General features: G+C 35.7%; 1 long non-coding RNA gene and 1 pseudogene across 7 annotated transcripts; one reads left to right on the forward strand and one right to left on the reverse strand.

The window, feature by feature from the left end:
• Window positions 1–17,785: 17,785 nt before the first annotated feature.
• On the forward strand, window positions 17,786–455,797 carry LOC125281477 (uncharacterized). Of its 7 annotated transcripts, XR_008957338.1 has the most exons (6): window positions 204,329–210,331; window positions 262,418–262,463; window positions 320,514–320,574; window positions 367,255–372,346; window positions 446,038–446,128; window positions 451,971–455,797. It is a non-coding gene; the product is annotated as an uncharacterized LOC125281477 (long non-coding RNA). The 7 variants fall into 7 exon arrangements; XR_008957336.1 differs by lacking the exons at window positions 204,329–210,331; window positions 367,255–372,346; window positions 446,038–446,128; window positions 451,971–455,797 and adding exons at window positions 17,786–18,510; window positions 125,268–125,316; window positions 190,366–190,445 and having other exon boundaries at window positions 320,514–350,928; XR_008957339.1 differs by lacking the exons at window positions 446,038–446,128; window positions 451,971–455,797 and adding an exon at window positions 287,963–288,088 and having other exon boundaries at window positions 204,327–210,331; window positions 367,255–376,318.
• Window positions 455,798–570,892: 115,095 nt separating this feature from the next.
• On the reverse strand, window positions 570,893–571,614 carry LOC113256115 (nuclear ubiquitous casein and cyclin-dependent kinase substrate 1-like; annotated as a pseudogene).
• Window positions 571,615–576,716: the final 5,102 nt, after the last annotated feature.

Raw genomic sequence — 576,716 nt, forward strand, 5'->3', positions numbered from 1 at the left:
TTGAGAGGGGTTTCCTTGCCTTGTTGGCCATTTCTTAAAAGCACAGTATAATTTATTTGAGTAAAATAGAGTGATGCTCTTTAAAAAGTATAAGCTCAATTTAAACTTGAATGAAGGTTAAGTTTTTATTTGTAATAATTGAAAGAAACTTACATTTCCAATAGGAAGGGCTTTATAGGTATAATATTAATAATCGAGTTTGATAAGAGTATCACCATTTACCTCCAGAGAAGTGGTTTCTTTTGTACTTTTCATTGACTTCCCATGATGGCCCCACCCTCTCACTTGGAATTCACAGACCAGGCCTCAACTTACATTTTTACTTATTTTTTGTGTATTGTCACCTTCTCACATAAGACCTTCCTTTCACCCAGACTCATCTTTCCAATTATGTGAATTTCATGACATATTTTTTTTCACTTTTCCTTTGACTTGTACTTTCATGTAAACCTTTTACTTCTCCAAACACCTTTTCTAACTGCTTCATTTTTTTTACTTTCTCCAAATACCTTTACTATGTTCCCATTTTTTTCCTGTCCTAGAGTTCCATTAAAATCCTCCTTTTTCTATAAAACCTTTTCTGCAGGTGGAAATTGTTTTCTTTCCAATAAGATTATACATTAGCTGTCTTGAACTGATTACATCCATGGTAGGACAGAAAGGGACTATACACCTGTTGAATGACCCTCATTTTCCGTGAATTCTGCTAGGTGTTCTACAGTATATGTCTCATTTAATTCACATCACAACCAACAAATGGGGAGATATCTATCATGCTTGTTATACAGCTGAAGAAACCAGGGTCTGGTGAATTTCAGTTACTTTCACAAAATCTTTCTGGTAGAAAGGAAACAGAGAGCATAGATTCAAATCTCTCTCTCTTTTGCACCAAAACCTGTGTTTTTTGCATTCAGGTGTGTTTCCCTATATGGGGGTCTATTTCATTTTCTCATCTCACTGACAGCAAGAATTCTATCATGAGAATTTTTGTTCTTTTAGGGAGCTCTCACAGTTGACCTCATAATGGGCCTCGTTTCTACATTTAGGAGTCCCCGTGGAACTCAGATGCAGTGCTGTCCTTTATACTGTTTCCACTTTTACTCATTTAAAATAATGTGTATATTAATCATTGGAAATCTTACGTGTTTCCCTGTCAGGAAAAAAGAAAAGAAAACATGCGGACAATGAAGGCACTATCAGAAAATCTTGCTATGTTTTCAAATTGGTCATGAACATAAAAGAGTTTCTTATGTTTTCCAAATTGAACTTTTATTTTTTGTATTTTATTCTGTGCGTGGTTGATAATATGTCTTAGTTTATACAGCTTTCTGTTCTGTATAAGGCTGAGACCCATTTTTCTCATCTGAAACTTCACTGGGGAAAAAAAATTCTTCAAAAAGGTACATGGACTTTGAACTAAACTTAGTCATGCTAAGAAGGTCAGTGTTTAATACATTACCTTGAGTTTGGTATCATTTAAAAAGCAATAGAATTTTTTAAAAAAATTAAATGAAATAACATGTTTGAGTACAATTTCCAGACCTACCTTACTTCTGTGTAGAGGGAGCAAATTACAAAGGAAGTCTTTACTGAGCCCGTAAGTATCGAAGGAACTTGTAGAACTACTGACAAGCAACTCAGAAGCTGCTCTGTAATGTTGTCCATCTATTGTTTATCATTTTATTCTAAGCCAAACTGCTAAATAACTTGAAAAAAAAAAAGCTTTAGGTGATTAGATAATATTTCTGTATAAGGTCAACATAAATCTCTCTTGAAAATGTGTTATGAGTCAAGTGGGACCTGTCCAATATTATTTATGCTAAAGGAAAATTTATGTTAAATCTTCTGTCACCTACTGCATATTAATTGTGTAAGACAAAGGCGAGAGCTAAGGAAATTAAAACAGAAAATAGAAGGCCCTGTTCTTGGTCTCATGGGATTTACTCTGTAACAAAGAACGCAGGGTATTGGCTTAAATATAGATACACATGCACACATCACAACTCGAGATAGCATAACTGCTGGGGTCCCTTGGTGGCTCAGTTAGTTAAGCATCTGCCTTCGGCTCAGGTCGTGATCTCAGGGTCCTGGGATCGAGCCCCGAGTCGGGCTCCCTCTCCCTCTGCAGCTCCCCCTCTTGTGCTTTCTCTGTCAAATAAATAAGTAAAATATTAAAAAAAAAAAAAAAGATAGCATAACTGCCAAGAGAGGAACAGATGAGTTCAGTAGACACTGCCATGGCCCCATGACCTCTAGCATGGTTGCAGAAATTGTCACGAAGGAGGTGCAATTTGAGAGGAGGCTTCAAGGAGGGGCCGAGTTTTGTTAGGTAGAAAGCAGGTGGCACAACAATTTGGATAGGAAGAAAAATGGAAATCAATTTGCAGAAATGGCTTAGTCAAGATATGTTTGCAAGAAACATCAGATTGGCTAAAATGGAAGCTTTGTTCCAATAAACATAATCTTGACTTCTTTCTCTTTATTTTTCTTAATTTGCATCTCAGTTGACCACCTTTTTTGACTAGTACTACCATGTTTTAATATCTCTGCACTTTTATCAGGTGTAAGATGTAAGCTTTGAATTCTTGGACACAAGTGACCCGTTCCTTTGAGGGTCTGACCACTCGAGACGATCCACTGATCTCGGCTGCTAGATGGTTGATCACTTTGTTTACCAGGAGACATCATCCCATGAAGCTATGTCCTAATAGCACCCAAATCATCAGCTTCTTGAGAAGCTAAACCAGGAGTGTTATGGCTCACTTCTACACATTCTCCAGCTGTGCCCAAACAGCTTGATTTCTCATCTCTTTCATGGTGAACAGAAATATTCTCCGAAATTCTTTTTTTCTTTTGAGCTACCAAGATTTGGCCTGCTTTTTTGTTGGTCATTTCCTGAAGGGGATTGGTGTATTTGACCATTTTAAACCACTTTTCTGAGAACCAGTACATCCTAAAAATGGTCTGAGGCTTGTCCTTTGATTATCTACAGGGATCACCTTTAGAAGAGTTGCAGAAGAGACCAGATTGAAACAGGAATCTGTCAGGTTCCCTGTTGTATGTTTTTAATTCACACCCCCCCATGGCTACATCCAACAGAGGTGACCTGAATTTTCTCTTTGATGTTGCATACCATGAATTCCCATAGCAGGTCGTGGACAAAGGGAGCATTTTAAAGCTTTTTTTCTAACCTTGCCTTAGCAGATACTGACTAATTGTATCCCAGGAACATACTCCTGATTTTAGAATCATAAACATCAGTAGGACTGAGAGGCTTGCAGAGTGATACAGTGACTTTGATTCCTCTTGGGTGGTCAAAACACAGCATGTGTGATATTTTTACAAACTATGGTTCACAGAGCACATAGTTCTAGAGCATTTTGTTTTCATTATGTTCGTGTCAATGGAAACAGTTGTGCTTCCTGATGTCTTACTGAGATGGCCTTTTTGGTAATTTTAGGCTACTTTCCCAAGGATACTGCATGTTGCCTGACCCTTATTCCTGAGGAAATAAGTAGGACTTGGACTGACTTGTGGATAATGGACTTTCTTTAAGAATGGCAGAAGGAAAAACATCAGATTAGGATGCGCTCCAGAAATAATAATGGAGAATCTCATCCTGTTTTGTAAACTCTTTGTACTTTGCTCTTTGTGTGATTTGTGGGAATATTATTTTTTAAAGGGCCATTATACTTTGAAAGATATCATGTTGCATTAAATTTGTTTTAGAGTTAAGGAAGAAAAATAAGATGTTATTAATGAGTTCATAAAATTTTTTAAATAATATTTTTTATTATATTATGTTAGTCACCATACAGTACATCCCTAGTTTTTGATGTAAAGTTCCATGATTCATTACTTGAGTATAACACCTAGTGCACCCTGCAATACGTGCCCTCCTTAATAAGAGTTCATAAAATTTGGCTTTAGTATACCTAGAGGAAGTTTTGTGTGTGTGCTAATTCTGAATTTACAAATCAACATTTTTTTCTCTCTAGCAGTTCTATTTGGAGTATCCATGGTGGTATAAAGATGAGAATGAACAATATCCAGCCAGTGCTTTACTTGAAGAAATTTCAGTATTCTGGAAATCAGGTAAAAATAAAATACAGATACATTTAGGTATGCACATTTCCTTTGTAAAAGAAACTTTTTAAAAAAAAATCAAGTTTGCTCTACAGTTTCCTTCAAGAAGATATTTACCATCAAATTTAATATATAACTTGTTTACAAATACTGCATCTAACACTTCATTTTTTATGGAGAGCATTATGTTTTCTAAAGCATACATTCATTCATTTACTTAGTAAAGTCATATTGGTAATATTATCTACTTTTGTGGAAATATTTTGAAGAAAAAGAGGATATATACCTATTTGATTTGACTTGTATAGTTCTAAACAAATGAAAGAGGATTAGGTTAGGTAAGTACAGTGTTTCTTTAAAAAGTTACTTTTATTTTCACCGCATAAAAATATGCCCACATACTTAGAATGCAAATTAGCTTAAAGGTTAGGTATCTAGAAAAATAAACCCTTTGGCACATATGCAGGGGGGCAGCCACTTTCAAATACTTTAATTTGTATTTTTCTTTTGCATTTTTAAATAATATTCATATTCTGGGTCATAACTCGTCAACTTAGATCTCATTGATTGATTCCTATTGCTACAGATGAAGTTTTAAACTTTCTTAAAACCCCCACTTTCTTTACTTTATTCTTCCATGATAGCTATGTCACATTTTAGTTTAAATCTATATTGGGGTTTTTAACTGTTATGACTATACAAATAGTGTTTGCTGCAGAGCCTGGTGATAGGACATGATACAAAACTTTATTGTAGAACCTTTCTTTTTCTTGAATTAACACATGCTTCATTTATTTTTCTTTTTTGTCCTGTTTTTTGTCTCACTTCCTTATTCCCTTTCTTCTTTCCTTCCTTTCTTGTTTTGCAAAGTCTTCCCTGAAAGCTCCAAAATTTTTATAAAATGCTTCTCTTCAATTTTTTGCACAGGCGAGTTGTTCACATAATAACAGCTTTCTCCCTCCCTCTCTCTCTCTCTCTCTCTCTCTCTCTCTCTCACGCTCCCTCTTTTTTCTCTAGAAGACTACTTCCTGGGACCCTCTCTTCTCCCACTTTTATCTTGTCTGGTTGCTCTCTAAAGCAGCCTATAAAAAGATGTCATTCAGAGGTATTTTTGGATGTCATCCTAAAAATGTATATTTCCATTTCATGATGTTATAACCTCTTCTTTCTAGAAATTATGTCCTCATTTTACTTAGTTACCTCTCCCCCTGCCCCTCTTTTGGCTGGAACTCATGTTCTAGTAATGTTTTGAGAAGGGTTCTACAGATGATAAATATTTTATAAACTTGCATGTTGAGAAATGTTTTATTCTACTGATTGAATCTTTGCGAAGAGAATTAGAGATTTAAAATATTTTTCATTCAGAAATAAAAGCATTTTCCCATCACCTTCCAGCTTCCAGTGCTGTTGTTGAGAAGACCACTGTCAGTTTCATCCTGACTTTTTGCATGGATCTACTTTCCTCAAATAAGCTTTTGAGATCTTCTCTGTATTGCTGGTGTTACAGTTTTATAAGAATATGTCTTCCAGTGGGTTTTTCTTCATCCCTTGTGTCAGGACACTTGATAGATCCTTTCAATCTGGAGACTCATGCTATCAATTATGAGAAATTTCCTTGTGTTATGTCCTTAATAATTTCTTTGCTAGCAATTTCTCTAATCTCCATTTCTTGACTTGCCAGTTGTGGAGTGCTTGATTATCTCTATTGATGATCTACTTGAACAAAATCTTCTCTCTCCTCTATTTGTCTTTTTGAATTTACTACTCATCTTCTAATACTTTTACTAAAATCTGACTTTTGGTGCTCATATGTGTAATTTATCCTTTTTATTCTCTGCTTGTTTCTCTTATGTTTTATTGTATCCTTTCGTGTTTCCTCAAGGCAATATCTTTTCTCATATTTGGGGACATTATTATTATTTCTTTGTATTTTTCTCACTGCCTATTCTCTATTTCCCTAGGTTCCTTCTTTTCTTTCACTTATTTTGTTTCTGTTCTTTCCTTGATGGATCCTCAGTGATGATCTTTTACTTTCCAATCATATTCTTGAAGGAGACATTAAAAACCTAAATGGAGTTTTGTGCACAGGAGTGATGCTTGTCAGCAGGTAGGATGTACTTGTGTTCCCCTGGGCTGGCAGTTGCTTTTTTGGTAGACGGGACACCTTAACATCTGTATCTGAGGTTTCTTCCTCTGTGGCAGTTATTTACTCAAGAGAAAAATTCTTAATCTTCTATTGGAGGATATGAACACCCTGGGGCTTAGCTAGGGAAAGTAGAGGTATCACGGTTCTCAATGTACATAGACTTTCATGTAACCTTTCAGCTTTTGGCACCACATCTCTTTGCTGCCTTTTGTATTATAGATTGGGGTCATTCTAGTTCAATTTCTCCAGGTACCATTTCTTTCCTTTAGAAGTGAGAAGGGTTAGTCCCCTGACCCCTTTTTAGTGGATGTGTAATCATAAGTAGGTGTCTGTTTCTTTTAAAGTCTTTCAGTCTCTCTCTCTTTTCAACTCCTGGCCTCAACCCCACAATACCTGAATATTCCAATGTCTGAGCTTTTCTTGTGGGTATGCTTGTTATTTTTAATTATTATCTCCTACTTACACAGTTTATCTTTCTTCTATTCCAATAAATTCAATGCTGCTATTCCACATACTTTCTGTCTTTAAATGGGTTTAAAGATATAAAAGTCTCTAGTTTAAGAAAATATTTGAATTTGTGTAGTACGCTGATAATGGCTCTCAAAAATATGTCGATGTCCTCATTCCCAGAGTGTGTGAATATTACCTTGTTTGGAAAAATGGTCTTTACAGATATAATTATTTTGAGATAAGGAGATTGTCCTGGGTTATCCAGGTAGGTCCTAAGTGCCATCGCAACCATTCTTATAAAGAGAGGCAAAGGGAGGAGATTTGACACACACAGAGGAGAAGGTGATATAAAGATGGAAGCAGAGATTGAAGTGATGTGGCCAGGGAATGCCAGAAAATACTGGAGCCACCAGAAACTAGAAGAAGCAAGGAACAGATTCTTCTGCAGAACCTCCAGAGAAAGCCTGGCCCTGCCAAAAGGCTTTGTTTCAGCGCAGTGAAACTGATGTGGAAATTCTGGTCCCCAGAACTGTAAATAAATGAATTTCTGTTGTTTTAAGACACCAAGTTTGTAGGAATTTGTTACAACAGTCACAAGACACATGTTGTTTGTATTAGAGTTTCTTTTTCTCCTTATACTTTGTGATAATTTTTAAAAGGAGGAAGAGGGGGCGCCTGCGTAGTGCAGTCCTTAAGCGTCTGCCTTCAGCTCAGGGAGTGATCCCGGCGTTCCGGGATCGAGTCCCACATCGGGCTCCTCCGCTATGAGCCTGCTTCTTCCTCTCCCACTCCCCTGCTGTGTTCCCTCTCTGGCTGGCTGTCTCTCTGTCACATAAATAAATAAAATCTTTAAAAAATAAATAAATAAAATAAAAGGAGGAAGAGAGAGAAAGATATTTATTTTACCTTCTCGAAACTGGAATCATTTAAATCTTTGATTTAGGATAGTTTTATTTCTCATAATTTTATATCCCATAATTAGGATGCTCACTTTCAGAAGCATTGGAGCTTTCCCAGATATGGAATTTTAACAATGTCTTCGTTTATTTTTCTCCCCTTCTTATTATATAGTATCTCCTGTCAAACAGATCTTGACTTACTTCCCTCCCTTTTCTTTCCATTTTCTTTTTTCCTTTCCTTTTCCAATAATCTATTGATTATTTACTTAGTGTTAGGCATTGTGGTAAGCTTTGAGAATATAGAAATGATAAAGCTGTTTTACTGCCCTCCATGAATGCACTATTTATAAAGAAAAGAAACAAAAGTAACATTTGTTTAGTGTAAAACATTAACCCAAAAACAGAAATAAAAATCAACAACTAAAATACAAAACTGTAAGTGCTAAATTAAATGTATGAGCAAAATGTTGTCTCCCAGACATATAGTGCATAGTTCTTGACAGAGACTGAGAGGATTTATGAAGTAGTACCTGAGAAGGGTCTTAGGGGAGGGATTAGACTTTTATGAATAATTAAATAGGAAAAAATCATTTTATGGAAAGAAACTGCCTCTACGGAGGGCATACATGCGTTAAAGAACATGAATTGTTTTGGCACGGAAAGATATTCAGTAGGCTTGGGATGTAGATTAAAAGTGCGGGAGTGTAAGGTCATGAAACCGAAGGTTGGAGTCAAATTATGATGAACAATTTTTTTGCTTGTGTTAAGGAATTTATATATTTTTAATTGAAATATTCATATAATTTCACTCATCTGTAGAATTTAAGAAATGAAACAAATGAACAAAGAAAAAAGAGACAAAAAACAGATTCTTAAACTGATGGTTGCGGGAAGGGTAGAGGCTGGGGCGTTGGGAGAATAGATAAAGAGGACTAAGAGATACAAACCTCCAGTTGCAAAATAAATAAGTCATGAAGGTGAAAAGTACAACATAGGGTATGTAGTCAATAAGATTGTAATAACATTATTTTGTGGCAGATGGGAACTAAATTCATCATGGTGAGCACTGAGTAATGTATAGAATCGTTCAATTATTACACTGTACACTTGAAACTAATACAACACTGTATTTTAAAAGAAGATGTAAGATACACATACACACAATGAAATATTATTCAGCTATAAAAAAGAGTGAGACCTTGACATTTGCAACAACATGGATGGACCTAGAAGGTATAATGCTAAATGAAATAAGAAGTTCAGATTTTTATTATTTTGGAAATGGGGGGAAATGGGCTTTAAGCAGGAAATGGGCATGGTCCATTAGGAATAAAACTGGCAGCATTTGATTACCACACTGATGAGGGAAAGCTGGGAGATCAGCTACAAGTCTAGGTGAGTAGTAGATGACAACGACCTGAGTCAAAGCAGAGGTAATGGGACAAAGATAAGAGAATCGAATGAGGAGATAATTATGAAAAAAATTGGCAGAGTGATGGAATTTCTACTATTAAGTAGAAATGGTAAGTACAAAGATGTCAGTCACAGAGTGCAATTGGATGCTGGGGGAGAGAAATCAAATTGGGTCTGGGGTGGGTCGAGGACATGACACCATAGCTGATTATTCAAAGAGAGAAGGAACAAGTTATGTGAAAAAGAGGGTCAGAGAAGCAGATTGTGGCAGCAAGCTCTCCAAATACCAGAGACAATCTGAAAAAAATGGCATGGATGTGAGAAACAGATTGGCTGTTGGGTCAGCTCTAAGTAGCATGCAAGTGTTGGTGTAGAAATTCTAGTGGGATGTGACATATGAGGAAATCAGTGAGTGGAAACCTCTGGTGAATTTTCCTCATTCTTTCTTTCCCTAAGTGTTTTTTTGTTGTTGTTGTTGTTTTGTTTTGTTTTTTACATTTTTACCAACCTTTATGCCTGGGACAGTTTTTGTCCAGTGCCTATACTTTCTTCCTTCTAGAATACACTCAGAGCTTCTATCTGTCAGGACAACCATCCCAATTTCACATTCTTAGGAGAAATTTGTATAGATTTGTACTTACTAAAAAATTCTATCCAATTGCTTTATCCATTTGTGTAGTCCATCATTTATTAGTTCAGCACACATGTAGCCACTAAAAAGAAACAGCCAAGACAGTATGGCTTCTATTGGAATTCAAGTTCACCCATATATTCTCTTATTTGACAAGTGTTAAGAAAAAAACAACACCTCATAGCAGATCCCCCTAGTTCTCTGCACAAGTATCTTGCAACATTTGACTATTTCTTCTTGAGCTTTGTTCCAGGGAACAAAAAAAGAATAAACTTTGTAATGTGTAATCTGTATAATATCCCGAAGTGCTTTAGCTCAGATATTTACATAACTTTTTGAGCACATGCCATAGTTAGAATCAATTTCCTTTCCTTAAAAGCTTCAGAGTTAATTAATTTAGCCCAGAATTGGGGGACAAAAATGACAAACATGGTAACAATTCCCCAATCTAATTAAACAGCAGTTAGGATCTGAAAAACAAGTCTTTATTGAAAATTTTTGAACTGAAATCACAGAAGTTTTTCTGTCTTTGTGTTAAATAACCCACCATATGCTCTTCTAATTGGAAGTTTAGTTTTGATCATTGGGAGCAGGCTTAAAGAGCTCAGGAAAGTAGTATGTTGCCTATGGTTAACTCTTTCAGATTATCTAATTTGATAGTCTAAATTTTAATATCAGCATGAGCAATCAGAATTTTGCAGTTTAGCATGGGTTTTAGAGCCAGCAGTATAGAGTATTCACTTGAATTTGAGGCCCTTGACCCTGGTAGGCTTGCCTTTCTTAGCAATATCCTCTGACCCAGAATTCCCCCTGGATAGTCCCAAATATCCTAATCTAAACCCTGGCAATCATTATAAAATGGTCAATATAATTTTCACGTGTTCTATATTTCATTTTTGTAAGAGTTTCCAGACAGAGTATTTCACCCATATTAGAATTAGCATCTTGATACTGCATGGATTTGGCGCACCAAAATCTCCAAGGAGAAGAAGGAGAACACAAGGTGGGCTACAGGGAAAGATAACTTTGGCTGGAGGCCTTTCCATACTCTTCAAGCTGTAGCATACAGCACATTCTCCACTACCTGCTTGTGAGAGCCCGGTTTATCTCAGAGACATTCCTCTGAGTTCCTGCCTGAACTCTGCCGCCATATGTGAGCCTTAATGTACTAACACACATGTGCCTAATGCTTCTAATCTCTTTTCCTTGATTGAACTCGTTACCACTCTCTCTTCCTAGGGTGCTTCTGGGGCCCAGGCAGATTTAGCTACCAACAGCTAGAACGGTGACTCAACTAGATGGAAACTATTGACAGTGAGGGCACATGGGGACTTCTCAGTATCCCGTGTGTGATCAAAGACATCAGATAAAAGGACTCCAGTTCAGCTTTGACCTCACAGAAGATCCTCCACCGAGGAGCTCAACACTTGCCCCTTCTGTAAATTTCCATGGAATCAGGCCCCAGTTGTTACCTCTCACTATGCAGGACACACAACCCATCCCAATTTGTCCCAATTTGTGACTTTGTTGTGTGTGTAATTTGTAAAGTTCTTTATTTCCTTCAGTCTGATCCAAACTCATACTTCCCAACCACTCTAGTGCTCTCAACCACATCTACCATCATCTCCAGTCCAGTTAGACTATTTTCTACATTCTCTTCTAAAGCCTCTGCTTATATGGATGTAGAAACATATGTCAGAGCTGGTTACACACATGCATGTCCTATCACCTCTTCAGGAGCAGTGTTCTTAGTTTCCTTCCGAGCTCCCATTCTATTCATTTATTTATTTTTTTCAGATTGTGCCGGTTCATCTCTATGTCTGTCTGTTTGGCTGGCTGGCTGTCTCTTTCTGGATTTCTCTGTCTCTGTCTCTGTTCTCTCTCGCTCTCTTTCTCTCCCGTTTTTTTCTTTTTTTCCCATTTCCGATCTCCATATTTTACTCTTGCTTTGTTGGATTTTGTTTTAATAATATCTTTAAGTGACAGCACCCAGACTGCCTTTCTATATTTTTTGAAACAACAAAAGTTGTTGAACTAGGTGTTTTGGAACAACCTGGACTCTTCTTCCTCAGGAGGAGATTGCTTTTATATTCCATTACTTTGTTCAGCTTTCACTTTTCATTAATGACCCATGTAGGGTTCTGGCATTTTCTTTTCCTTTCTTCCTCTTCCCTCCCTCCCCCCTCCCTTCCTTCCTCTTTTCTTTTCTTTTTAAACAACCACACTCAACTCCCTACTGGCTTACTCATTTTGCTTCACATATCCTAAACCACAATAACTTTTTTTCTTGCTTTCCTGCTGCTGCCCCAGTCCACTGGGAACCACACAGACTGGGAGGGTCTCGGACATGAGTTATTTTAGATTGTCGGGGAAGATCTAATTAAGGGTCAAAGTAGTAGATGCTAGGGCAGGGCGATTGTCATTGAGTGAAAGACATGACTGTTGCCATATGCTCTCAAAGGAGGAAACAAAGGCTTTGTGCATACATGAACATGATTTCACATGTACTTTTAAATTTTTCCTATAGATCTAAGGACTAAGTTAGAAGCAGTGAAATGGGAGGGAATGGGAAATTTTTCAATTAATTCCAACTGCTAACTGACTAGATTTGAGAGAGTAAATAATCCAAAATAAATTTAAAGTTTCCAGATTTATGATCAAGAGAATGCTGGAATTAAGAATATAGTAATTCCTGCCTCTGCTTTTGTTGTATAAATACTTCTCTTTTATAAAAGAAACATAGTTAAATTATAAATAACTTAGAAAGAAAATAAAGAAGTAAAATAATCCAGGATCCTGCCCAATATGACAGTTGCTATCAACATTTGAATTCCTGATCCTTTTACTATATTCAGAAATTTTACAAAATTTGAATTATGTATTATCTGGAGTTTGTTTTATTCTTCCTTTGTTTACCTGAAGTTCACATCTCACAAATGTTTAAAATAATTATTTTATTTTATATTTTTTTAGTTTTTTTATTTCAGCATAGTTGACAAACAATGTTACATTAGTTTCAAGTCTATCCATTACGCTATGTTCACCACAGTATAATTTACATTTGTCCCATTACATCACTATTACAATATCGTTGATTGTATTCCTTATGTTGTGCCTTTTATTACAGTGACTTATTCATTCCATAACTGCATCTCCCTCTCCCCTTCACCTATTGGGCCCACCCTCCCACCACCCCTCCCCTCTAGCAACTATCAGTTTGTTCTCTGTTTATTGGTATGATTCTGCTTTTTGTTTAAATGACTACAGAAAGTACCATATCATATAAATAGATACACTCTTATTTTCAATTTTGTAAGCAATTATAAACAGCTCTGTACAAAAATGTTGCTCTGTCTCAGTGAAGACTTTCTTACTAAAGAGTCTTGACTTTTCTATGAAAGAATCTTTGAGGCAGTATATCCTTGATATAATATTATTGGGAATCATTCCCCACTTCCGAGCCTTTTCATGGGTAGGTGCCTCTCTGGAAGTGTTTTCTCTCATATCTTATCATGTTGGACCCTTACACTGTGTTTAGATTATTGCTCAAATATTACACCAGAGAGACATTTCCCTGAGCACCTATGTAAAATAATGCCATATCCACCACCTCCATAATCATTGATTATTTCCTTATCCTGCGTGATTTTTCATCTTAATATTCAATTGTACCTAATATGTTATGTTTATTTTACTGTCTCTTCCCACATCCTAGAATCTAAGTTAAATGAGACCAGAAATCCAGTGTATTTTGTTAAACACAACAATGCCTCAAATAGTTCTTGGCACATAGTAAGTGATTAATAAATATTTGTTCAGTAAATAGATAAATAAAAAGGAAAAAAATGTAAGAATTTTGGTACCCATAAACTAGTTCCTTTCCAGAAAGCTTGTTCCAAGTTAAACATTCATAAGCATAGAATAACCACTTTGAATATTAATTTTAACATTGTCAAATAATAGGAAAAACTTATACCAAATCTTAGGGTTGGTTTAGTTTTCATTTTTTATTTCTTTGAATTATCTGTGTCTCTTCTTTATATTTTTCATTAAAGTATTTCTTTAAAATCATGTGTAAGAGTTTACATGCATTGTGTGATTTTCGCATTTTTATAGACATTTTCTCTTTTTCATAGTATTCTTTCAGATTTTCCTTATGTTTTATGACATTTTAGACAAAGTATGTGTGGAGTAGAATATTCCAAGATTTCTTCCCCCAAGTTCCCCTACACTGTTGCTATAGACTTCCAACTGTCTCCCTATTTTTTTAAGTTTGTCATCCATATCTCTCATGACTTTTCAGTGTCATTTCTTATCCTTGCTTCAATTTTTTTTATTTATCCACATGATTCTCTTTTTTTAAAAAAAAGTATGTATTTCCACTTTCTTTTAGGCCATTTCTTCCTTCTTATCTTGTAATACAGGGATCATGTCTTCATGGATTCTATTTAAAATGCCTGTTCTTGGGGCACCTGGGTAGCTCAGTCAGTTGAGCATCTGACTCTTGGTCTCAGCTCAGGTCTTGATCTCAGGGTTGTGAGTTCAAGCCCTATCTTGGGCTCCAAACTTGGTGTGGAGCCTACTTCAAAAATAAAATAGAATATAAAATAAAATAATAAAATAAAATAAAAAGTATCTCTTCTCACTTATTTTAGTAGGTGATACATTCAGTTACTGCTCTCCTTTTGATAATCTTCTTTTCCCATTTTCTGTGTTGTATTTTATATATGCCCTCACTTTAGATTGTTTTGTATTTGCTCAACAATAAATCAGCCTAGATCTAGATCCAATGTCATGGTTACAGCCAGATGACACCTGTTGTTTTCTTATCATCCACTTCTTTCTGGTTAAAACATATTTATGCTGGTTAAATACCCTTCCTGTCACCCCAGCTGGGTGACAGGTTGGTGTGTAGACCTCCCAGTTAGAGACTAGGAAGCAGATGTGAAGTCTAACTTTGCTCTCCAAAGTGAAGTGGTCTCCTATGTCCCCAAACTTGCTGTTTTACAAGGAGGAAAAGCTATACTTTCTAATACATGTTTCTTCCTACCATCTTCCTACCCCAGCTCCCACCTATCTGGGGAGATGTAATGTGTCACATGCCAGTCCTCTCTCTTCCTTCCTGTTTTCAGACACTAATGACAGAATAGGAAGAGATGGCACTATGAGGATACTACTTCATGTATCTCAACAAGCAGCACCTTCTACTGACACCCAGTGATAACATGGCAATCCAAGGTTTTAGTGGAATGGGTCCATTGAATCTGTATTAGTTAATCAAGAAATGTTGAAATACTTTCTTGACTTTCAAATGAATAGGATTAGTCAGTCTATGGACATAGACCACCTGTTGTTTCTTCTTAGTCCAATAACATTAACTGTAGAGGGATGGTAAAGAAATTGCCTTGGTTAATCTTAGTTTTTAGAATTATTGTAAAATGTGTTTTTCTCTGTAGGTATTTTTACAGAAAGTGTGCTAATAACAATATATGATGGCAGACTGCTAATCAGCTGTCTTGAAAACTAGAAGTTTGATAGCAGTGTTTTTCAAGACTCATTTTGCTTTGTCTATTCTTCCATCCCAAGTGACTATCTTCCAAAGCGTTGCAGATGATTAGGGAAAAATACATAGATGCGGAGTAAAATTACTGTGAGAAATGTCAGCACCACATAATAAGTGGCTCTTTGTTGTTATTATGTAATCTGTAGAAATTATGTCTTTATAACTTAATATAGAAATATTATAGCCTATCACTTTGAATGGCTTTTTAATTAATTGACACATGACAGGGTTTTGGTGGTAAAGTTACCTGAGCTATTGAAATACTCTTATTTTTTTAATTGTTCTTGGTCATATTCTTTTTTTTTTTATTTTTAAAGATTTTATTTATTTATTTGCCAGAGAAAGAGCGCGAGTGAACACACAAGTAGGGGAAGCAGCAGGCAGAGGGAGAAGCAGGCTCCCTGCTGAGCAAGGAGCCTGATGCGGGACTCGATCCCAGGTCCCTGGGATCATGACCTGAACTGAAAGCAGACCCTTAACCAACTGAGCCACCGAGGCGCCTTACTATTGAAATACTTTAGATGAATTTAGCAAAAGCTATCTGCTACATTTGATTAAATCGCCACGACCTCTAGAGTAACAGACTTCTTCCACTAAAATGAAGATGGAAAGTGAGTCAGGTCAAGTTGACAAACTTATTTTCAATAGCATACTGGTAGTGATCTTTTCAATGTAAGATACTACACTTTGACAAAGAGGATTATTATCTTAAGGTGTGTGTAATTCAGAAATGTCTCTGGTTGTTTTACACAACTGACCATTAAAAAAAATATGCTATCTACTGTGACATCAGCAAAGTTCTCTCAAATGCTGGTGTATATTTTGTGTTTTAAGTAGGTTATTGGTGACCTTTCTGCACTTATCTGCAAGTCCTCTGTTTTGTGCATGTAGAAACTCTGTCTCAAGAGGCCAGATCCTTGAAGTGTATGATTGTTGACTTCTGATGCATAAGGCTGGTGTTTTTGTTGACTGACTCTTAGGAGTTAGTTATTAGTCTTGAATCAAGGCAGCAAAAAGCCAAAGCTTGTTCTGTATAACAAATGAAAATGGAATATAGAATTACAGGATGAAAAAAAAAAAAAAAAGAATTACAGGATGGCATTGAGTCAAAGAAATTTCTAAAGATGAGGTATCTTTCAAGCAGTAATTAGAATTCTTTATATTCTATATATTTGTTGGCTATGGAGCCCCAAATACTTTTGAATAATGCTTGTTTTCAAAATATAAAACAGTCACCACCAAATCACTGAAAGCTGTCAAGTCATTACTATAATTATTATTAAACATTTTTTTTTAAGTTGTTACTACATGGGAAGAATTTGTGGGGGAGATTCGATTTTCTTTATAGAGGTACAATTTCCATATAACATACTAGTTTCTGCCGTATAACACATTGATTCAATCTTTGCATTAGCTTATTTTATTTTTTATCCTTACTTAGAGGCAATCAGTCTCTGTTTCCAAATCTGTCATTGACTCCTATTGTACATAGGAGAAAGTGGAAACCCCTAATTTCCTCACTAGCCGCCCGCCATAACTGATTTTAACACTCTAATTACTACATTCTCTGTTATTACCGTTTTCTAAAATGATCCTATCCCCCATATAGCGTTCTCTGATCCTGTTTCTTTCACCTGCCTTATTCATTCTTGGATTTTTTGGTTTGTTTATTAAAGTCAAACAATGTCCAGTCTGAAGACAATTCAGTTGACCAAGTATAAAGTTTAATGAGCTGGAGATACTGTTTCTCATCCATTTGGAATTTTGTGATTCCTGTATAGTGCAACACCAGATGAGGGTTTGTGGCATCACCAAGTAAACAGGGTGAGAAGATGCGGGTGTGCCAAATCCATCTTCGAGTGATGGCTGTTTTGTGCGTGGGGGGCAGTTGTCTAATATAATCACTATAAAGCATGTGCTCCTTAATTGAATTGTGGTATTCAATAGGATGAATTTGATTTGAGATAAAATTCCCTGATATTTCTGTGTCATTAACTTATTGATAATGATGGTGGCTATTATTTTTTAAGGGTTTTGAGAAATATGCAAACTTAACGTATGAAGTTTAAACAAACCTGTAGTTGTAAAAGATTGCTCCTTTCCAGTGTTTGCTTTATTTTCTGTTGTTTTGAGCTCTCGTTTATTGATATTTATTAAAGAGTGGAAGCATTTGTCTTAACTAGAGAACAAATGAAATTCTAATTAAGGTAGTTATAAGAAGAGAGAAATCATGACGTTAAAATAATATGTAACCTTGGAAGAGTTTAAAATAGCTATTCCTGTCTCCCAAAGTGGTATAATTTTGATTTCCTTGTGCAGAGAGAACTTACTATATAGTAGTTTAACTCTGAAGTTTGGTATAAGTCAGTATTTTTTTAAAAAAAAAGCTAAAACAAAACCTAGGAACTCAGCGAATAAGTGATGCCCGTAACTGTATGATAGCTTGGCTGTTTTGTCATTTCTATATTCCCAGCTTGGAATTTAATATAAAAGAAATACTTTACTACTTTGTTCTAAATCCCATCTGATCCAGCCTGGACTAAACATATTATTTTGGGTTTCTTAATAGAAAAAATAATATCTTTGACGGAATTAAATTGTCCTTTCTGCAAAAAGACACTTGGAATTCACCTTTGGTCTCCTTCCTATCTTTGGCATATTTTCTATTAAAAAGATTTCTAGATTTTAGCGTCTGCTTAGTTTTGGTTATCTAAGCTGTAATAAGTAGCCTTGGGACCCCCGAAGGCACACCCCACACACTTATGCTGTGTGACCTAAGGTCACAAGTAATGGCTGCAAGCTAATTGATTGAGAAAGGCTTGTCTGGCAGGGCCTCTTTGCGTCCTCCCCTTACATTCCTTAGTTCTGGGAGAGAGGCACTCGCAGCTCAGCTAGCAAGGAAGGAAAAAAGAGAGGAAGTTTCTCTGCGTTCCGATTCCTCTCTGAATTCCCTTGTAGTGAGCTTGCTTCTCTCCACCCACTTCTTCCCAAGAACTCCTTAATTTGAAGGTGAACAACTTAAAGCCTGATCCCAGAGAGTTACCCGAAAGGTGATTTGAGTATTTATTGAACTGAAAGAACAAATTACCTCCTTGAGGCGGTGGGCAGCGTATGGAGATGATATTAGGACTTCAGCAAAGTGCACAGCTGCATAATACAGAAGCTGGGACTCACATTGACAGGCAAATAAGCCGGCTCGTGGAAGGGGCCTCTGGGTGGCAGCTCTGGGCTGTTGGGTGTTGGACAACTATAGGCAAAACAGAAATGGAACAGGGGCAGAAAATAGCACACTTTTACGCTACGCAACTGTTGCTTTCGCATGGTGAGTGCAGATTTAAGATATTATTTAAAATATACTTTCTGTGTTGTGAGACAAGTAAAGAGATCTATTGTGCTTTGAGGGAAATTATAGCAGGATCCTTTCTTTTAAGCGCTGAGGTGATGTGGTTTTGTTTCTGCTTGATTTCACATTAAACTTGGCAGTACTAACCGAGAAATACAATATTTGTATTGTCTCGCGTGTCCTTTCTCTTAAAACTGTCCTTTTGTTTCAATCATGCTTCTCTTCAACCTGAATAAATATTGTTTTAGGCAAATCATCTGTGGAATAGGTAATGAGGGAACAACGGTGTGACAGAATATATGTAAACATTTCATTTAGTCCAACTTTATGTCCCTTTTCCACGGCTTCACGTTCTGCCGCCTTATCTCAGGAATATATAACACAGACTGTATGAAAAGAGCTTTGTGTGAGAATTCCTCCCAGTTAAAGGGTCAGGGCCTGGGCGTTATCTGACTGCCAGCAAGACTCACTGGGGTGTCCTCTCATTTTTAACCAAAAATAGGAAAAAAAGGGCATCTTTACATATTAAAAAGTAAGTGTTTTGACTCCAGCAGTTGTCTTCTTATGGTTTATGTGTGTTATTCCCGGCCAAGGACTGTTTAAACTTCTTTTGAGAAGCAGCATGCAAACTTCTTTTGTTTCTTTTTGTCTTGTTTGCTCACATTTCACTGTAGAAACTTTGGACACAGTTGTTTTGTTTTGTTTTGTTTTGTTTTTTGAATTTTAATTATCTTGAAACAATACTGAGTCGTTCTTATTTCAGTGCAAATATGTTGGAAGTGAGTTGGCTTGCTTTTCCTGGAAAAAAATACCTCAGAAGTAAATGGTGCTTAATTTCTAGTTTAGCCATACTTATAATCCTATTTGAAATGTGCTTCTTGTTCTTTTTTTTTTTTTTTTTTTTTTAATCAAAGCCTTTAGAAAGTATTCCTAGAAATGTTATGGAAGAGATTCTTCTGCAAAAACTGCAAATTCAGTATTACAACTTTAATAAGTGCCAGAATCTCATTGCTGTTGTTGACTTTGTTTAAAAAGCAGCTTTATTAACAAGGTGACCGCAGTAGATATTACCAAATGAATGAAGTGAAAAATGTGTCTTCCACACTCCTGATCTGATAAAATACAGAGGTCTGTGTTGTTATCGTGTTTCACATTCATTTAAACTTTTTAAAGAACAGCTCTATGATACAAACTTTGAATAATCATTTTAAAAATAAAATAAACTTTATATTTTGAGATTTATAGCTTGTTTGCTAAGGTAAATTAATAAATGGAAGAAATATATTAGAGTAATTGTGGGGCTATAAAACTTTACAATAAAGGAAGGAAAGCTTTTAAAGAAGAATGAATGTGTTTTCGCTTATAGGGCAATTTTGAAGCATTACTTAGCCCTTCTTTTCCAAAGATTTATGGAAAACTATCAACTGTGGCAAAACCAAGTCATAGTCTTGACTTGAATACAAAAACTACATATAAAGGGTACGTAGTTTATGTATAAAAGGATAATTGTGTTTTTACCTGTTCCTATGATTTGATATAAGCTTCTTTCAACAATTGCAAAATGTGACTGACACATCCTTTTCTAAGAGAACAAGTTCATTATGTTTGTCACCTGTTACATCCATTCTTTTGCTCATGTACACCGTTCCTAGATGTTCATTAGTGGCTGCAAAAAAGTAAAGACCGTTTTTGAGAGAAAATGTTGAAGTTTTTGTTGGCATGAATATTTTGAGGTTTAAAAATTATGTTCTCGTCAAAACCAAAGTGTTTTTAATAAGGTCTTTTGTTATGATCTTGATATAAATAGTCAAGAAAGGAGATGTAAATTGTTTGGGTTTTTCCTTTAATATGTCTCAGTTAGTAAAATTAAATATAGCTAAGGATTTCTGGAAGGCTTTGCAAAGAGATTAACCTTTTGAAAATTTCTCCTTTTGGTATCAATTTTTGTAAAAAAAAAAAGAAAAAAGAAATTAAAAAAAAATACAAAAAGTGTTTATCTCCTTACCTATTTCCTCCAAACCAATCCAGAGACCAAGAATTAAAGGGAACTTCATTATTTTCCTCAGTTATAAAGTCTAACCACAACTCAGGAAGTCACTATGTGTTGGGTAGGGGCTGCAAAAGAATGGGGATCCTTTTAATGGACGTACACAATCGTGATAAAAACAAGTTCGAAATATCTGTGTAGTTTTCCTAACATTTTTAATCTTAAACTACTATCTTCCATCTTTTCTGTTCACATTTGCTTAGTGATTGGTTACTGAAGTGAAGGAATCTTTTAAAAACTGAAATCAACCTTAGCATTATTTTTAGACCATGATTTTAAGAAGGTCTATGTTTTCTTATATAAAGCTAACTTTCCACAAAAGTTCGAATTATGATTAGATTAATAGAAAATAATGCAAATATGTTCACAAATTAATATATGGTTCTCTCTCTTATTTATATATAAAACATATTGGCAGTTCACTGTGTTTCCCCCTGTACTGCTATATTACACCAGATTGGAGTGTGTGTGTGTGTGTGTGTGTGTGTGTGTGTGTGTGTTTGCCTTTGCACTGACGAGTGCACAGAGAGGGGATTGAGTGGCCTGGACATATGTTATGGTTATGACACTTTTGGACTTAGTTCCTTAATTCTCAGAGTCACTACATTTCAGGGGTTTTCTGCACCCTTAAAGCAGCAGACATCTATTTCAGTGAGGATGAATATAAACTTGCTCTGTTCTCATTTCAATTACATTCATCAGTTTGTTTTGAAAGATGATTTATTCTATCAAAATACACAGCAGAATCTATAGGATTGGATTCGACCATCTCTGACAAATGATGAGTCCTCCAAAGACTTTCCTAGGGAGTGGCAGTATGGCTTTTATTACTCTTCTTACAGGGAAGAGAGCATAGTGGTTGTTCATCTTTCTGGACACTTTGATCTTAGGACTCACATCTTTCTTAATTGTGGAATCTCCAGAATGCTCTTTTCAAGTGTTGCTTCTTGTACCATTTGTTCTAATCTCTCTTTCTGGAATGTCCTGGTAGATATATGTAGAAGCTTCACAATATGTCATGCATATTCTTAAATTCTCTTTCACATTATTTTATATACCTTTCTCTGTTGCATTTTTGGTGAATTACCCAGAGGTATCTTCCAACTTACTAATTTTTGTTTTGACTATGTCCATTAGAATATTTTTGACTATATAGTTTTTTCCTGGAAATTTTAATGGGTTCTTTGCTCATAGGCACTTTTATTATTCCATCTCTACTTATTTTCTTGTAAATTATATTGATGCTGTTTCTCACTTTGTCCCTTCAGGGATACTAACATGCTTATTTTTAAATTCTGAAATTGATCTTTTATTTTTGTGTCTTCTGGAATTACTTTATTGTCTGCTTTTTCCCCCTGATGTGTGTGTGTGTGTGTGTGTGTGTGTGTGTGTGTGTGTGTGTGTGTGATTTCATTTGTCTTGGAATTTTGGTTTTCAGGCTCAACTTGAGTGAAAGGATTTTTAATAATTCTCTCTCTCTCTCTTTGCTAGCCCCACCCAGTCTTATGATCATAGAGCTGGCCCTACACCCTCCTCACCCCCAACTCAGAATCTCTGATAATGGGAATACTATAGTCCTAAATCACGGAGTCAAACAGCACTTTGTCCCAGGTGCTGATTGCCAGATTATGGCTGCTGCCTCTGGCCTCCCTACATAAGCAGCCGTGTGTCAACTATGGCTCCAGGGGTGTAACCCATTTTTCAGCTCCCTGTTACCTTCTACTCAGGTTTCAATCAGTAAACCTGGCGCTGATTCACTCCCTGTGGGGTAAGCGCAGCATCCCAGTACCTCAGAGGTATAGGGAAATGTTTGCCTTTCGTTCGCCAAACCAGCTGGTACACTGCAGCTTTCTGTTTCTGTTTCCATTCTATCTCTCATATTACCTTGTTTTTAATATATTTGGTATAACTTTTGCATGATCTCAGTTAATATTTTATCTATTCTTGTTATATGTTGGAAGCCAAGGCAGGGAACTCAAACCATATTCTTGCAATGCCACCTTCACAGGTTTCCCAAGTCAGGGGCTTTGGAACCAGAAAATGTGGGTTCAAATTCTAACTCACTTATTAACTCCGTTCCCCTAGGCCAAGTCTTTAATGCCTTAAAAGTCTCCATCTTTTTTCCATCAAAAATATTGATAGCAATGCTTATCCCATAGGGCTGTCCTAAGCATTGAATTAGCTAATGTATGGACAGCAGTTAGTTCTGTGCTTAACCAGATCAAACGTGCAAATTGTAGCGGCGGGAGAAAAGTAACCAAAACCCAAACAAAACCAGATGCTACCAATTACATAGTGGCTAAGTGGCAGTAGAAGTGTAAAATAGACTTTGACAGACCAGCGTTTTGAGAGACCAGGATTCAAATCTCTAGTATCAGCAGAGCGTATATTTGGCTGGGTAGGAAATGAGTTTCTGAAAACCAAAAGGTTTTAAAAGATGAAGAGTGATGAGGCTGGAGATGAAGCAGCAGCAGCTTGGAATTAGTCTTTGAGTTTGAAAACAGAGGAAGAGACGTGTTTCTAAGAAGCTATTGCCAGTATGTCCTTGAGTAGAACATTTACGAAATAAGCGTTTCATTTTCCTTTCTTACCACTGGCTTCCCTCCACCATGTTAGCTTCCCTTTCATTTCTATTTGTAGAAACATCTTCTGCACATTCCTTAAATATTCATGAGTTTCAGTGCTCCTTCCTGGACTGCCTTTTTCTTCTCTCACTGTCCTCTCTCCTTTGTTCATCTCATTCATCACCATGACTTCACATACCATTATTAACTAACCCCTAGCCTGTTTCTCTCTCCCAAACTTTAAACCAGTAGATCCAGTTAGCCACAGGAGCTTCATATGCAACATGTCCAAATGCAAACCATCATCTGCCTGCCAGAAACCTTTTTGATCTCAGTCTGCCATCTACCTGATTGACCAAAACAGAATCAGGACATGAAACTTCACCTTTCTTATACTTCTCTCTCCCCACACATTTAAGCTTTATGAAATACTGATTTGATTTCTAGGTATTTCTATTTTTAACCATTTCTCCAATTTCATCTACACATTTCTTACCATATGACTCACACTGAAAGCCGCTCTGGAGTTTATCCATCAAGGACAAGGAAGTTGGGGTATGTATGCATACAAAACTCTTGTCTGGCACCGGTTGAGGTTTACTCCCACAGCCATCAGCTCTAGAATTCCAGCTTACCTAGCAACCCAATCATATTCTTGGCTCAAGAACACCTTCAGGCATGGAATGGCAGGTGCTTGCAGTGAAACACCCTCTGTGTGTAAGGACAACGTGAGAGCCAAGTGTATATGAATAGAACACTAAGATCATGCTCACTGTACATTTAAGAGGCATTTAAGTTCTTCCCAAGTGTTTGCTATTTCAAACAATGTTGCACAGAACATTGTGGTATATATCCACTTGTGAATATATGTTGAATATTTCTTAGGGATATATCCAAAAGTGGAATTGCTGTGTTATGAGATATGTGTGGTCTCAATTTTACCACCAAAAATAGGTTTCAGGTCGTCTACAAACGGCCAATGTTTATATCCAATATGTATGTATGAGTGTATGTGTGTGTGTGTGTTTGTGTGTATTCCCCAATTTGTCATTGATGAAAAAAATTCAAGAATCAGTAGATTAAATTAATACAGTAGTTGATTATTCAGTCATAAAAAAAGAAGGGAATCCTGACATTTACAACAATGGATGAAACTTGAGGACATTATTCTAAGTGAAATAAGACAGAGAAAGACAAATACTATATAATCTCACTTGTATGGAATCTAAAACAATTGAACTTGTAGAAATACAGAACAGATTGGTGGTTGCCAGAGGGGCGGGATGGAAAGAGGAAATGGATGAAGGTGGTCAGAAGGTATAAAATTCCAGCTAGAGATAAGTAAGTTCTGGGGATGTAGTATACAGCATGTTGCCTATAGTTAATTATGCTCTATTTTTTATTCGAAAGTTGCTAAGAAAGTAAATCTTCAAAGTTTTGATTATAAGAAAAAAATAGTGTGTGAGGTAATGGATGTTAACTAAGTTTATTGTGGTAATCATTTCACAACATATACATATATCAAATTATTATGTTGTACACCTTAAACTTATACAATGTTATATGTCAATTACAGCTCAATAAAACTCGGAAAAAAGAAGAGTAGTTGGCTAGAAAAGAACACTTGATAAAATCAATATTTAAAGAGTGGATGAAGGAAGAGAGGAGTTCAAAAGATACAGAAAGAATGCTCAGAGCAATGGCAGAGAGAATTATGGAAGCCAAGAGTGTTAAAGGCTTAGTAGTTATAAGAAAAATAATTTCAAACTAAAGTCCCTTGAATAAAACAGAAATTTATCTCTCTCATATTAGATGCTAGTTTATGCTAGTGGAATCATTCTGTTCTTCAAGATCGTTGAAGATCCAAGGTTTCTTCTGCCTTGTTACTATGGTTGGTTTGCGGACATAGATGAGCTCACAACAGGGAGAAGAAAAGAGCCACAATTCAGGAATAACAGTCTGTCTTTAAGTTGAAGATGGCCTAGAAATTATGTATGATATTTCTGCTCTATTCTACTCATTTAAATTAGTCATACGGCTACCAGGGGATATGAGAAAAGCTAGAAAATGTATTTTCTTCTTGGGAGAAGATTAGGAAGAGGGGAGAGTGAATTTTGGGAGAGCCCCCAGCAGTTGCCCCACCAATTTTCTAAGTTAAGGAAAAGTAATGATTATATAGGTTTAGATATTCATTTAATATTTAATGAGATTGCTGTATTTGGTCATTATTCTATGGGATAAGGATAGAGATATTTTAAAAAATGATACCAAGTGGCTTATTAGAAAGGAGAGATAGATGTTAACAAATTAACAAATAAATATATGATATAATATGAAGAAGTAATAAGAACTAAAGAAAAATAAAAGGATAGAGCACTATTTTTAGATATACTAGTTAAGAAAGATCTATTATGTTAAAAACTGAAAAGGGTCCTATGAAAGACAAAATACTGGGATCTCCCTCTTTGGAGGAGAACTTGCATTTGAGTTGCAAGCCTAGAATCTTAGTCGAATAGGAAAAAGAGAGCTGCAATTGGAAAGAGATTCAGAACTAAAGGAGAGTTGTCCTTTTAATGAGTTTGGGGAGAAAATTGACCATGGTGATTATATCCGAAAGAGAGGATCTTATAGAGATGAGGTTGTTGCAGGTCCTAGTGCTGCAAGGAAAGGAATGATAGTCACAGGTGTGGACAGTTCATATGTGATGACCTCATTTTTCTAACCCTAACCCTAACCCTAACCCTAACCCTAACCCTAACCCTAACCCTAACCCTAACCTAAGTAAGAAGTCAGAAAAACTACTGAGAGTGCAGGCTGTGTGGGTTACATCAGGTTCTTGATGAGAATTATGAAGGTATGGAGTAGTTATGAAAATTTCCAGCAAATATGAGGAGCCCAAGTCTAGGAGAGAAGTTTGTCATGGAATTTTATCTGAGCTAGAGTTTTTCTGGGTAGTGGAATAGTCCACCTGTGCTAGGTAAGAGATGATGGTAATGAGAGCAGTTTAGGTAATAAAACATAATGTTTATTCCACAAAGCAAAAGATAGAGCCCTTCAGAAGAGAACTGACTAGAGAACCACATGCCCAGTTTTAGATTATGCCTGAGTTTGTAAAGTGACTAAGAAAGGTGTTTCAGATTATATTTTTAAAAACAAGTATTTTCTTTTACAATTTAACAGTCGAAAATTCCAAATTCCTAATTTAGTTGACTTTCTTGTTTTTGTTGTGAAGATTGTTGTGTAGGGATATAAATTCACTGTTACAATTATGAGACAAGTCAGGGGCGCCTGGGTAGCACAGTCGTTAAAGCGTCTGCCTTCGGCTCAGGGCGTGATCCCGGCGTTCCGGGATCGAGTCCCACATCGGGCTCCTCTGCTATGAGCCTGCTTCTTCCTCTCCCACTCCCCCTGCTGTGTTCCCTCTCTCGCTGGCTGTCTCTCTGTCACATAAATAAATAAAATCTTTAAAAAAAAAAAAATTATGAGACAAGTCATAAAAATATTAAGAAATTAAGATCGTAAGTGAATCCCTGTTGCATTGTCATTTGACTTTTCTTTAACATCTGCCAGTCCCTAGTGGAATTATTATTTTACTTCATGTAATGATGAGGGAAACGGAAACCGCTGGGGGAAAAGCATATGGCTTATAAACTACTTATTGATTGATTTACTGAATGCTTAGCATCCCGTACATCGTTCTCCCATAGATGCTACCTCGTAGAGCAGTTAGCCCTTCTTGGCATAGCATATATTTCTTGATTACCGGATTCTGGGTTTTTTCCCCCTTTATTGTCCTTTGTATCTGGATATTTGCATATTCCCATCTCTACCCCCACCTTTTATCAAGAATGACTTCAGATATAGAGAAGCCATTGCCAGAGCTCTTGGGATTTTTTTTTTTTTTTGCCTTTTGAAAGTAACGTCTTGACATCGATGAAACTTTTAGTTTTTATCTTTTGATGAAACTATTTATCATTTCTATTAATTTTCTTCTTCTGAGATTACTCCAAGATAGATCTAATTTAGACCTTTTGAGGTTTTGTTGCTGTTGTTTACTTGTTTCCAAGCAAGTCCATTCTTTCTAGTATTTATTTTTCTATGGAATATTTTTTATTTACTCGTTTGTCTTTTCTCTAAAGGCACTTAAGTGTCTTTATGATTTTCTTCTGGCCTATTGGTTGCACTAACTTCTTTTGTCTGGTTTCTCTGACCAAGATATAGTTAATTGCTGCATTCACATTTCACTAAAGTGAAATTCCCATTTGTCTTCAGGTCTCTATACAGTCTTGCCTTCATCACTCTGCTTGTATTACCATTTCTTTTTGCTTTAAGTTTTCTCCTACGCTATGCTCAATTGCTGACATGGTCCTTCCCTCAGCTGAAATTTTACCTCTGTTTCTGTAAAATATATCCCTCAACAAAGAAGTGGTAAACATTTAAATCTTGAAACTAAATATGATATTCTTTGACAGCAATATCTTCTATGTAAAATTTTGATATGTTATATCCACTTAGAATTGGCTTTCTTATTGTTCTCATCTTCTCAATCAATATTTTCATGTCAGTTAGATGTAAATTAGTAAGATTAGATTTCATATGTTCCTGATGGGAGGCTATCACAACACAATGTAGCAAGATTTTTGCAATCAATGTGCATTTGTACTATTTAAGCACTAGAAACTATGTTGGGGAAAATATCACAAGATCAGGGCCCAAATCATCTAGGTTTAGAACACTTTAATCAACATTTAGAATTCTTTTCTCCTGTGGGTAAAAAATGATTAATACTTACTGTTATTAACCCTATAATCACCATTATGCATTTAGCAAATCAATTTAATTATTCATTGGGTGATTAGAAATGGCTAGTAATAAACAGAAATTTAGGAAGGGAACATTGATACTTGATACACATATACACACATGGAGTGATAGATATAAGACATACAGATACATACACATACTATGAAATGTTATATTTCATATTTTATCTGTATAAGTTTCTGAAATACTTTGAATTAAATCAAGATAAAATGAGTTCTGTGTTTGAAAATCCCATAACACAGCATTAAGAAAGAGGAACCAGAATGTGTCCTCCTTGAAATTCTTATTTTAAAGATCATTAATGAATCATGTAACCTCAAAATAATATTAATCTCTTAGGAAAACTTTGGGGATTGACTTTCTTTAATACTTTTAAAGCCAAAGGATTCAATTTTTTTAAACAGGGAAAATTTTGCATTCACCATGAATTTGGAGTATCTAATCTTTTCCTTACTTGCTAGACACAGGATTGCAATGATAACTAAGACATGGTTGCCTCTCTTGAGCTCTTTGATCATTTCAGTTCATTTTGTAGAGAGTGCGACTACTGCTTATAATCATACTGTCTTCCATTAAAAAAAAATTTTTTTTTAAATGACTGCAATCCAGATTAACTTCTTTGGGATTAGCCAAAGTGTTTTAACTTGTTTTAGGAGAGGAATGCTACATGTTGCCTATCAGCAACCCAGGAACAGAGTCATTACATCCTCAATCTCTTTCCAGCCACGCTGGCAGATGCTTTGAGGTCTACAGAGAAATATCTGTCATAATTCCTGCTCACCAGTAGCCGAGTGGTATTAGAGAGAATTAATGGGGGCGCCTGGGTGGCTCAGTCATTAAGTGTCTACCTTCGGCTCAGGGCGTGATCCCAGTGTTCTGGGATCGAGCCCCACATCAGGCTCCTCTGCTGGGAGCCTGCTTCTTCCTCTCCCACTCCCCCTGCTTGTCTCTCTCTCTCACTGGCTGTCTCTCTCACTGGCTGTCTCTGTGTCAAATAAATAAATAAAATCTTAAAAAAAAGAGAGAGAAAGAATTAACAGAGTTTCTTTAACTCTTTTTAGGAAAAGGAAGAATATAAATATTCAGAGTATAAAGTGTTATCAGGTGAAATACAAAGCCAGATGAAAACATTCTGAATGGATTGATAGTAAACTTTGTGTAACACCAAGACATCTGCTTGGCCTTGAGTGATGGGAAGGATTGGGGCATATGGTTAAAGACTTAGAAGTCTAGCCAAATGGGTTCAATGCTAGCCAGAAGGTCTAGAGACCAATCCCATACAGATGTAGCAAATACTTGGAGAGTAATAGTGTCCAAATGGAGAAATTGTTACTTAGATCCAAATAGGACATGAGGATGAGTTAAGTACTGGAGAAAAGATGAGATGGCCATTCTAGTCAAGGTAGGGTCATTTCAACAAATCCATCTGAAATAAGAACGCTATGCATTATTTATTATTCTCCATTGCAATAATTGGCTTACCAGTCAGCAGACCTGTGCTAGTAAGGCTACATTTACTGATGTAATAGATAAAACCCCAGAATCTTAGAAGTTTAGAATTCACTCAGAACACAGTCCATTGCAGTGAGCCTTGAGTAGCTTTCTGTTCATTGATTCAAGGATTCAGGTTCTTTCCATCTTGCAACTCCACCAACAACTCTCAGAGACATTATAAATTCACACATGGAAGGACTTTATCATCCTGACCTGGAATTGGCATACATTTTTTCCACCCACATTCTGTTCATTGCCATACCTTGCTCAAGTGAATCTGGGAAATAACGCATCTGTGTGTCCCCAAGAAAAGTACTGACCCCTTACTTAGTTAACACACTTCTGTTGTATGTGCAAAGCTTTGAGCCACGTGTCGTGGAGGGTATATCTATAACCAAGACACAGTTTCTGCCTTCAAAATTCTTAGATAAAACTATGTATAACTGTTAATGCAAGACTAGATGTAATTGGTTATATAATAGAGGGATAAAGACTCTCTTACAAAGGAAGGACTTCCTGGAAGAGGCAAGATATGAGCAGAGCTTGATGCATAGGTAGGGGCTCACCTCACCACTGGGCAGAGATGGTAGGCGCTGCATGAAAAGTGACATGACAACAAGTAGTTTTCAATGGCAAGAGATGAGAGTCTGCAATAGGAATAGAAATAAAGATGTCTGAGAGGTATTTTGGGACCACTACATTGCAGACCTTAAATACCTTGCTTATAGTTCAGGAGCCATTTTAAAATTTGTGGCATATGCTTGAGAAAGAGAGCAGTGTTCAGAACACAGCAGAGTGGAAAGAAATTAAGGATGAGAGTAGCAGGGAGCTTGTTGAACTAAGGCAGTGAGAATAGAAATGAAAGAACAGTTAGGCAAAACATTTTATAAAGTAGATTTGAAAAGACATTGAGATAGTTTCGTGAGTAATCAAGACATTTTGTATTTCGCTTCCTGAGTATTGTTGATTGTTAATCCGTGGGAATTATTTGATGAGTTCCAAAGAGCACTTACAGGTGATCTCCTTAGCTAAGGGACTCAAAATCTACCAAGGCAAGAACTTTGTCAGGGTTTGAGCAATGATGTCTCTGAAAGACTTGAAGTTGAGAGAAGCACAACAGAGATCTTTTCTATGGTAGCCACAAATGACCATATTTTGAAAAACAACTTCTGAATAAGAGACAGCACAAGATAGATCATCATCGCCTCCTCTCCTTAAAGCTCTAACTAGACAAATTTTTATTTTTTTTATATTTAAGTGCCTTTCCTTGACCAAAATCCTTACTTGACATACTCTTCTAGAATTACTGTCAGGATATAGGTTATTTTTGAAATTATGCAGAAAGGTAAATACATTTTAGAGAGTGTAAGCCTCCATGAGTCCTTTTAATACCGTGAGACACGAGTGAGGGAAAGGGTGATATTGGAGTGCTTCTCAAGTGGCACGTGCAAGTCTCCTCTGTATTTCAAGAATATTCATTACTTAAAATGCTCTCTGGGAATGAGCGTTTTGAGGGCCACTTTTCCCCATTTTTATGGTGCAGAGGAAGTATTTAAATGTTTAAGGAGTAAAATAGCCTCTTGAACTCCCATTAGACCTGCTAGCAACAATCTACCAGATGTAAAACATCAATAGTGTTGATGTGGAATATTTGTAGGCTGGTTTCCAGGTGTTCGGCCCTCAGAATATTTTTTTAATTGGCTTCTGAAAATGTTACTCCGCCAAGAAGATAACCTAACCCTTATCAAGCTCAAAACAAAAGATCCTCATCAATTCCCGCAGAGGAGGTGACAATGTTTAAATGACAACCATAGTGTTATAATTATGGAACTTATGAATCGATAACTTACTTAAAATTATATCAACATTTGGAGAAATCATCTTACTTCCATTTAGCATACTGTATGATATGTTTAATTAAGTTGAAAGTGCCAGTTAGAAATATAGTGCAGTAGCATAATTGAAATGGAGTGCATAATAATAATAATAATAATTCCATCTAATAATATGATTTTCAAATGGATTTCAGTTACAATGGGTAGAATTTATGTCCTCTTGCAATGTTTTGATATAAGGTGTAGCTTTCTTTTTAATAATAGATAAATTTCCAAATATTAAAAAGAGAAGGACAGGACATCATAAAGTATCTGGCATTACATCTATTAGTTCTTGTTCATTAATGGTATTTGGAGAATGGGGAGAGTTTTGATTAAAGTAAGCAGGGAAAAGACTAACAGAAGATATGGGTTTGGCTTAGGGTATTCTGTTATTGACCACAAAACGTGTCTGAATTCTCAGGTTTTATCTGTGATAACTACTCTTTCCATCACACAGAGTTATTCTGAGGACCAATTATTACATGGTTCAGCATCCAGAGGGAGAAGTATAAATGCTCCTGAGGTCTCTCTAGTATTTTCATACTACAGTGGCCTAACTCTACTGACTTCATCCCCATGACCTATGTTATGCCTTTCTGATCATTCATAGCTCTGTAAAGGAGTCTTGGTACCAAGTCTACTAGTCTCTGCTTTCACCAATGAAAGAATGATACAGTTCCCCCATTTCAGAAAAGTAAAATATTGGAACAGTGATAACAATAAAGGAAGAACGAAAGAAAGAAAGAGAAAGAAAGAAAGAAAGAAAGAAAGAAAGAAAGAAAGAAAGAAAGAGAAAGAAAGAAAAAGAAACAAAGAAAGAAAGAGAAAGAAAGAAAGATTGATTTTATAATTGATTGCTAGCACAGGATTTTTTTTCCACATTGCAATTCTTATTGCACCATACCACTCTGAATAAAATCAATTATTACTATTTTTCAAATCTCTTGGTCTTTGATTTTGGTATTTTTTTCAAATATATCTCATGTACTAGAATCTGTGATTTGCTGAAATGTGTAATTTCAGATTATGTTGAAATTTTGCAGTTTCAGATTATGCTGAAAATGTGTAATAATCAGGTGTTCCTGAAGTTTATTTGCTGAGTTCAAGAAAAACTACAACTAAGAATATTTTTTTAAAAAAGATTTATTTATTTGAGAGAGGGAGAGAGAGAGAACATGAGCAGGGGGAAGGAGCAGACTCCCCAATGAGCAGGGAGTCTGACGTGGGGCTAGATCCCAGGATCCTGAGATCATGACCTGAGCTGAAGGCAGATGCTTAACTGACTGAGCCACCCAGGTGTCCCACAACTAAGAATACTTTTGATTTTTTTTAATACAGATTAACTCCTACTGACTTTTAAATAGTATGCATTGGAAGGAAAATATTACATATTTATAATTTGACATATGTTGATTTTTTCTTTTTTTGCTTCCCTCCTACTCTGTAAGAGTGTACTATAGAAGGACTAAGTATCTAGAATACATAGCTTATTTAAGTAAAGCAGAAAAATTTTTAAAGAGTAGAAAAAGAGGAATAAAAACAACTTTTGAAGCTAACTTCATGTGTATAATAACTGGGAAAATCTTTTGGTGAAAAACATTGTGTAGTACAGGAATTTTATATGTAAAATAGAGTGAATTTCATACAGGCATGATTTGAATCAGCAAAAATACTTATGATTGATATACCATTTTCCAATTAAGAATTCTAGGCCTACATTAAAGCAAGAATAATAAACATTTGTTAAATGTCTTGAAAATCCTGAAGGACTTGGTGGGTCATCAGGTAAAATATTAATTAGGATGAATGAGTGTGTGTGTGAGTATGTGTTTGGTTTGTTTTCCTATCTTCTACGACACCTTTAAGTGGTAGGATGTATCTTCTGGTTCTTTAATGAGAGTAGGATTTTCATTCACCTGCAATTTTTTTTCTTCCCAAAGAGGCAAACCTGAAGTTTCCTGAAGCATATAAAAAAGATTAAACATTTTAGCTACTCTTTTATAATTTTCCCTTGCTTGACAAAAGCTATAATATTGCCATTATTCCGAAATGGTTACAATAATGTTGACACCTCACAGATAAGAACAGCTTATTATTCACGGGAAATTTACAAATGACTATTGACGTTCCCAGATAGTTAAAACAAAGCAAAATTAATTTTTGGTCCTACAGATCTAAGGTAACTGTCTCCAGTATAATAAGCATCAGGAAGAAGATGAACTGAATGGCAGGAAATACAATCTAGCAGCGAAATTTGTTCAGTTATGAAGGAAAGTTCCAGCGGAAATGGTGGAAATACAGGCACTTTGGATAAGTGAAATCCAGCTGGACAAAGTGCTAGATTACATTCGTAAGGATTTAATATTGCTGTAAAATGGAATGCTTCCCATATCGCTCATAATTACGTAATGAGCTGAAACTTTAACATTTTATTGCTGCTTTTAAGTAAGTTTGGCAAATCAAGAGGTAATGGGAATCAGACATATACAGTAAATTAATTATTTTCTTGCTGGAGGGATTTGGTTGCTTTCGAACATATAGCAGGTTCTGTAACACCCAGATGCTCCCTAGTTCTATTAACACTGACGGTACAGTGGATCTTCAGCAAATACATGTTAGTGAAATTGAATTATAAATATGTATATAAGGCAATCTTAAATTATGTTAAGAAAAGGACATGTTAGGTTTAAGTGAAACACATTTAGTCGTAGTGCAAAGGCTTAAATAGATCTGGTGACTTAAAACGTATCTTTAAATCAGTAGAAATGCAGAACATGGCAGGTTAGAAATGATGGGATGATAACTTAGATTTGATTATAGTAAGATTGAGCTAAGCAGCTGTTGAGATTGGATAATGATATGTGAGCTTCTCATCAGGCCTGTAACATGTTTCCACTAATACAGATTAAGAATGTCTGGATGAACTATAATTATCCCTGTAGCTTTTGCATAACATAATTAGGTCTTGCTAAAGCAAAGTACTTTTATTAAGTGAAAAATGATGTCTAAAAAGTTATGGAAATGGCCACAAGAACAACTTACCTAAGGATAGAAGCATTAGCACTCATAATAGTAGTATGAAAAAAAAGTGTTTCTCTCTTTTTGTTATACAGAATTTTCAAAACTCAAGAGTCTAAACAAGACAGGCACATGAAGGATGGTTTCAATTATGCTGACCCTCTTGCTGGAGCTTGTGCACCAGGTGTCCAGACCACAAAATGGAAAATGTAATCTTTGGCTGCTTTACGTAAATACAGTACTGGGATCAGCTTGTCTTTTAAGTGCCTGATTGCTATTTAATTACAGAGAATTTCCCTTTAAACAGAGAAACCCAACAACAAGAACAACAGAACAATAAGGAACTCATTTCAGAGCTTCCTTATCCTTCCTATCACATGGGAAGAATATGATGTATCTGATAACTTTATATAACTAGGTTTATTAAACGGTTCTCAGTGTATGTTTTATAAATACTACTTTAAAATACCTAATGAGAATGTTTCTGTTGATCAGTAAAAACCAACTAAAACCATAAATGCAAAGTATTCGTGTCCTTTCTCGTGGCATTTTGATATAAGGATTTAAAGCAACTGTGATGTGGCAAAAAAAAAAAAAAAAAGTATTGAATATAGAGTGAACAAAGGGGATTCAGATCCCTGCTCTGAAGTGTTGTGGCAGCCTATGTCTAGGCCAGTTTCCTAACCAATCCGAGCTCTGATCATCAGTAAAATGGAGGTTAACAATTTCTACCCTGGTGGGCTGTCGAGAAAATTAAATGAGATAATTTATGTGAGCTGTCATTTTTTAAGGATGTGTTAATTGAATCTGATTTTGAAAAATAATTCGCAAGAAATGGAAAGACAAGCTTTTCTTTCTTTCATCTCAATGGAGATGATATAAGGTAGATTAAACGATATTTTTGAGGCAAGTACCACATTTGAAATTATCTTTTTAAATAAAGATTGTGAATTTATCTTTAATTACAGAATAATTATTCTTTTTATCTCCAAGTAAATTATTTAACCATCTCTTCTGTAATACTCTGGGAGGAGGTGAATATTTTTTAATATTTATGTCATACTTCTAAAAGCATTTCTCAGTTACTTTCTTTTCTTAAGTCCTCTTTTTAATATTCAGAAGCCTAGTATTTTTGCCTTCACTTCATTAATTACATTTAAATAACCTGGCGTGTGGCCCTGTTTTGCTGATACATGTATATGTGATCTATACATCCCAGGTGCTGTAGAGTTCAGTTTTCAATCAGTTCCTTTTCCTTATTTTCTGTAAATAAGGACTGGCTTATGTGTGTAGGTGATTAACAAGGACCAAATATTTATGTCACTAGCTCTTTCTTTTCCTGTGTACTATTTAATACAAGGCAAAATATGAGCCCGCCTATTAGCAGTCAGGACCCTCATTCACTATATCACCATGCTGGCACCCCCATGCAAAATATCTTTCTGCTGCAGATGAAAAAGGTGTGAGAACCAAATGGTAGCATAAATTTGGTCATTGAAACTTCCCTAACCATAATCATCTTCACCATTTTATGTCCCATCAGAGGTTACGGTAACATAGACATAATAGCAATATTTGTTTTCTGTCATTACATGTATTTGGTACAATTCGTGGATAAAATAAGTAGGATATGTCATTAATATAGAAGTACAAAGTAAACAGTGAAAGCTGTAACGTTGATGGCATTCTGATTCAAGTTGCCTGGGTGTATTTTATGGTTTTGATACTCTTCATATGCACTAGTGTGTGAACTTATTTTTGTAGGTAAAAATAGTAGAACAATAAAACTATCTCAGTCTCCAGAACAAATAACTTCCATCCTTACCACTGGATAAGTGTAGCTCTGACTCAACCACATGAATAACATCACATATGATTTTTAAAATCAGTATATGCTGAAGACCTTGAGCAATTTCCATGTTTTACCTGTATTTAGTTTTGGCAATAAGAAATAAGACAGCCAACAGAACTTTAAGCTGTATCCAGAAATAGTGATGATTGAATTTTAGCTGAGTACTCAGTTTATTTCAGTGTATTTCCTTTTCCCTAAATTTTGAAGTTCAAAGTTTAACTTAGAATTGTTTTCTCAAGTTTAGCTGTAGCCAAAGTCCATGAAATGGCTTATGTCTGTCAATAGTTGACCCAATAGATTTGCCCTGTGTTGACACTTTGTTGTCAGGCCGTTTATAGGTATATTATAGGTATAGATGTATTTTAAAAGAGGATAAGAAAATCATGTAGAATTTTGACAATGATTTAGAAGTGTTAGGATTTTTTACAGTAGGGTTTTGGGACAAATCATTTATTCAATAATTAATTCATTATTCTTTCTTCATTCTTGAATAGCGTCTATCACTTATTGGACACCAACCATGACAGTACAGTTGTTAAGATAAGACCAGTTTAGTGAGGTTAGAGGTTTGAAATCAATGAATTCCATAAAGTACTAGAGTTGCTATTTGAGAACTTTGTATAAACAGAATTAAAATAATCAAGAAGAACCTTCTACCAAGACCATCAAGAAGCTTTCATCTGAGTGGGGAAGTTCTAGCAGAATCTGGATGGACAGACACAGTATTATTCACAGGAAGAGACAGAGACATATTTCTGATATGAAGCAGTTAGAGGGGGAAAAAAAAGCGTGAGACAACATGCCTGGTACATGGGTGCATATAGACAGGGCTTGGTGAGAGAGAACAATGAAGATGAGAAAAAGAAGGGGTCATTTCTTGGAAACCACATACAGAAGTCCATGGCCATTTTCTTTTAGGCAGTGAAGATCTTTTAAAGGGTTTTCAGCAGGAGAGCAACTGAGCTGTACAAAGATGATGGGGATTAAGGAGGGCACTTGTGATGAGCACCAGGTATTGTATGGAAGTGTTGAATCACTATATCATACATCTGAAACTAATATTACACTGTATGTTAACTAACTGGAATTTAGATAAAAACTTAAAAAAATTAAAAAGTACATTTTAGAAAGAAACCTTTGACAGCAATGCAAAAGATGAACAGGGAAAGCACAATGAAAGGAATTAAAATGATTTGTTCAAGTACTATTGGGGCATGAGATATAGCCTGAGTGGTGGAGATGGGGAGGAATTGATGCAGGGTACATTAAGGAAGTAGTATTGACAAGATTGGATCGGGATGTGAAAATACAGCAGAAAGGGTGGATTCCCAGGCATCTGTTTTGAGTTAAAGGGTGGATGGTAATGCTGTCCCCCTAAAAGAATAAGAGGAAAGGTTTGAAAGTGCAGGTAAGGAGCTTGGTGTTTAACCATGCTTTGTTTGAAGTGTAGATGGAGCTGCCAGGTAGAGATGCCAAGTACCCAGTTGAATATGTGGGCCTACAGGTCAGAATACAGGAGTGGATTAAAGATAGAGATTTGTAGGTCATCAGCAGTAATAAACAGAGTGTTAATATTACTCAAGGCTAAATGTTGAAAGAAGAAAGAATAAAATTAGGATTAGCAATATGAAGAAAAGTAACATTGAAGAGGAGGAGCCTGTGAAAGGGCTTCCAAAATACACCATTAGGTGTCACAATCAGGACTTTACCGGGGACCCTCATGAGGTCAGTTTCAGTCATGTCATGGAAGTGGGAGCACCCACTCAGTAGCAAAGGAGAATTAAAAACACATGGAAAAGTTCAAATGAACACATTTATGTTCTTTTTTGAGGAGCTTGGCTATGAAAGGGAGAGGAATGCTTTAACTAGCAGTTCTCATAGGACAGAGAGATGTATTAATTGTCATGATAAGAGACACACAAACATTATTAATGATTTGTGTGAAAGGATTTAGTAGAGCGAGAAGTTGAAAATATAGGAGATAAAAGAAATACTCATGAAGCATCTCAACAAGGTGTAACAGAAATGGAGAGCTGGCTGTTGTCCTTTTTATCAAGGAAATTGTGATTGATAAAGTAGAAACTATGGTATTTGTCAGGACATCTTGTTTACTGTGACTTATAGAAAGAGTATTTTTATTTTTTATTTTTTTAAAGATTTTATTTATTTGACAGAGAGAGAGCGAGCACAAGCAAGGGGAGCAGGCAGAGGGAGAGGGAGAAGTAGGCTCCTAGTTGAGCAGAGAGCCTCACATGGGGCTCCATCACTCTGTGATCATGACCTGAGCCAAAGGCAGACACTTAACCGACTGAGCCACACAGGCGCCTGCCCCTAGAAAGAGTATTTTTAAACCCAAATAGTCAAAATGGCCAAAATAGTGGTCTTCCCTCTCATTCTTTTTCTGCTCCACCATTTGCAAATGTGTTTCTTCCTAGACCCATTTAATAAAGGGTACCACGGTCTACTTTGTTGCTCAAGCCAAACACTCAAGTCATCCTCCATTCTCTTCATGGTTCATTCTCCAGACATCTCCACTGCATCTGCTTCTGTCCATTTCCAGGACTGCATTCTAGTTGAAAGTATCACTATATCATTCCTGTGTTGAAAGAGCAGCCTTCTAACTTCTCTCTCTGCTTATGTAGGGCCACCCCCCCAACACCTCCCCATCTATTTTCCACTTAGCAACCAGAATAATGTCATAAAAAGCTTAATCAAGTCATTTCATCCTCCAGCCTAAACTCAAAATAGCTCCTAGTGGATGTGTGGCAAGGATGACTTCTGTCACCATTCTTAGGATTTTCCTTACCCTTTCTCTTTTAATTGTCCTTCTTCCTTTCTTTATAATAGCAAAGACATAATTATTAAAAGAAATCGATTGTCTAATTTTACACATATTGTAACTCTTAGCTTGGGGGCAAATATAGTCAGTATTAATGTGGCATGTTATAGGAACACACGGCCTCCTGTAGGAATTCAAAACATGAGGGTGATGATGACATAAAATTGAGGTTCATTCCATCTACCCCCAAATGACTCTGCAGCCTGGATCTGAATCCCTGCTCCAGCATTTCTTCTCTGTGACATTAGGCCTTTTCTTCCTCTTCTGCAAAATGGAGCCTATAATCCATACCCGGCTAATAAGTTTGTCTTGTGGAGTAAGTTAATATAGGTGAAGTGGCTAGAATAGTGCCTTGCTTGTAAATGTTAGATATTATAAAATTAACCATGATGTCTACTCATTTTTTTCGAAGTCAGAAATATAATATTAATTTGTGCATTTTTTTATATCCTGACACCTCACTTAGCTCTGTATTACTTCTAATTATCTTTCAGTCTGTTCTTTTGAAGGCTGGATGCAAAATCACATTATTGTCATATCGCTATACTTTTTGACAATTTTATCTTTTCCTTTATAGTGTCCCACACACTTTTAAATTTTGAATTCACTACTTACTGTTCGCACTATAGCTTTCAGTTCAGTATTAAATAACAGTGAATAGCTCCCTGTATTTTATTAAGGATGATTCTCATAACTGTCATTTAAGTATAACATTGACTGTGTAAGTTTTATTATTTTTCATGTTATGAAGTTTTCCTATTCTTAGTAAACTAAATTAGATTATCAGGAATTTCAGTTGATGTTCTATAAATCTTGAAATTACATGTGTATTTTCTGAATTTCTTGGAGGGATGATGTAGTTTTCCTCTCTTGACCAGTTGACTTGCTAATGCTATGTTATCTTTGCATAGCTGGAAGCTTATTGTTTTATCACATACCTTAATTCTTTTTCATTTACTTGTGAATTTGGGAGAATATTCCAAAATAAAGATGGTCCATAGTATTTTTTAATTGCTTGCCATCTTTTTGATATTGTTAAGGAGGTTATATTCACATCAAAATCTTTACAGTGTTCTCTGTGAAGTATTATATATATAATTATATATATATGAAATTTTATATAATTATATATATTTCTATTTGTAATTTTGAAAAAACTCTAGTAAAATAATAAATCCACAGAATCTATTTTTGAAGTGGTATTTGCAATTTTCAATAAGTGTCTTATTAATTTTCTTTAAATTTTGCTGGAATTCTACTTACTAAGTTAATTTTCAGCCTGACATTTTAAAAAGTATTGCCTATTTTATTAAGCACTTCATTTTATTAGCACATATTCATATATTATATGCTTGTGGTTTGCAAAATCATTGCTCAATTAGTTTGAGAGATTCTATCTCTCCTAATTTTTGTGCTTTTCTCTGATTTTCTTGATTACATATGTCAAGTTTACAAATTTTATTAGCCCTTTCAAAATCTAAAACTGACATTATTTGCTCTTGCTATTTTTTTTTCAAGTTTATTAATTCTGCTGACTACTTAGTCTATTTCTTATTCCATTTTTTAAAAATTCTGAAATGTATTACTATCAAATATCTCTAGGTGTATCTCGGGTTGTTTATAATAAGGTCTGACTATGATTAACTTTTTTAATGTTTTGGGAATGTTTGAAAACAATATGTAATTCATGTGATAGACAAAGTTGGATATGGTTTTATCAATTTCGAATAAGAAATCATATTGTAAAAGTTTTGTGTTTTTATATTCTGTCTACTGGACAGATGTGGGGCTAATTTGTGCAAATTCTTACAAAGCTCAAGTGACCCATTTGGATTTATTCTCTAGAGGTAAAACTATCAATTGTAAGCTGGTGAGTTATATGAGTAGAACTTATTTAGGAAGATAAGTCTTTTTGGGAATGTGGGGAAGACCAACTACTTTAGGGGTATCACGAGGGCCAGAGATCAGAATTAAGAATCCATTTAGATCCAACATTCCCACTTTTAGGAATCTGACCTTTAGAAATACCCTCCTGTGTTACAGGAAGTACTCAGTGTTCTTGCTCTTTTCCTAGGATATTCCTACCATCTTCCACTTCTCCTTTATCCAGGTCATGCACTCCATCAGGTTTCCTTTCAATACTTTTGTGACCCTCTTTGACACTGAACTCTTAAATGGAAAATATAATGACGTTTTTGTGTCTTGAGTTATTGTTGCTGCCCCTCTCTTTTCTTTTTAACAACTTCACCATAGCTTTTAAAAGTCAGGTTACATTTCTGCCAGAATTTGATATTCAGTGTTGATCTAGCCATCTGACATACATTTATTGAAAATCAACTATGCTCTAGGCACTATGCTAAAAAGTAGAAAAGCTGTCTCCCTACTACAGCTAGAGCCTTTCGCCTCCATGCTAAAGAGATTTTAATCTTCTACATGAACTCTCCAAGGTTCAATATCTCCAATTGGCCTGAGTGTATCTTTGATTTGATAGCCTGAAGGCACCCAAAATTTTAATGAGCTGTCTGTATCTCTGACCTGATCCTCCTGCCATTCCCTGTCCTGGTTGATGGTTGATAGTAATGTGTGCTAGAAGCCCAATAGGCTCTCAATATGTAATCTTTATTGAATTAATATTTTAGCTATACTCTTTACTCTGTTCTATTCTTAACCAATGTTCGTCAAAATCCTATTGATCACATCTTTACACTGAATCCCAAACTTCTTCCCTTTACCTCTGTATTCATCACCTTAGTTTTAGAACTACAAAATTTGCTCCTTGATTTTTTTTATAAGCTCCTAATTATTTCTATATTCCTCCCTCTTTTGTCCATCAACCATACTACCATGAGCATACTTACTAAAATTTCTATGTGATCGTGATAATTGCCCACCAGAATTTTTGATTATTTGCTTAGAGGAGAAAGTCCAATCTTGGGCATGCCATTTAATTTTCTTCACAACCTGGTACCAAGTTTATCTCTTCTTTTATTTGCTATTACCTGTCCCACACCCCTGAATCTAATCACATTTGATTACTGGCTTTCTTCGTATTTAGACCATTTCCTGACACACGGTGGGTATTCTATCAATGTTTGCTGATGATTATTTTGAGAGGATTCAGGCTTATAATAAAGCTTTTAACTTCCTGGGTGGGTCAGACTGAGGAGATATTGTTTAGTTTGGTAATTTGTAGAGCACTTTGTGGTTTTGTATTAGGGGAATACTATATAACTGGGATTTATTTAGAAATTATCTAATCTATGTTTTCTGAATGTTAAGTTGAGGCTTAAAGTATCAGGGACTTATTCAGAATAATGCTTATAGCTGTTTGATACTCTGAGATTGCTTCCAAATTTGTGGAGGCTAATAATAGTTTGAGTCTTGAGCAGGAGTTAAAGAGTCAGATGAACTGTAACTATTATATGACCAATAGATTTTTCTGATTTGATTCAAATGGTTGCATACCTATACCACCAAATAATTCACCTCCAAGGCTATATTATTATGACTTTTTTCCTGATGTTCATCTTGAAGTATTTATAATTATGTAATTTTCATTTTTATGCATATAATTGCATATTTGATTCTTAAACTCAAAAGGTAGGTCTATGCTGGTTAGAAATAAAAGAGTCATGAGGATGTCATGGAGGATTTGAGATGGAGAGGTTGATATTAGGTTGAATGAATCTAGCAGCTATTTTATTAGAAATGAAGTTTCTCTTTGTCTTCATCATATAAAAGCATTCAAGCTAGATTTTCCCATTGTATTTTTGTTTAGTTAAAGCTCTTAAACCAAATGTTAAGTCTTTGTAATTATCTTTAATTAGTCTTTATAATTATCCTTTTACATTTTAACTGCTTGGTCTTAGTTACTTCTTTCCAAGCATCAAGGTATATTAGTTCTTAATAGTGTGATATGTAGTACTCCACACACATTGTCATTGACAGCCTTTGAACAGTTGATAGATTGTTTTGGTCATTTCAGTAATTAAGGAAACTAGATTGAATGTACTATGGTTACACTGATTTATCAACCATTGATGAAGAAAACATTTATTCTCAACTGACTTAGTTACTACCAAGATATATTTTTTTTCTATATCTTGGGAAATAAAGAAAATCTTCAATTTTCTAGTTCTGTTGGAGGGAAGATGTTTTGCTTTGTGGTTTTGTTTCTATGTTATGCATTTTTCTTGACTTTAAAGTTTTATTGGAGTTATAAGCCCTAGATAATTCTATTTATTTTTATATTTAAATGTAGAAAAAATAATTTAGTTTCACACTGAATAGGTCTGCAAACATTTTTTTTCTTCTAAAGAGGGACTCTACTGTTCAAGGTTGGGAAACACAACATGAGAGCTAATAGCTTAAAAATGGCTTCATTCTCCAAATATTGAGACGGTTTCTACCTCTAAAAGGGTGGGTTTTGTATTCAGAACCACAGACATCATAGTTTTATGTATCTGGTAGTTTTTGTTTTTGTTTTTGAGAGCTTCTAGCCTAATTTCCATATTATATGAATGCCAGAAAGGTTAAGTGAATTATCAAGTTCATGGAGTTAGTCAGTGATAGATGGACTATAGCTATAGTGATAAATACATACAGATAAGCATGAAAAAGTCTTTCATGATAACTACAAATTAATTATAACCGATGAATTAGGTCAAATCAGACTATATGCAAGAATAGTTCAAATAAGTGTCTCAATGTTAAAAGGAAAATGAAATTTTGCTCAATGTAGGCTTTCTTAAATTTCTGAATAAATACAATTCTGAAGTACCCTCTAATAAGTTCTTTTTTATAGATAGATAATTATGATTAATAGCAAAAATTAACATTGATTTTTTTCACTGTAATATATCTTGAATATTAAATACTATTTTGAAATAGTGTTATCTTTATGTGATTCAAAGGCGAGTAATCTATATGAAGAGTTTTTTGAAAGCAATACAGTTTTATTTCAGATGTTGAATGATATGTTTGTCAGCAATGGTGTCGTAAAATATAAATGATTTTAAGTATAAATAGAAATGTATCTTTCATCAGATTATACTCCTTTTATAAAATGCCTGTTTCTGCGTTTAGACTTACTTTAGTCTTCTTTATATTTAGATAGGATTATCTAATTCCTAGTCTCCCAGGAATGATGTTATGCTACTAGAGAGGAATCATCCTCATTGATCTCTTTCTTCCCCTCCAACACAATGTTTCTCAACTTTGGCTGCACATTTGAAACACCTGAGAAGATTTTTAAAATACTCAGGAATAGATGAAGAAATTTGATTGTGTTGACATTGTATGTCTGCCCATGTCGACACTGATCAAATTGTATACCTTAACCTGTGTAGGTTTTTTTGTTTTGTTTTTTAAGTAACACATATACTTATCCTTTGACTCACTAATCCACCTATTTGGTGGGGGAGGGGAATGCTCAGGTCCCGCTTGCAGAGATTCTAGCTTGATTGGTTTTAGGGGAGGCTCAAGCACTCTTATTTATTAAATCCCCGCTGGTGAAGGTGAATCCAGCGTTGAGGAGCCTTGCTCTAGCACACATTCAAGTACTTTGGATATGGTAAATTCTTAAAAATAGCTGCTCTCAGTGTTTAATTGAACACATTTCTTCTTTGTATTCATTTGTATTCATTCATTCACAAGTGATGAAGCTTGCACACACTGAAAAGCCTAGAACTGCATCAATTATGTCAGAGGCTTTCTAAAAAAGGAAGTATTCTCCAAATAATTTTATGCAAAATGTAGATATGCCATAGTCCTTTAGGCAAGCATCTTGACTAAGACAGTATCTACGTGGAAAGTTATAGTCCACTCTGAACAAAGACTGACAAAAATTGACAAAGACTGATCAATTTTAAGTATGATAAGGCAAAGTTTTCATTTTATTAAAGGTTAAAGGACCTAGTTTTCTGGAAAGCTCACTTTTATATGATATGTCACAGTTTACAAAACGTTTTCATAAGAATGGTTTATGGTTATTGACTAACATCTCGCTTTGTCTTTTGAACATGGACTTTGATGTTCACATCCTCAGATTTTCCTTTTTGTGTCAAATTTACTCCCTTAAACATCTGTTTATGAATGAAAATTTTATACAGCTTTATTGTAGTTTTGCTTTGAGACAACAGTTAAGTTTCAGTAGTGTCACCTTTTTAGTTTTGTAACAATATTTGTGCAATTAATTTACCATTTAATTCCATTTTCCTGTTGTGAAAATGAGAAAAAAAAATAGAGTGCTGACATTGGTGGTTAGAATTGTAGGTCTCAAAAATGAAGCATAATTGAGAGGATATTGTCAATTTGTGTCTAAAAGGCAAAGTATAAGCAAGAGGGATTTTATATTTATTTTTAGTCCTTTGGGCATAACCATTATAAATTGGAATTTACATATTGTGTGAGTGAGAATCCTCTAGGTTATGCTGCAGTAATAAGCCATCCCACATTTTATTGGTTTATCTCAATGATGTTTTACTTTTCACTCGTGCTATAGAACAGTGGGGCCAGTGCATGATAGTTTTTAGGAGCCCAGTCTGATAGAGGGTTATCTTAACTGATCTAGTAGGGAAAGGAACACTAGTGAATGGCTCACTAACTCTGTGATGTCGGCTCACATTTCATTGGTCAACACAAGTCATATGGGCATATCTAATTCAAAAGGAGTAAGAAGGTACATCCCTACTATGTGTCTGGAAGGGAGGAGAATTAGAATATTGCTAAATGAGTCCTAGTGAGTCCCACAATCATTTTCTGCTGGATAAGATATTTTTAGGAATGACTTATTGATGATCTGGGCTGAGAGTCTATCTTTTCCTTCTCAGCATAAGCCTGTATCGTAAGGAAAGTAGAATATTATTACTGCTCCTTTCAGACAGAGAAACCAGGAATCTGAATGCCTGCATAGCATCACAAAACACCCACAGGGGATTAGGTTTATTATACCTTTATAGCATAATTGTTTTTATATGTTTTTCATTGATATGAAAGCTGTACTGTGTTCTGCTACTCTATACTCTGTGCTCCTTTTGCATAACTGCAACCTTATTTTATAGTTAAATAAAGAGCCGATTTATAGTAAATGTGGATTCTTAGGTTTAAAAGTGTAAATTTGTAACCATTACTATCCATTTGTCTCCTATATTTTCCTTTGGACAATATTTTAGCATCAAAAATTATTCCAGGCTTTTGGCCCACCTTTAGATTTTCACTAACAAATTATATTCTTTTAAGTAGAAAAACAAAGCAAACCATTGCCACCAGGGTGTCACTGTTATATCACTGGGAATAATGTGATTGTCTCTTAGGAGATTTCGTTTTGGTTCAAATCCCAAAGTTTCAACCAACAGTACAAAGAAACAGAACAATCTGCTAATGGAGTTTCTGAAAGGATAGGAGGACAGTATTTTCAATATGCATAGCTCAGCTGCTGGGGAGAGTTGTTTTAATGTAAATATACTACACTGGAATATTGGTATTTATTTTATTTTAATAGGAATAAATTAGAAGACCTAATGAATCAAATATGATATATAATTTTTTGGTGCAAGGCTTTGAGATGGACTTTTAAAATTCAGAGATTATATGTAAAAGCCTTATGGAAGGAGATATTGTTAGATTGATGATGTATCAGGTTTTTCAAGTTCATTTTCTGTAATTTAGCAAAGGAACTGTCAAATGAGAGAGGGGTCAGGTTTTCCCTTAAGAACACCACTCGAATTTCCATGAAGACAGTGTGGTTCAAAACTACAAACTGGGCTGCCAAACTTTTTCTTTCAAGTGTTTGACATTTTGGAACATGTGGATTCCATTCTATTTTCTTCATTAAGAACTCCATTTAATAAAGCGTTTTTATTATGATAATTTAGTGCTTGAAATTTAGTGGAAAAAAAAAGTTTTTCATCAGTGTGAGGTAGTAACCAGACAGAAGCTTCATCATGGGATGCATAAACACAGTTTATTGATACATGCTTCTGCTGCTAGGTTTGAAGTCTTAGAGGGCCCCACACCCCCTCCCCTTTGGAAATGTAACAGCCAGGATTTCTAAGACAAAGTCCCAGCCATTTTGTGCTCAGGAATCTGCGTCCCGAGACAATGGTGGAACTAAATCATGATGAATGTTTTAGCGGCGCTTCCTCTTCCTTCTCCCTGTGCCTGTGATTCTCACACCTATATCCCTTTCTTGGACTTATCTCTGAAGTCTGTGGGAGATAACTTCCTCCCATTGCTAGCCCGCAGGGGGGCCCATGTTTCCTTGTTTTGGAGCTGCGGGGTATTTGTTCTACCCTGTTTACAGCCGGTGGGGGGGCCCTTTTTCTTCCTCACCGCTCGCCTTTTCATCAGCGCAGAGGGAGATTCAAAATCAGAAATGATCTTAATTAAACGTTTTCTGTACAGAAACACCCATTCCACAACCTTGGTCTTTTGAACTCTCTTGGAGGTGTCCCTCCCCACCTTCTGCCTTGGTGAGACTGCAGACAATAGACCTTATCACAAAAGACAAGGATAAATATTTATCAGAGCGCAAAAGATGTTTAGAGGGCCTAAATTTATTTGCGTTCATTATTGCTAAACATGTTTAATCATGAGAGGTACTATCAAAATTCCTGGCTGAAACATTTTCCTCTATAGTATTTTAAATAAGATTGTATCCCCCCTCAAAATATAAAAGTGCATTTAAATATCCAGAAAAATATTTAGAGAATTTCCGAGATTACCTTATGCTATAGTAGGTTATTACAATATCCATCTTTTAGAGGAACTTGTAGGTTTATTAGCTTTATAATGTAAACATTTACAATTATTATCGTAATCGTAATTATAAGTATAATTATAATTTTCATATGTTCACTTCCATGGATTATTATTGATTGATTTAAAAGTCACAATTAAGAAGTAACACACTATTTTGAAGTAGAATTTTACAACAAATATGTTGTGTTTAACAATAAAGTCATTTGTTGAAGAATTATGAGTATATTTGCACGATTTTTCTTACAGGCGTTGAACTTTTCTTAAGGTTAAGTACTTTTTTGTTCTTATAAGATAAAAATTAATATAATAATAATTTGCTAAATCATGAACTTTTACGCTTGGATAGAACAACTTTGTAAAATTCATATTCTCTTAGTGATGATCTATTCTTTTCAATACTGATTTGGTATTTACACAACGACTCTGATGAAAACTTCATGTACAGATATATGGGCCTGTGGTTTGGGGTTTATTTTTTGTTCAAAAGGCATTGTTCTATGTGAATTAGACATGCTTATTATATATTCTAACTCAATGTCTATAAAACCTACCTTTGTTTAAGGCTCTGCCCTATGAGCTTTTCTCAGGGGGCAAAGAAATAGAAAGTCACTCCTGGAAAAGAGACATTTTCTTAAAAGAATAAAACACCTTTTGAACTGTTAGTGAAGTACTGGTATTTTAATGCCCTTTATGTTTTTTTTAATCAAAAGAATTTTAAATTAAAGAACACCATGAGCTTTTTCCCCCTATCTTAAAAGCAGTTGCTATCAAATTAAATATATTTGAATCTACACTTTGTACTATTCCAGAAGGAAAGAACTAGTTGTCATTGCATCTGGAGGTTTTTTTTTTTTTTTCAATGTAGCTTCTCATTTAAAAGAACTTATTTGCAGTCATAAGAAGTTGGTTATTCTATGTGCACTGATCAGACAGTCCTCGTATAATTTCTCGTATCTCTTAAGGAAGTCCATACGTAATAGATAAAACATCCAAGTACACAAACCTAATGAAAAACATGCTTTTGTTGAGATGGTTACACTTCAGTAACCTCGGAAATGTTGGCAAGTAATTTGAGCTTCTGTGATAAGATTCCGCTGCCTCCGGTGATGGTTCTGGCCATTTGATAGGCTGAGGGTTTTACAAGAACAACTTACTGTTTATAGATAGCTTAGGTCTTAGGGGATGTTACCCCCTCCCCCAAGTTTAGGTTCTATGTGCTCATTAATAAAAAAGACTTGTTTTTGTTTTAAAAGGCAAACAATATATTTTTAAAATAACTTTTAAATTGCAATTCTTTGAAAAAAAGTAAGACTCTATGTTAGCCTTGTAAGTTGTGTCTTCTATATCCATTTGGTATTGCTGATTAACTAAAATTTGCTTTTTCTCTTCCTGCTAGAAATTTGTGATTTTCTTAACTCTACTGCTCTGAGTAAAACTAAGTAAAGATCATTAAGATATGGTGTTTCAAAAATAAAACTTTGGAAAAGGTTTAACTTTTAAGCTCTTCAGGTACTTGTAAAAATTTCTATCTCTAAACTTATTTTTTGTTACTGGTAATTTTGTAGAGCTAATTGACAACTAAAATATATATTTAGTCAAATAAAGAAATGAGGTAAGAAAAAAATGAAAACAGTCGCAAATTAAACACTGGTTTAGCTGGGTTGCACTGCCCAGGAAAGAATGTGAGCGGCCACTAATCAGATACATAAACTGTAGCCATGTTGTTTAACCCTTTGGGAGTCTCAGATTTAGCATCTGAAAGGAAGAGGATTGGATAAAGAAAGTCACCATATCACTTTATAATTCCAAATGACAAGCAAGCTGCAACATCAAGTCTTTGACTTTTAGTGTTATTATAGAGAACTTCAAAATGTTTTTACTAACTAGATTGGCATGGGAATATATACTAAACATTGATTCTTTTGTTTTCTTTTTTTAAAGATTATTTATTTATTTATTTATTTATTTATTTATTTAAGGGAGGGTGGGGGAGAGAGAGCGTGAACAGGGAGGAGGGGGAGAGGGAGAGAGAGAAGCGGGCTCTCTGCTGAGCAGGGAACTTGATGTGGGACTGGATGTGGGATCATGACTGAGTCCAAGGCAGACGCTTAACCCAGATGCCCTTGTTTTCTTTTTTAAAACTTTTAATTCCAGTATTCTTAATATACAGTGTTTTATTAGTTTCAGGTGTACAATATAGTGATTCAGTAACTCTGTACATTACTTAGTGCTCATTACCATAAATGTGCTCTTAAATCCCTTTACATATTTTACCCATCCTCCTCCCACCTCCCTTTTGGTAACCATCAGTTTGTTTTCAATATTTTGTTTGTTTCTTTTTTCCTTTGTTCATTTATTTTGTTTCTTAAATAACGAGTGAGATCATATAGTATTTGTCTTTCTCTGATTAACTTATTTCACTTAGCATTGTACTCTCCAGATCCATCCATGTTGTTGCAAATGGCAAGATACCATTCTTTTTTTTTTTTTTTTAAAGATTTTATTTATTTATTTGACAGAGATAGAGACAGCCAGCGAGAGAGGGAACACAAGCAGGGGGAGTGGGAGAGGAAGAAGCAGGCTTATAGCGGAGGAGCCTGATGTGGGGCTCGATCCCATAACGCCGGGATCACTCCCTGAGCCGAAGGCAGACGCTTAACTGCTGTGCCACCCAGGCGCCCCAAGATACCATTCTTTTTATGGCTGAGTAATATTCCATTGCACATATATACTACATCTTCTTTATCCATTCATCTATTGATAGGCACTTAGGTTCCTTCCATAATTTGTCTATTGTAAATAATGGTGTAATAAACATAGGGGTGCATTTATCTTTTTGAATTACTGTTTTTGTATTCTTTGGGTAAATACCTGCTAGTAGAATTACTGGATCATATGATAATTCTATTTTAAATTTTTTGAGGAACCTCCATACTATTTTCCAGAGTGGCTGCACTAGTTTGTATTCCCACTGATAGTGCACAAGAGTTCCTTTTTCTCCACATCCTCGCTAACACTTGCTGTTTCTTGTGTTTTTGATTTTACAAAACCTAAGACAGGTGTGAGATGATATCTCATTGTGGTTTGATTTGCATTTCCATGATGATTAGTAATGTTGAGAATTTTTTCTTGTGTCTGTTGGCCATCTGTATGTTTTCTTTGGAGAAATGTCTGTTCATGTCTTCTGCCCATTTTTTAATTGGATTACTCAGGGTTCTTTTGGTGTTGCACTGGATAAGTTCTTTGTATGTTTTGGATACTAACCCTTTATTGGACATGTCATTTGCAAATATCTTCTCCTGTTCAGTAGCTTGTCTTTTAGCTTTGTTGATCGTTTCCTTAACTGTGAAGACATTTTTTATTTTGATGTCGTCCCAATAGTTTACTTTTGCTTTTGTTTCCCTTGCCTCAAGAGATATATCTAGAAAAATGTTGCTATGACAGATGTCGGAGAAATTACTGCCTGTGTTATCTTTTAGGATTTTTATGGTTTCAGGTCTCACATTTAGGTCTTTATTTTGAGTTTATTAGGTATATGGTGTAAGAAAGTAGTCCAGTTTCATTCTTTTGCATGTACCTGTCCAGTTTTCCCAAAACCATTTGCTGATGAAACTGTCTTTTTTCCATTACATATTCTTGCCTCCTTTGTTGATGATTGACTAAATATAAATATTGATTCTTTTTATCTTTATTTTGAAAATAATTAAAAGTAAACCCTGAAAGGTAATTCATATGTTAATCTTACAATTTATGAAGCTTGATATTTTGAGTTTTAAGTAAATGAAATGTAGAAATCCCCCATCTTATTAATTCTGTCATGTTAGGATAGCTTTAAATGCTGTGACAATCCATGTCCAGATTAGGACAAAGTTATTTTCAACCATATTCTGAGTGTTTTCTTTAAAAAAAAAAAAAAAAAGCAAAATTCATCTTATAGCAATCTTAAAAGGTTAAGTTCTCAAGGATAAAATAATTTTACTATCACTTAAAAACAATTAATGCTTTTACCTGGAAAGATGAATATTAATTTGAATTATTAATAAAGATATATATTTATGTCAGTTTTTTCTATATTGCCATTCTTTTCCTTAAGATGTACCATTTTGTGCTAACTCTCAGAACAAGGACATGATTAATGCTGTATGTAATGTATTAAGACACTGTTTCAAGGCTGATTCAAGAACAATTGAATACACAGCAGGAAACTTCTTATATCCTATTATTGTGCAAGCTAGTTAATGATGACTTGAGGTATAATTTAGTTAACACCATTAGGTATTTAGATATATATTGTCAAATTTGTTTTGTGGCAATATAACGTATCTTATCTGATATGATTTTTGGGGGGGATTTGTCCTAATATTGGGCTCTATGGAAAGAGCGCAAGAAAATACTGCTTTTTACCACAAGATAAGGTTTTTACATCTCTACCGTGGGAACTTGAAAGTGGGACATAAATATATGACAAAATATTTGTGATGGGATGACTTTTTAAAGGTTTTCTAATTTGCACCAGAAGTTCTATATCTAATATTATTTTTTGTCACTTGTGAACACCTATGTTTGTTTTCTTATTGGCACTTTTAAATATTATTCATCATTAATTTCCTACAATGAAATTTAATGTACTTAATCTACCCTTATAGTTCCATTCTGTGATGTTTTTAAGACAAACAGTCCTTCCAGTCACATTTAGAGTTTGTCTCTCTTTCAATTTCCTTTTGTATTATTTTTTAGTATAAAAGTTTAGTATGAATATTAATATCAAGTCAACATTCAGAATATGTGTTCATCTTTGTTTTTTCTATCACTTTCTCTATTTAGATGAAAATCATATAATCAAAAATATCAATATATTGTCTGTATAAAGCCATGCTGTACAAATCCAAAAGTAGAATAGATCTATATCTCATCTTAATGGTAATTCTCAATGAATAATGTATGACTATTTGAACTGATGCATTGAATAGATAAAGATATTTCCTGGAGAGTTCAGCCAGTTGGCTGGGAATTAATTCTAATTCCATGATTTCTTGTTAAAAACAAAAACAAACAAACAAACAAAAACAAGAAACAAACACAAAACTGTTCTGGTAGTCTGGTAATTAAAAACAATGTTATCACTTTTGATACAACTATCATTAATCACTTTTTTCCATGATTTCCAAATGGCTTGCCATTTTTTTGTTTGCCAATATCTATTTTGTATGCTTTATACATAATTGTTACAGACTTTATTTTTTCTTTATCAATCTTAGAGTGTTTTCAATGTTTGTGTACACAATTTGCAGCAACACTCGAAATGAAACTCTTTTGCTTTGCTCTATTTAAGATACTTTATTCCAAGCAAGCTCTACATTATTAGTGATATTAAACTTCATTAAATGGAAAATTTATTTTCTATTTTACAGTTATCTCACTTTACAACATCACTATTGTTTCTGCCCTCATGCAAACCAATTAAATTATACTGGGTATAATTGTCTGTTGAAAAAAAGCTATGGATTTAAGGAGAAATATCACAAAAGACCTTGTCTCATTATATCTCACATATGATAATGCAGTAGGCCCCTACTTCCTAGGGACATTAGTTTTAAAATTAAATATGGAAGAAGTTGACTTTGAGTGTTTGATGTGAGTTCCAACGTTTACACTGAACATTTTAAGCTATTGCTAGTAGTCACCTCTAAACTATAAATCAAGATATTTATGATTCTATTGAGTCCACTAAGGTAGAGGTTCTTGAATGAAAGTAAGTACAAGAATCACTAGAACAGATTTTTAAAAAACAGAACCCTGTGTCTGACTCCCAGAAATTGAGATTTCTACATGTTTTTTTTTTTTAAATATTTTATTTTATTAAGAGTCTCCACACCCAACATGGGGCTTGAACTTATAACCCCAAGATCAAGAGTCACATGCTGTACTGACTGAACCAACAAGGTGCCCCAAGATTTCTAAGTTTTTAAGTGTATCTTTTGAATTTACATTTCTTAGCAACAACACCAAGTGATTCTGATATAGATAATCCACAGACCATATATTTCAAGTTGTTTTTAAAATATTGCTTAGAGCATACATTGGTTAGAGCATACACTTTTACGCATGTATTTTTTTATTCCTACAAATTTGGATCTTTTAATTTTAAAAATCATGTAAAGGAACTCTAAACTCTCATAAGATCACATATTAACTCCTAAGGAATAGCATCTTCAAAAACAGATTTAATGGCTGCTATGTTCTTGAACTTGAGCACCTGTATTTCTGTCAGCAATTTCTATGACTCTCTGTTATTGTTTTAGGATGCGCTTCTGTAGGTTTTCTGAGGTGATTCAGATTTTAATCATGCTTTCCTTCTAATACCGTAAATAATAGAAGTGTCACAGGAGTTTTAGCTACTTCTCGAATCTAGGCTATCTGTCCGTGACTCCCACGCATAAAAATTTTTTTCAGGAAAATTGTACCTCTTTGTGGGTCATAAATTATAGTTGTAATAACTAGAAATAATCCACCATAGAAGCATAATATTTTAGAGCTTAAAGATCCTAAGTGGCAACCAGAACCTTATGACAAGGATTCAGGATCTCACAGCTGGACAAAATAGCAATGAAAAACAATGATAAAAATTTCCATCCCTTGATAATAAAAGTTTTCCAATAGTTAACTTTAAAAAGAAAGCCTTATGTTTTATTAATTTTTTATTTTTATTTTTTTAAGATTTTATTTATTCATGAGAGAGAGAGAGGCAGAGGGAGAAGCAGGCTCCCACGGAGCAGGGAGCCCAATGCAGGACTTGATCCCAAGATCCTGGGATCACGATCCAAGCGGAAGGCAGATGCTTAACCAACTGAGCCACCCAGATGCCCCAAAAGCCTTGTTTTAGAAAAGCATATTGAAATGCTTATGGATAAAATAATACGATATATGGAGCTGCTTTAAAATGACCTGAGGTGGTGAGGGAAGGGCATTGTATATGGTATAAATCAAACAAAACTCGTCATGAACTAATTATTGCTGAAAATGAGAGATGTGTACATGGGAACTCTTTTCATTCTGCTATTTATTTCTGTGTATGTTTGAAATCTTTCATAATAAAACTTTTTATATTAAAAAGTATGCTTCAGAAAGCATTGGTCAAAATGGCCTGAATATGGGATGTACAATGTTGTCAATCCTGGAAAACAGTTTTGTTTTTTTAGTTTTTTTTAGTAAGATACATGAGTGAGGTGTTGGTGTCTTCACCAAGAGGTAGCGCGTAATGGTTCTGTGGAAATAAATATATAGACCCTTATTTACAGACGTGTATAAATAACTCAGGTGTATATTTATAGGATAGCCTTTTTGAACTTAACAACTGTGTATAGAAGTAGTCGATAGTAGTTAAGCCTGTGTCAACAGTTTTAATTTTTTCAAGTGCATATTTGGGAATTTTTCTTTCAGTTGGTTTAAGTTGTAGATACTAAGTGTGCGAATGAAAAATATGAATATATGAATTCTCTCTTTAGGAAAGTTGAGCACATATAACTTTTTAAAATATCACAGAGTGACACTCAGTCATGTTTAAAAACAATCAATGTGTTAGCCAACAATTCCTGTGCAAGTGATGAAGATCCTACTACAGTGGCTTGAACAGAAGCATATTTACTTGTCTCCCATGACAAGAAGCCTGGGATTAGACCAAAGGTCTAGAAAGGCGCTCTGGGATGCCCTTTAGATTCCACGCTCTTTCCTTCTTTCTTAGCACATTGATGTCCCAAACTAGTCAAGGTTCTGGAAGGAAAAAAGTAGGAATTTATATTATATAGGCAAGCAGAACTGTCTGCTACAACTGGTATATGTATAAAGAAAAAATGTATCCCAAAGTCTCAGAACAATTGATAAAGACATAAAGATATCATTCATTGGTTTTTGGTTGTGTGCAGCTTACTGTTTGGTATACCGTATTACTTAGAAAACAGTCATGAGTATTCATGATGGCCCTCTCACCCACATATCACAACAAAATGGGTTCTAGAAGTTGTTGTCGGATAAAATAGTCCAAACCAATGGGAAAAGTGAAAACATTGAGTTAGATCGTGAGAGTATAGTGGTGAAGGTGAAAGATGGTGACAAACCCACACCAATGGCCAAAATTTTCCATTTTTGGCCTTCAGTGTGGTAGCAGTTGGCAGGAAGATCATTGCTGTGTAACTGACCTCTGTACCACTTTTCATCAATTTAAATATATGACTAATTTTGAGAAAGTCCTGAAGTTGCAACTGTTCCACATCTGAGTGGCTCTGATACTTCATCCTGTCCAACAGCAGACGGGTGTTAAAATGCTGAATTATGGAACCCTCAACTGCCTTTTCTCCTCATGACTGTTGACCTCCAAAATTGAAGTGTTTGTATAGTGGTCTGTATAGTGGTCTGGGGTAAGGGAGGTAGAATGGAAAGGAGCTTCAGTGCTCACTGACAGAGCTGCCTCTGGCTAGCCTGGTGGAACCCCTTCCTGGCAGCCTGTTGGAATTCAGAATAGTTTTGGAATTCATCAATTCAGAATTAATATTGGTTACTACTTTTATACCATAATTTAGCTACTTGATAGGTTGAGGTGTTTTTGTGCCTAATCCTAGAAAGATACCCACCCTGTATTATGTTGAGAGCATACACTTATTCTGAGGAGAGAATTAGCAACTCTCTTAAAAGAGATTTTCCACTATAAAATGTAAAAGTAATTTTGCAAGATGCATAAATCAACATTACTAGATAAAGGTATTACACAACAATCCTAAATATTTCAATAAATGTTAGTAATACTTTAGCATATATAACATCTGTGTTTCTTATATATCCTACCATTATTCTTCAGGAAAGATGAAGATTTTAAAAAAGAGCTCAAAGGAACATACAATTGGGATATATAGAAGGGTCTTAATGGAAAATGAGCACAGCAACTGTGGAAAATACAACAGACCATTAAGAACATTTAAAGAGACCTCTTGTCTATGTTAAACATAGAAGCAATTTCCTAGTTACATATTTACATTATAAAATGGGACAAATGATAATACTTTTCCATTGTTTGAGTAGTTTCTTTTTATTTAATTGATTTTTCTTTTTTTTGCTATCAGTTTGTCTAAACCATAGAGTGTCATTTATTACTTTAATGGAGCTCAGATTTTTCAACATAAGATTTGAACTTCTTTGCCATAATTTTATATTATCTTATTTTAAACATATATATTTGTATAGATAGATGGATAGATAATGTGTATGTATATTTACATCATGCTATTTCCTATGAAATGAAATAATATTTTATATAACAGCTTTAGGTATTCTATAATTCTTATTTGGACAAGAAATGCCAAGCATTTTCATTTGAACACATTTTTAAAATCATTTTTCAAATACATATATTTGTGCTGGTCCCAGAGTGCACGGATTTTCTCCAATGGAGCTTATATAATAATATAACTAGGCTAGACGAGCCATTTCATGGCACAACTGGGTAGCTTCTATTATGTATTTCGATCAAGGATTTGAAAAAATCTTTTAGGGTTTCATTTTAAAACTCTCTTACCATTGTAGTAGGACAGTTCTAGCTATTTTTCTTCATCTGTTTGTCACTAACTAATACTAAGCTATTCCCTAGAATAATAAGGGACCACTGGGAGTTACATTAACTCTCAAGGCTCTATGCAATATCAGTAGTAGCAGCCTGATGAATTAAGAGCAACCACTAAGGATACTGGGGACCAAGTAAGGAATAGCAGTTTTGTCGAACTCCTGTCAACCCTACCATTTATGAAGAATACTGAAGATCTCGTTCTTTGTCATGGTGTATGTTGTGGAAATGTATTATCTCTGGGCCTTTTCAGTGAGTATAGAAAAATTTGGAATCTGTATTTCTCCCAGGAGGAATCTTACTAATTCCTTAAGGAATGGGCCGTGGGGTGAGGCAAAGATGCCCTCATTAGCTCTCTGATATACAACAGAAGTTCTAATGTTGGGGTGATCATACATGCACAAGCTTATACAAGTCTGCCAATCTCCCACACATTCAGGAGCACTAGAATAGTTTCAAGCAAATATGACTTATTTATCTAATTCCTTGTGTACCATAAAAAGAAAAATTACCCCAGGTCTTTACCCTGAAGAGTTTTTCAATCCAAAATATATGGTTTTGATAGCTATGAAATATGTACAGTTACCACTACTGTTGCTTTGATATTTCTTTCCATTTTTTCCTATGTCCTGATTTTATGATTGGAATCATAGTGTACAAATAACATTATACATTTTTCATATAAGGGGGCTGTAAGTCTTTAAAAATTTCACTCCAATTTGGTCATTGGCTTCTGTCTTTTGACTACTCTTTGGGTAGTGTTTACATGACTCTGATAATTACTTAGGCACAGGATGGAAGAAAGAAATGTACTTTTCTGTAAACTGTGTCAGTGATTGAGCCTAAAATGAAATCTTTACTTCAAAACATTCAACCCTTAGATTTTTTCATTTTAATAAAAATAATTGTTAGAAGGATCCAAAATAGTCTACTTGATCCAGTGTACCTCATTGCAAGTTTAATGTATTTTAAATACACTGAAAGCTTTGGTATGATAAATGCTATTACATGTGACATTCAATAACACGTTCTCATATTTTATCATATATATTACATACACATATATCATATATATAGGATATCTATTTTCATATATAATATATATGCATATATGTACATATGTGTATATCGTGTGGTGTGCTATGGGAGATTATAGATGTATGTATATACAAAGAGAGAAAAACAGTTCATAATAAATACTGAAATCCACTAAGTAAAATAATACAATACCATAATGCAATGATATAAAAGTAACAGGGAAAGGAAATTTTAAAAAACAAAACAAAATTAAATTAAAAACCAGAAATAAAACCCATTACATGCTTCTGCATATTTGTGAATAACAAATACTCTCATTATATGCCAATTAAAAATAGTAAGATATTTTATAAACATCATAAATATTTACTTTAACTTTTTAGAATAGTTTCAACAGATAATAGATTGTATAAATGACCTTTTATAGAAGTTTAGTTATTAATGATCATTTTTAGAGTACCATCCAGAGAGATTCAACACTTTGCCAAAGTTGATTTAAATTATGATTAAAATTGTGAAATATTATCTCTATGAAATCTGAAAGCCTTGTACATACTAGATTCGTCATTGAAATCTATTAGAAGCTCTGGTGCATTTGTAGGTCTAATGTGAATTGATATACTGGTTCAATTAAAAACATGCTAATTTAGTTCCTGTTCCAAGCCACTGGGATTCATATTATTATAATATGTCAGAATCTTTACAATTAAATTACAGTATACTCTTTTGTGATAAAAATTAACTAAAGTGCCTTAGACTATTTCTGAGTCTCCAAAAAACTGCACATTTCTTCATTGTACATAATTTAAAATAATATTGACAATATTAATATTTATAGCTAAATTCAAATCCTTCCAATTGTACCTAAAACATAGAATTTCTGCATTATTTCTTAGCTTAAACACACTTTTTAAAATGTGACATTAGTATTAAAATATAATCTAGACAATGCTTCAGGAGATCTGCTGCTTCTGAATTTGTTTCCTTTCTAGATCATTTGAAATTGATAATTATCAGCTTCCTTGAGACAGGAGCTGCAATCACAAACTTCACAGACGCTTAGTGATTTCCAAGGGTAAACTAATAAAAATAATTTGAATTACATCACTCCTTGAGAAGCACAGTATATCAGGTAACTTTGCAGCATAACTTTCTTTTGAGTAGTATTTTGTCATTGTGTTTGTAAAACATTTTAATCGCATAAGCCAAACATAAGATGTTAGGTACCAATTTTTAAATCATATTGGGGACTATGTATTTTCAAGGGTAAATAAAGCAAAAAAAAAACCTTTTCCTTTCCAATTCTCCTAAATCTAATTAGAGAGGAATAGACTCTCTGGCAGTCATTCCTTAGCTCTCATCTCTGTTTTCTGGGAAACACAGTTGCCCAGACTTTAGCCTTGCTTTGGGTAAGCATTCCACTAATGTCCTGATTCACTGTCAGATTGAGAGATCTGATGAATATACCTGACACCTTTGCAGGATTTTAGTATTTATCACAGGCTTTCCTACTGCCACTGAAACACCTAAGTGTACTTCAGTTTACATCTGTCTAGAATGTTCTGAATGGCAATTAATGGCTTAAAAATGGAAAGTGTTGTGATCCAAACAGGTTTTCACAGACATGGTTTGCATCAACATAGCTATTAACACAGTAGTTATGTTGTCCTATATTGCTCTTAAGATGTTAGATTTATTAATTTCATTGAAAGAAATGTTTTAGAAATAGTTCCAGAAAAGAAATTTAGCCAGTTACCTTTCACTGCCAATGTAATACTTTATCCATAGAATAAATAGAATTTAGAGTTTATTTCACTTTTTTTTTTTTTTTTTTTTGAAGATTTGGTAAGGCATGGAATTCATTCATTATGTCCTATCCCGGTCTTGGGCTCACTTGGATTTCCTTAAAGGCAGAAGGCTTCTAGAAACAAACTGGCTCCAACATTTGATGTTTTGATTCCTTAAAAATGGTTCCATATGAATGATTATGTGATCCTATCCTCTTAAATATTGAAATTCTCCTAAGACACACTTTTTAAAAGAAATGAAACTCTTTAACAAAATCTAGTTAGAATTTTAAACATGTTGACCTTAGTAGCAAACATTTACTAAAAATATTCTGCCACTTTCTTCTTCCATAATTCACTTTAAGCATTGCCAAATACAACTTAGGGAAAATCGTCAGGAAAGATATTAAATTTTCCAAATATTATTTGTTATGATGATTTGTGCTTGCATTCTGCAGTTATTTCAGGAGAATATGCAGGCTAAAACACAGGACAGTTAACCTTTGTTGCTGGATATTGCTTGGGAATTGCTACTTCTTTAAAACATCTTTGAGTTTCCCTGAAGTATCATACAGAAGTATGTTGGTAGATGATTTTTATTATGCCATCGTATAGAAATTGTAGAATACAAAACAGATATTGTCCCTTTTGTGTGTGTGTGGAGGGAATAGAGAAATAGAAATGCACATAGAAATATTGGGAATATAGGCATATTTAATAATTCAGAATTAAATGGAAAATAAGTCTAGTTCAAGCAATGCACCTATATTGTTCACTGATAATGCCCATGCATTGAACCACATCTCTCCAACTCACCTGTCTCATGCTGCACAGGAGCCTATTCTCAGCTAGTTTCCTTAGGGGAAAGAACCTCATCCATTCGTTTAAATGAAGGCAGTGATCCGCATCTAGAGAATGGGTTGTATGACTTATAGTAGTCATGGTATAGAGAATTTCTGCTATAGAGAACTATTACTGATGGAAGTACATCATGTCTCTCAAGATTGTGGGATGGAAAAAGATTGGGATTAGTCACTGGTATAGTTTAGAACATTATCTTCTAGGATTTTTATATTTAACAGAGAATTACTGAATAAAAATGCAAATCTCTAATTCTAAACTAATGGACTAAACTAATAATGGAATTGCAAGGCCCTATGGCTGCCCAAAGAAGGAAGTCATTTGGGAGCTGACTTTGCATTTGGTGCTTGCCACTGAGATCATGGCAGGTACATGCTTATTTGATTAAGTCATGAGACTTCTGGGCCAACCACTACTCTAACTTCTAGTTGGGTATATAGACAAGACATGCATATAGTAGGCTTAAGAACAACTCTTACCTTCACCTGCTTATATTTTCAATTCAAATGTTGGTTCTTGATAAACGCAGGTTTTGATCATTCATGTTCTATGATTAAATACCGAAATTCTTTCTTCTGTCTGTAACATGCATGGCCTACCAATAAACACAGATGATGATGCATGGTGGGCCTACCAATAAACACAGACTATCTCATGGTGGTAATTTTGATCTAATAATCTACCCTATTTTTGAACTGTTTAACTCTGTGTGTGTATGTGAGAGAGAGAGAATTCTACCATAATGCTTGCTATTTCTATATCACTTCCCAACATCACATATATTTATGTTTGTCTCCAGCAGTACATATTTAGAACATTCTTTTTAATACCTTCAGTACAAAGACATAAATACATCAGTTGCAAGAGCCTGGCTTATAGTAGAATTTGTAATAGCATTTTAAATCCCAGTTGATATTGATTTTTTTAAAAATACTTTTGCCTCAAAAACATTCTTTTTAGATCATTTGGCATTTTCTTTATATTGAAAGCTGAAGAAACTTGAAGTCATTAGAAAATCACTTCTCTTTCACTGGGTCTTCTTCAAACTGCAATCACTTTGCTTAAAAAACGTTAATAGTAGTTAACCAGATATTCTCACATTTCTAGTTTATGCAATAGGTGAGTTTTATAAAGAAAGGGAAGCCAAACTTTTCTCTCTATGATTTGGCTACATTTATTATAAAAGATTGCAAAGTAATTGAAGGAAAATGAAAACTAAATGAAATAATTAAATAAGCAATCTAATTTCTAGGTGTTAATTCAATTCTATGTCTAATCAATTTTCTGTATTTTAAAGTTCATTTGCTTTCTATCTACTTCTTGCCTGCAGGCTTAGATGTCTCAAATTATGGGATGGATACATCCCTGAGTACTTAGCATGATGACACAAGGGAAAATGCCACTCAGAGAGCTACACTAATACATTTAACAGTTGTTCTGTTATTTGGTGGTTTCAAACTCCAGATGGCCATGCCTAGTTGATTTGATTGTCTTTGTCTGTAAGTTAGAAATCAGTACTGTGAAATCGTATGACCAGAAAAGGATAAATCTTGATTTACTAAAGATGACCTTATTGCTTCTGAGATATTTCTAAGGGAAAGAGAGGGGTAGTATACCAAAATGGAAGCATTGAACAAGGTAAGTGAAAAAATCTTTTTAATGTATCTTGGTCAGTAAATTAAACCAAATTGACAGATATAGAATATATTGACATTTATATTGATGCAGTTACCAAGTTTCCATATCTTCTACCAACACATTTACAAGTCTTAAAAAAAAATAAAAAGATTGAACTGAAGAATTCATTGAATTGGCAAGTAAAAAAAGCCTTTGCTATAAACCATGGGGTCAATTGTCATTTCCTTCTTGAAAGATTACTTATCTCTAAAGCTAACAGAGCTTCTCTGGAAGCTGAATACATTTTTTAAAGGCAGAAAAGATAAGTAAAAGTACAAGGGTGGTTGACTGTGCTAGCATTATAATAAATATCCTTCTGCATAAGCGTTCAGGGTATTAAATTTATAGTAATTATTTTTAACAATTATTGTCAGAAAAGCATGTTCAAATATGAGTAAATATTTTATTAACCAACTATTCATTTCTAGCAAGTACTTATATTTGAACAAAAATAAAAGTTTTTTGTTTTTTTTTTTTTAATTTGCTTTTAGGATGCCATTTAAACCTCATAAGTCTTAATGGATTTTTTGCTAGGAAACAAACCCTCCATAAAATTCCACTATAGCTTTTTGTGTCCTTGAATTCACACGCAGTTAATATTTAAATTAATCTGGACTATCTTTTATTGTTCCTTTTTTTAAAAATTAGACATTTAGAATAATTTTGGAAAATTTCAGCTGCTCAATTCTAAATATTTCTGCTGACCAAGTCTATAGGGACTAGAGGACAAGCTAACATTCACAGTTGAGTAATATTAATGTGTGTACCTTTTTTTCTCTTAATCCAACTACACTAAAACGTATATGGAATGGCAGTTCTACCTGTCATTTGTAATATATCTAATAGGTTGGCCAATTTTTGAATAGTGGCCTGTTTACTGTAGTAAACATTGGACATTAAATCAAGCTTGTATGTGTGTGTGTGAGAACAATCACTGTATCAAGTTCTTTATAACACCATCCAATGACCTACTTCTTTATACCTCTCTTGCCATTAGAGATTTTGCATTGCTTCTCTGTGGCTAAGCACACCCCCCAAAATTATGTGATTGTACCTGGTAGCAGTTTCCCTTAATGATATCTTGAAGATGGATTAAGTGAGGCTGGATCTGTGGATTTTGCCTTTAGTCTTGTCAGAAACCGATGCCCTCTTTCCTTTGGGAACCTATGCCGTTCAATGAAGAGAAGCCACGAACAGTTATGCTTCCTCACCCCCTATGCTATTCCTGAGTGATCAGAATATGGGGTTTCAATTATTTATTGTCTTATCATTCCAGTGATAGGTAAAAATTTCTGTTTCTCAATTATCTTGAAAACTTACCCAACCCTTTCCTTCTGAATGATATTTACACAATTATTTACTCTGAAAGAGCCAATTTTGCAATACTTCCATATCTGATGCTAAGCTTTTGCTTTTAATTGTGACAGCCTGAAAGCTTATTCTGAAAGCTGCTTCCAGAGAAATCTAATTATTCTTGGTTGGGAATGTTCTTCTGGTGATACCACCGGCCTCCTGGGTACTAAGCATGTCTGATGATAGGTGATTCATAAGCACAATGTGACATTTCCCAATGAGCTGTTTTGTCACAGGTTATCCATTTTGTCAGACGTGTTATTTCATCCTGAGCTTTAATGTGACTATCTTGTTGCTGGGCAAGTAGCTGAGAGTGTCATATAGCTTGTCAAAACCATAACACCCTTTGAATCAGATTATTTAATTTTCAAATCAGTGCATGTGAAATTTAAATGAGGATCCCAACAAATTACAGCTAAGTCTTTCCTCTTATTTAATAACCTGGGGTCCAATGTATGAGCATTAGACTGCCATAATCAGCCCTTGCAAATAAGTTAAATCAACTGAGGGACTTAGGTTCCCACTGGGGCAGACTCTGCTACCTGTTCTTGTGTTTGGTTACTGTGGAACAAGTTTGAAGAAAGCAGTTTGTTCCGATGACAAACTGCTTGAATTGTGACAGATGCAGGAGATTCTTTTTTTTTTTTTTTTGCCTTTTCATACAATTTCACTAGTGTTCGTGCCTCTAGTTTTGCCTTTCTTGTCCTCCCGCCTTGTGCATTAGTACTTCTATCAAAGGACAAATCTGTAAGTCCAGTCTAATTCATTTTGATACAGTACCTTAATTGCATGTATCCTACAAATTCAGAAGAGTTGAAGATTAGAATCAAAGTTTCAGCACCAATACAGTGTAGACATCAAGGCCACTCTTAAAGATACTCACTTTCTTAAGTAATTTTTAAATAAACATTGGAAATAATAATTAGAAATATCATGAGGTGCCTGGGCAGCTCTGTCAGTTAAGCGTCTGCCTTGGGTCAGGTCATGATCCCAGGGTCCTGGGTTTGACCCCCTCCGGTCAGGCTCTCTGCTCAGTGGGGAGTCTGCTTCTCCCTCTGCCCCTCCCTGTGCTCATGCTCTCTCTGTCTCTCAAATAAATAAATAAAATCTTAAAAAAAAAAATCATGTCAACATAGAATTGCTTTTAATTAAATCATTTTCAAAGTAGCTAATTAAAGGGCATTTACAGAATTTGAATTAGTTGAGAGCACAATTTTAATAGAGTTTTCTTTTAAATTTGTTTTCTTTTTATTTGCCTTACTTGCTTGTTTTCTTTTAAAGTGATTATATATATTTATATAGATAGAGATGCGTGTATGTGCATCTAAAATCACCATAGCAATAAAATCAAGCCAATTAATGTTTGAATTAAAGAATGCAGAAAAGGAAAAACCACAGAAAAGAAAAACAATGGTAAGCTTTGCATTTATTTAAATATAAAACAAAAATTTATCAACTTAGGGAAGTATTTTAACAGGAACAACTAAATGTTAAAACCAAGAGAAGGTAAGTTTAAGCATATTCACATTTAAAAGTTAGAAAGTAAGAAGAGGCAAGATTAGTACATATGAAACTGCTAATATCTTCATATTTCGCAGTGAAGAATTATATGGAATCATACCCTTTCATGTAGTTTTTTTTAAATAATTATTTCACCTCAATATTTTTCATAATTTTATTTCTTAAATAGAAATTAAAAGAAATCATATCTTTTTTGATAAAGAAATAATAGAAATTATCAGTGTCCTCAGTTTCATTATTTTGTTGCACTCCATTGAAATTAAATTTAATACTTTGAAAAATAGCACTTGTTATGATTCACTATTTATAAAGGTATTCTGTACCATTCACCCATATATTTGCATAAAAAGATGTCTGAAATAGAGTTCCCTTAATATCGATTCTAGTTATTTGTACATGAGGATTCGGGGTATTTTAAAACATTCAGCTATACTTTTAATTTCTTGACAATTTTGGGGTTCTTTCCAGGGATCATGACTCCTAATAAAAACAAAAAACAATAAAATGATTTTTTCAGAAAATACTAATAATAAACATGCTAAGATATTACTAGTGGTTAATTTTGGGTAGTAGGAATATATATGATATGGATGGCTTGCTTACTACTTTCTACATTTTGGTATCTTTTTAATTTTAGAAAATAAAAACTTCCAAAAAATTAAGATACACAAGACATTGTAGAAACTACTATTGACAAGGAATGGTACTTTCAAGGGGGAAAAAAAAAAGAATTGAACAAATTGTTTTCATAATGTAGGGCTATGTCCTGCCTGTTAGTCAGCAACCCCAATAATATTTCCATTCCATTAGGGAACCAATTTTGAACCTTGTAAAATGAGGTGGAATTTTCCATGAAGATGGAATTCATTAGCGTGATCTCTGCATTCTATGAAAGCATCTGGTGATTTTAGTCATACTGTCATGTTCAGGCTTAATTTCCTGCCAAATAATGAGGCTGAGTTTTAAGAATAATTCATATATATTTTATTGCCCATAGATTTTCGACCAGTAAAAGTATATTTTCATTAAAGGACTAAACAGTCTTGTAATTGTGACAGTTTTCAACTTTTCTGAGAGGTTTAGTTTCTATTTTTTTACTTTGAAAAATGAATGTCACATGTTTCAGAATAAGTAAGTCCATTTAACTTTACAAAGTCTCCAAAAGGTCCCGTGTATATTGATGGTTGAGAAGGAAAGTAATTGTAGGTGTCATTTCCACCCCATTTTCCACATGATATGCTATCTGATCAACATGGTCTAACGTCAAAGAGGAGGAGAAGAGTTAGCACTCACAAATGAAAAATTAATCACCCTTATTGACTTTGAGGTAAATTCTGGGAAGAAAGAGAATAGAATGAGGTACGATTTAGGGATAGAAGTGCTGAAGTCATTTAAACCTATTTTTAGAAATAACCATCTTTAATGTTTGTATAGAATGCTCCTTTCTGCGGTTTGTTAACTTGTCATAAATATATTAATGAACTGGTATATAGCTTAGCTAATTTAGAATCAATAGACTGTTACTTAGTGGGAGTAGTAATTGTATTATATTTTTGTCCCAGTTCTTTGTAAAGTTCTTCATGGGGTGGGGTGTCACCACCTGTGAAATAAGTCGAAGTTGGCATTGACTTTGATGCAGGAAAATGATGAATTCCAATGCAGGATTGCCTATTATTTTCACATTGTAAGCACATCAGGAAGCTGGCCTGATCTTAATTCAATATAGCTTAAATGGATAACTGAAAGGTTGTTATGATAGTCTGTTGCAACATACCTCATCATTATACCCAATAGTAAACATTTTCTTTATTCCATTTGTAATAATAAGAGAGATGAGGGATATTTCTTTTTGGTCTCTCAGACTCACCATAGGTTACTTGAAACTAAGTTTTTATTATTGTAGGTCATAAAGTGGAAAAAGGTTGATTAATTTTTCATTTTTGTATATCCATTCTCCTCCTTTTCAACATTAGACTATGTTGACGACAGAGTTTTCTATTTAGAAAAGGTCCTTGACCCGAAGGTAGAGACTGTGGGTTTGAAGGTTTCCTCTGTCCATTTGTAACTTTGCATAAAGGTGAAGGGAGCCATCTGAGCTCCTGGGGTTTGTTTCCATTTTGTAAGAGGGGAAATGATATTGTCTGCCTTTTGCAATTCCTAGGGTTGTTATGATAACCAGAAGAATTAATGAATTGATTGTGAAAAATTACACCCCAATGTAAGATGTTTTGTCCAATCAGTGGATCTGGGTGAAAGCTAATTTTTCTAATTTCCATGGTTCTGTTTCACTAGTCAAATCTCCTTCCACTTTCCTTTCCCCCTCCATTTGGTCCGGTTCCCATTTTGGGGACTCCCACTCTGTTTATCTGCAGAGACGCTCCCAATGTAACTCTTCTGGGTAATATTCTCCTCACCCCACCCCCAGGAATATGCCTATGGTGTTTTCTGTAATAATTTTTTAAATACAGTTTTCACTGGGGTGCTCTTCCCATGTATTTTTAGGTAAAATAATTTTTGTTGCTGCATGCATTGATTACTTTTAGGTAACATTTTATAAGTTTGTGTAAGTGATTGTATAGGAACTAGTGAGTCAGCCGTGAAAGGAACTTTATGAATGGATAATGCAATTCCCTCCCTCAAATAAAAGCATGGTACATCTCACATTTAGTTTATATTGATTGCTTTCTGACACGGAAATAAACCAATCTTTATATTATGCAGGATTCCTGTTAGTGGAAATATCAAGAATATAAATCTTGTGACTTCTATTTCTATGCTTCTCTCCAACCTGAAGTAACCCTAAGCAGGTTTTTAATTAAAGTAATGTGAGCCACTAAGTGTATCACCCCTTTTATGCGTGATCAGGTTACCATGGCATATATTCCAGCTCTCTTGTAAACTTGAATTTTATGGATGGGTGATAAAATCCTTCTTTCCAAGGTTTGCAGTTTTATTTCCACCTTAAAAAAAGCGGTGTAGTCTTTGACAATGCTTATATAAAAATGTGTAAAGTGTCGGTAGTTCACATAAAGGTATTTCAGATTGGGTTTGCAAATGTGGACTTTTAAGCTCCTTTTAATTTTTAAGCCTGTTTAGAAAGTGCAGTGATACTATTTTTTTCTAGACAATTTATGTTTAATATAATTTTAATTTACTTAACTTGAAACTTAAGACTAAATTGTGGATTCCAATAGAAGTATTTTAGATTTTAATCAGTATTTCATTGTACATAGCATTAAAACTCTCAGTCTTTGGAAGGAAGCTTTAAGACTATCAGCTTACATTCATTATATCAAATGTTAGCCCCACATTGTGCATGTGACTCTGTGTACGCACAGGTGGTAAGATAAGGTAGGACATCTGAGTGTAGTGTTTGAAGGTAGACAAACCTCCAACATTTATTGGCATTATGACTTTGAAAAGGTAACTCATCTTTTTTAAAGACTCAGTTTACTCATCTGTAGAAGTGAGAATACTTATATTACTACTTTTCAGTTTTTAAAAATTAGAGACAATGCAATTAATGCAGTTGACACTAAGGAAGCATCTAAAATGTTAGCTGTTATTAATTATGTGTTCACTCAAGTTACTAAAAGCCTTTCCTTTTACTCAGTTTTAAATAGGAGGCTGAAATGTAGGAGAAGATGGTCTATGAACTTGAGATTTGTGTAGGGCGCTGTACGTTAACCAAAGTTTGTCAATGGTCTTACACTAATTAAGGATTTTTTAAATAATGCTTTGAACTAGGTAAGCCTCTATGCCAGGTCTGCCCATATCCCAAATTGGCTCGAGAAATTTCTTGCATTTTCTTTTTGTTCTGCCATAGGACATTGTTATTTTTTCTCTATAATGTTCTCTTTTCTGGTTGAGGGCTGGTATGTGGTATGCTAGACTTTTAGATGGCCAAAGGTTTGTCTTTGTTAAGGACTGGTTGAAATAACTTTCTTCTTCTTTTTATGATGTATCCTTGAAAAACTTTGTTGAGCGAAAAATAACAAAGTTTGAGATAACATTGATAACTTCAAATATTTTCTTCACGCTACTTTAAAATAACATATATATGTAATATATATATTTAAAATTAATAAGAGTCTATTATTGATAATAAAACATGCTATATACATGTAGTAGACACCTGCTGATTTTAAATAAGGAATTGCATTTTAAGAAGGAACTTTCTTAAGAACAGATTTTTTTTTTCGACAAAGTGAACGTCCTTCTTATAACTTTCAATGATATGGGTTAAATTTACCTATTTTTAGGTAGAGCTGCTGCGTGATAGAGAGGGAATATGAACTCTTGTCCTGAAGACAGAATATTTACACTGTAGGCATACGCGGTATTCCTTCTTACCTTAGAACTATGATTTAAGTCTTTTCATTGCAATTTTTCTTTAGGAGATAGCCTTATGAGCCTTAATACCTCAACACTGAGAGATTGGACAAAATATATGTTTTATTTTGTTTGGCCTTATTTTTCTTCAAGTAAGTTCAGTTTTTAATCTACACAGAATACTGCAATTTATGTGTCATAATAACAAAGTCATCAGCATATAAAGAGTTAAACAAAAGTCACTCTTCTCAAACTTTCTTAGACTATGTCTCTTAAGATTGTATTTTATCATAGGGCTCTTTATCGAATAAGTAGTTCTCGGGGAGGTGAGTGGATTGAGTGAAAAGCTGTCTGAATGAATTGGGGAAATTTTCTCACAGGATGTCATAATTGAGCTTGGAGAAGGAATTTTCCTGGTGAAGAAAGAGGAAATGACATTATGGCTACAAAGACTCTAATGCAATAGTTGGGATGTGGAACTGGAGGTGAAAATTCTAACAGCTGGAAAGTTTCCAGGTTTGGGTATTACAAAACACACTTCATGCTGCCTTAAGCAACAGTTATGAACCCATATATAGTGGATCAAACAAGGTAGAAATGTACTTGTGTTTCACATAAATGTCTTGAGGAAGGTAGATTGTCCAGAGCAGGTACTTACAGATGTAGCTCAAAATCATATAAAAAATCACTTTTCCAGTGAGAATATAATTTAGCTGGCAAAGAAATCATATATATAAAACGAACCAATGTATACATTTAAAAAGAGAAGAAAAACTGAATAACTGGCATTTCAAATGTGTAATTTCTCTACAAACAGAAAAATTCTGAAGAATGAAATAGAATTGAAAAAATGTTAGGAAAAAAATTGGACAACATATAAATATTAGTTTTTCAGCTCAGACCATAAGCACAGAAGGAAATAGCAAAATGGGATTTCTTTTCAGGATTAAAATTCCCTTTAAAAAGAGTTGGAAAAATGACAAATTAAATTTGGTCTCGGTTTCTCCAGAAAATATTACAATGTTTGGGATTTAAAATACTGCTGATGTGACTAGTTTTAATCTATTCATACATCTCACCTGAGGTAATAGCCCTCCTGGGAGACAGGAAGATCACAAATATTTTTTCTTCAGAAAATGTATTATCATTATTCTAAATAGAATTATGATTATTTGATGAAATTCAATTAGTGCTTATTAATAATGAGCACAACGTAGAATGCATTATGGCTGGGCACCTGATTGCCTAATCTTCTTATGCTCTATAATACATATGCTGGGAAATGAAGATAGGGAACATAAGATGATAGCAGAGCACAGTGTCACCACAAAAATACACTTTATTCTCGTTAGAGCTTATTGAATTTTGAAGCTCCAGGGAAAAGAATGTTTTATAATTTATTGCACATGGACGGTCATAGGGATCACCTCAGAAACCTCTTTACTTTTTTCCTTATGGTGATGCCTGTGTTCTAGATACAAAATTTTAAGAAAATTTCTCGTGAAAATATGCCACTCTTTAGAGAGGCTACTATCTAACAGTTGCCAAGTATGAGCTATGACCCGAGGGTAACAAGATTGCCTATGAGTCTTATGTGTTTTCCATTCAAACATGTTCTACAATTTTTAAGTTTTACAGAATAAATCATCTCTTCATGACGCAGAATCACCCAGATGACACATAGAACATTTAAGTTGTCATCAACATGGGATGATAATTTACTGGGCATAGCAACTCTGTCACTGGAGAATTATGTGCCTCCGAATGAATCCAGATCCCAAAAACCCATAAGAAGAGTCTAATAGGACATTAGTTATCAGGTAAAAAATATCTGAAAATTGAGTTTGTGCGTAGTTAGCCATTTCAATTTAGAATGAAGGTAGTCTACCAAGCACAGTGTAGTGTACATATGACAGATGAAGTGAACACATGCCACGTGTCAGGTATTGCTCTAAATGCCTTACATATGTTCTCATGTAACTTCACAACTTCCCTGTGGGCTGGGTATTATTTTCATTGTTATTTTACAGATTTGGAAATAGAGTCCAGAAGGCAGGATCTAAAGTCACATTGCTAGCTGTTGACTGAGTTGAAATATGAAGCCACACAAGCCTACTTCAGAGTCTATAGCCCTTAATATGTAGCCATACTACTAAATAAACTGTGATTATCATAGATTTTAATTGTATCCCAAATGTCTTAAGTAAGAGAAATGTGGAATTGGGATATCATCCGGATTCTGAGAAACACTACAATCACTATACTCAGCTATTTGGGATAATATGATAAGTTCTGAGCTCCATACATAACTGTTTTTCTGGGGGTACATTCTCAGCTACTTCTCCCCTTCTGCTCTGTCAATACAGTTATCCTGACCTTCCTCAGAGGTAGCTGTAGCCTAACCTGAGCACAGTCAGCTTAGCCAGGGCACTAGCTTTCTTGTTATGCTCTACGCAAGACAGTCCAGAACCAGTTTCTTTAACCTTTCATCCCTGAATAGAGGAATGTTATAAAAATCCTTATCACTTGCATCTCAGGGATTGGATTCTGGAATTTCATTGCTCCTTAAGTCCTCTACTGTCAATATCCAACACTTGTGCTAGGTCTTGGGCTCCAGTTAATGTTGCATTTAACCCAATCTCATGGCACCCCATTGGGACACACTGCACAAAACTATTTGTTACCTAGCTTCTACCTGAATTTCTACCTGAAGTCTGGTCACTATTCCTCTCTGTTGGATTTCTTTGTCCAGGCTCCTGCTGCCCATGCTGCTGCTGTGAAATAGATTTTCATACAGAGTGGTATGTTAACATGCTATCACATAGCAAAATAACTTTTATGATGTGAGTTCTTTACTTGGTTTACCATTTGGCTGAAGAAGGTCTCTGAAACCCAAATAATGTGTGCAATAGTCTATACATTTTCATAAACACTTTTTTTTTTTTTGCTGAAAGCATCTAGAGTTTTGATTTTTTTTTTTCAAAGGAGTCTATAATCTAAAAATATTTAGAACCATTGGTACTAAGAGATGCAAAGGAAAAGAGAACAGTGATTTATTTTTTAGACCCTTGAAATAATTTTTCCAAAGTCTAACATGATCTTAGAATTACTATTAGACATGTTCACTAACCATTCGTGGCCGATGGCTACTTTATTGGACAGCATAATTTTATAAAAATAAATGACCTTTTAACATACAAATTTAAAATATGGTGGCAGAGAAGAAGTATTCCAGTTAGCTTTTGAAGGTTCCTTAGAACCAAAGGCTAAGGATCAGACTAAGAGTAATGTCTACTGAGATGACATATTTAAAAATCATTTTAAATATCTGGGAATAGGAAATGCTGGTGCATTTGATTTATATCAAGATTAAATGGGATTTGTAGTTTTTTAAGATCAAGTATGTAGTGTGATTTTCAAGTGGTTTATTGGTAGTGGTGAAATGATATTTTGTAGAAATACAGTAAATTATATAATGGAATCCAATAGGAATTTATAAGTTCTGAAAATGTGGTAATATTCTACCTACCCTGAAATAAAGTATAACATAGCACAGCTTTTAAAAATGCTGGAATCAGAAAACTGCTATTATAAAACCAGTCACAAAGCATACTAAATAATTGGTGAAGATAGTTGTAAAGACAAATATCAATATTATGTGTCAAATTGGTGGTTATAACAAAGTAGGTACCTTTATTGAGTAAACAAGATAAAACAAATGTTTCAGTAAAAATTGTACAAGTAACAAAATAAATTAGTGTCTCTGACACAATGAATATAGCACAACAAATACTCTGCCAACAACTGTTAGGAAGCATAGGATAAAATAATAAATTTGAAGAAAAGGCAACATTTCCCGCATATTAGTATATAAGGAGCATCGGGAGAAAACAAAAGAGAGAGAAATGTGTGCTAATCAAACCGATAGATCACTAGATATCCCTGTGAAGATTGTGTTTGCTAAATCAGGTGGCTCTTGGCTCATCTTACGTGTGTAAATCTTTATCTTATTCTTTTAAGTGGTAACTTTCCAAGATACTGTTCTATAAACCTCTTAGAAGGGCATTTCTGACAGGTACAACATTGAGCTTAAATCTCACATTGGAGCAATATCTCAATTGTGTTTGATTCTGGTAGTAAAGTTTTTGTATTTAAAATTTTTAGGAAAAAACATCAGTTCTAACGCTAATGAACTGTATAGGCTATGGCTCTTCGTATTTGTAAGAAACCTAAAACCTCACTGAGATGTTTTCTCTATGTGCTTTACCACCAGGGGGTATCACCATTACTAGTGGCCCTACTACTGAGATCATTAAATGCTGGGTAATACTGTGGTGTGGTTTATAATGCCAATAGAAGGCATTTTAGAAAAAAGTTCTTGTCAAGATTGGTTGAAAGTATTATAATTAAAATTAAAGATTTCTTTTTTTTATCTTGTTCAGTTAGACAGCATATAGTACATCATTAGTTTTTGATGTAGTGTTCAACGATTCATTAGTTGTGCCTAACACCCAGTGCTCATCATAACACGTGCCCTCCTTAATACCCGTCACCTGGTTACCCCATCCCCCCATCGCCCCATCCCCCTCCTTTCTGTAACTCTCAGTTTGTTTCCCAGACACCTCTCCAAAGAGACATAAAATTAAAGATTTCTTTTTCTTTCTTTTTTATTTTTTTAAGATTTTTATTTATTTATTTGACAGAGAGACAGCCAGCGAGAGAGGGAACACAAGCAGGGGCAGTGGGAGAGGAAGAAGCAGAGCAAGGAGCCTAATGCAGGCTCGATCCCAGGACCCTGGGATCATGCCCTGAGCCGAAGGCAGACGCTTAATGACTGAGCCACACAGGCACCCCAAAATTAAAGATTTCTTAAACCGAAATATTCTATGCTGTGAGAGGAAAAGAAGATTTTAATAGTTTGCTGTTTCCTTTTTATTAAAAGGTTTTTGCCTTTCATATTATAAAAATCCCACTATTTCTCAAGACCCAGAAACCATGTAAAAGAAATCAAGAAATCTATAAAAGTAGGTATAGGAATCATTATTCTTTAAACAGAGTGCAAAGATTTTTTTTTCAAGTAATTTTCCATCTTTACCAAATTCTCAAATTTTTATGTTAAAGAAATACAGAGAAACTATCATCATTACCACCACCACACACATGCACATGCAGTGAACACACAGAGAAGAATAGAAGAACATGGGGGGAAAATGATTAAATGACCAGGATCTTGGTATAGGACACCAACGAAGTTTGAATCGATAATGTTCACCTCTTTGCTCCAACAGGTTTATGAAAAGGTGGGCTTTGGTGTCAGGCTTTGGTGTCAGATACGATGGATTCGTATCCCATCTCTACCTCTCACCTGATGTGTGACATTTGACAAATCACTCAACCATTACAGCCCCTACTTTGTACATCTTCTAAATATGGAGAAAATTATAGCTGCCTTGTAATCTTAGGCAAAGAGCTTATCCTGTCTTATTTCTCTTTTCCAAGAAGTAAATAATTTACCTAGGACACAATACATATGTAAGAAACAACAGTTTAAGGGGCGTCAGGTTGGCTCAGTCAGTTAAGCATCCAATTTTTGATATCACCTCAGATCTTGATCTCAGGGTCATGAGTTCAAGCCCCATGTTGGGCTCCATGCTGGGCATGGAGCCTACTTAAAAAAAAAAAATTAAAAATAATAAAAAAAGAAACAGCAGTTTAAAAATGGAATAAATATTATGTGTCATACAACCAACAGTTTCCAGAATAACATATGTGCTCAATGTTAGCTATGATTATTTTGGTAATGGTGATAGTTATGTTTCCATTTGCTAAATTATTCTTATTAAATTAGACATCATTTAAACTACTCTTGCTGTGAAATGGATGTATTCTTTTATTTCTTAAATTCTACTTCAACTGGTTTTCTTATATTTTCATTGTTATGTTTCACATGTGCTGTTCAGTTCACCATAAACGGTTATACACAATACATATGGTAATCCACATTTTAGTTAATTTCATATTTCAGAAAGATAATGAAACTTTGTCACTGTCACCTATAAACGATGCTTTTGTCCTCCCATAATCAGCTTACCTTTGACTAAAGAATTTTTTCCAGAACCCTCTATATTTAGAGCTTACTTTTGAATTATAGCTGTGAGAATTAAGTGTAGGAGAGAGTGTTTTGCCAAACATAGAATCGAATAGAGCTGTCTGGACTCTGCATTTGAACCTGTTGTGACCTGATTCTCATTTATTCTTGCCACAAAGCACGAGTCCAAAGACCTTGGGACTCCTTGGAGAGCAAACATCTCCAGAGTTAAATAGAGCTGAATAAGCAACATGTATGTAATTGAATTCCTCAACTGTCTGCATATTCAAAAATAAGAGTAGTATCCCTGGCATCTACATATTGAGAACTGTCACATTCAAAACATTTCTAAAATAATTTTTTTTTAAAGATTTTATTTATTTATTTGACAGAGATAGAGACAGCCAGCGAGAGAGGGAACACAAGCAGGGGGAGTGGGAGAGGAAGAAGCAGGCTCATAGCGGAGGAGCCTGATGTGGGGACTCCATCCCAGATCGCCGGGATCACGCCGTGAGCCGAAGGCAGACGCTTAACCGCTGTGCCACCCAGGCGCCCCTCTAAAATAATTTGAAAGGTTTTTTTTCAAACCAAGAAAAAGAATCTTGTGGAAAAAAAAGGTTTTGAAGGTGTAAGAAAATCTTTGTGTTTTAACTATTTCTCATTGCTTTTGGGTTTTCTCCAGCATGTAATTTTTGCTGTTACTTAGACCTAAGCCAATGTGTTGATTCTACTGGTAGTTGCACTTATTTCTGAAAAGTGATCAATTGTTGAATAAAATCACTGTAGCCACATCAATGTTACAATTTAGAGACAGTAATTTCTTGTCCAGCTGTGAAGAGATGTATGTTATGCTAAGCAATTTTGGAGGCATACTTATATTCAGTAGGTGCAGTTTTAATCATTTTGGTCCCTGTTTAGCAGCTTCATTTTGGAAGAATCATACTTCAAGTTTTCCTCATCATATTTGTGTCATCTTAGAATCAAATGAGCTCCTAGAGTTTCATTTGAAATTAATCACTTCAATGTTATCCACTGTGGAGGATGAATATAAAATAGAACAAGATTTTCTATGTTTTGGTTGACACTTTATATATTTCACATGTAACATATTATCTTTTTAAAATGAAAATATAGAGCTATATTTAAATTAATAGCAAGGATGGACCATACTTGTAAAATCTTCACTATGACCTTTAAAGCAATGTATAGTAATAGAAAAAAACAACAACACAGAAAAAGGGCTAGAAATAGAATATCTTCTATTATATGGCCCCATGAAGTGCCTAAATAGCTTCAAAATATCCCACACAGAGCCTGCAGATGTGGCATGTTTTTGACAAATATTACTTTGATAATCTCATAGTCTTCATGGCTCAAATAATAATTTTTCAAAAAACATCCTTAACCTTCCTTAAACTTCCATTTTTAAGCAAAAAGAAGCATACTGTTTCCTACTACCATGTTGATCCATCATCAGAGCATCAGAAATAACTCATTAGTACAGTCTCCTGTCTGAAGAGATCTCACTCTGGAAATCCTTAAGCATCACCCTATTGTGTGTGTATCTCGTTTATAAATTAATCACGTACCAAGCTGTCAAAGTCTTCTCTATTTTTCTTTTAAAAGTTCTTTAACAACTGAATTTATTTCACCAATTAAGTTTTAATGTATTTGAGGGCAAACCTCATATTCCTGTTTTGCTTTATATCTATTATGATCAAGATTTTCCTCTATTTGATGAAGCTAGGCTTTTTCATTTGCACGGTGCCTATTTTGACACCGTATTAATAGCTAACAAGTATTGAGTAACTAACATCCCCCAAATACTCTTCTGGCAAATGTGTAGTAACTCCTTGAATCCTTTGAGATTACACCTACTTTACAGATGAAGAAACCAAGAAGAGGATTAGCAATTTGCCCAAGGTCATGCAGCTCATAAGGAGCCATTCTCTCTGTGAACCCCACAGTCTGGTCCCATAACTTGAACTGCCTTTCACTTTCTAAATCCATCTTCCTGTATGTGTAAGTCTTTACCCAAATCTGAAACTTCCTGAAAGAGCATGACAGGGAGAAAGAAATGGAAAAGGAAGACTGAATCGAGGGAATAACGGGGCACATGCCCATAAAAGTCATATAGTCATTTAACATAAACTGCCTGGAACCAAGATGAAAACACACTATGGGAAGACTTACCTTTTGTGATGTGAATGGAGGACTCACACCGGTCACTCTTAAAAGATCATGTAAGAGACAGAGTCCTCAGAAACATCCTAGCATCAGGACAAGATGCCGTTCTTTCTCATACTGAACTTTTTTTTTTTTTTTTTGGTGATTTTTTTTTTTTTTTATTATGTTCAGTTAGCCAGCATGTAGTACATCTTAAGTTTTTGTTGTAGTGTTCAAGGATTCATGAGTTGCGTATAACACCCAGTGCTTATCACGTCATGTACCCTCCTTAATACCCATCACCTGGTTACCCCAACTCCCCCACCCCCTCCTTTCTGTAACCCTCAGTTTGTTTCCCAGAGTCCAGAGTCTCCTGGTTTGTCTCCCTCACTGATTTCTTCCCCTTCAGTTTTCCCTCCTTTCCCTTGTGGTCTTCCACTCTCTTCCTTATGTTCCATATATCTCATACTGAACTTTTAAGACATTTTCAGGCATTACATTAAAAAGTCACTCCATGAAGGTGAGTCTAGGAAGGCAGTAAGGTTATGTGAGTCCTTGAGAACATAAATTGGTGCAGCTACTATAGAAAACAATAGGGAAGTTCCTCAAAAAATTAAAAAAAAATAGAAATACCATATGATCCAGCAATCCTACTGCTGGGTATATATCCAAAGGAAGTGAAAACAGGATCTGAGTTATCTGCACACCCATGTTCATTGCAGCCTTATTCACAATAGCTAGAGTACAGATGCAACCTAAGTGTTCATCTATGCATGAATAGATAAAGAAGATGTGGTACATACAGACAATGGAATATTTTTTTTAAAGATTTTATTTATTTATTTGACAGAGATAGAGACAGCCAGCAAGAGAGGGAACACAAGCAGGGGGAGTGGGAGAGGAAGAAGCAGGCTCGTAGCGGAGGAGCCTGATATGGGGCTCGATCCCAGAATGCCGGGATCACGCCCTGAGCCGAAGGCAGACGCTTAACCGCTGTGCCACCCAGGCGCCCCGAGACAATGGAATATTACTCAGCCATGAAAAAAGGAAATCCTGCCATTTTTGACAACATGGATGAAACAGAAGAGGGCATTATGCAAAGTGAGAGAAGCCAGACAGAGAAAGACAAATACTGCACGGTATCATTTTTATGTGGAATCTAAAAAAAGCCCAAGTCAAACTCACACAAACAGAAGTAGAAAAGTGATTGCCAGGGGCAGCAGGGCAGGGGATATAAGAAGTTGATAAAAGGGTACGAACATTCAGCTGTAAGATGAATTAGGTCTGCGGATCTCAGGTAGAACCTAGAACCTGTAGTTGATTGCACTGTACTGTAGCACTGAAACTCGCTAACAGTAGAAGTTGGATGTGCTGCTTAACTAGATGCAGAGAAGCCTTGTACAATATATACGTGCATCGGATCACCATCATAGACACTTTAAATATCTTACTATTTTACGTACAATTATACCTCTATAAAGCTGAAATGTAAAAAAAAAAAAAAGAAAAGAAAAGAATATGCGAATCCAAATATAGACTTCTGAGAGTACCTTAGTGGAACTTCCATTCTGGCACCTTAGTTCTGGTACCTTAGAGGGAGATAATGATCATAGTCATAATGAAGATTCGCACTGGGTTACTAGCAGCACCTACGATTTACAATCTTTGGATGTGAGTGATGTTGCTCCCATTTTGCAGCTCAGGAAACCAGAGCTTGGACGGGCCAAGTGACATAAAAAGTCAGAGAACAAGTAGGAAGCTGAAGCTCATCTCTATCTAGACCTTTACTCTCAAACCCGTGCTCCTCCTCATTATGCTATAATGATTTTTTCTCACTTAGGAGTTTTGAAGGGAAATGACTCTATGAGAAATTAAACATTGCACTCTCTAGTTTAGGTAGATAATCTATAATGCTGGTTAAGGACACATTTGCCATCCAGCAGGTGGGTGGAAGGCTTAACACCTTACAACAGGAGCGGGGAAGCAGAGTCTTGTCCGCTTCACATAGCTTGACAAGAGAGGAGGTGATAATAGGTAAAGCAGAACTAGCCTTAGAATGTAGTTCATTATTTATTCCAATTTGCTATTGTTGTTGCTGGTTTTAATATGTATGCTAATCTGCTTAGGCTGCTATAACAAAATATCTCAGACTGGGTTGTCTAAGCAACATAAATTTATTTTCTCATAGTTCCAGAGGCTTTAAGTCCATGATCGAGGTGAGAATACATTCAGTTGCTAGTAAGGACTCTCTTTCTGGCTTGCAGAACTTCACTTTCCATGCCTTCACTTAGCCTTTCTTCCCTGCATGTGGGGAGAGAGAGGGAAGGAGAGGGGGAGGGAGAGGTGCTGAGCGTGAGTCAGTATGAGCGCTCTAGTGTCTCTTCTTATAGGGACACTAATTCTATCAGATGGGAGCCCCCTTATCGGACCTCATTTAACTTTAATTACTTCCTCAGAGACCCCATTTCTGATTACAGCCACACCGGGGGTTAGGGCTTCAGTATACGACTTTTGAAGGGGCACAGACATTCAGTCCATAACAAGATGGAAGCCTCCACTTGTCTCTAGGTTCATCTGGAGGCTCCCTAAAAGCCTTGATAAACCCCATCCTATGGCCACATTGAGATATATATATATATACATATACACATGTATATATATATATATATAGTCTGAATATAAATATACATGTCCAGACTAAGTTCTCAATCACTTCATCTTGTTGCTGTTCCTGAGAAACAGTTTTTATAGCAGCCCTGTCTCCATGGCTCAACAAGCTTCTAGTCAAAGACAAAAGCATGATCGGTTACCACCTTCCAAGCCTACCAGTAACTTGTGGGTTCAACGTGGCCTTTTCCTCCACCCTGTTATGAATTGCAGGGCTCCATGGAAATCTATGAGACACATGCCATAGAAAAAGAATGAGAAGCCCTACTCTAGGACTACACTAATATTTTGAACACAATATTTTGAAAAGCAAACTCTTCAAGGGGATTTACCAAACTATTAATTCCTGCTTCTCAGAAAGTAACCCTCACAATAGAAATTGAGGTTTGGTAATATAAATTCTGCACTAAAATATTGCTGTTCTTCTGCAAATTAATGGAAGCAAATCAACACGTTAAAATTTTGAGATGATACAATTCAGTAACACGGTCTTTTTTTTTAATTTGAGTATAGTTGATACAAAAACAGTCTATGAATAAAAATTATTCAGTTTCATGTAGCCCTACTTAAATATTAAACTCATGACTATAAAATTAGCTTATTGAGTAACTATTATGTAAAAGAACATTAAATGTTTCAGATCATTCTCCATTTTCTAAAAAAACACTTTTCACATATTCGTATAACTGTGCAAGTCTTTAACATTCATTGAATTACTGACTTTTATGTATTTAAAGACTAGTTTAGTTTAGGTATATTGTGAAGAACAGTTGGAATTTCGATGCTTCTAGAGACAGTTTAATATATATTAATTATAATTTATATCGGTGTTGAAGGATAATATTGAGCTTTATTTTGCATTTGTTGTTTAAGTTAGTACTTTAATGAGTTTCTCAGACATAATACTTAAACTGAATTCCATGAAGCATTGGGGTATTTATCAAATTTATCAAACTTCTGTGACTTAAATTTTATGTAAGTGAATTCTTTGAACCCTTGATTCCTATATTTCACATACTAAAGTGATAGTTATGGATATAGAGCAGAGGAATGTGCTATTTATAATACTGACTTTGTTTTAGATAAAGTGAGTCAGTCAATACATTTATATGACATTACTATATGAGTGGTTAAGGAGTCATTTTGTGTTTCTTTTACTTTGTTGTTTTTAAAAAACTTGATATTTGTGTGTGTGTGTGTGTGTATATGTGTGTGTGTGTGTATTTTTACCTTCTCAAATATGGCATTTCTAGATATATGGTAATAGAAATTTAGATTTATTTATGTATACTTAAGAAATATTTGTTTTTAAATGATATTCAACTTTTTTGATGTGCAGTTACAGGAAAGAAAAGTTTAATGAAAATACCTTGGATCAATTTATGTGCAAAGAGTTTAGGAGTTATGGTTGCTTTGTTGACCAAACTAAAATGAGGAAACAAAGATTTAAAAGGGCTAAAATGTCAATTAAAAGAGAAGATATCAGTTTTTATTCTGAAATGGCCCTGTGTTAAAGCAATTTGAAAATCTAAAGCACAAATTCAGATGAAATTTCAAACTTTTTATTCTTTGTAAAATCATTATCAAGTTGAAGCGGAAGTTGAAGCCTTTTTGAGGAGAAAACATTTTCTTCAGGAGGTACTGCTGGGTAAACTTGTTTCTTTTCTTTTTTTTTTTTTAATGAAATAGATATTGTTTACTCTTCATGATAAGGGTGAATAAAAATGAAACAGTTATAAAAAAAAAACAGACTGCAAAGAATGTAACACATTCACTCCTTAGGTTCATAAGTCATTTTTTTTTTTGTTCTTTTGTTCCGTAATTGATTGCTAGCACCCCCTTTAACCCACCTTAAAGGGCAAGCAGGAAATTCATGTTTTCGTTCATCAGCCCATCCCTCTGAAAAGCGTTCGATATTAAAACAGTTTGCAAGGAGCAAAAGCAGAGGAAACAAGAGGCCCAGCTAGCCTGTAGCAAGGTTAGAAGATGCACGCAAGATTGCCTGCAACATACATCGAGTATTGTTCCTGTCCAGTATTTGCATGGAGATATCCAGTTAATTAGGGTATGACTCTGTTCTTCACTTTATATGTGACCTTTTATTATATCTGTGGCTCTCTAGTTCATGTGGTGTCATTAAGCTATGGGAAAGTCTTTCCAGCTATTTGACACTAACTGGAAAAAATTAAGCATTGATATTTCCTTTTGCCTGAAGGTTTTTATAGCAGCAAATTACTGCAGAGGCAAAGTTGATGTTGTGGTAGCTTTGCTGTGTGTGTCAGAGTGTTTCTTTTGTCTTTTAGCTCCCCGCCTTCCCCGATGATCAGGTGCGACCAAGAGAGCAGTAGAGAGAGAGGTGGAGTGTGCGTGTTGGGGGGTGGTTGGTTCAGGAGGAGGTTACATGGCAGAATTCCCACGAATGTTGGCGAAGGATGAAAAAGATAAAGAAATCTTGTGTTTCTGAACTAGAGGATTCTCTGCATGACTTCCCCACTGTTGGGGTGATGAGCTTTCAGGCTGAGATTTTATTAACAATTCATATGGAGATTGAGGGCAGTGGAGGAGCACATTCTCACATAAACTTGATCTGTCCATGAATGCAGTTCTCTGTTTGCCCTGACCCTGCATGGCTTAAGACACTGCCTGTGAGGCCAGTGTGCCAGACACAAAGAAAGAAATGAAAAGCAAGCACATTCCAGGAGTCTGCACAAAAGACCAAGCAGTTTCTAGTGGTCTCCCCAGAGAGGATCTTATCTCTGCGTGGCCAAAAACCTCTACAATGTTTATTTGTATACCTAAAGTTATAAAATCTATGTGGCTATTTATTAAGCAATAGTTTATAGTGATGTTTTGTTAGGTTTTCAAGTTTTGTTTTTGGAACTTGTTGAAACTAGAAAAATATTCGCAAGGGTGCTTTTTTTTTTTTTTTTTTTTTTGAAGTTTAGCTCTAGATGTCACTGGGCTTGAATTGCTTTTACATTGTTGATTGGTGGGTACCTTGCAACATGAATCTTTTTTCAGCTTTAGGAGAAGCCAAAACAACATTTTCAAGCTTAATTTGACTGGGGGAAGCCTGATAGTACAGCTCAGAAACTTGTCCCAGAGTTAATGCAGAAGATGAAACTGACATGGGGGCACAAGCCCCGACATTCCCATGCTCAGGAGCACAAACAACAGCGCTTCCTTAAAAAAAGAAGCAAGTGGAGACAAAAGTTTGAGAGAGTCAAAAGTGCAAGGGAGAGGAAGAACTTTTAACATTGTAACATTTCGACAATTATTGGCAGTTCACTATATCTAGACACATTACAGCAGGATAATGGCAAGCTATCACAAGATATTTCTCTGCAACTTAATATACTAGATTTTATTGTTCAACAAATACACAGGCTGGAAGTATAATATATTTGGGTTTAGGGGATAAAAATTCGATATGCATAATTCTGTTGCTAAATTACATGTTTCCACAGATGCTTAAAAATCAGAAAATCCAGATACACAGACTTGATTTTTGCATACGTGTTTAGCTGTTCAAGTTGTTTCAAAACTTTTATGGCTTGTGAATTAAATAACCAGTAGAGTAATGCAGGCAAATGCCATTAATTATGATAGGTTTTGTTCCTTTCATTTTATAGTGGTTTTATTTCCATGAAATTAACATTGTACTTAGGCTAATTGTCAGTAATTGGTGACAAAATCACTTCATTGTTTTTCTATAGCATGATACTAATTAGGATCTTTGCAGTATTGGCTCAGCCACTTTCTGTATTTTACCTTCTATGTTGAATCAGTGGTAGATAACTATCAAGTGCAACTTTTAAAAAAATCTATGAGATAAAATGTTTCTATTAATAATTAAGCAAGTGTTTTAAACAGCCTGTCGTAAATTAATTTTAAAACATTGACGGAAGCTCTTATTATAGGTTTGTTCAGTTGGGTCATGAAACATTAACTGATTTTTCTGATTTGAATTGAACGCTGTTGGAATCATCTTTACAAATATCACCTTTACATATTTCAACTGCTTAGCCACATGAATTTTCATCATTCTGTTCGTGTTTGCAACATTGAAACCAGCATTGCTATAAGCGCTTTTGTAAGGTATCACAAGGCTGGATGGTATTGTCTTTTTTTCCATGCCTGATATTTAAATTGATTCTCATAAGATAGAGCATACTATTTATTCTCTAGTTTTTCTTCTGTTTTGTTTTGCCAGATGAGAATGTTTTCTGAGGCACTATCTTTCAAATGAAAGTATATACATGAACAGTCGAGATGATAAAAGCTTGGTTTTATGGGTTTTTTGTTTTTTGTTTTTTAGGTTTTTTGTTTTTGTTTTTGTTTTTTTGTTTTTTTGCAACACAGAAAAGTATGTGCCATGTAGGTAACAGGTTACAAAGTCAGAAAATGGGAGAGTGTTCTATTCTGTGAAGAGAGGTTTAATGGTGATGGGGGGAAAACAGTGTAAAGACTACATATCCCATTAATACAATCACAGCCAATACTACTTTGCTCATTTTTTTTCTGAAAAGAATTCTTCTCAACTGATTCCCCTGTGATTTTTATGAATTTGCAAGTTACAGAAGTTTTTCAATACTTTGAAGTATAGCCTCCTTGCTTCTTTTCCTTATTCTAAGATACTTTTACCAACCAAGTACATTTTACAGTTTACAACGCACTCAGTTTATTTTAAATGCATCCATAATGTGTAACTCAGAGTTCATGTCTCACAATCCCTAAGAAAGTTTTTAAGAAACGATTAGAAAAATAATTGCCTATTAAAAGGTGAAGATTGGTTTGAGCAGGGAGAGAAGAGACTGAATGTTGAAATTGAAAGCGTTCATTGTTAACACGACACATATGCACCAAATCTGAAATTAGAGAAAACGCATGAAATACGTATCTTGGCAAGGGGAATTGTTTAAATTTTCTAAAGCTGTCAGCCCATTTTCTCTATTTTTTTTTTCTGTTAAAGAAAAACTTCAAATGGAAAGCTTCACCTTTTGTACAAAGTTGAAATGTTTTATTATTGCAGGATTGTTCTGCACTGTACAAAACGAGGACAATTCAATAGCTTCCAGTGGGGGAAAACACAAATGAGAATCCTTCTATCATTTTAGGATGTCCATAGCTAAGTGCAAAAACTATAAAAATCTATGGTTGTTGCCTTGAAAAAAGAATCTTTTGATTACAGCAGCTATTTGAATACCCATTCAGGCTCTTTTGTAATGTGATGTAATCAATGCACACGTCCTAAAGGAAGAATACTCATGGTGGGGAGGGGAGCAAGCTCAAACATAAACTATGTTTAGATGCCGCATTTCAATAGGTTACACCACAGGATTAAACAAAGGTTCTCTTTCTTTTTCTTTTGTGTGTCCCCCAAAATAAATTCTCCAGAGTAAAAATCTGTTTGTTCCTTTCTCACTTTATTGGTGGAGATCTGATATATTCTCTTGTTCTTACCCGTTTCACATTTATAGAAGGTGAAAAATAAACACTTTTGAGACTGATTTAAAGTTTAAAGAACGATGAAGTATTCTAAAAATTACTTAGGGAAGATAATTTTTCTCTTTTATTCATCTTGCCTTATCACAGCCTCTGGAGAGTACAAGAGGATGGGGTTTTTCTTTCTTGAGTATTGTGACTGTTCAGGGAAAACACAAGAGAGGAACTAGGAGTGTGGTAAGACTATGAGCCATGTCCATGGGCATTTGAATCCTATAGAAAAAAAAAAAAAACTAATAAATCCAGGCTGCTTCTAGCATAATCATACTTGACAACCATACAGACACCGCTGGGGTTAGCACGGGTAGCAGTCGGCATCTTTGACTGCTCTGGCCCCAGAAGTCTTTTATAATTGTAATCGTTTTCTTCGTCAGTCCAAGCTGTGCCAATACCCCTAATTAGCCATAGCCTCGTTTTAAAAATTAAAAACAACACACATGCAATAACACCAACGACAAGAAACACCCCACAGCATTAACGATGTTCTTTGTGTGAACTCACACTACATACATTCAGCTCCTAGCCTCTGACCTATATGGCATATGTGGGGTTAGTCACTTCCCCATTGGGAAGTGCATACTTATCAGGATGACCAGCTCCCACTCAGGTGCTCCCAAACCCCCGTGTGTTTGTTATATTTTAGTGTTGGGTTTTTTTTTTTTTCCCTCCCCCCCCCCCCCCCAGTGATGGGCTTGCTCACAGCAAAAGTAGCCTCACTCTCTTATTGCCAAATGTACTGCCCACACACTAAAGCAAACAGCAATAAGTGAAATAAAAAATGATCAGGGGTAGAACATGTTTATTCCAACATAGTTTAAGTTGATGTTGTTCAAGTAAGTTCCACATTCCATGAAACTTGTCTCTTGCTACGGGTTAGGCTCCGGCAGCACTTGGGAAAATGGGCAGTGACTCCACTGAGAAGCTTGAGCCATAATGAAATGGTGTAACAAGCCTTGAGGTGCTTTAAGTTTTAATTGTTTTAGAATATACCAAGTAACATTTTTTTATTTTTCCCAATATATGCATACACATATATGCATATATATATATATATATATATATATATATATATATATATACATGTATATATATACATGTATAAAGACGTGTACTATTCTTCCTATTAGATCCACATTTTCTGGGGCCTGATTCTCTGTTGGGTACTATCGCAGTCTGTAAGTTGGGGGAATTTTACAGGACATCCAATACAAGCCTCAACAAGTACAAAGTGGGTGAAGAGATTCACTGCTGATGCCCTGTCTCTCACCTGGTCAGGCAGCCGTCCGCTCCTGCCTGAGGTGGCCTGCACCTGCAGGTGCAATGAAATTGTGTATGTTTTGCCCTTTGTTCCGTATGACCCATTGTTTTCATTTGCAAATAATGATTTCACTGCAAGCTCGTTTGCTCAGAATTCAGGAGTAACCTGCAACTAATGATTATTTTGAGGATTACTTAGCCATCTTCCAACTAAGAAATTGTGCTGATTTCTTTTTAACAACAAAGACCGGCTCCTTAAGGCTTTTATCTCCAAGTATGAATGTGGAATATATTCAAGCTCTAAATCATGCTTTGGATATACAGTATCATTCTCTCTTTAACCTACTTGGGATGAGATGGGACTTTGATATTTTGTCATACTATTCAAAGGATCATTTCTGAAAATAATTAAAACTTTAAGAATTACAAAGCAGTGAGGCCCTGATATTTGTTATAATCTTGCATTATAATTTAAATAATAAAAAAGTATAAGAAGATTTCTGGAGGCGCATCTTTCATTAGGCATCACATGCAATGAAAAAGAAGCTGCATGAAGACAGAGCATCACCTACATCTAATGAGCTTTCAAAATGTTATAAAGAAAATTTACTAGAATGAAGAAAACAAATCTGCCTTTTTGGAAACCACATTAGAGACATGTTTATCTTCAAATACAGACTTCTGTTCCTTCTAACAAGTTCAAGATGTGGAATATTATATGAAATGAATTATTACATCCTATAGCCTAGCATATGGCCATATCGTAACCTGTCCAAGGTCCCAAAACACCAAAGCCGGCCATGTGATTTTAGTTAACACACTCAGAGTGAAGTGAATGTAGCAGGCACTTCTTAACCTTCTTGATTTTTACATGTACAGTTTTGCTCTTTGGTTTACTTCTTCCTGTGATCGATTCCAAGGCAAAGCCAGAGCTCTTCAGGAGAAGGTTGAGATTATAACAATGTCAGCCTTTGCTTTTAGCGGAGTGATGAGGTTATCAATAATGCATTGGCGATCTCAGGAACCTTGTGCATTCGGACCTCACAGCTGCCTGGCATTTATTCTAGGACTTGGAGATTTGAGCTGCGATGTCACCACATCTGTTTTTGAGACACAGACATTCATGCGTTCTCAAGACATCTTGGGTACAGAGGGAGAGCTGTAGAGATTCTCTAACTGAAACATTGCATTGGAGGAGGTTATTTAAGGCTGAGAATGCATCTATGAAATTGCCTTTTTAAAGAACCCTATTCAGTACTCCTCTAATAACCTTTTGTCTCCCCAGCTCCCTTCTAACACTTATAAGTTTGGTTGTTTCTCTGACAAGTTTATTCATATCCTAACAGCTTGCCTGGCAGCAGGGTTCATGTTCTGTACTTGGGCTTTCTGGTCACGGTGGTGGCTGAGAGTAATAGAGAGGGGGAATAAGTGAGTGTGGAAATGCAAAGCTGTCTCTTGTTACATTTTATCGATCTCATTCTGGTGTCATTCAATTAAGACAGAAATGTGATGGATAGTCTCTGCACAGATTCCTGGGTTGCTCTCCATCCTTTGCAGATAAAGCTTTTGTGTTTTATTGGGGGGGGGCATGGGCAAGTGGAAGAAATCAAAGATGCTATGTGATCTGAATTACAAATCAATGTCTCTCCAAGGATGCTCCAAAATGTCAAACATACCGTGTTTATATTTTCACTTATTTTTTCATACACAGAGTACTTCTGTTGATGTATGGGATGGGTTCCTAGAATATAAGGGAGGGTTATTCTTATTTATTATTTTCAGAGACTTAGGAGCAATCATTCTATCAGCCTAAGATAATTAAAAATGAGCCACATGGAAAAAAACTTTTGTTAATTTGTGCCATGTTTGAAGTTTGAGAAAATGAAAATTTCTCTTCTCATTTTTTTGGGGGGGCTTGCAATTCTAGGTTGGCTTTTTTGCAAGTAGATTTTAAAGCTGGCAAGATGAAAATAGTATATAAGTTGGTTTTTTTAGTTGGTAAATAAATCATTCTCATTATTGTTTATGCTACAAAGAACTATGCCATCATGAGTAAAATATCACACTTTAGGACTGTATAAATTCTTATCTTACTCTTGGTGACATGCTTTCCCTTAACTACATCACTCCCTCTATATTTGTTGCTACTGTTATAATGACAGTGACAGTAATCCATGGATGTGAGAAGCTGGAAAACTAACAACTCATATAAGCAAAGTGTTCTATTTTTTTAAAGAAATGATTCGTGCAAACCGATATCATTAAAGCAGGTTATGCTAAGCAAACTCCCTTGGTTCCTCCCAAAGCAATACCAGATTCCAAATGAGCATTCAGGATTTTCTAATCAAGGTTATAGCTTCTGATAATTAATGCAAACTGAAAGACAGTGTGGAATAAAATATAAGCAGGAGTTTTAATATCAAACCAAGATGTTAATGTCTAGGGTCCCCCTGTGTACTTGGTATGTGACCTTGGATAAGATATATACATCTTCTAGCTTAAACCTTACTTTCTTTATCTGAAAAATAAAACAGAATTACAAGATTAAGTATAAAGAAATGGTCATGCTCTGCTTGTCCTATGTACTTGGCACACAGGAAGTACCAAACACATTTAGTTCCATTCTGAATATCTCTTTATGGTTTTGACATGAGTAATTTGTTGCTCTGATAAGCTTGCTCAGTCATTTAGGAAAGGGATGTAAGCAAAGAAAAATAATACATTTAGGCCCTACCCACTGTGAGTCAAAATTCTTCTAGGTTCTTAATTCACAGAAGTTAATTCATCAATCTGTGTCATATTTTCTTCCAATTGTTCACCAGAAGTTTGTTCAAAAATTTCATTTGTGGAAGGAACTCTGTGTATTAGGTCTTAATCCAAGTTGTACTTATCAAAGGTATTTTAACTATCATGCTTTAACCCTGAAGTTAAGGAGTAGCAGTAAAAGAAGCAGCCACCAGTCATTTGCTAATTTTACAAAGATTTAAGGCACCAGGAAATGATTTACTTGGGAACTGAACTGAAAGTTCACATTGTAACCCAGTCAGTAAGTTAAAAAGGCCCACAAAATCTTGTATTGCTAGTACATGCAAAGCCCTATGGACACTGTGGAAAGTTAAATGTACGCATGTGTGATAGGATTTGGCTATGTTTCCCCTTCTATGGTCATGCATTTTTAAATAGTGTTTAAAGAAAATCATCTTTGTGAATCAAAGCTTACCTCAAATATACATCAAGGTATAGTTGGCGTCTATTTAAGGGAACTATATCTATTAAGAATAGGTAGTAAGTAAAAGATTTTTTTCCCGTGATTAAAACATAATTAGGGGCGCCTGGGTGGCACAGCGGTTAGGCGTCTGCCTTCGGCTCAGGGCGTGATCCCGGCATTATGGGATCGAGCCCCACATCGGGCTCTTCCGCTATGAGCCTGCTTCTTCCTCTCCCACTCCCCCTGCTTGTGTTCCCTCTCTTGCTGGCTGTCTCTATCTGTCGAATAAATAAATTAAAAAAATCTTTAAAAAAAACAAAACAAAACAAAAAAAACCCCATAATTAATAATTAGGGTCTTTCTGGTGAAAGAGAAGTTTTGTCCTACATTTTGGACATGATGTTCTTTCCAATGACCTACTTAGCGTGTGCTAAGGCTGCTTAACACATCCTTCCTAAAAAACTACCAGCAACTTTGGTTGAAGATAAAATGAGATAGATTCGTCCAGCCTTATATAATCATTCGGCACCCAATCAGCATTGCAGGGGAATGTAAGTATTTCTGTATTTGTAGGGGGGATTAATACAAGTCATTCAACTCATTTCATAGAAGGTGTGGCCACTACTCCTTGATGTCCTAGGGTAATGTTCATTTTTTTTCTCCCAGAAAGGTAGAAATGGCCATGATGTATTTGGTCATTCTCAATTACCCTGGAAGCCACTTTGGGTCTAATCTGGGGGTGGAGCGCTTTTCCACTCTCTTAAGTCAAAGGAGGTACTATTGAAAAACAAGTTTCTAAGAGGCTCCATGTTCCATGACTGACTGATAGAATTTAAAATATTTCAGAAGGTAGACTTAAAAAAAATTACAAATAATTATAATCTACAGAAACCAAGACCCAAGACTGGGATCTTACCTTAAACATTATAACTTTCCATGCTCAATTCCAGGAGAACACATAACTTAATACTCGTGGAAATATTGCCTCCTCTTAAATTCTTAAAATAAAATGCTTTTGTTGCAACTTACAAGATAAAGTGCCAGTTGCCAATGACATTTTCTTCTGTTTAAAAATTTTTCACTGCCTTCAGCTACATTGAAGTCCTTAGTGTTGTTTGTCTTCTCTTTACAGGCTCTCTTTTCATTAGAATATAAGCATTGGGAAGTAAAAAACAATTGTAGATGATCAAAGTATGTTTGCTGACTCAGTACTAGGGGTGTCCTCAGGAAACAGAATGTGGCTGTATCCTCTCCATTCTTATTTTATGTTCACCGAAAGGATTTAAAGGATGAAGTCATCCCAAATCCCTCGTAGTTCCTTCTCTGTGACATTCACATTTAACATTACAGTTTATGGAATAGCAATTGTCTTTACAATCACAGTTTTAAATATCTGCTGTACATTTATCATTGAATTAGCCTCTAGGCATTTTGTTGAGTGCAGCATATGAACAACTTCAAATTTGGAAAACTATATACAAAGTTAATATTATTTTTTATAACCACTTCATGTCTCTCTTAGGTTTGCAGCATTCTGATTAGTATTTATCTCTCTTGGTCTCTCCATCTCTATCTTGTTCTTTGTGGTCCTAAAAGAAACAATATCCTTTCTGCATGGCTTTCTGACCTAAACATGGTTTTGAATGTTTCTTCAGCAGTCCATTACCATATAGCTCAAATAGATTGTTCTTTTCCAACTTAAAAGTCTTCATAGTATTTTTGTGAAGGATCAACCTAGGACAACTTCAAATTGATATTTGACAACTGAAACTCTGTTTCAGTTAAATCCGTTCTCTGTGTTGGCTCATTCTCTGTCTGTCTCTCCCACTCTTTTTTTATTTTTCATCCTTTACTCATCCCTTCTTCTCTAATTATGTTAGCAACTCTTTGGAATCATAAAGTTAGGTTTTAGACTTGGCATGAACCTGAGGTCCACAAAGGTTCTAATTGCTCAAATCAAAGAGAAAGTTTAGGAAGTATCTTCGTGTTATGGAAAAATCAAGATGCCTTATTAAAGGAGCAACTCTATCATCTTGTCTTGGAATTTGCAGTTTCTTGTCTTATTCATCATATTTCTGTCCCTGGTGCCTGGCACACAGGAGGAGGTGAATCAGTGTTGAAATTGCCATGAATTTGCATGTCATATTTGAAGATATTTCTAACACAAGATGAGTTAACCTTCATCTTCCCAAACACAGATGGGCTAATTACACATTCTTCTCATCATGAAGAGGAGTTTGAATGTTTTAGAACTACATCTTGATAATTCTCTCTTCATCAAGATTCTGTTGCTCTAGAGGAAAGAATCAGGACTCTATTTTTTGGTTTCTCCTTAGACCATTTCTAGGTGATTAGTATTAGCATTAATATTCTCATGACTTTTATATTAAAAGATGGAAGCTCATTTGCTAAGTAAGATTCTTTTGGAGATTCCTGATGGTCTGCTACACATGGGAATTTGACAAGCCATTGTGGTAGTAGAAGTTTAGGAGATACTATGCCAAAAGCATAAGATGTATCACAAAATCATACCTCTAAAAACATACTCAAGAAGGGAAATAGAAATTCTCCATGTTGACAAATCTGCTCACTATATTTTCACCAAGGTCTTTTATCATCTCTCTCACCAAATCCAATTTATCCCTGTGGGGGTTTTTTGTTTTGTTTTGTTTTCAGTCACTGATGAGTATAATATCAGCTATTTGGCTGTCCACTTGAATTACTCAGTTTAGTATTGAACCAAATTTGTTTCTGACCACTGGGCACAGCAAGCATTCTAAAAGATGGACTTACAACAGATTGAATCAAAACTGTGGGAAAGGGAGGTGGAATTATCTAGCCATGCTGATCAATGGGAATAGATGTAAAATAGAAATGGGGCTATTCTACTTTCAACTTGTGGCTTGAGAAAAATAATTCTGGTGTTTCTATGTGTAATTGGAAAAGTCTTAAGAATATAGACATACACTTCTTGCCTCATTTCCTTTCATGGTAAATCTTTCATGTTTTTTTCCAGTAAAACAGGTTCATAAAGACGAAAGCTCACTATTTTATATTGAATCTCAAAAAAGGATCTGTACCTCCGTTGAGTCTAAGTGTTCCAGGGCTCTGCTGTGTTTGGCCAGAAAACTTATTTAATCATTTTACTCAAAGGTGATAAAGTCCTTGAAACTTCATTGCCACAAATTCAAGTTTGTAAAAGACTAGCCAGTAGAAAAAAGCAACCTTACCAAGGATATATGGACATGTGTACTTGTTGGCTGGTCAAAAGATTTTTTTCTCAGTATGATAAACCATTTAGTAAATGCTGCTAGTGTTTGGATGTCCCTTACAGATTATAAAATCAAAATAGTGCACATGAATCCTAATGACTATCACCAGATAATTATCACTCGAAGTTCCAATCAAGTGGATAGGAGTCTTCAACTTGGTGAAAAGCTTCCTTCCCAGGTGATGTTATGGCCTCCCTTCTTACTACTCATGTTGATGATCACCATTGACAGGTAAAATAAATCATAGGAATGTTAATAAGTTCAAAATAAACAAACATAACTAAAAAATGTAAAACTCCAGAGAACAAACCAGTCATCAGCAAACCAAAGCATTTCACCAGCAGACACAGACGTACATTGTGGTCCTCTGATCGTCTGTTTGTCTGTTTTGATTTTAACAAGCAGCTGTTTACCTAGCAAAAATTCAAATGCAGTATAGAATTGGATATTACTTTCAGAGTTAGCAGTTTATGATTTCACAAATATATGATGAAAGTCACCAAATAACTTTGCTATATTGTATCCTTTCTGAATATTGGGAAAGGAGACTTTCTTTTTTTCTTTCTTTTTAAATCAGCAAAAACTAATCAGAGTCATCTTATAGTGAGCCCTGTACTCACCTGAGTGATACAGAGGACATAATTTCTTATCTTAAGTACCTTGCAATCCTACTAGGTAGAAAGCATCTAGAAATAAAAGGAAAGCTTAGAATTGTAAGTGAGTTCTAAGGACTCCAGAAGTGATACAAATGATACACTCTTCAGAACTTTAGGAGAGATTAAGGCTCTTTTCTTTGTGGCATGGAACAATCGCAGAAGGTTTTTGGAAGAAATGTGTTTTCAGAATGATTCTGAAAGAAAGCGAGAGACAGAAGAACCAAGAAAGGCAAAAAATCTCAACGAACTCTTTATCTTTGTTTCCAGTCTCAGGACCATTGGAAAACACACATTTTAGATAGAGAAAATAGATAGAGAAGATTGCCCCTGGATGTCATAGGAATGATCTATGCGCAAAAAGTAGATTGATATTCATTGCGTGTTTCTTCTCTGGTTCAACTTAATCACTGACTTGGTGATCCAAATCAAACTATGAGTCCCAATGAATAATTACGTAGGTATAATATAAAATAGTAGGGCACTTTTATATTTGTGGTTGAGTAGAGACATGTTTTCCCATCTTACATAAGTCTGTTGGAGGTATCTGCCAACACCTTTTAGATCTTTTCTGATGTACTTGTAATGTTATAGACCCCAAATGGGAGAGAAACATGTATAAAATGTCATAAGAAGTAATAACATGTATGAAACAAACTTCTTAATTTCCCACTTATCCAGTCCTAAAATCCTCCTCCTTTCCAATTTTCCCTGTCTCAGTAAATGGCACCAACATCCCCTGAGTGTCTCAAGTGTAAAATGTAGGTGTGATCTTGGATTTCTCTCTTTTTCTGACACCCACATCCTTTCCATCAGCAAGACCTGCCAACTCGATTTTCAACTCGGTTCCAATATAACCACTTCTCCCTACCTCTAGGGCTGCCTCTCTTCCATGAGCCACTGTCATCCCTTGTGAAGGCTGTTGCAATAGCTTCTAACTGATATTTCTGTTTCCATTCTTCTCTCCCTTGAGTTAATATTCTACACAACTGTCAAGGTGATTCTTCAAAAATGTAAATTTGATAGAGCTCTTCCGTGGTTTCTTATCAGGAAAAAAAAAAAAGCCCAACTCCTTACCCTTACCTACTTGAGCCTGCATTATAAGATCTACCTACATTCTAACTCGATCTCCTTCCACTCTTCCACTTATGCATCCTGTCCGAGTGATGATGGCCTTCAGGAAGTTTCTCTAAAATGCCATGATTCTTTTAGCTGGGACACTCTTCCACTCAACCTTCATGTGACTTTCTTCTTACTACATTCAGGCCATTACTAAAATATCACTTCCTCAGAAAGACTTCCTCTGACCTTCCAACCACTACTTCCAACTTATTTGTCTCTATTTCCTTACACTGATTTGTTTCATCATAGTACTTTCTGATACCTGATCTTATATATTTATCTGTTTATTATCTCTTTCCCCAATGTAAGTCCCTTGAGAGCAAATATTACCCCTCTTGCTCATCTCTAGCATCCAGGAAAATGCAGGGCACATAAGGAGTATTCTGTAGGATTCGTTGAATAAATTTATTAAAGAAAGTAGAACATAGTTTGCAAGATTTCATCTAAAGGAGTGAGAAGATCTTCTGTAGCCAGGAAGACTATATTTAAGTCTAAGTTTGAACACATGCTTACCATCTGGACTTGGGCAAATCACTAAACACATGAATCTTCTTTTGTGAAAAATGAGAATCATGCTACCCATTAGGCTACTTTGTAGAGAGGATTAGAGATAAAGAGCATGATGAGTATAAGAGTTGGCCAGTAGATAATTACTGATTAATAATAATAATAAACATAAGAGTAATAAAAAGTGCCCCAAATTCTAGGCCAGTTTACTTCACTGAAAAAGCATAAAGTGAAAATGCCCACCCTTCAATTTATTATCATGGACTTTTATTAGATTCTTGAATATACACTGTTGGGAAATAGAGTAAGAACCATAGTTTAAATAGTTTAAACTCATATGGGACAAAGCAATGAAAAATACACAAGAGAGAACAATCTTACATTGGAAAAGAAATCGATCCAATGACCTAATGTATCTTTTTATTATTTCTAGGTTGAGTGTGTATGTTTAATTCATAGAAGTCTTTACTGCTTCTATGTTGGAATACACTTAGATGAAAATTGTTCTCCTATCAACAAAATTGGATTTAAAAAAACACACCAAGGACTTCAGTATTGAAAAGTCCTCTATAATATATTAAAGTTTATTGACTAGATTAATTCCCCCCCTTGCACTTTCTGTGAATTATAAAAAGATGCTCTTTCCTCTGTGCAGATGACACATGCATACTTGCAAGTGTAATTGGAGTCATACTTATGGTTTGGTAAGCAGAGCATGGGCTAGATTTCAGCTTCACTCTTCTCCCTGTGTCCCTCTTACAGGGCACCACTCAAACAAACACATGCAGGGGTTCTGTAAATATTAGATAATAAATATGGTGAGAGAATAGAATTCTGAATAGAGTGAGCTGAATAGGTCATGGTTCCAGCTCAGTCATGCTTTCCTTCAGTTGGAAATTCGAACAGTATGCAGAATAAAGGAGACATATGGTTTCTACAACAATAATTGTGTCATATTTAATTGGGGATCACTGATTATTAATTCAAACTCTAAAAAGGCACTATGACCCAAGTAGCATGCTTGTCATGATTTTAAGGCTAAAAAGTATGTAGATGAGTTTGTTGCGGTGAGAAGGTTAGGGTAGGAAAGGGAGGAGTTGATCGGGACCTGAATTTGAGTAATCCTTGCTTCTTAGAGAATGCCTTCAGTGTTCTCTTTATTCTACTGTTCTTTTCTGGGCACCCACTTCTCTGGTGGCTGCATTAAGGCTGGTGGTTTAAATGACTGAGAGAACAAACATTTCAGCTGGAGGGAAACAACATAAACAAAGGCAGGGATGGAAAAGTGTGAGCCCCTTAAAGGAACAGCAAGCAATCCCCTTTGGCAGGAGGGCAGGGAACATACATGGAAAGAAGGGGGTGAGTTGACGTTTATAAGACTCAAAGGAGTCATGATGTATACACTAGATTTCAGAGTTTTCTGGTTCTGTTTTCCTTTCTTTTTTAAAGTAATGTATTTCCTTTGAAGGCTTTTGAACATGACCAGGTCTATAAATTATAGTGAATGATTTATCTTATATATATAGAATGGACCATCTGAGTCGGGGAAAATAAGGATGGTATTTAGGAGGGTATTTTAATGTAGTACCCCAGGGAAGCAATAAGGACTTAACGTAAGGTAAAAGTGAAGATAATGGGGGTGCCTGGGTGGCTCAGGAGGTTAAGCATCTTTCTCTTGATTTTGGCCCAGATCATGATCTCAGGGTCATGAGATAGAACCCCACATCTGGCTCTGTATTGGCCTTGGAGTCCACTTAAGATTCTCTCTCCATCGCCCTCTGCCCCTCCTCCCTCCCCACCCCGGCCCCAGCTTTCTCTCTCTCAAAAAAAAAAAAAAAAAAAAAAGAAGAAGAAGAAGATAATGAAGACAAAGATTTGGCATGACTTAGAAACTCAATGGAAGCCAAAATGAAGAAGGAAGAGTGAAAGAGGACTCTGACATTTTGCACCTGAGTAAATAAATAAATGGTGTGATGAATAGATTAGGTAAAGCTAAAAGACATGGCTTAGAAACAAGGGAATTTATAAAATATTTTTTTCTTAAGAACAAAGGCAAGCAGGTCTAGAATGTAAACAAGTGTGAATTTAGATTTATGGTGGATTCTTAACTCCTTTACAACTCTTTAAGATAATATTAATTCTTGTTTATTCATTAAGCTCCGAGGTATTTTATATAGTCATATATTTATTCATATATTCCTGTTTTATCTTATTTCATATAATTTAATCAGATTTGATTTGCAAATGTAAGTGAACTCATGCATTTAATCAAGAGTAAGTAAAAGCATAACCCTGAATTACATCACCTTAGTGCTGATATTTGAGTACCTGTCTCTTTCAGGTATCTTGGAGATGTGCTTCCCTTTTAACTCTGCCTTTGCAGAGGTGGTTTACTTTTTAACTTGGTATTTGGAGATAGTTTTGGACCCACAGAAATGTTACAAGATAGTACACAGAGTGTCCATACATCCTTGGCCCCAATTCCCCTAATGTTACTGTCTTATATAATTATAATACAATTATCAAAACTGAGAAATTAACATTGTTACTGCTCATTGATTTTAATGCTATTAGTCTCTCAATCATTTTTATCAAAAATATATAGAAAGAAAAATATTATAAACTATTATTTATATGCCGTGAGTGTTATTTTAATCTTTTAGCCAATGAGAGCTAATATGATGGACTGTCCTCTACACTGTTAGCCAGTGATTATGAAGACAACCTGCCAGAAATGACCTAGCACTCTTATCATGACTCCTTTTATGCTATTTATCTAGAGGTCCAGCAAATACTTTTGACATTTTGACTAATGTAAATGTTTGCAAATAATAGAAGTCTGACCAAAAAAAAAAAAAAAAAAAAGAAGTAAAAACAAAAAAAGAAAGAAAGCAAAAGAAAAATTCAACAAACGAATACACTGAGAAAGTATTGCCGGATGTAAAATGTCAAGTTTAGTCGTGGCTGGGAACACTATCAAGGAGATGGTTTGGACAGTGGAACAGATTAGTGGACAATTAAGGATTGATGGAAATTCTTTGACATTATTAAGGGCATTATTCATATCCCTGGAGCCTACGAGGAGTGGCCAACAATCTGCAAGGAAAAGGAAATGAGATTTATGTTTGGTGAGGACTTTTATAAACCTCTAATAGAGCATTTCTGAGGTGCTGAGTTTTTGGCCTGGCATCAATCCACTCCAGTAGGACTTCAGCCTTAGTTCACCACCCGCCCGTGTTAAATACCCTCATCCACCCAATTACTCAAGCCAAAAATCCACAATTCATACTTGACCTCTCTTTCTATAATCCTCAAAATCTGATTCATCAACAAGTGCTTTTACCTCATCCGTATATTTTTAAACCATCTCATTCTGTTCATCTCAACTGCTATCACCCCAGAGTATGGCTCTCTCCCCTCCCACAAGAACTATTGTAATAGCACCCCAACTGTTCTCTTGGACTTCATCCTTATCCTTCTCTAACCTCTTCCCCATAAAGAAGCCAGATTTGTATTTTTAAGTCACAAATCTCATCATCACTCCTCTTAAAACTTTACAAGATCTTTCCATTGCACACAGATCAAAAACTTTCTTTAAAAACAGCAAAGGCCCCCAATACACCCACACAATGGAAGATTATTCAATGCTGTAAAGAAATGAGCTATTGAGTCATGAAAAGACATGGAGGAAATATATATTACTAAGTGAAAGAAGCTAATCTGAAAAGGCTGCATACTGTATGATTCCAACCACTGTAGGACATTCTGGAGAAGATAGAACTATAGAGATAGTAAAAAGATCAATGGTTTCTGGGGATTAGGGAGGAGGGGGGATGAATAGGTGGAGCACAGAAGATTTTTAGGACAGTAAAACTATTCTGTATGGTACTATAATGGTGGGTATCTGTCATTATATATTTGTCCAAAGCCATAGAATGCTCAACAGGAACAGTAAACCCTAATGACTTTGGTTTATGTGTCAGGGTAGGTCCATCAGTTATAAGAAAAGTACCACTCTGATGAGTAATGTTGATAATGAGGGAAGTTATGCATGTGTGGGCACAGGGGTATATGGGAAATCTCTGTACCTTCCACTTAATTTTACCGTGAACTTAAAACTGCTCTAAAATATAGTCTAATTTTTAAAAATGGCCCAGCCTTACATTAACTGGCTACTGTTTATCCCTCTAAATTCATCTTCCCTTTTGCCCAGAGGGCATCTGCTGCAGATAGGGTATCCATGGCCCAGGAAACAGAAGGGAAAACTTTTACACCTTCCCACCTCAGGCTTGCATTCCTTCTCTAGCATCTTCTTAAGGGTAGTTTTCACTACATAGTATCAAAGCAATAGTAGAGATCAGCAAGGGTACCAAGAGATACTCATTTTACTGTTCTTGTCTTAAGTGGGCTTCCCATTGTCTAGGGTGGGTAGTTGTCTAAAGCTCTTAGGGCACTTTTGGATGCACATCAGAGATCCCTATTGGGAACTTTCTACTCTACTTCCTGTGCATTGGGTAATAGATTTTCCTCTCATAGCTGTGCAATCCTCAGTTCTCATTTTGAAGGATCTACTCCACTTGAACTCCCTCATGGAAGCCATCATCCTTCCAGGTTCTTCCTTGGGCAGTTTCTCTGCATGGATAGAACTGAACTGCATTGGTCCACAGGCATACTCATTCACACATTCTTTGCACCAACAAACTCTGGAAATTCAAGTAGATGTCAACATTGCAGGAAGTTCTCCTTTGATCTGATGTCAAAGCAGCTAGCTCAGCACTGTGTGTTACTTATGTTGTGCAGGCAGGAGTATTTCCATTCTGTCTCCCAACTTCACTCTCCAAGGGGTCTGAAACCCCATCACTAAAATTGATGGGGGGAGGCAGGTATAATGCTCCCCAAAGCAATCCTTGGCCTTATCTGAGCCTTTTATAGTTTCTGTGTGTCACCTACATTGAACTTGCTACAAGGAAGTCTGTCTTGAAACTCACTTTGTGATCTAATATCCCTTACATTCTGTTACCCCAGTAAAACCTTTAAATATAATGCATTGATAGGTACATAAAATAGATAAGATCTTATATAAAGTGACAATTATGACTATCTGGTTTTAAGTTAGTTTTACCAAACTGAACACTTAAAAGACATTTCAGTATATAAAGATTAGTATAGATGTCCCATATTGAAAGACTTTTTAAAGAAAACCGAAATATTGAATGCATTTATAAAAGCTCACTCTCAACGTTAAGTAAAAAATTCTACATGTAAGTGTATTAAGAATTCGTTGAAAGCCTAATTTCATCTTACACCTGGTTAAACATAAATCTCCAAGAAGGAATGATCTGTATATTATTCTTTTAAGACATGCAAGATATTTGTTTGGGGAAAACTTCACTAATGAGAAGCCCCAATTAAAAATGTCAACTACAGTACTTTTATGGTAAGTTTAAAGCATGTTGCTCTTAGTCATGAGTCTTAATACCTAGAATTTACGAATGTTACATGTATTTGTTTCCAGAATCATGTACCTTACCTGAGAACCAGAGTAACCCAAGTTAACATTGGCTTTTAGGAAGGTGCTTGTTTCATTAGCTTCTGGGAAAAGGGATTATCTTTTGACATTGTTAAGAACTACTGCTTGATACATTGGATTACAGTTGATAGTCTCCAAATCTAGGAAGGTTTTAAAAAAAAATTGTATCTCAATAACTCATTCCGGAGAGGCTCTGCCTCAGGAGGTATCCACTGCTTGGGGGATAAATTCAAGCTCTTCCCTGTGGCCTTGTAAGTCCGTGAGTGGTGAGTTTCTTGCTCTCCCAGCTAGCCTCAGGTCACTCCTCCCCTGCTCTCTGGTTACGCTCTAGAAGTGATGGTCTCCTTTACTGATTCTAATATACTGAGACTTTCTGCATTGGGTCCCTCATCCAAGCTATTCTTTCTAGTGGAGAATATATATTGTTCTTCCCATGTCTAGGTCATTCTCATTTTTCAAACTTCATTTCACATATTACCTCTGGAGACCTTTCCCCTTGACCTTTTCTGACTATCCTATCTGTGTAGGAACTGTTTCTTCTTCTAACTCTCAGTGTTTTCCGTCGTAACACATAATCCTCTAAAAAAGTCATTTAAAAAAGTGATTATTTTTTTAAAAAATTGTGATTACATACTTAGCACCTGAAATGGTGCTAAATAGATGTACAACAAATATTTGTTGAATGCATAAATGTCCTCAAAACCTGGGAAAGCACAGAGGCAGTAAAAAAATGTTAGTTGAATGAATGACTAGATTTAAGACCAAAGGACTACTTGACAGGAAATATTGTCAATAGCTATTTCACTTTATGAGTTATTTTAGATATGTCTTGAGAACAGGCCTCTATTAAATGATTCACATCCCCAAAGAACATTGCCAATTTATTACAGTTTATATTGTTTATCATATTAATCTTTCAAACTGTATATACCATTTTTTGTCTCAATCTATGGAAGAATTAATGATCTTAGAAATATATACTGAAGTATATTGGGTTTTGATAGAAAAGATTATAATACTATAAATATCTCAATTGTATTTTATTTATTTTATTTTTAATTTTTTTGGATTTATTTATTTATTGGAGAGAGAGTATATGTGAGTGGGGGGGGCAGAGGGAGAGGGAGAGAGAGAGAATCTCAAGCAAACTCCTCACTGAGCGCTGAGCCCAACTCAGGGCTCGATCTCACCACCTTGAGATCATGACCTGAGCCAAAATCAGGAGTCTGGCGCTTAACTGACTGAGCCACCCAGGTGCCCCATCAATTGTATTTTTTAAATTATTAGTAGAAATTGAGAAGTATGAGCCAGTATACTGGGCTCCTAGCAATAGATTTGAACTTGGGATTTTACTTTGAGAAATAATATTGACTAAGATATATTTTTCCCCAAAACCACAATGACACATATTTTCTTTTATTAGAGAACAGCATAGCTGATAGATGGGGTTTTACCTGCGGTCCAGATCAACAATGAAAGCATATAAAGTAAGCTAAGACATATAGCCAACTAAGACATATTAGAAGCATATTATAACCATATTTAGTATGGTTTTTGTGACATGTGAAATATTATATGTAAAATTTTAACATTTAAAAATATATAGTTTTATGATTTCTTTTTGAGGTTTAGTAATTTAAGCTCAATACTTTAACTAAAATGTAATGCATCCAATGGAAAACTGATGGTAAATCATATTGATTAGTTTTCTTCAAAATCCCTTCAATATAGAAAGTATTATGTATTGTATCATTTGATAAATGAAAACTGAACTTCCATGAACAAATTTAAATGTAAAAAGAAAAAAATTACATTTTAGCCCTATTTGTTTTTCAGATGTTAAATAAAAATAAAGAAAATAAGGAAATACAGTTAGTGATTCTGATCTTCCTTTAGGAAGTCCTGCATTCCAGGCAAACTTGGATAGAATATGAAGGATGAACCCATTGCTGAATTTTCAGGAAGTTTCTCTCTCATTTATAAGGACAAATGATGAAGTTGAATGCATAACTTAAAACAGGGGCCCCCGCGTGGCTCAGTTGGTTAGGCATCTGACTCTTGATTTAGGTTTATGTCATGATCTCAAGGTTGTGAGATGGAGCCCCGCGTCAGGCCCTGCACTGGGCTCGGAGCCTGCTGAAAATACAGTCTCTCTCTCTCTCTCTTTAAAAAAAAGAAAAAAAAAAAAAAACCTTTAAATACAGAAAATGTTATATACCATGATACCATGTCAGGAATGCAAGTTTAAGAGCTATCGCTTTTAGGAACTCCCTGTGTATCTTCAGAAACATTTAAAAACAACATGACAGTTAAAATAATAACTAATAAACATATAAAAGTCAGCACATAAGGTTTTTTTAGTTCACTTGCCTGTGCTTAAACTTTAAAGTGATATCCATCTTCCTTTCAAGTTTTGGCCTCCCTACTTGGAATGACTTCTCTGCTTTTTTAAGTGATTGTATTACGAATGGCCCAAGCTAATCTTTACTCTGAAATGACTCTGTTCTAGTCCATCCTGGTTTCTTCTGAGTTGCTGTCAGAAGCTTGGCCTGCCTGTCTTTGACCTCCGCATTCCAAATTTATTCTAAGTTCATGGGGGCCCAGAGCAGGATCTGTGAGTGTGGTGCTTGCTTGGTCTGAACAGGGTTGCCTGGCAGGTAGACCAGAGAGCAGGGAAATGGGGTTAGATGCTCTCAGTGGTGGAGGGCGTTGAAAACAAGACAAAAAAAAAAAAAAAAAGAAAAAAAACTGTACAGTAGTCTGTACAGTAGTCTGAAGGCCACTCAAAGTCATCAGAAACTGAGTCATGGAGGTAAAGAAGAATGTCTTCTAGGCAGTGACAGTCTGTCTGGAGACTTTGACGTTGGATTATTGGCTTGTGTTTATAATGCAGGGAATATAGCACTGAACACACCCTTTTCTGTTCAGAAACATTGAAGGCCCCTTGGAACATATGGGAGTACCCTCACATCTCAGAGCTTATTTATAGGCTGTGTTTGAGGAGAGCTCAGTCCTAGGAACTACTTCTTGTCACTAGAAAGGGAGTTCATTAACAACAGTTACAGTATTGAATGGTGACAGAGAAGCATGTCCTCCTCAGTTTTGCAGAAAGAATGAAATATTGACACTAAATTTGAAATACATTTTTCTAAGTGGAGAAAACTTTTCCAAACTCCAAAATTTCAAGATCATGCAATTTGCGTCAATGACATAGTCTTTTTAATGAAACAACCAAGAGTGATTTGATTTAAATTTGAATTAACCCTCTTATATGGAAGGGGCAGAATGCATTTTGAATAGCACATGTCTTGTAAAGATTACATCTGAGAGAATCGTAAATTGCGCTCTTCTTGAGGACATTGATTTGCTATATGTTTGAGGAAATCAGAAGACTATGTAAATTGAAATGCTTAAACCTGATGTGAAAAGAGAAAACATCCTCATTCATAAAATAAAGAGAAAATAATTCTTTCAGCTACCATTAGTGTTGGTATACAGTGGTTTAGCTTGTGCTTTCAAGTAATTTATAAACATGAAGATGATCTTAGTCTTGATATTTAAAAGTAATTGAAGTGATGATTCTATTATGTGTAAGTGGAGTACACAGTGGACATATTTCTTTTGTTTACTGAGCTGTGCTTTGTGCAAGAAAACTCCTAGAAGCAAAAATCTTGGTAATTTTGACGCCAGATAAGATTGATCAGAAAAAAAGGTCATTTATTGAGAGATGAGAGGAGGGTGACATTTGAAATAAGGATTTCATATGCTAATTTTGAGGCAGAATTTTTGGTCTGTGCAGTTTCTTCTTGAAATATCAAAATGGCCCTATAATAATGTTTTGTTCACATTAGAGACAATGTCGACAGAATCTTTCCTTCCAAGGTTTTTACTGTTTAAAAAGAATGATTTGTTTTAAATGCAACTTTGACAAAAACAGTACCCTTGTCTTTGGTTGAATTCTACACTGCAAAACCAGTTTCGGTATGTTTGCTTTAAATGACCATGTACACTATAATTAGAAAGAAAACAGTTCACCAGGAGCTATATCAAATACAGCCCTGCAAATGGTATGAGCTTTTTCCAAGGATCCATATTGTCCTTGGACTTGGCTGTTGTATTATACTTTAAATGGAATTGATTGTGTGGTTGTAATGAAAGTAACAGATTGATTTCTATCCAGTGTTACAAAGAGTAAATAGAAAAATGTTCCTGTCTTGACCTGCATTCATAACCAATGGGATTCGCTGGCTTTAGACCCAATCCTTAATAAGAGATAAGATGCAAATGTAATAAAACTGGGTTCTAAGTTTAAGGATCTTTTCAATGCTCATCAAAGATGTTTCTTGTTGCATTTAGATGTGTTTGTATTGATTAGATCACAATCACCTAGGAAATGGTACTTTCTTTAAATGCTATTCATAATTTATCATGTAATTAGCATTCATATGTGGCTTTATAAACGTATTAAGATTAGTGAAGTGGGGGTTATGACACAGTGGTATACATTTTAATTGTCCTTAAAATTGAATTGCTTTTTTTAGTTATTTAAGTAAATAATGATTGTTTAAGTTTGGATCTATTTCTTGGTTAACAAACAGTTTTGGCTGTGGAGTAAATTTTTGCATTGCAATATATTAGGAAAGCTGTAACATTAGTATAATGTAGTAGTATTTCTTCTGAAGGGCCATTTCTGCTACATATTCATTCAGAATTAGCCTTGTGTTATTTATTATGATATGAAATACTTGTTTTCAATAGTGAACTGTTAGCTTTTTTTCTCCATAGTGATAATTTAGAAGATGATCAAACATGACTACTATAATTAGATTTTTTTTTTTTTACTGTAGTATTAAGGATTTTATGAGTGTTTTCCCCTATTCACCCTTCTGTAAATAAAACTCAGGCCCACAAAACAAGGAATCTAAATATAAAGTACAGTTGGTAACTTACTTTGCTATAAATGAAGGAACGCAAAAAAAAAAAATCTAACAATTCATTTGTAAGCAACAGTTTCTTCACACATTATGTGACTTTTTTGGGATTTGTTTTATGTTTTGGGTAAAACAGTTTAGTATAATGATGCCTAGATGAGACAAAACAAAACATAACAAAATAAAAAAATAAAAAAAAAAACCTAACACATTTGACTGCCTATGTTTCTCAGTTGTAGCTCCCAAGAGCCCTCTATTCTTCCAGCCCACTTGATACCCTGCAGGTTGCGGCAGACAATTCACAGGAAAGGCTTAGACATCGAGCTTGCACGCTTCTTGACTCCATTTTAAACCTTTTGTTCACACCAGGGTGGCATTTTTTCACACCGCATGTGGCAGTTTTGACTCCTATCCAACTTGTCTTATAAAATCAAAGTCTGTGATTTTTTACATTCACAGGGCTGCCTCCCGAACTGCTACTGCTGTTTGTGTCTTTCCTAGTGATTGGTGCAGAAGTTTATAGCAAAATGTGTTTCAGGGAGGGGGAGGAAGAAGAAAGCCATATGAAAAATGTTCTGCCCTGAAACACAGGAAATAAATCTTAAATAAAACAGGTTGACTCTGCAAAGATCGTACATGAAAATCCAATATCCTTACCCCTATTTTTATAATTTTTTTGGTGACACAGTGCTGAATACATAGCTTAATTTAAGAAAATACATAACAATATCACTTTTAAGTTGCAGGATGTTATTTAAAAAAAAAAAAAAGAAACCTGTCATGTCATTGCAAAGGAAAATCTTGTCCTCAGACTAATATAATTATTTTCCTATAATATTTTATAATATTCAGTGGGTGCAGATGAATTTTGCTTTTAGATATGATTATTCAACATACCCCATTTGATTTTCAATTCAACCATGCACAAAATAAAACCTATTATCTAAAAAATTTATACTGTGAACATTTAAGTAATTTCTGTATCAAGTTCTTCATTCTTAAAGTTTTCTTCGTTCCCCTGTGTTTAATTAAAAATATCACTTTAGTCCTCATTAATTTCATTCAGATGTTGTAATAATAAATCACACAGGTTATTTCAAATAAATGATATAAAGCAATAATTCTGAAATAAGAGCAGAAGTGGAAAATTTTACCAAATGCAAAAGGTACATTGCATGTTTCTACAGAGTAAATATTAACAAGGATATAGAAACTACAAATGGAAAATCTCTGTAGATGATCTGGCAATAATAAATGTATACGTATTTTATACTTTCACTTTGAAATTCTTATACTGTTTAAAGATTATCTCTTATTTGTATTAATAAAAACATGTAAAAGAACATTCTAAAGTATTCCTTACAATGTGATTTATTTCAGCACTTTTTTTGTAGGGGGTATAGGGAAAGATTTCTATTTCAATCAATAGATAATAATTATATGATTTTTTAATATTTTCTGAAGTTGTAGAATATTTCATTTGTTATTTTTAGATTACTGTTTTATTTTGAACAGTAACAAATCAATCACGGCATTAACAGAAATGAAAAACCAGCTAATAGAAGCAAATGTTTAATGTAGTAATAAGTATTTGTTAACAGTGTTAACAAATTTAAGATGAAAGAGTCAGATTGCATACTTTATAAAATTTTTAGCTACAAAGCCAACTTAAATAAGCAAAATCATTTTAGTTAATATAAGTCATATATCCGATATATAGAAAAGAACCACATTATTGTGCTTTAAATATATATAAATATATATACATATATATATATACATATATGAAAGAAAAAGTATAGATTATGATTTTTTATGCCTTCTTCCAGGAAATACCTACATAAATTCATTGTATCTGAATTATTCATTATAATATTTGAAATATTAAATGTATCCATTATATTGAGAAAGACTTCAATTTAGAATTTGAATTTTTTTCACTTTCTGGAATAACAAACTATGATTGACAAGAACATAGCAGGAAAACAGCACTTTGTTTTAAGTTCTGTAACAGTAGATGTGCTGGCAGAGAGAACAACCACTTTTCCTTTTGCAGATAGAACGTTACTTCAACGACAACTCCTATGAAGTATTTGAAAATAAGCAAAGGCTTTTTTTTTTCCAGAAATAACAAAATCAAAATGGTTAATGTAAATAAAGCTCCATTTCAAACAAATGAAATGCAATGGATTTTACAGTCTAGAATTTTCTTATGATGTATAGATGTTTATCAAGTACAATTTTTTGCCCCTCTTTGAGTTAATCTAAAATCTGACCTCGTTAGAAAGAGAAAGAAAAAATTATTTATATGTGAATACAAAAATTCTATAAAGATCAAATAAAAGCCCTGTCATTTAAAACAAATCAAACAATTGAAAGCAAGTAAAATATCCAAATAAATTAACATACCTACTTAATTGAAGTTTAGTATTAAGCCCTCATATAAAACTAAACAGCATCTGGAAATCTAGCAAACCATTTGAGATTAAGAATATGAAAGACAAAAAAAAAATCATTATCTAAAGAAACGTAAGTCAAGTTTATGAAATAAAATTTACCTACTTTTGCAGCTCATATGTTTGTTGGAAAAAAAAATATGACTTTATATCATGTGCATGCCAAAGAATGTAGAAATATATTTAACCCATCATTTTTCATTATCTAGTATAGTAAACCCCAACGTTCATTGCTTTAAGTTTCTTATTTCCTACCCTCCCCACCTACTCCCTCCACTTCTTCAGACTGTCTTCTGTCCAGCATCTCTTCTATTTGAGGTGAACCAAATAAGACCCCCAAACAGACACACAAAATAACCACCACCCAGCTAAAGAGAAATAGATTTTCTGCCTTTGGCCTGTCCTTATACGTTAATAAAATCAGCTCCTACATTCTGCCACCAAATTCAGCTTGGAAGTAATCCTCTTCTACTTATGGCTGGATGAAAAGAGTACTCATTGTGAATTATGTTTCATCTGTCACAATAACCTTCTTTATTCTGTCATGGACCTCCCCTTTGCCTGTGGCAATTAGAGAAAATAGGTATGCCTTGAAGTATGAGATAGTGATTTTTTTAAAACAAAACAAAACAAAACAAAACTGATGACACACTGACAATGCTTGCTAAGCAGTATACTGAAGATCAGCTTAGGAGACATTTTGACGTAGCTCTGATTTTTTTAAGTAAAAGAATACATTTTAAGAATGAGCAGGTGGTATAGTTGCTATTGGTTATTATTAGCACCAGTTACTGAGGACAAGTAGTGAATTGTATTAAAAATGAAAAGTAAACAACATAAATTCATATTGCGTACTTTCTAATTCAATTATGCCATAAGATACATATTGTAAATATATGGTATTTATTTAACATACCAAATCACAGTTGTAAATTTATATGCCTTAAAGTATACTTCAATACACTAGACTAACATTTTTACAAATTTTTAAAAGGGGAAAAACAGAGAAAATTTTTCCCATTAACAGAGTTAATCAAACATTTTGTTTAACTTAAAATCAATGTGATTATTTGATTTACTTACTCTTACAAATCACTGAAATTACCTTGAGGCAGTTCAAGTTCACCTTTCTGGAATTAAATCTGTTAAATGATAGACATCATCTAATCATCTTCTTGAAAAGATAGCTCAACTTTTTGGCTTAACAGAGCAAACTGACACCACATGGAGTTACAAATAAGTTAAGCTAGAAGATCTTAAAAAGCTACAAAAGAAAAAGAAAAAAAAAAAAACCCATAGTTGACAGAAAAGGAAATACTCCTTCTAACAGCAAAAGAAAGTCACTGCTGATGAATTAACTCAAACAGTCATCATAACAGTTGGATAAAATAAAAGCATATAAATAATTTAAGCTCACAGGAAATTCATAAAGTCTGAAGAAAAAATTCTTGAGACTAAAGGAAAACCTTTTGGCCCACCGCACAGGTTGGGCACAAAAGTGCTTGCTAAGCTATCTATTTCACACATGCAACGACAGAAGGTTCGATATTCATTCGATCGATGAGTGAAAAGGCACAATGGCAAAATCAGACAGACTTCTTTTCAAATACAGATCTCCAATGTCCTGTACAGTCTACAGAGGCACGGCTGGTGGTGGGGCTCAGACGGAGCAAGGGTTACATCAAGGCTGTTCTCTGGACCGTGCAAACAGTCTAGACCAATGACCTGCAGCATCATGCCCTTTGAAGAAGAGGCAAGTTCGGTCACGATGAAGAAAAATCAAGGCGTACCCCTTTTAACAATAGGGAGCAGCTCGAGGCTGCAAAGAGGTAAGCAGGGGTAAGAAGAAACCGGCATCTGCTTCCATGGTTACAGGCCAACTATGAGAACCTTGCTTTTCAAGGGAGTCTGTTCTCAGGCTCCCTCACGGGGTATGCCATGCATTATAAGCAAAGGCAGGTTGAGCTGAAATCCACATAGTTATTTCAGAGTAAAATGATACGGAGCACATGGCTGGCAGAAAAAAAAGTCACATGACTGTTAAGAACCTGACTTGGGCTATTTCAGAATAGAATTTTTTCCCCCGTTATACCAGTTTAAAGAAAGATAGTAAATTTGTATAAAACGAACAGCGATGAGAAACATGATTTTCATTTCTCAGGCTCCTGTGTGAGAAGAGGTCAAGGGTCAAGATAATACACCCCCCCCCCATGGCAGGACCACGTACAGTCTTGTTACTATAGCTTTATTATGGATATCATTTAGAAATATTTCCCTTTCTTTTGCCGGACGATGACGTTGAATATATGTTCTTGTGAATCTCTCTCCCTGACCTGATTCTCTTTGATTTCCTGCCCTGGATTTTCCCATGTTTATGTTCATTTCTGTGGTTAGAGCTCATGAGGAGGGGTTGGAGATTTGGTGAGAAACTTCTTTGGTGTTGTGTTACTGTTCTAAGCAAGTGTGGGGTTTCCTCTGCCTTTTGTAATATTCAAAATTCAAATCGATGTTAAAACCACTGGCCTCCGACAATAGTTCTGTTTCTAATTCATGCATTTATATTTTAGTTGTTGCTTGCTACATTGATGAACCTGTAGATTCAAATAAAAAAGTTTTTTTTTTTTTTCCCTTTCTGGAGATATTTAGTTGTTAAGTTGGATCTTGTGATGTGACATACACATCACACTGATGCTACTTGATAAAAATTTGACAAATAAAAATGCAGCATATTCTGTATTTTTGAGGATACTTCTACTATAATAGCCACACAAAATGCAGATATGTGAATAATTAACATAGATAAGACATCCCTTTAACAATGTACATAACTAAATATTGGAAGAACTCACGTTTGTTGCCTTCCAATGACATACAGTTAACTATAGATCTTCCATTCAATCTATACTTTGAGCAATTTGTGTTTGTAAGTACATTGTTAAAATTAGAGGATGAAAAAGGAAGGAATGCTCCAAAGGGCAAGGCATAAAACAACTTTCATTAAATTTATTTTTCAGAAGCTTTGTATATTACTATAAATGAGCACTATATGGTCTGGTGGTATGGAGATATTCATTTTAAATACTTACCTTGAAGGAAAATTAGCTTTACAAAGGCAATTAAGTGTTGGTGACCATGATAGCCACAATTTAAACTCTCAATTGAGAAATCAGAAGATAATTTTCTGGCGTGTTCCTTCATACTGATGCCGTGTTTTGAGCTAGGTTCATGGCTAAACATATGCATGCGGTTTTATTTCTTTCGATGTGTTGAGATAACATTATTGATGTAATGTTGGTAAGAAAAGCATATGGGGTAAAAATATGAACTACTGTGATGTCACTATTTTACTATAGTAATTCATACACTGTTATAAGTAATGAACATATTATCTAAATGATGTTGTAGTTTTTTTTTAAAATAATTTGCTTACTGCTAAGATAATTCAACATCAGAGTTTCTTTGATATAACAACAGATCATACTTGCTGGCAAAGGTCAAGTGCCAGTTATTTCTTCCGTGGAAAAACCTACCTGTCAATTCTCCAAAAGAAAACGAAACAAAAGCAAATGCACTAAGGTTTACATATTGCATGACAACTCGTAAATTGTAGTTAAAAAAAATGAGACTTTGCATGAAATCTGTGGCAAAATAGATAGCTGGATTTTTTTCAGTTAACATTTAGCCATTAGTCTTGCTCTTTTGTTTTTCAAAACATACTCAGTTTTATGCATATTTATGTGTGAACATAAATTACTCTAACTTGCTAAATGTGGATATATGTAAACACTTGGCGACAATGTCATAGAATCAGATTGATAGTTATTAAAACGCTATTATTTTAACATGTTAATATGCGGATAGGACACTTCATACTGAGTGTTTAGGGGAGAAATGACAGCTTCTTTCCTTAAAAAAAGATTCTCTATATCTGAAGTACTCAATAGCTCAGTAATATGTCCATACTACATGTAGGTTGCAACAAAAACTCCGCTCATATAACAAGATATGTTGGATTTAAATATCCCTTAGAATTAAATTTTAGAGTAATTAATGTATTTTGCCTTCCTTACTACAAAATCAAAAAAAGAAAAACTAAATTTGCCTTATCTAATGGCGCATTTAAAATAAAAAGACTGAAATTTTCCAGTGCTTTAATGTCTAATAGTGCTTTGAATATAGTAGATGCTCAATAAAATATCTCCCTAACAAATGAATAACCCTGCAATTGCACTAATGGAACAATTATCCAACAATAATCCACTCTCATAAAAGTTCAGAATCTCCTCTACTTACTCATGTACCTTTTTTTTTTTTTACCTTTTTGTTATGATCTTTCTACACAAATGAGTACCTTTTGTCAGTAATCTGTGATTACTGAATGCCTGCTATGTGTCCAGTGAGACTAGAAGTGTATAACCAGAGCCACATTTCCCAAATGAGATTCTAAAAAACAGTATTATTCTAAAAGATGTTACTTAGGTGTTCTGGAACAAAAAAAAAAAAAAAAAAAAAAAAATCCTGGAGTCAAATACATATGAGAGAGATGCTATATTAAACAATGTTAAATGGATTGCTCATATGCAATAGCTTCTGGGACAATCAAAAAACTAATGTATATAGTGTATCCCTAAGAGGGGCATATTTTCCAAAGTTACTTAATTTTTTCATAAATACTTATTAACTTATATGTATGTATCTATTTTAATCAACTTCCCCATAAAATATTTATTAATTTAATATGACCTAATTTCAATGATATGCTGAAGCTAGCTTAGCTAAAACCATCTTGGATGAGCTCATTGTTAAGGATTCGTTTCTAAATTCCATCTTAAAGAGATACCTTTTTCTTAGCTTGAAATCAGATATAGCAGAAGTATTTGCACCATAGAAATTGGCCAATACTGCAAATCAGGGCCTTTTTTAAAATCTATTTTTAGAAGCTGTTGTTAAACATCCACCAGCACATTATTGCCTAATTTCCCCTCTGAATCCATCTTTGTAGGTAAATTATAACCACTAACAGGTCAATAAGTTTAGAAGTTTTCTATTCATCAACCTGTCTAAAATACAAAACTATTTAAATTAATTATGTAAATTAGACACAAAAGAGAGGGAGAGCTGTGGAAAATATTAGACACTGTCAATTTTCCTTAAATATTTAGCTTTTATATCAAGAATTCACATAACTTATCTTTCTGACTTTTCTAATTTACCTGAATAAACATCTCTGTTTATTCCTTTGTCCCTTTTCTAACAAAGTATAAACTCTGGTATATAATTGTCAGTTAATTTTTAAATAAGTGACAACAGGGTTCTGAAAATTTCCAGACATCTTTTAAATGGGTCTCTAACTTCAACTCACTTCATTATCAGTGAATTTTTATAAAACCAAGATGAGGTATTTTGAAGTTAATTTATCCTTTGTATTGCATATCATCTAATTTCAGGCATTTTATCAGAAGTGTTAACCCACTTGACCTCTTGGATGAGATTATTACGAGGAAAACAAAAATGGAAAATCTGAGTGGGAAAGTTGAAATATACATTTTTGACAGACAACTACTTAATTCCCATTTGATCTTTGGGTGGCTTATAGGTAAAATCTCTAAATATGGGTAGATTGTAAGTATAGATATTTGGTAAAATAATGAATTACCTATTTGTTTATTTTATAAATAAATTTCTTATTTATAAAATAAAGTGAGATATGCTGATAAAAATTATTTTATTTATAAAATTTATATATTTCATAAATGTACATTTATATATTAAAATATAAAATATATTTATATATAAATATATGTTCAAAATATCTAAAATATATTTATATTTATATTAATATGTAATAAATTTATATTAATATATTAATATAATATTTAATATATAGTAAATTTATATAAATATATTTTATATTAATAAATTATAGTAATCCACAAATGGATTAGTTTTTGGCCTTTTTGCTTGAAGAAATGAGTTCTATGGTGACATGTTTTCAAGTATCTCTGGGATCTATTTTGTGGAATAGATGGGATGACATATTATGGTTCTAATTATATTATGGTTCTAATTTACCTTCCCAATCACATGTACCCCAAACATTATGCACTTCAGCTTATATAGTCCTCAAATTAGTTCATTAATCTGAGTGTCTATTGTCCAAGTATTGTGTACAAAAATACTTTCGGGATACAGACATGATTAATGCACAATCTCTTTCTGGAGCCCCTAGTCAAGTGTGAGAAGAAAGCTTAAATGTGCTGCTATCGTGAGAGAAAACCATTTGAATATAACTTTATCTACTTTAAATCTAATGTACACCTATATTACAAATGTCAAGAATTCTTCAAGTTTAATCTCATATACTTTCTGTTTTCACCTCTCAACATGTAATAGGTGTTGGTGCAACACAGAGAGCTCTGTATCTACAAATACAATTATGAACAGTATAGTCAAGATGGTAAGGGCATGATTCTTAATATAGACCTAAGTAAATAGTGAGTGAAGACAGATAAAGTACAGAAACTAGCTGTACATCCTATTTATTAATGCAAGGAAGCAGTTCACATAAAATCAGGATTCTAAAAGGATACTTCACCATTATCATATGATAAATATAATCAGTTCTAAACCCAATGTAAATTGCCACAGGCATTCAATGTAGACAATACTATGTTGTGTATATGTATGACACATGTGTTTGAATACGCCTCGAATAAGATGTTTCTGATAGTTGGAAAAAATTATTTGAACATACTAATATTATGCTTCTGAGAACTCTAAAGCCAATCAAAAGTTGTTGAAGTTTTACTTTCTCATCATAACGACCATCTTGAACTTAATACACATATTTAGCACTAGAAAATTCTCTTCCCTATGCCACATAATTTGGAACTCTTCTTTCTTTCAAATAGTACTTCACAATTTGAAAATAACATTAATGCAAGATATTTGCCCGTGAAGGGTTTTTAAATGACTATTTGATGGAAGGTCTTTAATGAAAATACTTTTGATTTTTGATAGATAATTTATAAGTACTACTACATTTATGCATTTATAAGTACTATTGTTTTTTGGTTTTAGAAATGAAAATAATCCTTTTATATATTTTTTTAAGAAGCTATCTTGCCTTTTGATAACACAAAATTTCTTTTTTAATTTCTCTCTGGAAAAGTTAATTCACCTTTCTAGACCTAGCTCAACTATCCTCTTTTGTTAAGTATTTCCTTTCTCTCTGGAACAGCTTTGTTTCCTGCCTTTCTGTCCATCTTACCCACTCACTTTCTCTTCCCATCTGTTCTGTTTACATTTTTACCAAGGTAAAATAATAATAAAAATAGATAACAGTGGACAAATTGAAAAATATATGCAGAAATCTTCACATTGGAAAGCTCTAGTGACTGAATATGAAACCTAGCTCTGAACTTTCAACCACTTTTGAAGAAATGCTTTGTCTGAACCTTAAGAAAAATGCAAAGTAAAAACAATCTCTTACCCTTCTGAAAGGGGGAATGAACATCCTACTCCTGCTCATTCTATTATCTAAAGCATGAGGTGTACATGTGTTTATAACAAGTTGTATTTAGACTCCATTATCGCCTAGCTTTCCAAAAATTATTGTTTGTTATTACTAACAAAAGATCACCGAAAGCAATTTCCCTTAATTTGCATGTCACAAATCTTGCTATTTGGGTTGAACATCAAATCCATTCTACTTAGCTATTTTGTTTGTGTGTGTGTGTGTATGAGTGAGTGTGTGTGTGTGTGTGTGTGCGCACGCAAGAACCCTCTGATGTTAACGGCTCTCAGTATTTTGTTTTTATAGGTGGATGCCAACTATTGTGCTTGCTATATTGCAAATATATTGCTATATTTGTGTTCCCTTTTGCAGTCTTTTTTTTTCTCAGAGACATGATTGAATCCTTAATATGTCCAATGAACTGCTCAGTTTTGCTTTAATTAAAAACAGTCTCATTCCTTTAAATATTTTTTTCTTTTAGGGCTGTATCCATAGACCTAAACAATGTTCCTTTCTAATTTATATTTTTTACCATATATCTTACATAAATCATATTATCATTTAATAATATTGAGTATTTGTCATAATATACTTATAATAATATTCATTATTAAATAAATGTAAGTAATATATCTATACGATGTTTCTCCTATTGCTATATATATAGCAATATATGTGTGCATTTTTCATATATATCATTTCTATAGCATATATGTGATCTCATATATGGCATCATATCATCTACCATGCTCTATCTACCTTCTGTCTATGAAAGCAGACAGATTTATACCAGTTTTGTATCACATAAACAGTTAACTTTGATACTTAAGATCATCTAGAGATGTTAATATTCTGATTCAGGCATCTAGGGTGGAGTCTGAGATTTTGCATTTCCGATGAGACCTCAGAGGTGACAAATGCTGCTATTCTGTGGAGCACAGTTAGAATGCCAAAGAGTTAGAGAACTAAGGGGTTCAAGCTTTGACTTTGCCCCCGATTCTGATCTTGACCTAGAGACTTTTTCCTCTCAAACTTGTTCTTTATCTATAAAATGGGTGGAATCATGTTTCTCCTGCCTCTTCAGGGAATTTTTCTGTGGTTCAAATTGAATTAATTAGGAAAATGCTGTCTAACAAGAGAGCACGACAGGAGGTAATACAGATAGATATTTCCTTTTATCCATTGAATAGTATATTTGATGCCCTAATTTCTGGTGGTGTTTGCCCATTTACCTTGAAAGGATGGACCCAGTGTTAAGGTTATCTTTGAATAGTTCATTTACCCTCTTTTTGTTCAGCCGTTCATTTATCCATTCAACAGGCATTTACTGAGTAACTTCTGTGCCCCATGCATTGTGCCGGCTTCTGAATATATGACTGACTTCCTTTACTTCCTTCTACTTTTCTCCATTCTCTCAAATAACTTCTTCTATTGATCTCACTCTGTGTGCTGTACTTCTCATCTTTCCTTCTGCCTTCAGTTGAGTGTTGGAATCATTAATCTGAAGGCTACATTTTAAAAATTGGTTTTATCCAATTCTACAGATAGTCACTGGTTCCCCCACTATATGGTAGATTCTCTGCAAACACAATATAAAATTGAAGAAGTGGGAGAAAGGACAGTCCATTTTATCACCTCGGTTGTATTCTCTTTAAGGAGTGGGATGTTTCGCAATTTCTCCAGTAACTGTAGTAAAAGGCAGGATATGACTGGTGTCATCAGACTTTGAAGAATGCTTGAAAAGTGAAAAACACAGCTGATTTGAGGGCTTTGAAAAGACTTCTTAAAGATGGCTAAACCATGAGAGAAAGCAATGACAGGACAAAAAGCATGGATGTTGCAGATGGAACAAGTAATACCTTCGCCTCTCTTTGCTTTTGTTCATGGTGAGTGACTTGGGCAAGTGATCTGACGTGGACAAGGAGGTTTTAAATTTTTTCTTAAGGTATGTATGAGGAAAAGCTAGAAATTCCCATTGGAGTCACACTGTGATGGCCTTGGATGCCAGCCCCAGGAGTCTATACCCGGTAGAGGGGATGTGAAGGAATCTTCGAAGGTTAATGTTACTGTTGGTCTTTCTGCCATGCATTCAAAGTCAACCTTTAACCCAAGTCAATTGGAATTTAAACACAAATCCACTGTAAGAATTGAGTTCAGATAGTGCAGTTGGTGACCTCCAGGTAATCTTGTGCCAGTTTTTATCAAAGCTGCAGAGCATACTGGGCACAGTATAATGGACTGTGTGAGGACACCTGGCAACTAGGTAATCCTTGTTCAGTAACTTGCTAGTCTGTTGACCTTAGAAAAGGCATGCACCTCTGTGAGTCTTAGGCACTTTTTCTTAATGATGGGAATAGTAAACTCTGCCTACTACAAAGTCATTGTGAGAGATAAATATGGTAAATAAATCCAAAAATCATAAACCTTGAAGGTATAAAGATCTGTCCAACTATAAGAATTCCCTTTTGGGGCTCCTGGGTTGCCCAGTTGCTTAAGCATCCAACTTTTGTTTTCTGCTCAGGCTGTGATCTCAGGGTCATGAGATTGAGCCCAGTGTCAGGCTCCAGACTCAGCACGGAGTCTGCTTGAGATTCTCTATCCCTCTCCCTCTGCCTCTCCTGCTTATGCTTTCTCTCACTCTCTAAAATAAATAAATATATCTTTTAAAAAAAAAAGAATCCCTCCTTGACTTTTTCTGTTCCTCCCTGTCCCCCCTTCAGGGTGGGACACTAGAAGGGATTATCTTTTCTGCCTCCTTTCCCTTCTCCTTTAAATGAAATACTATCTTTTTACTCCATCATTTTACGGGTCAGTGTGCACTTTTTGAGAACACAGCCAACCACTGATTTCTTTTACCTGTTCTTTTTTAAAACCCTAAAATCATCCACAAAGCTGCTCCTACTCTTTAATGCTGTAATGAATTTTTATGTGCAGGCTGTACTAATTATACTATCACTCTAACTTTAGTTTAAATATCATCTCTTGAGATAGCCACCACCCACTGGCTACCGCACCCCTATGGGATCACTCGCCATCCTCCTTTATTTACTTTATGGCACTTTTGATGACTAAAATTACCTTCTTCATTTATTTGCTTGTATGTTGTATGTCTCTTTAGTCAATACAATTTTATTAGTTCATTATGTGACAGACAGTGTCATTGGAACTGGGGATAGAAAAATAGGAACTGAACTGATGTGTGTGCCCTTAAGGAAACAGACAGTAATAAATATTGATAATAATATCTATCTATATGTATAAACATCAGGTGGTTAAAGGTGTTATAAAGAATAAAGCAAGCTGAAAGATTAAAGAGGGAAGGTGGTTATGCCATTTTATGTCAGATGTTCAGGGCAGAGGCCCCTGATTAGGTGCTATTTGTTCAAAGACCAGAAGGAAAGTAAGGGAGGGACATAATCTAAGGAAAAAGTATTTCAAGCACAGAGAAGGCCCTACAAAGGCCCTGAAGTGGGGGCATGCTTGGTATTTTTAAGACAAACTGAGGGGGAGCCCCGGGTGCCTGGAAGGCAATGAGCCAGGCAAGAGTAGGAGGCTATGGGACCACAGAGCACAGGGTGGCCCTGGGCATATCAAGCGCAGGCTTCAGAGTCCATGTTAAGATATGAGATTTTACTCTGAATGAAATGGCAAGTCTGGAAGGCTTTGGGCTGAGGAGTGATGTCATCAGACTCAAGTCACTGTTGCTGCTTAATGGTGAAGAAGATCAACTGGGAAGAGAGAACCTGTGACATGCTAGAACTCACTCCCTCCGGCCCTCCAAAAGTCACTGTGCTCATCTCTTTGAGGACGCATAGTCATGTCACTCTTAATTAGTCCTGGTGGGAGTGTTTATACCATGCAAGTCTGCAAAAGCTGTCAATCAGGGATTTCTTCTCTCTCTCTCTCTCTCTCTGCCCCTTCTTCATTTTGTCCTTGCCTACTTTCCTTCTTTCCTTCCTTCCTTCATCCCTCCTCCTCCTCTTCTTCCTTCCTTTGTTTTCTTTCTCTCCTTCCTTTTCTTTTATAACATTATCAATATTTATTATTTATAAATAAAGTTATCAATAAACGTAGTACATCAGCACATCTTGGAGGAGAACACTAGGAGATTGTTACAACAGTTCAAGTGAGAGATGATGGTGGCTTAGATTAGACAAGGGTGGTAGTGAAGGAGATGATTAAGAAGTAGTCAGATTCTGGAAGGCATCTCCAAAGAAATCACTGAGGGGCTTTGCTGACTGATTGAGAAAATGGTTGAGAAAATGATACATTAACGATGGCTTCCTGGTTCTTGACCTGAGTAACTGAAAGAATAGTTGTCAGTGATTGAGATGGAAATGGCTTCAGAAGGAGCTGTTTAGGAGGCAAGTGTCAAGAATCTGGTTTTGGAGGTGTGAAGATTGAGATGTCTCTAAGGTCTGTCCAAATGGAGATTTCATGTACAAAGTTGGATATTTGAGTTTGGCACTCATGAGAGGAGTCTGGACTAGAGATACCACCTTGGGAATTGTCTGTAAAGTGAATGATATGCCTCTGTTCTTCATAATTTAAATGGAGATTAATCACATATCAGTTATTCAAAATTTTCATGCAAATCAGAGAAGCAATGTCAATGCCTGGCTATTTCATCTTGTTGAGACTGCTGAGTCAGATGTTCTCTTGTTACATTGTTTTATAATATAATTTAGATAACTAAGTAAATTCGTATGCCATGAATTGATTAAAGCCCTCCTTGCTCTTCCTCCAATTCAATTTCATGCTTATGCTTTCTGCTTCTTGGAACCTGTTAGCTCTAACCATCACTTCTCAAAATCTGGTTCCAGGACCCAGAACTGCCTGCATCAGAATTAATGGGTATATTTTAAAATGTAGAATCCTGCACTTAAATACTAGTCTTATTAAATAATAATATTAGCCCAAGGTCCAGGAATTTGCATTGGAACAAATACTCGTTACTAGTATGCAAATAAAGATTTGGCCATTCCTGCTATAGTGTGTAAACATAAAGTATGGTCTTTTTATCCTTTTTAAGAATCTCCCTTTGCAAAAAATTTTAATGACTATTTATATCATGTATATAGTTAAACCTGCCCACTCATATTCTAGATTGCTTACATTAGAACAGACTTTATTTCAGTCATAAAGAGTTTGGTCTCTAGTTAAGGAACTCAATAGCAAAGTCAAATTTAATCATCTTTTTTTTTCTTTCTGAAAAGTACCATTTTAGGATATACTGCAACTTTAGGATATATTCAAGCAGAAAAACTCCGTTTCAATTTTAGATACTGAATTGCTCTGATACTTTTAAAAGTTTGCTAAATATTTCTGATTCTCCCCTGTTCTGGGCACATTATAGAATTGTAATGCATTCCCTAGTCTTCTTGTGATTTAAGTGGGCCAGTAAAGGAGTTGAAGCCAATAAGTATTGTACTTGGGGCCAGAACATTTAATTGCCAGTGTTTCTTTACCTTTCCTGTATCTTTCTCCATAATTGAGATGAAGGCTACCCTCTTTTTCTATTTACATGAGTTACTATGATTAGCAGAGCTCCTATGCCAATCTGTAATAGACATTTAGCATGAGCGAGAAGTACACCTTTGTAATTTTTTGCCACTAGAATGGGGATTGGTTATTACGGTAGCATCACCTATTTTCTCTAGCAAAACTGGACCCGAGTTATCTTCCAGTCCATAGACTGATATTGTGATCTAACTGAAGATAATTTGTTTTTTTTAAAAGTTGTCAGGGATTTCTGTCAATATTTTCATCTTGACGATAAAAGATAAATAAGAACCATATGTCTCTTCTCTTACAACTTTGCTACCAGGTAGTTTGTTCAAAAAACAAACAAACAAAAAACCCAAATAAGTTACAGACCAATTTCTGCAAACACACAAACTTTTACTAACAATCAGTTATAAAATCCACCAAACAGCCCATTCCAATAATCCGGGGTAGTCTCTGTTCTCTGTCCTGTTCAGCATGTCATCCAGCACCTTGTAAGAAAGGCACACTGTTGAGCAAACACAACAGCACTCTGGTGGCAGGAGCCTTGAGCCTTCCAGTAGCACCAGGCAAAAGAGGCGCCTTCTTAATTGAGGAGTGGGTGACAAATTAAACAGAATTCCAAATCTAAGGTGTCAAAGATGTTAGCCTCTTGGCCTTTTACTAGGATTTGTATATGTTGCCCCCGAATGAGGAGATGATTGCCCAGTATTTCTAGCCAATCACACATCTTGGAGCCCACTTGCCTCACCAATGAAAACTGTCACATCCTTTGTAAATTATCAACCCCCCATCCCATGTATAATTTCACAGAGCAATATTTGCAAAGTCAAAGCATTCATCACAGTTGCCCCTGGATTTCGAACTATTGGTTAAGAAACCTGAAATCCTAACCAACCTAGAGAGAGAACTCTTGACTAGAATTTTTCAAATCTTAATTTTTTTTCTAGTTTGTAAATTAAAGGTAAACTAATATACTTCATACTGTACCTACTGGAGTGTTTTAAACTAAATTATAGGCACTAACAGAATTAATTATAGATCTTTGTTTATTTACCTTTATGTTCTATTAGAAGTGTAAAACCATAAAACTGACCATACATTATTTCACAAATACAAATGTAATAATACTTGATTTTTAATAGTTTACTTTAGACTTCATAAAGTTCTCCATATTTCTGTACTTCACTTCAGTACTAAATAGATCAATAACTAGCTGTACTTATTAAACAAAAATATATTATTGACTTGTTTATATATTGTGAGGGTTTTTTTTTTAAGCCAAAAAAAAGAGAGACTTTATCAGCTTAAAATGAAAATCTTGAAACTTTGGGTTAGAAGCTTAGAATCTGCTGTCCTTCTCTGCATTTTCATGGTCTGGAAAGGATACTAGCCTTCCTTAATGGTTTAGTTTCCAAATATTTTGCCAACTGTGAATGAACTAGGTCAATGAAGGAAAACATTCTTTCTACAGCCTACATGAATATTCTGCTGTTTGAAAAACTGGACCAGTCCATCAATCATTTTGTTAATATTTGTAGAGTCTCTCTCACAGAGTTGGAATATAATTTGTAAAACCTCATCAGTCAGTATATGTTTCCCCAAATCTTCACCTTATTTCAAATTCTTTTAGTTACTGTTATATATAAATTAATTTCTGAATGCCTTGGAGAGCAAATAATATTGGTAAGGAAATTAATCATATGTAAAGCACATAAAAAGACTGATTTAAAAATATTTCTTAAAAACCTGGAGTCATATCTTAAATATTAAAATTTGAGGCATTTGATGTAATGTATGATGATGTATTTTACTATTAACATTTTAAAATAAACTTATTTTAAAAATAGCATTCCACTAATAACCCTTATGATTAAAAAAATAATGTTTATAAACTTACAGATATTTGAAAAATTAATTGGTGGTATTTTGTGTGTTCACCCATATGACAACCTTTTGTCTCTAAAATTAATATATGATATTTTATAAATAATAACAACAATAACAATAATAAGAGCACAATTTGCCTTCGTAGTTAATTTATGTAAACTTAATTTTGGCTGGACCTGTTTTAATATTTTTATTAATTTTGACTCCTACAAATTTTGATTTTTGGAAGTCATATATTTCCAAACTTAGAAAGCACACATACAGCAAATTGGATTGATTATTCCTAGCAAAGTAATTTATTGATATCAGTGATCCTATTATTGTGCAATAGGCTTTAGGGAATCCAAGAGAATGACTATTTTTATTATGGGAAAAGTGGTTCCACCTGACAGAATTTATAGTGAAATATTTAAATTCTTTAGACATCTCATTTTATTTTTTATTTTTTTTTTAATATTTTATTTATTTATTTGATAGAGAGAGACACCCAGAGAGAGAGGGAACACAAGCAGGGGGAGTGGGAGAGGAAGAAGCAGGCTCCCAGCAGAGCAGGGAGCCCGATGCGGGGCTCGATCCCAGAACTCTGGGATCACGCCCTGAGCCAAAGGCAGACGCTTAAGGACTGAACCACCCAGGCGCCCCAAGACATCTCATTTTAATGAGGATGTTTTGTTTTAAGATTTCTTTTTGAGTAAATGTAAAATGAACATTTTGGATATGTGTTAGTTCAGAAATTTCTTTTTAATTTCAGCTTTATAGAGGTATAATTGATGTATGAAATTGTAGGAGATTTAAAGTGTACATTGTGGTGATTTGACATACGTATACAGTGTGAAAGGATTCTCCCCACAGAGTTAATTAATACGTCTATCACCTCACTATCTTTTTCTTTTTGTAAGAACATTCAAGTTCTACTCTCTTAGGAAGTTTATGGAATTTTTTTTTTTTTTTTTGGTTTATGGAAATTTTTAATGATGACCACATCTTGATTCATTTCTTTTCCTTTCAGGTTATCGATCATTACAATGGCACTGAAAAGAGATGACTCAGAAATAACAGTAAGTCTTAATCATTTGAAAGACTTATCATTTTAATGTTGTACTAAAACATGACAGCATATTTGGCAATTTTTTCCCTTCTAAATTTGTACACTAGTGTAGGGCATAGAATGTGAGCAAAAACCCCCTAGACCTCAAAGTATATTTTTATATGAAGCCAAAATATTTTTAACTAAACTCTGCTAGTCAATAATTTTTGGATTTGGCAAGCTGTAGTACAGTCCTATTTTTGAGAAAAGTCAACAAAGTATTTCCCTTCTAATTCAATATCCTTTTTTCCCCCCTGAAACAATCCTTCCTTTTGGAGCAAAGGCTTATGAACTTAGTGTTTTTATAGCAACAATAATGTATTGTTTCTTTTGCTGTGCTGAAAATAATTACTGTTTGTGTTGGATTTAAACTTTTGTCAGTCAGAAGATCTACTTATTACACCAAATGAGTTAGTATGATAAGAACCCTTCTTTCCTTACTAGAGTTAGATGGTCCCTGTTAGTAATACGCTTACATTTCATACTTATATGTTGCCATTGCTCTTTTAAACTATGAATCTGAATTATGTTTCATATTTATAATAAGCTATTTCAATCACCCGTATGTTTTCTTCTGAAATGGACATACATCCTACACAACAGACTGGAAGAATATTTTTACCTTTAGTCATTATTCATTATAATAATTTAAAATATCTGTTCTGGCTAAATTATTAGCCAACACTTTGATAAAGTATTGTTTTAACGCAACAGGTTTACTTTCTCTCCTGACATGAAAATATACTTCTCTGTTCGTAATATTTCTACCCAAAGACAGCTGATACAAAAATGCACTTAACAAAGCCTCAGTAATAAAACACAGAAAAACAATGTTAAATTCAAAACAACTGGTGAATTTAAATATACATATACGTGTGTGTGCAACCCACAAATACACACAAACACATAGAGATTAAGTGGCTAGATAGCAATATATCATTACACATTTTATAGGTATATAATTATATATCATGTAAGTGTATAATAATATATAATATATTTAAATAAATTATGTAAGTACATATAAGTAAATTATATAAGTATATATAAATATTTAAATTATGTAATTATATAGCTATCTCATTATAAAAGCAATATGTTGTAAAACTCAAAACAGACTCCTGTAAAGAGAAAGTTACTAACCTCCTTTTCCTCCTCTTGGTCTCCTCCCCCCGACCCTGAGGTCGGCAATGTATGCCATGTGCCCCTTTAGCTCACTCATGTGAGTTTCTCCAACATCAGAAAGCACAGATGCATATTTTTACATTTCTTTTGTCAGAAAGGCATATTTTTGATTTTGATGTTTGTCTTTGTAAACAAAATACCGAGAACATTACTCTTCAGCTTGTTTTTCATAGCTATCCCTTCAGGTTAATATGCACAATATTCCATTCTTTGCCACACTAACTTTTAATTAACGAAAATAAAAATCTGGATGTTCACTGTCCTTTTTCTATCACAGCCATAAATTAGAAAGTACCCATATTGCCATGAATGGCAAATCTCAGTGATATTTTCACTCCAGCTTTGATGGTCGTGAAAAGGACTCCACAGCCTGTGTTAGAACAGATATCAAGATTTATGAAGTGAATAGTATTTCAGTAAATATGAGTTCTTGTACCAATCTATCTGTGATGTGTTGTTACCATCTCCAACAAGATCTGATCCTTAGAGTAGAATACATGCTGCTTTGCGACAAGGTAATGGTTGCATTCTTCAGACATCACATTTGATGAAAAAAAAAGAATCACATTATAAAATTATGTGTTTCAGTAGAAAGGAACGAGTTAGAGGATGGATTTGCTATTTTACTACCTTCAGTGGTTTAAATATTCAGGACTCTCTTTTAAGATTAGGCAGCATGAAGAGAACAAAAATAAATTAAATCATAGACTTTTACAAATGCACCCAATTCACGGAAAATAAACCTAGTAAAATCATTTTTGAGGTTAAATAACATTAGTTAATGACAACATTAAGCAATTTTGTTTACAATGGCATTGGTCATCAGAAAGCTATATATATGTATTATATAAAGTATTATAATGTAACATATATTCATTATGTAAGTATATTACATATATATTGATTTTGTATCTATTTTATACTTATATATTCTATATATTATACTGATATATCTTCAATACCGATAGATGCATCTGACTTTTAACCATAGAATATTTTTATTTTACAAAATGTAAATCTTAATGCAACAGTATGACAAAGCCAGATCATGCTTTTAAAAAGGCTTTCAAATTAACAAGTTTTTAAGTCTCTGTGTGGGAGTATGGTGTGTGCATATGTATTCATAGCACTGAGCCTACATTGGGAGTTAACATTGTGGATCAAGCAGTGTTAGCCCAGCTGAAGTGTGAAGAGAAAATTGACAAGAATGACTCAATGCTTCAATTCCAAGAGTAATTCAATATCTACCACTGTTTATTGAACATTTGCTATGTGTTAGATAATCTTGTGAGTGGTAGGGTTACATAGCGAACACAAGTCCTGACAAGTGTGGCTCTTACATTCTTGTGGTAGTGATAGGGGCAGAGAAGGGGTAGACATTCACCAACAACCAAACAAAGAAAAAGTGTCATACTATTTTTGATAGTGATGAATAATGTGGAGAAAAATAAAGTTGAGTGGGAAATTAGGGGAAGGGTATCATCTATTTTAGGTTGGGGGAGGCTTTTCTGAGTTTGTTGCATCTGAGAAGAGACTCACTATGCACTAATACCCAGGAAAGCACATCCTGGCAGAGGGAAGAACTCGAGTTGAGTTTCCCAGGAGAGGGTACCCGGCGTATCTGAGCAATACTGAAGTGGCCAATAGTGTGGGGCCAGGCCATGTAAGCTCTTCTTGGCCATGTTCAGAATACTAGATTCTTTTTCTAAGGCAAATGGGAAGCCATCCATCAGAGCTATTGATCAGAGATACGAACTGATTTTGATTTTTAAGAGTTCGCTTGGCTGTGGAAAGAATAGCCTGAGAGAAAAGTGGAGGATCCGTTCAATACTTAGAATAGTACTTCAGAAGACTGGACTTGTATCCAATAGGGGCTTTGACTTATCTTTTTAAAGATCTTATTTATCTGAGAGAGACAGAGATAGTGATAGAGATAGGAAGAGAGAGCTCAAGCAGGGAGCAAAGGAAGAAGCAGACTTCCCCGCCATACAGGGAACCCAATGTGGGGCTCAATCCCAGGACTCTGGGATCATGATCTTGGGACCATGACCTGAACCAAAGACAGACACTTCGCAGATTGAGCCACCCAGGTGCCCCCTCCAGTAGGTGCTTTTAAATAGAGTTATTTGAATACCATGATATTTGATGTATAATTTATTGAATCCTCACAACAGAATAGACTGTGTAGAATCTTTCAAACAATACAGGCATATAGTGAGTTGCCTGGAAATACTATTATCTTCATCCTCTTTGTCATCATCATCATCATCATCATCATCATTAACGTTATCAAAAGGCATAAGGAAAAACAATGCCCTTAGGAAGAATGATGGTTCCTTCAAATATTTTTATAAATGTGACCCTGTTCCCTTGCTGAAGTCAAACATAGCATAGATTTTGGGGTATGCTATACTACATAGAATCATTTAAGAAAAATACGTATAACATCCACAGCTTTATTCATTCTCAAGTTGCAGCATAAGTTATAATTATAACCTAAGTTAAAGAAAAATAGCAGCTAAAATAAACCTATTTGTACAATTTCCATTTACATTTTAAAAATTGAGGTCTGATCAAGCTTCCCCACATTTCTATGAAAATTTGGTCCTCAAATATATATATATTCATTTTAGGTTGACTTTAAAGCACTAGTTAATCCATAGATCTGACTGTTTTCTGTATATTATTATTTTGTATAATTTTTTTTCAATGCTCAGCCTCAGTTGATAGGGATGGTACATATGTATACACAACCATGCAAAACAGTAACCACGCTCTTTGAAATCCATGGCTTGGTACACAGAGAGGAGTGTATTATTGAAAATCGTTCTTTTGTAAGCTGTTTTTCGACTTATTGCTTCTTTCGTTTCCTGAGGGCTGCTTTATAACAAAGGGCTTATTTGGTACACAAATCAGTTTTATGTGGGTTTTTTATTTTGTGAGTGTGTGTGTGTATTTTGTTTTGGGTGTTTTTGGGTGTTGTTTTCTTTGCAGCCTGACAGAATGACGAATAGTGCTAATTTTAACTTGAGTTTCAAATACTGATTGATATTTATAACATACACCTTTAATGTAGTAACAAAATAAACAAAAGCAGACCATTAAGCGAATGAAGAAATAGTATACATAAAATGTTCCAGTTTTCGAATCTAGGTCTGACAACCCAATTTATATACCTTAGAAATTTCACCTATCTTGTATGTAAATGAACTGGATAATTTCAACATATCCCATATTTTGTATATTAAAGTAGAAGAATAAAGTGTTTAAAAACTAGTAATACTTTGGAATACTCTGACCTCATGAATACTGGTCTCTTAGTAAACATTTCCAATTTAATGATAAATGAATTTGCATATCGAAGGCCAAATTTGAAATCTTCTAAAATTTGAAATTCAGTCTAGTCTCAGCTAAATTATATGTGATTCATAAAAGTTGACAGTGAATTCATAGTGGATTTTAAATGTAAAACCCATGTCGCAAAAGTTAGTTTCGCATACATCAACACCTCCAAGCTGTATGTATCAATATTGATACAGATATACTTTCATAAGTCTTTGTGGAATGATATTAAATTGCTGGTCTTTAGAAAGTTCATATGACAATGTCCGAACAGAATTGAGATCTCACAAATAAAAACATACACGTTCAGGCCTATTTGCCATCATCAGCCTAGCACTAAAGTGCCTTCTGAAAGATGTTACCGTAGAGAGCTGTTTGTTTGGCCTTTCATCCTGCTACCAAATGAGTGTACACAGTTCAGCTGATGTCTAGAAGCTGTTACATTGTGCAGCAGAGACAAGGGTTCTGCTTTTCTAGCTAATAGAATAACTTGCTGTGGTTTAATGTTGCGATCTGGCCCTGGAAGAGAATATGGTCATCGGTACTCATCTGGGAGGGAAAAAAGGACAGAGTGGGGGGTGGGAGGGGGTACAGAGAGAAGGAAGGCAAAGGCCCAAGTGAACCCCAGCTGGGAGGAAAGAATCCACCTCTGTGCCAGGGACTGTCATATTGTGAGCACCCATCTGGTGCTGCGTGTAAATCCAGTGGTGACATGCAAGTATTTTTCATACTCCATAGCACCTCAATGCAAAATATCTATAGTATTCCGGATAACCAAGGAACCAAATTTGAAAAGAAAAGTAAAATAGTCTACCTTTGTTAGACTAAACGAGATACCCAGGTTGGTCTCCACGTTGGCCCCTTCCCTAGAGATTGTCAATGGTAAACTCTAACTAGTCTTGGTTTTTACATTTGGTTCCTTAAAACCTTACTAAGCTCCCAGTAGGTGCAGCTTGGCTTGCTAGGAGGCAGTCTAGAGCAGTATTACATGAAGTGTGATCTGTTGGCCAGATCGTTGACAATGGTCGGATACCAACTAGAAAACAGAAGTATAAAAATTAACAGTAAGCATTTTAAAAATGTTATAAAACGTTGGCTGAGTTATTTTGTATCTGTTGACTCAATAAAATGTGGCTGTTAGTTTTTTAATCTAATTTTTCTAGTTATTTATTGTTATAGTGAACTTGAAAGTATCAGTTCATCACAATTTGGAAAAAAAATCATAGTCTGGCTCTTCACCATAGTTAGTTTGAGAAACACTGGGCTAAGACTTTTGCAGTTTTAACATAGATCATTACAAGACAAGTCTGATCAATAGTACAGTGTACTGTTTTTCTGCTCCCTGGAAGCATCAAGATTACGATGAAGTTGGTTAATTATATCCCCAAAGGAACTTATATTTGATTAATAATCTTCTTCTTTTCTTTAAGAAATATTTAAATATTTATGTGAAAACATTCTGCATGCAAGAAGTCATATTTAAACACTAAATAGAATGCCAATAGAACTGCATTTATAAAATCCTAATATTATTTTACTATATCCCAGTTTCTCCTTGCTGTTACTGCTTAACTTCTATAGTATATAATATATTTTTGTGGTGACCTCTAAAAAAATTATTGGAAAAAATTAAAAAAACATTAAGTTACCAATCCAAGATGTGATTTCTCATGAAAACCTTGAATTTCTGCCCTTAGAAATTATACATGTATGGTCTTTGATAGAGAAGAAATTGAAAAATCTCTTCACAAACTGGAATAATGAAATAATTTGACAGTTATGTTAACAAAGTATCTTATTTTAGCAACCACTTGTGTTTTTTCAAACTCTTACAAGTGAAAATTATTCTTAATAGCTGATTCTTGTAGCTAAGGGTAAGGGATAGGCAAACAAGACAGCTTTTAATTTTGGAAAGCAAGCAAAATGAAATTTAAACATAGACATCAATAGAGAAAAGTGTACTCTAATTTGTCACTAAGTCCTTGCTCCCTATATTAAAACCAGCAATTAACGAAACCCTCACAAAGAGTCATTGTTTGCTGTGCATGTGGCAGGCTGGCAATTGCTTTATAAAATGTACTATTAAATTGCTGTTACTGCCATCTAGTGGGAAAAAATATTCCAAGTCACCGTGTCAGGGATTCTATCCAAAGCCTTAATGCTCCAGGAGCAAAGGAAAGGCCAGCTTTTGTGTGTATGGCAGGAAGTAAAACAGCAAAGACACGCTGTCATGGATATTGGAATATAATAGATATCTAGTCTCTGAATAAATTAAAGAGATTTGTGGGGAGAAAAACGGGTGGGAGGGGAAGCATGCATGTGTATGATTCATTTTGTGTAGAACCAAATTACATATAAAATGCCATTCCCCCTGGACATAGTGAGGTTACAGGACATTCGTATCACTTGTATACTTATTTTTTTTAACCTATTGGAATGTAGATTAAGTGTTTTGCATCCGCTCATTGTCTTAAAAATTAAGATAGCTTCGGTCAGTTTTTCTCAAACTTCAAGGGACATAGGAATCACCTGGAAATCTCATTACGATGCAGAGTGAGACCCAGTATCGCGATGCCTGAGATTTGGCAGTTCGAACAGCTCGCCGGTGACGTTCATGTGGTTGTTTGTGATCAGACTCTACTTTGAGTAGTGATCTCTTTTGAGTAGGTAATCCTAGAGAAGGAGTCCAGAGACGAAGGAACCCCCCCACAAAGTATGCTTCACTGTATATTATCTTGCTATAAATGTCGGAGTTCTTTCAATGGCCTGTAGAGTCAAATTGCTAAACTCATGTCTTAGCTTTGTTGCTTACTATGTAAAGAACCTCGAGCAAGATACACAGCTAACATCTCGAAGCCTCAATTTCACAATCTGTAAAATAAAATAGCAGTCGTATCGGCATCCCATTGTTTTATGAGGAATAAATGAGCTAAAATGAAATCTCATAATGAGCCATAGGAAATTCCCTTTCTATAGACTAAAAACAAACATCCACAGTTTTATGTAGTTAAAACTAAATGTTTAAATTCTGTAGCATAATGTCTGGCACATAGTGGCCAAATACATGTTAGTATCACCAACCAGGGTCACAGAGTAAATTTACGGACATATGAATATACACACACCCTAGAAAGTTTTACTCAAAGAAGAGCGAATTTGGAAATTTCCGTAAGAAAAGCTTGATGTAAATCTGTGAAAGGTGTTACCTTGAGGTTTCACCAAGGGATAAAACAAATAAGAAATGTCTGAATTACTCTGTAAAGAAATCTAGTTCGGTGTGGGAAATAGAACCACACTCAATAAAGAAATGTTGGGGATTATTTACTTTCACCTTTTTCTATGATGTGGAACCGAGTCTGGAATGGCAGCAGAATGAACTTATATTCTAGTGCAGTTTCAGGTTCAGAGAAACACGGAAAGGAAGGTGTGGAGATTTCGGAGATATACCTCCTACCCCACACCTGCCTAGATTCCTCCATTTCAAAGTCCCACCTGAGTGGTACATTTGTTACAACTGATGCTCTTACACCGACACATCGCTTTAAACCAGAGTCCACAGTCGACAGTAGGGCTCACACTTGATTACGTTCTGTTTGTTTGGACAAATGTAAAATGACATGAATCCACCATTAGAGTCTCATACGGAGTAGTTTCACTGCCCTAAAAATCCTCTGTACTCTGCCTTTTCATCCCTCCCTCTCTGCTCACCCCTGGCAACACCCCCATCTTACTCCAGTTTCCACAGTTCAGCCTCTTCCCAAATGTCGTTCAGTAGGAGTCCACAGTAGCAGCCTTTTCAGATGGCTTCTTTCACACTGTAATATACGTTTAAGTTTCTTCCATGTCTTTCTATGGCTTGATAGCCATTTCTTTTCAGTGCTGAATAATACTCCAATGTCTGGGTGTGCCACAGTTTATTTATCTGGGAAATGTATTTTTATTCAACACCAAAGTCACATCACTCAGCAGCACATATGTGCGAGGACATAAAAAGGCATAGATTCTAGGTAAGTTAATATTGTTACAAGCCTGTGGTGGGGAAAATAGGCCATAAAAATATATATTATTGTCTAAGGTATTAGAGCAAATTGTATTTTCTGTATTTTACACTATATTTTTACATGATTTTATAAGCTATGTTACGTTCTTTAGTTGTATGGTGAATTATAAAAGTATGTGATAAATTATTCTTATTTTTATAGTTTTGCTTCAATAAATAAGATTTTAGCATTGTAATTGGATGAAAAGATGATAACTTTAACCCATTTGGATGAAATCATTTCTGGGTTGTTTTTTTTTTTTAGTAAAGTTAGTACATTTGCTTATATGAATAAGTATCTCCTAATTTTGACCCTAAGGCTTTAAGCTTTGCCTGAAGTGTACTTATTTTTGCTCTTTTAAGTATTGTTGGTGAACTGCAGAGAAGGATCTAAAGAATTACAAAAATTGATATTTTTAAATTATGGGTTAGAGTCAGGGTAAGATGTTATTAGGTTAAATTGATGTTAATGAGTATTTATACATGCTATCAAGTGAGAAATCACTTATTTTAACTCTCTGAAAATTCTTTCTCTAAAATTTGAGAATTTGACATTTTTCCCAACCATTTCATGTATATAAAAGATGAGTTATAAACTAGTTTTATAATAAAAATAATTTTTATTACCATGTAGTTTAAAGATTAATGTTCTAAGTTGCAAGGATAGTGGCAAGAAAAATGTAATCTATTCAGTATGGATAGCAGAATGCAGTTAAATTATTAAACCGTATTTATCGGCTGATGAAATTCAAGCTGATATTATATAAAGGGATCAAGGAATTACTGAATTCTATTCCCCAAAGATGCACTATATGTGATCTGTTGTATCAAAAGAAGGCTAACATTCTGGATGCATAAATAAGAATTGGAAACAGGAACTTGAGCAGACAGCTATTTCCCTAAATTTATTGCAGCATTATTTGCGAAAGCTGTCTTTGTGGCGAAAGCCACTCAGATGTTCAGTGATGAATCAATGGATGGAAAAACAAAATGTGGTATGTACAAAGGCTAGAATATTATTCAGCCTTAGACAGGAATGAAATTCTGTTGCATACTACAGCGTGGATGATCCTTGAAGACATTATGCTGAGTGAAATAAACCAGACATACAAGAATAGATATTGTATGATTCCAATTCTTTTTTAAAATTTTTAAATTTTATTTATTTTTATTTTTTTTATTATATTATTTTAGTCACCATACAGTACATCCCTAGTTTTTGATGTAAAGTTCGATGATTCATTAGTTGCGTATAACACCCAGTGCACCATGCAATACGTGCCCTCCTTAGTACCCATCACCAGCCTATCCCATTCCCCCACCCCCCTCCCCTCTGAAGCCCTCCGTTTGTTTCCCAGAGTCCATAGTCTCTCATGGTTCATTCCCGCTTCTGTTTACCTCCCCTTTCTTCTTCCCCTTCTTCTCCTACTGATCTTCTTACTTCTTATATTCAATGGAATATTACTCAGCCATTAAAAAGAACGATTTCTCAATATTTGCTGCAACATGGACGGGACTGGAGGAGATTATGCTAAGCGAAATAAGTCAAGCAGAGAAAGACAATTATCATATGGTTTCACTCATTTATGGAACATAAGATGTATGATTCCAATTCTATGAGGTAACTAGAATAGTCAAATACATAAAGACAGAAAGTAGATCAGTGGTTACCATGCGCCCAGGGAGGGGGGAAATGAGGAGCTATAATTTAATGGGTACAGAGTTTCAGTTTGGGATGATGAAAAAGTTCTGGAGATACATAACGGTGATGGTTGCATAACAGTGTAAATGTGCTTAATGCCACAAAACTGTACACTTAAATGGTTAAAGTGATAAATTCTATGATGTCATGTATATTTTAGCACATTAAAAAAATGCTAAAAAAAAACTAACAAACCCCCTGATGTAATACAACAAAAAGGCGTATTTTGGGAACCACGCAGTTCATCAGAAAACAAAAATAGTCTACTCTCATACCTGCACTTCTAAATTTGAGTTTGAATTTATGTTCATCACATGTTAAGATATATAAAGAAAAAAAAGAAAGCGATTTGGTGAAGGTAGTGTTAGCTTTATCCACAAAGGTCAACACCAGTCTGATATGATAAAGAGTAAGAGTGAAGATGACCACACCCAAAGAATGTAGAAAGCAAGGCAGGAAAGCACTTACCTGAATCCCCTTGGGCAACATTAATTAGCCCTCAGTATATCTCAGTTTCCTCTTTATAAATCTGGTCATTGTGGGGAATTACAGGAGAATTAAAGGCACCCATCATCATCTCAGACACATAGTAAGTTTTGAATGATAAGTGTTTATTGTTTTTTTTTTCCTGCTGTTGTAGTTGTTTCTGCTTGTGCTTTCAAGATACAGAGATATAAATTTGATATAAGTAACAAGAAGTTCAATTCAACCCTGTTCTGTAAATATATAGTATAGAATCATGAAAATGAGCTTCAGGACCAAGATGTTATAAGAGATTAAACACAAGTATAAAAGCCAGAGGGTCACTCCCACCCTTCACACTCCATACCTAGTATTGGAGAGATAGAATTAATACTAATATCACCAAATATTCCATTATGGCATTTTTAGCTTACTGCACAATTTTGTATGTAACTTCATTTCACCTTCATATCAACCCCTCCAAAGTTCCTATGACAAAATATTATTTTAAAAATTCCCAAATAGGAGCACCTGGGTGGTTCAGCTGGTTAAGGCTCCGGCTCTCAATTTCAGCTCAGGTCATTATCTCCGGGTCTGAGATCAAGCCCCGCGTCTGGGTCCACACTAGGTGTGGAGCCTGCTTAAGATTCTCTCTCTCCCTTTCCTGTGTCTCCTCCCCCCATGCTTGCTCACTCTCTCTCTCTCAAATAAAGAAATCTTTAAAAAACATTCAAATTCCCAAAATAAAGCAGAGATGTGACTGGCAAAGTCACAAGGTTAATAAGAAGACTGAACATCAGGACTTCCAATTCCAAGTCTAACTAACCTCTTCCTCATTCCCTGCTGTATATTGGACAGAAAGTATGGACCAACTATTGAAAATCTTGTGTTTCATCATACCAGAGTCTTAGTCCATGAGTTTATTCAAGAAAAAAAATGGGAACAAAGACTACATGAATTTACACTTGAAGTTTCTGTAGGTAGAACCTCTTGGACACAGGTGATCCAATCAATGGAAAGCCATGCTTTGGAAATCACAGGTGATCCAGTCAACGGAAAGCCATGAAGCTGTAGCAGCTTCAGTTTTGACAATCCTCAGGGGCTGAGATTTGAAATTTCTGCAGATACTTAGGTAGAGTAATTTTTAGTCCTATGTCTGAGTCAGTTTTGAAGCTGGTAGCAAGAGTTGAATTGCAAATCTCTTACAATGCCACCGCTGGAAGACATAACAGTATTTACACAATTTTGAATACCTCATTTAAAAAATTTTTTTGTATGCATATATGTTTTTCCTCATACAAATTTTTCTATGCAGTATACTCATTGCCTGCTTTCTTATTCTGGATTGCTTTTTTGGTTCTATTCACTCAGGTTTTGCTTTATAGAAGTGAAAGCAGATTTTTACTATCACAAGTGCATCTAGAATTATTCATGTATGATCAGTGCTCTGGGCTGAAACTCTGGTCATCAGCATTACTTCACTTTAGAGAACACACTGGTTTGGTTTTAGGTGGGAACATTGTATAAGTGGATTGCTGTGTTAATACAATATGCTGGTAAGCAATGGCTTAAAGACCACCCACATTTATTGTATAAAAATTGATATATTTAGTTTTCATGCTTCTCTGTAGGGTTAGAAATTTTTTCAGTATGGGTATATGGAAGGCATGTCATTTGATTTGTTAATTGCTACATGCCACCTTAAACTTTATTACTCTTCCAAAGGAAATGGCAAATTTGTTCTTTAAAAGGACCTATGTAAAATCCAGATGACTTACCCAGCTTTTAGAGTACTCTATTTTCTGGATAGATGGTATAAAAAACCTGCAGATTTGTTTCAGGCAACAACTCAAGGGACCAGCAAAATTGGCTGCCTAAGAAAGATGTATAGTTAAAGATTGAGCAAAAATATCCTTGAAATTTAGGATACATTTAAAGCAGCATATAAATCATCAGTGATCCATGTAGCTGATGCCAGGAAGGAAAAAAAAAAAAAACAATTAAAAATTGCCTGAGAAATGGATGTTAGGTAAGATCCTAAAGAAAAGAAAAAAAAGTATAAGCAAAATTTATTGCTTCGGATTACTGATGTAAAATACTGCTAGACAGTTTGCTAATTTTATGGCCCTGGAAACAATAGCAAGAGTTAATGAAAATGTTGTTGCTCGATAGATTGTTTAATGCTGTATTTGTTGCATGAATGGTAAATGTTTATGGTAAAAAATAGAAGGTGCTGCTGAACAAGAAATAGAGAAATTATTTACATTCTCTGTAAACCATGCTCATTTTGGTCTACAAACTTCCATACATTTTTCTCTGCATATACACATCTTTGGATCCATCAGTTGGCCCCTGTTGTATGCCTTCTTTTATGGTCAGCATTTTTAACCTATACCAGAGATAACTTTTTATGTCTATGGTTTTTGAGAATTTTGAGTATTATGTTTTAACAAGCCGCATAATTAACACTTAAGAATATAGCCCCTTCCTGTTGGTTTTTGCAGACTATTTGGAAATGATAGGAAAGTGCATTCCAAGTTAGTGTTTTCCCGGTAACTCCACACATGTTCTTTGTAGTCTAGGTGATTGTGGGTGTAACCTTTGAGCACGGCATCTGTGTTTAAGCTGTAGGTCCTTGAGCACATTCTGGAACCAGTGTGGACAGAGGAGATTGGGCATGCTGGGGAGCTGAGACCAAGCTGAGGTACATACAGCATGCAGCATACAGGAGTAAGCCTGCTTCAGAAGAAGTGAACAGGAACTGGGAAGTCCTTCGACGTAGGGAGGATGAGCTCAGGCAAAGGTCTCACAAATTGGAGAAGCGTGAATTGTCAGCGAGCAGTTCATCCATCCGTAAGCTGGAGGGTAACTACGGTCCAGGATCTAAGAGACTGTGAAATAGATATGGATCATAATAACAAATTTTAAAAGTCCTTCACATCCATTAATTCTATTGATAGTTATTGAACATGCAATAACTTTATACACTATCTCTAGCTTCCAGCAGTTTATAATCTATGTGGTGTAATAAGACATAATTGTCAATTGCCATGAGATCCAAGAGTAAGTGCTATAGGAATTCATAAAGTGGAAAGGTCACTTCTGACTTTGACGATCTAGAAATTTATGATGATAATAGCAACTGATATCGACAAGTATTTGATAGAGTTCATTGAATTTTATCCTCACAGCAACACTATGAGATAAGCTGTTATTATCAGGAAGACTGTGTATGGTGGTTACAGTCATGGAGCCGGAATGTCTGGGATTACATCCCAGCCTCTTACTATTGCGGCTTTTGGAAACACTTAACTCTCTGTGTTTCAGTTTTCTCATCTATAGGAAAGAAAGAATGACAGGATCTACCTCAAAAGTTGTAAAGACTAAATGTATTAATAAACATAAAGTACTTTGAACTAACTCTACAAATGTCAGTTATTCTTAGTTTCATTGTTTGTGGAAAGAAATAAGGTTTGGATAGTTGGGGCAATATACCCGAATTATGCAAGCCGTAAATGGTGGGACCAGGGGGTCAAGTCCAGCTTTGCTCTCTCCTGAATCTGAGGTCTGAATTTAACCATTTTGATGCTTCAAACTTTAAGCATGAAACAAATGAGTCAAATACAAGAATTTTGATCGTGGATAACTAGAATCATTAGCGAAACGAGGTAGAGACTGTGAAAGGGTTGTTTTTTGTTTGTTTTGTTTTTTGGTGAGGTTTTTTGTTTTTTGTTTTTGTTTTTGTTTTTTCGGTTTTTTTTTTTTTTTTTTTTTTTGGTTGCTATTATTGTTTTTGGAAGGAAGAAAGGTTCAATTTAAAATGTCTTGAATTGGAACTGGTGCCAAGGCATTCAGGGTGAAATATGTGATTGTTAGCTAGAAATCCTGGACTGGAACTTAGGAAAGAGTAGGAGTGGACATTAGGGAGATATACCTATGTAAACTAGCAATGAAGGCTGGGAGAGTAGATAAGATTGGCAGGCAGATAATATTTTAAAAGCAAAAAAATTAAAAAAAAAAAAAGGCCAAAGTCAGAAGTCATTCTCTTATTGAGCATGGGGAAGAGAAGTTATGAAGAGGATTCAGAGGTGAAGTTGAGAGTCCAACTAGAGACAGTGATAGCCAGTTAGCATGGAAGAGCAAGTCCAAGAATTTCAGTGAGGATAGAGTGGAACCTCCCAACCACGTGGGTAGAGAGGAAAGGCAGTTCTGGTGTATTGATCTTGAAATTGCTCCTGAGGTACAAGCCTCAGAGATTTTGATGAGTCTGGAAACATTTTGGTTTTTGGTTTTGTGGAGATATTTTTTTGGGGGGGGGGGGGAGTAGGGTTGGGAGAGTGCTATTTTTAGAGCTACTCAAACATACTAGGGTTCCCTTTATTTTGGTCCATCTCAGCCTGCAATGTATTTTTCTGTGAGGATCTTCAGCTATGTCAGGGTCATCTGGAATTGTGTTGTGAGGGTCAGTTTCATCAGGTTTTTTAGACGGAAAAGTGCTGTCCTCGAGCTACCAGATTTGCCCACTTTCTGACCACTCTTTCTTGGAAACACTAGGAATCTGAAACCAAAGGAACATGGACGAAAAGCTTTATAACCCACACTCTACAATACTAGGCTCCATGTGACTATTCACATTTAAATTGATTAAAATTAAAGAAAATGTAAAATTCAGTTTCTCAATTGGATTCTCCACATCTCAAGTGTTCAAAAGACACATGGGGATTTGACTTTCTTATTAGGTGTTAAAAAACTAGAATATTTCCATCATCCCAGAGAGTTCTGTTGGACAGTATCACCTTAGGTAGCATATGTCCTAAGATTTCACTGATTTTTTTCAGTCTGGCAGTCATAAGACTGGAGATTTTTGAGATTTTCAACCCAAATAAATAGTAATAATAAACAATAATCAGAAACAACACATTTTTTCTTCACATCCTGTTTTATTAATGAGTCTTGTCCTCTACGATGAAAAAATATCTTTATCTCTCTCAATCTCACTCATTTCATACATAAAATTTTAACTGTGAGAAAAGCCTTCCTGTTTTATTTCATAGCCACAAGATGATCACCTACCAATAACCTGATCAGTCTATCAGTATGATATAGAAATGATATTTAAAAGCTAATTAATATCTCAGCAATAAAATGACCAAGGGAACATAACAAAATTTTATTTATGAATTATTAAGTAAACAATTCCAAATTTGGATTATATATTTACTATTTTGACTCCATTTGAAAATGGAAGAAAAATGTTTCATGTAGATATTAACTGGAACTTCTATAAGATAAATATGCTTTGTTCCTATTTAATAAATATTGATGTGCATTGAGGAGGAATAAATTCAGCTTGTCAAAATGTCACTTTAAAAATTATTTTGATTAATACCATGAGAGGTTTTTCACTGTGACCAGGAGGATGTTTGCTGTTAGTGTTGCATCCAAGGCATGATACCTGCAGATAATTGGTGCTTAGTTTTACAAATCACAAAATAGTACCAAAATATTATTCCTTGACAAGTTACTTGATGGCCTCTGTAATTTTTCCTAGTATATTTTCTGTTTAATATGAAGGCCAAACAATGTTTTAGCATGCATTTTTAGGAATCTGAAAATACATAGTAGTAAGGCAGTTTTTACATAGACATGGACATCATTTTTAATTTGCTTCATTTCAGAGAAAAGAGAAGGGCTTCTTTGTGTGTACCCTATGGTTTTTTACTTTTCTTAGTCGAGTATTTCCAAATACGGTCCACCATAAATGCCTTATTATTTCCTGTTTCTGTTTAGCAAAGACACCAGGCCATTTATTTTCCCCAGAAATTTTGACTTTCAGTCTTGTGTGGAAAAAGCTGGGAAATTGAGTTTGCCTTTAATATTTATACTGACATTAAATATATGGTAAATTCTGCTTGGGGAGCAGTTTATAGTAAATGGAACTAAATTGTACCTTTTAGAAGTTAATGATGATGGTAAAATTGCTCTACTTGTAATTGGTCTTTCTTTAAAAAGTTACAGAAAATTATAACAAATATTTTAATCAAATTAATTGTATTTTCAACTAAAGTATAGGAATAAATTCACTAATGTTTATTTTATATGCCTTAACTAAGGAATGACAAGAAACAAATAAGATAATTTAATAGTAGCAGTATGGATTTTCTATAATTAAAAAAAAAAAAAGCAAGCTATAGTTCAGGAGGGAAACATCTAATTCTAGAGCCTAGAAGAAAGCTAGAAAGCTATTGAGGTTCCTTTTCTCTTAAGAAGTTATTAATTTTTATTATTTCATAAATGGTCTGCTAATTTTTCAGTTATTTATCTATAACTAATGCTGAGAAAGATGCTTCATTATTGACATGAATTTCTTGAAGGCATCACTGGAGGTCACTTCATACATGTCCAATGAGTTCAAGTTGGTATGCAGAGTCCAATGGTGGTTGGATTCAGGAGCCTGAAGCTCAAGATAGATTTTAGTTTTCCAAGATTAGAAATGGATGATCTCTTTGGGTAGTTTGAAATTTTATATTTTAAGTTGTATTTTAAAATGAATTCCTCTCTATATGATCTTGGGCTCTGGGTCATCCATGCTCTGTCACCATCTTGGTGCTTTGAGCCAAGTTGCTTAGTTATACATTTTCATAAGAACATGGAGTAGCTTCGCTGCACAGTTGAAATTTTTCTTCTCTCCCACATCTTCCCTTGGCTGTCACATGATTAATTCAACAATTCATCCAAACCAAGGCTTTCCATGCACTGTGTTGTCTCCACTTGTGTTCTATCTTCGTGGCTTCCATATTAGACAAATTCAGTTTCAGGTGTTTGATGTTGAAAACTTAATGTTTAATTTACAAACACAGGAGATATATGTAAAGGCATTATTAGATTTTCCTTATAAGACAAGTCACTTTGACAAATTTCAAACATTTTCCTGAATGTTGCTATAATAATCTGGTTTGGAATTTCTACAATGGCTACTAATATCATTAAATACTGGATGGTTATGGTCATAGTATTATTGTGACCTTCAGTTTTAGATCACTTGGGGGTAAAAATACAATTTTCATGTATCTGGAGAAGTCTTTAGTATGGGGACAGCTTGGTTTTGTGAAAAGAACTTCAATTTAGCAGTAAAATTGGCTGTGGATAGACAGATTCCGTTTTAGCCCTTCCATTTACCAGCTATAGACACCCAAGTAATTCAACTTCCCTGAGCCTTGGTTTCATCAAGTAGAAAATAGAAGTGCTACATTACTGTACTACTAAAAGTCTCATAGGACGAGATTCTAGAAAAGCTATCACAATATATGGTAGAGTAGAATCTTAATAAATGTCAGGTGCTTTTATCTCCACCTTATTTCAAATTGTAGCTGTCTTGTGGCACCCTTTTGATTTTTAATATAAACAGATACCAAATGTTAGCTATCATCTAACTCATCCGTGGTCATTCAGTTAGTTCCTGGATCGTTCATAGAATCCTAACAGCTTAGACTTGAAGGGCCTTAAATAACTTCTAGTCTAATCTTTTACCTAAAGGCAGATAGTCTTCCAGATTATGTTTGGATATTGCTAATACTGAGAACTCTCTAATTCACAAAGCAACCCTTATAATTTTTGAAATTTAACTTGTATGATGGCCTAAAATCAGTTCCTGTAGTTAAACAAAAACTTTTTCGCATCTAAAAACAGTTATGTTACTGTACCTTACATTTTCATGTGTGAAGATTCTAGTACTTACTTTAGTGATGCTTTATATGACAAATTTTCCAGATCCTTCACAACCCTCTCAATCTCCACTTTTAAAGTACTGTATTATTTCAATGAAATTATAAGATACATTAATCATATTTCCCTGTAAAATACTATTGCTCCTAATCCTAATAACGGCACCAGCCTCCTCCTGGTCATACAGTGAAGTGCAGTAGAATCCAACCATGCCAAAGTGTTTTACATCTGCATTTTTTAGATAAAAGTCCATGAGTTGGATATATTATACTTTATATTAGTAATGTAAAAATAAAAGAAGCTGGACATCAACCCCATTCATACTTTCACAAATATGTATTACATACTATGGAAAGCAAAAATAATACTTTCGCTAAAGAACTAGGAGTCTAGTTGGGAAGCCAAGAAAAGTAAGGCAATGTGATAAGTTCTCAACTGTAGTACTTCTTAAACTACCTGTGGTGAAGGAGACTTTTTTTTTTAATTTTTAATCTTTGCACACTAATATTTTTAGAAAACATAATAAAATTATATTGCTAGAAAACATAAAATAAGACATTTAAGATACAATCCTCCACTTACTGTTTTATTTCACAGGTTTAAAATTTACTTTGTTCTAAAATTTCTAAATTCTTATTTAATTTTTGTATCTTCACTTTGTCCCAGAAAGGTAACAAAAAAGACTGACAAGAGGCAGGGACCCTCAAATCACAGTTGGAATTTCACTGTCTTATTGAATGTAAATATGAGGCACAGCTGGATCAGGAAGAGAGAACTGGTAGATCCTAGAGAAACTTCTAGGTGCTAAATATACAACAATGAACAGACCAAAGTTTCTGCCACCCTGAGGTTTACATTGTACTAGAGAAAGGCAGATGTAAATGACGAAAAATATATAACACATTGTACGGTTATAAGTTCCACAGAGAAAAATTAATCTGACAAAAAGGATAAAGGAGAGCATATTGGGGGTGGGAGGGGTTATAAGAAAAGAAATTTAAGGACCTGTCTTTCAACTCCCAGTTTAACAGTTTTTTGTTTGTTTGTTTTTCGATAAATGAATGTCTGATCACCCTTCTCGCGTGGTGATTGTGTAAGTTTAACTCCTGCAATCTGCTAATTTGTAAATTACAAGATTGGACTATCTGATAGAGAAATAGTCTTTCATTTCTAGGGTAATTTTGCTTTTTAATACATTGATTTTTATATTTTAAAAACACATTCATGTATATTTTTATTTTGATTATTGGTATTTGTTTTAAGATGCTTCACCTATGCTTATAAATGAGACTAGGCTATGAATTTTTATTGTACTATTCTTATTAATCTTATTATCAAAATTGACTTTATAAAGAGATTGGATAGCTTTCTATTCTTTTTTAATCTTTGAAGCATTTCATGAACATTAGAGAATATGTGTTCTTTGAAGAGATAGTGAAATTTACCTGTAAAACTGGGTGATTTGCTGAGTATTGTCCAATTCACTATTTCTTTCTTTAACCAGTATCAAATCTAGAATATTTCCTCTGTATTGAGGTTTCCATTTTACTGATTATAGAATTTATTACTATGATTTTAATGATTTTTCGTGTCAATCTATTTTTGTATATATCAGCTATGATATGCTCTTTTTAAGTGGACATTATTACTAAAAAATGGGCATTATTACTAAGCATACTTATTGTTAGTCTTTGTTGGGTTGTTGTAGAAGATCAATTGAATCTCAAGTGAATTAAAATTCCAGTTTTGAGGTTGTTGTCTTTTCTATGACTTGTCTTTTCTATCTTTATACTTGTCCATCTGTTTAGGTATTTAGGTTTACAGACTCATTCTGAGTGAGAACAAAGTTATGAGATTTTCCTTCTCTTGTCTCCCGTTCTCTCGTTCTCTCTTTTTTGTTAACTTCCTGTCACCATGTTTGCATTTGCCTCCCCTATCACCTTCCCCCATTGAGGTTGGAAACCCGTTATCCTAGCCATACAACCATTTATAGCTTGGTTTAATTTCTGATTGAAAAACTCTTGTATTCCCTTTAACTTCAGCCCTGATCCTTCTGTAAAGCTAACTCCCTAGATGGCTTCAGCTGTGATTGTCTTGTTTTGTTGTTGTTATTTGTTCTTGTTCAACCTCTCATTCAATAAGAAACTTTATTTACCTTATTCCCTGGTTTCAAACAAAAGGGATGGCTTTCTTTGGTCCCCCAACTCATGTGGACAATTTTTTCTACCATCAGGGGCTAAATACAGGATCACTCTGTTCACTTTCAGACTGTGGACCCGACCCTTTAACCCCAACTTGCTGCTTTGCATTTCCCTTTTGGCTTTCATTCATTGAGATTTCATCCCATTTGAGGCTACCTTTGTCTTCTGGATTTTTTCTTCCTATACTTTCTTTACCTTGCTATGTATTTGAAGTGGTAGAAATATATCCAAGTATGAAAGCTGGGCCATCTGGACTCAAATTCTCTTTTTGCTAGAATTAAATCTCTAAATGTTTTCTTTAAAAGTGATGTTTTATTGGAGTATCCCCAAATATAACTTATTCAAATGAAAACATATATTAATATATATAACAGGATGTTAAGTGGGACTTTTCTTGGCGATCTAGAATTTTGAATGAGGTCTCATATCTGAAAACCCTGGTGTATGTGCACACATATTCTAAAGAAATATTCTGAACCCTTAGGTTGGACACTAGAGAAAGTAACCTGGCTGTTTGATTTTGAAAGGAATAGTCATTGACCGCAAGAACTCACAAAAGTATCCCATGAGAGATGTCACCAATGTAAGTTACAACTGACCTAATTAAGAAAGATCCCCTCTGCACCCTAAGCTCTCCGTTTCTGTTCTGTAATCATGAGCCAGGGTAGTAAGTGGGGAAAAGGAACTCAAGGTATGAATTGTGGGAAGAAGTGACTATCTACAACATTTCCTCTTTCTCTACCATTGCATATTCTGAGCCTGAGGCAAGCCCAGGAGAAGAGATGAAAGTATTAGACCCAACTGCAAATTTTAATGCAAATTACCCACAAAAGCTATGGATCTTCCCAAGATTTTTTTCCAGAAAGAATAGATGTAGATTCAGAGTAGCATGAATTGAAGACAGTAGTAAAAATAAGTAAAAAAAGTTGTTTTATTTTGGACTTTGGTTCCTACTAAGTCCAGATTATTCAATAAAACTGTTCACAAAATTTTATGTTAGACCCCATTGTATATTTTCCTTGTCATGATAGTTAATAATGCAACATTGAAGGTCTTAAAAGAAATGGATACCGGTTTTGAAATATTCATGTGTATACAGACTTTTTGATTGAGGCAAAAATGTTTAATGAAATCAAACCCTCCAGACTTTAAATTGCAATCCAATTCACATGAATACAAATGAGCTTAAAAATAATATTGCATATGTATAAAAAGTCAAATAAGGGAAATAAAAATCAGCAGCTATACTTGTATCTGTTTAATTTTAAGATATGATAAAAGAATTGCTCTGCTGTGGCTCATTAACACACTACTAAAAAACAAATTATATTTTTTTATATTTTATGTAACATTTTGTTTTACCTGATTATGTGTTCTCATAAAATAGACCTCTGTGACTTATATAAATGTGAAAAGAGGTTATTTCTGAGAAATATTATTGGCAATAAGAATTGGCTTAAGTAAACTACTTTAGAATTGCTAGGGGCTTATATGGAGATCAAATTTATCACCGTGCAAATTCAGAACATATACATTTAATTTCTAGCTTTGGTATTGTTGTTTCTTGTGTATATACATCCTAATACATTCTTTGCTCACATTCTCCAGTTTTCTGATTCCCTTCTCTTGATTTTCTCTAAGACTTAGATAAATTGAATGTTCTTCGTGGTAGTGACCTAATCAGAATGTTTTTACAAACTCCATAAAACATTACATTAGTAAATTATTCAGTATATGATGCAGGCCAAAAATTTTTTCTTCAGCCCCAAATCTTCTTTAAATTGTGTAGGGCTGTACAGAATTGTATGATATTTTGATATTTATAAATATGAATTATGGATATAAGGTTTAGAGTTGGCAACTAACTCATAACATTTAGCAATATTAAGGACCTACTTCCTTATTGTAAGATTAATTAGCTTAGCCCTGTTGTCAAGTATATGCCAACATAAATAAAAAGAAACTTGAATTAAAACATCTAAATACATAAAGATCACCTGAAAGTGCCAGACTTAGAAGAAATGATTAAATGCATGAATGAACATACTGTATATAACTTTTATTTTACATGAACAATAAGGAATTGGGGAACTTTTATTTCATATTAGCAATAAGGAATTGGATACAAAAGTGTAAGTTGGTCTTTGTAGTGAATATTTTGTTTTAATTTCATTTACACATAATATTATGGGGAAATTCTGAGATATTAATCAATTGTCAAAAGAAGTAAAAGAAAGGCATTCAAAAGCAGATCTGAATAAATATTCCATATTTCCCATTTTTGAGAACTCCATGGTGAACTACATAAAGCTTTGTCTTCCAGAGGACTTATTACTAAAACTTGCCCAATAGCAATGGATTGACATTAACAGGGAAAAGAATAAATGTAATCCATTTCCCAAGGCATTGAAATACACTAAACAAGGTAAAAAGTGTAAAATAATTTTGAAAGTTTAAAGTGATATTGAAATGTAAGTTAATTTTATCTTAGTCATCGTCATCATCATCGTTATTGAAGAAAGGCAGATTTTATACACCAGAATTATTTATTTTAGTTTAGATGAAAAGCTGCTTCCTGACGTGAATTGACTCTTGTATCTACTTTTTTGAGATATTATTGGCTGAAACATGTTGATTAAATTTTGTAGTAACTCAATTACAAGATTCATAGCTAATAAAACTTTAATGTGGTTTATAATTTTATAATATGAACTGACATTTCTCTAGTGCTAGGCAGTTTCCAAAATGCTTTTGTAAGCATTATCTCTTTTGATTCCTAGGAATCAATCTCTTTTGATTCTTCACATAGGAAATAGTAGCCTTCCTTTATAGATGAAAAAAAAAATAAGTTTTATAAAGATGAAGGCATTCAGCTATTAGATGACTGGATCAGAACTTAGCTCATGTCAAGAAAGGTAGTATACGGTCAAGGTGAAGAGTCTGGACACTGGAGACAGAAGGCCTGAGTTCAAATTCAGAATTTTCTTTTTACTAGTATGTGCTCTGGGCAATTAAAAAAAATCTGTGTCTCAATGTCCTTGATCAGTTAAATGAAAATAATAGAGATACTTCCTTATAGGGTTGTTGTGATGAGTAAATGAGTTGGCACCTGAAAAATGCTATGAACACACCTGATATATTTACATTGGATACCAGTAAATAGTTGTTGATTATTGTTGATTAATACCAATTCACCTTTAAATTCCAAATTACAGTTATTTAATGTACTGGACAGAACTCTTTCAGCTTTAGTGAGAGATGTCTAACTCAAAGTAGTTTAAGTAAAAACAAAAAGTGAATTATTGGAACATTGTGTTGGGAATGTTGCCATAGTAATTCACTGATTCAAAGGAAGACGTGAATCTCAGATGAAATGGAACTGGAGACTTAGTTCTTTACCAATCTATGCTTCTATCTGTTTCTCATTTCTGTTTCTCCTGAAGGGTGTGCCTTATTCCCTCCTGCAGTAGAAAGGCTTTTCCATGTCAATCACAGGGAAACGCTGCTTAACATTTGTGCTCCCCCCCCCCCGCCCCGCCCTTTGCTTTCTACCAGTATTGCTGGGAGAAACCTAGATGCCTGGGTCATACGTTCATCTCTGTGTCTAAGGGATTGGTTTGTTCAGAAGCCATTTAATGGAAAAACATGCTGGTCAGAAAAAGAAAACAAAAACAAAGATATGAAACAATGCACTGTATTTGATATTTTAAAAATCACAAAAATAAATAAATCAGAAAAAAATTCTTAAAACTTACATTAAACACTAAATCTGTTCTCTACGTTTTTATCAGGTCCCTTTTACTTTAGACGGTTATTATACCATCGCGCTGGCTAGCACCAGGCATAGGCCTCTTTTTTTTTTTTTTAAGATTTATTTATTTATTTATTTATTTATTTATTTATTTATTTCATTATCTATCTATTTATTTGAGAGAGGGCTAGGGAGAGGCAGAGGGAGAGAGAGAATCTCAAGCAGACTCCCTGCTCAGGATGGAGCTCCTTGTGGGGCTCGATCTCATGACCCCGAGATCATGACCTGAGCTGAAATCAAGAGCAGGACCCTTAACCGACTGTGCTTCCCAGGCACCATTGGGCAGAGCCCTCTTAGCCTTGCCTGGCATCTGATTACAGGGAAAGATATTTGCTTGCAGAATTCTCTATCAACAGACAAGCTGGTAATAGTCTAATTTCAAAAACAGATCAGAGCAGATATGCAGCCATCTAATTAATGACACATTTACCAGACATTCATGTGTTATATTAAGATGACAACAAAAGCTTCACTCTGATAATTGCACAAATAGGTTTATAAACCTAACTGTATTAGTGACTTTGTTGTTGATTTGTCATCAAGATAGCATCCCTGAATCACCTTTGAGTAAGCATTCATATTGTTAAAATATTTTAAAGTCATTCGAATGTATACTTTTCAAAGCATGAAATTTGAATAAAATATTTGCCCTCTAGCATCTCTGGTTTCTGGATGATACTTTGCAAACCACCTATCAGTAAAAATTTCTGGGGAGATTTAATTATAGAACTGTTGAATTAAAGAGTTGATTTGGGGAAATTAAAACTACACTTCAAAGAAAAAGAACTATATATTTAACAATGTAATTATCCTAAGATGACACCTACTTCAAGTTCTTGCTCACTATGCAGCTGGTTTCATGCTTAAGCAGTACTTCTGCTCTGTACTTGCTAAGAATGCCTCCTTTTCCTACATTATTTAAGTTCTGAAGTTATCCTTTATATTCAAACTTGAACCCCTCACCCATCCCCAAACTTGCTCTTCCTTCTATTATTTCTAATCCAGTAGTTGCCCAAGTTTGCAGCCTACATGCCACCCTTGACCTCTTGCTCAACTCTCTATTCCATACTTAATCAATTGAATCTAACTCATAAATAGCTCTTAATTCTATCTACTTATTTATATCATTACTTTCACTCTTCTAAATGAGGCTACCATCTCTTTACTGAATTACTGAAACATTTGTTAGTTTTCTTGTTTTGAGCCTTGCCTTCTCTGATCAACACAGTGATTTTTCTCAAATGGAATTGTCATCATGCTGAAAACTGTTCAGTGGCTCCACTGCACTTAGCATGAAGTGTCATTTCTTGACCTGGGCGTTTAAGCCCTCTGTTCTTGTTTATGTCTCCAAGTGTTATGTTCTGGATTTGAATTCTTTCAGATTATAATCCAAATAGTGCTAAATAATATTTCATTCGAGAGAGGGCTAGGGAGAGGCAGAGGGAGAGAGAGAATCAGAAGGTCTTCTGATCTTCATTCCGTTGGAGCTTCTGACTAAAAAAATCTCAATCTTATGCAAATAGTAGTATCTTAATAAACCAACATGTAATGAATACGTAAGGGTTAATAAGACTCTTACCTGTTTACTTTTATTGATATATAATTGACATATAACATTGTGCAATTTTGAGGTTTACAACATGTTAGTTTGATACATTTATATATTGCAATACAATTACTACGTGATAAAATGCTAATATAAAATACACCTTTCACATATTTCAATGCATTGATTAATTTCCATATCATTACGTTACGTGGTATAAAATAGAAACTTCATTTTCCCTCTGGAAGAATATATATGTTATATATAGCCATAAAATGAATATACAATTTGTGTTTGGTTAAAATTACTTTTTCTGGCCATCCCTTTTATTATAGCTGAGAAGTCCTGGCATTTGCTTGTATTTCTTTTCATTATTAATATTAACTACCACTTTGAGATATAAGGCTTTCAGGAATAATGTTTCCAAATAAGAAGTTATCCAAAAGTTCTCATGCTATTTTTTTTCTTGTCATATATACAGCAGCTATCAAGTGCAGTCTGTGGAGATACATGGCCAAAAAGAGGTTTCAATAATGTAGAACAGTCCATTCATTTCCTGAAGTAGGAACGTTAGTAGTATGACCTGTGTATATTGAACATAGGACTCAATTCTACTTTCTTGCAAAGTTTCAGCATAATGATCTTTCTCACTGATCATTAGTAATCCCTTGTGGTCTGCATTTCCTCTGGTCCTTATGTGGCTAAACACACTTTTAATGTAAATATAGAAAATATGCATCTCCTCTGAACTTTGTGGGTTTCCTTGGATAATAAAGGTCGATGACTAAATGCAGCTGCAAAATATATATATATATATAAAATACGCTTTGTGCTCACTTGGCTCCACTATTGTGTCCTGTATTTGGTGATGGTGTGTAGACACTTCACAGCGCAAGATTTTCCTAGCTCCATGTACAGATCACTCTTTACGCTTTCAGCTTTATTGCTTAGAAACATTGTAACACATCTCTGATGACACTTGTTTAGTATTTTAAAGCTTTCAATGACCACGAAATGAACTATTAACAATAACTAAAGTCAAATATAACAAAAGATATTGTATTGTTTCTGATGCAACCAGTTTTATTTGAGATAGAATAGTTTTTTGGTAACCAATTTCATGATATAAATTTCAAAATTTATATCATGAAATATTTGAAGAAAAAGAGAGGAAAACCAAAAAAGAAAATTAACAATGTCTTGGATGATGTTATTATGAAAGTTTCCTTTCTTCAGAATGTGTTGTAATAACCAACGATTTTTTTCCTATGTATCTGACAAAGATAACCCAAATGTAAGGTGTTGAATTATTATAGAATGAAATATAGTTATTGTAGAATTTAAAAGCATGGAAAATTGGAAGTACTCATTATTTCATCACCTAGTAAAAAAATTAATTAATTTTTTTTATTTCAATCATTCTAGTCCTTTTACAAGTAAATATTTATATACCTAATGGGAAAAAATGAGGCATATATTATCCTTTTGTACCTCACACATTTATATGAATATTGCTGAACATTGTTCAAAATTTTATTTTAATGGCTATATAATTGAATACTAAATGGTCTATCACCATTTATTTTATCATTCTTCAGTTGTTAAACATATTGTTTATTTCCAGTTTTCACTACTACAAATGGCACTTCAATAAACGCATACATATGATGTCTAAATTTCTATTTTAACACAGATAGTAATGGCTGGAAGGGAAAATACTGTTTTGTAGGAAAGTTATCTCTATCTTAGCTTCTGGAAATTACCAAGTATATGTACTGAGGAAGGCTTGAATTGCTACCCTAGTACAAGTAGTATGATATATTAACATTTTATTTTTCCATTTATATTTATTTCTTATATCACATAAACAGATCTTGGTTATTATGTAGGCACTATGCAAGTGCAAAGGTCTATTGTTGGTATAATGACATCCTAGAATTAAGATAACTGACTAGAGGTACTCTCTTCTTGATCAAAGCTTATATGACTCATATTCAGCTGAATTGTTAAAGTGCGCTTTCGAAGTCTACATAAAGGATTGGCTTCACTTAATTCATTTTAGAATTTTTCAGATTACATGTATTGCTTTTTAAAAATAAGATTCTATTGGGGCTCCTGGGTGGCTCAGTCATTAAGCATCTGCCTTTGGCTCAGGTTGTGATCCCGGAGTCCCGGGATCAAGCCCCACATCAGGTTCCTCTGCTGGGAGCCTGCTTCTTCCTCTCCCACTCCCCCTGCTTGTGTTCCCTCTCTCACTGGCTGTCTCTATCTCTGTCAAATGAATAAATAAAATCTTAAAAAAAAAAATAACTAAAAAATAAAAATAAGATTCTATTGTATTTCCACTAAGGAGAATACTTATTTAAATAAGTTTAAGTAAAAATAAATTAACAACATGACTAATATCACATTTGTTTTTAAGGATCTGATGAATTTTGATGAATCACTTAGTATAAGAGAATAAAATCTATTAGTTTAGCACATTACAAGTTCTATTATTGGCTGGTTGTATTTGGAAATAAGGCAAGGATCCAGAAATTTAGCTTCCAGAATTGGTATTAATTAGCATTTCCATTTAAGAGTTGATTTGACTACAGGCCAGAGATATCTAACTGTTGATCAAGCATAGTAGAACCCACCCATTTTTCTAGATGATAGCGATGCTTATTTTCAGAAGGAATTAGCTTGACAATGGTATACATTCTGTAATACCTGTGCCCTGTGATTGCGTGAGCGATCCTGGTAGGCATACAAATATAGCAGAAGGTAGTTATGGCTGAGAAGAGGAAGCAAAAGGAAGACAAACAGGTAAAATGATGGGACAGGTAAGAGGGTGATGTCTTTTAAGGTCTTGGCTATTTTAAGGATTTGGCTTTTACTCTGAATGAATTGCTCCAACATTGGAAGTTTTGAGCAGAGAATTAACATGATACATTTTACATTTTAATAGCACTACTTTAGCTGCTGAGTTGAGTTAAGAAGTATGGAAGGAAGCCAGGGTCGAAATGGGATGCCCTGTTGGAGAGCCACCTTAAGAAACATGTAAGATGATAGCACATTGGCCCAGGTCATTAGTAGTAGAGATGTTGAAAATGATAAGTAAATTTTGGAGACAGAGCCACCAATTTTATTAATGTATTGGATGGAGTTAAAGATGACTCCAAACCTTTTAGACTGAGCAACAGGCTGAACATTATATCAATATGAAATATCAATCATCTAAATTGAGAGTGGATACAGTGGAACAGGTCTTGGGGAGAAGTTCATAATTCAGATCTGAATGTGTTAGGATATGTGGCAATGTTTAGCTGGCATTGTATTTGGAGTTTGGGATTTAGGGGAAGGGTCCATGCTAGAGATATATATTTGGATTTTGTCAGCATGTAGAGAGAGAGAGTATTGGAAGCTACAGGCTGAATCTGACTATCATTATTAAGCTTAGGAAATAGTAAATAAGTAAATAAAGTAAAAAAACTTGTATATAATCATAGTTTATCAAATAAACAAGGAAGACAGGTTTTGAAAAAATACAGTATTCTAGATTTTGTGATATTATTTTGTAGTCCTATAATCTGACATAGATTTATAATAAATATTAACATGAAGAGCTACCAAAAACAATGTGTGTGTGGTGGATGAATACATATATGCCTATTTGTGAATGTGTATATGTTTCAATATATATCTATGTGAATGTATCATCTCATGACAAGACTTAGTGACATGGTAAATTGTGTTAGAGCAAAAAATTATATACAGTATCTGTTTATATAAGAACAAATAAAATTAGTATTAAAACAAAGGCAATTGTATATAAAGAAAGAAATTGCCAATGGCTATTAATTAGCCTTTAAACAACTTGAGATTGTTGGATGATGAATTCTGCTTACATTTTAAAAGTTCAGCTGTTACTTTATATTACACCGGAATCTTACATCAGTAAGCATACTTATTATGTCATTAAATTTAAAATTATTGAGAAGATACAGAATTCATAAAATAACCAATTATGGAAGGTTTTATTAAAGCGCTTACTTAAAGGTGAAGTTTACAGATGTGTGTTTAAAAGGGAATAGATGACATCAACTATAACTGTAAATAAACCCAGCCTTTCAAGTTACCTATGACATGTGGCCATTCACTTGAAGTTCCTGTCTGAGAATTCTAGAGTAAAGCTCAACCTAAATTTAAATTTCATTTAAGTTCATTAAAGTTCAAAATGTATGTTTTTATTAAACTATCTTTTTTGGAATCTCTTTTGTTGAAAACTGCCACTTGATTAAAGAGTTGATCATGTACATTCCACAATGACTTTTGAGATCATTTTTAGTTTTGAGATAGGCAGTAGTAGTATTTTCTTTTAAGGGTTCTTTTATCTTGTGAATGAATCTACTATCTTTGAAGAATGTCAGTGTCTTATATAGTTGAGAAAAGGAAAGACTAAGATTGGCTCCACAAATTTAATCTAATGCTAATGAGGCTTCTTATTTAGTTTTGTGTAAATATAACTACGTATGTAATTAGTGTCGAGCAGCATATGGAATCCATTGGGAATGTGTTTTTACATGTGCGTCTCAAGGACATCAGAGGAATTTTGCTTATAAATATATATTTTAATATAACTCACTGCTACAGACTGCAATGTCTTAAAATATTTCACAGATGTCTATTTCTTCATGTGTTTTAATAATATTTTCCCCAAAACATTGAGCTTGATGTTTTGAACTGTGCTTGGCTGTCACTTGGCCTATAGCCTTGTCAAGGAATTTTAAAATGCTTAGTACCATTTTATTTATTGTATCTATAAGTGAATTTATGCCAGCTTCGCGCCTGACACTCCGTATGCATTCAATAGAAGACTGCATATAGGAGGAGGGAAGGAATTCTTGTAATGCTTGAAAATTCTCCTGTAAAAACATCTTCCTCTTGTGTACTTTTATAACTCTATTATTTCAAAAACACATTGGTGTTAGTCAATTTCGAACATTAGGTTTTTAGCTTGGTCACCAGGTCCTTCCCACTCCCATTCATTTTATTGGGATTTTACTGTGTTTATTCATTTGTGAAACATGAATAAAACATTAAATCTTGAGACCATGTGATTAATGTTTATTCGTGTCATTTGGAGGAGAAGACCATACCCTTTTCCTTGCCAAGGCATGTGATAGAAATTGGTTGGTTTGGTGGAAGATTTGAGATATAATAATCAAATGAAAGACTACACTCCAATTAGTAATTTATAAATTTCATTTATAAATAAATAAAAGATTACCTTGACTTAGATAATAGATTCCAGATAAATCATGTATAGATCAGACCCTGACAATTTTGTAAAACAGAGTCATTGTCTACAATGAAATCAGTGCTCCCTCCCTTGTTACTTTCTCATGTAAAGGTCTTCCCCAGCAATGGAGTCATCTCCCAGGTATGTAAATGGCAAACTCACTAAGGTGTACACAATTTTTTGTAGGACCTTGTTTTAAGGAAGCAAGAAACTGTCCCTTGAGTTCCCAGTCTTGAGAATGTGCATAGGGGTATGTACCAATAGTGGATGAGTGTTAGAAAAGGGAAGGATGCAACGAATGTAAAGACACATTGCAATTAAGAGTGTGTGATTTTCCAACCGGTTGACACTAAATAATATTAGGCTGCGGATCTGAAGGAGTCTTAGAAGTACCTTTTGAAAATTTAAGGAAAATTTAAACAATCGGAGTTTTTCTTGAATAAAGAAAAGGCTCTGGATAATCCCTCTCTCCTCGTTTCCTATTAAGTTTGTTGAGGGAGTAGTTCTTTGTCCTTCTGTTACCTCAGGGAATATAAGCGGAGACTCAAACTCTGACAGAAAGATGAGAATTCATGATATCGTTATTTGTTTGAAGTTGTATTTGTAATGTTTGCATGAATGAGTAACCTTGAGGAAAATGGTGTTCCCCACCCCCCCACCCCCTCACCCTCTGGTGAGGGAGCTGGACATAAGCTTAAAACATGGTATTTTCTTTCAGATTTTCTTAAATCATTATATGTTAGCACATCTTTATGTAGAAAAGTAGAGTTTGGAAATTAATAACCCAATCGACATTATAAGTTAAAGGCAATAGTAAGAATGTTCATATCTAGATTGATTCTAAATCCCAGACATTTGAACTTAGGGATGTGGCTGAGAACTGTCAGGTGGCTGAAATAAATGAAGAAAACAGGAACAGTGCCAATTAGAACATTGGAAGGAACCCAGAATTCTATCCTTTAATGATGTGTTTAATATTGCAGGGCCTGTTATTGTGATATATTTTACATCAAAGTGCTAAATATATTTGATCATTTTCAATGATCTTCTCTGCTGTCATTTCATAAAATGTTCATGTTTGAAAGATTCATTTCAACACACATATTTGTATGTTCTGTAAAATCTGAATCTGTTAATTAGGATGGCTACTTTTGAGTAATTTTTTTTTCTAGTTAACTATACTTTCTAGTCTAAACCTAGTCTAAACTAAGAAAGAGACCCAAACTTTAAAATAATGTTATTTAGAAACACTATGTTTTTAGAATCCAAATGTATGTTTTGGGGATCAAATTTGGTGTTAATTTACAAGTGAAATTTTGAATATGTGAAATTTCCGGTTTAAAACGACATTCAATATTTTCTAGGTCTTTTAATTTTTTTCAATGTTCAATTTCAAAAAAAAAATTTAACAAAACATTTCTTCAAACAATTTGAAATGACTAAGATACAAATGTGAAACATTTGACATATAAGGAATGAGCACACCGCTTTAAAATTATTTTGTAACTTTTGTTTTGTTGTTTTGTTTTGTTTTGTTTTGTTTTAAGTAGGCTCCATGCCCATTGTGGAGCCCAGTGTGGGGCTTGAACTCACAGCCCCAACATCAAGACCTGAGCTGAGATCAAGAGTCAGATACTTAACTGACTGAGCCACCCAGTGCCCCTATAACTTTTATTTTGCATTCTTAATTCTGTAATTGCAAGAGTTCATGATATCTCATTATTATACTAAGTTTTATAGAGAAAGGTAGTTATATAGTACAAGACTTACCTTTAATCCAAGGATTATAATATATATAACTATCCAAGGATTATAATGTATATAACTATCATTTTAATGGAGGCTAAAAATTAAAAAAAAAAAAAAGTTTAGATACCTAAACTAAATATGTCCACATACCAAAAAAAAACAAAAAAAAAAAATCAACTGTCTCTTCTTAAATGAGAACTTCATATTGCCAAAAAACAGTTTTTCTGTGTACATAATAGTTTTGTTTTTCCTCTGCTATTAAAGGAATTAGATAACCTTATTTGGAAAAGAAAGTAAAATGTAAGAGTGGTATATGTCATACAGTATCAGAAAAATGAAAGACCTGTTTCAGATGAATTGAAATGCATGAGCATATTAATATAGTAGCAAAATTTGTCATAGTCCTATTATTCTCTGAATTGGAGGGCCTTAACTTATTTACAAGAGACTTAGGAAGATTGATTCTGGGAGGGTCTGCCCTCTTTATTTATATGCTATATAATGGAGGATTTTATCACTGATAATAGTGATTGTCATGCTGTGTGTTGAATATAAAATATCACTATTTACAAATTAAAACCTTTCCTTACCGAACTTATAAAATCAGCCATTCCTGCATCTTCAATGAAAGAGTGCAAAATTCTTGTCCAGATTGATTAAATTTATGTTGGGTTCTTTACCTTGAGCTTCCTGGCAACTTGTTTTATGACTACTTTGAGAAAAAAATTCAAATTCATTCAAATTATACCTTGAATTTCAGGTAGGAATAATTTAATAACAGTCCTTCCCCCATCCAAAAAAAATAGACTAATATACTCTTGAGATATTCTTGACTACTCTTAATGCTGCTGATGAGTTGGTTAGTGGATAGGAAGGTAGAAAGGAACTCATTTATCAGGGTAAATCTGGCATGGAAACAGTGTAACATAACGCAACTTTGAGTGAATCAATTCACAATTCTGAATGCCCTCAATTATAAAATGATAGTGTTGAACTTCATAATCATTCAGCTTCATTTCAGTTCTTTTATAATCATTTTGGGAAATGGTTATTTTGTTTAAAAAATTATTGGCATATAAAACAAAGAAATTAGAATGTCTCCCACAAAAGCTCTCAATTTAGCTCAAAGCAGGCATTGAATATACACATAAAATATAATTCAAAGTCTGTGCTAAATCTTGAGACTCAAAGCTTGTATGTCCCAGAAGTGTGGACGTGTGACTGATGGATTGTCAAATTTAGAACCAAAGTAATGTTTTGTACCAACTGGTAGCTGCAGAAGTGTTCCCTGTAGTCTCTGGATGGAAGAGGCAATCAAACAGCTGGGTCCTAATAGTCTTCTAAGAGACAAATCAGAAGCCTCATCAACAAGGCTGATGGTTGCCTTTTACATTATCTTTGGAATGAACAAAACCCTTGGGCCTGATTGGCAGCTTCTCTTTACCTCCCTCCACTTCAAGGCTTTCCACAGTACAATTCCCCAAAGCCCTGAATGTACTCCTTGTGCAGAGAAAGGGCTGGAGAAGCCTTTGCAAGCTTTATAGAGAAAAATACAAGAGTTGTAAAACCATTAGCTGGTCATAACTAAAGTATCAGGGATAGAGCGAAACTCTCATTCACTGAACCAAAAAGCCATATGAAAAAATTTTATATACTTACAGATAGTATCTTTTTTTATTTATGACATATACATTCAAATCTTTCAAGCAGAAAATTCAGTCAAGTGAGATCCATTGGTAGTTTGATTGAGTTCAAAGTCAGTGAGCAAATGGAAATCATTGCAGCATCTATCTCATTTCCCTAGTGGACATTAGACCACTCAAAATGTGTCACATAATTTACAGTCCCTTGATAGTAATTGAATATACACATTGAGAGTGCACTGGCAGAACACTTAAGGAAGATTGAGTGCAGGAGGACCCGCTTACGTTATTTTTGGCTCTACCCTGGTTTTTGCTTTTAATTTTTTTCTTGAGATTAATTTCAATTTGGCTCTTCCATCTTATCTAAACAAAAGCTTTAGGAAAAGAGATTAACAGCAGCATCAAAGAAATTGTGATTTTATAGTTTCAGAGACAGCAGATATTGTAACGTAATAACAGAAGAGGGACAAAATAAAGTCTGCAATTCACCGTAAATAATTTTTAAACCATAAGAATAGTGGAATCAAGAAGTAAATGAGAAAGATGAATTTTGAGCTGTTTCCTAAATGAGAGTGGGAATTTCCAAGATTTAATTTAATATTTCTGTTTTAATATTTTAATATGTCCATGAGCATTTGGGAAAATGAAGGGAGAATTTTGTAGTAAAAATATGAAATACCCCAATTTTTTAACACTAATAATTCTAAATCTCTGTATTTTGTGTGTGTGTTTCAAGAAATTTTGAACTTTTTTAATGTATTTTATTGAAAATCATTTTTTAAATGGTTTATTTGCCATGCAAAATAGAATCTCTGTAGGTAGTAACCTTTAATATTTAAGAGGCTACAGATGAAAGTAGTAAGCAATTGATTCTATAGACTTCCAAGTATTCCAAACATATTATGGGGAAATGGGACCTGACAAAAATGGCTATTTGAAAAACAGTTTTGGTTTTGTTTCCTCCTTTTCCTTCTCTCTTCCTCTTCTCCTTCTCTCACCTTCTGAACCTCTCCCTCTTCTTCTTTTTCTTGGAGTGCTTTTGTGGTATGCACCAAAGATTGTCCCATGGACGTCTATTTTCTCATCACACGCAACATGATATATATATTCCCTTGAGTCAAACAATGTCCCACTAACTGCAACCAAATTAGCAATTTTCTGACCACTAAGGTTTACTTTAATAAATTGCCTTTTATTGAAACAGAGTGGAAAAAATAGATTTAAAGAAAATGTTCATCCGTGGATATTTTTCCCATGCTGAAGATAAATGAGAAGATAAATCATGCAAGCAATTTAATTACTAACAATCCAATTTATTTGAATAATTGCAAGGCACAATTCCTCTAAGATATTTGTAGTTCTTTCAATTTCAAAAATACTATATACATAAAAGATTTTTTTTAAGACACAATATTCCTTTTTCTGCTACTTAATAGGTTGATAATTAGATGTTCAAACAGAATTTTTTGCCTTTGGAAATGAGATAAAATAAGATGTGAACATAGACCCCTAAGAGATTTCAAAAATAATCGTCAAAAAAATAATAATCTTATTTTATTTACCTTTTTACATTCTCTCTTATCTTGTGCTTATTTTTACTCTACTTGTTTGGTTTTTTTTCTGGTCTCTCTTATCCCCCTTATCTTTGAAATCTTGCTTAATCCTTCTAAATCAGTCTTACTTTTTCTTTTTCCTTAAGTTTTCTGTGATACTCGTTAACCTTATGTCTCCAAATCAAAACTGTCTATAGCATTGTATATGACACAGTACCATATTAAATATTTCTATACATATTATTTTGCTTTCCATAGCCTATTGGTGTTTATATCGTATTTGGAAGGTATAGTTTCTGATATTTGTCAGTTAGTAGAGATTTTAAGATTTTATGAGTGCTATCCATATAGAATTCATATTCATGAAAGACAGTAAGACTAGAAAAATTCTCAGAAAATGTAATCCCATTTTTTTTAACAAAGCCAAATCTTTCCTTTTTAATCATGTTCATTTTGCCTTGGCAAGCTGTGACATCACTCACTACCGTCTTTGATAGCTAAAATATAAATGTATAATGCACACTATAAATATGAAAATAGTCACAAACCTCTCTTTCCTCCATCTTTGGAAAAACTGTGCTACCACATTCATAGAAATTTTCAGTAAAAAAAATCAAAGATAGCATAGATTTTAAACCAGGTCAATATTTCTATCTCTATTTCCTATTACGTATATTGGTGGATTAGCTCTTTCCACAAAGCTGTGTCTTTGAGCCAAGAGAAGTGGGTAAAACAAATTCTAAATATAAAACACCTAAAAGAGGAGAAAATGATGTAAGGTAAAGCAAAAATAAACTATATTTTATTTTATAAACTATTTTGTATTCGTAAAAAAAAGGAGGAAAATAAAAATGAGAAAAAAGCTGTAGCTATTTTTAGCACAATAATACAATGCCTAAAGGCTATTGTCAACAATGTCAGCTTTATTGAATGGAAAACACTGACCTGACAAGTGACTCTGTTTCTGTCAAATCCTACTTTCTACCAAGATGTTATGTCACTCTCAGACTACTCAGACCTCTTTCTCTAACCTCCTATGAAACATGAAGACTCTCAGATAAGAGCTAGGAGAGCAGTAATATCAAGCGCATTTCAGATGAAAGGCATGGGCAGGCTTCCAAATGTTTTATAGAGTAAAACTTCCATTGACTCAGATCCATTAAGTTCACAAACCTTAAATGTACAATGAGCATTTTCATACTAGATTTCTTCTTACAAGTCAAACCCACACCTCATAGATACATGCTTTGCGAATAATGCAATAATGAGAAAATATGAAATGGGGTTCATAAAAGCAAAGTTGAATGCAACCAGTAAAGCAAATACAAAATTAAAATATGAAGCACAATAGTAGACATTACTATGGCAATACCTGGTCCTTCATGAGAAGTTAGTGACCATTGAGATCTTTCTGCAAACTTGTATGCTTTTGTTCTATCATTCGCCTGCTCAGTAAATACTTACTGAATATGTATCATTCTAGATAATGGGGACTGATTGGTCATGGTTCCATGCTTTCTGGAAGATTATAGTCTTATAACGATAAGTGCATTTGCAAAGTCATGTAACAAAATTATTTTTTGGTATTAATTTTTCTTGTAGTATATGCAAGGTGAAGGGGCCAATGTTATTATCATATAATGTGATTTGTATTAAGATTGCTAAAGGTGAGGAATTGTATTTAAAGAACTGTGTTAGAGAATACCTCGCTTTCAACTTAGTGACATGGTTTATTTTTTCATTTCATTTAAATATAACTTTTCTCCCATAGTGGTAATCAGAAACAGCATGAAGCACAGACAGTGCATCATTCAGGCTTAATTTGAGTATGATTGTGCTGCAGGAATACAGGTAGCTTGCAATTACAGCAGTATTTTAACATTTATGTAAAGAATTATGTGTCCATATGTTCTAAAATTTGAAATTTCATAGAAAAACAGGCTGACTAAGAGTTATATATACCTTAGTTGGCCCGAATTTTTTGTTATCTGAATGTGTGGGAAGGGTGAGTGAACACGTGCTTATCAATATACCATCATTCACTCTTCCCGTCCACATTGCTACTGATTTGGCAATTTTCTTTTCTGGATGCTGGAAATCTCTCACTGAGTCCAATGAAGGACTATTAGGGGTCCAGAGAAATGATAGATGGGTCTACTCCCCACTATTCTATACTCCTCATCTCTGTTAGCATAAATAATCTTTCCAGAGAATACTGAGGCTCACCGAGCAAAAGTCAGGTCTCTGGGACTATCAGTAAAGGACATACAGGTATAAATGAGGTGAAGTGTAGGGTTATGGACAGAGACCACTCCTGGAACTTAAGAGAGCATTTTGGATTCCTAAATGGTAACCTCTAAGACATTGTGAGTAGCAGACAGACAGACAGACAGACAGACACACACACACACACGCATACACATACACTTAAATAAAGATAAGTGTTTCATCTTTGAAATAATAATAACAGTTAAATAATAGTGATAAGTCAGAAAACTCAAACCTAAGTAAATACTTTCAAAAATAAACTTAAAGTGGCTCAGGCACTCTTTTCAGTGTTTTACATATTTTAACTGTACCTTCACAATAACTCTATGTTAGATAATAACATCACCTCCTTCTGCAGTTGAGGAAATTTAAGAAACAGGGAGATTAAGTAATATGCTGAAGAATACATGACTAGCGTAAATTAAACAAGGAGGCCAAGAGACTGAGGTGGCTTTAAAGCCTTAGTAGTTTGTGTTAGCAAACCAAAACCTGATTCTGAAATGCCTCCAGGTTAAGAAATCAAAACCAAGGACTGCAATCACAACGAGGCTCTCCCAACTAAGGCAAATTCTTGAACTACAGCCAATCAAATAATTTCCTTTCTCTGCTTCTTCACCTTCTCTATAAAAATCTTTCCCTAGCTAATGACTGTGGAGTACTCCTGACCTCTTCCTGTTTGCCGCTGCCTGATTCAACTGAATCAGTTTTTACCCAAATAAACTTAAAATGTTTAATTTGTCTCAGTTTATCTTTTGGTACCACTAACAGAAGAGCCGGAATTTGAACCTGAATAATCTGACTCCAACGTCTGTGCCTATGCTTAATCATTACTCCAAGCTGCCTGACTGTTGAACCTCAGAGTAAAATATGACTCTTCTAATAAGTGGTTGAATAGCCAAAACAAATACTCTGCTTAAATGATTTACATACTATTTGAGTGAAAATGAAAAAATATTATTAATATCCATAAACTCTTATGGACATAGCTATAAGATTCAAGATCTTAGGGAGGAAAGTAAATAAAATAAAAATAATTATATTTAAGAAAGAAGATTATAATACAATTAGACCTCAAAGAAGGAAATCCTCGAGAAAAATTTACCAGAAAAGAGAAAGTGTAAAATACTAGAAGTTCATCAAATAAACAATTCTCTATCTCAAAAACAAATTATACCAGTGCACAGGAAAGACAAAAAGAGTAACAGATACTAAATTGGCTACAATCAAAGACCTGAAAGTCAAATGCAAAAGCCACAGAAAGCGGAATCCAAGCCAGAACCGGAAGGAAAAAATAACACAATGAGAAAGACTTGGCAAAAAAACTAAATGAGAAAGGAGATGCAGCCATAACCCAGCCCTAGTCACAGCACACACGTACACACCAAAACAAAAACAAAAACAAAACCCTTAAAACAACAACAATAACAAATTATCTAGCTGCTAAAATTACTTGGGTTTACAGGCTCAATTTTTTACTCCCAATTTAGAAATTAACGTATTTGCAATGAGCTTGCATTGAAATTTATTTCGCAAAAATTTGGTTGACGTAAGAAAAAAAATAAGATAAATATTTCAGAAGAAACTTTCTCTAAACATTTTCGGAAATCTATTTAAGAACTAACAGTTGGTATGTAAATTGCAAATTAGAGATCCTGAATGAACTACTTAATTAACAGATTCTAGTTCGTTAAGCTGAAGTCAAGTGGCAAGTTTAATGAAAACCACAGCTATACTGGAGGGGGACGTCTGTATTTGAGTCTTTTCACTAAACCAGACAGAACCTAATCAACAAATATGTGTAACATATTGCTGTATAGATCTGATTTTATACTTCCTGGTTTTGCTAAAATGCTAAACATTTCATTTTGATCTTATACTTTCATAATCGAATAGCAAGATTGGCTGCCCATAATTCAAATTTAATTGTCTTTAAATCCTAATCTCTAAATAGTCTCTGTTAAATAGAATGCCATTGATCCAGTGATCTATAGTTGAATCAGTGACATACAATCAATATCAGAATTTAAGGGTTTAACCAGGAGTTCTCTAATAAGTTCATGTCAAGTATAATTCTTAAAAAATGCTTTCTCTATACTTTCCAATTGTCTCAAAATCTGGAATTTGATATCTTCGAGAGATACTACAGGTCTCAGGCGTGGGAATTTGTCTGTTTGTGGGGGAGGGAGAGCATGAACCTGGGTAAGTAAATAATATGATGCTCCAGGTTGGTTTCTCCTCAGCTAACATTAATCTCTTTGGCATGATGAAGGGCAGATCAACGTTGATTGTAAAAGCAAACACGATTAGCAGTAAAGCAGCATATGTTAACACTGCTGCAGCCTGATGATGAATGAGCTGTAAATGATGCCAACACCTGTTCTTGACGATGATGCGTGACACCCAACCCCAGTGGAGTCATAAGCATTCAGACACATTGGTGTACATCTCACCAATTACAGTAGTTCATGCAAGAGTTCTGGTAGCATTCTCACTCTCGCTCGATCTTTGATTGCTCCTACATTCGTGCATCCATTCATAACTTCACAATCAGCTCTGAGCTATGTATATTCAGATGTAAGTGGCCTATACATGTGACTATGGGTTATCCACGTGGGACAGTATTAGGTTACCTCAAGTCTGAGGTGACTAGCAAGGGTGCTTCCATACCAGAATAATCCTGTCTAAAATACCATTGTTATCTCACTTAAGTCTGGTGTTGATTGAAATTATCAGGCCTCTCAACTAGATTGACTAATTGAGAATGGCGGAAGGGGTTTTGAAGTCGTGGTGTTTTATAAAGACGACCTCAACAGAAAAGGAGGATAGTTGAAAGTGTGATGGTGTGTTCTATAATTCGTATACAAAGTACTTAATGTAAGTATGACTATTTCTTTGTAAGGTGACAAGTTATAAACAATATAGTTCTGATATTATCTTCTAATATTGATTCAGCAAGGAACAGATGATGTACCTATGTGGAGATTCAATACCATTTAATGATATTTGTTATGTTATCATGTGATGTTTCTTTTAATATGGCCATATAATGTGAATTACTTATTCTATCTTTAATTTTTACTTCATTTTGTTTCTGGTCACCCCTCTTGTTCTTTGCTTCAAACATAGTTGATAAAATATTCTCTCCTATTCCTTTAAGTGAAGTTAGGTCATCCTACCTGGAAGGACTTCTGTATATATTATCCCTTCCTATTTTTAAACTCTTTATTCTTACTTTCCAAATGACACTTTTGCACTACCTCCAAATTCATTCAGAGCCTTCCATTTGTAAAAAGCATTTTATTCTCCAATTCTTGCTCTTATTTATGATATTCTCCCTTTAATTGGGCAGTTTCTCAAGTGGCCAAATCCATTGTTTATATGTCTTAATATCTTTTCTTTCTTAACTCACTGAAATTAATAAAGGAATGTCAATATTTCAGATTATCAAAAAATGTACTCTTGCAAAACCCATGACCATTGGCTATTACCATGTTTCCTTATAATCTTATTTAACATTTATCTCATGACCAGATAGTAGGTTCCATGAAAATAAGTACTATGTCTGTTTTATTTTCAAAGAGGTGTTATGAAGTAGATGATAAGAGTGTAGACTCTGGAGCTAGAATCCCTAGGTTCCAAACCCTATGTTGCCATGAATATATTAGCTGAACGACCATGGGAAGTTTCTAACTTCCCTGCTTGTGTTGCCTCAGTTATAAAATGGCAAATAATAATATAGTTCACAGGGCTGTTGTGAGAAAAAGTGAATTGATGTATGTATAGAGTATGTGAAGAGCCTAACACATAGTAAATGTCCCTATATATATTAGCCACTGTTAGTCTTATTTAGCTATTATTATAGCCACCTCTCTAATCCCAGAAATTAGCACTGTGCCTGATACATACTAACTTTTAACCAATATTTTGCAGATGAATGGATGAAATGAATTAATGAATGCTATACTTAACACAACTGATATTCCTACATTTTAGAAAACATTTATCTTTTGACTTGCACATGACTAAAACATCATTGCTTAAAATACCATCTTTAGCCATAAAACAGAATTCCATTTCCAACTCGTCTGTTGTAGTCAGTGGAAAAACCATTCTGCAAAGTTACATCCAGGGAAAAGAGAAGATACGTGGGAGCGGCTGGAGATGAAGTTACTACTGCGATGGCTTCCTCTCGCAGCTTCTATTTTTATAACATTAAAATCCATTCTTCTCAGAGCAGCCAAGATAATCATGTAAAAATATGTCCGAGCATGATTTCTTCTGCTTAAAACCATTCTGTAGCTTCCTAATACACTAAGAAGAAAATCCAAATTCCACATAGCCTAGCCAGTAAGACCCTACTTGACCTGGCTCTGAACATTTCTCGGAGCTTGTCTGGAACCATATGTCTTACCGAGCTCATTTCTGCCTTTGACGTTTGATATTCCTCTTTGTAATACTTTTCCCTTGGATTCAAGTTTGGCTAATATCATTCAGGCTCTGTTGAAACATCCTTTTCTTAAAAGACATCTTTCTTGATCCACCCCTTCCCTTCAACTCTGTTCTGTATTCCTGCTTTATTTTCTTCATGTCACTATCTGAACTTACCTGCTCAATAAAATTGTGTATTATCATCTGTCTTTCCCATTAAAATGCAAGGTCCACACAGCACCTGTCTGGCTCAGTCGGTAGAGTGTGTGACTCGATCTCAGTGTTGTGGATTTGAACCCTACATTGGGTGTAGAGATTACTTAAAAATAAACCTTTTTTTTTTAAAAAAAGAATGCAAGTTCTACAATGTTAGAGACCTTACCTTCCTGATTTATCATGTTAGCCCCTGCCTGGTACATTATATATTTTTATTAATTATCTGTTAAAATGTATTCATAAGTGAGGCTAGAGGAAGGAGCTATATCCCAAAGAACCTTTATGCTGTGTTGTAGAGACGGATTTGTATCCCAAAGGCAACAGGAGCCACCAAGAGATAGTAAGTAGCAGATTGGCATATGCATTTAAGAAAACTTTACAGAGGAAGAAGTATCTGAATTAACACTTGAAGAGCAGGTCAAATTTGGAAGGAGGGAGAGGTACATTCCAATTAGAGGTTCTAGAATGACAGGATGGTCAGTGATGCCATAGGGATAATGTAGGTTCAGAATATAGTGAGTGAGTAGATGAGGGTACCTTTTGGAGAAGTTTTTTTTTAAGTTAGTAGTGATAGAAACATTGAAATGGTGGAGAGGAATCTCAAGGTGCTCTTCTGTGTGGCAGTGTGACTTGGAATTGTCTTTTTTAAAAGATTTTATTTATTTATTTATTTATTTATTTATTTGAGAGAGAGAGAGCAGAGCATGTGAAAACACAAGTGGGGAGGGGGAGGGGCAGAGGGAGAGGGAGAAGCAGGCTCCCTGCTGTGCAGGGAGCCCAATGTGGGGCTCCATCAAAGGACCCTGGGATCATGACCAAAGCGGAAGACAGATGCTTAACCAAATGAGCCACCCAGGAGCCCTGGAATTGTCTTCTAACAAGTGGTATTATTTGAAAAGTGGAGATCATCTAGACATCAACATGATGAAAATTAGAAAAATAATCCCTGCATATCAGAATCCTTCTGGTTCATCAGAGCCTAGTTTAAGGACCTTGTCCTACATCTTGCCCTCCCTGATAGAGTAATAGAGGATATTCTTATAGGAAGTCTGGTCCAATCCTTTCATTTCACATGAGCTCAGATCCAAAGACGTAGTGACATATCTGAGATCATAGATAATTGATTTAGAGTTAAGACCTGTAACATATTCAGAGAATGATAGATAGATAGATAGATAGATAGATAGATAGATAGATAGATTTGTAACTCCCCAAATTTAAAACGGCATTCGAATATTTTTTTAAAGAGTCCCATTTCCCATCTAAAATTTCTCAGTAAAAGTTATAGCAGCAGTTTCAAAACTGCTTTACTAGGTGATTTTAAATTTTATCACGTACTGGGTGTCCTATTTGTAATAAACCTAATGAGCATGTAATTCACAATGCAGATAGAGAGACGCTAACATTGATTCAGGCAAATCTATCAAACAAAAGTATCTTTGCCTTTTTAACAATCTTCGTAAGGGATAATAAATGGTTCTGAGAACCATTACTGGCTATGGGAAGTTGCTAGTGGCCACCTACACTATATAATAAATTTTACAAAATCAGCATCAATGTTTATATTTTCTTTTAAAAATTTTATTCGAACATCTGTGGAATATAAAACAACAAAAGACTCAAAATAGAACATTCTTCCATTTCATTTAAGGGAGAAAAATAGGATGCATGAAGAACTCTATTATAAGAGCAAGGGGCTTTTGGATATATTTATTAAGTGTAAAGGAATTTCTTGAAAATGAATGTCCACATGTTCTCTGATGAGCAGTGTCCGATATAAATTTATACTATCTGCAACATTTATTCTAACACTCAATTTAAATTCTCACACAAAAGAGCTAAATGGATTAGACACATCAAAAAAATCTCTTTAAGTTTAAAACAAATGAGGACCACTAATTATTTGAATACTTCCATTTCAACTAGCACTTTAATTAAAGATTTAAAAAAAAAACCAACTTTTTGTTTTCCTGGTTGACTCTGCTGCATCGATTTGTTATTTGGTCCTTCGCTCTGGGTTTGTTTGTTTGTTTGTTTGTTTTCCCCAAAGAGTGTGTAGTCACAATTTCAAATTTAATTTGGGGCTTCCAAGGTTTTTTGCTATATTGGTGCAGTGGTTGTGGACACGTGATGATCAGTACGCTAAGGATGGAACTCTTGAAAAATATTGAAAATCCCTTTAGAAAATTTGCTTTGGAGAAAGAACGGATTATGCCAGTTTTAATCGCATGAAGTGAATGCCTTTTCTTTCCTCTGTTTAGCGTGATTCTCAGTGTCACGTGTAGCTGGGGACCAAAACAAGACGACTGCTTTAGTTCAGCTGCTATAACAGAATGCCGAAGACTGGAAGCCTCCACCAACAGGCATTTATTTCTCCGTTCTGGAGGCTGGGAAGTCCAAGACCCAGGCGCTGGCGCATTTGGTGTCTGGTTTGCAGACAGGTGCCTTCTTGCTATAACCTCACAGCAGGAAGAGAGAGAGGACTCTGGTCTTTTCCTCTTTTTATAAGGACACTAATTACATCCCAAGTCCTCAGAGACTCTACCCTTAGGACTTCATCCAAACCTAATTACCTCACAAAGATTCCACCTCCAGGTGCCATTACATTGGAGATTCAGACTTCAACATATGAAAGGCGAAGGGAGAGAGAGGGCAAACATTCAGCCCACAGCAAGAACCAAGCACATATTTTAAGTTTTCTAAACATTTTACATCTTTCATCCAGTTTAGTGTTTATATGAGAAATAGCACAGAACCTTGTCCCCAAGAGCCTGAGGATTCTGCCACGGAATGACGTGGTGACCACTGAAGGGGTGAGGACAGGCACACCCACCAGCCTCCAGGCCTGATTCTAATGGAGAACTTTTGCTTTTTTCTATTTTTATATTGGGCTTTCCAGTAATATGTAATTTAAGTGAAGAGTCTTACTATTCAGGTGAAAAGAACCAAACATTTGAAGACCGTGGGTGAAGTGCTCCTCTGGGATCTGGTCTGGCCAGCGTTCCCTTTCAAAGTTGTGTGACCTTGGGCACATCTTGGAAAACCTCTAGAATCCTGTCTTTTCCTTATGGCCGGGCTCTCTCGTCCAGCTGCTAGAGGTGGTAAATGGCTACGCCCTTCCTGTTGAGCTCAAAGAGGCTATGCGGTGGGTATTTGTAAACCTTGGCAGTTGAACCTTTTCACCAGTCTTCTCTTTGTAAGGCAGGTGACCGTCATGAACATGAAGGTGGGATCTGTGGCCATCACGATTTACTGTGTGTGACACACAGTAGAGGTATCATAAACATTCTGTGAGGGAATCACTAAATGAATAGGCACAGTTGCAGTTGAAATGGAAAACTGGGAATGCATAGAGACTCCTGGACCGAAAATGCCACTGAGATTTGGATAACCCAAAGTGGAGAGGGGACACTTTATTGATGTCTCACAGGCTCCTATTCCAGTGGCCTGTGTTACGGGCCTGTGCACCTTTGGGTGTGGGCAGTGGAGAGGAGAATCTGCTGGGGGGAAATGGCACTTGAGCGGAGCCCTTCTGGAGCTGGCGTGCAGGGGCTGTTGCTCTGCTGATTCCATATGGATGCAGAAAGAACAAATACTCTGATAAACAAGCAGGATGATAGATAATGCACTAGATGTATCTAAAAAATATCTTACATTATTTGTTGGGCACCAAGAGAGTTTTCCATCTAGCTAATAATCTTTGCAGCTAAGTATGGTTTAAGGCATCCCAATTCTTGAATGAGATTTATCTGTCTTTTATGGGCCGGTGGAGTGGGTCAGAACCCTGGGAGCATTTGAAGCTTTGTCTTAGATGGTAACTTGCTTTCCAGCCCTTCACTGGGAGCAGAATTTCCTCTGAACTCTGGCCTTTGTTCTGTCCTCAGAAGAGGACACCCTTTGCTGTTTTAACTTACTTGTAACCAAGAGAATGAACATCTTCCATAAACCCAGCCTCTGATTTCAACATGCATCTTTGCTAGTCCCTCCGCTCTCTACCCCACTTCTTTGTCGGTTGTATTGAGCCTACACTTCGGGCAAAAAAAAAAAAAAAAAAAAAAAAAATCATATCCTAAGACCTTTCCATACAACATAACATGAGATATACATTGAGACCTGAGAACTTGTGGTTTTCTATCTCTAAAATAGAAATGAGGCTTGAATCCCGTATTCTATAGAATATGTCACCTTCACCTTCTTGAGAGTTTATCACCAACAGTACACCCTACACTGGACATTACTAAATCATACATATCTTGGGTTGCATGTTACTTCTGCTTAACGCTAGATCAAGGTTATCTTTCACTTCTCTTTTCCAAGTACATATAACAGTTTTGTAGTTAAAGGCATTATTCACTAGTCATTCCAAATGCTTTTTATCAGAATAAAATTCTCCCCCCAAATATTTTATCTTTACCTTTGCATGTTCTCATCAAAGTCTTCTAATAGCTGTCAGTGGCTGGCATCATCATCATCACCCACATTTTATAGATGAGGCAAAAAGAACCTTGGGAGTTTAGATGGCTTGTCCTGTGTTCTTCTGATAAGAAATAATGGCTATGCAACGTTATTAGGGCTGCCTCTACTACGTAACCACATGTCACAAATCCAGCATCAAGGTTTATATTCACATTGAAAATTTTTGTTTTATTGGAACATCTGCGAAGTATAGAGTAATAAAAAACGCAAAATAGAACTTAATGAAGTGAAGACTAGACCATGTTCCCTGGCTCTAAAGAATATTCCAGTGTCCCTGTCATCTCTTTGGACAGCCTTTTCTTGATAAGTGACCAGTTCCCTCTCACTTGCAAAGAGCAACTCTGTCAGCCCAAGGAAAAAGATCTTTCAGTATAATTTCCTACCCTGACCACCTGTCTCTTTCCATATTTAGACATAATTTGTGCTGCTAAATAAGGTTGCCCCTAGCCATTCAGACTAAACTCTGAATTTCAAACAGCTACTTTGTTTATAAGTGCCTTAAGTCATTAGCTCTAAGGATGAAAAGACTGGTTATTTTAAGTCTAAAAATTTTGGTACACAGATGAGAGAAAGAACTTTTCCCTCTTTATTTAATGCCCATGGGTGAAACCTCAGGATGTTGCCATTTGAATGTCCCCACCACCCTGTCACAGCCTCACCAGACAAGCTTTCTGAGCCTGCTCTCAGATGAAGATTGGCACTCGAACGCGGTAACCACGGGCCCACAGATGACGGCCTGCCAGCGCCACATCTGAGGCGCCCAGGCTTTGCAGGACTCAACTGCTTGCCATTCCTGCTCTTTAGTGGGTTTCCTCCTTCACCACCTCTGAGAAAGCCACAGTGTCCAAAAGAAGGAAGCGGTCCAGCATCAACAGTAGGGGACCTCCACAGCCTCTCACCACTTTCCTTCACGCTACCCTCAGTCTGTGAGTCAAGAATACAGAATTAAAAAAAAAAAAAAATTCTTCCACTAGACCAAGCCCTGCCTATGCTCTTGGCTTTTTCACACAGTGTTAACGTTTTAGAGAAAACATTCCTTTGTCTTATCCCATTTCCCTTATTTTTACCCTGTCCTAGACTTATTTGTGTCCTTTCAAGTCATAACCCAACACTAGACACTATGGGTAATACACCCTCTCGAGTCCCTTCTTTCCTCTCGCATGGTCTTCGTTTACTTTAGAAAGAAAACCACCTGCTAACATAATGGTAACTAGTTAGTACTGCTTACGATTTTTATACAAATATGCACGATGTGTGTGTATGTGTGTGTATACACATCAAGAAAATGTAGACAAGTACATGCGTGTGTGCACACACACTGTACATACACATACACAAGTATATATTCTTTCATTTTGTTAGATTAACAGCTATTTTTGGCCTCCCCTTCCAAAGGCCCTCCCCTTTGGTACCATTTTTGATTCAATGACAGAGTTGCCCATGACAGCCTGCCCACTTAGTTCACGGTCATTCCAGTTATTGAGAGAATGGCATTATTCTGACTTTACTCTGGTGATTTGAAGGTTTCACAATGACTGTCACACTGTTTGATTTTGCATCACCTCACAACTGGAAATTGGAAGGTTTAGAAGCCTAAGAGACCATAGAGACGATGATAACCATTTCTGGATGCATGAGCAAGTGAATTCCGATTGTGGAAAGACCTTATAACAAGGAGCCAATCAGAGCGCCTAGAAATTATGGAATGAAATTTAGAGGTAAATCCTGGGTTCTTCCATCTAGTAGGGAGAGCTCAGGAGTAAAGAACCCTCGAACATGTTTATTCTACATAACTCATATGCAACCTAATATGGCTGGAATAAATCTGAGAAAAAAGAATATAATCTGAAAAACATACCGAGGGAAAGACAATAAATGTATGTATTTCTGAGCAAAAAAAAAAAAAAAAAAAAATGGGAAACATCTGAGTGGGTACTCTAAGTCCTGCCATTACGCTTGAGAAATACCGAGTTGACTAAAATACTGTTTTGACCCTGAGAAAGCTCACATTCTGGTTTGGGAGAAAGAGAAATAAATAATTACAATCCAGACACATGACCCAAATTCTTAAAAATGTTGAACCAGAGCCATTAACTCTCTTGGGAAAGTTGTCGGATTTTTTTTTCCAGAAAGGAGTTATATTTAACCTTCTTATGTGTGAGAAGAGGAGGTAGGGCAGCACCCTGAAAAAGGCACTTCTCCCTGTAGGCTCTACCATTAGATGTGTCTCTTCACCAGATTCTTTCCTTACGAACACAGCTCAGAGCAGCCATCTGTGCTCCTGCCTCCAACTCCTGATTGCTACCAATTTTAAATACTTTTCCTAGTACATCATTTTTTCCCTCAGCTATTACTTTTATATTGTTTCTTCTTGGCTTCTCTCCCATTTCTGATGTGTCTATCCACTACAAACACAAAGTGATAGCTTATTTAATAATAATTTATTTTCACAGAACACTCGTCAGAGATTTTGATAGTTCTGTGTATGTTTTCTGTATATATATACATGTATATGTATATATATATGTATATACATATATATAAGTCTGTTTATTGAAAGGATATGAAAATAGTAATAAGGCTTTCAACATTTAACAAATTATCAAGATATTAACAAGATGAAACAGTAAGAATTTACTTCAAAAAATCCAAAGTTGGGGCACATGGGTGGCTCAGTCAGTGAAGTGTCTGCCTTCTGCTCAGGTTATGATCCCAGGACCCTGGAATTGAGCCCCACATTGGACTCCCTGCTCAGCAGGGAGTCTGCTTCTCCCTCTTGTCCCTGCTTGTACTCTCTCTCTTACTATCTCTCTCTCTCTCTCAAATAAATAAAATCTTAAAAAAAAATCCAAAGTTTTCTAGATTATTCCAACATCATGCTACTTTCAGACCTGGTTAAACGCTTGCTTTTTTTTTTTTTGTCTCAATGAGTGACCCACATTCTGAATACCACTCTCTTCTGAGCCTTAAGTTGGGAGTTTTGGTTCGGTCCACTCTCAGCCCAAGGAAGGCCATGCAGGAAGGCCCTCTAACTGTGCCCCATGCCCCTAGGCAAAAGGTGGCAAGATCCCACCTCTGTTCCTAACACCAGGATGACTACCCAGCACCACACTGAGGGCCACATTTATGGTTTCTATTTGTTTTCAGAGTGATTACATTTATCAAGCTACTAATCCTAGGGAATCATGTACTTTAATTCCCCCAACTTTATTAATGAAAGCTACTTTTGATAATATTGTTTGATGAAGACCATAAAGACATATGTTGAAGCATTGCTGAATTGGAAGTTTCGGTAGCACATGGGGTATACCTATCCAGGAGTATGATTTGTTCCATCAGCATCTGTAAGATAATTTTTTTTTTTTTTTTTTTTTTTTACTTTGAACATTCTTAACCACAGTACGGAAAATGTTACAATTGCGGGGCGCCTGGGTGGCACAGCGGTTAAGCGTCTGCCTTCGGCTCAGGGTGTGATCCTGGCGTTGCAGGATCGAGCCCCACGTCAGGCTCCTCCACTATGAGCCTGCTTCTTCCTCTCCCACTCCCCCTGCTTGTGTTCCCTCTCTCGCTGGCTGTCTCTATCTCTGTCAAATAAATAAATAAAAAATCTTTAAAAAAAAATAAAAGAAAATGTTACAGTTGAGTTTTTGTACAAACAGAAAAAATTAATTGAGGGAAGAGCTCTCTAGAGACAAAGTTTTCTAAACAGTTAATTTAAGTATACATGAAAATTCTTTTTTTTTTTTAATTTTATTTATTTATTTGACAGAGATAGAGACAGCCAGCGAGAGAGGGAACACAAGCAGGGGGAGTGGGAGAGGAAGAAGCAGGCTCCTAGCGGAGGAGCCTGATGTGGGGCTCGATCCCATAACGCCGGGATCATGCCCTGAGCCGAAGGCAGACGCTTAACCGCTGTGCCACCCAGGCGCCCCTACATGAAAATTCTTTAACTGCAATTAATTTAAAGCTATATAACCTCTGTGTGCTCCTGATGTTTACTATGAATTCTTCCATTTAGGGTATTGATGAAACATTTATCCAGGAGTTGCTAAGAAAAAAAAAAGTTTTTAAGGCACAGTTTTCTATATCTATATGAAACCTTGATTCATTTTCTTGTTTTTGTGTCGGCCCTTGGTCTTTTCTCTATGGTCGGTGCCAACCCTTGTTCTATGGTAATCTCATTGAACTGGCAGTTTGCTGGCATAAAATAGTTGATGTATTCGATGTATTAGTTGCAAAAAATTCTCTCTGAGTGCAATTGCTTCAAGCACATAAACTGTATTTTTTGTTTGTTGGGTGTCTTTGAGTCTGACTAGCTATTGAATCCATTTATGTTCAATTTAAAGAGAATTGTTTCTTTTTCAGAGCTTTCTAACTGTTCATAGCAGCTATTGGAACCATGGGGCAGAAGTGAGAGTAGACACAAGAAGGCACATTTCATAAGCAGCCCTGAAAATTGGAGGAAAACCCCTCATATTCTAATTGCAAAATCATCCCACATTACTTTGAAAATAACCGGAAAGTAAAGGACTTCTATGTCTGGATCATTCATGGCCATGGAAATGTATTTAAACTAGTTTAACATTTTGCAAATCTAGCCTGACTACGTATTTTACCTTCTTATTTTTATTTAAACACCTTCAATAAGGTATCATCTGTCATAAAATAATAACAATACAAATAATAGCTTAATACAGGTCAGATACTGTTGTAAATTTTATATCTAAGAACATAATACAGAACCCAGATGAATCTACTGAATTATAAGTGTATTGTACTCAGTAATGTGACAAGAAATTTGATTAATTAAAACTATTATTTGAAACAAAGTTTTCCTCTTTAAACTGATTTGAAGAGTAACTACTAATTGATGAAGAAGTATTTCAATTAGCGTCTAGTTTCTAAACATTTTGAAATTTGTGTCAGTACAGAGGACATGGCTGTCCTTTGCGGTTAGGCTTTTCTGTTTCAAAATCATGCTCATTTATGTAACTAAGGACCCTTCTCTTAAGAAAAAACAATTACTACAAGATGAGGTCTTTATAAAGTAGACGGTGTTGTGGTGCTTTGTGCCTGAATGCTGCCTTGTCTCAAACAAGAGATATTAAAGAAATAAATGCCAGGTGATCTCATGAGGACATTTTGACATGCTTTTGAACCCTTGGCACCCAGCATAACAAAAGGCTGGTTGCTTTGATGTTGTTTCAACATGAGAAAATCCTCTATTTTATTGTTTGCAAATGCTGACCTCTTCCCCAAATACCCATTTTCCCTAATTATCAAGAATTCTCTCACATTGAAATGATCATCTTTTTATAATTGCAAATTAAAATTTAATGTGTTTTGAGGATGATACCTCTGAATAGTATAACAGCAGTGAATGGGAAGGTTTCTTTTTATTCATCCCTGCCCAAATCAAGACTTTGGCTACATAGAATTTGAAACATCTGGTTAGGGAAAAGTTACTAATAGTAATGTGTACTCATACTTTGCTCATAAAGTGCCTTTTAAGATAAAATTATAATTTATATTTACTAAATCTGTTTTGGGCATAGTGTTTCACTACAGGTTTTCCAGTTATTGAAAATATGTTAATTTTAATTTTGATTAAGTTTAATTTAATTAATTTAATAGTGAAACGAAGAAATGCAAGTACAAATTTTTAAGTAAAAGACTCCTTTTCCATAATAAAAAAAAAAGAGATGTCAAATGGTAGATAATTTACTTTTTAAAGAACCGCTTTCCTCCTCTGTCAAAATAGATAGATCAACACACACCGAAGAGAACTATCTCCTCGATGTTCCAACAAGTACTTAGTATTAGCTAAGAGTTGTTTTTGTTGAGTTTGTTTTAGAATGTAAGCTTACAAATGCTACCTTTCTGATTAGGACAAACGCAGGGACTTTCGGTATCAAAACAAGTTTCTCTAAATTGTGTTCTACCTAGAATTAGAACAGATTTATCTAGGACAGATTTATTATTCTCTCTGGAATCTGAACAGATGATCTCAAATTTGGCATTACCCCTTTTAACTTCACCTTCCTCCCCTAAACTGCCCTCCCCTGTTTATGACACAGGTTGTCTTCATGTGATCATTTCTCCATAAGGATTTTATACAGTACCTTACCAATTCACAGTTTATTTATATATCAAACCTCTTCCAAACTTTATGATTGGGATACACTTTTTAATAATATGAATAAGTGATACATGGAGGCATATATTTTAATTCTTTTTTTCTTCTTACTTTTCTTTTTTCCCTTCCTTCTTCCCTTCCTTCCTTCTTACTTCCTATTCTTTTATGTTTTATTTGTTGGCTTTTCAAGTAGAATCCCAAGGAATTTTACTTCTGTGAAATTATTATAGCTTTTTCCCCCCTGCTTGGTTTCTCAATAAGTCTTTTTTAGACACACTAATGCTTTTGTTGTTTGACTTGAATTTTTTTTATGTTGAAAGTTGACCTTAATGTGAGCTACTAAAATATAAAATTAATATTGCATTAAAGAAATTATATGTATGGATATTACATTTTTTAAATACCGTAAAACTTAATATAGCTCCACTCATTCTACTAGTAGCTTTAAAAATGCATTCCTAATTTAAAAGAGAACATTTTAAACACACCAATAAAAATGCTGAGCATCTGAAAATCTTAAAATGTCTAAATACTTGGCACTTATTGCTTGAATAACAGTCAAGATGGTTTACATATTTTAAATTGTCATAACTCTTATTCTTAAATTAGTCATGGCTTAAAAGTAACCTTTATTCTAGTTGCTCTTTTATACTTTGGTATGAAATTGTCACTACTGAGAAATATCCTTACCATTTTAGTTTGGTTTCTCTCTTTGACTGTCAGAATATTGTAACCCTGGACAATATTCAGATTTTTCTCAAAAGCTTTTTTCTTAAGGAGATGATTTTTGGAAGTTTAATTCCTTCAAATTTTGAACTGAATTGATAGAGACTGTTCTGGTATGAAAGGGACAAGAGGCAGCCATTTTAAGATTATTATAATGCCAATCTAAACACAGATACATTTAATATCATTATTTCAAGGAACTATATATTCTCGCCATTTGAGGATTAAACTTCACCACAAATTACCTTATAAGAAAAAGTATATGTCTCTGGTAATGGTTACTTATCACTTATTGGAAAAATGCATCATATTTCATGTACTTTAATCACTGAAGAAATGTTTATTCCCAGTAAAAAATCAAAATGCCCTTAGGATTCTAATATAATCACATGTTTAAACTGCACCACAGACATCCCAAGTGCTGATTCATTGGTCTTCTAATGTCCCAGCCTGGAAATGGAAGGCACTCAATAAATAGAAAAATATGTATATAAATGAAAAAACGCACACATTTGGCACTGTCATGAAAATCCCTTGAACAAGGATAATCTTTAATCTATCGATTTCAGTTCCAAATATGGAACAAGTATGGATTGAGACAGGGTACTACTGATCATCTTTCCTTAAAGGCTTATTAAGTAAAAATATCTGAATTCTGATATGGCAATAAGAAATTTAGCTTAGAATACGTTTTTACAGGCCTAATTATAATAAAAAATAACCAAAATGTTGGACATTGAAGTCCTGCTTAAAAAATTGCAGTGTTGAACAAATATTAATAATGTTGACTATCACTCTTCACAGTTTTTGGTATTTGATATATAAAAAATGTAAATGTCTTTGAAAATTACTTCAAAGGAGAGTTCATTTCATCTCATAGATATGCATCACTTGTGTAGATGTAACTCTTCTTGCAACTTTTAAATTAGAGCTATTCATGATACCTTAAATGACTTACGAATGTAGAGTTAGTGCTTACTATGCTAATCTCTTTTGCTCATTACCTTAGTGTCATCCTAAAGAGCCAACTGACCTTAAGATGGCAGAAGCCTATTCTTATATCTGCAGATAACCACATACTATACCATATGTGAATACAACAACCAGTCAATACACACATATGTAATAAGGATTGGCCATACGTTTCTTACTGAGTTAAATGCTGTGGGATCACTGATGTTTAAAATATGATCTTGCTTCTGGGAGTTTACAACCAAGTTGGGAAGATAAGACCCATAAAATAATAGCAAATTAATATATAATCTGGATAAATAATGAAATGATTAGACCAGACCAATTTAAGTGTGTTCACAGAGGCTTATAGGGAAGTAAGGTTGGGGGAAAAAATGAGTCTGTCCTTTTTTTTTTTTTTTTAAGATGTATTTATTTATTTGAGAGAGAGAGAAAGCGAGTGTGTGTGGAGCAGGGTGAGAGGCAGAGGAGAGAGAGAGAATCTCGAACAGACTCCCCACTGAACGTGGAGCCCAATGTGGGGCTCTATCTTGTACCACTGAGGTCATTACCTGAGCTGAAACCAAGAGTTGGATGCTCAACCACCTGAACTACCCAGGCTCCCCAAAATGAGTCTGTTTTATAAAATTTAGAGAAGTGTAGATAAGATATAGACTCTTAATATTTCCGTCCAGTATCCATCTTTTTTTACTATTGGTTTTTAAGGTTTTTTTAGTTGTTTTTACATGCTCATCACATTGTAAGATTTTATTGATTGCCCAATGTTTCATCATCTGTTTTGTCAACTTTTATTCATTGTCCTTGAACTATTAAAATGTTTTGAGAAGATAGTCATTTAACAAAGTTCACTAATTAGCAGAATTATCTGTGTACATAGAGGAGATTTTTTATGTTGGTGGAGATTCATTCGTTCAATTTGTTGAGCACCTATTATATGCCAGGTACCATCCTGGGTGCTCACAATGAAGAATTAAAAGAAAAAGACAAAACTCGCTGCCATTGTGGAGTCTTCATCTTAGTGATAGAAGTTGGTAATAAACAATATAAGTAAGCAAAGTATAATTGTGCATTAAGTAATAAAAAATAATAAAGAGAAAAAAATAAAGCAGGAAAGGGGAGGCATAGAAATATTAGGGGGAGTCTAGCCACAGCAATCAGACAACAAAAAGAAACAAAAGCATCCAAATTGGCAAGGAAGAAGTAGAATTTTCGCTATTTGCAGATAACATGATACTCTATATAGAAAACCTGAAAGACTCCACCAAAAAATTGCTAGAAATGATACAAATTCAGTAAAGTCGCAGGATACAAAATCAACATACAGAAATCTAATAAAACATCAGAAAGAGAAGGTAAGGAATCAATCCCATTTATAATTGCACCCCCCCCCCAAAAAAAGATAGCTAGGAATAACCCTAACCAAAGAGGTGAAAGACTTGTACTCTGAAAACTATAAAAAAATGATGAAAGAAATTGAAGATAACACAAAGAAATGGAAAGACATTCCATGCTCATGGATCAGAAGAACAGATATTGTTAAAATATGTATATTACCCAAAGCAATCTACACATTTAAGGCAATCCCTATCAAAATACCAATAGCATTTTTCACAGAACTAGAACAAATGATCCTAAAATTTGTATGGAACCACAAAGACCCTGAATAGCCAAAGCGACCTTGAAAGAGCAAAGCAAAGCTGGATGCATCACAATTCCAAACTTAAGTTATATTACAGAACTGTAGTGATCAAACACTATGGTACTGACACTAAAATAGACACATAGATCAGTAGAAAGAATAGAAAACCCAGACATGGACCCACAACTATATGGTCAATTAATCTTCAATGAAGCAGAAAAGAATATCCAATGAGAAAAAGACAGTCTCTTCAACAAATGACGTTGGGAAAACAAGACACCAACATGCAAAAGGATGAAACTGGACCACTTTCTTATACCATACACAAAAATAAATTCAAAATGGATTAAAGACCTAAATGTGAGACTTGAAACCATTAAAATACGAAATGAGAACACAGGCAGTAACCTCTTCGACATCAGCCATAGCAACTTCTTTTTGCTTATATCTCCAGAGGCAAGGGAAACAAAAGCAAAAATAAGCTGTTGGGACTTCAAAATAAAAAGCTTCTTCACAGCAAAGGACAATCAACAGAACTAAAAGGCAACCTGTGGAATTAGAGAAGATATTTGCAAATGACATATCTGTTAAAGGGTTAGTATCCAAAATATTTAAAGAGTTTATAAAACTCAGCACACCAAAAATAAATAATCCAATTTAAAAATTGGCAGAAGACATGAATAGACATTTTCTCCAAAAAAGACATATAGATGGCCAACAGACCCATAAAAAGATGTTCAACATCACTCGTCATCAGGGAAATACAAATTAAAACTACAAAGGGATATCACCTTACACCTGTCAGAATGACTAAAATCAACAACACCAGAAACAACAGGTGTTCACAGTGAGGATGTGGAGAAAGAGGAACCTCTTGCACGGTTGGTAGCAATGCAAACTGGTGCAGTCACTGTGGAAAACAGTATGGAGTTTCTTCAAAAATTTAAAAATAGAGCTACCCTACAATCCAGCAATTACACTATGAGATATTTACCCAAAGAATACAAAAACACTAACTCAAAGGGATACATGCACCCAGATGGTTATAACAGCCTTATCTACAAAAGCTAAACTGTGAAACAGCCCAACTATTCATTGATTGATGAATGGATAAAGAAGAAATGGTACGTGTGTGTGTATGTGTGTGTGTGTGTGTGTGTGTGTGTGTGTGTGTGAGTGTCTATAATGGAATATTACTCAGCCATAAAAAGAATGAACTCTTGCCATTTGCAACAATGTGGATGGAGCAAGAGAATATTATGCGAGTTGCAACAAGTCAGTCAGAGAAAGACAAATACCATATGATTTCACTCATATGTGGAATTTAAGAAACAAAGCAAATGAGAAAAGGAGGGGAAAGAGAGAGGGAGCGAGAGGCAAACCAAGAAACAGATTCTTAACTATAAGAAACAAACTGCTGATTACCAGAGGGGGGGTTTGGGGGATAGGTGAAATAAGTTATGGGGATTAAGGAGCCCACCTGTTGTGATGAGCACTGGGTCATGTATGGAAGTGTTGCATCACTATATTATATATCTGAAATGAATGTTATACTGTATGTTAAATAAAAACAAAAAATAAAACACCACTGGATGGAAAAGAAGAAATGTTAGGGGGAGGATAAAAATTATAGATAGGTTAGCCAGTGCGGGACTCACTGAGGAGGTAACTCTTGAGTAAAAATCTGGAAAATGTGAAGGGCTAGTCATGGGTATCTGGAAGAACATTCCAGGGAAGGGGAACCAGAAGAGGAACATGATCCTTTACTGCAAGTGGCTGCCCACACAAGGTTTGCACTCACCTTTCAAAGCAGAGAGTAGGGAGCAAGAAGCAAACACTCATTGCCTAGAGAAGAAAGAAGGCCTAACTTTGCTTTAACAAACCTCTTATTTCTGTATTCTAATGATATTGTCTTATATCTAAAAATTCTAGTATTTTGAATTAAATGCTATTCCATTCCAACCATTAAACTTATCCTGAGAGCTTTTTTTAGAGACTATGACAAATAATATCTTCCTTGTGAGTTTGCTTGTTATAGTGGAAAGTGAAGATTAACTAAAATGGTGAGAAAAAATATGTAATAGCAACCTGGGAAGAGTTGGAGTGAGATGATCTCATGTCACTTATTAGGAACAAGAACAATGAAATCCATCATTTGTCTCTAAGACTCAGATATTCCAAAAACATCTCACTTTCCAGAGAGATGGGACTCTCCCAATTAAGTAAATTACTATTTGTGTGGGAGGACCTGATTATAGAAATCTGTTAGCATAAGGCTGTTTTTTTTTATTACTGAAAAACCTCTAAAATGAAAAGTTGTATTAAAACATATCCTATGCCTTTTTTGAAAGGTATATAGTGTCTGCCATATGTTTGGAAGTTCCGATCATATACATGAGAAAGGATAATCTTGATGTTTAATTGAGGGGGCTGTGAACCAAAAATAATTATGATTATGTAAATAGCCTGATGAAAGTGCCAAAAAGTCTTAGCTAACATAGTATGATTAAGAAATATAATGGCAGATAAATAGCTTTAACCTCAATCCCTATTACAATCACAAAATATAAACATCACTGTGAAACCATCTGATGACGATACATTGGCATTTTAAGCCATTCCATCTTATGTGTGATCAACTTAAAATGAGGGGAAACAGAGATGCCATCTGGTGCAGTTTTCAAATATGTGTTCTCTGGAACACTTGTATCGCTAGATTTCTGTTAGGTTTGTGTAACAATTGGTGTTATCTCCCTCTTCGCTGAGTGCTGTATTTCTCATTAGCATGATCAAGGTTCTGATAACTCCTGCAGCGAAGATATCTGATTAACCTCCCTCAACCCAGTGTTTACCAAACTTACTTACAGAGGGAATACTTTTTTTACAGCACACCAATTAACATGTTCTGGGACTAATGTTTTATAGAGGGAAGTGCTGCTAAAATACTGTAGCAATTGCTGCCAGAATTAAATCCCTATCCAATCAACAAAGAAGTTTTCAGCAAAACCTCAGTGGACAGCTTGATGTTGGGCCTTGGACCCTTAGGCAATCTGAATTATTGACCTTTTAGAAGTGGGCAGTGAATAGTTAAGTGCCTGCTTACAAAACAGTGCACCTGGTACATATTCTAAGATCCAGCATCTTTGGAATTCGGTAGTACCACTTTTGAGTGGACAACTAAAACGTGTATTTCATACTTGGATACTATGAAAATATGCTGAATTTAGGGACAGAAAGGTATTGAGCAGTATTTAAGTGTACTGGCCCTAAACATGATAGGGGTTAGCATTTAGTTGCAAAACACAATTTTCTGGGAGCCTCAGGGCTTAAGCCCCAAACTATTTTGTTCACTCCCTATCACTCAAGGAAATTCCATCCTGGGAACTCTTCCACCTCTTATTTGAATTAGATAATCAAAATAACCCTGTAATTTTCTTTTTTTTTTTTTTAAGAAATTTTAAAATTAATTTGAAAGAAGAGAGAAAGAGAGCACAAGCAGAGGGAGCAGGAGAGGGAGAAGCAGCCTCCCCGCTGAGCAAGGAGCCGATGTGGGGCTCAATCTCTGGACCCTGGGATTATGACCTGACCCAAAGGCAGATACTTAACCAACTGAGCCACCCAGGCACCCCAACCCTGTCATTTTCTATCTCATGACTTTGCTTAGGCTTTTTCTCTTCCCAAAATGCTTTTTTCTTTTATATCTCAATCACTACCCATTAGAATCCTTTGCTGCCTTCAAATGACCATCTCCCTAACACCTTCCCTAATTTTCTCCATAGGGGACAGCTGTTTATCCAGGCCTCTGCAAGGTAATCCAAACGTTCCCTCCTTTCCTTGTGTCCTAACAGGACTTAGCTTACCTCTTTGTTATAACACATTCTATGAAATACTGCTGTTGGGAAACATGAATAATAGTCTACCAACATTCATTGGGTACTCTTTGTAATCAGAGACCATGTTTTGCTTATGACAGTGTCTTACACAGAGTAGATACTCAAAGTAAATGTCATGGCAGCTTCAAAATTGGCCTTCATCATCTTCATCACATTAGGAAAGTCACGTAGAAACCAGACTGAAAATCACATTCTGAGTTTCTATTTATTAGTTTACATACTGAAATATACACATACTACTTTACATGTAAACAAGAAATTTCTTTCTCTAGGACCCAGATATTTTTAGTATATTTTCCTTTTTCTCCCCCCCCCCCCCGCCCAGTTTGAAGGTCACAGACAGTTTATCTTTCTATAATTAGAAGAGGAGAAAACAAAAAATGAAGAACCCACTGGTAGCAGGAAGAAGCAAGAGTATTTTCGGGTCTAGCATTTGATGAGGTAGATGTTCAATTACTGTGTATTTCCATTACTTTTCCATGGCAGACCACGTGGAGGAGACTTGAAAACACATGTGCTGGGAGCCATAACTTGCTTGTGGGGCTGTTGTTGCCACAGTAGTTGGCTGTGCTGTGCCCCAGACAAATGGGGTGCTGGTCCATTCCCATAGATCTTTATCCCAGCCTTCACTGCCGTGTGCTCTCAGCCAGAGTCTCTTGTCCAAAATTCCTGGTTTGGTTGACAACATCCTGCTCCATACAACTTGTATCATCACAGCTTGAGATAGGATGACTGTTTTTGGCGGGAGGAATCTTGTGGCGAGCACTGAAGGGACAAGTAGCCAATTTGCGACATTAGGATGATTCTTTCTGCACTTGATAAGATGATAAGGAAACTGCAAGCCCTGATCTGGTGGTTTTTATCAGAGGGGCATTGTCATAGCTTTTCAGGGTCTGAGGAATCGATGTAAGTTTCGTCCATTTTGTAAGTGGCGGAGCTGAATCCAAGTGCCCAGTGGAGACACGCCCTCCCCAGTTGCTTTCTCCCCACATCTGTGTCCCAGCTTTACTATATTTCTATACTAAATATTTCTGTATTTCTGACCAAGGGACAATGAGAAATATGCTTTTCAGCTGGCTGAAATTTTTAAAAAAATTTAAAAAGCAATCTGATACATATAACTGCACAGTCAAGTTTTTGTCTCTTATTCTCCCCTGACATGGTTCTTCACCCATTTCTTTTCACATTTAGAAATCTTTCTTTTTTAACTTTTTACTTTTAAATAATTTCGGACTTGCAAAAGAGTTTCAAAAATACTATAGAAATTCTTAGAGTTTTCACCAGTGTCCCCAAATAATTACCATTTTACATAACCAGGATATAATTATTGAAACCAGGAAATTAACACTAAAGCAATTCTATCAACTACTCCATAGACCTAGTCAAGTATCCTTGGTTGTCTCATTAAGGTCCTTTTTCTTGGTCCAGAATCCAATTCTCAGGAACCGTAGTCTCCCTCAGTCTTCCTTTGCCTGTCATGACCTTGACACTTAGAAAAAGCATGAGCCAATTATTTTGTAGAATATCAATTTCAGGTCATCTGATGTGTAAGCAGTGATTATAGCCTTGAGAAATATATTCATAGTCTAGGAATATTTGTGAGAATTATTTGAAAGGAAAACATTTATTTCCTCAAATATTTTGTTGAATGATAGCCTTAGTTTCCCTGTGGTAAGAGAGATATTTTCGAGTTTTAAAAAAGGCAGAAAGTCTTATTTTTCTTCTTTGCAGATGTTTTGTCTTGTATTAGTCCTTTGAAAGGTTTAGAATGAGATTGTATTCCAGAACTCTGTCAGTCTCTGTTGATATGAATATGCATCTTTCATCAAAAATGTTTTTAAATATGAAGCAAATTTTTTTTTAAAGATTTTATTTATTCGACAGAGGTAGAGATAGCCAGCGAGAGAGGGAACACAAGCAGGGGGAGTGGGAGAGGAAGAAGCAGGCTCATAGCGGAGGAGCCTGATGTGGGGCTCGATCCCATAACACCAGGATCACGCCCTGAGCCGAAGGCAGACGCTTAACCGCTGTGCCACCCAGGCGCCCCATGAAGCAAATTTTTTAATCACACACACACTACCCTTCTTTTTTCTTAGTAATCAGTACGTAGGTAGTATCAGATAGCTTCAGATGCTGAAATGTAATTGTTCGAAGTCATCTACCATTGCCCTGGCTGGAAAATCTCAGGCTTGATTGATGCAGCTCTTCAATGGATATCACACAGAAACCACATTTAAAATATGGTACTTTACAATTGATACTGTTAAGGGTTTTTTTTTTTTTTGATGTATTTGTCTTCTTGCTTTCCCATTTTCGAGTGTGCCTTTCCTTCTGGAAAACTTTCCCATCCTGCTTTTTTGCTTACTTCTCCACTCATTCTGACCATTTCCTGCCTTGATTGCCCAATTGACCCCAGTCAATCTGCAATCTAGTTTCTCTCTCCACCACTTCACTGCACCTGCCCCTTCCATGAGTGCATATGACTTTCTGATAGCTGAAGTTGCTCCTTGTGTACATCATTTGACAATGTTGGCCACTCTCTTCTTTCATGAGATACTTTCTGACAATATCTGTGTACACTGTCTCTGCTACATTGCTGCTTCCCAGAAAGTTGTTTTTTTTTTTTTCTTATTTGCATCTTCTCTTACTTGTGTTTAAATATAAGCATTCCATGGATTTATTCTCTAGCCATACCAGTGCATATGCTCTGGGCTAACTCAAAGGCTCCCAGAGCTTCAGTTCCCTTCTTTGGGCAGATGACTCAATCTTCACCTCTGATTTGGATACCCATTCTGAGTTTTGATCTGAATTTCCCATACATACTTCAAACCCAGTTAGCCATCAAGCTAAAATCATCAATTCCCCCTTGAACATGAACTTCTTTCTCTTACCCCTACTCCTGGACTTGGGCTGGGGTGAAATCTCTCATCAGATTCTCCCATCACACTTCATCCTCCACCTCCTAACACATGCTATTCTCTTGATCTGGATTGTTCTCCTTCTCTCCTCCCATGTTTTACATGCTGATTTTTCATTTCAGTACAGTTGAAATTGTACCTCACTGATGCCTACTCTGATCAACTCAAAAATAATTAAAAGACTCTCATGCTTATAATTAATTTCATTGTTCCATGTTTTATCATTCGTTGTAGACATGTCTGTATTGCTTTCCTCATTGGATTGTAAATCCCTCAAGTGATTTTGGTGGCCCTCGTAAACCAGCCCAGTGCCTACTTACGTATTGATTTATTGAATTGACTTAAAATGAATCACCCCTGGTTTGTTGCTGTTGTTGTTATGTTTATTGTTCTGTTTTATTTTGTTTAGTGGGCCTGCAAACAACATGCTCCTCTCAAGGATGATAATGCTACACTGTAACACAGAAGCCATTCTATTTCCTCCCTCCTCCTTTTCTCCTTCTTCCCCCCTTCTTCCCTCTCTCCCTTCCTTCCTTTCTTCATAATATGGGCAGGAAAAATTAGAATGAAAGCAGCTGACAGTCTCTAAGACATAATTTATTTCCTCTCAATTACTCAGAGCACTGTCTTGGGCAGTTACTAAAGTCAAACTTTTTATCAAACCCAATATGCTGAGGCAGGAAACATAATCACATTGTTTGCAATTTACTGTTGCTCCCTTAGTGGTCTGCGGATCAAAAGGTATCTGTTCTGACACTTCATCTCTGAAACTTAATGTTGTGTTTGTTTAATTCATCTAATTAGGATGTCTTAGCACCTCAAATGGGTGCTTTAAAAAACAACAACACCCAGCTGTTAGCCTAGGGACAAAAGAATAAATGCAAATTTAGCACTTTTCAAAGGTGAATCCGCACATTTTGATGTCTTGACAGCATTCAATAAAAATCAAGTGTTCTTAGACATAATCTACGAATTTCCTGATTGTTTCTGGACTCAAATCGCTTAATAAATATGAAAGGTAGCTTTTAAAAATTGACCGTTTTCTGGGGGAAATAGACATGTATATGCATAAGTGCAATCTTTTATAATATAAAAATACTTTTCAGGAGCTTGTTGCTGCTTCTGAGATAAAGAAAAGTCTCAATGTCAAGATTTAAACAGAGAAGAGAATGAAATACACAAAATGGTAAGTGACTTGCAAATAGACCAGAACAGCCAATTTTCTAATCCACCATTGTATAGTTATCATTTGTAAGTTGCACACATATAACATACATACTTTCTTTTTTAGTTTTTTGAGGGATCTCTGTACTGTTTTCTAGACTTACACCAACTTACTTACTTACACTTGCACCAACTTACATTCCCACAACAGTGCATGAGTATGCCCTTCTCTCCACATCTGTGCCAACACTTGTTTCTTGTCTTTTTTGATACTAGCTGTTCCGACTGGTGTGAGACGATATTTTGTTGTGGTTTTGATTTGCATTTTCCTGATGGTTAGTGATGTTGAGCTCTCTTCATGTGTCTGCTGGCATCTGTATATCTTCTTTGGAAAAATGTCTATTCAGGTCCTCCGTGCATCTTTAATCAAATTATGTGTTTGCTTGGCATAGAGTTTATGAATTCTTTATATATTTTGGACATTAACCCCTTATCAGATAGATGATTTGCAAGCTTGTGGAGTTTCCTCAAAAAACTAAAATTAGAAGTAACATACGGACCCAGTTAATTCTACTGCTGGGTATTTACCTGATGAAACTGAAAACAGTAATTCAAAACGATACACGCACCCTTGTATTTATTGTAGTGTTATTTATAGTGGTAAAGATAGGGAAGCAATCTAAATGTCTATTGATAAGATGGATGGTTAAAGAAGATGTGGTATAGGGGCGCCTGCGTGGTGCAGTCGTTAAGCGTCTGCCTTCGGCTCAGGGCGTGATCCCAGCATTCTGGGATCGAGCCCCACATCAGGCTTCTCCGCTAGGAGCCTGCTTCTTCCTCTCCCACTCCCCCTACTTGTGTTCCCCCTCTCACTGGCTGTCTCTCTGTGTCAAATAAATAAATAAAATCTTTAAAAAAAAAAAGATGTGGTATATATGCACAATGGACTATTACTCAGCTATAAAAAAACAATGAAATCTTGCCACTCACAACATGGAGGGACCTAGAAGCTATCATGCTGAGTGAAGTAAGTCAGACAGAAAAAGACTAATACCATATGATTTCACTTATGTGTGGCACCTAAAAAAAACGGAGCAAACAACAGAAAGAGAAACAGACTCAGAGAACAAACTAGTGGTTGCCAGAGGGGATGGCGGTGGGAGTGGGAAAGGCAAAATCGATGAAGGGAAGAGGCTCCAACTTCCAGTTATAAAATAAGTAAGCATTGGGGCTGAAAAGTACAGCATAAGGAGTATAGTCAGTGATATTGTTATAATGATGTATGGGGACAGATAGTAACTACATTTATTATGGTGTTTCATAATGTATATAATTGTCAAATCACCATGTTGTATACCTGAAACTAGTATAATATTATATGTTAATCAAATTATACTATACTTCAATTAAAATGTAAATAAATAAATAAATATAAATAAAATGTATGCTTATGTTAGTCACTATTGCAAACAGTTACTCGGTGTGACATTTGAATTGAACATTGTCCAATCCTATAAACTTCTTTTGATAAACTTGGTGTAAAAGACACTTGGCTATCCCCCATAGTAGGTGATTTTATTTTATTTTATATTTTTAAGATTTTATTTATTTATTTATTTGAGAGAGAGAGAGCATAAGTGGGGGAAGGGGTAGAGGGAAAGGAGACTCTCAGCTGATCAAGGACCATGTGATGCAGGATTTGATCCCAGGACCCTGGGATCATGACCTGAGCAGAAAACAGACGCTTAACCAACTGAGCCACCCAGGCGCCTGACTTTAACTCTGAATTTTAGTCAGGGAGAATTCAAGATTGCTTGTATGCCTAGGACACACATATTTGTGCTCCTACAACCATGGAATTTTTAGGTGGCATTTAGGATCACAGCACTGGTTTATAAAATAGCAGGCAGAGACTACAATTTCTTAAAATTCAATAATTATTTTAGGTTATTCAAACAATTCAACATAAACATGCAATAGTTAAATAAATATATCTTGATGCTTAAAGGGCCTTTTATTAGTTTACAAAAGCAAGTTAGTTTTACTTAGTTTATAAGAATCACTGGTGCCTTGGGTTGTTTTCTTTTCTTGTTGTGTTTTCTCTAGTGGATATTAGAAACAGATTGCATAAGTTTCCTTTTCTCTTCTCATTCTGTTCAGAAGACCCTCACTAGGGCCTCCCAGAGAATGACTGATAGAGGGTCGAAAGAGCATAGGGAGGATAAGAGAAGAGAGTTCCAGAGTCGAGAGCAGGCATGCTGCTGGCTTTGCACTCTGCGTAGCCCCTCTGCCATCCTACCCCATCCAGTGCCCAAGGAAGCGCTGTGGGTCTAGGGTGACATGCTGGCACAAACTAGATTTTTCCACCAGTCAAATTTCAGAAACCATTCATAGGTCCCATTTTATTTGGTTAGTGTCATTTTAGACTAGAACTCCTTAAGTTGGGATCAAAGAATAAGCTTTATATAAAATAATCAGTAATCCCTCTGAAATTATATGCAATATAGTATATATATATATTCCCCCCCCTTTTTTTTTTCCTGTGGAGGCAACCAATGGGTTTTATTACTTTTCCAAAGGTCTTTAAGACACACAAGAAGTTTTCTTCTAACGTGGTTCTACTAATTTAGAACAGAGGTGATAAAAGTGAAAGTTTTAAAGAAAGTGTAGCGTGTATATATATATATATATATATATATATATTAATATTCCAGGTGGTACTGGCTATAAAATTTGTACCCTCATGACTCCTTTTTAATTATAAATGTTTTTAGAGGAATTAAAAGCTACTCAAAAAGTTTTATTGGTATGTTCCCATTCATCATTCTCTAAACTCTGAACCAAATTTGAATAATTATTCTTACAAATAAAAAAATATAAAACTCCATTCACATTTGTTTTATAGTTACTTTACAAACTCTTACATAAACTTTAAGCTACCCTGTGACTAAATGTATATTTTTAAAAGCCACATATTACATTTTATATATTCTGCTGATATTGGCATCTGTTATATGAATATTGATCTCTCTTGCCTCCAGAGTTTTGTTTTTGTTTATTTGCTTTATTTGTTTGTTTTTCCTTGCAGTTATAAATAGAAAAACCAGCTCTGACCCAGTCATAATTTTTCTTTATCTTAGCTTGAGACTTGGGAAATTATTTGTTCTGCCTCCTGCATAATATCCCTCTCCCTGAAAATGTGGACATCGCCTCCCACTTCCATTTACACTAATGAAAATATTGATTCTTTGGTATTCCAGCAAACTGTTTTGTTCTCACTGGACTCTATTAACAAAGATTCTCAGCCTGTGTCTATACCAATTGATAATTAATTTTATCCTTTTCATTAAATATGCCAGATATAAAGGAGTAGTCCAGATATTTTGGTAATTTTTTTGGTGGACAGAGAGGGAAGTTATCTTGGTTTTTGATGAGCCCAAGGAAATTTCCCATGCCAGCCCATGTCCCCATTTGATGGTGAATGGGTTCCCCACCTAGAAGATATCTGAAGCCTATTGGCTTCAATCATTGTACAGAAGTATTTTTGTAATATTTTTTTCTTCTCTTAGTGAATCTCTTTTCCAGAAGAAAAAGTTGAAATTTAATAAGATCAATGTAGAAAGCCAAAAGTTGCTCTGAGTTATAGTGTTGTTTCTCAGCCAGATGCTTGTCTCTTCTGCCCAGCTGCAAAATTTCTTTGTACACAAGGGTCTCTTTAGTGCCAAGGGGGGATCAGCAAAAAGGAGAAGAAAACATAGCTGCTGCTGCTGCATGACCCCATGTGCACCGACTCCTTCAGTGAGTTTTCCTTAGAATCGTTGGGGGATGCTTTGCCTAACCACCTATCCCAACATTTAGGATTTATTTTTAAGATGGTCAGTTAATATTTCTTGAACGTAAACTTTTGGCCAGAGTAACTGGAAATTTGAGTTTATTAAATTTTTGCCTACTTAACTATGGTCTACAGGGTATTTTAAACTCAGCCATTTGGCTTTACATCTACTTTGTTGCCCCCAAAATATGTAATGTGAAATGTATGAGAAGTAGTTGGATAAAGTGCCTTTTCCAAATCCCCCGTATCTCATTTATTCCAGATAATAGAGAAAAAGTATGCAGTATGATGTATACGATGAAACACACTAGATTATAAGCTTTCATTTCTAGGAAAATTAAACAGAAGTAGTAACAAGTTGGAACTTAGATCCCTAAATACATAAGGTAATATATATTAATGTGTGAAAATCTAGCTTGAGGAAAAAAAAACAAAACATTATAGAATAGTTAGATGACTTATAAGACACCATACTATGGAATATTAAGTAACTTTTAAGAAAGACTATGCTAGGACTATGTGTTCTGGCTTGGAAAGTTTTCCATGATATATTTTGGGGGGTAAATGAGATAAATCAAATTATAGCATATATATGATGAGATCACTTTTCTGACAGAAAAAAAAACTTTATCAATCTTACATTATAGCCACATGTACGTATATAGAGAGAATTATAATTTTAGTCCATTTGTTTTACATAAAGACAAATGAATATATATTTGTTCATGCAATAAAATGTCTTGAAAACTCCCAGGTTACTAGTTATATATATCAGAGGAATAGAATGATAGAGAAAGGAAAGAAAGTCCTCTTTATTTAATTTATATACTTCTATATTTCTATATAGAGTATATTTCTATACTTCTATACCCATTTATATACTTCTATATTACTAGATTTTTTTAACCTCTAGAAGGTTTTACTTTTATAATTTAAAACAGTCAGCTATGATATTTATTGAACAATTGTTTAAATGTCTCATTTGTCTGGCCTGCTAATAGTATTCTGCTTAGCAACATATTTTGGTAAGTCCCAAACAATTTATTCAATAGGAACAAATGAAATAATATTGGGTTGGGGCTGTATTATTAGATTACATAAAGCTTTATTCTGGTAAGAATCTATGTTGTATTTTTTTTCTTCCAATTTCATAGCAATTAGGATGACTCATTTTCTCTTTCACCAACTTGTTAGACTCCTGGAGACATTTCTCATGTGTCTTTATCTATTCTGTACACCATTTCACCACCACAGGTGTCATTTATAAACTTGCCAAGCCTGACTTGAATCGCCTTACCACTACTCTGGACCACCCCTTAGAGGAAGTGATCTGGAGGTAGCAATACTTCTTACTGCTCTCCCTGGCTATAGGATCTCCTTCATCAGCCTTCCTCCAGGTTAATATAAGATACCCTCAGAAATTGTTCTATCTTCCTAATGACGCAATCTTTCAACACTAGTCCAACACCCCTTTACTGGTCCCTCACCTTCCATTGGAGACTGAGCTGGACACAGTATCAATATTCATATATAACTTATGTTTTTAAAAAGGGAACATGCATATGTATATATTTCTGGAGGAGTAGATGGTACTTATTATCCTTTATGTACTCATGCAGTGATTTTTTTTAAAGACTTATTTGTTTTAGAGAGAGAGAGCAAAAGGGAGAGAATGCACATGTGTGAGCAGGGGGAGGGGCAGATGGAGGGAGAGAATCTCAAGTAGACTCCCCGCTGAGTGTGGAGCCCGAGGTGGAGCTCGATTCTATAACCCTGAGATCATGACCTGGGCCAAAACCAAGAGTCCAACACTCAACCAACTGACCCACCCAGGCTCATGCAATGATTTTTGAATACAGTTTACCTACTGTGTGATCCTGGGAAAGTTCCATAAATGCATCAAGGCTTAGTTTTCCATATCTGTTGAATGCAAGTCTATAAAAATACCCAAGCCATAATATCATTTTGAGGATTAAATGAGTTGCTGTATGCAAAGTATTTAGAATAGCATCTAGCACAGAAAAGCATGAAATAAATATAAACTATTTTGATTGTTTATAAAAAAATATCAATAATGGTATTCTTTATTAATGAATATTTTAAAGAAAAATTAATAGTAATAAACATATTATATATATATATGTTTTGCATTGATGCAAAACTATCAATAATTACTGATAAAAGATGCCTAATATTTCTGGGAAAGACATTCTGATCGATAGTAGCTGTGATGGGTTAAGTATTTTAATAATAATATTAATAATAATAATAGAAGTGGCTCATTGTGATGCTTTCAAACGTACTATTCACATTTTTTTTTAATTTTTTTAGAAGATTTTATTTATTCAGTTTGAGAAGAGACAGAGACAGAGAGAGCACAAGCTGGGAGAGAGGCAGAGGGAGAGGGAGAAGCAGACTCCCTGCTGAGCCGGGAGCCTTATGTGGGCTCGATCCCAGAACCTGAGCTGAAGGCAGATGCTTCACCATCTGAGCCACCCAGGTGTCCCAACTATTCACATTTTAAATAGGTGACAGATTATTATAGCAGTGGAAAATATAATTCTGAGTCTTAGTTGAATAATTTCTTTTTCTTTTTCTTATTACGGATTTAAAAATTTACCAGCAGAGACAAATATTGAGTATGTGTACTGCCAACTTTGGTGAATGAGGAAGTTGCCTTTTCCTTGGGAATGACAGTGATTACCTTGGTTTTATTCCTTTCTGGAAGTCAATTTATGGATACGTTAATATGCAAAAAGCAAGTGCCACATTACTGACCCAGTAATGAGGGAGGTGGAGAAGTGGGGCAGGAGAGAGAAAAGGAGAGAGGACAGAAAGTGAAAGAATGGACGGAAGGAAAGGTAGGAAAGAGAAAGGGATGGATGCATAGGAAAGGAAGGAAGGAAGCAAGCAGGGAAGGCAGGCAGGCAGGCAAGGGAGGAAATTTGAGTATAAACGAAAGACACTCAGAAAGTTTCCAGTTCGGTACATCTCCTTTGTGTATTCCACAAATTAGATTGTCAAGAACTTGGCTTCTCAGAAATTTAGGCTATTAGCCATTCACAACTTACTTTGAATTAATTTAATCAGATTATCAGATTAGGTTTTGTTTAGAGCCTGCCAAAATCAGCCAGCCTGAGGAAACTGGAGTTTTGATTGAAACGTGGAACTGACAGGAAGTTTGATTTCAAGGGCAGGGCTGCTGCTCCAGGAGGAGGGGATGTGCGCATTCAGTGGGTGAGGGGAGCCTGGGACAGCCAGGGGGCAGCATGAGGGCCCCGGATGCCTGCGGGCTGATGAAGAGAGTTTACCCAGAGGTGAGAAGTTTCCCAAGACAAATAGCATACTTTGCACTTTGGCTAAGGTCCCTAGTGGCAGTGCACATTCTTGATACCTGCTCTTGTTACATTTAATTACAGTGATATTATTTGTGAGATTAGAGGTACTGCATTCTCTGGGAGGACGACTGAAGGTTATGGGCTCATACCTGCGTATTTGCTCCGTTTTACGTCCCACTCGTTTCACTTAGAAAATAAAATGTATTATATTTTAGACCTTTGCTCCAAAAGGCTCACAGGAATCATGTTTTGGGCTGACTTGAGATTTTAACCCTAAAACTTCATCAGCGTTCCATTCATGATGTTTCACAAGGGCATTGTGGAGTATGGACTAGATACATCAGGACTATCACGGGCTTTTCGTGCCCACAATGGAGCATTTCAGACTTCTTCTGAAGGCTCTAAATTTGAGCGGTAATATGGTTCATGTGTGGGGGTGCTGTGGTGAAAGGGCTGGGGGCTGGCCAGATGGAAGTGCGAGTCTGTTTGCCATCAATGCCTTTTTCCCAAGAGACCTGCATTCCATTTCAATAAATCTTATCTCTATCTTCAAGTTTTAACACAAGACAGCTTATTATTAGAATATATAGAATGTGTTAAGATATCAAATCCAGTTTTTATTATTGTGATTACTTTGTTTTAGATTCTAAAAATAAATTGTAATAACTGTACACCTTTAAGAAGTTCAATTTTTTTTTTTAAGATTTTATTTATTCATTTGAGAGAGAGAGAGAGAGACAGCCAGTGAGAGAGGGAACACAAGCAGGGGGAGTGGGAGAGGAAGAAGCAGGCTCCTAGCGGAGGAGCCTGATGTGGGGCTCGATCCGAGAACGCTGGGATCATGCCCTGAGCTGAAGTCAGACGCTTAAGGACTGCTCCACCCAGGCGCCCCAAGAAGTTCAACTTCTGTGAGCCCAAAGCACATACCTTAGAAAGAAAGCGGAGAACCCACAATAAAAGCCATTGTGATTACATTTCGAGATAAAGATGTGTATGGATGTACTAAGGCTGCCGTAAGAAAGTACAGCGACCTGGCTGGCTTTGAACAACAGAAATTTATTCTCTTACAGTTCTGGAGGCTAGAAGTCCAAAATCAAGGTGTCAGCAAGCCATGCTTCTGCTGAATGCTTTCTTCCATGCCTTTCGGCTGACTTCTGGTATAAGAGGAACATTCATAAGTACTTGCCATTAAAGGGTATAAATTGGGGTTTCTCAAAAAATATCTGCATCTGTAAGCTTTCCATTGGATCCTCACTTATCATGGTAGTGCTTTACACATTTTTCCCTATGGAAAAGAAAAAATAAGTAAAAGAATTTTGTGTCTAGGAATTGTGGCACAGTATCACAGATTAATAAGTAATTTAGCCGTTCTTACGGCTAGTAGGGATATGGCAGATATTAGGGTAGAACATATCATTACTGCTTTAGGTGGTCATCTGACATTGTGTTATAAGGAATGTAGCATAATAAATCTATTTCTAAGTGTGGGAGAAGGAGAAAAAGAAGTATAATATCTTAGGGAAGATTTCCAAATCCAAATGTGGAGTTTGGCATCCAGGTTGAGTAAGAAAGGCCTCTATACTGAGTCCTTTTTTAAATTTATTTTTATTTTTGTCCAGCTTTACTGAGGTATGACAAATTTAAAATTGCATATATTTAAGATGTACAGTGTGGTATTTTGATATGAGTATACCTTGCATAATGATTGCAGCACTCAATCAAGCTAATCAATATATCCATCCCCTCATATGGTTATCTTTCTGTGTGTATGTATGGCAAGAACACTTAAGATCTACTCTCCTAGCAAATTTTAAGTATGCAATGCATTCATATTTATTTTTACTATGCTGTAGGTTAGATCTTTAAAACTGATTCATGTTATAACGAAAGTTTTTACCCTTTGGCCAATATTTCCCCATCAGCACCTGGCAACCATATTCGTCCCTCTGTTTTTCTAAGTTTGACATTTTTGTTTTTATTTTTACTTTATTTTTTATTTTTTAAATATTTTTTTTTATTTTTTTAATTTTTGAAACATTTTTATTTAAATTCAATTAACATATAATATATTATTAGTTTCAGAGGTAGAGGTCAGGGATTCATCAGTCTTATATAATACTCAGTGCTCGTTACATCACGTGCCCTCCTTGATGTCCATCACTCAGTTATGCCATCCCTCCATCCCTTTCCCCTCCAGCAACCCTCTTAGTTACAGGAAACAAACTAAGTTTGCTATTTTTAGATTACACATGTAAGTGAGAGCACATAGTATTTTTCTTTCTGTGGCTAGCTTATTTCACTTAGCATAATGTCTTCCAAATTCATATACATTGTCACAAATGGCAGGATTTCCTTCTTTTTTAAGGTTGAATAATATTCCATTATGTATATATTTCTGTATCTATTCATCTATCAAGGACACTTAAATTTTGATTCAGCTTTTATAAGTAGCATGTTTTATGTAATTTTCTAGAAAATAATATAATCTTAGTTTTTGAACATTTAAAATATCTTTATATTGCCTTTACAAATTAAACAAAATTTGTCTAGCTTATCAGCTGTAATACCTTCCATGTCATGAAGAAGAAAAATAAACTCAAACTGGCTTACACAATAGGGAAATTTAATGATGTATATAACTGAAAACAGTTATAAGTAGGGTAGGATTAAATCTGTGTTTTAACTAATAATATCAAGGTGCTAGTTATCTTCTCTCTCCTTTTTGTATTCTATGATACCAGTTTAATCCCCAAAGCTTGGTTCTTTCATAGTTACCAAAAGATAACTCCCAGATATTCATGCCTCCTTTTTAAATGAGAGGCTAGATCAATTATGGTTAGGTGGTCCAGACACTCTGAAACAATACCTGTTTTGAAAGAATGCAATTCATTGATTGGCTTGTGTCTGGTTTTTACCTAATTCCAATGCCTTAAAGCAAGTGTAGTTCACCTCTGATCTCTATCATTGGAATCCTTTTATTAAAAAATGAATGTGCCCTAAATATAGATACTGTTAATTTTTCACATTGTAGAGAAATAATGTGAACGACCCATTTTTATTCCTGTGTGGATAACCACACACACACACACACACACACACACACACACACACACACATTTTCTCTATTTTTTTTAAATTTTTTTTAAAGATTTTTATTTATTTATTTGACAGGGACAGCCAGCGAGAGAGGGAACACAAGCAGGGGGAGTGGGAGAGGAAGAAGCAGGCTCACAGCGGAGGAGCCTGACGTGGGGCTCGATCCCAGAACGCTGGGATCACGCCCTGAGCCAAAGGCAGACGCTTAACGACTGCCCCACCCAGGCGCCCCATCTTTCTCTATTTTGATAGTGGAAGATTTGTCCTTCAAAATTATAATTAAAACTTTTTTTTTCTTTTTTGGCTAGAGTGTCGTAGGTCTGGATCTTCCTCCATCAGTTTTGCCAAGCAAACAGTGACTGATTGATTTATAAGATTTATTTATTTATTTAAATGAGAGAGAGAGAGAGAGAGAGAGAGAGAAAGAAAAGTGGGAGTGGGAGGAGGGACAGAGGGAGAGAATCCCAAGCAGATTCCCCACTGATAGGGGCATCTGACACAGTGCCAGTCCCACTACCCATGAGATCGTGACCTGAGCCGAAATCATGAGTCTGTCACTCAACCGACTGAGCCACCCAGGTGCCCAGAAAACAATGATTTAATTTGGCATTAGGCTTGAGAAAATTCTGTTCTATTCTATCTTTGCTACCTTTAACTTTTTTATTTGTTGTGCTACTTAAGGACCATTAATTATCCATGAATGATCTTTCCATTTTTAATTACTTCTGTTGACCAATTTGTCTTTCATGATTTCTTCTCCTCCTCCTCTTCCTCCACCACTCCTCCTCCTCTCCTTCCTCCTCCTCTTCTTCCTCTTCTTCTTCCTCTTCCTCTTCTCTCCCTTCTTCCCCTTCTTCTTCTTCCCCTTCTTCTTTGCTGGAGCAAAATAAATATTTTTGATCCCCCACTAAAGTCTTTTATTTATTATTTTTTGCTGAGAACTTTCTCTTCAATTATAGTTTTGTATTCCGTGTTTTTCCACTTGGCCCAGTATTTTACTGGGAAACTCTTGAGCTCTCATGAGCTCTCTTCTGACTCCAGTTATCTGGCATGCAAGAATGGTTGGCTTTTAGAGTAGAAGCAGGTTAAAAGCAAAATAATAAATTTGATTTTAGGAATGGAGATGGAGTGCCTGTGGGCATTTAGAAAATGGAATCTGGAGGGGAGCCCCTGGGTGGTTCAGTTGGTTAAGCATATGACTCTTGGTTTCGTCTCAGGTCATGGTCTCATGGGCTGTGGGATCCAGGCACTCATGCAGCTCCACACTCAGTGGGGAGTCTGCTTGAAGATTTTATCCTTTTGCCCCTCCTCACACTCCCACTAGTGTGCATGCTCTGTCTCTCTAAAATAAATAAATAGGTCTTAAAAGAAAAAAAGAAAATGGAATCTGGACACTATAGAGGTGTCTGCACAGAAGATCTAGAGGTTATCAACCTATTTGTACGAGTCAATTAGATTTCCTAGTTCAGTAAGAAAAGGAAAAAAAAAGCTAGCGAGGGAATCTTGAGAACCACCTACATTTTTTTTTTTTTTGGTTTGGTTTTTTGGTGTTTTTTTTTTTGAGTAACACCTACATTTAAAGTATTGAAAACAAAATCAGATATATGAGAAGGAAAAAAAGAACTAGAGGAAACAGTGTCATGGACATGAAAAGAGTAGTTGATATTCCTTTAATATATATTTCTCAGGAATTGCTTTCTGGTCATTACTTCCACATTTAAGAAAATATTGCATAACATATCCCTGAAATGTTTAATCATTGTTTTAATTTAAAATAATTTTCTAGTGCACATTTTAATAAACTTTTAATTTTAGAATACTTTTGTATCTATAGAATTCTTACAAAGATGGTACAAAGGTTTCCTGTAGACCACACATCCAGTTTCTCACGACATTAGTTTGATATATTTGTCATAATCAGTCAGACACAATTGGTACATTATTATGAACCAAGTCCATGCTTTATTCAGGTTTTCTCTAATGCCTTCTCTTTTGGTTGTTGTTTCAGGATACCATCCAGGGTACCATATTACATTAATAGTCATTTCTCCTTGGGCTATTCTTGGTTGGGACAGTTTCATAGACCTCTTATTTCTAATGACCTGGACAATTTTGAGCTTTATTGGCCAGTTGTTCCATAGAACATCTCTCAGTCAGAATTAGGATGATATTTTTCTTATGTTTACACTGGTGTGGTACCTTTTTTGGCAGGAAGACCACAAAGGTAAATTGCTATACCTATCACCTGATAGCAAAGTTGAACACTATCAAAATAACTTATTATTGTTGATGTTAACCTTGTTCAATGGGCTTGTAGAAGTGATTGTCAGCTTTCTCCACTGTAAATTTACCTTTTTTTTTCTCTCTTTCAATATTGTGCTCTTTGGAAGGAAGTCACTATGTTCAACTTACAGTTAAAGAGTAGGCAATCATGCTCTACCTCCTTAAGAATGATAGGTAGAGGGGCACCTGGGTGGCTCAGACAGTTAAGCATCTGCCTTCTGCTCAGGTCATGCTCCCAGGGTCCTGGCATGGAGTCCCACATCAGGCTCCCTGCTCAACGGGGAGGCTGCTTCTCCCTCTCCCGCTCCTCCTGCTTGTGCTCTCTCTCCCCCTCTCTCTCTGTCAAATAAATAAATTCTTAAAAAAAAAAAAAAGATAGATAGATATTATTTGGAATTGTTCTGCATGAGATATTTGTTTATTCTTTCCAAGTTATTTATAGATAAAATCATTTGTTTATATCAGTATGTACCTCATGGGTATTCATTTTGTGCTTTGGATTATAAACCAAGTTCAGATCATTTTTTAGCCATTGGGACCTCTTTCAGTTGCCTCCTGTATCCCTTTGATATGTCTTCATCACTGTTTATCTTTTATTTTTATTTTTTGTCACTTACCTACTTTTGGGCACTGTAAGATGTTCTGGGCCTGTTTTGCATATTTCCTGCCAAGTCCTGGAATCAGGCATTTCTCCATTGGAACCCTAGGTTTATTTTTTATTGGAGAGTGGTCTTAGAAACCAAGATCTGGGTGGAACCCTTGCATCTGAGGCCCTCTGAGCTAACAGAGCAAAAACATACATGTATTTATATCATCTTCTATTTTTTCCATCAACAGTTTGTAGTTTTCCAATTGTATGTATTATACATATTTTGGTATATTTATACCAAAGAATTTACTTTTGGATACTATTATAAATGGTATTTTTAAATTTTCAAATTTTAATTTTATATTGCTGATGAAGAGAACAGTTGGCTTTTTAAAAAATTAATGTATTCTTAACCAGCTTTATTGAGATATAACTGATACATAACACTGTAAATTTAAGGTGTACAAGATGTTAATTTGATACACTTACATATTGCAATGGGATTATCACAGTAGTGTTAGCTAATACCTCCATCACATCACATAATTATTTCTTTTTTGTGTTGAGAACATTTAAGATCTAGCAATTTTCACAGGTATAATACAGTACTCTTAACTGTAAGTACAATGCTGTGCATTAAAACCTCAGAACTTACTCATCTTCTAACTGACAATTGACTTTTGTTTATTAGCCTTGTATTCTGAAACCTTGCTATAGCTGCTTGAGTTTTTTTTTTTTTTTAATGCTTCGGGATGTTTCTATATAGACCATCCTAATGCCTATGAATAAAGACAATTTTATTTATTCTCTTCCAATGTTCATACTTTTATTTCCATTTCCTGTCTTATGGCACTAGCTATGATTTCCTATATAATGTTGCAGAGGAGTGATGACAGGAAAGATCCTTGTCTTGTTACTGATCTTAGGGAGAAAGCAGCTAGTATGTTCTCTGTAGGTTTTTGTAGATGTTCTTCATCAGTCTAGGGAAGTTCTTCTCTATTCCTAGTTTGGTGAGTATTTTTACCATGACTAAGTGTTGGATTTTGTCAAATGCTGTGTCTTCTGTGTCAGTTAATATGGTCATATGATTTTCCTTACTTAGTCTGTTGATATGGTGAGTTACACTGATTGATTCTACAAATGTTGAACCAGCCTTGCATTCATGGAATAAATAACTACTTGGTCAAAGTGTATAATTTTTTTTATACATTGCTGAATTTGACTTGTTAATATCTTATGGAGGTTTTTTGTGTCTATGTTTATGAGAGACAGAGGCCTGTAATTTTTGTTTTTAGTCTAGTTTTGACATTACAGTAATGCTGGCCTTGTTGAATGAGCTGAGTAGCATTCCTCTAATTTTGTCTTTCGGAAGAAATTGTGGAGAACTGATATCATTTCTTCCTTAAATGTTTGGTAGAAATCACTTGTAAAATTATTTGGGTCTGGTGATTTCTTTGGGGAAAGATTATTGATTATTAATTCAATTTATTTCTAGATATAGGGCTATTCATGTTATCTATGTCTTTTTGTGTATATTTCGATTGTTCTTAATTCTCCTGAAACTATAAAATATACTTGATAAGGGATGCCTGGGTGGCTCCGTCGATTAAGCGTCTGCCTTCAGCTTAGGTCATGATCCCAGATCCTGCAGGGATCGAGCCCTGCACCAGGCTCCCTGCTCAGCGGTAAGTTTGCCTCTTCCTCTCCCTCTGCATCTGTGCTCTCCTTCTCTCTCTTAAATAAATAATAAAATCTTTTAAAAAATAAAATCAAATATACTTTATAAAATACAGAAATACCTACAGAGATTCACTCAAAACCAGATTTATAGATCTAGAGAATGGAATGAAGCAGGAAATGGGTTTTCTAAAAAAAACTTACAGTGGAAATGTGAAGTCATTTGAAATTTTAATCAGATTAGTAAGAATGGGTTATCAACTTTCCACATTTGTTAACTGCACCACATTCGTTAGTTCCTATTTGTATTATGTGTCTGTGTGCACCTCCATTTGCTACCCCAGGTAAGAAGTTTAAAAAAAAAAAAACAACTTTCTATTTTAAGAATTGTATGTTGTATTATGTTTTATTTTAAAAATTTGCTAAGGATCTTCATGGAAAATATATATATGGTCATTTAAGAACATTTTCCTTATAATAATTTGTGTTTTCCATGATCACATTCAATTTACATTTAACATTTATTTGAAATTGTTTCTCAGTGTTTTATGGGTATTTTTATTAGGAAACAGGTGTTCAAAGTATTGTGTTATTAGTAGCAGTATATCTTTCTTAAAGAGAAAGCCATTATAGTATAGTTTGCAATTTACTTTGGATTAATAATGGGCTTTTGTGGACAATGATTATATCTTGAATTTTATTTTTAAATGTTAGCATTTAAAAAGGTCCATGGTCTTTCTGGTTTCAGCTAGCATGGAAAATAATAAGGAAAATGTTTACCAAAAAAGATAAGAGAAGCTAACAGTCATAATTTCACACAGGCAATGACATATATAGGTACTTTTAGACAATGACATCATGTGCTGTAGGGGGACAAAAAATATGTCATTTTTCATGACATATTCACAGTATTTCACAGTAACTCCTTTATTTTACGTACTTGAATATGTAATAATTATCAATATTTTTGTAACATTCTATCACATTCACAAAACCATTGGACATTACCACCTCAGCATTCTGAAGCGCTCAACAAACACAGTGCCATTCTCTTTAGAACTGGCTGTTTGCCTTCCTGTTTGTTTATTAGACCATCCAGAACATGACTTCTGGGTCTGTGTTTTTTATCCTACACAACACTTAGCCCAGTGCCCCACCCGAAGTAGGCATTAAATAGACTTTTTGAGAGCAAGAGTGAATCAAAAAATGAATGAATGGTCACATCCACGTGTCAGCTAGTGGAAATGGTCACGAGGTAAAACAGTGTCTTATCGCAGTGGTAATTACAATCACCTTTACGTTATCTTTTCTGGTCAAGTGTGTTCATTTACTATTGGCTTCTTCTTTCTCCCTCTACTAACTTTACATGGAGACCTCATTGACTCTTATTTAGAGATTGATAACCTAACCAAGAGCAGCTATCTCATCATATTTACGTCATAGTCACAGGCTCTGCCCAACCTCTGTGGAAGCATTATATAAGTGTACATCAAGGAGTGGGAATCTTGGGGGGTCATCTCAAAATTCTGCCTACCTCAATGACAAAAGTAGACCTACAGTAATCCATTTCTCCTTGTAATCTTGCTGCTTCCAACTTCATGTAAGTGGAGTGTCCATCCCTTAATTATCTGGGCAAATATGGTTTCCGTTGGGGATATTCTGACTAACCCTTGACTTGTTTTATCTTTGATTACCTTCAGTCTCACTTCATTCACCTTTCTCCAGACTTTCTTACAAGTCATCCACATTTCTCTTTCTTCTTCCTTTAGAGTCTCTTCCCTTTATAAAAGTTATTTGAACTCTCCCCTTGCAAAGACTAATCTTTTGTGTTTCCAACTCTTGATATGAAATTTCACCTATCAGGGCTTGATTATAATTGTTCCTGCATCAAAACTGTCTGCAAAATCAAAGGTTTACACACCATTTTTATTGTTCTAAAGGAAAAGCTCAGCACCTATTTATTCCATAATTCTTTGTAATGTCTGTGAGTATTAATTGTGCACCTGCTGTTTTACTCTGTACCAGACAATGACTTTAGCACAATATTCCTGTTCAATATATGAAACGAGAAGTACTGAGGGAGAGTGGCAATTGTGTTATTTTGTCCTTCATTTGTAACATCATGTATGGCTTTTATCTAACACTTCAGCATACGTGTAATTTTTCCTCTTTTCTGGAAGATAGGAATAATGTGCACTTCCTTCATCTCCTGGACAAAATGAAACACATGAGTAAAGATACAAACTGTATTCCAACATTAAGACAATTTTTCTTTCCTTTTTACTTAGACGTTATATTCATTTCCTCAGGTTGCCATAACAAATACCACAAACTGAATGGCTTTTTATTTTTTCACAATCCCGTCCCAGAAAGCTAGAAGTTCAGGATCAAGGGCCTGCAGGTTTGGTTTCCTCTGAACCCCTCTCCTTGGCTGGATAGACTTCTTCCTCTGTCTTCCCATGATCTCCGCTCTGTGTTATCTGTGTCCTAATCTGTTCTTAGAAGGACACTCACTACTCGTATTGGGTCAGGGCACAGCCTAATGACCTCATTCAACGAAATTATTTCTTTCAAGTTCCTATCTCCAAATACAGTCACATTCTGAGGTCCTGGCAGTGAGGACTTCACCCTATGAAATGCAGGAGGGAGAAAGAACACAATTCAGCCTATAACACTCATGATGTGAGCTAACCAGTTTATGCTCAGGCATCTAAGGAGAAGACGGAAACGCAGAACGCAGTATAAGAGAAGTAATTACTGAGATGAACAAAAGCTACTATAGGTTCCCCATTGTATAGCTGTGCTCAGTGTTGTTTCTGGAGGAACTTTCCAGAGCAGGAAGCAGTCAGTATATACTTGGTAGATTGTAAGAGACCATTCAGAGAAACGTGTTGAATATTTTCTTGAGTTGAATGAAAAGGACACAAAAGAAATCATTTCCCCGCATTTTATTTGATTCCATAAGAATTTTGATCATCAAACTACACTCTGCTATGTAGAAAACCAGATCCAGTGGGAATCTTTTGGGTTTATACATGTATTATTGTCAAAATAAGGATAGTAACCCACCTGTTACACAATATTATCTTGATGTGCATTTTTTAATGAATTGGGTCTTTCAGTTTATGTGCACCCAAAAACCTAATAGTTCAACCTCTCTATAACCATATTCACCACTTCCCATCTGAGGAAATAACATTTTATTATAAAATAACAATTTTTGTAATTTAGGTATCTAGTTTCTAATATAAGAAAACAGACATATCATTTGGGGGCAGGAATAGAAACAAAGTAAACTCTGCTTAAAACAGAAGACTTTCAAAACTTTTTGAAAACATTCCTGGACATACTTTCACAGTACTTGAAAAATATTTCTTTTTTGCTCATCTTCTGACTACAGAGTGAACTAAATTATTTAAGTTAAAAATAAAAGAAGTCTTACTGGCTGTTTGCCCTAAATGAAGACGCATCTTTCTACCCCAATGCAACAGCAAGACTAAAATCCCTAAATGAAAAGATGCTGTCTTCTCTCACCACCATTGTCCCTAAATTGGGAATTTGGTCACAAGTAAGGATAACTGGGTGATGGCCATGTTATCATACTCCTCTTAACTTCTCCTTCTTCTATGGGTTGAACGACTTAAAAAAACTGCTTTATTTTCTCCTCATACTCGATGCTTGGCTCCTATCTAGGATGCAGTGATTTTCGTTATCAGATCTTCTCCCTGATACTTCAGATAATTGTGATGATTCCTGAAATTGTACTTCCCTGACTAACTTCTCTTTCCTTTCCACTTTAGACTGCCAGTGGGCAAATTTTAATATTTTACAATGCAAGATATAATTTTTACACTCATCCTAATAGCTGAATAAGCTTAGAAACTTAGGAAAGGTAAATTGGGCCACTTGGTACATTTTCATACAAGGAAAACAAACTACTTGTGTGCCTCAGTGTTGCTCCTGGAGGAACTTTCCAGAGCGTGAAGAAGTCAGTACTAACTCTTTGAATGGCTATGAGTCTCTCTAGTCCTGTGATGTCAACTTGCTATCTTGCCAGGGTTGAAGAAGTTTGGATTAGGGTGAAGACGTACCATCTTTGTTCTTAGAGATGCATGGTAAGGGGCTTGTTACTGTTACACACGAGGGCTATTTTAGTGTTATTTGAACATACCAGAAGAGTTTAGGCTTAGAATTTCAAAGAAATGCATGAATCCTTCAAATCTCAATTCTCCTCTATGGTATGAAATATCACTCTTCTCTTAAAAGATCATAAAATGATCCCAAATTACCAGGTCCAAATGCTGAACAACACAGTGCATAGTTACCATGAGGAATAGGGTTAAAATTTGCTCTCCAATGACAAATCCCAACCCGGAACAGATTTCAGCCAGGCAGCTAGCAGAGCGCGCCGGGTGAACTGCACAGGCCATGGTGGGTGCAGAGCTCAGAGCCGGAAAGCAAACAGCTGCTGTAGCCTGATTTGAGTTAAAATAGTGTGAGTGTTTAGTCTGGCGCACGGCTTCAGGGGAGATTGGCAGCTGGGTCAAACAAAGTCCTTCCATTGGCTCTCTTCCCAGGCAGCTTCTGCTAGTATTTAGGTACTAGTGCAGTGTAGGGCCCTTTTCTCAGGCAAAAGCTAACATCTGACCGCACCCTCTTTGCTTTTTTCCAAAAAAAAAAAAAAAAAAAAAAAAAAAAAGAAAGAAAGAAAAAGAAAAAGAAAAAAAAGAAAAAGAAAAAAAGACCTTCTTTTTCCTTCTTTCGTTAAGATAAATTCTCCAATAGACAACCTCTCCCACTAATTGTGTATTAGTAATGTATTTTATCTTGAGAGCTGACGCACTGGGCTCTCAACGTGGTGTGGAAAGCAGCCTGTTACAGTGCTGGATTCATAAAAGGGCCTTTATGGTTTGTGAAAGAATATCTGTGTGCTTAGGCAGGAAACTTTTTGATCTGCAGAAAAGCCAGAAGACATCTAGGTAAGGCTGCATATCAAATCTACTTTCTGGGGGAAAAGTTGGGCAGTGAGAACGATTCCTCACCATCGACGTGACTGTGGAGAGTGCATGTTCACTTTTGTAGAAGTTTAAAAGGTACTGACTGTTGTTTGCTTATTTTTTGTTTGTTTGTGTAAATCGTAAGGAAATACTGTGGTCTGCATTTTTACAATTTTGTTTTCTGCTGTTGAACTGATTATAGTGGATATAGAGTTTTACTATATAGCAAAATCTTTGTAAACTGCCACAGAAAGAAAGTGTATTTAGAAGGGAAATTGACAAGTTTTAAAGAGTAATTGTACAATCATTTGAGGACAGAGGAACGCTGCATTAGACTAACAAGGGTTTAATTACCAAAAAAAGTTTAATGTTGCTTTGGAAGGAATATTAAGTAAGTTGTCTTTGTCTCTTACTTTTTAATTTTAGTCGCTGATTTAGCCTGTTGGGTCACATTTTTTGTTAGCGCTGAAGGCTGCCATGAATCCCTAATGAGGCCCCTTTGCACATGATTTTGGCACTTGGCCAAAATCAACTTCCCAGCGGCAAGCTTTCTGTAAAGAACCTGGAGCAATTTTTTTTTTCTTTTTTTCTTTTTTTTTTTCTTTTTGATTAGAAATCATGTCTGAAAGCTGCCACAACCAGTTGTGTAGGCATGTCAAAATGACTTTATACAGTAAATATGAAACAAGCACGTAAAAAAATTTCCTGATATTGTTGGTTTTTATCATTATGAATTCCTGCTGTGGCCACCTAAAATAGGTTAGAACAAGAACAATCTGAAAGAAAATTTACCGTTTTTTGTTTTGTTTTGTTTTTCTCAGCAGACCAGAGTAGGGGTGGTCATCTCATTGAGATGTATACAGTACGAAAGGGTTATTCAAAACACTTCAGGATAAATAACAGATGAATTCTTAAAACTGTTAATCTCTGTAAGTAATACTCAGTGAACAGTAAGTAATGAAGTTTTCTAGAAGTTTCGTTGTACGCACAATTAAGCTTCACATTTTTTAACTAGGAAGTTGGTATATTCTAAATGCTGTGGTGCTTGGGATTCTAAAAAATGTTAACAATTATAATTTTAAAAATTTATTAACATGTTGATAGTATTTCTAACAAGTGTTTTAAAGAAATGTTTGGTATATATACATGACTGGATAACTTTAGATATTTATATTCAATTGCTTTTTGCAACAAAAAATGTTTTGTTTTCATGAAAGAAATTCTGAAGCTAAAAGGCACCTTACACTCAATTTTTGGAACTGTTGATTTTGATTTTACTATAACTGAATTTGGTCATGTCAGCCGATACATTATTTTATACTCCAGTATTTTAAGAGTTAAATTCTTAAGTTGCGATGAAATACTACAGTAATCAGATATTAACAACCTCAGATTTTATATAATCGTTTTCAGCAATACCTTTAGACTTTAAAAATAGATACACTGCAGAGTATTTAAAAGAAGAAAAGTAGGAATGGTTTCAGTTGCTTTGTTTCTTTTTAAGAAATCCTATTATCATTGTCCTAAATATTATTTTGCTTCATATGTTAGTCTAAAGTAATCTAGAGTGAAACTTTATTTTTTACTTTAAAATAGCCATATTTCTCTTTAAAATATTAATGAGAACTAGTATTATTCCCCCTTTAAAGAAATACGATTTAGAGCTGTCCTGTTAGGTATGTTTTTCATATATTTATCAGTATGTTTAACTTCCCCTTATTATTACACAGTCTAAAACGTTGCTAATTTGGGTCATAGAAAAAAAGTGAAAATTAACTTTAAGTAAATTTTAGCATTAGGAAATGTATCTTGATTTCCTTCAGATCAATTTATGTTTACATATAATTTGTGTTTATATTAAAAATGCCTTGTATTGTTGTGGCTGAATTATGATCCTGTATGTACCTTACTACTAGTTGCTTTGAGGCAAGGAGTGTTTGAAATTATATCAGTCAACATTAAAATATATAGATGATAAAAATTGGGAAAAGGTAATATCTATCTACTATTTATAACAATTTACCTGGATAAGTTCTGTACTTCTATGTGAGTTCACAGTGGAACTCTCATTTAATGCAAACTTCGATATCTTTCAAAAAGGAATTAATACATAATGTTTCAAAATTTGGGTAAAAACAGAAACACATTATCATTAACTATCATCAAACAGGTGCAAGAACAATAAGATCGCTTGTCTTATTCAGCATAATTCTGACTTAAAAATCATTTTTGAATTCTATTTTTATTGTAATCTTAGCTCTCATATGTATAACATTATTTTCTGTTTTCATTTTTCTGTTATTTTTAAATCAATCTTTATTTGCAATTGGCAGAATATTTCTCTAAAATATACTAAAAATTTTTCTACTAAAAATTTTAGGTTCTTTTTTTTTTTGGTTAATTAGAGGTCATAGCAAAGTAAATGCCATAAAATATAGAACTTTTAGAGCACACAGATATGTTAGTTTGTGAGTTCAGGAAAAACTTAGTTGTACATGATTAACCGAAAAATATTTTTGAGTTGAGGTAGAAAAAGTTAAGTATTGAGGAGAATTTGTTATACTCTTTACGAAAAAGCCTAAGGAATTTACTTTCTTCTGCTATAGCTATGAATTGTAATTGAGCATTTCAATGGTATAGGCTTTTTGGCAAAACTATCAGCTAATTTTACTTGGGACCATAAATGCAAAATACTGATTACATTTTCTTTGGTGAGTTGACATTTTAAAAACAATATTCAGAATCCAAATTACTTTAAAAAATAAATATAGTTTAATATTTTTGTTAAATCTATTTGTGAAGAACAGCTTAAATAATTTGTTTCATTTGTCATTTTTTCCGTCCTTTTGGGAATATTAAAACCTATTCCATATTACAAGTAGAAACTTCTTCACTCTTCAGAAAAAGTGAAATTCATTTGTATTTGTCAGTTTGGATTATGGGTCTTTACCATTTTAAGTGTGACAGAGTTTTTATTTCAATTATGCAGCAGGCACATAAAATGATTTCTGTCCCCTAATTAAAAGAGATATTACATAATTGTTAACTTTAATTTTGTATTGAAAAGAAGGCTTTACAACTACAGTATTTTATCCACAATTTTTAAAATGTGAGTAGTGTTTGCAAGAGGGCATCCTTGATGAGTGTTTCATCATTTAAATGAAATGCTTTGTTCTCCATGGTCTAAATTCCAGCGATGAGATAAACGTGTTGCCAGACTAGATAGAACATCATTATTGAATTTTGGCACAACTTCACTGACCTCTGCCATAAAAGATTAGTATATGTGAGATGATCTTGGATTTGCAATAACAAAAGTAAGTAAGTGAAGCACGTGAGACACCAACCTTTGTTGTTTTGGAGAAAGTATGTGCAAAATAAAAGGAGGTATTTTTCATGTAAACGGCCGATAGGAATATTTTGTCATTTCGTTAATGCAATACATGTTGAACATTAAAAGAATAATTACAATTTGTAATGCCTTTGTAAGACTTTCTCCATAGAATTAAGTGCAGTATTTTAACTATCATATTTCCAAATGCCCAACATGTAACTATAAATTAGGTAACTAAGTAATTTTTAAATGTGCTTTGATTTAAATGTAGTTAAGAGTAAATAAAAGAATAACGTTCTCTGAGTTGAAGTCCTTTTCATATAAAAGAAGTTGATTTACACTTGTTGCATTTTTTTCGCTTAATATTGGTTTGATTTTTAAATTATCATAAAGTAAATATTGCTATGTGATATAGTTTTTAAACATGGTAGGGCTTATTTTACCAGCAACCTGACCTATTATATATTTGAACAATAATGATTTATGCCTGTCTGCCTATTCTCCTCTCAAAGTCAAGATCAGCAAAGGAATCTCTTTTTGGGTGCTGAAAATTTTTTCTAAAAAAACTGAATTTTCTCTTGTTTATGTGTTCAGGTATGTTTGTTGACCTGAGTATCTGCCCATCTCCTGAGGTATCTGTCTTGCGAGCAATAGGCTAGAAAGTGTAGCAGGAAGCTCTAAGTTTATTCGTATTCCATGTTGCTCTAAATCAGCAAAAAGTTTGAGTTTCTTATGAAATCTAGTCTGTGTTTGACTCCGTATAGACAATCACATCAAATCTGATGATTGGGATCATTTAAAGCACTGAATATTCGGCTTCAGTTAGTGGTCATTTACATGTTTGGGCAGTGATTCTAAGTACTTGATTATTACTGGCTTTACATAAATACTAATTTATAGAAAGTCTGGAATTCCTTCATTTGCTTCAAAGACTATTAATATTTACTAATTTTATAATTGCCTCCTCTTTGCTGTCATTGAAATGTTGCATAATAGTTCTTTTTAAAAATACCGTGAGGCTAAGTGGTGGCTTAACTTTCTATTTCTCCCATTAACAGAAGAGGTCAACCTGTGTGTGGGGCGGAATGCTTGAAATATTTCAAAAACAATTTCCCTCCTGTGATTAGCAACTACTTCACTATTTGTGGAGATTTTGAAAGGAGCGATTGTATTTTTGGATGTTTATCGAAACGTGAGGAATAAACGGGCTTTCTACGGACTTCAGTTAAAAAACTAAAATAGAAAATAAGATTGAGATTAGTGACGTGGTGTATTTTTATAGCAACTAATCACAACTTTCTATTCACACATAAACAACAAGTTGGAAAGATAGACAGTGGACTCTAAGAGCAACCTTCATTGACTCTTCACTTAGGAACAGCTGAGAAAGGGGCAGCAAAAGGATGTTTGTGGCCCCGTCTGTATGATCTATGGCCCATGCAGTCATTTCCCAATTTAGACCCCCTAGTCTTCCTTCAGAGCTACACATCGCTATTCTCAGACATTTTTTAGAGACAGGGGTTGCAGCAGAACACATTCATTCTTATTGTTCAGCGGAAGGTGTGGGGTTGGGGTTTCTTTGGCAAAGGCAGTGTTCTGTGGATGGTGATTTTTTTTTTTTTAAATCACAGTTTGAGTAGGTCAGCTCAATCAGATGACCAAATCAGCATAATAACCAAGCTAAGTCAGCCTTAGCAAGCATAATTAGTTTTTCATTCTTCCCTAAACCTGGGCACTTTCCTGAAGAATGCAGACAGTTGCGTGTGAAAGGTCGAGTTGCTCAAAACTGTACGACGTGTATATTCGATGTGTGAGTTTGTAAATTGTTTTGTGTTCAAAGTAATATATGTATCAATATATATCGTGTATCCAAGATATATAAATGATAGAAGCTGTTGTCCTGAAATTAAACTTGTGGGATAAACTTTAGCTCTATTTGAGATGTCATCTGCAGATTACTGTTTAAAAGCATTTCTTTAAAATTTTTCTATTACATTTTTCATGTGGCATGATGATTTAGACGTGTATTTTCTGTGAGTGGAGCAATTTTTGAAAATTATATGTATGTTGCCATTGCTTCTTCTGGTGGATTCTAACCCGATCACATGTTCTTTTTTCTCCATTCCTAGAGTCCACCGTTCATAGATACTCTCTAGAGATTTTTTTTTTTTTTTTTGTCAACAGTCAGTTTTAAATACAGTCAGGTAGGACACTCAAAAAGGTTGAGGCACAGAAAATTCCTGCTCAAGTGTGATTTAGCTATTTCTAAAACATCTTCAATTGTCAGGAAATGAATCAACAAGAATGTAGAAACAGAATGATTTGTGATTTTGGCAGATGAGACACAGCTATAATCAGTTCAGAATATTTATGGAATGATAACATTTTTCTATTGACATATTTTTGTGCCAACAAATTTAATTTGGAAACTGCTATTTGTTACTAGAAGGCAGTAATTGACTTTGCTAATCAGTAGTTCAAAATGCCTGATATAAGACAAAGGGCTGATTTATTGCTTGAATAGGTCTCGGATAAAATGTAAGTTATCAAGCTACCTCATATCTGGAATTTGTCTTAATTTTCAATATCTAAGTCATTAAGAATGAATGTAATAGTATTTGTACATTTTTTGCTTTCAGAAGTAGCCATGTCTACCTATGAAATTTGTTCTCTCATCTTAGATAAGTAAATAACTTAAGGTGATCAAATATCTGACAGTCTCCACCTTCCATCTTAAAGTCTTCTCAAGATCAAATGTGGAGTAGCTAAATCACATGTAAGTCTGGATTAATAGTGAGATGAGATTATGTAGTACAAAATGAAATTATACATAAAGCACAGGTGTTTAGTAGCATTTGTGTGGTCAGATATACAAATTGCATTATAGGTTAAGCTTCTCCTTTCTCACTTGAGAAAAGTGCAATTAAAAGTAATTTACAGATGTGCAAATGCACAGCTGCTTTCTTCAAACTAAATTTCACAGAAATGAGCTAAATTATAATGGGTTTAAAAGTCACACATTTTAATGGTTTTTAAATTGGATTGGAAGCATCATTATTAGGTTTACTAGATGAAGGAAATTAATACTTACGAATACCTGGGACAATTTCTATTTAGGTAGCAGAACCATTGAAGTATTGGAAATTATAACCAGACCAAAACTTACAGCAAGTTTGTGAAAATTGATGATTCAGTGTCTAGACCCACTGTATGCATTCTGTGCCTTTATGCTATTTGTATTATATTACCCCTGATGATGTGCCACATGATTCAGTGATAGCTGGAAAAAGTGTGTGTATATGTGTGTATGCATGTTCATGAGATGTTGTGCAAATGTGTACATGTGTATGTGTGTATGAAATTTTTATAATTTCTTTGCTTAATGATAAGGAAAATATCAAGAGTAAAATGTACGTTCATTGGTAAAAATAGGGAATCGTGGTAAACTGTTTTTGTGTATTGGATTATAAGCAACGACTATCAACCTACATTTCTGGGAAATCAGCTTTTTTTTTTTAATCCATGCATTTTACTTGGAGCTACTTCCATACTCAATAATGATAAATTACTGTTGTTAATATTCCATCAGGTAGAGACCTGTTCTTGACCAAGTTTTCCTGGTCTTGAAATAGACTTCTTGTCTTTGGAGCTAGGGATAGCCAAGTTTTTCTAAAACTCTTCAGGACGGCATGTTGATGGTTAGAGGAAGAAGGGGAAGTGGGAGGTAAGGGATTACCCTGGACCAGGGAGTGAAAGAGCTTTTACCCTGTGTAAGCTCAGAGATTTATTATAATCAACCCATTACTATTTCAACAATAGTTTGCTTTCCTAAGAGTATTACTAAAAGAATTTCAAAAATCTGACCTTGGAGGTAATTAGAAAACTGACTCATTTGTTACTAGTATGCTGATGGCACCCTTTATCCTGTCTACAACATTTTTTCAAGTAACTGAGACCTGCCGTTGAAAGTGTTATACATACCCAGTCACTGATGCAGTGGTTCAGATCCTGTACAGTTCCTCATACATCTCATCTCACTTAATCTTTTAAATAACCATCAAAGGTGGGGATAATTATCCCTATTGTCCAGATGGGAGGCTCAAAGTGCTTAAGTAATTTTCCCAGTTTCAGGGCTAGTAAGTGTTGACGTCAGGATTTGAACCTGTGTTAGTGGTGTTTTTGCATTCCACACCATGCTGTTATCTATTGTATTACATATTTAATGATCTTGACCTTGAGAGTATTAGGAACATTAACTATAACCTTTTGACTTAAATGCTCTTTCTTAAACAAAGAAATATTAAAATGAGCCATTTGATGGAGGGTAGTGGGATACACAGGTTTTTTATAGAGTAAGTACTTTCAATATTTGAAGGACTTTTAATATTGTTCTAAGTTAAGAAATAGTGACCACTGAACCACTTTTAGTTATCAGCAGTTTTTCTCCAGAAAAAAAGTAAATAAGTAAATAATAATATATATGGGAAACAACTGCATTTCTACTGTGAGGCTCTTCTGCCCATCAGTGGCTTAAAATATTAAGACCTGTGGAATAACACAATAGGGGGAAATATCTCAGTCAAGAAATTTCACTAGCTTGCTTTGTTAACATATATGTTACTAAAACCAAAGAGGTGCCAAAGGCACTGTGACTTTTCCCTCCGGCCACTGCTAACCATCCACTGCTCCCAAGCAGTGCACTGTTATGGCATCCCAAGGAGCAAAGACTCAGAATCCTTCCCAAAGTGCTTCGCTGCTCTGAAGTAGGTGTTCCGCACTACACAACCAACCGTGTCTCTTTAAAATTCACCATTTGTCTATATCACATGGTGTGCCGAAAGAAACTTTCTATATAGACCAATTGTTGGTAACTATTTAAAACAGTAGATTTCTAACCTCTGTTGTTAGGATTAAAACTTGAAAGAACTTGGGAAACATATGGGCATAACATATACTTTTATAAAATTACTCATATTATTTCAATTAAGTTGCATGTAATGCTGATATTGTGGTTCAAAATATCTTGTGAACACTGAAAAATTTGGTTCAAAATCACTTTTCCAACACTCAAATATTTGTTTCTTTGGCTTTTGGAGCTTTGGTCACTGAATGATATTTCTTTAACTCCCTCGTTTTTTGCAGGAGAAAATGGTGACTTGGGGAAAAATGGCCTTTTTTTGCTCATGGTAACACCACTAGTTCCCAGAGGGTTCGCTTTGAATGCAGATCTTCCTTCTAGCTTATGGCCTCTTAGCCTATAAAGTCATTTATACCCAGCTAACAAATATTATGTTTTTCTTATTTTAAAAACCTTTAGTGGTATGGAAACATAATGGAAGGAGGATTTAGCTTCATTGTTAAGGATAGAAAGGCTAATAAAAAGTAATATAATTGAATATAAACTTCCCCATGAGTTATTGTTTCTGTAAAGCCATATTATTAAAAGTTTCTCGTTTGTAATTTTGTCTATGATACATATTCTAGGGCACTCTAATCCTTTAATGAGTTTTGTTGATACGTTCACTTAGCATCTTTTCTGAAAAGACTCTATTGAAGATAGTCCTTTGGATTTTTCTTTCTTTACGAGATTAAAAGCTGTTTTTTTTAAATGGAAATAGTTAACATGTACAATTCTTAAGCATACAGCTGGGTGAATGTTTTACATATATGTACTTATATGCATAAACATGTAATCTTCTCACAGATCAGGGTATAGACATTTCCAACACTCCAGAAGAATATATCATACCCTACTGATAGATTTACCAGTTTCTTTAATTTTATATATAAATAGAATCACACACCGTGTATGCATTTTTGTTTGGCTTATGTTTCTCAACATTTTGTCTATGTGATTTTCCATTTACATATACCAGTAGGTTGTTCATTTTTATAATATTTTTATGTGAATATGGCACAATTCATTTAGCCATTCTATACTTTCAGTTTGTTTCCAGTTGTTGTTGTGTTTTTACATAATTTTTAAAATGTACATCTGGTGCCAAAAAGGTAGTAGTCAGTTTTTCTCTCTAATAGATGAAATATGAAAATAGGATCATTTTAAGTAAGCCATTAAAAGCAATACTTGTTTTATGTGATAACTGACTCATGCATATTTGAACCATGGGAAGTGAGGACTCAATATTCCTGAGTTATTCATGGAAATATTTTCTGAAAATGAGATTTAGTATGTTTTATTCTAAGTAGGTGCTGAAGAACTGTCTCTAAAATATTTAAATTTTTGACTTCTATTCCTTTGCTTTTATTATTTATTACACATATATGTAACTATCATTATAGGTTGCCCAAGTATACATTTTTAAAAACTCAATTATCGATCCTTTTTTTTTTAAAGTTTTTGTAGATTGCTGAAATGTTCTGGTGTAAAACAAGATAAATTAATCTTTGCCGAAGAAAAACTTGAAACAATTCTGAACATATTTAACCTCATAATTTCATATGCAAGCAAAATAAGATCTAATATTTTGACAATAAGGATAAAGACTTCTTTGTAAGTAAGGGGATTGTTTTGGAGAGATTTTTGTTACCATTTTCTGTATTATTTCTGATAGTTCCACAGTTCCTATGACTCTGATTTCAAATTTAAGGTAATCTACTTGACTAGGAAAACACAAATATTACTAATAAAAATTCAAAAGGTTTTTATTGTAGAAAAAAATAAGATTAAGTTATTTAGATATTATTATCCAATTCGCCTATTGAGTTATTTAAAAGTTTTTATTGAGTGCATCCCCCAAGTGCTAATGAATATATTTATTACATTGGCTGTATTGATAAACAGTCTAGGGTTGTCATCTGGGTATTATTTACACTTACTAATAAGCAACTGCTTTAAGTAAAATAAATAACATTAAAGTAGTATATTAAAATGTAGTTTACAAACCCCTATCACACTATACACACGTTAACTGCGGGAAGAAGAAACTATCACACACACACACACACACACGCAACCCCCCCCCCCCCCCCCCGCCCCACAAACAGTGAAATAATTAGTATCCTATAGCTAGGAAAGACTGATCTATGACCTGTCCTGGGATTTTTTTCCACTCTAAATCATTTGTCTTTTATTACAAGAAACTACATTTCTGTAAATAATGGAACCTGATATGAGAAGTCCAGGGTGAGCAAGTAGCTTACTATAGTTTATCAAAATCTTTTTTTTTTAAGAGAACTGATTTTAATTGTATATTTATTGCACTACAAAATTCCCTTATAATCCAGAAATTTAGTAACAATAAATCACAAACAATTTGTTTTACAGGTTTCTTGGGGGTTATATTTTAAAGATATTATAAGCCCCCAAGAACAGTAATACTACTTTCTAGTATTTTTGTTTTTAAATAACCAGTTCAAATTTGGCCAAGGTCAATGGTGCTTGTTATTATTTTTGACAACTATACAATGCCTGATAATGATTCCATTTCTGACACCAGCTGGCAGTAAGCTCCCCTCTCAGATGAATTCATAAATGGCCTGTTCACAATTCAAACGTGTAATGGACACTATAAAATTCCACTGCTGTGCTTCTGCTTAATTAGATGTATTTGCATTTAATAGGAAGAGAAAACCAAGTTTGTTTCTGCAGGGCTTTTTTCCCCATAATTTTATCTGAGGTATTAAGTACATGTTTTTTAATGTATACACTGTCTAGAGGTCCCCAAATAAACAAACTAATGCGGACATTTAAAAAATACTAGCTTGTCAGACTACCATGCTGTATATCTTTGGTTGACTTCAAAGTATCATTCCCTTTAACTCAGGATGTCACCTTGTAACAATTGGCCTTTACTGACCCGTGAAAATGGATGGAGTTGTCCTGATCTCACTGTGGAGAAGGTCAGGTTCACAGCTTGGATTTGAGAACAGCAGAAGGAATTACCTTAGAGGAAGAAGCTGATTTTGGAAAAGCAAATGTTTATTTACATTGAGTTCATCAGAAATAGGTAGAGATCAGGAAGGAAACAACTACAGAATTACTTCAGGATATTTTTAAAGTGCCTCCACTTAGGTATCCTTGTATAAATATGTTAACTTCATGGCCATTTCCTCGTGAAGAATGCATTGAACTTTTCACGAGAAGTTGTCAGGTTTTTTTTACTCCTCAATTAACACATACCTGTTTTTCTCGCTGTGATAGGAAAGCAATTTTATCTTGAAGATTTTATAGTACTTAGATCATCAGTCCTTATTTCTATTTTCTTATAATTCTCTTTGTTTTAATATAGCTGCTATACCATGGTTATCAGAAATAAGTATTCTAATTCACTACCTAGTCAATACTAACATGACTTGCAGAGATACAGGTAAAAAATAGTAGAATATAATACATGTATTTATTAGTGTAGTAGTACATATTTATACTCAATATATATGTGTGTATATATATAATGTGTGTGTATATATATATATATATACACACATACACCTACACCTACCTACCTATGTTTGCTAAGATAAACTTAATTCCTGGAAATTACTTTATGCTTTGGAATTTTTATCTGGAATAGTCTAAATCTCAGGTTATTTTTGGTGGGTATACAAAGATCTGGAGAAAACAACAATAAATATGACTTTTTCATTAACAGTAATTTATTTTGAAACTATGATATTTATATTCTGAAAACATTTTTTCATTTGTTAGTTTGATATAGAACAAGAAGCAGTACATTAATAGGTAAACATTTTTTCCCAGCATTATTATTTTTTTTATTAAGGGAACATGAATTTATATTTACAATGAATAACAGAAAGAGCTAAATGTATTTTTATTTTGTCTAGACTTTATGTGAAATGATAAAGTATAAAATTTCTAACTAATTATAACACGTTTTTGATGTACAGAGGTTACTGTCTACAGTAGCTGTTTTTCTGTAATCATAGTTATGAAAGTAATTTATCAATAAGTTTTCTTTTGAAGGGAGGACTTGGTTGTATATGATATTTCTTTAAATTTTCCTTGTCTTGTTTGTAAGAAATGCTAGCCTACAGAAAATCAAATGGCCATTCTGGCCAATATGGACCACAGTGATACCCAAACCCAGTAAGAAAATTGCCATATGTGGAAGATAGTTCTCCTGCCCTTTCAGAACTATTTATTCTGTATTCTCTGTAGGCCCTGATGCCCACTGATAAGAAATAATATTCCATTCTGATGCATGACCAGTTTGTCATTTGAGTTGTGTTAAAAAATTAGACAAAATTCAAGCTTTAAAGGATTAAAGAGATATAGATTATCCCACCCTATTGCACTCATTGTTTTGATTACAAATAGTAATAAATAAATAAATAAATAAATAAATAAATAAATAAATAAAACCAAATAGTCTTTTAAAAGGGAATGTTGCAAATTAACTGATAGGCCTTTCACACCTATGTTCCTCCAGTCTCTAATGGGTGCAAGTTATTGGGCAAGTGATTCAAGCAAAGAAAAGATGAACAAAGGACATGTTATATCCGTAGACTATACTATATTAATACCTACCTTTACCCTGGAATAATAAAAATCGATCTGTAATCAAAGTAGTTAGTCAGCTAACAACCTTCATGCAAGGGATACGCATATCCATACCCTTATTTAGAATATATTTGTGTGTTTTTCTATTCTCATGAAGATTAAAACTCTGTTGGGAGTATTAAACAGTAATGAGCCAGCATGTGAAAAACAGAAAATAGGCTAAGATAGGTTAACTGAGATAGTAGATTTGTTTTGTTTTGTTTTAATCCTTTGCTGTACTTAAAAGAAAAAAAATAAATCAAAGCCAGCAAAAATCTCTTTGAACAACTTTCTATGAAAAATGAACATTTAGTTGCCATATGAGCCTGTTGAAAAAGGTAACTGAATTCAACAAAGGCATTAAATGATATTCTTTGTGAAACCTACCCTGATAATATATCTGGCACCATTTCTATTTCTGTTTCAGAGCAGGAACTGACATATAATAGATGCTTAATCAATACATGTTGAATTTATGAATGAATGAATGATCCTAATAAAATGAATATTTATATCTGAGTTTCCCTTTCTCAACATGGCTCAGTTCCTTAGTGTAGAAGATTCTTGGGGTGCCTGGGCGGCACAGCGGTTAAGGCGTCTGCCTTCGGCTCAGGGCGTGATCCTGGCGTTACGGATCGAGCCCCACATCAGGCTCCTCCGCTATGAGCCTGTTTCTTCCTCTCCCACTCCCCCTGCTTGTGTCCCCTCTCTCGCTGGCTGTCTCTATCTCTGTCAAATGAATGAATAAAATCTTAAAAAAAGAAAAAAAAGAAAAAAAAAGAAGATTCTTAAAGCTGTGTCTGGAGCTTTTATCTTCTGATGATTCAGTTACTTCGCAAAGGAATAACAGCTGGTTGAAGCTTAAATATTCTGAAAAATCACTCTGATTCTCCTTTTGTAATATTATCAGCCAATGAAATTGACAACTTCTGAGGATCTATTTGTGTAGGAACTTAGAATCATTGTAGTTATATCTAGTTCCACAAAAGAAGGAAGACTGTCAACCAACAATTTAAAAATTTAGATTATAATACAATTTAAAAATCAATTAAGAGGGGTGCATGGGTGGCTCAGTTAGTTAAGCATCTGACTCTTGGTTTCAGCTCAGGTCATGATCTCAGGGTCCTGGGATTGAACTCTGTGTTGGGTTCCATGATTGACATGAAGTCTGCTTGTCCCTCCCTCCCTCTATTCCTCCCCCCCCCTACACTCTCTCTCTCAAATAAATAAATAAATAAAATCTTCAAAATAATCAATTAATAACTGAGATGTAAAAATTGTACCATCCTATTTTTGGCCTTCTTATATTGTATCATAGCTAAAACAAAATATCATTTTGTTAAATGATTTTGCTCAACTGTAGGCTAATATAAACATTCTGAGCACAATTAAGATAGGCTAGGCTAAGCTATGATGTTTGGTAGTTTATGTGTATTAAGTGCATTTTCAACTTATGATATCACTGGGACATAACTGCATCATAAGTCAAGGAAGATTTAGGGGTATAGAAGAAGTCAAGTGTATGATGATTGAAGTATTTCACTATATATTACTAACACTGTATATTACCATCACTCCCTCTCCTCCCCCAAAAAGAAAGAAATTGAGGAGAATTGGGGGGAAATCATCTTTTTAGAAAATAATACTAGCAGCTACCAAGACTACCCCTCCATCAGAGTCTATATGGGGCTTCTAGAACAGTAGAGTATTGTTAAAAATATGGATATTAGAGTCAGATTGCTTAGGTTCAAATCCCACCTTTGCCATTTGCTAGTTATCAAAAAGTGCCTTCTTCACTTTACTCTTCTTATTGGAAAATTGGTGAGAATAACAAAACTGGTTTAATAAAAAGTAATATCCTCTCTTCCAATTAAGTGAAGATGTTTAGAACTTAATGTGCATGTGGGAGTGGATATGAGTGAAATGGGAGAGGACGCATGCTCTTTTGAAATGTTACTCTTTGCTAATATAACATCATTGAAATAGGTATCAGAGTATCCAATGTCTTGTCATCATGGAGGTCAAAACAGAACAGAGTGGCAAGTTTCTAACAATATTGGAAAGTAGTAACTGTTTCCTCCTTCATTTTTTTAATCAACATTAACTGGAGGGTATGCCAGCCTTATCTTCCATTTATATTTTCTTTTGAAATAGTTCTTCAAGGAACCATAAGTGCATTAATTAAACCAGGGTAAAACTTCAAAGGATCCATTTCACTTCTCATAGTACAAGTACACATAGGAAAAAGCAATTAATTTAAAATCCAAGTTTCATATATTCCCAGTTTCCAGTTGAGAGATGATGAAATATACATTCTCAATTCCTCTATTTCTTTCTGGAATCAATTGTCACTTTCTCTTGGTCTTCTTTTCTGAAGTAACTGGTTATTTTGATTACTGTCAAAAGGCTGGATGATGTCCACAATTATCTTCTTTCTCCTTCTGATGCTGATTCTATTGTTTAGTAAATTAAGGGAAAGGAATACCAGATGAAACCTGGTATAATTTTTAAAGTTTGGAAAGGAAATCTGTATTTAGCTTAATTATTGTCTTTTATGTACAGGGCTGAATATTTACATTTGGAACAACCCTTGAGCTTAATTCAGCTGTTTAGACATGAAGTAGAGTTCCAAGTCAAGTTAAACACTTTTTCATTAAGATGTATTCGTGTCAGTGTATCTTGCCCTGCTTAAAAACATTTTTCTACTATATGTTTTGATCTGTTTAATGTTTTAAAAATTTAATAAGTTCCCAGTGGGGAAAAATCTTATTGTCTCTAATCCAATCTCTTTATACAAAGTCCAAAAGGTCAATTCAAATGGCAGAATAGACCTTTTCCAGATGCATAGTGATTAGGGGGGAGCACAGTATCTAATCTATGCCGATCTAACCTAAATTTTTCCATACTGAGAGCTCTTGTATTGCAGAGACTCAAACACCCATGCTTCCAATCTCTCAAATTTTGACAAAAATATTGGCCCTGATGGTGTGATACATTTTGCTTTTGCCTTCAAGATCTAGCTAGAGACACAATTCAGAAACAAATTAACTGAAAGTAAAAGTTAAAAAAAAAAGGAATGGATACTTTGGGAAAGGAAATGATTTGGTGGTAGTAGTTTAGATTAATGCAACCAGATTTCAGAAACTAGAAGGTTGAAGTACAACAAAGGATGACCAGAATCTTGAGTGCAGTAAAGCAAACATAGAGCAGAGGGTTTTGCATATGGTCTGGGTGTTGCCTGATTTAAAAAAAAAAGAAAAGAAAAAGAAAAATATCCACTTTAGATATTTTGGATATCGGAGCAACTGTATGCTCTCCATCCGAAGTAACAGGGATTGAAATCATCTGTCACTTCCCCCTGCTATTGCCTTCTCATAACAATATCGAACCATAGCTTCTAAGGAAATTCAATTTCTGTTCACACAGATAGAAGGTTTTTTCCCAGACAGACTTCCCCTGTGCTAATTCATCCTGCGCATCGGAGCTGGAATTGTGCAGCAATTTTCCAACTGATCTCCAAATTTTTATTCCTTCCATTATATTATGTACTCTTTCCCTTTTGCCTAAAGTTTCTTTCAAAAATCAGGATCACATCCCTACTTTTCTAGGAGCCTTTTAGTGACCCTGTTGCCCAAAGTTTGTTCCATCCCAAACAACTTACATATTGAATGTCATTAACAGATTATGAATACTAAATTGACCTCGGAAAGAAACTTTCTGTGAGGAAACTTTTCTTGGTGTTGTTTTGTTAGTTACAGTAAACACATGAGGTACCTAAGATAGCTCCACGGCAAGTGGAGAAAGATTCAGGAAGATCTCAGAGATGGAGGGAAATAGGTGAGGAATAAATTTGAGAGAATAAAGTGATGAGCTTCTGCACGGCAGACACATTATATAGAATTTAATGTTTCCTAACTCACCTGATTGAATATCTATCTTTATCTATCTTTTGAAGAAATTCCGTTTTTTAAAATATGATTACCACAATTGATAGTAAGGAAAATGACACTCAATCTCCAATAAGAGCTTTGTGTATAAACCATGAATTAGGCCTCCAAGGTCATTCATTCTTTGACTAAAAACATAGCTTTAAAAATTTCAGAAATTCCCTTCAGAGTCAACCTCTATAAGCTTGGAAATGTGCATTTAAAGATGGAAAAGAATGACAAACTGATTTTGTTTAGTTACCAAAACGTAGAAATTATATGTTGTGGTTTTGAATGTATTTTTATTTTTTAAAGAAGACTTTAAATAGGGAGATAAAATTTTTGTTTCAGTAACTATTTTCTAGAAATCATCTACTCCGTGAAGAAATTCTTATTACTAAATTGTTTCGGTATCAATAATTACCATGTAATGTGATATTTATTATTTGAACTCACTATTTAAATAACACCCAGAATGCTTTTAAAGAAATTAAAAAAAAATAAATTGAATTTGCTTTTAAAGTATTTTTGCAAATACCCATGGTAAAATATTGATGGTGATGAATTTCAAAATGAATATTATGCTTAATGATGGAAGTTGGAGTTTCAAAAAAAATTACTGGAGGATAAAATTTTGAAATTTTATATGTCAGTGAAAATGTAAAATGAAGAATACAGAGGAATGAAAAGTCCACAGTATTAGACACCTATAAAAATCGCTATCTTAACTTTCTTGTTGCCTTACCATCCTGGACTATCACATTTGTATATTAAAATGTTCAGTGTTGGGGCACCTGGGTGGCTCAGTCATTAAGTGTCTGCCTTCGGCTCAGGGCGTGATCCCAGCGTTCTGGGATCGAGCCCTGCATCAGGCTCCTCCCTAGGAGCCTGCTTCTTCTTCTCCCACTCCCCCTGCTCCTGTTCCCTCTCTTCCTGGCTGTCTCTCTCTGTCAAATAAGTAAATAAAATCTTTTAAAAAAATGTTCAGTGTAGTTTTTAGACTATTAGGGGAAAAATATTTTTCCTCAGAAATTATGCTGGCTTCAAACAAAAATAATAATAATAATTTCAAGAAGAACTAGTTTGAGGGGCGCCTGGGTGGCACAGCGGTTAAGCGTCTGCCTTCAGCTCAGGGCATGATCCTGGCGTTATGGGATCGAGCCCCACATCAGGCTCCTCTGCTATGAGCCTGCTTCTTCCTCTCCCACTCCCCCTGCTTGTGTTCCCTCTCTCGCTGGCTGTCTCTATCTCTGTCGAATAAATAAATAAAATCTTTAAAAAAAAAAAAGAACTAGTTTGAATAATGCCAAATTTCTATATCATGGTCAAAATAATGCCATTTCCTCTTACATGATTGTTGCATGTGATTTTTGAGAACCATACAAATTGTTTTACCTACCTTTGGCTATTGAAAGTTCTTCTGTCCAAATGCAGTTGTAGTAATATGAAAATGCAGGATAATTTGAGAGTTATATGTTAGACCTAAAAACTATATATTTGATGATATGATCAATTTCATCTTTGGTAAAATGTCACCTGAAAAATGGAGATTTTAGTATTTTAAGCATTGTTATTTGAACCTAGAGGTGATATTTTTCTGATTTGCTTATATGATAGTTTATATGCTTCATTCAAAAACAAGAACGCTTTAGGATGTGTATTTTTAAATGTCACTACCTCATATACCAAAGGAAATGTTAATTTAATTGAGTTTCATATCTTGAGCTGGATTAAAATTAGACATAGTTTAATGGTTACATATATTTTATTGTTGAAGTTAAGCATATACACCAATGTATAGCTTCTTTTTAAAAAACATACAAAATCTCCTTTCACATGAAGTATTAACAGTTGAGCAAAAGAGTGATAAAAATACTTCTTTGGAAGAACTGGGAATTGGACAAGCACAGTCTATTCTTTGCCCCACAGGTGACAGTGGGAAAATTGTCTGCCCAATATCCAGCCAGCTTTCCTGCTTTCTAATGAGCTCTGATGATTTTCTATATCTTAGTTTAGTAAATGACTTCAGAGAGCTGCCTTAAGACACCCACCTCACTGCTCAATGCTTTGTCCCAAATGACAAATCATCTCATAGATCTCCATTAATGTGCCGTAGAAAGGGAGAGGAATTGGTTGGGGATATACATATGGAAAAGTCCTTTCTGAGGATGTGGGGTTTTTTACAAAAAAAAAAAAAAAAAAAAATTTTTTTTGACTATGCTTCCCCCCTGCTTAAATATCTCCAAGGTAAAGACTATTTTTTATTTATGTCTATCCAGAATCTTCTATATAAAAGATGCTTTCCTCATCAATCTCTGTAGAATAAAATTTGACATTCAGAGCAAGAATGAGCCTTTTGGTCCTTGTCGCCTGCAGAGTTAAGGTAAAGCTCATGGAATAAGTCTTGTTTTATTTTTGGTTTTGGTTTTAGTTGGTTGGTTGGTTGGTTGGTTGGTGTTTGGTTTTTGGGTGAATTACGGTATAATAAAAAACAACAAGGGAGCAAGCAAGAGAGCAGAGGTAAGGAAGACAAGAATTAGAGAAAAGCTGGTATGTTCGTCCATCCCATCCATTTCAGCTTAGTGGTTAAGGCCTTTGCCTCCACTCTTTAGCACATGATTCAATTGGTGGGAAACTCACCAATTTTTCATAGAATAATAAATTTGCATATACTATTCAACATCATGAAAAATCCTTCCCTTCTTGCCTACCTGAAAATTATCTACTGGTCTTCCAGTACCCTGACATCTCTTTTGAAAATTCTTCTCTTACTCCTCCCAGGCAGTTGATTGTTCCTTTCTGGGATGGTACGCATCTCTACCACAGTGCTTTCACATTGCCTTACAAATATTCATTTACATATATGTCTGCTCTCAGACTAAACTGTCAGCTCCTTACAGCCAAGACTATTGCTTATTCATTTCTGTATTCCCACCACCTTCTATTATGCCTTTCATAGTTGGCATTTGATGAAAGGCTAATTCATCTTTCCAAGAATTAAACCAGTCTTTTAAAATAATATATTTACAATGGGATGATATATGATCTCAAACAGTAGTTTATGCTCTCTGTCGCATGGTTTTTGCCCTAAAAGTAAATGATAAAGAAAAAAACAACAATACAGCACCAAACTTAGGAAGGAAACAAGATTTGCTTGAAAAGTATGAATTTGAAAAACATGAATAAAATATCTAGAATAGTATGAATGTTGTATTAAGAGAAATTGAGGTTATAATGTTTTCCATCTTTTCTCAGTTTTTTCTTGACAGTACAATATTAAAATAGAACAATAATTTACATTATAAATATACATTGAATAAATGAATGAATGGATGAATGAATGAATGAAGCCCAGAGATGTTAACTGACATACTCAAGTCACATCTCTTAGTATCAGTGCTAGGACTAGAGCCCAGATCACAATGTCAAGTAAAAAATAAAATCCTGATTTTTAAAATTCTGTGATTTTTAAAAATATTTTTTATTTCCAAATAATTTTAGACCTGCAGAAAGTTGCACAAATAACACAGAGAATACACATATATATCTTTCACTCAGTTTCCCCCGATGTTAATAACCTACACAACTGTAATATAATTATCAAAACTAGGAAATTAATACCAGATTCAAGATTCCACATTACTTTTATTGTTGGGGCTCTTTATCTCCTCAATATTTTATAGTTTCTCAGTCTTAACTTTTCTTTTATGACTTTGACACTTTTAAGAAGACTGGTCAGTTATTTTATAGAATGTCCTTCAATTCTCATGAGGTTGCACATTTAGGGCAAGAATAAGTTATATGTCCTCAGTGATATGCATCATATCAGGGAATACATGATAATCATGTAACTTATTACTGATGGTTTTAACCTTCATCATTTGAAGAAGGTGCTGTGGCTCAGGTTTTTCCAATGTAAGTTTATTGTATTTCCTCTCATAATTTATATATACTTTGGAAAAGATACTTGTAGCCTAAGCAAATATCTTGTTTTTCTTCAATCGTTCACCCACTCATTTTAATATTGGCAGATCTTGTCTGTAACAATTATTACTATTGTGTTTACTTAATGAGATTTTGTATGTGCCTCATCCCTCCCACATTTATTAATTGGAATTCTTTTAAACAAGATATGTCCCTTATCCCCTTTGTTTGCTTATTCAATTACATAATTATATTAGTATGGACATATGGGTATTGATTTATTTTAGGGGTTATAAATCAATTATATCATTATGTATTTTGCTCAAATTATTCCAGCTTTGGTTATCAGGAATTTTTTTCAGGCTGGCTTCCGGGTCTATGGACATGCCCCACTCCTTTTTTGGATACTTTCTTATTTTTTGGTAACACAAATCTGATCCAGATTTGCCTTGTTATTCCTGCTCATCCCTGAAATAAGCTACTTGTCCAATGAGTTCTTGGTCCTTTGATTGGAGAATGGAATTTAGAAATCAAGATCTCGGTGCTAGCTATCCTTGTTGCTGTGGGGGTGTTATTGCTTCTAGACCCTCTTGATAGATAAAGCTGGGGAATGTATGTCAGTATACTAATCTGTTTGAATCTGTTCAACCATATTTATTTCCATGTCTGTATAAATATATGAACAATCATGAATTTATAGTGATATCTCCAATTCTAATAGAGTTCATTCTAGCCTCTAGTTTTTCCTTGTTTGTAAAGTTTTTCTCCGACAGTGAAAAATTTTGCTCACATTATCTGTAATACATTTACTTACATGTTCAGTTCTGGTGCACACATCAAGTAGCTACAAAGTTGACAATGCTTACCCTTGTGTGAAACTGATTACTCAGTGAAATAATTGTGTACCATTCTTTTTGCCTCACAGTATTTCACAATAGTTTTTCACAAAGTTTCTTTAGTTCATTATTTTCTTCTCCATCCTATTCAATATGGTTATGTTATTCATTTATAACATAACTAGGTTCATTTGTTATTCTTGTTTGCCTCATATCCTGGGTTATTTTAATTTTTCATTAATTTTTAAAAATTTTATTTCTCGTTAATTTGAGGGGAGGATGTGAAAATTGCTATACTCCAAACTCAGTTCACGGAGAGCTTCCTCATTCTTTTATTCAGCTGCATAGTACTCTGTTGTATCACTCTAATGTAATATATTCAATGACTTTCTTGTGCAAAGCATTAGGTTGTTTCCAATATTTGCAGTTAAAAACAAGGCTGCAATGAATAACATTGGCTATGTGTATTTTCCCATTGTTGAAGGTGTCATCAGGGTAGAGTCCTAGAGATTAGATTGCTGAATCAGTAGGTAATTACATAAGTAGTTTTGTTAAGTATTGCCCATTTTATCTCCCAAAGGTTGGGCCAATTTTTATTCTTACAAGGAATAAAAAGGGGTGCCTGTTTCCCTACATCCTCATGAACAGAATGTGATATCCTCAATTTTTGCTCACCTAAGAGCAAGAAATGATACCTTAGGTGTTTTAATTGGCACTTCAGTAATTATGACTAACTTCAAATGTTTTCATATATTTGGGGATTTTTTAAATTTTTGTGTGAAAATTGTTGGTTCAAATTTTTTCCACCTTTTATGTCTCTGGTGTTTGTTCCTCAGTTTTTAGGAGTTCTTGACATATTGTGGATATTGGTCCTTTGTCTGTGGTTTGTATCATGAATATTTTCTTCTGGTTTTTCAGTTATCTTTTGACTTTGCAGATTTTCTCCTGCATATTTTTAGATTTTTTAAAAATGTGTTCATATTTATCGATCTTTTTTTCTTCTAGTTTTAGTGACATATAATTGACGTACAACACTTTGTAAGTGTAAAGTGTACAGCACAATGATTTGACATACATGTATTGTGAAATGTTTACCACAGTAAGTTTAGTTAACATACATAGTTACAAAAATTTTCTTCCTTGTGCTGAGACTTTTAGGATCTTTTCTTTTATTGCTTCTGGATTTTGATTCATATTTAGAAAGCCTTTTCCTAATCTACAACTAAAGAGGTATTCATTCATGTTTTCCTCTGGTAGTTAATAATAATAATTTAATTTATTAAATTAAAGTGAAATTGGTTTCACTTTTACATTTAGTCCCTAATTTATTTAGCATTTATTTTGATGTATGCAATGAGATATGAATCTAATCTTAACTATTTCCAAATGGCTACTTCGTTGTTCCAACACCATTTATTAGAAGTTTATCTTTCTTCCAGTGATTTGAAATGTCACTTTTAACATGTGCCGAATTGTAGACTGTTGCATTTCATTTTTCTGGATTATTTATCTGCTTATGTGCCAGTACTACATGTTTCAACTACAGAGGCTTCTTAGCATATTTTAGTTTTTAGTATGGCGAGTCCCCCTTAGTTTTCCTGGCTATTGTTTTATGTTTGCTTTTAAAATGAATTTTAGTGTCAACTTGTCTAATTCCATAAAATAGTTTGTGCATGTTTTTATTAGGATTTCATTGAATTTATAAATTAACTTAGGGAGAGCTACATCTTAATAATGTTGGGTTGTCTTAGTCAAGAACAGGATATATCTTTCCATTTGTCCAAGTCTATTTTTATATCTTTAAAAAGAATTTAAAAATTTTTTAAATATTCCACATTTCTCATTCAATCAAGTCCTAAGTATTTAATCTTCTTTATCGTTATTGTAAATGGGTTTCTCTGTCATTTATTCTTTAATTATTTATTGGCATCATAAGGCATTTTTGTATGTTAATGTTAAACTATGCTATCTACTGGATTCTTTGAGGTAGCTTTATCATTGGTCCTATGAGGTTTTCTTGGTATGCTATCACATTATCTACAAATAAAGATAGTTTTGTTTCCTCTTCATTTCTGTGCCACTAATTAATTTTTGTCATCTAATTGCATTGGCTAATATCTTTACTACATTGTTGAAATGCAGCATAGTGGGCATGCTTACTTTGTTCCCAGTTTTACTAGAGATGCTTCTGTTCTCATTAAAGATGATGTTGGCTTTTGGATATATATGGTATCCCTCAATATATATGTATGTAAAGTATCCCTCAATTCCTAATTTCTTGTTGTTTATTTAATAATGAAAGAGTGTTTAATTTTTTCAAAGGCTTTTTCAGCATCTATGGAGATAATCATGATTTTTTTCTGCTTAGATATAGCATAATATGTGATAGTAATAAAATTCTAAATATTGGAATGATTATATATCCCTGGAATAAAGTCTATTTGGTCATAGTGTATTATTTTCTTAATATGGTATTAGATCCTGTTTGTTAATATTTTATTTATATTCTTGAATTAATTATGAGTGATACTGTTTTTTTGTTCCTTTGTAGTGTTTTTATTCCATTAGATATTATTTTTTCACTTGTTTCATAAAAGGAATTCTGAATTTTTAATTCCTTTTCAATGTACTAGAATAATTTCTGAGAGTTTAGACTATGTGCTCATAGAAAGTAGGCAAAAAAAAAAAAAAAAAATCTCCTGTGAAACCATCTGGGCCTGGTGCTTTTTGTGGAGAAATTCCTAGATAACTTGCTGGGGTTTTCTTCTGTGGAAATTGGTCTGTTTAAGATTTATAATTTAAATAGAGTCAATTTGGCAATATCTACCTATGTAGTTTTTCAAATTTATTTAGAGTTCTGCAAAGCAGTTTGTGAGTGTGTATGTGTGGGTGTGTGTGTGTGGGTGTGTGTGTGCACGCACATGTGTGCATATTTTAACTTCTTTGATTTCAATGTTTTTTCCCTTTTATTATTTTTTTATTTTGCATCTTTTTCTTACTATACTTTCTCACTGCTTTTTATTGATCAGGTTAGCCAGTGCTTTTTTTCTTTTGTTATTAAAGAATAATAATATGATTTTAATTAGACCTACTGTTTTTCTATAATCATATTCTCCGATCATTTTCTTCTTTCATTATTCCCATCCTTATGATACTTTAATTCTATCATTTCAATTTATAAATTCCTCTTTTACCCAAATTATTTAATAAAAATGTGTTTTTAAATGTCCAAGTAGAAAGGTCTTTCTTGTTTGTTTTTAATATATATATAATTTCTTATTTTATAGCCTTATAATTATGGCAATAAAATTATAATATTTTACTTTATGGAAGTTACTGATATTTTCTTTGCAGTTTAATATGTGATCAATTTTTGTGAACATTCTGTAGGTACCTGAGAAGAATTTGTATTCTCTATTAGGAGTAGAGCTCAATGTATAGTGATTAGATCTACCCTCTTGGTTATGTTGGCTAGGTCCTCTATCTTCTCCCTTATTTTTTGTTCACTTGTTCTGTCTAATATTGAGAGTGGCATTTTTTTTTTCTCTTCTCACATGTCTTGTGGATTTTGCTTCATAAATGCAGTGTTATTATTTCATTACACTCTTTCCAGCTGTCTGACTCCATGGATGATTCATAAATCTTTCTGATTTAACAAAGGGGTAGGATGCATTGGAATTACCTTATTGTTCTGCAAAAAAAAATTAGGTCCTATCAATTCTTTAGTATATAAATCCCCTTGACAGAATTCAAAACAGATCTATCCTACCTCAAAATGAATTCTATATCAATTCTATACTGGGGAATAATATGAGAATTGTCTGTGTATATTATTATGAAACACTTAGTCTCAAAAATAGATTTTTTTATTGTAATTTAGCCCAGTGGTTCCAAGTCCTGGCTGTGCATGATATTAAGAGCTTGCTATGTAGATGCATTGGCCCTAGCACTGATATTTTGTTCAGTATATCTACTTGTGGCCTGAGAACCCACAAGTAGATAATCTGGAACCACATAGGGAAACCACTGATGCAGTCCTCCACTTTTGCAAGTGATCCTGTTAATGTTTAATTCTTCACCTAATCACTTAGAAGTTCAGATTCACTCAAATCTATTATGGTGCCTTGCTGGTTAATATCCCCCTTCTTGACCTTTGGCATTTTGACTTGATGATCATGACACATATTTAACCATTTAAAACATACTTAGATAGAAAATAGGCAATATTAAAAATCTGAGGGAAAATATTAAAATTTCTTTAAATCTATCATTCATCCTCTACTGGCATCTACACTAACAGCTATAAATAAAGCTGAAGAATGTGATTGTTTAACAAATTTGTTCACAATAATAATAAAAAAAAACTTTGGTACTGTAAGTATCTGGGAACTTAGTAAAGAGAGTGAGTGATAAGAAAAAGAGATTATTTGGAAAATTGGGCAAAAAAACTATAACCCTTGAACCCATTCAAGCTACAGAAATATTAATTAGAAGTCAAGCTCTAATCATTTGGAGTTGTCCTAAACTTCAAAACAACTAACATCACTTCATGTCAGGTGGGGCAATATGCCGAAAAATCTTTGTTCAGAGTTTTTAGTTGTTTTGCTAAAGCCTCAGGCTCAGTTTCAGCCGAGCCTAGGTGACAAAATTGTTAGGTCAAAGTCTCATCCAAACTGACAAATGAAAAGTATCCCATCCCCACAATTCTCCACAAATTACAAAGGAAAAGAATAGGTAATATTACTGTGTATATTGCATTTGGCTGGTAGTTTCTCTGTTGAGCTGGTAGGTGAATTATTTATCATCTCCTTCGATTGCAAACTAGATGCAGTGTAGTAATTCAGAGGTTATCCGTATATCCTTTAAGATTGATACTGTGTGTTTGCACATCGCACATTGACATTCATTTTTGCAAAATTATTCTGGTGTAGCTAAGGTGGAAGCCTGAAAGTGTTGGTCTTATTTTTCAGTGGTGAAATAGAGACAGAGAGTTAGGGAATGCTCTGCCTCAGGCTATCATTGTGAATCTCTGAGATGACTAGAGGCTGGAAAAGAAATTCAACTCTGTCTTCATTTTCCAGGCCAAGATTTCTCTACAAAACTAATTTTCAATTTAGATATAAATATAACCTTTGGTTTCCCTTCATAATGTGTATAAACACAGAGAGCCTCCTTTGTCCCAATTTCAGAGTTCCTTACCCTCTGCCATTGGAGGTAAAGCAAAAGTCAGGAGAATTAGACTAATTTGAAAAATGACCAAATTATTATTACCCTGGAGCAGGGCACAGTTGGAGTTTATCAGTGAGTCATTTTATAGCCTCTGATAATGTTTCTATCTCCTAAATCTATCCTCTGATAATATTCTTATATCTTCCAAAGCAACTTTCTGGAAGAATTAGGAGCAAAATTGTTATTGAATGGAGGCACCTTAATTCATTGAAGATAAAGCAAATTTTGTCAGTTTTGCTCCAAATAAGAAGATAAAAAAAAAAAAATCCGAAGAGATTCATGCATAATAGATGTCAATATTAAACAAAGGAAACACTGTTAAGATCTTTCATCTTTTGGAATAAAATGGAATGTCCAACCACTATTTTATTTTAGTCCCTTACTATAAATAAAACTAAAGGATAATCAGTAAAATTATTTCACTTAAGAGGTAATCATGCATCTCCATAAATATTTAAGTATCAAATTAAAGTACAGATGTTTTGCTATGCAACAGATGCCTATTCCACAGTGACATATGCAACAGTGACAGGGATATATGCAAACAAAAAAGGCATGTATTTCAGAGTTTTGAATGTGTCAAAAATGCCCTGGTATATTGCTCAGTAGTTATAACCAGTAAACACTTATATGCGCAAATATTGATTTGAGGTGAGATCATTGTCATCAGATCCTGATTCAAAGGAAATACACACTGCAGTTCTATAATACTATACACATTTTCAACGGTATTTAAAAGACGGATTGTTCTGAGCATTGTACTTGGTGCAGAGGCCCCGTGATGATAACTTTTATTCCTACTATCCTTTTAGAAACAAACACTGGAGGCAGGAAGTTACTAAATATTATTTTAAGCAACTTTGGAACTAAATTTGGCCATGTAAGAATTATTTTTGAACATTAGTTTAGTGAATAGATGTTCCAGATTTATAAGTGGTGTCTATTAGGGGGATAGTTTTAGGGGTTTGGGGGGTTTTGTTTGTTTTATTTTACTGGAAGGGCACAGGAAAATTTGAGTGAGTCCAAGTTCTATTGTGATCATACTTAACTAGCTGCATGAGTATACTAATAAAGCTGGGAATAATGATGTAGCAGTTACCATGTATTCAATATACCTGGTATGTAACTATTCACTTTACCTTGATTCTGGCATTTAAAAATGACAGCTACTATTATGTTGAACATTTTGTGTAAGTTGAAGCCTCTCAGAAAAATTAGGTAACTCCTCCAGTGTTAAATTTCCTCATAATTTGTACTCATTTCTACAAATGTCTTCTCTCCTTGGTTAAGCTAAATCTTTGAAAAACTGCCTTGGTAGTGCAATGTAATCATAATATAATATAACAAATGAGAGTAATGCTAACATTACTCTTTGGGCTCTCTGAGTAATAGTGGGGATGTTATGCTCTATTAGGGACATCATTTGACCCTGGATATAAACTGGGTCCAGTGTAACAGTGAGCCCTTTTGTAATGAGCTTAGACTGTATCTGTTTTTTTTACTTTGCTGTGTTGAACAGGACTATATATTTGACAAGACTCATAGTGGTAAGGCTATAAATGTGATATTACAGATGATGTCATATGTAACACATGAGTCAATTAGTTAATGAACAATGACTAAACATTCTGCATCGCCTTTTATTAAAAGTGTTTCATAAGGAAAACTTTTGTATTCCATGAAGTGACAATGGAGTAATTATATGGGAACTTATGAGACATTCACATTATATAAAAACAACATAAAATTCAGTGAAGATACCACCTACTCCACATTTCCATACACATGAACATTTTTGTCCAATATTCTCTTTTTCTCAAATCACACCGCAGGAAAGTCTGAATATTCATTGAACCAAGTATGTGTTAATGTGGTTCCTGGTTTCTACTTTCATGCTAACTCAAGTTTTTCAGAACAGATTACAATTTTAAAGTCCCTAGCTCAGAGCTCTCATTTTAAAACAACTTTATAAGTCCCAAACTTACTGAGTACTAACTCTGGGCCAGACACCTTGCTTGCGACTTGAGGACAGAAATAAGTGATTTAGTCTATTGATTGAGTTAACCAAATTAATAAATGATTATCCAGATCTTCATTACATGAAGCTCATGGTCTCCATATAAGTACATGAGTAGTGGCAGGGGATTCATGAAATCCTGAAATTATATGAAAATCACTGTGGGTCTATGGATAGGAATATTTTGCTAGCAAAGGGGTTCCTGAATTTCATCAGATTCTCCAGAGGTTCATAATACAAAACAAATTAGGAATTACTAATCCTCTTCTTCCTTGGCAGTGGAAATAAATTGGTTTTAGCAGTACATTTTTTAAGATGTAAAGAAATTTTGGTTCAAAAATATTATGACTAGCCTAATATTAAGTATCTGTTTAATGGCAGATTTAGAATATGAATAAATTGCCATTTGGCAAAGTCCAAAGTTGCTTTTTACTATATATTTATATCATTAATATAATCTCAATTTTTGTTCAAACTACATTCTCTTTGTTTGTTAAATGGAAACATGGGCTTTTATATGCCTCCATGTTTAAAATGGGAAAACTCCTAAATAAATAAATAAATAAATAAATAAATTAATTAATTAAATTAAATGAGAAAACTCCAATCCAGCATTAGATGTCCAAACTCATTCAGTTTTTATTTTTGCTCAATTTTTGTAAGAAGCAACTGATAACCAGAATTTTTAAAATGTACTTTCCTAGGGGGGACCTAATCTCAGAACACTGTTTATCTAAGTTAGTATCTTTGATGTCTAATAGTCTTTGATCATCATAAAGATAAATCACAAAAGAAAGATTCCATTGTTATTTCCTCTATTCTCTGCCAACTGCAACAAGGGCATAAACAAACAGAACTTAAGATATTTCAACAGGATTGGGCAAGATGTTCTGGTTAGACCAGAAAATCAGGTAGTGTAGTTAATGGGAGGAGCCCATTCTCAAGCATTCTAGTAGTCATCAGTAGTTTGGCTTGCCTTTTTATTTGTTTGTTTGTTTGCTTAGCATTCAGGTTTGGTTTCTGTGTCAGGAAAATGGTGTTTATCATGTATCAGTTTAAATGACAACAACTTAGTGACCTCAGAAACTGTCACTTTTATCAGTGTGTGTGTGTGTGTATTGCACATACATATGTGCAAATGATTAGGTTATTTATAGTCCTTACATGAGAGCTGTATTAAAGGTTTTACTTATTTTTAATTGAAAAATTGGAAGACATGATCTTTCAAAAATGGTAATGTGCCTTTCCTATTTTGTCATTATGAAGAGTAAAGTTCACATTACATTTCACATGTTTACCTAACATTTTACCATTCTGGGGGCTGAAAAATAGAAAGAAATTAGGTCAGGGTTAGCTTTTATTAAATGCATTTTTACTCTGACACACCACTGGGTGGAGTACATCCCTAGCCCAGTGTCTAATATTACTGTATTATAAGGGTGTTTCTGTGCCAGAAGAGAGAAACTCCTAATCAATTTTGAGGTTTTGTATATTGTTTTAAAAATCTGAACATGTTTAATGAAGGCTAAATGACTAGAATATAATACCAGCATTGAATATGCTCTGGCATTATAACTTTCAAGATTCAATCCATCTTCCCTGGACCCATGGGAGATAAGGTTTGACACCCTGCCTGGAAAACTCAGAGAGAATTATTCAGAAAAGGGCCATTTTATGTTCTGGTCAAAAGAGCAGCTGCAATTTGGGCTGAATTAGTGCTTTAACTCTACATGGAAAAGCATAAAGCTTATTTTTGATAATGGAATCAAACTGTACCCAGATATTGAATTTGACTTTTCACATGATGTTGCTTTGATACAGCTTATATTGGAGCTGAGCCCTAATCTTATAATAAAATGAATTTCTGTCAGATGCACTGTGGGACTATTGTTGTCAATAGCTTTTACCTGAATTTGGCCTTCAGAACTTTATGAACGAGAAAAATTTCATAGTAGCTGTTAGTTTTATGTGATTTTCAATTTTTCCCAATTCCCTTCTTGTCTCTTTAATTCCTTCTCCTTAAATGCTGGGAAAATGAAATTTACTGATCAAGTCTAAAATCTCCCACCATACAGATTTATTGTGCCACAAATGTTACAGCCCAATAAAACTACATTTTTATAAAACTATTTAGACTCTATAATTCTACATATATATCTACATATCTCAAGTAAATATTTTTGTGCTGTTTGAAAGAGAGGATTCTCATTTTGACTATCCTTTTCTCTTTGTTTCTTGTATTCCTTGAATTTCATTTCCCAGCTCACAGTATATCCCTTCGTTTCTTCTAAGCTTTCAGCTCTCAAACCTTGCCCTATAGCTTTCATATTTCCAAACCACCCTTTATCTGCTCCATTTTCCATTCTAAAACCAATTCTCTTTCATCTGTATTTTTTTAAATAACTTCGTATTTTCACTTCACTTACATTTTCTTTCCAGTGCTATTAAAGATTCTGTATTTCTCCTTCCCTCTCCCTCTCTCCTTCCTCCCGCCCCCCACCAAGTATAGCATCTCATCTATTTCTCTATACTGAAGCTGTGGTTTACCCAGGGGAGAGACTTTCTCATACACACAGCTCAGTGCTATGATGGTTTCAGTGGTGCCAGCATATTTTAACCACATCATTATCATGTAGTCCCAAAGCTTTGCTCCCTGAAAACACCATCTTTAGAAGGATTTCGTTTCCATTAATCAATTTTAGAACTTGAGATTCAAGCACGTAAAGCATTTATTAGAATGTTCCCTACTTGTTCCCACATTCATTTCATTCTCTTGACTATCTAAGAAAAAGGAATTGTGCAAGAGTCTTTTCTCCCTCCATGCTTACCTCTCCTTTCTATATCCCACCGAGCCCCCCAAGTCTATTCTTCCATACAGTAGTTAAATCAGAGCATGCGGCAGGACGGCATTGTGTGAACTGGTGGCCACACAAGTACTTTGTATTCACTGGAGGTTTAGAAGTACAGCAGCTGCATATAAATATGCATAGTTGAGAGATTCATGATGGTGCCACCTCATTCTAGTGCCGGTTGGCTGCAGTGCAGGCACTACAAATCAATGAACATTTTCCCCATCCATCAGCTGCTCGCTTGCAAGCAGACAAAACACTTACAATGCCAGAAACCCACAGAGAGCTCCTTAGTGAACGAAACCTCACTGTCACAAGATTCAAAATAGCCGGCCCCCTCCCACCCTGAACCTCTCAGCTCTGGACCTCAGATGTCTTTTTTTATCCAACGTGGATCGCGAGCACTTAAAAAATAACACCAGGAAAGAAAGAGAAAAAAAAAGGAGCAATGATAAATCAGGGTTTTGAGGGTCCTCACATTATACTTGTCACAAAACAAAGGATTCTTTGAGCATTAACCCTTTTCGAGAATAAAAACCCATCATAAAGATGAATCTGCCAATGTTGACTATACTGCTTTATGGTTGTAGGGTTTGAGTGTTGAAGCATTTAAATATGCAAAGCATTGAGTCATGCCGTGGCAGACATTTGTAATTTATCCATAGTTGTTAGATGGCTTGGGATATTGAGGAGTGATGATATGCTGATATGAGAAAAATAAATCATAAATGTATTTAATAGTAGAAATAGTGTTTTCTCCCTTCGGTTGAACAATTTTGCAGGTATATTTATATCTATAAATTCAAGCATTCAGTCCATGTAGAAATTTTAATAAAAGTTTAATTTCATTTAACAACTTCCATATGAAATTATTAATGAATCAAATGTATATCCCTTGGTGAAAAGATCTAAATTCATTACATCTATAGAACAAGTCTATTTTTCATTTTAGATGGTTTAACATTAGCAACAAAAATAGTTCATTCTTGTGTAGAATGAATACTTAGCTATTAAACAGTTTGTAATGTTTTCTGACAACTTGCTGATCAAGTTTCCAATAAGACTAATAATCAATTTGATTTCCCATTCATTGATTCATTCATTCATTTTTTTCAGCTATTTGTCAAACACCTACTGTAGCACTATAGAACGTAAAATATGGTAATCTCTATAGCCCCTGTTTTGAAGATGTGAATCTTCTGTTTGGGAAGATAGGAAATACAGTTACATACATGACCATGTGACTTTCATATTTTGAAAAAGTCTAGTCCAGGCTGTGGTGTGTTGAAGATATGTAGGAAATAGTTCCTAAGTGTATGTGACATATTGATTTAAAACTTCCCTAGCAGTTTGGGGCGCCTGGGTGGCACAGCGGTTAAGCGTCTGCCTTCGGCTCAGGCCGTGATCCCAGCATTATGGGATCGAGCCCCACTTCAGGCTCCTCCGCTATGAGCCTGCTTCTTCCTCTCCCACTCCCCCTGCTTGTGTTCCCTCTCTCGCTGGCTGTCTCTATCTCTGTCAAATAAATAAATAAAATCTTTAAAAAAAAATAAAATAAAAATAAAAAAAATAAAACTTCCCTAGCAGTTTAATATGTTTTGTTACATATTGCAAGCAGGGCAAAAACAAAGAAAGAAAGTAGTTATAATTATCCATAACTATAGCTCAGAGAAGCTGACATGCCTACCTTTTATTTGCTTGTGAGCAGGGAAACCAAAATTTGAACCCCTGTCTGCTTAACTTTAGAGTCCATCCATTCACTCCTACTAAGCCATGTTGAATTACAAGACAGAATGTGATAATTGCTCTGGAGGATCAGAGGAAGGAAAGATCACTTCCAGCTGGGATGACCAAAGAAGACATCATTAAGAAGGAGTAGCATTTGAGCAAGCCTTTGAAGAATGGGCACGGGAACAAAGCAGAAACTACAGACAGGAGTTAGCATTGGTGAAACCTTATGACTGGCAAACAAGTTGCCAGGCATGAAGGACATCTCTTTCAGTGAAATGGATGCTGCAAATAACACCACTATTTAAAGAATTGCCAACCAGGCTCCTCACTTATTAGAAAAGGAATCCACAAATGGATTTGTATTTCAGGTTTCAAATGAAAGTCGGTTAAACTGTTTTGGATCCGAGTTTCTTCACTTCTAAAGTAAGGGCTTGAGCCAAATAACCAATGGGGACTCTTCTAAGGAAGTCTGCTTTGCAGTTCGTTCGTTTTCATTTTTTTCGGAATAAAAAAAAAAAAAAAAACACTGAAAGTAGCCAATTCAATGTATAGCAGTTATATAACCTGTGTGTAAGTAACCATTCTCAGAACACAAAGTATATCTAAGTATTTACATATCTATATCTAGATGTCTATGTCTATATATAAACTAGCTGTTAGCATTTGAATGCCTAATCTGAGCTCAAACTCTCATTTTTTGCCATGTTTTTCCAGATTTTGCTTCCCATTAGAGTTTGAATCAAACTAATTTTTATAATAATTTAATCACCATATATTAAGCATGTGGTAAATGCAAGTTTTAGGAATTATGGATTCTTGCTGTAGCTGTTTCTATATTTCAACTGTTGGAGAAGATATAAAGCTGGAATATTAGATATTAACTCAACAATAAAAAGGCATTTTTTGTGGTATTCAAATACTTTTGAGTAGATTCACATGTTTGCCACCTTTCTATCCTGTCTATAACTCCGATAGTATTGAAAGCAAGATTTTGGCAGTGCTCATTAAACATAGAGCAGTGATATACATATGTGAAACGAATATACAGTGCGTATGTACACAGGCATGCAAGCTTGTAAACAAGTTGAGGGAACAGGAGAACTTAAAAGAATGATACAATGCTTATTTTTTCCTGACTTTAAATCTTTTTTTTTCCTGTCAACATTTCCCCCCTAATTTTTTTTTTTCCAAAACAAGAAAAGAGAACAAAGAGAAAGAAGTATTTTGTTTGAATTTAGGGTGAGAAGAAAATCAAACATCATTTTTCTCATAATTTTTGCAAAGGCTACTAAAGGAATATGAGTGGGGAGCTCTTCCTTGAATAGAATTGCCCTGGATGGAACTCCATCCTGCCATTGTTGCTGCCAAGTACGTTCAGGGGTAACTGGATGTTATGAGAGTCCAGACTCTTTTATTTTGCATCTTACACTTTCTCGTATGTCCTAAAACTGTATGTTTTGGTAAAGGCTTATTTGGATTCTAGTCTATTTGGAATTGAGCTGAGTTTATTAGGTTTGTTTTAATGATTTGAATGAAACGGAACCTCATTTGAAGCAAACAATGTGATGCTTTGAACGTTTTAATTCTGATTCTGATCTTAAGTGGGGGGAGTTTAAGCTCATTTTGGTTAGATCAGTTTATGGTCAAATTAGCTAATCTTCTTAACAAATATTTACTGAGCACCAACTATATTCATTAGTGTGAGTCTTGTTAAGATGAAAGGAAATATAACGAGGTTTCTAACTTTGGTGGTTTATATGTCTGTGAAGAAAAAATATTAAGTTTTCCAAAAGTTAATAAATATAAGGTCCTACATACATAAATGTCAAATGAGTGATAAGGTGCACAAAGTCCTTTGGAAGTTCAGAGACCAGGCATTTCCATAAGTCCTGGCTTTGTAACTCGGGCAGGCAATACCAGCGCCACTTGCTTTAATGGGAGGAAACTCTGAAGATGAATTTGCCCTCGGGTGCACCGTGAGCAGATGTAAATTGAAAAGCACTGCTCCAGGCGATGAAAGTAATGGAAACAATTTGAGCAGATAATCACTTAATAAAAAGAAAATGAAACTGGAGCAATGGGTAGATTCCAATAAATTTAACTATCCCAACAGAAAAAAATCTCCCTTCAGAAGATACAAGTACTTATAGGTATGATCTCAAGTTAGGAGCACTTTAGTTTTATAGAGGCACTTCTGGTGGGAAGCCCGAGTTACTTCTATAGCAGGTCATTGATATTTGTGAAATAAAATTGGTAAACTTATACCATGTAAAAATTGAAAACAAACCTTATTTAGTAATTTCAAAACCAGTCATAGAATTGAATGCTTATGTTTTAAGAAAAGGGAAAATGAATACATACCAAGAAAGTACAGCATCTTCGGACTGGAACTTGATTAGAATATTAACCTAATGGCCCTTAATTCTTCCCATTTTTCTTAGGCACTATCTATGTAATCATCCATTTGAAAAAGCAGCAAGCGTAGTTAAACATTAGGTGGGAACCAACATTCAGAGATTGTGAATTGCTTCAAGTTAGTCCCTTTACCCTCTCAGTGAACTTGGAAATGTGTTTCACATCATACAAATCTCAGATTTCTCAGCAACAACATGTAAAATAATAATTGTTACCAAGCCTACCTTCCAGAACAGTCAGGATTCTGCAAGTATCCTTGAATATGCTCTAAAATGAGTACTCTAAAAATAGTGAAGCCCATACTTGAGACATTGTCATTGTTATTATGTTACCTGCTTTATGCTATGATATTTTCTTGCGAATATTCAAAAAACTGAGAGTATGTTTTGAATTCTACCTTTTAATAAATTTTCTGTAGACAGAAATTATTTCCTTTCTTTAGTCTTTAGTTCTCTCATAAAATTGATAAAAATCTTGTCTGATATATACATGTGTCATTTTAATCTGTCGGCTGGAAGAGAAGTGAAAGCATATTAAAAATAATTATAAAGTCAGTCACTAGAAAATATGTAATTGTGGAAAAAATAATGAGAAAATAACATAAATTAATTATTAAAATGTAATGTGTGAGCTTTTTAATGGTTTATTAAGCACTAGATATCAAAACCATGTCATTTCTTAAAATTTAAGTCTGTCAAAGTACTTGAAGAGCAAGTGTTTTAAAATTAAAAAAGTATTTTTATATTTAAAACTTACTGTTGATTCTGTAATAAAGTGCCCCATGGCAAAATATTATTAGCTAAAGAAACAGAAATTTGACTTAAAAAATGTAATTTTGACCAAATTGGTATTCTATGGTTAGTGTTTCTTAACTATATTTAGTTTTCAAGTGAAATTTTGCCCACCCAAAAAACTTAGGTAACAGGAAACCTTCTCATTCACACATCGATGTGTTTCTTCTGAAACTACTTGGGTCCAGATAGTAATTTGAAATGTTATTCAAATCTGATTTGAAGGGAAAAAAAATGGGTTGCTTTCCATGTGCCGTTTCCTGACTCACTCACTTACTGATTCTCATAGACACAGCCAAGAAATTTCCACCTATGTAGTCAGAGTAATGCTTCAGGTTTTTGCATCAGACCTCAAAAAGTTCAGATTCTGACTGTACCTTGTCATGCCTGGGGCATGTTTCTTAATATCTAAGTTTCAGGCCCCTGCTCTGTCAAAATGGAGATTATATAATTTCCTTCCAAATTTCTTGTAAAAATGAAATGGGGTATGTATAGCACAAATCAGCCAGCTTGGTGCCTGCCCCATGTTGAATGTGCAGTGATTGTCGGTGTTGCTGCTCACCCATCCATTCATCAGGTTTTTATCTGTCAGGTAGTGTGCTAGGAAGTGAGAATATGAAGATGGATCTGACACCGTCTTTGCCCTTAAGGAATGTTCAGTTTGGTGGATGAGAGAGGGATGAGACAGACCAAACAGTGGGCAATTATAATCCCGTATAGTAAGTATGCTGAAGGGTAAGCACATAAGGACATCTAGCAGGTTGGAGAGAAGGAAGCTCTTTGCCAATTGGTTTCATTGTTCAGTCCCTTAAAATATATTTATTCAGTGTCTACTATATGCTAGTTATTGTCCTAGGAGCTGGGAATAGTAAAGGGAGAAGAAAAACACATATTACGTGTTCTTTGGGAACAGGTGTATCTTGTGGGAGAAGACAGTCTTCTAATAATTATACCGCAATAAATATAAAATCGCAAATGTAACAGTTGCTGGTAAGTTACCCAGTGCTTCTCATCTGTGGGTGACGTTGCTCCTCCCAGGAGGCTATTGGCAAGGTCTGGAGACATTCCGAGTTGCCACCCCTAAAGGAGTGTTATGGGCATCTAATGGGTGGAGGCTAGAGATACCGTTCAACATCCTACACTACACAGGATAGGACCTCACGACAAAGAATTATCTATATCACAATGTCCATAGTGCTGAGGTTGAGACATCCTGAAAGAATTCTACCACTAGTTGTGGTGTGTAAGTCCATGATGGCGGGCATACCTCTCTTGTTTCACTGACATATCCCCAGTGCCTGGAAATGTGTCTGTCACATAATAGGTGGTCAGTAAATACATGAGGGTAAATGAATTGTTTGCAAGGGACTGCCAGAAAAAAAGACTAGCACGTTCAAAGGTCTGGGCTTAGAGGAAATAAGTTATGTGAAGGAGCTGAAAGGAGGCTAGTAGTCTGGAATCAAAATGAGTGAGAGAACGGTTCCATTGAGAAAAACAACGAGCATGGGCTTATAGACGTTTAAAGTCAGTTTGCAAGTCTCAATCACTGTATATGTAAGACCTAAATTGTTCCTCCAAAAATTTCATAGTTTCTTTTTATTCTGTTCTCATTGGGGAACACGTTATACATATTTAAGTAAATCCAGCCCTTTTCTTTTTTTGGTCAAAGAAGTCTAAATTTTACTCAGACTATCATTTTTGTCTTTGCTGATTTTTGTTTTCCAAGTTCTCAGAATTGTGGTCTAGATCAGGAGCACTGGGGAAGGATCATTAAATGACTTAGATGAAATTTGTGTGTAAGAACAGATAATTCTGGAAGGAATTGGATTCCTTAGAGCAGTAGTCCTTGAGGATGTGGGCGGAAAGCTGGAGCAGAAATAAGACGGATGTTTCAAAAAAGCGGTGTAACTGTCTGTCCCTGCCATTCACATCCAAGCAAAAAGTGGAACATTACTTTCTCAGGCGATGTGATCTGTCTTCCTAGACCAGGCAATGTCTCCGCTTTACCAGTTCTCTCAGTTCTTTTATCATTTCTCAATGATGCCTACCCTATATTTCCCATTCTCCTTTACCAGTGGGGGAAGAATTACACGATGTGTGAATTAAACATGGTAAGAATAATACCAATAGTGATTACATTTGTGAAAATCTTAAAACCTATTATAGATCAGCAAAAATACCAATGTATTAGAAATTCTCTCTCTCTCTCTTTCTCTCTCTCTATTTCTCTCTCCACCTCCCTCCTTTCCTCTCATCCTCCTTCCCTCCTTCCCTTTGATAATTATATTGCAAACAGTTTACTCTGTCTGTGACTACTGGAACCGTAGCTTTTCTTCATCAAGAAGGGAAATATGCCGCACTAAGCGCACACACACACACACACACGAGCATGCACACACACACACACACACACACACACACACACACACACTTTGCCAATCACTGCTCTCAAGAGCATAATAGGTAGCCGCTTTCGAAGGCATTCGTACACTCAGATGAGGATCCTAATGAGTCGGACCTCCCCTTTACCCCTGGTTTAATTGAAAAATCTGGAGGGTTACAAACTGAAATTTTAGAAAAAGTAACTGAAACCTAACAGAGATAGTCCTAGGATCTCTTTCTATTTCCTAAGAGAGAAGTGGAAACCCCCTATCAATCTTTTGCCCACCTTGTAGCTTTTCTGGTACAGGTGAAAAGTTTCATCCTTCTGGTTGATGAAGGAACTTTATGAATAATTCTATGTTCATCATGACAGTTGACTGAAGCAGAAGACTAAATTAAAAATAGAGGCCATTATCTGGGGGTTGAGCAATCCTCCTTCCCATGTAGGACAGTGATTCTTATCTACATATGAACATCAGCATCATCTCAGGGGCCTTTACAGAGAGCACACGCCTTGGACCACTTCCTGGATATTCTGCTTCAGTAGGTCTAGAGTGGGCCTTTGACATGCATATTTTGAAAAGACTCTCGGATAAGCCCAAAGTGCTTTCTGGATTAGAAATCGAAGAACTGAGTTTTTCTTCTCACAGTCATGCTGTGAGGGTCCCTAATATTTGGAGAGCTCACAGTTGGACACCATGTAAATGGACTCCATTATTTAGAATGGTGACCTGCCACCCTATGAGTTTTGAATGTAGACTAACCTAACTTGCCCTGCCTTTCTTCCCACATTTTTACCTATGATTTATACTTCATACAAAATCAAAGCCCTAATTTTTTTTTACCCGTGTTTAAATAACATTTCAGGGGTACCAGGTTGGCTCAGTTGGCTAAGCATCCGACTCTTGGTTTTGACTAAGATCATGATCTCAGGGTTCTGAGATCAAGTCCCATGTCAGGCTCCCCACTCAGCAGGGAGTCTGTTTCTCTCCCTCTCCCACTGCCCCTTCTCTGTCTCTCTCTCAAATAAACAAATAAATCTTAAATAAATAAATAAATAACATTTCAAAGAGAATTTCTTATAATGTAAAATATCTCCAACTATTGATTTATTTTAAACGTTTTTAAGTTATATAAAATAATATGTCTTTTATACTCCTTTAAGAAATAATAATTTAGATAAATATTTGAAAAGGTAATGATAATGAAGTAAATAACAATAGATATAAATAAGTGATAAATAAATGCATAATAATTATAGTTAGTCCTTATAGAGCACCTTTATATCTAAGTCTAACACATTAAACTCTAAGCACCTTGAAACTTATACATATTTTTATTAAAATGTGATTCATCTTTCTGTATATTTAAAGTAGTATAGAAATGGTCTATTTTCAAATTAATATTTTATTTGTGGTTTATAGGTACATGGAAGAAATCATAGTCTTGCTTTTACTTATTCAACAAACATAAGAAAAACTTTATCAGGTAATTTTAAAATATAATTTATGCCCTTGTAAAGCTATTAAAACTACTCTGTTATCCTGTGATCTCCTAATAGCTCCTAATTGCCAAATGCAAGGGTCCATATGTAGTCTTTACTTTATTAGACTTCACTGATGCATTTGACTTGGTCAACCACCCTGTTTGAAATTCTGCTGACTTCTGTGACTCTCCCCATTCTTTTTTTTCTCATTTTTCACCATTTCTCCTCTCTGTCTCCTTCAGGGGATGCTTTCTCTTACAAACACTATTATTTATCATTCTTGGATTTTTTTAAAGGTTTTATTTATTTATTTGAGAGAGAGAGAACCCAAGCAGGGTGAGCGGCAGACAGAGGGAGAGGGAGAAGCAGGTTCCCCGCTGAGCAGAGAGTCTGACTTGGGGCTTGATCCCAGGCCCTGGGATCATGACCCAAGCCAAAGTCAGACACTTAACCGACTGATCCACCCAGGTGCCCCATATCATTCTTGGATTCTTCTCCCTAAAAATCTGAACACTGTTTCTAGGTGAGCAAATTGATTCCCATAATTTGAAATCTTCCTAGTATGCTCATAGTTCCCCCAATTTTTATCTCCAACAGAACGACTTCTTACTTGAGCTACATATTCAGTGCCCTTTTGGTGACTCTACCAGTATCTCAATCTCGAAGTCACATCTCAGCATTTTTCTCTTGAAAATTATTTTTACTGTTATAACTTCTATCCTAGGTGGTGGCATCAGAATGAACCAGTTTTCCGAGCTGAAATTGGAGAGTCACCTGTGACTCCTCCTTCAACATCATCACCCACATCTGACTCCTTCCAATATGGCCTCCTAAATTGTTCTTGAAACTTTCCTCCTCCTCCCTGTGTATTCCAACTGATCTGGTTTAGAACTCTCATCATCTCTCTTCTACTTACCACAAAACCCTCTTAATTTGTTTCTCCATCCAAAGTCTTTCCTTAGTAATCTGCAATTAAAGAGAATTCCTAATATATTACCCCACACATACATTGAGAAACACCAACTGTATATCACAAGAACAGGAAATAATAGCATCAATGCCATGACTTCCCATTCTTAAATCTATGGAAAATTTAGTAATCAACTAAGATATTCTATTCTAATAAATCCTCATATTTCCTCTCAATCCTTCTCAAAACAGAAACTAAGCCACCTCGTTACATCATGTAAGATTTGGCAATAAGAGTAAATTCAGCTGTCATAGGGATTATGATAAACTTCTTAATACAACATAAGGTCATCCATGATCTGGGCTTTGTCAAATTCTCCAGTTTCATCTCTAGTCACTCCCCGCCTCATCTCCTATGTAACACTTCAGTGATAGAGGTTTCATTCGTACACCATGCTGTTTCTTCTCTCTGGGATTTTGTTTATGCTGATCTCTTTGTCTGGAGGCTTTCTCTTCACACTCCCAAATTTTGCCAATTCCAATTGCAGGTAATTCTTACCTGTCCTTGTAAAATCAGATTGATCTCACCCTCTTTCTGACTCCAGTGAGAAATGATGACCCTAATCCATGTTCCCACAATATCCTGTGCATAACTCTCTCAATGTCTATCATTGCTGTTACTACTCTCAGTTATCATTTTTCCAGTTATGGGTTTGTCTAACACACTAGACAATAGGCATCTTGAAACAGAAACACATGTTTACTATTCTTTGGAATTTGGGGGACAACTTAAACAATAACTTGCATATAAGCAAGCACTATGTAGATGCATTAATTAATTTAAGAGTATTGCTGCATATGGGGGAAAAATAGGTATATGTAGGAGACATTTTCATCTTTCTTTAAAGCAGAAGTCACAAATTCCTAACACAAACTTTCCAGCCAAATAGAGTTCACCCCAGTTCACGTAATTAATGTTGCCAACTTGCTGTAAGAATTTGAGTTTTAGACATCTGTGTAAATAATAGAAACACTAAATACATTTTCTGAAAAAAATATGTATTTTTAAATAATGACTGAGTTGATGATTTCATAGAAAGCAAACTTGTTTTTTGAAAATTGCTCCTAAATACTAAATTTGGGGGGGGGGGGAGATGTCAGGAATTATTATTATACATCATACATCAAAGTTATATATATATATGTCTTTGCCCATGTTGAAAAGAATATATATTGACTTGATTATGCAACATAAACATAAGTATTATTTATTTACCCCAGAGACATGCTTTGCTTTTCTATGGTTACCAAATATCTAATAAAAGTGTTTCAAGATATTTTTATAACATAATTCATACCACTTTTCTGTTCTTCTTAGCCATAAATTGAAGAAATAACTTTGCAGATGTGAGAGTAGGTATAAGAGTTCTGTGTGGCCTGGAGAAATTTGCTATTAAAATCCAGTCTTATGTAAATATATTTTTAGAGTACTCAATCAAAAAGATTTTTTTTCAAGTTTTCTTGAACTTATACTTGTCTGGTTTTTATAAAACTAAACAGAAATGATTATGTACTAATATAGATATTTCCATATTGTCTGAGTCTTAATTCTTAATCAAGGTGTGTGTGTGCTTATAAACATTGTTTGCAAAGAATGTGAGAAAAAAAGGCAGAGGGAAAAGGGCTCAGTTTCAAAATACAAATGCTGTGTAATTTGATCCAATAATACATGAGCTTTTGAGCAGGAACTTAGGTGAACTGGAGCTCACATTTTACATGGAATGTTTTTGAGAATCATGAGACAACAATCTGAAATATTTCTACTTGATTAACTGAAACATCAGTAAATACCACAAAGTAGCTTTCTCTTTGGTGCCTAGATATAATTTGGTGACTTCTAGATTTGGAATGTGTTGAAATAAAGTTGTTTATCTTAACATATGAAACAGTATGTGCACTGACCAATTCATAGAGACAAATGGCAGGCTCTCCAGAAGCATAATAAAATATTGTGGGGAGAAAAATGTCTGTATGACAAGGAGAAATAGTACCCTGTTATCCTTGTTTCATGTTAGTCAGGCTAACAATTTCATTTGTAGGAAAATGCAGAAGGAAAATCTGGCCAAGGAAATGACTAACTTCTGGCCTTAGTAAATTAGGAACCATTTCCTCTGAATTATGTTGCAGCTCAATTCATTTAGTTCCTAGTGTATCCTATGTACTTATAACGTGCCAGGACTGATAAACACAGAATCGACCCCACCTTCATGGAGCTTACAGTCTAGTGGCAAAGAGAGTTCGATTATTCAATACATACACAAACAAAAGGAAAATGTTAATTGTCACAATTGCTGAAAAGGAGTGCAAAGGAATAAGCAAGCGAGTAGAGGAAGACTTGCATGAAGTACCACCAGAGTTAAAATTTGAAGGATGGATAGATGTTAACCTGGCCAAAAGAAAGGGAAGGGACCTGTGCAGTATCTTTGTTTAGGAGACACACAATCTTAGGAAGAGTAAAAGCTACCAATAGCAAACACACATGCCAACTTCAGACTGTTATGAGTATATGGGGTGCAGTGGAAGGGAAAGGGAATGTGCTGGGTTGAACTTGGGCTACGATAAGGTATTTATTTAGCATAGGTTTACATTCTAGAAAGGGAGACAGATAATAAACATTTTAGCAAATAAATATATCTTCGGTGGTTATTACTGCTCTGAAAAATAGAGCAAAACAAGATGGAAATGTTAGGAAGGGATGCCCTTTCAGGTTTGGTAGTAAGAAAAGTCCTTTCTGGGCAGACATCTGAATAAAATGAGGTAGTGAGCTAAGTTCCTTTTTTATTTTTTTTTTATTTATTTATTTTTTTTAAAGATTTTATTTATTTGACAGAGATAGAGACAGCCAGCGAGAGAGGGAACACAAGCAGGGGGAGTGGGAGAGGAAGAAGCAGGCTCCTAGCGGAGGAGCCTGATGTGGGGCTCGATCCCATAATGCCGGGATCACGCCCTGAGCCGAAGGCAGACGCTTAACCGCTGTGCCACCCAGGCGCCCCTTTTATTTTTTTTAAGAACTAGAGGAAAAAAGATAACTGAGGCAAGCATAGCAAAATGGTAATGCCTATTTAATCTGGGTTGGATATTTACAGTCTGTTTTATGAGTTTTGATACTTCTATACAGTTGTATTTTGAAGTATTTTTAAAATAATTATATAAAGTATATGTCTTTAGTCAGTGGGAAAGAGGCTGGTTTCTACAAAGTCTTAGAAAAACCCAGGTTAGCACCAACAGTAAGGTAGGAGTTTCATGTGAGACAAGCCTGGGCAAGTGGGTAGGTGCTAAACCAGCAGGTCCTTGTAGACTCTGAAGGATTTTAGTCTTTATTCTCACAGTAACGGGAAGGCATTGAAGGATTTTAACCATGAGTAGGAGTATAGAATTGAGTCTACATTTTGAAGAATTTATATTTAAGAAATTTTCAGCTAGCATCTACCATTTGCCAGACTCTATGCTAGATACAGGGAGACATGGGAGTGACAGGTCTTTATGCATGGAGAACTTGAAATCTAGAGGTCTAGAGGGGGGAGAAATTTTTGCAGTCATGTACGGGTGAGCTCACCAGCTGGATATTTTGAAATCTCTCTGTCTGTTGTTTGTTCTGCACCTTCAGCAACCTGCATATATCTTTTATGAAGATTGGGCAATCACTTGAATTTTAATGGCTTTGAAAATGTTGGTAACTCACTATTTCATTAACTGGGGAGGAAAAAATGGTTTTTATATAATTGAGTAGCTTCTTAGATGCCATTTTCCAGTTTCCTATTATATCCATGCAATATTTATGATTTTTCTCCAACTTTGTGGCTTCTAATATTTCAAGGTCAGGAAGTCCTAGGCAAAGGGTAGAAGAACAATGTGAGGATATGTTCATTAATGAAATTAAACAAAACAAAACAAAAAACAAAAACACCACGTTAGAGTGTCATTTGAGAATTGGAAGTTTATACATTTGCCAAAAAGGGGATTTAAAAGTCAAGTATTTGGGCACCTGGGTGGCTCAGTCCTTATGTGTCTGCCTTGGGCTCAGGTCATGATCCCAGCGTTCTGGGATCAAGCCCCGCATCGGGCTCCCTGCTCAGTGGGAAGCCTGCTTCCCCCTCTCTCACTCCCCCTGCTTGTGTTCCCTCTCTAGCTGCCTCTCTCTCTGTCAAATAAATAAATAAAATCTTAAAAATAAGTAAATAAATAAAAGTCAAGTATCATTGATAAGTAAACTTAAGATTTTGGAGGTAGTGTGTGTGTTCTGTCCAAGAAACACATTCTAAGTGATTTGCTAAATGTTGAGGACCTGGAAAAGTGATAAAGATAAACTCTTGATGAGAGTATATGATTATATAAAAGAATGCCAAGCAATTCAAAAGATAGACTGGTTTAGAATCTTCTTTTGAGCACTTTTTTCTGACTAGATTTGATATCATTCCCCTGGTGTTTTATCATCTTCCACAAAACTTAATTGATCTACCTCTTAGACTAGTGAGGTTCATTGTTTATCATATAGAGAATGTGGGTATTAGTCAAATGTAGTTATTGACCCATTCTCTTTAGTTGTAGAAAATGGAGCTACCAACTTACTTCAGTGTCTCAAGTGATTTATTGGCCTAGGCATAAATTTCAGAGGAACTTAGATTTAATTTAAGTAACTCAAGTTGATACTGTATATAATAAGCCACCATATATTCATCATAAAACAAGAGCAATTATCTTTCTGGGTCATGGTAGACTATTAAATCTTAATCTTTGGAGCATCTAAAACTCTGTCATCATACTATGAAAACAAATTATTATGTCCAGACTATAATTAATACCTATAGATGAATTCTAAGAAAGAAAAATATGTATAGCTAATGTTGACGTTTGCTTTTAAGATAATCATGGATAATATAAACAATTAATTGAATCATATATATTTTTATGCAAACACTAAAACATTGGTGGAATTTATCAAGTCTGATTAAGTATAACCTTATATGTCCCGAGAGTAAATTGATTAATTTGTTTGGGGCTAGGGAACAAAATGAGTAAAACAAGTTTATGAAAGATAAAGTATGAGAATGCTAAAATCAGAAAATGGAGGAACTTGATTTTTAATTCTTTTATTTGTTACCACATGGGTTCATCCCCAAAGGAAAAACAGAATTACATTTCTGATTTTGAGAGCTTTTGCCCTACTTTTCTAACTCAAACTTAAAGTTGGATCATATAGTAGAAAAACAAATGTGTTCATAGTATGCTAACTTAAGATTTAGTGCTACCTTTCTCACAATTAGATGAAGTTACATAATGATCATAGAACCATTTTTTCCTTCACTTTATTGAATAATACCTACTTCAGAACTCTTATAAGAGTGACAGTAAGTAATTAAGGAACATACTTTGAAGACTTTTAAGATATGGCAGAAACATAAAGTATTGCAGTTATTACACAAGATATTAAAAATAGCAAGAATTGACACGAGGGCAGAAGGAGCCTTGTGTTTTGGCCTTCAGAGGGTCATTAAGGTGGTGCTGCAAGAACTGGGTTTCAGAGTGACAGAGACCCAGATCAAAACCCTATCTTTACCCCTACAGCCTTCCGACGTTAGGAAGTTACCTTTTCCTCTTAAGTATCTGTTTCTTATCTATAATATGGAAATACTAATGATAAGTTTTCACTAATATGTGGAAGTGGCCTGAGATGGTGTCCTATATGAAACTCACCAAGTTCTATTCTTGTGCATTCTCTTTAATCACTGTGTTTTCTTTTCAGATATTTACCTATGATATTTTTGCAATCAGTTGTGTGTTTCAAAAATTTGCAAGGTGTAGGTGGGTATCCTATTTTACAGAAAGATCACACAGTGACATGAATGAGAATCTCAGACTCAAACATCCACAATGGCAGAACCAAGGTGATTGATGATAGCCTCTAAGGATCAGTGTGATCTTTTCTTTGTGTTCTTTTCCTTCCTGTGTTTCTTGATCTTCCCACCTTATCTAAAATCATAACACCAACTCCTCATTTCCCCACTTCCCTGCTCTATTTCTATTCGCTGCACTTACCACCATTTGTCATGGTGTGTATTTATTTACTAATCAATTACTTTTGGTGGTAAACAAACTCTGTAAGAACAAGAATTTCTTATTTTAGATGTAATCTTTCCTTAATGAAAAGTATCAGTTCTTTTGTATTTTCCACACCAAATGTTGAGATATTTTTAGGAATAAAATACTGCGAATTTCATTTATTCCAAAAGAAACTGCATTTAAAGATGGTATGTTCATGTGTGTTTTTAATAAATGACATGAAACTTACTTTGTCATGTATATTATAAACATAGCCAAAAATTCCACTTCCTGGATCTGTGTGATTTTAAAGTACAGCACATTTTGCTTGCATGGAGATTTTTATTCCAGAAAGGTATCAAACATGACAATCTGACAATCTGTCATTGGGATGCCGTCACTACTTTTCTCTGATCAACTGACAAGACCTTAGCTGGGCCTCTATAAGTTGCTTAAGAACACTTCTAGAATCATCTAATGGGCATGTTCCAACTGTCACTTGGCACAAAAAATAAAAAAGATCACTAGAGATCAATCTCTACAGTGGGTCTTCTGGCAGAAAACCAGTCATATCTTTCTCTCCAATTGAGCCTTTGTGGGGAAAAAGGCCTTCTCAAATTCCTTTGACGTGAGGTTACTGTTGGAACTAATCTCAAACCATGCGGTGTAGCGCCATGAAGGAAGTTCGGCTTTAAAAGGTCAGGAGTGGCCTTCTAATGATTTAGATCATCCCATGATTGTTAGGAAGTGAAGAGGGTTATAATACTATAAAAGCTTTGGGTCTTACACTCCCTTTTGTGAGAAGAATCTGTGTGCTGTTTACTAAACCACAACTTCCTGATGTAATTATTAAACTGACCAAAACTGAGAGACTAACACAACCCTCACCCTACCCTGGACTTAGGTTCAAAGTGTAGAACTGGGTCATTCAGACTGTGGGTACAGAAGAGAAAATGGAGTGTGTAAAAGGCCAGGTGGAAACAATACATTTATTTGGGCAAATGGACAAATATCTGTGCTTGACTTATAGTTAATGTCAAAAAATTTAGTATCATAAAATTCAGCTTTATATTTTATTTTTGGATTTATTTTTCTTCATTGACCAAGTAGAATATAGGTTTTCAAGTAAAAATATCCTAGTAGAAAGTATACATTAAATATATTTAATGTGAATCCTGTAGAGGAACTGTAAGTGAACCTCAGAGCTAAAAATGTGACATTTTTAATGCTCACTCTTCCTAAAATGGCTAAACTAAGCTTAATGAAATCCAAGTAAAACATATGCTGTGATAATAAAATTAGACTTTACTCATAAATATTATATTATAATACATATCTTAATTCATTTAAAGATCCATAAAATAAGAGGACTTATCTAGACAATCAAAAAGCTTTTAACTAGGGGTGCTTGTGTGGCTCAGCTGGTTGAAAGTCTGACTCTTGATTTCAGCTCAGGTCATGATCTCAGGGTCCTGGGTTCCATGCTCAGCAGAGAGTCTGCTTGAGATTCTCTTGCTCTCTCTGCTCCCCCCCCCCCACTGTCACGTGCATACCCTCTCTCTCTCTCAAATAAATAAATCTTTTTTAAAAAGCTGCTAACTCTATTTTTAAATTTTATTTTAATAAATGTTAAGTATAATTCTCTAACGTTCATTATAAAGATCATTCTTATTTATATTAGAGGCGTATATTGTAGACCTTACAAAGTTGGTGTCTCCTATGTACTCCTGTAGAAATGCTAAGGTCTAATTTTGCTCCTCTTCTTAAATGCATTGAATAACTTGCTCTCTTTGTAGAATATACACTTTCTGTGATCTCCTGTATTGATGGAAGAACTAAAGCCTTTAGGAATGAAAACTTCAACACATTTGTATAATATTTTAAATTCTCTTGGTTGTTTAAACTGCATTTTTCTAAAACAAGAGATCTTTTTAAGGGTTTTTGGTAGCATCTTAATAAGCAATAGTCCCTTCAGTGGAAAAGAAGGAGAGTGGAGAGCAATAAGAGTTTCTAATTAATTTTATATTAAAAATAGTAGCTTGACATTTACTTCTTTGTCCTTCTCCAACTGTCTACAAAAATCTTGCCTTCTACATTATGGTAATTTGCCTTAAATTGGCAGTCGTTTGTACCGTGTATGTCACTTTGAAACTTGTAGACATGCTTATTTACCATAATTACCTGATTTTAGAGATATTAAAAAGCCAAAACTCTAGTCCCTAGTCAAGCATATTTGAGAACATAAAATACATAATGGATAGAATTGTATATTTCAGTTTTTAACCATATTTGCTTGTATACAACATAATTGTGCCGACCCACCATGGTGTGTATGTGGGGGTGTGTGTTTATGTATCTATAAAATAAGAGTGCTGAACTATAGTCATATGGCTTCTTATAGGAAAATGTAGAACCACTTTATACTTTACTGATGACTGAAATTTCAAAGAACATATTTCTTGATAATTTATTCTATGACTTTATTTCTCTTAAATATGGTTGGATTAAGTTGCTCAAACTTTGGCACTCAAAAAAATTTTGTCTGAGCATTCCTTCTTCATGATTTAAGCAGTATCGAAAACTTGGAGTAATAAAATCCAGCAAACACGTCTTATTACTAAATAATGCTTTATCTTCTCAGAGTCACTAGCTACTTTAGCTAGATCTACTGCAAACTCTCAAGTAATTGCAATGTCTCATTTTGGAAACATTTTTTATCTAATGTTTGTTTGTTTGTTTTTAAATATCTGATGTAACTTCTAAAGTTATGACACTTATCCTTTGACATTCTGCAGAGGGAACATGAATTAATCATTGAGTTTGTCCAGCAAGGGGAGAGGTAGCTTACTGATACCATGAGCTTCCACTGTGGCATACGCAAGCTGTTTCCGCGATTATAGCACAAGAAAACATCCCTACCGCTAATTCATTCCTGCTTTCTCAGTCCCAGTCCCTTAAAATTCTAGGTCCTAATAGAACAGAGGTGGATTCTGTGTGCATGTAATGTTGATTCTGTTCTTGCATTTTCTGAAAATATAGAGGTTACTGTTAACATTAAAACAAACTGGGCCGCGGGTTATTGTATTTTGAAAGCATTTACAAGAAAGGGTTTAATAAGCGATGGTTTTTGTTACCAAAATTACATTTCATTAATTAAGAATCACATGTAATTGTATATTTAAAAAAAAAAGAAATCTAGCCAGAAAGCAAAGGAGAATGATTTCATTACTACTTATAATAGTACAGATCAGTTCAGAAAGGAACACATTTGTTAAAGAGCAATGTTAGATTTTCTTTGAAGGCTGCCCCAAAAACCAGATTTTATGTGAAGGACGACTGGGTGGTTTCCCTCATATCCAGCTAGTTGTGTTATTGACTGGTTGTGTCAGCTTTGTGGCTCATGTGCTTTTTCCCTTGTTTTTCCTGCTTTCTCCCCTTGATTTGTAAGCAGCATAGGAAGAGAATCCTGTCATCTAATTCGTTAGTATCTCCCTTCACCAAGGAAAGGAGTTTTGAATGAAGCAGATGCAATAAATGTTGATGACATAGGTCATTTATTCAAGCAGGAGTATGAAGCTTCATCCAGAGGGTGGGACCTACCAAGAACAGAATACACGATTCCGCTCTCTCTACTTCTTTCCAATCCTGGAAGTTACAAAGAATTAAATAGTGTAATACTGGGGGATGAGTAAGAATAGGAGGCACAGAGGACGCTTAGTCCTGCCGTCAGCTAGCTGTACAGCCTTGTTTTGCTCTGTAAAGTGACGGTGTTGGACCAGTCGATTTTTAAACTGCCCTCTAGTTCTAAGACCAGATCTGTTCTAATGAAGGGCACCAGAATTTCCTTACGGCAGTTTCCTATGCCAGGTCGTATCTCTCCGAAATCTCTAAAATATAAGACTTGATTTTACTCCATGCTGAAATGTGATCATATCCACAAAATGGACTATAATCTCAGTACCTATGTATATATGCACACTATAGAATGCATATATATTATTAGTACCTATACATACACTCACGTGTATATGAGTATATATGGATTATTTTTTAAAGATTTATTTTATTTATTTGAGGGAGAAAGAAAGGGAGCATGAGTAGGGGGAGGTGCAGAAGGAGAGGGAGAGAGAATCTCAAGCAGACTCCACCTGCTGAGGGTGGAGCATGATGGGATGGGGCGGTGGGGGGTTGCAGAGGGCGAGGAGCACTGGATCCACAACCCTGAGATCATGATCTGAGCCAAAATCAAGAGTTGGACGCTTAGCTGACTGAACCACCCAGGTGTCCCAATACCTATATTTTTGATGACATAAAAATGATGTTATTAAATCTAGAAGTCTTTGTAATATTTTTTGTTTGTTTTATAGTTGTTGTCTTTCTTCATTTTAGCAATATGGTGTAATTTGACTTTATCCTCGTCACCTTTACCAACTGTCAATAGTAAAATTACTGAAGTGGTTAATAGGTGTGAACAAGTCTTAATACTACATCCATGCTCTACAGACAGCAAAAATGCTCAATCCACACATAATGTTTTTATTCTAATGTTTGTGTGCCCTGTATCACCTTCAGCATTGCTAGACTCATGTATGTTGTGGACAGAACAGCCAATGCCTTGCCACGGTAAATAGACCACACCCAGCAAAGAGACCACTAACACTCAGTGTTGATAATACGTGAAAATAAGCCTACTGTTTTATTGCTTTCTATCTCATCGATTTTCCATTTCTTTTTTAGGGTATCCTTGAAGATTAATCAGAGACCTTTTCATGCACCTATAAAGGTAGGAAAAAGAACCTTTCTGGTTATAAATATGTTGCATTTGTTTTAGCTTTGTTTCAATAATGTATTCATCATGTCAGTCATAGCTAGAATTGAGGTTGCTTATTCTGAATAACTGAAAAATTTGTTACATCTGCTTATTCACCAAACTTGATACCATCCAACACATAATATTTAATCATCAGTTTGAATTTTTCTTCCATACTATTATATACTACTACAGTTTATTGTATATTATTATAGTTTATATCTTACAATAGACAGAATTTACTCTTTCTTTTATATTTTTATATTACTTTCTCCATAATTTTAGGGTAGTTTGACATACCATGTACAATTTCCATATATCAGGAAAGCAATTTTTTAATATGTACATTTATGTGTGTTAATATGTGCAATATATTATTAGAAACTGAGATTCTCTTATCTACCCTAATTTCACATTTTTCTTGGTATTTTAAACCTGTAATTTTTAAAGAATCAACCAAAGTAAGCATAAGTATAATTAGCCATCAGTGATTTAGTAATATAAATATTAATTTGGAAGAATTTACTTCATTATTAGCTTTACTTAATAAGGGTGCCAGAAAATGTGGCCCCTTTCTTGGCTAGGACCTATGTGAAGATAAATTTAGAATTTCTCCTCTAGTAAATACTTCTCTGATAATAGCTTAATTGTAGCTATTTCAAACCAAATTGTTTAATTGTGGTGAATCATATGCAAATTGTTCAGATGTAGGTCAACCTCCCACTCCCACATTCTAGCACCTCTTTTCTAAATTCAGGACAAATTGCTCAATGCCTAAAAGAGACAGAACAGTACAGATTAAAGGCATAAGACAAAAACCAAAACAACAATAACATAAAAACCAACAGTGGGCCAGGAGTCAAAAAGTTCTCCTAAAAATGGCAAGGCAGGTTGCATTTATTTATACCTTAGGTAATGATCTCTTACACTTGCCATGTGTTTGTACACGGTATTTTGCTCACTGCTCGCGCGATTTGTGGCTAGCAAAGCATCGTGCTCTAGGATACTGAGTGTCCTTATCTGTAAATACATGTAATAATATCTTTCCTGTCCACTTATAAACTGAAATGAGGATCCAGTAGAACAATGAATGTAAAATAAATGTGTGTCTGCTCTAATCCCGCATGGAAAGAGCATGTTATTTTTGGTGGTCTGGTTGAGTGAAGAGTGGAAGGCCTCACTGATGGGAAAGAATATCTTGTGTGGTTCTGGGTGAGACCAACTGAGATACACTGCAGTTGTAGTAGCTAAAGAAATTCTTTATTTTTCCAGCTGTTTTATTATGTTCTAATCTATAATTGCCTTTGTGATGGAGCATTGTATCATTTTCTGTAAATGGTCCAGGTTTTACGTTTCTATTTACTTTCATACGTCATCTACTGTACTTTCAAAGAAAAAAAATTATTTCCAGTTACTAAAGCATTGAAAAGTTATAAAGCAGGGGCACCTGGGTGGCTCAGTCAGTTAAGCGTCTGCCTTCAGGCCAGGTCATGATCCCCGGGTCCTGGAATCGAACCCTGCATCTGGCTCCCTGCTCAGCGGGGAGTATGCTTCTCCCTCTACCCCTCCCCCCTGCTCCTGAGCTATCTCTCTCTCATGCTCTCAAATAAATAAAATCTTTAAAAAAAAAAAGTGGAAAGTTATAAAGCAGATTCATGAATCTGTTACATTTGTTGTTTTTTATTTTTAGGTAATTATTGCCAGTATTTTTGTATATTTTTTTTTTTTTTTTTTTTTTTTTTATTAATAATGATTTTTTATTATATTATGTTAGTCACCATACAGTACATCCCCGGTTTTCGATGTAAGGCTCGATGATCCATTAGTTGCGTATAACACCCAGTGCACCATGCAATATGTGCCCTCCTTACTACCCATCACCGGTCTATCCCATTCCCCCACCCCCCTCCCCTCTGTAGCCCTCAGTTTGTTTCTCATAGTCCATAGTCTCTCATGTTTCATTCCCCCTTCTGATTACCCCCCCTTTCTTTATCCCTTTCTTCCCCTACTGATCATTCTAGTTCTTATGTTCCATAGATGAGAGAAATCATATGATAGTTGTCTTTCTCTGCTTGACTTATTTCACTAAGCATTATCTCCTCCAGTGCCGTCCATGTTGTAGCAAATGTTGAGAACTCATTCTTTCTGATTGCTGAGTAATATTCCATTGTATATATGGACCACAACTTCTTAATCCAGTCATCTGTTGAAGGGCATCTCGGCTCCTTCCACGATTTAGCTATTGTGGACATTGCTGCTATGAACATTGGGGTGCATATGGCCCTTCTCTTCACTACGTCTGTATCTTTGGGGTAAACACCCAGTAGTGCAATGGCTGGATCATAGGGTAGCTCAATTTTTAACTTTTTAAGGGACCTCCACACGGTTTTCCAGAGTGGCTGTACCAACTTGCATTCCCACCAACAATGTAGGAGGGATCCCCTTTCTCCACATCCTCTCCAACAATTGTTGTTTCTTGCCTTGTCTATTTTTGCCATTCTAACTGGCGTAAGGTGGTATCTCAGTGTGGTTTTGATTTGAATTTCCTTGATGGCTAATGATTTTGAACATTTTTTCATGTGTCTGTTAGCCATTTGTATGTCTTCATTGGAAAAGTGTCTGTTCATATCTTCTGCCCATTTTTTGATTTGTTTATTTGTTTCTCGTGTATTGAGTTTGAGAAGTTCTTTGTAGATCTTGGATACCAGTCCTTTATCTGTAGTGTCATTTGCAAATATATTCTCCCATTCCGTGGGCTGCCTCTTAGTTTTTCTGACTGTTTCCTTGGATGTGCAGAAACTTTTAATCTTGATGAAGTCCCATAAATTCATTTTATCTTTTGTTTCTTTTGCCTTTGGGGATGTGTCATGAAAAAGGTTGCTTAGGCTGATGTCGTAGAGGTTGCTGCCTATGTTCTCCTCTAGAATTTTGATGGATTCCTGTCTCACATCGAGGTCTTTCATCCATTTGGAGTTTATTTTTGTGTATGGTGTGAGATAGTGGTCAAGTTTCATTCTTTTGCACGTAGCTGTCCAATTTTCCCAGCACCATTTATTGAAGAGACTGTCTTTTTCCCACCGGATGTTTTTTCCTGCTTTATCAAATATTAGTTGCCCAAAGAGCTGAGGGTCCATTTCTGGGCTCTCTATTCTGTTCCATTGGTCTATGTGTCTGTTTTTGTGCCAGTACCATGCTGTCTTTGTGATCACAGCTTTGTAGTACAGCTCGAAATCCGGCATTGTGATGCCCCCAGCTTTGTTTTTCCTTTTCAACAGTTCCTTGGAGATTCGGGGTCTTTTCTGGTTCCATACAAATTTAAGGACTATTTGTTCCAGTTCTTTGAAAAACGTTCTCGGTATTTTGATCGGGATAGCATTGAAAGTGTAGATTGCTCTGGGTAGCATGGACATTTTAACTATGTTAATTCTTCCGATCCATGAGCATGGAATATCTTTCCATCTTTTTATGTCTTCCTCAATGTCTTTTAAGAGTGATTTATAGTTTCTAGAATAAAGGTCCTTTACATCTCTGGTTAAGTTAATTCCAAGGTAACGTATGGTTTTTGGTGCTATTGTAAATGGGATGGATTCCCTGATTTCTCTTTCTTCGTTCTCGTTATTCGTGTACAGAAATGCAACTGATTTCTGAGCATTGATTTTGTATCCCGCCACGTTACTGAATTGCTCTATAACTTCTAATAGTTTGGGAGTGGCTTCTTTTGGGTTTTCCATATAGAGTATCATGTCGTCTGCGAAGAGAGACATTTTGACTTCTTCTTTGCCGATTTGAATACCTTTGATCCCTTTTTGTTGTCTGATTGCTGTTGCAAGGACTTCTAGTACTATGTTGAATAATAGTGGCGAGAGTGGGCATCCTTGTCGTGTTCCTGATCTTAAGGGAAAGGCTTCCAGCTTTTCCCCATTGAGAATAATATTTGCAGTAGGCTTTTCATAGATGGCTTTTATGAGATTGAGAAATGTACCTTCTATTCCTACACTCTGAAGGGTTTTAATCAGGAAAGGATGCTGTATTTTGTCAAATGCTTTTTCGGCATCGATTGAGAGGATCATATGGTTCTTGAGTCTTTTCTTGTTGATATGATGTATCACGCTGATTGATTTGCGAATATTGAACCACGCTTGCATCCCAGGTATGAATCCCACTTGATCGTGGTGGATAATCCTTTTAATGAACTGTTGGATTCTATTAGCAAGTATCTTGTTGAGGATTTTGGCGTCCATATTCATTAGGGAAATCGGTCTGTAATTCTCCTTTTTGAGGGGGTCTTTGCCTGGTTTGGGGATCAAGGTAATATTGGCCTCATAGAATGAGTTTGGTAGCTTTCCTTCTGTTTCTATTTTTTGAAAAAGCTTTAGGAGAATAGGTATTATTTCTTCTTTGAATGTTTGGTAGAATTCCCCAGGAAAACCGTCCGGGCCTGGAGTTTTGTTATTTGGAAGGTTGTTTATCACTGACTCAATTTCTTCATAATTAATTGGCCTGTTTAAGAAATCAATTTCTTCCGGTTTCAATCTTGGTAGTTTATAGGTTTCCAGGAAGGATTCCATCTCTTCCAGATTGCTTAGTTTATTGGCATATAGCTGTTGATAAAAATTTCTAATAATCCTTCCAATTTCAATGGTGTTCGTCGTGACCTCTCCTTTTTCATTCATAATTTTAATAATCTGGGTCCTTTCTCTTTTCTTTTGGATAAGTCTTGCCAGTGGTCTGTCAATTTTATTGATTCTCTCCAAGAACCAGCTTCTAGTCCTGTTGATCTGCTCTACTGTACTTCTGGTTTCTGCTTGATTGATTTCAGCTTTAATTTTGGTCAACTGCTTCCTTGTGCGTGGATTAGGCCTGTCCCTCTGTTGCTGTTCCAGCTTCTTGAGGTGAGAATATAAAAACTGCATTTTAGATTTTTCTATTCTTTTGAGTGAGGCTTGGATGGCTATGTATTTCCCCCTTAGGACTGCCTTTGCAGTATCCCATAGGTTTTGGACTGTTGTATTTTCATTCTCATTGGTCTCCATAAATTGTTTAATTTGATTTTTGATTTCCTGGTTTATCGAGTCATTCCTGAGCAGGATGGTTCTTAGTCTCCAAGTGTTTGAGTTTCTTCCAAATTTTTCCTTGTGGTTGAGTTCCAATTTCAGAGCGTTGTGGTCTGAGAATATGCAGGGGATAATTTCAATCTTTTGGTATCGGCTGAGACCTGTTTTGTGTCCCAGAACATGGTCTATTCTTGAAAATGTTCCATGGGCATTAGAATAGAATGAGTATTCTTTGGTTCTGGGGTGTAGTGTTCTATATATATCTAAGAGGTCCAACTCGTCGAGTATGGCATTCAAAGCCTTTGATTCTTTGCTTAGTTTTTGCCAGGGTGTTCTGTCTATTTCTGAGAGTGGAGTGTTGAGGTCCCCTACTATTAATGTATTTTTATCTATATGTCTCTTTATTCTGGTTAAGAGTTGCCTTGTGTATCTTGCTGCTCCCCTGTTGGGGGCATATATATTTATAATTGTCATATCCACTTGTTGAATACTTCCTTTAAGAATAATATAGTGCCCTTCTGCATCTCTAACTATAGTCTGTAGTTTAAAATCCAATTTATCTGATATGAGAATTGCTACCCCAGCTTTCTTTTGAGGTCCATTTGCGTGAAAGATGGTACTCCATCCCCTTACTCTCAGTCTGAATGCATCTTTGGGTTCGAAATGAGTCTCTTGTAGACAGCAAATGGATGGGTCATTTCTTTTTATCCAATCTGCAACCCTGTGGCGTTTGAAACCAGAATTTAAACCATTAATGTTCAGGCTGAGTACTGAGAGATATGCTTTTAATTCTGCCATGTTGTCAGTAAAGTCTTTGTTTGTATTGGCTGTGACTTTCTGTTTTGTATCACTCTTGGGGCCTTTTTACTTTTATAGAACCCCCCGTAATACCTCCTGTAGGGCTGGTTTCGTGGTTACGAAATTGGCTAGTGACTGTCGATTCTGAAATGTCTTTATTTCTCCATCAATTCTGAATGACAGCCTTGCTGGATAAAGGATCCTTGGCTGCATGTTTTTCTCTGAAAGAGCTTTAAAAATGCTCCCCCAACCCTTTCTCTCATTCCAGGTCTGTGTAGACAGGTCTGATGTAATTCTGATGCCTTTGCCTTGGTACGTGAGAAATTTCTTTGCCCTGGCCGCTTTCAATACTGTATCCTTGGATCTCATATTTGCGAGTTGCACTATGACGTGACGTGGTGTAGGTCTGTCATGGTTGAGCTTGGGAGGGGTCCTCTCTGCCTCTTGGACACGAATTTTTGTTTCCCTTGCTAGATTAGGGAAGTTTTCAGCTACAATTTGTTCAAATATCTCTTCTAGACCTCTGTTTTTCTCCACCCCCTCGGGGATGCCGATGATTCTAACATTGGATCGTTTCGTTGAGTCAGTAATCTCCCGTAGCCAACATTCGTGGGCGTGGATTTTTTTAAGACCATCTTCTATTTTTAATTTTTCCTCTATTAACCCATCCTCCAATTCACTAACCCTTTCCTCCGCTTCCGTGACCCTGGCCGTCAGAGCCTCTAGTTTTGCCTGCATTTGGCTCATAGAATTTTTAATTTCTGTCAAATTCGCTCTCATTTCCGCCCTTAGGGATTGTATATTCTCAGTAATATTTTCCTGAATACTTTTTTCAAGTCTACTCATTATCTTGACCATTGTTACTCTGAATTCCATTTCTGATAATTTGGTTACATCCATATCCGTTACTTCTGTGGCAGAGGCCCCTGACTCACTGTCCTTTCTTTGCTGGGGGGGGCTTCTCCTTCTTGTCATTCTGATGAAGAGAGGTTGCGGGGTTTCCAGAGCCCAAAATTATTGACTGGGTCCCAGGCCGTGCCCTTTGTTTTATAGGGATCTTAGAGATGTGGGCTTCTTCTTTAAAGATTTTATTTATTTACTTATCTGAGAGAGGGAGACAGACAGCAAGAACGAAACAGAAGCAGGGGAGTGAGAGAGGAAGAAGCAGGCTCCCAGCGGAGGAGCCCGATGAGGGACTCCTTTCCGGAACGCTGGGATCACGCCCTAAGCTGAAGGCAGGCGCTCAATGACTGCGCCACCCAGGCGCCTGGGTTGTGGGCTTCTTGATTTTTCAGCCTGCCTTCTGTGTTCTGGGGGAGGGGCCTGCCGCGCCGATACTCAGGCAACCCTGTTTGGGTAGAGTCTCCGTGCCCCTGCGAGGGAGGATGGGGATGGGCACTCTCTGAGCCGGTATTTCCAGGCTTTTGTTCTCTGGCGGCTTTCCCTGGCGGTTTGCTGTGCCTCTTCTGAGGGTCAGAGCAGCAGAGGCTGCATTGTCGCAGAACAGAGGGATTGCGGCCCGTTCTCCACTGATGTTCTGGCCACTTTAACTCTGTTGCTGTTGGTGCTGCTCAACCCTGCGGCGTCCCGGGATGTGCGCACCAACTCGGCGACCCTGCCCTCACTTCCAGGGCCGGCGCGTCTCTGTCCTTTGTGTTTCTAATGCCGCCAGCCACCGGCCGCCCCGTCTCTGTCCTTTGTGTTTCTAATGCCGCCAGCCACCGGCCGCCCCGCGCGCTCCCGGGTCTCCCGGTCTCAGTCTATGCCCGGTGAGCACACCTCGATTCCGGAGTTTCGTGAGAAGCCTGGTGGCGCGCGCACCCGGTTCAGGGTCTCAGTCTGCTGTTTCGCGGGTGCCGACCGCGAGTCCGCCCGCTCCCCCGTGCAGGTGGCCCGCCAGCCGCCCCGCGCGCGCTCCGGGAGTTCCCGGTCTCAGTCTGGATCCCGTGAGCACACCGGGATTCCGGTGTTCCGGGAGATGCCTGGTGGCGCGCGCGTTCACGGCTCACCGGTCTCAGTCCGCTCTCTCGCGGGTACCCTCTGTGTGTCTTCCCGCTCCCCCGTGCAGGTGGCTGCCGCTTCCCGGCGCCCAAACGCGGCGGCTCCCTCCCCCTTCCGTTTATCTTCCGATATCCGTGCACGGTTTACAGCTCCCCTCTTGGTACCTCAATACTCAGCGCTGGAGATGTTCATTTGTAGAGATCCAGATGCATCATCCTGCGTCTCAGGCTGATTCCGTGGTTATTTAGGCTGGTCTGGTACCTATCCAGCTCGACTCAGGGGACCGGCTGAAAAAGGGGTCCCCTACTCCTCCGCCATCTTAACTCCCCCCCCAGTATTTTTGTATATTGACAGAAAATAGTGAGCCTTGCTGGTTATTGATGAAAAACTATTTTGGCTTTAATTCTAATAAAGTTAGAATTCTGCCTTAATATAAAAATAATTTTTAGAATTATCATTCTTCACTGGAATTGATTATTCAATAATGTGAATTTATATTTTTATATACTTTATCATTTTTAACATTTTCTATAGTTTATTCTGAATTAAATTATTCATTCATGAAATTATCAAAGAATTATTGAATTAAATTACTGAGTTAAAAAATGGCAGCAATTTTTCTAATTTATAAAATGGGGGAAACGGATGGTGTATACTTCATACTTCTTTTGATATAAATATTTTTGTTTGAATTATTTAAAATAAAAAAATTAAAATTATGTATTAAGGAGGCCACGTATTGCATGGAGCACTGGGAGTTATATGCAAACAATGAATCGTGGAACACTACATCAAAAGCTAATGATGTACTGTATGGTGACTAACATAACATAAGAAAAAAAAAAGAATTATACTAAATAGAAAGTGCTATTTCCCTCAAAGTTAGCTAGTGCCAAACATTTTGGTGGAGCATTGTCTCCACCAAATTCTTTCTTTATGTGGGTAAACCTCTTCTTTATATACATAAACACCAATACCAATATGTGCACATAATGCTTTTGATGCAGACAGGCTGGGTCGAAGGACCCAGTGAGGCATCCCACAGGACCAGTCAAGAGGGTCCTTGGCTGCTCACAGGCTAGAAATCAATTGTGAGCCAGAGAAAGTAGAAACAGGGCTAGAAACAGGTAGAGAATAGCAGATGGAGTGTCTAGGAGACTCACAAAGGAAAGCAGGATCAGTCTTATCATTGCTTGGGGCTAGGAGTTTCTACTAGAAAAGGGTCTAGGGTATGTGTTCCTCCAGGAATCCAGGGTAGGTCCAATCAAAGGAGGTGTCAGGTGAACAATAGGTGTTATTCCACGTATGACTGAGGGTAAGGGTATTGATGACAGCACCAGCTGAGGTTTGTTTGAAGCTAATATCCTCTAACATGTTTGGGATCTGGCTTTTCTCGGGTGTTATCAGGTGTTTGAGGCCTAGGAAAAAAACTCAGAGAATGATTCACTTTCTTGCTTCCCCCTTGATGGGGAAACAGAGCTTCTTTGGCTGATTCAGAGGCAAAATATGGAACGTGAGTAAATGGTGCCTTGCAGGAAAAAAGCAGAAACGGAGCCTTTCTACAATGGAGCCCCTTCAGCTTCCCTGTCTCATTTTCTTACCATATATATGATTCTGTTTTTTAACACTTTCTGGTAAACATGCTTCTAAGTCACTGTATGTTATCCATTTTACCCTTTTTAGTGGTCCCATGTTAGACAACTTTTACTGATGTATCATGATTTATTTAATAGGCCCTCTAACCTTTTTTTTAAGTTTTTATTTTAATCACCCAGCGCTCAGCTCAAGTGGACTCCTTAATCCCCATCACCTATTTCACCCATCCCCCACCCACCTCCCTTCTAATAACCATCAATTCATTCTATATTTATAGTTAACATTCTGTTTCTTGGTCTGTCTCTTTCTCTCTCTCTCTCTCTCTCTCTTTTTTCCCCCTTGCTCATTTGTTTTGTCTCTTAAATTCCTTATATGTGGGAAATTATATGCTTTTTGTCTTTGTCTGACTGACCTATTTCACTTAGCTTAATACTCTAGAGCTCAATCCGTGTCATTGCAAATGGCAAGACTTTATATGGCAGAGTAATATTCCATTGTATATACCACATCTTCTTTTCTATCTATCAATGAACATTCATCTATCAATGGATACTTGGGCTGCTTCCATACCTTAGTTATTGTAGATAATGCTGCTATAAAGATGGGGTGCCTGTATCCCTTTGAATCAGTGTTTTTGTATTCTTTGGGTAAAAATCCACTAGAGCAATTGCTGGATCATAGGTTAGTTCTAATTTTAACTTTTTGAGGAGCCTCCATACTGTTTTCCAGAGTGGCTACTCCAGTTTGCCTTCCCACCAACAGTGTAAGTGGATTCCTTTCTCTCCACATCGTTGCCAATACCTATTGATTCTTTTGTCGTTGGTTTTAGCCATTCTGATGGGTGTCAGGTGATATGTCATTGTAGTTTTGATATGCATTTCCGTGATGATAAGTGATGATGAGCATCTTTTCATGTGTCTGTTGACCATCTGGATGTCTTCTATGGAAAAATGTCTGTTCGTGTTTTCTGCCCGTTTTTTATTTTTATTTATTTATTTTTAAGATTTTATTTATGTATTTGTCAGAAAGAGAAAGAGAGGGGGAGCACACAAGCAGGGGAGCAGTGGGCAGAGGGAGAAACAGGCTCCCCACTGAGCAAGGAGCCCAATGCAAGACTCAATCCCATGACCCTAGGATCATGACCTGAGCCAAAAGCAGATGCTTAACCAACTAAGCCACCCAGGCATCCCAGTCTTCTAACCATTTTTTAAATGGATTATTCATTTTTGGGTTGGTGTTGAGTTTTATAAATTATTTATATATTTTGGATACTAATGCTTTATCAGATATGTCATTTGCAAATATCTTCTCCCATTCCATAAGTTGCTTTTCAGTTTTATTGATTTTTTTTTCCTTCACTGTGCAGAAGATTTTATTTTGATATAGTCCCAATAGTTTATTTTTGATTTTGTTTCCCTTGCCTCTGGAGACATAAGCAGAAAAATGTTGCTGTGGTTGATGTCAGAGTAGTTATTGCCTGGGCTCTCTTCTAGGATTTTTAGGATTTCAGGTTTCATATTTGGATCTTTAATCCACGTTGAATTTATTTTTGTGTATGGTGTAAGAAAGTGGTCCAATTTCATTCTTTTGCATGTTGCTATGCAGTTTTCCCAACACCGTTTGTTGACGAGACTGCCCTTTTCCCATTGGATATTCCTTCTTGCTTTGTCAGAGATTAACTGACCATATAGTCATGGATTCATTTCCGGGTTTTCTATTCTGTTCATTGATCTGTGTCTATTTTTGTGCCAGTACCATACTGTTTTTAATTATTATAGTTTTGTAATATAACTTGAAGTCTGGAATTGTAATGCCTCCAGCTTTGCTTTTCTTTTTCAAGGTTGTGGGGTCTTTTGTGTTTCCATACAAATTTTAGGATCATTTATTCTAGCTCTGTGAAAAATACTGTTGGTATTTTGATAAGAATTTCATTGAATGTGTTGATTGCTTTGGGTGGTATACATATTTTAATATTTGTTCTTCCAGTCCATGAGCATGAAATGTCTTTTCATTTCTTTGTGTTGTCTGTAATTTCTTTCATTAGTGTTTTATAGTTTTCAGAGTACAAGTCTTTCACCTCTTCTGTTAGGTTTATTCCTATGTATCTTATTTAACCTTTTTTTTTTTTTAAGTAGAACTTCAAAATAGAATGAGGGAAAACCTTTCTTAATAACACTTTTGGCAGGCATACAAAAGAATAATTCCCATTTGTACATTGAATTAGGAAATTAATGAGTGAAGAAAACGTGTTACAGTAAAGAAGCATAAAAAATATTACTAGGTAAGTGCACATAAAAGGTGAGGGAAAAGAAAAGCTAATAATAGCAATGTTCATGCAACTGTGTCATAGGTATGTAAAACTAAAATTCTATTCGTGTTTTCACGGTTCACCCCAAGTGACACCTCCTTCCATATGCATTCAAAGAGACTCCTCCCTTCATCCTCATTCTTACCCATTATTTTACATCTCTATAAACCTGGCAAAAAAAAGATCTCATCACATTATGTCATATATTAAAATTCGCCTTGCATGTATCTTTTTCCCCTTCTAGGCTGTTAACCCATAGAAGGTAATTACTGTGTATTATTTATCTTTGAACCTAGTAGTTGCTGAATAAATGGTCTTTCAGTTAAACTGGATTGAAGTGTGAGAAAGGGGAGCAATCAGGCAGAAATGTTTAATCTTATCCAATTTTATAAGATTCCACTATCTGCCTTTGTATTATCTCTGGAGTTAATAATAATCAGTGCTTCTGGTGAATGAGATGGACTAACATAAACATGTGGCTTTTGATATATAATGAAAATTATGTTAAGTCAAGTTTTAATTATTTTTTTCTGTGGTATTCGTGCTCAAAAGCATACTTACAAGCCAAATATTTCAGAAAAATATTTATGAATATATGAAAAAAATATCTGTATGGTGAACTTATACATTACCTCATATAAGCTTAAAAACAGCTTGTCAGCTTTAAAGCATTATACACGTGTAAAACATTATTATTGTTAAGATAGTAATAAAGTTGACTCTCGATTACTAATATGGATGGTTTTTTGCGAAATCGAAATAAAATGTGAAAGAATTCTTTATATGAAGTCTGTTAGAAGAAAGGGAGTATTGTTTTCAGTACTTTGTATAATGCAAGTTGCTACTCATGCCATTTAAATGAATCTTTAACACAGTCTCAACCAGCAAAAGTAGAGTTATTCATAGTTGGAACTGTGCTTGAAGAAATCTCCGATTCCACATCAGTCTGAACTGAGTGTAATGTAAATTTCAAATATCTGAACAGATTTACCAAGAACAATTTCCATTACAGAAAAATTAAGAATTAGTGGGTATAAAAGTCTTTTATGAAACTGATTGTAATACCCAGTGCATAGTTTTTCTCCTCATCTGACTAGCCCCAACTCTGATTTAACATACTTTTTACTGGGCAAGCTGGGAAGGAGGAAAGGATCGTGGTCTGTCTTTTCTACAGAAAATTTCTTTTGAGCTCATTGCTGGCCTTTTAAAATCTGGAGCTTGAAACTTAGTTTTTCAAATGCATACTTTTGCTGTCTTTGTTCTTAAAGCTCTCCCGGTCATTGTTATCTAAGTTTTGGCCAGAGTTGAATATGCAAGTACCTTCAGGACTTACATACACAGCAAAAGTGAACGTAACAAACCAATATCAGACAGTAGGGAGTTGTATGAACTGGGGAACTGATGATCATATGCTCAACATACAAGGGCTGCTTCTACTCATTCCAGTCAAATTTTCTAGTCAATTGTTTATTCTAGTGGCCACAACTTCTAAAGGTATTGAGAGTTGAACACTGGAATTTTTATGTAAAATCTTATGGTTTTTGAGTGTTAGATCAATTTTTTTTAAGTGGAACAAAATAAAAAGGAAACCACACAAGGAGTCAAGATGTGCCATGGGTAGGCAGTTTTCTACCTTTGCATAGATAAAGTGTAAATATTTGACCAATCAATAAATGAATCATAGACCTCTATAAGAAATAGATAAATTAAAGAACACACTAACCCTGTTCTCCCTTGTCCATTAGAAATTTCATATAATATTTTAAGGAGGACCATAGTCGTAGTGACAAATATGGAGATCTACCAGATAAGCCTTTTCAGTCTATCTCTAGATTCTAGAGGCCAGAAAGACCAGAAAAGGTAGAGCAAGAGTGAACCAAGGAAGAAGGTGTTAAAATGTATTGTGATATGTTGAAGGACGATAGCTAAGAAACATCATCTTTTTGGACACTTTTATCTGACCCCCAATTTACCTTCTACCGTTAATTTATTACTATCTTTCCTTTTTTTCAAGCTTTTTATAAACCTTTGTGTTTTATGAATCTTAAAAAGGAAATGATGAAATGATAGATCAAAAGGAAGTCAAATTCATGGCAAAAATATATATCAAACATGCAAATCCTGTCACATAATTATTACTAAGTAAAAATGGATCCAATGGGCCCTGGTTTGTTTTCCTATCTGACCTATTTAAGATTTACTTCCTTTTTGATGTCTCTCCTGCTTTCCTTCCAGACAAACTCACCCTTCCTTCTGCTATTTCAGTACTTTCTTATACTATCACACATTTTCCTGCACTAAGTGGTATCTAATTACAGGTGCTTACATATCTCTCTTACCAAATAGAATTAAAAATCTTAAGACCAGAAACAATATCTTTAAATTTTTTTTGGAAACAATCATAAACTTAAAGAAAATTTTTAAGTACAGCACAGAAAACTATTTAAAAGTAAATTTCCTACCTACTGCTCCGAAATTATGTTAGTCTGTATATCCTCATAAACAAAGACATTTTTCACCTAACCACAATAAAGTCATCAATCTTGGGTGCTAAGGACTCAGGTATCCCCAACCCCACCACCAGATTCAAATGTTGAAGCCCTAATCCCCATTGTAATGGTATTTAAAGAAGAGGCCTTTGGGAGCTAAGTAGGTTTAGATGAGATCATGAAGGTGGGGCCCTCATGATAGGATTAGTGCCCTTATAAGAAGAGACACTGGAGAGCTTGCTTCCTTTCTCTTTTTCTGCCATCTGAGGACCCAAGCAAGGAAGAGAGTTCTCACCAAAGAAAGGAATTGGCTAGCACTTAAATCTTGGACTTCCCAGCCTCCAAACCTATGAGGAGCAAATTCCTGTTGCTTCAGCCACCCACTCTATGATATTTTGTTATGGCAGCCTGAGCTGACTAATACATCAGGAAATTAACATTGGTGAATTACTACCATCTAATCCTCAGATTCCATTCAAGTTTTATCAGTTGTCCAAATAAATTCCAACTACTATCCTTTAGAATGTAAGAATTTGTTTCTAAATGATGTGTCTTGTTCAGTAGTCACATTGTATTGGTCTCCCTAAATGTAGAAAAGTTCCACAGACTTACCTTAACTTTCATGACCCCAATATTTTCGAAGATTACATTCCACTTGTTTGCTAGAATGACCTTTAATTTGGATTTGTCTGATGCAGGAACCATAGCTTATATAAACTTGGATCTCAGCATCTTGAATAGTGTCTGGTATATAGCCTGTGCTCAATAAATGCTAGTGAGGAATGAATTCATGTATGAAAACCTTTCTAGGGAAACCGACTTTGAATCATTTGGGTGATGCTAATAGTAAATATTTCAAAACTTTAAAGAGAAAAGTGTAAAACATGTCCAAAATAGGAAAACAAACAAACAAAAAACAACCCACCAAGCTTTGGTATCTTCCTCTGTTCTTTAATTTACTTAGTGACCATGCGTACACTGGCTACTATGTAAATTAATACTAGTTTCCCTAGAGCAGTGTTTCTCAAAGCATGGTCTATGGACTGTTTCCAGTTTACATGCTGTTTCTGGTTCATGATGACATAGTAGAGAAATTGGGAATAAACATTTAGAGACCTCTTTAGCATTTTGACAAAGTGATTTTATTTCCACTAAATCTAATTATTATAAAACAATATATTGGATATATTTTACCTGCCTTTTTTATTTCATTTATCTAATAGTTAATTTAAATTGTATTTACCATAATCTTTTATTCACAATGGGTTAGACATTAAAAATGTGGTCATTTGGGGGACCTGAGTGTCACAATCAGCTAAGCATATGACTCTTGATTTTGGCTTAGGTCATGATCTCAGGGTTGGAGATGGAGCCCCTCTACGCTCAGCAGGGAGTCTGCTTGAAATGCTCTCCCTCTGCCCCTCCCCCTACTCGTGGCACTCTTGCATTCACGTTTGCTCTCTCTCTCTCTCAAATAAACAAATATTTTTAAAGAATGTGGTCATTTACAACAGTTTTTGGTCATTCTGATCAGAATAGAGTGGGGTAAATGTGAGCTAGGATATAATGGATTTTGACCTGGAACCTGCAGAATGAGTAGGGTATTTCTAGTTTGTAAAGTAGAGAAATGGGCAATTCAGGCATAATAAAACACAAGAGTATGCCTATGTATGTGTGAGTGCATGTGTGTATCTGCGTGTATGTGTGCACTTGCATGCATGTTCATGTTGTGTCATGGGTATAAAAAGACAGGAGCCTTAAAAAGTCAGTAACAGCTCAGGATTCCAATACTGGATGATAGCGACTCCTTCCACATCTGATTTCATTGCATCCTGAGCACTGGTTCCAGTAGCATTCCCCTCTATAGAACATTTTCTTGTTCTCCCTTTCCTTTCTGAACTCATTTTCTCTCTGAACTACCTGAAACTTAGAATTTCCATTGCTGGCAAAACACGACTAAGCTCCTCTGACCAAAAAAGTGGCCAATGCTAATACCACTTCTCGATGACAGTCTATGCACAGTTTTCCAAATATTTAAGTGAAGAGAGAGGAGATGTAGATAGCAAAGAGGAAAAACAATGACAGAAAGAATAGCACGAGAATTAAAAAAAAATAATTATGGCAGGGAGGTGAAAGAATTGCAGTAAATTTAATTTACATTGACAATCTTCAATCTTAGTAACATTCAACTCAGTTTAAAAACATATTTATTAAGCAATAGTCATGGACCAGACACTGGACTTGGGAAATGAAAAGAAGAATAAGACAGGAGAACTTGCCGTACAATGACCACAGTGTTTTGGGTAAGACAGATAAGCAAACATGTTTCCAGTGTAGTGATTGGGACATTCATTGGAATATTCATAGGTACAGAAGACAGGGGATAGACCAGCCTCTCAGGTGTCTTGGAGGAGATGATGCCCATGAAGGGTCTTAATGAAAACTAAACTAAATGTGAAAAGCAGGATAGGGAAGGAACACAATCTGATACTCAGCATTTAATCCAGTAGCTGGTATCTTGTTGGTGCTTAATAAATATTTGTAGAGTGAATGAAGAATTTAACTTATTTGAGCTAGCTGACCAACCAGAGGTAAACACAACTCTAAGAAGAGGAACTAGGCAAAGTTATGGAAGCATGAAATAGCAGTGCTTAGTAGGGGGAAGGGGAAAATTTGTAATCTTCTGCAGTGAAATAAAAATTATATGACAGAGGGGTGTGTGTGGAGAATGGAGACATTAAGTAGAAGCCAGGTGATGGAGACATTTCTTTGTAACACTAAGGCCACGTGCTTTATCTATGGGTAATAGGAACATGACTTTGTGAGACTATATGGTAGTATGATAATAGATGACTAAGTGCAGGGAGAAGAACAGACACAGTGATACTAATTAGGAGTCCATTTCACTAGTCTTGGCAAGAAAAGACAAAGACCTAACAGAGAGCAATAATGGAAGGGATGGAGCATAGGGGAGGGGCATTGGTACACAAATTCAGGAGTCCCTTGAGAAGTAGAATCAGTGGAACTTCCCAGTTAATGGGTAGTGGAAGGGGGACGGGTCAATCACAGTGCAAAGAGAAAGAATGAAAGCTTGGAAAACTCCCGATTCGTGCCCTGGGTTCCCGGATGGATAGTGATATCCTATATTGAGCTAAGGTATATCCGAGGATGAGTAAGTATTTGGAAAGCAGGGAGAGACCTAAAAAGAATCCAGTTTTAGACATTAAATTTGAGGTGCCCATTGAGGAAGAGAGAAGGTCAAAACTGGAGAAGAGTACCTATGTAGTTTTGTATGTATTTATGTACATGTATTACAGTTATGTGTATACAGCAAGGGATCTACGTGTCAATTCTGTCTGCACAGAATCATGTGAAAGCTTTACTTTCTCATTAACTTATTGCTGTCAAACAAACTTATTGCTGAATATATCATTTGAAACTCAAGTAATTCATTCCATATTTCAAAATGTACCAGAGACAGAGAAAAATGCTATAGCTTAAACCTGGTTCCAGACTAGTGAAAATGTCCTGTGTCTCTGCTACCAGAGAGAAGAGGAAAACTGTGCCAGTTGCAGGCCTGAACCTGTTTCAGTTTCAGTTACCTGGATTATTGAGGCAGAAACAGCCTTGTGCCAAATTTACCCTTACAGTTGCCTTAGTTTTCTGCTTTGCCTTGCTTGTGGGCATATTTTCATGTTCTACTATTATTAGAAAGGAAAATTCGCTTCCTGTTTTGGTGGTTTCAGAGAAAATGTTTAAAATATACTTTACAATTCAGAGAACTAGCATTTTATAAGCCTCTGTGTTTAGAGAGTAATAGACTGAGAAAAGGGAAAACTTTAACCGGTATTTACCTCATTGTCATCCTGTGATAGCTCTGTTACCTCTTATTCCTTTTCACAACAAACCTCATTTCTCAGTCTTATCAGCAGTGACCTTTGAGCATCTTCTAATTTAAGATGCCCAAAGAAACCAAATAGATTCTTGAACCCTTCATGTATTCAAATTATCGTAAAGGTCAGATCTCCAGTCAACTCAAGCACCTGCAGTGAAACTCAAAGTGAATAGTCAGTTGGGAGGGAATACTTTCTCATTTTTCAGTCTCCCAACCACAAACTCAGTTTTTCCACATAGCAGTCCAAAACCAAAGGATTTCAACTAAATGGAGACATTAACAGCACAGCTGTCATTACGTCCCTAAAACTTCAACCATAATGCCTACTCGGTAATTTTTTTTCATCCCAGTTAATGGAAAAGCCAGAATGGTAAAGTAGTGGATGAATAAATTATGATTTTTCTCAAATTACCCTTTTGGATTATCTTTTATGAAAGAGGTAGACAAAATTTATGCGATGCCATCCTCCTCCTCTGCACACGATGAGCACAGATGTTAAGTTTTAGTACTCAGTTTCACTGAACTATCTAAAATATATAGAATACAAAATGTACGAATGTAAGTGGAGCATTTTAAAACTCAGAATATTTAACAGCCCAAACTTAGAAAGCATGCAGGTAGCTTCCCATCATTTATTTTCATCTATTTAAGTGTTTATTCATTTGTGGATTTTATCAATGAGTATTGAGCATATCATATACTGTGTACTAGACTCACAGGCATAAGTGAGGTGCTCTGTCCTCAGAGGGATGCACCAGAGACCTAAGAGCACAGGGGATAAGCTTTCAACCCTAGGTGGAGCCAAAAACCTCAAGTATGGCTTCCCAGAGGAAGGGATATGGAAGGAAACTGGAACAGTTAGACAGACTGACAAGATGGAAAAGGGAGTACCAGGTACCATAAACAAATACTGATGGCCAGAAAAACATGCTTGAGGACTAATAATACGGTCTTTGGAATGCAGAGGATAGGTCGGGGCAAGAGGAGCTAGCATAGGCTAGGCTACAAGAATGCAATGCTAATGACTTTGAATTAAGTGTTGAAGATAGTATAGAACAAATGAATACATTTAAGAATGGGAATGAATTTACATTTTAGTATGGTCTCTGGAAGTTTTGGCAACCATGAAAGCTAAGTAAATTGATCAAGTAAAAAGGGTCAAAAAAGAAGAGTGATCAAAAAAGAAAAAAATGAGAGAAGGTATAGTTGTGTAAGTTATTCAGGAAGTATTTTCGCTATCATATTGACAAGACTTCACCAATGTTGTGTAGAAGGTTAACATAACCTGAAAATCTTGGATAACTCCCAAGTTTTGAGAGAAAGATTGGGAAATGAAAGTGCCATTAACTGAGTACAAAAAACAGGTTAGGGGAAAGATGAGGTCAATTATGAACATGTTGAGAGGTTGATGTGTTTGGAGTACATTCAGTTAGTTATGTAAGTAGACTTGAATACATAAATCTGGCCCTTAAGAGGAAAACCTAGAATAAAGATAGTGATTTGGGTATAATCAGTATGAAGATGTAAGTGCAAGTTAATTCGTTGATGTAAATGAAGTAGTCCTGCCATAATATATGCCATATATTTCAGAACTTGAAACCATGGTGAGCTAGTGGATTACATGAAAGTATAAATGTAGGACTGATCTGACAGAAGTCTCACCCATAAATTTAATGTATTTGAATATTAATGTGGGCTGACTTATTTAATAGATGCCTTATATTTTGAAAGACAGGATCTAAAGTCTAGGAAGAATCTTTCCAAAATAAAAAGAACAACCAAATCTTGGTGTTTGTTCTAATTCTACAAATTTTATGTTTAAACTGTCCACTTTATATTTTACCTCATAAGTTTTCAAACCCACCTTGTTCAAATATGAGCACAAAAACATGACTAGAGTTTACTCAACATTCAGGATCCTACTTCTCCATATCAGATTTTTTTAATATATATATATAATGTTATGGCACCCAACTCACTTCAAGAAGAACAAGCTTCTTTTTTAAAAAATATTTTATTTATTCATTTGAGAGAGAGGACAGACAGACAGAGAGAGCACAAGCAGGGGGAGAGGCAGAGGGAGAAGAAGAAGCAGACTCCCCACTGAGATGGGAGCCCAACATGGAGCTCTGTCCCAGGACCTGGAGATCATGACCTGAGCTACCCAGGTGCCCCAAAGAACAAGCTTCTAGAAGTGTGTTTTCAGTGATCTAACTCACTTAACCATGGCAATATTTTCCTGCATTAGCTCATCAAAATGAATGCCAATAACATAAAAATAAATGGGAGTAAAAATAAATTCAATATTTGATCTTAATAACATATTGCTCAATTCCTTTTCTGTCTAATGTTGCCTTCATACGAATTAGCATAATCAAGAAAAATGATTTCATTTTCTACCACTGTAAAATAAAGTTATAGAAACGTTAAGTGAACGTAGAAAGAAACATAGTTTGAGAAGGCATTTTTTTTTCCTTTGAGAATTAAATAGGTTTTAGGCAGTTATTAAATCATATAAAATATATTTTAGGCTACACATTTTAGTCAAGCTATATTCAACTGTTAATTAGACCTATACATATTAGTGAGATCTCTGTGGGATCAATATTAGTAAGATGATATAAGGTGGAATGCCGTATAGCTGAATCAATTCCATAGTCTTGAAGTGTTGTAGGATTCTTTATTATTCAGATTTTACTATATTTCATCATCATCAAGATATAATTCAAGTGAATCAATAAACCTTATCAAAACTAGAGATAAAACTTAATTACTTAATTTGATAATGGATTTTTTCTAATTTATGTTGTCAGACAATTTATATCATTATTTTCGCTATGTTACCATAATTGTCATTTAAAAATATGTATATTGAGCTATGTCCAAGTCATAAACAGACAAAGCCTATCTTTTATAATAGTCACTTGCAGGCATATTTAAAAAGTGATTTTTTAGCAATTTGCATCACAAACAAAAAACAATAAATTATTTGAGATAATTTGAAGATCAGTCATTGCTCACGAATACATTACATGGTTTGATCCTTTATCAGCCTAAATCTTGACCTCTCATTGTCTTTCCTGCCCATCCTTCTTTCTTTGGTAGAAATTTCCTTGACCACATAGTCACATATAGCTCTGTCTGGTGTATGGTCAATGAGTATCAAAAGAATTTGGAGTGTTTTCAGAGATAACTTTTTTTTTTTAACTTTCTAAAGACTGAGATTAAGAACAAAACAAGAAACCTCCCTTCCTAGGTTCTGAAGTTATCATAGGTTTTGTGTAGGAGTATGACTTCGAGGGTTACAAGAGGATGAGTTAGAGGTGAGGGAAAAGCAGAGTGAGGGGAAGGTGGGGTGAGGCAGAAGTGGGACAGAATGGTTATTTGAATGAATGTTGAGTTATGTCATCAAGGCTGGTATTTTCGTGAGTTTCTTGAAGCAATATATAATTAAAGTAAGTGTTTGCTTATTTTAATATTGCTCCAATCTACTTTTAGCAAGAAGCTTGTGTCCAATTTTATAGAATTTATCTTTAATTTAGTATCCAAAAATAAATCTCTTCTTAAGTTTAACTACTAGGATATTTTTCCAGTTTAGAATTTCATGAGCAAAAAAAAAAAAAAAGTTCATAGCTTTAGCATCAATAATCCATTAGAATATAAATTTTTTGTCATCTTTGCTTTAAAATTTGAAAATTCATGTATTCATAAAAGGAGATGAAAATTTGTAAGAACTCTTTTGACAATAAATTGCATTAAGAAAAAAACTGTTTTCTTTGTAGAAACTAGACTTTTCCTCTTATAGCCACATGAATCCAATCTCGACTTTTTTGAAGGAAGCATTTTGGAGATGTTTATTTTTTCATTTATCAGCTTACATACACATCTTTCTTTTTTTGACACTTTCATTCCATTCAGCTTGATCTAACTCAGTCTTTCCCAGATTCATGGCTAACTTCTCCTTACTCTTGTGAGATTTCCATTATTTTAACTAAAAGCTATCCCTCATTTTGTTCCCCTGATATCCTTCCCTCTACAACTTGCAAAAATTGGCCTCACCACCTTCCCCAATGTAGCCTCTTTTTGTCAGTCTTCCTCCTACTTCCTGTATGCTCTTGCCCCGCGGCAGGCCCCCACTCCTGCCTCGGTGTATTTCCTGCTCAGATCCCCTTTTAAGTACGTCCACACTCTCCTATGCAAAACCCACTCTATAATGAGGTATCAAGCAGAGCAATTCACTGCAGTTCTTCAGTATCTAACTCTCCCTAATATTTTATAAGCTCAATTATTTTTGTATTCCTGGCACCATATTAAATGATGACAGAGGTGTTCTAGATGCTCGGTAACTGCTTACTGTGGGAATAAATGAATAACCCCCTCCTCCAGAAAAAAAATAGGTATTCACATTTTTATGCTATTTCCTTCAGCTACTGCTTAGTTTTATGAAATACATGTATTTTTAGCTAATATCTAAATATGTTTTACCTGCTTTTATCACTGTTTTAATATTAATTCAATAAGTACTTTCTCATGAAATAAAATTTCTTTGTAAGTAAAAATTTGACATCAGCTCAATATCTTGTTTCATATATGTATCTGACTCCTATTTTATGGAGATATTTATCTGCATTTCAATTTTTCCTCTAGATATATTTCTAGAAATTGAATTACTATACTCCTACAACGTAGAGCTTTTGATACATTTTGAAAAATTTCTTTCCAGAAAGATAGTACCAAATTATATTACCATGAGAAATTTGCAAGACTCCTAAATTCACCTCTCTCTTGCCCGTATCGGAAAGTCTTATGATGTGTAATGTTTGCTAATTAGATAACCATAAAAATTTGCAGTCTGTTATTCTAAACTAGATTTTTTTCATTTATACTAATTAGTGGATAAAGTTTTTAAATATTTAACACCATTTCTTAAGAGTCTTTCACCTTCCAGTCTTCCCACTTAACTGCCTTTAATCTACAGCTGCCACCATGCTACCTAGACCCATAGCATATCCTGACCGCACTGTGTGGGGAATATCAACAAGTCCCAGTCGTCCACAAAATAAACTCCATATCTGTGGTCCAGATGACTATCACCTTTCCCGTCCAGTCTCACCTTCTTTTTTCCTCACTAAATTTCTTAAGTCTGCTTCACATACCCTATAATTGTGTCAAACTGGTATATTTCATTCCTTTTCCCTATAAAAGCTTTCCCCCATTTCTATCAACTAAAATCCTACCTCTGGTTTAACATTTGATAAATACGCCCTAACATTTATCTGAGATCCCTATCTATTTCAGCTTGCATTTCGTTCTCTGTTTCTTGTTCTCAGAATTGTTTTGCCTGAAAAGTCCAATACAGGCATTTCAATAGACTCTGAGAACATGTCCTACTGCTATAAGATTTAATTACAAAACAGTAGCCCTTTGTAAATTTTGCATTTCAAAATAACCTCAGATCAAAACAAAAACAAACTAAGAAAAATAATAACCTCAGGACTACCTATCCAGAACTTCTCAATAATGTTTATCCTATTTGGTTGTTGAGTCTTTAAAAAAGAGCTTTAGGATATATAAATAATATGTATTTGAAGCAGTTAAGATAATTTAAAATAATTTGCATATGGTGATTATGTTCTATATAAGTATGAGTGTACATTTAAGTTTAATTAAAAAATTATGCAAAGTAACTTTGTGTAACTGTTACCAAATGGTAGTTATTAAACTCTATTTATTTTTGTAGCTTTCTTGGGATACGTGTGACTCATTTTTGATTATCTGCCTTCCATTCAGCCAAACACATGTTTCTTCCCAAAGAAAAAATTAAGAACATAATAATCAAGATATGCACTCAGTTTACAAGTTAATTATTGTTAGAAAAATAGACCAGCTAATTTGATAATCAATTCTATTGGCTTGCATTTAAAGCTGTAACTTCAAAAACTAGAAAATAAATCAAGAGTTTCTAATTCCCTCTGTTAATATCACCTGTCTCATTTGGGTATATATTTATATTTACATTTGCATTTATATGTATATTTATATCTTATTTAGCATAGTATTTGCAGCTAGTGATCAGTAAACTGTGGTAGTCCTTTTAATAATCAGTGGTAGGTCCAATTATAAAAACCATACATAGAAAATCAATCAGTAATGTTTAAATTGTTTAGGGTTGCTTTTTTTCAAAAGTAACTCTCTGAAGTAGACTAGCTATTTCTCTAACATAGGTAGAGTTTGAATTTTTTTAATTGTTCATTAATTTCTGATAGTGGACTAAAAGAGAGTTTAGTTTTCGTTTAGTTGAATTTAGAATGAGAAATAGTACAGATTGTTAGGTTGCACACTGGGTTGCCAGGATCCACATTTATTAATGACTTGGACTTATCAGATGTAATTACTGATCAACTCTGATATGGAGAATTGATCATTTTTATATTATTCAGCTTAATTCATCTAAATAAATAAAATGTCTTTCTGGCCCCCAAGGGAAAAAAAAAAGGTTTACTCTGCCTTTCTGGTTAGGCACTTTGTTTCCAGAATCTTCAAACACCTCAAAGTACAATTCCAATAGTCTTCAGACCACACAAATAGTGCAATGTTTAATACTTGATTTAACAAAATAGAGGCATCAACACTCACAATTTTGATTCTTTACATATTGACCAGACTCGTTAAGGCACAAGATCAAAGACTCTTTTTTAAAAAGAAAAAAAGAAAACCTCCATGCTAGAAAAATGGGGAAAAGCTGAGTTTGAAATTAAATCCTAAGCTTCATAAGCTGGCTTTTCAACAGTTTAAACCTCAATTTTTTGCTTTAGCTCCTATTTGAAACAAAATGAAATTTGCCAAACCTTAGTGCTATGTGTTGCTAGCTTTTTTGGTTTCTGTATAACAGCATTTCCCTTTTTAATCATCCCATCTCTTGCTTTTATTATTTCCTTTGATCTCGGTTCTCTTTTAATTTTCCTTTTTTTCAGTGTGATCTGTTTTTCCCATCTCCCTTTTCCTTCACCCTCCTCTAAAAGCTCACACTTGAATCTAATGATTAGACCTCACAGCGGTCTAAAACTTTGCTTGAACTAAGCATGCATAGACAAACTGTGAAAGTTTCTCGGTACCTTCTTCCCACTTCCACTCTTTTCCTAGTTTATGAAGCTCTAATAGATGAAATTTGAGTCAATGTTCTCCATATAAATTCCATCTCTTGTAATTGTCAGTACCAATCTGGAGTGCTGTTTATCTGTAACCTTACCTTTGACAAATGTTGTTTATTAGCATCCTTTCCTATTTCTCACAAAAGTAATAGCTTCCATCTTTAAATTGTATATTTCTAGGCTTTCATCTCATACCAGTATGAATGCCTTTTGCTTTATTAAGAAGAGATATTACGTAGGAAATGATCTCTGGAGTCACGGAGTATAGAGCCGTCTGAGAGCCTGAGTGTACTGGGAAGTCATCTGGTAGGTGGCACCAAACCATAGTCCTTGGGACCACACAGTGTACTTCATCAACAGTTAAACTGGCCATTTTTTTAATCCTATAGCCAAAAACAAATGAAAACATAACTCACCAAAAATGTTTTAATTTTTCACTTTTGGGTTGGTAGTTTTGGCATCCAACACATATGCTTTAATCATAGAAATGTCTTTCTTACAGAGGGATAGAGGACACCGACTAACTAGAGCGCTTCAAATTTTAAAAAAATCTCAAGCTGAACGGAGCATTCAGGCAGATACGGTGGCAAAGAGGCTAGCACTTAGCTCATCTCAAAGGACAGTGTCTTGGCGGATGCTACCATCGTCTCTGCTTTGACACTTGGAAATGCTAACTGAGTTCATAAGACAAAACGAAACAAAACGTTGCCCCTCTTAATGTGAGGAGAGTATGAAATAGAGCTCACGAAATGAAATTCATGAATATAATTATGTGCAATATTGTTGGGGAAAAAAACAGACTCATTACTGTATTAAGTCCCTGATTTGAGTTTCAGGCACCAGTATATTCAGTTTATTAAAGGGATAATTTGGGTGTAGTCAATTCCAGGGAAATGGATACCTTCATATTACTGAACTTGGGTTTTCATTAAAAGGCTGCTGAGCTGGACACAGGTTAAGAAAGGGGACCGTGAGGTGTTGCATCATTAATTGAAATTGTTTTTCTCAGGCAGATGAAACAAAGAAGTATTGGTATAGCTTCTCCTCTTTTTAATGTTGACATAGAAATAGCAGTTATTTTAGAAAATTAAGAGCGGGAAAAAATAAAAATATAATTTTAAATTTAACACTGAAGTAATTTGAAGAGGCAAAAAGAAGATGTATTTTAGATTATTGAGTTTTCTTGATTTGTTTTTTGTGCCTTTCCTATGCAGTTAAATGGTATAAAAGATAAACAGTAGCTGTGTATTCTACAAAGAAGCAGACAACACATCTTTTTTGGATTGTTGTCTTTTGAAACTGCTTTATTTAAATTTGAAGCGAGAAAAATATATTTCAGGGAATAGTCCTACAATGCTAAAATGAACACATACATGGGAATAAATTGGTTATCAAATCTCTCTTTACTTTGCACATTTATGTTACATACAGCAAAAAATAACAACAACAACAACAAAAAACCATGCTCACTAGTTTCCCCAGACTGTCCCATGACTTTGATCTTTCCATTATTTTTCAAACAGAAAAATATGTTTCAGTCCCCATCTATATGTGTTTTTGAACAATCTCTTAAACTGCATTTCTTTCCAGAGCACTAGGCATCTCTCTGTCATATTAATATTTGAAATATTAATAAACCATCTATGATCAGTATTATCAAAATATTATCAAGATTAATATTATCAATATAATAGCAATATTCATTATGTCCCACTCTTCACAGATAATATATATGCAAAAGTGTTAGGGTGGGCAGATTAGATCATTAAGCAAGAAGGGACAGCATAGAGCTGTGCGAATACAAGGAAATAATGAGGTTCAGAGAAATTAGAAATCTCATCTAGGACAGCTTTTCCTAGACCCCTTGTTGCTATTTTGGTTGGTTGGGATAACTGACCAGTGATCCCTGAATTTTAAAGTCGTAACTATAAAATTGAATTGCCATAGCATAATATCCTCCAGTTCCATCCATATTGATGCAAATGGTAGGTACTCATCCTTTCTGATGGCTGAGTAATATTCCATTGTATATATGAACCACATCTTCTTTATCCATTCGTCTGTTGAAGGACGTCTCAGCTCCTCCCACAGTTTGGCTGTTGTGGACATTGCTGCTATGAACATTGGGGTGCATGTACCCCTTCTTTTCACTACATCTGTATCTTTGGGGAGACCAAAGGGGAAGGGAGGGAAAACTGAATGGGAAGAAATCAGAGAGAGAGACAAATCGTCAGAGACTCTGGACTCTGGGAAACAAACTGAGGGTTACAGAAGGGAGGGGGTGGGGAGATAGGGTAACTAGGTGATGGGTATTAAGGAGGGCATATGTTGTGATGAGTACTGGATGTTATATGCACCTAATGAATCATTGAACACTACATCAAAAACTAATGATGTACTATATGTTGGCTAACTGAACATAATAATAAAAAAATTAATTAAAAAAAAAGAATTGCCATAGCTTTTGACTTTAGAAACGCACTTCTTTATAAGTTTGTAAAAATTCTACAAGTATTACAATGGGAGCTTACTTCTAGAATTATAAGTGACATTTAAAGAAATGCCTAGACAAAATAATAAATTGAATTTTTTACAAAAGGACAAAAGGCTTTCAGAATTGGTAAATCTATCCAATACTCATTAGTGCAGTTTAACAAAAATTGATCACCCCTGAGGTGTGTCATTGTTACTGATCACAGAGCTTAAAAAACTTTAATTGCTAGCTTATTTAGTTTAGAAGAAGGAAAAGAATCAGAAAGGAAATGAAATTCCTTCAGAAATCCAAAAATAATACTTTAATAGTGAATTATTAAAGGGCTATTTATTGCCAAACTCTCTTATACCAATAGTATAGTTGTACTGATTTTTGAGGAACTGGCAAAATGGTATGTAGTATTCAGGGTTAGTTTCTACATTTTTGACATGTAATTAAGTACACAAAAATGTATTTACATGTCTTCTCGTGGTTCTGTAATACTGTACTACATATATGTATGGAAATTCATGTTATTATATGCAAGAGTTTTGCCTTTTAATGTCAGTACCATGTTATGCATTTTAACTTTCATAGCAAAAAGAAATTTTGTTATATCTTAAAAACCACTTCCATTACTGGAGAAGCAAGGAGAAGATGCTTTATGAATTCAGAAGTGGGCAAGAATATAGTGCTCTAATTTTTTATTACTTGTGGAAATGCACTACAATTGATCAATAATTTTTAAGTGCTTGCAATACTTTAGTATGGTTTTTGTCATAGTAAAAGATACCAAAGTAATTAACACCTTTTCTCAAATGTGTTATGATATAATTATGGAAATGTGTCTGAAACACACAAAAGAATTTACAATAATACAAAGTCATTTTACCAGGAAGTGTTATTAAGGATATAGGAGTTGAGAGGAGATGGGGCCTCATGATTGTGGCAATAATGAGACAGTGCTCCATGAAAACACCAGGATTACAATGTTGAAGACCATGCTGAACTTTGTTAGCGAAACAAGGTAACAGCGGAAGGCATTTTGTGTGAGGAGAATCTTAAAAACAAGGAAATGCAGTTTCCAGTGGATGTGATCTTTAATGAGACAGTGAGAGGTATTTGGAAGTATTTGTTGGTGAATCACAGTAAATAAATTTAGATGAGGGTGATGGAAACAGTTTATGTATGGTGTTTACATCTAGATAGAAAAGTCTTTGGTGTGGTTTGACATGGCAATCCATAATTGATATTTAAGCAGGGTCATAATATGATGAGAGTAGTGTTTAAGATGGATGAGTCTGGAAGGAGTGTGCAATATATGGGTGACAACTGAAGGGTGGAAAGAAAGACAAGAGGCAACCTGGAGTCAGAAGTTACAGTAATGCAGGTGTGGAGTGAGTGATAAGCTTTCAGCTTCAGATGGTGGCAATGAGAACAGTGTGAGACAAAGAGGACACCTGAGGCATTTAATTTGCTATATATCTCTATTTTAATCTTATAACTACCCTCCTATATTTGGTCCGAAGGTTGTTGGTTTAGCTTTGTGAGTAAAATGTGGTTTCGTCAATGCATTCCTTATCTCTCTCGGTTAAAGGCATTATTAAAAATCCACATTGTCCTGTCTATGCAATGATAGTAATACACAGTATTACAAATCCACTAAAAGCACGTACTTTGAATTATTTTCCAACAGTGGCAGTAGAATTTGCTGAACCAGGCATATGCTCTATACAGCCAGTGTGTTTGAACAGCAGCCAGTGCTTTTGAGATTGTTGGCAAGGGTTAGTGACCCATCTGATGGCTCGGGACTGAAGACTATCTATGGAATGAAAGCTAGCAAGTACATAATGGGTACCATCCCCCTGTGGTATCATAAATGCCATCTACTAAGCAGCTGAACTAATCTATTGTGGAAGGTAAGCTAGCTGCCAGAAAGATGGTAAAAAGTTAAGCTAACAGAATTTCTTTTTGAGCTAAGAAGGACTTTTCACTTTTCACTAATTTTGTTAATTATCAGAATGCACGCTCCAAATTAAATTAATAGCATATTTGGTGAAGACATGAATTTGATGCTTATACGAATCTAACAAGTGATAAAGGAATCTATTTCCCATTTTAAACTAGTAACTTACACTGTGCTTGTCGTTAGAATGCCATTTTAGAGGTCATTTGTAAGATGGAGTTCAGCAAAGCAAGCATGAGGATTCTTTCCACAAAATGGGACCTTTTTTTTTCCTGCCCATTGGAAGCATAAGGTCCATTTTATAATTAGAGGATACAAACTACAAACAGTGTCTTGCCATTGTCATTGCTACTGCTGTTGTTTTGATTTTAGAAGTGAACCGAAGAGCCTTAACCATGTACACTAGCTTTTGCTATATAGACTCTAACCTGACTACGGGGGTCAATATAAGATGGTTTTGACATATCAATGTTGTATGTATATATTGTATCAGCAATGGCCTAGTCAATTCCATTTGTCCTGCTGCTTCAACAACTGATTTTCTCATATCAATAAATTGACAAGTGATCCAAATAAGCTGTTTTGATTGCTCAAAAGATTGTTTTAAATATGCTTTTCCCCTTGGATATTTGTAGACCTTTATACCAAGTCTCTGTGTATCTATTCGTCTATTTTTGCCATTTGTACCTCCCCCAAAGGATGTTATTTACATAACAGATATTTATAGGTTAAATTGTAGGAATTCATAACTCATGACTATGTATATTTCTATATATTATTTCTACGTTGTCAATCATGGAAAAATTATAGAGGTGTAAGTAAAATATTGCATGAATTTTATTTACTGAAGTAAGTATTTTTTAGGGCTCTTTGAACCCTGTGGTTGCAACTTCTATTTTGGACATTAGTGACCCATGTTTGACAATCTCCAGGAATTTGCTCGGGGAAATGCAGACCTTTCAATTTTAAAAGTAGGGGATAACATTTCACTCTCTATTCTGTACTTGTCTGAATTAGAGCTTTGGTAGGATCCTGACAGGTAGCCTAATTATCTTTGGCCCTAAAATGCCTTAAAAAACTTAAGGGAAAGAACAGATTTAAATTATATAGTTTACTGTTTGGGGCCAGCTTATCTAATTTTTTTGCAGATATAGTGAAATATAGTGATAATTAAAACATCAATGTGGCAATTACCTACTTAAAGACAAGACTTCCTTGTTTATGATGAAGACAAATTGTAAATAGTTTCAATGGTAACATGAAGACGGCAAAGGGAGGTTGTGCCAGGATCAGGGAGCAGAAAGGCATCTCAAGCTTCTTATGATACCAAAAATAGCAAATGATGAAAAAAAAGGTATGACAATATTTAATAAGTGTTTTGATATTTTTGATGACTACTTCAGGAAATGAACATTATTGAGTAGACAAGTATAAAGCTATTTAAGATATTAAATCAAAATGCAAAGACCAAGAATTGATTGCACCAGATTGCACCATACTAAAAGGGAAAAAAAAACTGAAGTAGCTATTTTAGATAAAGCCTTAAAGTAGGTCTATTTTTAAAAATTGTAACTATGCTGAATTAATACAAGTCAAGTTGGGGTAGATTCAAACCAGGGACTTGAAATTCTTACTCTAAAATACATGAGCATGAAGTTTATCTAAAAATTGCTTAGATAAATAATTTATTTCCATGAAGAAAGTTCATATAAATTAAAAAAAGAGAGAGAGAAACTATGCTTAAATTTGGCAAGTTGGAACTTCTTATATTATCATTCAGTTTTCATTTGGAGAATGCCAGAAAAAAAATCTTATGTGTTTCTTAAGCTCTAAAAGGCACAAATATTTCATTGTCTTACCAGCGGAGAACAAAATAGGAAAAAGGAACTTTTGGGAGTACATGGAGTTTTTGCCTGTGATTAACCACTTACAATGCACTGAGGATGTTCCAAGTAGCTTAATCATCATGAAGCAAGCAGTTAGGGTTTTTCATTTGTTTGTTTGTTTGTTAAGATAGTTTAATAATATAATTAATGATAAAATGTATTTGCTAATCATAGGATGTGTATTCTTAGGACACTATCGGTAATTTTCAATTGGAAAAAATATTTTGCTAGACTTATTTAGGTTAACTGCTTTTTTTCAGGAGATTATATAGTCCGTCATAAAGGAATTTTTCCCATCAGTCCTGTATAGTAGGAAGAGAGAAAGCAGAGAAGAGAAATAAAAGACAGGGAGTGAGTGCGTGAACCAAGGAGGGTGAAGACCTTTACAAAAGATCAGGGAACTGCTTCATAAAGAAGAGAAATGGGTAGTAAAGGCTAAGAGAAGTGCCAAAGCCATTTTGTTGATGTAGCCATAGAATACTGGATATCCACAGGAGAGCTTCAAAGTGCCACTGGACATTCGTGCACATTTGAGTACGTGTGTGAGTGTGTGTGGAATGGGAGGAAGAAGGGAAGGGAGACATTGGTATATTTTTTTTATTCTGGATCCATTTTCTATTTGGATATAGTTAGCACAATTGTTAAGATTTCTGGAAAGGAAAAGACAATGAAATTTTTTTTTTTACTTTTGCAAATACATTTCATACAACACATCCGAGTTTATCCTACATACATTTTGATACAATTTGTCAACCCATAGTCCCCAAGAAGTAGAATCAGCAGTTGATAATAATTGTGCATCTGTGGCTGATTAGCTTAGTTGGTTGAATCATGGAACTAATGAGGCCAAAGCCTGGATTTGATTCCCATGTGGGCTGGTGAGGTTTGCTCTCTTCCTGAGTTACAGACTACAGTTCAAATTCAGGCCAACTATCTCATAGTTGCATGCCACTGACCATAAGGAAATGAGACAAGAGAAAGTAACTCCAACAACATGCCTGGAAAAAATCCCCAGCTACACACTGTTATCTGCTTGCTAATGATTCATCAGTAATAGTCATGTATGAAGAGATGCATCAATAATGTACTCAGTACTACTACAAAAGGATTCACAGGAAATTTTCTGTGGCCTAAGTGACACGTTAAGGAACAAACAATACTAAGAATTATGTACAGAGAGCATATGGAAAATAGACTAATTCATAACCACAAATTGAATCTACTTCAAATTGCAAGTGAAGCAAAATTCCGCATGTTGATGTTTCTTCAACAGCTAAGTGTCTTAATTTAAAAGATCTGATAAAAACACACCCTGCAGGTGGGCCTCCCTTGAGTTCTGAACCAACCATGAAATAAGACAAAGAATGGGAAAGAAGAGGCAGACGGAAGGTCAAAATATCACATTTATTGTGGATAAAGACTAGATTAGAGGATGTAGCTTAGCTCTGCAGGTGTGGGGGCTTTTCCACAGTAACCTCAGAATCAGAATTTACCCATCTATTCAGATCAGAAAAGCCACGCCTCCCCTGTGGGACAGGCCCCACTTTCTTGCCTGATAGCCCTTTTTGTAGAACGGTCATCCCCCAAGAAAATAGGGCAGCAAGGGGGATTGATTTATGCATGGACACTTTTTCTTGCAGACCTGTCAATCAGATTGGGTCACTGGGAAGACTGACTAAGAGAAGGAGAGAGGCTAGATTGTTCTATATGACGAGAACATCAGGAATGGAAAAGAATTCCTGCCACCCCCAACCTCACCTACACAAAATCTTTTCGATTGAATAAATGGCCAGTGTAAGATGAAAAAGAGGGGAAAATGCCAGAAACTACAACGTACACTATATGTACGTTGTAGTAGATAAATACGCTTAGATTTTTAGAGACGCAATGTAACTCTGTAGTGTGATGGTCCTTTCTCTGATTTCCCAAATTTCTGAGGGTGGATGGTTCACATGATGTCTGCCACATTGCGACCATAAACATGGTCATAAAAAAATGCTTGAATAGGAAATATCTACATACCATGATGGAAAAGTCAGATGCAAGGCAAATATTTTGGTGAAATAATTCATTTTACTGATTTATTATCACTAGTGAGAAACACAATATAACTTTAATCTAATGAAATATCCCCATGAAAAATATATCTTTTCACTGTATGCCATGTTCGCTCTTGAGGATTCACAATACAATGATGCATTTCAGCCCCTGAACGTTTGGCTTTATCACAATGTTTCCCATACTTTTAATAAGGAATGCCATTGTAGCTGGTGTTTGGTAAATTTAAGATTCAGAGATACTCATCAAAATCACAGTATAACAAAAAAATTTTTAGTAAGATTTTATACTGTCCGGTTTATTACTAGTGACAAAGACAGAATTTATTCTCACATAATGTCTATTAAAAAAATGCACAGCTTACCATAAATATGGAAAAGAGCAATTTTTCATGTTGTAGAAATAATGAAAGCTGTTTTGCATTTATACTCTGTTGCAATCTATAGAGAAAGATGCTAGGAGTATTTCTTATTGCTGCAACTGTTATTTTGAGCATGAGTGACTATCTATATATTTGATTTTTGTAAAGCTGACTCCACATTTGTTAATTTTTTTCAGAATATTACTTTGGTCAATAAAAACATTCAACTTAAACTTTGACATAAAACAACAATTTTTGTTTCCCAAGGAGAAAAACCACCTTGGAAACTTAACTTGGTTATACAAGTGAGAACAACTCAATATTCATTAGTTTGACAAATCTTTCAAGCATCTCTTTCGTACCTACACTCCTCAAAGCACCAGCGATAGAGCAGTCAACCAGACAAATAAATATCTCTGCCCTCATGGAGTTTACATTTTAATGGGAGAAGCTCATCCCTTCTCAGCTTCTCAAATATTTTGAAGTAAACCCCCTTCAAATTTAAATTAAAAAAATATTTGCCATTATAGGATGAAAAGCCCTCAGGTGGGTTTCTAAACCAAGTAAATAACAAAGAGGTAGGATTTGGGTTGGTTAAACACATTTGTGTACTCTTCTTCAAAGAGGCGAACGGTGGTAAGATTTTATGTACATTTTATGTATTTTAGAACCTGCAGAAAGCTCTCTTTGTGAAAACACATGATTAAATATTACTCTTTTGATCCTTCTTGGAACATTTTTCTCTTCTGTTCTCTTCCTTATCTCGAGGAAACTTGTAGTAATCAATGTGTCTTAGCCACTTTTCTTATCTAATTCATCTGTACTGTATGACTGATTATAACTGAATTTTCGGTTATTAAAACAGACTAAAGTAATGATGCCGGTTTCATGATTCTAACTCCAACTCTTTTGCTTGTCATAATACTTTTAGTACACATGACATTTTGCCCAAATATGAGTCTTCATGATAACTATCAGGTGTGAACCTACACTTTCTGTCTAAACTCTAGACTTTTTCAGCTATCCTGATTTAATATAGATTAGAACAGAAAATACGTTATTCCCTTAGTAAAGAAAAAATTTGATAATAAACCCAGATTGGTGATTCTCCATCACTATTCTAAATTGTAATTACTTAAAAATATATGCAATGCAGTCTAATAGGATATTTGTATGTTTTTTTATGGAGTTTCTGAATTTCTGACTTGCCTTAGATGAGCCATACTACATATTAATGAATATTTTAAAAAATGAAATATCAGACTGCATACTTTAAATAAATAAAATTTTTTTAAATTATGATAAAATGGATTTTTTTTAAAAAATGTCTAAGAATCCTACCTGTGATTTGTGGTTTGCAAGAAAGTTTAACCTAAGTTTATATACAAATATTGGTTAGATTTAGGTTTCAAACTCAAGTTTCCATTTAAGAATGATACATGGAGTTTTGTAAAATCTAAGATTCACAGGCATTTAAGTTAGTACAGTCTCTTTAATAATGCATGTGGTCCCGGGGCGCCTGGGTGGCTTAGTTGTTAAGCATCTGCCTTCAGCTCAGGGCGTGATCCCGGGGTCCAGCTCCCTGCTCTGCTGGGAACCTGCTTCTTCCTCTCCCACTCCCCCTGCTAGTGTTCCCTCTCTTGCTGGCTGTCTCTCTCTCTCTCTGGCAAATAAATAAATAAAATCTTTAAAAAAATAATAATAATACATGTGGTCTTATTATTATTATAATTTGATCTTTGGAGAAATTAACAAAAATGATCTAACTATATTTGAAAGGGATAAAATTTAATTACAAAGATTCAAGATTATATGGGGAAATCTATAAGAAAAATGCTTTTTACAAAGTAGGACTTTTGTTTATGAAAATAATCACCAAATACATCTTTTGATATGTTTATTATGTTGATAAAACCGGATGACAGTATAATTCAACTTGAATTCTTAACTGAATGCTTTTTCAGCAGTTATCTCAAAACAGAACTCTGAACGTTCCTCACATTCCTCATGTTCTTCTCTGCATAAAGCAAATAGTCCAGATAATCAGAATTCACCAAACTCAAAATTATTTACTTTTACTTTTTTAATAAAGATTTATTTATTTATTTGAGTAAGAAAGAGAGCATGAGTGGGGGGGTGGCCCAGAGGGAAAGAATCTCAAACAGACTCCCCCGCCCCTGAGTGCAGAATCCCGCACGGGGCGTAATCTCAGGACTCTGAGATCATGACCTGAGCTGAAACCAAGAATCCGACACTTAACCGACTAAGCCACCCAGATGCCCCTACTTTTGCTTATTTTCAGTGAATTTTATTCTTCCTCCTCCAAAAAAACAAAAACAACCCAACATCTAGTGGTCTAAACAATACTAAAAAATATTTAACGCAATTATACAGAAAAAACAATGTTAGATTCTATGCCTCCACCTATTCCCATTACCCCACAGGTGGTGGGGGGACGAGGGGAGGAAAAAGAGGGAGAGAGACAGAGAAAGAAAGGGAGAAACAGAAAGGAAAAAAATACAACGAGCTAAAAGATTTACTTTAAAAAAAAAAACAAACAGCATGCCTGATGAAAGAAAACTAGCCCTAGAATAGGAATCAGATGACTTGGGTTGCTGGGTTTTACATTCCAGATACATTACTTTAAGAAAGTATATTAATTGCTCTGACCTTCAGTTCATTGATTTGTAGATGAGAATAATAGCACCTGCTCTGCTTAACTTTTAAAGATGTGATAATTATCAAATGATAGATGTAAAATATAGCATCATATAAATGTACAATCATGGTTGTACCATTGATGTTCATAAGAAATGTTGCTGGGAAATACTGCTAGATAGATTTTTGTTATTTTTTTTAGTTGGGCATAAAGTTCTGAGGCTTAAAAATTGTTATAGTAGCTATTTAATTTTTTTATGTACTAGACATGTTCTAAGTCTTTTAGGTTAATTAACTTATTTAATTCCTTCAGTAACCGAATAGGGTAATTATTACCTTCATTCCTATTACAAAGAAGAGGAAAGTCAGTGTACATTGATTAAGTGACTTACCCAGAGTCACAGTGCAAAAAGGACATCAGAATATCTGGTCAACCCTGTGTCAGCAGGGCGATCTCTTCTATAGGATCCCTCTACACAGTTTTCTTGTCTCTGTTGAAACCTGTCTAAGTAAACATGCGGGTGTGCTCATGATGGTGAGACTTCGTTCTGTAGCAATGCCCCAGTCTTTTTTTTTTTCTTAAGATTTTATTTATTTGAGTGAGAGAGAGACAGATGGAGATAGTGAGAGAGAGCACAAGCAGGGAGGAGAGGGAGAAGCAGGCTCCCTGCTGGGCAGGGAGCCCGACGTGAGACTCGATGGAAGGATCCTGGGATCATGACCTGAGATAAGGCAGAAACTTAACTGAGTAAGCCACCCAGGCACCCAACTCCCCAGTATTTAAAAAGCACTTCCTTGGGGTGCCTGGGTGGTGCAGTCCATTGAGCTTCTGACTGTTGATTTCGGCTCCAGTCATGATCTCAGGATTGTGAGATTGAGCTTTGCGTCAGGCTCCGTGCTAAGTGTCGAGTCTGCTTGAGTTTCTCTCTCTCCCTCTCCCTCTGCTCCTCCCACTCATGCTCATGCTCTCGCTCTCTCTCTCTCTCTAAAGGAAGTAAATAAATCTTTTTTTTTTTTAAAGATTTTATTTATTTATTTGACAGAGAGAGAGACAGCCAGCGAGAGAGGGAATACAAGCAGGGGGAGTGGGAGAGGAAGAAGCAGGCTCATAGCGGAGGAGCCTGATGTGGGGCTCGATCCCAGATTGCCTGGATCACGCCCTGAGCCAAAGGCAGACGCTTAACCGCTGTGCCACCCAGGCGCCCCAGGAAGTAAATAAATCTTAAAAAAAAAAATAAAGATAAAAAGCACTTCCTTGACTTAAGTTGATACTTATTTCCCTATTACTAGCAAGCATGAATACCCACAACTGTAAAAAGGAAAATACTTCCACAGTTTACTACTCAGATTGAAGAAAGGAATTTATCATTTGGACAAATGATAGTGAAGGGAGTAGGAAGGGTGAAGCATAAAAAAAGTTTTTAAATATAGTGATAGGACTGTATAAATGTATTCTTAGATGCTTATTATGTATATGGGGGAAAACAGTCTTGTAGTATAATCTAAGCAATAAACCTTTTGAAATAAAGCATATTGACCATGCCTGATCAACATATGCAGGAAATTTTTGTATATACACATGCACATGTTAACATTTCAGAAGCTCAGACTGAATAGCTAAATAGATCTATTCTCCACACCCTGGAAATTTATCTTTCAGGAACCACCATTATCAAAATCAAATATGTGCAGTTAAACACAGTGATCATTGATGCATTGTTTGTGAAGTGAATAAAGCAAGTGAAATTAAATAGTCAACTCTGACCCCAATTCTGACTACACTATGAGCTGTTTTCTAAAACAGATTCTATTTTAAGTCATTAGATTATTATTTTAACCAAAGTGCATATTTAGCATATGTAAATACTACTTTTAAGTTTTACCAATCTAGTTTCTTCTTTTGCCTATGTTAAAATGAAAAGAACAAATAGGGGCGCCTGGGTGGCACAGTCGTTAAGCGTCTGCCTTCGGCTCAGGGCGTGATCCCAGCGTTCCAGGATCGAGCCCCACATCAGGCTCCTGTGCTATGAGCCTGCTTCTTCCTCTCCCACTCCCCCTGCTTGTGTTCCCTCTCTCGCTGGCTGTCTCTCTCTGTCTAATAAATAAATAAATAAATCTTTAAAAAAAAATAAAATGAAATGAAAAGAACAAATAATACGATGTTCTTTTTCTTCAGAATTGAAAGCATCATAAGGAATACTTTCAGCTGTAGTGTTATTTACTACACACACATACATATTTTTCTGTTTTCAAGTAATAAGAAAGCACACACTTGGACAAGCAGTGCATGGAGTTTGTTCAGTAGAAATCAACTTCAAAATTATTTTGAAAGCAGTCAAGGTTTTCAGGTCTACTTTGTGTCATACTTGAACTATTTAATCAAACAAACTATGCAATAATGATTTTATTCCTGTATATACATTGTATCTGAACTTTATTTTTTTCTTCTCTATCTTTGGCCTGAAGTTCGGTATGTGATTGACTAGAGCAGATATTACACCAAATACTTCTTTTGGTGCCCCCTAGATACCATCACACTATCAGACAACCTCTGCAGCATACATCCCATCAAGCATGTGGTTTTTGTAATACTTAAAGCACAGAGTGAATTTTGAAATATGTCACAATATTCTTACTTTCCAGATTTCAACTTAACTAACAGTGTCTAGGTCCACATAAAGCTAGTCTAGTTTTTGTCTTCACCCCTTCTCACCCAACCTTCTCTTTACATCTATTCTCAATCACATTCCACGTTTAAAGGCACCTATGTCTCAACTGTCATAACCTGCTGGAGGGAAAACATTTGGCCTTATGTTAAATAACGTTTTGTGAGGTGCCTGGGTGGCTCAGTCAGTTGAGCATCCAACTTTTGATTTCTGCTAAGGTCATGATCTAGGGATTCTGGGATCAAGCATGGAGTCTGCTTGAGAATTCTCTCTCTTCCTCTCCCTCTGCTCCTCCCTCCACTCTCTCCCCCTCTCTCTCAAATAAATAAATAAATCTTTAAAAATAAGAACTTTCTGGCATATGTAGAAATGATAATTTCTACAAGATTTTAAGCTTTCTGAAGACATAGACCTGTTTCTTGCATAGCACCTTACACATATGCAGTACTCATTATTTATTAACTATTAAAGGAATGATGGCAACCTTGACACTACTATCATTTCCTGGTTATATGTTTTATTTCTGAGCCACAGCAGATTAAATTCAATAAATAAGGAGTTGGCATACACCCTGACAGATAGGAAAAGATTGACATCCTGACAAAGAAAGAAAAATGAATGAAGTTGTTGAAACCCAAATTATAAAATCTATATAATGCAACATGTAATCAAATATAAATATATAAAAACCATGTAGCTTATAGATAAATAACCAAAGTCTATTTTGGGAACTTGTGTTGACTGTATACTATGCACAATAGGCTACATAGATACTTGGTGCTATGGCAGGTTCAGGAAGCACATTTTTTTTTTTTTTTAAATGGATTTTTTTTTAGAGCAGTTTTAGGTTCAGGGCAACATGGAAGAGGGAGATACGGAGATTTCCCATATATCTCCTGCCCACCTGCATATGCACAGCCTCCCTCATTATCAACATCCCCCACCAGAGTGGTGCATTTGTCACAGTTGATGAACCTTTGTTGATGCATCATTATCCCCCAAAGTCCGTGAAGTTTACATTAGGCTTCACTCTCGATGTTATCCTTTCTCTGGGTTTGGACAAATATATGATGACATCTGTCACCATTAGAGTAGAGAGTAGTGTCACTGTTCTGTGCCTGATGATCCCGTCCTTCCTTCTGACCTGCTGCTGTAAACATATGTGTGTAGGTTTTTGTGTGGATGTATGTTTTTCACTGCTTTGAGTGAATACCAAGGAGTACAAGTGCTGGATCATATGGTAAGCATATGTTTAGTTGTAAGAAAAAGTGTCTTCCAACATGGCTGTACCATTTTGTGTTCCCCCAGCAGTGAATGAGAGTTCCTGTTGCTCCATATCCTTGGCAGCACTTGGCGTTGTCAGTGTTTCAAATTTTGGCCCTTCTAGCAAGTGTCTAGTGGTGTCTCATTGTTGTTTTAATTTGCATTTCTCTGATAACATATGATGTGGAGCGTCTTTTCAGATCCTTGTTTACCATCCATACATCTTCTTTGGTAAGGTGTCAGTTAAGGTCTTCAGCCCATTGTTTAATTAGGTTGTTTGTTTTCTTATTGTTGAATTTTAGAGTTCTGTATTATATCTTGGATAACACATTTTTATAGCCCTGTCAGATAGGTCTTTTGCAAATATTTTCTCCCAGTATATAGCTTGTCTTTTCATTCTCTTGATGCACCTTCTTTTTTTGTGAAAAACTATCTTTGCTCCATTATAGAACTGGGACACTATGTTCAACCAAAGTTCAATAACCAAAGTTCATACTAATGACACCTAGAAAACTAAATCTACCTATAAAACAAAAATTATAACAATATGTTCTGTTTGGTAAGTCAAAATATGAAATGTTTTTTATGTATTTATATATATAATATACTTGCATATATATATATATATATGTATGTATATATATGTATGTGTGTGTGTATGTGTGCTTTTCAATGTGATTTCCCTGTTAATGGGATAAAGTTTCAATTCTAAAAAGTAATATGTGGAATATTCCATTCTCTGATAATGTCATGTAAAATCCATAGTTCTATAATATCTTTCTTATAGCTAAAGAATTGGGGAACAATAGAAAAAAGAACAGATTAAAGTGAGTTCAATTCATGTACAAATCACTTCCATTCTATTTTTTTTTTTTTTAGTTACACGTAGTGTTTTGGGAAATAAAAAAGCTCTTAATTCATGAAGGTAATACGAATAAAATTATCCTTGCATTACTCACAAAATAAAGGTGGTTGATAAACAAAAAATAATGTTGTCACTCATATTAACATCATAATAGAAAAAAGATTGCTTATAAAACATGAACAGTAAGTTCCTTGTGCAGCACATGACATGATTCCAAATGTAAGCATCCCGTGGAATTTTCTTTTGGTTCTCCTGGAGAGAGGTAAAAACTGATTGTACTCAGACCACCAATATGGGAATAATCTGGAGAATTCCCATTATGGATCTGGAATACATTTGACACAATTGACCACAGATGGCAGCATATGAATAATCCATGTTTTGCTAATTCTGCCCACTCTTGGTTCAGCCACACCCCTTTTAAGGAGAATCTGTCATCACACATGCAGAAGGTATGCAGACCTGAAGAATAGCACTACACCAGCACAACCACAAGTTAGTGGGGAGGTTGAGGGCAATTTTATCTGAAATCAAAATTATTTTAAAATATCAATAATAGGCAGTACATGTGTGAGGGTAACGTCAGGTCATATGTGACTTCAAAAGTAGAATGTGCTATCTATAATTGAGAACAGACACTGGAAAAAGGTCTGGGGAGATGTGGTGAACAGAAAACTGGGGTGCAGTTCCTCACGTGCAGAGACACTTTTGTACATTGTAGAATGAGCCGCCTCTACCCTCCTGGGATCGCATTAATTAATAATTACTGTGTTTTTGATTCACCAAGCATCCTTACATTACGCTGGGCATATTCACTTGACTGCAGAGAAACAGTCCTCTCAAATAATCCAGCAGCCGAAAGGGAATAATGAAGTCATGCCCTTCCCAGCAGTACTCCCAATATTGCCTCAGATCTGGGATTGGATCTTGACTAGGCACCATTGGCTTATGCTCTGCTTGTTTCCAAAAACTTTACCACTTACTTCTGGAGATGCAATTGGTGAAGCTATATGAACATTTAATATCAAGTCACGGAAGTCCCCATGGTGCTTCCCATTAAGTAGAAACGAATGCCTTGGCTTTATGACTTTGTTGCTTAACTCTAATAAAGACTTCCATTTTGCTAAACAGAAGTTCTTATAGTTCTTCCTTTCCATGAAACCTGAAATTAGTTGACATATAAGGCATAGCTACTACATGCACAAGAAAGATGCCGGACTTAGAAGACTGCTTAGTATGTGAGCCTCACTTGTATGTAAGCCAGGAAATAAAAGATCATACATACCTAAGAGAAAGTCTCTTCTTTTTTTAAAAAAAAATTATTTATTTATTTGAGAGAGAGAGTAAGCTCAAGTGGGGGAGGGGCAGACAGAGAGGGAGACAGAATCCTAAGCAGAATCCAAGCTGAGTGCAGAGCCTGACACAGGGTGACCTGAGCCAAAATCAAGAGTCAGATGCTTAACTGACTGAGCCACCCAGGTGCCCCTAATCTTTGCTTCTTAAAGATTAATAACATAACCAACAGTTTTAACAGTCCGTGACATTTTATTTTTAAGATTTTATTTATTTATTGAGAGAGCACGTGTGCTTGTGGGGGAGAGGGAGCAGGAGCAGAGGGAGAGGGAGAAGCAAACTCCCCGCTGAGTGGGGAGCCTGATGCAGGACTTGATCCCAGGACCCTGGGATCATCTCCATTTAAAATATGCACTTTGAATTTGGGGGCTTTTTTTTCTTAATCGTATATTAATTTATTTCAGGCCCTCCCTTCAGAAGACGATCTTGTTACCCCGAATTTTTAAAATAGCCAAAGCCTAAAAGAATCTGCTAATTACTTGTGGGCCAAATCTCTAGATCTGAGGAGGCCCAGATTCCCGAAAACAACAAAAAAGGCATTTTAAAAATACTCAGGTAATATGCAATGTGAAAATTGCATCTTACTCAGGTTCTCTATATTGGAAAAATAAAAACTGAAATGTGTAATTCCGGAGTTACTGCAAAAATAATGGTTAAAACCCTAAGCCACTTAATACACCAGTGTTACCACACACTTAAAAACTGCATTTTCCCCAATGTGTGATGGGTAGTGTTGTACCAGCAAAGATAACTATACATGTACGATCTTCTTCATGCTCATAAAAGTTGGGTTAGAGAAACTAATCTTTGAGTTATCAACTGAATCATATAAATTGCTTAGCACCAGAACTATAATTTGAGAATGCTCAATAGATATTAATATTTCTCTATTTATATCTATCTACTAAAGGGTTTTAACATGCTCAAGTATACATATTAATTCATATCAGTATGATAAAACCTCATTTTACTTTATGGTCAGTATTTTAAGAAATTATGTTTATTTGAAACCTATCATTCCAATTGAAATGTTTTCATCAGCTCCCATTTGATAAAAAAGATAGTGAATGGTCCTGAGTTCTTAATGTGCCTTGGTTTTTAGATGATCATAAGGGTAAAAATAATAATCACTTTAATTTTCTTTAGTAATTATTTGAAGTTAGTTAGTTCTAAAAAAGGCTTTGTTCTTTGTTTATTCGTTCTAATTCTCTAAAGAAATTCTAGGCGATATTGTCTAAGGACTCCAAAATGTTATTCATTTATATGGTTTAATAACTGCATTCTATAGTGTGTTTAAGAATAATTTGTAGGAAAAAATCTTATTTTTTTATGAGAATAATAATTCCATTAGAAGCCTATCCCTTTACCCACATGGCCTCAATGAAGTATTTTGACTACAAGAATATGCAAGTTATGCAAGTTACTGTATACTGTCCTTACTCCCATCTAGGCTTTTCTTTTAAATTTCACTTTGCTCTTGATGTGGTTTTGTTTTCTTCTGACTTCAGTTTAATTTTGTTAAAACATAAACTGAGGCATATTAAAAATTTTAATCATTTATTTGGGTAAAAATGGTTTCAAATCAGACAGCACCAAACCAAAAGTGGTTAGAAGCTCTCAGAAGTGATCCGCCAATAGGAACTAGGGGAAAGACTTTTATAGAGAAGACACAGAAGCAAAGAAAGAAATTATTTGATTGGCTGTAGCTTAAACAGTTGCCTAATTTGGAAAAACCTAGTTGTTCCCTTGTGATTGGTCATCCTTGGGTGCCTTGAGGCATTATAAGCTTAGGCTTGGGGTTGCTTATGAAGGCTACTAAGACATTAAGCCACCTCAGTTTAATGGTTTCCTTGTTTAATTAACAACAATTTCAAACTGTTTTTTACTGTCATGAGCGCCTTTTCTTTTCTGCTTTTTAATGCCATCTCTTCTTACCACCCCACTCCCTAACCACCACTGTGCAAGTGACACCTACAGCTACAACATACCAGTTTCTTTTCCCCCCAAATTTATTGAGAAACAATTGGCATACATCACTCTTCAGGTTGAAGTCATCTAGCGTGATGGTTTGATATACTTATATTGTAAAATGGTTACCACAATTGGTTCAGCTCACATCTATCTTCTCATATAGGTACAATAAAAAGAAAAGAAAGAAAAGGGGGGGGGGAGTTTCTTCTTGCAATGAGAACTTTTAGGATTTCCTCTCTGAACAACTTTCTTATCCATCCTACAGCACCTACCCTGTTTCTAACTGCCTTTCTGTTTATCTTTTTTTTTTTTTTTCAACTTCTGGTCCAAATAAGTTCAAATCTCTCAAGTAGTTTGCTCATGCAATTTCCTCTTTTAAAGATTCTCAGGGCATGTATCATTAAAAAAGCACAGTAAAAGGCAACATTATTTCTCACTAAAATTACAAAGAAATTTAAACAAAAGGTGATGTTTATTCAATTTCCTACTTTGTGCCACGCTCCGCATTTTAACAATAAAACTTGTGTTTGTCTCCCTTGGTACCATGAGCAAGGAAAACATAGACGGACAGACAGTGATGGGGGAATTCCTAAATGGGAGCAGTTAGCAGCTTTTGAAATGTAGAAGATGTTCAAGAAGAAAAGAAAAAGGAAATGAAACTGAATCATGAAACAATAAATGATTCCAAAAAAGTGATTTGGCTGGAAAGTCAGTAAACTGTAGCCCCTGGGCTAAATCCAGGACCTGTTTTTGTAGTCTACTTGCTAAGAATGATTTTTATATTTGTGTATGTTTGGAAAAGCAAGCAAACGTATTTGTATGTGAAAATTGAGAAATTACAGTTTTGTCTCCAGCAATGAAGTGTATTGAAACACTACCATATTCTTTCATCTCATGCGTTGTCTGTGATGACTTTCATACTCCAATAGCAGAGTCAAGCCATTGCAACAAAGAGCCTTTGACACGCAGCACCTAAAACATTTCTTTTCTAGCCCTCTACAGAAAAGTCTGCTGACCCCTGATTTAGAACATTTCCCCAACCTAGTTTTTCCTAGCTGATCAAATCATTGTGCATTGACTAGCACTCTGGGATTTCAAGTCTAAATAAACCAATAATCAGCTAGTACATTCAGATTTTTCCAGGAGAGTTTTCTTGACAATCACTCAAGAATGGTGCACACAGCCAGTAAAAGCAGATGCCTTGGTGTATTTGTTACTTTAAAAAAAAAAAAAAAGTTAAACTGTTTATTTTGTTATTTTGAGATAACTCACATGCAGTTGTAAGACAAAACAGAGAGATACCACGTATGATTTACCCAGTTTTCTCCAGTGGTAACATCTTGAAAACTACAGTACAGTATCACAACTTAGATACTGACATGAATACACTCAAGATCCAAAATATTTCCATCACCATAAGGATTCCTCATGTTGCCCTTTTATAGTCACACCCACTTCCATTCTATTCCCACCCCCACCTTGAAACCCTTAAACACTAATCTGTTTTTCATCTCTATAATTGTATCATTTCAAGAATTTAGAAATGTAGGGGCGCCTGGGTAGTGCAGTCCTTAAGCGTCTGCCTTCAGCTCAGGGCGTGATCCCGGCGTTCTGGGATCGAGCCCCACATCAGGCTCCTCTGCTGGGAGCCTGCTTCTTTCTCTCCCACTCCCCCTGCTTGTGTTCCCTCTCTCGCTGGCTGTCTCTCTGTCAAATAAATAAATAAAATCTCTAAAAAAAAAAGAATTTAGAAATGTAGTCATATAGAATGCAACCTTTGAGGTTACAGCATAATCTGGGGCCACTCAGCTTAATTCTCTTGAAATCATACAGGTTGTTGAGCATATCAATACTTGGTTCTTCTTTATTCCTGACTAGTATCACATCCTATGGATGTACCATAGTTTGTTTGACTACTCATCAGTTGAAGGACATCTGGGTTGTTTCCAGTTTGGAGCTATTATGAAAAGAGTTGTTGTAAATATTCATGTACAGGTTTTTGCATGAATATAAATTTTCATTTCTTTGGGATAAATGCCCAAGAGCCAAATTATTGGGTTGTATGATAAGCATATGTTTAGCTTTTTGGTTTTTTTTCTTTTTGGGGGGGTGAGGGAGAGAGGGCGAAAGGAAGAGAGGGAGAGAGAAAATCTTAGGTAGGCTCCACACCCAGCATGGAGCCTGACATGGGGCTCGATCTCACAACCCTGAGATCATGACCAGAGCCAAAATCGCAGGTCAGACGCTTAACCAACTGAGCCAACTAGGGGCCCCAGCATATATTTAGTTTTTAAAAGAAAATGATAGACTGTTTTCCAGAGTTGCTGTACCATTGTACATTTCTCATCAGCAGTAATGTGCGTGCCAATATCCTCACCAATGTTTGGAGTTGTCACTATTTTGCTTTGTTTTGTTTTATCTCTTCTAATAGGCATGTCGTGATATTTCATTGTTTTAATCGGCATTTTTCTAATGGCTAAGGATATTCAACATCTTTTAATGTGTTTGTTTGCCATCTGTATATCCTTTTGGATGAAATGTCTCTTATCTTTTGCCCATTTTCCATTTGGATTGTTTGATTTGTTGTTGTTGTTACTGTTGAGTTGTGAGAGTTCTTTAGATTGTCTAGACATTGGTTCTCTGTCAGGTATGTGGTTTGAAAATATTCTCTTCCAATCTGCAACTTGTCTTTTTATCCTTCTAATGGAATTTTTTATGGAGCAAAAGTTTTTAATTTTGATGAAGATCAATTTATCAGTTTTTATGGATTGTGATTTTGGTGTCAATTCTAGGAACATTTTACCTAGCCCCAGACCCCAAAGATTTTGTTTGAAGTTATTACCTAGAAGTTTTATACTTTTATGTTTACATGTAAGTCTGTAATCCACTCTGAGTTAATTTTTGTATAGGATGTATAAATTTTGTATAGATATAAGTCAAAGTTCTTGCTCTCTCTTTTTGTGCTCCCTCCAGTACCACTTGTTGAAAAGACTAACTTTCCTCCATTGAAATGGTTTTGCATCTTTGTCAAAAATCAGTTGGGCATATATGTGTGGGTTTATTTCTAGCTTCCCTGTTCTGTTTCATTGATCGACATGCTTATTTCGTTGCCAATACATCAGTCATGATTACAATCAAATAGTAATCTATTGTTATATTTATTATTAATAACATACTATTATATAGATAGATAATATACCTAATATTAGTATACTAAATAATATACTATTATATGTCTTGAAATTAGACAATTCCTCCCAATATATTTTTTCCAAAATTGTTTTAGCTATTCTAGTTCCTAATCCTTTGCATTTCAATATAAAGTTTAGAATAATTTTGCATATCTCTATCAAAAATTTTCCTTAATTTTGGTGGAAATTGCATTAAACCTTTATATCCACTTGAGAAGAATTGACATCTATGTTGAGACTTGCAATCCATGAACATGATAGCTCTTTCCAGATTTCTTAGGTTTCTTTCATCAGCATACAAGTTCTATACATTTTTTTTAGACCTATACCTAAGTGTTTAAATTTTGAGTGATTTTAATTAATATTGTTTTTATATTTCTATGTTTTATTTCCCTTTTTTTTTCACGTTATTACACCAGCTAGAATAGAACTTGAAGCATTAAATCAAATAGATAGTAAGGGTGAACATCCTTGCCTTATTGCTGATCTTATGGGGACGGCATTTAGTTTTTCACCATTAAGTAGAATGCTAACTATAGTGGATTTTTTTTAAGGTTTTATTTATTTATTTGACAGAGATAGAGACAGCCAGCGAGAGAGGGAACACAAGCAGGGGGAGTGGGAGAGGAAGAAGCAGGCTCCCAGCAGAGGAGCCTGATGTGGGGCTCAATCCCAGGACTCCAGGATCACGCCCTGAGCCAAAGGCAGACGCTTAAGGACTGAGCCACCCAGGTGCCCCTGGATTTTTTTTTTTTTATAGAAGATCTTTGTCAAACTAAGGATGTTTCCCTCCATTCCTGATTGTCAGAGTTTTCAATCATGAGTGGGTGCTGAATTTTTCTTCATCTATTAATATCATGATGTGATAATTCTTCTTTAGCCTATTTATGGTGGATTATATTGATTGATTTCAGAATATTGAACCAGACTTGCATTCATGGAATAACTTTCAACTAGTCGTGGTATATAATTCTTTTTATAGATTTCGGAATTCTATTTTCTAGTACAGTATTAACGATTTTAAATCGATGTTTGTGAGGGATATTGGTCTGTGTGTTTCTCTTTTTCTACTGTGTTTGTCTATGTTAGTATCAGGATAATATTCGTCTCATAAAATAAATTGGAAATTGTCCCCTCTTGTATTTTCTAAAACAAATTGTGTAGAACATGTGTGTGTTAAGTCTTCTTTAAATATTTGTTAGAATTATCCAACAAAACCATCCAGGTTTGGAGTTTTCTTTTCGAGGGAGTTTTTAAGTTACAAATTCAATTTCCTTAATAGTTACATGGTTATTCAAATAATCTAACTCATATTCATTGAGTTGGGTAATTTTTATTATTGAGGAATTGGTCCACTCCATCTAAGTTGTCTAAGTTCTATGTTTAGGGCTTGTAGTTTTCCATTATTGTCTAGAGGTCTGTAGTGATATGCCTGTCTCATTCCTGATTGGCAGTTTGTCTTTTCTTTTTTTTATTTGTCAGTCATACTGGAGGCTTGTCAAGAAGTTTATCGATCTTTTCAAAGAACAAACTCATGGCTTCATTGATTTTCTCTACTTTTTTTCTGTTTTTCAATTTCATTTATTTGTATTATTATTATTATTATTATTATTATTATTATTATTTTGCCTTAGGTTGATTTTAGTCTTCTTTTTCTTGGTTCTTGAGATTGGAGTTTGTATCGTTGATTTGAGACTTTTCTCTTTTCTAGTGTATGTAATCAGTGCTATCAGTTTCCCTCTGAGCACTGCTATAGCTTTGTCCCACAAATTTTGCTATATTCTATTTTCAATTTCATTCATTCCAGTGTATTTTTTCCTTGTTTTCCTCTTTGACTTATGGTTATTTAGAAGTGTGTTGATTAGCTTCCAAGTGTTTAGAGATTTTCCCATTATCTTTCTATTGTTGGTTTCTGATTTGATTCCATTTTGGTCAGAAAACATACTCTGTAGGATTTTGGATTTGTTGATAATTGCTTTATGGACCAGGATATGGCTTATCTTGGAATGTATTTGTGGGCCCTTGAAAAGAATGTGTATTCTTTTATTGTTGGGTATATTTTCTAAAAATATCAATTAGATCCTGTTTGTTGATGATATTAAGTTCTATATGCTTCCTAATTTTCTATCAGTTGTTCTAGGTGTGTTGAAGTTTACAACTATAATCATGGATTTGTCTATTTTTTTCTATTTTGCCAGTTTTTATTCCATACATTTTGTAGCTCTTTCATGTATACACATTCAGGGTTGTTATGTTTTCTTGTTGGATATTCCTTTTAATCATTTTATGATGTTTATTTCTGTTTCTGGTAATTTTTTTACTTTGAAAGTCTTTGATATTAATGTTGCTATTCCTGCTTTATTTGATTAATATTTGCATAAGACATAAATATAATGTGTGTGTAATATATATGTATAGAAATACATATGTTCATATATGTGCATGTGTGTGTATATATATATATATATATATATATATATGTTGTTTCCATGCTTTTACTTTAAATCTGTGTATATCATTGTATTTGAATCAAGTTCCTTTTGGACAGCATATAATTAAGTCACATTTTTTTTAAATCCACTAAGCATATTTCTGCCATTTAATTGGTATATTCAGACAATTTACATTCAATTTAATTTTTTTTGAGAGGGGGGAGGGGGAGAGAAAGAATCTTAAGCAGGCTCCATGCCTAGCTTGGAGCCCCATGTGGGGCCCAATCTCATGACCCTGAGATCATGACCTGAGCCAAAATCAAGAGTTGGAGCCTTAACCAACTGAGCCATCCAGGCACCCCTCAATTTAATTATTGATATGTTATGGCTTAAGGCTGCCATTTGATTCTTTGTTTTTTTCCTCTTTGTTTTTCATTTCACCTGACTTCCTGTGTGTTATTTAAACACTTTTTAGAATTTTTAGAATTTTGACTTCCTAGTATTTTTCAGTGTATTTCTTAGTGTAGTTTTTAGTGGTTGTTTTATGTATTAGATTTTATATACATAACATCACAATGAACTGGTGTCTTCATTTTACTTGTTCAAGTGAAGTACAGAAACTTTACCTCCCTTTTTGTACCTTTATCCATACCCATTTATAATATAATAGTCTGAAGTATTTCTTCTACATACATTTAGAATCACGTTAAATTTTTGTTTCTGCCATCAAACATAATTTAGAAAAACGGAAAGTCGATTATTTTTACTCATATTTTTGTTACTGAATTCTTTACTCCTTTCTAAAGGTCCAAGGTTCTCTTTTATCATCTCCTTTCTGTTTAGACAACTTCCTTAACTATTCTTTTAAGGAGGGTCTACTGTTGAAAAATTATATTATTTTTCCTTCATCTGATAATGTCTTGATTTCCCCTTCAGTCCTAAAGGATATTTTCCATGCTTAGGATTCTGGATTGACAGTTCTTTTCTCTCAGCCATTAAAAATGTTGTACCCCTTACTTCTGGCCTCCATGGTTTCTGATGAGAAATTTACTTGTCGGAATTGTTTTTTCTCCAAAGGAAGATTATGTTTTTCTCTTCCTGCTTTCAAGATTTTTTCTTTGTCTTTAGTTTTCAGGTGTTTGACTAGATGTATTTTGATATGGATGTCTTTTTTTTTTTTTTTTTTTCTTGCTTGTGGTTTGCTCAGCCTACTAAATCTGCCAGCCTTTTACTAAATTTGGGGAGTTTGGGGCTATTACTTTTTTTTAGCATGTTTTATGCCTTGCCCTCTTTCCTTTCTCTTTCTGGGACTCCCACAGGCACAAAAGTTTTTTCTTTTATTATAGTTCCACAGTTGGTGAGTCTCTGTTTATTTTTTTTTAGTATATTTTCTCTGTGTGGTTCAGTCTGGATCATTTTTATTTTCTCTCTCCTCATTCACTGGTTCTTTCCTTTGTCTCCTGCATTTTTTTATTTATCATAGTTATCATATTTTTCAGTTTTAAAAGTTCGTATCTGGCTATTCTAGAAAGCCTTTATTTCTTTGATAAGGCTTTTTTTTTGGAATTATGTTCATAATTTTTCATTGAAACATTTTCATGGTGGCTGCTTTAAAATCTTTGTGAGATAATTCTAATATCTCTATTATCTTGGTGTTCACAAGTATTGATGTCTTTTTACATTCAGTTTGAAATGTTTCTGCTTCTTTGTATGACAAATGATTTTCAGTTGAAACCTGGACATTTGGGGTATTATGAGACTCTGGATATTATTTAGACCTTCTATTTTAGCTAGCTTCCTCTGACACCACTCCAGGAGAGAAAGGGGGCACACCTTGTTATTGCCAGGAATAGCCTTGCCACCTGTGTGGGAGGGCTCTGTGTTCCTCCTGCGTGGGAGTGAGAGTTCCTATTCCCCAGGAGGCTTCCACTGATACTTTCCTGGCCAGGAGAGATGTCAATGGTTTGTTATTGCCCCCATCGTGGCCTCTCCTGGCACCTTACAGGTTGGGGAATTGTAGGGCTGGACAATTTCTAATGTCCCGACTCTCTACTAGGCCTCCTCTGTCCAATACAACCTTAGTAGGGAGGGAGAATGGTGCCTCATTTGGTGGGTTTGGGTGGAAGTCCAGGAGACCTATGTAGTCTCCACTGACACTACATTGGGTTAGGGTAGGGAACTTGTTATCCCTTGACAGCGACAAAAGTCCCAATTTCCTACTCAGACTTCTTTACACCACTCTGGGGTTGGAGAGAAGTTGGGATGCTTTGTTCTAGCCTACCAAGGGTCTGTGGGAGGCTCCCCATTGGGCTTTTGCAGGTATGGGGGTGGCTGTTTGTATGGTGTCTGACTAGAGCAAAGTAGTATTTCCCCAGTGCTTTCTGTCTTTCTAGGCTGCTGCTTTCTCGGTCCTTTGGCTACAAAGAACAGGCTTTTGTTAGGACTTCTCTGGTGTGCACCAATTGGTATCTCTGGGTTGCCGGCTTCTTCCACTCTAAGTTTTGGATAGATGAGGCAAAAATAAAATCCAGGGAATCACTACAATGTTGTTCCTTAGGTCCTGAGGTCCCTGGCTGTTTTGTCCTCTTCTCTCCATCATTCAGAGACTCCTTACATTTGTTTTATGTATGATGTCCAGGGTTTTTAGTTGTATCTAGCAGGAAGATTAGGAAACATCTGTCTACTACATCTTCCCAGAAGTGAATTTCTCCCATTTCTTTCTTTTTTTCTCTCTCTCTTTTCTTTGTTTTTTAATTGGCAGGGCAACATACAATTTTTGCACTGGTTTCTATAGAGAACTTAAACAGAATTATGAAAAGGTGACTAATAAATTTTCCATTAAAAGGAGAAAATTTGAGACAAAGAACGCATATCTATCTATAATTTACTTTTCAATATCTGTTTCACTTCCACTTTCCAATTTCAACTAGTTTGTTTCTTGATTACTTTATCACTGATAAATGTGCCTTTAGCATTTTATGGCAATGATTACATGTAGAAGTAAGCTTTTTTCCCTTGAAAGTTCTCATTGAATGACTCCTGCATGGGGGCATGTTCTCTTGATTCATTGCTGTTCTCCTGTGCCTGTCACAAGGCCCGCCCACATACGAATACTTAATAAATATCTGCTGAATAAGGGAATGAGAACTGAAAATTCAAATTTCTTATTCTGTGAGAGCTTATCTCCTTTATTCTTGCTGTGCTGAAGCCTGGGACACATGTGTCTGCAGCCTGCGCTTGATTCCCACCGGGCACCCTAAGCATGTGCTTAGGGCATTAGCAAAATTTGCCCAGAATTCTGCAATCTAGAGTAAAGCAATTTTAGTTTCAGCACATGTGTCAGTTTTTGCTTTATGGTTTAGAGTTGTTTGTATTTTGAATTACAAATGGAGAGGACACCAGAATGGTCCCCATGTGTGTATGCGCGTGCACTCGTGAACATTCGCTCCTATCACTTCTAAAAAAAGTGACCCAAAGGACATGGCACAAAAAAGACCACAGAGACCCCAAACAGGATCTGTTTCTTAGATCCCGGAATTTTTTTGGGGGGGATGGGGATGATGAATTTTTAAGCAAATCATGGTTTGATGATCTTTTTTACATCTTTGTCCTATAATGTGTGATGTGTGGGCGTCCGTCCATGGAGGAGGGATAATGTTAGTCCATCGTTTTATAAAACCCTGAATATGATTTTAAATTTTTTGCAAGCATAACAATACTTTAGATAAAGTTCTCCCGTCATTGAACCATTTTTAAATGCAGGTAATAGAACATGATTCTTCTTAGCACTCCTGAATATGTTTGGTTTAAATACTAATCATAATACTGGCTTTCCCGCTTGGCTTTAGAGTCTGCTTCAAGTGATGGTGAAAGATTGAATTCACTATACTTTTGTTAGAAAGTCTGGAAATGTTCATCCATGGACACTTTCATCGCCTGCTAGAATGGAAATTGACTGGGGAGGGGGGCCCGTTTCATTTTATTGCCTAAGAGGTGTTGATAACATGCCCTACATCTTTCCAAGGCATCTTTCATGCCAAACAGGCAAACTGTAGCTAGCGAAGGAACAGAAAGAGCACTTCTTACATGAGTCATTCCCAGCAAACTTGCACAGCAGCTGTGCTAGGTACTGATGAGGATTACCACAGAACCCAGTTGCAAGATTTTGTGTGGTCGAGGAGACAACTGCCTGTCTCAGGGGACCACTTTGAAGGGGATTGTGGCAATAATGCATCCCTACTGTTGTGGGTGGATTTCGTGGCCATGGAGTACGAAATCAGTGCCAAATAAAATCAGAAAGTAATAGAAAGCGAGAAGAATCTCACAGATTTTAAACCTTCATGGGAGAGACTAGCAAATGCCCTGAGCTTGTTGCATTTACTAGTTAGGAAAAGGAGGCAGAGGAAGGGATGCGTTTAACTCCGAAAACTTGCAGGGCTTCGGTCTTTTCATTTGCGAACCATTTGGGTGTGTTGTGAAATCAAGTTGCAGAGTAGGCATGTTCAGACCTTTATTTGCTACAGTTAGTAGGAAAGATCCCCCCCACCCCCACCTTAAATAAAAGAAGCCAGAGTTTTCTGTGCAAACTGAAACAGGCGTTGCAAGAATCAGATTCACTTTGGACGAGTCTTCACATTCCAAGTCATCATTGCATTAGGCAGCACAATTCCATCTCTGGTTGATGGGCAGAAAAAGTGGGCAGCTTGCCAGGTAGACGTTTCCATGACTCCCAGCCCCCAAAGGTGATGCGTTTTTCAGCTAATTCAATGAAGAGTGGGCTGAACTTTGGGTCTAAACGAGACAATAGCTGCCTTCGCAGTATCAGCAGAATGGTTGATGGGAATGCACTCTACATTTGGCAGAGAATCATGTGACCTTACGACTGAGATTTTGTGATGGTGCCAACGGAGACTTGGAAAGCAGCAACCGTCCTGACTTTTTTCTTCTTTTCTAGCATGGCTCAGAAAATGGTGGATCTTAATACTTGACTTTAGCCAGACTCAGCAAGCGACTGAGCTTTGAAGCACAACTTCGCCTTTATTCTGGGTTTTTGGCAGGCCACCAGGAGGCTGTCCCTTTCACGCCTGATAAATTCTGCTGCTTATCTCTAAATAGGAAAAAAAATAAAAGGAAAAATATAAACAGAATATTGAGGCATAACAAGTGAATCCTAAAATTGTATGTGCTTTTTGTTTTTTGGCTTTTTTTACTGCTGATTTTTTTAAACGTTAATACCCTTTCTGCTTGCTGAAGAATCCAAGTACTTTTTTTTTTTTTTTTTTTTTGGTTTATAATGAACAGGCATTTGAACAGGGCAAACAGGACGGCCGCAGCAGTGAGCATGAGATCATTGCAGCCGTGTAGCAAACTGGCACCCTGCCTTCTCACCCTTTTGGTTCAGGAGACAAACGTGTGCAATCCTCATTTCTAAAGTCAGCTCAGCCTGGAAGGATTCCTGGTCTCTCCCACCTTCTACCATTCTGCTGCCAGGGACAGCAAGGATTGGTGCAGCTTCTGCGCAGTTCTTTGTGCCTGGAATACCGAGAAGGAAGAAAAAGAAGACAAGCACCCTGGTCCTTTTCTCCAAGAAATAACAGGAGCCCTGAAGAAAAAAAAAATCTGAGTTTGTCGTACTCCATGCAACAGTGCTGAAAAAAAATGAGCCGCTCCTGCTTAAAAACAAAAACAAAAACAAACAAACAAAAATCCAAACCAAAACAAACCAAAAAAAAGCAAACATTGGCTTGTATACCTACAGAGACATCGGGCTTTGTAAAGCAGCTTTGTAAGGCAACATAACCAAATGAGCCTTCCTTATTTTTATTATTTCAAAAATATGGCATAATTAGCAATATATTGCACTTGGTGAAATCGCACCTTTCATATCAGGTATAACTTTTTTTGTTGTTTCTTTTTAAGCCTACTCTTAGATAAAAGGGGATCCTTGAACTTTCGATGTACTCTTGTTTAGCTCATCACCCACTTTCCTCTTATTAACTTTTTCCTTTTGCTGTCTTGCTCTAATCCTGATTAGAATAGAAACTTAAGTAAAAATAGAAAAATGTCTATGGAAAAGACGGTACATGTTTTTATTTTGGTTATACATCGAAGTTTGGAAAGACATTAATATGTTATCTGTGCTTTTCACGTACGGTATTAGTTTTTGCTATCTAAGAGAAGTGAACGTTTAGTCCTCGTTGTTTAAAGAAACTAAATCTTTTATTTGTTGTGACTCATAATTTGAAATGTGAAAGAAGAAACTTTTTGAACTTCTAAAAAAGGGTCATATTAGAAGATACATTAAACTGCTGAGAAATAAAATTAGTTTGGGGGAAGTTGTATTTAAATTATTTACCAGGATTTCAGTATAACCGAAGTAGGGATGAAAAGATCATGTTCTCAGTTGCTAAATAGAAAAGAAGCTTGTTCCACAATAATACTCTCTTTTAAAATATATTTTAAAAGAAGCATTTGTCTTAGGGCAGTTACAGAGAGCATTGGAAATATCCATTAAGTGTTTTAGTGGAGAAAGTACATACAAACTTGTTTTAAGTTTAAAGCAATGATTGGCTCAGCAGATAAATGCATTGCATTCTAATTATTTTGTCTATTTGTAGGAGTAAATTGCTAAGCAATTTAAGCATTTTATAACAAAACCCAGTTTTGTCTGGTTCAATGGGAAGGGATAAGCAGATGTATTCCACCTATTTTAATTTTGATTAAAACTCTTTCTAAACATGGTTAAAAATTGTTAAAAAGAGAGAGTGCTTCTTAAAAATACAGCGTATATAAATGAAGACTATAATTTGCATGTTAAGAATTGATGCTATAATATTCTCCATGAAAAGAATAAACTTTGAGCAAACTGTTGTGCTTTTAAAATCATATTTTATCAAATTGAAAATATGTGAACAAAGAGAAAATATCATAGAACTGATGAATTCTACCTCCTTTTTTGTTATTCTACGAAGAATTATGGGAAATTACAATTACCCTATATACTGATAACATTCAAATAAAACGTTTTATTAAGTTTATCGGTTATTGTTCACTAATTATTTAAAAAATAGCTCTTGTTCCTTTATGCTGCCTCAGCTAATGGAACATCAACTTTCACAGGCTTAATTAACATTTATAAACCTGTTTTCATGTTTCAAGATCCTTTAGTTGAAAAACATTATTTTAAATGTTATTTTTAGGAGCCATTAATCTCTACACTCTTAATTATCTTATTAAGCTCCATGCCAAATCCAAATCTCTTTTCAGCTTTCACTAGTTCATTGTGCAAAACCTAGTCGCTTCTTTAACAGCTATGCCTCCTTTCACTTTCAAAACTGTTACTGTGAAAACAACACCAACCAAAATGAACGCGTAAATGCAAACTATGAAACCACATTATATGTCATATGAGTAGCCTTGGGTGGGGCTCTAGGAGTCTTCCAAGCCTTTAAAAAAAATACTTTAAAAGGTTTTGCCCATTTTGATATTGTGTTTTCTTCTCGATCATCTACCGTCATTCCTACCATCCAGCCAGATGATCCTCCTAGACAGCAGTTGTCTGATATTTCTCCTTTTGTGGTTGTTCTAGGGAAAAACTTAAAATGGATATGAGAAGTGAAGAAAGTGATCATAGGAGAAAATCATCTCAGGTAAAAACAAAAAGCAAAAGAGCAATTAATATTTAATATTTTTAAAGCAAAAAACAATGTTGACTGTGTTTAGTTATAAGAATTCGTTTCATATTCTTTATGGATCTAGCTGTTGGAATTTTCATTGATGGCTTGAGAATTTTTACTATTGCCGACCTTTGTGACAAATTTTTGTCTGAGTTTATGAGCAATGTGCAGTTTGAGTCCCTTGGAATTATGTATCTATATATCCATTCATATATCTACATATCCATTCATATAACGGTTGAATAGAAAGTAATTTAGAAAAAGAAAATATGTATTTTCTTCATTTGTCACACCATATAAAGGAAGTGAAATCTGAAGGGAAGGAATAAAGTTGTGCTTTTTCGAAAAAATGACCTAATAAGAGAATGAAACCAAAATATACATTCTCATAGTTATGATAAAACCCAAAACAAATGTTGCTTTTTATTTCACATTAAAGTTTAGGAATATATGTTAAGATATTTTTACTATAATTGAATGCAATTGTGACTGTTAATTTTTTACTATAGTTTTTAACAAGTATGAGAATAATTAGAAAATAAATAATGGTAAAAAAATTACGTAGACCAAATTATCTCTATCAAGTCTATAAAACACATTTTATTTTATTTCAAAACATGCAAAAACACTAAGTAATTTTTATGTAGTATTACTATTTTTCACAGTAAAGATATAATTTAGAAATGCTAAATATTGTGGATATGAGTGAAACGATTACTGATTGTACAACTTGCAGTTTTGTTGTTGTTGAGCTTAAAATCTTAAAAAACGTATATGTGGCTGGCTTTATGTTTATTCTTTGTGTGTTTGCTTATTGTCTGGTGGTTTAAATTTTTTTTTTATAACAATTTAATTTTGCCCAACCTGTTGACCAGGTAAGAGTTGTAAGTAGCAACATATCGTGTTTTAAGAATATCTTTTTTAAAAAATAAATTTAAATATATTGTGTTTAAGAGGCAAGCTATATCCTCTTTTATGCAGTAGGTCTGGAGTATAAGTTGTAGTAGTGGTAACACTGCTAATAGTAATAATGCTGTTAATATGTCATTAATTTTAGTTTTCTGATAATTATCCAAATATTGTTAATTTCAGTATTATTCCAACTACAGACATATATGTATACATTTAAGACTTTTTAGTGACTTCCTGTGTTCTCTGCCTAGTCAACAAGATCTGACTTGTTTTATGAGAAAGTTATAATGTTCCCCATTCCTTGAAACCACTAACGGAGGTTTTATAAAAGAGTTAAAACAAGCACAGTCTGACTCTTACACAATTAGCTTAATAGTTAATTTGGTCTTAATTATAGGCTGGTAATACTACATTCATGCTTCACAATTACATAATTCATACATGCATGTATGGATCCTTTTTTTTTCCTTTTAAAACTCATTATTAATTAGAATAGTCCAGATCCAAAATATTCACTATTAAAACAAAAGTAATCTGTGAAAAATATTTCCGTACACTATTCTTTAAATTCTCATGTATATAAACCTGTATTTAGTGTAGAATATTTATGAAGGCCTTTAACTGGGACTATGTATACTAAGAACATTTTAACATTAAACATATTTATAGTAAGGATCAGTATTAATATTTTCATCTAATTTCATCAGATATTTACAACAAATTCTGCATTAATAGGGAGCCCAAGTGAGATGTTGCCCATTGGCATAAACCCGTAGATCCGATCTTGTGGTGAAATGGACTGCGCAAGCTCGCTTCTATGGGTCTGTGTCAGTGTGGTAATCTAACAAAAGGCTATAGACAAATGCTGTTAAATAATATTTCAGTCAAACTCCTGTTAAACTTCAGTTGATTACTTTTGAAGTATTTATATTTTCCTTTGTTTTTCATGTATACATTAACCCTCATCGGTCTTTAGAGGCAAGCTTCAATTGTCGACCCCTAGGAAGGGTTTATAGCATAGCCATTCAAGTTGGAATCCAAGTACAGTAAATTACGTAAGAGACTTGAATTTTTTTTGTAACAAGGCTTGAAACAAGATCTGAATAGATCCTGTTTGGAAACTCAAGTTCACATGATAGTGGTTAGTACACCTCATCAACTTCAATAAGAAAATTAAAGGCTATAACTAGATTTATGTACTATTGAGCTGATTTCTCTTGAAAAATGAAGTTGAATGCTATTGGCTTTTAATATTATTAATTGCTAGTAGAACTATATGCCAGGGGAGATGTCAGAGGACATTTTGTATGACCTGTGCTGGAAACCCAAGAGGTTAGGATAGTCCTAGTAGACACATATTAAGTCTATTGGTGAAATGTTAGAATATTATATCTACATCCTTGCCAAGCCCTTAGGTGTATGGCCGCCATATTTGGAGGAGCTGACTGAAGATATGATAAGGAGTTTGAAGCAACATTGGAAGCTGTGTGCATCCGGGTTGAGGTAGTAGGTTGTATGGTTTAGAGTTACACCCTGGGAGTTAACTGTACAACCTTCTAGCTTTCCTTGGAGCACACTTGAGCCATCGAGGAATTCTTCACCACTTTTATCTTATTGAGCCAATTTCTGTGCAAGAAGGTAATGTGTCATGAGTATTTTGGATGATCAATTTGAGCCTTTCTTACATTACAATGATCCTTTCATCCCTAAATACTAGATTATTCCATTTGCATCTACTTATAAACATTGGCAAGTTGGTATTTCTAATAGGTTGTTACTCTATGAGCAAACATTTTTAAGAACTGGTGAGTAGTGACTTAAACTGCATTGATATTTCAACTTTTCAGTCATGGATTCACAAAATTTGGCTCTTAATTTTGCAAACTGGTCATTGGTCTTTTTCTCTATTTTTATTGGCTACTCAGACACTAAAGTCAAAAAACAAAAGTCTTCTAGTGTCAGTGTTTTAATAGCACATTATCTGAGTCTTTCTTATGACACATCACTTTCTCCCTTATGTTATGGTTATCTATGTGCTTGTTTATTTTTATTTTTTTCCAGCATATACTAGACTGTAAGCCCCTTGAGGGCAAAGTCCATGCCTTATCTTTCATTGTATCCCCTACAGTGCTTTACACATAAGATCGAAATATTTATTGGATGAATGAATGGAGTATAAGATCTCACCCTGTGATGAGTTTCTATTGAATATTTGAATGAATTACAACAGTAGTCACAAATTTGAGTATTGTTTGTTGGTCCTAAAATTTGCCTAAATTTAATTCCCACACTGCTCTGCATCAGTAATATACTTGTTTTTTTTTACTGTGTTGAGTGTGCCCATTCATCCTAGACGTACAATTTAAAACTTAGGATTGCTTTTTCTCTAGAATAAAAAGAATAAAGCAAATTCATTTTTACTCATAAGTTCATTATAGTTTATAACCCTAAATTTAGATTATGTGTATTTCTTTTGAATTTTTAAATCCTTTGATTTCTAGTGAATGGTTTTTCTTTCAACATCATTTTTATAAACCAGCTTTTGCTATTTTGTATACTCCCTTGTCTTCTACCCTTTATTTTTGTACAGCCACATGTGTTGAATAAACCAGAAACAACTAAACCAGAAACATGTCAAGAAATTAATGATAAATATATGAAGTATAATTGAGGATGGGATCACATTTTTCTTTGAAGGGAAGGCACTTACAATAGTCTGTCTGTACAAAGCAAATGGTCTCTTTCGAGAACACGAACTTGCCATCAGTCTCAGTGGCATCGAATGGTGTAATTTATATAAAGAGGCTAGTTTATATAGATCATCTTTCAGTCACAGAATTAAAGAGTTACAGATATTGGAACTTTAAACTCTAAGTATGGAACACTGAATACATTAGAAAAGATTTTAGGTATATATATGTTAAGAACCATAAGATCCTGACAATGTGGTGATGAGCTTCCTATGGAACACTGACATCCAGAGTATCTCAGAATCTAGAATTTACCACCAGTGGTGAAGAAGGAACTTTTGAATCACCAATGGGAAGAACACAGGAGCCTTAGAAAGCTGAATACCAATGATTTCAAGCAAAATTATTTGATTCATAAGCAGAAGTTAAAGACTAGTGGTCTCTAAGAAAGGAAGGCCTTTCCAAGGACTAATCAAGGGATAATGAACAAGAGGTGGGAGACATAGACAAGAGAGTAAGAGGCAGAGAAAATGAAGAGCTGAGAAGGAAAGTACTAGCAAAGAGAAACAATGTTGTGTGTAATGGTAGCAGTTCTACATAACGGTGGAAGAAACGAAACAACTGAGTGGTAAACAATTATATCTTTGTAAATAGTTTAGTCTTTGAGAATCTATAGTCCCTTTCTTCTGTGTGTGTGTGTGTGTGTGTGTGTTCAAATACTCTCGTGTACAAATTTGGAGACCAAGTCAGTGTCATTGATGGCCAAATAGAATACTATTGTCAAGAAATGCCTGTTTCCACGTGTGCAGTAGAGTGAAGTATACCACAGAAATCAACTGTGATATGCAGTTTAAGGATAAACTTATGAAAATACTATGACAAATGCATAGAATTGTGGTCTCTTATTTACCCTATCTAAGGGGAGCTGGTATTATAGAAGAATAGCTGAAAAATTATGAAGATGTAGCTATGATCAAAAACGTTAGTCATGTGAAGTCATAATTCTGAAAGGCAGAGGATATAATTAGCATCAATACAGAAAATAAAAACTCCTCTGTAGGGTGAGAATACTACATGGAATTTTCTTTCACTAGTAATTAATTATAAATTTGCTCTCCCAGCTATGGGTTTTTTTTTAACTTACTACATTTTTATGAAAAAAAAATGGCAGATGACAAATACACAAATTGATACGATTATCTTAAAGAAACCACAATTCGGGACCACTGCTGGTGTCAATATCTAGAAATAGTTAAATTATGTCTAATACACCATGGGGGAAATACTATACATTTAGTGAGTTAGCATTCAGTGAGGGAACAAATATGCAGATTGAATAATTCCTGTAAGAATTTAAGTGGTCAAAATTTTACTGTATAGCAAGGTTTCCACATTTTGTAACAAAAGAAGTATGAAAATTCAAGAAACAATTAAATATCAGTGAATTATACTTTACCAATATCTCTCTTGATATTTTGAGACTTGCATACATATCTTTATGTTTATAGTAGCTGATTTCCTTTAAATGCTTTGTGGAATGAGGCAAGAAGAAGTTAGAAGCACAGAAGCAGGGAGGAAGAAAGAAAGGGATAGGAAGAACAACTGCAAAGCAATTGATTGGACCATACTAGAGAAGGCTAATTTAGTTCATAATACTGGTTCATGTTAATATTCTCATATTGGTTCTTATTCATATTAGTTCAGTGAACTAGGAGGGAATCAGATAAGGTATTTGGCAGTTGGACTGAGCCTTCTTGGAAAAAATCCAGCAGTACATGGACTATGCTATTACAATAAATGAGTCACTTTCTGTAAATAATCATTTTGTTTCTCTTTTTCCCTGTTATCAAATGCTGACTCACAAGCATAGGTGATTCCCCAAATGATGTGATACAGGATTCTGCCACCCTGAACATTATTTCATACCCATGCCTAGCTTCTCTTCCACAAAATATAGGGATAATTCTTGAGGTCACTGATCTTGACTATACTCATGGCAGCTCCCTAAAAGACCTATAGGGAATGCCTATGAAAGACCATTAGGTGAAGGTTCTGACACATCAAAAGAACATTGAGCTCTTACTTGCTTCCTAATTGCCACCATCTACTAATACTTCCAAACAAACCTGCTACCTGTTAATGGCATGTTCTTCAGATTCATGAATATCCCTTCCTCATCCTCAAAGCCTATACACTTTCTCTAAGGACCTTCTCAATTTTGAATCCTCATAGTCATTGCAACTTTTATTGCCACAGAGTTTTCTCTAACTTCTATGAGTAGTAAGTACAAGTTCCCAAGGAGACCGTGACTTACCTTTGTACCTCCTGCAGTGTATAACCATTTTTTAAACTTGAGTTGAACTTCAGATCATTTATGAACAATGGTGAGAACATATGCACACCTTAGAATAAACTATGTGTGGGCAGTAAAGTCCTGTGTTGTCTGAGATATTTCTAGACACTTCGGAATCTATCATTATGGGCTAAGGAGGAGTTTTTGTGGTTTTTTTTTAGCACTGTCTATAGATCTAATTGAGCCTGTGATATACCATCTGAAGGTGATTTATGAAACTTGCTACTCTGTATTAATAAGCCTAAGCCCCTTGTGCACAGAAATATCTGTCTTTTCAAAACTCACAACTCCTTCCCCTAGGGCTCTGCATATAGAATGAAATCTTTGGTGAATGAACAAAAGTTTTTAAAAATGAAACAAAAGCATAATATGATATAGTGGAGCAATTCTATATTTAGGTGGACTTCAAGCTTTTTAAGTTTAGAATTTAAGAGACATTAGGAATATCACTTTCAATTTTGGGCAAGTCTGCTCGATGGTAGTTCTTGATTTTCAAGTTGGCATTGTGTCGCGTGTGCATTCGTGTTTAACTTCTCTCTCCTGTATGTGGTATGTGTGAGTTAAATAAACTACCCTTGTTTCTCTCCTCTATCTGATCCCTCTTATATCCCAGTTCTGTTTCTCTTCACTCTAAACTGCTGGAACACTTACTTGGCCCCAATCATATTCAGCCTTGTGTTTCCCTTTACTTTTTATATGTTCAGGTAGTACATAGTGAAGTTATTTTGTAAGTTGTGTAATTCATGTGTACTTTTACTTAATAGGAACTTAAATAGTACCTGATTGAAATTAAAAATAAAATCTAGATTTATACATGATAATAACCTTAGAGATCAATAGCCCATTTTCCAGACGACCAAACTGAGGCCCAGAATGTTTAATGATTTTCTCAGAGCCAATCTGCCAGTAATGGATACAGCCTAGATTTCTATCTAAGTCAATGATCTATGCAAGAAGATATGTTTTATGCTTGCTATCAGTAGATTTTTAGGTAGCATCATAAAACAAATTTTAATTAATTGATTAAAATAAGATAAGGTTTTATTTTTGAAAGACTACAAATAACACAGTAATTTATCTGCAGACTCAAATATGATAGATACATAATTAATATCATTTAAAATGAACTCTGTATTCATTTTATTTGTTTTTTTTTCATGTAGAAGGGCACTCTTATTTTTCTAGACATAGAGAAAAAATTATCTACCTTCTAGTTTCACTATGGCATTTCCCCTCCTTCCAGAACTCTTCTCCAGGGCAGAGGACTATGGCCTAGCAGTTAATTGTGTCCCTCAAGTAAAAAGGGAAGAACTGTGAATTGGTAAACCTGTTAGCATTAGGTTGCTTGGAAGAATAAAAGTTAATATGAAATAGTAGCCATAACTAAGTCCACCTTCAGAGGTCAATTGCCTATATCCCCCATAAGATATGCAAGGTCTCATTATGTAAAATAGTGTTACCAGGGATCATGAACTTAAATAGCATCAGGGTCTCGGCAGTATAGTGAGCCTAGACTGGAGACAGGAGGAAGTACTAGGGACTGTGGTAGACCAAAGAAGACATACTAACTTTCAAGATATTTCAAAATGACTTCATCAGTCAATCTAAATTTGGATCCCAAGGGCAGCCAGTTTTCCATCTTTGATATGAAGGCATTACATAGCAAAGCAAAATTGCAAAAAAATCTGCTCTTTTAATGAACCTAACAGCATCTTTTCTTGCAGTTGACCTAGATAATTGGGAGTATCACCATACTTTTAAGTAATTCTAAGGTATATAAAAAAAGATAGATTCTTACACACTTCTATGCTGACGAAGTTATTTTAGTTAGACACATATAATCCATAACAGTCTAATATTTCCTTGAATTTAGTTGACTAATGAAAAATATTTACTGATAAAGCAACAACTACCAATTACAATATTAGTTTGATGTTATTTTAACGAAAGAAATGTAGTAGTAGTGGGGCTACTGGGTGGCTTAGTTGGTTAAGCATCCAGCTCTTGATTTTGGCTCAGGTCATGATCTCAGGGTCATGGGATCCAGCTCCTGCATCGGGATCTACCCCTCCCCCTGCTTGTATGTTCTCTCTCTCTCTCTCAATAAAATCTTAACAACAACAACAAAAAAAATGTCATAGTAGCAACTGTAGTAGTCCAGGAGAACTATGTAGTTTTAGGTTTCCACTTGTATCTGAATCTCAATGTGCGAAACAATCAAATCCTTACACTTCTTATTTCTCGAGTATTTGATGCTATAAATAGATGAATAGATACCATTTTGAAGTCAGAGAAAATTAAAAGGTTAAATAGAGTGAATACAATTAAAGTTCAAGGGATCTCATCTCTATGTAATGTCTTAGACTTGGGCAACTGAGTAGAGCTCAAGAATAAAGTAACTGGTATTGTTGTTAATTATATTTTATTGTGTGATAATTAAAAGAGCAGTTATGCATACATCTGGAATTAAATCAGGTGGTTCCTGTCCATAAATTTTTCAATATAATTTAATCCAATGAACTTAAATGTGGCAAATAGAAATGACACAACCAATTATGAAAACACTGAGTTTAGAGTAATGAAAAAGACTCATGTTTGCAAGGTTGCTATATGTAGTAGAAACCTTCCTATTTAATACAATTGGCATCAGCAGTTGATACCACAACTATTTTTAAAGAAATGGATTTTAAAAATTAACACATACATACAACACACATTTTGTTTAAATTTAAAAACTTGATTATATATTTTCCAGTATTTTTATGTAAGCCAAGAACTATTTTTGAGCTTGGATTGGTGATCAGAACTTAGTCATCTCTTTTTTTCTTTTCTTTTCTTTTTTTTTTTTTATAAATCTCAAAATGCATCATCTTGATTTCTAATTTCAGTTGTTTCACAAATGTCTTTAAGTACAAATCTATTGCAAAGAAATCTGAGAGCAGAATACTACTTTCTTTATGATTATTTCTAATCTTTTAAAGTTGTCTTACTTATGTCCAACTCTCTAGCATTTTTAAAGTGACTGAATTTTATAAAGTCTTTCCAAAATGTTAAGGTTTAGAACACCTCTCATTCTTTTTACATTCATATGTAAGTTGCTTTATATAATATATAACTAAATTATACAATTTCATATTAACCTAACTGGCTTAAACTGATTTGGGAACAAACATAACAGACTTCCTGCAAGCATACAAATCACTTGATGGAAGCAGAAATATTTGCATGTTCTAGAACTTTCTGAGGTGATGGAAGTGTTCTCTACAAAGTCCAAAATGGTACTCACTAGCCACATGCAGCTGTTGAGCATATGAAATGTGGCTAGTGTGACTAAAGAATTTTAAGGTTAGTTAATTTTAGTTAATTAAAATTTAAATAGCTACATGTGGCTAGTAGCTAATGTATCAGATAGTACAGTTCTGGAAAGTAGCACACTTGCATTTGGCCTGCTGGAGCATCGGTGGAAAATGTCAGATAATCTGTGAAGTGGTAAATGGTTAAGAGTACTTCCTCTGTAGCCGAATTAAGATTTAAGGGAAGAATGGCTTGGGAAACTCAGATTGATTTGGGATTCATTTTTGCTTTGTTTTATTGTTTTTTATTTGTTTATTTTGCTCCAGCAGTATAGATTATAGATTTAATTTGATGGGATTTTAAAAATTTATACAGAAGAAGGAAAGCCAAGCCATTAGAAACTATAGAGGTTTGCAACTCTTTCTGAAGCATTTGATCAACACAAACCTAATTGGAAAGTAAGCAACATCACTTGTTGCCGTGGCAAAGCAAAAACAAAAATGTGCTCTTAATTTAGGATCATGGATCCACAGGAGATATAGGATGAACTTGTTGAGTCTCTGAGCCCTTTGAAAAAAATGTATAACTCTTTAAAGGTATGTGGTTGTGCTTATTTTTCTAAGGAAAAAGTCCCAGCTCTTCTCAGCTTATCATAGCAGTCCATGATTTCCTGAAAAAGTTAACAATAACTTCATCGGGTTACTGTTTAACGCTTTTTGATGCCAGAAATTAATTAAATAGTAAACTCATAGAATTGAGGCCTTTTCTTACAAACATTGTAAACCCGTGTTTCTATCCATCCATCAACATATATATTTCAAATCATATTTGTTATTAAATATGTAAAATTTTAATTAAACATTGCATAACATATAATTTATAAGCATTTTAACTAAGATTATATGTATAATTAATTGGCTAAACCCTGGAACATAGTTGAGAAAAGAAAGAGAATAGCGTAATTTCTTGGAGGGATTCAATAAAATTGGATAGCTAAAATCACTGTCATATTAAATGTGAACATTTAGCTGTAAATTATTGGAAACATCATAAAAATATAGATTAAACCATCTCTCAGTTTATTATATCAGTGCATTTGCAAATGTTCTTGCTTATGAATGACCAGGTCCATTAAAGTTGTGCATTATGGTACAATTTCTGAAACACAAAAAGACTGTCACCAGTCCTGTACTCAATAAAAGGGCATGAAAATATGGGGAAAATTAGAAAATTGAACTTTTAAAAATTAAGGTATTTATGTTTTAATGTGTTTTAATGTGTTTCCCTTTCTGACCGGTATTTTTGTTTAATGCATCAATCACTGGTCCAAACACGTCAAGTAGGATGGACTCTACTGTAATAGTATTAGTCCTCTTCTAAAAGTGAGAAAACTCATCAGGGGTTTCTGTTATTTTCCGCAACCACATAAATAGTAAATCCTAGGACTGAAATGTGTCTTAACCAAAGGAGTTGATTTCAACTACTTTGTTCTAATGCCTTCCGTGACAGAGGCTCATCAATTTGAAAGCCGTAGGTACCCACAGTAGAAGTTTGAAAGTAAGATTTACTCCACAACCGTCTAGAATGAAAACTACAGCCTCACTTGTTGAACTGGCCAGCCTTTCTGTTTCTTCCAGAGATTTCCTGGACCAGTGTTTCTTTCAGCTTGGAGATCCACATGACTAAAGTTCAATGGGTTCTTTTCTGTTTGATTTTTTAAAACATTGAATAGCATAAGGTGGCCATAAAAACAGCAAATATATTTACTTCTAATGGGAATTTATCAGCTCCGTGTGGTAAAATGTTTATTTAATGATTAAGAGAAACTCTGAACGGCATCTCTCTATTACGTAAAAGATTACTTCTGTTTTTAAAGTAAGTATTTCAAAAATGGAAGTACAATAAACCATACAGACTACTCGAGATTAGCTGATTAATATTTGGAAAGGATCTAACATCATTCCTTACATAATCTAGAAACTCAGAGAAGACCTCGTTTTTCTTTCCCCCTCCTCTAAAAATATTAGCTTGACACTTGCTTAGTATTCCCTACCTTACTCTGAGTTTTAAGACCTCTTAGAACAGTGGTTCTCAAATTTATCACTCAAGGACCTGCAGGGGGGAGGGAATGAGGGGTAGGAGGTGGGTGTAGTTTGAAAAAGTTCTCAGTGTTATTCAGATTTTCCATCTGCATAGGCACCCATTCCAATAGGCATCCATTCTGTGGTAAGATTTCCGAGGCTTCAGAAAGGTCACCCCTGCTCCAAAATAGCTTGGTCTTTCATTGCACATTGAACTTGCAACACAGTCATGGACAGTTCCTCCCTCCCCAGTAATAAGGGAATTGAACTCCAGCCCTGGAGTCAGACACACCTGAATTTATAACAAGTCTTGAGTCAACCACTACTACAAAAGCTGACCTTTTCATCCGGGCTCTGTGATCTCCATCTGTAAGGTAAAAATTATGATACCAGTACTGCAAGATTTTTGCAAAGATGAAAAGATTACATGTATATGGCATTTAGCAGGCATGGTACCTAGCAGATAATAGGAGTTGAAAGAATATAATTATTATGACCGTCATTGCCATATGAAATGGTACAGTGTACTGTTTACTTATTAAAGGTCCCACATGTCCAGAGCTGTGGAATTTACATGGGCAGAGCCAGCCAGAGGAAACACTGGGAGGTGGTTATTTTCTCTGAGACTGCTCCCTGGATTCCTGATCATAGTGGCTTTGCTGCCTGCATTTCTTTCGAATATGTCACGTTTCAAATATTCTCCTTGTCAGGTCATGGTAGACAAGAAGTCTCACCTTTTCCTTCTGACATTATTGTCCCTCCACATACATCTGAAGTTAATTCTTTTCCTGCTTGTATCATTCATACTTTGTAAACATAAGCAATTTTTTACTACTGTGGATATACAAATGATATAATTCTTAAGAGCCTTATTGGTTTTCCCATCTGTAAAATAGGGGTAACAATCCCTTCTTGTTGCATTTCTCTTTAGTGCCTCTGTCTCTCTTGCTGTGACTCTCCGTCGTTCTCTCCACCTCTCTTTTCTCTTCTCTGTTTTGTGTAAGTAGATCCTGCTTATATTTTTATTGCTTAATTCTCTGCATAACGTCTGTTTCCATTACTACACATAAATCACTTTTTTAATATCTAGCCAAGTGCCAAAAGTAAGAACATTATATTTACTAGATAAATGAACGAATTATTGAATTAATTAAATCGATGAGAGTGGCTAGAGAAAAATAGACTTTAGCTCTTATGAAACTGGAAGGTATTAGCTACAGTGTAATTAAAATACTCATTGTTGGCCTATCTTGGTCATCATCTTGGTCAGGTGTTGCCATTGGAAGCTAGGTCAGTCCTGTAATTTCTTCCTAACACACTCCTTTCTTACAAAGCCAATCATTTCAGTCTGAGCCAGTGCATATGCACCATGCCTGTGGGATGAGAGTGATGACATTAAATGTTTCTCACAGAAAACTGGGTGGGTCTCTGTTTCAGGATTAAATTATTTTAATTTTTTAATCTGTAGAAACTAAATTCAGTCTGCCACACTAGTCTAGTGCAAGCACATTCAGTAATTTGATTGTAACTTATTTTCATTTTGGGTAATGGGAAGAGTTTATTTTTTATTTTTAAATTTTTGGTGGGAAAGGAGAGGTTGCTTTATTCGGGAAGGCGGCAACCTGAGAAGATGGTTCTCAAAGACCATTTTCTAGATAGGAGGTACCTGAACAGGGTTCAAAAGTTGGTGAGGTTTTGAACTTGATTCTCTTTCCCTCTTTTCTGCAGGCTAGATACAGTTCTCTGTCAGGGTATTGGAGAGTTTCTCACGGCAAGATAACTTCCAGAAAGGAAGCAACATAGGCATCGAAAGTTCCATGGTATCATGCATCTAGGGCCTCATACGCATTAACCAGGGCTCTGATCCTGTCCCACCAATGTAAGGAAAGGCCGGAAAGGCCGCACCCCATTCCTGGGTCCGGGATAAGGGCCCAAATACCCTCCAGGAAGCAGCATCTTTACCTGCTTGGCCCTAAGCACCTATTATTCCTTTTATGTCAGTGATTTCAGGAGCTGAGATAGTGAACTTGCCCCTTTTCAAATGCTGATTATTTGACTGATGGCTTTGAAAGTGCTGTGGCCTTCAGAGCAGATCTTCTCAGATTTGGTGGATGGTTGTTGAGTGTAGGGAAGGTAGACCTTCTTTGCTTAGATAGTTTCCTTATAAAGCATGGGTTTTAGAGATACAGAACTGCCAGACTGAGCAATAAAAATATGGGATACTCAATTAAGTTTGAATTTTAAGAACACAATGAATAATTTTTTTAGTGTCACTATGTCTGATAGTACATGTTGCTTTCATTGTTTATCTGAGAAAATGTTCTATTTTTATTTTGCAATTCTATTGAGGTAGCATTTCCCATAATAAAGTGTCTTATCCCATTCGTTCATATATACTGCACTCTCATTAAATAAGGGAGTAGTACAAGCTAATAAAGAAACCAGAGTAAGATGTATGATACGAAATACCAGGGAAAAGCATACAAAATTAATAGAGTAACTTATATTAAAATAATAGAAAGTTGGAAATAAATTTTTTTCCTCTAAACGTTAGGGTCAAGTAAGATAAGTGTGAGGCTATATGACCTCACATGATTAAACGAAGCAGTTCAGCAAACGGTGGTTAATAAGCAGATGCCAGTCGATAACATCAGCATACAATTCAGGGGACTAAACAATGTGCTATAATATCAAAGACGCGTTACCTCGTGCATTCTCTGATGTTCTAAGTGGTCTTTGCATTAATAACGACAGAATTTTGAGGGTTTTTTGAGAGTTCTGGAGGGAAATTTCCCAAAAGATGAATACCCTGGTTCTAGTGATTTCACTGAGTTAATGTAGATCACCCCTTCTCTGCACATGATCTGTTGTGTCCGTTCCTTTAGAGTCTTGGTCAGCTTTTCTAGCACAGTTGCTATCACAAGATAAATCTCATACACCAAACCGACACTGGGTCTGTGTTTGCCTTAGACTCGGCAAAAATGTTACATGGCGCTTGGCAATCGGTGACACCGACTCCCTCATTGTGTTCACCCGTGTCACATCACCGTTTCTCACAGCCGGACCTGTTCCTTCTGGACCATCCCGACCGCCCCCAGCTCAGTGGCTCCCACACTTCCCAGTTTTGTTCAAACCCCCGCGGGAGCCAAGCTTCCCAGCTGGGTCTTCTCCCCACACTCATCAGCGCCAAGTTCCTTCCCATTCTTGCAGCTTTAGGCAGAGAATCACAGACCTGGAGACGTTCAGTGTCACCCATCAAGTCACACCAGGCACACATATGCTTGTCCACGTGTTCACACACAATGAATCTTTTCATTTAATGAGGCAATTTGTCCTGTCAACTTGGCCCCATTTCCTTTATTTTATACAGAAGAACGTGAGCACATAAAGATCAGGAGATTGTTTTCAAAGTCACATAGTCACTTACAAGTCAAGGCTGGAACCCTGATACCTTCATTAAATCACTCTTTCCAGAGACTTAAGATTTTCCCTCTGTCTTATGGGATCATATGGGCACAGAATGATGTTTTTGTGAAAAGTAAATGAGAACTTAAAGTACCTAGCTGAACTGCTTTTTGTGGGTTTTCAGAAAATGTTTGTTTCCTCTCCCTGTTTTCGCCAAACTGAGAGACAGTTTATTAGAATTTATTAATAAAATTTATTAAGAGACCGGGCTTTGGTTGCTAAGAACTGCATCATTCCCAGCTCTCTGCCTCACCTGTTTTTTGACCCTGACAAATTTGTTTAATCTTTCTAGTCCTAGATGTAGTTCTTAGCCATACAATAATGTTCTGTGCTTATATGATTCTATAATTTTTCTATTTTAGAGTTTGATTCATTACTTAGCACATAGTGGTAACTCAATAAGTTTCTTCAAATTAATAAATACATGAGTAAATAGTGGAGTCCAATGTTGTTATTATTTTCTGGCTATTTAATGACACCTTTGAAACTAATAAAGTATTATATGGTTTCTGTGGATATTTTAAAGTAAACTATGGGATATTTTAAGGTAATTGGATTCTTTTAAAAATTGTTCCACATATCTGAGTTCCATTTTTACTCAGTTTCACAATATTTCACATTGACCCTCATTGAACCCTCTGGCTTCCTTTTAATTCCCAAAGCACCTTCCCTTCTCTCTAAGTCCCTACTCAAAGACTAGTGCATATTTTGTAAAACATTTATTACCTTGTATATACTAAATAAAGTTTAAATTCCTCTACCGGACATTGAAGAACTTTACAACTTGTTTCCAGTGAACCAGCAAATACCTTATCAGGCTACCCTGCCACGTCCTGGCCCCATCTCTTTCCAGGTCATACCCATATGCCACTGCTGGGGCTCCATGCCCAAAAGTAGCTCAGGGACACTTGTAAAATGGAAGGCAGTAAGTACATAAGCAGAGAACAAATGTAGCCATATTGTTTTGTAGTTGTGGGGGCTATCTCTTTAACTCTCACTAGCTTTATCTAAAGCTAGGGTAGTAATACAACATAGAGCTCCTGTAGGATTAAAAGAGACAGCATAATTCAAATTATGTTATAAATTGCTTGTCACATGGAAGGTAATACATGGAAGCTATTGTGACGTGGTAAAAATGAACTTGGAAGTCCTTGCTTGTTTTGTTCCTTCTGTCTAAAAGCATTTAAGTTACTTATATTTGTGGCAAAATTGCATTTATTCTTCAAGATCTGCTTATTCCCTTTATTCACATTAATATGTGACTAATAATGTTTAAGTTGCACGCTCTGGCATTTCTATTCTCTTATATCTTCGTTGGCATTGTATCATTTTCTGTTTAGTTTGTCACTTTTTAAAACAATTAGTCACAGGTAATAAGAGTGAAGGGGGCTAAATATCCTCATTTAAAAACTAAGAAAACTGAAGTCAAACTCCTTAATAACATATCTTTACAATATGTGCCTCCCTAGTAGTGTATGGATTTCCAACTTGAAGACGATGTCTGTCTGATCAGTTTAGTTCTTATCCACAGTGATTGGCTCAGGGTAGACCTACAGTGTGGAGACTTCTGGAATAACTGAAAGTCGTGGAACTACTTCTGGCCAAAGTTCTGAATCCTAGGGTTAGTGCTTTCGTGCTCTACTATTTTACTCTCTCAAACTTCATCTTATTCTCCAGATTCACTTACTGAAAATCTCTCTTCAAAGTTTTTGATCGTCCTGGAGTGTGGTCTATATAAAGATGATCCTTGTAAGAGTCAGGAGCTCTTGTGCTTCCTACAGTGCAGTCGCCTGACTTGCTTTGGAATTGTGATGATGCACTCTGTGGGAGGCAGGCCCAGGGAGAATTGAAGCGGAAACAGTATTGTTTTTTCCTGGTTAAGTTCCCGGACATGGTGCATCTTCTCCCCTGACGTCAAACCCAGTGGTCCTTTCTTTTGTCTAACAACGGATTATTTCAACTATGACTTCATAATAATGCCTATTTTGTGTTGATCTTGGCTGTCTGCATCCAACTTTCACGCTTGTTAACCTTGTTTCTACTCTATAGTAACCTAAGAGGAAGCAGGGAAGTTATGAGGGTCCATTATTTTATAGATGAGGAAACTAAGGTTTGGTCTGAATTAAGATTTCCTTTCTCCCATCTTAGAGTTTACGTTGCATGATTTTGCTTCTCACTGCTGGGTTGGGTCCGCCTTAAGACCATATTCTATACCTATTCCACACCAGTAGGAGAGACCCAATATTCTTCGTGTAAGTTCTAGCGAAGTTCCAAGAACAGCCTTGGGCTATCCACCCATTGAGTCCTCCTGCTAAAGGCCCCTTCAGTTCCTGAAAATGCACAGCTGGCTGCTTCAGATTGTGATTTAGGAATGCAAGGCAGCATTTGGTAATTAGCACTTGAACTGAGCAATAACCTTCAATGAGTCTTTCATTTCCCTGCTCAGGGAGAGGGGGATCAACAAACAGAGACAGAGTGTGCTCCAGTATCAGTTTGTCAGCGTTGGAGACACTCATGAGATGTATGGCCTTAAACAGGTTCTTTAACTTCTCTGTGCCTCTCAGATGCTTCATGTTGTAAAGCGATGCCAACCGCAAGGTTATGGGAAAGGGCGAAGGAAGGAACAGAGAGCAGAATAGGGCTTGGCTCCGAGGGAGTGCTCCGTCAATACTACTCCAAGTCATCATTATTATTCATGACTTTGTGAAACTTAAAAGCAACCTTCGTCCAATCTGAGTTGATCATTGAAAGTATGATCGTATTTTTCTTTATGTAAATAGCAAATTGCTTTTAAAAAAAGAACGAAAAGGTTTGGAATGAATTTCTTTGTGTGTAATTAGGTGATTTCAGTTCGTTTTATTTTCAGCAAAAGCATCTTTGTCGTTTTTGACCCTGGTGGAAACAGCTCACATCTCTTGCATGACTGGCACCACATTGGGAAAGTAAATAACCTTATGTTGAAGTTGAAAGGGCAGTTACATGTGCCAGATCCTCTCTTGAGACTTGCCTGAAATTCATCCCTTTAGGGTTTGTGTGTTCATAATGAAGGGTGAAAATCTGCTGTAAGCATTCAGTTTGATTGAGACATAGGTTAATATTATTTGCCTGTAATATATTGAACATTCCAAGACTCCTTTCTGATTTATCACATCCATCGTAAAGCTAACAATTATAATCACTCCCATTTTTCTATTAAAGCAGCTAGGACACAACAAAGCAGAGGACTAATACAGCTTGACAAATGATAGAATTTCAAAGCTCTTTCTCCTCGAGAAAATGGAAAATATTCTGTGTGGGCAGTTGACAGTAAAAAGGAAATCTCTTCCCACGAAGTTATCTCATATAAATATTAATATTCCTTATATGGCCATTACTTCCAGCATTTCATTTTCCAAATGCACTTTTTACAAACATGTAATATTATGGTCCATTACCAACCACTAATGGAGAATTTTATGACTAACTTTTGCACCAAAAACGATTATTTGCTGTGTGAGGATAGATTTGCAAAACAAGATATGGTAGCATTTAAATGGCCACTTATTTTTAGAAGACTGCCCTGACGAAGGTGGCCTAAAACTTCCATTGTCATCTCCTGGCATCATTATCTCCAGGCCCACATGGGTGTCTCTTGCACTTACGGAGCATAATGGAAGCCAATTTGATTAAAATAGCCTGTTTCTTATCATTAGGAAATTTGGGGATGGAAAAATAAGAACTCGTATAATAAATACATAATTTGAAGCCACATTTATCCTCCAAGGTAATTAACATTCAACTCCTTCAGTAATCAGGAAGGCACCAGACTTTTCTTCTATGCGCTCTTTTCAGGGAGAGTAGTATGTATAATTTTAGGTAGGTCAAACTGAGCAAAGTGAACTATTTCATTGATGGTGTGAATATTATGGGAATCATTCTGTGGCGTCTTTCTTCCCCTCAACCCCTAAAATTGTTATTTTAAATGTATTTATAGTCAAACTTTCTAGAGAAATACCTAAGGTTCTCATCTTATCATAACATCATAATTCTATCTTATTTTTATTGACTGTATTGGATATCTGGATCCATCAAATTATTTTTTAAATGTCCTGCTTTATTGATGTTGCTACAATCCATTTTAAACGTTGTTATCTGAGGATTAGTTATAATGTAAACAATGATTCAATAAAACATATCATTTACATTTGCATTTAAAATAGTACTCAAGGAGATGGCTCTGGGTCTAGAATTCGTGTACTGAAATAGAAGGTGATAATGTTATAGAGGTTTTTGGTGGTTTTTTGTTTTAATTGGAATTTCTAGGATTAATCCATACTTATTAAATAAACTTTAAGTATCTATTTTATAACTAGTCTCCATGGAAAGGTCTTTCGAATATTGTCTCCACATTGTTTAAAACATAAATGAGAAGGATAAAGAAAACAATTATTTAATAAAATAGAAGCTAAGTCACCCACCAGAAGCCACGGAACTAGTTTGTGGCTACACAAAGAATCAAACCTAGATTTTCTGATTTGCTGGTGTTCTTTTCACTACTTCTTTAAAGAAGTCGGTTTTAAGACAACTGACCTTAGTACACGGTTTAATCTTTGCTTGTTAGTGTAAAATAGACTTCACACTACTATGGTATTGGCATGAAACATACAAAATATAAATGTTAATATGGCATCTAATACATGATAATTCATCATAAGTAGCAATATAATATGACAAACATTCATTAAATTGCTAATTCTGTCAATATAAATATTTCTGTGAAGAGTATTCTTTTTACCTTAAGAAAGCCAAATAATACCAGTAATTAATGAGAAGTGAAACCACTCAACAGTAAAATGCTTTCAGATTTTTAAAACTAATTTAGTCATATGCAATTATTCAGAAATATTATTAAAAGATTTTTTTTTCTTTTTCCTTTTTTGCATTGTGGAGATAGGATTCTGCTATTTTTTTTTTTTTTTTTTGACAGAAACATTTGCTAAAGCACAAAACTGATAAATGAGGTTATATGAGTTAGGAGACTTTTGGAAATGTAGTTCCAAAGAGAAAACTTCCTACGTGATGGAAGAAAAAATGTAATTTAACTTAGATGTTTTTCTGTATAATTTGGAAGCAGATGAACCATAAAAAATTATGAAAGCACTGTCACATGATCTTTGGAAGAATGCTAGGACATGAGGAATTTAAGAAATTTCTAGAGACATACCTAAGGTTCTCATCTTGTCATAACATCATAATTCTTTCTATCTTATTTTTATTGACTATGTTGGATATCTTTTCCATCAAATTATTTTTTAAATGTCTTCCTTAATTGATGTTGCTACAGTCCATTTTAAACGTTGATGTCTGAGGATTAGTTATACACGTGACATCATACTCTCACTCTTCCTTCCTGGTCTCTTCACCCTCTCCTCCATTGTCTGAAATATTTACCAGTCATACATAGTCTTAAATACCACATTCCCCAAGAATCCTCCCTGGACTCCCGGGGTGAAGACCCTCCAATATGCTCCTCAGTGTCCTGTAATTTGCCCAACATTTGTCACGTGTGTTACGGCACTTGCCCACTTACCTACTAGACTCTCTAGTCCGTCAGGAAAGGAGCTGGGTGTCCCATTACCGGGCCCAGAGTTTCATACATAGTAAGCTGATCAGCTCTGATTGAGCTAAAATATACTAAAGTTAACCAAGCCCTGGGGGCCCTGGGTGGCTCAGTTGGTTAAGCCTCTGCCTTTGGCTTCCAGCCCAGGGTCCTGGGGTCAAGCCCCACATCTGGCTCCCTGCTTCGCAGGGAGCCTGCTTCTCCCACTGCCCCTCCCCGACTATGCTCACTCTCTCTGTCTCATAAATAAATGGGATCTTCAAAAAACATAAAAAATAAAGTTAACCAAGCCCTGTGTAATTCTTTATAGCTTACATACTCAGGGTATCTTGTGAAGCTCTTTACATCTGCTTACTTGACCCATATTACAGATGAGGAAGCTGAGACTCCTGCAGGCTAAGAGGGATAGGAGGTCACGCACCACAAAGGGGCAGAGTAAGGAAATCCTGCCCATTCTCTTTCCTCACTTATTCTTTCATTCCGTGGATTTGTGCTGAGCCTCCTGTATGTGCCAGACATTATGTCAGAGCTGGAGATCCAAAGATAAATAGGTTAAGACCTCCTGAAACCCTCTGCCTAGTCAGAAAAATAGACGATAAACAGTAATTATAATACAGTGTGATAAGGGCTTTGACAGAGCAATCTATTCTTGTGCCGTGGGATTTCCAAAGAAGGAATAAGAATGGTGCATGTTCATTTGCACTATTTCAATTTTTAATATTCTTTTAATCCCCTTATATGTCTGAATGTGTAGTATATGCCACTCTAATTCAGAAGAAGGTAGGCGAAGGCCTATGCAAACTAATGAAATTTTAAAGATTGCAATAGTAGTGCCAAACCAACTAGTTTTCATTTATTATACATTAATTTGAGTATCAAACAGAAGTCTGTATAGAACCTAATCCATGAGAGTTTCAAATGGCTTCCTTAGGCAAAATTGTCATCATTGTCATTTATACAACTTGGAATCCCAAGATAATTCTCAAGAGAATTATCATAAGCACATTAACAAGAATGGATGAGTGGAAGAACTAGGGTAGGAGTACAATATGGCATGAAGATGGCTTAGGGTGACTCAGGGACTCGCGAGACTGTTCTAGAAAACAGCTGTGTGCCTGATCAGAAGTTCATCTGCTGTTTTTAAAAATCTTTTGAAGAGATAAACTAGTTAACTGTATAAAAAGGTCTATTTCACTTTTCAGAGTTTTTAAATTATTCTTCAGAAAAAAAGGAAGTAGCCGTGGAAAAGAGTGGTATTTCATAATGGCAATTAAAATATTTCACTGAATAGATGCAAACTATAGGTAAAGGTCAATTGTAGCCCGAGTCTATTTGCATTATTTACTAATCACCACGCCCCTCAAAATGAAAAGCTCATGAAGAACAAGCCAGGAACACACCAGTTCCCTGAAAGGGGTCTTGCCTTATTAATCTTTTTCCAGTGCTAAGGATGCTGACTCATTCATTGCCAAAGAGACTTCAGCCAAGACCAGATAACTCCCTCAACTTCATTCTTTAATTTTGAAATAGAATAAACAAAACAAAAATTGAAGGGACCTAAGCCATATGTGGATAAAATGTAGTTCTGCTTTAAAAGCCTGATTTCAGGGGCGCCTGGGTGGCACAGCGGTTAAGCGTCTGCCTTCGGCTCAGGGCGTGATCCCGGCGTTATGGGATCGAGCCCCACATCAGGCTCCTCTGCTATGAGCCTGCTTCTTCCTCTCCCACTCCCCCTGCTTGTGTTCCCTCTCTCGCTGGCTGTCTCTATCTCTGTCAAATAAATAAATAAAATCTTTAAAAAAAAAAAAAAGCCTGATTTCAGAACCCTAAGAATCTCAGTTGTCAGTGATTAAGAGCTAGGGACCCCACTGAGTGTTTAAAAGTAATACCTGTTTCCTACGGAAGCAGCCAAACCAGAGAAAATGGGTAGAAGCCAAGAAGAGAGCAGCCACCCTGCCCAAGCATCCAAAGAATGCACATTCTACGCATTCCAGGAGCACCTCCCCCGCTGGTGACTTTGCTCAGCCCCGTGGCTCTCCACCTCAAACTGCCTTGTGCAAAAATGAACAGGGGAGAATTAGAGAGCGATGCCTTTCCGGAATTGTCCACACTGGTAACCCCTTCCCTCGTAATTAGGAGAAAGAAATTCACAATCCCATTGTGAGAAGTGGAAAAGTGTGGACCCAAAAGTTTCTGGTAAACGAAGTGAAAAGGTCTACAGGGATAAACTACAGTAGCCCACACAGAATTTGCTGGATTTTTTTTCCTCTTTATAATTCTTGGGTTAAATCCCCATCTGACCACCCTCAAATGGGGCTCTTATTTTCCTAGTGTAGGAACGAAGGAGGGGGTGTTGAATCGTCTTATGACCGTCTCACCTGTGGTTGAGTACTGTGAATGGCTTTCAGTAGTCAAAAACCCCTACCCCTTACCAGTGTTCAGAAACCCTCTGCTACATACAAATCAAGAATGTCAGGAAACTCATGACACCCTTGATAACCAGAAGAAGTAAATAAATCAGCGCAGTGCATTAATTGTGCTATGTCACTAGTTTTTAGCCGTGTAGATACCTCCGGATACCACTCAAGAGACACTGGAACTTCATATGTACGTAGGTGACTTACTCCCAATTCCTTTGCTTTCTATCAATACCATCTATTTTTCCTAGTAAACTCATAAAACTTAAGCAAGATTCTAAAATTAAAAAATGGGTTTCACGTAACTCAAATTTCTACTGTAATAAAGCAAGATAATTGTAGTGAAGTCTAGTAATTATCTGTATTTAGTATGATTTCACTGTAAATCATGCTTTTTTTTTTTTTTTTACCTTGTCCTTATGTATTAACACCTGAAATAAACGTATTTGGTCACTTTTTTACAAAATAGGCATCATGCTTGGATCTTTTTTAAGAAAAATCTTTATATTCTAGCTTCCTATTCTTGGGGGAAGCCTAATTTAACATTTAATTTTCATTACGATCATATATTAACTTGAAGTTATAATCTGCTTTTGATAATTCTTCTCTTTTCAAAAAAAATTTCCTCTCTTTTCTAAATTATGGATGTGGGAGGATGGAAGTATGTGTTTGCCTCTGAACAAACCCTGGACCTATTTCAGTCTTGTTTTTATGTAAACATTATAAAGTATTCTAAAATAAATGGCATTTATCACTACTTGTCATGTTGTTCGTTATTGAAAGCGAATTTTATATTAATTCTAGTTGGCTCCGATTTTTAAGGCAATGCTTTCTAGTTTTTCCTTCATATAAAACATAGTTAATAAGACAGGTTCTTTTTATGGAACCAAAAGCTAAAAATAAACTTTTCCTGAAATAGTTGTTTTTCTTCACACCATTCTGCCACATAGGAAATGTATGTCTTAGGGGTTTGCCTGCATGGTATTTTCCTAATACTCCAGCTACATAATTCTGAATTTTTGTGTATATATTTCAAACTCTTGCCATACGTGTTTTTTATCATCCTCAAGTAGAATAAATTAGTTCTTCAGTGTCTCACCTTTACAAATTATCTACAGAAAATATAATAGATTATGGTTCAAGTCCTCCAATTTTTTGAGAATTTATCTACTTCCTGTTCATTAGTTGAGAGGCATCAAGAGTCAGGAGAGAATATATCTGTAAAATTCGAATAACATTTTGGAGTCGAAACCAATGTGACTTGTTAGTCTAGTGTCTCATATATGCCACTCTAGGTAGGACTTTATCCTTACTACTCATTCCTACAATCTTGTTTTCCCATTTTTGCTTGATAGTCTGCCCCCAGATCCCTGGTGTGTGTGTGTGTGTGTGTGTGTAACATGATGGCTTTCTGAAAAATAGTGTAGATAGAAGAGATAAGTTGGAGAGCAAGTAGAACGATGGCCATATTGTGAATGTTCTAAACACCATAATTTAAAGTTCAAAACAGTTATTGTATATATTCAAAATTGAAAATTAAAAAGTGAATATAAAATTTTAAATAACAACTACTTTATCTTAAAGCTATACCTATAGACGAAAGTCCATAATATGCTAAATTTAATTGGTCAAAAAAGAGTTACATTGAGTAGTGAATTGCATCCTGCATGGTTGGACTATATCATTTCTGGCTAAATATTTTGTAACCTAAATTCATGATATGTGTATTTTAAAAATATTAGTAGCTTCCATCAAATACAAGCAGTTGCCCTTAGTTTGACTATGGATCCCACACAGTTATTTTTTCCAGTCCTTATCAGTACAATTTTTATTTAAAAGTTCTTACAAAGATATAGATGATAGGCGTTTAGGGTTTTTGTGATGATTCCGAGTTTTTTGCTCCTGTTAAATACTATGAGTTTATAAATTTGTGATACTATAGTATCATGTGCCCCAAAAAAGCAGACTTATTATTTTTTTTTAAGATTTATTTATTTATTTTAGAGAGTTAGAGCACAAGCAGGGGGAGGGGCAGAGAGAGAGAGAGAGAGAGAGAATCCCAAGCAAACTGTGCTGTGCATGAAGCCCAATGTTGTGCTGGATCCCAGGATCCTGAGATCATGACCTGAGCGGAAACCAAGAGTAGGACGCTTAACTGACTGAGCCAATCAGGCACCCCTTGTGACGTTTCTTTTTGTTAAAAAAAAAAGCTCTAAGGAGAGAATTCAGATTTTTACAACTTTAAGTGGATGGACCATGACCTACTCCCTCCCTTAGTAACAGATTACTTTCTAAGAACTATCTTTAATATTTAAAAAATGGAAAATTATAGATCCATATCGTAAAGCAGTCAATTAAAAGGTTTTTTTAACCTAGTGACTTTCATACATTAGTTTAATTTATACTAAATTTAAATCAGACTTAATCTAAACTCAAAAATGAAGCTTTACTTTGAATTATTAAAATTAAATATAAGACCCCCGTATTTTTCAGGTTTCCCTGGTCTTTGAGACTCCTTAGGTTTTACTCCAAGACCACTTCATCAAACCTTAACATTTCTGGTGTTCTTATTTTCTCACTGCCGATTAACAGCACCACATCATGCATAAATACCATAAGGTCTTCCTTATAATGAGTCATTATTGTATCTTCAACAGGCTCACTAATATTTTTCCTATGAAAAAAGCCTCCGTTCTATGTTTATATGCATCTTTTCATTCCATATTTGGCCAAGATCAATCTCTCTGTTAATTATTTTTTTCAGTCAGAGGAAAGAATGACTTCAAGCTTTGTATTTCTTGCAAACTTAGAAAAAGTGAGTATCCCACATGAGAAACTATCAACTGTTTCAAGCCCTACTTACTTGCTCTGGACCGTTGATTCACCCATGTGCGTGCATAATAACCTTCTTCAGTAAAACCAGTTTATATATGATGTCTGTCTTTCAACATCATAAAAGGCATCTAATCTATTTGATAATACGTTGTCTGCCTGTAGGGTTCCAAAACACAGATCGAATTAAGCGTATGAATCTGGTATTGAGAGAAAGGTAATTATAAGCATTTAGCAACTGTTTTGAAGAATGCATGGCTGCAAGGTGGCATAGCCATGTAAACATGACACCAGCATCTTATGGAATGTACAAAAAAGGGATGCCTCCTGTGCCAAATAAACATTCTTCAATTAACGCTTTACAATATGTAGTGTGAATGTTCGTAGTCTGTGTTTACCATCCTGAGGCTGCTACTTTTAATGCCTCAAAAACTGTTGCCTGTGTATATTCTCCTTCTGGTGGATCTAGGGGTGAAGGTCTGATTACAGGCACATTTCCCCCCCTGGAATCTGCCTAATAAGCTACCCTTAAACCTAGTGAATCCAAGATGGAAGGCCACTTCTGATGAATTTAGCTGTGTCCCATAAACAAGGGAAGCAAGGGTTAGTTTCCACAGAAACTAACGTTATAATAAACTCTTTGTGTTGAAACATACAATCCTTATTTTGAATTCCATAATTAGGATACATTTGTGAAAAGTTTCTTATCCAGGATGTTTTTAGTCATAGGTTTTGGGGAAAAAAGTTATTTTATTGTGAGGTTTTGAATAGGCGTTTGGACACCCATTCTCTATTTGCAGGGAAATGATGAATGTTCGAAATGAAGATTGTGTTACCTACTTGTCCCTTTCGCTACTGAAAGATTTACTCTAGCATTGTTTGGTCTGGACTTTTTAAAAAATTATCCGCATCCCTTCCCATTCGTTCTACTTACTCGAATAAAATAGAACATATTAATTCTGAATTGCTATGAATAGCTTTATGTGTAATTCTTCAAAAACGTTAATGTTCAAATAATTACAATGGTTCTGTTCTTTATATTTATTGTATATTTACACGTATTCTGAAGACAAAAAGATGGTTACCCATGGGATGGCTTAAGTTTGGCCCCCATTTTTTCAGGAATATTCATCTTTCTTAGGGCAGCCAAACTTCACGTCACATCAACAGTATACAAACCCCAAACACCAGATAATTAGGCTTTCATAGGAGGGCATATCTTTGGCATGTTTTATTAGTGATTCTATTTCATGAAGCTTTCTTTTCTGATGTCTTTATCTTGAATTATATTTTTCTTTATGTTAAATTCAGTTTCATAGGCCTACTTAGAATGCTGATGTTCAAATAGTTAAATAGTTCGCTGAAGCTTTTAAGCCTTGTTCAATGCTACCTACACGATTTGCTCCGATTAAACATTATCCACCCCCTCTGAGCTGCCTGTTAGGTGGTAGAAGCAAAGGTCGGTCCAGGCCTGTGCAGGAGAAATAGGGATGGACTTAGCAGAGAGTCTACGTCAGGCAGTGGATCCGAGATCCTTGTTGAATTCACAGGTTGCTCCAACATAGCAAAGGTTATGCTTTTTGAAATATGGGCAGCTGGCCTTCCTCTTGATGCATATATTACCTCTTGCATCATTGCTAGCATTTTCTTTTCCATGTATTATTTTGACCAAAGGACAGTAGCCTTGTGATACATGAAATCTTCTATGTAATATGTCTTACTTAAATCATACATGAGTTAGATCCATTCTTCAATTGAAAATTTTAAAAGCAGTATGTGCTTTCCTAATAATTTTTCTAAAAATAAATTATTTTTAATATCAGGTAAGGCTAATAGGTAATGATCTCCTTGGCATAGACTCTTAACTTAGAACTAAGCAATGTTCTCTGATCCCCAGGCCTCAAGGTATAAGAATTTTCTTTCATTATCAGAAACGCGGTTAGTGTGACTTAAAGCTCCAAATGGTTATTACACTTATAAAATTCAATTCTCTGGCTACTCTTTCTTATTCAAGTTATCTTCCCTTAGAGCTGTGTTACTGCTGCACTTTGGGGAAGACTTAAAAGATTTTCTTTGCTCCAGTCACAAGTAGAAAATGTAACGAGAATTCAAGTAATAAGTTTTGCATGTATAAGCAGCCAGAAGTGGGCGGTATATTATTGTTTGAAAACGAGGTCAAGGTCAATAAATAGGATCGACATTTGTTAACAAAACATGCTAAACTACCACATCTAAACTTCAAAGACAACCGAGTAAAATTAATAGAGTGTTTTCTGAAGTCATTACAACAGTCTCAAAGGAAAACGAGGCAATCACAAATCACTAGGCCTGGTGAATGAACCATTCCGTAGTTAGTTAAAAGCCACCGGAAGTTACAGGAATGGCAGCAAAAAGCATCCCGAATGTAGGTAGAAACGGAAGGATACTCAGCTGGTCAGGTGTGGTAGGATTTCTGTGACCCCGTGGTCGCACTAGTGATCGAACGTGCACCAGAAGGCGTGGGTTTCACATGATCTCAACGCAACTGCTCGGTGGATGAGCAGCGGGGGATAGGGAGGTTGCCTGGTAAATCCCAAGTGGAAAATGACAGAAGCCAGCGAAATGGGAGATTGAGGAATGTGAGAGAAACATGTTTGAACCTCATGTGTTGTTAAATTTTGAAGCCCTCAGTAATTTCATCTTTTTTTATTATTATTATTATGTACCATTGTTATTTCTCCTCGAGAACAGGCTGTTCTGTGATGTTTCTTTCCTGTCTTCTTATTTTTAAAAATAGTATCTAACACATTTTGTACTTAATCTCAAGGAAAATTTACAGGGTTTCTTTAAATTCTCAACTCCGTGTTTTTCTAGCGAGGGCAACCCGTTCTGAAGAAAAGAACACACAATTCCGGGCGTGTTTGAGGTACAGAAAACTCTAACATACCTGGATCCCAAAGAGCTGTAGGCAGAGTTTAGGTAGCTGTGCTGAAAATTAGGGAGGTCAAATTTTGCCTCTTTGTTTAGAAATTCTACTTCTGTAATTCATCCAAGATACCGTCTTTGTGAAAAGAGTTTTGACTGTAAGGATCAAATGAATGAGTAAGCATTTTTATTAAACAAGCTCGACTTTGTTCCGTTGCTGCTGTGTTTTGTTGTTGTACTGTATGCTTCCAATTCATGTGGTACCCAACATGTTTTCCTTGTCTTTGAGTAACCTTTAGTGAAACACTTTCACTTCTAAACAATGTGATATATAGATACATAGATATTCTTTTAGTGGCCAGAGATCTGTGTGGAAATGTTGTCTAGACTCTTGGTAAAAATCTTTCCTACCTGAACAGAAGAGGAGGAGGAGTCAGAGTAAAAATGTGCCTTCCATTTCCCCACACTATTTATTGATTTTTTTCCTAAACAATGAATAAAAGCAAAAAGAAACTATAAAAATTATCCACGATACATAGACGTGTGCAACTCACTTTATAATTGTAAAAGTTGGATGTCTGAGGTTTGGATAAATTACGGCAGTCACGTCAGTGTCCTTTAAAACTGGTTGCGGTTATTTGAGAAACCACACAATGGATCCCCTCCTACCCTAGTGAAAAAGTCCCCTTCTGCTGCCGCTCTTAGGACAGAAACACCACGGTGCGTAGAAGAAACCAGTGAAAAGACCCATACATATTACGTGTACCTGATTTGTTCACTCACCACTTCCTCCTTCCCATAAGTAGTAGATGCGTTTTTTAGGTTCTATGTGTTATTTTATTTTATTTATTATATTTTTATTTTTTAAAGAGGTTTTATTTATTTCTTTGAGAGAGCCCATCGAGAGAGAGAAAATGAGTGTGGGGGGAGCGACACAGAGAGAGCGAAAAGCAGACTCCCCGCTGAGCAGGGAGCCCGAGGAGCAGGACCCTGGGGTCATGACCTGAGCCTAAGGAGACTCTTAACTGACTGAGCCACCCAGGTGCCCCTGCAAGTAGTTATTTTAAAAATTATTATAAGGTTATCTTTTTTAAGGAGTCTAGAATGTCCTTCATATTTTTCTTTGGTTTGTAAATCTAAAACTTTCTGGGAGGGATATGTGAATTGGGACGGCATTATTACAGTTTGAAAATTTTATTCGATTTTTCATCTTGGGATAACAGTGCCCTCAGATCCTGAAAATTCCACTAGTTGTCTCTGTTTCTTTTTACCCTGCTAGACCATATGTCCCTCAATCAAAGGAAAAAGTTCAGGCTTTTTCCTTGACTCTTTGCTCTGCTTCACATTTTCAAAACCCAGTAACTGTCACCACATCCAGGTGCATAAAGCCTAGTTTAAGAAGCAGAGATGAATTGGGAATTTTTTTTTTTCATTTAGCAAAACCTGATTTTAAAGCAGCAGCTAAAATAACCCCATATCAATCTGTTACATGGAAATGTTACTTTGCATTTATATGGCACTTTTTGTTTTCATTGGGCTGAGAGTTGCAAAATTGACATTCCAATCCACTGTGGTAGCTTAATGCTTTTTCAAATGGTGAAACCAAAACCTTGCAGTGCTAACTAGCTTGTCTGTCATTGCACAATGAACATGGCAGAGACAAAATTAGAACTCAGAGTTTCTAAGTTTTAGCACATTTTTATTTGCTTTTCTTTTGTATATTTAATTCTCAAATTAGAAGTGCTGCGTGCTTTCAAAATTAATTTAGACCTCTCAAAAACACTTGTCCTATGATACACTTATGCTTACTTTTCTGTGACTTTAAGTGCTTATTTTCAAAAGGTTAAAAATATTCGAAATGTGAATGAAATAGAATGACAATAGAAGTCTCCAAACTCTGGTAGATTTCTTGTTTTGATAACATCCTCGTGGGAAATTTGGTACAAACTTTGATGTTCTACCGGCTGACTTTATTCCTTGGAATAGACATAATGGTGTATTGTTAAATGTTCTTTTATTGTGTCACTTTACCACATTAGAGAAAATAGAATATTTTGTTGATATGTTCTTTGAACATTAAAATATTTGGCGGCTACTCTCAAATTCTACCAGATAAAGAAAAGTCTTATCTTTACCCACTCTTTCAGTCATATAATGCGTAGTCATATTAGAAATAGATGAACAACAAAGTGAGTGAGTAATGAACCAATGGAAAAATTAATGCATGAATGAAACTTAGAAGCAAAGGCTTTAAAGAAATCATATTAGATATTATGGTTCTATGTTTGAGATATTGTAAAATTCAAATAAAAATGGAAAACCTCCCGAGGCCACCTGTTACTCAGTTATGCCAGAGTTCCTCAGCTGTTTTATTTTATTTATTTTTTTAATTAATTAATTTATTTGACAGAGATAAAGACAGCCAGTGAGAGAGGGAACACAAGCAGGGGGAGTGGGAGAGGAAGAAGCAGGCTCCCAGCGGAGGAACCTGATGTGGGGCTTGATCCCATAAACGCCGGGATCACGCCCTGAGCTGAAGGCAGACACTTAACGACTGCGCCACCCAGGCACCCCTCCTCGGCTGTTTTAAATCATAACCTTTCCCCTTCTGCAGTATTGCACAAAGGAGGAAATTTGAATAGAGAACATGAGACGTGGAGAAAAGCATTGATTTCAGCACTATTTACAATATACCCAAATTGGAACCCCTAGAGATTTTCAGCAATTGGGAAACAGTTAAGCAAATTCTGGTACATTCCCAAGATGAAATTTTATACAGCTGCTTAATTATCAATTAGACAAATAGAAGCATGTGATGAAGGAAAGAACATGAGCTTTGGGATTGGACAGACCTATGTTAAAATCCTTGTCACTTCCAAAATGTTTGGAATGCAAAGGGATTCCTGGAATCTCTGTACCATCTTAGAAGTTCTTTGTAGGATCTTCCTGGCATGATAGACTGCCTGCGTTTTAGGGTAGTGAGATCCAGATGCAAAAGTGTTCTCTCAGAGAGGCCAATTTAACTTTGAGAGGTGGTACGACAAACTTGAGAATCCGGTAGGCCAGGATCAAATTCTAGCCATTTACTAGTGGTATGACATTGAGTACAGTCCTTAACTTTCTTTGAAGCTCAGATTTCCTGTCAATAGATTGCGAAGAAGGAATGCCACTTACTTCAGGGAGCCATTGGTATGATAAAATGGCACGACCTCTACCAGCACAGGACTAGAGAGCGATTCCATGTTGGAATCCATGGCAATTATGTGGGGTCATTATACCAATTGAAAAAAAAAAAAAAAAAAAAACCTCCTCAAGATAATTTTAGTTGTTCATTTTTGCCTAAATAATGAATCCCCAGTATAACATTAAAGACGCATTCTAACTGTGCTCCAGTCCCAACTGCTTGACCATTTTTCCTAATACGATTCCTTGCAGAGCCGGCATTCTGTCACTTTTGCCTGGCCATTTCCCACACATCGCATGAATCCCCACCTTTGAGCCTTTCCTCTTTCTGCCTGCAGACTAGGTACCATTTTTTCCCCCTCTAACTTTGCCTCTTCTGGCAGTCTTCCTCCTTCAAGGCTCCACTCAAGTGGAGTTTCCTGCTATGAGCCTTCTCGGCAGCACTCAATATTTATTTTCTCTCTCCCCTTTGTTTTCATAGCACGTTGTATAAAATAGCATGCTTCACATTTCCATGCCTTATTATTTGGTTTGTGTCTGACACTTCCCCTACATATTAAGGTGTTTGAGGACAGATGCCGTTTCTCCCTTATTTCATTAATTCAATGAGCAACTTAGTCACTCATGCACAGTGGACACTCACAAGATATATGTCAAAATAAATCCAAGAGTAAGTGAAAGCTTAAAAATAACCCCCATGGAACTCTTCTTGACAGGTGTGTACTATTTGAAGGGTCCAGTTGAATGTGATTTTTCCAATTTTTTACATATCAAATTTTCGTTTATATGAGGTTGATTCTAAAAAAGGCAAAAAGTATTGAGATACTTGACCCTAAATCACTTTTTCCCCTAACTTCATTTTCATTTATCGCACAGATATAAGGCTTATAGGTATAGTAATATGGGTATAATGTTCTTTCTGTCTAGGCTAGCTCATGGACATAGCCTTTATATAAATCATGAGCTCTATCCCCGGCTTGCTTATGATAGTGCCTATAGTATTTTGGGAAATGTTTACTACTTAAAGAAATGAAAAGGTAAATGCATTGACTAACATGGTATATTTGCAAGACTTATAGATCCTCTTGCAAGTAGACTTAAGATTTCAAACACAATATTTTATAATTCTTTCTCTGGAAAGAAAGAAATTTTTGTTCTTTAAAACTGGTTAATACAGGGGTTGTGAGATTGGGGGAAAGAAGAAAAAAATGAAATCTGACCCTAACATGAATATCAGCTGATTTTGAAAGAGTTCCTAGTTTTAGTCTAATTAAAATAATTTTTTTAGGGGCACCTGGGTGGCTCAGTCAGTTAAGTGTCCGACTCCTAATTTTGGCTCAGGTCATGATCTCAGGATCCTGACACTGAGTATGAGTTAGGATCCGTGCCCAGCATGGAGTCAGCCTGAGATTCTCTCTCTCCCTCTCTCACCACCCCTCCCCCCCAACTTGCGTGTGCACACACACTCTCTCTTGCTCAATAAATAAATAAACAAATAAATAAAAATATATTTTTTTAGCAGCCTGTTCTGTAACTTCACCCATTGATAGGTAATGTCAATCAGTCCTCCAAAGACAAAAGCTCCCCTTGTAGATTTTTGATTTCTTCATATCTCTATAAATCTATGAGCTATTTTTACAGGAAATTAATCTCTGAGTGAAGGGATTAAACTACTATATATATATATATATATATATATACATATACACACGCACATATATACACATATATGTGTACATATATATAATATATATAAATGTATATATATATAATGTATATATATGTGTGTATAATGTATATGCAAATATATACACACGTATTTTATGAAAAACATAGGTTTACCTGTGTAGTATACATTATATATACCTGTAGTCTTTCTTTCCCGAAGAATTTATACACGAATTAAATGGTCTCTTCCTTCCTTGTCTCCAGATTTTGGCTAAACCCTTGCGTAAAAACATTCTAAAATCGTTCATGACATCCAACATTCTGACAAGGAGTCAGTGTATTTGATAATCCAGTCAAGGAATCAAAGTGTTTGATCATAATTTTATGATCTTTAAATATCCTAATTACTTTCTCTCGATATTTCCTATGGAATGAATATTAATTACCAAAATCCAAGCTTGGGTAGAGAAGTGACCGGACCTGCCAGGGTTTGACAGAGAAAACTCATCAAAATGTAAAATTCCAAGGTCAGAGTAGACTTTCAAAAATCTTTATTCCTGGTTATATACAGTGGTGAACTGAAATTTTTAAAGATAAATCCATCAGTATTTCACAATTCAATGTAACATCTAGTTCTCTTTTATCCGACATCGAGAAGAAATTGTTTAAATATTACATATTTTTCTTTAAATAGAAAAGAGACAAATTAGTTCATGGATAGTCTTAACTTGGAAATATTGTTTGATTCAAGAAGGTTCTAGAATATGTGTGAAGAACCACCTTGTCTTATGAGCTCTTTCTCTGTTTCACCGCATGGTGCTTCTCCAGCCCCACCTCCCTGCATTCTCCTCCTGCTCAATTTTATGTGACAAAACTGGATTTCTCACCCCTCCCTGAATGTGGGTTTTTAGTACTTTCTACCTTGCCATGTTTCAAACCATTTTTAAAAATGTAAAATTCTACAATTTCCCCATGGAGACTAGATGATACTTGAATACCATTACAAATGAAAAATATACATCTAAGCAAACAACTAATAGAAACAAATGCTACCTTCTTGGTTAAAAAATCAATTATTAGGATTTAAAAGCCTTTATTAAATAACAACTGTAATTCTTTAGGCTAGTTTAAAGGTAATTATATTTAAATACATACTTTTAAAACTTATGTTCTGACTCTCTAAAGAGCTAGCTAGCCCAAAGAAAGTGAAACTATTATTATCACACAAGATTATATGTAATATGCTTAACAAAGGATTTGGAATATTGATGAAATGCCATGTCTTGCCAGGACTTAAAAAGAATCAGGCTAATATTAATGGACAAAATAATCTCTAAGCACAATAAAAGCAAAATTCACAGATGGACGTAGAACTTTTTGCCTGTTAGACCTTTGGTCTACCAGCTCAAAATTGAATGAGAAACCCATTCTTAGTTTTCTTGAGGACGAATGAGGACTGACAAGATTTTTAGATTTTAACAACCCACAATGACACAGATAAGGCATTTTTCTATGTAGTTTTCCTAGGCTGTGTTGCATGGATCACATATTAAATATGTATTCCAAATCCTTTGTTAAGCATATTTCTATTACCCTGAAATTCTTAAAGGTAATCCTCATGACTGAATAATTCATTATTTATTAAATTTACTGGTAAGCTGGGTGCATTACAAGATATTACCAGTTAGGAAACACCTAAGACAAATTACTTTCTAATAAGAACCTACCCTCCTGTTTTCCTCCCAGCTGAAATTTATTGTGGGAAGTCTATTTTCTTTGTCTTGTTATGAACAAGTATCTGTGGAACATGACAATTTTTCATGCTGTTGGTTTAGGTGGCTTTCTATCATGGATTATGAAGATTTGGGGCTATTTTTACTTTTACAAACATAATGTTCGCTTGTATAAATGTGTATATATGTGGTATATATGTCATATGTAACAGATATTTTAGAAATATTGCACGTTTGGATGAATATATAGACATCACAGATCACAAGATTCTGGGATACATGTGAATTCAAATAACTAAAATGTTTATAAATAGCACTGGAAATCCAGTCTTGTGAATTTCTTTATAAAACATCTTTAATATTGCAGTAGAGAACAGAGTGTGGGAGCTGCCTAATTGTAGCCCTGTTTTAAAACAATGAGAAATTTAACTGGTTGCTTAATATTTAATGACATATTCATAAAATTAAGCCATGTCCACTCAAGAATTTTTCCCATACAGTTAACTTTCCCTCGACTCATCAATAATACGATATAGTAGATTTGGTTGGTTCATCTCTAAGAAAAGGATAGATTGTTTGCTGGTTGGTTTTTTTAAATGGTGTTTATCCACAAAGTGATGACATTAAAAGAGAAAATCTGGGATTTTACATTTCAAGAGGAGCAGTAGGAGAAGCAGACATAGATTGGGATATCAAAAATTGCCTCCGAGAATGTGGACATTGGAGTTGAAAGGCCATTAAATTCTTTTTTTACAGGCGGTCCATAGAACTGCCTTCCTCTAGGTTTCCCAGCCAGTCAATAACCAGTAGTGGACAAGGGGGCAGATCCCCTGACTTTTGGTTAGATTCAATTTTCTATGATCCTGAAATTCTTAAATGTAATCCTCATGTCACTGAATATTTTGTTATTTATTAAATCACATTTCTAACTGCTCCACACTATTTTTCCATAGCTTTTGTACCCAGTGACTGACATAAAAATCAGACACGTTTGTTTACCAAGTGAATGAACTTATACACTTTTATGTGAATTTAATATCTAATGGGGAATCGCTCCTTACTCTGTGATCACCAGCTGTCATTCAGTAAACACTAAAAGTATACTGTATTACTACTTGTTTTTTCACTTTTTTTTTAAATGAGAGATATTATTCATAAGGAAGTTACTGACTGAAATAGCCACACGTTTGAATAAGATGGCTTACTATTGAAAATAACTTGTTTACTTGTATATTGATTTAATCAGAGAAGGAAAATATAAAACATATATGTGATTAGTTTGTGTATGGCTTTGTGACACTGTAAAAACTGTATTGACAAGTTTGCCAGACATATACATTTCATTTTCCCCAAGATGAATATCTTTGTGACGGCTTTAGTGAAGAAAATGATGCATTTAAATTGATATATGGTGTGTAATTTAAATGCCAAGCTACATTGATTCTTCTGGGTTTTTGTTTGCTCTAAGTTGATCCAACTTCTGCGGAAGGCTCTTTACATCAAGGATTGGCTGTGCCAGTTTTTGGCTTGGGGAGGCTTAACTTCTGCTCTGTGTGCACGTATATGCTTCTAGGGTACAGCAAAAGGGGCTGCTGCTCTTGGGTTTCTTTTCTTTTCTTATTTTTTAGGGGAGGGGGGTTCTTTTCTAGTGCCAGAATCACCTCCCTGTAATACTGCATGTGGAAGATTCCTAATCGGAGTTTGTTTCTCCCAGGACCCTGGATCCTTGGGGATTTGCCTGCCTGGCTTGATGGAGGTGTGCCAGCTCTGCTTTCTCTCGGATAGTGTTTCTCCTTTATTTTATCTAAATAGAGGATTATATTAGCTAAGCAAGATTAAATTTGAGATAGAAGTAGGTACATTTCTGGTATCTGCTTTTGTTACAGGGCCTTATAGTCCCGGTTTCTGCTTGTAACATAATGTTTTAATGTAACCATCTTTAAATAGCTACAACTCCTATGAAAAGTTTGGAAGAACCCTAAGCAAGTTGTTTGAAAGAAACAGGCATTTAAGTGCTTAATTCAATTAGCAACTCATAAAGTCTATACAGATGAGGATGCAAATAGCCTTTATAAGAATTAATTTCATGAAATGAACGTTTTGTAAAAGTGAATGTGGAGTTTATAGATCCTTAGGCAAATCTTCGCTGTCGGTTGAATTTATTTAAAGAGCTTTTCTGGTCACCTTTGAACCTCAATGATTTCTCCAGATGTACAGAAGTGAACAATGTAAAAATCTTGCTGTTTCAGCAGAACTGATTCCAGCTGGCTGGGAACTGGATCTGCAAGTCATTGGTTACAGCTGTGTTTCGATTTATGTGATGGTTGAAAAAATAAATTACCCGATTAGATGGCTAGAAAGAGGACTCTTTGTTTAGCCCTTGTGTGGGGACTGAAAGTGTTTATGGTGCTGTTTTCTACGCAGTCTTTGCAAAGTAAGCTGGACAAATAGACTTATTCAAGGCTCCTAAGAAATGTTGCATATTCAGCTTTAATTCTTTGCTAAAGAAACTATTTTTTTTCTATAATGCTGTCATCCAGCAAATGTTTTAAAGGTTTAGCATTTAAGAGAACCAGTAAGTTTTCTGTCCTACTGAGCACTGCATTTAGGAATGGAAAAGCTGTTCTCTTTTGTTTAATGTGTACTTTAAAACATGTCTTTGTCAGGCACAGGAATGGAAATATGGTTCTCCTAAAATCAAAGCTTTATAATGGTAGAGTGTCCGAACATAAACTCTAACCCTTTTCCTTAATGAGTTATGGCTTGTGGCACCTAAAAGAAAATAAATTAATTAAATTGCTAAATAAAGAAATATAATCAACCATGACTGAAAACAAAAACAAAAACAAAAACAAAACCCCAACACTGACAGGCCCCTGGGCCATTTGGGCTATGAGGGTTTTGAATTTTTGTGAATATTTACTTTGTTAGCAAAGTAAAATTTATAGGGTAGGAAGGGTATTAAACAGCATGTAACTTTTCAGGGCAGTGAAAATCAAAATACTAGTAACTGCTGGAGGTTTTGAGTATAGGGTCTTAACAAAATACCCTCATAAGAGAATTAATAAGCCAATATAACACTGGATGAAGGTTTTTAAAGAATTATTTTCCAAGGTAATTTGGGGCCTTGAGTTTCTTGAAGTGATGATGCTGTCAGGACCTGTGGACGGTGAGCAGCTCGGCCAGTTCCACCAAGGCATGAAAAAAAATGAATGGGTAGGTGGCCCTGGAAAAGAAGGCTACAATGAGGTGTTTTCATTGTTATTTTCTCAAACAGACACTCATTTTCTAAACGAATTCAACATTTTTTTAAATTTTTTTTTCCCTCAAAGCTTTGTAAAATCCCGAAAAGGGACAGAATCGTCCAGTGAACTAGGAAAGGAGGCCAACCACTTGATCAGATGATATAATGGCCACCAAGTTCAAAATCAATTCTGTGTGGGGAAGATCCAGAAATGTATCATTTTTTTTCCTGAGAAAATGGGTGATTCTTTATCAATTTCCTTTCTTAAACTAAGATATGTATTATGGAATTGAGGTGATGCAGAGTAAATAACCGTAATGTATCCAAAGGAAGCAAAGGTGGGATTGATCTGTCTTGACTTGTCAGAAGGTTTTGCTGTGTCAGCCTGTTTCCTTGATCAATGAAAGTATACCCTCTAGCCCTTCACAAACCAAGACAATTGATTGGGAAGGATGGGAACAAAGCATGAGAATGCAGGATACACTTGAACCTTTACTGTTCAGATATACTTAAATGAGATTTATAATGTTTAAAAGCATTTTCCTCTGCTCCCATAATGGAACCTTCTTCCTCCTATGAAATCGGATGGAAAACCTATGTAATAATGTTTGAGAGTGTAGTATACTAGTATTCTTCGTGAAAGAATGTGCTTTGAAAAGTTAAATTTGTCTCGCGGCGTTTATACTTCTAAAAATGTATTAATCAGGAAACAATTTCTATCACTGAGCATAGAGATAACAAAGTGAAAATTCAGTATTGAACGTATGTGATTGAGTGATATGAGGTTTCAAAAATAAACATTATTTTAATAGGAAAAAATCAGAAAGAAAATATAAGGAAAGGAAATATAAGAAAGGAGATATAAGTATCTATAGAGAGAATACTTTTTTATTTAAGATAACTTGGTCTATCATTTGTGCTCCATTCTTACCTATCATGATCAATGGATAAAATATTTTTTTCTTTATGATGAAAAGAACCCCATGAAATTAGCATATTTTTTTCATATTGAAGGAAAGTCTAAGAAATCTAGAGTAAGAATGATTACGAGCAATCAGGATAATAACTATCCATTAATAACTTATTCCACCCATATTAAGCAGCATTCAAAATGAGTATTTCTAAAAGGCAAAAAAAGATGTTTTAAAAGTTTTCAGTAGTTGACAGAAATTTTTAAACCTATGATTCACCTGATTTTCTGATTTTTTTAATTTAAAATTTCAAAGATCTACTTAAGGAGGTTTTATAACCTGACATATTTTAGCTTGACATTTTGAATGTGTTATTAAAGCTAAAATAGGTCTATTCAATCAATTACTTCTAAAATGTTTTTTTTATCCATATAGGCTAATTTTTACAAGTTATCCAAGGAGACTATGACTTCTTCCCCCTAATGCATGTACCATAACACTATATATATTTTTTCTAATAAAAAATTGCTACCTCCCTAGTTCTAAAATGAAAATATTTTATATATTATTTCAAATAAGTGAAAATTTAAATGTAAATGGGGTAAACCACATAAAATATCTAACATAAAATTTTAATATTAGCATATTATGCAAATAATATGAAATGATAAATTTTTGAGATTTAGTTATTACGTGAGATAGCACTGAGACATAGGAAGAAGATATATCATTAATCTTTCTGGAGATAGATGCTACTAACAGTACTATGATGATCAAATGAGACAATCATGTGTACAAGTATCTAGTAAGTAGTAATGACCAACATGTGTTTCTAATTTTACTCCCCTTCCGTTGCACAATATTTTAGAGCTGAATTAGGCCTTGATGATTAACCTAGTTTTCCTCCCAATTTTAAAGGTACAGGAACCAAAGTTCTGAGAGTTTAGTGACTTATCCAAGACCATAAACTATTATTTACTGAATTGACACTAGGCCCAGTTTTCTTTTTTTTTTTTTTTTAAGATTTTTTTTTATTTATTCGACAGAGATGGAGACAACCAGCGAGAGAGGGAACACAAGCAGGGGGAGTTGGAGAGGAAGAAGCAGGCTCCTGGTGGAGGAGCCTGACGTGGGGCTTGATCCCATAACGCCGGGATCACGCCCTGAGCCGAAGGCAGACGCTTAACGACTGAGCCACCCAGGCGCCCCTAGGCCCAGTTTTCTGACTCATAGAGCAGTTCCCTTCCCACTTACCAACTTTGTTTAGAAGTGTTGTATATAAAACATTAGGAAAACGGTATTTTTCTAGAGTCGTGTTAGCTAAAATATAAATTAACATTCCTCCTTTGCCATAATATTCAAGCTCTAAATATGACAATAATTCCGAAGTCATTTGATATCATTTAAATCCTTTCTATTTACATCCCATCTTAAAAAGTCAAGATTAATTCTTTTAACCTTCACCTGTTAGGAAGCACATCAACACGGCAGAAATGCTCTTGTATTATTGGTATGTATAATCCTGCTAGCTATCGAAAAATACTCTTCCAGATTTACATATAATTTGATATGGCATATTTTTTCATGGTCTCTCATTGCCTCTCATTATCATACCCTGCCTTTTTCTTCTTCTTTTTCCTTTTTCTTTTCTTTCTCTTTTTTTCCTTTTTCTTGAAAGAGAAATACTCCACCAGCATCCTCAAGACCTGTTTGTTCCCGTGTGACTACACAACAGTGGCTATTACTGCCTCTTTCCCCCAAGACCTCCCTCAAGTTCATGTTCTTGCTCTAATTACCCTGTCTCAGACAAGCTCTCCTCATGTCTCATCTCGCTGGTGTGGCTTTGAATGGGGTCCCTTTGTGGGTATTGATGACAGGCTGGATTGGCAAGGGGTTGCACACTTGGGGAAAGCAGAGACAGGGAGGGGAAGAGGGAAAGAAAAAGAGAGGGAGAGAGATTCCCATTCAGAATTACTATCATATACATTCCCTAGAGAGAGGAATGAACATTCGATTTCATGTACCAGGGTCTACAGGATCATCCGTTAAAGGAAGAGAAATCTATGTGATTATTTTTCCATGTCAGTTGTGATGCTCTGTACTTATCAAAAGAGAGATAAAAAAAATAAATCCAGGTTGACAAATAAACCTTTTGCATCCCTGTCAAAAAGTGTCTGAGTTAAACACTGAATCATCCTCTAGTCCAAATACTAAACTTCGAAAGGAAAATGTAGGTCAGGTTTTTCCCTAATTAAAAACTAGCTGTCTCCTTCACCATAAAATTTTTAGAGTAGTAACTCACATACATCTATATTATACTTTATTTTCATTTTGTTTAAGATAATTAGTTCCAGAATCTCATTGGTAACTCAAAAGTACCTTAACAAGGCATGTACACACACACACACACACACACACACACACACACACACACCCCTGTTTTGTTTTTTGCCAATGTTTTACTCAATAGAAAATTCCCAACCAGATTAACCTTGTTTATTGGCATCTGATTCTTGTCTCCCCTACCTTTTAATATTACTATTTATTTTCTCTTAAAAAGTGTCTGACCATAGTTGTTGCTGCTCTTAACTGCTACTCTTTCCTTTTTTGAGTAGGATTTTTAAACATTGCTTTTTCCCTGGATTTTTGCTACTTACTACTATTACATCCCTTCTTTTTTTTTTTTTTAAGATTTTATTTATTTATTTAAAAGAGAGAGAGAGAGAGCATGGGGGGAAGGGGCAGAGGGAGGGAGAAAGAGAGGAAGAAGCAGATTCCCCACTGAGCAGGGAGTCCAATTCAGGGCTCCTTCCCAGGACCCTGAGATCATAACCTAAGCCCAAGTCAGATGCTTTACTGACTGAGCCACCCAGGTACCCCTATTACATCCCTTCTTTATTGAAAACAGAAAGATGTAATATATGTTGTTTGACACAAAAAAGAGCATGGCTTTCATTTCTGAAAAAGTTAGACAAAAAAGCATCTGTTGGATTTATTCAGAGACTTTAGCTGGAGGATTTTTTGTGTGTCTTCTGATGGTTTTGTTACCAACTACTTTAAAGTTACTTTCTGTATAACCCCTCCCCTTGCATAATCTTGCGTTTGTCAAAACTGTTAGTAAACTAAAGCATGAGATGCTCTTCAGCTAGAAGAGATTGTCTTCTTTTAGATGTTCAACTAAATCAATATAGGTTCATTCTCCCAAAATAGATTGGAATGAAAGCATCAGGACCCAATGATCAGTAATGCCATGAACTTTTCACAAGGACAGTTTAAGTCAGCCCTGCCCCATAAAACTTTCTGCAAGGGTGGGAATGTTCTATAGCTGCATTGTCCAAAATGGTAACCACCAGCCATGTGTGCTATTATACACTGAAATATGGCTAAGGCAACAGAGGAACTCAATTTCTACTTTTACTTAAATACCTACATGTGGCTGGTCACACCTTCTTAGAGAGTGTAGGTTAAGTAAAACAAAGAAAATATTATGCAACTAGTAAAAAACAATATATTCTGCATATCCATGAATTTTGAATCGAAATTTGAACTGTAGACTTTCTCTTGTCCTCTCTCTTACCCCAAACCCCACCCATGTTTTTAAATACTATTCCCATAATAACACTGATTTCAAATGACCCTTATAAGAAATAAAAGATCCCTCCCTGCTTTAGCAGTAAGGTGGAGGACAGGTTGTATTAAAATACTGCCGAGTAGTTATTGCTTCCTCCAACTTAATATGTCATTTGATATATATTCAGATCTATCTTGGTTATTTTTTAAAAAACAAAACGTAGAAAATAACATACAGAAATAATTGATCTAGTGAGACCATACTTGCATTACATTGCTTAAATGAAATATAAAGCAGGGTGAAATTTTTACTTTGTAAACACTTTAGCCATAGTCAAAGACTCATTTAGGGATATCTTAGTATTGATGATTAGAAATTAGAATCAGAAGAGACCTTAAACCCATATCTATGACAGCGGCAATTGAACTGATTGATTACAACATCTTCTTTCAGATAAATATTGATTTAATCAAGTCTGCATTCCCATTGGCCCTAATGGTGGTCTTGACAGAAGCCCAGACACTTGAAACTGGCTAACTCCTGTTTGGATATAAATATTTTAAATGCATGGCCATTCAGTTATAATCAATATTTGTCTTCAAACCTTTATTCCTCTTGATTTTTTAACCTCCTTAGTTAATATTTTCATGCCTTCTGTAAAGTTGAGTGATGTGTGTGTCTGTCTCTGAACGTAAGAAAAAGAGATGTCGTGGATTCGGCGGGGGGTGGGGGGGCGGGGGGAGTTGTATTTGCATCTGTTGTTTCTGATTCGCAGAGCTAGGAGTGAGGTGCTCCTGCAGACAGTCCACAGAGCTAAGATATCAATAGGCAGTTTGCTGTAAGCACATGTTCAATTATTAAAATAGTCGACATTTTATGTCTGATAGCCATAGCGAGGTCGTGACATTATTTTATCCAGAGTATTGTGGGCACTGTCTAGAAAAAAAAATAGCATAAAGGAGACAGATGCTAGAGAGCTAAAAAAAAAAAAAAAAAAAAAAGAGAGAGATGGGTTTGAGCAAAGAGACTTTAGAGATGACCAGTTTCGTATGCCTAGAACAGGAAGGAAGATGTCAGCAGGCATCTCTGTTACTGACAATAAGTATCTTGAGCTATGCTGCACGTGTGTTAGTTTCTGTGACAGTTTTTCATTAAGTTCTAAGCTTGAACATGATGCCCGAATCTTGAGTTTCTGAAGTCTAATTTCATGTGTTATTTGTTGCTTCAGTGCCGGGGATTCTGTGCTCTCTACTTCCTGTTCCTTTCTTCCCCTCCTTCATCCCTCCCCTCCCTCTTCCTATTTCTCCATTTCCTTTTCTTTCTCCCTCCCTCTCTTATGCTTTTCTTCCCTGCCTTTCTCTCTCTCAGGAGAGTGTGTGCTTCATTCCATGTTTTCTTTGGGTGCCCACTTCTTCTATTTGTGTTTTTTGTTTTCGTGCTGAAGTTTTTCTTTTCTTCTTTGCTTTTTTCTTTCAAATCAGGAGGCTGTAGAAGCTGATTTTAGAGATACATCTCCTGCTGCAGATGCATCGTTCTCTTTATGGGTTGTGTGATGTTTTCTTTGGAACCTCTGCAAATGGTTGTCCTTTACGTTTGTTGCCAGATGTGTTGCCAAACTGCTACCTTAGTTGGTCCTGCGGTGCTGCAGTGCATGCTGGGATCTGTCTGTGTGAGTAAACTGAAATTTCTGCAGCACCAGACAGCATTACAGTTGGCTTGAGAACTGCCGTACTTTTCTTTCCTTTGTATGTATTTCTTGTATGCTGCACAGTCACCGATGGCTAGTTCTGGCTGGCAAGTAATTCAGAAATATTGCTCATGTAGAAAGGAAAGGTGGGCAGTTTACCACATCCAGTCGTTAAAAAGAACAATTGAAGAACAAAGGAAGTGGATAAATACCTGTGTACTGTCTTTTATGTTGGGAAACACTGTAGTACAAACACGACCGTGTTCAGCCAAATATTTTCGTTCCTTTTGTAACAATGCACACAGTAGATTGTTCTCCTATACGTACACAAATCCATATTTTGTGAGCATATATTCCATCTTTAATCGTTATCGCCTGCAAGCATGTCTTAATCTCAAAAACTTTTACATATTCACCAACACACACCTATTTTAGTTATTATTTTTGTAAGTTCTTAAATCAAAAAATTCAAATAAAAATAAAAAATATATTAATATCCTGTTGGTTGATTTCATTCCAGCAAATTAGGATTTCAACACATTTTAAATCATATTGATGATTCAGATCCTGGCAGATCTTATAATTCCTGTGCACTGAGAGCACAGCTAATAAAAATATTAAGCAATTATTTTTATTAAAATTGTAGTTTTGCTCATTATTAAATAGAAATGATTGATCTATACAGATCGGTCTCACTCATGCGTCCCTTGGGCTGTTTGGGTCTCCATATAGAAGTGGATACATTCCTTTTGCTCTTTCTTCAGCCAGGGGGGCAAAAAAAAAGAAGGCGTAGAATGAAGTCTGGGACTGTTAAAGAATTGCTGGCATTATCTCTTTCTCTCTCTCTTTCTCTGTCCTTCCCTCACGTGTGAGCCTGGCTGCCTGCTTTCTGAGGTAGTGGATCCAGGGTGAGACTGTGTCGGAGCCTGTTTCCACAATTGCATTTGGAGATCTGTCTTATTGATTAGGGGGGAAAAGGGGTGGGGATCGGAGTGTGAGGGGAGGGGAGGACCAACTGACTACTGGCTCATTGAAGCACAAGACATTTTCTTCCGGAAAGATGTCAAACAACTGAGACCTAGCCACAGAGGAAGTAGAAAGGTAGAAAAATCAGGAGACCCTGGAAGAAACGAAGGCATTTCTTACAAGAGTCTTGGGGCTTTTTCTTTTCAGTCCTTTTCTTTTCTTTTTGCTTTTTCTCCCCCCTATCATCTGACCTGCAAAGGCTAGAGTGACAGCGTCATGCAAATGCTGCAGTCCCGCAGGTCTGGGAGAGGGTGGATGCTAGACTGTGAGTTAATGTTAATGATGAGCGCAGTGAAAATACCAGCCGCGGCCACCCCCTGCACACAGAAGCGCTCTGAGTCAGCATCAGATGCTTTGCCTCGCCTCACGCTGGGTGTCTGTATGCCTGTGCGCGCGCGTGCTCGCTCGGGCACCCGTGTCTAGCCGAGGGGAGGGGGTGGCGTGTGAGTGCGTGGAGGGTAAAAGCCAGTCAGTCAGTGAGAAGCAAAGGTACGTTGGAGAGCAACTAAAATCTGACTGATTTCCATCTTTGGAGCATCAGATGTATTCCCTAAGGAGGATGGGTCTCCGTGATGGGGGTGGTATAATTATGTTAATGTCATATTTATGGAGGGGTGAGATTTTTCATTCTAATAATTGGTTGAATGCTATGGTCAAAAATTGTAAAGCCATATTCAGTTTTAAGGAAAAGCATGGACTTATATCTAAGGACTGTTTTATTTTTTGCTTTTTGTGAGTGGTGCTTTTTTTATTTTATTTTTTAACTATTTACTATTTTAAGCCATAACGGATTCAGTATGGAAAATCAAATGATAAACAGAAAGAGATCTTATATAATGATGCATTACATCATGGAGCAGAATATTTAAAGTCTTACAAGGCAAAGTAAAGATCTGGACAGGGGGTGGGGGGTGGTGGTTGGAAAGGGGTGTGGTACTAGGGTGGAGGAGGGGGGCCAGTTAGCAAATATTGTGTTCAGCAGAGCTTTCCTTGCAGCTTACTTGGAAATGGATAATTCACCTGTTCTGCAGGAAAACATTCTAATTCTTTCCATTTTTTTTTCCTCCTCTTTTCCCTTTTAAGATCAACCACTTCAGAAGAACCAGATTCCACTTCTGTGGCCAGGACTTTTATGTTATGGCTGGTCTGATTGTTATACCCTGCGTTCTATGCTACTAAACCTTGGATCATTCCTAAAGTACCAATTCTGTTCTTGAACCACAAACAAGGCTAAAAGATCGGAGGAAATTCAGTGACTATACAGGATTGGGATTGTGTATTTTCAAAAGTATTGAGCTTTATAATGCAATTATTTAAGAAATAGAATCTTCTTTTTTTTCTTCTTCTTCTCATGTTGCCAGCATTTTAAGTTACATGTTCATTAAGTGGCATTGCTCAAATAGCTACAGAGTATGCATGGAAATATTTGCTGTCTGAATAGTTTGGAGATTCAAAGAGAAAAATCAAGCTTCGGAGGTATTAAATTATGACATGCAGAAAAGTTTTTGTTTTATTCTTAACTGCAACAGTGTATATTGAAATCAGATTGAAAGTGTTATATGTCCTTGGCCCACCTTAACAGTTGTACTGTATGGAAGTGTAATGGGAAGCAAAATTTCAATCAGGGTCCCATTAACTGGCATATAATCCTTCTTTAATGTAATAGAGGCTATGGTGTTGCTGCATAAATCTGCTAGAAACAGATTTTAACCCATTTTTAGTCTCTTTCTTTGGATCTGATGGAATGACTCTTAACTGTTCATTGTCTGCATTGTTTCTCATATTCTTCATTATTTTAAGATCTGGAATTAGTCTATAAATGGTCGTCGTGAATATTCAGCTAATCCTAACTTTTATATATCATATATATTTCTACGTATGTATTTTAATTAGTATTTAGAGGACAAAGTTTAACTGAACCCAACTGTAATTTCTAAGCTAGCCTCATTACTGGAAGAAGAATTCTACCGCATCAAACCAGACTTTTCCTAGTCCCTGAGACCCTAACTTGTGAGGTATTTTAGTAACATCACAAGTCAGGCTCTTGGGACCTAGGCGGAGGGGAACCAGCAGCTTTGGACCTTATCGATTGTCTGCAGTAACCACCAGAACAAAAGAACATACATAGATTCTGCCTAGGAGAAAAGAACAATGCTCTTCTTTATAATCAGCAATGTTTTCATCATGACCCACCCCCCAAAATACTATTTTCAGAAACTGTACTCAAAAGTGATTACAGAGTTGCACTGAATAGCATTTGTATTATATTATAACAACCATATAAAAGCACTATAAGATAACTATGTAAGAAGCAAAGTTAAAATACAGGTGTTTTTAAAAAGCTTCCTTTGATGTATTTTAAGGTGGCTAGTCTAAGAGAATATACCTCCTTAGTTAATAAAGAAGAGAGTGGCTTATATTGATAACTTCGTTCATATGCATAGAAATATATACATTAGTTTCTTAAATAAATCCTATATGTCTCCGTGTAAGTGTGGTTCAGAATATGTAATGTATAGCTATAATCATGCTCGAGGCCTAGAAATAAATCATTTACAATCTTCTTTACTGACCCTAGTAGATTTTACTACTGATTTAAGAAGAATGCTATTTTATACTTGGTATTTATTGCCGGAGTTTTCCTTATTCTTTTAACCAGACAAAATACTTTGTATGTCCTGCTATAATAAGACATTCTCTTGTCGTAAGAGTTATCAGTAATTAGCAAAAATATGGTGCCTTTTCGTCTTTACATTTTACTTCATCTATATCATGGACCTATGTGAGATAAACCAGTAAATACCACCGATGAAGTCAGACTGCTCCAGTTCATCTGTCAACTGACTCTGAGCTGCATAGTTTTAGTTTTATAAGAATTTCAGTTTTATAAACTATTCCAACAATACGTAACGTGTCATATTTGAACATTGTTTAGACATTGCCACATCAAATATTTATTTCTTGTAAGTAGAATCAATATATTAAATCTATTTACAAATTTTAAAATAATATTGCAGATCCTAAGATACACAATGGACACGAGAGATTTTCCATAATAGAAAAACCAAAATGATTTCATTCTTTTAACTCTACTGCTTTACATGGGTGCTATAAATTATATGTACCTTATGCATGGTTAAAATAAATTTATGAATGTACTTTAGAACACTGTATGGAGTCTTTGTTCACCTTTTCACTGGATTTGTTACAATTACTCATGTTTGAAACATCATAGGATACAAATCACCCATGAGTTATAGTTCCTCAAAAATTGATATTACAATATCGTAAACATGTTCTTCCTCTATACAAGCCACGTAAAATATGTTTAAGCATGTATCCACATTGTAGCTATTCAGATTCTTTATTTATATCACCTATTTTATTTATCTAGAATCTCTTAAATTTTACGTGTGTGTATGTATGTGCATAAACATAGGTCTTAAAACTCCAACAGGAAGGAGGTAATATAGACAGTAAAGATTTTTGATAGTGTTCATCTTTTACTTCTTTGAACCACATTTTCATTATAATTAAACACTGAAAAGCACAAGTTTCTCAATACAAAGAACTCTGTATGTGTGTGTATCTACAAGTGCACAGAAACTTGATTATATTTACTAGCAATGTTTATACAACAGATCAGAAACTACCTTGTATGTAAAACAGTATCACACACAGGTATATGTCTACAGTCACCTGATTCAACACAATCGTAAATAATATGTAAATGATGTTTCATTAAATTCGTTCTAAAATAATGTAAGGAATGGTTGTTTATTGGCTATAGTGCTATCAGATACAAGCTATTTCAAATGCAATATTTTTTATGTTATTATATCCGTGAATTACACTTTATGTTAACTTCTTTTTCGTAGAAGAAAGGTACCAAAGCTGAATTTAGAATGCAGTGATGTTTGTTTTTTACTTATCATCGTGCATTCTTTGAACCCTCTCTATGTAACCTTCCTGCATATAAACTATCTTTTCTGAGAATATCATTGATAAAGCTTTTCTCTTACTCCATAAAGGTGAGTAGAGATTTAAGTGGATGACTTTGTTTATATAAACTACTTTATGTTGTATATGGACAGATGGATGCCACTTTTTCTGCATTTCTATCTAAGCTGTCACAGAATAATATTGTTTGGGGTTATAAAATATGATTTGGAAAATCAGATCATACTAAGCTTAAAATAAAAGGAGAGGTCTACGACAAAGAGCGAGAAAATGATGTGTGTTGCATACAAAAAAAGCAGTAATATTAACAATTCGATGGCTTCCTGGTTGGGAGACCAGCCTGAGCCAGACGCATATATTAAGAGCTGTCTGCTGCCGATGTGAGCTTGTTCAATGCGGTGGAAATGAGGAATCACCTCCTCTCTGACACCAGCTTATTTTCACATTTTAATTTTGAAATAGCAAATCACTGTTTTACATAAATATACTAACCCCCGCTTGATTCTTTTTCCTTTTTCACATTGCTTGTTAATTTACTATGAACTTCAAGTTCCTTTTTTTTTTTTTTTACAATCAGCGCTCACTTTAAACTTATCAGCTAAAATCTATCAAAGACCAATGAAGTATTAGTTTTTTCTGTCTCTTTTGTATTGCTGTGTGAATACTGTGATACTCACGCATTTAACTTTTAATCTCTGTAAGGAAAACATCAATTTTCCAAAATGGCATTTTTTAAAAATCTTTTAGGACCCATCAAGGAAGCCTCTTCTGGAATTTTGCCAAATCTAAATATGATTATATTTCATTTCAGGGTTCACGGGATCAATATTTTTCTTAGTACAAAACTCTGCAACACTTTAGTGTTCCAGTGAAGCCAAAAAAGAGGTATAGAGAGATATTCTTAAGCATTAGCCTGCATTAGTAATATCTAGAAGAGGTGTAAGTATCACAGGGGAATTATAGTACAAGTTAATTACTAATGAAATTAGAAAAGGTGTATACTACCTTACATTCCTCTTCAAATGGACATGCCTAGGCTTGGTTGAATTCACCTGATAAATATGTAAATGGCTTTACAAGCTGTCCTATTTGGATGAGTTTTGAGAAAACAGTACATAAAGGGTTAGCTAACGCCCAAATTTTCTTGCCATTTACACATGCAGTGCAGCCTACATTTCGGTAGGCAGCAAAGGCAGGCATCATTTTGATTACTTGGATTCTTTTGTCTAATTTCTTACTAGACATTTAACTCTGTACTCAAATTCCACTGATCTCTTAGTGACTGTATTTGGAAAAGGAAAACGAAGTTTCTCATATACAGAAGTTTCTAAAAACCCTGGGCATTTGTAAACATTTGAAAAATAGAGTTCTTAGTGTAGCTCTGCAAATGCATGGTTAGTATGCAGAAACTTAGGTGCTGTATTATCTGCAGATACTTAGTTTTCTGATGATTAGTGACCAAATACACACTGAGGCATGTATACATACATACTCTATATGCATATACAGGTACATGTATCTTCATTTTTAAAAAGCATCAGTAAAATCAGTATAAAAATTGAGACATCTTCATAAAATCATCCACAGCATTTTTTCAATGAGCTGCCTTCAACTTTCATTCCTTTTATTTCCCCTAAATCTCTCTATGTTAAATGTGGCTTCATCAGATGAAGTGCATTACTAGCCAATAATATTAACTTGTATGAAATCTTTACTTGTGAAGGTTTAAAAGCAGGAGGAACTTGAAAGGTGATGATATTAAGTGAATTTAATTTATTATTAATTAATTAATTAATTAATTAATTTTATTTTATATAATCAGCTAATTTCATGCATGTTTTATGGGGAATTTAAAAGTGAAAAATTCTCATATGGTGAAATAAATCTTTCATTGTTCATATAGGTAATATGATTTTAAGTTTGTTACCTTAATAGTTAATTCCTAAACAAGTGTATTAATAATCATGGACTATCGGTTAGGTCAACCAAATAAGAGTAATAACTTTCAGGTTTCATCTTAGCCTTGGAAGGTATTTCGGCTTCTTTTATTTAGGTGGATTTAACCATTCCTTTTTTCTAAGAAGTGTCTCCCTCTCTGTTGGTAGGTGTCTGATGATTTGTGAGCACCAAGTGACTACTCTGTGGAATCATCTCCCTTTTGAATTAGCTTGCCCTAGGCCATGAGTCAACCTCAATATTTTGTACATCCAAATTGGTAGGTCTTTGTTGAAACCGTTCTATTTATTTTCCTAGACATATAAGGGAATTATGAGAAATTATAGATTTATATTGTGATTATCTTTCCAGTTTCCAAACATCTTCAGTAAGAGATTTGGGTGGTGTTGAAACACTAGCCAGTGGAAGTATTTGGCTCTGTAGGATTTAAAAATGTAATGTCTTTCTCATAGTAGACTTCGTATTCTCAGTGGGGAGAGGGGAACCGGGCTGTGGCTAAGTTATCACTCTGTTATATATCACACGAGAAGCCCAGCCTGTGCATTTGTAAACCTTGGGGAGGTTTCTACAGTAGACAACATTTTTTGTTGGGGGATTACACCACAGTCGGTTCACTTCACTTCTGTCTGTCTTCCTGCCCCCATCCCCCCAACATGGAGTCTTTTCAACTTCTTCAAAGAAGTGAGGGAAAAAAAAGTAGACTCTTTATTAATGGCAGAAAACAAACTGGCTGCTGGACTTCCGAGACAGCCTTCTAATAATAAAGCAGAGTAGGCACTGTGACAAAGAATTCTTGAATGTACTAAATATATAGGGAAGCCTATTTAAATTCACCAGAGGGGCTTAGAGGACAAGCAGCAGAAAGTTTAGAATTCAATTCAAGCCATGCCAGAAAATGAAAATGTACTTAAAAAAGGATTTCTGAGACAATTGTTCAAAGACGTGTCAACTTTTAAGGTTCTTTCTAGAATAATGAAATTCGTACTCTAATTTCTGTGGTGACTTTTTCAATTAGAAAGGAAAAATGATTAACAGGATCTCAAAGGAATTGTATCTTATGTTTAAAGAAAATGTGTTTTCTTTCCATAGGGTGTGCTCTACTGAGGGCCACCTACTGCACTGACTAAAATCACTTAAGTATATACATGAAACAAAGGGATAATGTGTTTTTCAACGATTAGACATATCACAACAGGAAGTGCGCTGGTTACTTTGGGAGAAAGATAACTTGTATGTTCTTTCTAGTTCATTTCCTCCCATCCACTTCTATGATTTATAATATTGTAAATAAATGTAATAAAGTAATTCGGAAAGAGCAAGTTGCTAATAAGTAATAGGACTGTATGACGCTAAATTTGAAAGATAAAAAAAAGATCCCTACCGTATCTCTTATTGACTCTAGAGAATGCTCTTTACCCTTTATTTATCTATAAGACATGTGCATCCATAAGGAGTACCCACATCTGTAAGAATCTACACTTTATTAGTCCTAATGTTGAGCTAAGTAAATGCTTATAAAATCCATTTAAAGGCCAGTATGGCCTACTCAGGGATGAAATTTCTAGCAGCCTCTTTCCTAATGTCTTCCCTTAGAATTAACACAGATACTGAAAAAAGATTGTCATTTCTTGTCTCATGGATTACAAGTTGTAAAGAGGATAGAAACTTGGACTCACTAGTGACTCATCTTTGTTGCTATTGTGGAGAGATCCTGCTTGAGAATGAAATCCATGTGGAATTTGCCAGTTCATAAATATAATTTGTCAACTCAAAATAAGCTGTTGATTCATTAATGTATCCATTTATTTGTAAATGTATATCTAGCTTTAAAAAAAAAAACTCAATGAATTAAGGCTGCATCACCACATGGGACCACTATGGCCAATTAAGACTAAATTATTTAATAAATTTGATTGGCCTTAAAATGAAAATCAGATGAATGAATATTAGTTAGAGATTTTAGATACTAATGATAAAAAGTAGTTGTTGCCCTCAATGCATTTAGATACAGCCTGAGTCATAATTTACCAAACAGCTGAACTGACTTTCATTTATTTAATTTTTAACAACATTTTAATATCAAGGACTTAAGTAGACTTAATGATTGATCAACGAAATAATTCAAGTAAATTTCTTAGCCTAGTCTCTATCACCAATGAATATTAGTTTATTTCTTTCTGTTTGGGTCTCAGTATTTGCTTTTGCTAAAGAGACTACTGTTCTTGTCACCAAAATTTATTGGGTGTATGGTGTTCCCAAGGGTGAGAGGCAGACACCATTGCAAAATTATTTCAGATCTAGGAACACTCAAAAATTATGTACTATAAATGTCCTTATCAAGTGTTTCCTGAGTGCCAACTACAGGAAAGAAAAAGAGAAATTCTGTTCTCAAATAGCTTATGGTCTGCAAAAGATATCTCTCACTTACCTAACACTTTTTGTCCTTTTTGAGTGCCTTAGCATTTCATAAATCTTGTAATTGGGCAGTTTATTCTTTTTTATATTTTATAGATGAGTCTTCTATGTGGTTTGTCCTATTTTCTAGTTGCAGATAAAATAACCTACCTGTCTACTTTGAGTTGCTTTGGGCTAGATATGGGTTATTGTTAGGATTTTGCAGTGTCTTGATTCTGGTCTTATGATTCCCTATACTATGCAAAGGTCTAGTGATCAAAAACCGTAGACCATGAAAATGTTAATAATTATGGTTTATAAAAATGGTATTTCCAGAATAATTAGACTAAAATGCAGTATTTACATATGATTTCAATCCCTCTAAAAAAAGCCATCATTTAATTTCTTTTTTTAAAAAAGAAGTAAGTTAATATAATAATATCGATCATGTAGTTTCATGAAGTAGCAATTACATTACTTAGTCAAAGGACCAAAGCATTCTAATTGGGCTATTCTCTGGGAGTTAACAAAATATGCAACATAAACCTGGAGTTTTTGACGTCTACATCATAAATGCCACCACTGAATTTGAATAGTAAAGTAGAAGCTAGAAGACCAGAAATTCTAGCACCAGTCCTACCACTAGTTATCTTATGGAACTGAACCTCTCTCCGTTTCACTTTCCTCATTTACAACTGATTTATCAAACAAAGATGTGGAGGAAAATGCTTTTAAAGTGACTTTTGGGTAAAAAAAAAATTAGTATGTGATTAGGCAGTTGGGTACTTCTCCATTCCACAGGGGACTTTTTGAGTCAAAGGGGTAGGAAAGAATAGCCTTAGCTTAAATCACTGCGTTAGTCAGACCCTTTCAGTATCAAAAGCTCAAAACTGAGCTCAGATTGGGAAGCTGTATGTCTATCACCATCATCTCCCTGCCCTCAGGACCCCTGCCCCCCACCTCCTCTTGCTACTCCCCTTCTCCTCTTCTATCCAGGTTCTCTTCTCCACTCCCTCTCCCTCTCAATCTCTCTCACATTCTATGTGATGGCAAAGATGGCCACGGCACCATACATCATTCCTGGAGCCGGTGGTTCTAGAAGGAAAACATGAAAATGTTCTCTCTACCCCTCCATCAATTTGGTTTCTCACAGAGGCTCTGATTGGTTCTGTTTTGGAGCTACTTCGGTCTCCAGATAAGAGTTACTCAGATTGGACAACCTGTGTAGGGAAGCAGAGCAAGACTAACATAGCAAGGTTAATGTCTATGGCAGAAGGTGAAGGAAGTTCCAACAGGCCAAATATAACAAAGCTCCCAACAACCACTACAAATTTCTAAATTGCTTAGCATAGTGATATGATATAGGCTGCTATCAAATATGTTTGTCTTGCTAAACTTAGTGGAGCCTATGAACATACAGGCAGTATTAACTTATTTAGTCCAAATGTGCTCTGTACAGAACTATAACTATAAAACTTCTGCACCAGCAAATTGCAACCTTGAGTATCCTGGAGATTAATTACACTTTATTAACATTTTCCATGATCATTTAATACATGGCATACATCAGGAAAGTCAGCATTTGGATTCATTTGGGAATTTGACATTTTAAAAATTATGTAGGATCGTTAGAAATGGGAGTTTGGTAAAGAAGGCACAGTGATGATATTCTGTAGTCCAGTATTTATCCTTGGTCACCATATGTTTAGGCTGTTCTGTTACAGACAATTTTATATCCCTTCCACTTTCACCTCTGATATTAGGGAGTTTTATGTTGCTGACATCCGAATCATATAAAATTATATAATGGCTGTAATTATGTACAGATAGGGCAACTTATTTGGCTATATTTATATAGAGATATATAATTATATCTGTATATAATTGTGTCTACTATGTGATTATATGTATGTATTATATATGTATATATAATTATATAGATATAATTATATTGGTATACAATTGTAGCCATTATATGGTTTTATACGATTAGGGTGTTAAATGCTTGTTCTTCTCAGTCTGGTTGTTTATCATGGTATGACCTGGGCAGTTTTAAACATTTTACTATCAAGAACTACTATTTAGGGATTTTTATCAATGAGAAAAAGATCAATTTGCTATGAATAATGATTCTAATGCAAAACATTTTGGGTTTTTTTTTTGTGATGCAGATGAGCAATGCTATAAATATAATTTGGAGAGTTTGAAAATTGATTTTAACACTCACAATTCTTCTTCCTAATTAATCAAATTACAAAATTATGCTGTGGTTTCCAGTATATTAAAATAAGTTGTCATATTTGGAACATCTGTTTATGCTCCTATTATGAATATGTGTTTCTAAACATCTGAAATATAGATTACCATAAATAATGTTTGTTATTTATTCTGTGGAAGTACGATACCTACTTCCTCCCACAACGCTTGTTTATTTCCCACCAAGTGAATTTTCCAGATTGTATTTTAGCATTTTCTTATCAAGATGGAGGGGGAAAGCCCGGGGTTTTAGTTAAGGCTTGCTGATTGGTTAAGAAAAGCGATGGCTGTCATCGGCAGCCTTTCCAGACAGTCAGCTGATACTATCACTTTGTCTCAACTATAAATCACAGTCTTGTAATGGCCAAGGCTGACACCTTGACATTTTCAAGAAGAGTAAAAGACCTGATTTGAATGGAAATCAATCTCATTTCACAAATCTTGGGTTACTACTCCAAGCCTTTTCTTATGTCTTCTTGAGACCTATTTGGGAGTTTCGTGATCATCAGAGGATTATTTTAGACATATTGTTGCTCCTTTTAGCTATAGAACCACATTCTTATTTCCTTCTTCAATCTCAAAATGGAAAAATTGATTTTAAAATTTTATATAAGAAAAAACAATCACCAATAAGCCAGAGTTTATTTTAACCATGATATACTGATAGTTTAAAAAATGGCAGTAACAGCAGTAATAGCAAGAGCTATTTGGTTGTGTAAAAATTTTATAGAATGTTCTGTGATTTAAAAATACAAGCTGTGTACACACATAGACAGATTAACCTTTGATTATTTAATAATACATAATGTCATTTATGGAGTGATTTTGAACTTCAATCAAGCAGGTCTCAAAGCCTAGTATTTGTACTTTTATATTCTTACATAAACACCAGGTTTAGATATGCTAGAGTCAATAAGGAATAGCATGCATTTAACTGTAATAGGTGCATGAAGCATTAAACTCTGCCTCAATGATTTTGAACATTCAACCCAGGCAGCACAGAAATAACGCCACACTTGACTAGTATGAAAAGAAGTTATTTTTAGATATTTTAGGAGCTTGGCATTGAATGTTTTAAAAAATTAACCTACTGTGTGATGTCTTCCACCTTTGGAATAACACTATAGTGTCTTTAAAACCATATAGGGGAAGAAATTTCTGCTTCCTTATACTTTTGCTTGCTTCCTCCACAAGAGTGATCTAAACTCAATGGAACCTTAGATCTTCTAAACACAATTATTAATGTAAAATTTGGGCATCACCTCTCTGTGTCTTCTACAGTGCGGAGAGATTACCACAATGCCTGGTAATGACTTCTCTTTATCATCTTCATTATTAACTTTTGATTTTGTCCCAAATCTTACTTCTAAGCAGGAATACTTTGATTGCTAAACTCATTATTTGGCAATGCCCCACAGACAAGTAGAGTTACAGATTATTATAAACAGGAGACTTCTAACCCTTAAATCTTTTTATCCATCTTTCAACTCATCCATCTTTTCTTTCGTTATCTATACAAAATAAGAATCTGATCTAGGTATGTGGGAAACACAAAATGAAGTTTGAAGTCTTTCTTCATAGGATATTATGTTCTCATGAGAAAATAAGAAAAATTAAAAAAAGTTATCAATTCATAATGTGATAGATCCAGAAAGAATACAAAAAAACAATGCTTTGGGATTTGAAATGTTTGTGGGAAATATTTACTTAGTTATTGAGAATCAAGAAAAAAATCCCTAGAAGAGGCTGTATTTAGCTGCTCTGTGACAGATAGAAAGAGTTTCTAGAAGAAGGGATGGGAGGACTGAATTTCAGGAGGAATATGAACTATGTACAAATGCGCAGGAACAGATACAATGGGCTATCTTTGTTGGAAGATTGGGTATATTTTTATAAAATGACTATTAAAGGATTAGCTAAGATCAGCTGAAGGAGGCCCTACATTGCTCACAGGGGCTCTTCTGGTAATTGTGCCCTTCCACAGTGTGGTAAACACTGGGAACCCTTTAAAGAGTTTTGGGAGAGATGCAAGGATGAAAGATACAAGATTAGTGTGAGGTCAGTGTAACTTAAGACTTTAGCCCAGAGGACATATCAAAACTACGTATGAAGATACACCACTCTTGCTATCCTATAAATTCCAACTCATTAGGTTTGGAATAGAGCCTATGCAGATGGGTTCTATAAAATGTTCTAGATGATTGACTAACACTCCAATTGAGAAATAGTTGGATAGAGAATGTTGAAATGAGAAGATATTGGGGATAATTAGACACAAGAAGAAACAAAAAATATCTAAACCAGAGGTTCCTAACCTGGGGTCCACATGTCCCTGGCCTTTTGAGGTTTTGTTTCCATGAGATTACATGAGATATTTTGAGTGGATATACATTTTTCTGGAGGAAATGATTGAATAGTGTTTATAAGATTCTCTATGGAGACTAAACCATCCCAAAATTAAGGACCACTACCCATAGTGTGAAAAGGAGGAGGAAAATGTGAGAAATCTTTTGACTATACAAGGCCTTAATGACTGAGTAGATTACATGGGGATACAAATTGTGGCAAGGAAGAAAGGAGAAGAAGATGACACTAAATTTCTCCACCTTTTGACACTAGAAGAATGAGAATCATGATAATCCCTTTGTGAACCAGCATCAGATCCCCCTTCGTTCCCATTTCAGTTAATAGAGCTTTGATATCAGACATGTCGGATTTATGGTGTGATTGTGACATCCAAAGGTAGATGTAAAACAAATCATGGAAAATTTGGAGGTGGTGACATATCTTCAAAAATCATTCTCCTGGAAGCCTCGTTGAGTACTTTGAAGTCAGGAACCTATGCTGCTTCTATTCTGATGCTCTTTTTAAATTACTTGCATTTCGTGGGTAATCTCAGGATGACCATTGGAGCTCCAACAAGTTGTTTACTTCCAGTCAAAAGGAAAAAGAAGAGAAAAAAAAGGACACTGCACTTCCTTTTAAAGATAATTTCTGGGACTTTTATATACATCTTCCACTATACCCTTAGAATTTAGACATCAGTTACCCAAAGCTTTTGGGGGAATGGGCACATAGAAATGTAGACTTTATTCTGGGTAGTCATTCGCTCAGCTAAAAATTAGAGGAAAACTAGAAAAGAGGAAAACTAGAAATCTCTGTCATAGTGATCATAAACAATCTTGCAGCTTTCAATAATTAATGAAATAAAATCATAATATCTCAGCGTTCAACCTAAATAATATATTTTGATTGGAAAGAGGTAGAAATTGCTTTATAACATTATTTTATGAAAACAGATCTCATTTCAAATTCCTGTCCTCCTCAAGTGATTCATTTCCTGAAAATAATGAATTTTTTCTATGTGCAACTAGAAAAATAGTATTACTGGTTGTGAAAGGAGTTAAACCTGCTAGTCCAGTTTTATTAAACCTAGTAGTCTCAAACCATCTTAAGTCAATAAAAATATTTTCACATTATTGTAAAGACATCTACTTTATTTACAAAATAAATTAAACTCCACCTGCACAATGATAGCAAGAGCTCATATTATAAAATTTGAAATTCTAGACAAATAAAAAAGCAAAAAAAACCCATAATAATCTCATCACTCAGAAGGTAACTCCTATTATCGTATAGTATATACTCATACTTCCTCTCTCTTTGTCTCTCTCTCTTACACACACATACACTCAATATTTTCATAATCATGTCTAACTTGCTTTTTAATTGTTAAATACCAAATGAATACTTTCCCACATATTGTAATTTTCACATATGATAATTATGTTATTACTTCAGTATAATTTATTTATTTAACTAGTCCATTTGAAAATATAAATTGAGTTTTCTTCCATCCTTTTTTCCCTAATATAAATAGCATTCTGATGATACTATTTATATAATTATATATAACAATTCCCTTGGGACATTAATTGGGACACAGGATGATGTCCTGAAAGGAAATGGTGGCAGTGGAAGTGGAGAGACAAGGAGGGATCAGAGGAATATTTAAGAAGATAGAATTAATGGAGCCATGATTAATTGTATGGGGGAATGATAGCTAGAAAATTTCAACCAGGGAGATTCCTTCCCCAAATCATGCTTGTTGCTTTATTTTTCTCTGTTCATTTAATCAATGACGTTTATTACTTTATAGGGAGGGCAGACACAATCAAGAAGCACAGTCAACAGAAGATTTAAAGTGTCTAGTAGATTACATTTTCAAAAACTTTCACCAAATACAATTAGCTCAAAACAAATTGTTCTGCTTTGGAAGAGCTAAGTTCTTGAGAGGAAAATGGCTTTATTTTTAATTCCTAAAGGACATGGCCAGAAATATTAAACTGATGCTGGAGACCTGGATCGTAGAATTTTTAAAAAGCTAACCATAAAGGAGAAAAGCATTCAGGATATGAGCTAGAGGTAGTTTCCCATCACCCAAGACAACATGAAACTTTCTAGGCTGTGGGCAGGGAGGAGCCAGCCTAGAGTACAAGAGAAAGGGGGAGAAATGAGTGTAGATGAAGAACAGCACATATTCGGCTCCTGGTGTTGGAGCTTCTATGAGAGGGAAGTGGGTAACAGATTCCCGTTAGATAAGTATAAAGAAGACATAAAGTCCAGAGGGGTTATGGTCACTACCCACTTGGAATCCTGGGGAGTCACCTTTGTAAATGCTTTTTAGGAATGACATCAGGGAAGAACTAGAGGGAGTCTGAACCTGCACCCTTCCCCTCTAAACCTCTGCCCAGCACCATCTTCTAAGAAAGTCCTTCAGCAGGGCATGGAAGGAATCTGGAGAAGCTTCCTTTCCCGCAAGGGGCATCAAGGAGATAGCTGACAACAGAAGGAGGATGTTGTGGAATTTCAGAGGATCCAAAACACCAGCTAGACCAATGTGTAGAGTCCAGCAGGCTGGACTTTTTAAGAGCAGCATTATATAGTTTTACTGCTGAGGGAAGAATTTCATGAATTTTTCAAGGGTGAAAGACCAGCACCCAAAGAGACACATTAGCAGAGGTTAGTGAGGACCAGAAAACAGTGGGTAGCCTTAATGGGGAGAAAGTAGAATTTTAATCAAAGATGTGAAGTGCCACCTTTATTATATACTTAATTTTTATGTATTCCAGAATGTTCTAGTCCATTTAAAAATGGTAGAGCCAATAGTGATAACTGTACTTCTAGGTTTTCTTTTCTTTTTCCTTCCTAGTGAATGAATTTAGAACTTCTGAGAATTGGACCCTTTTTCATTCACAGTCGTTTATCCAAGGGTAGCATATGATTTAGTCTGCCTTTTTTTTTAAGTTTCTTTAAAGACTTTGCTTTTTCTCCTTCTATTTTAGTCCTTAGCAGATAGTCTCGTTTATTTATTTTATTCACTCAATCAACAAACGCATTGAGTACTTTCCATATGGCAAGCAGATTATTTTAATCTATAAACTTAGTTTTAATTTGTAAACTTACTTTCAGCTACAATTTATTTTATCGTATTTGGTTAATGTTAATTGAACATATCAATGCCTTAATACTGGATGGAGCATATGCTTCACGCAATTCTTACCTATGGATGGATTTTAGGATCATAATTAGAAATAAACAAAATGCAAGAATACCTATTCACAAAAATATAGGAAAGATTGATGCTTTTAAAGAAAATGTGCAATGGAATAGTTTAGAAAGATTGTCCAAAGGAACATCGTGAGAAAAAACAGTATTATTTCTTTGTCAGTGCTTCCAATATCTTTTCTGGGAATTCAAGTGGAACAGAGAATCCAGTGAAATCTGGTGGTTTGCATCATTATTAAGCTCATATCTGCAAGCTAATCATGTGTGATAAGGCTAAAATGTAAAAGCATTTAAATCAATAGCTTTTTCAGATGCTTTTCTGATAAAATTGCTTCATTTTCTTTCCTAAGTAATTAATTCATCTAAGTGGAAAGATTAAAAGAAAAACTTATTTATCTTAGGAGTAATAGGACCCAAACAATGTATCGGACTGTATTGTTGGCATCTTTGCAACTAATAAGACCCTTTTAATAATCAGATCTCAGAAACATCTGTCTTAGGAAAGGGTATACTTTCTGGCTTCCATTTACTTGAAAAGGAATTAAGTTAGGGTCAGGAGCAGAGGTTAGGTTACTTCTACCTGGAAATTAATCAGAAAATTCATTTTGCCCTCTGATGTTGCTTTTCTGTCTTGCCTCCCCTCCCCTCACCGCTCCACTACTACCACTTTTTTATCTTCTTAAAATCCTAAAGTTCCATTTCATGCATCATGATAGTTTAAGGAAATTTGAAATTGTGGACTTATTTAATTATACAGTGAAAATATAATAGAGTAGGGTAAAATGTTTTTAAAAGAAGTGCCATCTCAAAGAAAATTCACTGACATTATAAGTGACTCTAATATATTGGCAAATTTCAGGCTACGTTCTTAGTCATATTTCTGCTAGAAGAAACCTACTTTCCATTTTGTGTTTTCTCATTTGCATTACTGCAAAGTTATTCATGCATATGAAGAGGATATTATTCATCTCCATATTCCTTCCTGTCCATATTCCAAACCCAATATGTTTATGAGTTATACATGAAGAAACACTGCTGTATCTATATATTTATACATACATATCTATGTGATTCAAATTTGGCATTACAACTGGATAGCAAACCCAAGTGATAATGTGCTAAATGTGTCTTATTACATCATTAATGGCATATCAAAATTGTCAAATATGGTGAAATCCAATAATTGTAACTGACAAGCTTTAGCATGATTTGTCTCCATTGGGAAAGATTGAAAGGAGAGAGGGAAAGGAAGGCACTTCTGAATTTCTCCTCCAATAGGACTGTATGGTAAGCTCTTGCTTCTTCTTCTGCAAATATTTTTAGTGAGATGCCGTTTGCGCAGTATCCATGATAACTGGGCTTCTGAAGTTTTTATGTGCATAAGTTATATCATCTCTTAAATTCAGAAATCCAGTGCTGTTCCAGAAAAAACTGCAAAGATGAACTGGCAAGAAGAAAAATGACCCACCTGTCAGGGCTTTTATCTCCCTCTAATGTTGGATTCTTCCTAACTCGATATTCCAGGAAATTATTTCACTTGAAAGTTTAGGTGGAGTTCACAAGGAAAAATTAGTTCTCCTTTACTCTCAGTTCTACTCCCACCCCTTCAAAAAGCAAATATTATTGCTTAATTCCCCAAACTTTTCTCCAAAAATATCTCAGCATTTGGGAATAAGAAGCAAATAGGATGACAGTGCATTTTATGGACACAGAACTCATTCATTACAATGATGAGGTTTTCAAGAATCCCCACCCTTTGTGTCCGGCTTTATCTGTACTTGGGGATGGCATGGAGGAGGAGAAAGAGGAAGCTTATGTGTTTCTCTTTAGAATTAATTCCCAGTTAGCCATTTGCTGGTGGGTTATTTTTAAGCCCAGAGGACATTGTGATTGCGTTTTCCTTTTCAGTAATTGTAGCAGATATTAAAGCAAACAGACAATGGTAGACATGTATAGAATAACCTGGTTTTCCAGACAGACCACTTGTCTGAGATCAAACGGCTACAGCACATTTAGGGTTACAGTCTCCTTCTTTTCCTCCTTATTCTCAACCGCAGTGGAGCTTTTTCCAGCGTTGCCATGGTAACACTATATCTGGCTGCTAGCTCTGTCGTAAGTTATTGAACTGAGACTGGCTTTTGGTTTAGCAGATAATTAGGTTCTGTCTCACAGGTTCATTTTCCTGTGACTGGGACGTGAATATGACCTACAGCTGGCCTCAATTTCAGTGTCACAGACAAAACTTTAACCCTTCCCGAGCTCCCAAGGCACTCTCCGAAGCCTCGCCTGTGAGGTGGAGGAAGTCCAGGGCAGCTCACTGACACCTTGGAGAGGATTACCATGTCTCCATTTTATTTTTTATCTTCATGATAATACCAAGGAAAATATGGTCAAGGTTGTACACTTAGGGCATTTTCAGAATTAAAAATACATCAACAGTATGGCATATATACTTAACGTATTTATATATAACATCTACCATATAAAACTTCCCATAGCCATTACCATCTCCTTGTTTTTTAAGTAATTTCTCAGTCACATCAAAGTGCCTTGTGTTGCAATTTGGATTCCACAGTTTTTAGATTTCAAAAACCATATTCTCACCATATTCTCAAGAATATTAGCTTGGTACACTTATTCTTGGCTTCGAGAACTGTCTGTCAGTTGATTCATGCCCCTCCTTCTCCTTTTTGTAAACCCTAGATTTTAGCTGACTTTGAAAGGTTCCTTTGGAGTCACAGGCAGGTCTATGTTACAGGGAAAAATGCCACCACTCTACTAAAATGCCCAAATATTCACTCAGGGCTTGAATCTTGCTGCTTTAGGAAACCAAAGATCTGCCCTTTGTTTAGGACAAAGAAAGAAGCATAACTTTTGGAACAGATACGGAATTCATAGTACCCATTGCAACATGGAGAGCTGTATGGTTAATATGAGAACATACGTCTCTCTATGTCAAACAATAGGAAAGACCTTCAAGAAAATCTGTTCAAAAATTTTGGTAACATTTCACCTAAAACCTCGCAATGAAAGGATAAGAAAGGAACAAGGGACAGGTGAGGCCACCATAATTAAAACATTAATTAAAGAAATTCCATAGCTTAGTTGGCTGAAGAATAACATAACTGTGTCAGTAGAGATAGGTAAAATTTATAAAAGGCATGACTTTACAAGTTTCAGCAGTTGTACATTGGAACTAGCATACATGTGTGTATGTGTGTGTGCACGTGAGTGTGCACACAGAACTACGTTCTGTTTTAATCCATTTCTTCCATTCTCAAACTCTAGATGAGAAGAGAATCTTGAATTGCAGCAGCCTCAGATATCCTGAGTACGAGCAGCCATGGGCCTGGAGTATCCCGTGAATGCAGTGTGGGGGGCGTTGGGGTCAGAGTCTGGGGAGGGGTTGTATGAACTAAGATAGAGTTGACAGATGAGGAATGCAGTTGTTGCCAATTACCGTCCACTCAGCTGAACTTCTCTCGACCTCTGATCTCAAGTACATAGAACCTATTATTCTCTTATTAATCATCAATGTGTTTGTTGAATAAATGCATGAATTCTTCCCTACTCTCTATACTGTGTAGTAAGAACTAAATTAGCACTCAGTTATAAAGAAGACTTAAGAAGTCTACAAGCATTTTCAATCCAAAATCGTTTTAACTATCTTCTCATGGTCCCCAGTAACCCCTAGACCCTACACATGCAGGTCATCCCTTGCCTGCATTGCTGGAATAGCCCTGTAACTGCTCTTCCTCCCATGCTGCCCACTGTGGTCTCTACTGTGCACAGGAGATAGGATGTTAATCTACAAGGCAAATCACTTGAAGTCAGCACCCTCCTCACAACGTACCAACGGTTTTCCATATAATTAGAATATAATACAAAATTTTTACTGTGCTTACAAGGTCCTATAGGACCTTGCCCCTGTCTACCTTGCTGACATCATCATTCCCTTTTCATTCTCCACCTTGCTTTTTCTCACACCCACTAGAGCACACACCCACTAAGAGCCTTAGCCTCTGCTGTTCCTTCTGCCAGAAATGCGTGGCTTACTCCTTTACTCTGTTCTGGTCTCTCTGCTCAAATGTCACCTCCTTAGAGATGCTTTCTTTTCCTAAACATCTTAAAAAGCACCTCATTCATTCTCCAGCACCTTTCTTGATTTAAATTTTCTGCATAATGCTTATCATGTCTTGGTATAATATTAGACAACATGCAAACCATTATATGCCTTTCCCACTAAAGTATAAGCCCCATATGGACAGGAACTTTGTTTATTGAAGAGTATACCTCCAGGGCCTCGGAGCTAGTAGTCTGGACCTAGTAGCCTTTAATAAATAGTTGTTGAATGAATAATTGAATGAAGAGATCCAGGTAGAGGGTCTGGGTATCCCAGTCTATGCAAGAACAATAATGAGTGTTCTTGACATAATGAATGAACTCTTCCACAAGATGATGAAATTGAATGAGTAGATACAATAAAATTTAGGGACATAGCTTATGTTCCTGGGACTACCTTCATTAGATGAAGGTAAAGCAAGAAAAGCCAGGAAACTGAGCTTATTTCTACCTCCTCCTTGCAAGAATTAAATTCCAACTAAGACATCATTTCTCAAACATATCACAACCCCAGTCATTTTGGAAGACATCTTCTATAAGGGCCAGAGAGTAAATATTTTTTGGCTTTGCAGGCCATACAGTCTGCGTGACAACTGCTCAGCACCTCTGTTAAGGTGTGAAGGCAGCCATAGACAACACGTAAACAAGTGGGTGTATCTGTGCGCCAATGAAATGTTACAAAAACGGGAAGTCTGCTACATTTAGCACGCAGGCTGTAGTTTGCTAACCCCAATGTGGAGAGTCTTCCCCCAACGCCTCCTCCCACCAAGGTACTGAAGGAATGCACAAAGGATCATGACTATCTTACCTGGTCCTTTCAAGAAATCAGACAAATTGGGGAATGGCTGGTGGTGGAACTCTCTTGAACTATTTTCTTTCCCTTCTCCCCTTATTTGTTCAAAGTCAGTCCTGACTTGAACTGTTACTGCAGTAGCGGTAACTGGGCTCTGTTAGAGCCTCCCAATGACATTTCCATTTATGGGAAAATGCAAGAAGGATACATAGAGTGGTGTTTTAGTAAATGTCTAACAACTGGCTCTCTGGGGGAAAATAATGACATTTACTAATATCTGTAGTGTAAATTCTCCCACCATGGCCATTTAAACTATCAATATGATGTCACTTAATTTGGAGTTGGGGAAAGATGCACAGAATAGTCTCCTGAATCAGTATGAGCTGGCTCCAGCCCACAGCAGGATACATATTTAAAAGCTGCAATAATTTTGCTCACTGCCATTACAATGTCTGGAGCAAAAAGTGGTGAGTTTGATGGGAGCAACTGGCTGGATGATCTCTTGGAATGCTAATTGATAAATAATGAAAAAGCCTATAAATTTAATGCTGTATATAAAGCCCTTAGCCTGATGTTTGGTTAAAATACATGCTCAGTAATGACAGCTCTTGTGTTCTTAGTTTAGGTTATTATAAGCATTACAATTAAATGTTTAGCTACAGACTCAACCCAGTTTTAATGTCTTTGTGTTAATAAGACCTCTTGACATTGAAACAACAAAGATAAAGGAATTTTTATGTAGCTATTCATGACTCTGCCCAGCATAAGGTTAAGATAGCAACAACATCCTCCAACCAGAATGAAAGAGGTCTCCACTTGACTCCAGCTCTTCATAACACTTCACAAGGGTCAAGCTGTGTTATTTTCCTTCAGTTTTAAACAGAACTCATCTCAGGAGCATAGTTCAATTATCGATTGAGGAGCGGGTTCAATTTGACTATAATCCAAACAAACACACTCCAATTAATTCAAGACCAGGAATGGGCCAACAAAAGGGTAAAGGTTTCACTCAAGTTTTGATGCAAACCCTCAGACTGAATTAGTAACATGAATGTCTTATATTATTTGACCATGAACCATAGAGTTCAGTCCCAGTTGGAGAAAACAAGTGAAACAGCAGGCAAAATATTGACAGTGGTTTGGATAACCAGGCACCAAAATAGATATCAATCTGAAAGGATTGGTGAAAAAATATATATGGACCCTTAAAGTGATTGACACACAGCTGAGGTCTAAACATTCAGTATTTCAGAGAAAAGACTAATATATGCTGTTTTGAATACTATAAAAGTGTTTTTGAATTATTTACTCTCTGGTTTCCTCTACTCATTCTCTTCAATCTACAAAGTTTTCTGTACTTCCGTGAAAGGTACGACTTAGCATTTGGTCTGTGAAATAAGGTAAGAAGGAGAGTATTCCTTTCAGCCTTCTAGCTAATCTAAATCTTTTTCTCTTTGCTTCTATTAGCACATAATTCAGATATATTGGTTTTTTGGCCGTTTTCCTGCTCTGCTTCTTCAGTGCCCTCTGTTCTAGAAGACTCATTTTGACAAATACCTCAGCACAAACCCTGGTCAGAATTCCCCCCAACCCCCGAATATTTCTAAATGAGCTGAATTTTCTGTTCTAATGCGTGCTTCCATATGCATTTTTCTGCTGTATTTTCTTTTGGTTTTCCATTTATACTAATATCAATGGAAATATATTTTAGATAATCAGTTTTTTTAAAAAAAAAACTTCCATTATGGAAAATTCCAAATATATACAAATTAGAATAGCATAATGAACTTCTACATGCCCATCACACATATAGAGGTTTAACTATTCAACTTTATTTGGAGGGGGAGGGGGAGAATAGACATCTTTTCCTTCCAACTATATTGACATATATTTGACATATAGCATTATGTAATATATTGTGAAATGATTACCACAATAAGGTTAGTCAACACATCCATCATCTTGTGTAGTTACATAGTTACTTTTTTCTTTTTTTGTGTGACCAGAAGAGTTAAGATCTACTCTCTTAGCAACTTTTCAGTATATGATACAATATTGTTAACTACCATCTCCATGCTGTATGTTAAATCCCCGAGACTTATTCATTTTATAACTGGTATGTTGTACTCTTTGACCACCATCATTCATTTACCCCCACTACTCAGCCCCTAGCAGCCAGTAACCTACAATCTGTTTTCGTGAGTTTGGTTGCTTTAGACTCCACGTGTAAGATCATATAGTATTTGTCTTTCTCTGTTTGACTAATTTCACTTGACATAATGACCTCAAGGTTCATCCATGTTGTTCCAAATGACAGGATTTCCTTCTTTTTTATGGCTGAATAATATATATGTATGTAACATTTTCATCAGTTAACAGGTATTTAGGTTATGTCCATATCTTGACTATTGTGAATAATGCTGTAATGAGCATACTGGTGTAGATATAGCTTTGAGATAGTGATTTCATTTCCTTCAGATATATTCCCAACTGTTCAAATTTTATTTAATTTATGGCCAAACTGGTTTCTTCTCTACCCACCATTCACTCATTCCTAACTTCCTGGATTGCTTTGAAACAAGTCCATGCATCATATAATATGCATGCATCAATAAATAGTTCAGTATATATCTCTAAAAGTAGAGCACTATTTTTTAAACTATAATAGCATTATTTCACCCACAAACATTTACAGTAGTTTCCTAATATCATCAAACATTCTATAAGTATATACATTTTCCTGATTGTCTCTCTCTTTTTTTTTTTTTACTGTTAATTTGTTTGAATGAGAATTCAAACATGGGCCACACATGGCATTTGGTTGTCGTAATTCTTTTTTTTTTTTTTAAGATTTTATTTATTTCTTTTAGAGAGAGAGCGCGCGCACCTGCGGGGGAGGGGCAGAGGGAGAGGGAGATGCAGACTCCACACTGAGCAGGGAGCCTGATGCAGGACTCAATCCCAGGACTCTCGGATCATGACCTGAGCCAAAGGCAGACACTTAACGAACTGAACCACCCAGGTGCCCTAATACACTATGGTATTTCAAAAAGAGCAGTGTAATCAGTGATTCCACCAACCGAGCAAGTTTGAGCACCATTACCCTAGTGAATATCAAACTATGGATTATTTCACTTATATATCTGAAATTGGATTAAATTATGGAGAAATTCTAGGAAAAGTGTCCTTAAACAACTACAAGGCATATATATAGAACTTCTCTAATCTAAAATAATACTCAGTATTCTCAGAAAAGAATGAGTAATATTGTATTAGAATCAGACTGGTGGTGACTCTTAGCTTTATAAGAACTTTAGAGAAGAGTAATATGGACTAGATTTCAGGGACAATTCAAAGCATCAGAATTATCTTCTGGTGGAGCATGTGAACTATTTCGGCCTACTCAAGTAGATGGTACATCCTTGCACTGTGCTGGAATGCCAAGTCGAGATAAAAATATGAAGATGTGATATGAAATCTCAACTGTGTTTTATTTTTTTCATGAAGATTTTACTTATTTGAGAGAGTGCACGAGTGGGGGGAGGGGCAGAGGGAGAGAGAGAAGGAGACTTCTCACAAGCAGGGAAGCCCAATGTGGGGCTCAATCCCAAGACCCTGGGATCATGACCTGAACTGAAGGCAGACCCTTAACCGACTGAGCCACCCAGGTGCCCCTCAACTGTCTTTTAAATACAGAAGTGTATGTGTATTCTTAGGAATGGAAATAAAAGTATGTGATTGTTTATGGGCTTTCAGAAATGTACAGGTTTTTAAATAGCCACCTATCCAGCTGCCTTTTTAATTCCTCTTATTTAAAAAAAAAACTGGAAAATAAAGGACTTTTAATTTATAGTTCTCTCATTATACAGAACTCTAATCTATTTTCCCTTGCCAGATATGAAAAGGATATATCTTTCCACGATATATTTGTTGGGGGTAAATAAATTATAGTTAGTTTTCCATTTGTGTGGGTGCTTTTAATTCAAAGCTACGATATCACGTATAAAATACTCCAGTTATTCAATAATACATCACTAAAATTAGACCCATATTCTATCATAAAAATGTTCAAGAATATCTTACTTAGACTCTGAGAACTATGTTACCTTAATGAGTTCTCTTCAGTTTCTAAGGTTCCATATCAGGAATTGGAGAGGTTTTTCCGGGAAGTTACATAAATCTACAAAATGAAATGTGGGAGTCTATGACCCGTTTCTTATACTTTTGTTCTTCCTACTATTTTTGCCCCCAAAGTAAGAATGTAGACATGTTGCTTTGTGATAACACCTCATCGTTACCAATTTTTAAAAGACTTTCTGTTTTAAGTAAGCTCCTTAATCTAATATGTAACTTTTAAATTATTATTTTATAAAATATCTTTCTGGTTACACTTAGTAACCTGAAACAGGCTGAGCCTTTAGAGCAAAATGATGAGGTTGTTGTAAAAATTGACAAGGTTAGCCCAAGGCAACCCCAAACTTATAATCTCTACAAAGCAATAGCAATAAGATACTCTGGGTGAGGTTGGACCAGGAATTATTACACTTCTCAAATGGTGGGATTCTTATTACTTTACTTCATATTTCATAACACATCAGGTCCACAAAAATTAACTGTCTTAAATAAGGTGCTTTTGTGTTGCTTGTTCTGACAATGCTTTGTGCTGATTAGAGTATTAACAGAAATGTGTGAAATGCAACTTATCCTAAGAACAAGTTAGTTTTTGATGGTTCAATAAAACCCGTACTCTGAGAGTTTTAGTTAAGAACCTAAAAATTCAGTTCAGTGTAAAGAAATGGGAAATTGCTCAGAAAGCTTCAGAATTTATATTTCCTGAGCTGTTGATGTGAACACCATTTAGTGGTATGTTATAATGTGAAGAAAAAGCTTCATGAAGTGCATGTAAAAATATTTTGCATCGAATTAAATTGTTAGGTGTATAGTTTATGTTCTTGTGTGACAATTTCAGCTTTTGTTATATGCATTCATAATTCATTTGAAAAGGCTTTTCCGTAATTTGATTGATTTGCAACAGAATACCAATTCTTATGGTACATGATCAAATTCTGTATTGGTGATAGAGTGGTTTTTCAGAGAAGGTAAACTTTCTATTAACATTTGAAAGTAAATATTCCTTATTTACCCTGATAATGACAAAAACTTATATGGAAAGATTTGAGCCAGCACTCCATAGATTGAAATGTGCTCTCCTAGAGCCTCCTTTTTCTTCCCCTAGTATTTTTAAGCTAAACAAAATTACAGATTTTTGTAAGAACCAAATTGAAGACCGTGACCTTCTAAGTACCTAAGCTTGGCTTTATTAGTTGCTATTTTAAGAAATAGAGACCATGAAATTGCAGAATTTCAGAGTCTAAAGATATCTGAAAAATCACCCACCCTCTCTTCTGAGACAGGAATCCCTTAACAATACCTCTGGCTTATAGCATTCTATGCTGGCAGTTAACATTTTCAAAGGTAGGGAGCTTCCTACTTTCTTGGACAGCTAATGGTATCTTTGGCTAGCTCTAATTTTTAGAAATTTCTTTCTTACATTGAGGCAAATTTTTATCTCTGAGAAATACCAAATGTGTCCCCCTGATAATACTCTCGATATTTGAGGTCTGTTTTCATGCTCCTCTCCCCAACAAATGTTTAATATGCTATTGTACATTTTTAAGGACCTCTAAATGTATTGTATTATTGGTATTATACATTTACACAGAGTTAAATGTATAGTCTTCCAGACCACCCAGTCTGCCCAAGATTTTTGAGCCCAACTCTGAGGAGTTGGGGTGCAACTACAAAGTTAGAGTCCACACAGACCACCCTTACTTCTGACATCAACTGTATGTTCAGGGTTTCTCAAATCGACCCTCATGTTTGCTAATTCACTAGAAAGACTCACAGACCTAACCGAAATCTACTATACTTAACAGCTGTTGCAGGGAAATGATGCCAAAAATCAGCCAAAGGAAGAGACATAGCACAGAGTTTGGGAGGGTTCCAAATGTGACCTTTTCATTGTTCTCAGGACCTGTTTCTCCGCTGGTATTAGTCTGTGACAATATGCACGTAGTAGTGCCAACAGGGAAGCTGACAGGAGCTTCAGCATTCAGAGCTTTTATGGGGGCTTTATTACATAAGCACGATTGATTGACTTACCAGGCTTTCCAGAGGGTCCACCATGAAAAACAGAGACTCCTATCACTTCGGAAATTTCCAAGGGTTTAGAGGTAACCTCCCAGGAGTGAAGTACAACAAAAGCCAGACCTCTCTTGGGTGAGGCCAAGTTCCTCACTATGCAGTAACATTTACTATTTTCTTGGATAAAATTCTCCAATCCTTAATCTGACATGAAATATAGTTTTAGAAGTGCAGCATATCTCAATTGCATTTCTGTAGGTAAGCCCTGATTTATCAATATTCTGGGGCTCAGAAACTTTGGGTAACTTTAGTAACAGAATGGATACCTGTGTCACTAGTTCTAGAAGCTATCTCTACATTGAAGTATTACTATTGTAAAGTATGAAATAGTACTTTGGATTTGGAGGGCTAGACAGAGAGAATCCTGACATTTAACAGCCATTAGACTGTTTGATTGTAAAAAGATTGTAAAAGCGACATACTTTTTTTCTGAGCTTTCATTTTTTCATGGATGGAGGTAATAATATTCCATGTATTATGGGGACTAAAATCACATGTAAAATTTTTAATGTATCTTAGGAGCTTAATAAATATTAGTTCTTTTCTGGAAAAAATACTGGATGATATGAATTTGTGTTTGAGAGGTAATTTCCTTATCAAGCCTTCTAGACTAGATATATGCATACATTATTAAAGCAAAGCAGAATTCATTCAATTCATCAAATATTTATCTAAGTCCAACTGAGAAGTGTAAATCATTATATTAGTGACTTAGAAAAAGTTTCTGCCTTCCTAGAGTGAGAATATTTTCATTAATATTTTTGATATGAGTAGACTGAAATCGGCATTGGATTAAGATACATATTGGATGCAATGATGGAAGTTCAAGAGAGAAAGAAATTTTGATTGGGGTTATTGGACAATGCTTCCCTCAGAAGGTGATATGTCAAGAAAGGCCCAATGTACTAGAAGGACTTTGATAATACCTTTAGGAATAGTGAATACCATTTTTCAGAATTTCTGAATGTATTTACTTGGTGAAAAGTGAATTTTACAACAAGATGTACATAAATTTATCATGAATATAGGAACAAAATATAAATTAAATGCTCTTACATCAGAAATAAGTTCTCTAAAAATAAAAGGCAATGTTTAAAAAAAACTTTTAGCCAAAGCTTAATCTTCATATTAAAAATATCTTGTTGATTGGGGCACCTGGGTGGCTCAGTCGATTAAGCATCCAACTCTTGATTTCAGCTCAGGTCATGATCTCAGGGTTGTGAGATGGAGCCCCACGTGTGGAATCTACTTGCGATTCTCTATCTCTCCCTTTGCCCCTCCCCACACTTTCTTCCCCCCTTTCCTTCTCTAAAATAAATAAATCAAATCTTTAAAAAATACATATCTTATTTTATTGGGATGTTATTTTATTAGGATGTAAAGATATTGCTTCTGCACATTGTATTCTAAAAATTCAGGAGACTAAAAAATAAGAGTAATAAATAAAATAAAATAAATAAAAATCCAGGAGACTTAACCCAATTTCTGATATTTATTATGTCTGTTTTTGAATTCCAGGAAAATGTAGATTTTATTTGAGGCAGGTAGTTCATTTGAGAATAGCAAAAGAGTTAAACATAATTAATTTGTTCATCAAACAATTCATTCAGCAAATATTCATTGGATGTATTCTGTGCACCAGGCACTGTTCCAGGCTCTGTGGGAAACTGACAATAAACAAGTAAATACATAGAATGTCCAGGGGTGTAAGTACTGTCAAGAAAATTAAAGTAGTAAAATGGGTGGATAGAGAGCATTGGAGAATAGTGGAAGTGGCTCTTTTATGTAAGTAGGTCAGGAAACACCTTCTGCCAGACATCTGAGCAGAGTCAATTCTTAGTGTGGAATCAAGTCAGAGAGATATTCTGAGGTGAGGGTTCCAGGCAGAGAAAACAGCAAGGTTCCTGAGGTTGGAGCATGCTTGGCATTTTCCAGGAAGAGCAAGGACTCCAGTGTGGCTGAGGAGAAGAAGGGAGAGAGAAAGAAGGCAGGTGGTTGCTATACTATCAGGTTCTATAGGCCACTGCAATGACTCTAGATTTTATTACAAGTGCCATTTGTATAACCTGACCCATGTCTACCTCTTAAACCTCTGTCTTCACTTATCTTTGTATTCACAACACTTGTGCTACCCAGTATGGTAGCCACTCGCCACATCTGATTATCAGGAACTTGGAGTGTGGCTAGTCTCATTGGACAGTATGAAATAGTGAAATATCTCCATGATTTTTATATTGTTTAATGTGTTGAAATAGAAGTATTTCAGATGTATTGGATTAAGTAGAGTAAAATAAACTTAATCTCTTTCCTTTCTTTTAATGAACATGTTTTATTTTGAAATAATTCTAGATTCCCATGTAATTGTAAGAAATAATACAGAGAAATCCCGAGTTCCCTTTCTCTAACGTTTTGCCCAATGGTAATATCTATCCTCACAGTATTACTACCAGGATATTGACAGGGATACAATCCTGCTCCGATTTCCCTGGTTTTAATTGTGTGTGCGTGTGTGTGTGTGTGTGCGTGTGCTTACTTCCATTTAATTTTATCACATATGTAGGTACCACACGTCAAGATTCAGAGAAATTCCTTCACTGCAAAGATCGCTTGTGTTGCACTTTTATAACCACATCCACCCCGTATCAGTGCTCCATCCCTCCCCCGGCCCTAAACTTTAGCAACCACCAGTCTGTTCTCCATTTATATAATTCGTCATGTCAAAAATGTGATGTGAATGGAATTATGCAGGGTGTATTCTTTGGGAATTGGCTTTGTTCCCATAACATAATTCCCTCAAGATTGACCCAAGTCATTGCCTGAATCAATCGTCTATTCCTTTTTGTTGCCAAATAGCATTCCATGAGCTGGACGGACCACAATTTGTTTAACTACACACCCACTGAAGGGCCCCTAGGTTGGTTCTAGTTTTCGTGATTATGAATTCAACTGCCATAAACATTCTCGTACAGATTTTTGTGTGAATATACATTTTCATTTATGCTTGAGTACAACAGCTGTATCCACCAGTCTTTTTATTTTTTGTAACGTGGCTACTAGAAAATTTAAAATTACATACGTGGCTCACATTTCTATTGAACAGTGCAGCTCTTACGCAGAGCACTGGCTCTCATCCACCTCAGGTTCTTCTCATAAGCCTTTCTCTCGGGAGTGTGCTCATTACCCCTCACAAACACACATGAACATCCCTAGCACAGGAGTTAAAAGCAGAATCTAAAACCGGATGGCCTGGGTTTGGATCTTGGATCTACCCCTTCCCAACTGTCTGATTTGTTAAAATATTTAATGCCTTTTTCCCCTCCCTGTTCTTATCTGTGAAGGGGATGATGATAGTCCTGGTCTCATTGGGTTGGTGTGAGGACTAAGTTCGCACAGGTGAAGTTACTTCCTAATGAACTCTTTCTGACCCCTGCCCAAGAGCAGATTGAAATCCTTATATAGGCTCCCACTGCAGTCAACATCCTCATTAAAATTGTAATTATATGATTGTTTCATATTGTTCTTCACTGCTGTATGGGCAGTGGCCTTGTCTAGCTAAATGAGTCCTATATCCTCAGTACTAGCATAGAATTTGCAAAAAGGAGGCAGTTAGTATACCATTGTTGAATGAATGAGTGAATGGATGAATTCTTTTTATCTTTTATTCTTTTTAATTCCAGTTAGTTACCATACAGTGTAATATTAGTTTCAGATGTACAATATAGTGATTCACCACTTCCATATATCACCTGGTGCTCATCAAAACAAGTGCCCTCCTTAATCCCCATCACCTACTTCACCCATCCCCCCTCCCCTCTCCCCTCTGGTAACCATCGGTGTGTTCTCTACAGTTAAGAATCTGTTTCTTGGTTCACCTCTTTTTTCTTTCCCCTATGATCATTTGTTTTGTTTCTTAAATTCCACATATAAGTGAATCATGTGTATTTTTCTTTCTCTAACTGACTTATTTCACTTAGCATAATACTTTCCATCCATGTCATTGCAAATGGCAAGATTTCATTCTTTTTTATGGTTGAGTAATATTCCATCGTGTGTGTGTGTGTGTGTGTGTGTGTGTGTGTGTGAACCATACCTTCTTTATCCATTCATCAATGAATTTCATTCAATGTAAGCATTTACTCATGATTTAAGTATTATTTGACTTAATTTCTTTTTCCTTAATTTTTAAAATCAGTGTTATTCATGTTTCTCTGATTCAGAAGACTAGGTTTCTATCTGTAAGTTCTATGAACAGTTTTTATATGTGGATCCTATTTACTGCGGAATAATTGTTCCGGAGAAGTGATTGAATTCAATAGTAAAAATATTAAGATATATATGCATTTGTAGAGAGAAAATGTTCTTTGGCAGTTTTAGTTAAATTTTTCAGTCTAAGTAATCATTTTATCGTTATGATGGAATTCATGTCACTTAACTGCTTCCTTCGGATTATGGGCTTTATGAAGACTGATCCCCCAATCAGTAGGTCACATTGGGGTAGAAGTACTTTTTTATACTTCTGCAGATAAAGTTATTTCAGGATACCAATTAATTAAGGCCTTAAGTAAATAAGCTCCATGACATTCTTAGGAAACTCAGAGAAACCCATGGCACAGCATAAATGGTTTTCATCTACCTGCTCTCTTTTAAAACCCAGTGTACCAGTTGTCAGGAGCACATGCCTGTTTCACACACACACAAACACACACACACAAACATATTTTCTCAGTGATCCACCTTTACCTTCTCACCTACAAAAGGAGGTTACTGTAGTAGAAAGAACACTGACTTATATTCACTTTGACTCTTGCTATTAATTCTGTGGTTTTGAACAGACCAATTAACATTTCATCCTTCATTTCATTTCCTAAATAATGGGGATGATAATGAATTCTAAGTGGAATTGCAATGATAACTAAATACAACTGTCCATCTACAGATCCTAAATAAAAAAAAATCTCCATTTTTGGCTGGTGCCAGGCTATGTGCATATACGTAGACATATGTTTTCTCCAGTTTTACCATACACCTTCAAAGGCAGGTGTCATTAACCAGGGTTATACCTTAGCACTTGGAGTATCAGAAATGCACATTGTTTAACTCCACACAGTTATATGATAAGACTTCTCCATAAAATTATGACTCTGAGGTCCAAACTAATCAGAGAAAAAGTACGCCTTCTTTCCATTGAAAAGTATTTGAGCTCAGATTTGTACTGATGTCTATCTGGGTGTAAAAGATGATGATGCTATTTGTTTCCTGGTTTAATGATTTTTAATATTGAGTAGATTAAAATAATACTAAATAACATAAAATTTGCTAATATTTATTGAGTTTTTACTTTGTGCTCAGAACCATACTAATTTATCAGAAATATTTTTCGATATATAATTGACATATAACAGTGTGTAAGTTTAAGGTGTATAACAAGTTGATTTGATACATTTGTATATTGCATTTGATTCCACAATAGCATTAGCTACCACTACCATCATGTTCCATAATGATCATTTCTTTTTTTGTGGTGAGAACATTTAATCTGGTTTCTTAGCAACTTTGAAGCATATAATGCAGTGTTGTCAATATAACAACACAGGTAGCTACTATAATCATCCCTATTTTACACTTGAGGAAACAGGCTAAGGGAGATTAAATTAGTGGCTCAAGGTCAGAGTACTAGTAATTATTAAAGCCAGAATATGATTCTTTGTAATGTGAGAGTTCAAGCCTTTACCAGTGATGCATGTTGCCTCTTATTTCAATAATAAGTTGGCCATTTGGGTTAATCATGGAGAAGGTGATGTTCCCTTTGTTTTCATACACCTTACATTTTTAATATTTTTCATTCACATACAGTCTGGTAAAATACAATGCAGTTCTCTCTCTCCTATGCCTTTATATGTACTGTGTCCCTTTGGCCTTTATAAATAAAACAAACAATAACTATAACAAACCCTTGCCCAAAGTGAGTGAAAATTCTAGCTCCTTTTCTCATGTTCTCATTACGACCCAAGGACTTTGAGGTTCCTCACACATATCTGTATGCCAACAGCATTTAATTTTCATGACCAGGTAATGCCAGTGCTTTAGATATGAAAGTGTGACCCCATATTTTTTTGCGATCACTCCTCCTGTCATATTCAAATAGAGCTCTTCGTATCCATCATCTGGAATAACAATATTAAATGGATTATTTTTTCTAACTAAAACACTAAATCTTTAAAGATTGCTGTGTATTTGACCATTCATTTACATATTACGAGTCTACGTTTGGACTTTGTTAGCCTTTTCTCTATGGTACATCTGCTCCACACAGCTATTTTGATGTGAAAATTGTGGCTTTACAGGATCACTTTGCCACTGTGCTGCTATTTTATTATTGCTATTATATTTAATTGGAATGCTACCATTGTGTAACCACGGAGAGTTCTTTCAACCTGGGAACATTTGCTTCAAATAAAATAGAGTGAGTTATTTATTTATTTTCTTTTCCTTAAAATATCAACTTTGATTAATAATTATATATAGGCTTTGTTCTTCTTATCTGGGTGTCAACAGTAATTGGAATCCATATCCATATCCTACCTTGCAATCATGCTGCAAAAGGCCAATAAATTCCCGCTGAGTGTGTTACTTGTTAAATTTAGTGCATTACATTCAGGGTAATGAATAAAAGCAGTGGGCCGTCACCGTCTGGCTGGCTGAGGAAGGCTAGAGCAGGCAGACTCCCCTGAGGCCTTGAGCTGGCTTATAACGGTGACAGGCAGAATCAAGGGAGTCCCAGAGCATCACAGTTCAGTTTGTCTCCCTTAATTTCCTCTTCTGTAGAGACTCAGAAGGCTGTAGGGAGGTGAAGTAATCTTAGCCATTAATTCACCACACTTTCATAAAATGCTGCATGCTCTGGTTTCATTAACAAGCAAATACAATCTAGATAAATAGTCATGTATTTACTTTCAGCAGAGAGATGAGAATACCATTGAATATAAACTAGTGGGTAGGCTCCATGCAGTTCACTTTGTAGATCTACGTATGTCTATTGTGTATTCATTTGTCTATATTAAATATGCACATAGGTATTTTTATATGAGTAACTGGTGTAGCAAGCCCCAAAGATATATATGTACTTATTTCCATCTCATATTTATTGAACATCCATAAGCAGTTACTGAAAAAAAATGGCTGCCACATTTTTAAGCCTCCATGCAGCTCTTTCCTAATAAATATATTCTTCATATGAAAAATGTTCTTTCTTAAACTATAATATCATAAGAATTTAACATATACTATAAATGTGCAAATGCAAAAAAGTTAGAGCACCCTTGTCTAGATTCTCAGGTAACTGTTTTTTTTCTTGATAATGGAGAGTTTTTATATCCCAGCAAATAACTGTATGTATTATGTCTCATGCCAAAGCCAGCTGACTTCTTTACTCTTTGAGTAATTGTGAATGTTAATATCCTTCCAGAAACAAATAGATTCTTAAAGAAAAGAGGAAAAATAATTTGTATGAAATGACCACTTAACATCATTCTCGAATATCTTGGAAAATTTAATGTAGAGTGTCCTTTGCTATCTATGATAGAGCAGCTGGTTCCAAATAACATGGTGTATCTCATTAGAGAGATATTAGATCTAATTATGCAACATATAAGTGAGATCATTATAGTAACATTATCTCAATGAGGTAAGTAAAGCGCACGTGAAATCTAACACTCTGCTGCTTGAAAGAATTTTTGAAAGTAAATGTGAAGAATTAATGATCACTTAAGTGTACTTTAAAAGATGTTGAAAACCAGTCATGAATCTTTGACACATAACGGAAAAACATAATAGAATGATAGGTACCCTAATTAATTCTACTGAAGAGAAAAATGAACTTCCTGGGCAAATATTATCTTTTAATGCAGACGAATCATTTTCTAAACAAAATAAAACAAGGCAGTGAAAGAGTCATTGGTTTTGTTGTTTTATGTTGGTTTTAGTACCTTTTGGGGGCACTTTTATCATGTCAGAGATCGTCAAACTTCAGAGTGTAATGGAATCACAGAGAAGCCTTGTTAAAACAGATGGCTGGTCCCAACCTCAGAGTTTCTGATCAGTAGGGCGGTGGAGCCTGAGAATTGGCATTTCCGAAACTCCCAAGTGATGCGGATACTGCTGGTCCAGGTGCTCTCTGAGAACCACAGGACTAGGTGAGAATCACTATAGAAGACACTTAAGTCATATTAACTTCTGGACTATTTTTCTGTATGATTTAAAGTCCAAAGATCCCATATTCTGCTTGATGTTTTTCAGTCAAGCTCTGTATCTTCAGAAATCCAGATTCTATTACAAAGAAAGCTATCTTTAAAATACAGTTAAGGCTCTCTGCCTGACAAGTGCATTGGCATATTTTTAACAACATATTTATTTATTTATTTATTTATTTATTTATTTATTTATTTTTAAAGATTTTATTTATTTATTTGACAGAGATAGAGACAGCCAGCGAGAGAGGGAACACAAGCAGGGGGAGTGGGAGAGGAAGAAGCAGGCTCATAGCGGAGGAGCCTGATGTGGGGCTCAATCCCATAACGCCGGGATCACGCCCTGAGCCAAAGGCAGACGCTTAACCGCTGTGCCACCCAGGCACCCCTAACAACATATTTAAAAACAACCGCACAATAAAATGAATAGATACTACCTAGCAGGGAAGAGACCAAAAATAATGAGAAGTTTTAGCTCTGTGAAGCTAATTTAGCTCATTGTTGTCTGTAGATAATTATCTCTTTCCTGAGAGGTCTGAGTATGTTAACTACTAAATTGATTGATTTTAATGTACAGCTCTGTGATCACAGTTAATAACACTGGCTCATACACTCGAAATTCACCAAGGGTGTAGATCCTAAGTGTTCTCATCACACACACATACACAAAACGTCAATATGTGAGGTAATGGATGTGTTAACCTGATTATGGTTATCATTGCACAACATATATGTGTATCAAATCATCAGATTGCACATTTTAAATATATAAAATTTTATGTGTCAATTATACCTCAATAAATCTGGAAGAAAAAAATTAAAAAGGAATTGAATGATGCCCTCAAAGAAATTTTAAATTAAAAAAAATAGCAGTTGAATGAATATTGTTACTATGTATAAAACAACTGGTTGATTCCTTTCATTGTAGAGTAATAATAACTATAGTTTGAATGGGTTGGTTAATTTATTACCTAACAATGTGTTTAGAAAGAAGTATATAACAAATGCCACCAAAAGTTTGCAAGTGAGTTTTTTGTTTTTCCTTTTTTTTTTTTTTTAATCTGTATCTTTCCTCAAGTCAAGCATTGTAATTATTATGGTAACAATGTTCAGAGAGCATTTCCAGAGAGAATATTTTCTTAATTCTACTCAGGTAGGCTTCAAAATTAGATAATCTGATCCAGATTCTGAATTCAAATGTCTGAGTCTCCATAAAATAAGGAAACATCTCTGTGGCAATCTGCCTAAAAGTAAAGAAAAAAATTGTAGGACCTCAATTTTGGGACCATAACTCCAAATTTTCTTGTGGAAGAGATCCCCAACTGAATTTATGAAACGGTTTTTACTGTGGAAAATTGGGTTACATTCTGTTGTTCCACGAACATTTTAGCTGAGCTGTCCATCAAACTCTGGGACCTCTTGTTGTCTCTACCCTCACCCCAAAACAGAGCTGGATGCTTCATGCATCTCTGTGTTAAAAATGACGGAACAGTTATTGCAGTGATACAAGTGCTTTCCATTTTGATGAGGTTATCACAGTCCTAAAGAAAGCTGTCTTTCCCAGAGTCTCTTTGTAAGTACCCCCAAAGCTCTTATGCTGTGTTATAACTGCAGGCAGAGCTAGACTGAGGGTTCAGACTCACACTGACTCTCCTGTGTCATTATTCCTGGATGCACTCTCTAGTCACATGAGAAACTTTAGAAAGTACTGATGCCTGGGTCTCAACCAGAGTGATCTGGACTTAATTGGTTTGGTGAGTAGCTAGGTCATTAGGAGTGTTTAAGAATCTTCCCATGAGATTACAATGTGCAGCTGAGTTTGAGACCAATGTTTACAGTTATTTACAGGTGAATCCATTAAAAGGACTACTAACAATGAAGTCAGTGTAGGTGCCACACATTCCAAGAGTGTTAGCACATGGGAAATAGTAAAGTGTTTATTCCCATTAGGAATGGGATGGATTTGTGTGTATGTGTGTGTTTGTGACTGTGGCAGAGATGGGACTATCAAGGTTAAATCTGCTTTATGGATTTATCATAATCTTGGTGATAATGTGTTCATAGTAATTTGCACTTGCAGAAGCAACACTTAGTGTGGCAGTTTAAGTTCACTGGGTCAGGTTCTTCTCTTCTCTCTCATTCTACCGCGTTGGTTCCTTCACCAGAATTCCTGAGAACCGATGATGTGCCAGCCATTGTGCAGGGATAGGAACACAACAATGAATGCACATAAAGGTAAATTTACATAATCATTGGAAATAGCTTAGAAAACTGAATGCGAATGTGAAAATTATTGGCAAAATAAAAGACTTAAATGATTTTTAAAAGGTAAACACCATCAGTTGGTGTTAAATTATGGATTATGTTGACAGAAATTAGAAAAGGAATGTGGACATGGAAGTGGGAAGGAGGAGTGGGAGGATTATGAAGGAAATTATACCAAGATTTTCTTTTTTTTTTCCTTTGAAATTTGGATTACTTTTATTTAATTTTCTTTTTTTTTAATTTTAATGATTTTTTTATTATATTATGTTAGTCACCATACAGTACATCCCTGGTTTCTGATGCAAGGTTCGATGATTCATTAGTTGAGTATAACACCCAGTGCACCATGCAATACGTGCCCTCCTTACTACCCATCACCAGTCTATCCCATTCCCCCACCCCCCTCCCCACTGAAGCCTTCAGTTTGTTTCTCAGAGTCCATAGTCTCTCATGCTTCATTCCCCCTTCTGATTACCCCCCCTTTCTTTATCCCTTTCTTCCCCTACCGATCTTCCTAGTTCTTATGTTCCATAGATGAGAGAAATCATATGATAATTGTCTTTCTCTGCTTGACTTATTTCACTTCCAAGATTTTCTTCTTAACTGGGAGGAGTCAACCTGTACTGCTTCATTTTTCACTTTGAAAATGACTCAAGTATAAGGTCTAAAGAATGTATGGAGATATTTTAAAGGGAAATATAAACACATATAAACTATAAACATGATGTGTAACTACCAAATCACTAGAGAAGAATCATGTAATTTAAAATCAAGGAAATAAAAGAAGTTAATAGTTGATATTGATAAATACTTATACCCTACAAACAGACATTACACGTAGTTTTTCAAGCATCTATGGTTTATTTAGCAAAGTAGATCAGTATTAGTCAAGAGCAACTAAGTGATAAATAATAGAAATTACAGAAATCACATATAGTCACAATTTAATAGTATTAAAAATATTTTTTTCATAAAAACATCTCCAAAATATCTCCAAAACAAAGCAACATTAAATAAACAAACAATTTGCCTAAATAACTGTTGGGACAAATTGGAAAATAAAACCACAATCATGCATTATTTAGAAATCTAACATTACAGCACCACATTTCAACACAGGTATAGTACCAAAGCTGCTCTCAGAAACAAATTCATGGCTTTAGCCTTTACTACATGAAAAATAAATGTAAATGAACCAAGTCTTTATCTCAAGAACCTAAGTAGATGACAATAAATCAAAGAGATGAAACTCAGAGACAGAAGTAACATAAATTTAATTGAATTAAAGAGATGCAAAACCAGGGGCGCCTGGGTGGCTCAGTCGTTGAGCGTCTGCCTTCGGCTCAGGGCGTGATCCTGGCGTTATGGGATCGAGCCCCACATCAGGCTCCTCTGCTATGAGCCTGCTTCTTCCTCTCCCACTCCCCCTGCTTGTGTTCTCTCTCTCGCTGGCTGTCTCTCTCTCTGTGTCAAGTAAATAAATAAAATCTTTAAAAAAATAAAAATAAAAAAATAAAGAGATGCAAAACCAACACAAAAACCATAAACTAAATCTTTTTTTTTTTTTTTTTTGGTATAGAAAGAGTTGGGGGGAGGGGCAGAGGGAGAGGGAGAGAATCTTAGCAGGCTCCACGCCCAACATGGAGCCCAACATGGGGCTCAATCTCCCAACTCTGAGATCATGACTTTAGCTGAAATCAAGAGTCAGATGCTTAACCGACTGAGCCACCCAGGTGCCCCATGAACTAAACCAATTTTTTAAGGAAAATATCTTTAATTTTATGTAAAGAGTAAAGATCAAAAAAAATTAGAAATAAGAAAGAGAATACAACAAATAGGAAATGAAAAAGCATAGGGTAATCTTGTTGACGAAGGTAATTGCAGTCTTCTTGAAGAAATACAGTAGTGCTCTTGTCTGTAAAGGGATACATTCCAAGACACCCCCCACCCAGTGGACACCTGAAAACACAGATAACACCAAACCCTGTATTTGCCATATTTTTTCTTATGCATATATACCTATGACAACGTTTAATTTATAAATTAGGAACTGTAAGAGATTAACAACAATAACTAATAATCAAATAGAACAATTATAACAATATATTGTAAAAAAAAGTTACATGAATGTGGTCTTTCTCCCTCTCAAAGTATCTTATTGTACTGTACTCAACCTTCTTGCAGTAATGTGAGATGATAATGTATGTGCCTATGTGATGAGATGAAGTGAAGAGAATGATGTGGGCATTGTGACATAACAGGCTACTATTGTCCTTCTGATGATATGAGGGGAGGTCACTGCTTCCAGAGTGTGGGTAACTGAAACTACAGAAAGCAAAACTGCAGATAAGTGGGGGACTATTGTACTAGCAAATATAATTTGTATAGAGTATTAAAATAATACCCCATAATATACCAATACTTCCATTTATCTCAGCCATTTGTACATAATTTAAATGACCAAAATCTAGTATTTGACCTTACCATATGAGAACACTATGTCTCTCCGTGTAGTGAAGTTTTCTTATATGGCCCAAAAATATGTTTTAAGTATTTTTTTATAATTTTATATTTTTGTGCAAATCTGAATCATTTCTTTCCATTACATTTTTATCTGGTTATTGCTGAATTAGATGAGTCACAGAATTCCATACACACTACAGTTTGGATGTAAACAGAAATTATAGTACCCATAATCTAGTCTTTTTCTCAAATTCACACCCAGAATTTGTCAGAAAAACAGTTTTCAATCTCTTTAAATGTACTCTGATCTACTGTATTAGAAAATATTCAATCTTTCGAACATAATTTCTTGGGAATTGCAAGCCAATTGGAAATTCAGATCTGCCACTTAGCAGAATCTGAATTCCAGTTTTGGCTCAGGTAAGGGAACATATTTAAAAATATCAACATTTTTTATCAATATCATTAAATTGTGTGTAGGGTTTTTTGGTAATTTTTAAAAAAGATTATTTATTTTAGAGAGAGAGAAAGCACAACAAGCGGGAGGAGGGACAGAGAGAGAGGAAGAGGGAGAGAGAGAATCAAAGCAGACTCCCCACTGAGCATGGAGCCTGATGTGGGGCTCGATCCCAGGACACCAAGATCATGACCTGAGCTGAAATCAAGGGTGGGACGCTCAACCTACTGATCCATCCAGGTGCCCCATGTGTAGGTTTTTAAACTTTTTACATATACTTTCCATTTCATTTCATAAAAATTTTATAAAATGCTTCATTTTATTTATTTATTTATTTTTACTTTTGGTAGATATGCTACAGTTAAAAAAAATACATGTTCACTTACTAGGGACCCACATTTTACTTTCTGCTACATTTGTTTATCGTATCATTACTCCTTGAGTTTTAGGATTTAATGCTCTTGGGAAAGCCTCTTCCTCACAAACACCTGCCCCCACCTCCCCTACTTGTCATGTGTCATTTGGTTTATTGGTGTGGTAAGGGCAGAGCTGACTCACAGGATCCCTGTAGAAGACTGGACATTAGGATATGGGCCTCTATGGGAATAGCAAAGTGGTATCTCAAGCCTCATCTGCAAAGGTTGATCTGGTCCAAGTCCTTCCAGATTTCATTCTTCTTACTCTAACAACCCACATCTAATAATAGGCAAAGAGCGCCATCACTAAGAACTTTAGGAGGGACAAGCTTCTGCCACTGTCTGTGTTCCAGGATCTCATCCTATGAATGTACTTTTCATAGACTGGGATACTTCACACTTGCCAACCTAGGCTTGAAGAGGATCAATCTATGTCATTGTTTCCCCAATTTGTTAGCATCAAGTATTTTTTCATTCACGACTGCTCCACCTAGAATATTTAACAGAAACTGATCACTCAAAGATGAGATGAGCATAGATGTTCATAGAGGAAAGTAGAGAAGTCATACTCTAAATATATTCAATCATAAAAAGAATTTAGAATATATTCTAAAATAAATGGGAATGTAGTATGTGCCACAAAAAGTAAAATACACCAATGAGGGTAGATTTGAAATACCAGCTCAAAGCAGACTTTCACCCTTGAGCCCTGGGTCCTTAATTAGGAACTTACTATACGTCAGACATTGTGTATAAGAAATGGGCATGTAGGGGCACCTGGGTGGCTCAGTCGTTAAGCATCTGCCTTCGGCTCAGGGCGTGATCCCAGAGTCCTGGGATCGAGCCGCACATCAGGCTCCTCTGCTGGGAGCCTGCTTCTTACTCTCCCACACCCCCTGCCTGTGTTTCCTCTCTCGCTGGCTGTCTCGCTCTCTGTCAAATAAATAAATAAAATCTTTAAAAAAAACAAAAGAAAGAAAGAAATGTGCATATAGGGACACCTGGGTGGCTCAGTCCATTGAGCGCGCTGCTCAGGTCATGATCCCAGGGTCCCAGATCAGGCTACTTGCTCAGTGGGGAGCCTGCTTCTCCCTTTGCCTGCTACTCCCCCGGCTTGGGCTCCCTCCCTCCCTTTCTCTCTCTCTCTGACAAATAAATAATAAAATCTTTTTAAAAATGTGCATATATAATCACATTAAATCTTTCCATCAGTTAGGTTTTATTATTGCCCTTCATTTTTAGATAAGAGAACTAAAATTTAGAGAGATTAAGAAATTGGTTCTCTGTGATACAGACAATAAATATTCGAATCTTGATTCAAATGCTAATTTTGCACCTGACTGTAAGTTTCTAAGCACAATGTTATAATGTTGTTATGTTTTTATTGATTGGAAAGGATTGAAATCCAATTCACAGTTTAAGAAAAAGCAGAAATCATAGAAAAGACTCCAAGGGGATTCATAGGAACCAAAGACAGGAATGTAGCTGGGCCTTGGGATCATAAGAAACCAGGCATAGAACCCCTTCCAAACTCAGTTTCCATCCACCTCTACTCTTATCACATCACCCCTTCCCACACCCTCTACTTATTCCCTCCCCCTCTACTGTCCCTGCCAGCTATCACTGGCTTACTCACTTTGGTGCACATGGTGGAAAACCAGTTACTGTGAGCTTTCTATGTCCTAGTTCATGCACTCAAAGCCCAAAAAGATGAACTTGACTCACTTTGGAACACAAAGCCCATAATTCAAGGGGATGGAAAACTTTGACCAGGTTTAGGTCATTGCCCATTATATAACAATAATTAATTCATTCATTAGATCAAAATTATTTTGGGAATGCTCCATGTGTCTCACACTGTCCTGATACAAGGGTGAACCAGACAGTCAAGTGGGGAGAGTCAGGTAATAAATAAGTTAAAATATAAATATCTGAGAGGCAAGGACATATATAAAATAAATATGTAGACCAATTTCTAATGGTGCTAAATTAAAAAAGTAATATATATAGCAAGCAATGGGGTGGAGGTCAACATTAGATAGAGATATAAGAGGGTATTTCTTGGAGATGACATTTGAGCAGAGACTTAAATGACAAGGAGAAACCAGCCATCAAAAAATGAAGAAAGATGGTTGCAGGAAGAGAAGATGAAAGGTACAAAAGCAATGAACTGAGAATACTAGTCAGCAAGGATGGCTAGAACTTAGTAAGTGGATGGGAGAAAGGTAACAGATGAGTTAGGGGCCAGAGAGAGAGAAAGAGAGGCAGGAACTAAAAATCTGTATGGGAGGCATTTGAATGTTACTCAAAGTAGAAAAGTTATAGCCAGAGGGAGGGTGCTCTGATTTGCCCAAGTTAGGCCTGGTATCCCTTGGGTTATATTTTAATGTGGCTGCTGTTGCTATAGCCAGAGGGCAAGAGGAGGAGGAGGGGTATTTCCCTGCGGGAGCCGAGGTTCTGGGCAGATAAAGGAAGAAACAATTCTGTGCTCTTCTCAGTTCTGTTCAAGCACTTCTGTTATAAATGCCCTTAACCGTTAGTCCCCATATATTGCCAAGCACCGACAGCCACTGTTCTTGCAAAACCAGCTTTATTTAGAAGGTTATATTTTCTACTAGTTTTAAATATTTTAAATTTTCTGTTCTTCCATGGAATTTTAAGGCTTTTTGAAAGGGCTAGCTCAATTAGAATATCATCCAATGTTGGAAACTTATCTTTGTAATGCCGATTTATTGACTGATTACCTGGCGGCTAATATCTACTCGAATATTGTCTATTGCCTCTAGGCATTGGCTTCCAGTTAGATTTCATCGGGCTTTCTATCTTAAATTCCCTATCTTCCAAGCTCTGCTATTTGCCATGCTTATTTTCTGTTTTCTTAAGAAAAATTATTGCATCCTGAGGGTGTCTGCTAGATCTCAGGCAAGAGCATCCCACAGCTCTAAAAGCAAGTCAAACTAATGGGAAAACGGAGTAAAATAGAAAGGGATGCCAGGAGAAAGGAGAGACTCTGAGAGCAAAAAAGAAAAGGGAAACTATAGACAGTCGAGATAGGAGTCATATCAAAAAACAAATGGCCTGAAGAGTTATGAATTGCTGCAGCAGAATTAATGGGATGGAAAATTTCTCAAGGAAAGGAGCCAAGTAAAAGGAAGAAAAAACAGCATAAAAGCAAGAAAAAAAAACAAAAACAAAATAGGAGTAAAGAAAAAATTTAAAACCACCAAGTACAAGGTGAAAGTGGAAAACAAAAGAATGGATAAATTAAGAAATGGTGCACTGCATTAAAGCAAATGTATTCTGTTTTCTTTATTCTTATCTTTAACTGGCTTTGCATTTCTCCAGTAGCAAAGCCAAACTGAAAGGATAATTTTGTTTATGTACCCAATTTGCATAATTGTGCAATATAAATTACAATGCTAATTAAGGACAGCCCTTGGGCTTCTGGAATTGGGTCAAAGTGGCTCCCTGAGTGCAAGGAGGTTGGGGCATTGGCTCTGTCCCCTCTCCCACCGCAGGGAAGCCAGGCAAGAGAAAAGAACCTTTCTGACAGTGTGTGAAATCTTGTCAGAATTTGTTGAAGACCCAGAACTGTACATCTCACTCTAAAACTTGGCTTTTAAAATCATCTTTGTGTGATTCTGCAATGAGGCACTTGAAAGCTAAAAGTTCTCTTAAAGGCTGTATTGGTTATCTTTTTATAAGGGTTGGGTTTTTTTTTTCTCACCTTTTTTTTATTCAGGGAAAAAAATTTTTTTTCAAACTGTAGATAACTGAGTGTGAACCTGGCATGCAATATTTTCTCACTGGACTGTTGCCAGAATTGTCCCAAACCAGGGTGTATGCGTGCCCTGTTCTTCCTGAGCCCAGGGAAGACGACAAGCTGATTTCGGAGCTTTAGTTAAATTCATGTTCTTAAAACGAACTAAGCTATTGCACTGTAACTACATCAAAAATTCAGTCCCAGAGAGTTTATTCCCTGTTTTATTCATAATAGGGGTCTGGAAGATAGAGGGTTCATATAATCCTTAGCTCAGATTTTTCGAGAGCATTTCTGAGTTCTATAGTGAAGGTTGGCGTAATTACAATGGAGGAGTCCCTATTTAAGCCTGTTTTGAAGGTGGTGCTTTGTGAGCTTTTTTAGCCACTGAACCCCAACCTCAAGCAAAGCTTACATACAAAATAGAAAGAAGTATACCCCAAATCGCTCAGGTTGTAGTAAGGATGGGCCGGGGCGGGGTGGGGGGGCAGCAGTGAGGAAGCCTAACGTCCTATCTGAGGCTTTTCTATCCACCTTCCCCTCTTCTCCTCCACCTTCTAAGAGCATAGAAGCCAACTCTATGAGGAATTTTTTTTATCTACCTAACTTGGGTAAGAGCAGTTAAGGATGTTGGTTGCTTAAGCCTTCTTTTGACTTTAAGACCAAGAGGTTCTTTTCACTGAAATCTTTATAGGAATTATTGGAAAATATGTGGGGTCTATTTTCTATCCTATGTTACTTTATTTTCTAGAGCAATATTTTCCAAACACTTTAATGTCAAGGCATACAAAAGAAGCTACCATTTCTATGGAACACTAGGGTAAACTGGAAGAGAATTGCTCATGTTCCAAGGGGACTGGCTGTGGGGCTCTGGCTAACCCAACCTTCCAGTTACTTGAGACCGCCATGGATAAATTTTCCAACTTACTCCTGCTATATGAGACAATACGCTTCCCATTTTGTTAAAGTTAGTCTGAATTGAGGTTCATTTTCAACTGGAAGATTCCTTATTGATACATATTTTCATTTTCTAAAATTCAGATCTAATAGGTCATGTTCTAGTTTAAAATGCTCCAGGACTCAACATTTCATATAGGATGAAGTCCAGATCTTTATCTAATTATAACTAATATATAGGCTTACCTAAAATATAATCAATACAGAGATGGTATTCTATCTCACTGGTTTACTGATGACAATGTTAGCGAAGAGTGGACAGGGTGATCAGTGTCTCTAGTCTTCTTGGTGTCTCTTTATTAAAATAGTTGAGCAGCCCTCAACAGACAGGTTGCTTGCTATTCCTGGAGCCGATACACATTTTGGTAGATTTTCTTTCTTTTTTTCTTCAATTCCTCAGGATTTACTCATTCTTGCCCCTTTTTTCTAGCATATACTCTGATCCTACTTGTAAAGGCATAATCTTACAATGTAGACATTTTACAGAACACTCCTTCTGGGGGTTGCATATATATCGAGAGGAATTACTGTGGAGCCAATAGAGCACTGTTTCTCAAAGTGTGGTTCCTGGACCAGGAGTATCAGCCTCACCTGGGAAATTGTTAGTAATGCAAATTCATAGGCCCAACCTCAGATCCACTGAATCCAAAAATCTGGGCGTGGGGCCCAGAAATCTATGTTTGAATAAGGTGATTCTCTTGCACAATAAAGGATGCACACCATTGTCAAGGAAGATCAGGCTTGGAGAACATCGTGGTTGAGGATTTCCTAAAACTCACTCTTTCCCTACTCCATATACTTTGTCCATGCCTTGTTAAACTTGTGTCTCATTGGCATTTTCTTTTCTATGGAGAACTCATTCATTCCAGGGATGAATATTTCCTAATCAACTGGATTTGTGGTTTAACAATTTCATGCCCACTTTGCATGAAGTATTTAGTTCTCACTTCCCTGGATTATTCTTGGGAGACTGGAAAAATCAAATGAATTAGATTTTTATTAATCACCTGCCATCATAGCGCCTTCAGGGTGGAATTTTGAAATTATCATATGCTCCCCCTCTTAGATTTGCCTTCTTGCTGATTTCAGGTTAGCATTAAAATCCTATTTCTTAGGCATACAAAAATTGATGACATTATCCAATACAAAATAATCCATACTGCATGGCAAGAATCCACCATTCTCAAGTTAAACTCATGTCATGCAAAGTCTACCAAGAAGGCAAAATACATTTGCATAAAGTGAACTTCAACGATACTTGCATCCCAAGTAGACATTGCTTTAAGCCCTATTTAGTTTTCAAGTATCATCAGCTCTGGAGCCAGACTTCTTCAGCTCAGATTTTGATTCACTGTTTTCCTGTCATGGGACCCTGAGAAACCTTCTGTGCTTCGGTTTCTTTATCTGCCTGTCACAGAGAACATATTTAATAAATTTTAGCTCGTGTAATAGTTGAAGCCACATTCTGCAAAGGATGCCCACTTGTAGTCAGGGAAGATTCATCTAAGCATTTATCTCTAAAAACACATAGAAACTTACAATTTGAAGACAGAGAATTGGTTGGGAATGATTAAATATATACTGGGAAATGAAAAAGTGAATAGTTCTTATAAAACTAGCAGTATATACTCAAACCTAATATAACTTTCATCGGCATAAAATGAGATTTAGTAAAGTTTTCAATTTACCCAAGCCCAGAAATTGGCACCAGTTTTAGCTAAAATGGTAGTTCTGTTATTACTTATCTGTCTTGTTTTCATTTGACTATGCAAGTCCTTCTTCCTTTTTTGAGAGCCTTGTTCTCTTCTAACCCTTCTGGTTTAGAAGATGTTACCTTAATGTTTATGTATGGGCTGGGCTGATGTGCTGTTACTTCCATGCCTATAAGCCCACATTGTGTGAACATTGTGGAAAATGTTCTAAAATTTGTAAATAGCTCAAAGTTTATGTTAAGATAAGATTCCTGATATAAACAAGTCCAAAAGAGGTTTGGCTTCTGTCTACTTTGGATGCAAAAGCCTGCCAGGAATTATTAATTATCCCAGGAATGTCGCTGATCCCTGTTGCCGTACTCTTTGGGTGTCTGGGCTTAGAACCGTACTGTTTTTCCATTTTATATGCTGTATCTTATTGGCTACGTTTGTGTCTTTCTAGTTACATCCATCCTATGCTTTCTAGAATTGATAATTCACTTAAATATTACATGTCTGATGATATATATTTACTAAAAATATATTAAATGCCAGGTCCTGTTCTAGGCATTAAAAATACAGTAGTAACTGGAGTTCTTGCCATCATGATGCTTATATTACTTTAGTGAAATAAACGAATTTCCTAGAAGACAGAAACTAAAGTTTATTGTGTCTTCCTTGTTCTTAACAGAGTGCTTGGGACATAAATAGATGCTCAGTAAAAACTACTAGATTATTAAAGTTAATATTATATTTAAGATATTAGAAACTTTTGAGGAGTCTGGCTGAAGGAAATTCATCAAGTTTAGATTTACAGAGTGAGAGATTATTTGAGCTGCAAGGTACTTAAAAGGATACCTAGTGAGAAGGCTCAGCTTTTAGGTGAAATAACAGAAAAAATACCTGTGTTAGTAATTAAAAATTAACTGTAACTGTGTAGCATGCTGTACACCCCACAGACTTCATAGGGGTCATGGGAAGTATTAGAAAGAGTGCTGAGTTGGGGATAAAGAAACCAGGGTTGGCTTGGTCACTTAGTAGCTGTATGACTCTAGGAAGTCTCTAAAGTTCACAAAATCCATATAAAATGGCTTATTCGAACTTTCAGGAATGTTGTGAGAACTAAAGGAATAGAATATTCTGAAGCCCTTTGATACATTTTTTTATAAGTGTTAACTATTTTTCCAGGCATACAGGATTGGGTTTGGGGAATGTGTCTTGAATGGAAAGATACTGATGAAAATAGGGAATCTTTGGGACAAGGGGGAAAGTATCCTAATTCATAATCATTTAGGACTGCCATGAAATTATCCTTCCCCCCAAATCTGAAATGTGTTTAAATACCTTTAAGAATGTGTAACTTCATCATCGAGATATTCAACCACAGAGTACACACAGTTGAGACCATTATTGTATGGTAGAGCCAATCAAAAATATCTAATCTCTCTTATTGTCAAATATTTGATACAGAAAACAAATCACAATCTAAGTATTTCTCAGGCTAATCATGAAAATGTCTAGCATATTTGGTGGACAATTTCTTGGATGATTAGTTAGTTTGCTCTTTGTTTTTTAGTAGGTACAACCATATTGTGAGATGTTCCATGTTTATGAAACTTATAACTGTGAACTGACATAATGCATTTTGGGTGAGCCAAGGCAGTAGTGCAAACATTTCATTAAACTTCAGACCAACACTTTGGGTTGTATATTTATTTCAAGATAGATTTTTAAATATTATTGAAAATACATTTCTCATTGCCACTTTTTGATTTCCATTTTACATTGTGGGAAATGCATTAGACTGAAAACCAGCAAACATGAAAACTGGGTCATCAATTCACCCAGCTTGAATATGTTGTCTTTGGAGACGTCTTCTCTGCACACCCCCACATCCCCCGATAGAGTTAAACATTCTTCTTTGGTGCTATCCTCTAATTTACGCTATCTTCCTCTATCATACTTTTGTGTTCACATGCCTGTCTTTTCTATCAGACAGTAAGTTCCCTGATAGGAGACAGTTAGTCTTTTTCTTCTTGGTAACTTTGGCACTGGGCCTGGCACACCATGGATGCACAATACATGTTTATTGACTCAAACAAATTCTATTGAAATTAGTATGAACCTTTGATTAACTCTGGAAAAATGCTGCAAGGTTAAGACTCTCAGAAAGTATTTTTATTTTGATTCTGATTAAGCAATCGTTTGAACCTCAGAACTTTTTAGTGCTTGATTTAGAGACATAGTAACCCGGGCAAATAACACTTAGATTTTTATATTCCAAAAAAAAAATACTTATCCTTTAAGGGAATGAATCTACTGAGGAAATTCATAGAAGCTGAATGTAAGTGGGTAAAACAAAGTGACTCGTGTGTGTGTGTGTGTGTGTGTGTGTGTGTGTGTGTGTGATTTGGAGGTTAGATTGGAGAAGGTTGTATCAAGATAGAGGATCTTGTCTGACAGTCACTAGTTGTAACAGACACTGCTGGAAACTTACTCAATATCCACTTCTCCTTTCTTACTTAACAGCCATGCCAATTAAGTGGGAATGTGTCCCGCTAAAAATCTTGCTTTGGCAGCTTCCAGTGCAGATAGAAGTGAGTCATGTGACCCAGTTTTGGCCAATGATAAAATTCCCTTATTCCCTTTGCCATCCTTCCAGATGGATGCCTGGAGGAGCAATCATCTTGCAATCATGAAGATTAAATCCACATTTTGGAACTGGTTTTAATAAGAATACAAAAGAAATTTGGATTCTTGATGACCTTGAGCCACAATACTAATCCTGCTCTTCCTATCCATGGGCTTGTTGCATGAGACCAATAAACCCCTATTTATTTAACTCACTGTTGGGTTTTCTTGAAATCAAACACAGGTCTGATACATTTGCCCTTCCACGGAAGAGGGTAGGACATGACTTGTGAAGTCTGATGAGACTCTACTCTACTAAAACATCTCAGCTTCTGATGCAAGGGAATTGCCATGAATGACATGTGGTGTCTGATCATTTTGTGTCTTTCTTTTTTAGTTTCTCCTGAAGCCTAGGGTTAAAGAACCCATGAAAGTTGTCTTGAGGTAAATATGTAATTTCAGTGGATATCAAAGGTAAATTTAATCACTATATGGATGCCTAGGTTTGAAAAAAATCAAATAAGCAACATCCCTCACATAATATTGCTTTAATTAAGTTGTATTTCTCTCTGGGTGTGATACATGGTGCAGAAGCACAATCAATGAACATTGGCGATCTGCTTAAATCTTGCTTTTTTGCCCTATTTGTATAATTTATTGTGTCAGTGGTTCTAAAGTGGTGTGCTTCTGCAGCTCAGCATCTGAAAATCCTTTCCAGATGTTCTGAAAATGTTTCATTAATTTGTATATTTTATTTTTGATAAGTAAGTACACATGCTTGTGACCGAAAGAGAAAACACCCTTCTTTTAATCCCAGAGGATTATATTTGGCCTTGAGAATAATTGATTCATGCCCTGCCCACTCCACCCTTATTATTCAAATAGAGATTATTGAAGAAAGCCCTGCCCCATAAATTTAGCTGACCCAAAAATAAAAGGGGAAAATACTTTTTTAATGGTTTCTGTGTAGGATCTGAGTATGACTCCATTTTTTTCCTCCATTAAGAATCATATGATCCTAGGATAGGTTCCATTTCTAAGAATCAACACTGGAACAACGTTTTAAAACAAAGAGTGATAATGTCTGTGGTGGCATTTATCCACCGAGGTAATTTCTCTGGTTGGTGAATTTCAGGACTAGAAACCAGGCCTACTATTTCTTGCCTTGTGAGACAATAAAGAGAGGAGGAAAACTGCTCTGTATATTCACATGAAGAACCATCTGTTATGGGTGACTATCATTATGTACACCATGTTTCTCTTTATCTATCACAGTTCATTGTCTTTGAGCAAAGTGCTTATCCATGGGGAGTGTATGCATGTGTGTTTATACACATGCACATGTATGTGCGTGTGCACTTCATTTGTGAAATATTTATACCTTGAACTGAAGGAGATGGCTTAGCTCAACGTCTGTACCATGTATTTTCTAGTATCTGATCCTTTACCATAGAGAATGGAAACTAAAACTAAAATTGCATTTGTTAGACTCCTTGCAGCTTGGTTTCTGAGTGTGATTATGTTTGACGGACCACATGTCCTCACATAGCATTTAGAAGGTAATAGTGAGAAAAAGGTCTCATGGTGGGCTGATTGTTTATTTTTAATGAGTTTTATTAGGGAAAACTATATATAGAATACAGTGCACACATTTTAAGTGTATAGTTTGATGAGTTCTGAGAAATTTATAGACCTGTGTAACCAGTATCAATATGAAGGTCCATAATAAATCCCTCATCACAGAAAAATCCCCCGTACCATCTTCCAGCCACTCCCCCAGTTCCCAATTTAGGCAACTATTGATCTACTTTCTGTTACCCCAGATCACTGTTATCTTTCATAGAGATTCAAGTAAGTGGAATCATGTATGCATCCTCGCTAACTCTGCCGTATTTCACTCAGCATACTGTTTCTGCAATTTGTCCATACTACTGATGTGGTAGACAGGATTCTATGATGGCCCCCAAGATTCTTGCCTCCTGGTGTATACACACCTTCTCTCAGTTATTCAAGCTAACGTTAATCCAGGTGCTATTAGGAAAGAAGTTTTTCATTTGTAATTAGCGTCTCTAATACATTTATTTTAAGTGGGAAGATTTTCCTGTTGAGCCTGCCCTAAGCAGATGAGCCTTTAGAAAAAGTTAGAGATATCTGAAGCATGAGAGAAACGTCGCTGTTGGCTTTTAAAAAGAAAATGCCCATGTTATCGAAAAGGTCTTGAGGCAGGGAGCACCAGGCAACCTCTAGGAGCTGAGAACAGCCCTGTGTTGAGAGCCAACAAGAAAGCTGCCACCTCAGTGTTACAGTGATAAAGAACTGAATTCTGTCAACAACCAGGTGAACGTGGCCTATGTGAATAATCCTCCGATTCAGGGTTGCTTATGAGCCTGCGAGCAGTGTAGGCCAGTACTGAGGTCTCATCTGAAAGTTAATTTGGGAAGGGACCACTCTCAGCCTCACTTAATGGGATTGTTAGCAAGATTCAGTTCCTTTGGGGTTGTTAGACTGATGGCGTCAGATCCTGGATCGCTGTTAGCCAGAGGCACCTTTGGTTTGTTGCCTTGTGGGCCCCCCTCCCCAAGATGGCAATTCGCTTCAACAAAACCAGCAAGGAAGAGAGTCTGCTAGTAAGATGCTACAATCTCTAGTAATATAATCACAGAAGGGACAGTCCCTCCAACAATGAGATACTTCATTTGTCAGAAAGAAATTGCTAAAGGAGAAAGAGGGGATTGCACAAAGCCATGAATTCGTTTGGTAGCTGGGATTACTGGGAGCTAAAATCTACCAGGTTTAAAAATCTACCACCATGAATAGTATTCCATTATACGAATATACCATTCAACTGTAGATAGACACTTAGCTTAATGCCAGATTTGGATTGTTAAGGAAAAGAAAACAAGAGTTGCTATGAACATTCAAAGTGTAAGTGTTTGTGTGGGCACGTTTCATTTGTCTTGAGTGAAACTGTAGGGTCATATAGAAAGGGTAAGTTTAATCCAAATAAGAAACTGCTCCAAATGCTTTCCAAAATGATCCTACCCTCCTAACAATGTACAAGTGATTTTACACTCCTAACAACATACGAGAATGTATCCGAGTTCCAGTTGGTCCGTATCTCCACTTGAAACGGTCAGTCGGCTTAATTCTAGCCATTCGAGTGGAAATATAATGGTATTCATTATGGTCTTAATATGCATTTTCCTAGTATATATTAGGTATGTTAAGCATCTTTTTATATACCAAGAGGCTATTTGTGGATCTTCTTTTGTGAAATACGTTTAAATGGGTTGCCCACTTTTTATTTTTAAATTCTTTATTATTGAAGTATAATTGACATAAAGTGTTACATTAGTTTCAGATATACAACATATTAATTCAACAACTCTGTACATTGCTCAGTGCTCACCATGATAAGTGTAGTCAACAACAGTGTTACTACAGTATTATTGACTCTATTCCTTATGCTGTACTTTTCATCTCCATGATTTATTTTATCACTGGATGTTTGTAGTTCTTAATCTTCATCTATTTCATTCATCCCCCGCCCACCTCCCATCTGGCAACCCATTTTTTAATTTGGGTTCTTTTAATTATTGAGTTTTAAGAGTTCTTCATATATTCTGAATACAACCCCTATATCAGATATATGTATTTCAAATGCCTTTTCTCAGTTTGTGGCTTGCATTTTCATTTTTTAACACTCAACTGAAGAGCAGTTTTATATTCGATGAGGTCCATTTTATCCATTTTTTTTCTGTTATGACTGATATGTTTTGAACTATTTATGAAAATATTTTTATGTCAAGATAAAAAATACTATATTTTTATCCCAGGAGTTTTATGATTTTAGCTTTCATTTTAGTATCTGGGATCTACGATGAGTTAATTTTTTTGCACATTTTGAGGTAAGGGTTGGTAATTGTTTATTTGTAGATACTTCCTATTTTTCCGTCACCATTTGTTGAAAAATCTTTCCTTTCCCTATTGAATTATTTCATCTAAATTATTGTGTCTAAAATCACATGACCATATTTGCATGGTCTTCTTTTAAACCTTAATTTTGTTCCATTAATCTATATGTGTATTTTTTCACAAATACCATTGTCTTGATGACAGTAGATTTGTTGGAAATCTTGGCATCTGTGAATTCCAATTTTGTTCTTTTATCACGGTGTTTGGCTATTTTAGATCCTTTGCATTTCCCTCTAACTTTTCAAATTAGGTTGTCAATTTTTCTCAGAAATAAATCTTGTTGCTGGGATGCCTGGGTGGCTCAGTCGGTTACGTGTCTGCCTTAGGCTCAGGTCATGATCCCAGGACCCTGGGATCAAGTCCCACATCAGGCTCCTTGCTCAGCAGGGAGCCTGCTTCTCCCTCTGCCTGCTGCTGCCCCTGCTTATGCTCTCTCTCTCTGACAAATCAGTAAGTAAAATCTTTAAAAAATAAATAAATCTTGCTGGGATTATGGATAAGATTGTATGAAATCTATAGATACTTTAGGAAGAACTGGTAACTTTTAATATTTAGTACCCTAATCCATGAACATGGTATCTATCATTCTCCATAATGGTTTTTTTAAATTTCTTAGCAATGTTTTAGCGTTTTCAGTGCAGGTCTCGCACTTTGTTTAATTCTAAGTATTTCATGGTTCTAGGTGCAATTGTAAATATTTAAAAAATTAATTCTCTTTTGTTCATTACTAGCACATAAAAATATAATTGATTTTTAACTTGACCTTGTCTTGTGCAATCTTGTTATACCCACTTGTTAATTCTAGGAGCCTTTTTGTAGGTTTCTTAAGAGCATTTACATCCATCATCATTTGCTAATTAAAACGGTTTTACTTCATATTTTCACACTGTGTGTCTTTAATTCTTTGTTGTGCTTTATTGCAGTTCACTACAATGTTGGTTAAGAATGTTGAGTGTGGAGATACTTTCCTTGTTCCTAATGTTGGGAAAAAGCAATCTTTCACTCTTCAGTATGACGTCAGCTGTAGGTTTATATAGATACCCCTTATTAGATTGAGAATGTTCCCTTCTACTACTAGTGTCCTGAGATAATAAATGGGTGTCGAATTTTGTAAAATGCTTTTTCTGATTCTAGTGAAATGATCTAATGGTTATTCTCCGTTATGCTGTTAATTTGATGAATTATAATGATTGATATTAAAAAGTTAAATTAACTGTGCATTGCTGAAAAAGCCCCATATGGTTATAACATATTCTCCCTTTAAAGATTTACTGGATTAAATTTGCTAATATTTGTTCAGGATTTTTGTGTCTGAGTTCATAAGGAATATTTGTACTTTTCATGTAATATTTTGAATCAAGGTAATGCTGTTTCATAAAATGAATTAAGGAATATTCCACTTTCCTATAATTTTCTTGAAGAGTTTGCATAGATTGACATTATTTTTTTCTTAAGTCTGTGATAGAATTCACCAGTGAAGCCATCTGAATCTGGAGATTTCTTTGTGGAATCACTTTAAATTATAATTCCAATTTCTTTAACAGATGTAAGACTATTCAGATTTTCTGTTTCTATTTCTTTTTGAGCCATTTGGTAATTTGTACCTTTTAAGGAATCTGTTCATTTTATCTGTCTTTTTAATGCCTTGGCTTAACACCGTCATAGTATTCACTTATTGTCCTTTTAACATCAGTAGAATTTAAAATTATGTCTCCTTTTACATTCTTAATACTGTTGATATATATCTCCTCACTTTGTTTCAGTGTATTTTCCTTTGTATTTTTCCTGCTTAGGGTTGGTTGTGCATCTTATAGAGTTAAGTTTTTCTGAAATTTGGAAAACTTGTTCATTACAGCTTCAAATATTTGCTTTGTTACCACCCCTTTCTGGGACTTCAATCGTACAGGTTTTAGACTGCTTAACATTGTCTCATAGGTCACTGAAATGCATTTCAATATTTTCTTTATTGCCTTCTTCTCTGTGGAAGAGAACTGTTTTAATATCATTTCATGTTGTTTCCAATGGCTAATTTTTCTACTGGTTATGTGTCTCATTTTCCTAGTTTTTATATGTCTAGTAATTTTTGATTGGATGGTGAACACACACATTTTATGTGGTTGTGGTCAGCAATTATCCCCCTTTAAAGAGTGGTGGCCTCTGTTTTAGAAATCAGTTTAGTTCCTTGCCATTTATCTTGCTCTTTTTTGAGGTTTCTGTTTATTTTTCTTTGGATATAAGTGGAGCAGCCTTTACTTTAGGTATAATTTAGCTGCACAAATGACATGTGGCTTTTGATATCTCTACTGAATTTTGAGAGCGATCAGCAAAGATTCTTCACATTGGCTGGAGTAAACTCAGATCCCCAGCTCTCCCAGTCAATTTTTACCTATTCTCATGGTGTTTCATCCTATATGTATACATCATATTATTTAGCTAAGTCTCTAGGGAGTATTATTAAGATTTCTAGCATTCCTTTTCTGCATAGTTTCCTCTTCTTTGGAATTTTAATTCACTATTTCCATCCTTCTTAGAACTTCTGAATTCCAATCTCTTTCTTCTCTACTTGGTTTGATAGCCATGACCTGCTTAGAACCATCTTTCATGCTCCATGTCCTAGGATATCAAAGTCTGGGTCAGAATCTAGGGCAATCATAAAACTCACCTCATTTGTTTCTCTTTCTCAAGGATCACAGTCTTGAGTTGGCTGTTGTCCAATGTACAGAAATTGTACTTAAACATTTTTAATTGTATTTTTAGTATATTTTTATTTGATATCCCCTTACCTGTGTCCCTCTTCCAGTTTTACTGAGATATAATTGACATTTAGCACTGTGTAACTTTAAGGTATACAGCATAATGATTTGACTTACATGTATTGTCAAATGATTACCACAGTAAGTTTAGTAAAAATCCATCACATCATATAGACATAAAAAAGGAAAAAAGAATATTTCTTTCCTTGTGATGAGAACTCTTAGGATTTACTCTCTTAACAACTGTCATATATACCATACAGGCGTTTTAACTATAGCCATCATGTTGTACATTACATCCTTAATGCTTATTTATGTTATAACTAGAAGTTTGTACCTTTTGACTACCTTCCTTTCAATGACAGTTTAATGTACTTTAGTATACTTTATCCAGTTTTCTATTCACTAAATTCAGGAGAGAGGATCTGATTCTTTTTATATCATCATAGAAGCAGAAGTTCTCTTCTTCCTCTTCCTTCTCTTCTTCCTCCCTTTCCTCCCACCTCCTGCTCTCCCTTCCCTGCCCTTCTCTTCCTCTTCTTCTTCCTCCTCCTTTTCTTCTCCTTGCAAGCATGTTTTTTTAATTTCTTGGTATTTTCAGGATTGTTCTCCAGTGTTCAGTTATTATTTTAATGTGTCTTGAGATTGAGTCATGGAATGTCTGATTTGTTGTGCAGCATGGATTACTCACAGTAATAGTGGCTTCTGGATTCCCAGATTATACCAAAATGGTGAGTTACTGAATGATATTTTAATAAATCTTGTTTTTAACTAGTTACGGTATTAAACAGGATATTTTACACCTAGATTTCTGTCCGATAGACTTAACTTCTTCAATGCAGGTCTTACATAGCTCACTTTCCTAAAATACAATAATGGCTCAGATTTTGCTATATGTCATCTACTTGGGGAGAAACACCAGTATTAGTTTCCTAAGGCTGCCATAATAAATACATTTTTTCGCTCAAAACAACAGAAATTTATTCTCTCACAATTCTGGAGGCCCAAAGTCCCAAATCAAGTTGTCAGCAAAGCTATGTTTGCCCTAAAAGGCTCTAGAGGAGAATCTCCCTTTGCCTCTTCTAGCATCTGGTGAATCCTGAAATTACTTAATTATATCTGCAAAGTTCCTTATTCCAAGTAAGTCCACATTCTGAGGTTCTGAGTGGATATATCTTTTTTTGGGAGGCCACAATTTAACCCACTATAATACTTAATGAAAAGAGTGTCATTTAGTACCGAACTCTTAAATTTCATGTTATAAGCTGATTAGAAAGTGTGAGTGGGAAAGCTAACTTTCCAGGAAATGACTACAATATCATGACATAAAACTTCTCTTTTTATCTCTTTCTCCAACCTCTTTTATTAGATCCTGTGCACAGGTTTATACCATCTGCTATAACAGTCACAAAAGAATGACCTAATACTTTCCTTCCATATAATTACTGATAGATAAATCATGAATGCACAAAAAGTTAGAACTTTGTTCAAGAGAACAAATTAACAGATGTCCAAAGGTGGTGAGTGGTGGTAAAGTGGGTGGGTATGTAAATTTAGAGAAGAAAGATCTAAAGTCTGGGTTCAATTGGAAAGTTTTCATAAATAAGGGGGAATGGGAAGGACCTTGGATTATGAGGGACCAAATGGAGGAAACTTTAGAAGGAAAAAGGAAATAGACCGGTCACAGTGAATAAGGGCCCAGTCTTAGGCATGAGAATGGTGTTCAAGAAGAGGTGGAAAATTCCATAATTAGGTAGTGAACTATGAATTAAATGTAGGATAAGAGTTTACTTTTATGATGTTATGATTTATAATAAATATATATTTGGTCTTTGTCTCCATTGCTGGCTCAGCGCTCCTAAACGCTTTGGAATTTCCAAAGTATGAGAGTATAAAAGTGTCTTCTGCTATGTTAATGTTGACTTTGGAAAGCACCTGAGGAGGGGAGGGGAGAGGGGCTGGAAGTTAAATGGCCAATGGCCAATGATCTAATCAATCGTGCCTATTTAGTGGAACTTCCATAACACCCAACAGGACTAGGTTTGGAAAGGTTCCAAGTTAATGAATACATGGAAATTTGGAGAGACTGGTGTCCTGGAGAAAGCATGGAAGTTCTGCACACTTTCCCCATGCTTGCCCTATACATCTTTTCCATATGGCTGTTTCTGAATTATATGCTTTATAATAAATTAGTAATGTAGTAAGTAAAATGGTTTTCTGAGTTCTAGGAGCTGTTCTAGGAAATTAGTCAAATGCAAAGAGAGGGTTGTTGGAACCTCCAATCTATAGCCAGTTGGTCAGGAGCACAGCTAACAACCTGGACTTGTGACCGGCCCCTGACGTGGTGGGCAGTCTTGCAGGACAGAGCCCTTAACTTGGGGAATCTGATGCTATCTCTGGGTAAAAAGTATCAGAATTGAGTTGAACGGTAGAACACCCAGCTGGCAACAAAGAATTGCTTGGTGGTGTGTGGAGAAACCTCCACACTTGGAATCAGGCACAGAATTATAGCCTTTATCCCACAAGAAATGAAGATCCTCTTGTTTTTGGAGCATGGGTTGGGAATGAGCTTATCTCTTCTAGCTTATTTCCTGCTTCACCCCCTCCTCCTCCAATGTTGTCCCAACTTGGGCTTTCCAGTAGTCTACTCTGCACATTCAAAACCTCTCCCCAATCTTTTGCATTTCTTCAGCCCCTCCCCAAATCTCATAATCTCCTCTCCTCCTTCCTCCAAATCATTTTCACAAATGTTCATAGTGATGCTACTGTCATTTAGAGGTGCACGCGGGCCAGGTGGGACAGACACAGCAGTGGTTCCACCCAATAGGCGTTTTCTTTCACTTCAGACCCACAGCCTATTTAGATGTTGATTATACTTGAATATTCCTGGGTTCGTAGGTAGAGTTTCTATATTTTCTATAGACCCAACCCCACTGCAATGAAATGCAAAGCAGATGTATGTTTATATTTAGCAAATGTGAGAGTGAGTGGTTATTTTCTTAGGCCTCCTAAGGTGGGGCAGGAACCGTTGATGGAGGGAGCAGCAGTTGAAACATGCTGTATTGTCATGTAAATATTCTCGAAGCTCCAGCCCTGGAGTATTACTCTCATCCGCTCATTATTTCATAAGAAAAATACGTGTGCGAAAAAGCATTGCACGCAAAGTTGCCTTTAACACTGTATCTACTCTTAATGTTTCCAATGTTTCAAATGAACAAACATGAGGATTAAAAGCTTGTCACAGTATCTTCACAATGGTTATTTTTAATAAATGAAAACAGCTTTACAGCATAATCTGTGGTGTAAACTGTGGTCAGTTACGCATCTCTGTTTCCCTTCCTGAGTCTGTTCCTCCACACATCACATGACCACAAATAATCAAGTATCGTATAGGCGCTTTGTTTCCCAAGCCTCACACATTTTATAGGAGCACTTGAAAAAGCCCCATCTTGTAGAACGTAGCATACACCTCAGGCAACATATGACCGTGCTAACGGGTTGTCAGAGGAAAACCATCCAGAGCCATGATTATTAGAAAAAAAAAAAGTAAACAAAATACAAATTAGGTAGACTTGCTAGACAAACTTTTTCAGAAGTGTCTCCTCTCCTTTCAAACAACAAAAACAAAGCAATGCAGAAAAGAGTAACCACAGATTCTGGAGAAGGAAGAAGAATGTTATAGCTGCTCTTTCCTACGCCAAGGTTATCTGCTCCTCGCATCACCCAATCCTAACTAGAAGGTAAATGAATCCATCCAGTAACAATAAACTGGCTCATAGGTGGCCTCAGTCTCCCACTACACTCTCTCCCACAAATGAAAGATCCCGAGGGTCTGAGGAAGAAAACCTACAACAGAAGGTAAACGGTACTACATTTGCTGAGCCTATGGAAAGAAAAAATAAGCCCAGGTGTAAAAATTGTCTTTGAATGTGAAGTGGCAAGCCGCTTATTCCCGTGAGGATGAGGACTGGTGTCTAAATGAATCCTGCCCCCGGCATGAACTGGAGAGAATCAGATAATTTTACAAATGTGGCTGTTGCAGTTATGGCTAAACTGAGGCAATATATGGGACAAAGGGTTTAGGTTGGACAGTTTATACAATATTTTTTTAATTTTTTAAAAGATTTTATTTATTTATTTGACAGAGAGAGAGAACACAAGCAGGGAGAGCAGCAGGCAGAAGGAGAAGCAGGCTCCCCACTGAGCAAGGAGCCGGACACAAGACTCTACCCCAAGACCCTGGGATCATGACCTGAGCCACAGGCAGACGCTCACAGGACTGAGCCACTCAGGCACCCCTAGGTTGGGTAGTTTAAATCACCTGCAGATTTTAGGATTTTAAACAGGAGCTGTCCATTTATTTCTGTAAAGGGAGATACAATAAATATTTTAGGTTTTGCAAGCCATACTTTGTCACAACTCCCAAAATCTGCAGCTGGACCAGGAAGGCAGCAATAGACCAGACATAAAACAGTGGGCGTGGCCATGTTCCTGCATGCCACACTTTGTCAATTCCTGCTCTAAAGTATTTAACATCAGTTCCCAGAGCTGAGCCAAAACTCGGCTCTGGATGGTGGGAATGAAAGTGGTTGATGCTGAGGTTTATTGTCAAGAGAAAGACCAAATTCCAATTCCCATAGCGTCTGCTACTAAACATCTCTAAGGAAAAAGCTTGCTAGCAGCACAAAGGAAGCATCGATACCAATTCCATAGGCCTCCTTGCAAGGGACGGCTGCCCTCTTGCTTCACTCCATAGCGATGTTGCAACTCGCCTGGCACAGAAGACACAGAGTTTTCACCTAGCAACGGGACTGAGGTAGGTGCCCTCAGGTGCCTTGAGGATGGGACATATGGCTTCTCACAGCCAAATCGATTAAAATATTTCAACAGTTAAAAAAAATTGAAGTCCGATAGTTACACTAGATCAGCGGTTCTCAAAGAGGGGTGATTGGACAATGTCTGGAGATGCTTTGGTTTGTCATAATTGGAGAGTGACTGCTCCTGGCACTTTGTGGGGGGAGGCTGGAGGGGGGGCTGCTGAACATCCTGTGGTGCACGGGTCAGGCCCCGCCCACCAAGGATTATCCCGCCCAGGATGTCAGTAGGGCCAAGGGGGAGAAACCCTGTGCTTCTTTCATAAATCCTTCCCTCGGTGAACACAATTACAACACAAAATACATTTTCTGGGGAAATATTAAGAGATGCCATGACATAAAAAAGTGCTCACAATAAAAGACTTCCATTAGTTTGCAGAAGGATCTTTTCATAAAAATCTTTTGCTCTTTCAAATTAACACAAGAAATAAAAGAATGTGTCCTTTTCTTTTAAAAAATGCAGTATCCTTCAGAATATTATTTGAAACAATCTTGCTTTGAATTCAAATTAGGGTCTAATTTTCCAATCCCAACTCTGATTGTAAAATGTAGATATATTTAGGTTTTCTAATTTGGGCATGATATAGTCTGGACTTACGTCAAGACTCAACAATAACTCACTTGGTTGATGCTGAGGATTGGAACTTCGGAACTTTCTAAGAGAGAAGGCTTAAAGTACATGATAAACTAGAAGAAGTAATGCTTTTGTAAAGTAGAGTCACAAAGAGATTAGTGGGGCCTTAGAACTGCCTGGGAACTGTATGCTTTTCTGTCAGGAAAGAGGAGCTAAGATACAGTTGAGGCTAGGCTGACAGAATCAGGTCGAAGTGTCCTGCTTCATTTTGGTATGTTCCTAATATGGAGTTCTGTGGATGGAGCTAAACCTACATAATTCTCAATCTGAGGAAAGAAAACACATGCACACACATGGAGTTTCCTCCAGGAGCTAAATTCGGTTCTGTGTGTTAGTGTTACCCCAAAATGTTCAGAAGCTATGGAAACTTATCAGAAGATCCAAATTACTCAACAACTACAGAGTTAGAAGTAGGGACTATTCAACAAATTATCCTCATATGAAAATGAAATCAACCAAATTGGTTATTTGCATCATTTAAAACAAGATTTCCACTACGAGGTAATTAATTTTTGTTAAAACTTTTTACTTCAGAAGAGTTTAAGCTTTACAAAAAATTGGAAAGATAGTACCTGAAGTTCCAGTATATGCCATGCCCAGTTTTCTCTATTAATATCTTACATTACATTGTTAATATCTTACTTTAGTATAGTACATTGTCACAAGTTATAAACCAATAATAATACATTATTATTAACTAAAGTCCGCACTTCATACCGATTTGCTTATTTTTTTTCCTAATGTCTTTTTCTATTGCAGGATCCCATGTAGGATACCGTAGACATTTAGTCATCATATCGTCTTAGTTTATAACAGTTTCTTAAATATTCCTTGTTCTTTATAATTTTGAGAAGTACTAGGCAGGTATTTTGTAGAATTGGGAATTTTCTGACGCTTTTGTCATCATTAGACTGGGGCTGTAATTTTGGGGAGGAAGACCACAGAGATAATAAATTAACCTTCGCAAATCATATCTAGATGACATTCTACCAACATGACATATCACTCTTGATATTAATCTTGATTCCTGAGCTGATGTAGTGTGCATACTTCAACTTTAAATGGAACTAAATTTATGTATTGAAATTGTATATACTAAATGACATATAACTTTTTTTGCTTTACTTTTTTTGAGATCATTGTGTTTTCTTGAAAAGTATTTAGTCAAATATTTTTCATTGAAATCATAACTATTTACTACTGCGTAATGCCCAATCCTAGACAAACTTAGATTAAAGCCTTATTTGTCACAATCTTTGACTTACTTCTGTGAGATAACATCGAAAGATACATTCTTTTCTAGGGGGAAATAAAAGCACTGCTACTATGATAATGATATTTTTAATAAGAGCATCTTACATTTTCCATTGGGATTTTCACATGCACTATCTCTCTTGAGTGTCATAACAATCCCAGAAGTTAGTGGATACTATTTCTTTAGTTATAGCCATTTGTGCTTAAGTATGACAAGTATTTGCATATTATGTGTGTCTTCACATGTGTTTTGTGAATGCAAAGACATATTAATGGCTAAAGAAAAGTACAGCCATTCTTTCCCTGAAAAATTTACATTTGTACTTACTGTGTATGTGTATAACAAATATTTTTGTAAGAAGAGGATATTCAGTGATTTCCATTGTAAAGGAAATACTGGGTTTTCTTATTTGTTAGCAGATAGCAAGATTTCATATTTCACTAAAATTAAGTTTCAAGTCTACTTTGTCAATAAAACAAGTAATTTCACAGGTAAATGCCAAAATGATGCTGGCACCTGTAACCCAAGTTATTAGCTGAAATAGATAAAATATTACTATAGAGATCATTTGGAAATCAAAATTTAAACTATCTTGTAGCTAAGTTACTTTTCATAGGAATAGAAAGATATATTAAGAAATCACTATGTTTTTTTTCTTTTCTGGAAGTAGAGTCTGCTGCCTCTATCATTCTGGTATTTCCTCTTAAGTTTTGACTATTTTTCAAAAGCTAAGATGGTATTTGCTGACTAAAGGATTTATCAAAAAAAAATTTATATGGAAAAGAACAGACATTTTCTTAGGACAATTTATAGTAATAAGCCTTATTGCTAAATGTTTCTACTAACAAAAATAGCATCCGGCAAGATGATGGAGGAGATGAGTGAAGAAAACTCTCCTAATTCAGAGCACCTAAATATGTCGATAAAAATATTTTTAAAAAGCTTTTCAAAAGAACCACTTAACTGGTGTAAATTAAAGGGGACAATCTGAGGCCATAAATAGGGAAAAAAAATATGGGATCACAAGGCCAAGAAATTTAAAAAATTGATTCTAACCCTAGAGGCGTCTGTTGGTCCCTGGTGGTTTAGAACCTAGATTTTAGTGGGACACTGAATGCAAAGGACAAGAGACAAAGTCTGGGTTCAATCAATGTGGGAAGTCAGACCAGAGATGCCTGCCAATGTGAGACACAGAAAGAATATTTTCAACAGATGAGTATACACACACACACACACACACACAGAAGTGCATCTAGTTTATCTTTTTGGAATTGGTTTTACATAGCGTAGGAAAAAAATAAACACTTACCTGAGAATTCATGACCACAAACTTGCCCTCAAGTACATATGGGCAGCTTGAAAAATCCATTTGGAAAATTTTATTGAATATGGACCTGGATTGTGCCTATAAATACCTGGCTGAAGCAAAAGCAAAACCTTAAAAGAGAAATGTACTCTACAAACAATCCATAAAGAATTCACATGAAGTTCTAAGATGCAGGACTTCATAGTTAAAAAAAAAAAATTACTAAACACGTAAGGAACAAGTTATTATGAGCTACTATAGAGTTACTAGAAAAAAATCACTGCATATTGATACCCAAAACGACTGTAGCCATCGGTATTTTCAAAATACAGAATATAAGGCCAGGACTGGTACAGGAATATTAATAAATCAAAGACAAAAGTGGTAGAAAGGACTCCACATTTATTGCAGACTCCTCTAGCCTCCAAAATAATCCACAATAGACATGTCAAAAAAATCAGCAGAAAACTCGTAGAAATCAACAAATCCACAAGTAGACACATTACCATAGGCTATGTGGTATGGTATGAAGTCTGGAGGCATAGAAAATAAGACTAAACACCAAAAAATGATAAATTAGAATTATTAAATATAGAATGTAAACTTTTAATGTATTAGTCTTTTAATAGATTAAAGATGTTAAGGAGAGATACCTTGAATAAAAAATTAGTATATTAGTATATTTTTCGAAGAACTGTTAGAACTCTTAGAACTGACAAATAGAATAATTGAAATAAAAAAATTTAATAGTTATTATCTGCTATGTGCCTGGCACTATTCTGCATGCTGGGGATATAAATTTACACAAAAGAGTCAAAATCCCTGCCTTCATGGAGCTCTAATTTCTGGTTTGCAGAGACAGGAAAATAACTAAACTTCAGATGACTGAAATTCATTCATGTTGGTGCATGCATTCGTGCATTTTCCTTGCTGTATAGTATTCTGTCATATGAATATAACACACTGATTCATCCATTCTGATGTTGGTGAATAACTGAGTTGTTTTAATATTTTACTCTTCTCTATCTTTTGATGCATCTATAGGTACTTGTTTTTGTTGGGCACAAATTTAGTATATAAGTGCATTTAATTTGAGTGGACAATGCTAGTTTTCTAAAATGATTGGACCCATTTAAATCCACAATTTATTAGGGTCAAGGCTATCCTCATCTTTGTCAACATTTATTATTATCAGTATTTTGCATTTTAGTTTTTCTTTAAAAGTCTGGTAGAATTGCCTGGTAAAGACATTTGGGCCTGGAATTTTCATTATGGAAATATTTGTATTGTGTGTGTGTGTGTGTGTGTGCGTGCGCGTGTGTGTGTGTGTGTGTGTGTGTGTGTCTGTTCAATACTTCACAGAGATTATCTCATTTACTTTTTTTTTTAAAGGATTTTTACCTATTTCTTGACAGAGAGAGAGAGCACAAGCAGGGGGATCAGCAAGCAGAGGGAGAGGGAAAAGCAGGTTCCCCACTGAGCAAGGAGCTTGATGTGGGGCTTGATCCTAGGACCCCGGGATCATGACCTGAGCTTAAGGCAGATGCTTAACTGACTGAGCCACCCAGGCGCCCCTCATTTACTTTTTAAATTTTAAATTCAACTAATTAACATATAATGCATTATTGGGACGCCTGGGTGGCACAGCGGTTAAGCATCTGCCTTCGGCTCAGGGCGTGATCCCGGCGTTATGGGATCGAGCCCCACATCAGGCTCTTCCGCTATGGGCCTGCTTCTTCCTCTCCCACTCTCCCTGCTTGTGTTCCCTCTCTCGCTGGCTGTCTCTATCTCTGTCGAATACATAAAATCTTTAAAAAAAAAAAAAACATATAATGCATTATTGGTTTCAGAGGTAGAGGTAATACTTGTAATTATAGATACATTTTTTAATAGATATAAAACTACTCAGATTTTTAATTCTCCGAGTGACCATTGGCTGTTGTTGTAATTTTAGGAATTTGTCTTCTTTCATCTAAAATTACCAAATTGATTGATATAAACTTGTCTCAAGTATGTTTTTATTGTCCTCTAAATCTCTAGGATCTATGGTGATTTTCCGTTTTCCATTCCTAATATTGGTAATTTGTGCTGTTTTTATTCCTGCTCCATCTTACAAGGAGATAGCCAGTTTTGTCTTGCCAAAAACCGAACTTCTAGCTTTTGTGATCCTCTGTATTGTAGTTTGTCTCCCCCTCACTCTCAACGACAACGACCACCCCCCGCCCCCGTTTGACTTGTTTTATCGTGATAGCCATTTTATTGAGGTGGTCTGGAACCAAAGCAGCAGTACCTCTGAGGTATACCTGTAGTTATCTTTTCAGGGTAAGTGGCTGGAAGGGCATGAGGGGAAGCTTCTGGGGATTTGTGATGTTCTATTTCTTGGCCTGCGTCATTGTTCCCAGGATGCTTTCATATTTTTTTAGTTAGCTGTGTGCTTCACGTTTTTTTCCCCATTGGACCCACTTAAATGTCCATTTGGATACTGTTTCTGTTACTTGTTTTTCAAAGTCAATTTAAGAAAATGATTTTTCTTCTCTAGAACTTTGTACACACGCGATGGAATTTGGTGCTATACTGGTTTTCCTGAATGTCTTGCCTTGACTCTTTTGCTGTGTGTTGATTCAGAAACCCTCGCCATAATTGCGCCTTTCTTCACCAACCCCCTGAAATGGCCCTACACAAGATCTCTCTTCTCCCCTCTCAACATGCGGCCATTTTTATGTTTATAGGCAGTAAAATTTATATTTCTAACTCTAGTTTCCTGTGACTAGCAGCTTATCATTATGTAGTGTTTAATTTCTACTTGTGTGGAGCTCATTCATTTTAAAGGATTAGCTTCACTTTGGAGTCTTAAATGGGGCCAAAGTTTGTTTAACTGTGTACGATGAGGCTATTAGAGGCACATGCTAAAAAAAAAAAAAAAAAAAAGTAGATGCTGCTCCTGTTCCTTCTGCTCATGTTGATGGTAATAGTGGAGAAGGTCAGGGGCCCAGGCAGTGAAGGGATAGGAGAGTCTTCCAAGGGTGCGCCTGAGCAATGCTAGATTCTCCAGTTGGCCCCACTCATTGATCTTTCATTTTGTTGAGTGAAAAATGCAAGCCAAGTGCTTGTTCAAATGTTAGAAACGCAGTAAAGGAGATTATTTAGAAATGGAAGAGAAAGAGATGAAGCGGTTTGCAGAGACAAATTAGGGAAGAGATACAATTTAGAAAAAAAATTGTAATGGAATTTGACTATATGGCATATGGTTAAAAACCTTCTATCATATCTTCACACAAAATGTTCAGTAAAAGATTCATTTTTACTATTGGCATTTTTCCCCAGCATGATGTTGCCTGTTTCAAAGTCAGGAGGTTGACGATAAAATATGTCTGTGAGAAGCCCTCAGTATCTTGGGTACAGCTAGAAAAAAAACAGTACAGAAATATTTCTTTAAAATGCACCAAAGGAACATGGCTTGATTTTAAATCCTCAGTCAATTGCTTAGAAACTTTAGAACTCAATGGCTGGCCAACAGTAAATTATCTAGCCTCCAAAAGCAGGAAATAGAATTTTTCTTGCTTGCTTTTAGCTCATAGCCTTGTCCCTGATTCCAGAATTCTTTATTCCATGAATTTACCAAATTCTGACTTTAAAAAAAACCTGTTATTTTCAAACTCATCATGCCTTGAGAATTACTAACACTAAAAATAAAAGTTCAGTGACAGGCTATTTTTTAAAAATCGAACGGGACTTTTCCTAAAGATCCTGGATTAGAAATGCTTAGCAAAAGACCCAGGGCCCATAGTTGGCCCTCTTTGCATCCCTTGTATTTCTCAATAATTTTAAGAAACATATTCAAAAATTCAGGTTCTTTTTGTCCAATTAAATTTCTAATTAAACTCTCTTTTTCTGACACAAATCTAAGAGTACAAAAATTTAAAGTAAGCTTTCAAGACACTCACATATTAAAACTGGAGATTAATAAAACTGTTAGTGTATTTTAAAAGGGTTTTTTTTTTTTTGGTTTGTTTGTTTTTGTTTTTTTTTGTTTGTTTGTTTGTTTACTGTGCTCACTGACTCTATAGAGAATTAAAGTTTCTTTAATTTCAGTGGTGAGCTCTGTATAACCAAGCACATCTTACTGGCTATCTTTGAGCTTTCTGTCTTAGGTAATATATATATCTTGGATGTGTATTTTTTAATTATCTTTATTATCTTACTTTAAATTTTAATTAATTTATGAGCTAATCTTGCCATAATATTTATCTTCTAGTCCCATTTTAATAATAGGTTTAGGAAAAACACCAATCTATCCAGTTTGGGAAATAAGAAACAAATGGTTTATTTTAGAATGCATCAGGATACGTCTCAGTTCCTTAAATCAGCTCTTAAAAATACAATAGTGAAAAGTAAAGAATTGCTTATTCTGAACCTATAATTGAAAAAAAAAAAGATATGCTTTTGTTCCTCATCTCCCCCTTTCTAAAGTGTTTATTTTCTTTTTCTGGCCATCCTAAATCGATCCATGGCTAAAGGGCCAGCTCCGACCTTCTCTCCCGTTCTTGGGCAGCTTGCCACCCCCACAGTAGTGAATTACGTGACTTTGTACTGCTCGCTGTAGCAGATTTCTGGGTCTCTGTCTGATGTCTTTAAATGCAAGGCGACAGCAATTTATTTTGTTTCTCTTATGTCTGTTGTATCACCTACAACATCCTGAACATTTTTTCCCCTCAGAAATGTACATGATAAATGAATACTTATCCATCGACTCTGTGACACAAGTATTCCTTTCTCATGACACCAGGGTGATGTGATATTATGATTCAATTGACCTCTGTGCGTCAAGAGAAATTTATAGAGTCCAGTACCCAAATAACATGTTGTTTAATATGGATCTGTCTTTAATTAATTCAATTCAAAAAATATTTATGGAGCACCTACTATGTGCAGGACCCCACGTAGGTGGGTCGTGGGGATGAAGTAGAGAACAGAATTGACAAAAATCTCTGCTTTCATAGAGCTTGCATTCCAGTGGGGGATCAGATAATAAGCAAGAAAAAGAACCGTGTGTGTGTGTGTGTGTGTGTGTGTGTGTGTGTGTGTGAATTTTGCATTGTATCTGAGTATATCTGAGAGAAAGGCATTCTGGGCAGATAGAACAGTAAGTTCAAAGGCCCTGAGTCAAGGACGTTAAGGCATAGCAAGGAAAAGGTCACCGAATTAATAGGAGTCAGATGATCTAAGTCCTTAGAGAGTATTGGAGTATAATAGAAAACCACTGGACAGTTTTGAGGAAGGGAATAATATGATCTGTAATCTGTAATTCTGTGAAATTCTGTAGCTCCATAACTTTCTATTCTATCTTCCTTCTATCTTCACCTTGAAAAAAAAAAGGTGTGGGAATGAACTTGCTCTTACATGACCACCCAAAGAAAACTAGAACCTAATTTATAGATATCTAAATGCTTTGTTTAGGCTATTATTCTTAGGTTTACATAGATTAATTCTCTCCCTCAAACATGCTGATATTTAAAGCTAGGAAAATTTCCAGAGATATTTTGAAAATAAGCAAATGGGCATGGTGTTTCTTTTTATCATCTTTTGTGATTATCTACACAGTTCTTTCTCATGCATATATTTTTAATTTGAAACAAAAAAAGCAATCTTTCTTCTCACCATTCTAACATCTATGTCCTCAGAAACTCATCAGGGTTTAGGTGAATCATTTTCACAGTTATATAAATATCAGCCAACCCCCACCCCCAAAACCCTGATATTTGACATTGAAATTTTTTTTCCATTCTGAGGGAGACTCCTGAGCAAAAATAAAGATATATTATTGCCAGGCTGCCTTTTCATTCACAAATACTAACTTAAAATAGATAATCAATCAATAAAAATATAAGTATTATGTGATGAACTAAAAGAACCTTTTTTTTTTTTTTTAAACCCATTTGGGTACTTTCCCATTCCTTTTCTTTCCAGAGCACATCTTACTACTTAAGGATCTTTTCCCTGTTTCCATGTGGTTCTCAGGGGTTCTCAATAGGAAAACACATGTGACCTAACCTGAAAGAGTCAACTATCTCTGCAGATGTTGTGTTCAATACATGTGGTGACTGAGTGACTCAAACTGAAGTATTTAAAATTCCTTATTGGAATTATCTGAATTCCTTGTAGAGGTGTAGCCTTATTCTCCTTTTCCTTTGTGAGCTGTAAGTGTCTAATTCCGGAGCCATCTGTGTCCACGTTTACTGACATATGGAAAAATCCACTTTGCAGAAGGAGACAGTGAGAACAGGAGAAACAAGTACACTCATGGAGAGGAGTCCCAGACATATATCCAGGAGTTAGAGGACAGAGAGAGACAGACAGACAGAGAGAGAGAGATGGAGAAAGATAGATAAGTAGAGAACCAGAGAAAGATATTTATTTTCCAATTCCAACCCTTGTGCTCCTGGCCGTGCTACTCTATTGTCTCCTCCAGCGATACAAACCAGTAAAATCCTTTTTGTTTAAGGAAACTTAATGTGGATTTCTGTTCTCTGCAACTGAAACAAACCTGAGGTAGAAATTAACACCAAAAGTGATGTTGGAAAAAGACCCTGAAATGGAAAATTGGCTGAGCTGAGGTGAACTAAGTTACAAGGATGATTCCATGATCCTGGGATAGAAATAAGCAAGCTTTGTTCTGCCACGGGAAGCAGGTTAAAAAGTTACCTGTTAAATCTTTAGGCTTCATGTACTTCCTGAGGCTGGAGCTATAGGAGATTTACTGGAAAATGTCAGAACTCTTGGAATAGGTTCAAATCCTTTGCTTCAGTAAGATCTTGAACAAATGACACAGGCTTTTCTATAAACTGGCCCAGCCAAAATTAGAAAGGGCATAGCACGCAGGTTTGTCATAGCACACAGAACTTGTCATCTCTTCTTTCTCTGTCTCTCCTTACTCAGCTTGGGACAAAATATTAGGAACTGTTCATCTTTTAAGAAGCATTACGTGCATGATTCCCAGTGGTCTTGGATTGTTGGCCAGAGGAAGAAAAGACAGTGAGAGAAGAGCTGAAGACATGGGAAAGAACTATTCCGTAGACCTGTCTGTATTAGGTTGAATTCTCCAAATTTTAAATAATAAAATTCAAGTCAGAGTCATTGGAACAAAAATGTAACTTATTGGCTTATGAAACTTAAATGCCAGTGACAGTCTGGCTGTAGACCCAGGGGTTCAAATGAAGTCTTGATGACCCTGTTTCTTTCTGACTACTCACTCTGCTTCCTTCTGTGTTTGATCAGTTCTCAGAGAAGCTCCTTTATTCAGAGACAAAAGATGGTTGTTAGTAGGTCGATTTATATCCTAGACCCTCCAAGTCTAGATAAGAATATTATTCCTCTTTTCTAGTTCCTCAAGTGAAAATCCAGAGTAGTCTTCTTGAACATGATGCCTTGGCTTGTGTTTGGGGAAAGAACCTAATTTCCTCAATCTTATTTGTAAACTAAGAATAATTATTATAAAAATAACACAACAATAATAATACCTACCTGATACTGTTGCTGTGAGGACTATAGAGCTAATTTATGTAAAACTTGGCAAAATATAAAGTACGTAGCAAATACAAAATTCTATAAAAGGGTCAGTTTTTACAATCCACTATAACCCACTCATGGCTGCCTAGCACACGTAATAATGTATATTAGAAGCAATAGTAGTAGCAGCAGTAGTAATAATAGTAATAATTATTATTATAGCAATTGTTTTGAGCTACCCAGAATTCTTATGATCATCATCCCTGAGTTAACAGTACCAGTCACCTGTAGGAAATGCCTCCCTTTCTGCATGTAGTCATGTTGGAGCTGTCAATCATGGTGCCTCTTTGTTCCCCCCGGGGTTTTAGATTAACCAGGTGATGTAGGCTGGGCTGCAGTACTGCATCTCTTAGACACAGTGATTACTCTAAAAGATGAACATATTCAGTCCAGAGAACTTCCCTGAAATTTTCTAAATAGGAAGTGAATGAAGGTAGCTCTTGATTCCTCTGGGATGGAAGGTTGTAAATATGCAGACATGAGGCCATATGAGACCCAGTGTCTGCTCTGTGGAGATGGTCTCTCTTAGAGATGATCAAGAGGGAGCTAATAGCGTTGATTGCCCAATTCCAGTCTTTAAGCTCCAGTTTTTAGTTCTTTCAATTTTATTTTTAGCTCTTTCATTATTCTTCCCAGTCATGATCATAAAGAAATTCCATTTTTTCTTAAGCGAAGCTGAGCAATATTCCTGTGTTCACAACGAGAAGTGACTAGAATAAGGTAGGATGTTATTATAGGTAATGAGCACTATATAGTCTGACAAATGCCTCACAGGGAGCAAGTCATAGAAAATTAATTCTGAGAGATCCCTCAGAAATCATTGAGTCCAGTGCCCTCTCAGTTGTAGATGAGTAAGTTGTTCTTGGACAGCACGTGTTAGCTTGTGACTTCAAGAAGAATCCAGCTGGCTGTATCAGGCAGATCATTGGGCAATGCTAATACCTAGTGTGGCAATAAAGGGAGAGGTCTGGACGAGAGCAATGAACTACAAGTCCGTGGTTCAGATTACGGGAAATCCTGGAGACTGAATTCTATTAACCAAATGCAGAAGACCAAACCAAAATGTCCATATGTTATTTTAGATTGGGAGATGAACATTGATCATGAGGTAAGCCAGCCATCTGGGGGAAGCATCCTAGTGGCAGGCAAGCACAACACTCAAGATTAGTATGGTCAGAGTATCTTAAAATTATAAGTATTCAGTACCAAAGCATGCTCCATGAAAGAAAAAAATAAACTACATTTCATCAAAAGTAAAAACTTTTTCTCAGAGAAAAACACTGTTGAAAGAATCAGAGACAGGGGCACCTGGGTGGCTCAGCTGGTTAAGCATCTGACTCTTGATTTCACCTCAGGTCATGATCTCAGGGTCAGGAGATCCAGCCCTGCGTCCCCCCCCCACCCCCCGCCCTGCACTGGGCATGGAACCTGCTTAAGGTTCTCTCTCTCCCTCTCCCTCTGCACCCCACCTCCTGCTCACACTCTTTCCCTCCCTCTCTTAAAACAAAAAATCAGAGGCAGAAAATATTTGCAAATCACATATCTAATAATTTCATACAGAATATATAAAGAACTCTTAGAACTCAACAAAAGAATAAACAAGTCAATTAAAACATAGAAGATCCAAACACTTCATCAAAGTTCTACAAATGGAAAATAAACATATATAAAAACACTATATTCGTCATTGTGGCATATGTGAATTAAAACCATAATAAGATATCACTGCACACTTTTTAGAATGGCTAAAGATTTTTTTTCACTTTTTCAAACATTTTTATTTTGAAATATTCTCAGACAGAAAAAATCCCAAGTTCAGAACCGTCTGAGAGTAAGCTGCCAATCTCATGAGCCCATCACTCCTAAAAATCACTCCCGCATTTTATCTCCTACACGAGGGCGTTTTTCCATGAAACCGTGAAACAATCATCAAATCAGGAAATTGCCATTAATACTTACGACCATCTAATCCCCGGGCCCCTTAATTTAATGTATTATAACCTAATCCTTGATTTTGTGATGGCTAAACTTTTCCAAACCTTCCCGGTAACGAAGGCTAGGACTCAGAACCGCGGACGCTCTCCTGCGCTGCTGGTGAGAAGGTGAGACGGTAAGACTACTTTGAAGGACAGTTTGGCTACCGTATCTTATAAAGTGAAACACAGCCTACTCTCCAGGGTTCAAGAGATTTGAAAATGTAGGGCCACATAAGAACATGTCCATGAATGCTCGTAGCAGTTTTCTTCATAATCATTAAAAATGAGAAACAGGATGTCCTTGAAAGGTGGGGGAGGAAGTGGATAAACTGGGGAATGTCCATACAATGTGATACGATTTAGTAATAAAAAGAAACAAGCTATTAGTTCATGCAATTACATGAATGAATCTTAAGTGCATTTTGCTAAGTGGAGGAAGCCAGATCCAAAAGGCTGTGTTTGATTCCACTTTATGGCACTGTAAAAAGGCAAAAGCTATAGGGATGGAAAACAGATTAGCAGTTGTCAGGCACTAAAGAACCAGGGAGCGGTTGACTATTAATGGCACTCTTCTCTATATACAAGGAAACTTCTATACAGTATTAGGATGATGGGTACGTGGTCATTTTCATTTTTCAAAATCTATAAAACTTTGCATCACAAAGAGTGACTTTTAATGTATAGGGAAAAAAAAAAAACCCAATGAGAAACATCTACCAGGTTGCAGGGGTGACCTATATGATGCAGACTGTGAAAGATGAATCTAACTATATTACAGACACATGGCATAATCTCACCGAAAAGGGTGGAGAGAAAAAGAGAGCTGACTTTGGAACTAAGTTTGGAAAATCATGTTTTAGTTTGCATTTTAAGGATAAAAACAAAAGGCACCGGCCATAAGCTGTGCTTTAGTTGGTAAATTTATTTCTCAAGGGGGCATATAGGCTAATATTCTTCAACTTGTTTATATAGCCACACTGGGGTTAAATAAATAAGTAAAGGGATGGGGGAGGGGTGAGCCAGGTTTCTCAAGGTCAGATAGAAAAATTATAGGTAAACCAGAAACAAAAGCTAGAATGAACGCTGTGGTACTGGACCAGAGTTGGAAATAGCAGAGCGAACTCAGGTTTCACTTTGTATGTATCTTCCAGTGGCATCGAGCACACCCACTGCCCAGATATCAGCATCTACCTACCACGTTTTTCTAAAAGCATCAGTTATGGCTGATTCTAGGGTTGAGGCAGGAAAAATACAAGATGAGCCTGGATCCTCTTGCGGTATCAGAAAGTAAGGAAGTGCTCCAAGACAAACAAACAAAAAGAGATGGGGCTATTATGGCAGAGACAAAAGAGCCAGCCCCAAAGACCCCAACAGCCAATGCAACAAACAACGTAAGCAACTGAACACAGTCGTGCCCTGTTTCCGAGTCGCCCCTTCTAATAATCCATTAAATCCTCTCTTGCCCCAAATCCCTCAGAACGAGTGCTCCATGGCCCGTGAGGCACTGCACTCTCCTAACCTCTGGGTTGTTTTCCTTTGAATAACTGACGTCAAACCCATTGTTAAATTGTTTTGGTCTTGTCGTTTGGTGGTTTGGCAATGAAACGGGACCTGAAGACACTGTTGAAGATTCCGGGGCAGCTCCTCATCGCTCCTAGAGCCCTTTCGGTTTGCTGCCTCTTCAGCTGCTCTGTGGGATCTCTAGTTCCAATGTGCTGGGAGGAGACGTGACCCCGATGAACACCCCTCATCTCTGACTGGCAGCATCACTTGTTAACCTCCTTTTCCTCTCTATACTCCATGGGCCTCCATTGTGGAAACATCACTTTGCAAGAGTATGTTCCTTACTTAATGGGAAGGAAGAAATAAATCAAGGCACTGGTCAGATAAGAGAAACCTCGGAGTCGCCATGACTCTTCTGGACCTGCACACCCCCATCGACCTAAGCAGTGTGGACACCTTCTGCAGAAGCCCCAGGAAGGCCACGGAAGGGGCGGTGGCTCCCAGGCAAGTTCTAGGGAAAAAGCAGGAGGTGAAGGGGTGTAGGGAGGACCTGTTCTTCGGATCCCACCTCTCACCTGAGGAGGGAGCAATTAAACTTGTGATCACCGCCGGCATATTCATGATGCAAACTTACAGCAACTTCATTTGAAAATTTACTTATTTAAGTTCCTTTTATCTTCTAGTTCTGTAAATGTTGACCAGTACATCTCTATCTTGTTGTTCTGTCTCAGTTATCATGTGCCTTCTTGTCAACAGGGAGCCTGTTGAAAATGAGACAGAATCATTCTTCCTGAGAAAGTGGCAAAGAAGTTTCTTGTCTGACGTTCCCAAGCCCACGGCTTCCTGCTCTTCGGGCAACAGGAATAGCTCTTTACAGCACAGGATTAGGGTGTTGGATTCCATCCCACCCCACCACAAATGCTTTCAGCCTGACCCCTTTCCTAGTAGCAGGAAGGAGGAACAGAGGTCATTTGAGGGGTGGTGGCAGCCCAAAGTCGCAGGGCACATAATTGTCACTGCCCCAGCTCCACACCAGTAAGACAAGACAAGAAAAGCAGCCTCCAGTGTCCACTCTTAGAACTGGTGTCACTTTGTGAAAAGTGGCTCCTTGTCTCTAGTTCAGGTGCAACGACACAGGGGATTTTCCAGGGGAAAAATAGGCCATAAAGACTCCAAGATCTGCTGCTTGGCCTAGAGGGACTGACTTTATTTAAGACAAGAGAGAGGGGAGAAATCTATGACCCAAGATGCTGGGGGGAAAAATGGACATCTTGGAAAAGAACAATTAAGGAAAAGCTGGTAGCTCTACTATGAGCAAAATAGCACATCATCCAGAAATTTAGTAGGGAAAACCAGGGAAAGAGATAGCCAAGCAGAGCCCTCCTGGGATCACAGTCCACTCTGGGTTCAGGGCACTCTATGCAAAAATGCGTGACTGCAGCCTATCAGGAGCAACCATTGCAGCCAACCGTGGGAAAGTCTTGAAAGCCTTTTCCAAGCCACACACAGACTTAGCAACACAGCGCGGAAGCGTCACTGGCATCAGGGGTTTGAACACAAACTCTGTCCAAACATAGACTGAACAACTCACAGGTGAACTGTGAACTGCTCTACCTCACAAGTTATTCCTAGAAAGTCAAACTTAAAAACATGATCACAGACACCGACAGCACAAGTAACAAAAGATAAAATCAATGCAGAGGACAACACCAACATTAAAAACTTCTATGTGTCAAAGGACACCATCCAAGTGAAAAGACAACCACGAGGGGAAAATTTTTGCAAATTATATCACTGATAAGAGACTTGTATCTGGAACATCTGAAGAACAATTACAACTCAATAATAAAAAGACAAATGACTCAGTTTAAAGGTGGGCAAAAGATTTGAATAGACATTTCTCGAAAGAAGATGTACAAAGGGCCAATAAGCACATGCAGATACGTTCACCATTTACCAGCGAGGAAAGGCAAATCAAAACCACAAAGAGATACCATTTCAAACTGACTGGGATGACAGCCATCAAAAAGTTAGATAACAAAAACTTTCGGTGGGGATATGAGAAATCAAAACCTTCATACGTTGCTGGCAGGAATGTAAAATGTTACAGTCACCTCAGAAATAAGTCTGGCAGATCTTCATATGGGTGACCACAGAATTACCATGGCCCGGCAGTTCCACTCCTGGGTAGGTACTTAAAAAAAAAAAAAAAAAGTATGTCCCTACAAAACAAATTGCACAAAATATTCAAAGCAGTTTTATTCATAACAGTCAAACACTGGGAACATCCCTAATTCATGTCCAGCAAGAGGTGAGGGGACAAACAAATAGCTGTATATTCATACAATAGAATATTTTTTTTTAAATTAAGTAAGGAAGGGAAAAATGAAGGGGGGGGATCAGAGGGGGAGATGAACCATGAGAGACTATGGACTCCGGGAAACAAACTGAGGTTTCAGAGGGGAGGGTGTTGGGGGATGGGTTGGCCTGGTGATGGGTATTAAGGAGGGCATGTATTGCATGGAGCACTGGGTGTTATGTGCAAACAATGAATCATGGAACATTACATCAAAAAAATGAAAATAAAAAATTAATAAAAAATAAATAAACAGCAAAAGATTATACAAATAAAAAAAATTAAGCATCCAAGTAAATAATGTAGCATTGGATTATAAACCAAAGTAGAAAATAAATATATTTATATAAATAAATTATTGAAAGGTAAAGAAGGGAAGAGACGCATCTTCCTTACAGAGGAATTCCAAATAATCTGTATAGGCTCTCTCCTCTGGTGCTTGATTCCCATCCCGCCCCCTATCCTGGAGAGTGGGCTATACTTAGTGACTTACTTCCAAAGGATGGAGTAGGGAATAGGCAGAATAGTAACTTCTTAAAAGAAACTGGCAAACACGACCTTAACGGATTAGTAGAGTTTCACATTCATAGTGATTTCATGGGAATACCGTGCTAACACCTGATACGATGTTGTAAGAAGGGTCCTTCACTTTGCTGGTATTGTTTTAAACATCATGAGAAAAGCACAAAACAACCTCGGGGTGTGGACATTCTATAGGACATCTAGCCTGTTCTCCTCAAGGAATTTGTTAAAAAACAAAACCACCACCACCACCACCTGAGAAATACTCACAGACCAGACAGACGGGGGATACTTGCCAAATACACGGAACCTGAATAAAGTCTGGACATGGGATAAGAAGTGAACGGTCTTGTGCCAATGTCAGTACCTCAGCTTTGACAAATGTGCTATAAAAATGTAGGATGTTAATCAGTGGGGAGATCGGCTGAGGGAATTCACAGGAGTATGATCTTTGCAACTTTTCTGCAAATCTGAAATTATTCCAAAATACAATGTGCATTAAAAAAGTAAAAGTATGTTGAATACTCTTAACAAACATTTTCATAAATTTATGAAATTGTCCTTTTTGACTAGAGAGATGCTTCTATTAAGTGTGATTGTGTTTGGATCAAAAGACATGGAAAATACATCGATACATTCTTCTGCATGGTTTCTTCTCTGAGCGCTCCATAAAAGAGTGCAGAATCTTCTGTCACCCCTTATTGCGGTTCCTTATTTCACAATACGTATCTGAAATTAGCGGAAAGAGACAAAGAAAGCATTGGCATTTCTGTTTTCATAAGCACTAACAGATGCAAAGGCGGGAGGTCTTCCTAGCCACAACCAGTGGACGGTTTCGGTATTTACTTCCCAGCATGGTTTTATTTGAATAACGGGGGCAAATTACTCTATTAAGCACTTTTCACTTTTCAGAAGAAAACTACCATTAAGTGTAAAATAATAATAGTTATATTCATAATATGTATGCTAACTATCCATAATAACCATATGTTTTTCAATTACTATAGGAATCACCTTAGAGTATGTGTTGAACCTCTTGCAAAGTCTAAATGCAACATAAATGGCTCCAGTAGATTTTTTCCAAACCTGAGTGCAAAGGTAAGACACAGTAGTGTGGGAAGAAGCCAAAAGAGGGTGCGGGTGCCTACAGCTGCATTTATATCAGTTTTTAAAAAGCCCCTTAGCATATGTGGTCTAAAGAAGCTATATATCTGGGGTATAAATCCAATTTGGAGAAACCAAGATGAGACTCAACAATAAAACACACTTCCGAGCCATATTTGCAGGAAGTTGTCTGTTGCTAAAGCTCGTGAGGATGAGAGAGACGGACTCCCGAGCAACCCCGCAACTGTCAATCTCAGTTGACAGGACCGAGGGGCGGGAGGGAGGTAATGGCCAAGGGAACTCATTTGCATAAGTAACTCAAGGGTAGCAGAAAAATATCTGCTTGCTTTGCAATATGGTGATATGGTTCTGGCCTTTGCCTATGTGCAATTTCTGCAAATACGTACTCCGGGAAAAAAACCCTCACAGCAGCCAGAGTAAAGTGGATAAAAAGGAGCCCAAACAAAATAACATGGGAAAAAAGGAAGTAGAAATTAAAAATTATAAAGGATTATAAAAAAGTATATATAAGTATATAAAAGTATTTATAAGTGCATAAAAAATTATGCATATGGGTTCAAATAGGCAAAATATGTATCCCAGAAGAAAAATAAGTGAAATAGTGTAACAGAAAAAAAAGTTAAAATGAAGTTGAGAAAATTACAAATGAATCAAAGAAGAACAGCTCTACATATTGATCTAGGAAAAATAAAGAATCCATGAGGAAAGTTGCCTATAGTCAGACTGAAAAGAAAATTAAAATCAAGACTTCCGTAAGTGGAAATAATCAGGCTGACCTCACATTTCTCCACCATCTAAGACTAGAAAGTAGTCGAACAATGCTGCAAATAACTTAATGGAAATAAAGTTACACAAAAACAATGTAAGTGCACATACCAAACAAATAAAAAATATTTTGAGCATATAGGAACTCAAGGAACATCGTTTTTTTTAAAAAAAGATTTATTTATTTATATGAGAGAAAGTGAGTGGGGGGGGAGGGGCAAAGGGAAAGGAGAGAATCTCAAGCAGACTCCCTGCTGCCCTTCTGTCTCCTGACTCTGAGATCGTGACCCTGAGATCATGACCTGAGCTGAAATCAAGAGTCAGACACAACAAACTGAGCCACCAGGCTCCCCTGGGGAGCATTGTTCTAAGGAAACTTTCTTGTAGAACTACTGGCAAATCAACGTTAGTCAACCAAGATACAAATTGAGAAACAATAGTAAATGGATCATGCACAGTATTAAACACAAATAAATCAAGTAATTCTGCTTACAAAAAAGGGCATCATCATCGTAACCCAGACAAAGCCAAAATGCTATAAATAATAGTATTCAGTAAGAAAAGAGAATGAGAAAGCCATAGGTCATGAATGACATGAATTTGCTCATTTTTAAAGCTACAAATCCAAAAAGATCATTCATTTTTAAGAAAAATTATATAACAAAATTATAAAATCAAAGGTAAATAGCATAATCAACTTAAGTTAAGTGGTGGAAGAAAGGAAAGAGAATAAAAATTGATGTATAATTACATCATCATTTATGGGAGGGGGTCAATAAACACTGCAGAAAATAGAAAAGAATTAGTGTGCCCTTAAAACAGTAATTATTCAGCCTTGAAAAGAAAGGAAATTCTGACACGTGCTACAACATGGATGAACTTTGAAAAGAGTATTCTTAGTGAAATAAGCCAGTCACAAACTGACAAAAACTGTATGATCCCACTCATCCGAGGTACTCTGAGTAGTCAAATTGATGGAGCAAGTCTAATGGTGGCTGCTAGGGCCTCAGGGGAGGGGAGTCCGTGTTCACTGGGAGTGGAGTTTCAGCTCGGGAAGATGAACGGAGTGTTGGAGATGGATGGCGGTGATGGTTGCACAATGGGAACGTACTTCATGCTGTGGTCTCTACACTTAAAAATTGTTAAAAGGGTAAATTTTATGTTTTGTGTATTTTACCACAATTTCGAAAATAATTTTAAAAAGATAAGTAATAAACCCTGGTGTATTTACTAAGAAGGTAATGAAGCTTAAGCTTCCCGGCCCTTCTTTTGACAGACTCCTACATTTTGTTTTGATTCTTTTTCTAGCTCTAAAGAAATGTTCACTTGCCTAGTTAAATTTGTTTCATTACTTTGTATTCCTTTTCTTAAAGAAGTTCTCCCGGAGTTGTATAAGCTTTAGATCCCAAAAAGCCTGGATTCACTTCTGGTTTGAAAAGTAAACATCAGGAAAAAAGACACAAAGGACAGCCTGTGCGCACGCACACACACACACGCACACACAGCAAAAACAATCAACAAATAAGAGGGTCATAAAATATCTAATGAGATTATTTGAAAACTATATAAATAAAATAATCATATATTTTGGAATAGAACTAAGATGAAAATAGCTTGATTTTAAAAACCATGCATGGACCGACTCACTTATCAAGATGAAAACACTCCCATTTGGGTCATTATAAAAATTCATCTGTATAGGGTGTCCTAAAGAATCTCCTAAAACAAACTGACTCAGAGAGATTGAAAAATAATGAATGGGAAATGTGTAGCAGACACATGAAAACCAAAAATAAATCAGGAGCCACGATCTTAGACAAGGTAAAAACCAAAGAAAAAAGCACTAAGCAATAATGCTTCATTATTCATTACGTAATGAATAAGGGTGAAATCCACATGACCACCTAACAGAAGTGTATCTTTGCTATGTCTCTGGGTGGGGTAAACACAATATTTCCTGAACATGATAAACACAGGCCTTCATCACTTATACTACCTGAATAGGTACGGGGTCCCTCAAGTTGAGAAATGAAAGTTCTCGGGTGTTAGCATCTTTCAGTACTAGCGGGGACCACTTCAATCCTTCTTTGGAGATCCTTAATCTAGTAGCACAGGAATTTTAGACATTATAGCCAGCAACTAGATTAAATGCCACCTATACAAAGAAACAAGTTACCGTGATTGAGGGGCGCCTGGGTGGCACAGCGGTTAAGCGCCTGCCTTAGGCTCAGGGCGTGATCCCGGCGTTATGGGATCGAGCCCCACATCAGGCTCCTCCGCTATGAGCCTGCTTCTTCCTCTCCCACTCCCCCTGCTTGTGTTCCCTCACTCGCTGGCTGTCTCTATCTCTGTCAAATAAATAAATAAAATCTTTAAAAAAAAAAAAAGTTACCATGATTGAGGAGTCATAGAAGCAACAGGGAAATAATTTAATCTATCAGATACTGAATTAACTAAGCAAGAAAATAGGAAATGAATATTTATAAAATATTTAAGGCAATATAACTGAGAAAAAAGGTATAATATCAAGAGACTATAATTGGAAAAAGGTCTCATTCGTTATGGAGAACCAGCAAGTTTGCCATGGATATAATAAACATTATTACACTGATAATAAGTATAGGATGCTTCCAGCCATTAAGAAATTTTCAAAACACAAAATGATGAAGAAATCCAACTGAAGGACTCTGTAAACTAGACTTTGTATGTCAAAACCGAATCCTTCCCCTCCACTCCCACTGGACAGAATTGTAATTCTATTGCTTTTCTTCTAAGAGGAACTGGTAATCACCTATCCAGGAAAATTGCCCTTTGGCACTGCAATCTAAATACTAGCCTTTGGTTACTCGTGCCAAATTCAACTCAAAATTGTGTAAAGGTCATTTTAACATTACCTAGGAGACTAATAATGATAGATGTGTACGCCCTTGGCTATCATCACAGCTACTATGACCTGGAGACATATTTTCAAGTTAAAAAAAAAAAAGGCTTATGAGTGTGTTATCTGTCCAACAATTACATCTGTTAGCAATGTACTGTATAAACTTTACAGTTAGTGAAAAACTTTAATATAAGCTTTTGTAAACTGAGATTACATGGCAAAGGAAAATAACATTTGAGTGTTGTCTTCTGGGCCCCTTTCCTTTTATTTCTCTGAGTCAGCAGCATGGGCAGGCTCTGTCTTTGAGTGGTTAGCCAAACTCTGCCAACGTTTCACCCAATGTGAAATTCCTATTTAACAAAGAATCTAAGTCCTTTGGGGAAGAAATGTTGGCCCATGTTTACAGACTTACAAGTGACAAAAAAAAAAAAAGTGCTCAAATGGAAAATCTTTCATTTAAAAATAACAATCATTGCAAACCACAACTTCTTCATACAGTCTTTGAGAAAGTCCTCCCTTCTCCAGGAACACAGTTAATGAATTGGCCATCACTGAACACTGACTGATACTCCCCCAAAGTGACACTGAAACTACATCTTTAAACCCCAAGAGTTCAGATTGGCTTTTTTGAAATACTGAACTTATCTGTTAAAAGCCTGCACTTCACAATTTTCTCTCGTCTCCTATTCTAGAAGCCTAATGGCCAGATGTTCTGTCTTCTTGTCTCTGGCAGTTACAGCTTGAGCATTTGACCTAATATGAGCTTTATAATCTTGACAGCATAACCAAAGGTTACCTGTGCCATTGAGAATGCAGCAGCTGTGACCTCACCGGTCCTTGGAAGACCATGTCCGGGGCAGCAGTGCTGGGGGGCATTCCAACCAGACTGGTCCCGGGACGAGAGCCTTGCTGTTTTCCTGCTCTCTCTCTTGCCTTGCTCTTCTGCTCGTTTACCTGACATCCCCATCTACTGTGCAAGTTCTCAGACAGCCTTCTACTAGGTTTCCCTCTGCTCAGACGGAAGACTGTTTCGGTCACTTGCAGTCAAGAAGGCCATAACATTTCATCTAAAAAGTAAAGTACCAGATATGAAAGGATGCTTATCTTGTCTTTAACCGTCTGTTCCATGTAACGCAGGTGAATTTACTGGGTGTATAACCATTTCCTTCTATCCTCCTCTCCCCCGATTTCTCATTTCTGAATGTGTATACAAATAAGGAGAGTGCAAAATTAAATTTGTCTAACATACGCTTCACTTCTCTCTCTCATTGTGGTGAAGCATATATATGTCGTACGGGGGATTAGGGCAGAAGCCAGAGGGTTGCGGTTCTTAGTCTTGCATCCATTCACGTCTCCTGTGAATGCATTTCTCAGGGGCAAAATAAAAAATATTTGGATTGTTTCCCTCTGAAATCATCTGCTGTAAGAAACTGCAGACTCCGGTAGATTTAACTCCGAAAGGAAAAGATAAAGTACAGACACGATGGAAAAATTAAAAATGATGGGAAAAGTTGTATACAATAAGGGGCAGTGCGTAAACTTTACTATATTTCAATTAAGATTTAGTACTTAAAACAAAACAAAACAAAACAGAACATCCGGAACTGTTTCAAGTGATTCAGATCAGGGTTTCTTAGCCTCGCTCCGACGGCATGTTGGGTGGGATAATTTGTGGCGAGCCGCAGTCCTGTGACTTGTACGCTGTATAGTAACCTCCTCGGCCTCCATCCACAAGAGGCTGGCCGCACCCCTCCCCCCACTGACGACAAACAAGTGCTTCTAGACAAGGTCAGTGTCACCTGGGGAGAGGGCAGGAGAATCGCCCCTGCTTGAGAACCATGCTTTAGATTAAAATTTCTCATTTAATCCGCAGAACAAACATATGAGATAGGAATTATCCTTACCTCCTTTTCACAGACGGGGAAAGGGAAGTACAATGTTTGGTGAGTCAACCACACAAACAGCTAATAAAGAAGAGAACTGGGACTCAAACCTCTGCAGAATGATTCCACAATATTTGTTCACATTATTTGTCAGTTGTACCCAAAGTGGCTGGGCTCAAAGGTTAGTTGAATTCAAGGATTTATTGAGTCCATCTATAGATACAGTTCAGAAAAAAATTATACATTCTTCTTACATGTCTTCTGATTTTTTTTTTTTTTTTTTTAGAACATCCCTTAGGTCTTCAGTGCCAGGGAAAGTTCACAATACTTCAACTCACACTTCAGCCATCGCTCCCGGACTTCAGTTACACTTTTAAAAAAAGCCTCGTGAAAAAAAGATGTGGAGATGTGACTTTTAAAAGTCAACACTGGTGTCTTCTAAAGTGAAATTAATAGCTCATAGACGATTTCAACTCCCTCATTTAAACGTATTATTGATCTGGGCTATGAGTCCACTCGGTCCCGTCCCTGTACGGACTCACCTCATGGTCAAGACCACACTTGCCTGGTGGAACCAAAACAGCAACTCAGGTTTTGGCCAAAGCTCTCTACATCGGAGCGCCCACAGAGCTTATGTGAGAGAGCTTGTGGGAATCCATGGTGTTTCAGTCTATTCTCCTAAATTTCAAAGGTCTTTGTCTTTTCTTTTTCTTGTTTGTTGCTATTGTTGTTGTTGTTTTCTGGAGGACATTTTAAAAAAACTTTTTGTTTTGAAAAATCTCAAGCATCCACAGAAGCAGAGGAATTGTATAATGGACCCAATTTAGCTGTCACTTAGGTTCAACCATTCTCAATACATTAATATATCGCTCATCATGTTTCATCCCTACCCAATGCGTGCTACGCCTCCATTATTTTGAAGCAAATCTCAAACATTCTACTATTTATTTTGTATTTCACTATTTGGTTCCAAAAGATAAGACCTCATTTATATATTTATACCCACCAAATAATGATCACATTTAAAAAATAAGTGATTATTTCACAGTAAAACCAAGCATCCAATCAACATTCATATTTCTGTAATGTCAGTGTATTAAATATTCAGAGCGTAATTAAGTTCACATATTAACTAAGGTTAAACTGACATTTTTGTGTTATTGAGACTTTTTATCCAAGCTAAAGGTGTATCTTTGCATTTATTCAAATGTACTTTTCTATTGTTTTTTTCAGTTCTATACTGTTCTTTTTGTTCTTTTTTATAACTTCTATTTCTTTGGATTTTTTTTCTTCCCATGAGAGCATGCAGCATCAGTAAAAGAAGAGAAGAAAAGAGGAATGTGGAGAGGAAAAGAGAGTGAGGGAAAGGAAACGAACTAAAATTATAACCTAAAAGCAATCCCCCCAGAACCAATTTTTAAATTCATAATTTTAATTTAAATATAAAATATGAAATGAAAAGTAAATTTTAAACATCATCTGTAACTTGAGTTGGCAAAGTAATTGGATACATCCTGCCAAGAATTCTACTTCTAGTAAACAAATAAATCTACAAAATGTCATTTTTCTTCCCAGACTCACAGAAATTTTATAATCAGTACCTTAACATATTGAAACATACAATTTTCAAACCTACTGTGTATATCTTTGTAGCTTTCTAACTTGGCTAGAACATAAGGAGCAGGTGGGATGGAGATTGAACTGCTTTTGCAAATTTAGGAGAAATGGTTCTTTGGAGAAGGAAATTCCAGAGAGCACGCTAAGGCTAATGGAACTTAGTGCCTGTGGATTTAAAGCAGGCCATAATTGAGTCTTTATTTGCCCTTTCAAGGACTTAGGAAAAGCTTTATTCCCTTAGCATAGTACATACAAAGTGACATTTTTCAGCAGTCTGACTTTTCAATTATGGATCTTTTGGAAAGCTAATGATGTCTGTATTGTTAATACTGCCAACATTGTGTCAGTACATTGAAGAACCTGTGATATTAAATGTGCTGATGTAAAAATATATGTTATTTCTGCTCAGCCGTGTGCAAACAATCTGGCTGAAATGCTAGAATTATAGGGAAATCCTCTCTGGAGATAAAAGTAGAGTGGAATTCTGTTTAGAGCAGTTAAAAGGCTCTCTTCTTTCAAGTACTTTCTTGAAGTATTAAGACCAAAATTTTAGAAATTAATTACATAGATTATCTCACTCAAGATTTCTGGGTAAAAATTGTTATATTCTTACCATACTATTCTTACTCTGGAGGGTGGAGAGGGCATTGTTAGACATTATTTAGACAATCATTTAGAATATTAAAAAATCCATATGAATTGAATTATTGAATAACATGATTGATGTTGAAAGTTTCAAAAGGGCGGCAATAATAATTCTTATGCAGCATGATCTTAGGATCTAAAACTGAATATTTTCTATCACATAATTATTATAACAAAGTTAGGATCATATTCCTAATGTTTATGCTTCATAATGAACGTTCACCGATTGGTTATGAGCATTGGCCATTGTTTAGTGTGATGGTTTCCAGATGTTTAAATGCAGTGACAGCTTATTGATAAAATGAATTATAGTGACCAAAGTAGCAAACTAAAAGCACATTCTTCTCCAAAGGAAAAGGAATACTAAAAGTGATACTTAATCACATATTTAAGATATCACCCTTCCAGATTTTTTTATATTTTTATTACTTAGTTCCAAATCTCTTACCTAATATATCCTCCATTAGACAATAAATTCCAATAATGACATTATTTCTAATGTATAAAAATGTCTGTCTGATATTTTCAGAGAATAAAACTTATTTGGCATGAAATTAAAGTGCATGCTACACTTTTTAAAAATTTCACTTCTTGGTAATGACCAAATGGAACAAAGTATTTGGCATAGAATGGAAATTATCTAATGATAACAAAAAATAATGGAGAAGAAAATGTTTTTATTATAAAGGAAACTCAAGAAACAGCTTGTCCTTTTTGTTTTTAATCTCCCATCTCAGAATAGAATAGGAGGGTAATATTAATTTAGGGATAGTCAAGAAATGTACATATCAGTAAATAATTATTCTATAGACCATCACCAGAATATAAATATTAGAATATTTAGGGGGTGCCTGGGCAGCTCAGTCATTAAGCATCTGACTCTTGATTTCAGCTCAGGTCATGATCTCAGGGTCATGAGACCAAGCCCTGGGATTGCTCCTTGCTGGGCCTGGAGCCTGCTTAAGATTCTCTCTCTCCCTCTCCCTCTGCCCCACCCCCCCCCAAAAGGAATGTATCTTCAGATGCTATTATTTAATGGAATTTTTATAATGTTTTAGTAAGTAGCATCACTTATATAATAAGATCGAAAGAAGTACTTCGTATTTCTTTTCAACCTATATAAATTGTTATGATGAGTACCCCGTACATAACTTCCATGTAATATTAATATTTATAAAATAATAAATATAAGCAGAGATTAGGAAGGGTAACCTCTCTCTAGAGGTCAAATTCTGTGGGGTTTGTATTTTTTTATCCCATTTTGCTTGCATTTCCAGTGGAAATGAATTTGATGATGGTGGCAAAGTGAAGAATAGAACCCATCTAAAACTAAAGACTCAAATTTACCATTACATAGTAAAATTTAAGATAAATATTACCTTTCAAAGTATTTCAGAATGATAGAAAGACTTTCTGGAAAAAACCTTTCATACTGGCGGGGGGAAGAATATTAAAAAAAAAAAAAACTCTAAAAATGGGAATAGTGATAAGTAATCCAGATCCTGGGGCTAAAGATCATAAAAGTTTTGATATAATTAGGAACGTTTTTGCAGGAAGGGAGGTTTGGTCGGTGGGGTGGTAGGGGAGAATGGCTGAGGCATACATGATTATTACTAACTGATAATTGGAGGAAGGTGGTGGAAAGGTATAAACTTCCAGTTATAAGATAAATATTAGAGATATCATGTACAGCATGAGGACTACAGCTAAAGCTGCTGTAAGATAGGATAGATAGGAAAGGTAAGAGGATAAATTCTAAAAGTCCACTCTCATGCCGATGACCCTTTACCCATTCTCCATTTTCACCTTCTTTTTTTCTTCTCAGTGGTGAATAAAGAAGCTTTTAATTTCCCCATGCATTATACACTGGTCATCATTTTATAGGCATTTTATCACTCATGAATACACACTGATGGGTTAATATTAGTTTTGCTAACAAAATATCTATCCTACTTTGCGGATGGTAGAATTATAGAAACAATTATTAAGGAAAATAATCTGCTTAGAGAGAAATAAAATCCCCACCATCATCAAATACAACACACACACATCCCTCAAATGTTTTTCTTTTTTTTTCCCTAAGTATTTTTTTAAGGAGAATTTTCCTGTTGATACTGGAGAATGAGAACATGGCCCTATACACAGAATTCTTTTGAGTGCAAGCAATTGGATATGTTTCTGGACAGGAAAAATATTTTAGGCATTAGCATGTATAAATTAAGTTATAAGAAATAACTCATCCAGTGTTTACACAACACTTCAGCAAGCTACAGTAACAGAATCATATAAACCTATTGCACAAGTGTGGAAAAATCTTTAACAGTTTACACCTGGCTTCTCTCTGAATGCATTATCAAGTTTTTCCTTAAAAGAAAAAACCAATGCTGTACCTTTCATTCAGATATTATAGTTTTTAAATAGATATTCCTTTTCTACATCCACTTTTAAGCAATTAACAGTTTACAGTTTTCAAGAGCTTGTGTTTTTAAGAAAATTTCAAGTAAAATAAACATTCAAGGGTGGCTTTTACACATCTGAAAATATATATTTGAGAATTGATCACACTCCTTTTAAAAGTGGTGAATCTAGCAAAAAGTGCCTTTTCTCTATCTCATTTTTACTTGTGAGTAATAAAGTTCTCCCATAGATGATCTTGTCATACTTGCATTAAAAATAACTTCTTTGGATTATATTTTTTATAGTTCATTCAAATAGTAACAATTTTGCCCTTGAATCTTACACTTTTACAATGAGAACAAGATTTTCTTCTGGAAGATCTTCACATGTAATTATCAGTTATTTTTTTTCTTAATTCATTACATGACATTAAAATAAGTCAATTTTATTTATTTTTATTTTTTTCTTATGTTCATATATACAATGGAATATTACTCAGCCATCAGAAAGGACAAACACTTACCATTTGCATCGACATGGATGGAACTGGAGGGGATTATGCTAAGTGAAGCAAGTCAAGCAGAGAAAATAAGTCTATTTTAAACTAAAATTTTCCTTATTACATATTTAAAAATTCAATGTGAGAAACTTTATAAGTGTGAAAATTATATTGATCTTTTTCTGACCCAACAAAAAAATGAAATGCTAATCAGTAGTTCTCAGTCTTGACTTTTTATTAGAAACACCTGGGGGCTGGATGTAACGCCTCACGTTCTGGCTGCACCTCAGATTAATTGCATGAAGTTGAAGTGTGGGAACTTGGCATCAATATTTTTAAAAATTCCTAGAAGTTTCCAATGTGCAAGAAAGATAAAGAACTACTACTCGAAATGAGTGGCTCTAATTTTTTTGCACATTAGAATTATCTATGGAGCTTTTAAAACTTCTTTTTAAAAATCCAGAACCATACTCCCTACCAATCAAATCGGGTACAGTGAGACCCTAAAATCAGCATTTTTTAAATGTGCTAGACAACTCCAAAGGAGAGCCAACTCCGAGAACTAGTGCTTTATACTGAAAATCAGTTGAGATATATTGAAGTTTGAGAACTCGAGCTTTAGACTGTAGATGTACTGGTACTCTGTGTGAATGTGTTGTTTTGGTTTTACGAGACAGGGAGGTCATGAGAAAGATAGTGGGAAGGGAAAGAATACCATCGCAATTTTAACATGTTATTTTGCAGATTCCGTATGAGAGCGGTTTAGTTACAACTTAACTTATACTGAAGGTGAAACATCAGGAACAGAGACTTTGGCATGAAAAAAAGTACAGTGTTAATGAAGATCTGGAAGGTTTTCCCTCAGAATCAGAAAAGAGTATGTGAACCATGATGTAATCCATCCTTTATATTTTTCACAGATGAAATATACCACAAAGGGGACAAGCATATGCTAAATCAATTGTTATTGAAAATTTATCTCTTTTCCTTATCCATTGTGCCCTTTGTTGAAAACTGTTAAGTGATAGTTTATTTCTTTATATGCTTAGACTGTATCAGATATGCCATTTTCAAGAACTGTTCTAACGCTTTCGTCTGAATTGAGCTTGAATTCTTCCAAGTTCTATTACCATATAGATTAAGTTTCAATCCAAGTTTTAAAACTTACAGTTAGGCTTTTCAGCAAGCTTTCCAAAGAAAAGTTACAGTCAGGTCAATTTCTTAAAATGTGCTAGAATAAAAAAGCCAAAATAATCATGAACTTTTCCCCCATAATCATTATGTTTGTCCCTCTAGATGTCCAAATAATATTTGATGGAGTTCACAACCATGATAATATAGGTCGATAGGCCCAATATTTCCTTTGTGTAATTCTTTCTGTAGCAAGTAAATTGCTAATTCAGTACAATGTGTAAACTCTAAAATATGGAACAAATTAAATTTTGAATAAGTTTCTTATTCCTTGGTGAGAAGGACTGTGAAATTATATTTTAAAATTTGGAACAAAAATAAGAATTTACTAAATAGAACCTTCATGTTCTTAAACTCCTATTTCTACATGTGTCATCAAAATCACCATCTAGCTTTCAAAGGGCGTTATAATTATTTAAGTGCAGATACCCTCTGCAGGGCTCCTATATCACACCCCCACACACCATGTAAAAATTTCTTAGTAATTTCTCTACCATTTCCTTTGAAATTATGGGAGTAATTATGTTCCTGATTTTAACCATATTTCAGTGATCAAACATTGTACAAACAGGATTAAAACACACCCACGTTTTAATCAATATCCTTTTCCCTGCTGGAGCTATCACTTGTATCAAGGGCAAACGTATGAGCTCAGTTTGAAAATGACTCAAGAGGCTAGAATAACTGTGGCAAAGCATTTAACCAAGACTCTACACCATCAGCCAAAACAACTTGTGTCTTTGACTCCATATGGTGATTTACTCACACACTTGTTGAGGCTGAATTAGTTTTCTGAAGATAACTGTCTGTACTAAATAACTTTCTAAAGCCCTGTTGAGCACATGACTCAATGAATCAAGAGGAGTTCTCAGTGTTAGAAACCCTGTTTTCTCATGACAATGGAGAAACCCTTACTTTAAACCTGTCTGGTCTGCTGTGGAGCCCTAGCTGAATCCTTGTCTCAACTGTGGCGCACACTGGATATAAATGATTAAAACACCGTGCTTCTGGAAAAATGAGTACAGATATTTGAGCTACTGGATAACCAACCCTAAATTTAACTTCTCTGCTCCCCAATCTTTGAAAAGAGAATAACTATCGGAGATGAAACTCTTCATATTGCCCCGAATCTATACTTTAGGAATTAGCCTGACTCAATACGATCATTTTAGAAGTGTTTTACCAGTAGCTAGAACCTGAGTGTTGAGATCACCCAGACATGAGTATGAGCTTCATCACTCACCAGCTCTCAGACAATTGGCAGGTTATGTAATTTCTTAAAGCTTTAGTTTCATTATAAAAATGGAATTAAAACTACCCAAGAGTTTGTAGAGGCAATTAAAAGGGACAAAGTTGCACACATTAGGTCCCAGAATAATATCAGCTTTCCTCTTTATAAGTGTAAGGAGAGAGAAGTCTGGGTTCTGAGAGTAGGCTTATTTGAAGAATAATGAGAAAAATAATAATATTAGTGTAGTAAAACAAAAATCATGTAAAACTAAAATGTTTTTCATCTGTTCTTCATAATTGCATTTATGTGCCTTCTTTGACCTATTTTCTCCTTGTTTTTCTCACTCCTCTCAAGGATTATATGCTCTTCTGTGTAAGCCTAACCATTTCACATACGCAGTTACCTACTCTGGCTACCATGCCTGAAAATATTTTAAGGCAAATGTATGAGTTTTAGGTCAAAATATACACATAATTGTGGATATCTGGGCCTCTGAGATATGTATTTTGCCACCTAGGAGTAACGACAAAAAGGTGATAAGAAAATTAGGAACTACCCTGCCAGTACTAGCTGACCTAAAAGGACATGTATCAATGCCTCTGATGTGGTTCCATAAACACATCAGCACACTGTTTCAAAGCAGAAGTATCTGTGGCAAGGAGTAAAAAAATTCAATGATTATCAGTGTAACCCATTATGAAACTCTATTAGGGATGTTTCAAGGTACCTACTATTTTAATTACTTGATTAATAAAAACCAATATTCATTTTCTCTTGGAAAAATCTGACTCAAGAATATCATTATATTTAACTTATCTTTATTATAAATACTGGCAGGAACTCATTTACCCTCTTAGAAATTTTTGCTCAGAATTTGAAAACGGACGCTTTAGAAGAAAGTTTATTGAAATGGAAGATTCGGCCATCTTTTCCCTTCATGTCATGTTTATAATTTCCCTGTATAAAGACTTAGGGCTACTCTTTAGCCCAAGTCTTTGAGGATTTCAATTAGTACTATTAATTGTTCAGCTTTATTACCTGTAGAAATACTTTTGTTACACCATGTTCTATACACCAATCATGACTGTAATGCTTTAGTTGGGATCTCAGGTTTTGGGCATCTGTTCTTTTTAGTCTCTTTATTTTGAAAAGTATTGGGAATCAGCCTTTAAATGGACAATGTGCTTCCCTGTAATCATGAGTAAAACCCCAGAAAAACCCCAGTTGAGGGACATTATATAAAATACCTGGCCAGTACTCTTCAAAATGATGAAGGACATCAAAAGCAAAAAAAAATAAAAGTCTGACAAACTGTCACAGTCAAGTCAATATGGCTACTTTATGTAATGTGGTATCCTGGATAGGATTCCAGAACATAAAACGAAGCTTAGGTAAAAAATAGAATATAGTATGGATGTTAGTTGAAAATAATGTATAGATATTGCTTAATTGATTGTAACAAATGTACCATACTAATAAAATTATTAGTAGTAGGGGAAACTAGATGAGGAGTATATGGGAACTCAGTACTTTTTTTGTAATTTTTCTATAAATCTAAAACTAATCTAAAATAAAACTTTAATTAAAAAGGTTCTTTCTCTAATTCATGTTGGGTATTTGATGCCAATTTGAAATTTTTATAATACACTCAAATTCAAAGCAACAGTGGTTATTCATCATGCAGCATGGAAATTTTCCTTGTCCTTGAAATGTACTATCTTTTGCAGATAATATGTACAAGCAAGAAATATTTAAAAGAACAACCCAAGGGCAATGTAGAATTAAGAGATAAAGTGAGGAGATAATACAAAAAAAAAAAAAAAAGAACTCTTGGCACTGAGAGATAAAGATACAAAAAAAAGTGAGAAGTCTCAAAAAATATTTCAGGAGATATACCGGCACTGTCCCATAGAACTTTCTGTGACGATGGAGATGATCCGGTGATCTATATAACATGCAGCCTCTAGCCACACTTGCTGTCAAGCACCTGAAATGGAACAGTGAGCAGATCTTTGAGCTACTGGATCAACCAATCCTAAATCCTACTCAGCTCTGTTACTTATTTGAGTCAACTCCTTGTTTATTTTAACCCAGTTTTAGTTGGGATTTCTATTACTTGTAGCCGAAAGCACCCACACTTATCCATGAGAATTGCATGAGAAATATCCATGAACTACCAGTTATCACCTGGGAGACCTGAGATGCTCAGTACATGACAGCTCCTTCCCCTGCCGTCCTCTTGAACCAAGTCACCTTCCCTGTATCCCTTGCATTGGTGCTTTCTTGCTGCTGCCCCAGCACGTTCCCACCTGACCCATACCACTCACTCACCCTTCATACCCCAGCTCAACTTGCGTCTTGCACAAAACTCATCAGCACGTGGGGAAGTGCCTCCCGTGAGCTGACACCAGTGCTGAATGCCCTGCCACTAAAGTCATTTCAAGCAGTTGCTAGTGGGCCATTCGGAGTCCTCGTCTGAGAAGAGCTGAGCTGGAGTTGGAGCTGAAACTCTTCACTTTCTGAGCTTCAACTTGGAAGGAAGAATCCTGAGGTTGCTGCTGACCTTGTCTCCTGTTGTGTAAAACAGGAGAGAATGAGACTTAGAGGAGAAAAGATGAAGGAAGGAGTGACAGAAGCAGCAGTGACAGCGTTCGAGATCCAGGTTCTAAATATTAACAGATTTCCCACATCTGCCCTGGTCTTTTCAGCTGTTCTTTTAATCCCCTCAACTGCCCCTACTTTTCCAATAAGGCTCTTTTTATCTTAGGTCATTTGACATTAGATTTCTGTCACTAACAAAAAATACACCCCAAACCTCACATGTGCATATTCAAATATATATGTTTGTGCACATGTAAATACATTACAGATAGGAATTACTCTATGATATTGGGTGCCTCATTTCTTTATTTTTTCTGTCTAACATTTCATTCATCTTAGCACCTATTTACCAAGATTGATGAAAAGTCAAGCTTTCATTATTTTTCAAGACTCTCCCTGATACTGTGGGATCACAGGAGAATCCTGTGACATACACAGGAAAATGAAGAAGAGGGTATGACTTTATCTTACTATGTCTGCTATTCCCAGGGTAGACTGTCCAGGTCTGAATGGTCCCCATTGAAGGCAGATACGTCTTCTACTCTTGTGGGCCACAGTTAGTCCCTGAGCCTCTATGACCACAGAGGTACTATACGAAACTGGAGTCCCAATCTCTACCCTCATAGGATATTGTTTTGGCCCTTTTCCCACTCTTGGGACATCCCTCTCTGATATACAGCTTGTATATATAACAAAAATGGCATTAAACTATTATAGGATTAATTAACCTAGACTCAGTAGGGAAAGAAACAGGGAAGATTCCCAAGATGGAATAATGCTTGACCTCCAACTTAAGGAGTAATCTTAAGCAATAGTGGCTTTGGAGTTGACTTGGCTTCATTAGTCACATCTGTATGACTTTGAGCAAATTCCTTGATTCTTTTTTTAAAAATCAGATTCTTTACATTAAAATCAGATTCTTTACATTACATTCTTTACATTAAAAAAAATGGAGAGATTAATAGGATTATGAGAAGACACAGGGGATATGTATATAAAATGCTAATCATTCGACTTGGCACATGGTGAATATGAAGTCAATATTAACTATTACTTTTTAAAAATATTTTATTTATTTATTTGGCAGAGAGAGACAGTGAAAGAGGGAACACAAGCAAGGGGAGTGTGAGAGGGAGAAGCAGGTGTCCCACCAAGCAGGGAGCCTGATGCGGGGCTTGATCCCATGACCCTGGGATCATGACCTGAGCTCAAGGCAGACACTTCACGGCTGAGCCACCCAGGTGCCCCAATATTAACTATTATTAACTCAACAGAAATACCCTCATCTGATGCAATCAAGATCAATAGTCATTCTATACATAAGGTAGAACATCATGGAATTATACATAGAGATATATATCTATCTGTACCTTAATTTTTTTATTTTAACTTAAGCTTATAAATACATATCTGTTCATCAAGGTTTTGATGCAAGGCCAAGGTCATGTCTTTCAATATAGGTATTCTAAATGGGGTTCTAAGTCATCTTCCTTGCATGAATCACACCGATATTGAATCATCCAAGATTTCCCACTCCCTATTTGGGTATGTGCTACATTTCGAAGACACCTGCACCACAAGGAAAGTGGAATTCTTCTGTTTCATTATAAAAATGCCCCTATTCATTTACAGTTTTCATGCGTTTAATAGAGACACCTCACTTTTTTGCACTCATATGTTATTGGTTTATGTAATATTTGTAAAAGCTATGTAAATATATTAGTAGAATGTAAACTTCCTGAGATGGGGATTTTTTGCCTTTTTTGTTTACTACTCTATCTCCAGGGCAACAGTGTCCAGCACATAAATACCTGATGAATAAATAAACGAATCAATCCAACTGTCATTAAATAGTTTAGGAAGCAGAATTGTGTAGGCAGAGCAGTAAGTTCAATAGGTTGTTGCATTATTCCACATACTTTACAAAGCGAAGACTGCTAATTAATCTGATAAGTAGGTTAAATGAGAATGTGTGAAGAGCTTCCATTATAACATTACTTTATACACCATGCTGCCAGGTTATACCAGGTGTTACAGAATCAAACCTAATGGAAAATAATATTCCCTGACTTTTGGGGGAATTTGTGGTCCAGTGGATAGACATGTATATTTTAAAAGATGATTAAAATACCTTGTGATAAATGTTACAATAAAGGTTTGGGCAACGTCCTAGAGAAGACAATTAGGCTTCATCCTGTAAGTCGGGTAGGAGTTATGGATACAGCTAAAGGTAAACTAGAAAAAAACAAGCACATGGTTCCCTCTTCTTATGAGCTTAATATCCAAGCTTGATCTTCCCCTTAAAATCTTCCTTTTTGTTTAAATCTGATCTTTAGAACAGAGAATTGAGAGAAGCACACTTAAAAAAAGAAAAAAACCAAAAGGTATATTTGACTCATGAAGTAGAGAACTTATTTTTTTTTATGCCTCTACTTTTCTGAACTGAGTTTATGGCTGGCATTATTCATAGTACACCGTGATGAACCCCATTAAGCTAAACTTTTTCTCTATACCAATGCCTTGGCAGCCACAGTTTTTAGATTTGTGAGTTGGAGTTCTTTTGGCAAGGATATCACTGTTATCCTTCTTTACAATTCTTATCCACTTAAGTTAATAAAGCATAAAGAACAGGAGTTGGCTATTGGCAAGGGTTCCTCTACAGGTGCAAGTACTTCACAATCTGAGCTATAATCCAGAGAAAGATGAATCAGGTGAGGATAATTTCTACCATGTAGTTTTCCATCAACTACCCTAAAATTGTCTAGGACACTGAGCCCAAGAAGCAGGTTATAAAACCACTGATTATTCATCTTGCCATAAGAAACCATTAGGAATAATCTCAGTAAGCTTATATTCTTTATATCATTGGCCACTAAAACTTCAATCCTCACAGGTCATCCATCTTTATCATCAGAACACTTAGACCTAATTGGCATCCCTCCTCCCACTAATCTGACCCACTAATCCACCCCTCCGACATGCTGAAAATAATTCCATTATGTTCCTGGGAATGCCCTTTCAGTTATCAGGAAAAGTCTCTGGACACCCAGCATTTTCCTGAGCAATCACTTCGCTTTCTTGCTCTAATTGAAAACTTGTGTATGTCTGAGGTTACTGCTTCCCATGCAGATCTTTCAAGCAGAGAGGGTTTTTCCTCCAACGATTTCCTCCAAATGAGGCTGCCTGGAGGTGGTGTGTTTCTTGCTTCTCATTGCTGCCTTCAGAATATTTATCTTTGTCCCTCAATCAAGCCAGCTACTTTGAAGCACCGGCCATCAGGTTTCATGCTATACCAACTGTTATCCCTCTATGTGGAGGCATTTTTCAAATGCCTGCTTTCCCTCACTCATTGAAGATTTAGCAACTGGTTCACGGTCTTCCTTTCCAATCTACTTTGTTATAATTCTTGGAAATATCAAATTTCATATATGAAGTTAATCTAACATCTAGACTGCTTAGTTTCTTGACCTCACTTTCAATAATATTTTTTCCTAAAATTCATTTCAGTCACATAATTCTTTGGTCATAGCCTGAAGCTTAGCATTTGTGGTTTCAGCCATCACTCTCTGACCACATATTTTTTATCATTTTATCAATCCCTTACTCTCATATACCATCCCAACAAGTTTTTGAGCTCATTAGAACTGCCAATCCATCTACCATCTTATTACTTTTTCATCGTGCACCTTGTCATTACTGTCCTCTTTACCCAATTTAAGTCAATGGTCAATCACTTATGATCACTCTCTAGCTTCAACCTTCAACTCCCTTAGACATACTTTCCTCCACTATATTAGTTGGACAAATCCCAACTAAGGTTAAAATCAACTCTCTGCTCTAGTACTCCTGTGCTCTTTTAATTTACCTTACAACTCTAAGGTGGTTCTTCTTTAGAGCCTAGAAATCATATATCTCTTACTTTTCCTATCTCTTAAATGATTCATTCAAACTCTCTTTCCTCTCTTCAAATCTCAAACACCTGCTTTTGTATCATCCGATAATTTCAGTTCTTGTTTCCTTGAAAATAGAAGCAACCAGTAGAGAACTCTTTTCTCTATCACCAAATCTAACAAACTCCCCATACCTGTGCACTCTTGTCTCCCTAGTGCATGAACTGCACTGCTCCTGTCTGAGGCCAGTCCCTTCACTTGTGCATCTGACTCCACTCCCCCTTTCCTATACTACGACTTTAATCTTAATCATTATTTACCTTTCCTAAAGCATCTATTTTGTCTTTGTACTGTATCTTCAGGATAAGTTCAAAAAATTTATATATATATATATATATATATATATATATATATATATATATATATCTAATGATAGTACAGCAGTGCAGGGCAGCAATGATCATTGGAACCAGACAGGACAGACTGGATTTAATTCCTAGATTTGCTGCTTATTATCTATTGTGAAATTGCTTTACCTTCTTTAAGTTTCCTAATCTGTAAATGAAGAAAATAGTTTTATCTACTTTCCTAACAGGGTTGTTGAGATTATTAAGTGATTTAATACTTGTAAAACTCTTCCATCAATGCCTGACATCTAGTAAGCACCTAAGAATGTCAGCTATCCATTTTTCAAATCAAAAGCAAAAAAGAAAACCTTGGTGCAACATGCTCCTCCAGCTACCCAAACTTCTTATCAAACTTAGATTAAAATGTCCTGGTTTTCCTTGCTTTTTATAAAATCATATTCTAACATTCTTCTCTGACTCACCCCATGCCACTGGAGTCCATCTTGCTGTTCCCCCAAGGACTTTACTCTTGCTTTTCCCTGCTTGGAACACTTTCCAGCACTATCACATAGTTTCCTTTTTCATATCTTTCAGGTATTTGCTCAAAAATCTTTTCAGAGAACTCTCCCCTGACCACCTTAGCTAAAATACAGTGCCTACACTCCTCATTATCTCTTTCTGTAGCCTGTTTTATTTTTCTCCATAGCACCAGTGATTACTGAAAATAATAGTGCTTATTTGTTTATGTATGAATTGATCACATTCTCCTTTATGAGAATGAAAGCCGCAAGAGGGTGTGGAAATTATGTGGTTCATGACTCTTCCTCATTTCTAGTGCTAACACTTAGCAGAGGATGATGATAAGCAAATAATTCTCTGAACAAGTAGCTAAATTCTGACATCAAACAGACTTAATAAAAAAAAGTGCTAGTTTGTGTTCTATTAAAAGATGACTGGGGATTTCTTTCATGTAAACAAATTTGTCTAGTGAACTTACAACATTGATGAGTTAGGTGATCAACTCAGATTTAAAGGCAGGGGTCAAGACTATTGTGTATTGGCATCCCTATTATCTCATTCATTGTCTGGTTCTCAGTAAGTGCTCAGTGAATTTTGATAATTGAAAGAAGGAGAGCAAGATCCCAAATTAGTTGTCTGGTCTTAGACTTAAATCATTGATTATATACGATTCTGCATTTTGCACTGCTGTTGTTAGCATATGGGGAAATTATAGCCCACAAGAGAAGATCATGCATGACAGGCAAGGGTCATTGGTGCCAAGAGTAGGATGGAAGTTAGTGAGATTTGACAGAAAGGGAGAGAAACCTTTTCCCCATCTGAGAGAGTAAAGAAGCTGGGCAAATGGAGCTCTAATGTTATCTTTATTAGACCAGCAACAGTGGATTTCCAAATAATGAATCTCAGAATTATCCAGTCTTTCTGTTCATACTCAGAATGAGTACGTACATAGTTTCGTGCCCTGTCAAATGTTAAGCAAAGAAGCATATCATATACTGACTGTATATGACTAGTTCTTACTAAAAGATTTCCCAGTAAGGATTCAGTTCTCCTCTTCTAGGGAGAAGTGAGTGAAGGAATGAAGAAAAGCTATGAATTTCAGGCTAATGAATGTCACTCTACATGCAAATACAAAGAAAGGAGTATGAGATTTCTCTCAGATCAGGGTCCCAAATCATGGAAGACAGAATGATATTCCTGGCCTATAGAACTTAAAGATAAAAATTGGGGTTCAATAACCTTCCTGTAATGAACTGACTAGTGCACAGAAATGTTTTAATATCAATGAGAAGACAGGAAGTCAGATAGCACCTTGGGAATTGTTGATAATTTTGCAATGGAGTATTGTCTTTTGGGAGATTTTCTACATATCAATAATCTATTACCACAATAATATTACAGCAGTAACACCACGGAATAAACAACCACAAAGCTGAGTGGTGGTCGACAATAATTGTTCATCGTACATGCATCTGTACCCAAGCAGGAGCCAGCTAAATGCTCTGCTAACCTTGGCTGTGTTTGCTTATATATGTGGAACTCAGCTGGCCATTGGATGATGTAGTGTGACTTCTGCTGGGGTGACCAGGGCAGCTAGGCACTTGTCACATACCATTTAAGTTCCATAGGCTGACCCAGACTAACTTCTGTCAATGACAGAGACATAAGAAAGAGTAAGCTGAAACATGCAAGACCTCTTAATGTCTAGGTTCAGAAAAGGAACACCTTCACTACTGAATCAATCCATGGACCCAGAGTAAAACACACGGACAACTTCAGAATGAAAAGGTGAGGAAATGCACTCTTCTCTTTTTTCGGAAGGGACTGCAAGGTCATAAGGCAAAAGGCATGGATATAGTGAGGAAGAGATGACAGGGGCCTTTGATACAGTCTACCACAATGTAAGTTTGAGGCGGTGACTGGATTTCTAAGATCTAAATAATGCCAGAAGAAAGATGCACAAATAGCTAAACTACACCTAACTTCTCCTTACTCTTAACATATCCAGTATACCACCAATATCAACACATCCTGGTTGTGTGCCTGGGTGGCTCAGTCAATTAAGCATCTTCCTTTGGCTCAGGTCATGATTCCAGAGTCCTGGGAAAAAGCCCAGTGTAGGGCCCTGGGGCACACTGCCCAGTAGGAAGCCTGCTTCTCCCTGTCCCTCTACCCCTTCCTGCTGCTCTTGCTCTCTCTCGTGGTCTCTCTCATGCTCTCTCTCTCAAATAAACGAACGTTTTTAAAAAATCAACACATCCAACACATGCTAGCATCATTATCTCCTGGGTAATGCAATATATAGCATCAGATACAGTTTAGACATAATCTTTTTAAAATTATAAATAATTTGTCTTAGCTACTTTAACAAAAAAATAAATTGAGCAGAAAGTACAGAGTTCCCTTACCCACTCCTAGTATGCTGTACATTTTACCCCTTTTTTCTCTTATTACTTTTAACAATAACACTGACTTCTGCCCAAAATTATCATTTGAACAGTTGGTAGTCACTTGGGATTGGGATTCTAGAAAGTACAAATGATGATATTGGAGAAAGATGGGACAAGGTATTATTTGGTCTCAACTTTGGCCTCACGTTGGAGTCACCCAGCCCTGATACCTGGTCTCAATGCCAGAGGGAAAAAAAGAGAAGAATTTGTCACCTGATAGCCAGTTATTATAAGATGTGGAAACACTCCTTAGAGCAATAGGAACTTAAAATTCCTGGTAACTTTTACTGGCCAGGTAATTATATTCAGGGTCAGCTTATGTAGTAGAATATAATCCAAACCCAGAAAGTCAGGGAACTACCTGCATGCAGATCCAAAAGAGGGGCTCACAATTAAAGCACAAGATAAAGAAGAGTGAAAAACACTGTGCGGTCAGGTTGAGGGTTTCAGCAATAGTTCAGTAGCACAGCCACAGGAAAGATGCTTCTGGTCCAAAGGGTTCAGATTCACACGTGTGAAGCCAGGGAATCAGACTATGCCAAGAAGAAACTGAAGACTCTTTTTTTTTTTTAAGATTTTATTTATTTATTTGACAGAGAGAGACAGCCAGCGAGAGAGGGAACACAAGCAGGGGGAGTGGGAGAGGAAGAAGCAGGCTCCTAGCGAAGGAGCCTGATGAGGGGCTCGATCCCATAACGCCGGGATCACGTCCTGAGCCGAAGGCAGACGCTTAACCGCTGTGCCACCCAGGCGCCCCGAAACTGAAGAATCTTAAACAGTAAGATCAGTTATCTCTGGTAACCCCAGACTTTAACTTACATATTATTAATCCCTTCACTTTTCAGGTGACTCCCAAAGAGTCTCAACACAAACTTGATAAATTTTACTTAGGGATACAGAAAAAAAAAAGAACCTGCTTGCCAAGAAAATAGTAACACAGGAAGATTCAATTTGTGTGCTAAAATTAAGAATGCACTCATCGTGGATGAGACAACAGTATAGAAAGGAAGGTAAGGAATTAATAAAAAGAGCCAGAGAGAGAGAAAGAGAGAGAGTGAAAGAGAGAGGGAGGGAGGGAGAGAGAGGAAGAAGGAAGGAAGGAAGGAAGGAAGGAAGGAAGGAAGGAAGGAAGGGAGGGAGGGAGGGGGGAGGAAGGAAGGAAGGAAGGAAGGAAGGAAGGAAGGAAGGAAGGGAGGAGAGGGAGGGGGGAGGGAGGGAGGGAGGAAGAAGGACCCAAAACAGAAGAGGAAAAGATGATGGGTAGAAGAGTCATATTAAACTGGGGCATGAATTGTTTTCTTCACAGGTATAAAAAAAATAGGATCATATAGTGGCCTTTTATTGCTTGAATTTTTCTTATTGACCACGATAAGGAGGAAAATTTTGGCAAAGGTTTTAGGAAAATGGGTATCAGGGGAACTTAGGTTACCATTTGGCCCAAGAATGGTTCTGAACTTGGGTATGCATTTTACAAAACCGATTCATACTGTATATACCATTTGTGTCAATAAATTTAATTCCAGTGAATGCATTTTATAGCTAAGAGTGTGTAGAGCAAGTACACAATGAGAATGTGTTATGCCCATGAATATATGTTGTGGGCATGCAATGCAGTGAGGTTTATGGCATCAATGGGTTAAATTACAACTTACTTTGTCCAAATGAAATCCAGCTAAAACTATCAAAAGGTATGGCCAAGCCATTTGAATAGAAAGGTAATAAGAAAAGATAAAAACTGCAGCTTTTTCATTGTAACGCTGATACTTAGTTTGAAAATTTATCTAAATAATTTTACTGCTGCCTAAGTCATAAGTAGGGGAAAAAAAGCTAGATTTACAATACGTTTTAGGCCAGAAAATACAATTGAAATTCTCTAGTGATACCTGTCCAGCCTACATCATCAGATTCCCCTTCATTTTTGAAGTCAATGACTTGGGTCAAAAGTCATTGTTAAGTCCTTACATATATTATGGCACAGCACGTTCAACTCAAAGCGATTGTCAAGTTTCTGGTAAAGGGTTTTGTCGTAGGACTTCTAATTCGGTGGCTATGGTTATTGATGAGTGCTGGGGAGATTTAGGCTCACGCTCTTGCCCTTGGATTGCCGGTTTCGTAGAACCAAAGTTATCAAGTAACCTGCCTGAATTCTTTCTCTATAGCATTTCTTTGACTTAGTCTTTCTAGAGAGGTTAGTCTTGTATGTTGCTTTCTAAGAATGTCATGTACTTTCTCTTTCATGTGTTTTCTTGGAAATACAGCCTGTTGAAAGAAACAAGTGCCAACTTTTACCTTAAACTTCTTTCACCTGAAATTCATAAAGCATCTATCTCCTTAAAGATGATATACATTTATATTTTAATTTAGTAAGCATATCCTTTCAGTAAGGTTGGTACTATCTGCAAATTAATCCTAAACTTATAAAATACAAGTAGAAGTTGTTTGGACCTTAAACGGAATCAATTTTCTCTTTAATAGCTGTGTAGATCAATAGTGATAATAGGTGTACCCTGACATTATTTAATCAGAACTTATTTTGTTGTTTGGGTTATTTTTGAGAATTTACATGCATATTTTCTACTTTGTAGATCTTATAAATTAAATGTTTCATACCAGGTTGACTTGGATGAGCATAAAAGGGAACCAGACATTCTCAAGGAGAAAAATGTATATTTAAATGAAAAAATGGACCTTGAAATCTGTGATGGGTTGTCCAAAGAAATGTCTCCTCTTTGCAATGACTGTATGGTTTTGTGGAAGACAAGAAATATCTTGCTTTGATTATATTTATATATTCCACAGATGACACTGAGTAACTGATTTTTGTTAGGCGTTGTGCTAATTACGGAAATTAAGGCGATATGTCTTTTTACTCCCAGTGTCCCTCACAGAGCCCTGTCATGGAGGATGCTTAAAATGTGTGTTGTTATAGTGGTTTCCCTCTATTCTGTGAAGATAAATTGCTCAATGCTTGATATCACTACATTGCCATGGAAAATTGAATTTTTGGAAAATTTTTGCTAAAAATCATATGATACACTATAAAGCCAAATAGAAATTTCTCATGATTTGAGGGTATTGTGGAATGTTAGCGCCACCGTGCTTCTTCATTAGAACAAATTATTGAGAAATGACTGAATTGCTGGAACTAATATCTTAAGGTTTTTCTTCCTATTATTGCCTGAACCGACATTTTAAAGTTAGGCCAGTTTGTTTGTGCGGGACTGGATCTATTCATGGAATCCTATGGTGAGATCCGGTAAGTGCTAGAAAATCTATCCTGCTTCCAAATACTTTCATCATGGCCCTTAACATGGGCAACATTAAAAGTTCTGTCTTTGAGGTTAAAATCTTCACTCCAAAATTTGTTTTGAAATTAAATTACCCTAGAAAAGAAGTTTATTTATCTTTTATTGGTCCTTAATAAAATACTTCCTTAATTAGATAAAGAATAGAACACAGATCAGGTGAACATTTGTAAATAATCAGCTTTATTGAAGAATAGTTTGCATAAGATTATTCCATTCACTTTACTATATAGTTTGATAAATTTTGAAAAATGGATAACTTTTCATCATCATTCCAATCAAGTACAGAACCTTTCCCTCACCTGAAAAAGTTATCTCTTTGCATGTGATTCTTTGTGAGTGAGACATTTCTCTGGCTTCTCTTTATTTTTTAATCACTGTTTTTCAATAATTTGATTATAATGTGTCATGGTGTAGTATCATTTGTATTTATTTAGCGTAGGTGCTATTTTTGAATGCAACATTTTTTTATTTGAAAGATTTTGTTCATTCTTTCTTCAAATATCACCCCTCATACACTGGACTCCAATTTTATTTATATTAGACAACTTGGTATTGTCGTATAGGTCCCTGGTGGGCCAATCTATGTTTTCATTCTTTTCTCTCTTTGTGCTTTATTTTGGATAGTTTCTCTTTGTATTTGTATGCCTTCAAGTCCACCCACTGATGTTTCCTTCTTTTCTTTCCTTTTTTTTTTAAAGTACGCTCCACACCCAGCATGCAGCCCAATGTGGGGCCTGATCTCATGACCCTGAGATCAAGACCTGAGCTGAGATCAAGCATCAGATGCTTAACTGACTGAGCTCCCTAGGTGCCCCATCCTTCTCTAAGTTCTATCTGCAATTCCTTCCAAGTTTTCATTCAGATACTATACTTTTTATCTCTATAGATTCTAAAGTTTCATTTTCATATCTTCTATTTCTTATCTCATCATGTTTTCCTAATATCCTTGAATCTATTTCTAAAGTTTGCACTAGGTATTTAAGGCATTATTCTATCATTTTTGTCATATCTGGGTCTGTTTCATTGATTATTTTTTTCTACTGGCTATGGGTCATTTAGTCCTGCACTTTTGGATGCTGGTTATTTTTTATTAGATGCAAGAAACTGTGAATTGTGTGGTTTTGAATGGTGATTTTCTTTCTTAAATAGTTTTGAATTTTGCTGGCATGAAGTTACCTAGAATAAGTTTGATCCTTTTGAGGCATGCTTTTTCATTTTTTTATTGAAGTTTTAGAACAGCGTTTACTCTAAGGATACTACATAGGCATGACTCTTCTATGTACTCTAACCAGTGCTGCATGTATCACGACATTTATCAACTCTGGCTGGTGGGAACACAAATTCTTCCCTAGATGAGTTCCAGAGAATTTTCAATGTACTACTTTCCAGTTGGTGTTTATCTTGGCTTCATGAAATTTTACTCCATGCATTCTAGATTTCTATTCAACAAAGACTCAAGAAGACACTTCTGTAGATTTCCTTAGTGTGTGTGTGTGTGTGTGTAACCCCATCCTTTTGGATATTCTGCACCACTGAATTTAACCAATTTCTTCCCTTAGCTGTAATCTCTGTCTTGAACTCAGCTAGCTTGCTCAACCCTGCTTGAATTCCCCCTCCATGTACTCCGATCCATAAACTGCCCCAGGGGATATAAGGTAGGAAAACTTTAGGATTCATCTCACTTATTTTCCTAATCTCAGAGATCACAGTTGGGCACCACCTATTGTCCAATGTCTGATATTGTTTTTTTTTAAATAAATATTTTGTCTAATTTTATAAATGTTTTGACAGAAATATAATTCCCATAGCAGTTAAACTTTCATGGATAGTAGTGGAATTTCATGTGAGTGTTGATGAAAATGATAAGACTTCTAGAAAAAGGAACATCGCCCTGAGGGGTAAAACTAAGTAGAGAACTGAAGCAGAGAATTCTGGGAAACCAAAGTATAACAATAAAAGGCACTTAAGGATGAAAGAAGCAAAGTCAAATTTTACTTACTGCCCAACTTGTAAGAATATTCTATTTTAGTTATGTCCATCTCTATGAAAAATTCTATGCAGCATTCAGCAAAGCTCTGTAAAGAATCATTATCCCCATGTTCCTCTTTCCAACTTCTGAACTGCTGCAAGACAGGAAGTCTAGGTTTATTTAGCCTTGAGGAAACGTTAGGATTGGGTTCCAGTTTCTTTTCCATCCCTCCCCTGCTGCTCTTTTTTGAGCTATGTTTCTTCACACTGCTGGGTGCTTCATCTCTCAGTTCTTGTTGCCTCTAGCTCCTTGCATTCAAGATGTACAATAGCCTGCCAAGGTTTATTACTACTAAGCTTCCCTGGTGCCACACTTAAACCTATTTATTCTCTAAGAATAGTCTACATTTGTAGCATACTTTTGCAAAAGATTCTTATACACATTTTTGAAAAAGCAACCTTTGAGATACATATTATTTCCATAGCCTCAAATACCACCTATATATTGAAAATTCCCAGTGCAATATGTGTGTCCAAGGCTTAGCTCATAAATTTCAGATCCATACATCCAATAGTTTTGGACACTTCCACTTAGATGAATTCAATACAGTGAATTCATTAACTGTCTTCATCAAATATATTGATAAAGGCAATTACCACTGAGAATCAAAACCAGAAAGTAAGGACAGGATGGACAGGAGATTGCTGGATTTCATCACACACATTTTAATATCTGGAAATACATATATACATTGATTACTTTTATAGAATTTAAAAACACTCATGGTGGACTATGAATAAATAAAAGAATAAGTTTTTTCATCTCAAAAAATAGAATTTTAAAGGCATTAAAAATGAAAAATAAAAAAGGACAATCTCATCTCCTGCCTTGAAAAGCAAACACATCCCAAATGAAATTAGGGTCCTGGCCCTATGAGGAAGTACAAAGCCCTCTATAGAGTGTTGAACTCAAGCCATATGATGGCTCAAAGGAAGGGGAGATTTTCTTCTTCACTTAATGTCTACTCTTTCTCTTTCCAAAGCAGTGTAAAATAAATCACTTCTGGCTTTCTTCATTCAAATGTATAGGCCAAATTAAATTCCATGGCAAGGAGACAGTCTTAGCATCTTTTAGATAGTCTGTTTAGTAATGGACTGTGACAAAAAAGAAATTTTTTTAAATACTTAGGGAATAAATTATATGACATGATTCTTACTGAATGATGGGCAATGATGAAAACAATTCCTAATGTATGATGAGGCTGACTGTTTTTTCTTATTCAGTTTATGTAATTAAATTTAAAACATCCCTGCAAGGTGAAGAAAATTATACTTTTAATTTTTTAATCTAATGTTGAGAATATTCAATTAAGGCTGTCAACATAGCAATTGATTCTCTACCTGCTATTTGGAGACCTGCTATTACAGACCTTGAAGAAAATTACGCTCCAGTTAAATAGGCAGATTTGTATTATTAACTATACAGAGACACAAGGGAAAGGTTGAAGATTTAGTTGAAGAACTTAACTGTTCCCTCTGAATTTACTTGCTTCCAAAGACCCAGGTTAAGTAACTAAGAGTATTTTAAAGCACATGTGGTAATTGATTCTGTTTAGTTTAAATGAGATAAGACTTGGACTATCTGTACTATAACTTCATTTTGAAATATTACTGGTGTTGTATTGCTTCAAATAGTCAAAGGAGGATGAATAGTTCATTCTGAACCATTTTCTCCCTGTAGTTATAAGTTACAGCAAGCAGTACATCTTACTGGTCTGACCTTATGACTTGATATAGTGATATTGTGCCTTCTCCTTTATACTAGTTTTTTTTTTACAAGTTCACATACTTGTGGTCACTCTATTTCTGACCCTGAGACTTCTCTTCCACATAATAAATACCTCCAAACTAGTTGTATTTTTTAATGTTCATTCTTAGCAACACATATTCTTTTTTTATTGATATAAAATTAGCATATAACATTATATGTTTTAGCTGTACAACATTATAATTCGACATCTGTATGCACTACCCACACCTATGTTCATTGAAACATTATTTACAATAATCAAGAAATGGAAACAACTTAAGTGTTCACTGATGATTGATTGGATAAAGAAGATATGGGGTGTGTGTGTGTGTATGAACACATATTCTTATATCTTTATCATTCTGAAGCCAGTGCAAGCAAATCAGTATAAGCGACCCAAACATTTGCCATCTTCTTTTAAAAGGACCTGGCCAACCATGGTAAAAGTTTTATGCTGCCATTTTTAGCTTCCATGTCCAATAGTGCATGACTATTTTTACTATGGATTATAAGGCAAATTAACCATTTGTTTGATATTTATCTATAACATATGAAAGTCAAGACTGGGGGCAACTGTGTGGCTCAGTCAGGCATCCAACTCTTGATTTCAGTTTGGGTTGTGATCTCAGGGTCATTAAATCAAGCCCTGTATCAGGCTCTAGGTTCAGCACGGAGTCTGCTTGAGATTCTCTCTCTCCTTCTACCCCTCCTTCTGCTACCACTCTCTCTGTCTCAAATAAGTAAATAAATCTAAAAGACAAAAAAAATCTAGACCAGTTATTTTATTTTGGTTCAGCCTATAAGTAAATGGCAGAAGTTCATTTTCAGGATTCTAAAGATTAGAAGTATCCAAATATGTTTTTTTAATATTTTTAAAAAATCATCACGCATTAAAAAATAGCTGTGGCATTGTAATAATTCAAGAATTAATTATAAAAATGCAGAACTGAAATGTTTGCTATCAAGAGCCAGAAGAATAGACAAGACACAGGCAAGGTATGGAAACAGGTAGAAACAAAATTTCTTTTTATGTCATTTTGATTTGTGAACTGTATGATGTATTACCTATTTGACATAAGCTGCAAGGCTTGTGGTAGTGGCATTATCCATTATCAAAAGGGCTAATAATGAATGATAAGTGTTCACTCAGTGGCCCAATCTGTGTGATCCAGACAGGGTGTTGTCTATTTTAATGATGACTGAGAGTGTTGTAAAAATCGCATGGATTTCATGAAACGAAGATCATTTAGTACAGAGCTGGAGATCCTCCAGATGTACAAGCCGAAGGAAATGTTTGAAAAGGAAAGACATAACAAGAGGAAGCAGCTGACACTGACGGATGTTTTCAAAGGAACTGTCACATCATCCTGCCTTTGGTTTCTGCAGATGCTGTTAGAACTAATCCTGATGATGAGTGAGTTTTCTTCAGTGTTATCTGCAGATCAAGGATTCTTTGGTTAATAAAGTTTCTCTCTGTTGGTTTTGTTTGTTTTTTGTTATTGAGCACAATGCCTTTTGCCATTTTGAAGGAAAAAAGTAAATATTGCAAACAGCTTAAAGTGAATGAAAGACCTGCAGTGCAACTACATTTTGCTTTCAGTTTATTAGAAATTTATGACTTATTTTTGCCCCATTTATAGTCAAAGCCTGATAGTTTAATATATGTAAAACAATGGACATTTAATATATTCTTCAATTGACTTTGTGATATATTTATAGAAAAAAGGGGTTTATTTATTTTTTTAAAAGATTTTATTTATTTATTTGACAGAGACAGCCAGCGAGAGAGGGAACACAAGCAGGGGCAGTGGGAGAGGAAGAAGCAGGCTCTTAGCGGAGGAGCCTGATGTGGGGCTCGATCCCAGAATGCTGGGATCACTCCCTGAGCCGAAGGCAGACGCTTAACGACTGTGCCACCCAGGCACCCTGAGAAAAAAGGGGTTTAGAACAAATCTTCATAAACTTTTAGACTACTTATCATATATCCATGTTATGTAAATTAACTACCACAATATCTTCTTTATTCTTCACTATTGTGCTCTTTAAAACTTAGGATATCAAAACATAGAAACATTAAATTAGAGCAGGGCCAGTCCTAGATATCCAAGTAAAGTAATATTTTAATGCAATATAGCATCTTGCCTAATATCCTGCATTCTAATTTATATTTATAAAGAACATTAGAAAACATTAAGTCAGAAGTCACTCATTTTCAAATGAGGAAATTTAGATTCATAAAAATCTATCAATTTTCTCAACCTTACAGAACTAACTAGTAGACTGAGCACCAGAATGAGGTTTTCTGTCTTTTTTTCTTTTTTTAGCAGTGTCCTTGCTTCTAACTCACAAACTCAACTTGCCTTTTGGAAGATTTTTCTAAAGATTATGAAAGTTTTGATAGCATTTGAATCTACCTAGATAGTTTTAAGGCATATTCATGCATTTTGACATTGGGTTTAATTAAAAAAATTTTTTTTAAGTCCTAAGAATGTTTACTACTATTAGATAGAGGAATAACTCTTGGACATTCTAAGTTCAGAATCAACAGATAAAGGCGTGTGAGGAGAAAAATCATAGCAAGTCCTCTTTAAAAACATTTCTAAAGCAGAACAAAATGAAATAGACAATAAGAAATTTCAAGATGACTTGGAATACAAAAGAAAACGGCAAATAAAGACAGAACCATCTAAATGCTGATGTATAACACTGATTAACTTGCTAAACTAAAACTAAAAAGCCAGCTGATCTGGACATGGGTGTTGGTAAGAATGAAGTGAAATAGGCGGCAAATGAAAGCATGATGAATTTCTTGCTTTATCTGGGCAGAAATTATAGTTCTTGATGAACTTTAGATACTGATTTATCTGTTGTTAAATATTTGTTATTGTTAAATATTCATACTCAAAAGGGAAATAGGATTTATAATTTCCAAATCATCAGATGAAAGCCAAGAAACAAGGGAGACAAATATAATAAAAATATGGAAAATAAAAGCATGGGTGGCTCAGTCTGTTAAGTGGCATACTCTTGATTTCGGCTCAGGTCATGATCAGGTTGTGAGACTGAGCCCCGAGTCGGGCTTCACGTTCAGCATGGAGTCTGCTTCAGGATTCTTTCTCTCTCTGCCCATCCCCTGCCTCTAAAATATAAATAAATAAACCTTAAAAAAAAAAAACAGATGGGAAACAATAGGCCAGGCAAATATTTATTAAACCACTAAAGGTTGAGCAATATTAACATCAGTAATAATGTGTAAGATTCAAATAGAAGAGAATTTTTTGGTGAAAAAAGTTACACTGACAAAAACTCAAGAAAATTTAAAACTCAACAATCATTAAATAAAGAATTTAACATGTTTTTCCCAAATCAACAGAACAGATTTCCCGGACATCTTCATGTCATACAGTAGCTTTATGTGAGATAAATTTAATTTTATTCATATATATTTATTTATATATATGTTACTTACATATTTCAGAACCAATATTTTTAACATGGTGGACTAGATGTAAGTACAGTGCCTTGTCCTTACCATTCATTCGCATTTAGATGTATGCTATTTGGTGCCATACTGGAATAATGAACTCTAAACTTGTTGAAGTGTTTGCTCTTATTTCTGGTAATGAAGTGGAGAAAAATATGAGAGGACAAGGAAGGACAAACCTTACTTCAGAAATGTTCAAATTATAATGAACAATTTTTCATTCTTTCTTAGAATGTACACAACATTCATGTGAATCTGTGGACTAACCAGATTCTTTACAAAGAAGGTTTTTGAAATATGTGATGAGAGGTATGACTGCCAAATAATTCTAAATGAGAATATCCTCCCAGCTCTAAAAATACCAAGAAATCCTTCAGTGTTTCAGTTCTAATTTTTCCTCATGCTAATTAGATGAGATTTTAATCTTAGAAACAACCCTACTATGTTCTATTTTTCATTTAATTGGCATATCAGATCTTTATTTGTGCTTTAATTACACAAAGGAATGGCAATTACAGCTATTACAATGAAGCCTCACTCTTGGGGTCCATACCGCAGGACCATTAGAGGTAAATCAGTTCGTGAGTCATGGTATGCTTGTGGTAATTAAACACCTCTTCAACCATGTCCCACATGTATCTTATTCTGTGTCACGAAAATCTCAGAATCAAGAAAAAAAACCTTCACAAAAGCAGATGTCATCCACATTGTAAGACAAACAACCCAAAATTCACTTTTTTATCCTTAGGAAATAGCCTTCCACAATATAGATGACTGTTATGGATAAAATTCCCATCATCATGGATCCTACCCTTGCACTCATGAGTGTCCTACTATGCTTAAAGTACTAATAAATTGATATATTTAATGTCTCTAAAAAATTTATTCCTACACATGACTTTATCATCCAAGTGTATGAATAAATGATCCAGTTGTAAGTAATTTCTCTCACAATAAGAACATTCTAATTAACACACTGAACTTACCCCCAATGCAGCTAAGAATTAAAAAAAAATTCTCAATTAAAAATTTAAAATATATATCTCCATTATTTTTAAAGATAGTGAATAATGATGTAATTTGATAGAGTCCTAGGTAGAGTCAATTATTTTTCTTCCTGAATGTACAATTTTGGGGATTTTATAACAATAACTCTTTTTAAAAATAAATCTCTCAGTTATAACATTGTTACATTTATTTTTTTAAAGATTTTATTTATTTATTTGACATTGTTACCTAAAGAAAGTACACACACACACACACACGATGAAACCTGTTTCGATATTAAAATTATTAAGGACCTAGCTTCTAAAGAGCCTTATCATTTTTAAATTGTAAAAGTCTGACTCTTGTAGGGTAAAGCAGGCTTGGCAGATGGGTTGAGAGAGAAGAACAACACACAAAGCCAAAAGAAATGCCTGGAATGTGATTGATATTTGGACTTTGTGCAAACACACAGGGTGACGCCTACAGAAGAGGCTACAGTAAGAAAGAGTATAATAATAAATCAAATTTTGCTGTTTTAAATTTAAAAAAGCAATTTTATAACATTCTGAAATAATCATGAATTTAGTTTACAGTTTAGTCAAGAATAGTTCACCTTCAGTGCTCTCAGATATTTCTCTTGCCCTTATCACCTTAACTGGTAACTCGCCCAGAATGGGTTATGTTTACAAGTCATAAGATGCTTCTTCTACGACTTTAGTGGCCTCTAAACTCATATGAAATTTATATGTTTATGTCTTGTCCAGAATGAATCACATCTGGTTTTCTGGAAACTGTGGCCAGTTTAAAATATTCAGTATAAAATGAGAACTAAAAATGCTTTAGCTGGCTTAGTACAGAAGAAAGGATAGGAAAGGATATGCAATTTTGATATTACGGACATTACCCCATTATTTTTGCAGTTTTGATATCAGCAAAAACTACTAAAGCTGACATTTGTATACGTGTCACCATGTGGCAGAGCTGTTTCAGGCACATTGTGGGAAGAACCATTTTTTCTCCCTTGTAACAAAAATAGAATTCTTCATTCTAACTATGAAGGAGAATTAGCAAAGTTCTCAGAGACTTGATATGATGGAAGCTCTCATTAATAATAAGAAAACTTATTATACAAATGGGGTTATAATTAATCAGGCCTGAGCCCAATAGCCTTGAAGAGCTAAAATACTTAGGTGAGGATATTTCTAATTTATTTTTCTGTTCATTCCATATAATTCTTTGGAAGATTTTTGCTATTTCCTGCTTCGTTCTGGATTATAGTGTTTTATGACATAGGGACTGAAGACTGAAGAAAATATTGTAGTATTAGTTTGGTAGGACAGACTGCATTAAGAAATATTCCCCCAAATAAATAAAGGATAAAAAACAATAGAAATTTTTTTTCTCATACCCTTAATAGTTGAAGGAAGGGGCTACTTTTTAGCTGGCAGCTCTCCTTGTGTGGTAATTCAAGGACCCACACTCCTTACATCTTGTGACCCTGCCAATTTCTATGCAGGGTCCTTCATTTTGTGTGTGCCATGCACCCATCTTGCACTCTGGTAAAGCCTAAGTATAACATTTTTAAATACATAAAATATATGAGATTATAAAGGAAAGCAATTATATTGACAATTTATTTAAACATGTATAAAATGAATTTATGACACAGTAAATATATGTGCTTTTTAATTAACATTAACTAGATCTAGCACCACAGTTCTAAAAACCACCATAGTTTCGAAGTAACGATGAGGGTAAATAATATTTCAAGATACCTGTAGCACTAGAAATGTGATATAAAATGTCTGTGATTTTGACTGGCAACCAAATCACAAGTATTACTAGTACTAGTGGGGTTATTTGATTGCCATCAAAAGTGAAAGAAATACTAACTTCAGTTAGAGCCTAGCTAAAAGATATAATTTGTTCCCATCCAAGTTCATGAATCCTCTGAATTATGTCTACAAGACCCCAAGGGCTAAGAACTCTGCCCTTGTCTGCTCCAATCCAGCAGGAAGAAAGGTGAGCATAGAGGAAGTCTTCCATCTTTCATGCTTGGACTGGTATATTTTAATTCATTGATTCACTGATTGAGTCAACAAATACCCATGAGATTTACCATGGAACCAGCATGGTTTTAAGTACTGGGGATATTGTAGTGTCTAGCTGGATAAATTCCTTCCATTTGTGGAGATTTCATTCTTGTACGGGTAGAGGAGGGGCAAGTAAATGAACAAACAAGTAACTACAGATTAAGTCTTATGGTGTGACAAACACCATCTGAAATTAATAAACATTCATCTTAAGTTCCTTGACTCAGGTCTTTGTATGCCTTCTTCTAAGTTATTCCTAATATTCAGAGGGTCACACCTATCAAAAGGGAATCTTGGTTCTGGGAATGTAAAGAGCTGAACGTAAAGAAGGGTACCAAACTCTTATATATAGGCCCATACAAGGGCAGTGGGAAAAGAAGGCACTGATTTTGTGAAAAAGTTTTTCTAGTAGCCTAGTCAATTTACAGACCGGAAAGGGGGGGTTGCAATGGGTCTTGTTAAATCCCTGTCTCTTTAAAATTGTCTTCCTATTATGTTTTCTGCCTTTATAATAAATGTTTTTGTCTTTCCGTTTCCATGCCCTTTTTGATTTATTGGTAAACTCAATAAAATGTATTGACAAAGTGGGATTAAAATTATTAGTATATTAATGTAATATATGGAACAAATATTATTACCTTGTTCTATCTAAATATCACTATCAAATGTGATATTTCTAGAAACGAGCTGGCTTTTTACCTAACAACAATACATTAACGATTCGTACTCATATGAGTTGCAGAGAAAGCAGGCAAGTGTCTGATAGAGCACAGAGAAAACCTTGTGGTAAAACCTGGAGGAAGAGAATGATTGTCCTCAGAAATCTAAAACAAAATTTCTCAGTGTGGGCAAAGTTTGCTTTGGGATTTTAGGGATGAATATAGTATCTCAACAGGTAGAGATCTAAGGAAATGGCATCTCAGAGAATACTGTGAACCAAGGAAAATAAGAAAAGCATGTTCTGGAAATGATGGATGTCCTGGGTTGACAGTAATACAAGGTTTTGTGAAGGAGAATAAAACAGAGGACAAGTCTGGAAAATGTTGTAAAGGTCATATCTTGAATGACCTCGATGTTCCGCCAAGCTCTTGGTACTGATACACACAGACATGCACGGACACACACAGACACACACACACACAGACACACAGACACACACACACACACATACGTACCTGGTAAGAAAATAACTTGATGATAGCTTGAGGGAGAGAGAGGAAGCAGAGAGACCAGCAGGATCACCACTGTGAAGTCCAGAAAAGTGGATAGGCTCCTAAATAACACATTGGTTATAGAGAGGGAAATGAGTGGATTAATTTGAGAGAAGAATTAGATTTAGAAATAACAGGTCATAATAATCAATCTGTTTTCAGGAATAAACAATACAGAAGAAATTGAAGGAGCGCTTTCTGGTTGATTCATCTAGAGGTTAGTGATGCTGTGTAAACCAGAGTGGAAAACAAAGGCAGACAGGCTGACTGAGGGAAAGAAGCTCATAAGCTCCGTTTGAGACATTTTGGGTTTGCTATATGAGCAAGACATGCTCTTTACATTCAGAGAAATGGTGGAGGGTGTAAATATGAAACTTAAGAGGGGCCAGGGTTTGGGTCATAGGTCTCCTGGGAACTATTTGGGAAGTGTGAGTAAAATCAGTTAGGAAAGGACTGTCAAATGGAACATCAATCAATTGTAAATCACCTAGGAAAACAGTTCCACTGAGCAATCATGACCTTCTTATACTAGCTGTATTTTTTTTTTTAATTTAACTGATAGAATAGAAAAAAGAAACATCAACAGACCCATTCAAGCAAGGTTGGTTTTTTTTTTTTTTTAAAGATTTTGTTTATTTATTTGACAGAGAGAGACAGCCAGAGAGAGAGGCAACACAAGCAGGGCGAGTGGGAGAGGAAGAAGCAGGCTCCCAGCGGAGGAACCTGATGTGGGGCTCGATCCCATAACGCCAGGATCATGCCCTAAGCCGAAGGCAGATGCTTAACCGCTGTGCCACCCAGGCGCCCCCAAGCAAGGTTTTAAAATATGCCTTATTTTCAGGGACAAAATTAAAGAAAGGTTTATTTTCCCTTTCCATGTATTTGTTTCTTTTAAAGTGATGACAGGTATGTCATTGTCAATAGTTTCACTTAAATATTGAAGAGTAATGGGGGCCTTGGTGAGTAAATGCCTCATAAACCTAAGTAGGGTCATATGTCCATTCCCGAGCTAATCATTGGTAAGGGAAATGGGATTCCCTTTTGGACCATCATTCTCTTCCTGGAGGGGATGTGGGGTTTACCTCATCAAGATATCTAGCTATTGGGTGTTGGGTGTGCAGTAGTAGCTACCTGAAAAAAAAAATCCGGAAAGAAAAGAAAGGATATCATGAAGGCAAAACTAGTGTCTGTTATATCATAATGGTTAAGTGAATAAAGAACAGTAACAATAGTTTGCATCTCAACCTTTATTGTTGAATATTATTCTAAAATATATTATTTCTTCTTACTTGAGTCAATAGAATTTATAAAGGATTTTGTCCCCAAGGTTATCAATTTGCATTAGCATCAATCATCATTACAAAAAATAATGTAAAAGTGTAGAGAATTGAACTACTACAATATAACAAAATATATTGGAAGATGTTTTAATGAATTTTTATGATATACTTATATTTTAAGAACTTAAGTCCAGAAGGGAGGGATATTGTTTGTTCAGTTCACTGGTGAATGTCCAGTGCCTAAAACAATACCTTATACACAGTAGGCTCTCAATAAATATCTATGAAATGAATAAATGAGAAAAATATGTATGTCATCTTAGTTGTGATTTTTATCCCTCTCTGAAAAAAGAGAATTCTCTCTAAATATTTTATACCAAATTATTAGGTATTTAATTTGTGCTGATTCAACTATTCTCTTTTGTAATGTTCTTTCTAAATTTAACTATGTGTGACCTTCTCATTTGCCCTTCAACTTCATCTGAAGTTCTGGGTTTAGTCATATTGGCTTGTTTCTCTGCTTGTTGTTCAGATGTCCTGGTATGATTTGTTTTGAATGGGCAGAAGTATATTCTTTTTGATAGCCAATTTCCTTGAACTCCACTTTTGAAGAGAAACCCAAAGATTCACTGTACTAGTCTTTAAACTTGATACAATTAGTTTCCTAAAGTTAATTTTCCTAATCTTGCTGACATTTCCATTCCCTTCCCTTAGGGAAAGGAATTCAATTTCATCAACTTGTGATTGTTTCCTTAAGGTTTCCTTCTACTATTAGAAGCCCACCTAATTTTTCCCTATGAGCAAGTATCAGACCTGATGTCTGCCCTGGAAAATGTTACCTTCATCATAGGAGACCATTCTATGGAGATCTCATTGCTTCGAAAATACTCTATCATTGAGTATTCTCATTTTGATATGTAACTGTCAACCCTTATTTTTAAAATCACCACCAGTTGACTAAAGAAAACCTTATTAAACTTCTTTCCTGGTTTAGTGGTTTACACAATTTATATTAGATTTAGAATATAGTTATTTTATGTGTTCTTACTATATTGACTCTAATGAAATATTTTTTCTGAATAATCCCACTACTATACCTTTATTCTGAGTTTATGAAAGCTTTAATTTCAAAAATAATTATGAATGCTCTCTCTTTCTTAAGCCAGTCCTCCAGTTCCAAGTGCTATTCTACTACTTGACGGGTATTTTAATAGCATCTTCTCTCCGGCCCTGCTATGGGGCCTCCATATACTCCTAATTCCTTCATTCAAAAGTCACATCAGACCATATTTGAATAGTTGTATGATTATTTCCTCACACAAAAAAATATAGCAATGTAATAGATGAAGAGATATTTTAAATGTATTATGTAATGGTCATTCAAACATATAAATGTCACTGTTCATTGAACATAAAACATTAAGGAAAGAAAGCAAATAACTGTTATAGAAAAAGAATAAAAATCTTCAATTCACTTTTATTAGAAAGAAAAAAATTGATAAAAGATGTGGTGAGATCCTATGGAGGAGTTAATGAATAGCTGTATCTATTTAATGGATTAAAAAAGAAATATTAGATGACTAAAGAAAATAAGAAAATGCCCATTCTATAAACACTGAAGAATGCCTCAAATTAATTTTCATTAATTCTTTTCATTTCATTAACTAATACATTTTGAGTGTTACTATGTACAGGTTCAGAGAACACAGGGATAAATAACATGTAGTCTTTGCCAAGAATGAAATTACGTCTTAGAATGAAAGATAGTTTATATAAGGCTTTGTTTTCTCTCTTTTACTGCATGTCTATGATAGAAATCATAATGAGTACAATGGGAATGCAAAGGAAGTTTGCGAGAGAAGTCAGTATCCTTAGGATAAGAGAAAATGATTCAGGGATAAGAATATTTATATGTATTTGTAAATAAGATACTGAGTGCACAGGCCAGACTGTGGATATTTTCATTGAAAGCTCAGCCTCTGAAGTACAGAAATCTTTGGTTTCTTATATAAGGGTGCCCAAGCAAATCACCACGACACAGAGTTGGAGGATGGCTAGCATACAACTGGGTCAATTGACCATGAGAGAGTGAAAGATGGATATAAGAAGGCATTTGGGGTTAGAAGACCCCTGAGTTGATAACTTCTGTCCTCTTGAAGGGCCACAGGTGATAGCATGGACCAGAAGTATGTTTATGGTGAAGGAAAAAGTCAAATGATATTTCCTTTTGGGTTATTTCCTCTGTTTATGATGCTGGTCAATACACTTCCTCACTGGTGATGTTGTCTACCCCAGTATGTCCTAAATGTTCTACAGGGTATCCTCTAGCTAACTGCAGTGAAATGTTTTACTTGATTTTAAAACTGCATACTAAATTCCTTAAAAGGAGAATCTGATGATATTTTTGTTTGCTTCAATAATTTTTGAAAGGTATGTGTGTGACCTTTATGGGAGGTCACTAAGAAAACTATCTTATGATAGACACACTCATACAAGCACACTCTAGTCTCTCCCAAATTAAAAATGAATTCTCAGTGCCCCTGATCTTCACCATCTTTCCACTATACTCTCATCTGTCTCTAACCCTGTTCAAAGCAAACCTTCTCAAAAGAGTTATCTACATTTGTTTTTCCTTTCTCAACAATTATTCACACACCAATCTGGCTTCATTCCCAAGCATGGGCCACACAGTGCCATTTAGCCTACTCTTGCCAAGGACGACTTATAATCTACAGAATGCTAAATCCAAAGGATATTTTCTGCCCTCAGCTTATTTGGTCTTCCAGCAGGATTTGACAAGATTTACCATTACTTCCTTCTTGAAACAGTTTTTCTTTTTGGCTTTAATGACACCCATAATAACCATTGTGGGTGGTAAATTTACATTTTTCTCTTTACCACCATTTAATTTTCCTTTTCCATTTCCATTGATACCCATGCCTTGTTTATGAAATACCTTAAGTCCCTAAAGGAAAAAGAATATATATAATTAAGATAAAATATTAAATATGCAATCAACAATATTGGCTATCTTATGGTTAAAGGATGCCATAAAGGCATTCAAAGAACCCATAACCATGGACCTAGTGAAATAAAACTGTGTGTCCAGCTATGTTATCTAAAAAGATACCAACTTTCAACAATGTCAAATAGAGAGCATTTGTGTATATATGTATATATATATATGGGTTACTTAATGACGCACATAATTCTTATAAAAAAAAAAAAACAGAGAGAATGACGGCAACAATAAAAACCAGGCTCAAAAAATTCTAAGGCACTATATACAGTTGAATTCTCTCTCAAATAAAAAGAGTCAATTTTCTTAAGGAATGGCCTCATTAACCTTGAGATCCAGCAGCAGTTGTTATCAAACATTTCTAACCAGAATACATGGAACAGTTTATCAGGCTGGGGATGTGATATAATCATAGAACCACCGGGTGTGAGCCAGAGCAGGTGGATTAACAACGATGGTGTTGCACCTTAGCTGTCTGGGGGGTGATCAGGCCACGCCTCTGCAGGCAAGCACAGCACTTACATAGTTAATCAAATAAATATCTTGCTCTTGAATACATTTCGCAAAGAAATTATATTATAAACTAAATAGTAAGTGATTGAGAATTGGCAAATGGAAAATTTTACCAAGCGATGTCTCTGAATTAAGGTAAATTCTACTGATTTTCCAAAAGAGTCAAAATGGAATGCTGACAGCTTTTATTATAGCATTTTATTCTTTCCGAGGAGATAAGTGGTGTTCAAGTCTGAAAGGTCAGTGGAATTCCTGGTTGAGAAAACATTTCTCAAAAACCAGAGGCACCATCATGGAGTTGGAACAACAAGTATCTCTTCCTTGGATGGCTTTTTTAAGATTAAAGATAATCCCAAAGATAATAAAATTGCCGTCTTCTGAATAAATATAGAAAAAAATTTAAGCTAAAAAATAAAAATAAGTCAAGTTAGAAGAAACATGGCAATTAGGCAATGGGTATTTTTCTGTTTAACTAAAATGTACCAGGATACAACATGTATCAAAATCCTTGTTTTAACTTCTGGCTTTCATCTCACCAATTCTACCTGTAGCAATAAGTCCAATGGAAATCATTAGAAATATACACAAAGAATCATGGAAAGGACACTAACTGTGCTTCCTGGCTCACCAGACTCCCCAAGGCACAGTCTGAGACAAGGACTTGTGTTTCTGCGGTAATAAAACCAGCAAACAAGAATGAAGAGCAGGAGACACTGAGGGATGGAGGAAAAAAACAAAACAAAACATAAAAAGTACCTGTTGTCAGGGTAACCAACTGGAGTTTCATCCCACCTGGGATCTCCTCAAGAACCTATAACATGTCTCTCAGTGTTTTACTATTGAGAATCAACTGGGAGAAGCATTCATCCATAAGGGCTCATCTCCCATTGGTTAAGGGCTACTCTGCAGGCATTATCTCTGTTCTCCATTCCCTTATGCTCTGTGTGGATTAGTGCAAATTCCTGGGCACTCTTGGTCTCATAGTGAGAGAAGGATAATCCTTTAGGAGAGATACTGTTGGCCAATAGTGAATTAAAGCCCAAACAGTAGTGGCTACTACAGTCATTTCTAGAATCAATAGTGAGGTCCAGAGCATGGTGTGGGATATCAGAGGCATTTGAAGCACTAATGATGGTGGTTATTTTTAAATAACACTCAAAAATTGAGAAATAACCACATATACACAAAAATGGAGTTTGATTATTATAGTGTATAGCCTATATGACAAAATATTTAGCAGCCACTTAAATATATTTTAGGAGAATATTAAATGCGTTGGGAAATTGTTCACAGCATTAAGTGAACAAAATAGATAGTAAAAGATATTTATAGGTCTTAGTTATTATATGCATAATATAACTTTAAAAATATATCATATTAACAGTGGTTATTTGTGTTAGTAGGATTACAGGTTATCTTCATTTTCCCTTTTGTACTTTTCCATATTTTCTAAATGTTTTATAAAGAGCACAGTACTATTTTATAACTAAAAAGGCAATGCAAAAAAAAAAAATCCCATTACATAGAATTCATTCTATATTCCCACTGTCCAGGAGTCCATCCAGGTTTCACTCTAAAATCTTTTTCTCCACCAAATATCAAATGTATGCCTGAAAGGCCCATTACAGATTTGACTGTCTTTGACTTGGAGATGTAGCCACAGTTCAAGCCTTCCCATCTCTCACTTACTCGCCCTTACAAAGCAACTCTATGCTTGGACCCCATCAGAAGTTTTAGCGTAGATAAAACCATATTTACTTAGTTGAATTATTACTTCTTGACCCAGCCAGTAGAAACAGAAAAGCCAGAAATCTCAAAAAGTGTCGAGAAAAATTAAGCAGTTATTCAATACATTTTGTGTGCAAAAAATACTTACAGAATTATTTATTTCCTGAGAAAGAACCGGTGTCCTGTCACTAAGTATGGACCAGAACCTGATGTCACATGACCACACACTCCCAAAGAGTATGCTATCCTTTCTGGTTGGATTTCTATTTCTTTTTTCTCTTAAAGATTTATTTATTTGAGAGAGAGACAGAGAGAGCACAAGCAGGGGGGAGGAGCAGACTCCCCGCTGAGTGGGGAGCCTGACGAGGGACTTGATCCCAGGACCCTGAGATCATTAACGTGAACTGAAGGAAGATGCTTAACTGACTGAGCCACCCAGGTGCCCCTTTGCTTCTTTTTTCAAAAGGGTCTCACATAAAAAATAATTGAGGGTCGAGGGGACCTGGGTGACTCTGTTGGTTAAGCTGCTACTCTGGATTCCAGCTCAGGTCAAGATCCTAAGGGTCGTGAGATCAAGCCCTGGCTTGGGCTCCTCTGAGTGTCTGCTGGAGATTCATTTTCTCTCTCCCTCTCCCTCTGCCTCTCCCTGCGTGTGCACTCTCTCTCCTAAATAAATAAATATTAAAAAAATAAAAATAAATAGATAAATCTTTCAAAAGACAAAAGAATTGAGAGTCAAGAATATACACAGTTTATCTGAACTGGTTATATTTAAGGCATGAATGACAATTTGGGAAGCAGATAACTTCACAGCTGAAAGCAACAAAATGCCAGCTGTAACCAGCTCAGAAAATAATGGCAAAAAAGACAAAAAACTAGTCTGGCTTGTAGTCATTGGAACTTTTCTTCATCACAGTTTAGACTAATGGTGAATTTAAGGGAAGAAAATAAAGTGAGTGTGTGAAAGATTGAAAATTTAACTCAAAAAATTGTCTTCAAATATTTGATAGAAAACAGTTTTTAGAAAATAGTGTTCAGATAGCAAATGGACATTTTATTACTTTTATAGAAGGTTGACCATTAGTAAGTCACCATTGCATATCATAGGCATTTTGAAATGTTTCAAGAATCAATACTTTATCTTGATAGTTTTATTATGTTGGCTAATTTCAGTTCTTTGTGGAAACCTTGACAACTATGTACTTATGTCAAGAATGCCCCTTCCAGGCAAGTGAATTCATTTATTAAATGAATACTTTTGTGCATCTGCAAGGTAACAGATACGATAATTGGCTCTGAAGACAAAGATGAAAAAGACAGAAAATTTTGTTATGACGACCACGAGAAGAAGAAATCATGATGTAAAAGATAATATTGCAGTACTGTATAAAACACAGGGGTCAGAAAGTAGCAGTAGAGTGTGGTGGCAAAGGGCATGGATTCTGGAACCTTTTGCCTGTGTCCAAACCCTTCTTTTACCGTTCTCTTACAATTTGGGTATCTTTGGACTGATTAAACTACCTCTCAGTTTCCTCATCTATAAAATGGGGATAATAATAATGCATTTGCCTTTTATAATTAAAGTGAAAGGTAATTGAATCGATCTGATTCGCATGTATATAAGTCAAGATACGTAAAGAAGAGTTTCTGGTGTGTATTAGTACGTGTTAGCTAAAGCCACACACACACACACACACACACACACACACACACACACCCCTAAGTAGTGTATGAGGAAAGGAGAGAATGTTGCTGGGAGGAATTTGTCAGGTAAGGCTTAATCAAGGAGGATTTCAAAGATGATTGGGAACCGGTAAGAACGAGAATCTGATCTAAAATCATTCTAGGTCAGGAAGGCCTGGGTGCCTCAGTCTGTTAAGCACCTGCCTTCAGCTCAAGTCATGATCTCTGGGTCCTGGGATGGAGCCTCACATCAGGCTTCGTCCTCAGCAGGGAGTCTGCCTCTCTTTCTCTCTCTCTCCCCCTTTGCCCCTCCCCACCCCTCGTTCTCTCTCTCAAATAAATAAATAAAATCCGTAAAAAATATTAAAAAAATAAAATTATCCTAGGTCACAGAAGTCATTTTTCAGCATGTATGCATAAATAAATAAATAAATAGAAATGCATAAAAATGTAAAACTAGTTTTGTTGGGGGATGGCTATTTGTGTGGAGATCAAGAGGTTTTTTTTTTTTCCAGTTTATGTGCTAATGTTTATTGCAGCTGGCTCTTACATTGGGAAAATCTAAGGCACAGACTAATTAACGTTCACTAACCCCCTATCTTTACCACGGATTTTTACCCTGCCTCCAAACTTCAGGTTCCCTAACTAATTTAATCAGATATTTTCAATGTTTCAGCCACCTGGCCAGTATCGATGTAAATATACTAACTTAGCTTCTAAATATGTCTGTGATCACCAATAAACCATTAAGAGACGAAACTGTCTTTTGTTAGATTTATAAGAACTGGCTCCAAGAACTTCAAATGAAGCTTTTTGGGTTGAAAGCTCTTGAGGGCTACTATTGTACGTTTTTCATCATGGTAGTCCTTTCAACAAGCATCCACAATGTGCTAGTTATTATATATTATATGCATTTTAATATAATAGCTGCCAGGCGAACTTAGAGCTAGATGGGAAATAGGTGTTTGAAGAACGTAGGTCACACCATACCGCCGTTGGGAGTTATGTTAATTGGGTTTTGTATTTGAGTCTTTTACTACTGTTATCTTTCCTCAATTATTTCCAGTTATTTCAGGGATCGTGGGATTGAGGCATAGAAAACTAAAAGAAAATGGACCTTAATTTAGACCAACAGCTGGTGGTTACGCATGTAATTAACGGGGAAGACTGTTTACTGGTATTTATTTTAGAACCGATCCCATTCCTGCCAAGGAAAATGGCAGGGCTGAAACTTCACATTTCTAAACAGCGAGTTCATTTGGCTGCCATAGACTTGTGGGTGTAACAAATTTATCTAAATATTTCTAATTTCTTCTACCTCATATGTAAGAGTCAGAATTTATATAGGGCATCGAGTTTTATTTTCATTTGATAATAGCCCTCTGGTTTTGATACAGATTAAATGAAATCCATGGCATATACTGTGGGATATAAAATTGTATGTCTTAAAATATATTTAATTTGTGTTTTCCCATACTGTTGAGACATTTCAGTACCCTAATAGATACCACAAGTTAGTCTAATGAAGTCTGTGGGTGACTTCCATGCCATAGTCTACAGAACTCTGACATTTCGTAATTAACCAAAGTCTGGGGATTCAGTTCTAAGTTGGTCTTTTGCCCAAGCATTCAATTCTTGAATATGATTAAGAAGCTGAATTTTATTTTTGAGTCCTTGGCTTCAGTTCCTTGAAGCCATGCTACTGAAATAATTTGGTCTCTGAGCATTTCCTTGTGGAGGGAATAATTTCCATAAAGTAGTATGTTTTTTAAAAGATACTTCAGTTCAATATTCTATATAACATGATTCTTGCTACATGACATTCCCTTGCCTTTGCACAACTGGTTCTTTGTCTTCCAGATTTCGGCTTAAATATTACTTCATAAGAGACCTTTCCCAAAGGATATATGTAGCTTCCACCACATTTTCCAACCTCAAATTATTTTAAATTGTAACATATTTTTCATATACAACGTCTAACATTTACATATTTTTAAATGCCCCAAATACACGGAAACTGTCAACTGCTCTTACTGCTTTTGCTCTGAGTAATTCAGCTAATTGTTTATTGACATTTTGAAGTTGTTTCCCTTTCCTGACTCTCTGGAATGTTAGGAAAAATTAATGAAAACAAAGCAGATTTGTTCCAATTTTCTTAGCTGGATATGTAAGGTCAAAGGACTTAAACAGCTAGCATTTCTTTATACTTAGTTATGTGTTTAAGTTTATAAGATGATTTTCAAAAGAACAAATCTTCAAACCCTCTAGGAGTGTTTTATAAGTACTATCCCCATCCCCACCCCCTCCACTTCTCTCACCAGAAACTCAGTACAACTGCCTACCTTCTCTGCTCCAGAACTCTGGGTCTCTGCTCTTGATTGTCACACAGACCTCTCAAATCCAGCATGTTCAAAACTGAACCCATCGTATACTCTCCAAACCCCATGCCAACGAGTCCTCCTCTGCTGTGCCTTATAAGGATTATTGGTACCATCTTCCACCACTTCTGAGCCAAGATCTGAGAATGGTGTGGAATTCTCTCTCAGTCCACCACTCCAGAAGTCACCAGTTATCTCTCTATATATTTACACAGATGTAAGTACTTATCTATCTGTAACAGCTACCATGTATACCTATCTATAGGTAATATCTATCTTACTACCATATATTTGTTTACCTATGTGTCTATTTTTCTCTTACTAAAGTTCAAATCAGTTCCTTCTTCTCCATCCCCACCACCTTTGCCACTGCCTGGGTTCGGGTCATTTTTTGGTCTGAGTTACTGAATTCAACCTCTTGCATTGCCCCTTCCAGGTCATTCTACCATCACAGAGTGATTTTTTCTAAAAGTCCATCCTTTCTGTCTAAATTCCCTCTATGGTTCTTGAATGCCTTCAGGATAAAAACTAACATCTTAAGATAATATACACAACTCTTCATGATATTGCCCTTGCTACTTTTTAGGTTGATTTTTTTTCTCCCCACTTTGAGTTTTACATACAAAAACGTAGAGCAGCTTTAGCAGTGGAGCAGAGCAACACCTGCATGTACTCTTCTTTTCCACGTCTCCTGAATGCTTGTGCATTCATTGCCTTCTCTCTAAAAAGATCTCAATGCTTTACTTATCCCAGTACCCTTCAAAATTTAGCTAAGCTATAGTTTGACCTAAAATGAGTTTTCCAGCCTCTCATTTCAAGTAAGTGCTTCTTGTTTCCACAGTGTTGTGAATATTACTGTCAGTATTTATTACTCTGTATTTATTGGTTTTTTTTCTGCCTCTCCCATAAGGCTATGGGCTTAAGACAAGTATTATGTTCTTTATCTATATTTCTGGTAAACAGCGTAGTGTCTGGCCCAAGATTTACGTTCAACATATGTAGATGAGTGAAAAAATAGTCACGGAACCAAGAACAATCGGTTCGATTTGAAAAAATTCTGCAGCTGGGAAAGGAGATGTAAAAGTGATTGGTACACAAAATTTTGCCTTGGATTCTGCTTTCTGTGTGTCAATGTTCTAGGTATTTTTCATGTATGAATACATTTGGTCAGTGCAATTATCCTAAGAGATGAGTACTACTAGTATCCATTTCCATGTTAAGAAATTTGAGACATAGAGTTTAGGTACCTAAAAGCATACATTTTCTTAGTCTGGGTTCCTCTGAAAGCAGAGCCTGAGGCAAAGGGTTATGTGCTAAAATTTTATTAGAGAGTGTAAAACCAAGGAAGCAGGAATTAAGGAAAAGGGACTGAGACTAGGGAGGGGAGAGTATATACATAATATAAGGTAGCATCACTGAGCTGATAGCACTTGGTATCAACCGTTCTGGACCTCTCAGCCCATCTTCTGAGGGGCTTTATAATGAATGCAGTTCAGGACTGTCTTTCTGTTGAAGAAGAGGAATGGGGAAGAATCATTCATGGGTTCATGTGTCCAATCAGTTACATGTTTTGGCCACATTTATTTCTGGACTGGGCAAGCACAGCTGTTGAAAGGATCCCCTGGCATTTTATGCCCTTTCATCAACAGGGGTACACCAGAAGAGGCAAGGGAATGATTCAAGGTGGAGTTGATTTACTTCCCTCTGGAGCCATTTTGAAGCCCGTGCATAGGTGGCTGCAGCAGGATGGATGGAATGACAGCCAATGGCCCTGGAGAAGGTATGGCTGAAAGGATCTGCAGAGGTGCGTAAGAGAAGTTTGATATGTTCCTCAAATAAATGGTGAAATCTTAATTCAGATGCTAGCAATCGGACTCTAGATCATGTAGTCAGTGTCACCCTTCAGCCTGGGCAACAGAGACCCTCACCCAGGGACACACGGATGCTTCTATTTCTGGCACAGCGCCATCTACAAGCCGAAATGTCTGCTCTCTTGACCGTGTATGGCCTGGGTCCTAGGAAAATACTTCTCCACATCTCTTCTTCAGAGTCCTTTATCCAAAGCTGTGCTTGAGGGTTGTTGGGCTGCTGACACAGAAGACAGACACTGACTCAGAGTATGGGGGAGGGAAGGGAATCTGCTGGAGCACCTAGGCAAGCGAAAGGGACAAAGAAGCTTGCCAAGTCCTTCTCTCAGAGAGCATGACGCCAACAAAGTCTTACCTAGTAAAATATCATTTCTCACTGTTCTAATTTGTAATATGGGAGGGTATTCATGAAGGAGTATATTTGCAATAATTTTATGTGGCATGTAAGGTTATTCTCTACACGGCCATCTGGGTTACTACTGAATGTTAGAATTATAAATGGTTTTATTTTTATAAATTAATTTAGTAGGAGTCAATTAAATTTTTTTAATTAAATTTAAAAAGTCAGCTGTATATAAAATCTGGACTTGAAATTATTATATTCACCTAGTGTAATTTGTATTTGCCCATAATTTTAGTAGATAATATCAAGTATTTTTTTTTAAAGATTTTATTTATTTATTCGACAGATATAGAGACAGCCAACGAGAGAGGGAACACAAGCAGGGGGAGTGGGAGAGGAAGAAGCAGGCTCATAGCGGAGGAGCCTGATGTGGGGTTCGATCCCAGAACGCTGGGATCATGCCCTAAGCCGAAGGCAGATGCTTAACCGCTGTGCCACCCAGGCGCCCCGATAGTATCAAGTATTTTAGAGAAAAAATAACTTTTTGAAGTACATATGAAAGGCAATTAAACTTAATTTAATTTTTAAATTTGCTTTAATGTATACCTCTTGACGAAGATAATTCAACTATTATGAACTGTGAATATAATTAAGTGTTATTATTTTAGTCCTTTACATCATTAGATATCATTAGAACACAAATTATGTGAAAATCTTGGTGGTAATAATATCACAATTTATGATTTTACTGAAACAAAGGCATAAATAAATGTTTGCAATACACATATAAAAATTTATGAATTATGTATTATTTTATACTTATCCAGATATCCTTAATCAGCAGAATATTCAGCCATATATATTAATAATTGAATTTAGCAATCTCTGGTATTTGGCCCAGTCATTCAAAACCATAGATTTAAACATATTTTCTAGTTTGTTATTATTCAGTTGTATATGATAAAACATTTTACTTCACAGTTGGTTAACTAGAAATATAATTTTTTAAATATTTAGATATAATGTATATGTGCCCCTATTTGTACCTTTCCCCCAGACTTTACAGCTATTAGGGGTGGTTCTGCCCACGTTTATAATAAATGCCTATACTCCACTCTACCATACTCCATTCCACTCCACCCCACTCTACCCAGTATAGTATATACTCTATCTACTCCACTCCAGTACTAAACTGCTTCCCTTGTGTTTTAGAGATTGGTCCAATTGAGCAATTCATTCTAATTAAATAGTTATTAAATTGACAAAAATAAGACAACACTTTAGTGCAGTTAAACTATTGATACTGTATTTAAATGGATTATATTTAACCATCCATATACAAGTATGAAAATAATTACAGATGATAAGTACTAAATATTCCAATTTATAGTACGGTACCCCCGTAATACTTTTAGCTCTTGAGGAAAATCCTATTCTAATACCAGTCACCTCCTCAGTCCCCTCACAGGATTTCATTTAAGTCATCTTATTTAAATCCTCCCACAGGGAGGAACCCTGCTTTTCCTCTTCCCTCACTGCGTGAATAACTCAGGTAAATTTTCTCAGGTAAATTTCATAATAAGGCATCTGCTTACTATATTATTTTTGTGTAAGACAAAATGTTTTCTGGACCTGTAGAAATCTTATTGGGTAGTGCTAAAGATATTTCTAAAGGGTTATCGTTTTACTGGTTTTTATATATTCTCTTTTGAATTGCATTTCCAATAAGGAGCTTCTGGGGAGGAAGAGGTAATTAAAAGTTATATCACTTTAACCTCAAATGCTATCCCATCTCTACTTTTCCCAGATGAAGTCACAGACTCTGGCACACTTTTCAAAGAGACACTGTTTGTTTGTTATCAAGTTGTTGTTTTTATGTTTTTCCTCCATAACTACAATTTTGGCATGTTATACTCAATAAAAATTTGAAGATTATAAAATATCCCATTCTTGATCTCCCTATGAAGGCCAAAAGGGAAGACATGGCTGCTATATAACCATTTTGAGAGAGTACTCTTATGATAATAAGCTCATCTTAAACCACAAAGTAATTTAAATGTATTTTTGTTTTTCCTAACAATTATACTTTCATCTTTGACTCCATCATAGAAATTCACCATGATACAAACTTAGGTATTTTGTATTTCTGTATGGTAAAGATCTTTTTATTTTTGATCTTTTGTATATAAAAACTAAAATAAAACCTCCCTATCTCTTTTTGGTTCTTGCAAAATAGTATTTGGATATTCAAAAACTCTATTTTCACTTATAGGCTATCAATTTATTATATTCTTATATTATATATAAGTTAAGTTCAGAAATGTAAATACAGTCTTTAATATATTCTCTGAAGTCTTCTATCAGAAGTTTAGCATAATATAGGTTCATTCAAATGAGATAGCAAAGCCACTAATAGGCTGAAGTATATTAAAAATAATCCAAATATTCACTCTCAAGTATCCATGCAAATGAGACAAAAGATTGGCATAGTAATTAAATATTTATAAAAAATCTGCTCTACTTTTTGTGAAGCACAGATGTATTCTTAACGTTAAATCATGACACAGGAGGGAAATCAGGTGTCCAAGCATGGCAGATTTCTCAATGCCAAGCAACTCTATGTCTCAGAAGATGTTCTAATGAACTTGACCTGAGCCAAATGGAATCACCAGGACAGCTGGGAGGACAAGCACACTGGTGAGGGCAGGGAGTCTCTCACCCTTCTGGCTTAGTTCTATAGCTCATACTTGAACTATAATTATTTGAAAGTTGAGTAAGAAGTCATGACATCCAGACATCATATTTCTTACAAAATCCTCTCTGGTGCCAGAGGCATATAGAAATTTCCTGCTCCAAGACAGATTGATGCTCATAATCATGACGATTTGTGACACTCACTTGACTTCCTAGAGCTACAAATAATCAGAATATTTGACCTAAAATAAAAACTTTTCAAAGTAAATTAATTAATTTCTTTGGGAAGCTTTAGAGCAGTGAAAGAGGTGTGTGTGTGTGTGTGTGCGCGCACGCCTGTGCATTGCTGCTGCTCTATACATCTATTTTTATGTCGTAAGATAGCTTAACCTCTCGTGTTAATAATATTTACCTTAAATAGCTATTATTGCAGTTATCTAAAGTGATCCCTTTATCTGTGAGGAAAATGCCTGCAGATAAACAGGTTATGGTTCTACGTCTTAGAAGTGGATTCTTTACAAGAACACATTTTTTGAGAGCGGGAATCTCCTGCTAAGTTCAAATGGCTTTTAAAGTCAAGTGGTGAAAATAAATGGCTGTGAAATATTTGGAATGCAAGTTAATACCTAGAAATTTGCAAGTGAAAATATTTTAGAAGAAATCAGCTGAAATCAAGATGTTTCATTGAACTCAGATGTAAAAGAGGAGCCAATGCAAAGGGCAAAACACTGGAAGGAATATGTTGCTGGGGCCAAAGAACAGGTTTATTTATAAGGTGTTTGTAGAATATGACAGTTTACTCAACTGTGATAGATTATTTATGTTGTCATTTTCAATGTATGATAAATGCAAAGTATTTTCTAATCCACAGACTATGGAATGTCCCAGAATCTCTAGCTACTCCCATCAAAGAGTATTAAGAGTTCCAGCTACATTGAAAATACCCACCAAATATCTTCTTCTATACCTTTGCAACCGTAAACCTGATGCTTGTACTCCCATTTCCTCTTTTTTTTTTGTTTTTCAGCTTACAAAATGTCTTCTCATCCAGCAACAGTAAATCCAGTATCATCACTGTTTGGATCCTACCTTGACTTCTCCAGGCAAAGTGAATTCACTTTTCCATTAGTCAGATTACATTATGTTATAATTATTTAATTACTGGTATTAAATTCATTTTTATCGTACTTCATAATTATTTGAAACTCCCAACCTCAGTGTCAAGCCATGTATTCCATGACTACAGAAAGCGTGTGTGTTCTTTCTTACATCCTCAAAACTTTCACAATGCATTTGTATGTAAAGTTCTCGAATCCCATTTGTTGAATCATTGCTGTGCTGTGCCTCTCCATCAATCTATTTCTCTGTGTCCCCCACTCACCCACTCTTCTCTTTCTTTCCCTAGCTTTTCATCCACACCTTCACCCATGCCACCACTGGAGGTGACTCTTAGTTCACAAACTCACATTAAGATGTCCTCTTGGAAGTTTTTTTTAAAACTCAGTTTCAGGGGTGCCTGGGTGGCTCAGTGGTCTTAAGCATCTGCCTTCCCCTCAGGTCATGGTCCCGGGGTCCTGGGATCTAGCCCTGCATCGGGCTCTCTGCTCAGCGGGGAGTCTGCTTCTCCCTCTCCCTTGGCTGCTCCCCTTGCTTGTGCACTCTCTCTGTCAAATAAATAAATAAAATCTTTAAAATAAATAAATAAATAAATAAATAAATAAATAAATAAATAAATAAATCTCAGTTACGAAATTCTGTTATCTAGCTTACTTTTTAAGGATTCCGATAAGACAGTTTTAAAAAAGGCAATAAACCTATTTTTTAAGAGGCTATCATCTACCACATTTTCAGATAAATATTTTACCATATATATTCCAAGGAAAGAAAGGTGGGTGAATCTAAAGGTGCCACTGGATTGCTGAACTTTCACTTTCTTCCTCCAAAATATCCTGAATGTCATCAGTCAATCAGTGCCTGAGAACATCAGCCCACCCATGCACAAGTAGGGATGCCAATGTCAATGTGCATGTTAAATTTCTATAAAACTTGACTTCTTTCCTTTTTTTCTTAATGTAAAATGAATATAAATAAAAGTTTTATTTTATTTGTTTTATCACCATATTAGAAACCATTAGTTAAAAATGTTCTCTTCTAGTATCTGCATAATGCTTTACAAAGAGTATGATAGGGCTATGTTGAAAAACACCCTTATACTAAAGTATAAAAGAATAGAATAGAAGAGAATTCAGAGAAAACACAATTTTCCCCAGTGTTTAGTTTTTACTCTCTTGTGGCTATTTTTTAAAACCGCTTATTTGAGATATAATTTACCTTCCAAATGATTTACCAACTTAAAGTGTACAATTTAATGGGTTTTAGTATATTTATAGCGGTGTTCAAACATCATCACAATCGATTCTAGAACATTATCATCATCCCACAAAGAAACCTCATATCTCTTAATAGCCACTCCCCACTTCCCCCCCAACTTCTCCTCTCCCCTGTCCCAACCCTAGGTAACCAACAGTCTACATTATCTGTCTATTTTAGACATTCCATATAAGTGGAATCTTAAAATATGTGGTCTTAAAGTAGTGAGTTTTAGTTAACATGTTTTCAAGGTTTATCCATATTGTAACACGTATCCATACTTCATTCCTTTTTAGTCAATAATATTCCATTGTATGGATATGCCATTTCTGCAGCAGTTAATGGATATTTGGGTCCTTTCCACATTTTAGCTATCATGAATGATGTTGCTATGAACACTCATGTACAAGAGTTTGTATGGTCATATATTTTCATTTCTCTTGGGTATATACCTAGGAGTGGAATTACTAGGTCATATGGTAACACAAGTTTAACCTTTGGAGTAACTGTTAACATTTTACCCTTTTCTACATTTTTTCCTACCAGCAATGTATAAATGTTCCAATTTCCTCGCATACTCACCAACATTTGTTATTATTTTCTTCTTTTATTATAGTCATCTTGGTGGGTGTGAAGAGATATCGCACCTTGGTTTTGATTTGTATTTCCCTGATGGCTAACGGTGTTGAGCATCTCTTCATGTGCCAATTGCTTATTAGTGTATCTTCTTTGTAGAAATGCCTATTCAGACACTTTGCCCTTTTAAAATTGGGATACTTGTGTTCTGATTATTAAGCTGTTAAGAGTTCTTTATGTGTTACAGATACCAGTCCTTTATCAGATATATGATTTGCAAAATTTCTAATATTCTGCAGGTTTTCATCTCACTTCCTTGATAGTGTCATTTGAATATGAAGCACGTAAGTTTTTAAAGTTGCTGACATCCAACTTATCAATTTTTTGTTACTTTGTTGCTTGTTCTTTTGGTGTCATATTTAAGAAACCACTGTTAATCCAAGGTCACGAAGATCTATACCTAGGTTCTCTTCTAAGAGTTTTATAGTTTTAGGTCCAAAATAGTTAGGTCTTTGGTCTATTTTGAGTTAGTTTTTGTATGTGGGGTGAGTTCTATTTCTTTTAAAATATGTAGTATAAGTAAAAACATATATTTGGTCTTTGTCCCTGGTTCCTGGCATGTATCTCCTAAGTTTTAAAAGCTCCTGAGTGATGGGAGTGTCTTGTATGCTTATAATATGACTGATGACTGGGGTCCCCTGAGTAACTTCAGAATCAGGACTGGTTTCCAGAAGGACCAAGGCATGATTAGAGAGTTGCAATTTTCAGCCCCGCCTCACAACCTCCAGAAAGGGGAGAGGGGTTGGAGATTCAATTCAATCACTAATGGTCAATGATTTATTCAAACATGCCTGTGTTATGAAACCTCCATAGAAACCTCTAAGTGCCCATGGTATTCAGAGAGCTCTTGGGTTGGTGTAATATTGACGTGTTTTGAAGGTCATGTGCAGGGGCGCCTAGATGGCGCAGTCGTTAAGCATCTGCCTTCAGCTCAGGGTGTGATCCCGTTCTGGGATCAAGCCCCACATCAGGCTCCTCCGCTGGGAGCCTGCTTCTTGCTCTCTCACTCCCCCTGCTTGTGTTCCCTCTCTCCCTGGCTGTCTCTCTCTCAAATAAATAAAATCTTCAAAAAAAAAAAAAAAAAAGAAGGTCATGTGCATGAGAGGACATAGAAGCTCCATGCACCCACATACTCCCCCATACATTGCCTTATGCATCTCTTCAATTTGTTGTTCCTAAGTTGGATCCTTTATATAAATCAGTAAATGTAAGTAAATTGTTTTCTTGAGTGCTAGCAAATTACTGGACTTAAGGAGGAGGCCGTGTGAACCCTCAAATTTATAGCTGATTGGTGAGAATTTCAAGTGAGCCCTGGAACTTTTGACTGGTGTCTGAAGTGGAGGCAGTCTTATAGGACTAAGGCTTTAACTAGTTGGGACTGCCCTAATTCCAGAAACCAAGTTTCAGAATTCAGTTGAATTGTTGGACACACAGCTGATGTCAGAGAATCAAAGAATCACAGAACTGCAATGTTGTTTCTTTTTTAATTCTTTTTTTTTTTTTTTGAGAGAGAGACAGAGTGAGTGTGAGTGGGGGAGGGGCAGAGAGAGAGGGAAAGAGAGAATCCCAAGCAGGCTCCATCCCTGGCATGGAGTCCGAGGCAGGGCATGATCCCAGGACACAGAAATCATGACCTGAGCCAAAATCAAAAGTCAGATGCTTAACCAACTGAACCACCCAGGCGCCCCTGCAATGTTGTTTTGACTGTTATTAGAAACTTCCTTCCCTCCTTCTCTCTCTTTCACTCTCACTCCCTTTCTCTCTCTCTCTCTCTCACAAAAGTAAATTAAGTACCATAATAGAAACAATAATGCTTAACAAAACCCATTTGCTCTCCTTTACTTCCTTGAACTCCAATGCAATTAAGGGCCAATGGATGAGTAAGTAGCTCAGGCAATGAAAAGCCCATCTACAGTTTCCCAGTCTCTCTTTCCTGCTGTTGAGCCTTCAGAAGATCTTTCCTGAGATGTCATACTGGCCATTAGCCCAGTCCCTGAGTGATTATGTGCACAGAGGCCTTTGCTGACTTATGTTAGATATATAGTATGAACAATAACTACACTTCCACTAAACCACATTTTGTGTTTAGTTTAGTTTAGTTTAGGCTGTCACAGAATATTGTAGCCTATCCTAACGTAGGTCCTTCTATTAATAATTTTCCATTAGCTTTCAACCATCAAGAGGTAGAACAGCTTTCATGGAGTAATTTGGTGAAACTGCCTGCCTCTGCTTATTTAACCGAATGACCTTAAGAGTATGGTAATTTTTAAGTTACAAAATTTCTTATGTAAGTAACATAAGTTTTCTTCCTGGTATTCCTGAGTTAAGCAGAGTTGTATTCATATCCATACTTTACTGATAAGGAAACTTGGGTTTAAAATGGTTAAGGAAATTAAACATTTAACATTGCATGCCTAGCCAGCAGCAGATCTGCCCTACAAATCTTGGTCTATTTCCTTCTGGTCAATATACTTTTTGAAACCCTGGGGTTTTCGGGACTTCTAAGACCTCTCTTTCTAAAAAGTTTACGTATAATTTTCTGTTCCTGAATAAACTGATTTTCCATGTTGTTAGATCATTTAGCATATTTCAAACAAATAATATAGTCAATCACAGTATCGGTCCAAAAGGTAACAATTACATTATCCTCAAGTATTTTCCAAAGGCTGTATGTGAAGTCTCAAAGAATCAAATGTGATCATGGGCCACAGGTTGGTTATCATTATTCAAGACAGTTTTTTTTAATAGAAATTATGTAATTTCATTTCTTTTAGTGTCTTTGTCTGGTTTTGGTATCAAGCTAATGTTGGCCTTGTAAAATGAGCTTGGAAATGTTCCCTTCTCTTCAATTTGGAGTTTGAGAAGGATTGGGTTAATTCTTTTTCAAATGTCTTGTAGAATCACCAGTGAAACCATCGTGGTCCTGGGTTTTCTTTTGTTAGGATGTATTTCATGACTCATTCAATCTCCATACTCATTATTGTTCTGTTCATATTTTCTATTTCTTCATGATTCAGTCTTGGTAGGTTGTATGTTTTTAGGAATTTATCCATTCTTTTAAGTTATCCAATTTGTTGGCATATAACTGTGCACAGTAATCTCTTACAGTCCTTTGCATTTCTGTGGTATCAGTTGTAAGGTCTTCTCTTCCATTTCTAATTTTATTTAGGTCTTTTATCTTAGTCTAGATAAAAGTTTGTCAATTTTCTTTTCAAAACACCAACTCTTATTTTCGTTAACCCTGTGAATTGTTTTCTAGTCTGTATTTTATTTATTTATTTATTTGTTTATTTATTTATTTATTTATTTATTTATAAAGCTTTTATTTATGTATTTGACACACAGAGAGAGTGTTCATGAGCTGGGGGAGGGGCAGAGGGAGAGAAAAAGAAAGAATCCCAAGCAGACTCTTTGCCTATCACAGAGTCTTACACGGAGCCTGATGATCTCATGACCTTGAGCTCATGACCTGAGCTGAAATCAAGAGTGGGGTGCTCAACTGAATGAGCCACCCAGGTGCCACTGTATATCATTTATTTTGCTCTACTCTTCATTATTTCCTCCCTTCTGCTAGGTTGGGTTTTAGATGTTCATTTTCTAGTTCCTTGAGGTGTAAAGTTAGGCTGTTTACTTGAGATCTTTCCTTTATTTTAATGTAGGTATTTATGACTATAAACTTCCCTCTGAAGTTTAGATCTGCTTCTGCTATATCTCATAAGTTTTGGTATGCTGTTTCCAAGAAATAAAAAGCATCCAAGTTGGAAAGGAAGAATTAAAATTTTCTCTGTTTGCAGATGACATGATCTTATATATAGAAAACCCTAAAAACTCCACTAAAAAAACTCTTAAAACTAATACATTCAGAAAGTTACAGGATATAAAATCACCATACAAAAATCAGTTGCACTTCAATGCACTACCAATGAATTAAGAAAACAGTCCCATTTACAATAGCATCAAAAACAATATAATACTTAGGAATAAATTTAACCAAGGAGGTGAAAGATCTCTACACTGAGAACTATAAAATGTTGACGAAAGAAATTGGAGAAGACACAAATAAATACTTCATGGTCATGGATTGGAAGAATTAGTATTGTCAAAAGTCTATGCTATCCAAAGCAATTTACAGATTCAAAGCAATCCTTGTCAAAATTCCAATGGCATTTTTCACAGACTAGAAAAAACAATAATAAAATTCATGTAGACCCACAAATGACCCCAGATACCTAAGCAATCTTGAGCTAGAAGAACAAAGCTGGAGGCATCACACTTCCTTATTTCAAACGATATTACAAAGCTACAGTAATCAAAGCCACATGGTACAGGTATAAAAACATACTAACAGAATAGAACAGAGAGCCCAGAATTAAACTTACATACATATGGCAAACTAATCTTCAATAAGGGTGCCAAGAATACAAAATGGTGAAAGAGTAGTTTCTTCATTAAGTAGTATTGGAAAAACTGGATAGCCACATGTAAGAAGAATGAAATTGAAACCTTATCTTACACTATACATAAAAACCAATTCAAAATGGATTAAAGACTTAACTCTAAGACCTGAAACTAAAACTTCTGGAAGAAAAAACAGGAAAAATCTCCTTGATATTAGTCTTGGCAATGATTTTTTGGAAATGATACCAAAAGCAAAGGTGACAAAAATAAGTGAGACTACATAAAACTAAAAAACTTCTGGGCAGCAAAGAAAACAATCAACAAAATGAAAAAAGACACCCAACAGAATAGGATAAAATATTTGCAAACTACATATTTGATAATGGGTTAATATGCAACACATATAAGAAACTGCTACAACTCAATAGCAAAAGTAACCAGATTTAAAAAAAAAAAAAGGCAAAGAATCTGAATAGACATTTCTCCAAAGATGACATACTGATATCCAAGAGGTATATGAAAAGATGCTCAACATCACTAATCATCAGGGAAATGAAAATCAAACCCACAATGAGATCACCGCACAACTTTTAGAATGGCCATTACTTTTTTTTAAAGATAGTAAGTATTGGCAAGGATGTGGAGAAGAGGGAACACTGGTACACTTTTGGTGGGAATGTAAATTAGTACAGTCATTATTGAAAACAATATGGAGGCTCCTCAAAAATGAAAAACAGAACTACAACATGATCCAACAATGCCACTTCTGAGTATTTATCCAAAAGAATTAAAATCAGAATCTCAAAGGGATACCTGCACTTCCATGTTCACAGAAACATTATTCAGAATAGTCAGGACATAGGAGCAAGCTAAATATTCACGGGCAGATGATTGGTAAAGAAAATGTGGTAAAATTATGCTAAGTGAAATAAGTCAGACAGAGAAAGACTAATACCATATGATTTAATTTATATGTGGAATCTCAAAGACAACAACAAAACACCAGAAACAGACTCACAAATGCAGAGAAAAAATTGGTGGTTGCCAGAGTGAAGGATGGGCGAAATAGGCAAAGGGGACTAAGAGGTTACAAACTTCAAGTTATAAAACAAATAAGTCATGGGGATGAAAAGTTACAGTATAGGGAATACAGACAATAATACTGTAATAACATTGTATGGTGACAGATGGTAACTACACTTACTGTGGTGAGCATTGCATAATGTAGAATTGTTGAATCACTATGATACACACCAGAAACTAATATAACATTGTATATCAACTATACGTTAACAATAAAATTTAAAAAATGAAAGAAAAAAAGAAAATGTGGTATATATACACAATAGAATATTATCAAGCCTTAAAAAAGTAGGGGAATCCTGCCATTTGGGACAACATGGATAGACATGGAAGATACTATGCTAAGTGAAATAAGCCAGACACAGAAAGACAAATACTGTATAATGTCATTTACATGTGGAATCTAAAATAGTCAAACTCATAGAAGGGGACAGTAGAATGGTGGTTTCCAGGGGCTGAGGAGGGGAAAAGGGGTGGTGGCAGTCAAAACATACTAAGTTTGTTACACAAGATAAATAAGTTTTGGAGACTTATAGTCATACAGCATTGTTCCTTTAACCAACAGTACTGTATTGTACACTTAAAATTTGCTGAGAGAGTAGATCTTATTATTATTATGTGTGATAAGAATATCACACATAATAATAATAATAATAATAATAATAATAATAATAATAACAATAATAAAGAGGGTGGGAGGAAATTTGGGGAGATAATGGATATACTGTTTGTGGCCTTGATGGTGGTGATGGCTTCACAAGTGCATACTTATCTCCAAATTCATCAAGTTATATACCTTAAATACGACAGCTTTTTATATGTCCATCATACCTCCATAAAGTGATTTTGAAAAATAAATTATGCAGGGGTGCCTGGCTGCTCAGTAGGTTAAGTGTCTGCCTTAGGCTCAGATCATGATCTCGGGGTCAGTCTCCCTGCTCAGCAGGGAGTCTGCTTCTCCCTCTCCTTCTGCCCCTAGCTCCAGCTTATGCTCTCTCTCTCTCTCTCAAATAAAATCTTTAAATAAATAAATAAATAATGCAATTTCATAAATCTAGTAAATATTGCACTACACCGAAATTTTGCTGCAGGGAACCTCATTGGGTACGGCTCATTATCATCTCCAGGGAAATCTATGATACTAGCTGTCATGAGAGGGTTCTTTATTACAGAAACTGTATGACACAAACATTAGGATAGGTTTGTGGGATCAAGTTATGTATAGTAAGGCACAGCACTGTTCCACAAAGATGTGGGTTCCTCTTACCCAGCCATCCACTCAAATGGTGAAAAAACCAAAAGCAATTAATTTGAGGCAGCCCGTTCTAGAAGGTTGACAATTCATTGTGTAATTATAAAATATTGTGTCATCATCTACAATTTGAAGAATTAAACTCCTTGTAAAATATTTAATATTAAATATTAAAAATGTTAACTCTAATTCTCAAAGACTTTCTCTTCTTTTCCAAAGAGATAAAGAAGGTTGACAAGAGGCACAGTAGTTTATGTATTGCACCGTTCTGAAATTTATTCAATCCCGAGTTACTATGTGAAGACTGTGAGTGCTACTCAAAGGGTTTGCCAAGCAAGGAGGCCAACTGGGTTTGACAATTCTCTCATTTTACAGACTAAGCAAATGTATTCGTGAGCTTAGTCCCTGAAAACACAAGTGTGACACATTGCATCCCAAAACTATATACAGTGAGTTATTAATAGTTTGGGACTCACTGAATTAAAGAATACTTTTCCACTGAATTGTTTCTCAAAATGTTTAATGTGCTAATGTGTGTTTTGAATCTCCCCTAAGAAGATAAAGCCTAAAACATCTCTAATGTTGTTTGGCAATACAAACTTTTCTTTGTGGAATATCCATGGTGGAACACAATTTGAGAAATGTAAAGGTACTGAATATAACTCTGAGCTGGGAATATGTACTCAGTAATTCTGAAGACTGGCAAGCTATTTGATTTCTGGACTTCAGCTAATACTACTACTCCTGCCTGTTTCATGAAGAGGATTATCCAGATAGGACTGTTCATATCCATCATTATATGCTCATCACCAAGTATAGTGCTGATATATGGTAAATAGTCAATAAATATTTATTGGACATTTCAGTAAAACAGCATGTTTATACACATAAAACATAACTAGATAATTATAAAGTACTTGACAAATTTAAAATAGTATCTCATAATATTAGAATGACTCATCTTGACTTGAAAATAATTTCTAAAGTTTTATCTCTGCCATTATAATTTTGGGTGACTCACGATTTTTTTCACATGTGTAAAGAGGCGTATAATTAGCCACTCCTAATGACTATTATTAGTGTCAAGTATTCCATTAGCAATAATCTTGGAAAGAGAACAGTAGTTGAATATGAAAAAGTATAGGAAAACTGTGATAGGAAGAGAATTATATTATAAAATGCTATTAATATGGATCTTGTTTAGTTTTTCCATGGTTTCTGTTTAGTTCAAGAATGATTACAAAAAACAAGATGGAACATGTTTGTGGTATAACTGGTTACTGAAGGTGACATAAGTGTTTTAAGGTCCTGAGAATGAATGGAGATAGTGACAGTAACAAAGCTTATCGTCAAAAGAGTTACATTTAGGTCTGGCTTTCTTAACATGGTTTTTCGTTAAAACTCTTTATGCTTTTACTTCCTTTGGTACTACCCCAGCTTCTCCTCTTCCACTAGCTACTTGATACATTTATTTGCACTGTTAGGTTTCTCAAATGTTATTTATTTCAATAATCTTGACTTGTTTCAATTAAAAAAAATAAAAATTATGAAATATCAAACCTGTAAGACCCTATGTTTTGAACAGAATGTGTGAGCCAGTTAAAGGGGTTTTCATAGAGAGTCATCATTTCAACTTAAGGAAAACTGCCTTTCAAGTACTTTATATGATGTTCCTGAGAACTTTTTTGATTTTGACCAAATCATTGACTGTATCTGTTACCAGTTCAGGAGCAAGTGTGTGAGGCAGCATGCCTTTATTTCAGATATAAATCCCTGAAGAAATCAGCCATGTGTGCCTTATTCCCACAGGATGTAACTGACTGATAACTCATAAGGAAATAGACAAAAAGTGTTTTTAAAAGTGAGAAAAAAAATTGACATCTGATTTTAAAGATACATTTATATTTCATTACTTCAAATAAATTATAATTCATGAGAATGGAAATTGAGGATTCCAGAGAAGAGGAAAAATAGTTATCACATTGTTTTTTTTGGTCCGAAGCCGAAGTACACTTGTGCAGCTGTGGAAAAAAAAGGGGGGGGGAGGCGTTCAAAGACTCTCAACAGGCATGCTTCAATAAGACATCCTACTGTTCTAGAAAATGCCTCAACAGAAAGGTCAATTTTTAAGAAATCATTCAAAGGAATAAGCCAAACTTAAAAGAAATTTGTCTGGGATCCTAGGTAACCTTACTCTGCCCTTCTGAGTTGATTCTGTTTCATGTCAGAGACACACTAGACAAGTGGATGTGAAAGGGAAGGGCGATTCGGGCTTTCTTGGCTGATTCACCACTCCATTCTTTGTGATGCTTCCTCCATTGTCAACACTTCAAACAGAAACCATAGTATGAATATCACCAGTGAGAGATTTGGAAAATGCACCACATCAATGACTGACTCCCCTGCCCCCCCAACACCTGCCACCCTCCCCCCCAGAGAACAACAGACCCTATTATCAAGATACTGTAAGAAAAGATGCAGACAAATGAAGAGTCCCCTCCACGCCTCATCGTCACCTCACTTAATGGTATCCTGGCCTTCTGCAACAAAGCCTTTGATGGTAAGTTTTGACTTTGCATTCCAACTCCAGAAAGCATGTTAGGGAATTTTGTTTTTTATTTAGTTTTTAAAAGGTTTTTAATTTTTTAAAGTAATCTCCTCACCCAACGTGGGGGTCAAACTCACAACCCTGAGATAAGAGTCGCACGCTCTGCTGACCGAGCCAGCATGTTAGGGAATTTTAAATAAAAGTCATTTGCCCGTAAGAGTTCAGTACATTCAGGATTTTCTTTGAATATTCTTCTGTCTACAAGTGCAGCAGGTAAGACACTACATTGTACACTGATTTTAAAACATGAAGAAAAGAAGAAAGAGAACTTTCCTTCAGATAACCGTACTATGCTTCAAAAGGAAACATGTAAGTCCCTGCTATTTCTACCGCATCATGCTTCTCTACACTATTTATTGATATTGCCATCTACTTTGTTCTCTCGGTTCATTGAGCTAGGAGCTTTATGTGTGTTATTTAATATAAATGATAAAGACTCCCCATTTTAAGTTAGCGCCACAGCTCTCCTCAGAGCTGGCAGACACAGACATATCTGGAATCTACATGTCTACATATCTCTGTTCCAGACAGCTCTGCCTCCAGTGCCTTCCTTTCTCCTCTCATTCAGGAAAGAAAGCTGAGAAATTCCAAAAGTCCATTCTGGAAAGGCTCGAATGAGATGCATATCGTACCAGGACACTTGACCAAATTTCCAGTCACTCTCACTGGCTCTATTTTTTTTTTAACCTCCAGTCCATCCAGCATACCATTCTCAGACAGATATTTCAAAAACTTCACTTGCATTGCTTAATCCCTTGATGCAGAACCTCCCCTGAACTCTAATTTCCTACCACAGCATGTGCACATACATCAGCCTGACTTCAGCTCTCTGCATAAATAATGTAGCCACGACATATGCCCCACTCTTCTAGAACGAACGGCAGTCTTTCTGAAAGAAAAACGTTCCTTGCCTTCTCCCTTTATCAGTTATATTTATTCCCAGTTCTGTGATTAAGCTTTTGCTGCCACTCCCCAACCTAGAAGCTTTTCTTTTTGTTCTTGAACTAAATAAAAGTATTATTAATGACTCATCTCTTCTATGACGGCTTCTCTGAATATTCCTGGAAACTGGAGAGACAGTGCCTCTCTCTGTTAGAATTTCACTTAGAATGAGTGACACATAGTTGGTCACTTCATTTTTGACTAAGGTTGTCCTGTTTGTTTTCTCTTTCTGTATTTATGGTAACCTATAAATGGGACTATGTCTAGTGAATAATCATGTTGTTGTTGGTTTGGGGGCCTACCACTGGCTATCTAATTAGAAGGACTTCTGTACGGGTCTTATTCTTGCAAAGATATTACTTATTCAAGAAGAAAAGTACGGATAAAATCTCTCTTTACCTCTCTCTCTGTCTTGCCCTCTGTCACTCTCTCTGGACAAACTGCACAGATTTTGGGTGAGGCGGACAAGAGCTACCCATGTAGTTTCCCATTAGTTACTGATGAATTACCAAAACCCATTTCCTCCTGTAGGTAACAAGAAAAGAATCTAACTCATGGTTCATGTGAGAAGTAAATAATAAATGTGAGGCCACTAGCACTATTCGTGGCAAAGAGTCAGTACTTAATAAATGGTGTCTTCTTTCTAATTGAGGAGAGAAAATCAGTCTAATGATAAAAAGGATAAACCATAAGAAACACAAACCTAGCTTCAAATTCTAGCACTACCATCTATTGATTTGCTAAGATCTCTTAACCTCTGTGCTGCTGATTTTTTTTTTTCCTTTTGAATATTTGGGTAGTACTTTCTGCAAAACACTGGGAAGATTGAAAGGGTAATAAAGACGTGACCAATATGTTGACAAGCATGATGTGTGTGCACTGTGATCACTGAGTAAAATTTAATGGGATAGTGGGAGAAGATATACTTTCTCTTGTCCCTGGAGGGAAGACTCAGACAGCTTCTCCTGCTTTTCCTCTCATTAAAGGGGATTCGACCATTACTATAAATTGAAAACACAGGCTCAATTCAGCCACCAGAATGTTTAGTCTGATATTATAGTGGAAACTACAAATATGATTTAACATGCAACTTAACCCCTCAACCATCTGGCACCTGTTTCAGGCTGGAACTTACAATGGTGCAAGGGCTCTGGTACTGCTCCCTTCCGGCTCACCCTCTCTCCCGGTCCTCAGCTGCACTCCGGAATCCAAGTCAAAGAGAGTAAAAAGAAGTAACATCTGAGGTCTTTATGCTTTCTGGTCTGGCAGATAGTTAAAGCTGGCAGCAATCAGTGGAAGGCCATGCAAATTTTTACAGCTGACCCTTGTCCTCATGGTTGCTTTAGGCAGCTATTTAAATCTCTTTGGCCAATCTCTCTCATGATTCTCTTGGTCTCAGCAGATACATTCCTATTGTAGGGCCTTGGCTCCCACCTCGGCTACTACTTACCAACCGAACGTCCTTCCTGGCATCTTCTCATGCCTCCACAGGCCCCAGGACAGATCTTGGAAGACCTAAGATAATTCTATACCAGGGCTCTCTTCCAGATGGCTCACGGCCACCTCTCCAGCATCATTCCTTGTTCCAACAAACTAGATCACCTCCCTTGATCATCGTTTAGCCTCTCTCTTAGCTTACAGAAGTATGAGTTGGAGCTAAGCCATAGTCCAGCGCAGCTTCCTCAGACATGAGTCAGATATCAGTCCTTCGTGTCCCCCTTGAGTCCTTATCTTCCCAACCCCAAAAGGAGGGGGAACTCATAGCAAGGGGATTGCTGTCTCTGAAGGAGTTTCTTTCCGAATATTTTCTCTCTAACAGACTTTTAGATCCTCGGTCTGGCTGAAGGATCCAAGACATACGGAGTAGGTTCTTACAGCTACTTCCAATGTAACCCCTCCTATGGCGGACAGGTTGCTTCAGGCTCACCTTGGTATCCCAGCACGTACTCTAGCCCTCATGCCGTACTTCAACCAAGCTGAGGAAGAAGGAAAACTGAGGAGGAATCCTGTTATTTATAAAGCATAGAGCAGTACCTGGCACTGGGACTGGCTACAGAATTTGCCGGGCCAGTACAAATGGATATTCATCTCTTCCTGTTCACAAATTATTAAGAATTTCAAGATGATGCTAGCGAAGCATTAAACCACCCATCTGAGTGTAGGCCCCCGTGTGACAGCACACGTTTCTTGTCCCTGAAGTCAACCCTAAAAAACAGGTGGTAGAAATAGTCAGAGCTGTTAGTCCTTTGGTTCATATCCCAAATAATCCCATTCTGCTCAGATGTGCCTAAATGGTCCTAGCAGCCCTGAGACCTTATTGATAATCCATTACCAAAGACCCTGCTGTGGCACATGTGTGCACGGTTCAGAGCTGATTCCACGCTGAAACAAAAACCAGTCAATTCAGATCAGAACCCACTTCCCCCAAATTAACTGGCTACTTCCCTGATAAGGAAAAGGGGCTCGTTAACCTTCGTAATTTCTTTTTCCCAATTCCATTCAGCTGAAGAAAGCAAAGATGTGTGTGAAAAGCATATAAAGAACTACTACTTCTACTCGTAGGCTCTTTGTTTTAGCTTTGAAAAAAATAATAATGGAGCAACAAGACAAAAAGAGTCCTATAATCAGGAATATTGAGGATGAAAGCACAGTGCGCTATCCATCATAGTACCTAATGTGTGTCATTATTTCCATTAAAGTATTTTGTATTGGGAGAAAATAAGACATTTCTTGGAAGGGGGCAGTTTGCCTTTCTAATCCAATGGCACAGAATCTAGCATCCCTGAGGTAAGGTTGAGCAGGAGCTCACGGAGTCAGTGTTGAGATGTAGCCACTGCAGATATCATCCATCTCCCTGACACATGAGGGGCCTCATTGTGTGGCTGCCAGACACGGTCGGCCAAGATGAGAATGTCACAGAATACAGAAAAGGAATCCATGCCGTTGCACTCGTTATTGCTCTTATCTATGAATAGCTCCATAAAGCAGCTCGATGGAGCATGATTCTGAGACGAAGAAACACAGATTCCGTCCATGGCTGTCATAACCAATGCAGACGGGCAAGGAGTTCAGTGAACAACGTCCACGGAGTGTGGAAACTCTAGGTGTTAGCAGGGATGAGGGGACCGAATCTTTTTCAGAGCAATATTTTTTGGTGCAGACGCTGAGTCAGATCAGCTGCCTCTGGAGACTGATGATCCTCCAGCCTCTCCCATTCCTCGAATCTTAAACCAAAATGACCAAGAGTGCCCGATAGCAAAGACATCACTCAGTCGTCACTGAAAAGGTAATTAAAATGACAGTGTGTGTACAGAGGTGGGTGGAGTACAGAATGAGAAGCACCAGTTAGAGTCACATCTGAGGGTTCCTCCCAGATGGAAAAACAAGAAAAACATAAGTCATCTGGAACAGGTGGACCCAAGGAGGACAAAGGGCTTTGCATAGATAAATACAGCAAAAAGGGATAGTGTATGGTCTTTTGAGGACCTATGACAAGGAAATAGTTCAGGCCAGTCTCAAATGAGGAGCATCTGGGGTTAGGTCACCTGTCCCTCAGCACACCTCACTGCCATATATGGAGGATTATATGGTTTACTGCTATGCTTTGGGATATATGATTTGACCTGTGATCTCTAAATCTGCATAATATTGATTCTTCTTAAAAGGATCTCATACTATATAAGAATCCACACCTCCCCCAACCCCCCCCACACCTGTTATTTTTAAACAGGACTTCTTTCAGGAAAGAGGGCAATTAGTGCAAAATCTATCAGAAAGCGTCTCAACCTGTCCTCCAGTCTCCAGCCAGGAGCTCCCTGGAAGGAAGCCATGTAACTCTCATTATTTGTTAGGCCATGGCCTATTCTTCCAGGCTGTTGTATAAGACAAACCCATTGCCTCATTCCTCATAGCCTCTCTACAAAGGAAAAAAGCAGACAGATCTTCCCAAACTCAGACAGAATATTGTGCACAGCCAAGTGGGCTGAAAAAGCACGCTGCCAAATTGGCTAGCACAGTCCCACGTATCCGTCTCTTTCCAGAGTTTCAGCAACAACAACAAAGATGCTGACCCCCAAGAAATGAAAGAGAGAGCTCATATGCTTCTATTTGGACGGAATCAGGGCTCTAAAAAGCAAGCAGGAGATGTTGCCATCAAGCTTCGGTGCTCTTCAGAAGTATCACAGCGAGGTCTGGTAACCAATATTTAAAAACAACAACAGCAACAACAACAAAAATGGAAACAAAAAATGTAAAGCCTGAACTGTGAGTCAGATAAGTAGATGAATACTGAAATGGCCTAAGTCGTCACCACGTAGAGAATAAGAGTTCACACACAGAAGGGTTGTAGGTCAAGTTCTGCTTGCTAAAGCATTAACCTTTCTCACAAGCATAATATGATCATTATAATCCTAAAAAATAATAATAGCTACCCTCAATGCATTGACCCAGTTTCAGGCACCATGATAAGCCCTTTGCATGGCTTATCTCATTCTCACCCCAACCCTGAAATCATTCCACCTTACAGCTGAGAATACTGAAGTTCAGAGAAGTTCAGATACTTGCTCCGGCTACTAGTAGCGGCATCAGCACTCGAGGTCAGAACAGGCTGATGCAAATGTCTTCCACTGTAAACCAGTTCCCATACACTTCAGCTGCTCTGAAAATCATCAACTGTGGCTTTGATCCTCATTGGTTTTATCAGGACTTATGGTATGTAGAGTAATAAACTTCCATAACAGATGATACATATTTTTTTGCTCTCAGAGAATTAAAAATCCCAAAGTGGATCTTCTATATATGAATTTAATTTGGGGAGAAAATATCTTTGAGATTATCAACAATTAGGGAAGAACTGGAACATAAACTTCAGGTATTCCCTTGCCCTCCCTCTCTTTTTCTCTCCCTCTCTCTCTCTCTTTCTCTCCTTCCCTCTCTCTCTCTTTCTCTCCTTCCCCCTCTCTCATTCATTTGTTTGATCACAGCACTCCTATGCCCATGCTACACAATGTGAAGGCTGATTCCCATCTGCCCTCTTTTCTCATAGACCAATAGTGAGGCATTCAGACTGCCGGGATCACACCCCCAGTGGCTGCAGGGCCTCTGGTGGCAGTCAAGAGATTGGAAACTCTACAATCTCAAAACACTCCATCAAGCCATTCAGCCAGTGGCATTTCACATAATGCTACATGATTAAAGACCATGAAGGTTAAACATTCTAACCAGACACATATGTCTAGCAATGGTCTTTTGAAAACCCCCATTCTGAGGAACCATCTGGACATTCCAGGTGATCTCCATGCCTACTGATGGGGGTCTACTCCATCATACATAATAGTTTGTGTAATCCAGCAGAGAGTGTATTTGATGGCCTCTTTTGTTTTAGCTTCTTTAAGAAGAGAGCCAAAGATTGGCTTCACTTTCATCAAAAGAGTATTGTTACACATAGATAAGAATGCTGTGGCTCTTAAAGAGTTTTAGAATTTAGAACTTGTTCCTGAGTAGTGTGAGGATTTAGATTCTAACTGAGACTCTGAAGACTAAGGATAACTCAGAGAATGGATGCTGACAGGACACAGGGCTAAGTTTTAGCTGAACGCAAGGAATATCCTAACAGCAAGAACAGTACAGAGTTTGAATAGATTGGCTGGCTCTCAGAGAGTGAGATATTCATAAAATCCAAGTCAGACAAGATCTTAGTCATTGTCTCTCCAGCACACTTTTTCTACAGAGGAGAAAAAGGGCTGAAGGCTGGGGGCTTGAAGATGGGACCTCAGACTCCTGGACAGAGCATTCTCCTCAAAACCAAACTGGATATGTTCAAACAGAGACTTGCTTAAACTTTGTTCAGAATGTTACAGCGATCATTCAATGGTTAGATAGGAGAAAAGGACTCAAGGATTATTTTCAATTCTAATAGTCTATGATATTATAGCTAACTATCTGGGATAAATGGTATAATGCTGGTAGGTGACAATACACTAGGTAACTTAAGATTTCTCCATCATCCTAACAGTATATATAGACAGAAGCCACATGTGTTATTAAAAAAAAATACATCCAACGAAAATCACTTAAATAGAACCTTATCACCTATCTGTGTGTGTATGTATGTGGATATGTATATATATGTGTATATAGATGTAAAGACACAACTTTGTGTATGTATATACATATTACATATGCATTTATATATACACTTACATATACATATATATATATCTTTGCTTTTCTACACAAAATTGTGAATACAGAAGCAAAATACAATGTTATCCAGATCATTTTATTAAATTACCTAAATAAACATTGTGCTAAAAAATTGAGTGCTACCCCAACTCTCTCTCAGGAAATAATTTCTTAACACATTTTTTTTTTTTTACTACATAGTATAAGATATTCCAAAGAATGTTTAATTTGAGTGGAAACTGATTCGTTAGACACAAAATGGATTTTCATTAACTGTCTCTGAAATGTAATGCCTTGCAGCGGGCCAGAGCATTCATCGATTTAATATTTGAGGTTTAGAAACTGAAAAACAAACTCTAGAGGCCAGTGCCATTTTATCATGCTCAGTTTTGCTGAGTCATGAATATAAAGGTCAGTATGCAAAAAAGGAACCACTTAAGCAGATAAATGAGATTGTCCAACAAACGCTTTTGCTGAGATTCAATTGAATTCAGCCAAGATTTTTGAACTTCTATTCTTTGACATTATCGGCTAAGCAGTATTTCTCATTAAGCTTCTGAAGGATCATTTAAACATTTCAATAATGCTCTATTCCATTTTATGTGGACAATTATATGCCATATTAGCAGTTCTGAATTTGAGGTTTCCTGAACAAAAACAAACAGTCCTTGTGGAAGTCCAGGGTCTGATATTAATTTTGCAATAAAAGAAAGAAAAACTTAGAATCAAAAATTTAGAATCAAATATAATCTTGCCAGAGTCTTCAGTGTTTTATTTAAACATATATACATTATCTTCTACTATCCTTTCCTTGAAAGATTATTTATATGACTCTATACCTTTGTCCATATATTTGGAATGGGCGGCAAAATCTTAACCACTTTTAGAATCAAACTCATACTGACACTAGAACACTCACTGAACCTTATATGTTAAGTTGTCTATTTTTACTTAAATTTCTTTTTCTCCATTATGCTATATCCTCTAAATTTCACCTCCCGTTTTTTTCATAAACTGAGCACAATACGCCCTCCAAGTTGTCACTGAATATTAAGTTCTATATATTTTCAAAAATTTTGATTGTTCCAGCTCTAGTCAGATTTAATGATACTCAAAAGAGGAGCTACCATAACCTTGGCAAGATGCACTAGGTTGAGCATAGAGAGAAAGCCCAGAGTCATAGATTCGGGTCCTGAAATGCCTGAGCTCAACTGCTTTGCACCCTACTCCTGGTTCTTTTTCCTAAGCACTGTTGGTTGTCAAAATTACTAACATTTCCATTTATATTCTCATTTATCCTGCCAGCATGGCCAACATGACCATTCTCTTTATCTTAACTCCCTTCCCTGCTTCCATTCCACTCTGCGATGTTCAGATAACATGTGGGCTACAACAAATCTAGAATGGAAAAACCCTATTATCGTCCTCTTTATTCTCCCCAGCTGAGAAATAGCACCTAGATCTAGATGTATTTGATATTTCAGAACCCATTCAAAACAATCTAAAGCTTCAGAATCTGTGTGCTCACTGAAAAAATGTATTCTGTAAGTGACAATTATAAAAGCTATGGCAGCTCATTCTTGAGTTTTCTAATTTTAGGAAGGAAAGAGTTATCATTATTTACTGTCTGTAATGACACAATTTGTGCAAAATAACAACATGTTTTATGCATTTGACTATGCTTATTTATTCTATTATGGCTTGCCTTCTTTTGGTATGCTAGAGAGAGAAGGAAGGGTCAAATCATTTGGAGGCTTTTTTTCCCCCCTCATGTTTGATATCAGATGACACTGTATCTGTATAGAGCTGGATCCTGGTTGTTATTCAACTAGTGATCCAAAGGATGTTGATAACAGAAATTTCCCCAAATGGTTTCTTTGTTTTTAAAGTAAAAGCGTAATTTAAAATAAAGCTAAGTTTGTTTCAGTTTTTGATATTTCAAATAATTACTCTGCTATAGGATAGCACTCAAAATGGTTAATTTAATTGAAATGTCTAAGCCTAACACTACTAGACTTTTCAAAAGTGGATGGCTTACACTGATACACTGATAATGATTAATAATATGTATTATCTCCCTCGAAGTTGGTATACTTACATAAACAATGGTTCAAAAGCCATAAGCCAAATTGAAAGTGAACCAGTACAGAAAGTGCTGAATGCGTCTATTATGCACTATTTTAGCTAGAGTAATGAATATTGTATTATCTCTTAATGTCGAGGTAGTTTCGTACTATTGTGGTGTCTGTTATTCTTAGAGAATCCTTAATGTAATGAAATGGAGCTAAGCTTAAACGCTATTTTGCTGGTTAGGTCATTATTTTTCTTTTTTGCTTGCACTTTGGATTATATAAAATCCTGCAGAGGCAAGACGACGCTTTAAAGATACAATAGACACAATGCTAACTTTAAAGTGAATCTTTCCTGGGCTAAACACAAAGTGTTTTCACTCGTGATTTCTAATTACAGTAGAGATGACTCAAAAATTGCCACATATTTCATTCGTAGAAAAGGCACCATAAGTAAACTTTTTATAGGTGAGGAAATTTAGGGATCATAAGATTAGGTGACTTGCTTAAAACTAACTATATTTAGGGGCGCCTGGGTGGCACAGCGGTTAAGCATCTGCCTTCGGCTCAGGGCGTGATCCCGGCGTTCTGGGATCGAGCCCCACATCAGGCTCTTCCGCTATGAGCCTGCTTCTCCCTCTCCCACTCCCCCTGCTTGTGTTCCCTCTCTCGCTGGCTGTCTCTATCTCTGTCGAATAAATAAATAAAATCTTAAAAAAAAAAAAACTAACTATATTTATAAAACTAAATACATATATATATAGATATATACACATTAAAACTAAATATGTATATAACTAAACATATACACATAACCAAAAAATACACATATTTATACATATATAAAAGGGAAGGGAACCAAACATGAATTATCTATTATGTTCAAGGAATTGAAGAAAGAGGTAAATGTTTTATAAATAATACCTCATTGACCCTCTTCCATGTTTTTCCAAGCATTAAACCCTCACAAAATTCCAAGCCACTGTTACAAATCAATTCTACCATAAAGATTGTTTCACATTCATACCTCACATAGTGAGCTATATTCCCTACTAACCAGACAAAAGCATGGAAGCAGCATCTACTCTGACTTCCTTCCATGACTCACTAGGGAGCCTAAAGCCTTTCTGAGGTCACGGAGCCAGGAAGGAATTCTGCTTTCATCCTTTCCAGAGATCTAGTAGCCCCTCCCTTCTCTCTCCATTGCCGCCCCTGGTTCTTTCTCCACTGCCTCCTTTTGTCACTGCCACACTTATCAACAGCTTCTTAAGTGATGCCCACTTCAGTTCATTATTTAACTCCCTTAACATCTCCCTGCAATAATCGTGTTTATTCAGGAGTTTCATCTTTGAGGATAGTGGGTTAATTACAGTCTATGCAGCCATCATCTTCATAAAATTGCCAATTCATCACCTTGCTACACATGACTGGACCTTTTCCCAACTGATTATTATGTGTGACCACTAGTGGTGATCATTTCCTGCCTTGATTTTCTACGTTTTCTGGAATTAGTTTGCTTCTTCACTTTTCCCAACATCTATCCTTACACAGACACAGATAAGTTTATATCTATGCTTTATAGGCAGATTTGAATATAATTTATAAAAGACTACCTTTGTAGTTCAACATTACCACTTATTTTGAAATTAATAAAATATGTACACATCTCATTAGTCATTTTCTTCATTATATTACAACTACATTTTATGTTGACCCAACCATGGTTTGAATTTAACTATCAAATCAAAGCTTTAAAAATTTATTTCCTTTTGGCCAAAATCAAACTTTTGACAATCAACTTATCACCATTAGAACTCTACAATGTTTGGAAATCTACTTTAGACAAATCTCTTTTTCTGTTTTTAGCAGGTATCATTAAAAAACGTTATACATCTTTCAGGAGACTATTATGCAACAGACCAACATCTTGGTGCTAAATTGGTGGGTTGGTAATTCTAGAAGCAGTGTGCTTTATTTGATAATAGTTTTAAAGTCATACACTGATGTTTCTCTGTCATTTGCTTTCTTTTTCCTAATGAGATTTAAAAATTTATTCTTATCTTCTTGATCTCAGTGATTTTTTTTCTCTCTCCCACGCTATATATTGTCACTCTAAGCTATGTGTTTCAATGACAGTGCTCCCCAAAGATATGGAAACCTTAATTTTGGGGGCGTAAGATTAGATTTTATTTAAGTAAACCATAAAGAAACTTCTATGGTCCATTAGTCATCCTCCTCCCCTTTCCCTGTTTCTAATCCCCCTCTAGCTTTGGGGAAAAGTAGTATGATAATAAGGATTATAATTAGATAAGGATACATGGGCAGAATATGCTGTTACTGAGTAATGCTTACATATTATTTCTTTTTGACCACTGGCTAAAGGAGCATAGAGTGATTCTTAGGTGAAAGACCAGATAAATTTGCTAGCTATCATTTTTTTAGTAGGAACATGCTCCCTGAAAAAAACACTCCCAGCCACTTCCCATTGCAAGGTAGTGTACTGAATACAAAGAAACTTATTTTTATAAAATCAAGTTCCACTATTTCTTTTGTATTTTGCTTTTCCTGTTGTTGTTCTTATTAATATTATTTTATCACAGGGTGTTCCAGTATTGAGTTGTAATCCTTTAGAAGAGTTTGAACATAGAGACGCAGATATTTAATACCTTCTGTGTTTACTAATCTTATAACTGAAGTTGAAGTGCAACAAGTTTAGTTTAACGATAATCAAGAAGAAACACATCAGACAATTGGAAACACTAACCCCTGAAGATTATGTAGAACAATGTTTTATACATCCTATAAGAAGTTTACAATATCACTTGCAATTTTAAGTGCCAATATACAAAAGATCCAGGCACAACTGAGCTCTAACTTATTCAAATTACAATGTTATAGTTACATTACATTTTGTTGGCCCTTTCATATCACTCCAAATAAATCCACATTTAACAAGGTTTCAGATTGATGGGTTTTTTTTTCTTTCAAATAACGTAAATCCAGGAAATTCAGAAAGTTGCACTTAGCTTGGTTTGATTACAAACATCTGTCATTGGCATGCACTAGGCCCTGCTTACCTGTGTCTCCAATTGAGCACTCAGTGGTAGCTGTAAATTGCTCCACTAAACATTCAGATAAAACCCAATCATCTTGAAACATTTTCTCAGGTTTTGGTGTTAAATTTTAGTATAATTAGCCAGCTGTATCTTTTTTTAATAACTTGGCAGTTTAAGCTTAGCAGAAGTTCTGTTTGGGGAAATGTCACTTTAAGGACACTTCCATTCTGATGTTAGCTATTAAATTTTTACTAAAGTGTTGTCAGTTCCAGTTCAGTAAAATAAGGTTTATATAACTTAAAATCCTAGTTAAGTAATGTAGACCATGTTGTTCAGAATTTGTTTTACTCCAGTAATAGAATATTCATGGTCACCCTGAGAAATATGTTCTTTGATCCCCATTATAGAGGTAAGGAGAGGCTTAGAGAAATTAAGTAACAAGCCTCGTGGCAATGCCAGCTGCCATGGGCTTACCCAGCATTTGATTTCAAGTCATTCTGACTCCAAAGACATAAATCCAAGTTAAAAGCAATTGATGTCTTTGCTTTCTTCTACTCCTGTCTTTGAGAAAACTCAACAATGCAAGACCTCTCCTAAGTACTATCATCTACAGAGATTTTTCTCTTCTAAAATATATCAAGACCATAGGTTATTTTATGAATTTTTTTAATTGAAATATTGTTGATATACCATATTAAGTTAGTGTTAGGTGTACAACTTAGGGAATCAACAATTCTATACATTACACATTGCTCTCTATGAGAAGTATGGTTATCATATCTATACAGTGTTAATATAATACAATTAACTATACTCCTTACGCTGTACTTTTCATCCCCATAAATTACTTATTTTATAACTAGAAGTTGTTCCCATAGCTTCAAAGCCTAGGTTTTGCACATAGTGGGAACATGGTAAGTTTTGCTATTTGACCAAAATGCCTTCTTAAGCAAGCAACTAATACTTATTTTTCTTAGCAGGCACAAAGTGAGTTAAATGCTATCTAACCATTGTAAATGAATTTCGGTAGCACAATAATTCCAGGCCTACCTGCTTTTATTCTCTATTGTTTTTTTCAAAATTTATTTATTTTTTTTATTTAAATTTTTTTATTGTTATGTTAGTCACCATACAATATTTCATTAGTTTCTGATGTAGTGTTCCATGATTCATTGTTTGCGTATGACACCCAACTGCTCATTGCAATATATGCCCTCCTTACAAAATTTCTGCAGCAAAAAAACAGCCAAATTAGAATTAAATATGGGGTGCTTTTTTCCTTTCTCCTCATGCATGAGTGTGTCCCTGATTTCTGAAAGGAGGTAAAATATTACCAGGAAGCTAAGAGACAAGGAAGTCATCTACCTATTGAAGATGAAATGTAGCTTACTCATTTAGAAGCTTACTAGGAGGTTTTGTTTTGTTTTTTCATATTATTTGGTGGGTGACTATTTATGCTGTAGGTGCTATCCTGGTGCTTTCCAGATACTTTTGTTAGAAGGGAGGCAAGAGTTTACAATTATGGAGTGCCTAGATCTTTTACGAGAGACGTTGGAGGGAAAACCTGCTAGCACTTGCTGTTGGTGGGGAATCACCACAGACCTTTCAGTTGTTGTTTCTAACTGTGGATACCTTAGCAGAATGCCAGCTGTTTGGTTCCTGGAAAATGTACTATGAATTTTAATGTTTTCATTCTATATTGACATATATATTGGAAATTTATTATTTGTGAACCACAAGAAAGAAGTGCATTTTATAACTATCCAGATAAATAAAATAAAAAACCTCATCCAAAAAAAAAGTGAGACTCTTTCTTAGCCAAAGAATTCTTTCGGCAGTTGGCTTTAGAAAGAACAGGATAATGTTTAACCCATAATCATGCTTTGAAAGTTGCCAACTGTCCTGGCCCTTTGATCATTCCAAAGAGAAATACTTTCTTGTCTGTTTGAAAGAGAACCAGATACTGTGTCCTTTGGTTACTATGCTTGGTCACTAGATTCATAAATAAAGTTGTTTAAAATGCAAAGAAATGACCAAAAAAAAAAAAAGCTGTTGGAAATTCAGGAAATAGTGGAAAGGAACTGAAGAAGAGATTAAAAAAAAAAAAAAAGAATACCTTAAGGATGAGTACTGTATGATAAAAATTTACAATATACTTGTGAGTCAAAAAATTAGTTTGCCCTCAGAAATGTTAAATGTTAGGTTCTTTTATGCCACTGAGAAAGGAATTGTCCATGATTATTCAGGCGATAATTTTGGTGATTATGTGAAAAAAAAAAAAACAAACCCTAAACTTATGAGGGACAATTAGGAAGGAAAGTTATATAAATACTTGAATTTCCAGAGATACTGAAGTGAACCGTCTGGATGAGCATCAGAGAATTCTTAAGGGCACTAGAGCGTCTTGTCAGTGGAGTACAATACACAGACTCAGATACTGCAAAGAATCTAGTTGATTTGAAATCTCACTTCCTGAATAAAACTCCATGAAAAAAGTCTTTGACTTAACTAGTTTTCAACATTTAACACTTTGGTATCATTCAAGTAGAACTTAGTTCTTCATTGGAAAAATATTAAAAACATTCAAGTGTTAGGATAATTTTTCCTCAAAGATTAAAAAAATATTAGATAAGATGAAATTGGTTAAACTTTGGAAGCTGAGGCAAATAGAAGCCTCTATTAGAGCTTAAGGTAGCATAAAGCAGTCTATACGTTAACTTCCAGACATTTTTGTCTCTCTAGCTTTTATTTCATTTCCTCCATCTTTCTCTGACTCTTTTCTGGATGGACATTTTCCAAGGTGTTCACTCTGATGTGTATTTAAAATAAAGCTATATTGAATTTGGAAACAATGAGGAAAACCTATAGGCAAACCTATAGGCAAAAGATGTAGTTACCAAACTTGCCATCAACGCACTCCAGAATAAGGGTTTAGGAGAGATTTTTCCAGAGGGGAAAAAAATGGGAGAGCTAAATGATTATATTCTTTTATTATCTTAGTGGTTCCTACTACACATGTTTAGTAAATTTAGGTGAATTTTGACCTACTGTTATTATACAATAATTAGAGGTTTCAGGATAGTTCTGAGAAATCCTGTTTTCTATTAGGTTCCTGTCAGCTATTGCTACTTAGCAAATAACTCTGAAACTTTGCAGCTGAAAACAACAATCATTTTATAATACCTCACAATTTGTGAGCCAAGCATTTAGTCAATGCTCAGCTGAGTGATTCTTCTGTCACCTATGGTGTTGACTAAGGTCACCAGTACTAAGGTTGGCTGGCTGATGGGCTTGTCTGGAAGGCACAGGACAGCTTCACTCACATGTCTAGTGCCATAAACTGGATGTGTGTGTCCCTTCAAAATTCATATGTTGAAACCCTAACCCTCAATAATATGGTATTTGGAGGTGAGGTATTTGGGAGGTCATGAGGTTATGAGGTCGAGGCCCTCATGAATGAGATCAGCGCTCTCATAAAAGAGACCCCAGAGAGCTCCCTTGCCTCTTCTGCCATATGAGGACAAAGTGAGAAAATGGCCAGCTATAAACCAGGAAATGGATCCTGGCCAGACACGGAATCTGCTTGGAACTTGATCTTGGAATTTCTAGCCTCCAGAACTGTGAGAAATACATTTCCGTTGTTTCTAAGCCACCTTCTCTATGGTATTCTGTCAGAGCAGCCCAAATAGTTCAAGATATCTGGTTTCTTGATTGGGGTGACTGGAATATTGGCTTCAGCTAGAAGTACACCACCTACGCATAGCCTCTCCGTAACGGTGGTGGAAGTCAGGTTTCATCCATGGTAGCTCAGGGTTTGAAAAGGGAGCATTTTAAGAGACAAAAGCTAGAAGTTTCCAATTTCTTAAGGCTCCCCTAAACTAGCACACTGTCATTTCTGCCATATTGAATTTGTCAGATTCGAGGGGAGAGGACACAGATATTACTTCATAGTGGGAAGTATTTCAAAAATTTGTGATTTTTATTTTGCCCTGCTTGCAGTTACTAAAATCAAGTAAATGTCCCTATTCAAAATCTATACATTCTTAGCAAACATAAGCTCCCTCTCTCGCTCTCTTCTTTCCCTCCTTCCCCTCTTTTTATCCTTCCTTCTTTTTCCCCCTTCCCTCCCGTCCTTCTTTCCTTCCTTTATTCTAAAAAGGAAGAAGCTTTGAGAAACTATGGAGAATGACAGACGGAGACTGAAATGTTCATGTTTTCAGTCTGAAAAGAATCTTCTCACAGTGTAGAAGAGCATATTTCAGGATACAGGGAGAGAAATGCAGAGTCAAGGACGTTGCAGTAGACATGGAAACAGTTTAAGAAGAAAAATCAACAAAATTTGGTGATAGATTAAATATGGAGAATAAATGAGAGGAATTGAAATTGAAGTGCTCACTGTTCACCAATACCCATTATCTACTGCTTAATAACACATACTTCAACTGAAAAACACCTAACATGTACCAGGCACAGTTCTAAATACTTTACAAATATCTTTCTCTGAAGTAGATGAGATCATTCACCTTTCCCAAATGAGGAATCTGATACAGAGAGAAGCAGAATAAGTCATGAAAGATCACACAGTTGGTGAGTGGGATTTAAACCCAGGCAGTCTGCCCTAAGAATCTACGATTTGCTAGCCCATTCCAATTGTAGTTGGGCTCATGGCCAATCAGCTAGAGATTACGTTCCTCAAATTACAACTCCTTGTGTTTGTGTTCTCATGACTAAACTCTGGCCAGTGTTCTCGTGACTAAGCTCCGGCCAGTGGCATGGGAGCAAGAGTGACACATGCTACTGTTTGGTCATGTGTTTTACTCCCCTCCCTTTTTCTCTTTCCATTGAAAGATGGTCAGCACTGGAAAAACTGCCTTGAACCCAGAAATGGAAGTCATATACTGATGATAGCAAGCCTGCCCCACAACCCACAACCACTTATTTAGAAACCATGTGAAAGAGAAATGTGTTCTTATGTGACCTAGCCTATGCTAAATTAGTTACTATTTGTTGCACCAAATTAACCTGTCTCTTACTTAATGTAAAAACTGTCACAGATAACTCCTCACTTCCTGGAGTGCAAAAATGGAGGCATGATGAGACTATTCACTAAGGGAGGAAACAAGCAGGTTTGGAAAAGGAAAAGATCACATTATAATCATATTCGTTATACGCATGTTAAATTTGAGATAACTTTAAAGCATTCACGTAGAGATGTTGAGTAGGTAGCTATATGCATGGATCCGGAGATTTAAAAAAAAATAGAGCTGAAAATAAACACTGATACAACTCTGAAACCAGCTGCAAATCAGTGAAAAAAAAAATATATATATACATATATATATTCTTCTGAAATAGTTCATAATAATCTCAAGTGCTATAAAAGAGGCTTTTTCCTTCCATTTTACTAACTTCCAAAATTTATGTTCAAAAATATGCTTTTAAATGTGAATGTTGGGGATAGATGATCCATTGAATCTTATATTTGTGAAACAACACTTGTCTATGGCCTCTAGAAAGTTAGCTTAGTAATCTTGTATCAGAAAAATTACCTGGTTTAGGGAGGTTGAGGTTATTGGAAATTATATTGTCTATTGCTACATAACAAATTACTCCTAAACCCAGCACCTTAAAACAACAAAACATTTATTACATTATAGCCTCTGTAGGTCAGGAATCTGGACACAATTTGTGAGGCTCTGGCTCAAGGTCTCTCTTGAGGTTGCTGTCAAGCTGGTCAAGGCTGCATCTCGGAACTCAACTGGGACTCAAAACACCTGCTTCGAAGCTCGCTGTAGTGGTTCTCAGAAAGCTTCAAGACCTTGCAGTTTGCTGAATGGAGGGTGTCATTTCTTTACCAGGCTACCAAGGCCTCCCCACAGGACTGCTGACAACATGGCAGCCTGTTTCCCCTGTTCCTTATATTCTTAAGAAATGGAAATTGAAATTTTTTGAAGAAAATATGCAAAGAAAATATGCAAAAATATTTTACAAAAATGTAAAATACTTTTACATTTCATATTTATTATAATCAAATTCAAGATGAAGGGAGTGATGATAAACCTCTGCAAAGCTTCTTTAAAAATTCATTGCAGATACATCATTTAAGTATTAAGATTAATAAAAAGCAATTAAATTAAGATAATTAACACAAAATACAGTGTTCATGCTCAGTAGGGTTACTTTACACGGGATTTTAATTGAAAGTTGACATCTTCTTACCCAGCATACTAACCAAGGGCTTTATTTCATCTTGAGAAGATTATATATCAGTATAAATCCAGAGATTAGAAAAGTCTTTGTAATTACACAAATTGCCTCTCTAATATCATGTCAATTTAAATGTTACATAAAGATAGAACAAGAAAACTAAGAAAGTTGAAACAAACAATCATTGAACTGCTGGGAAAAAGTCCATATAAACGGCATGTAGTGTCCTCTACTAAGAAAATATCAGTTTCAATTCTTTATTGATCAGCTCATTTCCATAGTGTGAAACCAGTAGTTTACTGGACTAGATGAAAAGGAACAGATAAATTCAAATGCTGTAAATAAATTATTATGCTAATTCTCAGATTCAGATACAATTATAAAACATTTGTTATACCATTGTTTGGTTTATCCGCATTTCAAATTAAATTTCTATGGTGAGGTAAATGCACTTCTCATAGTACATAGGAGTTATCCTTATATGTCAGCACTACTGTTGACTAAATTTGTGGTCTATCAATGATTATATTTTAAAATATATTTAAACAAAAATCAATTAAATACTTGGGTAGATACAGTGTTGACTGGCTAGGTAAATTTACCTACTACTTGAGTAGGCAAAATTTTCTTGGGGAGGTAGAGAATTTCTCATATTTTGTGTAAGATGAGCATAAAAAATTAATCAGCATTTTGATATGTAATATCCACTATTCAGTCATCCATTAGATTCCAACAAATATCGGTTAAGCACTAATCATGCAACAGATATTGTAATAAACACTCTGAGAAAGACAGAAATAAATGAAAAAGATAAATACAAAGGTAAATTTAGAAGTGATCCATGAAGTTCACTACAGATAATGTCATGGAACCTAACATCATGTACTGTATAATAAAATATGAAGGCTATTTATTTTCTAATTTGAAACTTATATTACTTTTTGGAGCTCAGCTAAGGAATGATTAAGGGAATCTCCCTTATAAGTCAGCACATAAGTTCCCTTTCTCCTCCTAGAAATCATGCAAAAGCCACAATGACAATAAAGACCCCTATACCTGCATTTGCAGAGAAACTAGGAAGTGAAATTGAAATGTACATATTGAGGATAAGCTACACAGAAGAAATTGCAGAGAATAATATGGGAGTTATAGAAGTGCTTAGTGGCAGCATATATCAGAAAGCCTCAGCAAAAGTGTATTTCCTGAGGTGAGTGGCTCTTTGCGAATTATGAAAGTATACCCATTCTTTGCGGTAACAGGAGTGGTAACGGGTCTAAGCAGCGCTCACGGCCAACCTGCCACCAACTCCAACCTGCAGTGGTTTGGATGAGAGAAGCAGAGGAGAGAGAACTAACAAAAATTTCCCGGGAAAGAAATTTTTTGCAAAAAGTAGTCTAGAAAGATATTTGTCAGGGGTCGCTTGGGTGGCTCAGTCTGTTAAGCGTCTGCCTTCAGCTCAGGTCATGATCCGAGGGTCCTGGGATTGAGCCCTGCACTGGGCTCCCTGCTCTCAGGGAACCTGCTTCTCCCTGCCTCCCTGCTCATGCTTTCTCTCTCTCTCAAATAAATAAATAAGATCTTAAAAAAAAAAAAAAGACAGTTGTCAGCAGAAGGGAGATAATCTGGATTTTGAAATTTTAAAGAATACTCTGGAATATCTAACCCTACAGAAACTTTCTGATAATAGCTTGTCCAGAAAAACTTCAACTCATTCAGTGATGAGTAATACAAAAGGAACTGGAAGAGCATCTATACAAAAATAATATAGAAAGTAAAGCATAAAGCATACCACAGAGTAAACACATTGTTATGATGCCTACAGAAATTGTGAACAACTATTTCAGCATGAATTGAAGAAAAAAAAAAACCCAAAACCTCATGAAACAAGAGCCTTTATAACATTAGACTGGAAACACAAATAAAGAACTCAGGTAAAAGAAAATTTGGATTTGAAATGAACTATCTTCAGAGAAGAAGTAGAAAAAGATCATTGTAAAATAAGGGGAAATATGAAGGCCACAAGGAGAATGGTCGTTTAGAGAGAAAAAAAAAAAGTAAAAATTAAAATAGAGAATAGAGAAATGAAAAATGAAACATGAAGAGTTAAAAATAACCTAAAATATTAGCTATTTATATTAGGTAGAGGTCCCTCCAATATATGCATAGAGTCCCTGATGAAGTCCTTTTGAGGAAAACAAAACAAAACAAAAACCAGAAAAATACATTCAACAAAAACCAGAAAAATATATTCAAAGGCATAATTTCATAAAACTCATAAAAGATCACAAAAGGAAAATAGTGTATGATTCTACTTATGTGACGTATCTATGGTAGTCAAATTCATAGAAAGTAGGGTGGTGGGTTATGGTTGTCAGGGGTAGGGAAGGAGGGAATATGAAAATTTTTGTTTAATGGGTACAGAGTTCCAGTTTGGGAAGATGAAAAAATTCTGGAATTGGGTGGTGGTGATGGTTGCACAACAATGTAAATGTACTTATTGCTACTGAACTGTACACTTAAAAATGGTTAAAATGATAAAAATTTATGTTATGTATATTTTACCATGGTAAAAAAAAATCATGAAAGAGGATTTGTATTTTCATAACAAAAAGGAACACTGCGTGTCATAAAAAATTGACCTAGCACAGGCCAAGACATAGTCCATTAAGAACACTGGACATTGAAGATACAGAAACCAGCACAAGTCTCACAACGCTTGTAAAGGGAAAAACAAATCTAAGCTGGTCTCAAATCTCTCCACATAACTTTCCACACCGGAAGTTACCTAAAATATACTTACGGAGAGAAAGCATGAACCACGGATTTGACATTCAGATGAGCCATACTGAACTATGAAAGTTGCAGATAATTATTTTAAACGTGCAAGAAACATGAAATTTTACTCCCAAAAGACATTTTTAAGAAAACCGCCAGAGGAAGAGACTGGCTAATTAAGGAAAGACTGGTGAAAACATGACAAGATAACTGGAAGAAAACACTGAATATATTTAACCGCAAAACAAATGCAAAGATTACAGTTAAAGTCGGAGTAGGCAAAGGTATATTCCCTGACAAGAAAAAAATAATAATAAATAGGAAAGAGAAGGTAAGGAAAGACTGGAAGGAGAATTTCTTGATGGTCTCTTCTGATATATCTGGGAACCAAAGAATATCATTTATAGATGAAAAATAAAATATAAATATGTAAAATATAATATTTGTAATACCAATGCATATATATATAGGCAAATATATATTTGTGCATTGTCACAACCATGTAAAAAATCAGTGGTTAAGACAATAATCTTTAATTTGCAAGAATCTGCAGTTTGCCTGAGACAGTGCTGCTTCAGGAAGAAAGTCTATGGGTCCAAGTCTTCTCCATAAGGTTATCACCTTTTTGGGGACAGTGGACCAGCTAGTCAGGCATGATTTTATGCTTGTGGCAGAGGCTTAAGAAATATGTGAGGCTTCTTGAGTCTTAGCTTTGAAAAAAACCCTCCTGAAATGGATGAAGGGGATCAAGTATAAAGTGTCCTAGAGTTGTAATGTACAGCATGGTGACTATAGGAAATAACATCATATTGCATATTTGGAAGTTGCTAGAGTATAAAAGTTCTCATCATAAGAAAAATTTCTAATTATGTATGATGATACATTAACTAGAGTTTCTGTGGTGATCATTCTGCAATATATAAATATTGAATCAATGTGTTGTACACAGAAATAATACATGATATGTCAATTATACCTCAATTTTTTTAAAAAAGGTTAAATTAAAAAAAGAAAAAAAGCCCTCACTTTTCTGAGCTCATCTCTTTCTTGTAGTATTTTTTTGTATGTAGCTAAAAGTAACCAAAATATGTTGCTGACATTCTGCCTGAAACCAACTTGCCCAACCTTCCTTTCGGCCTGGGATCACAAGATCTTTTGGTCCACTTAAAAATTTTCAATTTATGGTAAGGGACAGTTTTACCAAATATTTTGCCACTGTCTAACATTATTTAACACTAGGTTGAATATGCCCTGTCAAAGATGTCCACATCCTAATCCTAGGACTTGGGAATATTTTACGTTATAGAGGCAAAGGGTCTTTGCAGATGTGATTAAATTAGGGATCTTGAAATGGCGAGATTATGCCAGGTCATCTAGGTATGCCCAAAAGTAGCCATGAGGGTCCTTATAATATGGAGGCAGGAAGATAAGAGTTAGAAAAGGTGGTGTGATAAGAGAAGCAGAGAGAGATTTGAAGATATTAGCCTTCTGGCTCTGAAAATAAAGAAGGGGGCCATGGCCCAGAAATGTAGGCAGGCTTGAGAAGCTAAACAAGGCAAGGGAACAGATTCTCCCACAGAGCTGCGCTTAGGAAACAACCCTACCAAAATCTTGACTTTAGTGAGATTGATGGTGGACTTCTGACTGGCAGAACTGTAAGATAATAAATTGGGGTTGTTTAAGTCACTAAGTCTGTGGTAATTTGTTACAGTAGCAATAGGAAATAAATATATAGGGGTTATCAAGTTCCCAAATTTGTATAATAGTTTATTTTCTCACCCTTTTTTCAACCTCTTGTAATATATATGACACAAACATTCATGGGGGAATATAAAAACTGAATTGGCCATATAGAAAATTTTTCCAATTGTCTCATCTAAAATACATGAAAGCTAAATGTATCATTTAAATTTGGCAAGTCAAGTAATATAAGTTTAGGTAGGTTTAATAGTATGAACGTCAAGAGTAAAGAGGATAATCAAATGTTGGAAGAGAGAGAAAAATGTACTAAGTTTATTATTATAGGGGATGCCTGGGTGGCTCAGTCAGTTAAGCGTCTGCCTTCGGCTCATATCATAATGCCAGGGTCCTGGGATCCAGCCCCACATCAGGCTCCCAGCTCTCCCTCTGCCCCTCTTCTTGGCTCATACTCTCACTCTCTCTCAAAAAAATCTTTAAAAAAATTTTTTTAAAAACATAATAATAATTTTATTATTATAGGAAACTAATGGATACTGTCTAAATCAATAAAAAAGAGGTGTCAAAATTATAATTATAGCAATAGGAATAAAATTTAATTATTCCTAAACATTAAATACATGTGCAAGCATATACCACATACACACACACCCCATAAATATACCAAAATGAAGACACCACAGAGCGAAAGTACACAAAAAAACGGGGGGGGGGGATAGAAAACGTAACAAGATAATATGAAAATTTAAAAATGGGCAAGAGTGTACCATGCAAATGCCAATCAACAGAAGCAGAGGTGTGATTTTACTATCAACTAAGACGGAACTCATGGTGAAAACATGAAGTGGTACAAAAGGGGGAACTTTACAATCATGTAAGGTACAGCTCACAATGAAGATACAATAGAGATGAATATTCATGTCCTAACTAGCATAACACCATTATTCAGAGGGCAGGAATTATAAACTATTCAAGCATAAATATACTAAACACACTAGCAGTTAGACACACAGTTATTCAATTTGATTAAACCCAGCAAATATTGATTGCACCCCCACCACGCACTGGGGATATAGTAGTTAAAGAAATAGACTCTTCCTTCTGTGTGTCTTGTTTTCTAGCGTGGAGAGATAAACAACAAGTGGAAAAAGGAAAATATACATTATGGTAGAACACGATTGATTCTATGGAGAAATTAGAGAAGAGTGCTGGGGTACAGCTTTCTGTAAGTAGAGGAGGCAAGAGAAACCTTAATGAGAAGGTGATTTGAGCCATGTTTTGAAGGAGTTTACCTGATTAAGGGAGTGTTAAGAGAGGGGTTGATGGGAAGTAGGTAAAATAGGCAAGGAGTGAAAAATACACTTCTCACGCTGCCTTTTATAAATTTTGAATAATGCAGGTATAGCACCTTTCAAAAAATTAAAATATAATAGAGAACTAGCATGATTTGGAAAAACAAACTGGACCAAGAGACAGAAGATTTGGGTTTGGGTTTAGGTTCAGTTGTTAACTTGCCTGTGATTGTGAAGGAGCCACTTTTTTCCTTTCCAGATCTGGGAAAAAAGGTGGTGCTAGATTAGGTGATCTTCAGATTCCTTCCTCCTTTACTCTTCTGTGGGTCTATGATTTAATACAGTGTTCATCAAACTGTGGCCTAGGAAAATAGTTTTGGAGTCTAGCCATTAGTCAACCTGTTTATCAGCACCCTGTCCTCAGCTTCCCTGCAGCACACAAATAATGAATAGCTGTTTTTCCAATTCTAGAATTATGTAATTCGAGTCATGTAAAGAATAAATATTAGAAAACTCAAGAAGTATCACTTTTTCAAAGAGATTCAAAACTCAGTGACAACAGGATAGTTCCCTAAACACAGACACACACAGACACACACACACACACACACACCCCAAGTTATCCTTTTAGGCCTTATCATCATAATAAAATCATGATTACATTTCAATATATATATTTACATTTACAAAATGTACCTTTTTACTCTTTTGTAGATTGCGATGTGGCCTTTGGGTAAGCCACAGGAAATGTTCTGTTCATTGTAAAATTTAGCGCAATTAAAACTGTGGGTGAAATATTTCTTCCTCTAAGTGGATTGCCAATTCATGATGCAGCATTATTTATGTTAGTCTTATAGTTATGTACCTAAATTCTGTCTCCTGTCTCTGCATTCTATGGAATTAACTCCTTAGAGTAAGATCTCACCTCCTTGATAAATTCCAGAGCACATACGACACAGCTCTGTACAAATATGAGCTCAATATGGTTCTATCCTGACTCACCCATGATATGAGAAAGGATATGAGGGGGAAGGTCAGGTGCCGCCCTCTCACTGAACGATCACTTCTAAATTCTCCTGCCTTGATACAAAAGAGCAATTAAGAAAAATAGGTAAAGGGATACAAAATCTCTCCTATCTACAAGGTCAATAGCTCTTCCCAAAGAGAATAAATATCCTATGCATAAGATCATACCATTTATACAAGAAAATATTTGCATGGCCAAAAATATAATAATGGTATTTTTGTCTTCTATCCAGGAGGAATTTGATACTTGGATATTTCCCTTAATAGCAAGAGAAGGATGGCTGTGACTTTTATAAAGAGCTTTTGTCTCAAAATGCAGATTGAATGAAGTTTCTTGAGAATTAGACTACAACCTCCAGTACAATCTCTATATATCCTCTGGACACATGGAATATGGCTGCTGTGCCATTTTGGTAATGCCTTACTGTGCTTCTTTTTCCATTGTCTAATATTTTCGTTGTTTTCCCTGGGGACTCTCCTGAAACTGTGGTTCTCTTGTCTAGGAAATGATAAAACAAGTTTCAAATCTTGTACTGAAGTTAGAATCAGCATTTCCTAAAGAAATGGTCCCATATATTCCTACTCTTACATAATTACAAGTTGATACACTAGTTTTATTCCCCATACAGTAAAGTATGTGTTTGGTGATTTTTTTCATCAGTATCTCCTATAACACTGCATAACTTCCTAAAATCCGAGTGGCATAATTGAACATTTTTTAGCCAGGGAGGGATCAATGTTAATCGAAACAAGATTCAAAACAAGGGCAATAAAACTGCATCTCACTTCTTCGTAGATCTGACACAGCTGCTTTAGCACATGAGCCAACAGAAATTTGGGCTGTGCTCCCTGAAGGAATTCTGTCCTAATTATCCTCAATTATCATAGATATCCCCTGTTTTGAATTTCCTACTCCTTGACTAATTTTCCATTGTAGAACTTATTCATGTTTGTATGTATCACATAAAAGATACATAGAATACATAAAAGATACAAAAGTATCTAAATATTCTCTTCATATTTTCCCCCATTCTTTTTTTATTGTGTTAAATTACCATCTTATTCGTGTGTAAAAACCTATGACAACTATATCCAAACTAGAATAACGTATCATGTTATTACAAACAAGTCTATAAAATTAAATACCGCAATAATGATGTGGCAAATTATTTGTCCTCTCAAGTTTATGTAAGAATTTCAGGAAAACTAAAGGAAAAAAAAAAGCCTCAATTTGCTCAATTACATTTTTCTTTTTCCTGCTCCCAGTATTCAGAGAGGTCAGAAAATTGAACTAGAAAGTATCTTTATTTGGATAAATAGCTTTGTAGGGAAAAAATGCTTTAAAGAGCATTACTTGAATTAGTTGTTCTTGGGAAACTGAAATCCCACCAATTCAAAAACTGGTGTTTTCATTGCTAAGAAATAGCTAAGACGAAAACATTATTTTACAGTGTTAGTAAAACTAGACAGCAGTTGATATAAGAAACAAAATCAGTCATTTTCCAAAGTAGACCAGAAGCAAACACAAGAAAAGTTGATTTGAGTTTTAAAATATTACATATTATATTCGATTCATAAATGAATCATGATGTTAGTCTGAGATAGACACAAACTGAAAAACATATTGTACCAGATACACCCCTAATGCTTCCTTATTTTCCACCTCAATAAAAAATTCTCCTGGTTTCACTGATCAAACTATTTATGCAGGAAATCTTCATGATGTATGCTTTCAAGGAATATTTAGATTAAACCTGGCTACTCCAGTATAACCATAGGTGATATAACCTTTGAGACACTGGTACATCAATATTTTTTATCACTTAAAACCACTCAGTACTCTCTGGGATCTGGGATTTAGAAATTGATGAGCTGGCTTAGCAAAATCATAGCTGATCATCAACCAACTGTTCTTATTTCACAGGACACATGAATTAGCAAAAGTCTTCCGGGGATTCCACACTGTCTGAAAGAGAACACATTTTGCTTGGAAGAACTTTGTGCTCATCACTGAGTTCCTAGGGCAGAAGGGAATAGTTGCTTGAAATTTCTTTGCCTTTGAAGTTGCAGAAGTGATCTCTTGTAGAACTGAGGGGCCTTAAAACCAGCCAAACCAGAACTATCTCTGAGAACTACAGAACCTCTCCCGGGTCTACGTATTTCCAATTCAACTGCTAAATTCAAGACTCTGGAAGATGTACAGTGGAAAGGTATAGAAGAAAAAGCTACAGATCCTCCCCTGAAGGACCTAATAGTCTATGAGCAGAGATAATAAGTCTACATCGATTATAGTGAAAACTAAACTCACCCAATCTGGAGTCATCATCATTCTAACTTGGGCCAAACCTGTGCCTTCTCATGCATTTCCTGTTTTAGTAATGATACCTCTCAACACAGATACAGAACAACCTTCCTAATCCCTTCTTCTGTCTTTACCTCTCTATCCCTGCTACCTATGTTGTAGCTCAAAAACTAACCTCATTTTAACCTCTAAATAACTGCCTAATCAGTTCCCCTTATCCCATACCTTCTTCAAAATGACATTTCCAGTAAGGGCATCTGACATATTCCTCATCATTCACCTACAAGCTCAGCTCCAAACTCTTGTGTATAGAAGGTAAGCCTTTTTCATCTCACTCCTCACTTCTTCCCTCCATGCAACTTAAATTCTGGTCATTTGGAATTATTTAGTTGTCCTCCAATATGTGATTAAACATGTGCCTTTGCACTTGTTCATCTGTCTGGAATGCCCTATGCCACCCCACTCTATACCCTATGTGGCTCACTGTGAACTTTTGTTCATCCTTCATTCTCAGTCCAAGCATTTTTTTCCTTTGTCATATATTTCACAATGCCTCAGATAATAATTTAGCCATAAATGTATACAATAGCATCTGTTGTTCTACAGATTCAGAGCCTATTGTATCTGTTCTTATGGCTGTCTCACTACTAGATTATGAATATCCTGAGGGGAGAGGCAGTCTGAGGGCTTTTTTCCACCTTCGTATCCCAAGCTCTTGCTGCAATACTGGACACACAATACATCCTTGACAAATATTGAATTAAAAACACAATTATAAAGCAATAAGTCAAAATAGCATGTGGAAAATACTGTAATAGTTATACCTTAGTTGACAGAGAGTAGATCAAGCTGAGAAAATCAAGAAAGACTTCACGGTATAAGGTGTACTTGACACAAACATAAAAGAATGCACAGAATTTATAGACGTGGAAGTGGAAGGGAGGAAACACTTAGGTTAGGGAACTTCATGATCAGTAACAAGAAGCTGAAAAAAATATCTCCTGTGTGTGAGGATTCGATCTGAATAGAAAATGGGTGCAAGGTAAAGAACTGTAATGAATAAGATAGAAAAGTCAGCTTGGAGGATACCTTGGTAAAGGTCATGAATATCTGGCTAAAGAGTACAAATTCATGGTTTTTTCCCTACCAAGTGTAGATATGTTTAAGGATTGTTGTCTTCACACACACACATGATCACACATATATTCTGTCAGGAAAAGGAACTTTAATAAATTGAGTAGGAAAGTCAGCTCAGGGAAGATATTGTGGAAATTCACAGACAATTGCTTTTCTCTTGAAAAAAAATACATATATATTTTAAAGGGTACTGCAATAGCCATAGCTATAGATATACATGGAGATATAGACACTGACATAGATATTTGGACAAATTTAAAGCCAAGAAATGAAATGGTAGGATGTTGACAAAATGTAGAAGGGTTTTGACAACCTGAATTTGGATGACTGTAATTCAGAGTATATAAAATTCTAGGAGAGGCAATCTGCATAATTCAGTATCTGGATAGAGAAAATGGTGGTAAGGGAAAGGGAGAAGTCAGAACAGAAAGAGATGAGTCAAAATTCCCACTGATTAGGCATCGTTTATCTCTTATCTGGTACGATTAATTCCCTTTCTTTGCATCAGCCAGACAAGCTTACTGAAGGTAGGGTTATTCATTATCTCTTTTGAAACCCCACCACTCAACAGAGTGTGGGGTCAATTTCAGGTAATCAACAAAATTGAATTGATCTGACCACAGATGGATACTTAATGCAACCTCTTACCTACAGCTGCTGCCATCTATGGCATTTGACTGTTTTCTTTGAAATTTGCATTGCCTGGGCCATGGAAGGGACAGGGCTATGTTAGAGCTACCTGTCGGCTGTTTTCTTGTGAGTGCTCAAATATCTACCCTGTACCTTCCAAAGACCTGAGACTATAGCACTTAGCTTCAATGTTCTTACATAGTTCAATGGCCCCTGCTGTTTAATCTGACTGCACATGGAAGAAAAAAACCAAACCGTGCCAGCTTGAGGAAGCACTGTCTTATTGTCACAGTAAATACACTGGTTTATGCTAAACTTAGTGAGATGTACCATGTTTGCCAACAAATTATTCTTAGCAAAAATAGCAACACTTGCGCATCCATCTAAAGCTCCAAAAAAGTACTGTATTTATCTTTCAAATAGTGAAATGTAAATTTAGAAAACCAAGGGAATTAAGACACTGAATCTTTTATGCCCTCTTTATTATGTTTTCTCTTTGTGGAAAACAAGCTGTGCGGTATAAAGTATCACCTCGAGAGAAAAGGAATGCCAAAAATATGTGTGGCTACCACTTTAAAAAAATGCAAGTTTGTTCCTTTTTCTTTCCAAACGATTTATATTATAATTTAGACATATAGAGAAATTACCTCCTCGACTATACAGTCCTGAATACTGCCTGTTATGTCTAGAATAGCTATTACAAAGCTTTCTAAAAATCCTTGTAATTTCTAGGGAGATATGGGGACTGTCTTGTAAACCAAGTATTTTGGCTTTTCTCCCTCTCTTTCCTCCACAAATTATAAAGCAACTGGAGTGCATTCAGCCAATAATGATCTGGTTTGAATTTTTTAAAAAAATCAGAATTGTTAGGGAATTGTCTTTCAGCAATGGAGGCATTGAAAAGAAACTTGGGAATTACTACTGTTCTTTTCTGTGTCTATACATGACAGATCTACTGTTCATGTGGTTAATTCGGTCAAAGAAACCATTTGATCTGAATTTTTGACGGAATGACCAGCGGTTTGACTGAGTTCACAGCCATCATGCCTGCTCTGGCCATGCATGTCCACCCGGGCTTTGTTTGCGTGCTGGCAGTCTCTGCACAGAGAACACACAGCATATGCCAGGTGGCCATGTGTCTGAGGCAGAGGGAATAGAGAACAAAGCAAAAAAAGCTTCCATTTGGACAGAGATACTTTAAGCCATCCGACTGCCAGTAGCGTATTAAAGAGAGAAGAAAATGCAGTGATGCCTGAATATACTCAACAGTAAACAACTTCAAGCCTGAGATTCAGATCACAAATCTTTCTCTGCTGCTGCTGACAAGCTCAGCGTGAGCATGGCTGCAGGAGACAAAGAAACCTGCTTCAAGAGGAAAATGGGAGAGGAGATCCTCACACTCATTTTAATCTATCTCCAATGCATGTTTTACGAACCCATTATATCATAATCATTGTAGTCTCATGTCAGAAGCCTGTTCTGTTCAAAGTGGGAATGGGGAAAGAAGGTTCTAGAATGGCAAAACCAAAAACTTCCCGTCCCTGTCTTTCTTCTTTAATTCTACCCTCCTCTTGGTAATTACCATACTGCTCACAACCATCTTCCCCACAAACTAGGAACAGAGTGGGCAGATGCTAATGCCATCTCGGAAGTGTTGGGGGCTACAAAATATTTTAGAAGGGAGGTAGGATGGCGTGGGTTCCCTAAAGGTTGCAACGGGTAATTTCTCATATAAACACTATATTGCCCTCATCTCCTGCATCATACTTTAGGATAAATAAAATGTCTTGACTACATCATTTTCCTATTACTCATTTATTGAGCACCTGCTATGGGCTAGGCAGTAGGCTCGAAGCCTAACTTTCAGTTCAGTATTTCCTGTCTTCCCAACTGTAGCTACTTACTGTGCTCCATCGTATTCATCTTACAAATAAGAACAGTGACATTAAGAGCAGTTCGTTGATGTGCCCAAGCTTACTCAGCCACTTAGTGTGACAGCGATTTAGATCCAAGCTTATCTGATTCTTTTTTTTTTTTTTTTTTTTGAGAGAGAGAGAGTGAGAGCACGAGTGTGTGCAAGCAGGGGGCAGGGCAGAGGGCAAGAGAGAGACGATCTTAAGCAGGCTCCACGCTCAGCACAGAGCCCCACGCGTGGCTCCATCTCACAACCCTTAGGTCATGACCTGAGCTGAAATCAAGAGTGGGACATTTAACCGACTGCGCCACCCAGGTGCCCCAATGTTATCTGATTCTAAAACCTGTATTAATCACACTATGCCAAGCTCTAACTTCATTCATAAATAAGTCAGTTTTGCAAGGATCTCCCAGATGCCCTGTCTTCTACAACTTGCGTCACTCAATCAACCCTCAATGAGTCTTTTAATGGAGTATTACCCTATTTCAGATATTAAAACACTAAAACAGCCAGCTGGCCTAAGGCTGGATCAAAATTCAAACATAGGTCTACCTCAATATATACATATATCTCAATGCTAGGCTGAAAGCTCCACCCACCTGAACTCACGAGAGTATAAAGAGCTCATTCCACCTTCCCTGAAGGTGTAATGTCATCTTGAAATTAACAAAATGGATGCAAATCTGAATGAATTTTAACACCACAGAACTTCATGTATTTGAGTATTTTGTTCCCTCTGCCAGGAATACATTTCTCTCTATTTCATCCGACAAATCCTTCCACTTGAGCTTTCATAATCTAGCTCTGATGTATGTTTTAGGCACACTCTTAATTCCGAAAGGGAGAACCCGTTGCTGCCTTGCTGGTGCTCCAACGAGCACAGTATTTGCACCTGCATTAGAGAATTTTGTCATGTTGCACTGGATTCTTATTTGTCTGTGTGTGTGTGGCTCCTGCAGGCAACCTGGGACGTCCCAGAGGACCCATTCTGTATCCCGCTGACCTTTAAGCTTCCACGACCCAGGTCAGTGTCCTATCAGATCGGTGTTTAGAAATGCTTGCCAGGAGTGTGTAATCAAGTGATATTAGAATGAGAAGCCATTAGAAGAAATACAGAAATATGTGTTTGTGTGTTTAAAAAGCAGCGTGAAAAAGGAGGAAATGCCATTTAGGTTGCAGGGACAAAGTCATATTACTTAACTGGCTTTTAAGGGGATTTTGCTGAGCAAAAAATCCTCTATTTGTAGAAAAGCCTTACCTGAGCCACCAATACCATCCAAGATTATTAAAAGAAGGATTTTAAAGATTTAATTTACTTTTTGTCATGCACTGCTTGCTTTTTGCATTCCACTCTGGTTGAACATTGAAACGAGACAAGCCTTTATCACCTTTGTGTCTGGTCACGTCTGCTTTCTAGTCTCCCTTGCTAGCACAGCGCCACAGTATCGGGCTGTAAACACAGCAGCAAAACGGTTCAAGGAAAGAAAAAGGAAAGTTGCTTTGGTGCATAATTGGATGGAAATATAGTTAATGAAAACATTTCCATTGGTAGCAGGCTTTTTACAAATTCTTTTTTTCCTTATAATTAAATTTTCTAAAACGTACACATTTGGCCTTAAGTATCTCATGGCTATAATACTGGCACAGATCGGTACAGCTTGCTTGCCAAGCTTAGCAGGGAAAATATAATGGGAAAATACTGTAATTTTATAGTTCTTGTAAAAATGAGGAAATCACCACCCGCACAAAAACCCCAAATAGTAGTCCCTAAATCTGCCCACAGGGGGACTAAGATATATGTTTTCAGTTTTGAAGATGACCCTAGAAACCTATTGGGGGTTTATTTTCTTTTACCCTAACATAACTGTAGATGCATCTCAGCAAACAGATGTGCAGAACATGAACTTTATGTTCATTGGCTCAGGGAATGGAGCTGAGAATTTAAACTAATTTCCATTTTTATTATGTAGTATGACTTTTGCTTCTTTGTTCTCTCATAATCAACTTCAGTCCCCTGAAAATACCTTAACTGATAGCTTCTAACAGGGTTAGCTTGTGTGAGCTGAATGCAGACTTGTTTATGACCGCCTTATCCACATATGCACCTGACATCTTTCTCTCAGTGGAATAACAAATTGGATTTTTCAAGAGTAGGAGAAAGGTACAAGCTCCTTCTAATAAAGTAAATATGATACCACTTGTGTGTGGCAGAATCTTTTGAACCGAGTTAAAAGTGCATTTCTGAGGCATCAAGCATAGGAAACTCGGCATCTATAACCTTGCTGCAGAATAAATTGCACTGAGCTCCCAGGTGGTGGTGAAGAAGACTATGTCTGAGCACAAGCACAGGCTCTTCTTCCTTTGCCCACAGAACACATTTCCCTCCCCTCTCTGACCTCATTGTGCTCACGTTGGTCAATTTCACGTGTCAACTTGACTGGGTTAAGGGATGTCCAAAGAATTGGTAAAACATTATTTCTGGGTGTGTTGGTGACAGTGTTTCCAGAAGAGATTAGCATTTGGTTCAGTAGACTGAGTAAAGCAGGTAAATGACCCTCCCTGGTGCAGGTGGACATCATCAAATCCATTGCACACCCAACCAGAACAAAAAGGCAGAGGCATGCTGAATTCACTCTCTCTCTACTTGAGCTGAGACATCTATCACCTCCTGCCCTTGGGCATCTGTGCTCCTGGTCCCTGGGTATTTGGGCTCAGACTGGGTCTTATACTGTTAGGCCTCCCACCCCATTCCAAACTCAGGCCTTTGGATGGGGACTGAATTATTCCACCAGCTGTCCTGGGTCTCTGGATTACAGATGATAGGTCGTAGGACTTCTCAGCCTCCATAGCCATTAGAGTAAATTCCTATAATAAATCGCTCTCTCTCTCTCTCTCTCTCTCTCTCTATATATATATATATATATATATAAATATATACAAATAAATATAAATATATATAAATATAAATATAAATATAAATAAATATATATATATATACACACACACATATATATATATATATATATATATATATATATATATGTTCTGTTTGTCTGGAGGACCCTTACTAATATAGTGCTCCTACAGATGATAACTGTGAACTGCATGTCCTTGGTTCTCCCGCAAGATGACCTTCAGTTAGGTATGGCCACTGAGAGCTCATGTAATAGAAGAGGGTGGGAGAAGTGAAAAAAACTGCATTTACTTTCCCTCTCCTCCTTACTCTGATGCCTGCCCAAAGTGTGGCAGTGGCTGTACCCCTCTACAACTAATGTTTTCATCAGAGTCTTTCTCCATGGTCCTCACCCCAGTGGTCCACCATAACTGTGTCCTTCTGGTGTTGCTTTGACCCTTGGAATGGCCAAGGATCCCTAATATTGCTAGAATTTGGGTACCTCACCAACTCTTGCTTGCTCTCTTATTCCTGCTACAACTCTATGTTATTTCTTTATTTAGAACTTTTTGTATGAACCTTCTGAGATGAATCCAGTGTCCTGTTAGGACCCTAAACGACAAAGAATGCAACCATTCTTTTTTAGGTTAAATAGTCACTTGAATAAAATAACCCACTGAATAGCCATGGATTGATGAAATGGCTTCCAGTAGGAAGAACACTGTAAACAAGCTCATCTAACTGCCTCCACCTTTGACATTCATAGCAAAGACTGATAGAATATAAAGCAACTAAATTCTGCATCTTCTAGGGACATTAAAAAGGCTATCATAACCTTCTAGATTCTTTAAGGAATCTACTAGATTGAGTGAAATTATTTCATATCACAAAAGGGGTTGACTCACAATTCTGCTGGCTGAGACACAGCAGCAAATCAAGGAGGAAGAGGATAGAGAAGACCCAATGAAACGAAAGTACTTTAACTCAAAGTCGCAAGGACAGGCTGGATTCCAGGACATCTTAGCAAAAGAGAAAGTTTTCTAGGACATCTTTGTGGCCAGAAAATAAGAAGTCTCAAAAATGATCTAAAAATATTAGAAAGATAAAGGATTTAAAGGAACACCCACTGGCCAAATATGGCCATTCAGACCTCAAAATACATGATAATCAACACACTGAATAAAATAAGAATCCCTATTTTATACTGAGAGAAAGAAAAAAGAAAGAAAGAAAGAAAGAAAGAAAGAAAGAAAGAAAGAAAGAAAGAAAAGAAGAGAAAAGAAAAAGAAGAAAAGAAAGGGAAAGGGAAAAGGAAGGGAAGGGAAGGAAGAAAAAGAGAAGAAAAGAAAAAGAGGGAGGGAGGGTGGGAAGAGAAGAAAAGTAGGAAGGAAGGAAAGAAGTTCTTCCTTACAGTAGAAAACAAACAAACAAACAAATACATAAATAAGTGCTAAAATAGTGGGCGAATCGTCTGCTTTGATGAAGAAGACATGTCCAGAGTCTCAACGAACCTCACCACAAATCACTTCTTAATTACTAAGCTATACCTTTTGTAAGTTACGGACCTAAAACTACTAAAATCATACATAATCATGTCAATTATTTTTCATTTTCTGTTTTAATATCTTAGCCTACTCCAAGAATTTGGCTAAAGATTGAATTTGCGAGTCATGTCTTAAGAGACAAGGCTTCCATTTTGGAGAAGCTCGAATCTCTGACAAATAATCCAATGAACTGATTATTTCATAATTCCACAAATTCGTAAGCCAGGATTTAGATGATCCATTTTATTCTTTCTAATGACAACTCTACCTACTTACTGTATCCTCTATTCAATCCCCACATCCTATAATTGCTTCTTGTTGAGAGGATAGGTCCCTTTTATTTCCATTTTCCATCAGATACAATTTGAGGTAACTTTTCTCAGACTTTATGGTGAACTTTGTCCCCTTAAAGCAAGTTAAATCAAAAAGACTGCAAATATTCCATGTAACTATACATACTATTTGCACAGTGTACAGCAGCCACCAATTAGTGATCACCATCTCTCTAAGATGCCTCCGGCTAACAGCTACATCCCGATAGGGAACAGCATCTACATAGGAGACTTCGCAAAGGCTCAGATTCCCCCTCCAGAATGCAACAAAATGAATTTCTGTAAAAACTTTTCTTTCAGCCTATAACATTATTTCATTATTCATTATTTTTTCCATTGAGTTTTATTCATTTAAAAAAGTCACTCATTTGGAATACTTTAAACTTCCTTCCTTTCAGATTATAAAGGCAAAACCATTTCGCATAATTGTGTACTTTTTCTACAGAATCCTATTATCTCCTTCTCATTTCATGTTGCAAAGCCTCATGAAGTCTGTGTGCTAATTTTGCCAATGGTTTCCATCCAGATCTAATCAGACAGGGTCACTCAAATAATGGTCAAGGGATTTCCCTAACCCTGATTACAGCAGAGTTTCCAGCTCTTCTTTAAAATGTGTATGTACTTCTTCCAAAATTCTGCTTGCTTAACAGGTTCGTGTTTATTCTGTATGGCGAACCTAAGGAAGTAGAAAAGCCAGAATTATATTTCAGACTTTTCCAACTGTCAGTTTTGTACTCAAACAAACTAGTCATTGCTGTCCCTCAGAAGGAAAGCTGCCTCTCACTTATAAAGAACCTTCCTCTTGGAAGATTCTGTATCTTAAAAGGTTGTTTTGAAATGTTGATATACATACAAGTAAAAAAATTCTCCAGGCAGATTAAATGCATATATAAATTTATAATAGCCCACTGACTCCAGTTGGCAGAGTTATAGCTTTAGGATAAGTGGCAAAACACTTTCCAAAGAAGTTTGGAGACTCTTTTTTGTCTTTCTGCCAAGTCTTCTCCACTGAATCTCATGCACTGACTAATGCATATGCTTGTTTGTGTAAGGTTGCAGGGAATGGTCTTTATTAAGCCTGGTAGGTGAGAATACTATCAGCTAAGGTCTATTTGAACTTCTTGACTTGGACAGGTTTTGCCTTCTGCTAGATTTCTAGTGGCTGTCCTGCTGTATATACATCAACATTAGCAAAATGGGAGTCCTGCAGCTTTTAATTCATATTCAGTAAGCTCAATATGAAATATGCTTTATAATTTTAAATGTTCATTTTGAAACAATACACACATACTTATTACTGACCCTCCCACTTCTCTCAAGCACTTTCTTTCTTCTATAGTATCAGTGTTCACTGTAAGTAATTACTATTCATTGCTGCTAAATATTTCATTATACAAATATACTTTAATGTACTTATTTATTTTTTTACTTATGCATAAATGAGTTGTTCCCTGTTCGGGACAACTATAAATAAAATTAGGGAATGTTACTGTACATGCTTGTTGTTGCCATAAGCATTCATGTCTATTGTGTATACAACTTAGAGAAGAAGTGATTATGTGTATATTTAGCACTGGTAAATACTACCAAACAATTTTCCAACAAAATGATTATCAACTGGGGTATTAATTTGTATAATGTTTGAGAATTCTACTTGATTCATATATTCTCTAACACTTGATATTTTTAGATTTTTAAAATTTTAGTCATTCTCCTTGGGATGTAGTGTTATTTCATTGTGGTTATAATTTGTAGTTAGTTGAGGCTCATTAAAAAGAATTTCTCTCACCGAGTTGTTGGCATTATTTATATACCTTGCATAGAGGTCCTTTGATTTTATATATATGCTAATATAATTATTTATACGTAGTCATACATTATAAGTTATAAGCTTATGTATAGTTATAAAATTTACGTAAGTTACATATATAAAACACATATAATCATTCTCTCTCATTTGGTAATTTGACTTTTCGTACTCTTACTACTACTACCTTTTAATGAACAGAGTTAACTTATTTAAATGAATTCCAACTTCTTAATCTTTTCTTTCACAGCTAATTATTTTTGTCCCAGTTAAGAAATCCTCCTACCACAACGTCGTGAAGGCATTCTCCTATGATTTCTTCTAGAAGTGTTCTTCTTTGGCCTTTCACATTTATATCTAAATTCCATTGCCGATTCAATTTTGCGAATGGTGTGAGGTATGGACTAACTTATTTTTCAGATGAATTGTCAATTGACTCAGTAATTTATTAAAACCCCCATCTTTCCTGCATTAAACTGCTGTGGCATCTTTGTGATAAATCAGGTGACCATACGTGTGAGTCAGGTTCTGGGTATCCTATTCTGTTCTACTGGCCGATCTGTTTATTTTTACACCAGTATTATTCAATACCACACTGTTTTGCTTACTGCACCTTTATAATGAGACCCAATCTCTGTCAGTACAATTCCACCAGGTTTGTTCTCCTTTCAAGATTGTCTTGCTATTATAGGTCTTCTGCATTTCCATACACATTTAGAATTAGCAGGCCAATTACCCCTCATCCATAAAAAACAAACAAGCAAACAAACAAAAATAAGAAAAAGAAAATATCCTTCTGTTATTTTGATTGAAAGAACATTGAATATATATATCAATTTTATAAGAACTTACATTTTAATAATATTGAGCTTTACAGTGCAGGAACATATTTTATCCATCTATTTATTTGGATTAAAAAAAATTTCTTGGAACTCTTTTTTGTTGTTGTTTACAATGCAGAGGAGTAAGATTTTTTCATTTGAACTATTTCTAAATATCTGGGGGTTTTATTTGTACTATTATAAATAGTATTTATTAATTTCTTAATACTCTCTAATTTGTAGAAATGCAATCATTTGCTGTGTATTGATTTTACATCCAGTTAATTACTAAATTGACATTATTCTAATCATTTTTTTGTAGATTCTTTTGAATGTTCTAAGTACATATCCATATCATCTGCAAATAATGACAGTTTAAAGTATTTTGGTTTTTCGGTTTTTGTTTTAGAGAGAGTGGGGAGAGGCAGACAGAAGGAGAGAGAATCTTAAGCAGGCTGCAGGCTCAGCATGGAGCCCAACACGGGACTCGATCTCACAACCCTGAGATCATGACCTGAGCCAAAATCAAGAGTCAGGCGCTTAACTGACTGAGCCACCCAGACGTTCTACTTCTACTAATTTCCTTAGTTTTTGTCATGAGGGCGTATTGAATTTTATCAAATGTTTTCTGTATACATATTAAGATGATCACATTGTTTTTCTCCTTTATAGGGTTAATGTTTTGAATTACACTATTGCTTTTTGAATATTAAAAACCAACCTTGGGGGCGCCTGGGTGGCACAGCGGTTGGGCGTCTGCCTTCGGCTCAGGGCATGATCCCGGCGTTATGGGATCGAGCCCCACATCAGGCTCCTCTGCTGTGAGCCTGCTTCTTCCTCTCCCACTCCCCCTGCTTGTGTTCCCTCTCTCGCTGCCTGTCTCTATCTCTGTCAAATAAATAAATAAAATCTTTAAAAAAAAAAAAAAAACCAACCTTGCAATCTTCTGGTAAGCCACACTACATTATTATTTACTATGTTTTTAAATATACATATACAGATCCAATTTGCGAATATTTTGCTTAGAATTTTTTGCAAAGGTTGTCACGGGAGAATTTAGCTATAATTTTCTTTCCTGGTAACATCCTAATCAGGGTTTGCTATTAAAGATATGCTGGCTCCATGTAATTTTTGAAGCATTCTTCACAGAGCAGTCTCTGAAGTCAGATTGCTGGGTTCTAATTTCAGCTCCATGATTTACTAGTTGTATAATTTTGACCAAGTAATTCTAGAAAATGGTGTCAGAAGTCTCAGATCATATTAGCTATGTAAGCCTAGAAAAAATTACTCACTATATTAATTTTTAATTCACTATATTAAAATTTACCTTTATTTGTTAAATAAACATAATAATAGTACTTACTTTATAGGGTAGTTGTGAGAATTAAATGGATTGAACTATATAATATATTCAATATGGCGCCTGACACAGGGAGCACTCAAATATTAGCCATGTGTGCAGATGATAGATAGGTAGATGATAAGAGATAACACAGACACACAGACACATACACAGTTGACTGTGTCAGTTGGTCTGTAAGTATATTTTTAATCTATCATTTTGATGACCAAATCCGGACTTTCACATCACTGCCCATTCTTATTCTCTACCTGCCAACCCAATACTTAAACACTTTCCTAACTTTAATGGAAAAAACAACTCTCACTTTCAATGTACCTAACACTCTTTGTATTTAAGATGGCTGTTAACTCTGCATTGATGTGTCCATTGTATTAGCCAAGTTCTACCGGTTTAATAGAACTAATAGGATGTATATATATAGAGAAAGAGATTTATGATAAGGAATTCATAATAATCAGTATGGAAGCTGCCAAATCCAAAATCTTCCCCGTGGGCCAGTAGGTGGAGATCCAGGAAAGTCAGTGGTCCAATTTAAGTCAAAAGATCTTATGCTGTAGAATTCTCTCTTGTGTGGGGGAGGCTGGTCTTTTTGTTCTATTTCGGCTTTTGACTGATTGGATGAAGCCCACCCACATTATGGAGGGCAATCTGCATTATTCAGAATCCACCAATTTAAACAGTAATCTCATCCAAAACCACAAACACTCAGAATAATGTTTACCAAATATCTGGGCACCCTGTGGTCCAGCCAAGTTGACACATAAAATTAACCATCATAGTCATATTTTAAAACCATGCAATTCTGATTTCAGAAAGAATCTGGTTCTGGGTTCTGATTTTTTATTTTCAGAAAATAAAATATATTTATGATTTTTTAATATTTATTTCTCATTTGGGGGGGATTCAGGAGTGTAGGGGAGTTAGATTTGTATACTGAGTCCACCATTTTGAACTGGAAGCTTCTGTTTTATAACCTTGATTAGGGAGGGTAAAGTTTAAAAGCATAGCACCTGAGTGATTATTACAAAGGAGAAGGTGATTGATAGATTCCCAAGGGCAAAGTTTATTGGATATTTTATTTAGGTAAAGGAAATGAGGTTTTAACTGTATGAGCAAGTTGCACATAGCTAGAGGTCCAGCTGCAGTCTCCATGTTGGAAATGCAAGCTCCCCTGTCCTGCCAGGTATCCTTCTGTGAATGATGGGTAACTGAGCAAGATGAGAAAGATGATGATCATTTTGGGTCACAGAACGGCCAACTGAAGTCCTACTCAGGATGAGAGTGGAGTGTTCTTCATTCCCTGTGGTGTAGAATTAACTGCCACAAACTATAATTCAAATGTATCAGGGTTCTATTTTTTCTTATTCTTGTAATAATTACCTTTATCTCCTTTAGCAAATTGTGAGCTAACCTGGACTGATTCAAACATAGTCATAAGCAAAGTATCAGATTTACATGAATCAAATGTCAATTCCAATCATCTGGAACCTCACCATCCCAAGTAAGATAGGAATTCAGGACTAACTAAGGTCCTATCTCTATAGCTTTTGATATTCCTAAGAGAATAAAACATAGATAAGAATACTATGTTGCGTTCTGCTTAAATTTATGTAAAACTGGGGACAATAAACACATACATATGCATATCAGTGATTCCCTCTTGGGATAAGGGATTTTGCTTTCGTGAAATACCCTTTTACACATTTGACTTAAATTTTGTCACGTACATATATTCTGTTTTTCAATTAAAAGTTCCAATGAACTTTAACAAGTCATCTCATTATAGAATTGATTTTTTTTTTTTAAGAAATCAAGGTGGTTGTTCCTTCTGTGAATGAACACCTGTGGCCTAATGAGATTATCCCCTTATGGTTCTACCAAGAGAAGCAAGAAATAGTAAAAGGAACATGGATGAGGAGGCAGTAGGAGATCCTGACTTCTGATACCACTAGTTGCCAGCTAGCAACTTTTTCCTAAGTATGAAGTAGGCAGGTAGGACACATATGCTTCTTTAATGCAATTGAGTTTCTGTGGCTTAAAAGGGGAAAGTACCTACTGCAAGGTCTAATTCACATCCCAAGTAGATCATGTATTCATCTGGTTGGATCTGGCTTTCTTTATTAAGAAATTACCAACATTTAATACTTAGCACTTCCGAACAAGCAGAACTTTGCAACTGAATTCACTTCTAAGTTTTAGTAGATTTGTTTTGCTGGAAAAAAGTTGTTTATATCTTAAATTATTTTATATGTCTTCTTTATTTTTTTCTGTCCAGGCTACTGGGATAAATGCCTCTTAAGCTAACCAATGACTTTTCAAAGATAGACCATTTGATCTGGTGTTTGTAGAAATTCACTGAACAAAAACTGTCCCTAAAATTTTATTGAAATCTTACCAGAACCAAGAGAAACACAGAAGTCCTCCTTTTGCCTATGTTTCCAGGATTCCGGTATAAAACCGCTGCCATTTGCACTGTACGCTAATGACAAGCTGGATGTTGGCATGAAAGCCAATATGTTCTTACACTGCTTTTTGAGACAAGTAATAATCAGTCTGTCATCAATGTCATGCTGCAATCAGGCTTTGACAAGGTTTGCAAATAACTTGAAAGGAATTGCTTATCCCTGAACACTGCAGATCAAAACCAGACCTGAACAAAAACTAAGAGTCTGCTGTGCGTCAGCTGCACAGTCTCTGGGAACGTGCCGTGCATAAGCAGAGGGAACAACCAACCCCTCATCTCCCCCTTCTCCTCCATGTTTAATTTTTTATTAAGAAGAACTTTCTCTGCTACCAATCCCAGAAACTCACTATTCAAAACCATGATGGAGCCACCTAGAAGGCCCAGCCTGACTGGAAGTACCAGTTGTATTATTCCTGCAAATGTTTGGAAAAGTAACACTCCCATCCTTGGGGTAGTTTGTTTTCTTTACTCATGAGCTGCAGGCAGGATTTGTGATCAAACTCAGCAATGCCATCAGCGAGGGGACCATGTGCATGTGGGACTGAGGCACCAACTGCTTTCTTTTCCTCTCTTCCGCTTCTCAATCCTTCCCACCCCACAGAGGAAGTGACATGTGTATTACTTATTCACAGCTGTTCCTGGCACTTGTCGATTGATAGCTTTTGCAGTCCTAAGAAACAAGTGTAATTTATACAATGTTAAGAATACTTATATAAGTTAAACTTATAAAAGTTTGAGGACAAGATCCTATGGGAGCAAAAGAGATTTTTTGAGATGTGTCAGCTGGTCACAGTTCTGCTCAGAACTTCAAAATATGTTTGTACTTCATGTGAGTATAAATAGCTGGACAGCCACATGACATGTGGACTTAGGCATTCGTGAATCGTGCCCAAAACATGAGCATAGATTTGAGATGTGAACTAATTTTTTATTTTATTTTAGCATAAGAGAAGAATTTAGTTCAGTTATCTTGTTCTTTATAAGGAACCCTGAAAATCAGGTGTTACTGAGGGCAAGACAATCAAAGCTAAGTGAAGATGGGAATGAAGAGAAGAAAGCAAATGCATCATAAGTGAAAAGACCACATTATAAAAAGAAAGGAGATGCAGAACATATTTAAGATCCTATTTCAGGTGATGATAGTCATCCAAGACCACAGACCTATACGCTGTAAAAAGAACTGTGCAATAAAAGGTCATTTAAAAATATATGCTGAGCATCATAATATTGGCTCAGTATCATGTTAGATATTATGAAATAAGCATGATGTATAAGAATGAATCCTTATTTTTTCAAGGAGTTTATAGTCCGTTTAGAGAAAGGATACCAGTGCACATGAGCACGTGGCAGTAATTGTTTGAAAGTACATAATGTAAGCATCGAAATATGAGACAAGAACCACTCGTGAGCTATACTGAGGACTTGTATCAAATATCCATAAGCAATTTCTTTAAGCCACATTTGTTTATGTCCCAATTTTCCCAGTCTTCTAAGCTTACTTGTTAGCATTTAACTATAATCCAAGGTCCATTCTCAGGAATACGGAAAGTTCAGACCCCACCTCTGTTGTGTCTGAGGTCCCCACACCGTGGGCTGCACTTATATACATAGGCTGTCACTTGTCACGTCTCAATTCTGACCACAGAGCTGGGGTTCTTCAACCATTGCCTCTGTCCATCATTGTGTCTCTCTGCTGCTCCTGTTCTACCTAGTCAAGCTCACCCCAAGCCATGAATATTTATAGACCCATACTTTGGCTTCCCTACCACAGTTTACCTGAGACTATATTGGTTTAACAAACTGAACCGAAGTTTTAAGGACTGCATCAAGGAGTTATAATGCAGAAAACAAAAAACAAAACAAACAAACAAAAAACACCTTAAAGTTGATTATAAAGTAGCACGTCTCTTGTGTCCATGCCCGCTTTTTTGCTGAAGCCTTACTACAGTGCTCTTCTGTCTTCCCCTGGAAGCGGAGATCCTTCTCTCCCAACTAGATCTCCACCCTCCCTCTCTGGTTTCCTCAGTGCAAATCCGGAAATCAGTTAACATGACAACATGACAACACCTCAGGTGTGTGGCCCTGCTCAGAATGAAGTCAGATTCCTATATAATTGACAAAGCCCGTTAAACCCTTTCTATTAAGGGGTGCCTCTGTGGCTCAGTCAGTTAAGTGTCTGCCCTCGGCTCAGGTCATAATTCTGGGATCCTGGGATTGAGCCCCACATCTGGCTCCCTGCTCACCAGGGAGCCTGCTTCTCCCTCTGCCTCTCCCCCCTGCTTGTGCACTCCATCTCTTTCTCTCTCTCTCTCAAATAAATAAAATCTTTAATAAAAATAAATAAATAAACCTTTTCTACCGAGTAAACTTTAGAACCCAGTATTTTAATTGACAATTTTTAAAATTACATTCCTGAAAACTCTACCTTCATATTCAATTACGAAGTTCAATGTAGCAGATTTTGCATACTGTTTAACAGGAAAGTTTTTCAATTCCCAATATGTAATACTGAGGTCTGTAAATAAACATATTTATTCTTTCCCTATTTCCCAGATTCATCTTTGTTTCCCTTTCCATGATAGTAGGAAAAATTAACCTAGAATTCTCATGATGGAACCTTCTCCCTTACGGAAGACTAAACTGTGATTTCAAGTTAGTCATTTTTGAAGAAACCATAAGGAATTCATATTCTAAGATATTAAGTAGTTTAAGTATTTGTGTTTCTCGTCTATTTCAAATGGCTCAGCATACTTCCAAAATAATCATAAAGGGCACCAATTGCTCTAGGAGACTCAGAGGTAATTGGGCACAGCATCAAGGACAGAGATCCGTGGCAGCATACTAGAGACCTTCTGGTGGGCTCACATTACTCCACTAAATCATTCGTCCGCCAAATAATTGCAGAATGCTTGTTAGGGAAGGTTCTCTGCTGGAGCTGATGAGTCAGTGAGGAACAAGAAAGTGGAGTACTGACCTTCAAGGAGACTATACAACAACCAAAAAGACAAAGCGTGACCAAGAACAGAAATAAATAAATAAATAAAACATTTACACATTGTACTGAGTGCAAGGAAGGAGATAGACAATGTTAGGATAAATTGAAAATAAATTGAATTGTTCTTAAACATATGAAAACAGTCTAACCTCCAAAAAGAGAAAAAAATATAAATTAAAAGTATAGTGATGGCACTTTGTACCTACTTATTGACAAAGATTGGAAGTTTGATAGCACATTCTATAAGCAGGAATAAAGGAAGAGGGTATTTTGATTGTGGATATAAATCAATTCATCCTGTATGGAAAGTAATCTGACAATATCTATCAATAGATAAAAACATAACTTTTGACCCTTACTTCAGAAATAGAAATAGAGGCTATAAATTTTTTTCTCGTTTATACAACATATGGTGTCATGTACAAGGTTATTCATTGCGCATGTACAAGGTTATTCATTGCAATGCATTTTTAATAAGAAAGATTTGGATAATATCAAAATATCCATCAACAAAATGCCAGTTTAATAAACTATACTACATATATATAAATTAGATGCAGGGTAGCCATAACATAGAATGAGAACACAGGTTTTTGTTTGTTTGCAGATATGAGCCAACTTACAAGTGTTTTAAAAAAAACTGTTAAGACTGTACAGTTTATATACTAAGCTAAAAAGAATGTATGTATTTTTGTTTGTATATACCTAAAATGCCTCTGAAAAAAGGGAGTGGGATGAAGCTTTTCCAAAGTACATATTTTCTTTTGTACCTTTTACATTTTGAATTATGTGAATATATTGTCTGTTTTTAAATATTTAGATTTTTTTAATACAGATAAAAATACCCAGTAGTGTCGACTATGGAATTCATATTACCAGCTCGATAAGCTATAGGTCTGAGAGCAAAGTTCTTGAAAAATTCATGATGTAAGATCCAACTAAAGAAAATACACATTAGAATCTATTAGGTTCAAGGTTCTGTGCTCTTGGGATATCAAATTAAAATACAGACATTATTCTTAGGAGAATATAGTTTGGTGGAGGAACTGGATATTTCTATAAAAGGTAAATGGTGATAAATGTAATTAGTAGGAATACAAAGACTTTTTCAGTTTTACTATATCTTTCAAAATTCTTCCAGAGTTACCATGAAGTATTGGGTTCAAATAAATACTAAAAATTTCTAGTATGTGATTTATAAAACACCATTCATTTGATGTAAACCTCCAAGGCATTATAGGGCACACCCTTCAAATATTATTGGCATATATGACAAAAACTATTCATTCAAAGGATATAGAAAAGGAATTCTGAAGAACCCTGAGTTGAACACCTATTTAATTATACTTATCGCTAAGATCACCCAAAACCTTCTTCCAGTCAGAAATCTGATGTGTCCCACAGAAATTACATAGAATAGACTCTAAATAGCACAGTTAGGAGATAAATTAACTATTTTAAAATCACTCAATCTGTTTATTTTCTGTTAAGCAGCATTTCATTTTCCACTCATAGTTTTTATTAAATGGTTTTGAAAGTACAACAATATATGCAAACTACTTGTTCTTTGTTGTTATTTTTGTCTAAAAATGTGTGAGCTTGAGATTAATGGAAAATCTATACTATTCCCCAAAGCAAACAGAAAGAAGGTAAAAACAGACATGAAGAGTCAAAACAAAACTACAAAGTTACAAATCTGAATATCATAAAAAGTGATAAAATAGCAATAATACGTGATCAAATAAGTCACTTCTATTTCACCTTGTTTTGAGGGATGGATCCGAAATCTGTGGAGCTTAAGGGTATGAATAATGAGCGAGTGGCTTTTTGGGAATAATAGTGATAATTTTACAAATGCAAATTTAGAGCCACGGCCTTGGAAGGGCCCTTGCAGGTGAGAGAGACCCTGAAGGCTACGGGTCTTTTGCTCCACAGAAATCCACTCTGCTTTTCTTACCAAATAGCATTTTTCCTTTAAACTTCTTTCTTTAGGTTTAATCTGAATATTTATTTGGGGGGAAGGATGTAAATATCAATAAGGTCCCTGGTAATTAAAAGAAGTTTTCCATCTCACTGTGTAGATGACACTCTGATTGTTTTAGGTCTTCCTCATTTAAGAAAGTAAAACGAAATCTGCCATATCAGATTCATAACAGACCAGAAATTTCCACTTGCAGAACATAGCATCTTGCAATCCAATTTACATACTGTTCTTTTAGCCCACGTGTGGAAATTCAACAATGATTTTTTTCACTCCTCACAGTGGTTTTCAGTAGCAGCTCTAACAAATTCTCCCACCATCAAGCATTTATTAGAATGTGAGAGCACACAGCTCTTCTCCTTCTGAGAGTGTGCTTCCTTTTCGGTCTTGACTGCAGAGGTATGCTCAATTTCCCGATAGTAAGAAAAAGGCAGACATTTCTAAGTTTTCTCTCTTTCATTATGCTGGGCGCGGGGGCTGCAGCAGAGAACCAGCTTCCACTAATTCTGGTAACCACGTTATCTAACTCTCAAAACAGGGAAAATGACGGGGAAGAGAGGAGGCAGAAGTTCTGAGAAGCATCCCCTGGTTATTGTTGCTAGGGCAACTGCTACTTGGCATCCTCCAAATAGTCATCGTCTGTCACACTTGGGGTATAATTCACAGACATACAACACATCTGAGTGGATTGGGAAAAAAAAAAGGCGGGGGAGGGGATAAAGATTCATGTAAATAAATGAGAGAATTTTAAATAGGCACATAAACAAAAGTGCATGCCTAATATTTAGAAAGGAGAGAGAGGAGAGAGGCATGAGAGGAATACAGTTCTGAAAATGATTGTCACTGCTAAATATTAGTGGTTTTCTTATTGCACAAATTAGTTAGCCTCTACCCATTTCCCAATAATTGTCTACCCATCTGCCTCCTTTATAAAAATCCCTTCTTCCTTCAAATACTAGTCTTCTGTAGTATGACATTGAATCAAATATGTGCAAAGATGTCGATGTCATTTTCCTGTTCACAACCCTTAAGAGAGCAAAGAAGATTTAAAAGTACTTCTTCCTTGTTTCATAGAATGTCTGCCTCAGAAGCAGGACTGGCTTTGTTAGAAGATAAAGCATTTATTACCCAAACAATCATTCACAAAAAACAGGCATGAGCCCTGAAACACACTTGCTTCACTCTAAGTTGTACCTTTCATTTTTCTTATGTCTTCATTCCTTAGAGCCAGGGTGTCTGCTTAATCTTTCGAATCACTGTTTCTTCTTCATGACATTATAGGAACGTTATCTTATACATTGTGAAAAAAGAGGTATCACCGCTCAAATTGTAAAGCAGAAAAGCAAGCCTCACGATATCTGTCATCAAAAAACCCCAACAGTTCCAACCTCCTCTTAGCATTCACTGGTGTCAGCGTCATAAAACGTGCAGGAAACTCATACCAATGTATCACATTTACAAAAATGCGTTTAATAGCAAATGCATTTTTGGAAGCAAGTGGGAAGAAGGAGAAAGATTTTAACCAAATACACTGAATGAATTAAAAAAAAAAAAGCATGACGGGTTAAAGAGAATGAAATAAAATCAGAAAAAGCAACTGCTCTAATGGTTTCACCAGAAGCTTTTCTTTTCCCTTTAGAGAGAACTGCTAAAGTTCTCCTATGAAAGCCAAATGTATACTTTCACATAACCAAAATAATGGAACTAGACACTAAGCAAATAAAGAAAAACAATCACTTAATTACTATGCTTAACACTGTGCGTTGGTTCCACCAAATTGGTCAGGCTTCAGGATTATTTTACATGTTTCTTTTTAATGGAGTCACCCAAATTTTGTGAACCAATACACTCACTGCTTGGAAGTCTAGGGAAAGGATAATTATCACAGAATGCTAGCCATAATAAAAATGATAGTTTACTTCTGCTAAACATTTATTATCTGCCAGACACTATCATATAAACTTTATGGGGATTACTTCACTTAATGCTCACATTAAAATTATGAGGTAGATACTGAATTATTCTTATTGTACAGATTAAGGAATTAAAGCACATAGAAGCTACATAACAGGCTCACATTTAAATAATAAGGAAATCGTAATACCAAGATAGAACCTGTTTTTAACGTTAGTGTCACGTACTATAGAAACTTGGTTGGAGGTCCACCTCTACTTGGGCCCATGATCTCTTTTCACCTGGAGTATTTCAATGCATTTGGGCTACAGCTTCCCTATCTAACCCCCACCTTTTATATGGCAGATGCTCTTGACTGTCCTTCTTTCTGGATCTCTGGTTCCCACCCCAGATCTCTTAGGACACTTACATTTGCCTCGAACACTAATATGGCAGGTGAAGGCAACTAATTCTTCCCCTTCTCTACTGGCATCATTTTGCCTGGGTAGATATCGAATCCTTGGTAATACCTTCTACCAATTTCTGCCTCCTTTCTTTGTTGAAACACCTGGGATATTTTATCATGTGAATTTGCATTTCCTCTGCTTTGCACTTAGGGAGTTGGTTGCAGCACCTCCTCCCTCGCCACCACACACATACAGACACACACACACGGGAATACACTCACCCTTGATAATTCTTATGCTTATTCTCCAACATGCAGACTAGAACTGCCCAGCATCACATAACCTGTACCCTGATATTAAGGATAAAACTCTCATGAGAATAAAGTCTGAGCATCTTGAGAGCAATGACTTGAGTTTTACTGATTTCTTTATCTGCATCTCAAATAAATACCTAGTGCTGTTCCTTATGCACAGATTTCAATAAGTGATTGTAAATTAAATGGGATCATCTGCCAAGAAACTAGTTTTTTAATTTACATTAATGAGTATACCTAATCAGGATAAGCTAGGCTGTGAACTAACAAGCATGCCCAAATGTCAGTGGCTTTTCATAAAAAAAGCTTATTTTTTACTCACCTAGTCCATGCCCCGCAGGGTCGCATGGAGACTGCTCATCATGGTCATTCGTGTTACAGGCTGAGAGAGCCTCCAACTCAACAGGATCCCATGTGGCTGAGACAGGGAAAAGGGTAATACGGCAAAACACATAGCTTCTTTAAATTTCCGCCCAGAAGTGACATACCTAATCTCCTCTCACATATTATTCATCAACAACAAGACAATATGGCCATCCCAAACTTCCAAGAGCGCAGGGAAGCGCAACCTCTCAATACTGCCGCACTGGAGATTAGGTTGCGATATACGCATTTTGGAGAGACACATTCAGTTCATAACACTTGGATATTTTGCTCATATTTCATAGCATAAGACATGGAAAGGGACTATCAGTGAATCAGGAAGCAAGGTGCCCTACTAATATGTCCCTTAGTGAGATAAGAATATGATATTATCTAAATTTGTTTCTTCTCTGAACACTTACATTTGTGAACTTTATGAAGTCAAGGGTCCTCTTTGTGCCTAGCCTAAAACCTCTCAATGTGTTTATGTCCAAAAATGCCAACACTGTATCTGAAAAAAATCCTGTGTACGGATTTTGTATATAATGCGTGTATGTGAGTGTATGTGTATGTGTGTATATAGGAGGATACACACATACACAAAGAGAGAGAGAGAGAATGCATGAATGAGTGCTGGATAAATCCAAACTATAATGCCACTCATAAAATCTCCCAATAATGAATACAAATTTTACTTTTAAAAAAGGTGTTATCAAGATGCAGTATGTTCAAATTTTATAGCAGGAAAATCATTTAATCAAAGATCAGATTCCTACCTAGTGCCATGATTCACACATGGTATAGGGAGTCAGTGGCTCCAAGATTATCTTCCCAAAAAATGAGCATACTACATGGGTAGGAGACAGGGTAGAAGACAGCTCCTCCTTTCACCCAATCAGTACTAGCTTTCTTAGAAAGTAAAGAGCAAAAAAGCAATATTTGCAAAAAGCAAATATTCTAAAAAAGAAGAAAAAACTGAGTCAGCCCGTAGTTATTTTTACGTAGTCAATCATAGTGATTTGATTTTTCCATGGCATGAAATCTCTTTCCTTTGAGCTTCATGTATGCTTTATAGATTATTTCTGAAACATACACCAGGAAGTTCAAGTACTCTAGTAATGATTTCCAAACATCGGAGATTCTTCCGAAAATGTTACTATATCCTGTATCCTGCCTTACAGTGTATATCTATACTATGTTTACTCCTGGACATCCAGACATAACTGGGGGATTATGAATAGGACGAAATTGAGAAGCATCTAGTTGCATGGAGAATAAGAATTCTTCTAGGGGTCAAATCTACTCTTAAGGTAACATGGATCATGCAACTATGAGTTTGATTTAGTTATAAGACCCTAATAGTTAAAAAGGAATAGAGATTCTGCGTACAGCCTGATATCTATTGTAAAAAATCTGATGCTGGCTCAGGCCCTTGAATGCATATCCATATGCCAGGGAGGGAGGAATCTTAAGGTATGCTAAAGGATGGATCTGCTGAACTCTGTCACATACATGGGCCCAAGAAACACTGTGTTTGAACGTCACACACAGAAGGGAACTTTCCCCCATAATCCCCTCCAGAGTCTCCACACAGCTGTGGGGCCCCCTAAGGCTGAAGGAACCACTAAAAGATAATATCTCTACTCAGAAAAGCAACAAGGGAGATGACCACACTCTGAGGTGGAAAACAAGTCATGCCAGTGCACACAACCCCAAAGAGAGGAATGAGAGTGGCTACTTTGCCGACAGAGTGGAAGCAACCTTCAGAAAGGAATTGCTGGATCTGGGCAGAGCAATAAAGGGGTTCATCACACCCGGAGAATAGCAAGTACACCCTCAGTGGAGGAATTGGAGCTGTTGTCAGGGAATAAACTGCTCTGCCTAAAATAGAGGCAAGGAGAAGTGGCAGAACACTCCAGATCTGAGGACCCCTAGCTTTCGACAGTGGCCACAGCAGCAAGGGATGGCTACGCCATGCAGAGCAGTTTTTGGCATTGTCCAGTTGTATCTCTACCTATGTATTTACTTTTAAACATTTGACGGATCCGTGGAGACATATATGAGTCCAAAGTCTTTGCAAGAAGCTAAAGTTTATGTATTGTCGGTACATCTTAGCACAATCTTCTTTCTTATTAATTTAGATATGTATATGACTTCGTGTATACTCTTCAACTGTTGAGGTTGGGAAAGTTCAGATTTCTTAGTGTCGTCATTTTCAAACTTAGAGGTAATTTTGTATTACATTATGGGGCATGTTTGTTAAATGGCAGTTCTAGAGGCAATTTGGTTCCCCCCATACATTTTTGCAAAGCAAACCAGAGGATGGAAAACTTTCAAAAAGGGTATATTTTGAAAACTGTTCTTGAACATGTGATGTGGATCGTTCTTAGATTAAGTCACAGGGAACAATCCTTCCTTACCTAAGTGTGTCATGCTTTCCATGACTCTGTTTCGATGATCTTTTGTCATGATAATTTATTTTCTGAAATCTTGACAATCCTTCGAAAATATGGTTACTCTAAATTTCTACAAAGAATATGCCAGGTCAACAGTTGTTCCTGAGCTTTCTTTGTTCTTTTCTTTTCTGTGTGTGTGTGTATACGCATGTGTGTACCTGTGGTTGCATGCATCAGACACCTCTAGTCGTAACAGCTCTCATAGGAAGCCACAATTCCAAATAAAGGGATGGGAAAGAATTTCTGAATCTCCTCTGAAGTGAGAGCTTGAAATAAGCCCTCACTGCAGTATGAAGTTAGTCTCCAGAGGGTTTGCTCATACTGAGAACTCAGTAAACATTTGTTGAGTGATGAAATCACATTTTCATACATTTAATTGTAAAGCTCACCTGATCGGTTATCCAAAATGATGAAAAAATTGTGTCTATGATCCCTAATTGACAAATTCAGTCTCTAGAGCCAAGAAAAGTCATAGGTCCCACTATATCCTCAAGGCCTTTTATTCGAATTGTATATCTTTATTTGGAGAGTTCCTACTTATATTGAATTGAAAATTTGCCTCTTTGCAACATCACCTATTAGGTCCAATGATTTTTCTCTGAAGCTTCACAGAAAAAGTCTACCATACCACCCAACCTATATAAGATAATTTCAAAAATTTTAAAGCAGTCATATATATGCATTATATATATACATATAAAGCATGCATTATATGCACAAATATTTTAAATCAGTCATTATATGTACATTAATATATTATATAATGCTTTATATAATAAAGTAGTATTATGTAAAATTTATGTATAAAATTGTGCATTATATGCACAAATATTTTAAATCAGTCATTATATGTACATTAATATATTATATAATGCTTTATATAATAAAGTAGTATTATATAAAGTTTATGTATAAATGCTTTATATAATAAAGTAGTATTATATAAAGTTTATGTATAAATTATATAAAGTTTAGTATCTCCAATTTTAACCATTCTTGCACTATCCTTCACCACCTAGGTCATTCTTCCTTCTATTTCATCCACTTTTTCATGACCTTGTTTAACTGATTGAATGCAAAGTTCCACATATGAACTAATCAGTACTCATGGTTCACTCTTTTAATAAATACTTAATGAGCACTTATTATAAGACAGTTATTACAGCAAGGACTAGTGGTTAAACAAGACTTGTAGTCTTTACCTGCCTTTGGAGCCTTAAAGTCAAAGATAGTGCTGGGATTATGGTAAAGATAATCATATTAATATTAAATTACAACTGTGGTAACTTTACATTAAGAATAAAGTGGATAACAATGTTTTTCTTTGGACATTATAAGTATATTACAAAAATATAAAATTATGTCAGTATTTTTAGAATCCACATCAAAAGTTTAATTAAAATAAAATCAGTGGTCATTCATGTTTTCATATAATTTGCTAATAAGGTCAGTCATACAGATAGACACTTTTGACATTGAATTTCTTAGAATGTATGAAAGAAGCAAAACCAGAAAAGGAAGAGCCTAAGGGAAAAATGATAAAACATCTCCAGATTTCTGATAAATTATAACTTGTAAAAAGAAAGCATATGTTTAAACAACCAAATAAACAAAAAACACAAATAAAAACCTAGAAATCCTTATACTTAAAAAGTTAATAATTTTGGTTTTCCTTGAGACAGCATTGCATAGTGGACAGAGTACTGAAATAAAAATTAGAAAAATGGATACCAATCCAGATGGTTTAGGCTAAAATCACTTTATTCTTGTTGAGGCTAGTATCCTTATAAGAAATATGGAATTTAAAATTTCCCTTCTTCCCTAATTATCATCCCAAGTGCTAATTCATTTGATAATATTTTGAGAACAATATTATATAAAGCATGAAAGTGCTTTAAAAAAAGAATAAGCCACAATACCAAGGTAAGTATTTTTTTTTAACAGAGAAAGGAAAGAAATTATGATTATAGCCAATAGGGACTAACAGGTATTGACTGACTCTCCAACCATAAACAGCTATAAAATGGTTTTGTCATGCACAGACAGTGCAGAGCCTTAAAAAAAGAACACATGTTAAGTAATGTCCACATTTACCTCAGCTTCCTATCTGGAGACACTTTCTAAGTGGGGACATAGAGAAGTAAAGACAAGCAGTATTGCTGGGCAGACAAATCTTTTTGTGATGATTTGGGGCTGCTAAGGGGGGGGCAGAAATTTATGAGACAGAATACTGGGGAGGAGAGACATACACAGAGAAAGAAATTAGGAATCTGCAGGGGGTCTCTTTTGATTCTTTTATGAAATACTAAATTGCATTTGCTCGAGGTGTGACATCTTGGGGTCTGAAAGAGATCTGAATGGGAGCTGAATGAAAATTCTAGAGGTTTCTCAGTGCTGAGAACACTAAGCAGTCAGAGTACATAAACCTCACTGAAAACTAGGGACTTTTATTTCAGACTTCAGAAAGACCAAGTCTTAAGAGTAGGGCTATTCCAGACATGTCCAAGCCTTGACAGGATCATGCTGACCTGTGAGCAAATTAATCACTTGCCAAAACAAAACTTAATATTCTTTAAAAGAGGCTACATTGTTCAGATTTCAACAATATAACATCCACAGTACCCAGTATAAAAGCAAAATACCAGACATGGGAATAAACAGAGAAAAATGAAGACGAGACAGTCAATAGACACAGATACACAGATGACACAGCTAGTACAATTACGGAGATGAAGGCACTGACAGAGCCATGAGAAATACATTCAAATGTGTAAAGGACAAAGTGAACATAATAAATAAACTATGGGAAAACCTGAGTGGAGAAAGAACAAGTATAAAAAAGAAGTTCTAAAACTGAAAAATACAATATCTGAAATGAAATAAAAGCACAATTGGGCACTGCTGAAGAAAATATCAGGGAATTGAAGACAGGCCACAGAAATTATGCAAACCAAACACAAACTATAAAAGAATAAAAACAAAAAAGGTCTCAGCTATCTGTAGGTCAATATCAAGCACAGGTAAAAAGGTGTAAAAATGTTTTAAAAATATCAGCTTCTATCAGCAACATAAAAGAAACACAATTCATATAAACACAAAGAAAGCACAGTAAGGACACCATTGTCAAATGGCTAAAACTCAATGATAAATAGAAAAATCTTAAAAGCTGCCAAATAAAAAAGACATTATATAACAGGAAAAACTAACAAGAGACACCACTGACTTTTTAAAATAAGAAATTATACATTTCAGAAGACAGTGAAATATTTTAAAATGCTGATATTTTTTTAAAAGTCAATCTAAAATTCAATATATTGCACAAAAATTATTTGAAAATAAAGAGAAAATAAAAACATTTTTGTTAAACAAATCCTGGATGAATTTGTCACCAGCAGACTTAAAATTCAATCAGCGTTAAAGTTCTTTTGAAAGAACAGATACCATATAGAAATTCAAATTTATGTGAGGGAATAAAGAGTAGGAATGATTAATATATGGATATGGTTAATATGAAATATGCTTTTATACCTTCTTAATTTTTAAGAGACCATAGCCTGTTTAAAGTAAGTAGTAATAACAATGTATTTTGAAGTTGATATATTTAGAAGCAAATGATATGAAACAACAGCACAAAAATAGAGGTGGGTAAGGAGAAGTATATTGTCAACATGTTTTACATTAAATAAGAGGTGATAGACTATTACTTTGAGGCAGAGGGTGATAAGTTAAAGATTACTTTATTTTTAAAATAAAGATAAATGAAGGAAGTGTACATGGTTATATAATATAGGAGATAAAGTGTATTTCTAAAGGTAGTTGAATAATCCAACAGAAGGCAATTTACTTAATGAAGCAGCAAACTCCTGAGACCCCTGATACCACACAATGGGGAAAAAAGAAAGAACAAATGGTACCATAGAAAACCAATAACAAGATGAAAACTTAAACCCAATCATAATCATAATTATATTATTGGGGGGGATCTGAATGCACATTTATGGCATAAAAGAATTTCCATTTTCTGTTTCACAAAGGAAAAATCTCAAGTCTTCCCAATTGAGTTTCACATTAACATGGTACTTTATTTGCTTAAAACCTAAATACTGTCAGCTAGGAAGAGATCCACTCTGGTCTATAGATCTTGCCATTTAAATTCTAGGTTTTGGGGGTTTTTTTGATCCTTGGTAAAATTTTATCCAAGAAACAGAAGATATATATATATATATATATATATATATATCTTCAAATATATATATATAAAATATATATATATAATACATACATATATATATATATATATGTATGTATTATATATATATATTCAAAAACATGACCACTAGAGAATGAAAAAGGAAATCAAGAGTAATTTAAGTTTTGGGGCTCCAAGGTAGTTCAGTGGGTTGAGCTTCTGACTCGTGGTTTCGGCTCAGGTCATAATCTCAGAGTTGTGAGATCCAGCCCCCATTCCGGCTCCTCACTCAGCCCGGAGTTTGCTTAAGATTCTCTCCATCCCCCTCTGCTCCTCCCCCCCTCACAAGTGTGTGCTCCTCTCTCTCTAAAACTAATAAATAGGCGTGCCTGGGTGGCTCAGTTGGTTAAGCGTCTGCCTTCAGCTCAGGTCATGATCCCAGAGTCCTGGGACCCCAGCCCCTTGTAGGGCTCCCTGCTCAGCGGGAAGCCTCCTTCTCACTCTGCCGCTCCCCCCGCTGTGCTATCTCTCTCTGTCAAATAAATAAAATCTTAAAATAAATAAATAAATAAATCCGTTAAAAAAAGAGAGTTATTTAAGTTTTTTTTTTTTTAAGATTTTATTTGTTTATTTGAGAAAGAGATAGAGACAGCCAGCGAGAGAGGGAACACAAGCAGGGGGAGTGGGAGAGGAAGAAGCAGGCTCATAGCGGAGGAGCCTGATGTGCGGCTTGATCCCATAACGCCGGGATTACGCCCTGAGCCGAAGGCAGACGCTTAAGGACTGAGCCACTCAGGCGCCCCAAAGAGTTATTTAAGTTTTGATGGCCCTCACCTTTTTTTTTTTTCTTTTTTTAAAAGTTCCTTAAAGACTGTAGCAGAATAAAAGGCTCACTGGCTCAGGGTCTCCTTGAGATAACAAGAGATTAAATTAAAACACACACACACACACACACACACACACACACACACAGTCAAACAAGGTCAAATAACACCATCCCCTGCCCCGCCCGCAAGGTAAAAAATATGAATACTTTTAGTAACAATGCAGAATTCATCTTTATCTCCTACCTGCCCCATCAGTGAAAGTTTAACATCATGATTTTTTTTAGACATCTACACTTGTGTATATAGATATATAAACTTGTATTAGATGACAACTGATTTTAAGTCCAGGTAGAGAAAGAAGCAATCATTTTTAACTAAAATCCTTCTACCTTTTTTTTTTTAAGATTTTATTTATTTATTTGACAGAGAGAGTGAGAGAACACAGGCAGGGGGAACAGGGGGAATAGTAGAGGGAGAAGGAGAAGCAGGCTCCCTGCGGAGCAGGGAACCTGATGCAAGACTCCATCCCAGGACCCTGAGATCACGACCTGAGCCAAAGGCAGACGCTTAACCATCTGACCCATCCAGGCGCCCCAACCTTCTATGTTTTTTGATTAATGTTCAACTTGCTACCATTTAACAAAAAGCAAAATTTCCAAACTGTTCAACTCAAATCTTACTGCTCTAAGACTGTGGTATACCTTCCATTAAAAATAAAAAGATGAAGCAGTCAATTGAATGATTACTTTGACGCGGCTTTCATTGGGAAGGGGAGTGACGACAAAGAGAAGACCATTGACAAAAAATACAATGGTTTTCTTAAAAAAAGGGAGAGAGGGAGTTATTTCTTGTCATTTTAAAGAAGAGGAAAAAAAGCACTGGAAGCCCATGAGTCAAGCCATAGCCAAAATCATGTTCCATCTTAATAAGTAGATTCCCCCCCCCTTTTTTGTTCTTTTTTTAAAATAAAATCTCTCTCCAAGGGGTGCCTGGGTGGTGAAATCAGCTAAGTGTCCCAATCTTGGTTTCAGCTCAGGTCGTGATCTCAGGGTTGTGAGAAGGAGTGGGCTTTGCACTCAAGCCCATGAAGCTGCTTGAGAGTTTCTCTCCCTCTCCCTCTCCCTCTGCTCCTTCCGCTCGTGCCCTCTCCCTCTCCCAAATAAATAAATAAATCTTTAAAAATAAATAAATAAAATAGAATTTCTCCCCAAACCATCAACACTTTTTTAATCCTCCCCAGACTGGGCTTCATATTCAGACTCTATATCCCCTGATTGCTCAGGTGGAGGGCTTGCAGAAGTTTTCTTTTCTGGGGGCTTTCTGGTTTCTCCTCTTCTTCTTTGAGAGAAGGAATCTTTTCCTTTGATGTCTCTGAGGCTGTGGGGTGATCTACTTTTCCCTTTGCCTTTCACAGGGCTTGACGTCACTGCAGTCTTTAGCCTGGATTTGGGCATTTTCTTTTCTCTCAGGTTTGGACTTCTTAACCATCTCTTTGTTTTTCTTTTTTGAGCTGCCATAGTCATTGACATCATCATCTTCTATTAGGAAATCATCATCACTGCCAGAATCTTCCTCCTGGAATGGTGCCTCATCCTCCTCTTCTTGTTCTTCTCCACTGCCCACATCTTCCATGAATACCTCTCTCTCGTTTGGAAACTGCTTTAGAGGCTGCCGGCCTTGCTGGTGCACATTCTTATGGGCTTCTTTTTCATCTTCATTGTCCTCTGCTGAGAATCATCCTTGGTCTTCACATCTTTTTCTTCTGAGTCCTCACTATCTTCCTGTGAATTCTTTCCAGATCACCTCTTATTTTTAGCTTCTCTGGAAGATGATTGAATTTTCTTAGCTGGAAGGTCTCAATCTCTTCCATAATTTTCTTGGCATCATTAATTCCTGACACCAAATAATCAACGACTTTTTTATTTCTATAATAGACAGGCCAAGACATATTCACTGTTGAAACAGGATTGAGTCAAGAAGCCAAAAACAAGGACCACCCCACACCTCCACGCACTCAGAGCACCCCCCTCAACTTTGGCTCATGGGGCTGCTGCTGCTGAACCCCAACCTGCTGGCTTCTCAAACTCCACTGCTTCTTGGCTTAGGGCCCCTTAATCAGATGAACCCCACCACCACCCACCCCCATACCCTGCTCCCCCATCTCTCCAAATGGATGAATCAAACCAGCCCTCATAATTATATTAAATGCTAGTGGACTAGACATTCCAATTAATAGGCTGATAAATCCAATCTACCAGGAAGACAGAAAAATGTTCAATCCCCAATATGGCACCATTTGAAGAAGAGACCATATAGCCACTTAGTGTCAATTTCACATTAGACCCCCTTCACCTGACAGTGATTCATCATGACTAGAGTTGACATATATTCTGTAGACTTCAACCAGCTCCAATATCCAAGTATTTACAGAGTATTATATCTTCAAACATAAACAGTGTCCAAAACCAAAGGACTAATTTTATAGCGAGAAACATGGCAATGGGCACACTACAATGGATTCCACTGGTCTTAATGCATACACCACCACCAGAATTTGCCAAATTGACCTTTCAATAGAGTAGCTTATTGAGGTTGGAACTGAGGCACAAGTTCAGATATGTTATTATGTAAGGATAAGTACCACCCTCAAGGATGCAATATACATTCTTAATTGGCAACCAGTGTATGGTGCTATGTCTTCAATTGATAGAAATCATAGATCTAGAAATCAAGATGCAAAAGTGAAAATGTTTACCTGTTTACTACCACTTTTCTTAACCCATGCTTCTGGTCCTTGCAACACTAACCTCAGTAAAGATCTTTGGAAATCCTGGTTTTCCAAATGTTTAACTCTTCTAATTAGTGCCAGCAAGGGTCTTGAAAGGTTCTATTCAAAGCTATCTCCCCAGCCAAGCTTACAGATAAAACTCGTAGGTATCTGTACTTGGCCCTAACTTTGTTTTTCGAGGTCACGGTGCCCCACGTTCTCAGAAAATAGACCACAACTACAAAACATATTTTCCTCTAGCTGGACCACAGCCCACATCCAGGACAAGCCTGTGACAGAGCCCTTTGAAAAACCTATCACCTCCTGCTCTACCTGGCCAAGAGCTGACCCCTTTCCCCATGGGTGCAGCTACAACCCTCTCACATCCTAGGTGCAGCCTAACAGAAACTCAGAGCCGACATTTCTCTTGATGTCTGGCCCCTCTCCTCCTTCAGAGAATGAATAAACTCTGTCCCGCTTGTTGCTCTATTCTTGGTGCAATTCTTTGTCATCCCTGGCACCAGACACCCTAACAAATCTCAGTAGATTTTGTTCTCTGGCTATTGCCTGAGAACTTTGAACTCAAGTGCCCAAAGAAAAGCAGAAACATGGAGAAGTCACGGACCTGAGGGTAGTGTCCCTGATTATCACAAGGAGCTAGGACTACTGTTACACAATAGAGGAACAAGTTTAGCACTCAGACGGCACACTTCAGCATTTTTTTGGTGCCCCGTTTGCACAATCTAACCAGCTAATGAATAAGTATAGCAGCCACATCCAAAGAATGGCATGGTGACCAGGCTCTCAATACCCTCAGATCTCAGGTTGTTCATCACACCACTAAGTAAACTTTCTAAATGAGTTTAGTTTCTAGCCAAAGGAGAGGGGAATCTTGAATGGCTAGTAGAGGATGGAGATGATGCGTATCAATTGTGGCCAAGAGACTGGTTTCAGTGGGAGAGGCTATAGTTCATCTCACTAAACTTCCTATGACACATTTGCTCTGGGAAGTAAGGCCCATCAGAGTCCTAATGGATCTGTTCCCAGAAATTTTATGAAGTGGATTCAAGTGGCACAAAGGATGAACTATAGTGGATGCAGTCCTGTGCAACCCAGCACACCAGCCCTTTAGTACTGAAGGAACTATTCTCCTAGTTGTTGGAAGCATTGGTAGGAGATAGCTGTCAGATGTGAGCCCTCTCTGCAAACTGTGTCAGCTAGAGAGAGCAAACTCATCCAAGGCTACACATCTTCTTAGTACAACCTAAAACCAACAACTGATTGATAAGGGCCTTAAAAGTCCAGTTACTTTGCTCCAGTTCAGAACAACTTTGAAGGTTTGTCCCAGAGTTTGATATTCCCATCAGAAGAACTGGCACCTTTGTTGTAACTGCATTTTAACCCAACTTCTCCTTCACCATAGGTAGGTTATTTATCCCAAGAGAACTCTCTGCAATAAACTTTCTGTGAGTTAATCTGTTTCAAAATTGAATCTGCAACTTCTACACACAGAAAAATACAAAAATTTTGAAGAAAAGAAAATAAAGAATATGTAAGTGAAAATATATATTAAATTAACAGATTGCAAGGGTCCATATTGTTAAGGTGGCCTATAGTGTCCTTTGGATCAATGTGATTCCATTAAATTTTTCTTGCAATTTTTTTCTTTAGAACTTGGGAAAGTGATTCTAAATTATATATGTAAATTATAAGTATCTAGATGGTCAAAAACAATCCTGACAAAGACGATTTTTGAGGATTTATATTACATGACCTCAAGACTTAGAACAAGGTGCATTAATCAAGACAATTTAGATTTGTGTAAGGATGTACAAATAAATTCAATGAAACTAAAGAGACTTAGAAATAGACCTAAATACATATACTCAATTAATTAATTTTCAACAAAGACATTAAAAACAATATAGTGGAAATAAAAATCTTCCTGCCAAAAGATGCTAAAATAGGCAACATTCATAAGGAAAAAAGAGAACATCAATCCCTAAACACTATTTTACTACATACTAAAAAGATCCCATTTGAGATGGATTATAGATCTAAAAATACACACCAAAATCATAAAGCTTATAGAAGATTGCTGGAGAATTTCTCTAACCCTTTTAACTTTCTTAGAACACAAAATGCGTGAACCACCAAAAGAAAAAAAAAAGATAAATTGGGTTTCATCAAAATTAAAACACTTGCTCATCCAATAACACCTGTTAAAAAAAGTGAAAAGGTGAGCCACTGCCTGAGGAAGATATCCTGAACACTTGTATCTGGCAAAGTAATTGTATCCAGAATACATAAAGATCTCTTACAATTAATTAACAACAAGAGAACCAAAAATTTTTAAATGAGCATAAGACTTGCATAAACACCATATGAAGGAAAATAAGGAAGATATACAAAAAGTCAAATAAGCACTTTAAAAAGTGTTCTATTTCATTAGTCATCAAGGAAATGCAAATTCAAAACACAATGAGATATCACTTCACAAACTAGAATGGTTATAATTAGAATGTTTGACAACCTGAAATACTGACGTTTTGGAGGAACCAAAATTCTCATACATTGCTGGTGGAAACTGGCTATTTCTTACAAAGTTAAACATAGATTTATCCTTTACTTTAGCAATCCCTTTCCTTGGTATTTGCCCAAATAAACTGAAACATATGTCAAACAAGATTTCTTTAAAAATATTCATGGGAGCTTTATTCATAATGGCTCAAAGTTAGAAACAATACACATATTCATCAGAAGTAAAATAGATAAACAAATGGTGTTCATATAATGGAATACTACTTGATAATAAAAAGAATGATCAAAGAACTTGTATGATTCCACTTAAGAATTTGGATTATTCCAAAAAATATTCCCCATTTACATGAATTTTTATAACAGAAAAAACTGATGTCATGATAACAATTAGACAATAGTTACTTCTGAGAATTTCATTGATTCTGGAAAGAATGGAAGAAAGTTCCTGGGGTGTTGAAAATACTCTATCTTGATAGGGGTGTTGGGAGCCTGGGTGGCTCAGTTGATTAAGTGACTGCCATCAGCTCAGGTCATGATCCTAGAGTCCCAGGATCGAGTTCTGCATCAGGCCACTGCTCAGTGGGAAGTCTGCTTCTCCCTCTGATCCTACCCTCTCTCATGCTTACTCTCTCTTTCAAATAAATAAATAAAATCTTTAAAAAAAAAAAAGATAGGGGTGTGGGTAGCACAGGCACATGCATTTGTCACATACTCTACACTTAAGATGAGTCTATTTCCCTGTATAAAAATTACACCTCATAAAAATTTAATAAGAGGTAGAATTAAACGTCAGGAAGCCACTAAGAGGCAACACATTAGAATGTTTCTGGGAAGGTCAAAGCCAAATTATAAGTGGGTTGTTTTTAATGACCATATAACTCAATGTTGTCTTCTTTTCCTCCTTATAAAACGTTTTGTTTCTTCTTGTCAGCCAGCAGGTAACTATTTGGTGAGCATCCACTATATACAAAGCACTGTAATCTCAGGTTTCCTGTTCCTGATAGCTCATGGCAGATAGCTAGCTAGTTAATTAAGTTACGTGTTGTTTGAACTTAGTATGTTTCCTTTTCTCTATCACTTGTAAGAACATTAAGAAAATGAACATGGAAGAAAAAAAATCAACTGTTGAAATTGTCCCACGGGCAATACAACAGTTGGGGAGATATTTTTTGTTTGGGAAATTCCTAGCCCTCATGAAATAAGTGAAGTCATATTCTTCAAGTTGAATCCTTTTCAATTCTCAAAGAGTTTAATGAAAGCACAAAAACAAAATAAGACTTGTCAAGAGTAGAGTTTTACTTCACTGTCATGTTTAAGCATTATGGGAAGAGGTTGATAAATATGTAGATTTTGAGTCCCTATCTTGAAAACTATTTTAGTAAGACTATGCCACCAGGTTCTTAAAATAGGATTACAAAATTAGGGTTAGGACATAAATACTGAAAAAGTCTGTGGGGGAAAAAAGTCTATATGGAAGATTGTTATAGACTGTGTCCCCGCAAACTTCATATGTTGAAAGCTAACACCCAATGTGCTAGTATTGGGAGGTGGGGCCTCTGGGAGGTGATTAAGTCATGAGGGTAGAGTCCTCATGAATGGAATCAATGTCCCTATAAAAGCGACCCCAGAGAGATCCTTTGCCCCTTCTCACCTTGCAGGGACACAGACATTGAAAAGACAGCCATATATGAACCAGGAAGCAGAACCTTACCAGCAAATCCGCCGATGCCTTGAATTTGGAC

Source organism: Ursus arctos, unplaced genomic scaffold, assembly GCF_023065955.2.
Source record: "Ursus arctos isolate Adak ecotype North America unplaced genomic scaffold, UrsArc2.0 scaffold_4, whole genome shotgun sequence".
Taxonomy (NCBI): Eukaryota; Metazoa; Chordata; class Mammalia; order Carnivora; family Ursidae; genus Ursus; species Ursus arctos.